The following is a 487,587-nucleotide window of genomic DNA, read 5'->3' on the forward strand; positions in this document are numbered from 1 at the left end:
GCATTTTGTAGGTGGTTGACTTGGAGAAGACTCGCATCAAGAAGTCTACCTTATCTTTAGGAGATATTGCCATTGTTTCCTCAGAATGGGTGATTAGTGGATTAGAGAGATAGAAGCAAGTTGAGTGCATATGGTCTTTACAGTCTGTTTTAGATTTGCTGATGATTTTTGCACTTATTACGGGTTGCAGCGTAAGCTGAGTAAGAAGCTGAAGTTTTTAACTTGAATCATTGAGGGTATGCTGCATTTTTAGCTTCGACACCACTTTGGCACATTCAAGGCTCGGAGAATAAATGCACTCATTCCAGCAATGATTTAAGTTATTAGATCGGAACAAATGCTCGCATCAGGAGAGCAGAAGAAATGATCCGACCATGGGAAAAAGACAGAAAATTTGAAGATCATCCTAATTGACACTATTTTAATGTCGTAGGATACGAGGCTGAGACTGGCCGGAAGACTATCTGCAAGAAAAGTGGACAAGGTTATAGTCAGAATTGCCAAGAGGATTCAATACCAATGGTATATTTAGAAACAGAGGTGGTTAAAAAAAGGCTAGGGTGTTGCAAGAATAATGAGAATCGCTGGTATTCTGGAAGGTAGGTGAGCGATTTGCGTTAGATCATCACTGGCCGTAAACAATTCAGCTATAACCATAATCTCCAAGAAAGATTATCTCATCTCACTCTTTGGGTGGTTGAACGGTACATAATCGGCTTTCAGAATCAAAAAGTTGAGTAAGATTATCAGAATTAGGAAGCGGTAAAGGAGCAAACAAAAGCTACAGAAAGAGACAAGGAAATCTGCGACTCAATATCATATAAAGGCGATTCAGGGTTTGATAAGCTTTGGCATGGAATATCAGGCCTAACAAAAGCACACGTTCCGCCCTTCTTACGGAATGCATCGTGCATGAAGTAAAACGGAAAGTTTGGTGAGCTGTAATCGAAGTCGATGCCACTGGAAGTTCAGTGACGGATAACAAATCGGATTTAGATGTCTGTACTTCGCTGATGTTGGTGAACCCCGGTCTCCACTCGATGTTCTTAATGTCTGTGTGGATTTTTTTTTTTTTTTAAATTTACTTGGGTTTTTTTTTGAGTTTTTTCGGTATACAGTTTTATTGTTTCTGCGATTTCTTGTAGTATTTTTGTTTTGTTTTATTTTATTTTTGAAATTCCTTGTTGGTTTTTTGTTGGAAATTTTTTAACCTTAACATGCGATTTACTCATAATTTTACCGCTACTTAATCTCTCTGCTACATTTAACAACAAATTCGACACAGTTAAAATACAATATATATATATATATATATATATATATATATATATATATATATATATATATAAACCAGTTTACTCGACCTTGCGTCGGCAAGTAGTTTTTAATCCAGCGATTGAAAAATCGACTGTGGAGCTATCACATGATTTTAAACAATACTTGCAAGATTAGGATCAGAAGAGGATAGCAGTTATACTCGTATGTCCTATTTTCGTGTGCTTTCATGTATTCATGTTGGCTAGAATCGCACTTATCTGGCAATTGATGAAGGCCGGTTGCCAACGAATTTCTCAAAAGTTAGGGTTAGAGAATGATACTTTTTCTGTGGAATAAAAATAGGCGTAATTATTCTGTAAAGACCCGAATTGCGAAAACCTCTGGATGTCTTCCTTGATAATATCCACACTGCCTACATCGCAATCATAAGATAAAATTAAACTGGATCCTGTTTATATTCAGCTGTTTTTAAGATATATGGTAAGATTCCTGTAAGTATAAAAATTAATTTACTAAGTGTTTCGACTTCCAGTCTCTGTCACGTGCCTCCCTATTTAATAACATTTAAGGACGACCCTTATTTAAAAAAAAAAAAAAAAAAAAAAAAAAACTTCTATAATCATTTAGGATTAATAAATATACTTTCAAATTCTTCCATATGGGCAATTTTTATATTAGGCTTTTTTATTTTATTTTATTTTTTTAAATTAGATGTGCTCCATGAGTAAATGAATCCTTGTCAACATTATTTGTTTTAAACCATATCATGAATTTTGAAAGTATCATGAAGTACTTTTAGTTAGAGGTTATATTTAATGGTTAATGAAATTGCAATAAATAAACGGTCAAATACTGTCTCTTCCGATCCCCCTCCCCCTCTCGCTACAGACTAGCGAAAGAACTGGATCATGTTACTGTTTTGGTGTTGGCAGGATTGACTTTGCAATTCGTGCTGAAATTCCTGGAATAAACATACAGAAAAATTAATAAACAGTGTTATTTTACTATTCTGTAAACATGTTGTTTTTCTCTTTTGGTAGACCATTTAAATACGCACTATTCCATTAGCAACCTAGTTCTTTTTTGAATTTATGCTAAAATAGTTGAGTTTATTAAAGGAATCTTGACCTATAGTTTAATCGGTGTCACGACCTTATTGAATAAAGTGAACTTTCTGGAGTAATGCCAGACCAAGGCCAGATTTGGCACAGTTGCACCAGTGGCCAGAAAAAGCGCGTATTTAAGTCTTCTCTCTCTCTCTCTCTTTTCTTGAATAAAATATAAAAATAAGATGTTTATAAACATTATTTTGATCAGCAAAAAAATAATAATAATAAATAAAATAAAATAAAACTTACCCGTGCTAATCGTATGGGCAATACTTTATAACTTATTTAGAAGATCACCATGTTTTGAAAACTAATAATGTGCAGCAGACGACAAGTGATTAACACTGTAACAAATAAAAAAAAGTAACGCTGGAAAATCATGAAAGTTATGGCTTTTAAATTTAAGTCAGAATATAATCAAAATAGCTAAAAGAGTTTTATTATTACTAACTTTATTAAAATGTGTCATGAAAATACGCAAATAGCCTAGTGTGAATATTAACTGGATTGGTATAATACTTGTAGTTCAATATTTTTATTTTTACATTCGCACACGATATAACTTTGGCGCCACTGATATATTTTAATATATAAGAACATTTAGAATTGACAACATATTACACGCTTGTATGGTGTGATAATTTTAAATAAAAAAAAAGCTTTTGTTTTGAAAAACTGTTTGTTTGTTTTCTAAACATTTATTTGCGAAAATACTATAAGGGATTTAAATAAGGAATTTTAATGTAAGGAATTACGTCTCTGAAAAACACAACGTTCATCTTCTGCTTGCTGCGCCAAATAGTTTGCGTCATTTTAAAATGTTTAGTACAATAATTTCAGTCGTTTAAGTAATTTAAATTACTGAAATAAATGCTACTAAAATAATACATTTTATTAAAGGATTGTGTTTAGATTTATCAAGCTGGCCTGGCTGGACGAACGAATGGCAATCCCCCCCCCCCCCCCGTCGCTCCTTCCTTCGAGGCCGTGGGGTTAGGTGCCATTTTGGTTTTAAAAATGTTGTCAGAAATCATTTTGGTTTCTGACATTTCGTGGGTAAGAATGATTAAAAAAAAAAGTCTTAGAACATATTCTCACTGTTATTTCCATGACTAAGAACACATACTAATGAAGAATTAAAAGGTGAACAAATGACACGATAGACATGCTAGTCTAGTCTTGTCTCGTGGTCTTAATTGTTTGAACGTAATACAGAGTAACTATAGACATAGCTAGCTTTAAAGTTGGAAGCCCAGTGCGGCCAGCGTTCATGGTCAATCATCCGTCAGTGTTTTGTCGCATGTTGTAATTAGTGATGTCTGACAAGCAGAAATAACCTATGCCCGACTTTCCAGACACTCGATATGTGCTCTCCAACTTCGAACCACGAATGATAAAATTTTCGGTGTCGACGCAGGTAAACAACTTGCTACGGGGGGGGGGGGGGGTAGTGATAGCAAAAACTGAATTTGAAACGAGTTTCCACAGCGGCAGAAGAATTAGAATATTCGTATACAAACAGACGTAGAAGTTAACCCTTGTACTTTGTAAGTACAATATTTTGATTTTCCCAGCTTCAATATAGCGATGCTTTTTCGACCAGATGTATGTTCGGTTTTAATGGTAATGTTTGGACGCGTGTTGTTATTCTATAACTTAATTTCATTTTCTAATTTAAGAGTCGGTGTGCTATATCTGTGACCATTCTTGCATCTACTCTTTTTATTTTCTCTATTTCGAGGCAAACAGGATGTTGACATGTCCTTTGTTTTCACCCCTGACGTCAAAAAGAACAAGTAAGCAAGATAGATTACAATGTCGTTCGCTGTACAAACTTTAAGTAGGAGGAATGTCAAAGGTAACATTCAGAGAAACACAAGTGAAATAAAATAAAAAAAAAGAAAATAATTTTCCAAGAGAGGAATGAAATATAAATTGTGAATACTGAATCTTCATTTATAGCATATCCCATTGACATAGTCCAGAGTTTTCTTCCGGAAATAATTACACTAAAAAACGAATGCCACGTTAACATAACTTACGTTTAAAAACTATCAGATTACCGCACGAGACATACCATGACGTAACTCTATCATGTGACTGTTGGCAACAATACTTTTGGCTTGTACTCTACTGTGGGTGGATACGAAGCGCGAATTTTAAAAGCATTGTACTGAAGCCAATGTGAAATTCAAAATAAAACCTCTTCTTGGGTCATCCTGAAATTCCTATCACAGTTGCAGTTTACTTATTTTAATTATATTTGCTCCTGACATACTGTAATGCAAAATTACGGTATTTTTTTTTAAATAAAATTGCTTGAATATTGCTAATTATAAAAATTAGGAGTATAATTGTCATAATCTCGAGGTTATGAGAGAAAATAAAACAAACTAACTTTTTTATTTTATTTTTTTAAAATCACAACTTAACGTAAGGATTTTGTTAGACCCATCGAGCCAAGCAGGGCAAGACCACATTCTCTTTGAACAGTAGTTTTAAATTTTTTTTAAAACATAAATTTAAATTATCTGTGTTTTAAATTCATGTACTTGAAAATTTTATATGTTGATTATATTTCCATATTTAAATGTCTGTAGATGGTTGTTATACGTCGGCATGTAAATATTTTATTTAGTTAATTTCATTTCATTCCTTCTTTCATTCATGTTAAAGTTTCTGGAAGAATTACAGTGTGAAATAAAGAATGGAAAGAAGTAATTTAATAACTAAATTAAATATTTACATCTCGAAGTTTCTCCCACTAAAGCTAGCTTTATCTAGGCACTCGAAGGACCCACACTTAACCAAGAATGAAATGACATAGAAAACAAGGGCAGCTAGTCACATGTACGAACCGGAGACCAGAGTTTCGTTCCTTGTAGTGGTGATTTTTTGTAGTTACTTTGCCAGGAAGATAAGGTGATGGGCCAAAATTTGCTTAGATCCACATCATCAGATCTGTTGCAATTATTACAGTTTTTTACAATTTGAACCGCTTCCAAGAACAGTCACTATGACCTGAATTCGGGTCTGTGCAATATCTTGGCTTTCTTCCACCTGATGAAGTGGTTTTCAACCAAGGCATATTGTGTAAATCTGCTTTTTTAGATGTCCCTAGTATTCTAAAGTAGGGCGTTCTGTATATCCAAAATATTGAGTACCACATCACTGACAAGGGATATTGTACACATTTGGAAAGGAGTATGGATCCTAGAAGTCTTTGATCTACCTAGTGGTTTGTAACATTTTCATTGTGTTGTTTTAGATGCCCATTCTATCTGTTGCGCTTAATGTGAAGTAGAGATATGGTGCATGTATGATCTGGTTTGAGGGTAACGCTCTGTTCTTTTTAAGGCCTTTTCCAAGTTTTTGTTTTGTTTGAAGATTTAGCAGAGCCCATTTTCAAGATCCAGTACTGGTTTTGAGGATGAGATTCGCTGTACCCTGGAGTCCAAAGTTTTGAAAATTCCTAGTTTGTGGGCAAGGGATTCATACATACTGGATGCACGTAGTGTGAAATAGCATGTAGATATCTGCCTATGTGCATAGGTTTGCGTTAGACCGAACACAAATAGAACTATCTTGCCGTGTAGCCAGATTATCCAAGATCATCCACACTTCGCTTTCCAATTCATTGGTAAATATTTTTAAGGAAATGTAGGAAGTTTGAAAAGTCTGGGAGCCATGTTGCCAAAGATCTATTTACCTCAGCCGCACTTTAACTTTTGAGAGGAGCAACAGTGCCAATAATTCCATGTATAAGTTAGCAGTTGGGAATAAAAGTGAGAAGCCCAATGCTACATGTTCTGTAGAGCTAAGATATAGCACATAAATTTAGAGCTGGATGTCTAGCTAAAGTACTTGGTTTACGACAGAAAATGCTTAAAGAGCTCACAAATGTCGAGGTTTGGAGAAATTTCTAGTGTTATGTATACTGATACATTTGTAAAAAAAAAAAAAAAAAAAAAGGACACGACACATTGAATTTCATTAAGCAATCTTTGTCCTCTAATTTAAGGTCTAGTTCTTTATGGTGGTTAGCGTGTAGAGGTGGTCTAAGTTGCTTAGGCCGTTATTCCAAACAACACTATGTACTAACATGTTTTGCTAAACTTTGTTGTTTCACTGATTATGCAGAAGATCTATTATTAATGGCAACTACCGCCATGGCGGCCACAATCCTGGCTTATCTCACGTAAGTGATAGTTCTGAAGGCTATTAAGGTAGATCGGTAATGGTAAACATACATCGACCTCTATGAGGTAGTCTATTTATCTATGACGGAGCACCTGCGTGTAGCTAGGTTTCCATTTAAAGAGGCTCTTCCGCTGCACATATGGATATTCTAGAATAATCGTGGAAAAAATATTAATGAATAAAAAGCCACACCTAAACAAAATGCCAATAGTCGAATTTGACTTTCTAAGATTGCCAGATTATGATCAGATATTTTGTACATGAAGTCATATACAGTAAGTAGTTCGAATATTTCTAAACTGGGAAGAAAATTTTAGTGCCGGTAATATTTTCTATCGTTGTAGGTCATATAGACATGGAAATAATTTGAATCTCATTATTCATGTCTTATGGAGAATGTCAAAATATTCTATTCAAATAATCCAATTAAATACATAAAAGATTACCTTGGAGAATCAAGGGAAGGTCGCTTTTCCTCATGACTTTCTCTTACAATAAATGTCATAGATTAGGTAGCCCAAACTGGTTAAGATTTTACTGACGCAAGGACTCTGAAGACATGCTTGAGCTATGATAAGGACTGAAACACTATTGTACAAGGTAAAAGTCTATACAAACGAGTGTAGTAGAGCTCTTCTGTATTAATTAATAAATAAGTTCTGTTCGCTACAAACTTGGTATTAACTAGGTCTAGCTACTCACTGATGTTTCAACCTCAATAAAGGTTGAAACCGGTCTGGGTAGTGACCTTCTCTCATAATGTAGAACAGTAATACAGCTCCTAGGAGCTAAGTTCACATTATGAGTAAATACCAAGAATAGTGATCGGAGTTTGCTCCACCCTTGCTATGAGTTTCCTCAGTTTGCACTACCAAATGGGTCAGGTGTTGCACTATCCAGGTATTTTTGCTTACGCTTGGAATCGCCGAACATTATATAGTTTCTATATTCGGCATGAAACTCTGAGTTTCTTATTCGGCTAAGAAACAATATGGGATGTAATAATTTAAATTTAAATTAACTTAATTTAAATTAATAAATAATTTTAGTCCCATTCTAATTTCGAATTTTTTGTTCGCAGAGACTGTTCAAATTACAGGAAGTGACGCTTAGATCATAAGCTAATTTGGAAAGAACAAAATGATAACAGATTACTTCAAAAAATAGCTATTTCCATTAATAAAGGAATCAGAAAGCAGTGCATATCCCCGAAATTGCTTCTAATTTAGTCAAGTACACTGGTGTCCAAAAACCTAAGGACGAAGTACATTTTTACCTGTATAAGAAAAATTTTTTCACGACTCCAGCTAAATATGGACGTAAATTTATTGCCAGCATACTAATAAATTACATGACACAAAATATGTGTTATAAATTTCGTACAAATTAAATTGCAATATATTTTGGGCAAAAGTTACAAATTTACTAAGGAAGTAGTTAAGAATTGATGTACAAGAAAACAATGCTGAGAGACATTGAGTATGGAATATATCCACCAGGAACTGCGATGCAGCTCTCACAGCGTCGTACCATGCTTAGCATCAATTGATTCAGGAATTATTTAGGCAAAAACTGGCCCACTCCTCCTTCAGAGCAAAGATAAGGCCTTGTTTGCTTTGAGGGAATTTCGAGCAGTGTCTCCCTTTTGCGTCCCAGACGTGTTGCGATATGGGAAGCGTGTTGATCTTTCGATTCGATTAATATCTTGTCACCAGAAGTTTCTCCACTGATTTTGCGATGTAGTGTAGGTATTGTTATCCATAAAAATGAATTCTTTGCCCATAGCATCACGGAACAATCTAACATGACATTGAAGAACTTCGTTGCAATATCGTTCACCAGTCATGGTTCCTTTTTTCAGAACTTATACCTCAGTGCGTCTATAATGTCTCTCCACTCCATGAACCCAGCACCGCTGTATCAAGTTTTCTTCCCTTTCAAGAACATTCTCGCGATGGTAAGCAGTACCATTTTCACGCCAGATCAAGTGTCGTCTAGAATCGGATGAAAGACTAAAACGACTCATCTGTGAAGAGTACATTAAACTTTGGTGTCTTGTTCAATTTTTATGGATACAACACCACTGAAAAAGTGCTCTACGATGAGCTGTGGATAAAGGGATCAAGACTACAAGCTTTCGGGCTTATAGGCCTACTTGTCGCAGGCGTCTTGCCACAGTTTGTCGAGTTATCCTCGTACCTATGCTTGAATGGATCCAACGTGTAAGCTGACCTACCTTAGTACGTTAATTACGTTTTACTATTATAACTAAAAATCTGTCTTCATGCTCTGTAGTAGAGCGAGGGGTGACCTTTTAGCAAACGTCTGGAACACATTGCATTGGTTTGAAATGGTGTTCAGAAACTGGGTACAACGCTATGTGAGATTTCAAACTCTCTGGCAATAATTCTGCGGGCTACTTCAAGTTTTCTTCTCAGCGTGTAATCATCTAGACGACTTTGATATCTTACAAGACATCCACTTTTGCAACTTTACTCTTTCACGAAAAGAGCTTCGATTTGTCTTGTATTCTGTTAAGTGCTGCCACGTGACCCCTTTGCGCGTGATTCGAAAATTTGAATGAGTACCTGCTTTCTTCTTGAAATCATCAATTATACAAATTGCCATAAGCTGATTCGTCTGAATTTGCTGTTGTTATCTTCAGAAGTAGTGTTCCCTAGGAAGTATAGCCTAAAATGGTCTCTAATAGTTTGCGTCTTTCACCTTCAACATTACTTTAATGGAGTAAGTTAGACAAATGTATGGCCACGCATTTTCTCAAATACGTCTTTTGCTCACAAAAGGTTTGAAATAGTTGCTGGGAAGTAAACCCGTGTTATCTGCTTAAAATCAGAAACATTTGTTTGAAGGAAAAAAAAAATATTACATTGCTCTTATCGCAGAGGAAATCTGCAGTGGCAGCAACCAATGCTTTACTACATCGATTAGAAACAAAACCAATTGGCTGTTCCCACCACAGCAAGGTGATTAGTTATGTGTTATTATCAGTTCAAATGATTGCATTTATTATTTTTCTTTTGTGAACATTATAAACAAAGTATTGAGAAATAAGTTTACTAGAGGCGTAGGAACGCTTCGGCATTGGGACAGTTGTCAAGGGCGTCAGTGGCAGGATATTTTTCCAATTTTCGAACTTGACACAACTATAAAAGGCGCTTAGCTACGATTTTTCCAAGGGGGTAATAAAAACCTAGCTCTGCTACTGAGATTACTTATTTTGCTAAGCAATACAGATGCGGTATTCACGAAGGAGTTATGCACGTTGTTCATGCGTGGCCAGGGAGATAGTTTTTCATTTTCATGTCAGATGTACGCCGAATTCTGAATAAAAGCGTTCTGTGTTCGTTTTCTGTTTCTGGTGTTCTTGCTCCGCACAAAAGTGGACTTCAAGATGGAAGAATCTGACTCATATCTGATATCGCTGAATCAAACTGAAATCTTACGTGGAAAAATTCACAAAGTTTTATGTGAAATTTGTGGAGATGGTGTAGTGGATGAAGCAAAAAAAAAAAAAAAAAAATATATATATATATATATATATATATATATATATATAAAGTCGTGAAACTATTAAAGACGATCCAAGAAGAGAAACGTTGCTGTGAACTGGGTTGACATTCAGTTGTAGAACACCTGCAAGAGGATTGCAGAACTTCCTATGTTACACTTATGTTATGCGTAGACCATGCTTTCGAAACCAGATCCGACGGAATGGGTTGGTTACTCCTTATTTCGTAGTATTTTATATATATATATATATATATATCTGTAAATTGCGTGTCTTCTTCTAGCCTGTTTGCCTGTTTTGTGGGATGAAAAACCCTGCTACCTTCGTATGAATCTGCTATTAAATGCGGATGCAAATAATCTGATGATTTAGGTTTTTCATATGAACTTCTCTGGGTAAGGTGTTCTTATCATATATCTGCAGGTATGTTATAATAATAACAATGATCATAATAAAAGCCTAAAAAAATCCCTTGGTTAAAATTTCTGAAATATAAAGCCAAATTATTTATCGGTGGTAACTTAATGTGCATATTGACAAAAACAAATTCTATGCTCATTCTGCGTACGTCGCGAGTATATGTGGTGTGTTTTTTTCACCCATAGATTTATGTTTTGCACTTCTCTGGTGCCGCTGTTGAATCTAGAGACAGTAATCGATGAACAAAGACATGGAAGTGAGTTGGCGTATCTATCTGTAACGTGATTTGTGGTCTAGGAATCGTATGTTTACTTCAGAAGGAGGGGGAATTGGAATAGAATGAAGCAGAGGGGGAAGTGATTGAAATTGCATTGCACGAGGATGTACTAATCACAAAGTATATGAATATAGCGAATAATAGTTTTGAAGATAATATGGTATCCATTTCATCATCGTTCCTGGGGGATATTTTTACTGAATACAGTAATTAGAGATGTGTGGTTAATAGAGGGAAATGAATGTAGAAAGGAAGTTGACACTTGAAAAGTAAGATATTGTGAGCTGCTAGATGAGTTGAAAAGAATTGTTAGCATTGACAGCAGAGAGTTAAAAAGAATGGCATTAGATGATGCAGTTTTTAGATTACGTAAAAAATAATGGATGTGTGTGTGTTTTGGGATAATCCTACGATGAGTTCTTGGCGGTGTCTCATAATAATATATAACCAGGACATCTTTATGCATTACAGATTAGCCCATACGTCTTCAATGATATTTGAATCACTGGTCACTTTTTGTTTGTTTATAAGAGGTAAGTACAGATTAACCAAATATACTTAGTTCTGTCACGCTAAGAGTATAATTTCTGTCACGCTGTTAGAGGGCGTTATAATTGACTTACGGCTGCATGCTATGCATTACGCATATAGAACACAAAAGTCTTATTAAATAAAAGTTATAAATTCCCTAAAGAATGTGCAGGTAAACTTTTCGCTTTATTAATATTATGACAAGAAAAAGTATATCCTTAACTGACATAAGGTGACTCCAAAATCGATTTTGGATTAAAAAAAGTCTTTTTTTTTTTTTTTTTTTGTAATTGCCAACTACAAAAGGTTGTAAGCCTATCGTATGCTAGCACAATTGGGTTTACTAAGGGTTTTATTTTATTTTTGATATCTTGTTTATTTTTACATAAACCGCAATCTAGAGTGGCGGTTATTGGTCTGTCTTCGGGATTTATATTTATAAATAAAAATATTTAAAAATAAATAAATAATAAAATAAAGATAAAAAGTTGATAAAAACTTTACATTTCGACCATTTATAATACAAAAATATCAAAACCAAAATTTATTTCAAGCTTTCGTTTTTCTCATGTATCAGAAGAAGATCACATGACCGTCAATATCCAACTACACACGCAAGGAATGTCAAATATGCCATTTAAAAGAGTTGAAGTATATGAACATACACATAAAAAGTGCCAAATTTAACCCGATCCATAAACTTGTCTTTCGACTGTCTCATGCACGGCCAGCAGTGACAGGAAGTGAGAGGAGGAATTTTTTGACCGGCAAATGTCTGGTACACGGCCAACTAAGTTTGAGCACTTCAAGTGCACTGAACGTCATCAGTCCAGTCTCTTTACATGGCAGACGAGAAATGAATGTGAAGATAAAATATAATGAATGTGAAATGAGAATTCCCATTCAATTATCTTGTAGTTCAACATTTAATTATTACGACGAAGCGGGATATAGGAAAATCTAGGGAAGAGGGTTAGTGGCCATCTTAAACATTTTTGAATTCTTACTCTTGCATAGATTAATAGAAAATGTTAATTAAATGGACAGATATTCGGTTAATTACACAATGGTGTCGCTATTGGCTGTTACTTATTGTTGCTATTGAAAATTTAAGACGGTAAAAATGCCGTGATAAAAAATCATTATTTTTATCCATTCTGAAGCATAAAGTGCAGAATTACCAACTCGAATTAATCTGAATGAAAATAGGTTTCAAGGAAAGAAATCAGCTGAATCAAGAGAAATAAAAAAAGAAGTAAAGATAATAATGAAATAAAATAAATAAAATTGGGGGTAGGGTCTTTAATATCAGGATTACTGAAAATCTGAGAATCCTTAGGGAATTTGTTTCATCCTGCGAATCCTTAACGTTAACTTTTCAGTCCACTGCTTAAGTGGGCATAATTTTGCCAGTGACTAGCAAGATGGTTAGAAAGCGAATGGTCAGAACTCAGTTGGTTCAATTAAGCACGCAATGAGCTTGTTGAAAAGTGGCTATGGGGATGGAGAAGACAAATGCAACCGAAACGTTCTCTTTGAAAGTCATATATATTAAGAAATATTTCACTTAGACAGTAATGAATTTAGTGCCATTGGTGTAACAGAATAGACTAGAAGTTTGGTGCCGTTATGTATTTTTTTTTAACGATGATAATTCCATACACGGTTGTAGAATGTGTAGTATATTATTACCAGGTGTGGATATGGATATACCATGCATTCTACATACTATATTTATTGCAAGTTGTGAAGCCGTTTTCATTAATCTGATTTGTAATCCTTAGGATAACGATATTGGAGAAGGAAGCCTGCTTTGTGGAGAGATACTGGTACTTTGGAAAAAACTTATTTTTGGCATTTCCTGATTTGTAAAAAGCTTTTAATTGAGTTCGATGAAAAAGAGTCTTGGAAAGTTTGGAAAATATACGCATAGGAAATGAAGAAACAGTTATCACAAAGAATATTCATCTTAAATATAAGAGCCGTGTGAAGACTAAACTGATAATTCAGAGTAGTTTACACCTAAGTGTGGTGTACTCTCAAGGCTGGTGGAAAGACTGACGTATCCAACTATAGAGTTATCAGTATCTTTGGAGTGGTGATGAAGATTTTGGAATAGTTTGTTATGGCTCGTATTCAGAAAAGAGTTGAGAGAGAATGTCTACTTTGCAACGAACAGAGTTTACTATAGGGAAGGTCATGTTTGAGCAACTTGCTCGCATTTTATAATGTTACCATTGAGCTAAACAAGGGGAGTGGCTATACCATGACACTTTTGGATTTTGCTAAGGTTTTTGATAGAATATAGCATGGAAGACTGTTGCATAAATTGGAGAATATGGAATTGGATTATAAAATATTGGCATGGATAAGAGATGCTGACTGATAGATATCAAAAAAAGGTATATGGGAGATGCGGATCTGCAAGATTTAAGGTAACCTGTGGTGTACCACAAGGATCAGTCCTTGGTCCATTGTTATTCAATCTGCACATTAATGGCATTGGGACGGATTTAACAGACGACATACAACAAATAGCTGTATGTCGCCTGTTATGGAATGCAGATGATATGCGATACTTGCAGAATGATTTGAATAGGCTGGCATTGTGGGCATTCGAAATGGCTATCAGTTCATTATTAGTGAGTGTAAAGTCATGCACTTCGACGTGATGATATATATTCAATGCATATTATATTGGTGCGGTTGTGCTAAAAGTAACTGATCAGGCTAGAGATCTTGGAGTTTTAGTAGACAGGAAGTTGAAGTTCGAGGACCATATAGCAAGAGACATAATTCAACTCAGAGGATAGCTGCAATGCTGAAACGAACCTTGTCAAGTAAAGATAAGGAAGTCATTTTGCCTCTTTACCAGGTTGATAAGACCTCACTTGGACTATTATCGCAGGTCTGGTTTCTTTGGTAATTCTGATACAGTGGAGAGAGTGGAAAGAAGATAGTAAAAAATGATATCAGGAGTGTGGAATACTGATTATGAACACAGATTAAGAATTTGTAGACTGCAGTCGCTAACAAACAGGAGAAAGAAGAGTGATATGATTGAGATTGACAAACTTCTGTAAGGGTCATATGGGATTTCAGTAGATGGAACTTTTCATTTTACGGAGGGTGGTAAAAGGCGAGAGAGCATCCTTGGAAGCTGAGAATGAATGCTGTCAAGAAGGGGGTTAGGGCTAGATTTTACTCTCATAGAGTAGTGTGCGATTGAAATAGATTGTCATTGGATGTTGTGTGTGCAAGTAGCATCAATGAATTCAAGAACAGGCATGGCAGTTGGCATGAGTAGTATGTGACCTCCCTCGATGAGTCCCTGACTTCATGGATTATAAGAAGGAAGTTTGGTATTTTAATTTTGAGCATAAAGTTCTAGATACAATTAATGACAATGTAAGGAGAAACAGCTGTGTTTATAGACGATGTGGCACATTTAAAAGAACTATTCGAAGAAACTAGACAAATGGAACAGCGTGACACAGAACTAATAATAGCAAAAAAAAAAAAAAAGTGAGAGCATAGTCTCAAATCGTAGTATGGGCTTAAAGCGTTGTCAAATCAAATATTTAGGAAATGTACCTTCTAGTGATGGAAGTTTACATCAGGAGATATCGAGCAATTCGTTCGGCCATAGCTTTTTAACTTTCTAAGTAGTCCATTTTGGGTCAGTGAGGTTAGTAGAAGTTGCTTTTTTTTCCCCATTTTGTTTTATGCAGCAGGGACATGGGTACTAACAAAAGGAGACAGCGAATCAAAAAAGAGACAAAACGGGAATGAAAGTTTTGCTGAGAATGTAGGCGAAAACAAGATTTGAGACCGAAAACTTTTGAAGAAATGTTTGTGAACCCCTTCTCGATGTAGCTGGGCATATAACTGAATGAATTCAGAAAGAATACCAAGAATATATGAAGTGAAAATTGAGGAGAAAACATCAAGAGAGAGATAACAAAAAAGTAGGGGGACTATAGATAAGAGAAGATGTATATTTAAATTGCACAATAATAAAATGGAAGAGAAAAAAACATCAAGGAATTAAAGTATCCTGTAATTTGAATCTAAAGAAAATAGACAAAAAATGAATTTGAGATGGAACAGTGTTCTTGAAAAAGAATATGGGAAAACAAAGAAATGGAGAGCTTTGATCTCCCCCCGATAGGACAGTTTCTGTTGGAGCAATTGATGATCTGATCACTGCAAGAAAGACAAATACCAAATAACACTCTAAGAACTATTATACGCATATATATGAGGATAATGGAATATATATATATATATATATATATACTGTATATGATATTGAACTCTGAACTATCATAGTGGAAAGGAATAAATTAGACAGAGTTTATTCTGTATATTCTGTTTTGTTTCCTGGTTTATTCTATATATTAAATAGAGTTAGAGATAAAAATAATAATGAAACAGTAATAAAAGGGAATAGAAAAAAACCCTGTCATCTGAATTTAAACGCAATCTTTTTTTTGCTAATGAGCAAGTTATAATTACAGATTCTGAAGACAATCTTCAGAAAGCTATTTAATACTAAATGAAACAGCAGATTTCGGAAGAATAATCTCAAAAAAAAAAAAAAAAAAGTGGCATTTAGAGATCAAGGTCCTATAGCATATAGAAATAAAATTTTACAACAAATGAATACTTTCACTCAGCATGCATGATTTCACATGAAGATGAAATGTACATAAATCTGAATAAGTACAAATATCTAAAAATAACAGGTATGTAATAAATTCTGCACTTAAACTTAACATGATAACGAAGGCAAGGCAGAACAGATTAAATGTTACCCAAGCCATGCGAACACTACTTTATGGAAGTCAACTTTGGATGATAAAACAAAAAGATGAGCAATGAGATTAATAGCAACTGAAATGAAATGAAATGAGCAAAACAGCAAAATACACCCTATTTGATCATAAATGAAATGGAGAAATAATAGAGTATATTTTACTGTTTCAGAATCTACAACTGGATGGAACATGTTAAAGAATGCAAACAGAGAGATTATTATTGAGAAACTCATTGCGAAAGGGCATTCCACTTCACACAATCCACTGTTGTACACTGCTTGGAAAGAAGTCAACGGACCCCCCCCCCCCGCCCATAGGCAAGATGCATCGTGCCATGTAACGAGTCATATGTTTATAGCCGGTATAAATTGGAGGAATATGATGCTCCCCGGTCAGTACAACTGTGTGCAGCCTGCGAGAAGAAAACTGACGGAGTTTGAAAGAGATTGTGATAGGATGCCATGTTGCAGGCCCATCTGTTTGGAAAATTGCTGACAAATTGGGCCATCCAGATCAACACTCAGTGATACCATACCGAGATGGAAGTGTAGGGAGTCAACTGCAAGCACTACCCACAGTGGACGGCTCACTGAACGTGACCATAGAGTTGAATGCAGAGTTCTGGGCATCAACTGGAACACGAATCTGAACATAAACATCCAGACTGCAATATGCAAGTCCCACATTACCCGGACCAACATGCAGCATTGTCTTCAGTGGCACAAAGAGCGTGTACAGTGGAGAGCTTTGTTATGGAACGACGCACGCTACACCCTCTACTGAGCAGATGGACGAGTGTGGCGGATGCCTGATGAACATCTCTTACTAGAGTGCGTAATCCCAACTTTGAAATTCGGGGTGGTGGTGTGAGGGTATGGTCCTGTATTTTACTGGTTTGGCTTCGGACCTCTGCTTGTAGTGCCACGAACATTCTGAGCAATGCAATGTTATCCACTTTGTAGCGATTCTACGGAACTGATCATAAGCCTGTTGTAACTGCGTGGTTTGTGGACGTGAACATCACGACACTTGACTGGCCTCCACAGAGCCCTGATCTCAACCCTATTGAACATCTGTGGGATGAAGTGGAGCACTAAGTGAGATCAAGGGATGTCCGCCCGACAATAGTCCAGGACCTCATCACAGGCCTACAGGAAAAATTGTCCCAAATTCCCATTGATTGTTATCGTACGCTTGTGGAAAGGTGCTTTTACTTTGAATAAGAAACTCTGGATGAGATAAAGATGTGAAAAGTTTTTTACCTTTGGGATAATATATATTAAATAAAATCACCTTTTACTTTATATTAATATATAAAGTAAAAGCAACTTGTATAGGTAAAGTTGATAAGTCTCTATATTACTAAAAACCTTGGTATTTCAAGATCTAGCTACTCACTGAGGAGACCTCAAAAAAAGGTTGAAACCGGTCTGGGTAGTGACCCCCCCACCCATAATGTATAACAGTATACATCTCTTAGTGAGATGTGTTTTACATTATGGGAAATACTAAGAATAGTGATCAGAGCTTTATCCACCTTTACAACGAGTTGCCCTGGTGTTGCACTACCTTTAGACTTGAACTACGTTCAGGCGCAAACTTAACTGTTTTGCTTACTTGGGAGAAGGAGTAAAAAAACCAAGTTTATAAAATTACTTGGTATCCTTAATATATATTATCCCCAAGGTAAAAAACTTTTCTCTCACACACACACACACATATATATATATATATTGCTTAATCTTCCATCTCTACATTACATCACAATGTCCTACAACATAAGGCCATCTGACGCCACTAATAGTATATTTTGCTTTAAATTGCGTGGTGTATTAAAGACGATTTGCTTGTATTATGTGGGATGAAAAACCCTAGTTTTCTGGAGAAAAACCACGCTACCTCCTTATGAGATATTAACTCATCTTCCATTGAAAAAGCCCATGGTAAAGATTCACATCGAGAGTTGAACTCGTGTCTTTCCCAATTAAAGGATGCAATGCCCAGTCGTTCTTTCAACTGTGCAAGTTCTTCAATCCAAACCATCGGGGAAAAAGAAGACCTGGTGGTCCACCGAAGAGACTTACCGATGTCTTCTAAGATGGAACAAGATGCAAGTAAGGGCTTCGAATTTGTGTATAGTTCGCAGAACGTGTAAGCATTTGTTCGCTATTCCCCCCCCCCCCCCGTAAGCTTACAGATTTCGATAAAATATGCCATTTTTTTCCCAAAGATTTACTCTAATAAATATATAAAGATATCGTCTTTCTGAGAGTGGTGTTAAACCTTCGTCGAATGAGTAGATAGTTGTAACAATATTTGGCGAAGTAATTCAATTCGAAAAAGAAAAAGAAAAAAGATTCTCAGTCGTTCACAGTATCATCTACATCCTTACTTTTTCAACTACCCTCTCTCAATTTCTTATTCGCTTAACTGAAATGCTAGCTATAAATACTCACCTATTTTCTAGAAAGGCAGTTTAGATTAAGTTTCTCAAATAGATAACAAGATAACGGAAACTTGTGATTCGCAATAAGAATATTCAAAGTAACGAGGCCCCGTTTTTTTTTTTTTTTCCTCCAAATGCATTTAAAAAAAATTTTTTTTAAAAAAGCTTCTCTCATTAATGTGTTAGTTCAGTTAATTTCGTATTAATGTTTTTATACTGCTGTTCTAGCAATAAAAGATAGTTCAGTTGTCAATATTTCGTCACAGTGGCAGACGAAGTGAACGTACGTTCCTGCTGTCTTTGATGTACACGGATGGATGTAATTCGCAGTCAGTAGCGGACGTTGGTCAACAAATTTGTAAATCTGGTAAATACAAACTGCTTTAATATTTCTTTACGTTGAACACACACACATATTATGATATATAATATCATAACAAAATATGTATTAAAATAAATGATTTAAACTAACTTTTAGCCAAACTGAAACTTTCAGCTAATTTGTTCTGGGCAGCTTTATTATTTACTTTTCGTGATTCCAGTAAACCACAAGTTTTTTAAATGGTCTTTCTTAAATTCAGACTAATTTTTTCGAACTGATTCTATTGTAGTTCTGTTAGTCAGAAATAATTACGTCGACTTCTCTCTATTTCAGATAGTAATAGCGCAATTGGAAGAACAGCGGAACATTTTGCCCTTCGGTTGGAAAAGAATCTGAGTTCGATGACGAGAGGAATTTTTGTATGGGCTTTTTCAATTTAAGGTGAGTCAGCCGATCTCAGATGGAGGTAGCGGGTTTTTTTTTCCCGGAAACTCGGGTTTTCATCCCACGTACAGGCAACTCGGTCATGAGAACACGCGCAACTTACAGACAAAAATAATGATGCAGGTGGGCGGTAGATGGCGTTGATGGTAGTAGTTGTTGTGTGTATTCGGAGAACTAAATAGTAGAGATGTGTGTAGCAGAGTAGGGTGCTCTCCCGCGAAGAATCATTGGTCTGTGTCACGTAATAATGTTTTATATGCTGGATTTTTAATATGGTGATTATAAAATCGGCATGTCAACAATTAAACCATATCAGTCTCCTTTAATCAGAAAAAATATTATATTCCCTGTCTATCTCGGATTACTGTATTTGCTAACAGACAGTAGACAAAAAAAAAAAAAAGAAAAGAAAAGAAAAAGTTATTTGATTTACTACTTCCTTGCCATGATGCTTATTTACACAAGGAGTGCATAGGCGGTTGCACTTTTAAACACTTAACTCGAAGCTAACGCCCGGTGTGGTAACAGATCTTAATGTGATTGATCTTCTGACGTTCCTACGAGCCCGATTTAGAAGCACGTTTTTTTTTTTTTTAACACTTTAATTGTAAGTCTACCATTCATCTGAAAGGGCGCAGACATGGGATGTTTCTATTTCATTAAAGTACACGATCTGTTAATCTCTTTAATAATGTCTCAGAGTAATTTATTGTTATGAAACGAACATTTTTGATACAGAAAATACTTAAAATGAAACCAAAACAGGTATTACAAAATTTTCGCAGAAGAAAAAACAAATCTAGCAGTATTACGTTGTTTTAAAAAAAAAAAAAAATATATATATATATATATATATATATATATATTCATAAATTCCTCGTACATTATTTTAATATGAGCTACTGAAACACATCTAAGTAATACGAATCTGTTAAGCCTGAGCGAAGTGGTTATATGCATATGGACGGACAGACGGAAGAAATTATTGCAATAACAAGGAGGGTGGGGAAGGGAGGAAAGGAATCTGCCAATATATATATATATATACAGGGTGTTCCGGATAAATTTGACATATTTATAATTAATTATATTTTTCCGTAAGTTACATGTATTAACACACACTTCTCTTCATTTAAAAGTTTGGACCCTTCTTCATTCACATACAAGATGTCAGAAAGGATGGATAGCTGGAACCCACCTGAATCATGGAAGAGAATAACTTGTATCATGATGATTCGTGCCCGCCATCAAAATAAGGATATTACGACTGCTGCCCAATGCTCCCTGAATACAGTAAAAACAATCAGGCATGAACTAGAGACTTGCAATGGTGACTACGAGGATGTAGCAAGAAGAAAGATCCCTAGCAGACGATCTGATTGCGTTCGTACAGCAGAATTCCTCGCAAATCTGCAGGAACAGGTGTTGAAGAACCCTGGCATTGGAATTCGGGCTTTGTTCGTGGAGTTGCTAACTGTAGTCAAGCTCTGGATAACAAGGGTAGGCAATGGTAGGCCGTATGTATGGCAGCAGGATTCGGCCCCTTGCCACACCTCTGGGAAAAGTCAAAAATGGTTGTCTGAAAATTTCTACGACTTCACCAGTCCAAATGTTTGGCCTCCAAACTCCCCAGACCTTAACCCCATGGATTATTTTGTATGGGGCGCAGTTGAAAAAGACACCAATCGCACTTCCAGTAATACAAAAGCCCAGTTAATGGATAAAATTAAAACAGTTTTTGCGGCCCTTCCCAGGGAGACTGTAGCATCAGCTTGTTCGAGGTTCCGAAGCAGAATTGAAGCTGTGATCGATGCTAATGGTGGTTATTTTGAGTAAATCTTGTTGATAGTATTGTAATTAACTCTGCCTGTAATGTTTTTTTGTCAATTCATTAAACTTAATAGATACAAAGAAGATTTTCTTTTTCCTTACGAAACTGTCAAATTTATCCCGAACACCCTGTATATATATATATAATATTAACTTTACAGGTTTAAATTATTATTTTTTTAAAATTAAAGTGTGCTAATATAAACTAGCAACTATAAATTTAAGTTCAAAAAAACTTAATATTCTAAATTTTAATTTTGTAACGTTTCTTTCCAGTCTCTGGTTGGAAAGACCTGCACTCGAAGTAACAGTTTCCTTCCTATAACCTTTTTTTTTTCTTTCCTCAAAACGGAAAACCAGCCTGAGTTACACGTAGTTATTGCTCTCCCAATAATTATCAGTCCTTGTCACAAAGCTTTTATTTCATGTCATTTTGGTAACAGTTCCCATTTAACGCAGTGTGATTTGCCAACGAGGTTTATCTTTTGAGGTCAGGCATTTTTGTGTCTCGATGGGGAGGATTCGTTGTTCCAATTTTGACAGTTAGAAATAACATTAGCTTTTAGTAAACCCCGGTAAGGGGAAAGTATCCAAAATAATATTTTTAAGAATAATTTTTTTTATTTTTTTTTTTATTTTTTTTTTTATAGAATTTTAGTAGCTTCTCAGATTTTTTCCCCCCACTTTCAAAATCGGATGGTTTCTTGTTCATATTACTAGGAGTTAAGCGTTTTGATCGGATTAATTTTAATATTATATAATATTAAATACATTTGTTATATAGAATAATAATATGTACAAGCGCGCAGTCATATTGCATTTTGTGAAAGGTGCTTAAGTGAAGATTCCAGAATGATAAAGGTGCAGAACACTTGCAAAAGCAACAACAACAACCACAAAAAACTCCTGCGAGTTATATTGAGATTATAACATTAATGTACGTGTGGGATTTACAAGATGCAGAGTGCAAGCATGTGAATCACGTGTCATGCACTGTTCCTTCACTAAAATGAATAATCCCTTCTTTTATTTAAAAATAAGAATTAGCATCTTTGATGCAGGTAAATGATTTTTCTCCTGAAAGGTGCTTTTACCTTGCCAGTTATAAGACTAATCACCTAGTTAGTCTTATACCTACTGTAAATAAATAAATATATATATATATATATATATGCTCGAAATATATATTTTCAGCATGGAAAAAAGTGACTGATACATACTGTGCGACCACAGATGTGAGACCTTTCGACACTTCTGCGCATGGCAGAAGGCGAATCCATTCCGATAATAGGGTAATCAATGCTTTCCGTGGGTGAGTGTTTATTGTTATACGTCGGAAAATTAAATTTTCTTTTATGAAAATTCTAGTTTTTAAAGTGGTAACTATTTTACTTGTACAACAATTGGAAAATTTACATAACGAATTCGTACATCACCTTATTCCTTTCTCCCTTTTAACATGAATGGATTCTTCTTGGCACATTGCCAGCTGAAGGTCGCGCATCTGTGGTCGGACAGTAGAGTAATGAACTTATTAGGATTATGAATACAAGAATGGCGGCAGTGTCTATCGTATTTATCCTCCTGTGAATTTGATTTATCCCATGCTGGCAGCACACCAGATGATTACGAAAGTAGAGCCAATGGATTATTCACCCCCCCCCCCCCAAATCTAAAAAATTTGGCCTATTCTCCTTGGATTATAAAGAAAGTGTTTACAGATTTAATTTTCGGGAAGAAGCATGAATCTAACTAATTATCCTGCTTTAATAACTAACACTGTCCCTTAACAGCAAATCAATGAACATTCACAAAACATATAAATAAAACCTTGAACTTAACGAACCGGAATTTTTTTCCCCTCACAGCGAAAAGAGCAACTCCCAACATTTCACATACTCTCACATACTGGAATCACCTCCATCTAAAAAAAAAAAAAAAGTGTTATTTATCTAGGATAGTTGTTCACTCACTCAAAAATTCTGCGCACGCGCCAATTTATTCTACATAAGAATCACGATGACGATAATTCAAATAAAAGCTGTGTGTTTGTAGTACTGATTTGGAAATTTCTGCACAACAAGGATTTAAGCCAATTTGTCCTATTCTAATAAATTTTGAAGAAACTGGCAATATTGAGAAAACGTTTAGTCCAGTGGCAATTATACAAAATATTCAGCGCCTTCTTCAGTCATTTGTAGGGAATCCAAAGAAACGAAGTATGTAAGATTTGAGTTGGGCGTTCTACAGTTCACAAAAACCTTGAGTTATATTATGTGTAAAAAAAAAAAAAAAAAGACGATTTCCTAAAACTGTAATCATATATTCAGACAAATCAATCAACAGCCCACATTTAAAAAAAAATCAGCTAACTACTCGATTTTCTTAAGTTTATTGGACGAAAAACCCGAGCTTCCCGGAGAAAAAACCCCGCTTGCCCGTGCCAGAGATCGACTAACTCGGGAACCGATCGAAAAAAGGCTTAGTAAAAGTTCTAGTCGGCGACGAGTTGAACTCGAAGTTATTCTTCCGGCGGTTTAGCGCTGAGCAGTGCCAACACCACTTCCACTGAGCTGCACAAGGCTCTTAGCCCACATTTCAACAAAGGCTAAATCTGTGCTTCTAGTTTTTTTTTACAATATCTCTATACCTATAGGCATAGAGCTAACCACTTTATCTTGGAATCATGGTTACGAAATCCAACGATACCTTGAACAGTTATGGGCGCTTAAGGGTCTGTTAGAACAGTAGAGGAATTTTTATTATTATTATTAATATCCAGACGAAAAGCACCAACTAATTTTAGGATGCAAGTCATTCCTGTCCAATTGTCACTTTGTAACTGAAAATTAATAAAATATTAGATCAATATGATATTTTTATTATTGTTTATTTAGTTATTATTTTTAATTATTAGTTACTAAATAATTAGACTATTTAAATTACATTCTAAATATAAGCACATACATTTATGAGAAACATGGCATTTTTTGTTTGCAAATATTTTCGAAAATATGAATTCCCATTTGTATAATGGAACTCTTTTTTTTTTTTTTTTTTTAAATCAGTGGAGTAGTCTCTGTCTCTCACCATCGCTGAAATCGAGTGCATTTCTACGTCGCCAGACATCCTAATCTTACCACTATTTATTTGTAATACATGCCTATGCTTATTTGTCTTTCAATCGTTTCTGCCGAGTTGCGGGATTAAAAACCCTAGTTTCTTCTGGAGAAAACAAAGAAAATCTCTACTTGGTCACTAGAATTGAGCCAGTGATGATCGCTCTTCTATATGCCTAACATCATGAAAGTTGTCATAAACTACGCACAAAAACTGAGTAATCTGAAAAAAACTTTTTCAGATTACTCAGTTTTGCACACTAAGATTAGTGTTCCAGGCGATCGTTACAAGGAAATGCATGTGCGATTACTGTGTGTCTGTAATTACTTAATTTACTTGCAATTGGCAAACTTCCACTTAGAAAACAATTAAATAAAAATAGAACATTTATTGACTATACACTTCGAACGACAGCGGAAATACTCTGATTACGCAAGCAGAAACTGTTGTTGTCACGGGCAAAATGACATCACATCTTCTTAAGCCGACATGAACGTGACATTTCTTAAATTAGGTTTCAGTGAATTCAAAGTTCAAAGAAAGTACAAGTCGAATTTCGAGGATATGAAAAAAGGAACGTTCACTGATTGGCTTTTGTAAACGTGCAACCGAACTTTTAAAATAAAACCTAAGCATGAAGAACCTTACAAAAGTGGAAAACATATAACTTGCTTATGCATATAGATTGCTGAGTTAGGATAAAATCGGCCATATTAATTCCAGAAACCTTGGAGCATACATAGTAAGAACTGCGTTACAACTATGATGAACAACATGTTACTCACACTGAACTTGTTCCTCCAAAATAAAAATAAAATAAAATACGCTAACTCGTTAATACTATCGTATTTTTTTTCTTGATTTAAGAATACATAAAAATAAAAGAGCTTTATATTAAATTTCATAATATCGTTTATGGATCAGTTGTTCACGTCATAGACTTGAAGTAATACTGTAAGAATAGACTTCCTGTAAAATCATGCTATTTTTAGAAAACGTGTGATGAGAAGAATAACTGCACCGTGCCAGATATATATCGGTTATCTATTAGGCTGATAACTCTTTGATGAATACAATCGAACATTATATTGCTTTATATAATTTCTTGTTAAATTATTATCCCTTAGTGTGTGTGTGTGTGTGTGTGTATGGGTTACTAATATTGCTATTTCGACTTATTTTCTAGTCCCATTTCAAAAGCATATTTTATGTGTGACTTCTAATTCCAACTGGTCTACACCCAAGAGTTGAAAGGATCATCGGTAATAAAGCATAACTTGTGGTTGTCATGGAAACATGACATCATGTCTGTATGTTGTTCCGAGATAAATTCTTATTATACAGAAAATTTTTTTGAATAATTTTGAAACATTTTAAACTTCATTCTGTCGATATCACGCTTCACCTGATTTTATTACCATCATCACCAATTTCCTGATACGTACTCTCCAGGGGTGTACAGGATACTACACAGCACTAAACGATTAAGATCACATCATTGCTGTCCTGTAAACAAATTTCCTCAAAATTCGTCTATCACTTGTCTACACTCCAATATTGTCAGATCTGATATTTCCATATTCTAATATACTACTGAAATGCAATTTAAAATTCAAAAAGCTGTCAGAATCAAGGAAAAAGATCCAAAATTAATATCGATAACCTGAAAGAGTACTTATAAGAACTCTATAAAGAAAAAGATCTATTAATTCTGAGGGAATGTGATCAACACCTGGTACCTCTAACAAGGTACCAGGTGTTGATCACATTCCCTCAGAATTAATAAAATATTCAGGAAATATAACTAAGTGAAGCCTGTTTAAGATCATAAGGGGTGTATATGAAACTGGAATCATTCCCAAAGACTTTACACAATGCTTTGTCATTTCCATTCGCAAAATAAATAACGCAGACAAGTGTAAAAATCATCGAACAATAAATTTAATATCTCGTGCTTTGAAAACATTACTAAAAGTTATAAAATAAAGATTAACAATTAAGGCTGAAAAATATATCGACGATGGACCAGTTTGGGTTCAGGAAACAAGAGACGCAATCGTGGCTTTTAGATCAATTATTGAAAGAAGATTTGAGAAGAATAAAATACCATGATAGTTTATTTATTTTGTTCTGGACAAAGCCTTCGATAATAATTACCGGAACCAAATGTTGCAAATATTAAAAACAACGAAACAATAACTATATTAACAGAACTAACAGAAACAGGAATGAAGATAAATGGAATTGATATTAACTGGCTACGATTTGTTAATGTTACAGCAGTCATCGCTGATAATTAGGACAAACTGAAATTCAACCTGAAAAAGATGGAAGAAATTTTCACACAGTACAGCCTAAAAATTACAAGAAATTAAACTACTAATCACTAGTAAAACAAATCCCATTAAAATAAACTTGGAAATAAATAATGACTTAATACAACAGGGAACTTCACTTGGTCCAAAACGTATTCTACAATAGAAGAAACATTTTTACTCAGCATTCAACTAAAAAAGAGACTGGTGAAACAAGATACCAAAAAGTTGAAATCATTTGAACTATCGTGCTGGTAAAGGTGATGAGATTAAGTTGGATAGAAGAAAGACTAATGAAGTTCTACACATGGTTCAGGAAAATCAGTCGCTAATGACTCACATTAATATGAGAAGTCTAATATGGCATGGAGGACTGCTTGCAGAAATAATGAAGGGGACTGTAGAAGTGATGACTCCAAGAGGCAGACTAAGAATTTCCTATATAAACAACTTCACAATAATAACTGGAGCTAAAAGCGATGAAGAAATAAAATGAAAGCACAAGATAGAACGTTATGGCGTACAACTACTGTAATTAATCGTCTGATTTAGAAGAAAAAGAAGTCACTTTTGATGAATCAATCCACCTAGATCTTATTCTTCTTCTGGAGGCCTTGTTCCCACTGTCTGATCATCATACATATGTATACTATTTTAATAAGTACTGCTAAGCTCTTTTGTAGCGCAATTGGAAGAACAGGTATATTGCACCGTTCGATTGGAAAAGGCCTAAGTTCGATTCTCGCCATGATGGGATTTTGTATGTTCCATTTTTCAATGGAAGGCGAGTTAGCCGATCTCATACGGTGGTAGCAGAGTTTTTTCACCCGGAAAGTCGTTTTTTTTTTTTTTTTTTTTAAATCCCGCATACAGACAAATCGGCCTTTAGGACACAAGCAATTTACAGACAAAAAATACTAGTGGTGGTGAGCAGTAGGTGGCGTTGGTGTAGATGATGGAGACGGAGAGTTGTAGAGTAGGTGCCCTCCCTTGAAGAGTCTTTGAACTCCTTGGAGGTGTCACGAAATAATAATAATAATAATAATAAATAACAATTCTGTAGAAGTGACCACACCACCTTAGATTAGCTCTGCTGACATATTCTTGAAGGCTAACAATGTCAAATTATTTATCTTTATTTTTAATATATCTTTATTATCTTTATTCTTAATATGATTCTGGCATTGATGCCATCTGTCCAACATGGAGTTCTGTTATTTCTATCCTTGCAAAAACACAAAAACTTTACCTCTTTTCCTAGCTGAATCGTTTAACGTTTTCTTCAAGTTTTGCCAATAAGACAATACTATTTGTATAGTTGAGCTGTATTGTACAATTTACCTGTAAAAGCTCCTCATCTTCAATTGTTTTTTGAAATTTCTTCTTAATGATCACTTTCTATTTCAATTTCCTTGTATGCTCATCTTCAATCAGAGCGAAGATATTACTATCAATGGTAATATAATCAATAAGATTTTTTTGCGTGTTTCTCTCTCCATGTGAATTTATGTACATCTTTATGTTGAATCATGGTGTAAGCCAGGGTTTCCCAAACTGTGTTCCACGGGAAGCTCTCCTGGAATTTGTCATTTTAGTTTACTAAGCATTTTTCATGAATAAATATTTTATAGTGGAAATATTCTGAGGAGAATAATATTCGTGAATATGTCGAAAAGCTCAGACCCAGAACGCCTAATAACATCTGTGTAACAAATGTCAGTGACCAAGCCGTGTATTTTTAAACGTAGAAGTATTCATGAATTATCGTTAATTTTCACACATCAAAACCTTTCAAAATTTGGGAAAGGGAATATTTTTATGACTGGTCATAAAAATTGCTTGCAAGCGGATTATAACAATGGGCGACGTATCCTCTGTTATCAAAACTGAAGGAAATTACATCTGTGTAGCAAATGTCAGTGACCAAGTGGCATATTTTCAAACATGGAAGTATACATGAATAATCGTTAATTTTCACACATCGAAATCTTCCAACAATCGGGAAAGAGAATACCGCTGTTTATGACTGACCGATCATAAAAATTGCCTGCAATCCGATTACAACAATGGGCGGCGTATCCTCTGTTCTCAAAACTGAAAGAAATAACACCTGTGTTGCAAATGTTAGTAACCAATCAGCGAGGAAGTATAAAGAAAATTTTTCCACTAAAATTGAAGATCAAGGTAGTGTGTATCCGGTTCTCAAATCTGGTAATACTGAATACTATCTTCGCAAGTTTGTATTGTAGGGTGAAAGTTTCGAAGCCGTAGTGCCCTGATTTTTTAAAAGTAATAGGCCTGTAGATTTAAATTTTAATATGAATAAGACACAAGGGACTTTGTTTAATTTGGTATTAAGAAATCTCTTATTGAAGGTGTTTGTGACGCAACAGATAGCGAGTCATCCACCACCAGCCTACAAAGCGATCTCCAGGATGTACAAAAGGAGGGGGAAACTCCAGCACACAGGAGAAAAAGTCTGCATTCACTCGTAAGTACTTATAAAATAGAAAATCAGCACAAATTAATTTAATGATGTTTATGTTTAATTAATTATTAAAAAATCGGCTAAATTAACAATTAATTATTAATTAATACATTACAAAATAACCAAGGTGTTCCATGAAAATTTCAGGATTTGTGAAGTGTTCAGTCATAGGAAAAGTTTGGGAAATGCTGGTGTAAGAGATATTAGTTAAATTGTGAATGAAGATATTTATAATAATAATACTTCATTCATAATTAACATCATCTACCATATCATAAGCAGAACTTATTTAAATTTATTTTGTTGGTCTCTTGCTTATAAAATGTTATTCATGTAATTCCTTTTGAGTTTTGTTAGTTAATTTTATTTATGTAATTTTAGGGTATTTCATAGACATGAAAAGGCTCTGTATTAAAGTGTCATTTATTTTATTTGCTTTATTCCTTAAATAATAATATAAGAAACTGGGATGTATGTAATTTTAATATATCCAGAAGATTCCTTATGATATCATTTGATTGGTTATTGTGAGGAATCATGCAAATTTCTCCTAGAGCGTGAACTACCATATACCAAGGGAAAACCAAGTTCGATGTGAGCTAAACCGGTGAGAACCAGTTACTGGCGGGAAAAAGGAACGAGTGGACACGAAAACGAAAATAAAAAGAGAGAATCGAGTAGGGGAGTATAGAGAACGGTAGCTGGAGACTGGAGGGGAATTTTGACATGCCGAAAACGGAATTGAAAGGACCGGGATTCGCTTGGTATTTTAACTTACCTTTTTCTGAGTTGGATTTATACCAAAACTTCCTAACGTCTAGCAGTGGAATAGTGCAGGAAATAGGAAATGCGTACAAGTAAAAGAAGAAATAGGTAGATAATTTAAACCAAGTGCATAAAGGTTATTTTCTCCCGAGTCTATAAATCAGTCGCGGAAGTGGAAAATTCTTTTAAGTTTGTGTTACTACAAAGTAAAAGTCAGCAAGGACTTTAAAATTATTGTTCGATCTCCTTATTATGTGATGAAGCTATATCCTGGTAAGATTACCTTTACTATACTTAGTGAGAAGTAATGAAAATTAATTCCGCCGAAAGTGAATTATTCCTAGTTGTTGTCTTCAGCGAGTGAAGATTTAATGCGTGATCTGCTAAGACTTTTCGCTCTACAAGTGATAAATGCTATATTATTGAATTAAGTGTTCATTGACTGAACGAGAATACTGTGAAGCCTATTTGATGTAATTTAGGGATCTCGAACTTACAAGAACTAAAATTGATTGACTGAGCTTAGAGAATTACAAATGAATGTCTGATGGTTCATGAGTTGTATTCTTTGTGAATATCTTGAACTGATTTGATGTGTAAAATGTTTTGAAATGTAACCTTGATCAGAGTAAAGTTATGATAGAAGTCCTTTGTAACAAGAAGGATAAGATCTGTTAAATATAATCTTTAATTATAAAATTTAAGCTCAGCTCAGTAGTATACTAGAATCTTAATGAGATGAGAGCTTTGTATTCGTTTAATTGTAATATCCCTGTTGGAATACTGTGTTATAATGTAATTTTTGCGACACTGCATTAAATAATTTTGTTTGAATTGAATCTTGTATTTGCCTGATTGTTTCATTGCACCGCTCATTAAAATAATTCGAATCTCAGCAGGAACCCTATGTAGTAAAAATAGAGAACCTCAGCCTAAAATCAGCTTTATAATAACCTGGTAGAGTTGAAGGTTGATTTATCAAAGTTGCTCATGCAATTCAGAACATAGAGTGGCGCAGTATAATACAAATTTTCTTTATGTTCGGATGATATATCAGCCTACAACTAGTTAAATGCTAACGAGAGAGAATTATAAGACGATAAAATTTGATTGAGCAGAAGCTACGATCCAACATTACAAAATAACCAAGGTGTTCCATGAAAATTTCAGGATTTGTGAAGTGTTTCATCGTAGGAAAAGTTTGGGAAATGCTGGTGTAACAGACATTAGTTCATCTCCTGAACAGAAATCCAACAAGCACTTTCCATTATTATTTGTTGTCATTTTACCAAACAATTCTTCTTTAAATTGTCTGTCAGTCAATCAATTAAGAATTGTCTATTAGTCTTCGTGTTTGATGTGGAATTCTTTCCTTGCAGGTAATAGTGATTACCACTACCACCACTATTATCCAAGTATAACATCTTATATTTATTATTTAGCATAATAACGATTGGAGGCAATAGCAGAATGTATTCCAACGGCGAGAGATTAAACAGAGCAGGTGTGAAATGGGTGAGTGAAGCGGTAAGGCATGTAGTCTTGAAGAAACACAAGTGGTAACAACACGTTGCATGTGAAGGTGAGGAAGGCCACTCACTTGATAAGGGTAGAAAAAGTGCAGAAAGTAAAGCAGTTTGCTAATGAGACTAAAAAATCCCAGGAAGATTTTTTGATACTCCGCAAGTAGAAGAAAGAACGATTATGGAAGGATGATTGATTATTGAAAAAGGTGGAATGATAACCACTGCAGAAGATAAAGATGTGGAATTTAATGAGCAATTCATAAAGGCATTTCATTCTTGTGAATGATATCATGCACTTGAATGTAGTGGGAAGGGAAGAGTAAGAGAAACTGTTTTAGTAAGTGAGCAGGTTTATTGTGGAATTGAATGAAGTGGATGTGGCGTTTGCACACCATAGCGCTTGATTGCACAAAGGAAGACTTGGTTTCAAATCTAGTCGGCGACTAGAGGGAATTTTGCTAAGCCTTTTATCGACCGGTTCCCGAGTTAGTCGATCTCTGGCATGGGCAAGCGGGTTTTCCCCCGGGAAACCAGGGTTTTCGTCCTGTAAACTCAAGAAAATCGACCGTAGAACTCGCACTATTTCAGACATTAAAAATATTGTGTTAGGATTAGGGATCACGAGATGGCGGCACTTGCTGAGCCATCTCCTCACTGCATGCCACTTAATTAGTGATAGCCTTGGGCCAGCTATCTCTGATTGGTACCAGTGGAGATTGAACTGCCCACTCAGTCTCCAAAAGTTAGATAGGGCCAAAACGGCCTCGCTTACTCCCTATACGGGAATAACAGGAGTTAGCTGATTTTATTTTTTGATTGAATAAACTCAATGTTAATTAGGCTGTAGGACTTGATGACATTTCAATGTGTATTGAAAAAAATCTTCTGACATATCTTTTTAACAAGTCTTGCACTGGACCAAGTTACAAAGGAGTGGAAAGAGGGCAAAATTGTTCCACTTCATAAAGGAGATAAGACCAAGACTCCGAATTATAGGCCAGTCTGTATCTGGACTTGAGATTAAAGTGCCTAGAGAGGTTAGTCAGAACCAAGATTCAGAATTGGGTTCATAACAGTAAAATATTCTTTGATGGTCAGCATTGGTTTGGTAAGAAAAGATCGTGTTTTAGCAATCTGCTTATTATAACAGGGGTAACAAATGCATTGTATAAGGGTGATGCATACACCATCCATCAGTGGCTTTAACAGGCACTTAAGCACTCAAAGCCTTCCAAGTATCCTTGGATTTCCCAACCATAATATGAGGATAAGGCAGATACCCCTTATTCCTCCAAGTAGTCTTGTCTATAAATTGTCTGTGTTCTATTGGCTAGGTTGTCTGTTCTGAGGGACGAAAAAATCCTCTACCTCTGTATGAGACTGGCTAACTCAACTTTAGTCGAAAAAGACCAGATAAAAGACCCTGACGTCATGGACGGGAATCGAACCCCAGGGCTTTCCAATCAAAGGGCTTCGTCTATACCGACTGAACTATGGAGGCTTGATGCATACAGTGGTATATTTAGATTTTACAAAGGTCTTTGATAAATTACCACATGACAAGCTGGTAACTAAATTGGAACAGATGGGGCTAGATAGCAGATTAGTGTCTGAATTGGAGATTGACTGGCTGATAAGAATCAGCGAGTTGTCTATGGGGAAGCGATATCTCAGAAGAGGAAAGTCACTAGTGGTGTGCCAGAAGGATTTATTTTTGGACCGTTGCTGTTCAACTTGTAGGTTAATGATATTGGGAGAGGTCAGAATAGTGATATGAAGTTTTTTGCAGATGATGCAAAATTGGGAAGAACTATGAAGGGAAGAGCAGATGCTGTGGCTTTTCAAGAGGACTTGAATGCACTGGCTGAAGGCAATAAGTGAGATTCTCAATTTCAAAGTGCAAGGTTTTGAAATTTGGGAAGCAAAGATGGGATGTAGTATACACAATTGGTAGAAATATCTTGGAGGAGGTAAAGGAGATCTGGCAGTATTGTAAACAAGGACCTAAAATTTTGGGAATATATTGCTAAAACTGTGAGGACATAATGATGTGGAGGGCACTGACGTGTAAACATGATGGGTGTCATGGTTCCAATGTATAATGCTTGATCAGGCTACATATGAATTAGTGCACACAATTGGTCTCATGGTTTTCAAAAATATGAAGATGTATTGGGAAGGGTCCACAGATGATTGCCTAAGGTAGTTTCTTGAATGTTGAGTATGAAGACAAATTGGGGAATGCAATTTGCAGAAATTAGTGGATATGATAGAAACATAAATTATTAAGGGATTATTACCATATTAATGTGGAGGAGCTTTTGCCTAGAATGGGAGAACAAGGGGGTCATCTCTGGAAACTGCATAAGGAGGGGTGAGCAAGAGGGCAAGGAGCAAGTTCTTTGCATGGAGAGAGTGGTGAATGATTGGAATGCATTGCCCGAGTGTGTGGCGAGTGCAGAGATGGTGAATCTATTTAAGGCGGAGTATGATAACTGTGTGACAATAATAATAATAAAACCAAAAAATTGTATCTCAACCATAAAAACACCGTGTTTTGTTTTTAATTTTACATTTTTTCTTGAATTTATAAGTAGCAAAATAGTGCTTGCCTAGGAGCTACACATATCTTAATGGTCTTGGATAACAATCATCTATCAACCGACAACATTCCTAAGCATCCACACTTACAGTGGAATTCCAAACTCCCAGTCTGACGAGAGCGGTACGCTATCACCCAGGCCTTTGAACTCGCTGTAGATTGTACAATTTTCAATTAGGGGCAATACTATTAAAAAAAAAAAAAAACTAACAGAGAATCCCCCCCCACACACACACAGGACATTGCCTCAAGTTAAGCGGTAATGCATTCCACAACAATGTGCAATTCAAAATTCATTCACTTAAATGGAGAGATTAATGTAAACAGAAACAAAATAATAATAAGTACAACTGGTTTCACGAGTCGTAACACATAATAAAAAAAAGTAAACGTATAAGGTAATTTAGCATGATTGAAAAATTTAATATCTGAAAGGATGAGGAAAAATGGAAGACAAGAAAGAAACAGTAAATTAAACGAACAACACACTTACTGATTCATCTGATCAACGAAGACTTCATATGCATTTTTAATTAGCCAAGGCGTCTAACTCTGTCAATTGTATGCAGCGCAGTTTTTCTCCAGTATAACATACATTTGCATTAGCATTATGAACTTTGAAACTTTTGTTTTTTAGGATAGAATCAGTTGCTTGATTGTGCACGTGTTTCCAAAATAGACCAGTTCATCTAATTTCACTTGCTTAGGTTCAACGTCATGATATGTTGGGTTCATTATGATTGCGATATTTCAGCAACATTTTCTGTCAGTTTTACATTATGGAAGCTATTGACGGGCTTTGAATTTCTGGACCCATTCGGTACCTGCTTGCAATGTTTTAACCTTAAAATCACCAGTTTTTAAATACTGATAAATATTTTTGGACTTTTTCTTGAATTACTTGAGTAAAAAGAGAAACCATGAGTCGAGAATGTTTTCCAATCCCCTCCCCCCCAATATTGCTTGTCAAATAAACAAACTGGTATTTTTTATGCGCGTGTCACTTTTTACACGATTCTTTCTTTATTATTTTTTTTTTCAGCATTGATGGGTTTAGTCACTATGGAGTAAATTTTATTTACATTTTTTTCCCTTTTTTATTATCAATTTTTCTTCATTTTAAAGATTTATTAGAATTCATATTGCTGGGTTCACTGAACTGAAAAACAAAAAAAAAAGGCAAACTACAAAACAGATAAATTAAAATCTGAAGATAAGCGACACAGAAAGAGCTCTGATTGTGGTCCAAAGTAAATAACTAACATTGTAGGTGTTTTCAGATAAACAAACATCAACGTGCAGACCAACATGCGCCAGCTCAAACGAAAATTTAAAAAAAAATAATAATAATAATAATATATAAATATATATCGTTTAAGTGGAATAAGCGTAACTTGAGGTATTATTGTATATACACCCGTTCAAAATGCAATATATCGTAGCAAAACAATATTAAAAATATGGGGGAAAAAAATCATTAACTTTTTACTTTTTTTTTTTCATTGCCCTGAAATGTGAGAAAATATAAAAATAAAACTGACAGAAGATACAACAGCGCATAAAATTATTGATACATAAAATAATACCGAACATATACAGTATTTTACTGCATTATTTACTGAATTAATATTAATTTCAGTATCTTATTGATATTCAACAAAATCTAATAATAAACGTTTTAGCTATTAACATGATATGAATAATTTTTAGTCTACCTGAAATTTCTACGTAATCTTTTCTTTATAAACGTTTATGAAAGGTACTTCTTCAATAAAAAGAATAAATTGTCCTCATATTACCTTGTCTTTATAGTGCAGATGATTATTTATGCAAAATAATAATCTAAATAACTATTATAGTAATTCAAAATTTATATTGAATATATGTAAGGAAAAAACTTTGAAATTATCGGCACCAAGTAGTCAATTTAACAACTGAACATTAGTTTACATGCAGAAAATATATCACATTAAAGTACATTCACTTACTTTTATTTAGTATCTGATGTTAAACGAAGAGACTGACGACATAATCAGATGAGGTGGAAGTTACTCAGTCTGTTTACTTTCTTCATGCGGTTTGGTAAGCTTGTGACTACTAATGACGCAAAAGGTTCATGTGTCTTAAACTGCGTTGGCTCGCTCCGCTGAATCAAACTGCGACATTCGCTTCAACAGCGAGCCGCGCTGGAAGCTGCGGTAAGTGGGCTCTTGTTGTTCTTATTTTTTAAATATTGTTTTGAAGAAATATGCATCGCTTTTTTCTATTCTAAGGTTTAATTTATGTTTAAAAGCACTGCCACTTACTGTGAAATTTCTATTTTATATTTAAAAAAGCAGACAGCCTTTAAATAGTTAATTACGTAGTATATAGAAGCGCAAGTTTTGCTTCACTCTGTGTAAACGTTTTCACGTAGAAATTGGGAGTGAAGTTTCTATTTTTGTTGTTGATTATTATGAAAGGTGAAATTGTGCTAATTAGTGAAGTTTATATTTTTTAGTATTATTATGAAAGGTGAACGCTATATTATTAAAAGGTTTGCTAATAAGCAACAGATTTCTTCTAGCTATTGTCTGAAAAAAAAATCCAAAGGTGCGGTTCGCTGAGGCTTGCTGTTTTTTTTCTTAATTAGTAAACGTATTATGCTAATATGATATATTATTATTATACAACACTTTATTGATATGGAAATATTTTAAAATAGTCTGTGCTTTACGATATTGTACTATATTATTTACTATATTATTGCATTTATTGTGTTATATAACATATTTTATTGTATACGATTTAATCCATCGTATTATTGCACACATATGTATAGTTCTGGCCGTCGTATGTAATGATTTTAAGAATGCATGAATCAATAAAATTCGATCCTCCGAACGAATTCAAAATATTTGTAATGTTTTCGAGTAAATAACAACCCGTGACATTATATTCATACGTTTCGAATAAACTTTTTCATTAAAAAGTGGTATTACTTCTTTTTGAAAATCTAACTTTCTAGAAAGCACTGTGTAAACTTGTGACGCCGTTTCTTCCAAATGATGCTGTTGATGTAGTGGTAGTTACTAAACAGCATCCGTCACAGGTTGATCCTTGCTACAGCATCAGGGTCGCCGACCGAAGTGGCGGCCAATGTCAAGGTGAAAGTTAGACATTTACTGAATTAACTGTAACAAAAGACAGCAAGGTGGCCCAACTTTTGTTTATTGCATTCTTTTATGTTGGCAACAGCAATCTATTGTGATTACTGACGAAACGCATTTTACTGGCAAAACGAAAAGGTCTTGTTAGCGATACTGATACTGTATTTGGTAAAAACATAAGTTTTTGTCTTGTTTAAAATTGATACTTAAACTTTATAAAAAAAAAAGTTAGCACTGCGAAAATAATTAGAATCGATGTTTGTTGTCAGTTTTCCTTCTCAGTCATTTAGGTTGTTTTAGTTGCGACTTTTATATTTACCACGTTCTCTCCCTCTTTTTGAATGCTATATTTTCCTTAAAGTAATACACTGGTAACATTTAACATCTAGTATTCCTGTTAGAAATTTTTTTTATTACCTAATAATCTCGGTACTATTTATGAAAATTTTAAAAGCTTGGTTTATTGAAAAAATAATAACAGTAATAATAATTTGTACTGGAAAGGTAAAAAAAAAATCATATATAACATTATTATTATACAAACACATCCTGGAGTCAAGACTCATCAAGAATGAGAGTAATGTTATTCAAGGTTCGAATGTCTTACACAGCGTGTGTTAGAGAGATTGCGATCAAAAGTTTTAGGCTTGGTTACAACGTTTGAGGATCTGATCGTGATCGAAATTGAGTTGGGGTTGAACAGTCATGAGAAAGGTACAGACGTGGAATTACGAGACAGGCATCTTCCCATTCTACCATGCATGGATGAATTGGAAGGCGAAGGATTTGTTAACAGCAATGTTAAAAATGTATACTATGAGTGAGAAAGGAGAAAAAAAAAAGGATAAAATGAATGATTAATAGGCTGACCATACGTACCATTTTGAACGGAACAGTACCGTTTTTTTTTTTCATATTTCCCATCGTTTTAATAAAAATATCAATTTTGTCCCTTTTTTAATAAAAACTATTGGTCAATCATAAATTATTATTATTCATAACCTACTTGTATAATCATATATCAATATCACGGATACCAGTAATTTGTATAACCATGGAGGAGTCGCATTTGTTCGATACTAAATATCGATATCTGCAGTGAATTATTCAGAGAAAAAAAAAAAAAATGCATGTTGGCAACGCTTGGCTTTGTTATTCAATGCCAGTGGTTTAAATTTCATATTTTTTAAAGCTTTAAGTCTTATTTTTTAAAACTTTAAGTCTATCCTTGCAATGTCAAACAGGCGAAACTACAGTTTTAATGACGATCTCCAGAAAGAATTCAAATTTATTTAACTGGACAAGTGATGAAACAAAAGTACAGATTTTTTTTTTTTTTTTTTTTCTGAAATGAGCGAAAAACACCTAGACTTTCAAGACTTTCGTAATATTGTAGAGTTTATTCTTTGTCTTCCAGGAAATACAGCACCTGTTGAGAGAATATTTTCTGTTATGAACAGTATGTGGTCAAAGGAGAAATCTAGATTAAGTGTTAAGACAATGAGGGCTATGTTAGTTGTAAGACAAAGTTGTGTCATGGAGCGTGAGAAGTTTTATGATACGATGTGAAAGACCGAAATTTGCTGCGTAAGATCACTTCATCGGAGAAATATTCATGGTAAGATCGTGGTGAAATATAGTCTCCCCCTCTACGTCTACCTAAATTTTTGTATGGGTCCTGTCACTGAAGAATAATGGTAAGCTCAATATGTTTATGTAATAAAACTTTTTTTTATTTAAAGACTTATGTAATAAGTCTTTTTCATGAATACAGATTACATAGCCCCCATCCCGTTTTTGCTATCCCAATGTCCTTTTTGTCTCAAGGAAATATGGTCAGCCTAATGATTAAGGATATCAAAAATAATTGCAGATGATTCTAGAGCAAGTTTTATTCTGAATGGGTTGAAGGATGAAATGATTGAAATGGGACGTACTTAAAATACGAAGCACTCTGGATTTTAGCCAGGTGGTGGGACTGGTTTCCGTGTCTTAAGGGAGAATGTGCTAAAGAACTAATAGTACCTTAATGAAGGCCTTGTAACTGGAAAAATTCCAGGGGGAAATGGAAGGGGTTAAGCTGCATAAGGTGGTGGTAGAATAGAGGCATCAAACCATACTTGTATTACTTCTGTTATCAAGATATTGGAGAAATTGGCAAGAGCAGGGCCGACTTAACATGGTAACCGACGATGCGTCTCATCGGGGCACCGAAGTGAGTAGAAAAAATAAAACAAAAACACATTTTAATACAGTATTACCGTTTATTAAATGTGGATATGCACTAAATATATTGTAATAAATACTGCGACCTTTAATAACATTTAGCAAAAACTGCAAGTTGGTGAACTGTGAGTGGTGGAGACAGAGTTGTAGTGTAGGTGCCCTCCCTCGATGAGTCTTTGGACTCCATGGCGGTGGCATGTAATAATAAGTTATTTTTCGCTATGTGTAGTATAGAGCTGGCGGAAGCACTAGACGATCCGAGCGTTCGCCTGGGGCGTCGCGTTACAGGGGGCGCCTTTACACTACCGACTTTCTTTTTTTACATGTAGTCCGCATTCGTGAGTTAGGACGTGAGGCACGCTTAAACTCTATTACAAGTGACATTTGGGATTGTAAAGCATCGAATTGTTGATTGCTAAACACAGTGAATGTGTAGATAATTCACACTGATGTAAGTAGATTCAAAGTTTAACCTAAGGCTTTACAAATCAAAGCAAAATTTATGCATTTCTTTAAATATTTATTTTTATTTTATGTCTTATCATATTTTTTGTCAATAGATTTTTATTTCATAATGGAACTGAATTATAAATAGCTACTCTAATTTTCTACTGGTTTCATATTACTTAATTTTATGTTAAATGAAGTAATACGAAATGAATTATTAATTTATATTACTTCATTTTATCGTTTGATAAAAGAAGTAAGCCCAGTAATTATATCCGCTTATTTAGCCCGTTATATCCGCCAAAGCAGATTCTTCTAATTCTGGACTATTTCTTTGCAATCTATAATCATTTGTTCAGCTGTCTGTTGACGTTATTCTAAGAAATTCTATTTTATATTTTCACCATATAAAACCCGTTTACATGTATGCAACAAAAAAGAAAGTTCAGTAGTGTTAAGGGGTTTTTTTTTTATTAAAAAATTCCAAACATGACAACTTGCACTGTTGTTGGAAATAATTTTTGTCTTAGAAATACTAGACAATAATCTTCTCAGCTGGAAGTAAAGACTAAAAGCTTAGATTCCTAAATAGAAATACCGATATTTTTTTTACAGTCTGAAATAATTATATATATGTCAAAATAATTTCTTAATTTATAACAATCACATTTTCACTTTAATTATCGAAAACTTTTAAATTATTTGATGGTTATTTAAAAAAGAAAGAAATATTTGAATTAAAAAAATAGGTGCCTATGTATTGCATAAGCGTTCAGTTTTTTTTATACACTTTTACTACAATTAAAATTGTAGTAAAATATTTATCTAAAAGATATTTATCTAAAAGTAAAATATTTATCTTTTAGATATAGATAAAAATATTTATCTATATCTAAAAGAAACTGCCAGATAACGATCATAAGAAGAAGAATAAGTATTTTCTTTTTCATTGAGTGGAGATTTCAGAATGAAGTATGATTTATAACGTACTTCTGTTTTTTTTTGAAAAGAAAGTGCACGATAATTTTCTTGCTATTTTTGTCAACTGAATTCCATTAGCCACCCTGTAATCCAAATCACTAGTCTCGGATCCATACTCATTTGCTCCAATTTATGCAACAGAGTTCCATGTGGAATCTTGTCAAATGTCTTTGCCAAGTCCAAGAAGATCACTGCAAAAGGATTTCCTTTATCCAACTCCATTGTTACTTCATTATAGAAAGCGAGCATATTGCTAAGGCAAGATCTTTGCAAGAATATATCATCCAGGTGGTGACATTGCAGAAACGAATAAACCAGTAGATTATACTGGAATTGTGGTGAATGAAGTGGAGGTGAGTAGTCTATTGCATAACCTCAATGTCAATACATCTGTGGGATTGGATGGTATACCAGCGCGTGTAGTACGAGAAGCAGCTAAAGAATTGTCAGTACCCTTGACCATTTTGTTTAATTTGAGTCTCGGGTCTGGGGTAGTCCCGAGCGGGTGGAAGGAGGGGAAAATAGTTCCACTGCATAAAGGTGGTTAGAAGACAGCTGTTGTAAATTACCGACCGATTAGCATATCAGGAATCATTGTCAAAGTCTTAGAGAAATTAGTCAAGAAAAGAATACAGGATTGGATAGATGAAAATGGGATATTGTATGGGGGACAACATGGTTTTGTGAAGGGTAGATCATGCCTCGGTAACTTGCTCACGTTTTATAACACAGTGACGTAGGAACTGGATAGGGGTAGTGGGTTTACAGTGATACTACTGGACCTTGCCAAGGCCTTTGATAGGATACCACATGGAACCCTAATCAGTAAACTGGAGCAGCTGGGGATGGATATAGGTTTGGTGAGATGGATAGGAGGGTGGTTGAAGGAGAGATACCAGAGAGTGGTTTATTCAGGAGTGGAGTCAAAAAGACGTCTTGTGACTAGTGGAGTGCCGCAGGGCTCCGTTTTTGGACCACTGCTTTTCAATTTGTTCATCAATGATATTGGAAAGGATTTGAGAGGAAGTGTTCACTTGTTTGCTGATGATGCAAAGTTGGGTAGAGCAATTGTGAGTGCACAGGATGATTTGGATAGTTTGGAGGACTGGGCTAGGAAAAATGGATGTCAGTTTAATGTGGCAAAGTGTAAGGTTATGCACTTTGGGGTAAAAAGAATAGCAGCAGTATATCGCATTGGTGGAACCGTACTCCAGGAGATTGATGAGGCCAGGGATTTGGGAGTGCTGGTGGATAGGGAGGTGAAGTTTAGGGGGCACATTGCAAAAGTGACTAAAACAGCTCACCAAATCACTTGGCTTCTGAAAAATACTTTAACATGCAGAGACAAACAAGTTGTTCCTCTGTATCGAGCCTTGATAAGACCCCATCTGGACTTCTGTGCCCAGTTATGGGCACCAGGGTTTCTTCGTGATGGGGAGGAAGTGGAGAGGGTCCAGAGACGAGTGACCAAGATGATAGGTCTGTGGAATGAACCTTATGAGAATAGGTTGAAGATTTGTGAGTTGCAGAAATTGGACGATAGGCGAAGGATGGGTGATATGATTGAGACATTCAAATTACTGAAGGGTTTTTATAAGATTGATCCAGAAGATATTTTTGAAAATATGACTGGTGGTGGGAGGACTAGGGGCCATGCATGGAAGCTGGGCAAGAGCGGGGTTGACAAGGGTGTTAGAGCTAGGTTTTTTACTTGGAGAGTGGTGAATGAGTGGAATAAGCTTCCAGTCTGTTGTGGGTGCTACGACCGTGAATGAGTTCAAGGCAAGATATGATAGATACTGTGTGAATGTTGAATAGTTGTTCCAGACATAATGTTAGGGTCTCCCTCGATGAGTCTGTCGACTCCTTGGAGTTTCCCGGAACAATAATAATAATAAAAGATCTATCCTTCACAAAACCATGTCGCCCCTTATAAAGTATCATATTGTTGTCCACCCAGTCCCGAATTTTAATTTTTATCCATTTCTCCAGAATCTTAGCCATTACTCCTAATATACTGATTGGTCTATAATTTGCTACCTCAGTCCTGGAGTTCCCCCCCCCCTTATGTAGTGGAATAATTTTCCCCTCTCTCCACTCAATTGGGACTTCACCAGAACTGGGGCTTAAATTAAACAGCCAAGTTAGAGGATGTGCTAATTCTCTTGCGCATTGCATTAAAACATGGGCCGATATGCCATCTAACCCAATGGCAGTGTTAGCATTAAGGTTCTATAATATACTAAGCACTTCAAATTCTTCTATCACTAGACTCATCAGTTAATGACACATCCAGCACTACAGTATCACAATCCAGATGGTACACTGTTGCAAAATGATCACTAAGCAACACAACTATTTGATTCGTTTCTGTAATTTCCTTACCCTCAACATTTTTTAAATTCATCCTTCCAAAGTTATTCCTCCTTTTACTTGCCACATAGCAAAAGAACTCCTTAGGATTTGTTTGGACTCATCAGCTAGCTTCCTCTCATAATTAGCTTTGGCCTTCCTTACTATGGAGGTTACCCTTCTTGCCTGTATCTTGTACTGCTCATCACCTTTTTCTTTATACTTATACAACTTTCTCTTTATCTGCAACTCTCGCTTAATATTATTCACCCATCTTACTCCTACCTGATTCCTCCTCCTGACTCTGGGAATACAGTCAGATACAGATTTCATTAAATACTCCTTGATAATCTCCCATGCACCATCAACATCTCTCCCCTTAAAATTCTCATGCCATAGCACTTTTGAAAGCTGACTTCTCAGCTTGTCATAATCACCAGCCTTGTAATTCCACATATAACCCTTCTTAACAGAATATTTAGCACATAATACAATCTCCCAAGTCAAGAACACATGATTACTTTCCCCAAGTGGAGACAGTGTATCTAAATTACTTACTGATATATTCTCCGATGCTATGACCAGATCTAATACTCAAATCTCTTGTACCTTCCATTATATGCTGTCTCAGGTAGTTATCTCATAATTGTATAAACTCCAATTCTTTTGTTCCTTGAGACCATTCCTTCTCCCAATCTATGTCCCCCATAGTTAAAATCGCCCATAATAATTACACATTCTCTACTCATCTTACTAATTTGCCAATGCATACCATCCACATTCTCCCTTATACCCCTTGGATTATAGCAGCAACCAATTACATATTTCATCCTGTTGATTTCTATCTCACACCAAACAGCCTCAAATGAACTACCCTCTACATGCCTGTCACCTTCAGGCACATCCATCATTTTTGACTTTAACACTTCGTCTATCATTAGTAAAACTCCTCCCCCATTCTGTTCTCTCTATCCTTTCTGAAGATACTATATCCCTTACATTCAATCCCTATGACTAAATCATTCTTAGTTAACCAAGTCTCACTAATTCCTATAATTTTTGGCCAAGTAGAACTGAGTAATGACAAAAATTCATCACACGTATGAACTGTGTTACCTGGAGTTTCCTCCATTAGGAAATTCCAAGTCAACAATTTGGTTGTTTCCAAGATATGTATGCGTATATATAAAAATTCATTTTGGAAAATGTGTTACAGAAAAGATTGTGGAAATTATTTTCGTGCTAATTTCTGCACTTGTGTTATACATATGTTTTAAAATATTCTCTAAAAACATGCTATCAAGCAAAATTTATTGCAATAAATAAGATTTGAGCATTACTTTTTATTTTATCTTGCACTACTACAATGTATGGAAATATGCATGTCACGTTTTATGCTCACAGATTTAGATATACAGAGGGTCCTCAAGTTATATCGGAGATCTGTTCCTATGGACCGACGTAAGGCGATTTTCGATGCAAGTCGGAATTACCATAGCCTAAGTTACTTACCTAACTTAAAACACCCTAAAGTCATACGTATATATCAAGAAACAGAACTAGGCCATAGGAAAATGAAAGAGAGAACATAATTACTGTATAATACAGAAAAATGAAATTGTAATAAAAAAACAAACATAAAAATGAGAACAATGCCCAAAATGACAAATGAAACTGTACATTCTATACAGGTGATTAAGTCATACCAAGTCCCGACTGTGGTATGACTTAAGTTCAACACGCGGCTGATACTCGTTGGCATTTCTCCCTTTTTTTTGCCCTTTTAATGTCTAATTTCACTTCTAATGTAATGGCTTTCCTTTTCTTTGACACGCTACCATCAGAAGAGTCTGCCTTACGTTTGGGAGCCATATTGAAGCCACAAAAAAAAAAAAAAAAAGTGAGAGAGCGATGTAAACAAAGCACGCGGTACCCAAAGAGTGTATGCTGGGATCCAAGCGACGTCACATCTCCCAAACAAATGGCACATTCTTCCGCCACGCTCGCAAACAAGTTCACTCATGACATTTGAATTTTACATCGCGCTGCTTCAAGTCGAAATTTATTTTTTAAATTATTTATGGGATTACCGCCGTAAAGTCGAAACGACGCATGTCAAGGACCCCCTGTATTATTATTATTATTATAAGGTGCCTCCATGGAGTCAAAAGACTCATCGCAGGAGAACCAACATTGATATACTAATCATTATTCACACAATACCTGTCATACTTCTCCTTAAACTCATTCACAGACAAAGCATTCACAACCACCTCTGGCAACGCATTTCATCCATTTACAACCCTCCAAGCAAAAAATCTAGTCCTAACACTCTTGTTAACCACACTCTTACACAATCTCCAGGGATGGCCCCTCGTTCTCTCCCTTCCTGCACTTGCCTTAAAAAAGTTATCAATCCTATAAAACCCTTTTAATAATTTATATGCCTCTATCATATCTCCTCTCCTACGTCTGTCAACTAGTTTTTGAAGCACACAGAGCTTCAATCTATCCTCGTAGGAAACATCCCACAATAACTGCAACACTTTTCGTAAACTACCTCTGAATCCTCTCCATCTTTCCTCATCACCAAGAAATCCATGTGAGCAGATCTGTGCACAATAGTCCAAATGAGGTCTTATTAATGCCTTATAAAGTGGGACAATCACTACCCTATCCCTGCTTGTCAGTGTGTTCTTCAATAACCATGTAATTTGATGTGAAGTTTTGGCAACCCTTGCAATATGCCCTCAAAACTTAAGTTCTCTGTCCACAATAACTCCCAGGTCCCTAGCTACATCAATTTCTTGCAGTTCAGTTCCATTAATATAGTAAACAGCATGTGATCTCATCCTTCCGAAGTGCATCACCATACACTTGGCCACGTTAAACTGGCAGCCATTTGGTTTAGCCCAAACTGTCAGCCTATTTAAGTCATCCTGCAAGATATCCACATCATCTGAATTGACTATCACTCTTCCCAGTTTTGCATCAACAAATAAGTGGATGTTTCCTTTCAAAGTATTCCCAATATTATTGATGTACAAATTAAGTAATAGAGGATAAATAAATAATAATAATAAATATATTGCTGCTGTTTGAGAACAACTCTTTCTGTTTTTATGAGCAAGACGTTAAATTGCATTACATTCTTATTTCAAGGCTAATTTTAAAATATCACAAAATTATATTCAGTAGTATTTCAAATGAACTCGCAGTTGAAAAACTAAACAAATTATTTGTAGAGTGCTCATTTCAATAATAATAGCGCTGTTTCTTTACCATCGTAAAATAAGCTTTCGTTGGTGGAAGCAACGGAAATAAATATATGAACTCATCTGAGACATGTCCTATACGGAATTGATTAAAATTAAGTTACTTAAAATTAGTAAACTGGTACATTATATATATAACTTTTATAGTTTAATTAATGCATAGAATTAATATGACAGTTTTTTTTTTTTGTTTACTTCTGTGTAGATTTGTTTTTTTACTCTTGGTCAGTATTCAAAATATGACATTTATATACAGGGTGTTCGGGATAAATTTGACATATTTATAATTAATTATATTTTTCCGTAAGTTACATGTATTAACACACACTTCTCTTCATTTAAAAGTTTGGACCCTTCTTCATTCATATAAAAGATGTCAGAAAGGATGGATAGCTGGAACCCACCTGAATCATGGAAGAGAATAACTTGTATCATGATGATTCGTGCCCGCCATCAAAATAAGGATATTACGACTGCTGCCCAATGCTCCCTGAATACAGTAAAAACAATCAGACATGAACTAGAGACTTGCAATGGTGACTATGAGGATGTAGCAAGAAGAAAGATCCCTAGCAGACGATCTGATTGCGTTCGTACAGCAGAATTCCTCGCAAATCTGCAGGAACAGGTGTTGAAGAACCCTGGCATTGGAATTCGGGCTTTGTTCGTGGAGTTGCTAACTGTAGTCAAGCCCTGGATAACAAGGGTAGCCAATGGTAGGCCGTATGTATGGCAGCAGGATTCGGCCCCTTGCCACACCTCTGGGAAAAGTCAAAAATGGTTGTCTGAAAATTTCTACGACTTCACCAGTCCAAATGTTTGGCCTCCAAACTCCCCAGACCTTAACCCCATGGATTATTTTGTATGGGGCGCAGTTGAAAAAGACACCAATCGCACTTCCAGTAATACAAAAGCCCAGTTAATGGATAAAATTAAAACAGTTTTTGCGGCCCTTCCCAGGGAGACTGTAGCATCAGCTTGTTCGAGGTTCCGAAGCAGAATTGAAGCTGTGATCGATGCTAATGGTGGTTATTTTGAGTAAATCTTGTTGATAGTATTGTAATTAACTCTGCCTGTAATGTTTTTTTGTCAATTCATTAAATTTAATAGATACAAAGAAGATTTTCTTTTTCCTTACGAAACTGTCAAATTTATCCCGAACACCCTGTATATTGAGGGTACAAAACTATAGTACACTGGTGGCATGAGCGAGCAAGTGGTTTGGTAGTATGAAAAGTTTCTTCAAGCCTGTAAACAGAAAAAGCTGTTTATAGGCTTGAAGAAAAGTAGAGGAATAATGGTATCCAGTTCACAGAACATGCACATGAAAATTACAGAAGAGGCATAAGGCAGAAACATTGTATGTGAAAAAGTTGGTTGGTTTATAGTTTATTGGTGCAAAAACAGCAAAGGTCATACTGTGTCATAGTAAAGGTTGAAGCACTTAAATAATCAAAGAAAAATTGTACACAATATGCATGTACAAAAAACCAAGTCAAGCAATTACAACAAAGGTTACAGAAGTACATATATAGTTAAATAGAAATTAGTAAACAATATGCATGAACAAAAATTAAGCTTCACAATGCAATATCTACATACATACAAACAAAATTACAGCAGTACAAACTAGTAAACAAAATTCATCTACCAAAACTAAACTAAGGAATGCAGTATCTACATGTAAATAAAATTACAGTAGTACATAAATAGTCGAAAAGAAATTATTATACAATATGCATTCATAAAAATTAAGTTTAGCAATGCAGTATCTACATATAAACAAAATTACAAGGTTACACAAGGTCAAAGGCTACAGCAATACATAAATAGTAAAAAAATAAACTAATAAATAATATCTATATACAAAAGTTAAACACTGCAGTATTCTATACGTGTTTGTACAAATTAATTCTTCGTAAAAAGTTAAGAACATCATGCATTCTGCCTGAGTGTATATATGGCTTGGCTATATAAAGTGCTAGCGCTCCACCAGAATATGACAAACAGTGAGACGTGTATTGAATTTCTCACACATAGGAGGATCATCAGCCTTCAGTAAATAAGAATGTGTAAGATGACTGTGACCTATGCAGAGCCTAGCAAGAACAACTTCCTCTCTTCTGTTGGTTTTCTACATTGACTAGAATGCCAGTGCTTAATGTCATATAATTTGTTTGCCAATGCTTCCTACCATGATGACTGCCATTGAACAATTAGCTTTGATTTTATAAACTGCCTATAGTCTATATGGTACTGTGAAACAGTATGTGGAGAAAGTGTGAACTGATCTAGCAGCTGCATCTGTAGTCTCATTTCCCTTAATTCCAATGTGGCTGGGAATCCGGCCACAAGTGCACAACTGAACATCAAAATTAGGGGTTTTCATTTTGCACAACAGGTGTAACACCTAATCCACTGGATGTGGATTATACATAGGAGAAGAGATAGCCTGTAAAGAGCTCAGTGAGTATATAAATTACATTTTTGGTAGCGGTTTTCTTTTATATATACACAAGTGCAAGCTGAATAGCATGCAACTCTGCTGTATAATTACTGCAATCAGGTGGATCTGGTTGGAGATAATAATGTCAGGAAACACAGCAGCACAGCCAACATAGCTATCAGTTCTTGAACCATAGATGGGCAAGAAATTAGAGCAGGCTGCTCTGTGTGCATTAAACAATTGCAGGTAGACAGATGATGAAACTTCTGTAGCTGACAAAGTGAGAGGTTGCATGATGGAGTGCAAACCTGCCATGGAGGGATGCTGTTAAGTTTAATATAGACAACGTTGTCAACAATCATACTAACAACTTGAATAGTCTCTATCAAGAACACTATCAACTTAAATGTTGATAGTGTTCTTGATAGAGACTTGATAGAACACCTATACCAAAAGGACATATGGCAGTCTGAAGTGTGTGTGATACTGAGCTTCCCAAGTGGATGATCTGGGAGTCTTTATCTTTAGGGCATAATTAAGAGACAACTGTTTCTGCCTAAGTGATAGAGTCAGTTCATTTGCTTCAACATAAGGACTTTGAGTGGATGATTGTGAAAGGCACCAGTAGTTATCCACTGATATGGATGGGATCCAGCCATTGCAGGTTATTTTCTGTCTTGGAGAACCATAGATGTGAGACCCATAATCCAACTTTGAATGTATAAGTGCATGATAAAGACAAACAATGAAGACTGATCAACACTGTACTCAGTAGAGAATAGTGTGTGAAGGAGGTTCAATGCTCTCTGCATTTTTCTTTCTGTTAACGAAGATGTGTTAGGAATGTAAGTTTTCTGTTAAAGATGCATCTGGAGAATTTGGTTTCTCTAGCTAATGGAATAACAGTTTGTCCCATTCTTAATTCAGGATCTGGGTGAAGAGTGCATTTTCAACAGAAGTGTACACAGACACTTTATTCTGTTGAAAACTTGAATCCATTACTAAGAGCCCACAGAGAAACATGATCAATTGCTTGCTGAAGTTGTCTTTCAATTATCCTCTTGTTACAAGAGTGACAGTAAATTGTGAAGTCACCAAAATGTAGAGCATTGTCTACAGTGGGAAGCTGTTCAGTGATTGAGAACTATGATAGCAAAAAATGTCACATTTAAGAGGGGACACACTCTGTCTTGATGATAGGGCTGAGATAGCATACTTCCCACTCTGACTTGGAAAGTTCACTTGGACAGAAAGTTTTTAATAAATAGAGGCAGGTGACCTCTGAGACCCAGGTTACAGAGGTCTTTTTAATATAACATCTCCAGGATGTGTCATAAGCTTTTGGATGAGACAGTAGAAGAGCTCTTTTTAGTTATCATATTAATATCATATCATATATTAACAAATGGCTGATTGTATGGCTCAAGCCCACTGGTAGAAAAATTTAGTCTTTGTTTCTCTTTCAATATTAACAATTCAGGAGGATATGAAGCTGTTGCTGATATTCTGACAAAATTTTCTCCCAAAGTGTGTGCAGTAGCTGTGGGATCATCAATAATACTTCCATTACCATTATGGTCTAATGTAGACAGATGATGTGTTCTATATCTACCTTTCATTTTCCAGATTTTATCCCCATACAATTTTTGCACTAGTCATTTGATTAACTGAGGGTAAATTGGATCCTTGATTATTTTTGACTCTGACGTCTCACATAATGTGCTTTGGCCTGAGCATGCTTAAAAGCTATTAAGTTTGATGTAGTGGCATACCTACGAAATATACCCCATGCTCTGTGTTGATCTTTTTTGGCTGTTCTGGCATTCTGGGTTCCACCAAGGCTTTGGTTAGAGTGGAAATTGAGATGATTTTTTTGGGATGGAGGCTGTTGCTGCCTGGACAATGCACTCTGTTATATACTTTACTGCTTCATTGATAGGTGTTTGACTGACAATATCAGAATTAAATTTTGCAAGATGAGAAAGTGTTCCAGTCAGCATGGTCCATTTTCCATATTGGCATCCATGTAGGTGAACAATGGTTCCTGTGAAGACATTGTGCAAAGAACAAGAAAGTAATCATTTCCATATATGTTCTCTTCAACATCCCTGAGCAGTGGAAGAATGGAAGGGAAGCAGATTGTAAGATCAACTGCAGAATATGAGTGGGTAGGCATATGGAAGAAAGTGTTGCATCTATTATTCAAAAGGGAAAAGCTATTATTGATTCTTTCAATGATCTGACCTCATCTATTTGGATAGATGAGGTCAAATCATTGAAAGAATTTTGGATAGTATCATATAATTAATTGTAGTTATTTCAGATGAAACTTGAATCTCAGAAATGCAATATGAATTGCTTTTGGGAATATACCATGCATACAAAAGTGCTCTATTTGAGAGTATTTACCTACTTTAAAAGATATCACTAAAAGTTGTGATTTGCATATTTGCTATTCTAAACATTTTTCTCACATGCTTTTAGCCATGTCAGAATTCATCACATTGTTCTTAACAGTCTCAGCATGAATAATACTTCAAATACAGATGAACATCTAGCATGCACTTCAGATGTAAAATTAATTTTGAAAGAATAATAAAGTATACATATATACAGAAAAGCTTTACTACAGACTTTTGCTAAACTTAAGTATTGATAGTGTTCTTTTATTGTGTAAACCTGCATAAGTAATGTGCTGCTTTCTCTCTTTTCTTCCAGAGAGGGGGGGGGGGAGGGTGGAGAGGAGAGTAAAATAGCACCATTCCACTCAACATTTTAAAATTTACAAAAATCGTTCCAGTATTTAGTAACTAACAGAAAAACAACAGTAATTTCTAAAGGAAAATAATATATATATTTTTTATCATGAAGGGAAAAAAAACATTTTTTCTAATTACAAACATTCAAATTTTTGCAAGAATGCACTATCATAGCTGTTAATTCCAAATATAAAAATGACATACTGTAGAAAATTATTCATGTAAAGGGAATGACGAAATGAATAACTCACATACTGCTTGAGTTAAAAAGAAGAGATAGTACTGAAATGAGTTCTGGCAAGTTATGTCACAATAGAATAATAACATGTTGCAAGATGTTTTGCTGAACTGTTTTATGCTTGCTATGGAGACTTGTTTAGATGCTGAACATAAAAATAGAAAGCTGTTTTTTCTCTTAAAAGTAATTTTTGAATTACTTTAACTGCTGATGTGAATATCTCTTAAGATATTTAGCTACAACTTGGGAAAAAATCTTTTGATGTTCATTCAATTTATATGAAAAGTTAATGAAAATCAGTTATTCTTTTTTTTTTTTTTTTATATTAGCTTGCAACAGGGAAGGTTATGCTTTATATTTGACTCTTGCACTATGACTGTACATTCAGAAATGTTATTCCTATATCAGGAAACTGAATTTAGTAACCATAAGCTACTTCAGTATTATCTACCTTGCAGAAAGTGAGCTTTCCTTCTGTAGGAGAGAGACCCTGGTGAGCACTGGAATTTATCCTAGGGAACAGGTAGGGATACACAGTTGTGTCCTTACATGAGGTGGGGAAGAGTGGAAAAAAGTTTGAACTCATCAACCACTCTAAGTGTACATGCTAACTATATAGAGATCATTTGATACCATCAGCAGAATTAACCAAGCTACCAGCCAAGACATCTATAGATGTCAAAGTTATCATGGATGCGAAGTGCATATTAAAATTATAATACCATTGAAATATATGATGGATACGAAGCATATGAGGATGCGTATTTGATCCATAATGGCCGGTGAGGTAGTTAAAATTGTATATGAGTAAATTAAGAAAATATTTTATAGTCATTTTACTTGCTAAGATTCAATTATAAGTCTAAGGTAAAGAATTTATGGATAGATTTTTAAAGAGCACGCACTTGCACATACACATGCATATATATATATATATATATATCAACAGTCATTATTGATCTACTGCTGGATGGAGACTTTTTAAGATGACTTCAAAACTTTGTCAGTGGATTTTCTTTCTCACGTTACTCCTCAAATCTGACCATTTCATCAATCCAACACAATTTTATTTGTCACTGTGGTTATTTTTTCTCTAATGAAATCTAATCCAATAAAGGTATCCCTTGATTAAAGCGATTAATTAATCCCTCGATGTTACCACGTATATCAAAATCGCGTTAATCAAATATAGTAATCAATGGTAAAAATTACAATTCATCCATGATTGATTACTGTATTAATAATTCGTTTTAAAATAATTTTTATTTTTTACACATATGTACATTTACTCTTATAACTTTTACATTGTAAATTTTGTCTTATTTTATCATCCTATATTGTAATTTTTACTTAATGTTAACAGGACATTTGTATTACTATATGTTAATATTAATAAATTCAGTTCAACTCAATATCATTTTTAAAAAATGGGGGGGGGGCACACCTTGGATGAGTAAAATTTTTGCATGGTGGGTAAGGTTTTGCATAATTTGTTGAGCTCTGATCATGTCAATATAGGGAGAATGCACTGGTTAAAAAGGTTTTAAGCCAAGGCATAATAGTAATTGGCATTTGAATATTTTCTAAATGCTTTCCACCCTAGCATTGTTATATATATATATTTGTAGATTTTTCATGTATATAACAAGAATATTCACAAGTCTCACAACTGTTTTTTTTGTGAAGTACTGCACCCTGCATCTAACATTGTTCTGGTACATTGCCCACTGTATTGCACAGCTACAGGTTCCTCTTTTTATCTCATGAGGATAGGATAAGTCTTTTAATTTAAACCATTTCTCTATACAGGAGCATTTAAGGGATAAAGAAATTTTATATAATAAAGTATCTCTCAAAGTAATTTATTTATATTTCTGTTCAAGGAATTGATCCAGAACAACTTCTATATTAGATTTGTATATTAAGAGTAACAAAACAGCTTTTCTGTTACTCTATTAAATGCTTTTATGGGTGCTTCAACTCTGGATCACTCACTCCAGCCACACCATTCGTCAATAATTATTTTGTATGCAATAAATTAGAACAGAAATCATTCAATACATTTTCTTTGATTATCCTAATTTTTTAATTAGGATGTGTATTAGCATTGTGTATCTATAGAACAAACATAATCTTATGAACCTGGGCAGCACACTTGCAGTAATTTGGGAAGAAGGTAGTACAGGATTGTGTTGTCACCTTGAGAACAGTAGATGTCACTACCTCTGAACAGTAGTGACATCTACTGTTCAGAGATAAATACAGGCATTCTTGAAATCGTAAAGAATAATAGATTTTCACAGGATACTGTTCATTTTATCAAGACCAATTTTTGCAAATTTTACAACTGCTTAAAAGACTATTTCTCATTATAGTACAACATAATATTTGCTTTATCTGTGCTATAAGTACTTTGAAAGAGAGAGTCTTAGATATTTAACAAAATATGTTGGTTCTGAAGGAAGGAAAAAAATCCATTTTTTCAAGCTATACAAAAAAAAGAAAAAAAAAAGATAGCTTGCATTGAAAGTTATAAGATTATAAATTAAATACCTACCTCAGTGTATATATTTCATATATAGTTGGCTCTCACTATAGCAAATACCCTTCTAAAAAAACTCAATTCACTAAAAAGTCTCGCATGCACATTGCTATTCTAAAGGAGCCATTATAAGAATATACTCCTGAGCTCACTATAAGTTGTTACAGTGAGAGTCATTATATTAAATATAATGCATGAAACTATACAGAAAAGACTGATTTTTCTAGTTGTCATATAATTTATGTAGCTATCAAGTACAGTAATCCCTCGATTAATGCACCCCCGATTAGTGTCATTTTTTTCTATACCCAAATTTGATTAATGTGCCTATATACATCTTAAAAATAAATGTTACAGATTTTAAAAATTTAATATCTATACATTATTATGGCTAATTATTTTAAAAAATCACTCACCAGAATGAACTTATTTAGTTACTGATTTAAAGCATTTTACAAAGTTATATTTAATGGCATACTACACTACTTCCATGTACACTATGTATATTATTATTATTAGTATACTATGTTCCAAATTTTTACCACCAAAATTTATGTCATCTGCTATAGTACGCCCACAGATTCGAGACACTTCTACGCATGTCACAAAAAGGAGAATCCATTCCGATAATAGGGTAATCTTCTGGGATGAGTTGTTTATTATTAAACATTGGAAAATTAACTTTTCTTTTATAATAATTGTAGTTTTTAAAGTGGTAACTATTTTGCTTGTATAACAGTTGGGAAATTTTATCTATAAAGCACGTGATTTTGCGTGTTGGCAACCAATTCATACATCCTTCATTTCTTTCTCTTCTTCAATGATAGCGTCCAAGAGTTAATTAAATCTCATTCTGAAGAACTGAGTGATTCCGACCTGCTAAATTTAGATGCACAGCAGGAAGATCCCAAAGAATATGAAGAAAATTTAACCACTGATAGTCAGCCAAAAGAGATTTCACAGAAACAATTTGAAAATATTTTTTGTACAATCGAAGTTTTTAAGCAGCAATGCTTAGAGGCTGATCCTGATGAAGACAGAAGCAGTAAAATTTGCAGAAGAGTAGAAGAGGCAATAGGGCCATGCCATTGGTTGTATGGAAAAAAAAAAAAAAAATGCCCGCCAAACTACGTTAGCTTAATTCTTTGTTAAGAAGTAGAATAATAAAATTTATATTCTGAATATGTTTTATTGTCTTTCAGCTTCATAGTTTTCCTTTAACTGGCCCTGAGACATACCTTAATTCTTTCATAAAAAAAATTAAGGTTAAAAAAAGAAATTTGAGGAATGAATTATACTTTTTCCCATAGGTTATTATATTCGATTAATGCGCCTGTTTTAAGGAACGCATTAGGCGCACTAATCGAGGGATTGTATATAATCAGTAAGTGCAAAGATTTTAATTCTGCTCAATTCAATGATAAGTAATAAAATATACATTATAAAATCATTCCAGTACCATACACACAGACTTGCAAGTTAATAGATGAATATAAAAGTAATTTTGAGCATTGGTAATAACAAGAAAATTCTAGCTATATTGCACAAGGCAAATAATATAGATAATATTTTGGAGGAATGTTTAATAAAAATTGGAAATGTTAAATACATTATTTATGCAAAGTGTAACTTAACTTTAAATTTCAAAAATGTTTTCACAGCTTGATATAATTTTCTTTTTCTTTTTTTTTCTTTCAGACTGGCCTGCATAATGAAAGAATATTTTTTACCGTGACAGTCTTTGGGCACACCACTTGCTTATTTGTTACCTGAATATACACACAAAAAAAGAAAATCCGATCTGTTATTGATTTAACTTTTCACGTTTGCTTTTCTATACTCAGGACATCATCAATTTTTGAACTTCTTGAGCTTGGGTTATAATCATGACCTCAATTATGGGTCCTAGGCTGGAGGGCCAGCGATCTGAGCCCATGACTAGTTTAGCAAACCAAGTAATGTTCTTCATGTTGTGCGATAGATGGTTTTGCCCACAGGAAAGATTAACAGGATTGTATGCCCTTTTATTTTACAATGTCTTTTGTTACCTGCTTATTTACACACAACAGTTGCTTTATCTTCATGAACATACAACCACTGTTGTAATATCAGAAAATTCGAATATTTGTCATTTAGCAATGACGGCCACAAAATTCATGCTAGAATTCACTAAAGCAGTAACATTTGTTGTGACTGGAGTATTCATGCTGCTAGTATTTGGATTAGAGCAAGGACTGGAACACTTCAATCCAACATGGTATTATATCCTTATAACATTAGTTTATTTCACTTTAACAGAACGGTACTGCCAGAATAAAGCACCTGAAATACTGACATGGCTACAGTGGGATATTTTTGAAAATATGGAACCACTTTGGACACCTGTACTTCTTCGTCTTCTAGCATCATTAGCTTCTGGTTTGATGATTACTTTGGTGTTTCTTACTTCTGATGGAGGCTGGATACTAATATTTGCTGCTAGTTTTGTTAATGTGTATTTGGGCATTAAAGATATGGACTATCATTGGCAGACCCTTATGAAAGAAAAATCATGCATTGATAAGTATCGCTATGCCACCTGGCAGGAGCTCTCTGAAAAAGATGATGTTTGTGCTGTTTGTCTGCAAGAAATGACCTGTGCTAGAATCACACCATGCAAACACATTTTTCATGGCAATTGTCTAAGGCAGTGCTTGAAAGAACGCCCTGTATGTCCTCTTTGCAAGAGGGATCTGCTGTAGAGTCCTTACATCAGAGTAGAAGAATGAGTACCACCAATCATCATCATATTTCAAGTATTTTTATATTTAATGTATAAATCGTGTAAGAATGAAGAATTATAGCTCACAATCATGAACACTGCTTTTGTGCAAGATTACAAAATGGCTTTTGTAATGTGAACTGCCATGAAAGCGCACAATTGTATTTGCACTATTTTTATACAGCTGGAAGCAAATGCTATGGCTATTAACTTCTATTCCTAATAGAGCAAATGCAACAACTTAAAAAAAATTAGACAGTAACTTAAGGCCTGTGTATGATGTAAATGTAACAACTCCTTGAGTGATAAAAAATTGCTATGATTGCTGATCATAAAGAAAAACGTATCAACATCTCTACACCTCATTTATTATCTGAATATATCATTGCAAAATAAGTGACACCTAGTCCCATATCTATCATTTAAAAAAAAAAAAAAAATGAATCTTTCATATTAATTACCTTTGAAGAGTTGTGCCATTCTCGAAGTTATTAACTCTATACTGAAAATACAGTTATTTCAGTGCCTCACATCTCTCCATGACTTTATAATGCCAAGCCATTGTTAAAAATACTATCCTCATTCTGAAATGCAATTAGGCATCCACTGTGATTGCAACTCAAGAAATCAAAGTGACTTTGACTAAACTATTACTCCAAGAAAACGTGAAATTTGCTTATGATGTACAATTTTTTTTCCTCCAAACATCTAACAGCCTATGTATAGATTTATCATTTTTTTTAAAATAAATTTTCTACATTTGAAAATGCATTTCTTTTGTATTTCTCAAAGCAAATCACACACAGATTATATATCCTACTATTATATAGATTCTGGTGGGAATGTCCATCATTGCAAGTGGTTTGTTTCAAATAATAAATTATATTGCATCCTTTTAGTGATCCATTATATCATTAAATGGATGCAACTGACTCACCTGTATAAGTCATTTTAATTAATTCTGCAAATTATATAGCTTCAAAATATACAGATATTATACAAGTGATTTCTTATTGGGTACATTACGGATGATAGCAGTATCTTAAAAGGTATCTTAGATGTATATAAATTGTACCAGGGATTTTGAAATAGAAAGTGATTTCCAACTCCCTTTCCACAATTTTAATACTGATTCTGATTGAAATATCTGATTGTCCATTTTATGTAGGCATATTGCTGAGTTTAAATCATAGTTTGTTAGCTTTGTATGTGACAGCATGTACTACCACTTGCAATGAGTGTTTGCCTCAATGCTGATCTGTTGTTATAATTATTGTATCATTATCATTTCTCCCTTAAGATTTCAAAGATTGTTACTCTTTATAGTAAATCTTGATATCAGTGATTAACATTTAAGTATTGAATTTGTTAAATCAAGCCTAAAAGTCCTGACTATTAGATATTAGATAACAGGGATTTAACATACAATTCAAATATCCACAACAGAATTTACCATACAATGAGCCATAAACCTTGAAATAACAGAAAACTGGTACTAGTACACACACACACACACACACACACACACACACACACACACACACACACACACACACACACACACACACACACACACACACACATTGAATCACATTCCATAAAAGACTGTTAGCCTAGAGAGTACATTAGGACAGAGTTTTGGATAATCCGAAAAAACACTGGTGTCCAAAATCTAAGGTTGAACATTATTTCTGAATAATACAACCACAAATTCAGATGAATTAGCTTGTGGCAATTTGTATAACTGGCGATTTCGAGTAGAAAGTAGGTACATACATTCAAATTTTTGAATTACGTGTAACGGGATCATGTGGTAGCACTCATCATCAAATTCCTGACATGTAGTCTCAATGGGTATACAGGATATCATAGTACTACATGAAAAACTTACATCACCATTAACATCTCTGATTTTGATATCAGGTTTAATACCACTTTCTTTCATTATGTGATCCCCATAGATAATAACAGAGGGGATAATGTCCTTGTCTGACACCAGATTTAACATTAAGCCATCTTACTGCACTTTCAATTCTAACTGCTGACTTACAATCAAATAAAGACTAAGAATTGCTTGATATAATGTCTCATTGATACCACACAACTGAAGTGTTTTGAATAGCTTTTCTCTTGGCACCTTATCATATGCCTTTTCCAGATCTTTGTTATATTCCCACGAGCTTTCAACTATTTGTTGTAAAGTGAAAATCTAATCCTGACAGCCTCTATCTGGCCTGAATCCAGCTTGTTATTCACAAGGCTGCCCTTCCACAATCCTTCTCAACCGTTTCTCAAGTATACTTGCATAAATCTTACCAGGAACATTCAGTAGGGAAATACTTCTGTAATTCTCACAATCAGATTTATTTCCCTTTTTATATATGGGTGCTATGAGAGCTCTACTCCAATCTGGAATTCATCCCCCTGTCCAAGCCTCCTGAACTATGCAGTGCAGCCAGGGCTGCCGAGAGAAATTTTCGGGCCTGTGACAAGTCTGTGGTCTGGGCCCCACTTAAAAAAAGTGCATCACTTTTGTTTAGTAAAGTCATATAAAACATTAAACATTATTTTAAAAAAGTGTACAATAAATTTAAAATTCAATATATTACCATACAAAATACAAACATTAAATAAAAAGAGAATTTTTAAATTTTTATTGCCACATCCACTTCCTCACTTTATGGTTAGCGAAATCTGTAATCACCTTGTCACACGTTACAAACAATCACAAAAGCTTCGTCTATCAAAATACTAACAAGAATGAGCGTTCTGGCAGGGAACATTACTGTGAATGCAATTACTAGCTTGCTCTAGTGCAGCCGACTGCAACAACCTTGCACGAACGCCTATTGACGTCATCACCCGCTATAACTACAGCGATCTGTGCCGAGAGAATCAGTATCTTCCAGACACTCACGGCGAGCTAAAGAGCATAGCCGACTGTCTAAAACAAAACACAGTATCATTCTGGATATGCCATTATCCTTTATCACTGTTGTATTACTATGAGAATTAAAACCATGCATTATAAACAGTTATGAGACATGTCAGGCCCTTTTCGATGTGGGGCCCATGACAAAAGTCTCAGATGTCACCCCCTCTCAGCGGCCCTGAGTGCAGCCACTGTAAGACTTATACCTCCATGCTTGAGCATTTCTGGTCAAATATCATCTACTCCAGCTGCATTTTCCACATCCCAGGCTTCTGATGGCTTTTTCTACTTCAAGAATGGATATGTATTCCTAATTGCAGCCTGTTGAGGGTTTTTTTACCACTGTACTGTCACTGATTGCATTTAGCAATTTTTCCAAGTAATTACTCCAAAGATCAAGGATATCTTTTTCTCCACTTTTCATTTCACCTTTATCATCTCTAATTCCTTTTACAGCACTCTTTCCTCCATTTCTGAACTTTTTCAACAACCTCAAGAATATCTTGCCACCTTCTCGATATTTATTTTCTAAGTTCTTACCAAAGTCTTCCCATGATGTTTGTTTAGCTGTTTTATAGTGTTTGGCTTTTTTACATTTGTCTCTGTATTCTCTTAAGAGCACAAGCTGACTTATTTGCCAGGAACTTTTGATATACTTTCTTCTTTTCCTTCACCGCCTCTTTAACTTCCTGTGTCCACCATGGAGTGCTGATTTTTCTATCCTTGCCCACAGCCTCGCCACATGCCTCTCTGGCTGAATCAATCATGGTTTTCTTCAGGGCTTGCCACTGAATCTCCAGGGTTTGGTTCCTGCTCTCAAACTCATTCATTTTTTTCTTCAATAATCTTTGTGTATTTTAGTCTACAGTTTACATCTGAGAGCTGCTTAACTTTTAATCACTTTAAAAATTTCTTACATGTTCTTCTTTTCAATATGAAATTCAATTTTATCCTGCCCAAGACTAAATGGTGATTAGTTCCAATTTTAAATCCTCTGTACACTCTAGTTTCCTGCACCAGTGAGAAAACATCACTATTAACAATAACATAGTCAATGAGACTTCTTATTCCTTGCCTCTTCTCTCTATGTGAATTTGTGCACATTTTTATGTTGGAACATTTTGTTAGTAATAACCAGTCCATGTCCCGAGTAGAAATCCAACAGGTATTTGCCATTATTATTAGCTTTGCTCTTTTCTCCAAATTTTCCCAAATATTTTTGTATGTCTCACAATCATTTCCTACTCTGCTATTTAGATCCCCAACAAGGACCAACTTTTCCTTTTTCATTGTGTCAGTTGCTTTCTCTAAAGCCTCAAAAAATTCCTCAACTTCAGAAGGTTTTACCTCAGTAGAACCTTCCGTGGGACAATAGGCACAAATAAATCTCATTGTCCAGTTCCTCATTCTGATATTTCCCACATCACTCTACTTGAAACTGCCGCCATTCAAGAAGATTAGCCTCGTATTTAGTGTTGAATACTATAGCTACTCCTTCCTTTCCTTGATTGTCATTGCCTGAAAATAACATTTTGTATTTATTGCTCAGAAAGATCTCACCAGTTTTTGTCTTTTTTGTTTCAGTCACCCCTATTATGTTGATCTGATACTTATCCAATTCTCAGGCTCCATTTCTTTGCCATTCAGGCTTCTTATATTGATGGTACCAATCTTGAACTCTGGTGATATTGAGTTGGGGTGTGTTTCAGAATTTGTTCCAGTAACTGACTTTTTACTGTTTACCATGGTTCCTCGTTGTTTAATAAGTTAAATAGATATCTAACAGGATGCACCACGAGAAGGTGAGGAATGGACATTAGGTCAGAAGCCCTGTTTGGTTCTCCACATTCCTTAAAAGGCCACATGGAGGTCTCCTACCAGTTATACAGCTTGACCCTTAAACATGCCGTGGAAGAACTCAACAGCATAAAAGACAAAATGCTGCACTAAGTAAGTGAATTGTTTTTGAAGGAAGCACTTTTCGTGAAAGAATAAAGTTGCAAACGTGGATATCTCATAATGTCACAAAGACATCATCTAGATGATTTCACATGGAGAAGAATTACTGGAAAGCTTGAAGGCTGCAGAATTACTGATATTGCCACAGAGTTTGGAATCTCACATGGTGTTGTATCCAGGCTCTGGTCAGCGTGTCAAACCAATGGAATGTGTTCCACACGTTTGCTAAGAGGTGGCCCATCGTTCCACTACAGTGCATGAAGACAGATTTTTAGTTATAATAGCAATACGTAATTGATACACCATGGTAGGTCAGCTCCATTCAAATGCAGGTACACAGATATCTCGACAAACTCTGGCCAGAAGTCTGCGGCAAGTAGGCCTATATACCCAAAATGCCTGTAGTCGGCATCCCTTTATCTGCAGCTCATCATGGTACGTTTTCAGTGATGCTATATCCATAAAAATTGGACAAGACACCAATGGGCTAATGTATTCTATAGATGACAACCATTTTAGTCTTTCTTCCAATTCTAGATGATACTTGATCTGGCATGAAATTGGTACTGCTTAACATCACAAGAATGTTCTTGAAAGGGATAGATATAGCAGTGGGTCATGGTGTGGGAAGGTATTATGTTTAATGGATGCATCGAGCTACAAGTGCTGTAAAAAGAGACTATGACCGGTGAATGATATTGCAACTAAGTTCTTCAATATCATGTTCGATTGTTTTGTGGTACTGTAGACAAAGAATTCATTTTTATGGATGACAATGCCACACCACATTGTACATGAGAAGTGAAACATTTGAAGATTGAGGATATAATTGAGTCGAGTGGCCAACACATTCCTCAGATCTCAACCCCATAGAACACGTTTGGGATGCAATAGGGTGATGCATTGCTGTTCAAAATTCATCTCTGACAAACAGGCCCTCTCCTTGCTCGAAGGAGTGGGTCTGTTTGTCTCAAGAACTCCCGAATCACTTCTTGCTGAGCATGGTACGACATTGTGTCGAGTAGACATATTCCATACTGAAATTATATATTTATATAATTTTTCGTTGCAGTGATGAGTTTGAAAGGAAAATCGTGGAATCTAGGGAAATCCTCCTTAATCCTGAACGTTTGAATAGCAATTTGAGTTACAGCATCCCTGATAGCCATGCTGCAGTTGTTCAATACTGGCATTCACGAGAACTTGCAAGCACGCATGCAATGAACAATAATGCGTTAGATAGAACAACTTGAAAAATACAACGTTTTTGTGTCAATTATGTGTTGCATTTTTTGCCTGTAATTTTCAGTTTTTTGTAACTTCAATTTTTATTATTAAGTTAGATCTTCTCAGCGAAAGAATCTCAGATACAAAACGCTGTCTTGCTATTTTGTTCAACGTAAAAAGATCTTTAACTCAAAAACTTGGAGAGTGGATACCTGAAGAAGGCTGTAAAAGGCTGAAACTAGTTGTATCATTCTCATTAAAACTTAATATTTTATCTCGGTTTAAAGTCATATAGAAACTGAGATAGGAGTGTTGGTAGCTTGCTCCACCTTTGCAAGGAGTGTCCTGGTGTTGTACTACCTTACCCCAGTCATGAAGATACTTTCAGGTGCAAACTTTGTTTGCTCACACTTGGATAAAGGATTAAACTAAATTTATTATACTCTAACCAAGTGAAAAATAAACTTTCAACAGAATACATTATGAAATTGTTGATACAACTATTGTTATAGAGTAAAACTTTAGTTTAATATAAATCAAAATATACACTCGATGTTTTGACCTTCATATTAAGGTCATCTTCTGGAGTATATGTATATATATATATAAAGAAACAAGCTGCACTACAATCTACATGGCATGCTAAAGTTACTGATCAACTGTTAAATCTATTTGCCTGACTTCTGGTGCTAAAAAAAACCCTCATTACATCAAAGCTAGAGTCATGTTATTATTATTATCTATTAGGTTACAAAGTTAATTTAAGCTGGAGGGTAACATGTTCATACAGAAAATAATAGATAAATAAATAAACAGAAAATGAAATTACTTATACAAGTATACATATAAATTGTAACTGGTATGGATAGTGGCCAATAAAAAAAATGAAAATTGCTTAAAGTCCTAAATTCAAGGTTTGCTGGAAACTAAGTGGACTGAATGTGTGCCATCCAAATTCTTGGGATTTTTAAGCCCCCATTACTATTAAGATTAGGGTGGTTAATCAAAATTTCACACGCTTATTTAAATTTCCGTTCATACCAAGTTTTTGTATGATGCAAAGAACAAGTACTTCTCCAATCAATTCGATGTAGGGTGTTAAGAGCGTGATCTGAGAGGCCTGCTTCACCAAAATTATTATATTTAATGTGTCGTTTGTGTTCTTTTTTGTTTCTTTTACGGATAGGGATTGTACGTCCAGTTTCTCCAACATAAGGTAAGTTACAGGTGCAATAGATGCAATAAACTTCAGGGTGTGCCAATGGGATAAGAGGATGCTTAGAAGTGTTGAATATGTTTTTTAATTTTAAAGGTGGTTTAAAAGTGGCATTAAGATTATAATGATGATGTAGGATTCTATTAATTTTTTCTGATAACCCTTTAATGTATGGGGGTGTTTTACTGTAATCTATATTACTTTTTGACGAAGTTTTATGAAGAATTTTATTAATAGCATTTTTTCTATATCCATTATTTATAAATGTATTACTAATAATTTTTAATTCTTGTTTAAAAGCTTTTGTTTGTTATAGCTCTGTTTTTGAGGGTGTTGATGACTCCAAATTTTTGCAAAGGGTGGTGATATGAGTTGACATGTATATATTGGACAGTGTGTGTAGGCTTACGGGAAACAGTGAAGGATAGACTGCACGAGGGGAGACGTGCGACTAGTGTATCCAGGAACAGAAGCGAGTTCTGATTTTCAATTTCAATAGTAAATTGTATACGCTCATGTTGTTTGTTCAGGTGGTTAAGGAATGTGTTTAAAGTTTGTCGACCATGTGGCTAGATAACAAAAACATTGTCAATGCATCTAAGTCAAACTGTAGGTTTTAGAGTAAAGGAATCAAGAGCATGTTGCTTCCATATAAAAATTGGCAATTGGGGGGGGGGGAGGGGATAGTGGTGAGCCTTTCATTTTGCAGGTAAAATTTATTTTGCCTACTTGAAGTAGAAAAAGCCATCAAAAACTTGAAATGTGAAAAAGCAGCTGGAGTGGATAATATTCAAGCAGAAATACTTAAATACGAAGGTATAAAAGTTTTGCGGTGGTTACATTGCATAATTCAGAATGTCTGGTCAGAAGATCAAGTTCTACATGACCGGAGTAGAGCTCTCATAGTTCCCATCTATAAAAAAAAGGAGAATAAAGCTGAATGTGAGAATTACAGTGGAATTTCTCTACTAAGTGCTCCATGTAAAGATTTATGCAAGCATACTGGAAAAGAGGTTGAGAAAAATTGTGGAACTTAGAGAAGAACAGGCTGGGTTCAGGTTGTCAAGACCACCAGATTTTCACAAGGATCTGTACTTAAGTGTTGTATGACACATGTCGAAAGAAAAGCTTTTCAAAACACTACAATTATATGGGGTGAATGGAACATTATACAGAGCAATACGTCTATATTTAAGTTGTCAGTCAGCAGTTAGAATTGAAGGAAATACAGGAAGATGGTTCGATGTAAAATCACAGGTAAGACAAGGATTATCTCCACTCTTATTTGTCATCTATATGGCTTGCATTATGAAAGAAAGTGGCATTAAACCCGTTATTAGATGATAATATGCTTCTAACCACATGTAGTGCAAGTCTCCAGGGTTCTTTAACTAAATTGCATAACAGCTGTAACAAAATTGGCAGGAAAATCAGCAATAAAAAGACCAAAACTATAAAAATAAGTAGTAACATTGAAAACCACAGCTGCATTCTTAATGGAGAATCTATAGAACAAGTATTATATTTCAGCTATTTAGGCACAGTTTTAGTGAGATTAAATTTGAAAACAGACAACAGAATAAGAAAAGCTGGTATGGCAGGAGCCAGTTGAATAAATTTATATATGGAATAAGAGAAATTAGCCAAAACACCAAACTAACAGTATATAAGACAGTGTTCAAACCAATTTTAAGTTATGAATCTTTTTTTTTTTTTTTTAATGTTAAGTCAATATATACGAGAGGTTGGCTAGTCAACCTATAGTACTTTAGTACTGTATATGGGTAGTGGGATGGGAAAGAAGAAACTTGTTGACATTCAATTTAAAAGCCTGTATATTGTATTCATTGGGAAATACATCAGGGGAAGACTGTTCCACAGTACAGCAGTAGCAGGGATGAAGGAGGAGGAAAAGAAATTTGTTCTGTGGGTTTCAAGGTGTACTGTGAAAGGATGTTGGGCAATTAAATTATTGATGCTGTTTCAAATGAACATTTTCCATGGAAATATTTATAGAATATACAAATTGTAGAGGCTAAGCGTCTATGTGAACGTGGGGGGGAGTGAGTTGGTAAGAGATGGATCATTTATCAGTCTAATTGCTCTCCTATGTAATGAGGCATTTTGAGAGCTCTTTTAGGAGCCCCACTCCAAATGTGAAAACAGTATTTGATAGCTGGGCAGATTTGTGATTTGTATAAGGTTGACAGCTGTTTTGAGATGAAGTAATGTCTTGAGCGAAAGAAAAAGCCTAGTTTTTTTGGAAGCTGAGGATGCAATGTGTTTATGTCAGGAGAGGCCTGATGTCAAGATAATTACAAGAGAAATTTCATCTTGTATGGGAATTTGAGTGTTATCAAAATAATACTGGGGGAAAATGGTTCTTTTTTGTGGGAAATAAGACAGAACTAGGTTTTGCTAGCATTGAAGTTGGCGAGGTTGCCTGAGCCCCATTGGAGGTCCGAATTAAGGGAAGTTGTGGTTGATGTTCTGTGGGTTGAAGTGAGTTGTGTAGGGTAAGGTTTATCAAATGAAAGGGAGGAGGGTTGGAGGTCAACTGAAGTAGGTCATTGATATACAGAAGGAAGAGGGTCGGTGAGAGAACTGAACCTTGTAGGACCCCAGCATTAGTTGGATAGTGGGAGGATAGGGGGCCATCTACAAGTCCTGAGACAGTCCAAATGATGGAAGTTTGCTTAGTAAGCCTTTCTGCCAAACCCGGTCAAAGGCTTTAGAGATATCAAGTGCAACTACTTGGGATTTGTCAAATTTTTGCATGGCATACATATGTCCAGAGATGGATGATATATGAGAGCAGGTCACCTGTTGATCAGCATCGACGGAATCTATACTGGTGGTTGCTTAATAGCTGGGTACCTTCAAGGTAGGAGTTGAGAATTGATGGTTTTCTCCATCACTTTAGATAGGATTGAGATGAGTGAGATAGGGCAGTAGTTAGATGGCAGCAATTTGTCAATTTTAGGGTTGCATTGAATATAGGCCAAGTTCCAGGCTTTGGGATATATACCAGTGGAGTAAGAGAGTATCTGCGAGTTGGGTTAGGAATAGAGTATTCAAAGACTAGAGACCACAGATATGAGAGTTCTAAGAGAAATTAGGGGAGTGAACAGATGGCATCAATGGCAGAATCATATTAAAAATGAAGACATTAGGAAGGAACTTGAAATTGTTAGCATTCAAGAATGTGTGAGCAGAGCTAATCTAAGGTGGTATGGTAACATAAATACAATGGGTGAGGAAAGGTTATCAAAACAGGTGTTTGATGGCAGGAAAACCAAGGTCTAGGTGGATCGATTCAGTCATAAATGCCTTAGAAGCAGAAAATGTTAGATAAGACAATATCATAGTGCTGACAAATAATAGACTCATTTGGAGGAAAATTGTTGATAGGAGTTTAATAATGATGATGTAGACTTAATCATGTAGTTACTTAAATAAAGAGCCAATAGGCTTCATTTCGGCGATGTAACATTATTTAAATTAAGGGGATATTAAATCCCACAGTTTCAAAACCGAATAAGAAACTCAAAGATCGGAATCAAAGAGTTTCATGCCGAATATAGTATAGTAACTATAAAAGTATTGGTGGATACTAGCGTAAGCCAAAGCACATAGTACAAACTCGTAGCAAAGGTGAGTAAAGCTCTGATCACTATTCTTAGTATTTCCCATAATGTACAAACACATCTCCTAGGAGATGTATGATGTTATACATTATGTGGAAGGTCACTACCCAGACCGGTTTCGACCTTTATTGAGGTCTCATCAGTGAGTAGGTAGACCAAATTAATACTGAGGGTATAGCGAAAAGAACTTATATACTCTGCTATACGAGTTGTCAAACAGGTGCACCCATTAAATTACTTAAATAAAGAGCCAATAGGCTTCATTTCGGCAATGTAACATTATTTAAATTAAGGGGATATTAAATCCCACAGTTTCAAAACCGAATAAGAAACTCAAAGATCGGAATCAAAGAGTTTCATGCCCCACAACACTACATGATTAAATTAATTAATCATGTAGTGCTGTCATAGTAGTCTGAACACCCCTTGAGGGTACATATCAGGAAATCAATGATAATGATTTGTTTGGAATAATGACCAAAATAATAAGACTATGAAAATTAGCATTAACCATTAACTAGCTAGTGGGGTGAATAACTTTGTGCAGTAAGATGCTGCTGCTGCTACAAGAGAGAGAGAGAAACCACATTTTATAAGACTAATGATGATAATTCATGATTTATAAGATTAAACCTAAGGTAACAATCACTATAAGCTTTTGATGTTAACTATTATTATGGGCAACTCCAAGGAGTCTTTAGACCCATCGAGGGAGGCCCTAACATCATGTCAAGAACAACTATTCAACATTCACACAGTATCTATCATACTTCGCCTTAAACTCATTTCACAGTCATGGCACCACCCACAACAGACTCTGGCAGCTTATTCCACTCATTCACCACTCTCCAAGTAAAAAGCCTAGTTCTAACACCCTTGCTAACCACACTTGTCCAGTTTCTATGGATGGCCCCTAGTCCTCCCACCACCAGTCCTGTTCTCAAAAATATCTTCTGAATTAATCTTATAGACACCCCTTCAGTAATTTGAATGTCTCTCAATCATATCACCCCTCTTCAACCTATCAACCAATTTCTGCAACCCACAAATCTTCAACCTGTTCTCATAAGGTTCATTCCATAGACCTGCTATCATCTTGGTCACTCTTCTCTGGATCGTCTCCATCAAGAAGAAAATGTGGGCACAATATTCTAGATGGGGTCTTATCAAGGCTCGATACAGAGGAACAATAACGTGCTTGTCTCTGCTTGTCAAAGTATTCTTCAGTAAGCAACTGATTTGATGAGCTGATTTAGCCACTTTTGCAATGTGCCCCCTAAACTTCAACTCCCTATCCACCAACACTCCCAAATCCCTGGCCTCGTCAATCTCCTGGGGTACAGTTCCACCAATGTGGTATACTGCTGCTAATCTTTTCACCCCAAAATGCATAACCTTACATTTTGCCACATTAAATTGATATCCATTCTCCTTAGCCCAGTCTCCAAATCATCCTGCAAAATTTTAACATCCTGTGCATTCACTATTGCTCTACTCAACTTTGTATCATCAGCAAACAAATGAACAGTTCCTCTCAGATCTTTTCCTATATAGTTAATAAACAAATTAAACAGTGGTGGTCTTAAGGTCAGGGGGTGCTTAAGGGTCAAAGCTGTATAACTGAGAGGAGACCTACACATAGCCTTTAAAGGAATGCAGAGAACTGACCAGGGCTTCTGACCTAATGTCCAATCCTCACCTTCTCGTGGTGCACCCTGTTGGGTATCTACTTTGATACTGAACGAAAGAGGATGGGCTGGCAATTTGGGATTTAGCCTACCAAATCGTATTCTTATTGGTTAAACCAAAATAAAAAATGATGGTACAACATGACAAAATTTCATGCCGGCTGGGGCGTCGCCCGGTTAAACAAGGCCCCCGTTGTTTTCGCCAGGGAACCAAGGCGAACAGCGAAAAGTCAGCTACTGGAACAAATCTGAAAACACACCCCAACTCAACATCACCAAAGTTAAAGATCGGTACTATCAACGTAAGAAGCCTGAATGGCAAAGAAATGGAGCTAGCTGAGGAATTAGATAAGTACCAGATCGACATAATAGGGGTGACTGAAACAAAAAAGACCAAAACTGGTGAGATCTTTCTGAGCAATAAATACAAAATGTTATATTCAGGCAATGACAATCAAGGAAAAGAAGGAGTAGCCATAGTATTCAACACAAAATACGAGGCTAATCTTCTTGAATGGCAGTCAGTCTCAAGTAGAGTAATGTGGGCAAATATGAGATTGGGGAACTAGACAATGAGACTTATTTGTGCCTATGGTCACACAGAAGGTTCTACCTTAGTAGAACCTTCTGTGGTTCTATGGTAGAAGTGGAGGAGTTTTTTGAGGCTTTAGAAAAAGCAACTGACACAATGAAAAAGGAAAAATCGGTCCTTGTTGGGGATCTAAATAGCAGAGTAGGAAATGATTGTGAGACATACAAAAATATTTTGGGAAAATTTGGAGAAAAGAGCAAAGCTATTAATAATGGCAAATATCTGTTGGATTTCTGCTCAGGACATGGACTGGTTATTACTAACACCATGTTCCAACATAAAAATGTGCACAAATTCACATGGAGAGAAGAGGCTAGGAATAAGAAAAGTCTCATTGACTATATTATTGTTGATAGTGATGTTTTCTCCCTGGTGCAGGACACCAGAGTGTACAGAGGATTTGAAATTGGAAGTGATCACTATTTAGTCTTGAGCTGGATAAAATTGAATTTCATATTGAAAAGAATAACATGTAAGAAAGTTTTAAAGCGAATAAAAGTTGAGCAGCTCTCAGATGTGAACTGTAGACTAAAATACAGAAAGATTATTGAAAAGAAAATGAAAGAGTTTGAGAACAGGAATCAAACCTTGGAGATTCAGTGGCAAACTCTGAAGAAAACATTGATTGATTCTGCCAGAGAGGCATGTGGTGAGGTTGTGTGCAAGGATAAAAAAATCAGAACTACCTGGTGGACACAGGAAGTTAAAGAGGCAGTGAAGGAAAAGAAGAAAGCACATCAAAAGTTCCTGGCAAATAAGTCAGTTTTTGCTCTTAGAGAATACAGAAACAAATGTAAGAAAGCTAAACAGTGTGTAAAACTAGCTAAACAAAAGTCATGGGAGGACTTTGGCAAGAATATAGAAAATAAATATCAGGAAGGTGGCAAAATATTCTGGAGGTTGTTGAAGAGGCTTAGGAATGGAGGAAAGAGTGCTGTAAAAGGAGTTAGAGATGATAAAGGTGAACTGAAAACAGGAGAAAAAGATATCCTTGAAGTATGGAGTAATTACTTTGAAAATTTGCCAAATGAAACAAGCAGTGATGTCAGCACAGTGATAAAAAAAACTCTAGGCATGCAGTCAGAAACACATATCCATACTTGAAGTAGAAAAAGCCATCAAAGGCTTGAAATGTGGAAAATCAGCAGGAGTAGATGATATTCGACCAGAAATGCTGAAGTATGGTGGTATAAAAGTCTTACAGTGGCTGCACTGCATAGTTCAGAAAGCCTGGACAGAGGGATGAATTCCTGATGATTGGAGTAGAGCTCTCATAGTACCCATATATAAAAAGGGAAATAAAACTGAATGTGAGAATTACAGAGGTATTTCCCTACTGAGTGTTCCTGGCAAGATCTATGCAAGTATACTTGAGAAACGGTTGAGAAGAATTGTGGAAGAAAAGCTTGGTGAAGAACAAGCTGGATTCAGGCCAAATAGAGGCTGTCAGGATCAGATCTTCACTTTACAACAAATAGTCGAGAAAGCATGGGAATACAACAAAGATCTGTATTTAAGTTTTGTCGATTTGGAAAAGGCATATGACAAGGTGCCAAGAGAGAAGCTATTCAATACGCTGCAGTTATATGGTGTCAATGGGGCATTATATCAAGCAATACTTAGTCTTTATTTGAGTTGTAAGTCAGCAGTTATAATTGAAGGAAGTACAGGAAGATGGTTTAATGTTAAATCTGGTGTGAGACAAGGATGTACATTATCCCCTCTGTTATTCATTATCTATATGGATCACATTATGAAGGAATGTGGTATTAAACCTGATATCAAAATTGGAGATGTTAATGTCAGCTCTTTGCTTTATGCGGATGATGTTATACTTCTAAATAAATCCGCTACAAGCCTGCAAGATTCTCTGACTAAATTGAATAGCTGTCGTAATAGATATGGTATGAAGGTCAGCAATAAAAAGACAAAGACAATGAAAATAGGCAGAATCATTGAATATGTCAACTGTGTTGTGAATGGAGAACCTGTGGAACAAGTAAAACATTTCAGCTACTTAGGCACGATTTTTACTGAAGATGGTAAATTAAATATAGAAATAGACAACAGAATCAGCAAAGCTGGTATGGTGGGAAGTCAATTGAATAAATTCATATGAAATAAGAAAGAAATTAGTCGGAACACTAAATTAGCTGTATACAAGACAGTGTTCAAACCAGTTTTAACTTATGGATCTGAGAGCTGGGTCAGAAGTAAAACGTTTGACCAAAGACTAGAGACTGCAGATATGAGAGTCCTGAGAAAGATTAGAGGTGTGAACAGATGGCATCAATGGCAATATCATATTAAAAATGAGGATATTAGGAAAGAACTTGACATTGTCAGCATCCATGAATGCGTTAGCAGAGCTAATCTCAGGTGGTATGGTCACTTAAATAGAATGGGAGAGGAAAGATTAGCAAAACAAGTGTTCTCTGCCAGGTTGGCAAGTAAACGACCCAGAGGAAGACCAAGATATAGGCGGATTGATACGGTACAAAGTGCCTTAGACGATAGAAATATAAGATCTGATAAGGTTGGAGTCTTGACAAGTAACAGACTGATTTGGAGGAAAATTGTAGATAGGAAGTTAGTAATGATATAATTTTTTCATGTAGTACTGTCATATCCTGTACACCCCTTGAGGGTATATGGCAGGAATTTGTTGATGATGATGATGAACAGCGGTGGTCCAAGAACAGAACCCTGTAGCACACCACTAGTCACAGGCGATCTTTTGGACTCTACTCCTGAATAAACTACTCTCTGATATATCCATCAACCGCCCTCATATCCATCCCCCTATGCTGCAGTTTACTGATTAGAATTCCATGTGGTATCCTGTCAAAGGCCTTAGCAAGATCCAGCAGAATCACTGTAAACCCATTACCTTTATCCAGTTCAGCCGTCACTGTGTTATAAAACGTGAGCAAGTTACTGGGGCATGATCTACCCTTCACAAAACCATGCTGTCCCCCATACAGTATCCCATTTTCATCTATCCAGTCCTGTATTTTCCTCTTGACTACTTTCTCCAAGACTTTGACAACGACTCCTGATATGCTGATTGGTCGGTAATTGGTCATTGCCCTCGACCATTTTGTCAGTGCCCTTGACAAAATGGTCAAGGGCACTGACAATTCTTTAGCCGCTTCATGTACAACATGAGCTGGTATACCATTCAATCCCACAGACGTATTCACATTGAGGTTTTGTAATAGACTATTCACCTCCACTTCATTCACCACAATTCCCGTATAAGATGTCAGTTCCTTCATTCCTGCAATATCACTACCTGGATGATATACTCTTGCAAAGTGATCACTCAGTAATTCCACTATATCAACTGACTGGGTTACCTCCCTACCATCGGCATTCTTTAAAATCATTCTGCCGTATACATTTTTTCTTTTACTTGCAACATATCGAAAAAACTGCTTGGGATTCTCTTTAGCCTGCATAGCTAATTTTCTTTCATAATTCGCTTTTGCTTTTCTTACAACACTCATTATCCTTCTGGCCTGTGCTTTATACCGTTCATGTGCCTGCAGGTCACCTTTCTCCTTAAATTCCCTCCACAGCTGTTTCTTTTTTTTGCAGCTTAATTAATGGTGTTATTCATCCATTTAACCCCTACTTGATATACTATTCGGACTCTAGGTATACAGTCAGCCATTGCTTCCTGCAAATACTCCTTAACCACCTTCCATGCACTATCAACAAACCCTTGCAGTTTTACATGCCATGGCACTGAACCAAGCAATCTTCTAAGCTTGTCATACTTACGAGCACAGTAATTCCACATGTACCCTATATTAATTGAAAATTTCACACATATAGCCACCTCCCAGGTCAAGACCCTATGATCACTCTCACCAATTGGTGGCAATGTGGTCATATTCATTACACCAAATTCTCAGATGCAATTACTAGGTCAAGCACTCCTTGACCCCTAGTATTTTCCATTACATGTTGTCGCAGATAGTTATCCCTTAATAACTGCATAAAATCCAATTCCTCCCATGAGTCCTCTCCTTCTTCCAATCAATGTTACCATAGTTGAACTCCCCCATAATAATTATCCTTCTTCCACTCATTGCATCTATTTGTCTATGCGTACTATCTCAACCATCTATTCCATCACCTGGTCTACAGCAGCCTCCAACTGTATATTTTGTTCCACTAGCCTCAATCTCACACCAAATAGCCCCCAGATGTGTTTTCTTCATTATCCTGCAGTTCATCAGCTATCATCAATAATACTCCTCCCCCCCATTCTTTTCTCTCTGTCCCTCCTGTACACACGATACCCTTCACATTCTATACCACTAGTTATATCATCTTCTGTCAGCCATGTCTCACCAATGCCAATAACCTGTGGCTGGAAGAGCTAACCAAGGCCAAAAATTCTTCCTTCTTGTTGGTAATACTCCTGGCATTAGTATACATGAAATGCAGAAGCCAGTTAGTCTCATCCCCTATCCTGATGCCTTATACTAACTATCCCATTCTGAATTGTTGTCCTTCGTACTTGCTCGGGCATATTATACACATTCATAAACTCAACTACCTCCCTAAAGTCTGCATATCCACTTCCCCCACCCCTTAATAATGCTAGTTTCCCTGATTTTGCACTTCCACTTCATTCAACAACACTTTTTCCAGTCTGCGCACACCAAATCCATTCAGATGCAAACCATCCATCTTATATAAATCCTTTTGCCCATCAAACTCACTCCACAAACTCCACACCACTCCTCCTGCATAACCTGCGAATAGAGTCATTTGCAATTATGGCCCTCCTTCTCAACTCTCTTCTGTCATTGTCATCTGTCTTTTGTGTCATCTTTTGCTACCCCTAGTAATTCCTTCAGGTCTTCTCTCATAGCAAATTTATCACCTTTTAAATCATTTGTTCCTACCACTACTATCATTTCTTTCACCCTCTGCTTTTGCGCTCTGATAGACTCACTTACATCCTTAATTTTTGCACCCAGTAAGGACAATTTTAACAAACTCTCATCTATTACACCTCTTACTAAAGAATCACTGTACAGCACTCGCTCCTTCATTTTTCTTACACTCCCGATCATACTCTTATTTTTCTTATCATACATTTGCCTTTTATTAGCTGATGCACTCATTAAACAATTTTGCAAACACTTGAGCTGCCGCTTCGCCTTATGTATCACTCCGCGCAACTGTGCGATCTCACTCACTGAAACTAACTCTTCATTTTTTTTTATCCGTTAAACCATTCTCTCGTTCTGTGTTTTTACCTTCACACTCACTTTCAACACCACTCTCAAAGCTATCTGGTACAAATTCCTATCATATCACTATTTTCTACATTCTGACTTTCAACATCGACATCAATCTCGCGACCTGAGACACACTTCAAATCCTCACTTTCGGCACACATTCACTCCATCATCATTATCGAACCAAACTCCAACCGCTCGCCCAAAGCGTACATCTCGCAGATGTTACAACGAACAAACTCCCTTATGTTAAAATTTTACAAAGATAACGATTTGGATGCCATTGTTTTTCTTCTCATCGGTGCCATGTGCACGCTATCTATTGTATCTTATCAAAATACTAATTAAATAATGCAGAAAACACACAAAAATCACACAGACACAATAAACCAAAAGTAAACAATATTACATAAGATTCAAGCAATATTGCCAATTTTTACTCAAAATAATACTTATCTTTTCAGGAGCTCTCTACAAATACTACACACCATGTAGTCCTCTAGTGGCAGAATCAAACTATGTCAACTAGTTCAATTTTTAAAATAATTTTGATTGAGTGTTATTATGAATGAATGACAAAATCAGTTACCTATAGTTAATCTTCTAATGCTTTATAAGCTTGTATCCAATATACAAAAAAAGAATGGAAGTAAGGTGAATTATCTGCTTCACTCTGAATACAAAATAATATATAATAAACTTTACAAAGGCACATAAATTGAATAGGAGTGACTTTATTATAAAATCAGTATAATATGAAGTGATACCAAGTTTTAATAATAATTATTATTTACATGATGACATTTAAAGAAATATCATAAACTATAATTTTCAGTCTTCATATCATTTAAACCAAGTTCTTCGTTCTGTTCAAATGTACGTTCGTATTCAATTACCTGTAAGTTGGTATCATCTGCACCTGATTCGGCAATACTCTATAAACACATAAAAAATTAGCATTAGAAACATCTGCATCCTTATATTATTTTGTTTATAAGTAAAAATAAAGGATTCAGAATCCTTTATCTTTATTTGTATCTTTATTTACAAACAACATATTGCTAGTAGAAAGAAATAATACATATGCACCAAATGCCACTATAACAGACTACTGAAATCCTGATTAAAGTACCTATAAGTACAAACTGTGCTGAAAGAAATTCATTATAGCAAACTATCCTGTATAACAAAGTATTCATGTGGTCACTATGAGTTTGCTATTGTAAGAGTTGACTGTAGCAGTATTTCCATTACAGCATGAAATTTGGAATAAAACAATTCTGTGTACTGAATCTTAATATCAGTTTAAATTATGGTAGCAAATGTTTGGTGCTTTTGGAAAGATCTTGTTTTAGTATGTAATTAAAATCAGAGAGTTTAGTTGTTTTATCAAAAATGAGAAGAGAAAGGTCAACAAATTTTGACCTTGCTCTTCTAATGGCAAACATCACTGAATCCTTGGGTTTAACATTCTGGGATTTGTATTATGGTAGTTGTAATTCTAAACAGTAAAAGCCAAGAATACAATTTGGGATAAGCTTTCTATTACCACATCTAAAAGTAAGATAAATGATTTGGCTAAGCCCTGTTTGGTCAGAGCCTTGTGCTGCATTCTATTTCAATTTAAGCATCTTCAATTATCAGGATGATATGCTTTTACAATAATGACAGAGCGCTGAGTCTATCCTTAGACAGGTGGAAATGAGAATGGATTACTTTACACACTGCTGCATACAGAGTGGAAAGTGGAAAAAAGTATTTGTTTTTGCAGATATTATCTGCTGATTAAGAGTTATTTTCTTTTCAATAATTTTAGTTATTTTATTAATATGACATCTCGTTCTTTAACTTTTGAAAATACAAGTGCTTAAGCAATTGTATTAAATAAAACGTGAATTTTATATGTAACTGAAATCAAAAGATAGTGCAAGGAGAGGTGAGGATCCAAACATCAGACAGTTTTGTTACTGATGTAATCCTCCCTCATTTATGAAGCAATATCTTATTCAAAAAAAAAAAAAAAAAAAAAGTTGTAAGCTTATAAGCATACTGGTATGCAATGAATAAAACAAAATGAAAGAAGGAGAAAATTTGATTTTTTATTATTTTTTACTAAATAATTAAAATAAATTTTAATATACTTCAATATTTCGGCAACGTCACGTTGCCATTTTCAAGAAACTTAAGAACAAGACACGTGCATGCAGGCACAACAAACAGTAAGTGAGGAAAAAGCAGGAAGCTATTATCTCTCCTAAAGTCCTGATGGTGCCCCCTAGCGGGCAATGTTGGTATTTATGGGCGATTGGGCTGAAGGTCTTCTGATGTAAGTGTCTCAATTTTGAGGCAGTCTCATGCAGTCAAATTTGTTGAAGCTTGGATTGTTTCTTAGGGCTGAAGCTGATTCCACGAAAAGCCTTTCATATTTATATTTACTACAGTGTATTATGGTGGCTTTCTTCCACCGTATTCCATGGCAGGTATCCAGTGCATGGTCAGCAAGGCCAGAGTGGCTGTATTGGTGTACTGAGAAAATTTGATTTGATTTTAAGAAATAATGATGGAAAAGCTTGGTCTATAACAGAGACAGACAGCAACAATTCATGTGCTAAACTACCGGCACAGTAAAATATGCAAGGGTTGCAACAACAAGGGTTGTATGAAAAGTTTGGTAAAAAAATAAGTTAAACACAATTTTTTTGGAAAAAATCACCTTTATTTCTCAACATAGTCTTCATCGAGGTCTACACATTTGGTCCAGCAAGTTTCCAATTTTTTCATCCCATCTAAAAAGTAGGATTTGTCAAATTGTGCAAAATAGTTATTGACAGCTTTGATGACAACATCGTTTGAAGAAATTTTTTCCCACCAAGCCAAATTTTTAAGTTTGGGAACAAGAAAAAGTCATACGAGACCAAGTCCGGAGAATAAGGTAAATGTGGAACCAATTTGAATCTCAATTCGTGCAATTTTGCCATTGCAATGGCCGATGTGTGGGATGGTGCATTATCTTGATGAAAAAGCACTTTTTTGTGTGCCAATCTTGGCCGTTTTTTCTTCAGTTCTTCTTTTAAACAGTCCAACAACTCCTGTTATGCATAACATAACAGGAGTTGTTGAACCATGCATAACAGACTACTGTTATTGTCTTACCCTTTTCAAAACAGTCTATCATGATAATTCCTTGGGAATCCCAAAAAACAGTGGCTATCACCTTCCCAGCTGACAAAACGGTCTTTTCTTTTTTCAGTACTCATCAGTGGGCATTGTCCACTGTTTTGACTGCTGCTTGGACTCAGGTGTGTAGTGGTGGATCCGAGTTTCAGTCACGAATCGACACAAAAAATCTTGCGAAGTGCAATTAAACATCACCAAACACTGCGTTGAAATGTCTTTTTGCATGCATTTTTGATCGAGAGTCAACAATCACGGCACCCATCATGCACACAGCTTTTCATGTGCAATTTTTCATGCAGGATATTATATACCCGTTCAGTTGAGATGCCTACAATCTCACACACTTTCACTCGGCGGTCTTCCATAATGATACCATGGATTTTGTCAATCATTTTCTTCGTAGTGACCTCAGTTGGGCGTCCAGAGTGCGCTTCATCTTTGATGGACCTATGACCATGTTTAAACTCATTTATCCAAAAAATAAATAGTCTTTAATGCTGGTTTAGAGTCCTCATGAACTGCATCTAACTGCGTGTTGATCTGCATGGCCATCCACTTCTTCAAATAAGTGTTTTATCACTGCACAAAACTTGTTTTTCTCCATTTTCATGAAAAATGTGAACATACTCATTTTAAATGTTTGCCAAATTAGAACTACACATCGCACGTGGCTAAAATTTTGCCATGGGTCATGAAAAGGTGATACGTGCCGACACTGGTATGAATGAACGAATTGTGTCACCATCTATTGAAAATTTATCAAACTTTTCAAACAATCCTCGTACATACTGAGGCATCTAAACCAATGATCAGTCCTTACTAGGGGTGGCTTATGCATAGGCACTGCGGAACTGCAGCACCCCAATTTTTCTCGATATATAAATATATTTATTCTTCTTCTTATTGTGCTATCTTCTATCGAAGGTCAGCGACCATCTTGGCGAACAAACTGCGCTCTTGTGCTAATCTGAGCAGTTGTGCACTGCTCTTTCCTGTCCACGTCTTGATGTTGTCAAACCATGATATTCTTTTTCTTCCTCTAGTTCCTTTGCCATCAATTCTTCCTACCAAAATAGTTTGTAGAAGTTGGTATTTGCTGTTTCTCATGATGTGTCCAAGATATGATGTTTTTCGTTTCTTGATTATTTGTACAAGATGTTTAGCTTTGCCAATGGATTTTAAGACATCTTCATTGGTAATTTTTTCTGTCCATGATATCTTTAGCATTCTTCTGTATAGCCACATCTCAAAGGCTTCGATTTTCTTGATGGTTGTCGCCTTCAATGTCCATGTTTCAACTCCATAGAGCAGAATAGACCATACGTAGCATTTCAGCATTCGGCATCTGACTTCCATGTTTAGGTCTTTATTGCAGAATAGTGTTCTCATTTTCATGAAGGACTGCCGTGCAACTTCAATCCTTGTCTTTATATCTATTTCTGGATCCCACCATTCATTAAGCCAGCAACCAAGATATTTATATCTTGACACTTGATCAATATTTTTCCCATTGAGTGTCAGTTTCATTGATGAGGCTGGATGTTTGCTGATGATCATGTATTTTGTCTTGTTGATGTTTATATTTATTCCCATTCTTTGGCTTTCTATGTATACTCTGTCAACGAGTTTTTGGAGATCCATAATGTTATCTGCAATTAGCACGGTGTCATCTGCATATCGTAGGTTGTTAACAATCTTTCCATTTATTGTGATTCCCTCTGCATATATGTTGAACAGGAGTGGTGAGAGCACACATCCTTGTCTCACTCCTCTTTTGATGTTAATATCACTGGTGGTAATGTTGTCTAATTGAACGGTAGCTGACTGATTCCAATACAGATTTGTTATTAGTCTTATGTCTTGTTCGTCTAGCCTTATTTGTTGAAGGATTTCTATTAAGTTGGTGTGTCTGACTTTGTCGAATGCTTTTTCAAAATCTATGAAACACATAAAGACAGATTTCTGTTTTTCTATGCATTTTGTATCAATATTTGGGTACAGAAAAGGGCCTCTCTAGTACCAAAACCATTCCGAAAGAGCCGAATTGTGTTTCACTTAGAGTTTCTTCACTTTTTCTATAAATGCGATTCTGAATTACTTTCAAAAATATTTTTAATGTTTGGCTCATTAGACTAATAAGTCTGAAGTCACCACAGGAATTCGCTTTGGGTTTCTTTGGGATAGTGATAAATGTAGATTTGAGCCAATCTGATGGAAATTCATCACTTTCATATATTTTATTAAATAGTTTTTCAAGAAGTTTGATGTTATCTGGTTCGATTAATTTTAAAAATTCTGTTTGCACACCATCTGGTCCACTGGCTTTTCCTGTTTTACTTGTTTGTATAGCATTCTCTATTTCACATTTCATGATTGCTGGTCCTTGAATGTTATCTTTTATATTTATAGGCTTCTGTCTAGTATCATTGAAAAGTTCTGTTACATATTTTATCCAAATCTGTGCTTTATTCTCTTCTTCTAGAACTATTTTTCCATTTTCGTCTCTTAGAGACACTATTTGCTTTTTCCTCAGTTTTCTGGAAATTTCGTTGATTTTCTTATGCAGATTGAAATTATCATGTGTTTCTGAAGCAGTTCAATTTCAGTACATAAATTTTTCATCCAATTTTCCTTGGCTTCTTTTATTTTTTTCTTGATGATGTTATGTGTTTCTGTATACCTGGCTAGGTCTTTGTTTTTATACATTCTTCTTGTATCAATAAGAGAAAGAATCTCATCTGTCATCCATTCCTGTTGTTTTATATTATTCACATAACCTACTTCTTCAATACTTGTTGTTACGATGGCATTCTTTAAGCTATTCCAAAGAGATTCCACACTTTTATTTTCTTCTATGTTAATCTGTTGTAATCGCAGGTTAAGCTGTGTCTTGGCACTTTTATTTATGTTCGGGTCTTTCAGTTTTTCTACATCAATTTTCTTTTTCTTCTTTTGTGATTTTTTAGCTGATTTTAATCTAAGATGTACTTCTGCAACTATGGGATTGTGGTCTGATGAGATATCTGCTCCAGGATAAGTCTTTGCACTCTTTATACTACTGTGGAATCTTTTATTTATCAGTATATAATCAATTTGATTTCTGACAATATTATGTTGGTTATCTTGAGGCGATTTCCACGTGTACAGTCTTCTGGGTGGAAGTTTAAACCAGGTATTTTCTATTGTTAGATCTTCTTCCTGACAGAATTGGACTAGGCGATCTCCTCTGTCATTTCTGGTGCCTAAGCCATGTTCGCCAACAATTTCTCCATCACCCCCTCTTCCCACTTTTGCATTGAAGTCACCCATCACTATGTTTATATCATGTTTCTTTGTTAGGTTTTTAATCTCTTTTAGGTGTTCATAAAACTCTTCAACATCTTCTTCACTTTTGTCAGCTGTGGATGCATAAGCTTGGATGATATTTATGTTAACGGGGTTTCCCTTAAGTTGTAACAGCATTATCCTTTCAGAAAATGGAATCCAATTTATTACTGATTTATTGATTTCTTCATCTGCTATTACAGCTACACCATGTCAATGTTTGTTCTCATCATTCCCAGAGTAATACATTGTCATATTATCTTGTTGACACTTTCCAGATACTGGCCATCTTGTCTCACAAATTCCCAAAATCCGGATGCCCAGCCTCTTCATTTCTCTTGTGGCATTTCTTAATTTGCCAGCTTCATACAGAGTTCTGACATTCCAAGTTGCAATTTTAAAAGTGGACACCATTTTGAGCCCGGAGATTCTTCGCACCCCTGTCCAATTTAAGGGACGCCGGGAACTTGGGGCCAATTGTAAGGGTTTGCTCGCCATGGTGGTTGTTCTGGAGATAAGATAGAGCAGTAGTTTCTCCATTTGCTTTCTGCTCCGCAGTATTACAGACGTACACAATATAATCATATTGCCATCTGCAAATCTCTGATCACAAGCTTTTCCGTCATCATTTGGCTTCAACCTTGTGTCAGTACTGACAATGCTGCTTCCCAATGTCAGGGGCGGTGATCCCAGCTGATACTTATTTAATGGCAGCACTACTCGCCATGTCACCGAGTTGTCATTGGGCTTTGTGAGGTTTTAAGTGAGACAGAGTTGCCACTTCTGCTCCCCCACGCCCTGATAGCTCAGTCGCTGTTGGTCCACGGCTGCTTATTCGCCAGATTGCTCTGCTTATATCGCAGCTAACCTCCATATCTGAAGGCTGTTTCCCGATCCGCCACCTGGGGACGCACCCGGTAGTAGTCAGCTCTGCCCCGGGAATATATTTATTAATTTATTTATATTTGTTTGTAATATTTAATTTTATTATCAACAATCCTATACAATTCTCTTATTTTGTATAAAAAATAATAAAAATCCATCTTGTAGCACTTAGGAGGGCAAAGGACGCTAGCAGCACTGTGTTTACCACAGTGTCATATTGCAACATGCGCAAGCATATGCACAACATAGTCATAGTTGAGTAGCCTTCAGAGATGAACTGAAGACTCAAATATACAAATATTACTTTTTTGGTGGGGAATGGGTTGCTTGAGGTCAAAGCTAGATGAATGATTGGAGACCTTCGCACACCTTTAAAGAACATGGAGAAATGATTGAGACTTCTGACCTACATCCATTCCTCACCTGAAGTTTTGTGCTTGCTGACAAAATTATATTCTATATTATCTTATAACAGAGATAAACAGGATGGCACAACAAGATGAAATTTCATGGCAGCTGGGGCATCAGCCAGTTAAACAAGGCCTCTGCATATTTCGTCAGGGAACCAAGGCAAACAGTGAAGAATCAACTACCAGAACAAAATGTCAGTAGAATTTAGGATAGGTGCAATCAACATAAGAAGTATCAATGGAAAAGAAGTTGAACTGGCAGAAGAACTAGAGAAGCACTATGCTGACATCATTAGTGTTATCGAAATGAGGAAGAGGAAAATAGATGAGATCCTGCTAAATAGTCTGTCGTGCAGTTCTACTGTTGTTTATATGCAGTTTGCACCAGTAGTAGTAGAGTGTTCGTAGTGCTTATCGTGTTTACTCCATCTCTTTAAATATTTGGACATTACAATTAAAGGATTTAAATGTAGGTCATTAGCAGGATCCATTGTAGCATATATTCATTACAAGACCAAGTCAATGGACACTTGCATTAAAATGAAAAAGAGCTCATAATGGTTTCTAGTATCTTAGATGAGATTTGAACCCATGTCTTTCCAACCAAGGAGAACAAATGTTATGTAATTATTGTGATGGTAATACAGAGACACTAACTTTCTCAAAGGTTCCATTTATATATACAGTATACAGATTTAAGTTTTTCTTTGCTACCACATTCAATGTCTTTCAAGATCAATGAAACTTAAATAGCAATCATTCGTGTTTAGCTTTAATCAAAAGAAACAAAAATCCAGAGAAAATAATTAACTAAATGTTATTTAATTATTCACTCAATACAGCTTACGATATTCTACCAGAAGTAGAGGATTTCAAGTCATCAGAAAGGCAACTGATATAATGGAACAACAATATAAGAAATGAATACTAGATATAAAGAATTTTTTTTTGAAAATTTGGAGGAAAACTAATAAAAATCATAGGGATCTATTAAAAAAAGAAAAAAACCATCTACAAGCATTTGAAACATAATCATAGTTGAGTAGCCTTCAGAGATGAACAGAAGACTCAAATATACAAATATTACTTTTTTGGTGGGGAATGGGTTGCTTGAGGTCAAAGCTAGATGAATGATTGGAGACCTTCGCACACCTTTAAAGAACATGGAGAAATGATTGAGACTTCTGACCTACATCCATTCCTCACCTGAAGTTTTGTGCTTGCTGACAAAATTATATTCTATATTAGCTTATAACAGAGACAAACAGGATGGCACAACAAAATGAAATTTCATGGAAGCTGGGGCATCAGCCAGTTAAACATGGCCTCTGCATATTTTGTCAGGGAACCATGGCAAACAGTGAAGAATCAACTACCAGATCAAAATGTCAGTAGAATTTAGGATAGGTGCAATCAACATAAGAAGTATCAATGGAAAAGAAGTTGAACTGGCAGAAGAACTAGAGAAGCACTATGCAGACATCATTAGTGTTATCGAAATGAGGAAGAGGAAAACAGGTGAGATCCTGCTAAATAGTTAATCTAGGATGTTATACTCTGGCAAGAGATCAGACATATGAAGATAAACTTCTTGATTGGCAGGCAATTTCAAGGAATTATGTGGAAAAATTTCAAAATGGTGAGTTGGACAATGAAACTTATTTGTGTCTATGCTTTTATGCAACAACACAAATTTAGGCACAAGTTCTGTAAAATCTCTCATGATAAGTGACTTTGTAACTTATGAGTTTAGGAGAATGAACTCAGAAAATTGTTAAATTTTGACTAAAATAATCTTTTCTGTAATAAGTTTAGTTTAATCCTTTATCCAAGTGTGAGTAAACAAAGTTTGTGCCTGAAAGTATCTTCAGGACTGGGGTAAGGTAGTGCAACACCAGGCAACTCGTTGCAAAGGTGGAGAAAGCTCTCATCACTCCTATCTCAGTATCTCCAATAATGCAAAGCACATCTCCTTGCGGATATGTGTAATGCTATGCATTAATGCAAGGGCCACTACCCATACCGGTTTCGACCTTTATTGGGGTCTCGTCAGTGGGAGCCAGGCCCAGTAGTGGAGATACAAAGGCAGAAGCAATGAGAGGTCATCCTAACCTATAGGAGTTGCCAAAGGGTGTGCAACCTTATTATTAAATTACTCCGGATTCAGAGAAAGATGTTGAGGGTTTATTTTTCACTTGGTTAGACTATAATAAGTTTAGTTTAATCCTTTATTCAAGTGTGAGCAAACAAAGTTTGTGCCTGGAAGTATCTTCAGGACTGGAGTAAGGTAGTGCAACATCAGGCAACTCGTCCTGAAGATACTTTCAGGCACAAACTTTGTTTGCTCACATTTGGATAAAAGATTAAACTAAACTTATTATAGTCTAACCAAGTGAAAAATAAACTCTCAAAATCTTTTCTGTAACATTACTTAATAGCCTTACTTGATAATGTCATGTGCCACATTATGCTTCATGCTTTTAAGTATAGGATTAAAACAAGGATATAATTTCTTGCTTTCAGTACACATTCTTTATGCGTATTAAGTGGCCCATGAGGGTGAATAAATGTGAATAAGTTTGATTATTAATTTTTTCATTATATTTTTTTCATATACTCTAAGAAACATTTGGGAAATTAATCATGGAAAAGTTCACAACCCAACAACAAACCAAAATCATTTGTTTGCTATTGGGTTGTAAACCAAAATTTTATTTTGAAAATCAGCATTCTCCACATCTGATGGCTCCTGACTTCTGCCTATGGGATTACATGGAGGGAAAAGATGTATGTGAACAAGTTTCAGACAATCCAACAGCTGAAGGAGAATATTCATGCAGAAATTAGGGTGCTGCAGCCAGAAACATTAACAGCTGTCATGGAGCATGCTGTAAAAAGGGGTCCCATCTTTGTCAAGCTGAAAATTGAAGATATTTGCATTGTGGTTTTTTTATAACTAATAAAAAAAAATATCCGGGTTCTGTATTTCATTATAACAACAACAACAAAAGAATAAAAATAATTAATAAATAAAAAAAGTTATTAAATGTTTAAACCTTTCATGAATTATGAGTCATCCTGTATAATACAAACACTTGAGAAGATGGTAAGAAAAATCATAGAAGATAAACTCGGAGAAGAATAAGCTGGATTCAGCCAAATATTAGTGTCAGGATCAGATTTTCACTTTACAAACAGTTGAGAAATCATGGGAATATAACAAGGATCTTTACTTTTGTAGATATGAAGGGGAAAAAAAAAAGCGCATGGCAAAGTGTTAGCATGTGCTCCAAGAGAATACAGAGAAAAGTGTAAGAGCTACACTGTGTGTAAATCTAGCTAAAACAAAAGTCATGGGAAGATTGGTAAGAATGTAGAAGACAAATATCATAAAGTGGCAAGAATGTTCTGGAGGCTATTGAAAAGACTCAGAAATTGAGAAAGAGTACAATAAAGGAATTGGAGATGATATGAAAACTAAAACTCAAGATATTCTGAATATATGGGATAATTATTTGAAAGGCTGTTAAATGAAACAAACAATGGCAGAAAATATTAAAGAGGAATTACAATTATGAGTACATATCAATATGTGGAAAAACCCTATCAAAAGGCTGAAATGTGAAAAAACAGTAGGATTAGATATTTGATCAGAAATTATCAAATATAGAGGTATAAAAGTTTTACAGTGGCTATACTGCATAGTTCAGAAGATTGAATTTGGGATGATTGGAGCAGAGTTGTCATAGTAATCATCTCTGAATGTGAAAATCAGAGTTGTGTTTTTACTAGGTGTTCCATGCAAGTTTATTTGAGAAGAGGCTAAGAAAAATTGTAGAAGAGAAACCTGCAGAAAATTAGGCTGGATTCAGGTGAAATATTGGTGTCAGGATCAGATTTTCTTTATGAAAAATAGCTGAGAAATCTTGGGGATATAACAAGGATCTGTACTTAAGTTTTGTAGATCTGGAAAAAGCATATGACAAGGTACCAAGAGAAAAGCTATTTCAAATGATACAGTTATATGGGATAAATGGAACATTATGCAGTACATAGTCTATATTTAATAGCTGTAAGTCAGCAGTAGTTTAGAATAGAAGGAAGCAGTATACAGGAAAGTTGTTTGATGTAAAATCAGATATACAAAAAGAGAGCAAATTACCTCCACTGTTATTCATCATCATCATCATCTGTATGGTTCACATTATGAAAGAAAGTGGCAATAAACCTGATAACAGAATTAGGGATATCAGATTAGCTCTGCTACACAGAAGATGATGTACTCCTAAACAAATTCAGTGCATCTCCAGGATTTCATTACTAAATTGAATAACAGCTTTAACAAATTTGGCATGAAAATTAGCAATGAAAAGACCAAAATTAAGAAAATAGTGAGGAACATTTAAAACTACAACTGCATTCTCAGTGGAGAACCTATAGAGAACAAGTAAATTATTATTCAGCATTAGTAAAAATGGCAAATTAAAATATGAAAATTGAATAATTAAAGCTGGTATGATCAAAAGTTGAGCAAATTTATATTGAATAAGAAAATAATGCCAAAACACCAAGTTACCAGTATTACAAGAGGTATTCAAACAATATAAACATATGGACCTGAAAGTTGGGTTAAAAATATGAAACAGTTGTCCAGAAAATGGAGAGACCATAGATATGAGAATCATAATGGAAATTAGAAGAATGAACATATGGTACTGACTACAGAACTATATTAGAAATGAAAACATAAAGGAACACTGTCAATATTCAAGAATGAATTAGAAGAGTTAATCCCAAGATCATCACTTAAACAGAATGAGAGAATCAGCAAAAAAAAAACAACAACAACAACAAGTGTTTGAAACAAAAATGACAAGGAAAAAAAAATTGCAGAAAGAGGTGGTTCAATGCAATTATTATTATTACATGACACTTTCACGGAGTCCAAAGACTCATCGAGGGGAGGGGACCTACTCTACAACTCCGTCTCCACTACAACGAACCGCAACTACTATCATCATCTACACCAATGCCATCTACCACTGCCACCACTAGTATTTTCACAGACAATCACAAATATCCATGTCCTTGGTGGGATTTGAACCTCAGCCTTTTGGCTGGAGAGCAAATACGCTTGGCCAACCAGACCGGCAAAAAATATACCAAGAATTTGGATTTAGATTATTGGAATTGCTAAAGCTATATGGAGTTGGCCAAACTCATGAGCAGTGCTTTGAAATGCAACAGCTAATCCCAACTTGTGTGTGTATAGGATTGCATTACAGATGAAAGATCCTGTATCCAAACCCTTCCTTCCAGTGGTATGTCCACAGATGCAGATCTGTAAAGTAATACCACCATAAAAGCACACCTTTCTCCATTATCAAATTTTTGTTTAGCGTCCACTAAGGGTACATAGTGATGTGCAGTTGCTCTCCCAATCCTGATAGTTACTGCAACTTCTTTGAGCATCTATTTTAGAAGCTTGATTTTCTGCAAACAGTGAGACTGTCTTCCTTCGGGGACTTCGACATTCAGTGTTAAACCAGCTTCTCCTTTTCTGATTTCAGCAATAAAGCTGGAAGAAATGTTGAGGTATTTGCTATTAGCAACGACAACACAAATGGTCAGTCTATCAACCAGATCAGTTTCCCTTTGAAATGTAATGTAGATGTCAGTTGTTATCCTCTTGATAACTCAGACCTTGACCATGTCCAAATTTTGCTTACTTTGCAGCTTCCTTTACTGAGCATGTTTTGATTTTGTGTCCTTTGATATTAAAATGGTGACAAATTACCTGATTTCAACTCTTTTTTCCTTCTCATGATTTGACTGCTATTTCTCAGTCAAATCAGATTTGAATGACTGAAATAATAATCCTTGGTTATACTATAAATTAAAGATACCAAGAAATTGGTATCACCTCACCTCTGGCTCTCACTGATGAGACCACCATAAAGGTCGAAACCGATCAGGATAGTGACATGCAGGGCTGGCGGAAGCGGGCGCTGCTATGAAGGGGGCGCTGCCGCCGGGACACGGTTCATAAGTTCGTTTTTAAGAAACAAAATTTTTATCAAAAAAACCAAAATATTCTTAGAATGATCAATATTAAAATAAATAAGGCCGGATGCACCGAATAAAAAAAAAAAAAAAAATTGTATATTGCCACCTCTTTGATCAGCCGGCTGTTTACAATTTTGCAGTGACAGCAGGCTAAACTTGTGACTGCAGGCTAAACTGCAGAATGTTGTGTCTACTGCAGTCTATCTAAAGTGCAACAGTGAATTGTTTTTATGTGCAGAAACGAATTTTCGTACAACACATTTGTTGCTAGTTAACCAGTCATATGGTACACATCTCAGTAGGCTACTGACAGTAGCGCAGTGCGGACTATTATTTCGTCTCTGTGTCGTGTTGGGTAATAATTTCTTGTGGGTATAAAATAGAAATGGAATCAAACATTAAAAAAAAAAAAGTTATCCGGTGCACAAAATCATAAGCGTCATGCTGCGAAAGAAGCAGCTACTAACAAACAAACTGGGGCTCTTAATAAATTTGTTAAAATATTAAAATATTCTGATGCAGATTGTAACCAACTTGATACATCAGAAATCAGAGTTGAAGAACCGTGCACATCATCCAGTTTGCATGAAACTACTATTGCAACTATTGAACAAGATAACAAGACTTAAGTGAAAAACAGTTAGGAGAAGATTTAGTTGTAGTTGACCACGAAACTAACACATTGTTAGTCTCTGTAAATTTAGAAGATCCAGGTGAATGGGGAAATATTGATAAAAAATTTCGAGTTGTTTTAATTGAAGTGAGGCCTGTTCAAAAGAAAAATATAATATATCCCTTTTGCTGTTTTTTGCTTTTGTTGCAAACTTTTCGCACCTACTGGATCAAGTAGTCTTGTAGAAGGTTATAATGATTGGAGAAATGTAAGCACAACTTTGCATAGACACGAAACTAGTTTAACTCACATGAAAAATTTCTTAAAATGGAACTTGATAAAAATTTAAAAAACAAAACTACTATTGATTGCCAGACTCAAAGTGTGTATGAAATGGAAAAGAAACATTGGATGAGTGTTTTAGAACACTTGACTGAAATTATAAAATTCCTTGTAGCCAAAATTTAGCTTTTTGCGGATTATCTGATAAATTATATGAAAGGAATAACGGCAATTTTTTAAAATTAGTCGAGTTGTTTGCGAAGTTTGATCCCGTTATGGAAAATCATGTTGAAAGAGCTCTACAAAAACAATAGAGCACTATTTGAGTAAAGACAGTCAAAATGAAATATTGGAAACTTTAAGTAATGCAATTAGGGATACAATTTTATTATCAATTCGAAAATCTAAATATTATTCCATAATTTTAGACTGCACACCGTATGCAAGTAAAACAGAACAATGACCATTATTATTCGTTTTGTTTCCTGTGACAATGGAATTGTCAAGATCAGAGAAAATTTTTTAGGTTTTGCAGATATATCAGATTCCGCAGGACGTGGTTTACGTGCAACAATAATAGAACAACTGGAAAAATGGAACATTCCGATTGAAGACATGCGAGGTCAAGGGTATGATAATGGGGCAAATATGAAAGGGAAAAAATATGGGCTCCAAAATTTGCTTTTGAACAAAAATCCTCAAGCTTTTCACGTGCCATGTGCTGCCCATACTCTAAATTTAATCATTAACGACACAGCCAAAGTGAATGCAGATACAATTAGTTTCTTTGCAATTATTCAAAAAATATACAATTTCTTTTCATTCTCTTACAAACGTTGGGCAATCCTTTTAAAGTTCGTAAAAAAATTAACATTGAAACAGCCATCAGAAACACGATGGGAAAGTAAAATTAATGCAATCTGCCCTCTACGATATTAGTTAGGAGAAATTTACGATGCACGTTTTGAAAATTTAAATAATGAAAATTTTAATAAAGAAACTCAGCATGAAGCACAAACATTATGTGCTAAAATAAAGGACTACAAATTTATTTGCTCTCTTATAACAGGGCATGAACTTAACAGAATAAACCCTGTGAGTAAAATGCTTCAAGACAAAAATATTACACTTGCTTTAGAATCTATCAAAATCTTAAAAATATTCTTACAAGAGTATCGATGAGATACAAATTTTAAAGAAGTTCTAAAATGGTAAAAGAACTGAGTGAAGAGATGAATGGAGAACAAGAATTTAAAACTGATATGAAAGTTCGACGACGAAAGAAGACACGATAATTTGACCACGAGCATCATGACAAAACGCCACAATCGCCAGAAGATAAATTTAGAGTGAATGTGTTTTATACACTTCTAGACGTTGCAATGTGTTCGTTAATAGAACATTTTGAACAACTAAAAACATATTATGATAATTTCAATTTCTCGTATAGATTACTACAAATTAATAATGAAGATTTACGAAAAAATTGTGACGATTTAAAGATTCTCTTGAAGGACGGTGACAATAAAGACGTAAATGCAATAGAACTATATGATGAGTTATGTGCTTTCCGGGATATTTTTCGGAAGGATAATTTAAATATTCAAATCCCTTTCAATATTCTTAATTTTATTGTGTCCAATAATTTATCTTTCCCTAACTTTTCAATTGCTTTAAGAATACTATTAACCTTACCTGTTAGTGTAGCGAGCGGTGAACGTTCCTTTTCCAAGTTGAAATTGATTAAAACCTACTTAAGAGCAAGTATGCCAAAAAAAGCTTGTTAGTTTGTAGCGAAAATGATATATGTGCGGAATTAGACATTAAGACCATTATTTCTAATTTTGAAAATATGAAATCAAAAACCCTAAAATTTAAATAAAAAACTTTCAAGTATATTTATGTAATTTAATTTTATTTTCTGTTATTCTGTAAAGATGTTATTTTTTGAATTTATATTAAATGTTCTAATTATTTCAGAATTCTTTTCTTATTTTCTCATCTATCTTGAGTTTCTTTTATTTTCCTGAAAGATAGTTCCACTTATAAAAATTATTAAAAATTTTTTACAACTTTAGTTCAAATAAATTTTAACTTTAATTAAAATTCATTTTAATTTTGTTAGCGATTCAGGTCGGTGAGAAGGCTATAATCCCTGTATCATTATATTCAACGATTAAAGTGAAGTGGCTTTATCAAAATTTGCTTTAACTTTTGAGAATTTTTTGAATATTTGGGTTTTTAACGATTATCCTGCCTAGTCAACACCCCCGGTTCGTTACATTTAACGAACCAACATGTGACTGTTATGTCAAAATTTATTTAAGAAATTTCAAATAATTTAAATTTTTATTATCATAAAAGAACCACACATGCCCGAATTGTTACAGGGGTGCTTAGATAGAAATTGCATGCGGGTGGCAAAGACCCTAGTGCAGGCTCTGGTGACATGTATAATGCATTGCATTATACATGTTTGCAAGGAGATGTGCTTTGCATTATGGGATGCTGAGGGAAGTGATGAGAAGTTATACCACCTTTGCCATGAGTTGCCCCAGTCAAGAAAGATACTTCAGGTGCAAACTTTGTTTGCTTACACTTGGATAATGGACTGAACGAAGTATATAATTTCTTGATATCTTTAATTTATAATATAACCAAGTGAAAAACTTTCAACAAAGACTTCATTTGTCTCAGAACTACTATTTTCTACTAGCAACAAACTCAAGCACATATCATTCACCAAAATCTTTTCAATCTTTGTCATCAGCACACCTTTGTAAAACATATTCCACTACCACCAGTTGGGGAAAAAAAAGTTTTTTTTTTTTTTTTTTTTTTTTAATGGCAATCCCATCCATGAAAAAAAATATATAACATACAAAAGTACTACTAGTGGACTTATATAATGAATAGGACTAACATTTGGATTTTGCCATTTCTGCACAGGAGTGGCCAACTTTCCTTCAGCTGCAAAGCATTTAGAAGTGGTTTACAGTATTACATTGCAAAATATTTATATTCTTTTCTTTATGTTATCTAAAAAATATTTTTTAGTAGAGTTTCATGCTCTGGGAAATTCTAATATCAAATAATGTACCTCATTATACAATATAAGTATATGGATGCATTAATTGCTCTATAGTAAGTTCATATAATTGCTTAGAAAGGATTACAGGGACCAGAGATATACTTTGTTATTCTGGACAGCGGAATGAATTTTTTTTCTTTTTTAAACATTCTGCTTATATGACTATAATGGAAACTTTTCTGCAGTTGGTCATACTGGGTAAGTTTGTAATACCAGTGTTTGCTAAAGTGACAAGTGACTATATCTTCAATTAAAGTATAACAGTAATAAAACACAGTATTGGAATTAATGTGAAACTATACCACATTTCTGAATATTTCCAATTTCCATAAACAAAAAATACCTGCAAATAACTATTACCACAAGGATCATCAAGGATCAAGGATACTTTTCTTTCCCCACAACCAATCTGAAATATGAGTATAATAATATTTTTGTTAGCATTATATACATTTATACAGCACAGAAATATATATGCATATCCAGTAATTATGCATTCCCAGATATGCTGATTTTTAGTCATTTCAAAGATTTTCTAATATGACTCCAAATTTTCTAATAAAAAATTCTGCTTTTTTTGAAAAAAAACTCTTTTCCTATTATCTGGGTTTTACTTTATACAGGTTTCTTATTTTAATTTTATTTACTTTTAATGTGTCCAGTGTCATTGAGTTAAAATGTTATCATTCTGTCATTACTGGAACATAAGACAAACTTATACTAAATAACTATAAATGGATATTAACTTATATGAGAAAAATATTTATTAAACAATTTTTGGTCAACATATCTGACTGACATCAGTGTAACAGTACTAATTCAAAAGATAGCCAATGATCCCATATGTCACTTGTGCAAAAGGAATGATGTAGTATTAGAATTTGTGGTCTCAGTTTGATGGAAAGAAGGATTTGTGCAGTTCTGATGGAAAGAAGGATTTGTCCAGTTCTGATGGACTGCATCTAAATGGTTTTGGTGTTAGATGTCTGGGGAGAGTTTGCTATGTTGAAGAGTGGATGAATTGGAGCTTCTTGGGATATTGCAGAATCTCAATGTAAATATAGCTGTGGGATTAGATGGGATATCAGTTAGGGTTCGGCAAGAATGGGCAAGGGAACTAATACTGGCAATGCCTTTGAGTAGGATTTAACATCTTTAAGTGTCAGCTCTGGTAGAGTTTCAAGGGAGTGGCAGGAGGGCAAAATAATTCCTTTGCATAAGGAAGGTTCTAAGACTGCAGTGTCAAATTATAGACCAATCAGTATCTCAGGTGTGGTGATAAAAGTACTAGAAAAATTGGTAAAAAGGATTCAAGAATGGGTAGATAAAAATATTACGAGGTGGTCTGAAATGTTCTCGGCCTAACAATAAAAAATCAAATTTATAATTTCAAAATTATTTTTATTTTTCAACATAATCTCCCTTAAGACTAATACATTTATTACAGCGATGCTCCAGCACCCATTATCCCATCCCTATAGCAGTTCTCAGTAAGATCGACAAAATACAGCTGCAATCATCTCTTGATTCAAAGAAAAACGCTGAGCAGCGAGGAAAAGTTTTAGTTTTGGGAAGGGATAGAAGTCAGAGGGAGCCAAATCTGGGGAATAGGATGGATGTTCCAACAATTCATAGTGCAGATCCCTTAATTTTCCCATTGCCAAAACACCTTTGTGGGCAGGTGCATTGTTCTGATGAAAGATGATTTTTTCCTTCTGCAAACTGGGTTTTTTCTCATGAATTTTTCTGTCTAGTCTGGTTAAAAGATCGGAATAATATTCCCCAGCTATTGTTTTACCTTTTTCAACAGAGATGCCATGACCTTTCCTGCTGATGTTCTTCTTTGGCATTAAACAACTGGCTTCTGTCCACTGTTTTGACTGCTGTTTGGATTCTGATGTGTAATGGTGAATCCAAATCTCATATGTAGTAATAAATCGATGCACAATCAGTTTTATTCTTGTTAAAACACTCCAAGCACTGTTCAGAGATTTTCAAGCGAGTGAGTTTTTGATCTGCTGTGAGCAAGTGCAGCACCATCTTGCACAAAGCTTTTCATTTGCAATTCTTCATGCAAAATATATCCTACACGTTCTTTTGAAATGCCTATAGTCTCAGCAACTTCATGCACTTTGACTCGCTAGTCATCAAATACCATATCGTGCACTTGATCAATGATTTCTGGTGTTGTTACACTTTTTGGACATCCTTCACATGGATCATCTTCAAGGCTGGTACGGCCATGTTTAAACTCAGCAGCTCATTTCTTAACTGTTGAAAATGAAGGAGAAGAGAGCCCATGAAATTTTATGAACTTCGAATGAATTTCTTTTGCCATTAAACCATCTTTCACAAAGAATTTTATAATTGCATGATACTCAATTTTATCCATTTCAATCGATACAGACAACACTTTTGCTTCAGACAGTTGTATAAAACAAACTACTTGATAGAATGACTTGCAATTTCACAAGGATGCTTATGACAGATGTACCAACTTAGAAAAAAAAAAATCTTGCAGATAGCATTGCAGTTGAGGTCGAGAACTTTTCAGACAACCCTTATATACTGTATAAGGGTTAACATGGCTTTGCAAAGGGTCAGTCTTGCCTTAGTAATTTACTAATTTTTTACAATAGAGCAATAGCTGATTTGAATAAAGGAAATGGTTTTGCTGGATTTTGTGAAGGCATTTGACAAAATACTATATGGAACTCTGTTATACAAATTAGAACAAACGAGGATGGATATGACACTGGTTAAGTGGATAAGAGGTGGCTGCTGGACAGATATCAAAAAGTGATATATGGAGGGCAGAATTGAGGCAAAATTGGTGATCAGTGGTTTCCCACAAGGTTCAGTGCTGGAACCATGTTACATAAATGATATAGGAAATAATCTGAAAGGAAATATTCAGTTGTTTTCAGATAATGTCAAATTCATCATCAACAAATTCCTGACATATACCCTCAAGGGGTGTACAGGATATGATAGATCTACATGAAAAATTTACATCATTAATAATTTCCTCTACAATTTTCCTCCAAATCAGTCTGTTACTTGTTAAGACACCAACATTATCAGATCTTATATTTCTATCGTCTAAGGCACTTTGTACCATATCAATCCACCTATATCTTGGTCTTCCTCTGGGTCGTTTTCCTGCCAACCTGGCAGAGAACACTTGTTTTATCAATCTTTCCTCGCCAATTCTGTTTAAGTGACCATACCACCTGAGATTAGCTCTGCTAAAGCATTCCTGGATGCTGACAATGTCAAGTTCTTTCCTAATATCCTCATTTTTAATATGATATTGCCATTGATGCAATCTCTTCACACCTCTAATCTTTCTCAGGACTCTCATATCTGCGGTCTCTAGTCTTTGGTCAAGTGTTTTATTTCTGACCCAGTTCTCAGATCCATAAGTTAAAACTGGTTGGAACGCTGTCTTGTATACAGCTAATTTAGTGTTCCGACTAATTTCCCTCTTATTCCACATGAATTTATTCAATTGACACCTTACCAAACCAGCTTTGTTAACTCTGTTGTCTATTTCGATAATTAATTTACCATCTTCACTAAAAATTGTGCCTAAGTATCTGAAATGTTTTACATTTTCCACAGGTTCTCCATTCACAACACAGTTGACATTTTCAATGATTTAACCTATTTTCAGTGTCTTTGTCTTTTTATTGCTGACCTTCATACCATATCTATTACAACAGTTATTCAATTTAGTCAGAGAATCTTCCAAACTTGAAGCGGATTTATTTAGAAGTATAACATCGTCTGCATAAAGCAAAGAGCTGATATTAACATCTCCAATTCGGATATCATGTTTAATACCACTTTCCTTCATAATGTGATCCATATAGATAATGAATAACAGAGGGGATAATGTACATCCTTGTCTCACACCAGATTTAACATTATACCATCTTCCTGTACATCCTTCAATTCTAAATGCCGACTTACAACTCAAATACAGACTAAGTATTGCTTGAAATAATATCCCATTGACACCATATAACTGAGTGTATTGAATAGCTTCTCTCTTGGCACCTTGTCATATGCCTTTTCCAGATCGACAAAACTTAAATACAGATCTTTGTTACATTCCCGTGCTTTCTCAACTATCTGTCGTAAAGTGAAAATCTGATCCTGACAGCCTCGTTTTTGGCCTGAATCCAGCTTGTTCTTCACCAAGCTTTTCTTCCACAATTCTTCTCAACCGTTTCTCAAGTATACTTGCATAGATCTTGCCAGGAATACTCAGTAGGGAAATACTTCTGTAATTCTCACATGCAGTTTTATTTCTCTTTTTATATATGGGTACTATGAGAGCTCTACTCCAATCATCGGGAATTCGTCCCTCTGTCCAGGCTTTCTGAACTATGCAGTGCAGCCAACGTAAGACTCTTATACCACCATACTTCAGCATTTCTGGTCGAATATCATCTACTCCTGCTGCCTTTCCACATTTCAAGTGTTTGAAGGCTTTTTCTACTTCAAGTATGGATATGTATTCCTGACTGCATGCCTGGTCAGTGTTTTTTACCACTGTGCTGTCATCACTGCTTGTTTCATTTAGCAGTTTTTCAAAGTAATTACTCCATACTTCAAGGATATCTTTTTCTCCCGTTTTCATGTCACCTTTATCATCTCTAACTCCTTTTACAGCACTCTTTCCTCCATTCTTAAGCTTCTTCAACAACCTTCAGAATATTTTACCACCTTCTTGATATTTATTTTCTATATTCTTGCCAAAGTACTCCCATGACTTTTGTTTAGCTAGTTTTACACAGTGTTTAGCATTCTTGCATTTGTCTCTATATTCTCTAAGAGCACAAGCTGACTTATTTGACAGGAACTTTTGATATGCTTTCTTCTTTTCCTTCACTGCCTCTTTAACTTCCTGTGTCCACCAGGGAGTTCTGATTTTTTTTATCCTTACAGACAACCTCACCACATGCCTCTCTGGCAGAATCAATCAATGGTTTCTTCAGAGTTTGCCACTGAATCTCCAAGGTTTGATTCCTGTTCTCAAACTCTTTCATTTTTTCTTCAATAATCTTTGTGTATTTTAGTCTACAGTTCACATCTGAGAGCTGCTCAACTTTTATTTGCTTTAAAACTTTCTTACATGTTATTCTTTTCAATATGAAATTCAATTTTATCCTGCTCAAGACTAAATAGTGATCACTTCCAATTTCAAATCCTCTGTACACTGTGGTGTCCTGCACCAGGGAGAAAACATCACTGTCAACAATAACATAGTCAATGAGACTTTTCTTATTCCTTGCCTCTTTCTCAACATGTGAATTTGTGCACATTTTTATGTTGGAACATGGTGTTAGTAATAACCAGTCCATGTCCTGAGCAGAAATCCAACAGGTATTTGCCATTATTATTAACTTTGCTCTTTTCTTCAAATTTTCCCAAAATATTTTTATATGTCTGACAATCATTTTCTACTCTGCTATTTAGATCCCCAACAAGGACCAGCTTTTCCTTTTTCATTATGTCAGTTGCCTTTTCTAAAGCATCAAAAAATTCCTCCACTTCTACCTTAGTAGAACCTTCTGTGGGACCATAGGCACAAATAAGTCATCATCATCATCATCATCATCATCAAATTCCTGCCATGTACCCTCAAGGGGTGTACAGGATATGACAGTACTACATGAAAAAATTACATCATTACTAACTTCCTATCTACAATTTTCCTCCAAATCAGTCTGTTACTTGTCAAGACTCCAACATTATCAGATCTTATATTTCTATCGTCTAAGGCACTTTGTACCGTATCAATCCACCTATATCTTGGTCTTCCTCTGGGTCGTTTTCCTGCCAACCTGGCAGAGAACACTTGTTTTGCTAATCTTTCCTCTCCCATTCTATTTAAGTGACCATACCATCTGAGATTAGCTCTGCTAACGCATTCCTGGATGCTGACAATGTCAAGTTCTTTCCTAATATCCTCATTTTTAATATGATATTGCCATTGATGCCATCTGTTCACGCCTCTAATCTTTCTCAGGACTCTCATATCTGCGGTCTCTAGTCTTTGGTCAAGTGTTTTACTTCTGACCCAGCTCTCAGATCCATAAGTTAAAATTGGTTTGAACACAGTCTTGTATACAGCTAATTTAGTGTTCCGACTAATTTCTTTCTTATTCCATATGAATTTATTCAATTGACTTCCCACGATACCAGCTTTGCTGATTCTGTTGTCTATTTCTATATTTAGTTTACCATCTTCAGTAAAAATTGTGCCTAAGTAGCTGAAATGTTTTACCAATTCCCCATTCTGATATTTGCCCACATCACTCTACTTGAGATTGCCCCTGCCATTCAAGAAGATTAGCCTCATATTTTGTGTTGAATACTATGGCTACTCCTTCTTTTCCTTGATTGTCATTTCCTGAATATAACATTTTGTATTTATTGCTCAAAAAGATCTCGCCAGTTTTTGTCTTTTTTGTTTCAGTTACCCATATTATGTCGATCTGGTACTTATCTAATTCCTCAGCTAGCTCCATTTCTTTGCCATTCAGGCTTCTTATGTTGATAGTACCAGTCTTTAACTCCGGTGATGTTGAGTTTGGGGTGTGCTTTCAGATTTGTTCCAGTAGCTTACTTTTCACTGTTTGCCCTGGTTCCCTGTTACACAAGGCCCCCGTTGCTTTTGCAACGGGGGCCTTGTGTAACTGGGCGACACCCCAGTTGGCATGAAATTTTGTCATGTTGTACGATCATTTTGTATATTGGCTTAAGCCAATAAGAATACGATTTCGTCGGCTAAATCCCAAATTTCCAGCCCATCTCGTTCGTTCAGGGTGCACCACGAGAAGGTGAGGATTGGACATTAGGTCAGAAGCCCTGGTCGGTTCTCCACATTCCTTTAAAGGCTATGTGGAAGTCTCCTCTCAGTTATACAGCTTTGACCCTTAAGCACAAGGTAGAGTAATAGTTAATTAAGGCGATGTGGAGAGCTTGCAGGATGATTTGAATAGTCTGTCAGTGTGGATAAAAGATAATGGGTATCAGTTCAATGTCGAGAAATGTAAAGTTATGCATTTTGCGATAAATAGATTACAAATCATGTATCACATTAATGGCATTGTACTTCCAGGAAAAGATGAAGCTAGAGATTTATGGGTGGTGGTAGACAGAGAGTTAAAGTTTAGTCGACTATTGCTAAGGTAGCCCATAAGATTACTTGGCTATTGAAGATCACATTAACAAGTAGAGATAAGGAAGTTATTCCTCTTTATAAGGCCTTGTTATGCCCATCTGGATTACTGTGCTCTAGTCTGATCCCCTGAGTTTCTTGGGGATTTTATTATTATTTTGTATTTATTATTATTATTTTTTTCACGGTCTGGGTATCCTGATCTAAATACTATCATGGAATGTTTCAAGCCACTTCAGGTCTCCAATAAGCAGTGGTTTCACACTGGAAAATGAAATTCATCTTTCACTTAAAATTAATCACACATCTATATGCACTGCTTATTGGATCTACAGCCTGATGTTGGAGAGCAGGTATGAAAACCACTCAGCTAACCAGATGACAATGTGTATTCAATCTGTTAACAATCTTCGTACTCCTGAAGTACACCACAATGCATAGAAATCTAGCAAAATAACAAATATTCAATTATATGTTGTCATACTAGATTATTTCAATAGTATGAATAACCACAGAAACTCTCTTTATCTTCTACATTCTGTATGATCCCTTCTGTCGCATGAGTTGCACAAAAGCATTTGTATGGTCTAATATTACTTGTCAGAGGAAGCTAAATCTCCTCTTTTTTGACCAACTCCGATTTAAGGTTACCTGATTATGAATCATTCATCTGCTGTCTTTATTGCTCCCCTATCCCTGAAAATTACTTATTTTCTTAAAGTTTGCACATACAGCAGTCATAACTTCTGGTCTATTGCAAAAAACTATTGGATAAACCTTTTATCCATCTGTGCTCCTCACATCTTGCTCACATACATGGTACTGACTTATTGAAGGACTCGAGTGACTTGGAAAAGTTCCACATTTGTCTCTAGAGTAATATTTCTTCCAGACCATGTAAAAAATACAAAATTAATAAAAAAACATGAAAAAATAATCCTTAGTTCACTCATGGTGCAAATATACTATAGGTTTTAAATAAACTTTTTGTGGACTAAAAAAAAAAAAAGACAATTATTATTATTATACAGGCACGTCCATGGCGTATGAAGACTCATCGCGGGAGACCCAATCTATCATACATCTCCTTGAATCTGTTAACAGACAAAGCCCTCACAACTGACTGTGGCAACCCATTCCACTCATTCACAACTCTCCAAATAAAAAATCTAGTCCTCACAACCCTACTGACCACACCTTTATTCAACTTCCAGGGATGATCCCTTGTTCTGGTCCCTCTAACCAAGTGCTAAAACATTTCCCCTGCATCTATCCTATAAAACCCTTTAAGCAACTTAAATGTTTCTATCATATCATCCCTTTTTCTCCTATCAAACAACTTCTGCAATCCACACACCTTCAATCCATTCTCATAGACACATTCCACAGCATACTCACCATCTTGGTCACTCGCCTCTCAATCGTCTTCACCGCTTCCACATCCCCAAGAAACCCAGGAGACCAGACTTGAGCACAGTAATCCAGATGTGGGCATATCAAGGCCTTATAAAGAGCAATTCAAACTTCCTTATCTCTACTAGTTCATGCGTTCTTCACTAGCCAAGTAATCTTATGTGCTACCTTAGCAATATGTCTTCTAAACTTTAACTATCTGTCTACCACCACCCCTAAATGTCTAGCTTCATTTATTTCCTGAAGTACAGTATCAATGTGATAAACGGCGCTTGTAATCTATTAATTCTAAAGTGCATATCATGTTGGAGGCTTAATGGATTTTTTACAACATTCAAAAAGAATTAAAATAGAATTTAATACTTCCTATATTTCATCCTAGTCACTAGGACATCTACGGGGATTACAAAAACAATTAATGTAACATATACACAAATAACAAACAATACTAAGCCCAACCACGTGAGTGACACTAAAGTCCTATCTAGGTAGAGTGCCCTCTAAGGGCAGTAGTAGGTGGCCTGGAATGTAAGGTGGGAACTCTGGTGATGAGTGTTTCCCAAATCTTCGGAAGCTTAATGCAACCGTATTTATTGAGATTTGGTTTGTTTTTGAGAGCTGCTGCTGCTTCTAAGAAAAGTCTCTCTTTCTTGAATTTGCTGTGGTGGAGCATGGTGGTTTTCTTACATGATACCCTGTGGGTGGTGTCCAAAACATGGTCAGCCAAGCCTGAATGGCCATAGTTGTGTTTGAAGATGTAAGATTTGTGTTCCTCTAAACGGATGGATGCTGATCTGCCTGTCTGTCCAAAGTACACCAGCTTACAGGAACAGGGTACTTTGTAAACTCCAGGCAGAGAGAGGAGGGAGCTGATCTTTCATAGAACGGATAAGGGTAGCAAGTTTGCGGTGGGGCTTATATGCTGTGTGTAGGTTGTACTGTTTTAGTATCTTGGCTATTTTTTCGAATGTGCCAGGGATGTAGGGTATGGTGATGGCATTTTTAAAATCTTGTTGACGAGAAGGACGGGGAATGGGGGAGGAGTTGATTATTTTTTTGATACTGTGATCGCTGTAGCCATTGGAGAGGAAAGTGCTGTGCATGTGGTTAAGCTCAGTAGTGAGGGCGGTTCCATTGGAACAAAGATTGTGGGCTCTCTTGGTAAGAGAGTTTGTGAATTTATCTGCCTGTGTGTGTGGGTTTTCTGTATATGGTGAAGGTAAGTGTATCATTAGGCAGGCGTGTGACTAAGGCGTCTAGGAAGGGTAAACAATTGTTCTTTTCCTTTTCCATAGTGAACTGGATTCTTGGATGTAGACTATTGAGATGACTGAGGAAGGAGTCTAACGTGTCTGGGCCATGAGGCCAAATAGAGAACATATCATCGACATATCTTAGCCAGATAGAAGGTTTGAGTGGGGCTGAGTCTATGGCTCGTTTTTCGAAATCTTCCATATAGAAATTGGCAAGGGGGATGAGAGGGGGGGAACCCATTGCAGTTCCCTCTATCTGCTTGTAGATTTTGTTGTTCCAAGAGAAATACCCAGAGTTAATGGCAAAGGAAAAGAGATCTAAGATGTCAGAGGGAAAAACGTTTTCTAAGAGAGATAAGGTGTCAATTAAGGGAATATTGGTAAACAAAGAGGAGATATCAAAGCTTACCAATATGTCTGTCTTATTCAAGGTTAAATTTTCTGTGAGGGCTTTAAAGTGGGTTGAGTTTTTTATATAGGAAGGGGACCTTCCGGTGAGGGGGATCAGAGAGTTGGCCAGCTGTTTAGATAGTCTATAGCAAGGTGCATTGGTGGCATCGACTACAGGCCTGAGTGGGGAATTGGGTTTATGGATTTTTGGTAAACCGTATATTCGGGGGGGGGACGGGAGCGGAAATGTTTAAGTTTTTTCGTGACGTCAGGGGACCAGGAAGATGCTTTTTTGAGTAGAATTTTTAGTTTCTTAACTTGTGTTTTTGTGGGGTCGTGTTCTAGCGGGATGTAGGTAGCGCGATCGTGGAGGATGTTCATTTTACGATTGTATTCACTGGTATTAAGAACAACTGTGGCATTACCCTTATCCGCTCTGGTGATGACAATACTTTTTTCTTTACATAGTTTCAGGAGAGCCGTGCATTGGGCATACGATAAATTACTTTTTGGCGGCGAAGAATGCGCGAGGATGTTGGCTACGTCAAGTCTGATGTTGTTAGCTATCTCCGACGGTAAGCGACCGATTCCACGTTCGATGTTCACCATTACGTCAAGCACCGGCACCTCCTTCGGAGCGACGGCAAAATTACGGCTGAGGCAAAGGGCGCTGACGGCATCATCGTTGAGCCTTTTGGAAGAGAGGTTTATTACTGTCTGGAGCGGTTGAATTTGTGGTTGTGGTTTGTTTTTCACAAGGTTGCTATATTTCTTGATGTGTTTATTTTTTATTTTTTGGAATTCTCTCTGTGCAGAAGTTTCCGAAATTCCAGAGAGAATCGACCAAAGTTCAGGGTTAAGAACGGTGGAGAGCTCTAAATGTAAGGAGCCAATGGCGGATCTCCAGCTTTTCCTTTGGAACAACAAAATCTACAAGCAGATAGAGGGAACTGCCATGGGTTCCCCCACTCTCATCCCCCCTTGCCAATTTCTATATGGAAGATTTCGAAAAATGAGCCATAGACTCAGCCCCACTCAAACCTTCTATCTGGCTAAGATATGTAGATGATGTGTTCTCTATTTGGCCTCATGGCCCAGACACGTTAGACTCCTTCCTCAGTCATCTCAATAGTCTACATCCAAGAATCCAGTTCACTATGAAAAAGGAAAAGAACAATTCTTTACCCTTCCTAGACACCTTAGTCACACGCCTGCCTAATGATACACTTACCTTCACCATATACAGAAAACCAACACACACACAGGCAGATACATTCACAAACTCTCCCACTACCACCCCTCTCAACAATATGGCATTATTAAAACTCTTACCAAGAGAGCCCACAATCTTTGTTCCAGTGGAATCGCCCTCACTACTGAGCTTAACCACATACACAGCACTTTCCTCTCCAATGGCTACAGCGATCACAGTATCAAAAAAAATAATCAACTTCTCCCCCATTCCCCGTCCTTCTCGTCAACAAGATTTTAAAAATGCCATCACCATACCCTACATCCGTGGCACATCCGAAAAAATAGCCAAGATACTAAAACAGTACAACCTACACACAGAGGAGGGAGCTGATCTTTCGTAGAAAGATCAGCTCCCTCCTCTCTCTCTGCCTGGAGTTTACAAAGTACCCTGTTCCTGTAAGCTGGCGTACTTTGGACAGACAGGCAGATCAGCATCCATCCGTCTAGAGGAACACAAATCTTACATCTTCAAACATAACTATGGCCATTCAGGCTTGGCTGACCATGTTTTGGACACCACCCACAGGGTATCATGTAAGAAAACCACCATGCTCCACCACAGCAAATTCAAGAAAGAGAGACTTTTCTTAGAAGCAGCAGCAGCTCTCAAAAACAAACCAAATCTCAATAAATACGGTTGCATTAAGCTTCCGAAGATTTGGGAAACACTCATCACCAGAGTTCCCACCTTACATTCCAGGCCACCTACTACTGCCCTTAGAGGGCACTCTACCTAGATAGGACTTTAGTGTCACCCACGTGGTTGGGCTTAGTATTGTTTGTTATTTGTGTATATGTTACATTAATTGTTTTTGTAATCCCTGTAGATGTCCTAGTGACTAGGATGAAATATAGGAAGTATTAAATTCTATTTTAATTCTTTTTGAGTGTTGTAAAAAATCCATTCAGCCTCCAACATGATGTCCTCACAGCACTTAAGCCTCTACACACGTATTCCAAAGTGCATAACTTTATATTTCTCGACATTAAACTGACATTCATTAACTTTTGCCCATACTAACAGCCTATTTAAATCTTCTTGAAAGCTCTCCACATCACCTTGATTAACTATTACTCTCCTACTTTCACATTATCAGCAAACAACTGAATATTTTCTTTTAGGTTATTTCCTATATCATTTATGTACAAATTAAACAGCAATAGTCTCAGCACTGATCCTTGTGGCACAGCACTAGTCAACTGTTTCCGCCTCGATTCTGCCTCTCCATGTACCACTTTTTGATATCTGTCCAATAGCCTATCCAACTGACCAATCTCATATCCATCCCAATTTGTTCTAATTTGTGTAACATAGAATACCATGTGGTATTCTGTGTGGGCAACAACAACAATGCTTACTGATAAACCTAACTTCCGGTCATCACCTCCAACCATATCAGGTACAATATATACCACATGCCTCTTGTAGTCTTCTTTTATCAATAAAAGATCAGATGAATCTCGAACCTAGATAGATACCAAAAGATTTCTATTCCTGGCAGTTCTCCTTAGATGTGCTAATACTTGTTCTATATTCATTTCTATATTAAAACTAGTACCTTTGCTATGTTATTTCTACACCATTGTACTTAGATAGCATTTATCCCCCCCCCCCCAAAAAAAAACATGAAAGAAAGCTAATATACAGTGCATTCCAAAGGGATAAAAGCCTGCCACCAAACTATCAACTTATTGCCTCTTACCTCAGTGTTGGAAGTTTCTCTAAATCCAGAGTAATTTAATAAAAAGGTGGCACACCATTTGGCAGCTCCTATAGGAAGAGATGACCTTGCTAATGCTTCTGCCTTGGTATCTCCACTTGGGCCTGGCTCCCACTGAAGAGACCTCAATAAAGGTCGAAACTAATCTGGGTAGTGGCCCTTCCCTAAATGCATAACATTATACATATTCGCAAGGGGATGTGTTTTGCATTATGGGAAATACTGAGATAGGAGTGTTGGTAGCTTGCTCCACCTTTGCAAGGAGTCGCCTGGTGTCGTACCACTTTACCCCAGTCCTGAAGATACTTTCAGGCGCAAACTTTGTTTGCACACACTTGGATAAAGGATTAAACTAAATTTATTATTCTTACCTCAGTGCTCTCTAAAATGATAAATAAGGTCATTGAATTTGTCACCTAGAGACCCACTGGATAATTAATAACCAACAGGACAGATCTGCTAGTTAAGATCCAGAGCAAATATCCTTGCCTAGATCAGCGCTTCCCAAACTGTGGGCCGTGGCCCCCCTTGGGGGCCTTAGGTTTTGTTGAGGGGGGCCGTGAAATAATGAAAACAAATTTAAAATGTTTTAAAACTAAGTAGATTTTTTTATTTTAAAAGAAACGTATTTAACTTTTATTATTTCTTTTTTGCTATTTTTTATATTTTAATGCACACATTGGTGTTGGTTCACAAACTTTGCTTCCTGCGTATTTCGGCGCTTAATGAATATTAGTAAATATTGCTTATTCATATGTTTCATTTCAAAGCAGTGGTTAATTGTATTTACTTCGAATGCTCTCCAGGGAAGCTCCAAATCTTCCTGTCCCTTTCATCAAGCGTTCTTAATCAGGGACTGTTGATATTGACTTTATATACATATCAAAACTCGTTTTATATTATCACTGTCACCCGAGCTAGTTTTCTGTTACCAATAAAAGTTTCGCATATACTTCACACATGAAAAAAAGCTTAAACAAGTTCATGTGGGGAGATAGTAACTCGCTTGCAGTAGTAAACAACACACCCTCCTTAACAGTCACTATACTGCAGAGGCAATAAAAACAAGTACTTTTATTATGCCAGTGAATAAGGTATGAGGAGTCTATGTAATATATTTCTCAACAAATAGTGCAATTAGAGACAACTGGGATAAAAACACACTAATTAATGAATTACATGTCCCCTCATACAGAAACTATGCTGTATAGACTGAAACAAAACCATATGTTGCATGGACAAACACAGAGTCTAACTAAAAACTATTGTTATTAATTAGAAGTGTGCGAGTTCGATTTCGCAAGGCAGCAATAAAATTCAAGGAACGTGTTAAAATTCGTAAAAGTGTTAAAACTAAGTAATATATATATATAATGAATGTTATGGCAGTTTCACATATGGAATTCGGTTGAAGAGAGTTAGCATTTCAACTCAATTGTCAGCTATGCTTTTATCTTTCGGTTGCGCGATCTTTTGTTAATACCGCACCAATCATATGCACGTTTTAATAACCTGCCTTTGCTGTCTGTTTCGCGTTAGGCTTAATTACCGTAAAGGGAGAAAAGTCACAAAAGAGAAAAATGTTCCTGGTCCAGGGATTCCCTTATTCAGGTAATATTCACTAATTTCATGTTATTAGTCTGTGGTGTGCCAGTATTGGTAAGTGGTGATATTATTTGATCGATTCTACGTTAAAAAATTTAACCCTGAGATGGATAAGTGGCTGATAAAAAATAAAAAAAAATTCCCGCAAACAATCAGAAGAAGCAGAAACAGACTCAAAAAAAAAAAAAAAAAAAAAAAAGGACAGTATTTCATATTTTACCAGAACAGCCCGCATCGTCTTCAGAACCAAACGGTAAGAGGCAAAAAATGTAATATTTGCATTTGATTTTGGCAATATTCGCTGTGCATATTTTGTATTGAATATAAATACAATAAATATTATAATAATATATCTCTCTATTACGATTTTTTTCGAGGGGGCCGTGAAATATTTTAATTTTTGCAAAGGGGGCCCTGACATCCAGAAGTTTGGGAAGCACTGGCCTAGATCACCAAACTTTGGACATGTGCTATGAAAATGTTTAGAGAAAACTATGCCACCACACTCCTAAAATATCAAGTAAGGTTTAGCATAAAGAGTTTTGCTTAGCAAATTGCTATTTAATGGTTTGTCCTCCACTCTTTATCACTGGATAGTACCTCCCCCCTCACTCTTTAGTCATTCACTGTGCATAATGGTGGATAGTATTCTTTTTTCTCTTCTGATTTCTCTACAAATGTGGGTGTGTTTCAAGGTTCTGTCAAATCATCCACTCTCTTCTTCATAAATGTAAATGACTTCCTCTCACCAACTTTTTACCCTCTCTTACCTGCAATTTCCTTTGTTTCCCATGATTTTCTTTTGTTATATTTCTACAATTTCACTTTTACTGTTTTATTTCATGCAATTTTCTTTCGTTATATTTCCCACCTATGTGTCCTGATTGTGACATCATTTGCTAGGAAATTCGATTTGTTATTTGGATTATAGCTTTTATCGTTTGTATTGGTTCTATGGAACTTAGGTCAGGACTTTTCCATAGTTTGCTACAATGTATCATTATAGTGGTGTTTGCTATAGCCCACATTTACTGCATTATGTCATTTTCCTGTTTAATTTCCTAAGCAAATCTGTCATTAGTATTTATTCTGTTAAATTCTATATAGCAAATCAAGCTACAAAATATTTAGGCAAGTTCATCTTGAGAAGATGTTACTGGGATAAATAAATAATGTTATATAACAATGTCATTAATGTACACTTAAACTGATTAGAAGAAAAAAATGTCATGCTGCTATTATTGCTGCTGATGGTTATTTTATTTGGTTTTCTTGTCATAGCCTTTTGATGCTATGGATGTTTGTGAAAGTCAATAGGTTGCAAACAGTTTTCACTGTACAGGATGACTTCTTTTTGGTGGTTTGAACAGATCCATGTTTGGTATTTATAAATTATATAAACATCTGGCTGCCAGCCTGGTTGGCTGAGTGGTTAGCATACCTGCTCTCCAACCAACAGGCTGTGGGTTGGAATCCTGTTGTGGGCATGGATGCCTGTGATTATCTTTAGGTGGAAGATGAATTTCATCACCTGGTGTGAGACCGCCATCCCACTTATTGAAGGCCTAAAAAAAGTTCCATGTTTGGTTTCTAGAGTGGGGTTTCTGGACAATGTGAAAAATAAATTTAAAAAAAATATATATACATACATATATATAAATATATATATATATTGATAAAAAATAGGAATAAAATATCCTCAGCTCACCCATGGTACAAAATCTACAAGAGCTTTGTAAAGAACTTTTTCATTGGTGGAGTTCATGAGTTGTATAATTATATAATATATATAATTATACAACTCGTAGCCCACATAGGGTATTATGTACTTTCGGGTTTCCAACCTTTCATGGGGTGGACTTGACATAAAAAATAACCTTAACACTATTATTAATTCTTGTGAAAAACACTTTACAAGTGATAAAGCTCATAATAGTGAAATCTGCTATTAAATCCTATAGCGATTAGATTTAGCATCAATCACCATCCTCCATGCATGCTCTTAAAAAAAAAAAAATGCAGATTCCAATAAAGGTAGATCTTTCCCTTGTCAGCTGGAGATTAAGATATCAAAATGCTTAACATATATATAAAAGCAGCACACTGACATCATGTCATATTTTATGTGAATATTTCTATTTTTTGCCAATTTTTTTAATTCCAAAAAGCTTTAAACATATATGAAACTTTTTTTTATTTGATAGCAAAGACCACTAAAGTTTTAAAGTCTGATCTAGACTACTAATGTGGAAAATTCACACTAAGTGATATATACCTCATCAAGTTTTTTTTTAAATTCTTCCAACCTTTTTTTCATCCCAGAACGAGAACTGTCTCCTGTTATTAGAGGATTATTTTCTAGTAGCTGTTAAAAAAATAAACAAAATCTGAAAATATATTAACTATGTGCAATCAAAGGCAGCATTGTATTAATAATGCTAACTTCAATTAACATTAAAAACGGCTCAAGAAAATTTAATAACAAATAATGAAATGAACAGAGATAACCATAATGTATCAATAAACAATAGCATTTTTGAATAGTGGCATCATTCATTACAGGACTACATGTAATACAAATCAAATGGAATTGTATTTGAATGACTTGCTATGTCTAAGATTGCTGTGCTGATTTTAAACAATCCCCCACCCAGCCACACACACACACACACACACACACACACACACACACAACTAGGTATCTACCATTCATCTATTGATCTGTTGATGTACTTAGCCTTCTTCACTAAAAGGTTGCCGTATCTATTGCATTATTTGGAAGTACTCTATCGATTTGTTTCAATATTATTTGATTGTCATTTTGTAGTTCTGTACTGAAGATACCTATGAAACTTAATTAAAATTCTACAGATAAATAAGTTTTAACTTGAGTTTTCATTTGTTTGTATAGTTTGTTATTATTATGAAATGGGATTGTATTAAAATTGACCCACTAGCCCTCATGTAGAGAGTCCACTTTTAAACAATACACTAGATAAGGCTAACATTTGATGAAGAAGGCTTTCTTGACTTTTAAAATAAAAGAAATTTATCAGTCTCCAAAGCCCATCGAATTTACACGAGGGCTAGTAGGGCTTCATTCATCAACTGAATGAAGCTAAAAAAATCATTAGCCCACTTTAATAGGGAAATCGATACTATCAAGAATGCCACAGAATCTGTTTTAGCAGCTGAATTTAATATTATTCTTTGTATTTCATCAACTTCTTACCAGTGTGTTTTTAATTCTACTTGTGATAATTTAAAGTGCAAGTTTGATTCACTTGTAACTTGCATTATGAATAGTACTCATAATGTTGTCTTTAATTTAGATAAACTTCTCATCAGTATAAATTATATATTTAGTTTAACCCTTTATCCAAGTGTAAGCAAGCAAAGTTTGCACCTGAAGAATCTTCAGGATTGGGGCAACTCGTGGCAAAGGTGGACTGACTCCACATCACTTGCCTTAGCATCCCATTGTAAAAATAAAAAGTTATATTTTATTTTCTTCTTTATCCTGTTAATTTCAGTTTGTTTATGTTGAACTGTGCCTTTGTAAAAATATCTATATTATTTATTTTCTTGTCAGTCGTAACTCCGAGTTGTACTATCGTTGCTTGAGCTAGTCTTTTCACCTTTAATCCTTCCGTCTTATTATTTAATCCCCCCCCCCTCTTCTTAAGGTCGTAACTATGCTACTTTCACATGTGTGTAGTTTAGATTTAGAAATTGCCTCTGGCTGCAGCCAATTCCTTTATCTAACTAAAGACTATCAACTGCACCATTAAAGATCATGCAAGGAATTGTTTGTCTTTCCTAAACATGTAAGAAAAATGCTCAACAGAACATGGAAATATCTCTAAAATTCATCTCTAAGTCAAGCAACATTTGAAACTTACTATTAGTCAGCCGTGGCAACTTTTAACTTTAAGGACACACAGGTTCTATCTTTTTATGAGAAGTGCATTGGTAAGTCGAAATCAGGCAAGTTATTTAACAAACAAAATTTATTCATACTACTACATGGTAATTACAATTTAAAAGAGAAAAGATTTCACACATATCAAATTTATCAGGCTCTTATCAATTCTGCCAAGTAACAATGTAATGCACGTGCGTGGTTCTCAACTTCTTAAATCAGTACTTCTAGCCTTTAGCTTAGTGACAATGACAATTATGTACGTTCACATATACGTCAGACACATGGTTAGTTTCACACACACTTCAACTCAATTTAACTTAGCTCAATATCAGAATTATGCTTAACTAAGCTTCAATTTAATCTCCCTTCAAACATTAACTCTTAACTCTAAAAAATGAACTTTTAACATTAACAATTGCTCAGAATTCTTTAGACAATTATTTCACATTATTTAAGAAGTATGGTTTTTCCGACTTCACAACTTTACATTATGCTAGCAACTAAATAATCAACAATTCCTGCTCCAAGGTTCACAATCCATAACAGTTCTACATTACTCTTACTTGATACATTTCTCAGCCAGTTCAGCATTCACAATCCTAGAGATCTTGAATATAACCTTCTTCTTTCCCATTAGAACTGCAACCAGACATTATTCCATGGCAATGACGATACAGCATTCCTGGAGATTGCTTAAGGAACTTCGCGACGGGACTTTCTGGAACAGGCCGACAGCACTGTTACATATCTCCAATCATCATCGAAACACTCTTAGCAGGATATCCATCCTTGGAATGGCTGGATACAGGAACCTTCTTTGAAGGACAGCAGAACAAAGCTGAGCCTAAAAGCAGAACAGAACCAAAAAGTGCCAGGAGCAGTGCGCTTGTCCTGTTTTTATTCTTCCTTGATGGCCTGGAACTTCTTTAGATCGAGTTCCCAGGATGTTCTACCAGGGTTATCTTACCCCCTACGAAATTTGCTGAGTCATGGCAGGAAAACCCCATAACTCGTTGACCTTTGCACCTGGCGATAGCCTCAGGTCTACATTTTAATCCTGTCTGGGCTATCTCTTTGTTTGTACAATTTTGGGGGTCAAATAACTTAGCAATTAATTCTAACATTTTTACAGATTACATATTGGTGGTTAAATTTAGCAAATTCATTCTAATAATTTTCTAGATTATTATTATTATTATTATCATCAACACCCGACCTTCATGGAATCAGACTCATCATGGGAGGTACTGACTATTGCATACAATGCTCATCCAAGTGCATCTTAAATTGATTCAATGTGTCCACATCCACAACACACTCAGGCAATGAATTCCACTCATCAATCACCCTCCATGCAAAGAACCTGCTTCTCACTCCTTTGCTCACACCCTCCTTATACAGTTTCCAGCAATGGCCTCTTGTTCTACTTGTCTCTCCAATTCTATGAAAAATCTCTTCCATGTCTACCTGATAACAACCCCTGACCATTTTATGTCTCAATCATATAAAATGCAACTTACATTTCCTCAATCTGTCCTCGTACTGCACATTCCAAAGACCACTGACTACCTTTGTGAATCTTCTCTGTACCCTTTCCAACATATCCTTGTCACCATGAAAACCTGGCGACCAAATCTGTGCACAATAGATTATATGAGGCCTAATCAAGGCCTTATACAATGGAATCATAACCTCTCTATTTCTGCATGTCAGGGTTCTCTGCATCATTGCCATTAGTCGATGTGATGTCTTCACAACTTGTGCAAAGTGGCTCCTGAATTTCAGGTCATTGTCCACCATTACACGTAGATCTCTCATCTCCTCTACTTCTGTTAAAGTTTCCCCACCAAGTGTATACTTAGCATCCTATCGTTGCTTACCAAATCTCAAAACCTTGCACTTGGCAACATTGAACTGACAGTTCCACTTACCTGTCCATTCATGCAATCTATTGAAGTCCTCTTGTAAGGCATTAACATCAGCCTGACTGTGCATTGCTTTCCCCAGTTTTGCATCATCTGCAAACAGCTGGATATCGCTAGTTAAACCCAACCCAATATCATCAACATACAAAGTGAACAACAATAGCACCAAAACTGACCCCTGTGGCACACCACTGGTGACCTTTCTCTTTCGAGATACCGCACTCCCATATACAACTTTCTGATACCTATCTGACAGCCAGTCACTGATCCAACAGAGAAGTCTGTTATCCAGATTACATAAAACACTCATGAAAAATTGTTAATTTAACTAGAAGTATTTCGCATTGACTTTCTTTCTCAAATAAAATCGGCATATAAGAATTTTATACAAAATTCTTTCTATACAAGATTTTACATAGGCTCTTGTATCTCAAAAAAATCTCTCAAAAAAATTTTTTTTTAAAGAAAATTTTTTCAAACCTCTTGCCTGCTAATTTTCTGGTGAAAATCTGACTTGTTTTTTCTTGGCCTCTAATTTTACTGTGTCTAATTCATGCCCTATTCTAAAACCTATTCCCCTTTCTATTTTCCACAGTCTTGAACCAAAAAACTTCATAACTGCACTTGCATAAATCTTTATCAAGTGTAGCAATATCTAAATTTGTAGCAATATCTAAATTCCAAGCTAGCAATCCTCTTACTGCTTCTCTTATCATGAAAAGAAAACAGAGGATGTAGGAATAATTAAACTTCCATCTGGCTTGAATTTCTATGCTTGTTCCACCTCAATTTGTTATAGGAACTTCTGGATCTTTTATGTTTCTCGATAATGTTTACTTCTATTGTTCTTTGATTACCCTCCCCTACAATTTCTCTCGTTTCACTTTGGTCATTCACTAGTTTGACACTTGATATGTGGTAGGCCTCTAAGTGACTATTCCTTTCGGATGCTGAACATACTGAAGAATTAGTACGGTTATGTTGACATTCTTCAGTATCCCTTTCAGTCAATTCAGTAGGCTCAACCTTACTTTCATTCTGCGGTATTCTTTCTTCACTTTGTTTTGTAACTCTATCCCTACAAACATAGTTCCCTTTGATTGACCATCTATTTTCCATTAGAAACATTTCATTTCGAGAAAAGTCGCAAGAGAATTTGTAACTCTCTAGAAAGTTAGTTCCTAGGATTATCTGTACGTTTGGGTGAGATGTCCTAGGGAGGACCAACAACTCTTGCCAAACACACAAATTAAATTCTGGTAAGTATACTTTTGCTCTCAGTTTCTTCGATGCATATACCTCTGATGTTGATATTCCCGATAATCTAATTGGTTTCTTCAGTTTAGAAATGACCCCTCCATACACTGGATTTTATTTCTTGAAAATAATCTCCAGTTATGACTGAGGCCTGGGAACCAGTATCTATTAATACGTCACAAGGTGATCCTTGTACCTTTCCCTTAATGATCATTTTTGACTTCCTCGGATAATTTAGATTCTTGCCCTCTCTCCTCCATGGTTTATTTGCACAACCATGAGGCTTAAGTACAAGATTCGACTCATACTGAACATTCCTGTTGGAGGGTCTCTTGTTTCTGAAATAGTTGCAAGCCATATTTATTGCAAACAAAGCATTTGGGAGGCTCCATTCTATTTCTTATTTCATTATTCCTCTCCGCTTGAGGTGGAGTTAATTCAGAGGTCTTGGCTGTCATTGCTGCCAACTGCTGCATAACAACATCAATTCAGTCCATCATAGGCTGTTGTAGCCTTTCTACCTCCTGTCTAATTATTGTGCATAATTCCTCCATGTTTGTAGGTCCTACTTCCTTTGGGATGTTTATTTTACTGTCAGTCATTTGATTAATGATGATCCCTCTTGTATTCGCAAGAGGGATTATCTGCCTTCTTGATGACATTAATGTGGCTGCTAGCAGAAGCGGGACGAATGTCTCTAAGCTTCTCTTCTCTCCTTCACCCTGAGGAAACATTCCTCAAAATTTGTGATTTTCTTTCTGTACAGTCTCCTTCAATTCTTCTTTGACTCCTAACCTAAATTGGTGAAATACTGCAGATACTGTAATTTCCAGAGATTTGGGCTGTCTTCTTACCCTGGAGAACTGGGAAATCAAGGTTTCCTTAAACTTCGAATATTCCAAAGTATCCTTCAGTATTGGGGATGAATACAAGAAGCTTTTGGCCTTTCCAACCAGTTTGATAGCAAGATAAGTAGTTGGAAGTCTGACCACCTTCCAACCTTTCTCAGCTCTTCGACGAAGCTAAAAAAAAAAGCTAAAATGTTGTCATTTTCTTCACCAGAAAATTGTGGGATGACAAGTTGAGGATTAATGGTTCTAAAAAATCCAACGTCGTCCATAGTTGTACTATTTGTATGGTCAATACCTGTAGTTTCACAATCCATAACAAAATTTATTTCTTAAAGTAAAAATTTTTGTAACTACCTGATTCGTTACCAAAACTATCTCATATAATCCACGATTGCACAAATTAATTAATTTGGAGTAAATCCTGTCGACTGCACCATTGTAAAAATAAAGGACTTTTATAAGTATTTTTACATGTGTTCTTTATATTTTATTTTTGTTACTTTATTTGCGATGTCTCTTCAATATTATTCCTTTCAATTATAATGCAAAGCACATCTCCTTTGCAGACATGTATAATGCTATGCATTATGGGAAGAGTCACTACCCAGACCAGTTTCAACCTTTATTGAGTCTCTTCAGTGGGATCCAGACCCAGAGGTGATACCAAGGTTGATCCCACGAGTTGCCCCAGCACTGATGATACTTCAGGTGCAAACTTTGTTTGCTTATACTTGGATAAAGGATTAAACTAAATATATGATTTAGTCTAACCAAGTGAAAAACTTCCAACATCTTTCTCATCAGTATATCCAGCCATCCACTAACACAGGATGAGTTTATTGTTTTATTAAAAGGACATGACTGCCATTTATCCCAAAAAGGTACCTCTTATGGATTTTTTTTTTATCACCCATTGTGACCCAATGTCCAATCTTCATGGTGTGCTCTTATTAGGCCATTTAGATAATGAATAAAGATGGGCTGGCAAGTTATCAGTTGGTCCTGATGGAATTCCAACTACTGTGCTCAAGAGATGTGTTCCAGAACTAACACTTGTTCTCCATCATCTTTTCACTAAACTGCATTCAACTGGTATCCACCCTTCAGCATGAAAGAAAGCTCATATACAACCAGTTCTCCAAAAAAAGGAGATAAATGTTTACCATCAGGCTATTGACCTACTGCTCTTACAACAGTTTTGTCTAAAGTAATGGAGAATATATAAATCAGGGTGGGTGCAATAGTGGATGGTGTTCTCTCCTCAGACATTTCTATCAATAAAGTTTCCATTGTTCCCTGAGGGACACTGACAGTGTCTGTCAAGGCTCTGTCATATCACCCACCCTGATTTATATAGATGACCTGTTCTCATTGACTGCAAATCATATTTATAGTTTTGCTGATAGCACACTCCATATTGCACTTTAATGGAATAATTTAATAGCACAAAGAGAAATAATTAAACAATAAGTTCAATCAATTTCAATATTTCATCTCAGTCAAAGAGACATCATTAGGAATATAATGTTAAAATTGTAACACACACTAAACCATACAAGAAACAATAAGTGGAAGAAATTCTTCTTCTTCTCTTCCATCTAAGACAGGTTGAGTCTTCTCTTGAGCAGGATCTTCCAGTCTTCTCTATTCCTTGCTGTTCGAAAAAGTTCCTTATGTTCTGCATCCCGAGATGTTCTTTATTAATTTCAGCCAGGTAATTCTTGGTCTTCCGGGTCTTCTTTTTTCAGTTGGAAAAGTATTGATTAGGACTCTTTTGTCTCCTTTCTCGTATATTGGGATGATCTTTCCAGTTCTCCAGTCATCTGGGATCTCTCTTGTTTGTAGTATTTTATTGAATAGGGTTGTTAAATATTCTATTGATATGCTGCCTTCATATGACCACAGTTCAGTAGGGATAGTATCAATGCCTGGTGCTTTATTGTTTTTCATCTATTTTATTGCGTATCTAACTTCTTCTTGTAAAATTTTTGAGTGATCATTATTTTCTTCTATTGTTGGCATTGTAGTTTTGTTTCCTTGGTGGAAGATAGTCTTAAAATGGTTTGACCAGATTTTTCTTATATATTCAATATTCTCGGTTTCAGTCACCTTTTTGTTTATCATTGTTACTGCTTTTGCTGAGAATTTCTTTGTAATTTCTCTTACAGTATAATGGAAGACTTTTAGGTTGTTTTGTTGGTATGCTTCTTGGCATTTCTTAGTTTTTTCTTCTAACCATTTTTCTTTGGCTTTTTTGCATAGGTTATCAACTTTATTTTTTAGTGCTCTGTATTTTTCTCTATTCTTTTCATTGTTTTGTTGGTTCACAAGTATCTTGGCCTCTCTTTTCACTTCTATGGTAGCTATGATTTCTTGGGTTATCCACTGTTTGTTTATTTTGGGTTTGGAACCTAGAGTGTCTTTTGCAATTGATAACACTGCTTCTTTTCCTTCTTCCCAGTATTTTCCGCTGTTCTGGAAGATGGAGGGTTTTAATTTCAAGCACATCTGTTCTAAAAATCGACTTCTGCTTGAGCTATCTTTTAGTTTTGATAGATTGATGTTTTCTTCTTTTCTGATATTATTTTTCCTGTTGAATTTTATCTTCGCTTTGGCAGTTAATATTTCATGGTCAGCATCAAAATCAAAACTTCTTAATGTTCATGCATTATTTACTGATCTTTTCCATTGTTTGTTTATGATGATATAGTCTATGCAGTTCTTTATATTACCATCTGGGGATGACCATGTATATTTATTATTAGGGCGTTGATAGAACAATGTATTTGTAATTATTAGATTGTTTGCTTTACAGAAGTGGAGTAATTGTTCTCCTCTGTCGTTAAGCTCTCCGTATCTAAATTTCCCCATCACATCTTTTTTGTCTGCTGTGAACTGTCCTATTTTAGCATTAAAATCTCCCATCACTATCATGAGTTCTCTATTTTTGGGATTATCTATTTCCTGTTGTACTTCTTCATAGAAATTTTCTATTTCTTCTTCTAAATGGTTACTATCTGGTGCATATATTTGGATTATTTAATTGTTTGACCTTTTTCTTTTGCTTGAGGTTTGGCTGTTATTATTCTAGGAGACACTGGGTTTATTTCAATTACTGAGTGTGTAAGTTTTTTTTCAATTAATAATGCAACTCCTTCTCTGTGCATGTTATCTTTTCTTCCTGAGAAGTACAGTCTTCCTTCTGGTAAACCCATGAATCCATCTCCGCACCAATGTGTCTCTGATAAACCTAAAATACTCCATTTCAGTCTTTTTAAATTTTCCTGGATTAATTGCAATTTTCCAGGTCGGTATAGTGATCTTATGTTCAGGGTGGCTACATGTTTCACATCCTTGGCTGACCACATTGCTGATTTCTCACCTACTCTATGTGGTCTTCGAGTAGGCACGTCGGTTCTCCTGTACGCAGTAGCACTATCTCGGTTTGTAGACTTTCTCCTGCTCATGAAAGTTACTGGCATAATAATGTAGCCAGCTTGCCATGCCTCTGCTACATCCTTTGGTCCACGGCTCTTTATTCTTTATTCAGAGCAACCCATTTGGGTTTCCCCTATCCGCCACCCAGGGGACGCGCCTGGTAGGAGTGTGGTCTCCCCCACGTGGAAGAAATGGGATAGAATAATGTTGAAAGTTTATTTTTCACTTGGATAGACTATGATAAATTTAGTTTAATCCTTTATCCAAGTGTGTGCAACAAAGTTTGCACCCGAAAGTATCTTTAGGACTGGGGTAAGGTGGTACAACACCAGGCAACTCGTTGCAAAGGTGGAGCAAGCTAACATCACTCCTATCTCAGTATCTCCCATAATGCAAAACACATCTCCTTGTAGATATGTATAATGTTATGCATTAAGGGAAGGGCCACTACCCAGACTAGTTTCGACCTTTATTGAGGTCTCTTCAGTGGGAGCCAGGCCCAAGTGGAGATACCAGGCAGAAGCATTAGCAAGGTCATTTCTACCTATAGGAGTTGCCAAATGTTGTGCCACCTTTTTATTAAATTACTCTGGATTTGATGAAAGTTTATTTTTCACTTGGTTAGACTATAATAAATTTAGTTTAATCCTTTATCCAAGTGTGAGCAAACAAAGTTTGCACCTGAAAGTATCTTCAGGACTGGGGTAAGGTGATACACCGGGCAACTCGTTGCAAAGGTGGAGCAAGCTAACATCCCTCCTATCTCCCATAATGCAAAACACATCTCCTTGCGGATATGTATAATGTTATGCATTAAGGGAAGGGCCACTACCCAGACTAGTTTCGACCTTTATTGACCAGGCTTCTGCCTGGCTCCCACTGAAGAGACCTCAATATAGGTCAAAACTAGTCTGGGTAGTGGCTCTTCCCTTAATGCATAACATTATATATATCCGCAAGGAGATGTGTTTTGCATTATGGGAGATACTGAGATAGGAGTGATGTTAGCTTGCTCCACTTTTGTAACGAGTTGCCCGGTGTTGTATCACCTTACCCCAGTCCTGAAGATACTTTCAGGCGCAAACTTTGTTTGCTCACACTTGGATAAAGGATTAAACTAAATTTATTATAGTCTAACCAAGTGAAAAATAAACTTTCATCATCTTTCTCTAAATCCAGAGTAATTTAATAAAAAGGTGGCACACTGTTTGGCAACTGCTATAGGTAGAGATGACCTTGCTAATGCTTTTGCCTGGTATCTCCATTTGGGCCTGGCTCCCACCGAAGAGACCTCAATAAAGGTCGAAACTAGTCTGGGTAGTGGCCCTTCCCTTAATGCATAACATTATACATATCTGCAAGGAGATGTGTTTTGCATTATGGGAGATACTGAGATAGGAGTGATGTTAGTTAGCTTGCTCCACCTTTGCAACGAGTTGCCCAGTGTTGTACCACCTTACCCCATTCCTGAAGATACTTTCAGGTGCAAACTTTGTTTGCTCACACTTGGGTAAAGGATTAAACTAAATTTATATGGGGTAGAATAAATAAAGACTAAAGTCCTATGAGGAGCACTTTTTATGAGTGCTGTTGGCTAGCCTTAGATGTTGGGCAGGAAGCCTAAGAATTAAAGTTTCCCAAACTTTGGGAAGTTTAATGCAACCATATTTGTTAACATTAGGCTGTTTTTTTTAAGTCTACTGCAAATTCTAAAAAGAGTCTTTCAAGTTTGTATTTGCTGTAATGGAACATGGTAGGATTTTTCATCTGATTCTTGACATGTAAGGTATCCACCAAGGCACGGTCTGCTGCTAGACCTGATTGACTATTTTTGTTGCCTTTCGCCTCATCAAAAAAACTTCACCTTTCTCTCTTCTCCCAAGGATAAGTTTCTGCCTCTTGGCTTTTCAGGTGTCTGGAAAGACACCTGGTAAAGGAAAGACTCCCTCATAAAAGTTGTTTCCTCACAGAATATCTTGATAAAGTAATATGTGAAAGATCACTTCACTGTCATAACTTAAACAGTACTATCTCCCATAATGGGAGATAGTACTGTTTAAGTTAGAGAGATAATACATTGTAAATCTGCTAATCTTTCCTAACTTTATATACACACACATATAAAATTAGGAAAGATTAGTTATAGTTAAGAAATCGTTGGCCATTTTAGTTGTCTCATATTAGCTACTAACGTGATGATTTTTAGAATTTCTGGAGTTGTAGTTAAGGTGGTGGGAAGAACTAGGATACAGAAGTTGGTTGATAATAGCAGTATTTCTGTGTTTGTGAACATGAATTTGTTAAAGAGAAGTCATGTTTTACCAACTTACTTATTGTTTGATTGCCATTCTGAAATTCTGTAGTAAAGATGCCTATGAAACTTAGGAAAAAATTCTAAAAATAAATAAGTTTTAACACAAGTTTTCTCCCATTTTTATAGATATTTAGTTTCATGTTGATATAGGCCAAGGAATGTGGAAGGTAATGATGAAGAAATGGGGGAAAACTCGTGTTTAATTCATTTTAGCACGAGTTAAAACATATATTTAAAACACAAGTTAAAACATATATTCCAAATATATTTCATATATTTGGGAATAAGGATAATGAATTTTGGTTCTTGAGAGAGAACTATCTTAGGCAGAACGTAAAGGAGAGAATGTAAAGATTGAGAGTTTTGATCTTATCATTTCATTGGAGGATGTGATTGTGAGTAGCGTGTTGTACCTCCCTTTAGTTGGTAAGAGAGAGATCACAAAACAATCGCCTAGATTATGGTTAGCCATATGAACACTTCTGTGAGGAAAGGATATATGTGAAATTACAGGGTTGGTGATTAGCCTTGACTTAACTGTTTAATAATTATGCAATAGCACAAGTCCAAAAGGAGTAGTAGAAAGATAAAACTGTTCTGCTTCACAAAAGTGGTGATAAGACTAAAGCTACAAATCATAGGCTGATCTGTATATCTGGAGTTGTAGTTAAGGTGGTGGGAAGAACTAAGATACAGAAGTTGGTTGATAATAGCAGTATTTTCTGTGTTTGTAAGCATGAATTTGTTAAAGAGAAGTCATGTTTTACCAACTTACGTATTATAAAGTGACAAATGTGTTGGACAAGGGAGATGCATATACAGTGGTATGCTCAGATTTTGTGATAGCCTCTGACAGATTGCCACACCACAAGCTGGTAACTAAATTGAAGCAGATGGGGGTTAAATGTTAGATTAGCAAGTTGGACAGGTGACTGGCTGTCAGATCGGTAACACCAAGTTGTGTATAGGAGGTGCAATATTCCAGAGGAGGAAAGTCACTTGTGGTGTGCTGAAGGGTCTGTTTTGAGGCCATTATTATTTAACTTTTGTATTAAGGATACAGAGATGGGTTTAACTGGAATAGATTGTATATGAGTGGAACTACCAGTTTAGTGTTGCAAAGTGTAAGGAAATTCTGATAGTAAGTAATAATGGGATTCAAAGTACATCCTGGGTGGGGAAACTTGGAAGGAGGTTGAAGAAATGAAAGATCTGGAAGTGGTGGTGGATAAGGATCTGAAGTTCAGAGGTCACATTCCACAAGTTGTGAAGTCATCACATCAGAATATGGAAATATTGAGGACCTTAATGTGCAGAAATAAAGAGGTTATAGTTCCATTGTACAAGGCCTTGATCAGGCAGGTTCTCATATGGATTACTGTGCACAGATTTGGTCCCCTGGTTTTCAGTGATGAGGATATAAATTAGAGAGGGTCCAGAGAAAACTGACTAAGGTGGAATGTAGAATGCAGGAGTTTAAAGCATGGTTTAATGGGCTTTGTGTGTAGGAGGTACGCACTGTATTCACAGTGCCGCCCCCCCCCACGCGATGAGCCTTTTGATTCCATAGAGGTCAGGTTAATAATAATAATAATAAAATAAATAATAATTAATTACATCAGCCACTCAGAAAATTCCAATTTCCTCTTCCTCTATTAAACATAACCAACACTTCAGTATGAAAATGAAAGAATATTTTAGATGATCAACATCTCTTAGTCAAATTCGGCATTATGGCCGTCTTCATGAACATCCTTATCAATTCTCACACAGTTCTCTTTCTACAAAACAAATTGCTGTCACTCTCTATCCACATGCTGCACTCCAGTTACCTGATGTGGCAAAACAACTTCTACCTTCAAAAGAAGGGACTGTCATGGGTTCACCACTGTCTCCTCTCATTGCAAACTTCTTTATGGAAACATTCAAGCAGAAAGCTCTTGAATCCATAAATTTAAAACCAAAGTTTGGCTTAGATGCGTCAATGATGTAGTCATAATTTGGCCACAAGGCCACCAAACGTTGAACACTGTCAAGTTTAAAAAGTAGAATTTTATTATCATCATCTGATAATAATATCATCTCATCAGGAGAGATCATACACCATCCACACCAAATGTACCACCACTCCAATAGGCAAACTGTTCTACTCACTAACTGCTCTGTGGAAGAAAAATCTAGTTCTTATCCATTGCTCAATCACACAAACTTAACTTAGACAGATACACCTGTGTTTTCTCCCTGCCTTTTCATATAACAAGTAATTTCATAATGATATACTATAACATTACTAGTTGTTTAATAGAGATATTACTGTTAGACATATAATATTTTTAAATGTTGTTACTAGTTTTTCTGTCTTCTCCCTGAAAGAAACTCATGATATGTTGAGCAAAATATATCATCATTATCAATTTCCTGATTTGTACACTCAAGAGGTGTTCAGGTTACTAGGACAGCACTACATGATTAAGTTGACATTATTATTAATCTTCTATCAACAATTTTCCTCCAACTCAATCTATTACTTGTAAGCACTGCAATATTGTCATAGCTAACATTTTGTGCTTCTAAGGCACTTCTAACTGAATCAATCCAATCCAGAACCTTGATCTTTCTCTGGGTATCTTTCCTGCCATCAAACATCTGTTTTGCAAATCTTTCTTCACCCATTCTATTTAAGTGGCCATACCACCTTAGATTAGCTCTGTTGATACATTCTTGAATGCTAATAATGTCAAGTTCCTTTCTAAATATCTTCACTTTTAATATGATTCTGCCACTGATGCCATCGGTTCACTCCATTAATTTTTCTAAGAATCTTTATATCTGTGGTTTCTACTCTTTAATCAAGTGCTTTATTTCTAACCTAACTCTCAGATCCATAACTTAAAATTGGTTTGAAGACAGTCTTGTATACTGCTAGTTTGGTGTTTTGGCTAATTTCTTTCTTATTCCATATATAAATTTATTCAGCTGGCTACCCAACATATAACAGCTTTGCTTATTCTGTTGTCTATTTCCAGATTTAACCTGCCATCTTTACTAAAAACTGTTCCTAAATAGCTGAAGTTTTCTATGCTCCTGCCTATTTCGATAGTTTTGGTGTTTTTATTGCTGATATTCATTTCAAATTTGTTACAGTTATTATTTAATTTAGTTAGAGAAACTTGAGACCTGCACTAGATATGTTTAGGAGTACATCATCTGCATAAAGCAAAGAGCTAAGTTTGACATTTCCAATTCTACTATCGGGCTTGATGCCACTTTCTTTTATAATGTGATCTATATAGATGATGAATAAGAGTGGAGATAATGTGTATCCTTGTCTTACCCCTGATTTTACATCAAACCGTCTTACTGTATATATAATTGTAGTGTTTTGAAAAACTTTTTTCTGGGCACCTTGTTATGCCTTTTCCCAATCTACAAAACTTAAGTATGGATCCTTGTCATACTCCCATGATTTCTCAAATATTTGTCTTAAAATGAAAATCTGATCTTGACAACCACTAGGTCTGAACCCAGCTTGTTCTTCTCCAAGTTTCTGGTCCACAATCTTTCTCAACTTCTTTTCAAGTACACTTGCATAAATCTTACATGGAATACTTAGTAGAGAAATTTCTCTGTAATTCTCAGATTCAGTTTTATTCCCTTTTTTATAGATGGATACTATGAGAGCTCTATTCCATCATTGGGAATTTGACCTTCTAATCAGGCCCTCTGAATTATGCAGTGTAGCCACTGCAAAACTTTTATACTTCCATACTTAAGTATTTTTGGTCGAATATCATTTACTCCAGATGCCTTTCCACATTTCAAGTTTTTGACAGCTTTTTCTACCTCAAGTATTGATATGTACTCCTCTTGGCATTCCTCTTGAAACTTTTCTAGTATGGTTCTGCCACTGCTTTGTTTTAGTCTTTCAAAGTAATTACTCCAGACATCTAGGATATCCTTATCTTCAGTTTTCATGTCCCTGTTATCATCTCTGATTCCATTTACAATACTCTTTCCTCCATTTCTAAGTTTCTTCAATAGCCTGCAGAAGATTTTGCAACCGTCCTGATATTTATTTTCTATATTCTTACCAGTCTTCCCATGACATCTGTTTAGCTCTCTTACATTTTTCTCTGTATTCTCTTAGGGCATCTACTGACTTATTTGCTAGGAACGTTTGGTATGCTTTCTTCTTTTCCGGGATTGCTTCTTTAACTTTTGTCCACCATAGTGTTCTTATTTTTCTATCCTTGCAGACAACTTCACCACATACCTCACTAGCTGAATCAATCAATGTCTTCTTCAGAGTTTGCCAGTGAGACTCCAAAGTTTGATTCTTGTTTCAAATCCTCTGTACACTCTTGTATCCTAAACGAGCATAAAGATATCACTATCAACAATGACAAAGTCAATGAGGCTTCTTTTATTTCTTGTGTCTTCTCTTCATGTGATCTTGTGCATATCATTATGTTGAAACATGGTATTAGTAATGACTCGACCAGGAGCACGGCAAGGGTATTTGCCACCGGGTGCAAACTTTTATCGGCTGCCCTTAAAAAAATAACTAAAAGAAATTGCATGTAGCATTTACTACAATAAATAAAATATCAATGTTGCCGCCCAAGTGCAGTGCACCCTCGGGTTGGCACGGCCATGGACTCAACCATGTCCTGAGAAGAAATCCAGTAAATACTTACCATTATTATTAGTTTTGCACTTTTCTCCAAATTTTCCTAAAATGTTCCTATATGCCTGGTGGATTCATTTCCTATTCTGCTGTTCAGATATCCAACAAGAACCACTTTTTCCATTTTCTTTATGTCTGATAAAGGCCATGGACTCAACCATGTCCTGAGAAGAAATCCAGTAAATACTTACCATTATTATTAGTTTTGCCCTTTTCTCCAAATTTTCCTAAAATGTTCCTATATGCCTGGTGGATTCATTTCCTATTCTGCTGTTCAGATATCCAACAAGAACCACTTTTTCCATTTTCTTTATGTCAGCTGCCTTTTCTAATGACTCAAAAAATTCCTCCACTTCTTTCTTGAAAGAACCTTTTGTGGGGCCAATGGCACAAATAAGTTTCATTGTCCATGTCCCCATTTAGAATTTTGCCCACATAACTCTATTTGGAACTGCCTTTCAAGCAAGTGGGAGGTCTTGGGTCCATTTTATCGAGTTTACAGGATGAAACATCTGAAAATTTCTTTAAAAAAAAAAAAAAAACCCTATTCGCTCATGTTAGAAATCTACTAACTCAGGAATTGGTTGAAGAAAATCATAGAAAAAAAAAAAAAACTTCCTCTAGTCAGCAATTAGAAATAAACTTGTTTCTTCAGGTCACCTAGCAATATGGATGCAAATGCCATTTCCAAAGGCTATACACCTCTATACCTGTCTTAAAGTGAAAATCTGACTCTGATAACCTGTATTTAGCCTGAATACAGTGTGTTCTTGCTCAAGTTTTTTCCTCCAGAATTTTTCTTAACCTCAAGTATGCTTTGCATATATCTTACCTGAAACATTTAGTGAAATTCCTCTGTATATTTTTAACATTCAGTATTATATCCCTTTTTTTATAGATGAGAACTACGAGAATATATGATCCACTTATCTGGAAATTTACATTCACACTATGCTTTCATAATTGTGCAGTGTGACACTGTTAAACTTACTTGAGCATTTCTGGTTGAATATCATCTACTCAGGCTAATTGTTCCAATTTAAGATGACTGATGGCTTTTTTCTATTATCGTCATCAAATTCTTGATATGTAGCCACAGGAGGGGAGAGATAAGATATCATGATAGTACTACATGAAAACAGTATATCATTACAAACTTCCAAAATACAATTTTCCTGTTATTTATTTCTAACCTAGCTCTCAGATCTATAAGTTAAAATTTGTCTGAACACTGTCTTGTAAAAATTAAATGCTTTGATCAATATAAAATTGTTAGTTTGACTTCCTATCATGCTAATTCTGTTATCTATTTCCATATTTAATTCTAAAAACACTAAAATTTATAACTAAATAGCTGAACGTTTTACTTCCTCTATAGGTTCTCCATTCAGGATATTTTCGATGTTCCTACCTATTTTCATCACCTTTGTGTTTTCATGACAGAATTTCATGCCGGCTGGGGCGTCGCCCGGTTAAACAAGGTCCCCGTTGTTTTCGCCAGGGAACCAGGGCGAACAGTGAAAAGTCAGCTACTGTAACAAATCTGAAAACAAACCCCAACTCAACATCGCCAGAGTTAAAGATCGGTACTATCAACGTAAGAAGCCTGAATGGCAAAGAAATGGAGCTAGCTGAGGAATTAGATAAGTACCAGATCGACATAATAGGGGTGACTGCAACAAAAAAGACCAAAACTGGTGAGATCTTTCTGCGCAATAAATACAAAATGTTATATTCAGGCAATGACATTCAAGGAAAAGAAGGAGTAGCCATAGTATTCAACACAAAATACGAGGCTAATCTATTTGAATGGCAGTCAGTCTCAAGTAGAGTAATGTGGGCAAATATGAGAATGGGAAACTGGACAATGAGACTTATTTGTGCCTATGGTCCCACAGAAGGTTCTACTAAGGTAGAAGTGGAGGAGTTTTTTTGAGGCTTTAGAAAAAGCAACAGACACAATGAAAAATGAAAAGTTGGTCCTTGTTGGGGATCTAAATAGCAGACTAGAAAATGATTGTGAGACATACAAAAATATTTTGGGAAAATTTGGAGAAAAGAGCAAAGCTAATAATAATGGCAAATATCTGTTGGATTTCTGCTCAGGACATGGACTGGTTATTACTAACACCATGTTCCAACATAAAAATGTGCACAAATTCACATGGAGAGAAGAGACTAGGAATAAGAAAAGTCTCATTGACTATATTATTGTTGATAGTGATGTTTTCTCCCTGGTGCAGAACACCAGAGTGTACAGAGGATTTGAAATTGGAAGTGATCACTATTTAGTCATGAGCAGGATAAAATTGAATTTAATATTGAAAAGAATAACATGTAAGAAAGTTTTAAAGCGAATAAAAGTTGAGCAGCTCTCAGATGTGAACTGTAGACTAAAATACACAAAGATTATTGAAGAAAAAATAAAAGAGTTTGAGAACAGGAATCAAACCTTGGAGATTCAGTGGCAAACTCTGAAGAAAACATTGATTGATTCTGCCAGAGAGGCATGTGGTGAGGTTGTCTGTAAGGATAAAAAAATCAGAACTCCATGGTGGACACAGGAAGTTAAAGAGGCAGTGAAGGAAAAGAAGAAAGCAAATCAAAAGTTCCTGTCATATAAGTCAGCTTGTGCTCTTAGAGAATATAGAGACAAATGCAAGAATGCTAAACACTGTGTAAAACTAGCTAAACAAAAGTCATGGGAGAACTTTGGCTGGAATATAGAAAATAAATATCAAGAAGGTGGCAAAATATTCTGGAGGTTGTTGAAGAAGCTTAAGAATGGAGGAAAAAGTGCTGTAAAAGGAATCAGAGATGATAAAGGTGAAATGAAAACAGGAGAAAAAGATATCCTTGAAGTATGGAGTAATTACTTTGAAAAACTGCTAAATGAAACAAGCAGTGATGACAGCACAGTGGTAAAAAACACTGACCAGGCATGTAGTCAGGAATATATATCCATACTTGAAGTAGAAAAAGCCATCAAAGGCTTGAAATGTGGAAAGGCAGCAGGAGTAGATGATATTCGACCAGAAATGCTGAAGTATGGTGGTATAAGAGTCTTACAGTGGCTGCACTGCATAGTCCAGAAAGCCTGGTCAGAGGGACGAATTCCCGATGATTGGAGTAGAGCTCTAATAGTACCCATATATAAAAATGGAAATAAAACTGCATGTGAGAATTACAGAGGTATTTCCCTACTGAGTGTTCCTGGCAAGATCTATGCCAGTATACTTGAGAAAAGGTTGAGAAGAATTGTGGAAGGAAAGCTTGGTGAAGAACAAACTGGATTCAGGCCAATGTCAGGATCAGATCTTCACTTTACGACAAATAGTCGAGAAAGCATGGGAATATAACAAAGATCTGTATTTAAGTTTTGTCGATTTGGAAAAGGCATATGACAAGGTGCCAAGAGAGAAGCTATTCAATACACTGCAGTTATATGGTGTCGATGGGGCATTATATCAAGCAATACTTAGTCGTTATTTGAGTTGTAAGTCAGCAGTTAGAATTGAAGGAAGTACAGGAAGATGGTTTAATGTTAAATCTGGTGTGAGACAAGGATGTACATTATCCCCTCTGTTATTCATTATCTATATGGATCACATTATGAAGGAAAGTGGTATTAAACATGATATCAAAATTGGAGATGTTAATGTCCGCTCTTTGCTTTATGCAGCCGATGTTATACTTCTAAATAAATCTGCTACAAGTCTGCAAGATTCTCTGACTAAATTGAATAGCTGTTGTAATAGATATGGTATGAAGGTCAGCAATAAAAAGACAAAGACAATGAAAATAGGCAGAATCATTGAAAATGTCAACTGTGTTGTGAATGGAGAACCTGTGGAACAAGTAAAACATTTCAGCTATTTAGGCACGATTTTTACTGAAGATGGTAAATTAAATATAGAAATAGACAACAGAATCAGCAAAGCTGGTATGATGGGAAGTCAATTGAATAAATTCATATGGAATAAGAGAGAAATTAGTTGGAACACTAAATTAGCTGTATACAAGACAGTTTTGAAACCAGTTTTAACTTATAGATCTGAGAGCTGGGTCAGAAGTAAAACACTTGACCAAAGACTAGAGACCACAGATATGAGAGTCCTGAGAAAGATTATAGGCATGAACAGATGGTATCAATGGCAATATCATATTAAAAATGAGGATATTAGGAAAGAACTTGACATTGTCAGCATCCAGGAATGTGTTAGCAGAGCTAATCTCAGGTGGTATGGTCACTTAAACAGAATGGGCGAGGAAAGATTAGCAAAACAAGTGTTCTCTGCCAGGTTGGCAGCAAAACGACCCAGAGGAAGACCAAGATATAGGTGGATTGATACGGTACAAAGTGCTTTAGACGATAGAAATATAAGATCTGATAATGTTGGAGTCTTGACAAGTAACAGACTGATATGGAGGAAAATTGTAGATAGGAAATTAATAATGATGTAATTTTTTTTTCATGTAGTACTATCATATCCTGTACAGCCCTTGAGGGTACATGGCAGGAATTTGATGATGATAATGATGTGTTTTCATTGCCGATTTTCTTAAAAAATTATTACAGGAGTTATTCAATTTGGATACAGAATTATCCAGACTTGTACAGGATTTACTTAGGGGTATAATCTCTCCAAATTTTGATATTAGGTTTAATGTCACTTTCCTTCATAAAGTGATACATGAAAAACAATGGAGATAATGTCCCCCTTCTCCTATCAAAATAATACAAAACAGAATAAGAATTAAAATAGAAAGGAAATAAAGTGAAGATCAGTTTGGATTTAATGAAAAAAAAAAAAATCCAGAATAAAGAAAGCACTCTTTGCCCTAAGAAATCACAGAAAAGAGAACGGAGGGAGAGAAGGATTCACATACTGCTTTTGTGATTTCAGAGAAGGTATTTGACACAGTAGAAAGAGGAAAACTGTTTATGAGTGTGGAAAGAGCTAACATGAACTGAAGAGACAGATATGGAAGAGACAAAAATTCTGAAACTGCTAAAAAAAAAGAGAATTCAGGCAGGGATGCTCTCTGTCCACGCTTCTTTTCAACTTACACATTAAAGAAGCTACAAATTAAATAAAATGGCAATAACATCTAATATACTCAAAATGGCCTTAGGATAGATATTCTGGATTAGAGCTGCAGGTGACAATGTGATTTGTTGACTTGGAAATTGAAATGCAAAATTTTTTGCATTTCAATTTGCAAAGTTGCAGAGAGAATTTTTAAGAAATACGACTCAGCCTGGTTAGCTGAGTGGTTAGGTTATCCGCGGTTATACCCTGATAAGTTGAAACATAAAATATTTCATCTTATCATTGTATATCAGAGCGAACACACAATAAGAAACATTATACCATGCTTGCCTCTGAGTATTAAAATAATGCATTGTAAATATATCAAATATTTTATACTATGAAAAAACAAATGAGTATGCATTTTGTATCACTCTCAAATTAATTAAATAATAATAGAAGCGTAGACTTTTAGCAAAGTTTAATAGAGCATTGTGTACTAAGAGATATAGAATGTTAGCACAAGTTCGAGATGGGGGGGGGGGGCAAAGTTCAAAGGTAATGGAGCAGCAACGCGAAGGAGCTGTTCGTCCCAAGCAATCGCGTGCCATCAGTGTACGTGGGATATAGCGGAGAAAGCTAGACGGCGTGACATAAGCCCACGCGAGTGCGTTGGGTGGACATCGCAGAATGCAAGACTTGCCGAGAAAGAAAGGTGAAAATATAAGGATCTAGCACCCCTGAAAAAAGGGTTTTTTGTTCCTGGATCTCCTGGTGGTCGGGGCGGTGTCGTGAGCAGGTGAAGGGGGGCAGTGCCTCCATTCCGGAAAGTTTCGATAGAGGCAGCGGCGGAACTAGACGTAGTATCTCTGCGGAAGAAATAAGCCTGGCCATCCATAGAAAGTCAGATTGGAGCACATGGACATTTCGTCTAAGGAGAAGCAGATTCCGGTACGCCTTTAATGCGATGCAGAACCGAGGATAGATAAGCAGACTTTATTTGTGTTTTGTTGATTGTGAATGAATGATTTGTGCCACATTATTAAACCAGAGGAAGGAACATTAGTGATAATAATTAGGACTGAATTGCAGTGATCTAGAGAGGGTTACCTTAAAATCTTACTGTCTCCTATTGTGATAGAGTTACATAATATGTTCTAGGAGGTTAAAAATATGTTTAGAGTAAGGAATTGCTATCAATGAAGGGATTGTAAAAGATATAAATGCTATCTTGTGTGGTTTGATTGAACTACTAAAAAAATAGAGAGTTATTATGATAATCATGCATGATTAAGGTATTTAAGGGAAAATTTAAGAAATCTTACTTCAGAGATTTACAGTTTAATCAGTTTGAGTATACTTATATTATTGTATTGTTCTAATTCTATCCTGACTGTCAGGAACTCCCTTAAGGTGGGAATTAAGCTTATTGTATTGTATGTACACATTTATGATATCTAATAAACCTTGCTTTTGTACTATCTGTGATTAAGGCTATCTGCGATTTCTGGAATCCGCTGCACCGCTTATAAAAAAAAAAAGTACTACGAAGACTAGAATAAGAATAGATTTTGGCCACGTCTGCATAATTACATGGTATCACTTAAGTACTGTCTAGAGGTCTAGAGATCATCTCTTGATCAATATTGTTTAATCTAAAAGCGCAGCAAAATATAAATTTCTTAGTGTTTTATGAGGGCTTGATCTCAGCCAATCTGATACTCTGGTGTTGGCTCGATCTTGAGGCAATTCCTTTGTCCTCCAGATGCACCACGTGATACCCGAATAAGAGTTTAACGGGGATTTGACCCAAAGACTAATAAAGGATAGATATATGAGTAGAAAGTACGATACAACATAAATGGCACAGTCAGCCAACAGGATGTGGTATATATAACTCAAATAAGTACTTTATATAAATCACAGTAAGCTGGTTTCGGATTCCAACCAGAAATTCTTAACAAAGGCAAAGGTTAATTTAATTTAAATTACTTAAATATAAAGAGCCAACAGGCTTCATTTCGGCGATATAAACATTATTTAAATTAAGGGGATTATTAGATCCCACATTGTTTTAAAACTGAATAAGAAACTCAAAGATTGGAATCAGAGAGTTTCAAGCATAATATAGTATACTCTGTTGAAGCCTGTTTATATTTAAGTAATTTAACTTAAATTAACCTTCTTTTATTTAAATAATTAATTTTATTAAATATAATTAATTAAATAAACACATTTCCTAGGAAATATGTTTTTACATTATGGAGAATACCACGAATAGTGACCTCCCACCATAATGTAATAACAGCATACATTTCCTAGGAAATGTGTTTTTACATTATGGAGAATACCAAGAATAGCGATCAGAACTTTCCCCACCTTTGCAACGAGTTGCCCATGTTTGTACTACGTTCTAGGACTACTTGCATTTGGCTCACGCTAGTATTCGCCAATACTTTTATAGTTTTTTATACTATATTCGGCATGAAACTCTCTGATTCCAATCTTTGAGTTTCTTATTCGGTTTTAAAACAATGTGGGATCTAATAATCCCTTAATTTAAATAATGTTTATATCGCCGAAATGAAGCCTGTTGGCTCTTTATATTTAAGTAACTTAATGGGTGCACCTTTTGGACAACTCATATAGCAGAGTATATAAGTTCTTTTCGCTATACCCTTTGGTATTAATTTGGTCTAGCTACTCACTGATGAAGCCTCAAAAAAGGCTGAAACCAGTCTGGGTAGTGACCTCCCACCATAATGTAATAATAGCATACATTTCCTAGGAAATGTGTTTTTACATTATGGAGAATACCAAGAATAATGATCAGAACTTTCCCCACCTTTGTAATGAGTTGCCCATGTTTGTACTACGTTCTAGGACTACTTGCATTTGGCTCACGCTAGTATTCGCCAATACTTTTATAGTTTTTTATACTATATTCGGCATGAAACTCTCTGATTCCAATCTTTGAGTTTCTTATTCGGTTTTAAAACAATGTGGGATCTAATAATCCCCTTAATTTAAATAAGGTTAATTTAATATTTGTGTTAACCTAGAGGTAAACATGTCAAACCCTTCTAGCAGTTCAATAATGGAAGACAATGAGTTTTTTCAATGCATTAATCCCCAACAAGTGTTCACCCAGTTCTCAGGCGAAGATTCTGATGATGTCATCTCATTTTTTTTCATACATAGCAGAACTAAGAAAAGCTGGAAGATGGACTGATTTTCAGTTACTGGTACTGCTCCGTAGCAAAGCTGGTAGGGGAGGCAAAAACCTTCCTATACTCCTCTCCCATTCTAAAAGAGATCCTGGAGTATTCAAAGTTTAAAACGGTCCTGATTTCTCAGTTCTCTAAACTAGGAAGTTTGGGGCCTAATTTATGGAAACTCCAGAGGTGCACTCAGAAGGACAGGGAGAGTGTGTCTGATTTTCAGAACAGATTACTAATGGTGGCCAGTACTCTAAGTGTTCCCAATGAAGAGAAACCTCATTTGGACTGGGCTGTTTTCCAGCAATTCAGGCAAGGAGTAAGACAGGAATTGAAAGAAACTGCCTTCAGCAAAAGAGTGACTAATTTGGATGAATGCTACAATGCAGTTAAGGAATGGGAGCAGATACTTGGAGACATACATCCCACTTCTGCTGCCGATCTTGTATACTTGGTTGAGCAAGAACGCTTCCCAACAATGAACCAAGATAAAAAAGGACAAATCCAAGATAAGAAAAGGAAACGAGGGCAATGATAGTGTGACAGTGAATAAGCTGACTGAAATTCTGCCTGAGACTTGTAAGATCAGGGCTATAGTCAAACAGGAAGTGGAACTTCTCCAGAAACCTGTCATGGAGCGATTGGACGAAGTAATGAAGAGATTAGAGACAATATCAGTGAAGGCCCCAGAATCTAAAGTTTCTATGATGGACGAAAGTTTAATTCGAGAAGAGGTCGAGAGGCTACAAAGGCCCCTTCTTGACCGAATGGACGCTGTCATAGAGAAAATCAAAGCTATTACCTCCCAAGAAAAGATAGTACTACCATCAGATCACAGGGCCAATGATCTAGGCGATGGAAGAGAGCCTCCCAGGTGTTATAGATGCAACAGAATTGGGCACACAGCTCACAATTGTTTTAGAGGCAGGGGACGCTTTAATAGAGGTCATGAAGAAGAACTTAGATCTCATACGTATGCTAACAGGACATGGAAGAAGGGACAAGGATTGAGAGGGCAGTCATATGAAATGATGGTGAAGACCAGTGTGCTTGGAGAGCATTGCAATGCCCTACTTGACACTGGAGCACAAACCTCCATCATTTCTGAGGACTATTTTAAAATGTTAGAACCATACATTAAGGACAAGATCACTTACCTCAAATGATCTGTGAGAATATTTGGGTGTACAGCCTCAGCATCTCACGCGTCTAAATCAGTAAATCTTAAAGTGCACCTGCCTGAGTTCAGAATGTATGTTTGGCATGAGTTTCTGGTCTTGTCGGGATCTTCTCTCCCACACATAAAACTGATTCCGGGCAATGGTTTTTTGATGAGATGCAACTTCAAGTGTGATTATGCGAGGAAAGAAGTATATCTCCTTGGAAGAAGGCAAAACATAAACAGGGGAGAATCAAAGTTGCATAAGAGCGGAAGGAACTCACCAAGGGTCCGATCTTTTAAGGGGAGCCTTAAAACCCAGGTTAGTAAATCTACAGGTGAGCTAGTAGGTGACTGCTTAAGTATGAAGAAGCACACTTTGTCAGCAGAAACAAGCCCTCATGTGAATCAAGTATCCTTTGTAGTACGAACGTCACAGGGAATTTCAATTGGCACTGGGAGCTTAGAAGTAGACAAGAGTAAGCCTGACATCCCAGGAATTAGTCACATTAGAGTTAGGAAAAGGAGGAAAATAAGAGAACCTAGTCCCCATCCTGACAAGGAACTTGGCAGGACTAGATGCCTCCAATTCACAAGGAAATTTTTTGATAAACTGAACACCTCTGAAAGATTGAAAGCGGGAGGAACAAGAATCGAAGTGAATGAAAGGAAGGAATCCAAAGAGACAGATCATAATATTAGTAAACCAAGCAAGAATGCAAACAACCACAGAGCTACACGGTACTTCCAGAGTCAAAGAAACCCACAATATGAATAAGGTATAAGGAGCAGGAAATAAGGTGCCATTACATGAGACCCCCCTCAGAACAGTAAGGAGGAACACTTGAAGAAAAAAAATTCTGGAAAATTTTTAATTTTGAAAGGGGGGACCTTTGTTATACCCTGATAAGTTGGAACATAAAATATTTCATCTTATCATTGTATAACAGAGCAAACACACAATAAGAAACATTATACCATGCTTGCCTCTGAGTATTAAAATAATGTATTGTAAATATATCAAATATTTTATACTATGAAAAAACAAATGAGTATGCATTTTGTACCACTCTCAAATTAGTTAAATAATAATGGAAGTGTAGACCTTTAGCAAAGTTTAATAGAGCATTGTGTACTAAGAGATATAGAATTTTAGCACAAGTTTGAAATGGGAGAGAGGTGAAGTTCAAAGGGCACGGAATAGCAACGCGAAGGAGCTGTTCGCCGCAAGCAATTGCATGCCGTCAGCGCACGTGGGATATAGCGGAGAAAGCTGGACGCTGTGACGTAAGCCTACGTGAGTGCGTTGGGTGGACATCGCAGAATGCGAGAATCGCCGAGAAAGAAAGGTGAAAATATAAGGATCTAGCACCCCTGAAAAAAGGGTTTTTTGTTCCTGGATCTCCTGATGTTCGGCTCGCGGTGTCGTGAGCAGGTGAAGGGTGGCAGTGCCTCAATTCAGGAAAGTTTCGATAGAGGCAGCGGCGGAACTAGACATAGTATCTCTGCGGAAGAAATAAGCCTGGCCGTCCATAGAAAGTCAGATTGGAGCACATGGACATTTCATGTAAGGAGAAGCAGATTCCGGTACGCCTTTAATGCAATGCAGAACCGAGGATAGATAAGTAGACTTTATTTGTGTTTTGTTGATTGTGAATGAATGATTTGTGCCACGTTATTAAACCAGAGGAAGGAACATTAGTGATAATAATTAGGACTGAACTGCAGTAATCTAGAGAGGGTTACCTTAAAATCTTACTGTCTCCTATTCAGTTTGAGTATACTTATATTATTGTATTGTTCTAATTCTATCCTGACTGTCAGGAACTCCCTTAAGGTGGGAATTAAGCTTATTGTATTGTATGTACACATTTATGATATCTAAAAAACCTTGCTTTTGTACTATCTGTGATTAAGACTATCTGTGATTTCTGAAATCCGATGCACCGCTTATAAAAAAAAAGTACTACGAAGACTAGAATAAGAATAGATTTTGGCCACGTCTGAATAATGACATGGTATCACTTAAGTACTGTCTAGAGATCACCTCTTGATTGACAATATTGTTTAATATAAAAGCGCAGCAAAATATAAATTTCTTAGTGTTTTACGAGGGGTTGATCTCAGACAATTTGATACTCTGGTGTTGGCTCGATCTCAAAGCAATTCCTTTGTCCCCCCAGATGTACCATGTGATACCCGAATGAGAGTTTAATGGGGATTTGACCCAAAGACTAAAGGATAGATATATGAGTAGAAAATACAACACAACACCGCCCTCCAGTCAAAAGGCTGTGGGTTCGAATCCTGCCAGTGGGCATGGATGTTTGCGATTGTCTGTGAAAATACTAGTGGTGGTGGTGGTGGGCGGTAGTTAGCATTGGTGTAGATGATGATGATTGTAGTTGTGGTTCATTGTAGCTGGTTGGTGAATTGAGTGGTGGAGGTAGAGAATTGTAGAGTAAGTGCCCTCCCTCGATGAGTCATTGGACTCTCTGAAGGTGTTATGTAATAATAATAATAATAATAATAATGACTATAAATACTAATAAAATCAAAGTTCTAGTTGCAAGCAGAGACACACTAGTTACTGATACTCATTCAAAAGCAAAATAATATCCAACTTTTAATTTTAAATATTTAGGAACTATGATGACAGAGGATTTCTAGAAGTGATCAAAATGCAATGACAAAGGAAGTTTTAGCAAAGATGATGCTTTTACTCTCCTCCAACACAAACTGGGAACTATGAATAAAAAAGATTCATAAACACAAGAAGAATAGAAGTATTTGAGTTATGATGTTAGTGAAGAGAACTGAAAATTAAATAGACAGAACAAATTACTAATGAGGAAGCACTTGGATAAATAAGAGGACAGAAAGATCATTAACAGTAGAAAATAGAAGAGGAAAATGGATAGGTTATCTCTGTAGACACAATTTCTTGTAAATTATTTCTACAGGTAAGGGAAGAGACAGTGTTGAAGGCCAAGATAGAAATTTCTGGAACAGGTGATTAGGAAATGAAAATGACACAGATGCACCGAAAATAGATGCAATGGGGTAAATAGCTGCAGAAGCATTCTATCCTATGATTTTGGTGACAGGGAAGGTTCCTTTAATTACATATCATTAGTATTTAGAAAGGTAGTTATCAGAAGATTGAATGTAATGTAACTGCATTATTTTGATAATTACTATTTAAATGCATAAACTGAAACAGTTAACTAGTGTAGAATTACTTTTTGCTGTTTATTTCATTCATGAAAACTTAAATATAAATAAAACCACCACCAGGTATGCTTCAATCAATAATATAAGCCTCATTAAATACCAGACTGCAAATATATATACCTGTTCTTTCATATTGACAAGAAGTCCTTCAACTGTAGTGAAACGGCCACCCAATGCTGCAGCACCAACTTCCAGTTCCAATTCAGGAATAATAACTATGCAGGTCTCAGACTGAAATATATAATATGCTATAATACATAAATATTGTAAATATGAAATGATTGTTAATGTCAAAATTAACAGTAGTTCTAATTATAATGCACTCCATTTCTTAATGAAGAATGTGTAATAAGGAATAAAGTGTATTACTTTATAACTTTTGGTTTTCATAAAAAGAAACCAAAACTTCCTTTCTGATGAAAACTGAAATTTTTTTGAAGGCATCAAATCTCAGACAGGGATACAATATTGTAGGGAAAGGGAAGATTTAAGGTTTACAGAATTAATGGTTGTTCAATAGAAAAAAAAAGAAGTTTTTGTTAATGCAAGATAAGGTATTCAAAGAAGAAAATTCTGATTGTGCAGAAATAAGAATTACTAAAGTTATTCTAAGAAGATGAGGAAAATAATTTCTTCAGAGCAGTAATTTAGGACTGAATTTTGTTATGATTACTGTAAACAGTTAACTCAAGTAATGTAGTCTAGGTCTCAAAAAATGTTGTCAACTAAGAAAGAAGATTGAAATAGGTCAATGTAGTAACTCTTAATTTAACTATGAAGTGAAAGACAATAATACTTCCTAAGTAACTTGAGTTCTACTGTAACAGATATTCAGAACATTTAATTTCAATACAGGCGAAAAAATAAAAAGGAGAATTGTTTTGAAAGTTTAAAGTTCAGAACATTGCAAAAATCATTGTGGCTAGTTACCGAACAGCCTTAATGAGTACAAATTGAATCCACAGACGACAGTACATGCCAGAAACCAAAGAATATTTATGGCTGGTGTTCTCTGCTCTCTCTCCTAAGTCAATTTTTAAGAATACTGTATAACAGCTCCTTTATATCCCAATGGTAATTAAATTCATCCCAACGAAAAAAAAAATATATTGTCCAGAGATTTAATAATCAGGATAAGAAAGTTATTAGATACCATAGAAGAATGGTCTGCATATCAATATTTGAAGTTAACTTCAACGTCGTCTCTTCAAAGTTTTTGTCATCTGTGTATTCCAAGGCTTATTAGAAAGAGGGATGCAACACACTGTCACCAACAAAACTATGGATTGCATTTACAGTCAAATCACAGACCAGCACTGATATTCAAAAAGAGGGAAGTAAGTGAGAGTATGGAGACTTGTAGTGTGTGTGCTAGCAGCATTAATTGCAGGACTGAAGATATACATTTACTCATCAACCAGAGATGTTTGTTTGTTTTCTGGAGCAAGAACATCTATGGTCATTCATCATTACATGTGTACTAGCTGCATAAGTACACATGTAATGATGAATAGGTGGTATATATAGATGTAAAAGAAAGTATAAAAAATATTAAAATTCACAAAACGTTCATAAAAAAAGGTTTTTAAAAGCATATATACAATAAATTAAACTAATATGTATATAATTTATATGATATGGTAAACATTAAGCCTCTTAAAAATTTAAAAACTGTGGTGACACTCAGTGATTGTGATAAAATCTCTATGAATGTATAGGGCTTAGACAGATTACGAAAGTGACTAAAATAATCACTGTACTCATTGGCAAAATGATGAGAGTTAATTAAAATATGAATGATGGGTAGTCCATTACACAACTCACACACATACAGGCATATCATCACCACTCAACAGGAAGGGATGTGTAAGATGACTATTACCTATGTGGAGCTGATCAAAAACAACATCCTCTTTATGGACGCTGCATAGACTACACTGCCACAATTTAATTTCAGACTGGCTTGATTTGATAGAGCTTATTATTGGTCTCTCTATTCCATGATGACTGTCACTAGGATAAAAGTTATGTTTGATGATTTGCCTATAATCAATGTAAAGTACGTGCAGATGGTGAAAGCTTGAGAAATGAGCTGACCTAGCTGCAGTATCTGCAGCCTTGTCACTCTTAATCACTATGTATCTTGGAATCCAACATCAGTGTGTAGATTCAAGTGTAGCTTCCATAACTGAAAGAGGACATGTTGGAGTCAAGAGAACACTGGCTGTTTTTGTAGCTCTAGCCATCTTATTCAAAGGCTAGAGACCACAGATTATGAGGTTCTGAGAAAAATTAGAGGAGTGAACTGATGGCATCAATGGCAGAATCATATTAAAAATGAAGATATTAGAAAGGAACTTGACATTATTAGCATTCAAGAATGTGTCAGCAGAGCTAATCTAAGGTTTATGACCACTTAAATAGAATGGATGAAAGATTAGTGAAACAGATGTTTGAGCCAAGATGGCAGGAAAGAGACCCAGAGGATGACCAAGATTCTAGGTGGATTGATTCAGTTAGAAGTGCCTTAGAAGCATGAAATGTTAGATGACAATATTGGAGTATTCACGAGTAACAGAAATTGGAGGAAAATTGTTGATAGGATAATGTAAACTTAATCATGGAACTCTGTTATGCAAATTACAACAAAAGAGGATAGATATGACACTGGTTAAGTGGATAAGAGGTAGCTGCTGGACAGATATCAAAAAGTGGTATATGGAGGGGCAGAATTGAGGCAAAAACAGGTGACCAGTGGTGTGCCACAAGGTTCAGTGCCGGAACCATTCCTATTTAATTTGTTACATAAATGATATAGGGAATAACCTGAAAGGAAATATTCAGTTGTATGCTGATGATGTGAAATTAGGTAGAATAATAGTTAATCAAGGCAATGTGGAGAGCTTGCAGGATGATTTAAATAGGCTGTTAGTGTGGATAAAAGATAATGGGAAATGTAAAGTTATGCATTTTGGGATAAATAGATTATGTATCATGTATCACATTGATGGCACTGTATTCCAGGAAATAGTTGAAAGAGATTTAGGGGTGGTGGTAGACCGAGAGTTAAAGTTTAGAGGACATATTGCTAAAATTGCTGAGATAGCCCATAAGATTACTTGGCTATTGAAGAATACATTAACAAGTAGTGATAAGGAAAGTGCCAAGTATATAATTTCTTGGTATCTTTAATTTATAGAGATAAGGAAGTTGTTATTCCTCTTTTTAAGGCCTTGATATGCTTACATCTGGATTATGAACTTGAGTCTGGTCCCCTGGGATTCTTGGGGATGAGGAAGTGGTGGAGAGGATTCAGAGGTGAGTAACGAAGATCGTGAGTGGCCTATGGAATGTTCCCTATTGAGGATAGAGAAAGAGTGTGTAGATTGCAGAAGTTGGCTGATAGGAGAAAAAGATGGGATATGATAGAAACATCTAACTTGCTTAGAGTTTTACAGGATAGATGCAGGGGATATGTTTCAGCACTTGGTTAGAGGAACCAGAACAATGCGTCATCCCTGGAAGTTGATTAAAGGTGTGGTTAGTAGCGGTGTGAGGACTAGATTTTTTGCTTGGAGAATTGTGAATGAGTGGAATGGATTGCCAGAGTCAGTTGTGAGTGCTTTATCTGTTAATGGGTTCAAGGAGACATACGATAGATTGTGTAGATAGATCAGGTCTCCCGCGATGAGTTTATAGACTTCATGGAGGTGTCCGAATAATAATAATATCTAAGAGAAGAGCAAAATATCAATACCGCACATCCAGAGATCTTTTGGAAAAATTTCGAGAAAAGAACACAACTAATAAAAATGCTAAGTACCTGATGGATTTTTGTTCAGGACATCAACTAGACATTACTAATATCATGTCCCAACATAAAAATATACACAAATTCAGAGGGGTGAAAGCAAAAAATATGCACAGGCTTACTGAATATGTCATGGTGACAGTGGTTAAGGAAACAAGAGTATAAAGAGGTTATAGCGCTTGGAGTCATAGCAATGATGTTAGAGAATAAGAGCCTCAGAGTGGCTGTTCTAAGTGAAAAACTGTATGAGGTTATGGTCTGAGTTACTGAGATGCAATGTACACTTCAAGGTATACCTAAAAGGAGAAACTAGTTAGGAAAAGATTTAGTGTCAAAAGACTGCTATCTGATATTCTAATCGCTAAATGGGTTGTTTGTGTTAGATCCAGTGGAGGCTCGTACGAGGGTGGTCTGAAAAGTTCTTCGCCTAACAATGAAATAAAGAATTCATAATTTCAAAATTATTTTTATTTTCCAACATAATCTCCCTTAAGACTAATACATTTATTCCAGCGATCCTCCAGCCCACTATCCCATCCCTGTAGTGGTTCTCAGTAAGATCTGCAAAATACCCCTTTACAGCTGCAATCACCTCTTGATTCGAAGAAACATGCTGACCAGCAAGGAAAAGTTTTAATTTTGGGAAGAGATAGAAGTCAGAGGGAGCTAAATCTGGGGAATAGGGTGGATGTTCAAACAATTCATAGTGCAGATCTCTTAATTTTCCCATTGTCAAAACACCTTTGTGGGCAGGTGCATTTTCCTGATGAAAGGTGATTTTTTTCCTTCTGCAAACTGGGTCTTTTCTCACGAAAGTCTGGTTAAAAGATCGGAATAATATTTCCGGACATCAACTAGACATTTTATCTGTTTTATTAGTGTTTTCAAGATAACTGTTTTATCCTTTTCAAGATAACTGATGAACAAAATGCCTTTAGCATCCCAAAACACCGATACCATGACATTTCCTGCTGATGGAATCGACTTTGTCTTCTTTGGCACTGAACAACCAGCTTCTGTCCACTGTTTTGACTGCTGTTTGGATTCTGGTGTGGAATGGTGAATCCAAGTCTCATCTATAGTAATCAATTGACACACAAAATCAGTTTTATTCTTGTTAAAACATTCCAAGCACTGTTCAGAGATTTTCAAGCAAGTGCGTTTTTGATCTGCTGTGAGCAAGCGCGGCACCCATCTTGCGCAAAGCTTTTTCATTTGCAATTCTTCATGCAAAATACATCCTACACGTTCTTTTGAAATGCCTATAGTCTCAGCAATTTCATGCAGTTTGACTCGCTGGTCATCCAATACCATATCGTGCACTTGATCGATGATTTCTGGTGTTGTTACACTTTTTGGATGTTCTTCAGGTAGATCATCTTCAAGGCTGGTAAGGTCATGTTTAAACTTGGTAGTCCATTTCTTAATTGTCGAAAATGAAGGAGAAGAGTGCCCATAAACTTTTATGAACTTCGAATGAATTTCTTTTGGCATTAAACCTTCTTTTACAAAGAATTTTATAACCACACGATACTCAATTTTTATTCATTTCAAGGGATACAGACAACACTTTTGCTTCAGACAGCTGTATAAAACAAACTACTTGATAGAATGATTTGCAATTTCATATAGATGTTTATGACAGATGTACCAAATTAGAAAAAAAAATATCTTGCCGATAGTGTTGCCATCTATGGTTGAGGTCGAGAACTTTTCAGACCACCCTCGTAAGAATTTGTAATGGTGGGGGGCTGTAGCAATAAAAGTAAAAAAAAATCCTACAGTTCCAGGCGTGAAAATTTTATATTTTGCGAATATTTAACAGAATTCTTCTCTTCATTTATTTCTACAAAGATATAAATTAAATGAAGACCGCACAATATTTAGTTACAATAACAACAACAACAACAACATGACGTTAATTTGTGTAGTTTGTGCTCATGTAGTAGCAACCTTGGGTTGCAATGCTACCAGCCCCAACTGCATGTAAATCATGCTTATCTCCCACTAGGTAGAGGATTGGTGCAGTCTGCATTGAATGCAGCTCCGCTGCTGAGTATACTAGCCAGTACTGATACTAGTCATAGCCCACAGAGCACGTTGACTATTGCAAAATACAACTATTGCTACAAAATGAATTATGTAAGATACTATTGAGCAGTATTGTATTAAAAACAAGAAAATAATGTTTTTAGATAAATATATAAAAATTTAAGAACGGCAATAATGAAACAGGAACGTTCATTTTATACTGGAGGGGCTGCAGCCCTTATGGATGAGTCGCTACTGGTTAGATCACTGAATTATAAAAATATTTTAGTATCTCTTCTATCTAAACAATTGAATTATAAAAATACTTCAGTATCTCTTCTATCTAGACCAGTGGTGTTCATCCTTTTTTACTATGCGAGCTACTTTTCTATAAAAAGTTATTCGGCGATCTACTCTTTTATATAGATCACATTCCCCTAACCTGATATCTGATTACACACAAATAAACAACTAAAAAAATACACAACTAAAAACTTTATTTGTGTATTTAAAAATTTATCACTTTTAATTATTTTAATACAACAAAAAACCAAACAAATATATTGGAATAAAATATTTATTTCTTTATTTTGGAAAACCAAAGTTAGAAAAAACAACAGATTGATTACAAACTCACAAGTTACAGGAAATGCTGGTTGATTAAAAAAAAGAAAAGAAAAAAAGTTAATGTGAAATTTGGCATTGTTTGGACCTTGCAATATTTTCATAGTTAAGTTGATAAGAAGAAGTGGTCAATCGCAGACAATCATCCAAATGATCATTTGTAATTTGGTTTCTTAACTGATTTTTTATGACGGTCATATTTGAAAAAGCGGATTCTGACAAGTACATCGATCCGAAACACGACAGAATTTTTCACGCAATATCAGTTACTATTGGGAATTATGTGCATACTTCCAAATGATTTCATTGTTTACTGATTTTAAATGTAAACTATTCAGAATATTTCTTATCTCAAGTTCTACTTCAGCTTGGTTTATATCCAAGAGCCCACTAATTTTATTTGAAATTTCTGTGATGTTCAAGTTTTCTTGAAATGAATTATTGATAAAAGATACAATCATTTCAGTTTTATTAAAATCTTTAAATCTTGAATTTATTTCTTCCTCAACTAATTCTATTTCATGAATAAATTCTTTTAAATCATAGCAAAGCATTTCTTGATTTTGTTCAAAAACTTTTAATGAATATGGGAGATGTCTAAATTTGCAGTCCTTTATATTATTCTTTAATAAAAGTAAGTATTGTTGGAAAGTTTTTATTCAACTTAACATGACAATTAAATTTTTATCTCTACTTTGTAACTTTAAATTTAAATTGCTTAATTTGGGAAAATTTGGAGAAAAGAGCAAAGCTAATAATAATGGCAAATATCTGTAGGATTTCTGCTCAGGACATGCACTGGTTATTACTAACACCATGTTCCAACATAAAAATGTGCACAAATTGACATGGAGAGAAGAGGCTAGGAATAAGAAAAGTCTCATTGACTATGTTATTGTTGATAGTGATGTTTTCTCCCTGGTGCAGGACAACAGAGTGTACAGAGGATTTGAAATTGGAAGTGATCACTATTTAGTCTTGAGCAGGATAAAATTGAATTTCATATTGAAAAGAATAACATGTAAGAAAGTTTTAAAGCAAATAAAAGTTGAGCAGCTCTCAGATGTGAACTGTAGACTAAAATACACAAAGATTATTGAAGAAAAAATGATAGAGTTTGAGAACAGGAATCAAACCTTGGAGATTCAGTGGCAAACTCTGAAGAAAACATTGATTGATTCTGCCAGAGAGGCATGTGGTGAGGTTGTCTGCAAGGATAAAAAAATCAGAACTCCCTGGTGGACACAGGAAGTTAAAGAGGCAGTGAAGGAAAAGAAGAAAGCATATCAAAAGTTCCTGGCAAATAAGTCAGCTTTTACTCTTACAGAATACAGAGACAAATGTAAGAAAGCTAAACAGTGTGTAAAATTAGCTAAACAAAAGTCATGGGAGGACTTTGGCAAGAATATAGAAAATAAATATCAAGAAGGTGGCAAAATATTCTGGAGGTTGTTGAAGAAGCTTAGGAATGGAGGAAAGAGTGCTGTAAAAGGAGTTAGAGATGATAACGGTGACATGAAAATGGGAGCAAAAGATGGAGTAATTACTTTGAAAAACTGCTAAATGAAACAAGCAGTGATGACAGCACAGTGGTAAAAAACACTGACCAGGCATGCAGTCAGGAATACATATCCATACTTGAAGTAGAAAAAGCCATCAAAGGCTTGAAATGTGGAAAGGCAGCAGGAGTAGAAGATATTCGACCAGAAATACTGAAGTATGGTGGTATAAGAGTCTCACAGTGGCTGCACTGCATAGTTCAGAAAGCCTGAACAGAGGGACGAATTCCCAATGATTGGAGTAGAGCTCTCATAGTACCCATATATAAAAAGGGAAATAAAACTGAATGTGAGAATTACAGAGGTATTTCCTTACTGAGTGTTCCTGGCAAGATCTATGCAAGTATGCTTGAGAAACGGTTGAGAAGAATTGTGGAAGAAAATCTTTGTGAAGAACAAGCTGGATTCAGGCCAAATAGAGGCTGTCAGGATCAGATCTTCACTTTACGACAAATAGTCGAGAAAGCATGGGAATATAACAAAGATCTGTATTTAAGTTTTGTCGATTTGGAAAAGGCATATGACAAGGTGCCAAGAGAGAAGCTATTCAATACGCTGCAGTTATATGGTGTCAATGGGGCATTATATCAAGCAATACTCAGTCTTTATTTGAGTTGTAAGTCAGCAGTTAGAATTGAAGGGAGTACAGGAAGATGGTTTAATGTTAAATCTGGTGTGAGACAAGGATGTACATTATCCCCTCATATTCATTATCTATATGGATCACATTATGAAGGAAAGTGGTATTAAACATATCAAAATTGGAGATGTTAATGTCAGCTCTTTGCTTTATGCGGATGATATCATACTTCTGAATAAATCCGCTACAAGTCTGCAAGATTCTCTGACTAAATTAAATAGCTGTTGTAATAGATATGGTATGAAGGTCAGCAATAAAAAGACAAAGACAACGAAAATAGGCAGAATCATTGAAAATGTCAACAGTGTTGTGAACGGAGAACCTGTGGAACAAGTAAAACATTTCAGCTACTTAGGCACGATTTTTACTGAAGATGGTATGGTGGTAAGTCAACTGAATAAATTCATATGGAATAAGAGAGAAATTAGTCGGAACACTAAATTAGCTGTATACAAGACAGTGTTCAAACCAGTTTTAACTTATGGATCTGAGAACTGGATCAGAAGTAAAACACTTGACCAAACACTAGAGACCACAGATATGAGAGTCCTGAGAAAGATTATAGGCGTGAACAGATGGCATCAATGGCAATATCATATTAAAAACGAGAATATTAGGAAAGAACTTGACATTGTCAGCATCCAGGAATGCGTCAGCAGAGCTAATCTCAGGTGGTATGGTCACTTAAACAGAATGGGCGAGGAAAGATTAGCAAAACAAGTGTTCTCTGCCAGGTTGGCAGCAAAACGACCCAGAGGAAGACCAAGATATAGATGGATTGATATGATAAATAGTGCCTTAGAAGATAGAAATATAAGATCTGATAATGTTGGAGTCTTGACAAGTAACAGACTGATTTGGAGGAAAATTGTGGATATTAAGTTAGTAATGATGTAATTTTTTTCATGTAGTACTATCATATCCTGTACACCCGTTGAGGGTACATGGCAGGAATTTGATGATATTGATGATGATGAATTTCGTACAGAAATCTACTAAAAATGATAAGTGTAACAACCATCTTTTATCAGTCAATTGTGGATAAATATCTCCATTTTCATCAAGAAAATTTTTATATCATTAATTAATACAATAAATCTTTCTAAAAATTGACTTCTGCTAAGCCAGTGAACATTATTGTACAACAGCAGTTCCCTATCATCATCCGTCTGTAATTTAATAACTGTCGTTGCAGGGCTTTTCCTCGAACAGAATTTACAATTTTAAATATAATATCCAAAACATCTTTTGTGTTTAATCTTTTACTACACAGTATTTGATAGTGAATAATACAGTGGTATGTTAAAAAATCTGGATATTTGTTATCGTTTTTACATAACAAAATGTAGCCTGATTTATTACCTATTGTCGTGACGTTCTATTTTCATGTTGTGTTCTAATCTGCCATCTTGTTTCAAATCACTGTTTTAATAAAACAACTAATTGGAAATTGATCACCGATCAAAAAGTAGGGAAATTTATAATTATACTGCGCCACCCTATTTTTAGATTAGTCTATATAAAACAGTAGGATCAATTCTTAATTAAGTTAGCAGTCTTCTCATTTAGGCCGAATTATTTACTATTCTACTTGGGGCACCCGCAAGATTCGAATTTTTTTATGAACGGTGCAATAAAAAGGAATTCAGGCAAACACAATATTTAGATCAAAAAAATAAAACATTTAATATATGATATATATAAAATAAGTACAAGAATTCTGCTTTAAAATGAAACAATACAATCAACTTAGTACATCTTGCTAAGTCACTAATGCCAATTCAATGTTCTAAACTTTCACATACAATTCACAGTTTCAAAATCACAAGCTTTCTTAACTCAAGTTAGTAAAACGGAACTTCTTATTTAAACAGTCTCCAAATATCTATCGGCTGTATTTAATGTTTAAATTCACAGGAAACACTAATCAAGGTAGACAATATTCCAAGCAATCTTATTTCGGACTTTGAACTTCGAAGATATGTTAATGTTAGAATAAACAAACAAGTATGACTACTCTTACCAGATACAATCTTCAATACATCAATTAATTGTGAGCACACTTATGAATTAACTTATTTACGTTAGCGGAACACATTAATAAAGATTCTCCAACGATTTAACTGAACTACTGTTAATCGCGCTTCACTACTCTAAAAAAAAAAAACACATCAATAAGGCACTGATAATTTTCCTTGTTTACTTTTCTCAAACTAGTTAATTTCAATATAATTCTTCTCAGGGCAACATAGAATTAAAACGTAATCCTAGACTAACTGGAACTAATCAGAATTTTCCATTGAATGTCCAGTTCTTTATTTATCCGGTTACGGCATTAATTTTCCTTTACAACACAGCTGACTTCACTTGCAACTAAGTATATGATTCACTATGTTCTGGCTCACTTCTAAACACTATTCTCATGAATTTCTGCCCTAGAGAACTTATAATTTTCTTCCACTTCCTTTGCTTGTATCCTACCTTCCTTTCCGCTCCGCAAAAACTTCCTCCCTTCTCTCTAATTGAAAATCTTCTATTATTTTTCTTCTCCTTTCAGTCCGAAGGTCATGCTCTCTTCGACTCGTGCTTGTTTATTTCATGCATCTCCATGACAACAAATGAACGCAAACATTACGCTAATGTAATACAACGCTCTACTCTTACATAAGTGATTACATAACGTTAAATTTTCACAAATAAGAATAAACAGAATATTTGAGCTATTTAATCAGCTCTTTCATTATGTATACAATTATTTATAATAACACTTTTCGTTACTTTACATATATATTTCAGTTATCATAAATTTCTACACATATTATTATTTAATAAATTAATAGTAGGTTAAGTTTAGAATAAATATTTAAATAGTAATCCTTAACTAAGGAACAATAAATAATTTTTATACAAATCATGATCAATATATAATAAGCAATGTTAAATGTGAATGAAAAAAAATAAATTACACAACATAGTTTCATTCACAATTTAACACTATCATTGCAGGAGAATGTCTGACATTAACCTGGACTGGAAACTTTTCTCCGGGAATTAGAACTCCTCCTTTCGGCAATTCGAAACCTTGTCTGCAGCCGAGAAGTAGTCTCTCTCTAGCGACATCTCGAACCGAGAAGCTCCTTTCTGAAAGCGGGAAATTCCTCTCTCAAGCAACGTGGATCCGGGCAGAGTCTCTGATGGCGACTCTGGACTGGGTGGCCTCCTCTCTGACAGCAATTCTGGAACTGAGACCCCTTCTGCTTGCTTCAGTCCCTTTTTATTAGGCCTCCTCTGAGACCTCATATGAAGTTTGGCAACCCCCAAAAAATTGGTATGAGTCTTTCATCTAAAGTTTCAAGTTCAGCACGCCTTTTGTTCTCCTCCGCTTTCTTTTGATTGTAAGTTGCCAGACATCAGAAAGTTGTTTGAACTCTTTCTGACTGACTTTAGAGATGTTTACAGTTAGAGCCTGCAAGACTTTCTCATATATACAAGTTTCAATAACAATCTTTCTAATGCCGCCATGTACAGCTTTGGCAACAAAAACATTGCCTTTGTTTTTAACACTCTAACATATTCTTATTAAAGCAGTATATACAGTTAGCTTCAAAAGAGTTATTTACAAAAGCATCTAAAACAAACGATACCAAGACACACACAGTTTATTTTTTTACAATATTCACATGGGACTACTTCATCCTCATCATCATCAAATTCCTGACATGTATCCTCAAGGGGTGTACAGGACATGATAGTACTACATGAAAAATTTGCATAATTACTAACTTCCTATCCACAATTTTCCTCCAAATCAGTCTGTTACTTGTCAAGACTCCAACATTATCAGATCTTATATTTCTATCGTCTAAGGCACTATTTATCATATCAATCCATCTATATCTTGGTTTTCCTCTGGGTCTTTTTCCTGCCACCTTGGCAGAGAAGACTTGTTTTGCTAATCTTAACTCGCCCATTCTGTTTAAGTGACCATACCACCTGAGATTAGCTATGCTAACACATTCCTGGATGCTGACAATGTCAAGTTCTTTCCTAATATCCTCATTTTTAATATGATATTCCAATTGTTCCCATCTGTTCACACCTCTAATCTTTCTCAGGACTCTCATATCTGCGGTTTTTAGTCTATGGTCAAGTGTTTTACCTATGACCCAGCTCTCAGATCCATAAGTTAAAACTGGTTTGAACACTGTCTTGTATACAGCTAATTTAGTGTTCTGACTAATTTCTCTCTTATTCCATATGAATTTATTCAATTGACTGCCTACCATACCAGCTTTGCTGATTCTGTTGTCTATTTCAATATTTAATTTATCATAAATAGTGATCACTTCCAATTTCAAATCCTCTGTACACTCTGGTGTTCTGCACCAGAGAGAAAACATCACTATCAACAATAACATAGTCAATGAGACATTTCTTATTCCTTGCCTCTTCTCTCCATGTAAATTTGTGCACATTTTTATGTTGGAACATGGTGTTAGTAATAACCATTTCATGTCCTGAGCAGAAATCCAACAAATATTTGTCATTATTATTAGCTTTGCTCTTTTCTCCAAATTTTCCCAAAATATTTTTGTATGTCTGACAATCATTTCCTACTCTGCTATTTAGATTCCCAACAAGAACCAACTTTTTCTTTTTCATTGTATCAGTTGCTTTTTCTAAAGCATCAAAAAATTCCTCCATTTCTACCTTAGTAGAACCTTTTGTGGGACTATAGGCAAAAATAAGTCCCATTGTTCAATTCCCCATTCTCATATTTGCCCACATCACTCTACTTGAGACTGCCTGCCATTCAAGAAGATTAGCCTCGTATTTTGTGTTGAATACTATGGCTACTCCTTCTTTTCCTTGTCATTTCCTGAATATAACATTTTGTATTTATTGCTGAGAAGGATCTCACCAGTTTTTGTCTTTTTTGTTTCAGTCACCCCCTATTATGTCGATCTGGTACTTATCTAATTCTTCAGCTAGCTCCATTTCTTTGCCATTCATGCTTCTTATATTGATAGTACCGATCTTTAATTATGGTGATGTTGAGTTGGGGTGTGCTTTCAGATTTGTTCCAGTAGCTGACTTTTTGATGTTCGCCCTGGTTCCCTGACAAAAACAATGTGGGCCTTGTTTAACTGGACGATGCCCCCAGCCGGCATGAAATTTTGTCATATTGTGCCATCATTTCCTATATTGGTTTAATCCAATAAGAATACAATTTGGTCGGCTAAATCCCAAATTGCCAGCCCATCCTCGTTCGTTCAGTACCAAGGTAGATACCCAACAGGGTGCACCACGAGAAGGTGAGGATTGGACATTAGGTCAGTTCTCTGCATTCCTTTAAAGGTTATGTGGAGGTCTCCTCTCAGTTATACAGCTTTGACTCTTATGGGACTTAACCTAAGTAAAAAATCGATGTAACGTGCTTTGGAATATTTAATATTTAAGCTACAATCAAGTTTTTACACTTTGGTTATAATCGTATTCACTCGGCTTGCTGTTTGACTTCCACTGATCCAAATTAATTCATTTACCTGGACTTATAAAAAATTACTGATTTGACAATTTTAACGAAAAATAAATAAACAATAGCAATACACTTAAAGGGAATAAAAAATAATACAAAATAATGATAAATAAAATATTATGTTTTCAGTTTTAATTAAATTTCTAAGTAAGAAGGAATACACAAGAGATCGACCAAAAATCGCTCTGCGATCGACCAGTCGATCGCAATCGATGGGTTGAACACCCCTGATCTAGACCATGGTACTGGAAAAGGGAAACCAGATGGATTTGTTAACATTAATCATCAATGAGGATCACTCATTTGGTAAATGACTGTACAAAATCAACCTTCAGGGATAAAGGTTGATTTCCTGACTTTGAATACTAGCAGACAGCAAAATGGTAAAGAAAAAAAGTAAGAAAACCTGAGTCAGAGAAAATGAAAAGAAGTGATGTTTTTAGAATCATATAGAATATGGTTCATATAGTCAAAATGTATGACAATTGTAAACGAATTTAAGTTTTAGCTAAAATCAGGACGTTTGTACTTATAATTAATGTTGTACATCAATTATATAGGATGTCCACATTGGACCTCCCTAGTTTCAACACGTTACTACTACTTAAGTGTATTGACCATGGTGTCAAAATTGTACAAATGAGAAGGAATGCTCACCAAGTTTTGTAAAAAAAAAAAAATCATCAGTACAATTGCATGCATGCTTAGTAGCAATGCATGCAATTGTTAAGTCAATAGTCTATCTCCGACCAGGTTCTCTGAAGCATGTCAGAGGTGATGGAGGACACAGCAGCAGAAATGTAATGTTTCAGGTTCTCTAGGTTGTCTACTTTAGTTGCATAGACTGTCCTTCACATACCCCCACAAGAAAAAAAAAAATCAAGTGGGGTAAGATCCGATGATTGTAGTAGCCAGGGAATTAGTCTGCCATGTTCAATCCACCGCTGACGGAAGACCTGTCAAGAGTTGCATGGACCTCAAAATGCCAGTGTGGCAGGGCACCATCTTAAAAAAAGATGTGCAGTTGCAAGTCTTCGAGTTGTGGAAAATTTTCCGGCATGTTGAGGTAAATCATTCTGTTGATATTGCTTTCCACGAAAAAAAATGGGCCAATGATAGTGTTTCGCATTACACCACACCAGACATTTACCTTGGGACCGTCATACATGTGTTCCATGACAGAGTGAAGATTTTCACTCCCCCATATCCTGACATTGTGCCTGTTCACTTTTTCTACTGACATGAAAAGTGGCTTCATCCAAAAAGCAAATCTGGAAATTTGGATTCTCATTGACAGAATTTCAGCTGAAAACATTAATTGTTGTGGTTGGTTGATTTCCTGCAACACCTGCACTTTGTACACGTGTAGATGCAACTTATGATGGACGACCTTGTGAATGGTGCAACAGGGTATTTATCCATTAGGAAAGTTCACACACGAACTTTCCTAATGGATTTTGTCAGGCTTCGTGCAAAGGTCTTGCAAATCCTTTCTACCTTCTCTTCCAATATTGGCTGCTTCCCTCCTCCATGTTGTTTCAAAACATTTTCTGTCATTAGGAAATTTTCTTTTCACAAACTGATACTCTTGGGGTTGGGCACTGCCTTTTTGTACACCTGATGGAACTTATGCAGCACTGCTTTGATTGATTTCAGCTCGGCTAACCACCACACAACTTGTACTTCCTCCGTCCCTAATGGCATGTTTAAAACTACAACAAAACTATGACAGCCCTATCCATCAGCACCACCGCATCGTGACGATGGAAAAAATTCTGGATGAAACTTGCAGAGTCTGGAATGTTTAAACAACAAACTATACATATTTCCACATTTCAATTTTTTACTGTTCTTTGAAACAAGTGAGGTCCAATATGGACATCCTGTATTTATGCTGCAAATGTTAGTCAAGTGAATAGCAGTACTCAGCATGTGAATGGAAATGGTTTATATTTTATATTTTCTTTTGGGGAGGGAGGGAGAGAGAGAGAGAGAGAGGGGGGTGGGGGCTGCATTTATTTATTAATTTTTTGTTTCTTCTGATTGCTGGTGTTGGTATAGAGATGAAGAATAAGGAGAATAGATACATTGAGAGGAGATAAATGTACATGTCATCTATACATTGTATGGTAAAAAAAGATCATTTAATAGAAACTTTCTGCTATAATGTTGTACAATCAGAAAATAATCATACCTTTGGGAAACCATTAAAAAATAAGGAACATGACCAACTAGATGCAGAAAGCAGAAAAATACTGCAGGAAACAACAGTTAAAGTTAGTAGTATCCACTGTACTAGTAATAGTCTTATTTATTATTTCATGTTATTTCTAAGAATAGTTGTCAGAAACTTTGAAATCAGCTAGAGGAGATCAAACCTTGAGCATTTGCTTGTTAATATAAGCTTTAATTTTTTAAAATTATCTTTTTCAAATACAATTTGTTTCTGTGAAAAACTTTTTATTCAAGTTAATTCTATGCTAAATGTTAATAACAAGTAAAAGCCAACTTGCTCATTTTTAGAAAAATAGTCATACTCAGTGCTCTTATAAACAAACTTCTGCTGATCTGTCCAAAGTACAAGATTTTAGAAAAGCACGTAACTTGGTAGATGCTAGGGAATGATAGTACCAAACAAGACAGGTTATCTGACTTTAGAAGATAACCTATCTACTGATAAAAAGGAAACAAATTTTTTAAATTGTCTAAAATAACATTTTCTGAGAGAGAGAGAGAGAGCTGTGTTTGGCTATTCTGAAAGTCCTCTGATGCATTTTGTTGTTATGGTCTACAGAAATGGCACTTTTTTTTTATATGTGACTCTTACACACAAAATGCTATAATCCTATGGTAGTATATCGGTATTAATACTATGAGTGGGTGTTAAGGATTAGGTAATTAATCTCTGCTGTAGAGACAAATGAACTCTCAATCCACATCACATCTCCAATAAGCAGGATGGAGGTCTCACACCAGGCACCAAAATTCATCTCCCACCTAAAGACATTTACAAAGCATCCATACCCCCAATTATTCAAACTCACAGCCTGTGAATGAGAATATTATATGTTAACCATTTGACTATTTTGGCTACTAGTAACTATTATGACTGTGTATTAGATTCAAAATTTACAATGGTTTGTACGTGAGTAAATCGAGTGAACAGCAAAAAAGTCCAATTGCAAGAATATATGAATTACAACAATTTCTATAAATTGCTATGTCAGGTTATTGTACCATATCACACTATTAGTACTTGTATAAGATTAATTTGAAAAAAGCCAAAATTTTGGAAAGAAGCAGTTTTCATTCTGAAGAACTGTTTTAAGGAAATTGCTGAAGTTCTAAGTCAATGCTTCATGAATGGCACATTTTTCTACACACATTTGGTAAATCAATGCATTTCTCTGTCAGCGTAATACATTTTAAAGATTGGTCATGTGTGAATATTTTATAAAATTAAATGAATAATATAACAAAGGTTAAGCTTACTTTTAACACATCTCTTTTCAAATCTGAGATACTTGTGATGTTCAATTTTATTTTTTTCCCCATGGGTTCCACACCACTTCCACTCTTCACTTCATTGGTTCTATGACCACAGGTATCACAGACAGTTGCCATAATGACTACTTCTTTAAAATGGGGTATTTCTAATTTCTAGTTAAGCAGTACACAATTTAACACTTCTGGCTTTTGAATTTAATCAAAAATTAATACTATTACTATCAGATTTTAGAAGCTCATCACACTATACAAAATTAACAATAATCTGTGCTTGCTTATTTTCACAGTATTAATATTAATAGATGACACCATGTTAAATTATTTAATATTTGCAGAATTTTGTAGCCATTGCAGCCATTGATACAGTTGCAAGGAGATAAACACAAAAAAGAACAACAATTAAATTGCAACCAAGTAACGATATATGAGTTATCAACTGCAGGAGGATAACTCCATCTAGAACTAACAGAATTCAAAGAAATAAAATTTAAATAATTACAATTTTATGAAACACATGAATGAGGTGTTATTCAGGATGACTTCCCAAAACTAAGAAAGTTTAAGGCAATTGTTATTGTTGAGGTTAGCATTGAGAATATGTGCAACTTTTTTTATATAATCTTTCCAGAAGAAAATAACTTTTGTGTAGGACTTCAGCTTTATTATAATGAATTCTATGACTATTGGCAATGTGTGGCTACATGACTTATTGGATTCTTGAAGTAAAATATACTCTTGAGGTACTTCTAGACAAATCTAAGCAGAACGACTGGTCTACCCATAATAACAAAGGCTGCAATAACAAGGGATATTATAAACTCCAGGATAAGAGGGAGGAGGATATTTGTCTTTCGGAGAGATAAGGGAGGAATTTAGTTTAGGAACCAAATGGGAAAAAACTTTTAGGATCAATCTAGAGAAGAAGTGTTGCAATTTTCTCTGAAGGTGACTCACTGAGGTTTATTCATCCTATCTTTAGTGACTTTGGATTTGAAGCTTCTTCTCCATAGGTAAGTACCAGCTAGTTATTAGATTAATTCTATTTCTCTCTTCTTTTCTTCCCTATCTCTTCTCTGAACTTAGAATTTAGGATTGCACTACAAACTTTAAATAGCCATTTCCCAGTGGAAAAGCCTAGAGTTTCAGCAGGCATTTGCACAACTCAGATCTTTTTATGACTTCTTGCAAACGAAATGGCTTAATCAACTCCAGGTTGAGCTTGAGAAGCAAACAACACTCTAATAACTGACAAGAGTCCCAGACTCTGTACTAACAATCTGGCTCTTATTAAACCCAGGAAAGAGGAACAAGAGAGGTTTTGCAAAGTTAGAAGGAAAAAAATGATGCAAGGAACTAACATCAAACGAAACTGCAACTCCCCATGGAAGCAGGAACAAACCAACATAAGGAAAGAGTTCTTCCTATTATCCTGCGAGTCAAGGAAAAATGGATGGAAGTGGCCATGGCCCTCAAAATCTGTAAAATAAATTTTACACAAATGAATCTGTCCGAATACAGCCAGAGATGGCAGGCAGCTGACTACTGTGCACCCACTAAACTTTTAGATTATAAAAATGTCCAGTACAATACGTTCACTTCACAAAGTGAAAAAAACTTCAAAGTGGTATTGCACAGTGTTACAAAATCTGTCACCACTAAGGAAGTCACAAGAGACTGCCAAAACTGTGGACTAAACCCCATTAAAGTTAGCCATATGCTCTGAGCATGGGCAATACCTCTTGTCTTAATGGAAATGAGTAAATGGTAGTAAGAAATCTATGACCTAAAAACAGTTTGTAACCTGGCTATAAAACCAGAACCATTACAACAGAAGATAAACTAGACAATGTCACCATTGTCAAAAATTCGGCCACTCACAATGCTGCTGCAAGGCTGATTTCTGATATTCTCAATGCATAAAAAACCTTGCAACAGCTTCCATTGTGCGGTGTTTTGTTTCTAAGAGCACCATCAACAACCAACTGCACGGGCATCCCACAGCAAATAGTGATAACAGCTGAATTGCACAACAAACCACATGCCTTGTGCACACAGAGGTGGGGGCTTCAAAACCTGCAGGAAAAACCAAACCTCAATGTCCAACCAAATCCAGCAAAGCTGCAGTTGTAGCAGCCACTCTGAGCAAAATGTTGAGCTCAGCAAAGCAAACACCAGCCAGAACTGCACAAACAATTCTTACTGCACTAGTCAATGGTTAACAAGAGTAGAATGCCAAACTCTCTACACATTCTGGAATGTCATTGGTCTAAGGAAACAAAATGTTCACACTATAAGAATTTATGACATCATTCTACAGTGCTGAGGTAATACTTGGAAAAGAAATGCAACTTTAACCAGCTGACAACCCAAAGCTCAGGAACTATATTTTATGCCACAATGACAGACACAATACTGGGGTGGTGGTGGTGGTGGGGGGAAAGCATATTTGTTAAGTTCAATCTCATTGTGTTTTATATTGAGCTTATATGAGTTTTATATTAAATCTTGCAACTACCAACATAGAAATCATGGGAGTGGAGGTCCAAATTGCAAATGCAGGTCCCATGAAAATATACTCCATATAAAATTTTTCAAACAAACAGTCACTGGAAGCAGACTTGACTGAAATTCTAGAAATAAATGAATTCTAGTAGCAGGAGACAATGCTAAGCACACCACCTGGAACAGCAGAACAACAAACTGAAATGACAACACCCTCAACGACTTTGCCGCCACCAAGAACACCATGCTCACAGAACCTCCAGAATACACATATTACAATGTGGCAGGACTATCTGATATCCTTAACATAGCGATACTACAAAATATTTTTAGTATTGCACACTATTACCAAATAAGTGCAACGGATGACCTAAGCTCTAACTACAACCCAGTTTTACTCAAATTAGCTAACAACATAAAAATAACCCAGATCAGACTCCAACTATCAAATGAAAAAAACTAATGACTGCTCTACAAGAATCTGTTGGCTGAGTCTCAGTCATCGACTAGAAGCAAAAAATGGATGGCTCAAATTTGAGAATAGAAAAGCAGATAACAATTGCATCGACAGATGAAATATTTGATGTGCCACGTACAAATCATTGCCAAATGATTTCTGGATGAGATTAAAAACCTGCAATTTGGCCTACTATGGACAGACAGGAAGTTCAGCTGCTATCCGAATGGAAGAACATCTAGGCTGCCAAGGTGTTCACAGATCGCACTCCACCATGTTTTAGCTAGTTTTGTGCTGCCTAGTGCGTGTGTATGTGTAACAAATTCCATTTTGTACTCCCTGATGATGTCTCTGTAACATCATCATCAAATTCCTGATATGTACCCTCAAGGGGTGTAGAGGATATGATAGTACTGCATGAAAAACTTACATCATTACTAATTTCCTATCTAAAATTTTCCTCCAAATCAGTCTGTTACCTGTCAAGACTCCAACATTATCAGATCTTATATTTCTATCTTCTAAGGCACTATTTATCATATCAATCCATCTATATCTTGGTTTTCCTCTGGGTCTTTTTCCTGCCAACCTGGCAGAGAACACTTGTTTTGCTAATCTTTCCTCTCCCATTCTGTTTAAGTGACCATACCACCCGAGAATAGCTCTGCTAACACATTCCTGGATGCTGACAATGTGAAGTTCTTTCCTAATATCCTAATTTTTAATATGATATTGCCATTAATGCCATCTGTTCATGCCCCTAACCTTTCTTAGGACTCTCATGTCTGCGATCTCTAGTCTTTGGTCAAGTGTATTACTTCTAACCCAGCTCTCAGATCCATAAGTTAAGTTAAAACTGGTTTGAAAAATGTCTTGTATACAGCTAATTTAGTGTTCCGACTAATTTCTCTCTTATTCCATATGAATTTATTCAGTTGACTTCCTACCATACCAGCTTTGTTAATTCTGTTGTCTGTTTCCATATTTAATTTACCATCTTCACTAAAAATCGTGCCTAAGTAGGTGAAATGTTTCACTTCTTCCACAGGTTCTCCGTTAACAATGCAATTGACATTTTCAATGATTCTGCCTATTTTCATTGTCTTTGTCTTTTTATTGCTGACCTTTTACCAAATCTATTACAAGAGTTATTCAATTTAGTCAGGGAATCTTGCAGACTTGTAGCAGATTTATTTAAAAATATAACATCATCAGCATAAAGCAAAGAGCTGTCATTAACATCCTCAATTTTGATATCAAGTTTAATATTACTTTCCTTCATAATGTGATCCATATGAATAACAGAGGAAATAATGTACATCCTTACTGACACCAGATTTAACATCAAACCATCTTCCTGCACTTCTTTCAATTCTAACTGCAGAATTACAACTCAAATAAATACTAAGTATTGCTTGATATGATGTCCCACTGACACCATTCAACTGTAGTGTTTTGAATAGCTTCTCTCTTGGCACCTTGTCATATGCCTTTTCCAGATTGACAAAACTTAAATGCAGATCTTTGTTATATTCCCATGCTTTCTCAACTATTTGTTGTAATGTGAAAATTTGATCTTGACAGCCTCTATTTGGCCTGAATTCAGCTTGTTCTTCACCAAGCTTCCCTTCTACAATCCTTCTCAACCATTTCTCAAGTATACGTGAATAAATCTTACCAGGAACACTCAGTAGGGAAATACCACTGTAATTCTCACATTCAATTTTATTTCCCTTTTTTATATATAGTTACTATGAGAGCTCTACTCCAATCATCTGGAATTTGTCCTTCTGTCCAGGCCTTCTTTCTTCCAGCTCTTTGATGCTATGTAGAAGGAATGGATGTGAGTTTTTGAATGTGTGGAGTGAGTTTCAGGGAAGATTGGATTTGTATAAGAGGGATGGCCTACGCCTGAATGCGTTTGGTATCACGAGCCTAGAAAAACTAATAACTGATATGAGACCTAACACAGAGAGTCAGGGAAACTAAATTATAAAGGGAGGAATCGTGTGAATGTGAGTGTAAGAGCGACAATGTTATATAACTGTGTTAATGATGGGAATTAGCTTTGCCATGGAAATGTTGACAAGGTGGGAACGATTTCGGGTTTGTGTTTGTCCAGTTCGGAACCATCATATGTGTGCAAAGATGTCTACATGTGTAAGGCATTAGAGAATAGAGATCTGCAAGTTGTCCAACTGTGTCAAGCAGACTGCAAACAAGATAATACAAAAGAACAAAGGTATATTATTATGTCTGTACACGAATGCTAGGAGTACCAGAAACAAAGGGATAGAGTTTGTTGCCTTAGTCAATAAGTTGCAACCTCAGATTGTAGGTATTAGTGAGACCCTGCTATCATAATCAGACCTACTAACTGGTATCGAGTGTCAAGGGCACAGTATTTTTAGGAAGGATAGAGAGGATGGGGTGTGTGCTGATAATGATATCAGATGACTTGAATCCAGTTAGAGTTGAGACCTATGATTGTAGTAATACTACTAACAATATTTCATGTGGCAGCGAGTTTGAAGCCATCTGGTATGAGGTGGAATTTAACAAGACTAATTACATAGTGGGATGTTGTTACAGACCTGGTGGATTGGTTGCTAGTGATGAAGAAATGCATCACCAAATAGAAAATATGAGCGCGAAAAGATTAATCATAATGGCAGACTTTTATCGAAATATTGATTGGATAGTAGTAGAATCTCATGAGAAGAATGAAAATGCATTTATTGAGTTGTTGCAGAATAACTTCCTTAAGCAGCATTTGAAAGAAGGAACTTGAGGTCAAAGAGTGTTAGATTTGATTATAGTGTCAGAGGGCGTTTCAGTTAAAGACATACTATACTGCCTCCAGTTGGTGACAGTGATCATGAGGTACTTACTTGGGAAGTGACTAAGTTTTATGAATGTTCCAATCAGAAAAGGTTACATGCTGAACTACAAAGCAGGAAATTATGACCAACAGAGGAGTATACTGAGTTCAGTGGAATGGGATTGGTTGCTGGATGGAAAGAATATCGAGTATACATGGGAAGCATTTAAACAACACTTGAATTATGCGATATCAGAATGTGTCCCGAGAGTTCGAAGGATATGCAATCTTATTAAACAAGAGATTCGTAAGAAAAAGGACGATGTGGAAGGAATGCTGTGTGCATAAGGATGATGTCCGTTATGAATGTTATAAGCAGCAGGCTAGAATATGAAAAGAAACTGGCTCTGCATGCTAAAGACAACCCACAAGAATTCTACTGACATACTGCAAGTAAAAGAAAGAATGAATATGAAAGAATAACTCTTCTAAATACTGATGGCATGAGGGTTACAGATGCAGAAGAGGTTGTTCAGTTAATAAGTGCCCATTTTATTAAAAGCTATCAACCTGGTGTATGCAACACTGAGCTCACTGTTACCTCCTCCCTAGATGAAGAAATGCAGGTGTATGAGGACGAGTTAGAGCTGTTCCACAAATTGAACAAGAATTCAGCAATAGCGACTCATGGGATATCAACATGTGTGCTAAAAGAGTCTTCAGCAGAACTGGCCATTCCTTTGACCAGGCTGTTTAATATGAGTCTCAGAACAGGGAAGATTCCGCAGGAATGGAAGGAATGTATGGTAATTCCATTGCACAAGGGTGGCGCAAAGACCGATGTATCCAACTATCGACCAATTAGTATCTCAGGAGTGGTGGTGAAGATTTTGGAAAAATTGGTTAGGGCTCACATTCAGAAATGGGTTAACAGTGAATCTCTACTTTGCAATGAACAACATGGGTTTACTAAAGGAAGGTCATGTTTTAGCAATGTACTCACATTCTATAACAATGTTACCATTGAACTAGACAAAGGGGAATGGATACACCATGATACTTTTGGATTTTGCTAAGGCTTTGACAGAGTACAGCATGGCAGACTGCTGCATAATTGGAGAAAATGGGTCTAGGTAATAGAATATTAACAGGGATAAGAGGATGGCTGACTGACAGATATCAAAAAGTGGTATACGGGGGATGTGAGTCCGCAAAATTTAAGGTAACTAATGGTGTACACCACAAGGATCAGTGCTTGGTCCACTGTTATTCAATCTGTACATTAATGATATTGGGAAGGATTTGACAAGCGACATACAACTATTTGCTGATGATGTAAAGATAGGTAGGGTAATCAGGAATGCTGCTGATATGCAGTACTTGCAGAATGATTTGAATAGGCTGGAATTGTGGGCATCGGAAAATGGGTGTCAGTAAATGCAAAGTCATTCACTTTGGCATGATTAGATATCCAATGTCATATTATATTGATGGGATTAGGCTAGAAGAAAATGATGAGGCTAGGGATCTCATCTCATCTTCCTTTTACCCTCTTTTACCTTGCGGCATCAGGGGTTTATTAATCAACGGACCTCAAATCGCTCAAAGGATAAGGTAGTCAGCCCTATGCCCCAGTGTATCCTATGTCCTGTAGTGTTGAGTTCTCAAGGCCAGTTTGCCTGCTTTGTGGGATGAAAAACCCTACTGTCCACACCCAAGACCGGCTAACTTGGCTATGTCTGAGGAAGATCCTTCAGCTCCTCACATCACCAACGGGAATCGAACCTAGGACACTCCTTCCCCAGGCATATGGTTGCAAAGTGCACAGCCACTAAGCTAACTGCATGAACGAGGCTAGGGATCTTGGGTGTTAATAGATAGGAAGTTGAAGTTCAGGGGTCATGTGGCAAAGATTGCAAATACAACTCGAAAGTTAATTGCAATGCTGAAACGAACATTCACATGCATAGATAAGGATGTTATTTTGTCTCTTTACAAGGCCTTGATAAGACCTCACTTGGACTATTGTGCGCAGGTCTGGTCTACTGGTTTCCATTGTGATTCTGATATATTGGAGAGTGTTAAAAATTATATCAGGATTGTGGAATACTGATACTTTTGTTTCCATCCAGCCATTTGTCTCTGATCGCTTTACTTTTAAATTTTATAATGACAGGCATTGCTTGGTTTTTCGGCCCACCAGGAACACAATGTATAGCCTCAATATCATCTTCATTATAGCTGATCTTGATTTTATGTGCAATTTTCTTTGTTATTTCATGCACATTTTCACTTGGCTCATGAGGAACACCAACGATTTCCAGGTTGGAGCTAATTGCCTGTTGATTCAGGTCATCCACTGTTCATGAAATTTTTTTAAGCTCCCTACTGTTAAATTGTGAATGAATACAATTCACTAAGGAATGTTTCATTCATAGTTTAACAAGTTTAAGCACATAAAAGAGAAATGCTTGTGTTTTGGTATAATTGTAAATAGCCTGTAAAACTTTAAGATAATGTGATTAGTACAATTTTTGTGAGTATTCATATGTGAAGTTCCTACTAAACTGTATATTAACAATGAAAATAATATACATCTTGTCTGCTAGCAATGATAGAAAGTTTGTGAATTGTATATAACCAACTAGTAACACAAGGTCAAAGTACACGGGCAAGACACTGGGATTAGTGAGATGCCTGAAGCGGTCACGTATGCGTAGGGCATGTGGCGCGCTGAAGTCTTCTTGGAAGACGCTATGGAAAGGCAAGACCCACGAGTACAAGAAAATAGCATATCGGGTGAAATTAAGTATTGCAGAAGGGTGCCGATAGGGTTGATATAAAAGGGCTGGAAACCCCCTGAAAAGCCTTATGTTTTTCTCTCTCTCTGCGGTCGGAGTTCTACTGGTGCTCTGGTCGAGGTGCGGTCACCACCGGTTTCAAGCATTACGATGAGCGAGCAGACTTTTTCCTACGCAGCGGGCTACACACAGGGAAGTAGTGGCTGGGTAGCGAGCCGGATGGATGCAGTTTCGTCTATGCGCCAAGAAATCTCTAGGCATAGCTGATCGATATGCAATTCCAAGTGGACCAACCTAAGCTGATGAAATTCCCACCCACAACATAGAAGGAAGATAACGTGCTGAGAAAAGGAACCAAGAAACAAAGAGATAAGCCTGATGAATCTTAAAGTTCGGTAAGGTACAAGCCTTTAATTAAGTTTGTATGAAAGGAAGAATTTTGTAATTTAAGAATCAAGGACATTCAAACAGGTTAGAACTCTAATTAAGATTAAGACAGGACTGTGATATATAACCAAAGTTGGTGAACATTTCAAGCCAAGGGCTTTGTCTAGTATATGTGATGACTGTTAATTATGTCTAAGGTGTTATAGCATTATCTAATCCTAACTGTTTTACTAATACTTTAAATGTATTGTTGGTTAGAGAACTGAGAAAGTCAGCCACCAGAATTTGAACAAGATTGTTCCGAAGCATTGATTATTGTCCAATATATGTTGATTTCTTTTACTTTGTAATTTAGTACTTTAGTAATGACTGAAAATTCTCTGTTGTGTAAAACTATCAATATGTTAAATAAACCTTTTGCTCTTATTCATTTGGTTGCCTGAATTTAAGAATCCGATGCACCACTCATAAAAGATTCGGACAGAAGCAGGATATATAGGGAGTACTTTTATAACAGAGGGTCACGACTAGCATTAGAATTGAATTAGAAGGTATTATCGTTTCAAAGTGAGGTATTTTAAGTATGACAAAGTAACTATGTGTCAGTCTGAGAGTTCACTCCTTGGATGAAAGGTATTTCCAATCTAAGGGTTCAGGGTGGCATAGCGAAACAAATAAATTTTCCCTGAACCTTAAAAGGGAGATAACTCCAGATATCTCTAGCAAAGGAACTGGCTCCTCACAGATGCAGTGCAAATATAGGAGAACACATTTTAATGTAATGTAAAAATAAGACAATAACACTAAGAAGTTCCATATTTGCATTTTCTAGTTCAAATTCTTTGTTTTAAGTTCCTTAACTTCTTGTGTCAGCCCAGCAATGATAGTTAGAAAATCATCTATTTTGTTCGAGGTATATTCAGTCGAGCTTCTTAAGTCATTGATGTCTTTTGTTAATTCTTTTATTGATCCCATTAAATCTGTTATACATATATTATCTGTGTTACTAATCTCTATCTAGAATGCATGAGTCATCACCCCTGGGAGAAGTTGATGGCGGGCGTTGGCTAGCACTGGAATGGCGTCCGTAGTGGAACAAAGAGTTGAAACACTGAGCAGGTCCTTGTTGTTCACAGAATTTGCATGAAGCAGTTTTCCAGTTTTTTTCCCTGTGTTTGGAGAGCTTTTTAAAATAGCTTTCTCTGAGACCAGCACAATAAAAATGATAACTACTTTTGCATTTATTTGCACACTTCATAACAGATGTAACGTCAATACATGTCTCTTCACAAACTTTGCAGCAGACTGCCATTATGTAAGATAGAGTTTCCTATTCTTTGTTCTAGGTACTCACCTTGTATATTAGCATGTTGAATAAGCAATTTTTTTAAAACTGCTTGCAGAGGTTAACTTTCATAGAGCTGAGCATTATAGTACCTGGTAGAGCAAGTTACAGGCTACACTTCAGGAATTACTATAACACATTTTTTAAACAGAATACTAATTAAAATGTTCATATGGAGCACTGTTTCACATGACTAAGTTATTTAAATATGTCTAGTAGATGTGTTCCATTAAAACTATTTATTAGTAAGTCAGCATTATGGGTACATATTGAGATACACTTTCAAATATAAAAAAAAATGTTTGTAAGTAATCTGTACAGTTTCATGTATACAGGGTGTGTCAAAATGATGCAAAGAAGTATAGCACTTATTGAGAAAAAAAGTTATTCAAAAAAAGAGTTATTCATTAAACATATGCTATTCAGAATAGCACCTCAGTTTTTTTTTTAATCATGCATATAAAAGTATATTGTTATTATGAAATTAATTATTATAATTATGAAAGTTCACAATTTTAGAAATCATGCATAATTTTTTGGTTCACCCCACACATACACACTGCTTGGAACAAAATCAACAGACACCATAGTGTGAGGAACAAACAGCCATAGTGCCCTCCTTAATAAGATGTAGGAGCTCCCTAGACTGTTGTGGGGTGGATGTCCCTTGATCTCGCCCAGTGATCCAGCTCATCCCACAAATGTTCAAATAGGGTTGAGATCAGGGCTCTGTGGAGGCCAGTCATGTGGTGATGTTCACATCCACAAACCATGTAGTTACAATAGCAGCCTTATGACACAGTGCACTAACTTGCTGAAAGAGACAATGGTTAGTTCTGTAGAAATGCCACAAAGTAAGAAGCATTGCATAGTCTAGAACGTTCTAGTTCAGATGCCTCTTGGAGTTCAATGTTTGTGGCACCACAAAGAGAGGTCAAAGGCCAAACCAGGAAAAACAGAACCATTGTTAAGATATTTAAATATTTTAATGTGATTTTTTGTGATTTTGTTTATGAACATTGTTAGCTTAGGTAATTAAAATGGAGTAAAAGATGATTAAAATATCGTTATGTTTGGTAAAATTATATTAAAATGATATGTTTACTGTAGAAAGAGTATAGCAACAGTGCTTGTAGTTTCACTATTAGTAGTTGACTAGTGAGGCTGTTAGGCCTAACCGTACCTCATGGCTCACGTCATCGGTGGAAACAGCCTATCATTCAGAAGCATGAAGAATCAGCAAGATATACATACCATTCAATGGTATTGCAATTAAAATACTTGTAGATGCTTTTCATACTGAATACGATGAAATAATGACCAAGTGAAAAAGAAACTTCATCTCACTGAAAACAAAATATATCCAGTCTGCCATTACTGAAAACACTTCTCTTTGCTGTTTGTGATACATGGCTGTGGTGATGTCATTTCATGAAATTGAATATAGCATATGCTTGACCATGATATAAAAATCGAACAGCTGATGCACATGAAAGAGAGAGAGATAATAAAATGGGAATGGATAGAAGAATATACGGGAGAGTTGAAAATAATTCCTTTTAAGAAATGAATCTATCCCTTGTGATTTCCTTATTTGTTCAAGTTCCTACTGAGAAGTTCATATATCTTCACTGTTGTGATTTTTGGTTCTTTGAGTGAAGATTGGATGAAACACTATTTGTTGTTTGTGGAACTGACAGTTGTCAAATAAAAATGCTGGAACATTCCATATATGTTATGTTCTGTTTCTGTATTAGATAGCTAACTTTTATTAAGAACGATCAATATTTTTGGCATACTTGTTTTAAGTAGTAACTGAATATGTTAGAAAAGTGAGGAATATGCTCAAGTTCACAGGCATGATTTGTCATTTTGCCTGTGTGATTGTGTGCAAGAAAATTTGTAGCTGTTGGTTTCCTTTAGTGAAATTAAGCATTGATGAAAATTTTGTGTTCCGATTGTCTAGAGAAATATTTGCTATGTTTTTTTGTGAGTGTCTGAGTATCGGACTAAGATATGTTAACTTCTGGATTTGCAGATATCTTGTAGTTAATGCCAGAAGACTCGTTATTTTAAGGTTATAAATGTGTGTATAAATGAGTAGAAATGTCATAATTTGACAAATTTATTTTATATGATGTGTTTACAGATCATATAAAATGTATATGATGTATGATGTATATAAAGTGTATATGATGTTTACACATCATATATACACACCCTTTGTTAATAAAACGGAAAAAAAACAAAACAAACAGTTTTCATATATGTGGCACAGTGAAACACCAAATATATAAGGCCATGGGAAAGAACCTATAAAAAGTCATCATCAAATTCCGGCCATGTACCCTCAAGGGGTGTACAGGATATGACAGTACTACATGAAAAATTTACATCATTACTAACTTCCTATCTACAATTTTCCTCCAAATCAGTCGGTTACTTGTCAAGACTCCAACATTACCAGATCTTATATTTCTATTGTCTAAGGCACTTTGTACCGTATCAATCCACCTATATCTTGGTCTTCCTCTGGGTCGTTTTCCTGCCAACTTGGCAGAGGACACTTGCTTTGCTGATCTTTCCTCGCCCATTCTGTTTAAGTGACGATACCACCTGAGATTAGCTCTGCTAACACATTCCTGGATGCAGACAATGTCAAGTTCTTTCCTAATATTCTCATTTTTAAGATGCTATTGCCATTGATTCCATCTGTTCACGCCTCTGATCTTTCTCAGGATTCTTATATCTGCGGTCTCTAGTCTTTGGTCAAGTGTTTTACTTCTGACCCAGCTCTCAGATCCATAAGTTAAAACTGGTTTGAAAAATGTCTTGTATACAGCTAATTTAGTGTTCCGACAAATTTCTCTCTTATTCCATATAAATTTATTCAATTGACTTCCTACCATACCAGCTTTGTTGATTCTGTTGTCTATTTCCATATTTAATTCACCATCACTAAAAATCGTGCCTAAGTAGGTGAAATGTTTTACTTGTTCCACAGGTTCTCCATTCACAACACAGTTGACATATTCAATGATTCTGCCTATTTTCATTGTCTTTGACTTTTTATTGCTGACCTTCATATCATAGCTATTACAACAGTTATTCAATTTAGTCAGAGAATCTTGCAGACTTGTAGCGGATTTATTCAGAAGTATAACATCATCTGCATAAAGCAAAGAGCTGACATTAACATCTCCAATTTTGATATCACGTTTAATACCACTTTCCTTCATAATGTGATCCATAGATAATGAATAACAGAGGGGATAATGTACATCCTTGTCTCACACCAGATTTAACATTAAACTATTTTTCTGTACTTCCTTCAATTCTAACTGCTGACTTACAACTCAAATAAAGACTAAGTATTGCTTGATATAATGCCTCATTGACACCATATAACTGTAGCGTATTGAATAGCTTCTCTCTTGGCACCTTGTCAGATGCCTTTTCCAAATCGACAAAACTTAAATGCACAAATAAGTCTCATTGTCGAGTTCCCCATTCTGATATTTGCCCAAATCACTCTACTTGACACTGCCTGCCATTTAAGAAGATGAGCCTGGTATTTTGTGTTGAATACTGTGGCTACTCCTTCTTTTCCTTGATTGTCACTGCCTGAATATAACATTTTGTATTTATTGCTCAAAAAGATCTCACCAGTTTTTGTCTTTTTTGTTTCAGTCACCCCTATAAAAAGTTTAAGGGGAATTTATCTAAAACTTAAGGGAAAAATCTAAATATATATTTAAATATACAGTAGATCTACCTAGTCAACTAACACCATACCATCAGACTGCCACCTCTAAATTTCTTGGTTGGGGTTACACATTCTGGTGCCACAAGCTTCCATCTGCTGAGTAGAGGATGTAGTGTGATTCACCACTCCATAATACAGCCTTCAGCTTTAACGTCCCACTGTACACATTCATTCATCACTAAAAATGATGCTACATATTGGTTATGGTAATGTGGGGCTTGCATGTTGCAGCCCTACCATGGAAACCCATGTTGTGAGACTCAGATCTGAATGTTTTTGTGCAGATTTGTGTTCCAGTTGATGCCTGGAATTCTACATTCAACGTGTCAGCCGATGAATGGTGGTTTTTGTTTACATATTATCTTCATAACACTCTACAGGCACATTCATTGAGTGTTTGGGGTCATCCACTTTGGGTATCATTTGCAATTGACTCCCTGAGTTTCCCTCTCAGTCTTCTATTACTGATTGTCAACCTAGGATGGCCCAATTTGTCAATAATTTGATGCACAGATAAGTCTGTAACGTGGCATCCTATTACAACGCCTCTTTCAAAACTCTATTATTTCCCTTCTTGTTGCCATTTCACCCAGATATGAACTGATTTGGGAGTATCATATTCTCCAATTTATACTGGTTACAAATATGCAACTCGTTACATAGTACAATGCATCTGGGGGTGTCCATTGACTTCTTTCCAAGCAGTATATATTTTATATATCCACTAATATTTCTAAGTAATTTGAAAAAGCAAAACCCAATACCTAATTTCCAATTTCCAGTGCATATTCTAGTCTTCTAGAAAAAATAAACTCACGGAAACTGTGTGGAGTGATATTTAACATCTCGATTCCCTCAATAAGAAAAATTACTTTAAGGTTTATTTAAGGTTAGTAATTAATACACATTTTTCTAATCATTATGGTTACTGTATCAATTTGATATTCAGTATTCCATTCTCAAAATATAATAAATTTTACTGAAATTTATTACATTTCGAAACAAGTTGTACATCAAAACTGAGTCTGATTTGAGAGTCCAAAATAGCTCACATATCTCAAATTACCATTATGCTACTCTTTAAAAATTTTTCTTACAAAATTAAGTTAGCAAGAATTACAAAAAGGATACTAGTCACTTTCATGTTTGTATGACATGGAGCATTGCAGATTGGACAATTAGTTCCGAAAGTGAGAACCTCATTGTGTAACTGATCATCATTATTATTAATCTCAGCATTTTCTTCTTCTGACCAAGGGTCTGATAAATGAGAATCAATATAATCGTGTGTAGTTTCTGGAGAGGATGTCTGGACAGAAAAAAAAAAAAAAAAGTTAAGGTTTTAATTGCTATTAAATAATGAAGCAATAACAATGCTCAAGTACATCTTGAATCATTGTATACTAATATTATAAATAATTATGCAAAAAGAACTGGCAGGCAACATAGTAGACAACTTTTATAAAATCTTAATACAATTTAATCATAAAACATGATAAATGTCAATAATTAAAAACAAACAAGGAGACCAGGTTTTTTTTTTTTTTTTTGGCAACATGTTATATACAACAGGTTCTCCGTTAACAATGCAGTCGACATTTTCAATGATTCTGCCTATTTTCATTGTCTTTGTCTTTTTATTGCCGACCTTCATACCATATCTATTACAACAGTTATTCAATTTAGTCAAGGAATCTTGCAGACTGTAGTGGATTTATTGATAAGTATAACATCATCCGCATTAAGCAAAGAGCTGACATTCACATCTCCAATTTTGATATCATGTTTAATACCACTTTCCTTCATAATGTGATCCATATAGATAATGAATAACAGAGGGGATAATGTACATCCTTGTCTCAACACCAGATTTAACATTAAACCATTTTCCTGTACTTCCTTCAATTCTAACTGCTGACTTACAACTCAAATAAAGACTAAGTATTGCTTGATATAATGCCCCATTGACACCATATAACTGCAGCGTATTGAATAGCTTCTCTCTTGGCACCTTGTCATATGCCTTTTCCAAATCGACAAAACTTAAATGCAGATCTTTGTTATATTCCCATGCTTTTTCAACTATTTGTCGTAAAGTGAAGATCTGATCCTGACAGCCTCTATTTGGCCTGAATCCAGCTTGTTCTTCACCAAGCTTTTCTTCCACAATTCTTCTCAACCGTTTCTCAAGTATACTTGCATAGATCTTACCAGGAACACTCAATAGGGATATACCTCTGTAAATCTCAAATTCAGTTTTATTTCCCTTTTTATATATAGGGACTATGAGAGCTCTACTCCAATCATTGGGAATTCGTCCCTCTGTCCAGACATTCTGAACTATGCAGTGTAGCCACTGTAAGACTTTTATATCACCATACTTCAGCATTTCTGGTCGAATATCATCTACTCTTGCTGCCTTTCCACATTTCAAGCCTTTGATGGCTTTTTCTACTTCAAGTATGGATATGTGTTTCTGACTGCATGCCTAGAGTTTTTTTTATCACTGTGCTGACATCACTGCTTGTTTCATTTGGCAAATTTTCAAAGTAATTACTCCATACTTCAAGGATATCTTTTTCTCCCGTTTTCAGTTCACCTTTATCATCTCTAACTCCTTTTACAGCACTCTTTCCTTCATTCCTAAGCTTCTTCAACAACCTCCAGAATATTTTGCCACCTTCTTGATATTTATTTTCTATGTTCTTGCCAAAGTACCCCCATGACTTTTGTTTAGCTAGTTTTACACAGTGTTTAGCTTTCTTACATTTGACTCTGTATTCTATAAGAGCTCAAGCTGGCTTATTTGCCAGGAACTTTTGATATGCTTTCTTCTTTTCCTTCACTGCCTCTTTAACTTCCTGTGTCCACCATGGAGTTCTGATTTTTCTATCCTTGCAGACAACCTCACCACATCCCTCTCTGGCTGAATCGATCAAGGTTTTCTTCAAGGCTTGCCACCGAATCTCTGAAGTTTGGTTCCTGTTCTCAAACTCTTAAATTTTTTCTTAAATACTCTTTGTGTATTTTAGTCTACAGTTCACATCTGAGAGCTGCTTAACTTTTATTCGCTTTAAAACTTTCTTACATGTTATTCTTTTCAATATGAAATTCAATTTTATCCTGCTCAAGACTAAATCGTGATCACTTCCAATTTCAAATCCTCTGTACACTCTGGTGTTCTGCACCAGGGAGAAAACATCACTATCAACAATAACATAGTCAATGAGACTTTTCTTATTTCTTGCCTTTTCTCTCCATGTGAATTTGTGAACATTTTTATGTTGGAACATGGTGTTAGTAATAACCAGTCCATGTCCTGAGCAGAAATGCAACAAATATTTGCCATTATTATTAGTTTTGCTCTTTTCTCCAAATCAAATTTTCCCAATATATTTTTGTATGTCTGATAATCATTTCCTACTCTGCTATTTAGATCCCCAACAAGGACCAACTTTTCCTTTTTCATTGTGTCAGATGCTTTCTGTAAAGCATTAAAAAATTCCTCCACTTCTACCTTAGTAGAACCTTCTGTGGGACCATAGGCACAGATAAGTCCCATTGTTCAATTCCCCATTCTGATATTCGCTCACATCACTCTACTTGAGACTGCCTGCCATTCAAGAAGATTAGCCTCGTATTTATTTATTTATTTAGCGTATGGCTCACATGAAAAGTTACATTACATTAATCCTTAATATATATGGACATAGTAATAGACATATGTACAATAAGAAGACATAATACACTCATAAAAGAGAGAATCAAGAATAGGCTACAACTGAATGTCTAGGTTTATTATCCAGTCGACTGCACTTGGTACAGCATGGATGAAGTCTGACAGGTTTCCACTGTATGCACATAGGATACATTCTGCTATAATATGATTAATTGTCTGGCAGGGTGATCCACCTGGGTGAGGCAATCATGCCCCATTTGTAAAGGCAGTCTGCACATCTGCCATGGTTGGTGCAGATTCAGTTAAGGGCAGACCAAGTTTTCCGAGGTAGGCCAAAACACGAAGGTATCTGTGTTGGGTCCACTAATTCATGGTAGATCCCTGTTGAAGTGTTACACCAGGACTCTTTCCACTTCTCCTTCATGTTGAAGCTTGTCTCTGCAAGAATTTTTACTGTTAAGATTGGAGGGTGCCTTGACTTTAGCCTGTTTATTTCTAGGTGTTGGATGTCTTCATGGATTTATTGGAAATTAGTCTCGTATTTAGCGCTGAATACAATGGCTACTCCTTCTTTTCCTTGAATGTCATTGCCTGAATATAACATTTCGTATTTATTGTTCAGAAAGTTCAATAAATTGCAGTCATTTTTATTGTGCAGCTATTTGTATTTTATCAGAAAACAATTAATTGTACATTGTGTTTCTCCCCGCTCAAGAATTTTTCTTATTGTCGCACTCTACATTTGGCAATTATACTCACAGTACACTTTTTATTCTTAGACAAAATGGCTGTGCAGCATTTCTAATATTTATCATAAATTTCCTGATATGTATCCCCAAGGAGGGTTCAGGTTACCATGACAGCATTGCATGATTAGGTTTACATCATTATTCATCTGCTATCAACAATTTTCCTCCAAATCAATCTATTACTTGTGAATACTCCAATATTGTCACATCTAACATTTCGTGCTTCTGAGGAACTTATGACCGAATCAATCCACATAGACCTTGGTCTTCCTCTGGGTCTCTTTCCTACTATCTTAGCATCAAACACCTGTTTTCTTATTATTATAGATTGCTAACTTTCCTCACCCATTCTATTTAAGTGGCCATATCACCTTAGATTAACTCTGCTTACACATTCTTAAATGCTAATAGTGCCAAGTTCCTTTCTAATATCTTCATTTTTAATATGATTCTGCCATTGATGCCATCAGTTCACTTCCCTAATTTTTCTCAGAGTGCTTTATTTCTAACCATACTCTCAGATCCATCACTCAAAAGTAGTTTGAACACAGTCATGCATAATGCTAGTTTGGTGTTTTTGCTAATTTTTCTCTTATTCCATATAAATTCATTCAGTTTGCTGCCCACCATACCAGCTTTCCTTATTCTGTTCTCTATTTCCAGATTTAACCTGCCATCTTCACTAAAAACTGTGCCTAAATAGCTGAAATATTTTACTTGTTCTATAGCAGGCCTGCACAACATATGGCCCACAATGCTATTTATTTTGGCCCGTTTTGGTGGGTGGAAAATACCAGAAGCACATATCACTTCTAAGTGAGGAGTTTCAGAAAAGAATGCCACTGAGTAATGAAGACGAAGCCTGCATAAAAGTGATTGAGGATGCATTTTCTGTCACAGCAAGAAATCTACCTGTCGAACTCCAGATGGAAGTTATTGATCTCCAGTGTTTTGAAAACTATCGAGTCAAGCATAGGAAGAGTACTTTACAAGAGTTTTATTCTATTCTGGATCAGGATAAATTTTTGAATACTGCCTACCAGGTATTTTGTATGTTTGGGGGCACATATACTTGTGAACAAACATTTTTGGTCATAAACTTGAACAACCAAACAGTGTTCATCTTTAAGTGATATCAATTTAGAGGCCATATTAAGAACGGCCACTTCAAACATGACACCAAACTTTGATAAAATAGTGTCAACAAAAAGAATATGCAATGTGTCACATTGTGACATTCAGAATGTCACAATGTGACATTCAGTCACTGATATTTCACTGAGAATAAGTGTGATATTCTCAGTGAAATTATTAGTACACTTTGTGTTTATGTTTAATTGGTTTTTATTGAGAAATTTTGCAGCCATATCTGTTTGTAAATAATTTTGATTATAATTTTAATTGTAACTCTCTAAAAAATTGAAATATGCATATTAATTAGTATTTACTGTAGACCTACTAACATTTACTTAAGTTTAGTTGCAGTGGACTATAAGATTATTCAGATTCTAGATCCGAAGTGATCTGGTCCTTGGTCAGGTGGTCCAAGTTGGGTTTGGCCCTCAAAGACAATCAAGTTGTGCAGGCCTGTTCTATAGGATCTCTATTCAGAGTGTTGTTGAAGTTATCTATGCTCTGCTTATTTTCATAGTTTTGATCTTTTTATTGCTGATTTTCATGCCAAATTTGTTATGGCTGTTATTCAATTTACTTAGAGAATCCTGGAGACTTGCACTAGATGTGTTTAGGAGTATATCATCTACATAAAGCAAAGAGCTAAGTTTGACATCTACAATTCTAATAACAAGTCTAATGTCATCTTCTTTCATAATGTGATACATATAGTTGATGAATAAATAAGGCTGGAGATAATGTGCATCATTGTCTTACCCCTAATTTTACATCAAACTATCTTCTTGTATTTTCTTCAATTCTACTGCTGATTGACAACTTAAATATAGACTATGTATTATTCTATATAGTGTTCCATATACTCCACATAATTGTAGTGTTTTGAAAAGCATTCTCCTGTAATGTGCCTTTTCCAGATCTACAAAATTCTCATGATTTCTCAACTATTTGTATTAAAGTGAAAAACTGATCTTGACAACCTCTATTTGGCCTGAACCCAGCTTGTTCTTCTGTAAAGTTTTCTTCCACAATCTGTAAGGGGAACTGAAGTTTTATCTCTAATTGTTGATTTTGATAATTTTTAAATATCGAATTTCCTTTATAGTCCTATTGGGTACCTGTTGGCATTCTGAGGCCATTGTTCTGTAGTATTGGCAGATGGCTCTTCTTTTCATGGATCAGGTTTTTGATTTCATCCAAAAGTTGGTTGGAGTTTGTTTATCTGCATCTCTAAGCTCGAAATTGAGTCACCGATTTTTTTTTTCTTCGAGTTGATGGCTGAACTGGATCAACAGATTTGTGTAGATCTGTGTCATTAGTTTTGTCCAGTTGACAGCTGGAACCTGATCTGGGATATTTTCATGTTGTAAGCCCAATTGGAATAAAACTGGGTTGTGGTCAGAGCTGAGGTCATCCATTGTACTTATTTGGTATTAATGCACAATATTTTGTAGTATCAATATGTCATGGACATCAAACATTCCTACCACATTGTAGTACGGTGTGTGTGGGGGGGGAGGTCCTATAATCACTGTGTTCTTGGTGGTAGCAAAGTTACTGAGGATTCTCCCATTTCGATTTGTAGTTCTGCTGTTTCAGGATGTGTGCTTAGTGTTTAGGTCTTCTGCTACTAGCACTGCTTCATTTGTGTTCCAGTAACTGTTTATTTAGAGAGTTATATATATGTAGTATATTTTCAGGGGACCCACATTTGCAGTTTGGACCTCCACTCCCATGATATCTATGTTGGTAGTAGCAGGATTCATGATATCATTGTGTTCTATATTGAGCTTGACAAATATGGCCGTGCTTTGTTTTGTTAATGTGCTGACCCAATTAATTAATTAGCACATGATGATGATGATAACGTTAAAATGACCGTGAAGCTCCTACAAGAAAGTATGCCACTATCTCAGGAAATCAGCACACCCACCTGTTGGTTATATTGTGTTTTGTTCTGTAGATTATGCATGTACTCCCAGCCTATTTGTCTGTTTTGAGGATCAAAAAACCTGAGTATCTGGTAGGGAAAACCTTCCATCTTGTCATGAGACCAGCTAATTCACCATTTGAATTGAAAACGGCTGATAAACGTTAAAGTCCCTCATGTCACAGACAGGATTCGAAACCTGGGTCTTTCAAATAAAAAAACTTGTCAACCAACTGAGCTATGGAGGTTCCATGCTAGCACAAATCTTCAAATGACAAAAAGGAGGACAATGTCCTTTCACCACTGAAATTGTATGATGGATTTGAAGTCAAGAGAAAGTCGATATAGAGCATTGTGGAACTGCAGCATTAATTGCAAAGTTTGAGGATAAAGATTTATCAACTATCAAATGTACTGCATATCTACAAAGTAAACATCTAGACTAATAGAGATGTTCATATAATAACAAATGGATGAATGAAGGGCAAGAAAAGTTAAACAAATTGAGATAATAGTTGGAAAATTAGTGGTAGCACACTTAAAAATGTCACAATATTGTAAAATGTTTTCTAATAAACAAAAGTGAAGGGATGAAAGAATCCCATAAAAATATTTAATTGAGTTTATAAACTGAATCATAGCTGCAACCAGGCAATGTTCTATGTGTAGAAGATTCTAGTAGAATCTAATGTATAATAATTTAAGTGTAAGATTTAATAATCAGAAATACTCACAATTCCAAGTAAGTTGTCCTGAAGTTTTGTTCGATGATAGCTCACAATTTCCATTGAAGTATCTTTTTGAGGAGCATTACTAATTCAGTTAAGTATTACAAAATCAGCATTACTAAGTCAATAGTTTAAATTATAAAACAAGTCCTACAGGCAATAATAATAATAAAGTGTGTGTGTGTTAAAAATTATTTAATGACTAAAAACCAAGGTTTTGAGTAAAAAACTTTATTAATACACATGACTACTTTCATCTGAGAACAGACTTCATCAGGTGTAAGCAAAAAGGACAAAAATATCCGAGAAAAACCATAGAATACTAGAATATATTTCTACATATAAAACAACAGAGGTTAACGTTTAAATGGAAGAAAGAACTCTGGCCGTAGCAACATGGCCATGAGTGCGTGTAAGGTCTCCGTTAAAACCAAAGATATGGCTCAGCTACATAGATGTTTTAATTAGATGTTTGAAAATATTTCAAAATCATTTAAACAATATTCATCCAAATATTAAATTCACATATGAGCTAGATTTGGCGGCTCTCTTCCTTCTTGGATATTCTACTAACCAAGTCGGCTGAACATATTAAATTCTCCATTTTTGGGAAGCCAACGCATACTGATAGGTATGTTCACACTGACTCACACCATTATCCACTACAGAAGTTTGGCATCATTTCGACTCTGTCACCAAGCAAGATCTTTATTGTCAAATGAACAGGAACTTCAATATGAACTCAAACACCTTCAAAATACTTTCAAAAACAATGGATACTCTAGTACTATAAATAGAATACTGCCTAACTGTCACCATCAATAACACAATGAAGATACAACTAATTCCAAAGGCTGCATTTCCTTACCTTATATTAGCTCTCTAACCCCAGTTTTAGTAAAAATTTTAAGGAAATACAATATCAAGACTTTTTTCACTACTTTACCAAAACTCTGCCCAATCTTAAGCTGTCCAAAGGATAGGCATAATAATCTCCAATATCCTGGTATCTACATAGTCCTCTGCAATTGCGGCAAACTGTACTACGGTCAAACAAAAAAATCCATCGAACTCCGTCTAGAAGAGCATAAAAGAGACATTTCCTACAACAGAACTCGGGCCAGCACCTTGTCCAGCCACGTATTATTTTGGCAAACTCTAATGAAGAAGGCTTACAACACCAAATATGCTGGGATTTAATTAACAACGTTCACAGATCTTATAATGAATTAGAGAGACGGATTCTAGAATCTAAGGAAATCGTTCTTAATCCCGTCTATATCAATAGCAACCTGAGCTATAGTTTGCCAGACTCTCACAGCTCTGCCATTCAATACTGGAGATCACGAGACCTTACACACACACACACACACACACACGCATGGCCATGTTGCTACAGCCAGAGTTCTTTCTTCCATTTAAACGTTAACTTCTGTTGTTTTATACATTCTGCTGTGTAGAAATCTAGTATTCGTATGGTTTTCTCTGATATTTTTTTGTCCTTTTTGCTTACACCTGATGAAACTAGTTGTGTGTATTAATAAAGTATTTTACTCAAAACCTTGGTTTTAGTCATTAAATAAATTTTAATATGTTATCAAAACAATAAACCTTCAATTTAATAATATATATATATATATATATATATAAAATAATAATAATAATAAAGTTCATCACCAAATTCCTGATATACAGAATCAGTCAGTCAGTGTACAGGATATTGTGACAGTACTACATGAAAAGTATAAATCATTACCCACTTCCTATTGACAATTTTCCTCCAAATTAATCTGTTAACTGTTAGGACTCCAATATCATCAGATCTTATTTCTAATGATGCGGAAGTTCTAACAGATACTGTAACACTCCAAGATCTTGGTCTTCTTCTTGGTCTTTTTCCAGACATCATTGCAAAATGGGCTCATTTTCCTAACCTCTCCTCACATATTCCTGGAAGCTAACAAAACCAAGTTTTTTAATATGGATTCTGCCATTGATACATTCTATGGTGGTGCATTGATCGTCCCTAGAAACTGAGGTGCCAGATCTTTGTTGCTACATAGCAACACCCATCATATATTTCATTCTGTTAACCTCTACTTCACATCAGATGAAACATTGTTACTATAATTGCTTTCATGAGTTTCTACCCTAACTGGAATTTAATGGAACAATGTTTGCATTATTACTACTTCTTATTGACAATTTTAAGAATTTATATATGTGTGTGTGTGTACATCCTTGGAGGTGGATCACTTTCATTCTAATAATATATACAAAAATTCACACAATCACAAAACAGCAAAACATTAGAATTTCAGGCACTCTAAAAAAAAAAAAAGATTGCTATAGTCTGAAACTATTCTGGACCTGTTGGTAATATAGCTGTGTGGGTGTGATCGCATGTACATGGTCTAGTTTTTGCCATAACTAAATTATAGTCGAATAAACAGGCTAAGTTACAGCTAATGATCACATTCAGATGTTATTTTTCCCGTTTGATCTCATTATAACAACAGTATAAGATCTCTAATGCATTCCACTTTACATATTTGTAAAATGTAAAGCAGAGTTGCCATTAGGATTTGCAGAATTTAGTACATGGTTAGATAGAGCTCCGGCACCAGATTTCCTATATACAGTGTTTCTAACATGCTCTTCTATATAGTGTTACTATTATTATTACTATTATTACGGGCAACTCCAGGGAGTCATTGGACTCATCGAGGGAGGCCCCAAATCATATTCATCACAACTATTTGACATTCATACAGTATCTATCATACCTTGCCTTAAACGCATTCACTGTCACAGCATCCACCACAGACTCAGGGAGCGCATTCCACTCATTCACTACTCTAAAAGTAAAGAACCCAGCTCTAACACCTTTACTAACCACACTTTTGCCCAGTTTCCATGGATGTCCTCTAGTCCTCCCACAACCAGCCCTGTTCTCAAAAATATCTTCCGAATTAATTTTATAGAAACCCTTCAGTAATTTGAATGTCTCAATCATATCTCCCCTCCTCCGCCTATCAACCAATTTTTGCAACCCACAAATCCTCAACCTGTTCTCATACGGTTCATTCCACAGACCTGCTATCATCTTGGTCACTCGCCTCTGGATCCTCTCCACCTCCTCCCCATCAAGAAGAAACCTAGGTGACCAAATCTGAGCACAGTAGTCTAGATGGGGTCTTATCAAGGCTCGATACAGAGGAACAATAACCTGCTTGTCTCTGCTTGTCATCGTATTCTTCAGCAACCAAGTGATTTGATGAGCTGTTTTGGTCACTTTTGCAATGTGTCCCCTAAATTTCAATTCCTTATCTACCAACACTCCTAAATCTCGTGCCTCATCAATTTCCTGGAGCACGGTTCCACCAATGCAGTAAACTGCCGCCAATCTTTTCACCCCAAAATGCATAACCTTACATTTTGCCACATTAAACTGACATCCATTCTCCTTAGCCCAGACCTCCAATCTATCCAAATCATCCTGCAAAATTTTGACGTCATCTGCATTCACTATTGCCCTACCCAACTTCGCATCATCTGCAAACAAATGAACTGTTCCTCTCAGATCATTTCCTATATCATTTATGAACAAATTAAACAGCAGTGGTCCAAGAACAGATCCTTGTGGCACACCACTAGTCACAGGCCGTCTTGTGGACTCTACTCCCGAGTAAACCACTCTCTGATATTTCTCCGTCAACCACCCTCCTATCCATCTCACCAACCCTATGTCCATTCCCATATGCTGCAATTTACTGATTAGAATTCCATGTGGAACCCTGTCAAAGGCCTTGGCAAGGTCCAGTAGAATCACCGTAAACCCATTACCCTTATTCAGTTCAGACGTCACTGTGTTATAATACGTGAGCAAGTTACTGAGGCATGACCTTCCCTTCACAAAACCATGCTGTCCCCGATACAGTATCCCATTTTCTTCTATCCAATCTTGTATTTTCCTCTTGACTATTTTCTCTAAGACCTTGACAATGATTCCTGATATGCTAATCGGTTGGTAATTTACTACAGCAGTCTTGGAACCACCTTTATGCAGTGGAACTATTTTCCCCTCTTTCCACCCGCTCGGGACTAACCCAGACCCGAGACTCAAATTAAACAAAATGGTCAAGGGTACTGACAATTCTTTAGCTGCTTCTCGTACAACACGAGCTGGTATACCATCCAATCCCACAGATGTATTGACATTGAGGTTATGCAATAGACTACTCACCTCCACTTCATTAACCACAATTCCCGTATAATCTACTGGTTTATTCGTTTCTGCAATGTCACCACCTGGATGATATACTTTTGCAAAGTGCTTACTCAGTAACTCAACTATCTCAACTGATTCAGTTACCTCCCTACCATCGGCATTCTTTAAAATCAATCTGCCATGTACATTTTTCCTTTTACTTGCTACATATCTAAAAAACTGTTTAGGATTCATTTTAGCCTGCATGGCCAATGTTCTTTCGTAATCCTTTTTTGCTTTTCTTACCACACTCGTCACCCTTCTGGCCTGTGCTTTATACCGTTCATGCTCCTGCCGGTCACCCTTCTCCTTAAATTCCCTCCATAGTTGTTTCTTTTTTTGCAACTCAAGCTTAATGGTGTTATTCATCCATTCCATTTAACCCCTACTTGATTTATTATTCGGACTCTAGGTATACAGTCAGCCATTGCTTCATGCAAGCACTTCTTAACTACCTCCCATGCACTATCAACTTCTAGTCCTTGCAGTTGTACATGCCATGGCACTGAACCAATCAAACTCCTAAGCTTGTCATACTTTAAAGCCCGATAATTCCACATGTACCCTGTCTTAATTGAAAATTCTACACCTTTAGCCACCTCCCAAGTTAAGACCCTATGATCACTCTCACCGATTGGTGGCAATGTGGTCATATTTGTTACAGCCAAATCCTCAGATGTAATTACTAGGTCAAGCACTCTCTGACCCCTAGTATTTTCCATTACATGCTGTCGCAGATAGTTATCCCTTAATAACCACATAAAATCCAGTTCCTTCCTCCCGTGTGTCCTCTCCTCACTCCAATCAATGTGACCATAGTTGAAATCTCCCATAATAATCACCCTCCTTCCACCCATTTCTTCTATTTGCTTGTGCATACTGTCACCACCATCTTTTCCATCACCTGGTCTATAGCAGCACCCAATTGTATATTTAGTTCTGCTAGCCACAATCTCACACCAAATGGCCTCAAATGTGCTCTTTTCTCTATCCTGCAATTCAACTTCTATTCTCCTTGGCTGGAGCTCATCAGCTATCATCAACAATACTCCTCCCCCCATTTTATTCTCTCTGTCATTCCTGAACACACTATACCCATCACATTCAATCCCACTAGTTATATCATCTACAGTCAGCCATGTTTCACTAATACCTATAACCTGTGGTCTGGAAGTGCCAACCATGGCCAAAAACTCTTCCTTCTTGTTCCTAATACTCCTAGTATTAGTGTACATGAATTTAAGACCCCCATTAGCCCCAACCCTACCTTGATGCCTTATATTAACTATCCCACTCAGATTTGTTGTCCTTATTTGCTCTGGCATATTATATTCATTCTTACATTCAACTGCCTCCATAAGGACTGTATCTCTACTCCCCCCCCTAACAAATCTAGTTTCCCTGAATTTGCACATCCACTACATTCAGCAACACTTTCTCAAGTCTTCTTACACCGTAACCATTCAAATGCAAGCCATCCATCTTATATAGATCCTTTCGCCCATCAAACTCACTCCACACATCCACAAATTCCACACCACTCGTCATACATAACCCACGCATAAAGTCATTTGCAATTATAGCCCTCCTTTTAAACATTTCACTGTCATACCGTGGCAAAAGACTAATCATTCTAACTCTCTCACTCTTTTCTTTTGCTACCTCAAACAATTCATTCAGGTCTTCTATCATTTCCATTTTATCTCCTTTCAAATCATTCGTACCTGCCACAACAATCATTTCTTTCACCCTTTCCTTTTGCTCTCTAATAGACGCAGTTACGTCCTTTATGGTCGCACCAGGTTGGTACGATTTTGTCAAATCCTCTACTAACACACCTCGTACTAACGAGTCTCCATACAACGAGTCTACAGATTTCTAGTGTTCTACAGATTTTTTTTTTTTTTGTTTATAACATGGGATACTGCAATCACACTAATGCCAGTAAATACCTAGACACTTAATGTATTGCATTTTGGACTTATTCGATGAAGCAAGAACAGTGGTTTGGTTAGTGGTGTAAATGTTCACATTTTCTACTTGAGAATTTTCACTAATTTGGTTGGAATAGAACTAATATAAGAGGTGGGGGTGGGGAGAGGCATTCCTTTATTTAACAGCATGTTTGTGGAACAAAATATCTGTTAACAGATCTTTTGTGTCAGGTGTATAATCTTCACATTATTATTCATGTTGCTTAAAATACTATATATATATATAAAGGATACAGATTTTCTAGAAAACTATTCCCACTTGGATCATCAACAACCTACAAGCACAATAATAAGTAAACCACTGAGTACTGATTTCAGATGATATGATAAACAAAAGTAAAAACCCTATAACTACACAAAAAAAATTTATCTCTCTCACACACACACACACACACACACACACACACACACACACACACACACACACACACACACACACACACACACACACAGAGTGCCTCTATAGTACCAAATAGTACCAAAATAATGAAGATAGCACTCTTCATATGGAGAAAAAAAAAACTGCTCCAAATCCCATTTAGGATATAAGGAACATTTATTATATTTTTAACCTGATGGTAAGCTCATCTTGTATAAAAAGTGGCAAGATTTTCCTTTAGAGAATTAAATCAACCCCCCCCCCCCTTCTTTCAAGGGTATTGGGCACAGTTTCTGTCCTTACAAAGTTTCATATCCAGATGATCATATCACCCAAAGATAAAACTGATCTGGAATTAATTTTCCCTTTCAATTTTTGCACAAATGACCATGACAAATCACTTCCCACTATACCAAGAAGAATTCACTGAATGCCTCCTTTAGTTTTTTTTTATTTATTTATTTTTTTTTTTTTTGTTTTTTTTTTGCAAAAAAAAAAAAGAAACATTGTTTTATATTGCTAATTACACCAAAGTGCATGACCTTACATTTATTAGCATTGAAATGACAGCCATTTACAGTCAAACCTTTCTATAGCAACAGCATATGGATGAAAGTGCTGCACAATACATATGAACTGACCACTCTCTATCTGAAGTGTGGATGTTGAGATACTTAGTTGTATTATGAGCATATCTAGGTAAAGGGTAGTGTTGGTTCTTGAATGAAAGGATTTCCTTGGAAAATTATTTTGTTTCAAGATTCGACAAATTCAGCTAAAACAATAATGAAAATGCTTGTAAATAAGTGAAGATACCAATTTTGTTTAAAGAATTATACTAATACAAATTTTGAAATATTAATTAAAGGTGAAAGATGTCATTTATTTGTAAAAAGATTATAATGTAAGAAGTTTCTCTATAAGATATATGTTAGAGCATAATAACGAAGGATCAAAGTCCATTAACGACAACTTCAGATAAATTGTACAGCCGACAGTAAATTGCTTACGTGCGAACGACATGCGCACAGTGTTTTCTGGAAAGACGCGGCACGCATACGAAGTATTCCAGGAAGATAGAAATGAAAATAGGAGCCAGGCACAAAAAAGAAAGTGTCGGGCAGAATGTTTCGGGTGAAAGAGGGTGCTAGAGATATGAGGTATAAAATGGGTTTGCCCGATTCTCCAGAGAGGAGAGGGAAAACTGAAAGTTGAAAAAATTTTCTTTTGAAAATTTTTTTAGAAAAGGAAGGGGCCTTTGTTAGATCTTGAATGATGGTTCTATCAGGAATAGAACTGCACCATTCAAGATTTAACAAGAACTACAATATCAAGCAAAAGCACACTTATACTCTTGGCAAAACAGACATAATATGTGAAAATGCAGGAAGAAATTGAATCCTAAATTAAAATGAAATTGAAGAAGGAAATAAGTATTAGATTGTACTATGTTTAAAGTATTGTCTAAAATAGATGGAAATCTTAAACTTTCAAAAACATTAATATTAAACTATGCCATGAATAAAATCGCGTATTTTCGTGCGAACGAAAGTTCAAAGGTTGCAGTTTGACCACCAAAGATGACGTAATAAACGATGAGTAAGCATTCATGGAAGGCGCTCGAAATTTGCGTTTCCCGAAGAGAGCGATCCTCGTTCAGCGAGGAGCTGACATTGTTAGGTGACAGCAAATAGGAAAGCGTCGTAGACAAGCTTGGAGTTTAAAAAAGAACTCACATGGCTTGACTCTCTCTCTTTTGGCTCCTTTTATGTGTCTGGTTTTGGTTCCTGTGGTGTTCCCCGGTCGTGTGAGCCCTCCACGTGAGTTTCTGGCTCGTAGTTCCGAAGCGGGTCAGCATGGCTGATTTACGAAAAGACGGCACAGCGACAACGTGTTTCCAGTTGCTGAGTGGCGCGAATCGAAGAAGTTTAGCACGAGATGACGGCAGTGCTTTGAGTTTTGGCCATCGGTCTGGTTCTAAACGATGAGAAAGCAGCAAAGGATTCCCTTTGAAGGTAAATTGTGTTAAAGGCAGCGACGCGAAAAGTTCGTAAGCCCAGAAGAAAAAGGGGCTAATTCGGGACGAGCATGTGACTCCACGTGGCGGCAGATCGCTGTACAGAGGGACAATCCATAACAAACAACAGACGGAAGGATCAAGAAATCGTCTAACAAGGTGGTAACGTACAAATCTTCATTTTATGTATTATCTATTAGTGATGAATGTGTAAAATGGACAGAGATTAGAAAAGAAGATAGTGAGACTTTAGAGACAGTTTCCTGTGTTGTTGATTGAATTGGACTGGTAGTCTACGTTCATAAATTGTCGAAACCCAAGTCAATGTGTATAGGTCATTAGTAGCAGTAATCTAGTTTGATACCGAGGTCCATGTTTGTGATTTAGATGAATATAAAATTCTCTTGAGTGTGTATAAATAACCTGTTTGATTACCATTGCCTTGCTTTACTTGTAATTTAGTATTGATCTTGATTAGTTTTGAATATATGTGTTGTTCAAATTGTAAAGTTCTTAGAAAATTAATAAATATGCTTTCCCATGTATACCTGAGTTTGTCTGAGTAAGAGATTGAATTTTACCACTCACGAAAATATGCTTAGAGGGAAAAGGGGAAATTTAAGATTGTCAAGGCCATGACTGTATACTGAGAACTCTGAAATTTACTTACCAACTTGAACTAGATAAAGTATTACTTGATTTCTGGGAAGGTTTCTCTGGATAAGAATTTCTATCCTAGAGCTCTAACTGGCGCAGCATAAACAAATAAATTTTGTCAGAGCTCAAAACGGGAAATGGCCCCAGAAGGTCAGTTTAGAAGTTATATCTCAGTAGGCACAAAGGAGAACAACAGAGGTGAATCATAGGCGAAAACGATGACGTAACAATGGTGTAGCCAGTAGGATTTTAATTGAATAAGGTTTTAAATAAGATAGGATTTAATCAAGTAACAAAACAAAATAAGTAATAAAAAGCAGAGTATATAAGTTCTTTTCGCTATACCCTTTGGTATTCATTTGGTCTAGCTACTCACTGATGAAGCCTCAAAAAAGGCTGAAAACCGGTCTGAGTAGTGACTTCCCACCATAATGTAATAACAGCATATATTTCCTAGGAAATGTGTTTTTGCATTATGGAAAATACCTAAGAATAGTGATCAGAACTTTACCACCTTTGCTGCAAGTTGCCCGGTATTGTACTACGTACTGGTATCACTTGCATTAGCTCACGCTAGTAATCGCCGATACTTTTATAGTTTACTATATTCGGCATGAAACTCTCTGATTCCAATCTTTGAGTTTCTTATTTGGTTTTAAAACAATGTGGGATTTAATATCCCCTTAATTTAAATAAGTAATAACAATATATAACGATGGAGCAGCAGCCGGTAGGATGTGATTTGATTGCTTAAAAGAAATTAATAGATCAGTCACAGTAAGTTGGTTTTGGATTCAAGTCAGACGATCAAGGTGCATTAGAATTTAATAGAAAATTTGACTAATTTAGGGAAGAATTTTGTGAACTTAGGTGCAAGCATGTCTTTAGCAACAAGCTCTGAGATGAATGACTCAGAATTCTTCAGAACCATTAACCCGCAACAAGTATTCCCACAATTCTCAGGTGAGGAGACGGATGACGTTATTGCATTCTTTTGTTACGTCGAGGAATTGAGAAAAGTTGGCAGATGGACAGATTTTCAACTTCTTATACTACTACGCAGTAAGTTTGTAGGGAAGGCGAAAATCTTCCTCTATTCATCGTCAATCCTGAAAGAAATTCTGTAGTATTCCAAATTTAAAGAAGTTCTAATTTCCCAGTTTTCAAAGATAAGGAGTTTAGGGCCAAACTTGTGGAAACTCCAGAGGATGATACAGAAAGAAAAAGAAAATATCAGATTTTTACAATAGGTTGCTGACTCTTGCGAGCACCCTGAACGTCTCAAGTGAAGACAAGCCCCATTTAGATTGGGCTGTCTTCCAACATTTTAGGCAAGAATTGAGAAAGACAGCTTTCAGAAAAGAGATAACCAACTTTAGAGCAGTGTTACCAAGCGGTAAAGGAAAGAGAGCAACTGCTAGGAGACATTCGTCATGCAGCTGCTACAGGATTTATTAACTTAATTAAAGAGGAGAAAGACACTATTAATCAACCAGATACTGATAGAGAGTCATGAAAAGAAGGACAAACATAAGAGTACGAAAGGAAGTGAGGGAAATAGAGTTGAGTCGATTAATCAATTGTCAACTAACATTCCTAATCAGAGAAAGATCCGATCGATAATCAAACAGGAAGTAGAGCGTTTACAGCAGCCTGTTATGGAACGCCTCGATGCTGTAATTAGTCAACTGAAAAACCCAGAGCCTTCATATCTTCAGGATGAAAAGACCAAAGAACTAATTCATAAGGAGATTGAAAAATTACAGCAACCATTGCTTGATAAATTAGACACTGTAATGCAGAAATTGACAAAGTTATCTATTCAGGATACCGCAGAGTCACCCTTGACCTCGGAAGAAATCACTGAAGGATATGAAAGGAGGGAACCTCCCCGATGCTTCAATTGCAATAGGATTGGGCATCTAGCCCGCAATTGTTATAGCAGAAAAAAAACGCTTCGGTAAGGATAATCATGAAGAGTACAGATCTCACTTATGTACCAACTAATCCTGGAGCAGAGGTAATCGTCATCATGAGCAGCCTTTTGGAATGACTGTAGAAGGGAGGATTGGTGGAAGATATTTCAGAGCATTAGTAGACAGTGTCCCAAACCTCCTTTATTGTAGAAAAATACTTTAGGGAATTAGAACCTATGTGAGGAGGAGGATTTCATACTTTAGGAAATCTGTTAGATTATCAGGAATAGCCTCCTCTACCATCTATGCTACTAAGTCAGTGAGCTTGAAGGTAAAATTATCAGGGTACGATATGTGTGTGTTTGGCATGAGTTCTTGATCCTGCCAAGGACCTCTCTCCCACACACATCACTAATACTTGGAAATGATTTCTTGATGAAATATAAATTCTCACGTGATTATGCTAGAGAAGAAATTTGTTTTCTGGGAAGGAAGAAAGTTACTGAAAGGAACCAGAGGGCACATTACTTGGGTGATAGAAAGAACTCACCCTGCATAGAGTCCCAGTGTAAGGAGAATTTAGAACAAACTGAGAAGGAAGAGAATCATGTAGCATGCAGTCAATTAGAATCAGATGAGAATATCCAACCAGAGGAGAAGAGACATCCAAGTATGAGTGACATTACAGAAGTTAAAGCAACTATTGAGAATGAAATGGCAAGCAAGACTCAGGATGAAATATGTCAGAGGGTATTAGGGGTTAATTATATCTGCATCAAGGAAAAGGTTGGAAGAAAACACGTGAGAGTTCAACATGATCAGTTTATAACATGGAAGGGGCAAGACAGACATAAGACTAAAGGATATTTTTACAAACAAGGGAATATGCAACATAAGACATGGGAAGAAGAAGAAGCACAAAAGACGACACACCAAGTGGACTTCTGCAAGGAGGTGATTTAAGTCTTGGAGTGAAGAAGCATCCCTCTTCTCAGAGAATTGAGGGAAAGAAAAAATTTTGGAGGCTAAAATTTTTTTTAAAGGAAGGGGGAAACCTTTGTTGGATCTTGAATGAAAGGATTTCCTTGGAAAATTATTTTGTTTCAAGATTCAACAAATTTAGCTAAAACAATAACGAAAATGCTTGTAAATAAGTGAAGACACCAATTTTGTTTAAAGAATTATACTAATACAAATTTTGTAATATTAATTAAAGGTGAAAGATGTCATTTATTTGTAAAAAGTTTATAATTTAAGAAGTTTCTCTATAAGATATATGTTAGAGCATAATAACAAAGGATCAAAGTCCATTAACGACAACTTCGGATAAATTGTATAGCTGATGGCAAATTGCTTACATGCGAACGGCATGTGCACAGTGTTTTCCTGGAAGACACGGCACGTGTATGAAGTATTCCAGGAAGATAGGAATGAAAATAGGAGCCAGGCGCAAAAAAGAAAGTGTCAGGCAGAAAGTTTTGGGTGAAAGAGGGTGCTAGAGATACAAGGTATAAAATGGGTTTGTTCCCCCCTTCAGGGCTTTTTAGGTTTTTTTCATCTGGAGTTGCTGGAGAATTTCTGGTGGAGTCGAGAAGAGTTCAAGATCTAGTCGATAGCAAGCAGCTATTCTCTGCTGTCGGTTCGCGATGTTGGGCGAAAGGAATAGACAAAGAAATATTAGGTACTCTTCTGAGTAAGTGTGAAGAAACTGGCTGCCACATACGTCCACGTGGATCGATTCAATCCATGCTGTTTCCAGTCGAGAATGCGATGAAAGGACAGAACAATGAAGGCCAAACCTAGCCCGTGAGTTAATCGCCAAGGACGAGATCGAACATTCGGAGGGAAATTATAACAAAAGGATAGACGGAATAAGTTACAGGAATGTAGTAATGTAAAACCCTTTTATAATTCCTTTGTTAAGAAAGAATGGAATATTGTGTTATGGAAGAATTGAGATGTTAGGTTATAAAACTCTAAACTTGTAGGAAGGACTACAGTGAGATTTAGATACCATTGTCTAGAATCTAAAGGCTGCTTCCTTAGTATTTGTGTGAATGAGTAGTAGTTAATTTGCTATAAGAAATGATCTATCGAGTTATCGATGTGAGCGTTTTAAGAATATGTGTAAGATGGTAAAGATATTTAAAGGATGCTAGCTAGAATTTTGTGTAGTGAAATGAGCCTATTCTTAGATGTGATATGTGAATTACAGTTACTATGTCTAACCTTATAACTTGGGATAACTCTATTCCTATTGAGTGTTTTTTATTGTAAATGTGTAATCTTTGGAATTTAATAAATGTATCTCGATTATCTTAACCTGTTTTGTGCCTTGATTTGAATCCAATGCACCGCTTGCTTATATTTCAATCTGGGCGGGAGTGAATTATATGACAGAGACCACGACTACAAACTAAAGTATTTTAAGAGAGATAGATAAGATTGAGATAAAGAATAACTAATAGATTGATTTACTTAGTATATTTTCTGAGGGTTACTCCTTGGTTAAGAGGAATTTCTGACCTAGGGATCTGGCTGGCGCAGCTTGATCAAATAAATATTGCCAGAACCTGAACAGAAGGTAACTCCAGATCATCATTGCTAAGGATCGGACTCTATTCAGAAGTCTACCCTTTGTCAAGTTATTTAATATCTTTCTAAGAATCAGCCAAATTGTGTGGATAGATTTAACTGTGAATAAGATAAGTGATATAAGTAGGAGAACGCAATAAATAATAAATTAAAGAAATGTGCAACGACATAACAGTAGAGCAATCACAGGACTCATTAATGCTTATCTACAACAAATTACTAATGTTGTGTTATTAACCACCATACTGGGCACAATGTTTTCACATCAATAAACATATGGACATGAAGTGTCCATTGGAATTGAAATAATGTTTGGATGCTTTTGAAATAACATGGATAGGAAGCATAAACTATTTGATGTATTATGCATGTCCATATGGGTGGTTAAAAGGAGATGGTGATTAAATAATTGGAGGGAATAAGACATAACTGGAATAATCCTGGTATTTCTTGATATTTATTTTGGCTGGATAACATTTTTGTAGAGTGATGCTTGGTTTTCCTGCCAAAGCATATTTTAAGTTAAAAAAATTTACTTAAATAATTGATCCAAGGATTTATACATATGCTGACTTATCTCTCACCTGCAAACTGAAATCTGCATTGTAAACACATCATTGTAACATAAATGAAGTGTTGCCATTATTCTCTAAGAAAATGCTGAATTCAACTTTGGATGTAATATTTAAGTTTAATAAACAATTAAACTTTGCTTACATATATTAATCATCACAAGTCATTACTAACATCTAAGTTTCAAATGAAATCCAGAATAAACCCATGACATACCATGATCCATGCAAGACTTTACTGAAAGGAGACACCAATCAAATGATTTATATAAATAGCATTAACTCCATTATACAGAAGAGAGAGAAAGAAAGAGAGAGAGAGAGAGAGACGGGGGGGGGGATGAAATGAAATGAGAACCTTTTTAGGCTGAACAACTCCAGCAGTGTGAACTGTTGGAGTTGTCCAGTTGTGCATTTTTCTGCATCAGTATTATGCTCTGCCAACAATTAGAACTAATACTGTTGTCTAAGTAAAGTCCAGGTCAAAGGGACAAGTGTGACATGCTCGTGTATTAGTAGGGTATGGATGCACGTTGGATGACAATTTATTAGGAACCTTGAACATTCTAGATAACAGGATGAAGCTGAATCAGGCCCAGCAAGTCAGCAGTGGATTTATTTAATCCATAAAGAAACAAAGGAATCAAAGCTGGATGAATATTAATGATAAACAATCTAGACTGGAAAAGTAACTGAGAATAGGAGCACTGAATATATTGGCACTTATTAAGATGAGAATTTGATAGATGTCATGATTTACAATGGAGAAAAATTAGATGTTTTACGTTTGTGCAAAACAAAATGGGGGGGGGGGATAATAAAAGAGGAATTTTAGAGGAGATTTTTTTTTTCTTTTTCAGAAAGAAGCAGATGACCAAGCAAAAAATTGGTATTGGCTTTTATCATTATTAAAGAAGTACATAAGACTTATCAAGTGCGATGGAATTAGTGATAGGATAATTAAGCTTGTATCTGAATGTAATGGAAAACAAATCTTTTCTTATTCAGTTCTATGCACCACAACAAGGTTTATATATGAAGAAAATGACGATTATTTGGGGAATGACTGGAGGAAATTATTCAAAATAAGAATAAAATCATCTTAGGGGGGTCTTAATGTACAGGGTCTGGGGAAGATAGAACAAGAGTAGAAAACATTTTGAAGTCATTTTGTTTTGGTCAAAGAAATGAAAAAGGACAAAGATTAAATTTTTGTATCAGAAATTATCTAAAAATTAGAAACAGCTGTCATGAGAAGAAACAAAACCACAGAATCACAAGGTACAGTTGGGATGGTGAGTAGAATTATATCAAAAACATATTTCATCCATGATAAAGCATGGAGCAGGAAAGTTTTGCCATCTGTTGCCTTAGATGAAGATCACAGGCATCTTACAGCAACGTTTAAGGTGTGTATATGGAAAATAAATGTGGTAAGGAAAAAAAAAGAAGAAAGTACACAAAACTGAATGTTCTGTGGAGAAAAGATGATAAGAAAACTAATCTTATATCTTTAATAAGAAATCTGGCTTGGAAAAGGATGGGACTGACACTGATAACAGAATCTTCTGGTCTAGAATGTACCTACTCCACCAATGCTACTTCAAGTTCAAATGTTTATTTAAGGAGAGTGCAGAAGTCCTGCTGCATTGTCCTAATTTGAATAAGAACAGCTGTCTCCTCTTGTCAAAGATCTGGGAAAGTCTCATTCTTATAGGACATCAACAGTTTTTGTAAATATTATTATATGTCAATTACTATATCTTGTCCACATCGCGTTGCCTCTTAATACCATCCCATGGCTCACAATTTTTCTCTTTTTTTATATAAAACAATTCATTGTTAACATTCTACTGTGTACATATTAGTCTACCAGCCAATGAAAATGACCTGATATTTTCAGGCAGTTTGAAATATCTGGAAAATAAAAGTTTTTTTTTTTTTTTTACTTTTTATTTAATTGTTGCATTTATCCTTGTGTCTATGTATAGACAGCATCATTATGGTACAAGCATCTCTTAAAATGGGGTTGGACTCAATGGACAAGTCTTGAAGAGTAGTGATAACTTCAAATATTTGGGAAGTGTACATTTCGTTGATGAAAGTTCAAATAAGGAGATATCAAGGTAGGATTTCAGTGGGCCAAAGTTTTTTTTCACAATGTAATTAGTTTACTTTGAGAGAGACAGGTCATAGTGAAGCATACGTTTTTTTATTAACAGAAGTTACCGTTTTGGCTATTTTATCTTATGCTGCAAAGGAATACAGACTAACAGAAAAACATAAGTAAATACAAGCAATATCAGGAAAAACAGAATAAGAAATGTGGACATTAGAAATGTTTTAAGATTAAGAATGTGTTGGAAAAATACTTGTGAATGCTCACTTGAAGTATTTTGAACAATGAGAATGAATTTAGAAAGAATACAAAGAAGAATGTACGAATGGAAAAGAACAAGAGAAAGACAACAGAAAATGTGGTGAGACCAGACAGAAGAATTAGAAAAAGAGGAATCTGAGCTAACAATGTTCATGGCTAAACGATATGGGAGGACAGAAAGCAATGGAAGGCTCTGATGTGCCTGACCTCACAGTTTCTGTTGGAGCAGTTATTAATAAAGAGTACCGTTTGATGAAAAATATCCTGCATAAGACACTTGAATCATACCAGTAAGTTTCATTGAAAGTTTTTATTTCCTTTCTCAAAAGCAAATATATATGGATTAATTAACAGAACATCATACTTTCATCTTAAGTTTAGTGGTATTAAAAAAAATGACCATAATAACAAAATAAATAAGACATTTAATTAGCTGCTAATATTTTACAGGATTTCAAATCATGTTCTTCATAGAATGACACTTTGTCAGAGCAGATAGGCACTAACAATAAAGCCATAGTAGAAACAATTCAACAGAGAATATAAACTGAATACATGACACCCTCTAATTTTGGATAAAAAGAAGTTTACAAAAACAGGTTTATGTGTTAGGAGTGATTCATCTTAAGTTTATGAGTATAAAATTAAAAAAAAAAAAGCAAACACCATTATGTTACTGAAATCAGACACTGCAAAAAAGCAGTGTCTGCACAAGTGAGTGTTTGGTAGAGACAATTTTTATGAAATCATATATTGTGAAAAAATGAAGGTAGCAGATTCGGCTGACCATTTGCATTCTGAAGAGGCTGTACAGAATATAATTACAGTACTGCATGACATATTAACATTATTAAGAACTTCTTATCCACAATTTTCCTCTAAAGTAGTCTGTTATTTGTCAGATTCTAATATTGAAAAATTTATATCTTGGTCTACTAAGACACTTTGCACTGAAACAATCCACATCAATCTTATTTTTTATCTGGATCTTGTTGCTTCAATCAAACACCTTGATTTCGCCAACCTTTCCTCACCCATTCTGTTTAAGGTGATCATATTACCTCACATTCTTGAAATGCTAAAAATGGCAAGTTCCTTTTTAATATTTTAACTTTTAATATGATTCTACCACTGATGATATCTGCAGCCTCTACTCTTCGATCACTCTAATATATCCATAAATTAAAACTATGTCTTGTATACAGCATTTAGTGTCTTGAAGCTTTTCTTTATAATTCCGCATATATTTTTTTAATTCACGTTACTCACCTCCATACCAGCTTTGCTTATTCTGTTGTCCATTTTCATATTTAATTTGGCATCTTCACTAAAAATTGTATCTAAACAGTTGAAATATTTCACTTATTATAGTTTTCCATTCAAAAAGAAGCCAAGGTTTTTCGATCTGCTTAGTTTCAGTGTTTCACATTCTTTTTTTTAATTGCTGATTTCCATACTAAATTTGTTACAGAAGTCATTCAATTTAGTATTCGATCAATTTAATGCTTCCTCTTCCACCTTAAAATTTAAATATAAAGTCAAATTAACAGCACATAATTGTAGCATGCTGAACAGCTTTTCTCATGGGACCTTGTCATATGCCTTTTCTAGATCCAAAAAACTTACAGATCATTATCTTTAGAAGATCTGTAAGTTTTTGACAAATGATTAACAAATAATCTCTATTTGGCCTAAACCCACCTTGTTCTCCCAGGTTCTCCTTTACAATTTTTCTCAGCCTCTTATTAAGTATGCTTGCATGAATCTTATTTGGAACATTCAGTAGGGAAAGTGTAATCATCATATTCAGTTATATTTCACTTTTTATTTTATCAGAATTCAATCTTCTGACTGAGCATTGGCACCAGCTGCCTTTCCTAACTTCAGGTTTCTGACAAATTTTTCTATCTCAAGTATCGATATATATATATATATATATATACCTGATTGCAATCCTCTTGAATATGTTCTACCACTACTAATACAGCTTCTTTCATTTAACAATCTTTCGAAGTAATTACTCCAGGCACCTAGAATATCTGCATCCACTGTTTTCATCTCTAAATGCTGTTTCATGTATTTCAACTTCATCAGCTAATTTGAAGAAAATGGGAATGAAGAGAGGAAGATTTTTGCAATTTTAAGTAATGCAGAAGATATACACATGGAATTACTGACTTCATGTTTATCATCAAAACCTTGATTCTTCTGTCATCAATTTTTTTGAATTGTATATGAAAACAGTACAAAATCTTATTCAGAGTTTGCTATATTACACATTTCAAATCTATTAATCTTGAATCATTTTGCAAAAAGAAACAAAAATTACACAAGTATTTTTAAGTTTTAAAAAATAAATACTTAGTATTTATACCCCCCAATACTTACAATATGAAATGAACTTTGGATCTTTGTTAAATTTCTAAGTTTTACTAGGAAATCTTCAACTTTCTGTGCAGTTTCATTATCATTAACCTTCAAAGAAAAAAAATTTAAAAAATAAAATCAGTGAATGAACTAAATGAATGAACTAAAGAAATATTTTGTTCTTTGAATAATCAAAAAAAAGTACATATATTTCTTGAGATTAATTTAATACACGCATATATAAGCATGCTTAGAGTTAGCAGAACCAATTCTAGCACCACCCTTATACTGCGATACTAGCTTTTCTCGTAGAAAGGCTTAGATGTTGTTTATACATGCTTACTAAATAACTTAGGGAAATTACAACGTACAAAAGAATATACATTAAATTAAACTTTAATATATTTCCAATATTTCGGCAATGTCACGTTGCCATCTTCAAAGGAACTTACAATAAAGACACGTGCACACGTAGGCACTAAACACAGTAAATGAGAAACGAAGTGAGGACGCTATGGTTTTCCTAAAAGTCCTGATGGTGCTCCCTAGCGAGCACCATCAGGACTTTTAGGAAAACCATAAGATAAAACCATTGATAAGCTAGTATCTCTAGCCTAACTAGAGATACTAGCTTATCCGCTTCTCTTCCCTCTTTCTGTGAACTCTTACCAGTTTCACAGATTTACTGTGGGATGTATGAAGTGGTCATAATGCCAAACAATACTTAATAATAATAGTTTGTATAATGTAGGGGTTTTACCTCCATATAAAGGTTGACCTTAAACAAACTCATGTTGCAAAAATTTAGTTTTACCATTACAAAAAAACTAACACATGATGGTGGCAAATAGATGTACTATATCTAGTGTAATACAACTTTTTATAAGCATGATTTTTTCGCCAGGGTCCTATGAATTCTGACATTATATAAACTTGCACATATGTTGGTGGATATCCTTCAGTTTGATACTTAGCATATTGAAATTTTAATTATGATACTGAATACTTAACTGAATAATTTCCAAGTATCTTAAATGTTATAATAGAAAGTTAATAAGAGAATTAATCCTGTCCTGGATTGATCTAAGAAGTATGCTGTTCTCATATATCTCAGATCTCCCAATATATGCATATATGGTAAGCAATCTTTTTACCAGCTGATCACAATACTCATTTCAGCTACTGCTTACATCAAGTCCAAAATTTCATTAAGCAATAAAAACAAGTTCATAATGTACAATAAATTACAAAACATTTGGATAATTGGATTTATTCTGATCTGCTTTGGTTCAAAATTTCCTTGTTATACTTTACTGCATTCATCTTATTCATTTATCACTCTCCAAATTATGATAATTTTTATTTTTCATATATCAGACCCACATGAGAGGACCCAAGACCTATGACAGTGCCATGCATGAGCAAGGAGTTAGAGAGAAGAAAGGAATTTTTGACTGATGTGTTTCTTGAAGAGCTGAGAATTATAATCACTGGAGAAAAAATAAACAGTATGGGGAGAGACTGTTCCAAATAGTAGAGGTATAGAGGATGAGAAGTTGGTTCAATAAGTTTGGAGTTGATATATGAGTGTTGACCAGTAGCTACTTATGTTTGTAAATGATTAGAGAAAAGTGGAGAACTGGTAGTGTGAGTTCAAAGGAGCAGCATCCATGGAAATACTTATAGAAAAGACAATGTAGTAGCAGAGTCTCTTTTCTGTGGGAAAATGACTGAAGGGAGTCACAATAAGAAAAGGGATCATCGATTAGGCAAATAGTTCTATGGTACATTCATACATTCTGAGAATATTTAGGGGCCAGATGTTTGTATACTTTGTGTTTAAAGAGCACCAGTATACAAGTAAATAAGGAGAATAAACAGGTATAAAAATCAACATATAAGACAAATGCAAAAATGAGTCTAAAATAAGTATAAAAAATTCATAAAAAAACAGGTGACACTTAATGAATCTGATAAATCTGCCAAAGTGTAGTAGTAAAGGGTTTAAATGGATTATGAATGTGACTAAAATAATGATTGCACTCATTGACAAAATAAGAGTAGTCAAAATATGAAAACACACAACTCACACATAGTCATGTTATCATTCCTTAATAGGAAGTGTGTGAGATGATTATGACCTATGTGGAGCTGAGCAAGAACAACTTCCTCTTTACAGTTGCTGCATAGACTAGACTGCCACAATTTGATTTCAGGTTTGATAAGATGGAGCTTATTATTCCATGATGACTGCAACTGGGATAAGAGTTTCTGTCTGATGATTTGCCTGTAATTAGTGGGACAGGCAGATGATGAAAGCTTGAGAAATAAGCTGACCTAGCTGCAGCCTCGTTTCCCTTAATCCAACAGAAGCATACATTGAAGTGTAGCTCCCATAACTGAGAGAACATGTTGGAAGAGAGCTTTAGATGTTTCTACAGCTCTAAACACCTTATAACGTCCATGATCTGTACATATAATAAACCTTTAGTAATACTGCAGACCTATGTGGTTTAAAGTAAGTGCTATCAAAAACATCTCAGCAGTGAAGTTGTGATATTCCACTGGGATCTGAGCAGAGATATTGTGCTGTTTGGGGAGACAGTAGAGGATCTAATTAGATCCTCTTATTTTGAATCAATTGTGTAGATAGGCACAAATTGGAGTATTATTCCTTTTTATCTGCTTGAAAGAGCTGGTAGACGGTTCATGGACAATTCATCGCAGGGAAAATTCATTGCAGGATTCACTATGGGAATTATTCATTATGGAAAAAAATTTGCTGAAAACATATTCGCTAGAAAATTGAAATGATATTGCATTGATACCAATACATAAAAAGTAAATGAAGTGCAAGATAAAATTTACAAAATATAGTTTTTTTAAGTATTCATGTATTATTTGTTTAGATTTTAATTAGATTTTCATAATATTTTTATTCTTATACAATAAAACTAATATATTTATTGATCAATGGGTTTCCTAATTTCAGTTTCGTTGTAAATTTTATTCATTTAAAATTTACAACTGAATAAAATTTACAACAATTGAATAAAATTTTTATTCAATTGGAAATCCTGCTCAAATTCCATGACCAAACATGGAAGCCACTTCAGGCTTGCAATAAGCAGTGGTCTCATCAGATTACAAAATTCATCTCTTACCTAAAAACATTTACAAACATCTGTGGCCACTGCAAGTTTGGAATCCATAGTTCATTGGTGGGAGAGGGAATGCTATCTAGTCAGTTGTTAACAGCAAGATATTTCTGATTACAGTTTATTTTTGAACATTTCACAACAGAAGTAATTAATTACTTATTTCACTTTGGGAGCATGCATATATAAATAAATACATACATAAAAAAAAAAAAAAAAAAAAAAATATATATATATATATATATTCCCCCCCCGGTAAAGAAGACTAAATATAAAATTTTAAATTTCTTAATGTCATAAAATACTAGTATTGGAGGAAAAGATAAAGACTAGTATTGCACCTGCAGATGTCAATTTAGCTTATGCTGATTTATATAATGTTATTATCATTTTCTTTAATACACTGCACAAAATAATTCAGGGATATTTTAGTTTCTGTCAGATAATTATAAATTTCTGCAAATAATTATAACTATTGGGTATTTATACATGAATAAATATTTCTTACTTATGGATAGGGTGTAATCGATGAGATATTGTTTAAATAATCGATATTTATTACAAATTTAATAAATTATACATTTTAGCGTGAAATAATTTTAACAAGAATAGCCAAAAACGCTTTTGTTAATTTTAATAGGGCTTATGATCTCTATTAACAGCAGTACATCTTGATTGCATGGACTGGATAAGATGATGAAACAGTTCTTGTGGGATATTTCCCCACTCTTATGTGAGAGCAATTCTGAACAGGCATTATCGATTGGATTACAATCTGGTGAACAGGCAGGCCAGTCAATTCGTTGAATACCTTCTTCCTCAAACCACTCTTGTACCAAATTTGCATGGTGTGGACGAGCATTGACATCCATAAAAATTAATTCTTGGCCAATTGCAGTAGCATATGGATGAACTATAGGTTCTTAATTCTCATCGCGATACCTTTGGGCTGTTAAGGAACCGTTTCTGATAAAATAGAGATCAGTATGGCCACCTATACTTATTCCAGCTCATACCATCAAACTCTCACCTCGATGTTGAGGTCTTTCACAAACTAAATGTGGATTATTTCTTGTTCCACTTTCACGCCATATCAAGATATGTTGGTTATCTGGTTACAGATTGAACCTGAACTTGTCACTAAAAAGTACACGAGCCCAATCCTTATTTGTCCAATTGCAGTGTTCCTGTGCTCAAATTCTTTGGGCTCTTTTGTGATTTGTAAGTGGAATGCAAACCATTGGTTTTCGAGCATATAAATGCTCGAATGGCATGAAGACGATTTCGAACATTTTTTCTCTCTAGAAAGTGATTCCAAAGTCGCGAAATTATGCTTTGAGATACATGAAATGCTTGAGCGACAACTTACTGCATTTGTCCAGCTTCTAATCGACCAATGGCTCTCTAAACCATGGATTTCAGTATATCATGTTGCTCTGCCATTTTTAACAAAATAATGGGTGGTAGGTGACACAAGTTTACAATTGAAGTGATAATTATGCACTGTGGAAGTGAGCGCAACAAGCCACGCAATTATACCCCCCCCCCCACACACGCTAATACAGCTAAGACACGTTTCGACCAGTCTTAGTATGCAGTTGCATGTTCTACATTGTTGTATATTAAGAATATTTTAAATTAAATGTGTTACATTTGTAAATTATTTTTATAACTTTATAATTTACAAGAAAACCAAAATATCCCCTAACTGTTTTCAGCAGTATATAATTACTCAAAAGCAAACCTATGATCTTAAACCAGTTCTGTAAACGATAGCAGTGTACAACCTGTCTTTTGTATGCAGGAAAAGTGGAGTCATTTTCAAAATACACGTGTATTCAATAACTGAAACATGTCACCTTCTGAATTAGTTCAGATAAAAGAATATATCACACCTGGATGGATGTCTAAATGCACAGAACAGAAAAATAGTGAATAGTTAGAAGAAGAAATATTCTTAAATATTGTGCTCTTTCTCCTTAACTATTCTTAAACATTTTATTCTCCCTAATAACTATTAATAGTTGGAATTCTCCCATTTCAGATGAAAAATAGTTTGCAATGTGAGATAGTCTGGCAGGGATTCCATTTTTGTTCCATTTTAACAGAGACGGCTGTTGATATTAAAACGAAAATGGTGGGTCATTTGATCCTCAGTATACAGACTAGGGATCGGTGAAGTTCAAAATGCTTCAGATACAATTCTTATGGCTTGATGGTGAACAGGGTCCCAAACATTGCAGGGCAACCACAAAACTCTCTGACAACCACACAAACTGAAATCCATTTTGAAAGATGGTCAGTGACTTGCAGCAGATGTCTTTTATGACCTTCATATTACATGAATGATAGATGGTAAAGTCATCTACACAGAGGGCATTACTCACAGTTGGAGGAAGCTGTTTGATTATCAAGTTAACCTTGATTGCAAAAAGTATGTCGTATGCTTTTTTCCATATCAAAGAAAACTGATACTAAGTGCTTACATTTTAGGAACTTGTCTCAAATAATGCTTCCATCTGCACTAGATGATCAGTTGTTGTATGATATTTTGTGGAAGCTAGATTGTGTTCTGGAAAAGACGTTATTTCTTTCCAAAAACCAACCATAAAGGATGAGAGTTAATTATTTTTTCCAGAATCTTAAACAAGCAGCTCATTAAAACAATTGGTCAATAGTTTATTGGAGGCTTCAGATCATTCCCTGGATTGAGAAAGGCAATAATAATTGCCATTTTTTCAGATATCTCAAAAAACATTCGCACAGAATATTCGTTGAACAGGTACAGTAGTTGATCTTTGGCAGTTGGTTGCAGACATTTCATCATCATTTAATTTGCTGGCCTGATAGGTCAAGTAGTTAGTCTACCTGCTCTCCAATCAACATGTTGCAGGTTCGAATTCTGCTGTAGGCATGACTTTTTGTGATTGTCTTTAAGTGGAAGATGAATTTCATTGCCTGGTGTAAGACTACAGCTCCACGTTTGGCAACTAGAGCAGAGTTTCTGGACTATGTAAAAAATAAATTAAAAATACAAAAAATATATAAAATGGATAAAAAACAAACAAACAAAAAATCTTTAACCTTCCTACGGTACAAAATATACTATAGGCTTACAAATAACTTTCATGGGTGGAAGCAACATAAAAACTCATAACAGGACTTTGTTCTCATGATCTTTACTACCATGTTGGGCACAGATGGCAGAGTCAGGACAAGCAATTTGAGAATGACAATACTTCAAACATACTTAGAAACACAAAGGGTTTGGGATTATCATTAAGACAGACCTCCAGTGAGTCAGAAACTGTTCTTGAATTCATTCACACTACTTGCACACACAACAATCAATGGCAATCCATTCCAATCATGCACTAATCAATGAGAGAAAAATCTAGCCTTCACACTCCCCTTCTTGACAGCATTCATTCTCAACTTCCAAGGATGCTCTTGCATCTTTCCCCACCCTCCATTTAAAAAAAAAAAAAAAAAAAACCTCTACTGAAATTCTGTATAACTTTTTCAAGAAGTTTGTTAGTCTCAATCATATCACCCCTCTTTCTCCTATTTGCTAGTGTCATGCGGTCTCCAAATTCTCAATCTGTCTTCATAATCAGTATTCCAAACTCCATCCTGATATCATTTTTGACCTTCTCTCCACTGTATCAGAATTACCACAGAAACCAGGAGACCAGACCCGTGTCCAAGTGAGGTCTTATCAAGACCTTGTAAAGAGGCAAAATGACTTCCTTATCTTTACATATCAAGGTTTGTTATTCTCTGAGATGTATTTACAATCTTTGCTATATGACCCTTGAACTTCAACTTCCTGTCTACTAAAACTCCAAGATCCCTAGCCTGATCAGTTTCTTTTAGCATAATCCCACCAATACAATATATCTAATCACACCAAAGTGCATGACTTTACATTTATTAACATTGAACTGACAGTCATTTTCACATGTCTACAACTCAGCCTATTCAAATCCCTCTGCAAGTACTACTGCATATCTGCACATTCCCATCTGAGAAATGACCATACTTCAAACATACTTAACAACACAAAGGGTTTGGGATGTAGAGACTTATTGCATAACAGAAGTAACATGTTTTAACAGACAACAGTTTTGGTGTGTGTGTTGAAGGTAAGGATGATGTTCCTGGTGGGAACCATGCAGGGCCGCATTTATACTTTTTGCGGCCCTAGGCAACCAACATCATAATGAGGCCCCAAAAGAACAAGTCTATTTCAGTTAATCAAATTCATACATTTTTTTTTTAAGTTTATTGAAAATAAAAGTCGACATTTTCATAATAAATCATTTTAAAAAGCTAAAAATAACACAACATTGGTATACATATATTTACATTAAAAAAAAAAAAATATATATATATATATATATATATATAAATCAGTTCAAATTTAAATTAAAAAAGAAAAATAATAACTAAAATTTTTTTTTTCTGCCTTTGGTTTTAGCAAATATATCTAAAACGATATCATAATTAATTGAGTCCATTACATCTGAATCAATGCATAATAACGACAGGTCATTTGTTTTATTTTGGTGCAAGTTGCTTCTTAAATTTTTTATTCGTTTCAACACTGAAAATGAGCATTCAGCACTTGCATTTGAAATAGGCATCCTCAAAAATATTTTTAGAATTGTTTCTACGTTCGGAAAAGTCTCAACCCATTGTTTATAAATTTGTACATATTTTAATTGAAAAATTTTCTTCCTTTATCATTATTAAAAATTGCTTAACTTCACCAATAAATTTTTCTGAATCAATATCAGCCACATAAGATTGTAAAATTTTGTTAATACTAGTCTTGTACCTGTCTTAAGCTATATCTTTCTTCAAAAAAATGCCAACATATCTGTCTAAATAGCTTTTTGCTCTTTCATTAATTTCCAAAATTAGCTTATCGCAAATGACATTAAAAGTATTAGCAATGAAATTTTCTTTCCCATGTAATATAATCTCATCATTAGATTGTGAAATTTTGTGAGACATATTTTTTGTTTTTTCACTCTTTCCTTCTCATCTTTAAATTTTGTCTCATCTGTTAATAAATTCGCTTCTTCATTTAAAGAAGCAAAAACTATTTCTTATATCTAAAATAAAACCAACTAAAGACTGTAACAAATTATTAGCTAAAAACAAGATTTACTAGTAGCATTTATTCGTTGTAAAATTTTGTCCCACACAACTATTAAAATTGCTGTTTCTGAATTGTCAAAATGATCAGCCAATGATAAGCTCTAATTTAGAAATAGGTTTTTCATGAGGAGAAATGGATATTTCAAGTAATGCCTCTTTAATTTGTTTATATCCACGGATTCAAAGCAATACAGTGTTAACTCTTGTGGACCACCTCATTCCACTTAGCTTTTAACTGTTAGAGTTTTTTTTTTTTTTTTTTTCTAAATGTTTCAGGAGTATACTCCATCTTCTTGTTGAAGATGAAAAGTAATTATATACATTTTAAATAAAACAAAAATACTGCACTGCTTCCAGACAAGATTCCGGGGCGTAGTTGCCAATTCAATTTTAATGGATCAAAACTTCATCGACGTTCTACTTTTTATCATGCAATTACCCCTTCGCCGTTAATCCCTGAACGGCGATTTTAACGGATTAACTGTGGCGGAACAACCTTTGACTACGTGTACTGTGTTACTTGGAATTTCCTTTACTGTCCTACGTTATTTGATTTTTTTTTGTTTTTTTTTTTCCCTGCACAATTATTGTCTTTTCCCAAAAATAAAAACGAATTTCACATGTGCAAAAATAATCAATCCTGAAATGACCAGAGATCAGCCTTTGCAATGAATCTATTTAATAATAGTCAATTTGCTGCCATTTATTCTTCAAATCAGTGTCACGGAACAAGACAACTTTATGTTCTTTCACTTTACTGACAATATAGAATTTTTTTTTTTCGTGAATTTTCAAATGTCCGTTTCATTTCAAATATTGTGACAAATATTTATATTTTTTAAATAACATTTATTGAAATAAATATGACATTTTGCTTTCTTTCCTTGCAAAACACTGATATATGGATCGTAACATTTCAATTTTAGGAACGATTTTTTTTTTTTTTTTTGTGAACAACAAAAACTGCAACAATAGTTCCGCATTACTATAATATCCAGCGTAACCACAAAAATCTACAAACAGATTGGTACTGGTATGGGTTCCCCCCTCTTAGCAAACGTTCACATGGAACACTTTGAAAACAAAGCACTTACCACAACTACATACAAGCCACTAGTTTAGTTATGCTATTTAGATGATGTGTTTGCCATTTAGCCCCATGGGCTAGATACCTTGGATGGTCACCTACCTAAACAGTCGACACTCCAAAATCCATTTTACAGTAGAAAAAGAATCTAATAACTGTTTACCATTTTTTGACACATTAGTCACCTGTCTTTCAGATGGATCACTATCTTTTTCCATTTACAGAAAGCCTACACACACACACACACACACACACACACAGGAAGATACCTACGTAAACAATCATATCATCATCCAGTCCAACAGTATGGCATTTTAAAAACACTCACACACAGAACCAGAGCCACTTGTTCTAACAATGCAGCTCTGACCACAGAACTCAAATATCTGCACCATACATTCTTAGCCAATGGCTACAATCCCTACAAAAGAGATAAAATACTACACAGCCCCATTACTCCTCTCTCCTCTAATACACAGGAACACAACATGACCATCTCTATTCCCTATGTCAGAGGTACATCAGAAAAGATAGCCAAAGTACTGATGAAACATGACCTTCACACCACTTTCAAACCGCATATAAAACTAGCAACTCTGATCTGCTTGCCTAAGGATAAACTTCACTCTTTAGCACATCCAGGAGTGTATGAAGTTCCCTGTGACTGTGACTTGGCCTACTATGGACAAACAGGAAGATCAGTTAACATCTGCCTGGAAGAACATAAAGAATACATTCGCTACTATTACTATGGCAAGTCAGGATTGACAGACCACTTTTTGGGTACTCCTTCACACAGGATTAAATGGAAGAAAACAAATGTGCTATTTAGGAGTTGTTACAGATCTCAAAGATTATTTTTGAGTCAGCAATGGCTTTGAAGAATTCTCCTAACCTGAACAAGTATGGTTGCATTAATTTGCCAAAAATTTGGGAGTCTGTCATCCTAAGAGCAACTCCCACATAGCTGTAATAATTTTTTTCCCCAACATTAGAGGGTGCCATAAATAGGACTTTAGATCTTTTGTACACTGCAATTTTATTGTTTTACTTACTCACTGTCGCATGTACAAGTGTGTTGTGCTCTGATGATGCTGATTTGAAATTCAGCGAAATATAAGCAGTTAATAAAACATTAAATTGTTTTGGTGTTGTTAAGCTTATCTGTTAAATTGCCTAGCTGTAGTGCAGAATACATCAAGAATGTCTTGTTTCGTTTTCCATTGTTGATTACAGACTTTCTAACACAGAAATACTGACATATCTTTTACATGCTGATACAACAGTTATACCAAAATGATTTCTTAATTTATAGTGATCAGTTTCATTTTTATTATTGAAAAATTATAAATAATTTGATACAATTATCTTGAAAAAAAAAGATTTGAATTATTTAAAAGAAAAGGCGCATATGTATTACATAATCGTTTATGTTTTTTTATGGGGGAGGGGAAGAGAGGGTTATAGACCTATTCCTCTTATTCCTTTCTGCTCAAGTAACAGTCTGTAAGTTAACGAAAATGATTGAGAAACGAACACATCCAGTAGATGCACTAAAAAGTCCCTAACAATAGCCGAATGCACACAGAAATTTATTTTATTTTATTATTATACAGGGTGTTCGGAATAAATTTGACATATTTATAATTAATTATATTTTTCCGTAAGTTACATGTATTAACACACACTTCTCTTCATTTAAAAGTTTGGACCCTTCTTCATTCATATACAAGATGTCAGAAAGGATGGATAGCTGGAACCCACCTGAATCATGGAAGAGAATAACTTGTATCATGATGATTCGTGCCCGCCATCAAAATAAGGATATTACGACTGCTGCCCAATGCTCCCTGAATACAGTAAAAACAATCAGGCATGAACTAGAGACTTGCAATGGTGACTACGAGGATGTAGCAAGAAGAAAGATCCCTAGCAGACGATCTGATTGCGTTCGTACAGCAGAATTCCTCGCAAATCTGCAGGAACAAGTGTTGAAGAACCCTGGCATTGGAATTCGGGCTTTGTTCGTGGAGTTGTTAACTGTAGTCAAGCCCTGGATAACAAGGGTAGCCAATGGTAGGCCGTATGTATGGCAGCAGGATTCGGCCCCTTGCCACACCTCTGGGAAAAGTCAAAAATGGTTGTCTGAAAATTTCTACGACTTCACCAGTCCAAATGTTTGGCCTCCAAACTCCCCAGACCTTAACCCCATGGATTATTTTGTATGGGGCGCAGTTGAAAAAGACACCAATCGCACTTCCAGTAATACAAAAGCCCAGTTAATGGATAAAATTAAAACAGTTTTTGCGGCCCTTCCCAGGGAGACTGTAGCATCAGCTTGTTCGAGGTTCCGAAGCAGAATTGAAGCTGTGATCGATGCTAATGGTGGTTATTTTGAGTAAATCTTGTTGATAGTATTGTAATTAACTCTGCCTGTAATGTTTTTTTGTCAATTCATTAAATTTAATAGATACAAAGAAGATTTTCTTTTTCCTTACGAAACTGTCAAATTTATCCCGAACACCCTGTATATATTTCACCTTTCTGATTGCTTTACAGATGTTCAAAACAGTTTATTCTGATATTGCTTTTGTAGGATGAAACTGTTTTTTAAACATTAATTTCCCCAATATTACATAATTCAATGATTTATACTTATTAGGAAATAATATAAATGAAATATACAAAATTTGCTAATTTATAATAATCACAATTTAATTTTGGTATCGGAATATTAAAAGTTCTCTGGTACAATTACTTTGGAAAAATAACGAATTCAAACAAACAGAAAGTGCACATATGTTATCTAGTAGTGTGTGTGTGTGATAATTTTGGGAGGAGGGGGGGGTGCCATTAAAGGCAAATTAATTCTGTTATGAAAATTTTGAAAATAAAATTTCATTTTGATGCATGCACCTACACATTTCGAAAGATAAACTGTAGGGAAAATATCGCTACTTCAAAACTGCCGCATAATATTGAAATTAGCCGAAAATATGAACATAATAGTTGACTTCATAACTGCCATTTATTTCAATTTGTAATGAGTGATTAGGGGAAACCAAGAAAGTTGAAATGCAAAAATCTACAGATTACGTTATAAAAATTATGCATTACATGATATGATTCTCTATAAAGCAAAATTTAAAAGTGCGAACCTTTGCGCAATCTGTGAACTAACGTTCGAACTAAGATTATGAAGAAAAAAGAAAACTTAATTTGGAACAGATGGAGGCTGTATTCATTTTTAGATTCGGATTTTCATGAATTTATATAATTGTTTGACAAAATAATTATCTTCAATCAAGTTCTGGGAGAATTTTAAAATGTATTGGCAATTAAAATAATTAGCAAAAAAATTGATTGTGACATTAACCTAGAGCAGCGATTTTCAACCGGTGTGCCGTGAGAGGTCTTAAGGTGTACCGCGATATTTATGAAAACAAATTAATTGAAAGAAATAATGTCGTACATGTTATTTATTTTTTAATGGTATACATATTAGAACACAGAAAAATAAGTAAATTAACAACTTCAGAGCACAAAAACACAGTTTGTCACAATACGCGAGACTATAACAATATGGTTATGTTAAAGATACCAAGTAATTTTAAACTTGGTTTTACTCCCTTTTTTCTACCATGAGTTGCCTTGATCTTGCACTACCTGTGGGATCAGCTAGTCTTGCATAAATTGCAGGCGCAAACTTGATATTTTGTCTGTTTGCTTACTTGGAAAAAATGGAGTAAAACCAGGTTTAAAATTACTTGGTATCTTTAACATAACTATACCCAAGTTAAAAATACTTTCTACTTCTATAACAACATGGTGTAATCAATGGACTAGTTAAACAAAATTGTAGCAGCAACACAAAGACTACAGTCCTGATTTTGGCACCCTCTATCTGAAAAAAAATAAATACAAATTGCAGCTATCACATAAGACTAGAGTCCTAAACAGAGAAAATAACCGGTACTAGTTTTTTCTTGAGATGACTGTCTCCCAGATTTTAGGCAAATTTATACAGCCATATTTGTTGAGATTTGGAGTGTGTTTCACAGCTTCTGTTGCCTCTAAGAACAATCTGTCCGACTTGTAAGAGCTTCTGTGTAGTACTTTGGTGTTCTTCCAGTTGATCCTGTGTGCAGGGGTATCCAGAGCATGGTCTGCTAAGCCCGACTTGCCATAGTGATAATGCCGGATGTATCTTTTGTGTTCGTTGATGCGGATGTTCACAGTTCTTCCTGTTTGACCGTAGTAGGCTTGCTTACATGAGTAGGATACTTCGTAGACACCTGGATGTGATAAAGAGGGAATGCTGTCCTTGGGTGAGCGGATAAGGGTTGCTAATTTGGCACACAGTCTGAATGTGGTGCGTAGTTCATTTTTATTAAGAATTCTTGAAATCTTTTCGGATGTGCCTTTAATGTATGGGATGGTGACTGTTTTGTTGTAGTTCTCTGTGATGGATAGTGGAGGAGGGGGGGGTTAGGAGTATTTTGTTTATCTTATGGGGATTATAGCCATTGGCCAAGAAGGTGTGGCGTAAGTGAGCCAGTTCAGCAGCCAGAGCACTGTCATTGAAACAGATTGCTCTCGTTCTGTGGGTTAGCGTTTTTAAAATGCCATATTGTTGAGAAGGGTGATGGTGTTGATTGTTTGTGTAAATATCACACTGTATGTGTGGGTTTTCTAAAAACTGAAAATGATAAGGAACCATCTGGAAGACGTGTGATAAGTGTATCCAGGAAGGGCAGACAGTTATTAGCTTCCAGTTCCATTGTAAAGTGGATTTCTGGATGTTGGCTATTTAAATGTGCTAAGAATGTTTCCAATGTCTCTGGGCCATGTGGCCCAATAGCAAACACATCATCAATATAGCGTAGCCAAAGTGTTGGTTTGAGAGTGGCTGTATTGATTGCTAGTTTTTCCAGGTGTTCTATGTAAAAGTTGGCTTGGGGGGGAGGGAGCCCATGGCTGTCCTATCTATTTGTTTGTATATTTTCCCTTTCCATGTGAAATATCCTGCATGTATTGTGAATTTGAATAGTTCAAATATATCGGCAGGGAAGTGTGACTTCAGTAGATTGAGGATTTCTATTAGTGGTATACATTTGTGAATAATGAGGTGATATCAAAGCTTACCATTAAGTCAGAGCTTTTTAGGGTATGGTGTTATAAGATGCCTTTTAGGTGGGCTGAATTTTTGTCAAAGGAGGGAGAATTGTTTGTGAGAGTGGCTAGTAGCTTAGCTAAATGTCTAGCCAGTTTGTATGTGTGATTATTTATACTATCCACAATTGGGCGTAAGGGTGTACCTTGTTTGTGAATTTTTGGTGCTCCATAAATCCTAGGTTTTTTTAACATGGAAGGGCGCTTGAGTTTGTTTACTGTGTCTTTGGGCCAGGAAGTGACTTTTTTCAATAATTTACATGCCTTATTCTTTTGTGGGATTGCGATCTATAATTTTGTATGTTGACTGATCTTGTAACAATGTGTGCATTTTGTTTTCATATTCTGTTGTGTCCATCACCACGGTTCCATTCCCTTTGTCTGCTTTTGTTATGATAATCTGGCTATTATTCTGTAGCTCTTTTACAGCAATGATTTCCTTATGTGGGATATTATTTTTGGGAGGCTTAGACTTGATTAGCATGTTGGCCACATCTAAACGTATGTTGTTGGCTATTGTTGGAGGCAGGTCGTATATTCCCCATTCGATGGACGCCATTATTTTGGCTTTTGGAACTTGTTTGGGAGTCACGGCAAAATTGTGCCCTCGACTTAAAGCACTAGTGGCTTCTTTGCTTCAGGTGAGCGAAGATAAATTCACAATGACGAGGTCTAGTTGTAATTGCGGTCGTTGTATAATGCTGCGTTGTTGGAGATTTTCAAACTTATTTTGATAATGTTGAATTCTTTTTTAGCCATTGCGTCGGTGATGTTATCTAGGATCTCCCATAGTTCTGTATTCAGAATATTATATAGTGATTCACATAGAGCGTTGATGGTTGAATTTGATTTTGCTAATTCCAGATGAATGGCGTTAATCTATTCGCGTAATAGCGCTACACTCGCTCATTTATAAATGCATTGGGCTTTGGCCAATTGGAACTTGTTTTTGATTTAACACAGTTCGGTATTGAATTGGTGTCTTGGCACCTCTTTAAGAAGGCTAACCTGTTCAGTTGCTGTGCCAATTTTAACTTCCATATTGTCTTGTCTTACGTATGATATCGTATCCATGAAGAATCCTTAAACATGTGGACAGACTTATGTGTTCGTCATACATGTTGTTTATTTTTTAACGGTATATATTAGAATACACAAAAATAAGTAAATAATTAATTTATTAACTTATTGCTGATATTTCGCTGGTATTATAACCAGCGTCTTCAGAGCACGAAAACACAGTTTGTCACAATACGTGAGACTATAACAACATGGTGTAATCAATGGACTAGTTAAACAAAATTGTAGCAGCAACACAAAGACTAGAGTCCTGATTTTGGAGCCTTCTATCTGAAAAAAAAAAAAATATTGCATCTATCACATAAGGCTGCTGAACTGGTTCACTTACGCCACACCTTCTTGGCCAATGGCTATAATCCCCATGAGATAAACAAAATACTAAACGCTCCTAAGAAAACCTCCCCCCCCCTCCACTATCCACCACAGAGAACTACAACAAAACAGTCATCCCATACATTAAATGCACATCCGAAAAGATTTCGAGATTTCTTAATAAACATGAACTACACACCACATTTAGACAATGTGGCAAATTAGCAAGCCTTATCTGCTCACACAAGTACAGCATTCCCCCTTTATCACAACCAGGTGTCTACGAAGTACCCTGCTCATGTAAGGAATAACTGTGAACATCTGCATTAACGAACACAAAAGATACATCTGGCATTATCACTATGGCAAGTCGGGCTTAGCAGGACATGCTCTGGATACCTTTGCACACAGGATCAACTGGAAGAACACAAAAGTACTATACAGAAGCTCTTACAAGTCGGAGAGATTGTTCTTAGAGGGAACAGAAGCCGTGAAACACACTCCAAATCTCAACAAATATGGCTGTATAAATTTGCCTAAAATCTGGGAGACAGTCATCTTAAGAAAAAACTAGTACCGGTTTTTTTCTCTGTTTAAGACTCTAGTCTTATGTGATAGCTGCACTTTTTTTTTTTTTTTTTTCAGATAGAGGGTGCCAAAATCAGGACTCTAGTCTTTGTGTCGCTGCTACAATTTTGTTTAACTAGTCCGTTGATTACACCATGTTGTAATCTTTGTGACAAACTGTGTTTTCGTGCTCTGAAGATGCTGATTATAATACCAGCGAAATATCAGCAATAAGTTAATAAATTAATTATTTACTTATTTTTCTGTGTTCTAATATATACCATTAAAAAATAAACAACATATACGACGAACACATAAATCTGTCCACACGTTAAATTATGTCGTAATTTGCACATTTATTTATTAGTGTCTGGTCTTCCCTCTTCTTGTGTATGTAACTCAATCAAAATTATGCCTATTTTTTACCAGATCCTCAAAATAATTAAAAGAATATATTTTAGTGTGCCGCAGAATTTTAGTAATTAGTCTAGGTGCGCCGTATTATGGAAATAGTTGAAAATCACTGTTCTAGAGTGATACAATATGAAGTGAAGAAAGTGTGAAAGGATTTCTTATTTTGCGCTGGCATTAAAAACTATAATTATACGATAAAAACAAGCAGCAAAAAATGAATTTAGTCTGATATAACTTAGATTCCGGTTACCGAGCAAATGGCATGGACTGCGTTTCTTGCTGAAGGCAAGTGAACGTAGCTACTACGTATGCCAGGTAATCTAGTTAAGTGCTCTTTTCAGCGTGAAGGATTATTGCCCCTTCTAATAGACATGACAGTCAAACTGCACTTCTTATCCATGTTCTTTCAACAGGTGGACAGAATATTATTCAGGTGTACTGGATGTGTGTATATACGTCCAGCAAAGAAATGGTATGCTTATATACACGAATTTTATGGAATACAGGAGTTCCTGTTAGTTTTATATTCTAAGGAAAGAACAATGTATTTCAAATGGAAGCAGGAGGCCTCACAAATTTTTCAGCAGCCTCTAGTTTTTATATGTGTCTTTAATATATGAATTTAATATTTATTTTGCAACTACAGGGTGTCCCAAAATTCACGCAAGAAGTAATTTTGATAGGAAACACAGGTTTTTAATTAAAAATTGTAATTTCTTATTGATTCATAAAGTATACAGTATAGGGTTATGCATGGAATAGCATATCAGGTAAATGGCCTCCACGGCTTTGCTGGCACTCTTTTGTCGAAATTTTCCATGACCGTTTTGCATAAATGTGGCTGAATTTCGTTGATACAGCACTCAATTTCCTCCTTCAAGGCGTGGGTGGTCGTGGGCTTGTTGGCATAAACCTTAGACTTCAAAAAACCCCAAAGAAAAAAGTCCAACGGCGTTAAGTCACATGATCTGGGTGGCCAATTCTGATCATCAAAACGGGAAATTACACGACCAGGAAATGACTCATGCAGTAATTGAATTGTTTCTCGGGCTGTATGGCATGCGGCACTGTCTCGTTGAAACCACATGTCGTCCACATCCATATCTTGCAATTTAGGCACAAAAAACTGGATTATCATGTCGTGATAGCGAGCACCATTAACTGTTATTGCCTTACCAGCCACATTTTCGAAGAAGAATGGACCAATGATGCCTCCAGCCCAAAATCCGCACCAAACAGTTACACGTTGTGGATGCATTTGTTTCTCAACAATCACTCGTGGACTATCTGAACCCCAAATGCGACAATTTTGTCGATTAACGAAGCCATCAAGATGAAAATGAGCCTCATCGCTGAAGATGATTTTGTTTGAAAAATAAGCATCCACTTGTTGTTGTTCCATAATCCATTCAACGAACTCTTTTCGCTGTGTGTGGTCAGTAGGCTTCAGTTCTTGAGCCAATTGAACTTTGTAAGCATAAAGATGCAAATCTTTCATGAGAATACGCTGTAGAGAGCTTCTCGAAATGCCCAATTCAAGACCACGGTACCGAATTGATGTTCCTGGACTCTCAGCAACACTCTCACGAACTGCTTCGATGTGTTCTGTTGAGCGACTTGTTAAAGGACGGCCAGAGTGTATAAGATCACTAATTGATCCAGTTTCCTTGAATTTTTTAATTAATCTTTTCACAGTTGATGAAGTTAAATCACTATTACGACCATATTTTGTACGAAAATTGGGAACTGTAGCTGCCAAACTTTCATTATTTTTAAAATATTGCTCAATAATGAAAATGCGTTGTTCTTTTGTGAAGCGCTCAATTTTTAATAACTCTGAACTGTCAGCTGTCACGCGTCTTTTTTTTCTCGTTGGCCCTTCAGTTTGGAGCAGATCTTGAAAAGTCTAAAGTTTTTTCAGAGATAACCATAATTCACATTCTCCAGAGAGATGTGGCATAAAGTAATTTTTCAATTGTATCATTGCATCAATAAGAATCTATCCTGAATGGAGTTTCTTCACAGATTCTGGAGCGCCTAAGAACCATCTAATCATCATTTAATTTTTTCTTCTGTTAATATACATGAACAGAATAAACTTTTCTGATATAACATTTTATTTTTTACCCTATCTTTAACTGCATTTTGTTAAAAAAAATTGCAAATGACTGAATATTAAAGTGGTCTCATTGTATCTAACTGTTTTAATAGTTGTGGCATTAAGCACATACATGACAATTGTTTGTCATGTATGTGTTACTTCAATTTTATATAAAATAAATCTTAATGATAAAAAAAGGTTATTTCTGACTACAAGAACTATAGGAGAGATTGACTTCTATTCGGGTTTATATAGGTCAAATTTATTTCAAAACTAAGTTAGAAAATACCGACAAGTTTCGCTAACTTTAGCTGTTTGGCTTCGTCAGGGTAAAAAATAGATGTAAGACAACTTAAATGCTAAAACTATAAATGAAGGAAGAATGGAGTACAATTATATTCTTACAAAAAACAGAAGAACGCTTACATCACACGCATGGTGTGTGTATGCTCTCACTTGTTGTTATGTAGAAACGTTCTCTAATTGGCAGCAAGATTTAATTCTGGCATGCTTAAAGATCTTACGAGGGTCTTCCAAATCTCAGGCAGAATTAATCCTTGGTTTCTATTCAGGTTTTGTTTTGAACAGATCACTGTAATGACTTTGATGATTCGAGAGCGGAAATCCTCCTTTAAGTAGGGCATGGAGCTTTTGTCCCATTCTATGATATGGTTTGTCTTGGAGAAATGAAAAGCTAACCCTGATTTGTCTTCTCTATTATTGTTTACGTCTCCTACTGTTCCTTTTTCTTGATTTCAAAACTTCTAGAGGTCTGACCAATATAGTTTAAGCCGCACGAACAGGGGATGTTGTAGACTCCGGCATATTTGAAAAAAGGATGATCATCTTTTGGAGATTTTAAGAATTGGCAGATGGTCTTTGAAGGTTTAAAAGCTACTTGTATTCCATGTGGCTTGAGGAGTGTAGCAATCTTATTGGAAACTGTCCCCGTATACAGAATCATGATAGTGAAATTATAATGTATATTGTTAAATCTTGAATGAAGAGATTTCGTTAAGAAATATTTCATTCAGGATTTAACAGGCTTTAACACACCAACAAGGATATACTTGTACATAAGTAGAATTGTAAATTAGTGGAAAGCCTTAAAGATATTGTATCTTGATTGATTTTGAATGATTCTATGTAAAGGAATATTACCTATCTTTGTATGGTTAACAAGGGAAAAATAATTTGTGAAATATATGTTACCGTATAAAATTATGATTCCAAGGTACGTGAGCAAGACACTCGGATTAGCAGCAGAGCCTATGGCAGTCATGTATGCACGAAGCATGGTGCACATGTGAGCTTCCCAGAAGACACGACGAGAGAAGAACGAAACTGAGTGCAGAAGAATGGTGATGGGAGAAAAGGTGTGATGCAGAAGGGGTGCCGCTAAAGGTACAATATAAAAAGGCTTGGCTCCCCCAGTTCAAGAACTTTTTTCTCTTGGATTCCAGTTCTTTCTCGTGCTCTCCTGTTCAGCATCGGCACCCGTCACTCGACGGCCCCAGTTCGAGTTGTTCCCGGAGATGTATAGGTGAACCCGGCCAACGGAACGATGTCTCGATCGAGATAAGCGGTCAAGTAGTGAGCCAAGTGTGGGCATTTCGTCAGTGTACAGAGGAAATCTACGCAAGCTGACTGTCATGCTAGATTACGTGGATCAACTTAAGCAGAGCTGTTTCTCGTCCACATTGGAGAGGATAAATCACAATAGTGAACTCCAAACCAGGCCCAGGTGAGACGATCATCAAGATAAAGAATAAGTAAGCTGTAAAGATAATTGAAGATTGAGGGACAGACCTGAAGAAGTCTTAAAGATCTGGTAATGTACAAACTTTAGTCTCTTTTGTTGTGGAAGAAAGAATTATTGCATAAAAGTGAACAGGAACATTCATTAGTAGAGCTCATATTATGTACGAGGCAGGATTTTAGTATTTAGTCTAATAGCAAAGTGTTACAGCTCCAGGAGCATAGTCTAATGCAGTGGTCGCCAAAGTGGTCGACAGAAAAATATAAGACATCATTGTACGGGTAATATTTAATTCGGTTAACTTGGATTACCTCCATCCTGAATGACAACGCAATTAAGAGTGAATCGTAGGAACAGTGACATAAGACTTGTAAGATGGAGCAAGGTCATGAAAATAGTTATGGAGGCCAATCAAGTAGGCCAAAATGATGTATTTAGCAATAAATGGATGTCAGTGGTTCCCGCCCGGCCGGAGCGAGATGGCAACACGTGCACGGTTGCTTATTTACTTATACTTACACATATTTGATCCCAGTCACATTTTTGCCATCAACATACAAGTGAGCGTTAATGTTCTAAAATTCATCAACATACATATTATAATTCAATCGTTATTCATTCACGAACTAAACTTCTCTAAGTTGAAGAATTAAGAAGGGCTGGTAGTAATACCAGTGATATTAATACCAGAAGTTTATTTATACCAGCATATTAATATCACTAGTAATACCAGTGATATTACTAGTGATAGTAATAGTAGTAGTAATAGTAATATAATAATATATACAATATTATGCATACAAATAAACACTGTAACTATAAAATAAACAATCTAAAAACTCACATAAGCATCTTTTTCACTTGTCCTATTATAATTACATAATAGTAAAATAGAAGGGGTCGATAAAACATCAAGAAACTCTTGAAGGGGTCGACGGTCAAAGAAGTTTGGCGACATCTGGTCTAATGTATTGTAAATGTCGATCATGTTTAGTATGTTATAGTAAAATTATACATGAAGTTAACTGAATTAATGCCTGGAAGGAATTGTAGATCAAAGAATACAAAAGGACAATTAATTGATTTGATAGCATTGTCTTATGACAAGATTCAGCTTTATAAATTATTGTTTGTTATATTAAGTTCTGTAATGTAAGAAAGTGAATATCTTAGCTGAGTGTATATTTGGTGAAAATGTATTGCATGAGTTTAATAAATGAACCGTTGTAATTTTACCCAACTAGTTGCCTGATAAATGAATCCATGCACCACTTTTCTGGATACACATGGATAGCTGGACAACAAGTCTGTTGGCCAGCTATCCATGTTACGTAACAAGTATTTGGTATCATTGTGATTCTTTAATGTGGGGTCTGAATCTAAAACACCATAGGAAGATGTATCAGAGAGTAAGCTAGTGATCTTTTCTTTGTAATCTCTGGTGTTTAAGATCACTGCAGAGTTTCCTTTATCGGCTTTTAAGAAGATGATTTCTTTATTTTTCTTCATCCTAAACATAGCTCTTTTCTCTAGAGGAGTGATATTTTTGTTGGGAGATCTTGAAGAAGAGAGAATGATAGTGCTTTTTAGTCTGAGATCATTAACTATGGGTTCCAGTAACGATGAAACTGCCTTTTCTATGTTGCATATGATGTCAACTTTAGGAATTTGGTCAGGGATAATAACAAAGTTGAAACCTTTTTTAAGTATACTGACTTCTGGTTTTGTTAAAACTTGATCGGAGAAATTGAAGATAACTGTGTTATCTGACAGATTAGGTTTTGACTGAAAACTTTTTTCATAAAGAACGTTAAATTTTTTAATTTGGCTTTGTTTGCTGATTGAAAAGGCTTTGTCAAAACTATTATTTATCATTCTGTCTAAAAGTGACCATAGGTTTTGGTCTAAATTGCTGGAGATATCTTCGTAAATCTGATAGCATTGCATATCTGCTTTGCTTAATTCAAATCTAATATGTTGTATCTGCTCACGTAAAAGTGCCAAGGATGTTTTAAAATAAATATGCTTAGCTCTTCATGAATGGAACCGTTCTTTCAAAATGAGAAACTTAGGAATGATATTATGGTTCCTGCATCGTTTCAAAAAGTAACATGATTTAAGTTTGGCTTTTTTTTGCATTTAAATAGCTCAAAACGATCCTGGTGTTTTATTTTTTCCCCATGGAGGCTATTCTTGTCGGTATTTCCTAACTTAGTTTTGAAATAAATTTGACCTATATAAACCCAATTTCTCCTATAGTTCTTGTGGAAAAATAACCTTTTTATCATTATGAATAGCCTAAATGGGGAAATAAAACACCAGGTATGTTGTTTTGAGCTTAAATGCAAAAAAGCCAAACTGTTAAATCACCTTAATTTTTTGAAAAGATGCAGGAACCATAATATCATTCCTACGTTTCTCATTTTGAAAGAAAGAATTCCATTCATGAAGAGCTAAGCATGTTTATTTTAAAACATCCTTGGCACTTTTACGTGAGCGGATACAACATATTAGTTTTGAATTAAGCAAAGCAGATATGCAATGCTATCAGATTTACGAAGTTATCTCCAGCAATTTAGACCAAAACCTATGGTCACTTTTAGACAGAATGATAAATAATAGTTTTGACAAAGCCTTTTCAATCAGCAAACAAAGCCAAATTAAAAAATTTAACGTTCTTTATGAAAAAAAGTTTTCAGTCAAAACCTAATCTGTCAGATAACACAGTTATCTTCAATTTCTCTGATCAAGTTTTAACAAAACCAGAAGTCAGTATACTTAAAAAAAGGTTTCGACTTTGTTATTATCCCTGACCAAATTCCTAAAGTTGACATCATATGCAACATAGAAAAGGCAGTTTCGTCGTTACTGGAACCTATAGCTAATGATCTCAGACTAAAAAGCACTATCATTCTCTCTTCTTCAAGATCTCCCAACAAAAATATCACTCCTCTAGAGAAAAGAGCTATGTTTAGGTTGAAGAAAAATAAAGAAATCATCATCGTAAAAGCCGATAAAGGAAACTCTATAGTGATCTTAAACACCAGAGATTACAAAGAAAAGATCACTAGCTTACTCTCTGATACATCTACCTACATCTGATCTCTGATACTGTGTTTTAGATTCAGACCCCACATTAAAGAATCACAATGATACCAATGACTTGTTACATAATATGGATAACTGGCCAACAGACCAAAAACTAAGATTAAAGTCAATGCATCCATTAACTGGCTCTCCCTAAGTTCACAAAAATGGAATACCACTACACCCAATTGTCGATGGAATTAATTTGCCCACTTATTTATTATCGAAACACCTCACAGGTCTCCTTAAGGCACACATCCACAATTCGGATACCTACATAAGAAATTCACAACATTTCGTTGAGAAATTAAGTAACATCTCAATCTCCAATACAGACCTTCTGGCAGGCTGGCCTGGATGTTACATCTTCATTCACCAACATTCCAGTAGACAAAGAAAGAATTCCATTCACGTATTAGTGTAGATGAAGTAATTGACATTTTAAGAAACCTCTTCCCTCAAGACATTACTTCTCTGTTCCATCATTGCTTAAAATCTAATTTCTTCCTATGGAATAAAACGATTTATCAACAATTAACAGGCCTTGCAATAGGCAGCCCTCTTTCACCCTCTTGTGCACATCTCTTCATGGAGAAACTTTAAAGTAAAATTTTATCTCAACTAGACCCTAAACCCACAGTGTGGTGGAGATATGTGGACAACATCTTTATTGTTTGGAAAAACACAGAAAAGGATCTGTTCGATTTTCTCAGCAAGATCAACTCATTGCATCACAAAATTAAATTCACCTTAGAACTCGAAAAAGAAAAACAATTAATATTTCTGGACACTTTAATTAAGAAACAAATAGATGGACGCATCAGCCTTACAGTCTATCGCAAACCTACCAACACAGGTCAATACTTGCACTTCACTTCTTCACACCACATTTCTCAGAAACTTAGCATCGTACACATGCTAAAAAATAGAGCAGCCTCTCTCATCACTACAGATGATAACGACCTCAAAGATAAACTATCCCTGATATCAAATAACCTTATAAACAATGGTTATCCTAGAAAATTGATCCACAAGATACTTTTATGTGACCCCTCCCCCACAAAGACAGCCTGAAGATATACATTATAATTCCACTATCGTGATTCCGTATACGGGGACAGTTTCCAATAAGATTGCTACGTTCCTGAAGCCACATGGAATACGAGTGGCTTTTAAACCTTCAAAGACCATCCGCCAATTCTTAAGATCTCCAAAAGACAGTCATCCTTTTTTTCAAATATGCCTGAGTCTACAACATCCCCTGTTCGTGCAGCTTAACTATATTGGTCAGACCTCTAGAAGTTTTGAAATCAGAAAAAAGGAACACGTAGGAGAAGTAAACAATAATAGAGAAGACAAATCGGGGTTAGCTTTTCATTTCTTCAGGACAAACCATATCATAGAATGTGGGACAAAAGTTCCATGCCCTACTTAGAGGAGAATTTCCGCTCCCGAATCATAAAAGAAGCCATTACAGTGATCCGTTCAAAACAAAACCTAAATAGAAACCAAGGATCAATTCGGCCTGAGATTTCAAAGATCCTCATAAGATCTTTAAGCATGCCAGAATTAAATCTTGCTGCCAATTACAGAACATTTCTACATAACAACAAGTGAGATCATACACGCTCCATGCGTGTGATGTAAGCGTTCTTCTGTTTTTTTGTAAAAATACAATTGTATTCGGTTCTTCCTTCATTTACAGTTTTAGTGTAACAGTTTTAGCATTTAAGTTGTCTTACATCTAATTTTTACCCTGAAGAAGTCAAACAGCTAAAGTTGGCAAAACCTGTCGTTATTTTCTAACTTAGTTTTGAAATAAATTTGACCTATATAAACCTAAATAGAAGTCAATCTCTCCTATAAAATAAATCTGCTAATGCCTATTATTTTCCAAAGGAAATAGGTGAAGATGTTGAGCCATGACTAAATTTTAATTTTTCTTTTAATTTTTTTGAATTCTAATCTCTATTATATTACTGTTAAAGCATTCGAGCAAACTTTTTTTTGTATGAAACTCAAGAAATCTAAATTAAGACATATCAGATGACCATCTTTATTGCTTATTGCAAACTACTGTATTATATTATTATTATTATCCCAAATCTAACACACAACCACACATACATATATATACATACACCAGATGGACATAATTGACATTATTATCATTATTATTATTTGACACCTCCAGGAAGTCCAAAGGCTCATCAAGGGAGAGTAATGCCAACAGCATCGAATGCTTGAACCCCTTCCAACTACTAACTATTCTCAAACTTGCTTAACGTTTTGCGAGCCATTAGAAGCAGAGGCTCTACCAATCGACCAACCTTTATTGACACTGAGATAAAGAAGACAAACACCGGTGAAATCTTACTAAATATTAAGTAGAGAATGTTCTATTCGGGCAATAACAATCAAGGAAAGGAAAGAGTAGCAATAGCATTCAACACACCAAACGTGATGATAAACTTCTTAATTGGAAGGCAGCTTCAAGTAGTTATGTGGGCAAACTTCAAAATGGGGAAATGGATAATGAAATTTACTTGTGTCTATGGTGCCCACAGAAAATTCTCTCAAAGAAGTGGAGGAATTTTTTGAGCCATTGGAGCAGTCAACTGACACAAAGAAAATGGAAAAATTGGTCCTTGTTGGAGATCTAAATAGTAGAGTAGAAAATGAATGATATAATCACGTAATCACAAGAAAGATATTTATTTAACCAAATATTTCGGTCTGGAAATAGCAGACCATCGTCGGTGGTATTACAAGAACAGTTTAAAAAAATATACAAGCTAGAATACTAACAATAGATCGTTGAAATTAGAACATGCCGCGTGATGTTATATCACTAAGTATGAAACGAAATATTTTGAAGTAGAAACATGATTGAATTTGCTATAAAAAAAAAAAAAAAAAAAAAAAAAATTAATGAGTAATCTTGATTAGGCTTTCCCAGATTTTTGATATAGATATGCAGTCATTACGATTCAGGTTGGGATGATGGAGCAAGGCCTCCACGCTTTCCTTGAACAAACGTTCGAACCTATAACGGGATCTATGTAAGAGGCGCGTTTTGGACCAAAGGATGCTGTGGTCAGTTTCAATCCCGTGTTGAGCCAAACCAGACTTTTCAGGTTTATTGTGAAGAATGGATGATTGATGTTCTTGGATTCTTTTTTCAAGAGAACGTCCAGTCTGTCCAAAGTAAGAGAGATCACAGTTGCAAGGAATTTGATAAACTCCAGGAAGAGATAAAGTTGAGCGTTTGTTTTTAGGAGAAGGAAAATGAGAAGACAATTTGTTAATAGGAGAATACGTAGCTGTTAAATCATATTTCTTCAAAATTCTTGCGATAGGTTCTGAAATACCGGAGATATAAGGAATAGGTACTCGACGTATTGAATCTTTGTTGTTTTGTGGAGGATTATAAGATGTAAGAAGACGTTGAATACTTTTTTCAGAAAAGCCATTGAGTTTCATGTGTTGCTGGATAGTAGAAAGTTCTACTATCCAGTATACAGGAAACCAACATTCACAGGTCGTTATATTCTGAAAGAATCAGCCCATCATCCATGTCAAAAAACAGGAATTATAAAATGTCTCATCAAAAGAGCCAAAACTAATTGTTCTACTTTTGATTATCTACAGAAAGAACTTTCTACTATCCAGCAACACATGAAACTCAATGGCTTTTCTGAAAAAAGTATTCAACGTCTTCTTACATCTTATAATCCTCCACAAAACAACAAAGATTCAATACGTCGAGTACCTATTCCTTATATCTCCGGTATTTCAGAACCTATCGCAAGAATTTTGAAGAAATATGATTTAACAGCTACGTATTCTCCTATTAACAAATTGTCTTCTCATTTTCCTTCTCCTAAAGACAAACGCTCAACTTTATCTCTTCCTGGAGTTTATCAAATTCCTTGCAACTGTGATCTCTCTTACTTTGGACAGACTGGACGTTCTCTTGAAAAAAGAATCCAAGAACATCAATCATCCATTCTTCACAATAAACCTGAAAAGTCTGGTTTGGCTCAACACGGGATTGAAACTGACCACAGCATCCTTTGGTCCAAAACGCGCCTCTTACATAGATCCCGTTATAGGTTCGAACGTTTGTTCAAGGAAAGCGTGGAGGCCTTGCTCCATCATCCCAACCTGAATCGTAATGACTGCATATCTATATCAAAAATCTGGGAAAGCCTAATCAAGATTACTCATTAATTTTTTTTTTTTTTTTTTTTATTTTTTTTATAGCAAATTCAATCATGTTTCTACTTCAAAATATTTCGTTTCATACTTAGTGATATAACATCACGCGGCATGTTCTAATTTCAACGATCTATTGTTAGTATTCTAGCTTGTATATTTTTTTAAACTGTTCTTGTAATACCACCGACGATGGTCTGCTATTTCCAGACCGAAATATTTGGTTAAATAAATATCTTTCTTGTGATTATGTGATTATATCATTCAGTCTTATGTCGCAAGTATCCTTAAAACAACAGAGTAGAAAATGAATTCCACCATGCATATAGAAACATTTTGGGAAAACTTGGAGAAAAGAGCAAAGCTAATAATTATGGTAATGGATTTCTGCTCAGTATACAGACTAGTCATTACCAATACACGTTCCAACATAAAGATATGCAAAAGATCAAGTGGGGAGAAGAGGAAAGAAATAAGAAAAACCTCATTGACTATGTTATATGCTATTGTTGATAGAGATATCTTCATGCTGATTCAAGACATAAATGTATACAGAGGATTTGAAATTGGAAGTGACATCACTTAGTGTTAAGTAATATAAAAATCAATATCACATTGAAAAGAACAGCATATAAGAAAGTTTTAAAAATTATTTAAGTTGAGCAGCTTTTAGAGGTCAACTGAATACTCAAACTTGCTGTTTTGAGGATACTTGTGACATAAGACTGAATGATATATGCACATAAACACAAGAAAGATATTTAATTAACCAAATATTTCAGTCTGGAAATAGCAGACCATCCTTAGTGGTATTACAAGAACGGTTTTAAAAAATGCAAGCTAGAATACTAACAATAGATCGTTAAAAATAGAACATGCTGTGTGATATTCCGTTTTATACTTAATACTTAGTGATATAACATCACGTGGTGTGTTCTATTTTTAACGATCTATTGTTAGCATTCTAGCTTGTATTTTTTAAAACTGTTCTTGTAATACCACTGAGGATGGTCTGCTATTTCCAGACTGAAATATTTGGTTAATTAAATATCTTTCTTGTGTTTACGTGCATATATCATTCTGAATGCTCAACTACTGAGATTACTGAAGAAAAGGGGGGGGGGATTGAGACAGCCTTCCCGTGGTCCCCCTGCCAGTAGTGTTACCCTATGGTATGTTGCTGGTGCTTCAGACAAAAGAAACCCCAGAGATGAAGTAACATGAAGCTAATGTCTCAAACAAGGCATCCAAAGGTACCAGACCTCCTGGACCACTTGCATCAACTATGATAATTACAAAATTTAAAAAGCTCCATGCCAGCCCGATTGAAGCCCAGAATAATAAGGATCGCATTGCTTATTTGGGTGGAGGGCAAGCTTCGAAAAATAAGTTACAGTCCCCTAAACAACACCCTCTCAAGATATGTTCCTTAAACATAGGACTATCTAAACCCAGTCAAAGTCATTGGCAAAATAGCCAAAGACAGAAATTGACATCCTAGCTCTCCAGAAACCCATGTGCCTGACAGAGCGCTCAATAGACTAAAGATCCCAGGCCTAATTCTTATATCTTACAGCTGCTATCCCAAGCATGGCCTGGCCTCAAGGACTTAACCCAATGGGTACCTGATGCAGTATACTCCATAGGTATTCAAGTTCATAATACCACCATCTTCAATGTCTACAAACCTCCATCACAATCCTGGCCTGATCAGATGGACCGGCCACCACCTCACCCTGCCATCTATGTTGGTGACTTCAACTCTCATCACACCATGTGGGGTTATTCCTCTAACAACAGGGACGGCAATAATCTTGTTAACTGGATGGATACATACAATATGTATTTGGTTTACGATGCCAAGCAGGAAGGCACTTTCCACTCAGCCAGATGGAACAGAACCTACACCCCAGATCTGTGCATAGTCTCTAAAGACTCTGAAGACCATCCTCTGCCAACAACCAGAACCATCCTCAACAGATTCTCTAATAGTCAGCACTGCCCTACTCTAATAGAGACAGGCACATCAATCCTAGTCATCAGAGGAACACCAATCGCTAGATGGAATCTTCGTAGGTCAGACTAGAATGCATTTGAGAAACAAATCAAGCAAACTATTACAGCAATTCCACCCACCCTAACTGCTATCCCACATTTGTTAAACTAATCAAAACTGCAGCCAAAGCCTCTATTTCTAGAAGCTACAGAAAGCAATACATCCAACCCATGCTGGAGTATGGAAACTGAGGAACTTTTAGCCAAATATGAAGAGACTGAAGACCCAACTGTTTCTAAAGAGCTCATAGCAATGCTGGATAAAAACAGAAAGGAAAGATGGATCTCAACCATCCATGAACTCGATTTCACCACATCTAGCTGGAAAAGCTGGTCGCTTCTGAGAAAATTAGGTGGAGTAGAACTAACATCACACAAAACAACAGAGATAACTCCAGATCAAATGGCTAATCATTTACTGAAAACCTCCAAGATATGTCCCAGCACTATCAGGAAAATTACTGTGCAATCTTCCATCAGACAAATCCTGAAGACTGGCCCCAAGTTTCCTGAACTTGTATACCCAGTACCTCAGGAAGAGGTACAGGAAGCCTCAAAACTCACCAAGAATGGCAAGGCTGCAGGAGTGGATGGTATCTTCCCTGAGTTTCTAAAACATTTCGGTCAACGAGCCCAAATATGGCTGGCCTCCCTTTTCTCAAAAATTATAATTACTGGAAAACTACCAAATCTGTCGCGAGAAGCCAAAATAATTGCCATGCCCAAACTAAGGAATGATCCAAATGATGTCAAAAATCTATGGCCTATTTCCTTGCTTTGCTCCACCTTTAAGCTCTTTGAAAGAATTCTTCTTAAAAGAATTTCACCACTCGTCAAAAGTGCACTCCCAACCGAACAAGCTGGCTTCAGGCTGGGAAGAAGTTGCTGTGACCAGGTCCTGACCCTGACAACACAGACTGAAGCAGGCTTCCAAAAGAAACTTAAATTCAGAGCCACTTTCATTGACCTAACATCAGCTTATGACACAGTCTGGATCAGGGGCCTCCTCCTAAAGTTAGGAAATATTTATAAGGTGCGAAAAAACTTTCCAGCTTTTTGAATCCATTCTCTCCAACAGAAAAATCTGGGTCCATATTGGTGGAAAAAAGAGTAGGCTCAGATTTCTTCACAACGGTCTCCCACAGGGCTCTGTGTTAGCCCCTTTACTCTTTAACATCTACATGTATGACTTACCACATACCAGCTCAAGCAAGTATATGTATGCCGATGACCTAGCAATCCTACATCAATCTACCTCCTTTGCCAACCTGGAATCAACCTTGAACACAGACCTGAACATCCTGGAAGAGTACTTCAAGCAGTGGTACTTGAAGCCAAATTCAAAAACTGTGCCCACAGTATTTCACCTAAACAATGCAGAGGCAAATCGACACCTCAACCTTTCTTACTGTGGAAAAATGGTAGAACACAAGCCTCACCCGAAATACATTAGCATGAGCCTGGACAGAAGCATAACCTATAAAAGGCACATCACCAACCTGTCCAACAAAATTAAAACGAGACACAATATCATTTCCACGCTTACTGGAACAACCTGAGGTTGTGGTGCACTAGCCTTCACATTCTCTGCAACAGAATATTGTGCCCCTGTCTGGGAAAGAAGTGCACACACTAACATTATAGACACCCAGCTAAATTCTACCATGCGCACAATTAGTGGGACAGTGAGAAGCACCCCTTTCTTCTGGCTGCCTGTCCTATCTAACATTGATCCACCAAACATATGGAGAAGACAAGCCTCGATTAAAGAATTTAATAAAGTGATAAGCAACCCACTCCTGCCCCTGCACCAGACTCTCATAAATCCACCTAGTATTCATCTAAAATCTAGAAAGCCTTTCTGGTCCATGGACAAACTCTCTTCAGCTGCCCTATCATCAACACCTGACATGTGGAGGGAATACTGGTCCAACAATCTTCCAACAAACGGCTTCCTGGTAGAAGATCCCTGTGCTCCGCAGCCTGGTTTTACTCTTCCTAGGAAGTTTTGGTCATCTATCAACAGGATCAGAACTAACCAGGGCAGATGTGGCTACGTACTACATAAATGGAGGCTGTTAGACCACCCTTATTGTGATCGTTCTCTCGTGGCCCAGACGATTACTCATTTTGTGAACGACTTCCCAAGACGCCAATTTCATGGTGGTGGCCTACTGGACATGCACAAGGTGATGGATGAGGCAATGGATTGGCTTTCCAGATTGGACATTGAATGTAGATGTTTTGTATTCCTTTTGCCATAGGAATAAATAAATAAATAACTGAAGAAAAAAATGAAACAATTTGAAAACAAGAACCAAACCTCAATGATTCATTGAATGATTCAACTGTTTAACTGTGGGAGAGGGGGTAAGTGGTGAAGTTATCTGCAAGGAACACAAGATGTTAAAGAAGCAGTTAAGGACAAAAAGGAAGTATACTGAAACTTACTAGCAAATAAGCAGTCAGCAAATGCCCTAAAAGAATACAGAGAAAAAATTATCATAAATTCCTGATATGTATCCTCAGGGGATGTACAGGATAATTATGATAGTACTACATGAAAAGGTTACACCATTGCTGACTGCTAATCAACAATCTATCTCCAAATTAATCTGTTATCTGTCAAGATTCAAATATTATCAAGATTTTATATTTCTATCTTTTAAGGTGCTTTTTACTGTATCAATCCATTAACATCTTGGTCTTCCTCTGGGTCCTTTTTTTTTTTACCAACCTGGCAACAATGAACACTTTTTTTTTACTAATCTTCCCTCTTCCATTCTGTTTAAGCGAACACAACACCTGAGATTGGCTCTACTAACACATTCCTGAATGCTAACAATGGCAAGTTCTTTCCTATGTCCTCTTTTTTAATGTGATATGACTACTACTGATGCCATTCACTCCACTAATCTTTCTCAGAACTCTCATATCAGAGGCCTCCAGTCTTTGATCAAGTGTTTTATTTCCAACCCAGCTCTCAAATTCATAAGTTAACATTGATTTCAACACTTTCTTGTATACAGCTAATTTAGTGGTTTGACTAATTTCTTTTTTTATTCCATATAAATTTATTCTTCATAAATGCTTAAGGGTCAAAGCTGTATAACTGAGAGGAGACCTCCACACAGCCTTTAAAGGAACGCAGAGCACCGACCAGGGTTTCTGACCTAATGTCCAATCCTCACATTCTCGTGGTGCACCCTGTTGGTTATCTACCTGGATACTGAACGAAGGAGGATGGGCTGACAATTTGGGATTTAGCCAACCAAATTGTATTCTTATTGGCTTAAACCAATATACAAAATGATGGTACAACATGACAAAATTTCATGTCGGCTGGGAGGGGGGGGGGGGTGACCCAGTTACACAAAGCCCCCGTTGTTTTCGCCAGGGAACCAGGGCGAACAGCGAAAAGTCAGCTACTGGAACAAAATCTGAAAGCACACCCCAACTCAACATCACCAGAGTTAAAGATCAGTACTATCTACATAAGAAGCCTGAATGGCAAACAAATGGAGCTAGCTGAAAAATTAGATAAGTACCAGATCGACATAACAGGGGTGACTGAAACAAAAAAGACCAAAACTGGTGAGATCCTTCTGAGCAATAAATACAAAATGTTATATTCAGGAAATGACAAGGAAAAGAAGGAGTAGCCATAGGTATTCAACACAAAATACGAGGCTAATCTTCTAGAATTGATTGATTGATTCTGCCAGAGAGGCATGTGGTGAGGTTGTGTGCAAAGATAAAAAATTCAGAACTCCCTGGTGGACACAGGAAGTTAAAGAGGCAGTGAAGGAAAAGAAGAAAGCATATCAAAAGTTCCTGGCAAATAAGTCAGCTTTTACTCTTACAGAATACAGAGACAAATGTAAGAAAGCTAAACAGTGTGTAAAACTAGCTAAACAAAAGTCATGGGAGGACTTTGGGAAGAATATAGAAAATAAATATCAAGAAGGTGGCAAAATATTCTGGAGGTTGTTGAAGAAGCTTAGGAATGGAGGAAAGAGTGCTGTAAAAGGAATTAGAGATGATAAAGGTGAAATGAAAACAGGAGAAAAAGATATCCTTGAAGTATGGAGTAATTACTTTGAAAAACTGCTAAATGAAACAAGCAGTGATGACAGCACAGTGATAAAAAACACTGACCAGGCATGCAGTCAGGAATACATATCCATACTTGAAGTAGAAAAAGCCATCAAAGGCTTGAAATGTGGAAAGGCAGCAGGAGTAGATGATATTCGACCAGAAATGCTGAAGTATGGTGGTATTAGAGTCTTACAGTGGCTGCACTGCATAGTTCAGAAAGCCTGGACAGAGGGACGAATTCCTGATGATTGGAGTAGAGCTCTCATAGTACCCATATATAAAAAGGGAAATAAAACTGAATGTGAGAATTACAGAGGTATTTCCCTACTGAGTGTTCCTGGCAAGATCTATGCAAGTATACTTGAGAAACGGTTGAGAAGAATTGTGGAAGAAAAGCTTGGTGAAGAACAAGCTGGATTCAGGCCAAATAGAGGCTGTCAGGATCAGATCTTCACTTTACAACAAATAGTCGAGAAAGCATGGGAATATAACAAAGATCTGTATTTAAGTTTTGTCGATTTGGAAAAGGCATATGACAAGGTGCCAAGAGAGAAGCTATTCAATACGCTGCAGTTATATGGTGTCAATGGGGCATTATATCAAGCAATACTTAGTCTTTATTTGAGTTGTGAGTCAGCAGTTAGAATTGAAGGAAGTACAGGAAGATGGTTTAATGTTAAATCTGGTGTGAGACAAGGATGTACATTATCCCCTCTGTTATTCATTATCTATATGGTTCACATTATGAAGGAATGTGGTATTAAACCTGATATCAAAATTGGAGATGTTAATGTCAGCTCTTTGCTTTATGTGGATGATGTTATACTTCTAAATAAATCCGCTACAAGTCTGCAAGATTCTCTGACTAAATTGAATAGCTGTTGTAATAGATATGGTATGAAGGTCAGCAATAAAAAGACAAAGACAATGAAAATAGGCAGAATCATTGAAAATGTCAACTGTGTTGTGAATGGAGAACCTGTGGAACAAGTAAAACATTTCAGCTACTTAGGCACAATTTTTACTGAAGATGGTAAACTAAATATAGAAATAGACAACAGAATCAGCAAAGCTGGTATGGTGGGAAGTCAATTGAATAAATTCATATGGAATAAGAAAGAAATTAGTCGGAACACTAAATTAGCTGTATACAAGACTGTGTTCAAACCAATTTTAACTTATGGATCTGAGAGCTGGGTCAGAAGTAAAACACTTGACCAAAGACTAGAGACCGCAGATATGAGAGTCCTGAGAAAGATTAGAGGCGTGAACAGATGGCATCAATGGCAATATCATATTAAAAATGAGGATATTAGGAAAGAACTTGACATTGTCAGCATCCAGGAATGCGTTAGCAGAGCTAATCTCAGATGGTATGGTCACTTAAATAGAATGGGAGAGGAAAGATTAGCAAAACAAGTGTTCTCTGCCAGATTGGCAGGAAAACGACCCACAGGAAGACCAAGATATAGGTGGATTGATACGGTACAAAGTGCCTTAGACGATAGAAATATAAGATCTGATAATGTTGGAGTCTTGACAAGTAACAGACTGATTTGGAGGAAAATTGTAGATAGGAAGTTAGTAATGATGTAATTTTTTCATGTAGTACTGTCATATCCTGTACACCCCTTGAGGGTACATGGCAGGAATTTGATGATGATGATGATGATGATGATCTTCTAGAATGGCAGGCAGTCTCAAGTAGAGTGATGTGGGCAAATATGAGAATGGGGAAATGGACAATGGAACTTATTTGTGCCTATGGTCCAACAAAAGGTTCTACTAAGGTAGAAATGGAGGAATTTTTTGATGCTTTACAAAAACCAACTGATACAATGAAAAAGAAAAAGTTGGTTCTTGTTGGGAATCTAAATAGCAGAGAAGGAAATGATTGTCAGACATACAAAAATATTTTGGGAAAATTTGGAGAAAAGAACAAAGCTAATAATAATGACAAATATTTATTGGATTTCTGCACAGGACATGGACTGGTTATTACTAATACCATGTCCCAACATAAAAATGTGCACAAATTCACATGGAGAGAAGAGGCAAGGAATAAGAAACATCTCATTGACTATGTTATTGTTGATAGTGATGTTTTCTCCCTGGTGCAGGACACCAGAGTGTACAGAGGATTTGAAATTGGAAGTGATCATGATTTAGTCTTGAGCATGATAAAACTGAATTATATTGAAAAGAATAACATGTAAGAAAGTTTTAAAGCGAATAAAAGTTGAGCAATTCTCAGATGTGAACTGTAGACTAAAATACACAAAGCTTATTGAAGAAAAAATGAAAGCGTTTGAGAACAGGAATCAAACCTTGGAGATTCAGTGGCAAGACTTGAAGAAAACCCTAACTGTTTCAGCCAGAGAGGCATGTGGGAGGTTGTCTGCAGGAAAACTCCATGGTGGACACAGGAAGTTAAAGAGGCAGTGAAGAAAAAGAAGAAAGCATATCAAAAGTTCCTGACAAATAAGTCAGCTTGTGCTCTTAGAGAATACAGACACAAATGTAAGAAAGCTAAATGCTTTGTAAAACTAGCTAAACAAAATTCATCGGAAGACTTTGGTAAGAACATAGAAAATAAATATCAAGAAGGAGAAAGATATTCTGGAGGTTGTTGAAGAAGCTTAGAAATGCAGGAAAGAGTGCTGTAAAAGGAGTTAGAGATGATAAAGGTGACATGAAAACTGGAGAAAAAGATATTCTTGAAGTATGAAGTAATTACTTCGAAAAATTGCTAAATGAAATAAGCAGTGATAGCACATTGGTAAAAAACACTCAACAGGCATACAGTCAGGAATACATATTCATACTTGAATTAGAAAAAGCCATCAAAGGCTTGAAATGTGGAAAGGCAGCAGGAGTAGATGATATTCGAACAGAGATGCTGAAGAATGGTGGTATAAAAGTCTTACAGTAGCTGCACTGCATAGTTCAGAAGGCCTGGACACAAGGATGAATTCCTGATGATTGGAGTAGAGCTCAAATAGTACCCATGTATAAGAAGGGAAATAAAACTGAATGTGAGAATTACAGAGGTATGTCGCTACTAAGTGTTCCATGAAAGATTTATGCCAGTATACTTGAGAAACGGTTGAGAAGAATTGTGGAAGAAAAGGTTGGTGAAGAACAAGCTGGATTCAGGCCACATAGAGGCTGTCAGGATCAGATCTTCACTTTACAACAAATAGTTGAGAAAGCATTGGAATATAACAAAGATCTGCATTTAAGTTTTGTCGATATGGAAAAGGCATATGACAATGTCTAATGAGAGAAGCTATTCAATACTCTACCGTTATATTGTGTCAATGGGGCATTATATCAAGCAATACTTAGTCTTTATTTGAGTTGTATGTCAGCAGTTAGAATTGAAGGAAGTACAGAAAAATGGTTTAATGTTAAATATGGTGTGTACATTATCCCCTCTGTTATTCATTATCTATATGGATCACATTATGAAGGAAAGTAGTATTAAAAATAATATCAGAATTGGAGATGTTAATGTCAGCTCTTTGCTTTATGTAGACAATGTCATACTTCTAAATAAATCCACTACAAGTTTGCAAGATTCTCTGACTAAATTGAATAACTGTTGTAATAGATATGGTATGATGGTCAGCAATAAAAAGACAAAGACAATGAAAATAGATAGAATCATTGAAAATGTCAACTGTTGTGAATGAAGAACCTGTGGAACAAGTAAAACATTTCAGCTACTTAGGCAAGATTTTTAGTGAAGATGGTAAATTAAATATGGAAATAGATAGCAGAATCATCAAAGCTATGGTAGGAAGTCAACTGAATAAATTCACATGGAATAAGAGAGAAATTAGTCAGAACACTAAATTAGCTGTATACAAGACAGTGTTCAAACCAGTTTTAACTTATGGCTCTGAGAGCTGGGTCAGAAGTAAAACACTTGACCAACGACTAGAGACTGCAGATATGAGAGTCTTGAGAAAGATTATAGGTGTGAACAGATGGCATCAATGGCAATATCATATTAAAAATGAGGATATTAGGAAAGAACTTCGCATTGTCAGCATCCAGTAATGCGTTAGCAGAGCTAATCTCAGGTGGTATGGTCACTTAAACAGAGTGGGCGAGGAAAGATTAGCAAAACAAGTGTTCTCTGCCAGGTTGGCAGGAAAATGACCCAGAGGAAGACCAAGATATAGGTGGATTGATATGATACAAAGTGCCTTAGACCAGTGCTTCCCAAACTGTGGGCCATGGCCCCCTTGGGGGCCATAGGTTTGGTTGAGGGGGGGGGGGCATGAAATAATGAAAACAAATTTAAAATGTTTTAAGACTAAGTAAATGTTTTTATTTTAAAAGAAACGTATTTAACCTTTATTATTTCTTTTTGTTATTTTTTATATTTTAATATCAAGAACTGTTGATATTGACTTTATATACATATCAAAACTCGTTTTATATTATCGCTGTCATCGGAGCTAGTTTTCTGTTACCAATAAAAGTTTCGCATATACTTCACACATGAAAAATAGCTTAAAGAAGTTCATGTGCGGAGATAGTAACTCGCTCGCAGTGAACACACCCTCTCTAACAGCCACTATACTGCAGAGGCAATAAAAACAAGTACTTTTATTATGCCAGTGAATAAGGTATGAGGTGTCTGTGTAATATATTTCTTAACAAATAGTGCAATTAGAGACAACTGGGATAAAAACACTAATTAATGAATCACATGTCCCCTCAGAAACTATGCTGTATAGACTGAAAAAAAAACCATATGTTGCATGGACAAACACAGTATCTAACTAAAAGCTATTGTTATTAATTAGATGTGTGTGAAAGGAAGCAATAAAATTCAACCGAACGTGTTAAAATTCGTAAAAGTGTTAAAACTAAGTAATATATATATATATATAATGAATGTTATGGCAGTTTCACATATGGAATTCAGTTGAAGAGAGTTAGCATTTCAACTCAATTGTCAGCTATGCTTTTATCTTTCGGTTGCACGATCTTTTGTTAATACTGCACCAATCATATGCACGTTTTAATAAACAGACTGCCTTTGCTGTCTGTTTTGCGTTAGGCTTAATTACCGTAAAAGGAGAAAAGTCACAAAAGTGAAAAATGTTCCTGGTCTGGGGATTCCCTTATTCAGGTAATATTCACTAATTTCATGTTATCAGTCAGTGGTGTGCCAGTATCGGTAAGTGGTGATATTATTTGATCTATTCTACATTAAAAAATTTAATGTAGAATTAGATAAGTGGTTGATAAAAAATAAAAAAAAAATCTCGCGAACAATCAGAAGAAGCAGAAACAGACTCAAAAAAAAAAAGGACAGTATTTCATATTTTACCAGAACAGCCCGCATCGTCTTCAGAGCCAAACGGTAAGAGGCAAAAAATGTAATATTTGTATTTGATTTTTGCAATATTCGCTGTGTATGTTTTGTACTGAATATAAATACAATCAATATTATAATACTCTATTATAATATTGATTACGATTTTATGTTTCGAGGGGAGGCCGTGAAATATTTTAATTTTTGCAAAGGGGGCCCTGACATCCAGAAGTTTGGGAAGCACTGCCTTAGACGATAGTAATATAAGATCTGATAATGTTGAAGTCTTGACAAGTAACAGACTGATTTGGAGGAAAATTGTACATAGGAAATTAGTAATGATGTAAATTTTTCCTGTAGTACTATCATATCCTGTACACCCCTTGCGGTTACCTGTCAGGAATTTGATGATGATGATAATAAATTTATTCAGCTAACTTCCTACCATACCAGTTGTACTAATTCTGCTGTCTCTTTCTATATTTAATTTAAGAACAACTAAAATTTGTGCCTAGAAACATGAAATGTTTACTTGTTCTATAGGTTTGCCATTCAGGATACAGCTGATGTTTTCAATGTTGCTGTTTATTTTCATTGTCTTGTTATTGCTGACCTGCATACCAAATCTATTACAACAGTTATTTAATTTAGTCAGGGAATCTTGCAGATTTGTACTGGATTTATTTAGAAATAAAACATCATCTGATTAAAGTTAGAGCTAAGATTAACATCAACAAGTTTGATATCTGATTTAATACCACTTTTGTTCATAATGTGATTCATATGGATAATGAATAACAGTGTAGATAATGTGCATCCTTGTCGTACACATGATTTTACTTCAAACCATCTTCCTGTACTTCCTTCAATTCTGACTTACAGCTTAAATAGAGACTATGAATTGCTTCACAGAATGTCCCATTTAACTGTATACAACTTCAAAAGACTACATATAACTGTAGTCTTTTGGAGGTAATAACCCTGACTTTTGGAGTGGTAATAACCCTGACTGTAGTCTTTTGGAGTGGTAATAACCCCGACTTCAAAACTGGAGATTTAAATCTCCAGTTTTGAAGTCAGGGTTATTACCACTTTCCTTCATAATGTGATCCATATATACGATGAATAACAATAGATTTAATGTACACCTGACATACCTGACAACATCAAACCATCTTCCTGTACATTCTGTCAACTTGCAACTCAAATATATAGGGTAAGTATTGCTTCATATAATGCTTCATTTACATCATATAACTGTAATGTTTTGAGCAGCTTTTCTCTACGTACCTGTCATATGCCTTCTCCATATCTACAAAACTTAAATACATATGATATTATCATGATTTCTCAATTATCTGTTTAAAGTGAATATTTGATCCTGAGTCCAGAATTTGAATCCAGCTTGTTCTTCTCCAATCTTTTTTCCACAATTTTTTTTTAGTTTCTTCTGAAGAATACTTGCATAAATCTTACCAGGAAAACTCAGTAAAGAAATTATTCTTGTTATTTGCACCTTCAGTTTTATTATTTTTTTTTTTTATAGATGAGTACAATGAGAGCTGTCTGAAATTCTACTTTCTGACAGGTCTTCTGAATTATCCAGTGTAGCTGTAGCCGCTGTACTTTATTCCTCCATATTTGAGCTTTTCTTGCGGAATATTATCTACTCCAGTTGCCTTTTCACATTTCATATATATTCCTGACTGAATTCCAATTGAGTGTTTTCTACCACCATGCTATCACTGATTGTTTTATTTAGCAATCTTTCAAAGTAATTACCTCCAGAGATCTAGAAAATCTTTATCTTCAGTTTTCATTATTACCTTTACCATCTCTGATTCCTTTTATAGTACTCTTTCTTTCATTTCTAAGCCTTTTCAATACCCTCCAGAATATTTTGCCACTTTCTTGATATTTATTTTCTAAGTGCTTGACAAAGTCTTTCTGTGACTTTTGTTTAGCTAGCTTTATATAGTGCACATCTTTCTTACATTTTTTTCTATATTCTCCAAAAGCACAAGCTTACTTGCAAGGAACTTTTAACATGCTTTCTTTTTTTCCCTTCACTGACTCTTTAATTTCCTGAGTTCACCATGTACTTCTGATTTTTCTATCCTTACTAATTACCTCACCACAATCCTCTCTGGCTGAATCATTGTTTTTCTCAGGATTTGATAAAACTCCCAGGTTTTATTCTTATTTTCAATCTCTTTCATTTTTTCTTCAATGATGATTGTGTACTTGTCAACCTCTAATAGCTGCTGAACTTTGATTTGTTTCAAAACTTTCTTACACACACTCATCTTTTCAAAAAGAAATTCAATTTTATTAATCAAAACTAAACTGTGATGACTTCCAACTTCAAATCCTCTGTATATTCTTGTTTCCTGAACCAGTGAGAATACCTCACAGTCAATGAGGCTTTTCTTATTTCTTAATCTTCTCTTCATCTGAATTTGTGCACAATTTTATGTTAGAAGATGGTGTAATAACTAATCCATGTTCTTTATTATTTGCTTACAACTATTACCAATTACTAGTATTATTTGCTATGCTTTTCTCCAAATTTTCCTAAAATATTTCTATGTCTGGTAATCATTTCCTACTATGCTGTTTAGATCCCAACAAACACCAACTTTTCCTTTCTAGTTGAGTTAGCTGACTTCTCTAATGCCTAAAAAAATTCTTCCACTTCTTTAGTATAACTTTCTGTAGGACAATAGGCACTAATAAATCTCATTTTCCAGTTTTCCCATTCTCATATTTGCTCACATCACTCAACTCGATATTGCCTGCCATTCAAGAAGATTATCTGCATATTTAGTGATGAGTACTATAGTTTTTCCTTATTTTCTTTGATTATTGTTGTTTGAATACATGTTGTTGTTGTGTAGAAAGATTTCAGCTCTTTTTCTCTTTTTTATTTCACTAGCACCTATTATGTCGATTGTACTTATCCAATTCTTCTGCTAGTTCCATTTCTTTTTCATTGATGCTTCTTATGCTGACAATTTTTTCAGCAAAATCCCAAAATGCCAGCCCATATTTGTTCCAGTTAGATACCTAACAGTGCACGACAAGAAGGAGAGGACTGGACATTAGGTTAGAAGTAGTGGTCAGTTCCCCATATTCCTTAAAAGACTATGCGCAGGTCTTCTCCCAGTAGTCCACAACCATGACAGATTATTTTGGGTGGATTAATTAAATATTTCAATTCTGTATGATCATGTGTGTTGTACCATCATTTTCATTTGAGCAATAAATACAAAATGTTATATTCAGGCAATGACAATCAAGGAAAGGAGTAGCCATAGTATTCAACATTAAATACGAAGCTAATCTTCTTCAATGGCAGGCAGTCTCAAGTAGAGTGATGTGGGCAAATATGAGAATGGGCAGCTCGACAATGACACTTATTGGTGCCTATGGTCCCACAGAAGGTTCTACTAAGGTAGAAGTGGAGGAATTTTTTGAGGCTTTAGAGAAAGCAACTGACACAATGAAAAAGAAAAAGTTGGTCCTTGTTGGGGATCTAAATAGTTGGGGATCAAAATGATTGTCAGACATACAAAAATATATTGCAAAAATTTAGAGAAAAGAGCAAAGCTAATAATAATGGCAAATACCTTTGGACTACTGCTCAGGACAAGGACTAATTATTACTAACACAATGATCCAACATAAAAATGAACACAAATTCACATGGAGAGAAGAGGCAAGGAATTAGATTGTTGATAGTGATGTTTTCTCCCTGGTGCAGGATACCAGAGTGTACAGAGCATTTGAAATTGGAAGTGATCACGATTTAGTCTTGAGCAGGATAAAATTAAATTTCATATTGAAAAGAAGAACAGGTAAGAAAGTTTTAAAGCGAATAAAAGTTGAGCAGCTCTCAGAAGTGAACTGTCAACTAAAATACACAAACATGATGGAAGAAAAAATGAAAGAGTTTGAGAACAGGAACCAAACCTTGGAGATTCAGTGGCAAGCCCTGAAGAAAACACTGATTGATTCAGCCAGAGTGGCATGTGGTGAGGTTGTCTGCAAGGATAGAAAAATCAGAACTCCATAGTGGACACAGGAAGCTAAAGAGGCAGTGAAAGAAAAGAAGAAAGCAAACCAAACATTCCTGGCAAATAAGTCAGCTTGTACTCTTAGAGAATACAGAGACAAATGTAAAAAAACTAAACACTGTAAAACTGGCTAAATAAAAGAGGACTTTGGTAAGAACATAGAAAATAAGTATCAAGAAGGTGGCAAGATATTCTGGAGGGTGTTGAAGAAGAAGCTCAGAAATGGAGGAAAAAGTCTATAAAATGAATTAGAGATGATAAAGGTGACATGAAGTAGAAAAAGCCTGAATATTTGACCAGAAATGCTCAAGCATGGAGGTATAAAAGTCTTACAGTGGCTGCACTGCATAGTTCAGAAGGACTGGACAAAGGGACGAATTCCAGATGATTGGAGTAGAGCTCTCATAGTACTCATATATAAAAAGGGAAATAAAACTGAATGTGAGAATTTCAGAGGTATTTCCCTACTGAATGTTCCTGGTAAGATATATGCAAGTATACTTGAGAAATGGTTGAGAAGGATTGTGGAAGAGAAGCTTCGTGAAGGACAAGCTGGATTCAGGCCAGACAGAGGCTGTCAGGATCAGATTTTCACCTTACAAGAGATAGTGGAGAAATCATGGGAATATAACAAAAATCTGTAATTAAGTATTGTCGATTTGGAAAAGGCATATGACAAGGTGCCAAGAGAGAAGCAATTCAAAACACTACAGTTTAATGGTATCAGTGGGGCATTATATCAAGCAATACCTAGTCTTTATTTGAGTTGTAAGTCAGCAGTTAGAATTGAAAGAAGTACAGGAAGGTGGTTTAATGTTAAATCTGGTGTCAGACAAGGATAAACATTATCTCCTCTGTTATTCATTATCTCTATGGATCACATTATGAAGGAAAGTGGTATTAAACCTGATATCAAAATTGGAGATGTTAATCTCAGCTCTTTGCTTTATGCAGATGATGTTATATTTCTAAATAATTCTGCTACAAGTCTGCAAGATTCACTGACTAAATTGAATAACTGTTGTAATAGAAATGGTATGAAGGTCAGCATTAAAAAGACAAAGACAATGAAATTAGGGAGATGCATTGAAAATATCAACTGCATTGTGAACGATGACCCTATAGAACAAGTAAATCATTTCAGCTACTTAGGCACGATTTTTAGAGAAGATGGTAAATAAATATGGAAATAGACAACAGAATCAACAAAGCTGGTGTGGTGGGAAGTCAACTGAATAAATTTATATGGAATAAGAGAGAAATTAGCCAAAACACTAAATTAGCTGTATACAAGACAGTGTTAAAGCCAATTTTAACTTATGGATCTGATAGCTGGGTTAGAAGTAATACACTTGACCAAAGGCTAGAGATCACAGACATGAGTCCTGAGAAAGATTAGGGGCATGAACAGATGGCATCAATTGCAATATCATATTAAAAACCAGGATATTAGGAAAGAACTTTGCATTGCCAGCATTCAGAATTGCGTTTGCAGAGCTAATCTCAGGGGGTATGGCCACTTAAACAGAATGGGAGAGGATAGATTAGCAAAAGAAGTGTTCTCTGCCAGGTTGGCAGGAAAAAGACCTAGAGGAAGACCGAGACATAGGTGGAGTGATATGGTAAAAAGTGCCTTAGAAGATAGAAATATAAAATCTGATAATGTTGGAGTGTTAACAGGTAACAGACTGATTTGGAAGAAAATTGTAGATAGTAAGTTAGAATGATGTAATTTTTCATGTAGTACTATCATATCCTGTACACCCCTTGAGAGTATATATTAGGAATTTGATGATGATCATGTGTGATTCAGCATAATTTTTTTTTTTGATTAATGTATTAATCTGCTTTATTAGACTATGCATTTAAGGCTTCATATAAAAATTCTTATAGTTAAAAATGTGAAAATATGATTCTAATTTGTGTATATCTATTCAATGAAGGAATAGTACTAACCTTTAAGTCTTGGTGACGAGAACTAATTCCAGTAATTGCCCTTTCTATTATGCCCTCAACTGTTGTCACTACTGAAGGGAGAGAAAAACAAAATTAAATAATGAAAGCCAGAGAGCTTGAAGTTTAACATAGAACATTATTTTTGCGTTACCTTACAAAATCAAGCAAATCATTTGTGTACATGTGTGTGTGCATACACATATTTATTGATTCTACTGCTCCCCCCCTTTTTTTTATGGCAGTCTCCAAGAAAACTGAAACCAAGAGTATACTTTTTGTACGTTGGGGCATTGGTTTTGAAGTACAGCAATGGTCCTCGGTTTCAAGTGTGTTACCAAGGCATCTTCCTTCAAGGTACCAAAACCAGAATTTTTACAGTTGTGATATCCATGTTCTTGATATTTAGTCACTAGACATGTTGTTTTTTTCTCAGCAGTTATCTAGCTTGTTACTTACACAATATTCTACATTTAGGCTGAATCCTTCAAGCTTTTGTTAACCAGCCTGTGCACTCAGGAAACAGTGCACTTGTCTGTGCACTGTATGTCCCAATGAGAATGTCTAATTTGTCCTTCAGTTGAAAATGCTCTTATTTCAGAAAAATGTTCCTCACATCAGCAATGATATTTGAATCTAGGTCTTTTTCCCATCACATGTTTATGTATCACCACCAATCTGGTTGCATTATGAAGGAATCTGGGTGAAGGTTTCAAAAATCCCCGGACTTAGTTTGTGACTTATCTAATTTTAGGCTGTAATCCTCTCCACTGCAGGGTATCTTTTTATCACTTGTCTATATGTAAGAGTGACTAAGATATGAAATTGTGTTAATGATACAAATCTGAACAATCATGGAGGTGATTATGATGAAAGGATAACTGCATGTTTGCACAGTTCGGACTTATTATGTGTATGCAAGGATGTTTGCATAAGTGAGGCATTAGATACAACAAGAAATCTGCAAGTTGTCCAAAGTGGATAACACAGATTATAGAGTTGAGTAAACAAACAAAAAAAAAATTGGAAGTAACTTTATTATGTCTATACACAAATTCCAAGATTATTAAGATCAAAGTGGTAGAGGTTCTTGATTTGGTGAATCGATGTGGCTTCAAACTGTAAGCATTAGTGAGACCTGGCTCTCGGAGACAGATATACTAATCTGGAACCAAGAGTAAAGGTTAAGATTGGAGAAGAGAGGAAGGGAGGGTGCTGTTAATGACACTGAATGATAACACAGATTATAGAGGTGAGTAAACAAAAAAAAATTACACAAATTCCAGGATTATTAAGATCAAAGGGGTAGAGGTTCTTGATTTGGTGAATCAATGTGGCTTCAGACTATAAGCATTAGTGAGACCTGACTCTCAGAGACAGATATACTAACCTGGAATCAAGTGTAAAGGATAGTAGGAGTAAAGGTTAAAATTGGAGAAGAGAGGAAGGGAGGGTGCTGTTAATGTCACTGAATGATTTGTATCCAGTTAGAGTAAAAAACTATAATTGCAATATTAATAACAATTTTCCATGTAGCAGTGGAGTTTGAGGCTATATGATGTCAGGTGAAGATTAATAAAATCAAACACAAGACAGGGTATTGTTAGAGACCTGATAGATCCATTGGTGAAACTGCATCATCAAATAAACCTAATATGTACGAAACAATTAACCATTATGAATAACTTTAATTATCTGAATGTAGAAGTGAAATCTCATGAGAAGAGCCTCCTCCTCAGAAGCATGTGACAGCTTGATTATAGTGGGGGATGTGGACTTAAAAACATGAGTGTGCTACTTCTGGTTGGTGTTGGTGATCATATGCTATGCTGATCTGGGAAGTGACTAAGTATATGGATGTTCAATTCATAAATGGACACATGCTAAACTACAAAGGAAACTATGACCAACTGAGGGTTACACTATGATCTATCCCATGCTATTAATTGCTTGATGCAAAGATGGTAAGATTGTACAGGAAGAAAAAAATAAATAAAAAATAATAATAATAATAATAAAAATAAGTAAATAAGTGTCTAGTGAAGATGGCATGTTCTGCAAGTCCAGACTTTTCAGGTTTAAAGTATTCAATATAAGATTGGTGTTCTTCTAGCCGAATGGAGGCAGATCTTCCCATTTGTCCGAAATAACATAATCCACAAGAGCACGGAATCTGGTAGACACCTGGATGATTAAGATGTGGAAGCTTGTCCTTTGGAGAAGCGAGAAAGGTGGAGATTTTTTTTTAAACGCTCGAAAATAAAAATAATACTCAATGTAATATTATACAAATAAATAACGGAAAAACTCACATAGAAATATTATTTAATAGTATAATTTTCGCCTGTGTGTCACAGGCATCTTCAGTACAATTAGGCACAAAAATTAAACACTAACTAACAATTCCAAAAAGCGCCACCTAAGTAGCTGGTGTAAGATAACTAAAAAGGTCAATAACTTTCCTTAAAAAAAAAAAAAAAAAAAAAAAAAAAAAAAAAAAAAAAAAAATTAATACAATAAAAAGTTAGGAAAGATTAGCTGATTTGTAAAGTACTATCTCCCATAAAGGGGATAGACGTAAGCCGTCGGATCTGTTTAAGTTAGGAAAATGAAGTAGAGTTTCACATGCTTCTTTATAAAGGCGTTCCATGAGAAACTGACTTTTGTGAAGAACTCTTGTCTTTCTCCAATGAACTCTGTGTCTAGTGAAGATGGCATGTTCTGCAAGTCCAGACTTTTCAGGTTTAAAGTATTCAATATAAGATTGGTGTTCTTCTAGCCGAATGGAGGCAGATCTTCCCGTTTGTCCGAAATAACATAATCCACAAGAGCACGGAATCTGGTAGACACCTGGATGATTAAGATGTGGAAGCTTGTCCTTTGGAGAAGCGAGAAAGGTGGAGATTTTTTTTTAAATGCTCGAAAGGCAACAAAAATATTCAGTGGTTTTTTGCTATACGTTCACTGATGCCTTGTATATAAGGGATGGTAATGCGCGTTATTTCCTCTGTGTTTGAAGAGGGAGACATATTAAATCTACTCAAAGTTCTTTTAATGAAGCAATTCTTATAGCCATTAGATAGAAAGGAAGAAGTTATATATCGTATTTCTTTCAGTAAAAGATCGTCTGTAGAACAAAAGGAGTGGGCCCGATGAACCAGTGTTTTAATAGTTCCTGCCTTTTGACTGGGATGGTGATGAGATTCCGCATGGATATAGTGGCCTGTATGAGTCTTTTTTCTATAAACTGAGAAATGTAGGTTACCATCTGGTTGGCGAAGAATTAGAAGATCTAAAAAGGCTAACTGCTTATTTGATTCTACTTCTAGGGTAAACTTGATCCTAGGATGAAATGCGTTTAACTTATTGAGAAATTGTTGAAGTTCATCAGAAGAGTCATTCCATATAGCAAAAATGTCATCGACATATCTGAACCAATGAGTAGGTCTGGGAGAAATATTGTCAAAGATACTTTGGATTTTAAAAATAAAATTTCAGATCTTCATTTCGACGTTTCTGATATCATGAACAGTTTAGATGTTGTTTCTTTATTTACAAATGTGCCTCTTTCGGAAAGTATTGAATTACTACAACAGGAATTTCCTTCAGACATTGTAAACTTATTTGATTTTGTAATAAATTCTGGTTATTTTTCTTTTAAAAATAAGTTGTATCAACAAATTGAAGGAACAGCAATGGGTAATCCTCTCTCTCCTGCTATCTCTAATTTCTTTATTATTACTATTACTATTATTACGGGCAACTCCAGGGAGTCATTAGACTCATCGAGGGAGGCCCCAAATCATATTCATCACAACTATTTGACATTCATACAGTATCTATCATACCTCGCCTTAAACTCATTCACTGTCACAGCATCCACCACAGACTCAGGGAGCGCATTCCACTCATTCACTACTCTAAAAGTAAAGAACCCAGCTCTAACACCTTTACTAACCACACTTTTGCCCAGTTTCCATGGATGTCCCCTAGTCCTCCCACAACCAGCCCTGTTCTCAAAAATATCTTCTGAATCAATTTTATAGAAACCCTTCAGTAATTTGAATGTCTCAATCATATCTCCCCTCCTCCGCCTATCAACCAATTTTTGCAACCCACAAATCCTCAACCTGTTCTCATACGGTTCATTCCACAGACCTGCTATCATCTTGGTCACTCGCCTCTGGATCCTCTCCACCTCCTCCCTATCAAGAAGAAACCTAGGTGACCAAATCTGAGCACAGTAGTCTAGATGGGGTCTTATCAAGGCTCGATAGAGAGGAACAATAACCTGCTTGTCAACGTATTCTTCAGCAACCAAGTGATTTGATGAGCTGTTTTGGTTACTTTTGCAATGTGTCCCCTAAATTTCAATTCCTTATCTACCAACACACCTAAATCTCGTGCCTCATCAATTTCCTGGAGCAGGGTTCCACCAATGCAGTAAATTGCCGCCAATCTTTTCACCCCAAAATGCATAACCTTACATTTTGCCACATTAAACTGACATCCATTCTCCTTAGCCCAGACCTCCAATCTATCCAAATCATCCTGCAAAATTTTGATGTCATCTGCATTCGCTATTGCCCTACCCAACTTCGCATCATCCGCAAACAAATGAACTGTTCCTCTCAGATCATTTCCTATATCATTTATGAACAAATTAAACAGCAGTGGTCCAAGACCAGATCCTTGTGGCACACCACTAGTCACAGGCCGTCTTGTGGACTCTACTCCCGAGTAAACCACTCTCTGATATCTCTCCGTCAACCACCCTCCTATCCATCTCACCAACCCTATGTCCATTCCCATATGCTGCAATTTACTGATTAGAATTCCATGTGGAATCCTGTCAAAGGCCTTGGCAAGGTCCAGTAGAATCACCGTATACCCATTACCCTTATCCAGTTCAGCCATCACTGTGTTATAATACGTGAGCAAGTTACTTAGGCATGACCTACCTTTCACAAAACCATGCTGTCCCCGATACAGTATCCCATTTTCTTCTATCCAATCTTGTATTTTCCTCTTGACTATTTTCTCTAAGACATTGACAATGATTCCTGATATGCTAATCGGTCGGTAATTTACAACAGCAGTCTTGGAACCACCTTTATGCAGTGGAACTATTTTCCCCTCTTTCCACCCGCTCGGGACTAACCCAGACCCGAGACTCAAATTAAACAAAATGGTCAAGGGTACTGACAATTCTTTAGCTGCTTCTCGTACAACACGAGCTGGTATACCATCCAATCCCACAGATGTATTGACAGTGAGGTTATGCAATAGACTACTCACCTCCACTTCATTAACCACAATTCCCGTATAATCTACTGGTTTATTCGTTTCTGCAATGTCACCACCTGGATGATATACTTTTGCAAGGTGCTCACTCAGTAACTCAACTGATTCAGTTACCTCCCTACCATCGGCATTCTTTAAAATCAATCTGCCATGTACATTTTTCCTTTTACTTGCTACATATCTAAAAAACTGTTTAGGATTCTCTTTAGCCTGCATGGCCAATGTTCTTTCGTAATCCTTTTTTGCTTTTCTTACCACACTCGTCACCCTTCTGGCCTGCACTTTATACCGTTCATGTGCCTGCCGGTCACCCTTCTCCTTAAATTCCCTCCATAGTTGTTTCTTTTTTTGCAACTCAAGCTTAATGGTGTTATTCATCCATTTTACCCGTACTTGATTTATTATTCGGACTCTAGGTATACAGTCAGCCATTGCTTCATGCAAGCACTTCTTAACTACCTCCCATGCACTATCAACTTCTAGTCCTTGCAGTTGTACATGCCATGGCACTGAACCAATCAAACTCCTAAGCTTGTCATACTTTCCAGCCCGATAATTCCACATATACCCTGTCTTAATTGAAAATTCTACACCTTTAGCCACCTCCCAAGTTAAGACCCTATGATCACTCTCACCGATTGGTGGCAATGTGGTCATATTTGTTACAGCCAAATCCTCAGATGTAATTACTAGGTCAAGCACTCTCTGACCCCTAGTATTTTCCATTACATGCTGTCGCAGATAGTTATCCCTTAATAACCGCAAAAAATCCAGTTCCTTCCTCCCGTGTGTCCTCTCCTCACTCCAATCAATGCGACCATAGTTGAAATCTCCCATAATAATCACCCTCCTTCCACCCATTTCTCCTATTTGCTTGTGCATACTGTCACCACCATCTTTTCCATCACCTGGTCTATAGCAGCACCCAATTGTATATTTAGTTCTGCTAGCCACAATCTCACACCAAATGGCCTCAAATGTGCTCTTTTCTCTATCCTGCAATTCAACTTCTATTCTCCTTGGCTGGAGCTCATCAGCTATCATCAACAATACTCCTCCCCCCATTTTATTCTCTCTGTCATTCCTGAACACACTATACCCATCACATTCAATCCCACTAGTTATATCATCTACAGTCAGCCATGTTTCACTAATACCTATAACCTGTGGTCTGGAAGTGCCAACCATGGCCAAAAACTCTTCCTTCTTGTTCCTAATACTCCTAGTATTAGTGTACATGAATTTAAGACCCCCATTAGCCCCAACCCTACCTTGATGCCTTATATTAACTATCCCACTCTGATTTGTTGTCCTTATTTGCTCTGGCATATTATATTCATTCTTACATTCAACTGCCTCCATAAGGACTGTATCTCTACCCCCCCCCTAACAAATCTAGTTTCCCTGAATTTGCACATCCACTACATTCAGCAACACTTTCTCAAGTCTTCTTACACCGTAACCATTCAAATGCAAGCCATCCATCTTATATAGATCCTTTCGCCCATCAAACTCACTCCACACATCCACAAATTCCACACCACTCGTCATACATAACCCACGCATAAAGTCATTTGCAATTATAGCCCTCCTTTTAAACATTTCACTGTCATACCGTGGCAAAAGACTAATCATTCTAACTCTCTCACTCCTTTCTTTTGCTACCTCAAACAATTCATTCAGGTCTGCTATCATTTCCATTTTATCTCCTTTCAAATCATTCGTACCTGCCACAACAATCATTTCTTTCACCTTTTCCTTTTGCTCTCTAATAGACGCAGTTACGTCCTTTATGGTCGCACCAGGTTGGTACGATTTTGTCAAATCCTCTACTAACACACCTCGTACTAACGAGTCTCCATACAGCACTCTGTATGGTTAAAAGTTAAACGCATTTCATCCTAGGATCAAGTTTACCCTAGAAGTAGAATCAAATAAGCAGTTAGCCTTTTTAGATCTTCTAATTCTTCGCCAACCAGATGGTAACCTACATTTCTCAGTTTATAGAAAGAAGACTCATACAGGCCACTATATCCATGCGGAATCTCATCACCATCCCAGTCAAAAGGCAGGAACTATTAAAACACTGGTTCATCGGGCCCACTCCTTTTGTTCTACAGACGATCTTTTACTGAAAGAAATACGATATATAACTTCTTCCTTTCTATCTAATGGCTATAAGAATTGCTTCATTAAAAGAACTTTGAGTAGATTTAATATGTCTCCCTCTTCAAACACAGAGGAAATAACGCGCATTACCATCCCTTATATACAAGGCATCAGTGAACGTATAGCAAAAAACCACTGAATATTTTTGTTGCCTTTCGAGCGTTTAGAAAAATCTCCACCTTTCTCGCTTCTCCAAAGGACAAGCTTCCACATCTTAATCATCCAGGTGTCTACCAGATTCCGTGCTCTTGTGGATTATGTTATTTCGGACAAACGGGAAGATCTGCCTCCATTCGGCTAGAAGAACACCAATCTTATATTGAATACTTTAAACCTGAAAAGTCTGGACTTGCAGAACATGCCATCTTCACTAGACACAGAGTTCATTGGAGAAAGACAAGAGTTCTTCACAAAAGTCAGTTTCTCATGGAACGCCTTTATAAAGAAGCATGTGAAACTCTACTTCATTTTCCTAACTTAAACAGATCCGATGGCTTACGTCTATCCCCTTTATGGGAGATAGTACTTTACAAATCAGCTAATCTTTCCTAACTTTTTATTGTATTAATTTTTTTTTTTTTTTTTTTTTTTTTTTTTTTTTTTTTTTTAAGGAAAGTTATTGACCTTTTTAGTTATCTTACACCAGCTACTTAGGTGGCGCTTTTTGGAATTGTCAGTTAGTGTTTAATTTTTGTGCCTAATTGTACTGAAGATGCCTGTGACACACAGGCGAAAATTATACTATTAAATAATATTTCTACGTGAGTTTTTCCGTTATTTATTTGTATAGTTATGTCTACTCACGGTTTACCTCTTTTAAAATCAATGTAATATTGCAATGTCTCCTTGAGTACAAAGAATAAACAGAGTAGAATTAAATGGATGTGCAATCTTATTAAGTAAGGAATTCTGAAGAAAAAACAATCTGGAAAGAATACATAGAAGGATCGGGTTCGAGGTTATACTGTGTGTGTGGTCAGTGTAATTTAGTGTTAATGCAAAATCAGCAATTTTTAACAGTTTTATTGTTTTTTTTTTTGGTTAGAAAATGTGTTTTATAGTATACTAGAGTAGATTTTCATGTTTTTAGAATACTTAAGTGCCTTTATAACATATTTTTATTGTTATATTTTAATATTAAATACAGCTGTACAATGCCGCCAAAAACGCAGAAAAAATGGAACGCTAACAAGAACAGTGAAGTAGTGAATAAGAAGGTTTTGTCCACTAAAGATAATATTGAAGAGGGCATTGAAAATAATTTAACCTCCAAGATCACTAGAGTAAAGCAGATTATTAGATAGATGATAAGAGAAATACAGAAAATCGAGCAGCATTTAGAGGAACATAGGAAGAATAAAAAAAAGTTCAGCAGCAAAATGGAAAACAAAGCATGGAAGCAGGTAAGTTAGTGCATAATAACAAAAATCTAGGTAGGTAACAATGATTATAACAAGAAGGATGTTATTTGGTATGGTGACCCTAACATAAAACGTGCCATTGATGAGCGAATTATAACGTCACATTTTCCTGGAGCGAAAATGAAAAATATAAAACAAGCTATTCAAAAACAGAAAAGAAAAAGTAAATGAGATTGTATCTGTTAATGACTTAACTAGCGATAAATTCAGGAGAGGACAGAAAGGGCTGTTGGAAGACGCAAAAATGATGGGTGAGAAAGTGAAAGTAGTAAGTATATTACCTCGATATGATAAAAATGAATTATGAAGAAGGGCTATGATAGCAAATGATTTCATGCATAGGCTGTAGAAGGAATGGATGCAAGTGTTTAGATGTATAAAGTGAGTTTGAGGGAAGATTAGATTTGTAAAAGAGGGATGGCAAACACTTTAATGCATTTGGTATCAGGAGTCTTGGAAAATTATTAATTGATATAAGACATAACACAGAGAATCAGGGAAACTGAATTCTGATGGAGGAATTGTGAGAATCTGTGCACAAGAGTGACAATGTTAGATAACACTGTGTTAATGATGGGAATGGTTATTATTATGGAAATGATTATGAAGAGAGAGAACCATTCTGTGTTCATCCAGTTCGGGTCTATCAAGCATGTGTAATGATGTCTGCATAAATAAGGAACTAGGTATAGGTGTAGAAAGTATTTTTAACTTGGGTATAGTTATGTTAAAGATAGATACCAAGCAATTTTAAACCTGGTTTTACTCCATTTTTTCCAAGTAAGCAAACAGACAAAATGTCAAGTTTGCGCCTGCAATTTATGCAAGACTAGCTGATCCCACAGGTAGTGCAAGACCAAGGCAACTCGTGGTAAAAGTAGAGCAAGCTCTGATCACTAATCTTAATATTTACCCTTAATGCCAAAACACATCTCCAAGAATGGGATGTATGATGTTTTGTATTAAAGGCAAGGGGCCACTACCCAGACTGGTTTCGACCTTTATTGAGGTCTCATCAGTGGGAGCTAGGCTAGAAATACCAAGATTTAGTAATGCAGAGCTTGTAAGTATTTTACCAAAACAAGTTACCATAAGGTGTTATAACCTTATTAAATAAAAATCTCGGAGGAGATATAGATGTACCTCAATAAAGGTCGAAACTGGTCTGGGTAGTGGCCCCTTGCCTTTAATACAAAACATCATACATCCCCTTCTTGGAGATGTGTTTTGGCATTAAGGGTAAATATTAAGATTAGTGATCAGAGCTTGCTCCACTTTTACGACAAGTTGCCTTGGTCTTGCACTACCTGTGGGATCAGCTAGTCTTGCATAAATTGCAGGCGCAAACTTGACATTTTGTCTGTTTGCCTACTTGAACAAAATGGAGTAAAACCAGGTTTAAAATTTCTTGGTATCTTTAACAAAGGAACTAGGTAAGAACAGAGATCTGCAAGTTGTCAAACTGTGTCATGCAGACCACAGACAAGTGTATACAAAAGAGCATACAGGTAATTTGTCTGTACACGAATGCTCGGAGTATTAGAAACAAAGGAGTAGAGTTTGTTGCCTTGGTAAATATGCTGGGACCGCATGTTGTAGGCATTAGTGAGACTTTGCTATTAGAAGAAGATGTACTAACTGATATTGAGTGCAAAGAGTAGAGTATTTTTTAGAGAGGACAGATAGGAAAGGAGAGGAGAAGGTGTGCTACTGATGATATCAAATGTTTTGAATCCAGTTAGTGTTGAGACCTATGACTGCAATACTAGTAAAAATTTTTCATGTGGCAGTGAGTATAAAGCCATCTGGTGTGAGGAAGAGTCTAACAAGATTAAATACACAGTAGGGTGTTGCTACAGACTTGGTGGATCGGTTGCTCATGACGAAGAAATGCATCATCAAATAAATACGACAGGTGCAAAGAATAAAGAGCAATCATAATGGGTCATATTCATAATCACCAAACATTGATTGGATAGCTATGAAATTGCATGAAAAGAATGAAACTGAATTTATTGAATTGTTGCGAGACAACGTTCTCAAACAGCATGTGATAGAAGCAACTCGTGGTCAAAGAGTGTTAGATTTAACTATAGTGTCAGAGGAGGTTTCAGTTAAGGACATAACTATTCTGCCTCTATTTGGTGACAGTGATCATGCGGTGCTCTAAGTGACTAAGTTTATGAATGTTAAATCAGGAAAAAGTTATATGCTGAACTACAAAGCAGGAAATTATGACTACCTAAGTGGTATGCTGGGTTCTGTACCATAGTATCTGTTATTAGATGCAAAGGATATCGACAATGGGTGGGAAGTGTTAAAAAAAATACTACTTAAATGATGCGATATCAGAATGCGTCCCTAGAGTTTGAAGAATAAATAGAGTAGGAGTGAAATGGATGTGTAATCTAATTAAGAAAGAGATTCATATGAAAAAGATGATATGGAGGATGTATTGTGTGCATAAGGATGATGTCAGTTATGATAATTAAACAGTAGGCCAGAAGAGTCACAAGCATTGTACAGAAAGCTAACCGAGTGAGAGAGTGAGTGATGCAGAAGTGATTGTTCAACTAATGAGCAGCCATTTTGCTAAAAGCTATCAACATGGTATATGCAACATTGAACTTACCACTACAGCTTCAACGTAATAGGAAAACCATGCGAAGCAGGAGAAATTACTAGAGCTGTTGCACAAACTGAATAAGAATTCTGCAATAGGAACTAATGGGATATCAGCACAAATGCTAAAGGAGTGTTCAGCTGAATTGGCCATTCCCTTGACCAGGGTATATAATTTGAGTCTTGGAATGCAGGAGATTCCACATGAGTGGAAAGAATGCATGGTAATCTCAGTGCACAAGGTGGTGCAAAGACTGATGTATTCAATTATCCACCAATCAGTATCTCAGGAGTTGTGGTGAAGATTATGGAAAAGTTGGTTAGGACAGTGAATCTCTACTTTGCAATGAACAGCATGACTAAAGGAAGGTCATGTTTCATGTTTTAGCTACTTGCTTACATTCTATAATGTTGTTACCACTGAGTTAGACAAGGGGAAATGGATACACTATGATACTTTTGGATTTTGCTAAGGCTTTTGACAGAATACAGCATGGAAGGCCATTGCATAAATTGGAGAATATGGGACTGGATTATAAACTATGGCAGTGTGTGGATCTGCAAAATTCAAGGTAACCAGTGGTGTGCCTTAAGGACCAGTCCTTGGTCTATTATTATTATTATTTGTGACACCTCCAAGGAGTCCGAAGACTCATCGCGGGAGGACACCTACAATCTCAACCACTACACCGAACCTCAACTACGAATCATCTCTACTATTGTAAAAAATCACACTTTGGTGTGATTAGATACCCAATGTCTTACTATATTAGTGAGATTATGCTTGAAGAAACCAATGAGGCTAGGGATCTTGGAGTTTTAGCAGACAGGAAGTTGAAGTTCAAGGGTCATACGGCAAAAGTTGTAAATACAACTCCGAGAATAATGGCAATGCTGAAAAAAACCTTGACACGTAAAGATAAGGAAGTCATTCTGCCTCTTTATGATAAGACCTCACTTGGACTATTGTGTACAGGTCTGGTCTCCTGGTTTCCATGGTGATTCTGATAGAGTAGAGAGAGAGTGCAAATTAGAGTGTCAAAAATGATATCTGGATTGTGGAATACTGATTACAAAGATAGAATTTATAGACTGCAAACACTAACAAACAGGAGAAAGAGGGCTGATATTATTGAGACTTACAAACTTCTGAAAGGGTCATACAGAATTTCAGTATATGGAATTTTTCATTTTATGGAGGGGTGGGGAAAGGATGCAAGGGCATCCATGGAAGTTGAGGATGAATGCTGTCGAGAGAGGAATTAGGGCTAGATTTTTTTCACACAGAGTAGTGCATGATTGGAATGGATTTCCACTGGATGTTGTGCATGAAAGTAATGTGAATTAATTCAAGAACAGGTATGACAGGTGGTGCAAACAGTGTGGCCTCCCTCGGTAAGTTCCTGACTTCCAGTAGGTCTTTCTTAATAATAATAATAATACAGTATGCATAAAGTGACAAGAATAGTTACAAGTATTGTATAGAAAGCTAAGCCTTAGTATGAAAAAACAAACAGCACTACAATCTAAAGACAACTCAAAAGAAAAAAGTATTCTGTTGTTATTTTACAAGTAAAAGAAAGAATGCATGTAAATAATCTATTGCATGTGGATGGAAAACAGTAATAGATGAAGAGATTTTTCAAGTAATCAGTGTCCATTTTTCTAAAAGCAATCAGCCTGGTGTATGCAACATGGAAATCAATGCTACCTGTACAGTGAATGAAGAAACTCAGGTGTATGAGGAGTAGTATAAGAGCTGTTGCAAATAACCAAATAAGCATCCAAGAACATAGAAGAAATATCAGTACATGTGCTAAACAAACTGTTCAGCTGAACTGGCTATTCCTTTTCCTGGCTGTATAATTTGAGTCTCAACATATCTACAAGAATGGAAAGAATGTATGATAATCCTGTTTCATACAAGAGTGGTGCAAATACTGATGTGTTTAACTATCAACCTATCAGTATCTCTGGAGTGATAGTGAAGATTTAGAAAAAGATGATAATAGAATACATACAGAAATGAGTTGACAGATAATCTATACTTTGCAATGAATAGTATGGTTTAACTACTCATGTTTGAGCAACTTACATTTTATAATAATAATGTTATGGTTGAGTTAGACAAGGGGAACAGATACATGCCATGACACTTTTGGATTTAGCTAAAGCTTTCGACAGAAACAGCATGGAGGACTTGCATAAATTGGAGAATATGGGACTGTATTATAAAATATTATATTAGATAAGAGAATGGTATCAAAAGTGTTATATGGTGATTGTTGAGTCTGCAAGATTTAAGGTGACCAGTGGTATACCATAGGAATCAGGGCCAATGTTACTCAATCATTACATGAATACCATTCTGAAAGATTTAACAGAAGATATCTGCTGTTATGATTTGCATAAGACATGAGCTACTTGCTAATGATGCAAGATAGGCAGGATAATCAGGAATGAGACTGACAAACAGCATATGCAGAATGTGAACAGATTGGAATTGTGGCCATGTGAAAATGGCTATGAGTTCAATGTTAGTAAATGTAAAATTACACACCTGGTGTGATGAGATATTCAACAGCATATTATATTGGTAGGATTATAATAGAAGGAACTAATTAGGCTAGGGATCTTGCAGTTTTAGTAGACAGGAAGTTGATGTTCAGGGACCATATAGCTAAGATTACAAATATGATATACTGACGCATAAATATAAAGATGTCAATTTGACTCTAAACAAGGCCTTCATATGACCTCATTAGTCTACTCTTCGTAAATCTGGTCTCTTGGTTTCTGAGGGGATGCATATAGGGCAAAAGTATTTAGAAATGCTAAAATGATATTATGACAAGTGAAATGTAGATTATGAGGAGAGACTGAGAATTTCTGGACTGCAGACATCAACAAACAGGAAAAATAAGGGTGATATGATAGAGATGGGTCATAAAGGATACCCAATAGATGGAATCTTATTTCTTGGTGGGAGTGGAGATGAGAATGAGTGCAGTCATGAAAGGAGTAGGGGCTAGATTTTTCTCACAGAGTTGTGAATGATTGGAACGATTAGCCTTTGGGGTGGTGAGTGCAGGTGAATTCAAGAAAAGGCAATACAGCTGGCATGGGTGACAGATGGTCTAGCTCAGTGGTCTCCAAACCTTTTGCCATGAGGGCTACATTGGGTACTTCAGCACTGTTCAACGGGCCATAGTAATAAAAAAACTCCAGAACTAGATATATGAATTTTATTGAAAGCAGATAAAAACTGATTACAGAGTGTGTGAGATTAAATTATTGTATATTAATGACAATGAACACTATCAGCAAATTCTCATATTTTTATCACAAATTATAATAAAACCATTAATGTGAATGATGTAACTGTGTTTGTGTTTTTAAAATCTTATTCAACTCAGATTCAAATTTTGAAGTGCTAATTACAAGTAGGGATTTCAAATGTTCATCAGATAAATTTGCCCTGTATTTTGACTTGATATATTTCATTCGGGAAAAAGTTTGTTCGCAAAGATACGTTGTCCCAAAAATAGAGATAAATTTACAAGCAAATTTCTTCAAATTTAGGAACTGATCAGAGTTCAAAAATTTATAAAAATCGATCAAGTTTCCTTCTTTGTATTTATCTTTAATATGTTCATTTGCCTGAAGTTCAATATTTCCATTTGTAGTTGACTTGGGACATCAATAACACAGTCAAACAGATTTTCAAACAACCTTATTTCCCTAGCATTGGCGTCCAAATCAGCAAATTGCTTCTAAAATTGTTGTTTAAGATCTGAAATAACTAAATTTGCGAACGAGAAAGGAAATTCTGCTTCACTCTTTTTATGCAATTCTGCACAGTATGGCATATGAGCAAAGTTACAATTTTTCACCTGGCCTTCCAGAAGTATCAACTTTGCTCTGAATGCCTTGATATGAGATAATAAATCACAAACTAGTTTATTTTCACCCTGCAACTTTAAATTCAAATTGTTCGTGTGGTTCACCAGATCTGCAAAAAATGCCAATTTCCAAACCCACTCAGTATCTGATAAAAGTGGTTGTAACGGTTTTTCTAAGTAAGAAATATATCAATTTCATTCCTGAGATAAAAGAAGCGTGAAAGAACCTTTCCACGGCTAAGCCAGCAAACTGCAGTATAATATATCAAGTCAACATACTCAGAATCACATTCCTCGAGAAAATACCTAAACTAGCGATGATTACGTGCATGAGAAGGAATGAAATTTACCATAAAAATAACAGGTTTCAAGACACAGCGCATATCAACATATTTTCCACAAAGTGATTGTTGGTGGATAACACAGTGAAGAAACATTGGTTTTGATATTTCTGCACCCTCACAAGCTTCTGTGATTTGCCCAGCCAACCCCATTTTTATACCAGACATGTTTTCTCCTCCATCAACTGTCACGCACTGTAGATGATTCCAGTCCAAATTATATTCTGTTAGTGTTTTTTGAATTTCTTTGAAGATATCTTCTCCTGTTGTAGTACCATGCATGCTGTGAAGTGACGCTAATTCCTGTGTGACATTAAGTTCGTCATCAATGCCACGTAAAAATACTACGAGTTGCGAGGTATTACAAACATCAGTTGATTCATCCAGCGCGAGAGAATACCAACTAAAACATTGTGCTTTGCTGAACTTGCTGAATAATGTTATTTCCCATATTTTCGACCTGACGAGCAATAGTATTTGCCGAAAGACCTTATTATTTTAAAAATATTAAGTTTTTCTGGGCATAACTCGGTCACTGCTTCTATCATACATTCTTTGATGATATTGCCATCGATGAATGGTTTTCCTTTTTTAGCCAACACATAAGCAACCTTGTAACTTACCAAGGTTAAGGCTTCATTTTCTGAGTTTTCTTTCATAAATAAGCCTTGCTGAGAACGCAAACAACGACATAATGATTCAAATTTATCTGAACGCTCCTTTTCTCTAAATTTTTCGACCCGACGAGTAATAGTATTTAGCGAAAGACTTATTATTTTAAAAATATTAAGTTTTTCTGGGCATAACTCGGCCACTGCTTCCATCATACATTCTTTGATGATATTGCCATCGATGAATGGTTTTCCTTTATTAGCCAACACATAAGCAACCTTGTAGCTTACCAAGGTTAAGGCTTCGTTTTTCTGAGTTTTCTTTTGTAAATAAGCCTTACTGAGAACGCAAACAACGACAATGATTCAAATTTATCTGAATGCTCCTTTTCTCTAAATTACGAAAATGTTGAAGCGTGTTTTGTTTCATAGTGGCGGCGTATATTGTATTCTTTCAACACAGCAACAGTGTCTTTACAAATGAGACATACAGCTTTATCCTTTGAGTTCGATTGTATGAAGAATTTTATGCCCCATTCTTCATTAAACACACGATATTCATGATCAACTTTTCTTTTCTTTTTCCCATCCATGTTAACCCTATAAAAGAAAATAAATTTATAAATAATTATAAAAAAAATTACCAAAAAAATCTTATCGCAACAATTTCTACGTGTGAACTGATACTTTTTTTTCTTTTGAAATAGCCGAATTCATTTTTTTTATGTAACTTTTTTTAAAATTTCGTATAACTTCGAGTTTTTTTGTCAATGAATATAGATTGGGAAAAGTTTGTTTTTATTTCATTTTAACCATGTTTTTACCAACTTTATTAAGTGTTCTTATTTCGTGCGACATAAATTTTTTTTGTTGATAAAAAAGTTTATTCGGATGTAACTTTTTTATTTCGTTTTGAATTCTTTAAATTTTTTTTTTCTTCGTTAGTCCATTTTAACCGACCTTTTACAAGCAGAAAGACCGTAACTTGGATTACGGTTACTTTTTGCTATTTGGGAATATATTTTGAACACAATTTTAATTAATGCATTTGAAATATAACAACACCCCATGTTTTTTTTGCAGATTCTTATTGAAAAATTAATCCAATTGGCAGGCCGGATAAAATCATATTGCTGGCTGCATCTGGCCTGAGGGCCGTAGTTTGGAGACCCCTGGTCTAACTACTTGAGTCCCTGACTTCCTGAGGTCTCTGGTAATCATGAGCTTAAAACAGCATTGCTTCTATAGGACTAAGGTTGGATCCCCCCCCACACACACACCCTGTAGTACATTATAGATTCTAACATTATATCATTATATACTGTGCATCTACTGCATTCAACAGAAATGGCTACCATCTTTCCACAACATTCTTCTATGAGTGTAAGAAAAAGCTTCCGGTTAACACCCATTTATTGTTTAGTTTCAAGCTTAGCTTACTGCAAAACTTTTCCTCCTCTTTCAATTCCATATATCTTTGTTCTTAGGAACAGACTTCTCTATCATATCATCTTCAAAGATTATAACCATCAGCTATTCAAGAAATACATCAGTAGGTTCCTTTTCCCTTAACTCCTTACTCATATGATAGCACTCATGTACTAAAGAATTTGCAATATTTCAATCTAAATTTAAATTATAATAGAGAAGAAATTATATTCTTCTTTTAATCCTTTACCCAAACCTAAGTAAAGAAGTTTGTGTATGAAGTATCTTCATGACTAGGCTTCTTTTAAGACTTCACATCAATTGCCTTAATGCTTCGCTTTATGAGAAGAATCACTCCTCAGAATGGTTTGTCCTTTATTGAGGTCTCATCAATGGGAGCTAGACCCAGAAGATATTGAAGTTAAATCAATGAAGAAATCATATTTTCTATATACCAGTAGTAAAAATAGTTATTGTGATGTCATTAAAATACTCTGGATCAGAGATGGTTGAAGAAAGTTTTTCCTTGATTACAAAGTAAATTATAATAGAAAAGAAATCACATTCTTGTTTTAACCACAGTACAAGCCATGATGTATATCGATATAAATAATTACATGGATGCAAAGTATCCATTTAAGTAAAATATAACATTCAGATACTATTGAAATAACATAGATATTAAGTTTATATTTTGATATATTTTATCCATGTGGCTGTTTGGGTGGTTAATTTTTTTTACCTAAGGATAAGAAAACAAAGCTTACATGTGAAGCATCTTTGTTACTTGGCTAACTGTATATGGAGGCTTTAGACTTCACATCAATCACCTTAATATCCTGTAACATACATCATACTTCCTTTCAGATATGTATTTTAAGACAACTAATGTGAGGTCAACAGCCTCTCTCTCTCTCTCTTTCTATATATATATATATATATATATATATATGAAGTAGCCTAGTCATGAAGATACCTCTTGTGCAAACTTACTCGGTAACCTATGCAAAAAAAAAAAAACTTTCTACACCTTCCAACCTGTAAATTATGTATCAACTTGGTTTTACTTTGTTCTATAATTTACCAATAAGAAATCAGTTGATATTTTTTATATATATCTGTCAATTTATTTCATTTTCATACCAAATTTAGTACAATGGTTGTTCTATTTGTTCTTGTTTAAGAGCAGATATGGTTTTATATCCTAAGTAACAACACATGAAATGCATAGTACCTGCGTAGTTAACATTGAATTAGCAAGATATATGATGCTTATGAGCTGACAATTCTTAAATTTTTTTTGGCAGGGCTTTTGGTAGGGTGCAATTTATGAGGATAAAATTTCAACTTAATCTAATTTTTCAGCAACTTTTTTTATCAGTCTTGAAAAACAAACTTTTACCACAATTCCTTTATCATTAATGATAAATTAATAACTTACATAAGATGTGAAAAGGCAAGATATGCTGCTTCTATAATATTTTGCTAGGCAGCATAGTTTTACTTAGACAGAAATTAAATATGCATCTGGCTTTATTTAACTAGGGATAGCAATCTTAATAACAGAATAGTCCATAAATGCTATGGCTTCATCATCATAATGTTCTCAAACCCTTTTTCCCAAATGAGTTTACAGGACATGATGGTTAATGTCATTAAGTTTTCATTATTACTAACTTCTTATCAACAACACTTTTCAATTTAACCAGCTTGTTATTTGCCAGGTTTTCAATACAATCAATCCCTACCTTCTATGGGAAGTTTAACAACCTATCCACTGAGTCATACCATTTGATGGGCAGCTATCTGCCTCTACATACAAGTAGCATAGTTGTAAAGTTACTTTACTTGAAAACTTTTTATTTGTGCTCATGCCTGGGTAAAGGATCAAAAGAAAAACATAATTTCTTCTCAACTATAATTTACTTTCCTTTGAGTTGTTTACTGCCATTTTTGCTTCATACACTTATTCTGCTAATGTTAATTACTATGGTTCTTTTATGGATGTCATCTGTATTCACTCCATAAAAACTAATTTCAATAGTCATCACTGTTTTATTTCTAACCTAACTCTGAGAGATAGGTTAGAAATAAACTTTTTTTATTTTTAATTAGTTGAAACACTTTTCTATATTGTAAATTTGATGTTTTGGCTAATTTCTCTCTTATTCTATATAAAGTTATTCACATGACCTCCAAATATACCAACCTTGAATTATACTATTATTTCCATATTTAAACTGTATCTTAATAGTTGAAATGCTTTACTTTGTTCTATAATTTACCAATAAGCAATCAGTTGATATTTTTTTGTATATATCTGTCAATTTATTGCTGATTTCCATACCAAATTTAGTACAGTGGTTGTTTACTTGTTCTTCTTTATGAGAAAATGCTTAAAAGTGCAACATTGTTCAGAAAGTGAAGAACAAAAATTTAATACCTGTGACTTTAATATCAAATTTAGTACTGTATCACATTTTTTTACATTATAACATGTTTGTAAATATTCTTGCATTCTGATGTCAATATACTCAAGTATGGCATATACTCAATTAGCAGAGCAAATAGAGGGGATATTTTTTTTTATAGTGAATACAATTTTTTTCTGTTTTCCTTTTTCTAGGATGTATACTCAAAAAATAATTATAACAAGACATGATGTCACTAAATTACTATGTTATATGGCATGGAGACTCATGCATGCATAAGGAAGAGAGTTACAAAAAGACACATCTACTTTCATGAACCAAATATTTGGTGTACACATTTGTACAGTGTGTAATTTTATTAATCAAATATTTCAGAAATTAAAGAAAGAACCATGCATCTCAGTTCTTTATACTCTTTAATAATCCAGTATAAATTTGCAGGACTCCTAACTATAAATGATTAACTGTTGTAACACACTTCATATGAAAATCATCAATAAAAAGACAATGCAAATAAGCAGCAACACGAAAAATATCCAGGATGGAAAATGTACAAAACAAGTACAACATTTCTACTACTTAGGCACAATTTCTGGTGAAGATGATGAATTAAAGATGAAAACAAGATAAGCTGGAGGAGTGGGAAGTAACCTGAATAAATTTGTTGAATAAGAGAAATTAGTCAAAAAACTAAGCTAACAGTATACAAGACTGTATTCAACACAATCTTAATTTATGGACTTCAAAGTTGAGTTTGAAATAAAAACAAAGTTGATCAAAGACTAGAGACTATAGGTATAAGAGTTCTGAAAAAAATGAGGCAAGTTAATTAATGGCATCAGTGGAATAATAATATTTAAAATTAAGATATTAAGAAGAAACTTGATACTATTAGCATTTGGGAAAGAATGAGGAGAGCTAATCTCAGACAGAATGGTCTCTGAAACAGAATGAGAGAGAAAAGGTTAGCAAAACAGGTGTTAGATGCCATAATGGCAGAAAAGGATTCAGAGGAAGACAGATCTAGGTGGACTAATGCAATTAGAAATGCCTTAAAAGACACAGACTAACAATACTGGAATAAATCTCAACTCAAATTAGTAGAGCTCAAGATTGGTACAATCAACACAAAAAAGCATCAATAGAAAAGAAAAAAAGAAATGGAACTAGCAGAAGAATTGGATAAGTGCCACATCAACATAAAAGGTGTGACTGAAACAAAGAAGACAAAAACAGGTGAGATCTTTCTAAGTAACAAATAAAAGACTGCATATTCAGGCAATAACAATCAGTGTAAAGAAGGTGTAAATATATTATTCAACACCAAATATGAGGATAATCTTGAATGGCAGGCAATATCAAGTAGAGCGATGTGGGTAAATACTAGAATGGGGAACTGGACAGAGTACCCATTGTCACACAGAGGTAACCATACTAAGGAGGAATTTTCCAAAGCATTAGAGAAGGCAGCTGACATAACAAAAAAGGAAGTGTTGGTACATGTTGGATATCTAAACAACAAAATAGGAAATCATTTTGAGACATACAGAAATGTTTTGGGAAAATTTGGAGAAAGGAACAAAGCAAATAACAGTGGTAAGTGCTTGCGGGATTTCAGGATATTACCAATTAGTATTACCAACACCATATTCCGAAACCCAAAAGTGTGCACAAATTCACATAGAGAGAAGATGCAAGCCTCATTGATAGAGTGATGTTTTCCCACTGGTTCAGGAAAAGAGTATACAGAGGATTTGGAATTGAAACTGATTGCCATTTAGTTCTGAGGAAAACAACTGAATTTCTTATTAAAAATAAAGATGTGTAAGAAAGATTTGAAACAAATCAAAGTTCAGCAGCTATTACTGGTCAACTAAAGAAAAGTACAAAATCATCATTGAAGAAAAAATGAAAGATTGAAAATATGAATCAAACCTTAGAGTTTCACTAGAAAACCCGAAGAAAAAACAGATTGATTCAGTCAGAGAGGCATGTGGAGGTTGTCTGTAAAGAGAGAAAAATCAAAACTTCTTGGTGAACTCAGGAAGTTAAAGAGGCAGTCGAGGAAAAGAAGTAAGTGTACTGAAAGTCCTTGTAAGTCAGCTTGTGCTCTTAGAGAATACAGAAAAAAAAATTATAAGAAAGCAAAGAACTGTGCAAAACTAGCTAAACAAAATCACTGGGAGACTTCGTTAAGCACATAGAAAATAAATATTAGGAAAGTGGCAAAATATTCAGGACACTTTGGAAAATGCTTAGAAATGAAGGGAAAAAAAATACTGTCAAAGGAATTCAATATGATAATGGTGACATGAAAACTGAAGATAAAGATATTCTAGTTATCTGGAGTAATTACTTGGAAAGATTGCTAAATAAAATAAGCAGTATTAGCACAGTAATAGAAAACTTTTAAAAGGAATGAAGTCGGGATACATATCCATACTTGAAGAAAAAAAAGCCATCAAAAATCTGAAATGTGGTAAAGCAGCTGTAATATTTGACCAAAAATGCTCAAATATGGAGGTTTAAAAGTTTTACAATGATTATACTGCATAATTTAACAAGATGGTTTAATGTTAAATCTGGTGTCAGACAAAGATATACATTATCCTCTCTGTTATTCAATATCTATAGAGATCACATTAAGAAGGAAAGTGGTATTAAGACTGATATCAAAATTGGAGATGTTAATGTCAGCTCTTTGCTTTATGCGGACAATGATATACTTCTAAATAAATCCACTACAAGTCTGCAAGATTCCCTGACTAAATTGAATAACTGTTGTAATAGAAATGGTATGAAGGTCAGCATTAAAAAGACAAAGACAATGAAAATAGAGAGAAGTATTGAAAATATCAACTGCACTGTGAATGATGACCCTATAGAACAAGTAAAAAATTTCAGCTACTTAGGCACGAATTTTAGAGAAGATGGTAAATAAATATGGAAATAGACAACAGAATCAACAAAGCTGGTGTGGTGGGAAGTTAACTGAATAAATTTATATGGAATAAGACAGAAATTAGCCAAAACACTACATTAGCTGTATACAAGACAGTGTAAAAGCCAATTTTAACTTATGGATCTGAGAGCTGGGTTAGAAGTAATACACTTGACCAAAGACTAGAGATCGCAGACATGAGTCCTGAGAAAGATTAGGGGCATGAACAGATGACATCAACTGCAATATCATATTAAAAACCAGGATATTAGGAAAGAACTTTGCATTGCCAGCATCCAGGATTGCATTTGCAGAGCTAATCTCAGGAGGTATGGCCACTTAAATAGAATGGGAGAGGATAGATTAGCAAAAGAAGTGTTCTCTGCACAGGTTGGCAGGAAAAAGACCTAGAGGAAGACCAAGACATAGGTGGAGTGATATGATAAAAAGTGCCTTAGAAGATAGAAATATAAGATCTGATATTGTTGGAGTCTTGACAGGTAACAGACTGATTTGGAGGAAAGTGTAGATAAGAAGTTAGTAATGATGTAAATTTTTCATGTAGTACTACTATGATATCCTGTACGCTCCTTGAGGATACATGGCAGGAATTTGATGATGATGATGATATTGCGTAATTCAGAAGCCGTGACAAGAAGATCAATTCCAGATAATTGCAGCAGAGCTCTCATAGGGAAATAAAACTGATTGTGAAATTACAGAAGAATTTCTCTACTGAGTGTTCCTGGTGAAGTTTATGTAAGTATACTTGAGAAACCGATAAGAAAAATTGTGGAAGGAGGTTGGGTGAAGAACAAATTGGATTCAGGCCAAATACAGGTTTTCAGGATCATATTTTCACTTTAAGACAAACAGTTGAGAATTTCTGGTAATATAACAACAATTTGTATTTAAGTTTCTTGATCTGGAAAAGGCAAGTGACAAGGTGTCAAGAAAAAAGCTCTTCAAAACGCTATAGTTATATGCAGTGGCATATTCAGGTATAGGCCGTATAGGCCAGGGCTTAGAGTGGCAAATTTTGAGGGGGCAGCAGAAATTTCCAGGTTCTCATTTTTGTAATTATAACATGTAACTTATATGCCGCATATACTCGGTAACTGGACACAAAGACAATAGGGATCACACTCTTGAGAGATTGACGCATTGGCAGCTCATGGCTTGAAATCGTAGGAGTGCTGCAACTTTCGAAATGTATATACACACTGTAAGTACAGTGTATACATATTTGGATAAAATATCAAAATTACTGTAAAAATTTAAAAAAAAAAATTAGAGATGAAAAAATATTGTTTATTATCGATAAAATTATACAGTTAGTTTAATTCAAAATTACTTAAAAATAAAATCACAATAATAAGAGAATTGTGTAGGATTGTTGATGATAAAATTAAATATTACAAGCAAATATAAATAAATTAATAAATATATTTATATAATGAGAAAAATGAGGAGCACTGCCGTTCCATAGTGCCTATGGACGAGCTGTCCCTGGATTGATACTAATTAATTTTGTGTCGGTATTATTCTTACTAACTCTAACAACTTTTGCTTCTTTATTATTTCGAATTCAAATTCATCATCGACATCATTATCAAATTCCTGACATGTACCCTCAAGGAGTGTACACGATATGATAGCACTACATGAAAAATTTACATCATTACTAACTTCCTATCTACAATTTTCCTCCAAATCAGTCTGTTACTTGTCAAGACTACAACATTATCAGATCTTATATTTCTATCGTCGAATGCACTTTGTACCGTATCAATCTACCTATATCTTGGTCTTCCTCTGAGTCGTTTTCCTGCCAACATGGCAGAGAACACTTGTTTTGCTATTCTTTCCTCGCCCATTCTGTTTAAGTGACCATACCACCTGAGATTAGCTCGCTAACGCATTCCTGGATGCTGACAATGTCAAATTCTTTCCTAATATCCTCGTTTTTAATATGATATTGCCATTGATGCCATCTGTTCACGCATCTAATCTTTCTCAGGACTTTCACATCTGCGGTCTCTAGTCTTTGGTCAAGTGTTTTATTTCTGACCCAGCACTCAGATTCATAAGTTAAAACTGGTTTGAACACTGTCTTGTATACAGCTAATTTAGTGTTCCGACTAATTTCTCTCTTATTCCATACGAATTTATTCAAATGCCTGCCTACCATACCAGCTTTGTTGATTCTGTTGTCTATTTCCATATTTAATTTACCATCTTCAGTAAAAATCGTGCCTAAGTAGCTGAAATGTTTCACTTGTTCCACAGGTTCCCTGTTCACAACACAGTTGACATTTTCAACAATTCTATCTATTTTCATTGTCTTTGTCTTTTTAATGCTGACCTTCATACCATATCTATTACAACAGTTATTCAATTTAGTCAACTTGTAGCAGATTTATTTAGAAGTATAACATCGTCCACAGAATGCAAAGAGCTGACATTAACATCTCCAATTCTGATATCATGTTTAATATCACTGTCCTTCATAATGTGATTCATATAGATAAATGAATAACAGAGGGGATAATGTACATCCTTGTCTCACACCAGCTTTAACATTAAACCATCTTCCTGTACTTCCTTCATTTCTAACTGCTGACTTACAACTCAAATAAAGACTAAGTATTGCTTGATATAATGCTCCATTGACAACATATAACTGTAGCATATTGAATAGCTTCTCTCTTGGAATCTTGTCATATGCCTTTTCCAGATCGCAAAACTTAAATATAGATCTTTGTTATATTCCCTTGCTTTCTCAACTATTTGTCATAAAGTGAAGATCCGATCCTGACAGCTTCTATTTTGCCTGAATCCAGCTTGTTCTTCACCAAGCTTTTCTTCCACAATTCTTCTCAACCGTTTCTCAAGTATACTTGCATAGATCTTGCCTGGAACACTCAATAGGGAAATACCTCTGTAATTCTCACATTCAATTTTATTCCCCTTTTTATATATGGGTACTATTAGAGCTCTACTCCAATCATCATGAATTCATCCCTCTGTCCAGGCTTTCTGAACTATGCAGTGCAGCATAGTTCAGAAATGTAAGACTTTTATACCACCATACTTCAGCATCTCTGGTCGAATATCATCTACTCCTGCTGCCTTTCCACATTTCAAGCCTTTGATGGCTTTTTCTACTTCAAGAATGGATATGTATTCCTGACTGCATGCATGGTCAGTGTTTTTTTACTACTGTGATATCATCACTGCTTGTTTCTTTTAGCAGTTTTTCAAAGTAATTACTCCATACTTCACGGATATCTTTTTCTCCCATTTTCATGTCACCTTTATCATCTCTAACTCCTTTTACAGCACTCTTTCCTCCATTCCTAAGCTTCTTCAACAACCTCCAGAATATTTTGCCACCTTCTTGATATTTATTTTCTATGTTCTTGCCAAAGTCCTCCCATGACTTTTGTTTAGCTAGTTTTACACAGTGTTTACTTTTCTTACATTTGTCTCTGTATTCTCTAAGAGCAAAATCTGACTTATTTGCCAGGAACGTTTGATATGCTTTCTTCTTTTCCTTCACTGCCTCTTTAACTTACTGTGTCCACCAGGGAGTTCTGATTTTTCTATCTTTGCAGACAATCTCACCACATGCCTCTCTGGCTGAATCAATCAGGATTTTCTTCAAGGCTTGCCACTGAATCTCCAAGCTTTGGTTACTGTTCTCAAACTCTTTCATTTTTTCTTCAATAATCTTTGTGTGTTTTAGTCTACAGTTCATATCTGAGAGCTGCTCAACTTTTATTCGCTTAAAAACTTTCTTACATGTTATTCTTTTCAATATGAAATTCAATTTTATCTTGCTCAAGACTAAATAGTGATCACTTTCAATTTCAAATCCTCTGTACAATCTGGTGTCCTGCACCAGGGAGAAAACATCACTATAAACAATAACATAGTCAATGAGACTTTTCTTATTCCTTGCCTCTTCTCTCCAACTGAATTTGTGCACATTTTTATGTTGGAACATGGTGTTAGTAATAACCAGTCCATGTCCTGAGCAGAAATCCAACAGGTATTTGCCATTATTATTAGCTTTGCTCTTTTCTCCAAATTTTCCCAAAATATTTTTGTATGTCTGACAATCATTTCCTACTCTGCTATTTAAATCCCCAACAAGGACCAACTTTTCCTTTTTCATTGTGTCAGTTGCATTTCTAAAGCATCAAAAAATTCCTCCACTTCTACCTTAGTAGAACCTTCTGTGGGACCATAGGCACAAATAAGTCTCATTGTCCAGTTCCCCATTCTGATATTTGCCCACATCACTTTACTTGAGACTGCCTGCCATTCAAGAAGATGAGCCTCATATTTTGTGTTGAATACTATGGCTACTCCTTCTTTTCCTTGATTGTCATTGCCTGAATATAACATTTTGTATTTATTGCTCAGAAAGATCTCGCCAGTTTTTGTGTTTTTTGTTTCAGTCACCTATTATGTCGATCTGGTACTTATCTAATTCTTCAGCTAGCTCCATTTGTTTGCCATTCAGGCTTCTTATGTTGATAGTACCGATCTTTAACTCTGGTGATGTTGAGTCGGGGTGTGCTTTCAGATTTGTTCCAGTAGCTGACTTTTCGCTGTTCGCCATGGTTCCTTGGCGAAAACAATGGGGCCTTGTTTAACCAGGGCGATGCTCCAACCGGAATGAAATTTTGTCATGTTGTACCATCATTTTGTATATTGGTTTAAGCAATAAGAATACAATTTGGTCGGCTAAATCCCAAATTGCCAACCCATCCTCGTTCGTTCAGTATCCAGGTAGATACCCAATAGGGTGCACCACGAGAAGGTGAGGATTGGACATTAAATCAGAAGCTATGTTTGGTTCTCCGCATTCCTTTAAAGACTATGTGGAGGTCTCCTCTCAGTTATACAGCTTTGACCTTTAAGCATCCCCGAATTCAAATTAAGATTGTTAATTGTGGCATTTCCTTCAACTCTTTAGTTCAGTATCCTGATATATTTGTGGCAGTTAAGATGTGCTAAATCTGAAATAATTTTTAGAGTTTTCAGTGCACTTGTCATTTGTTGCAATCAAAGTGGAGGTAATACTGTTTTATTGTTTTGCTTTTAAAAAGTTATAAATTGTGTAAATCATTCTGATACTTCCTGCGCATTTTAAATTACTATTTAAATTTTAAAACATGAGTGACAGTAGAAAGCGACTTAGTGGTAGTGAATAATATAAGAAGAGCAAGGAAGTGAAAATTAACAAAGTAGTATCAAAGACAAGAAAACTGGACAGTTTTTTTGCATCGGTATCTGCTAATAGTAATTGTGATTTGGAAAAAGAACAAGAAGTGGTTGAGGAGACAGAAACTGAATCTGTTTCAAATGATGTTCCTACAACAAATCCCAACAATTTGGTAGTACAGGTGATAGCGAGTAACGATCCAGCTGAGTGGATTCTAAATGACGTAACACGCGAGTATATCGCAGTTTTAACGGGTTTCCACAAAATTTAGACCGTGATCTTTCAAAATCACAAAGAGCTTATCCTGACAAAGTAAGACATGTTTCTAAGAAACTCATTGAGAGGAATCTGATTAATAGCAAAATAATAATAAGATATTCTTGTTTACTCTCCTAGTACCGGAAAGATCTTCTGTGTGCCTTGTTGCCTTTTTGGTTTATGGTGAGCTGATGATAGTCACTTTGTCAGTGGATTTAATGACTAGAAAATTGCAGAAGCACGAATGAGTCATCACGAGAAAGCAACTAGTCATATGAACTGTCTGATAGCTCTGAAACAAAGAGCAAATCTTGCAGGGAGAATTGACTTACAAATAACAGAGCAACCGGAAGAAGAAATTAAGTACTGGAAGACGATGTTAAAACGAATAGTTGCAGTTGTAAAAACATTGGCCAGTAGAGGATTTGCTTTGAGGGGAAAGGATGACATTTTCGGTTCTGTGCATAATGGAAATGTAATGATTTGTCAAGAGTTAATTAGTGAATTTGATCCCTTTCTTGCTGAGCACATTACTAAAAGCGGGAAAAAAGGAAAAGGTTTCGTTTCCTATCTTTCCTTTGCCACGTATGAGGAATTTATTAAAATAATGGGCGAGAAAGTAATCGAATTTATTGTGGAAGAACTTAAAATAGCTAAGCAGGTCATGATCACAACCTAAGAGGTTGTGATCATGACCTGCCTATGGGGTGATATTCTCGCAAGAATGAATGCCACAAGCAAGAAATTACAAAGTGTAAACATTGATATAGGAACGGAGTGTGGACTGTATGGATCCCTTGAAAAATATTTCAAAGAACTAGAGTTACTCTATGAATCCTATGAAGAACAGGGCAAGAAGCTTAGTGGAGTTGACTTGTATGAGGAAGAGAAAAAGAGGAGGAAAAAGCCCACTAGGTTTTCTGACGACAGTGTAGATGAAAGTAACAAAAATGAAGACGAGTACAATCCATCAGTCAGTTTCAAAACTGATACTTATGACACAATTTTGCATAGGCTCTCATTCGAAATAAATCGAAGAAAAGTGTCATATGAAAACCTCTCAAAGGAGTTCCAGTTTCTCACAACAATGCATGTGATATGTGAAAAGGACATCATAAAAGGGGCAAAAAAAACTTCAAGAACACTTTTCGACTGATATTGAACCTGAATTTGTAAACGAATGTCTGCACTTCAGAGCACACCTAAAATCAAAGCCTAGAAATAAATACATTCCTACAACTTTCACAGAAAATTCGACAAGAAACCCTACAGCATATATATCCCAATCTGGACTCTGCTGTTACGATTTTTCTGTGTAAGATGGCAACAAATTGCTCAGCTGAACGATCGTTTTCCACCCTCAAAAGGCTGAAGGACTACCATAAAACAACTATGACAGAAGAAAGGCTCAGCAACTTGGCAGTTCTACAAATTGAGAGCGATATTACAAGGCCACTGGACTACGAGGATGTGATAAATACCTTCACCAAGCGAGCGGCAAGACGTAGAATATTTTAACATATTTTGGTTGAGTATTAATATATATATATATATATATAGTTATTTATATTATGAATTTAGGATATGAAAATCAACATGTCCATTAAATATAAGGAGCAGCAAATACCTAAATATGCCACTGGTTATATGGTGTAATCATCATCATCAAATTCTTCACATTTACCCTCAAGAGGTGTACAGGATATGATAGCACTACAAGAAAAATTTACATTACTAACTTCCTATCTACAATTTTCCTCCAAATCAATCTATTACCTGTCAAGGCTTCAACATTGGCAGATCTTATATGTCTATCGTCTAAAGCACATTTTACCATATCAATCCAACTATATCTTGGTCTTCCTCTGGGTCTTTTTCCTGCCAACCTGACAGAGAACACTTGTTTTGCTAATCCTTCCTCTCCCATTCTGTTTAAGTGGCCATACCACCTGAGATTACTCTGCTAACACATTCCTGGATGATAACAACTTCAAGATCTTTCCTAATATCCTCATTTTTAACATGGTATTGCTATTGATGCCACCTGTTCACACCCCTAATCTTTCTCAGGACTATAGTCTTTGGTTAAGTGTTTTACTTCTAACCCAGCTCTCAGATCCATAAGTTAAAACTGGTTTGAACACTGTCATGTATACAGCTAATTTAGTGTTTTGGCTAATTTTTCTCTTATTCCATATAAATTTATTCCGTTGACTTCCCACTACACCAGCTTTATTGATTCTCTTGTCTATTTCCATATTTATTTACCATCTTCACTAAAAATCTTGCCTAAGTAGCTGAAATGTTTTCCTTGTTCTATAGTTTCTCCATTCACAATGCAGTTGATATTTCCAATGTTTCTGATTATTTTCATTGTCTCTGTCTTGTTATTGCTGACCTTCATACTGCATCTATTCCAACAGTTATTCAATTTAGTCAGGGAATCTTGCAGACTTGTAGCAGATATATTTAGAAGTATAACATCAACTGCATAAAGCTAAGAACCGATATTAACATCTCCAATTTTGATATCAGTTTAATACAACTTTCCCTCATAATGTGATCCATATAGATAATGAATAGCAGAGGGGATAATGTTCATTTTGTCTGACACCAGATTTAGCATGAAACCATCTTCCTGTATTTCCTTCAATTCTAACTGCTGACTTACAACTCAAATAAAGACTTAAGTATTGCTTGATATAATGCCCCACTGACACCATAAAACTGTAGTGTTTTGAATAGCTTCTCTCTTGACACACTTGTCATATGCTTTTTCCAGATCTACGAAACTTAATTACAGATTTTTGTTATATTCCCATCTTCCTGTGTTTCCTTCAATTCTAACTGCTGATTTACAACTCAAATAAAGACTAAGTATTGCTTGATATAATGCCCCACTGACACCATAAAACTGTAGTGTTTTGAATAGCTTCTCTCTTGACACCTTGTCATATGCTTTTTCCAGATCTACAAAACTTAATTACAGATTTTTGTTATCTTCCCATGATTTCTCCACTATCTGTCATAAAGTGAAAATTTGATCCTGACAGCCTCTATTTGGCCTGAATCCAGCTTGTTCTTCACCAAGTTTCTCTTCCACAATCCTTCTCAACCGTTTCTCAAGTATACCTCCATAAATCTTACCAAGAACACTCAGTAGAGAAATACCTCTGTAATTCTCACATTCAGTTTTATTTCCATTTATATATATATATATATATATATATATATATATATATATATGGGTACTATGAGAGCTCTACTCCCATCATCTGGAATTCGTCCATCTGTCCAGATCTTCTGAACTATGCAGTGCAGCCACTGTAAGACTTTTATACGTCCATACTTGAGCATTTCTGGTCGAATATCATCAACTCCAGTTGCCTTTCCACATTTCAGACTTTTGATGGCTTTTTCTATTTGAAGTATGGATATGTATTCCTGATTGCATGACTGGTCAGTGTTTTTTATCATTGTGCTGACATCACTGCTAGTTTCATTTAGCAAGATTTCAAAATAATTACTCCATAGTTCAAAAATATCTTTTTCTGCAGTTTTCATACCACCTTTATCATCTCTAATTCCTTTTACAGCACTCTTTCCTCCGCTTCTGAGCTTATTTAACAACCTCCAGAATATCTTGCCACCTTCTTGATATTTATTTTCTGTTCTTACCAAAGTCTTCTCATGACTTTTGTTTAGCTTTCTTACATTTACCTCTCTATTCTCTAAGAGCACAAGCTGACTTATTTGCCAGGAACTTTTGATGTGCTTTCTTTTCCTTCACTGCCTCTTTGATTTCTTGTGTCCACCAAGGAGTTCTGATTTTTCTATCCTTGAAGACAACCTCACCACATGGCTCACTGGCTGAATATCAAAGTATTTCTTCAGAGCTTGCCACTGAACTTCAAGGGGTGATTCCTGTTCTGAAACTCTTTCATTTTTTGTTGAATAATGTTTGTATATTTCAGTCTACAGTTCACATCTGAGAGATGCTCAACTTTTATTTGCTTTAAAACTTTCATACATGTTCTTCTTTTCAATATGAAATTCAATTTTATCCTGCTCAAGACTAAATGGTGGTAATGGGATTTATACTGAGCAGGATAAAATTGAATTTCATATTGAAAAGAAGAACATGTACGAAAGTTTTAAAGCGAATAAAAGTTGAGCATCTCTCAGATGTGAACTGTAGACTGAAATATACAAACATTATTCAACAAAAAATGAGAGTTTCAGTGGCAAGCACTAAAATAAAACATTGATTGATTTAGCCAGAGAGCCATGTGGTGAGGTTGTCCTCAAGGATAGAAAAATCAGAACTCTTGGTGGAGTTCTGATTTTTGTATCCTTGCTTTCTATCCAACACTGCTATGCTAGCTACTGACTTACAGTCTCGATTTGGACTGTAAGTCAGTTGCTAGCATAGCAATGTTAAACTGACAGGGGCACACATTATCTCCACTATTATTCATTATGTATATGATCGTATTATGAAGGAAAATATTATTAAAACTGACACCAAAATAGATTATGTTAATTTCATCTTTTTACATTATGCAGATGATGTTACACTTCTAAATAAATCCAGTAAAAGTCTGCAAGATTCCCTGATTATATTCAATAACTGAAAATCATAAATTTAGTTTAATCCTTTATCCAAGTGTGAGCAAACAAAGTTTGCGCCTGAAAGTATCTTCAGGACTGGGTTAAGGTGGTACACACCAGGGCAACTCGTTGCAAAGGTGGAGCAAGCTACCAACACTCCTATCCTAGTATCTCCTATAATGCAAAACACATCTCCTTGCGGATATGTCTATTGTTATGCATTAAGGGAAGGGCCACTACCCAGACCGGTTTCGACCTTTATTGAGGTCTCTTCAGTGGGAGCCAGGCCCAAGTCGAGATATCAGGCCGAAGCATTTGCAGGTCATCTCCACCTATAGGAATTGCCAATTGGTGTGCCACCCTTTTTTAATAAATTACTCTGGATTTAGAGAAAGATGTTGAAAGTTTATTTTCCACTTGGTTAGAGTATAATAAATTTAGTTTAATCCTTTATCCAAGTGTGAGCAAACAAAGTTTGCGCCTGAAAGTATCTTCAGGACTGGGTTAAGGTGGTACACACCAGGGCAACTCGTTGCAAAGGTGGAGCAAGCTACCAACACTCCTATCCTAGTATCTCCTATAATGCAAAACACATCTCCTTGCGGATATGTCTATTGTTATGCATTAAGGGAAGGGCCACTACCCAGACCGGTTTCGACCTTTATTGAGGTCTCTTCAGTGGGAGCCAGGCCCAAGTCGAGATATCAGGCCGAAGCATTTGCAGGTCATCTCCACCTATAGGAATTGCCAATTGGTGTGCCACCCTTTTTTAATAAATTACTCTGGATTTAGAGGGTAGTGGCCCTTCCCTTAATGCATAACAATAGACATATCCGCAAGGAGATGTGTTTTGCATTATAGGAGATACTAGGATAGGAGTGTTGGTAGCTTGCTCCACCTTTGCAACGAGTTGCCCTGGTGTGTACCACCTTAACCCAGTCCTGAAGATACTTTCAGGCGCAAACTTTGTTTGCTCACACTTGGATAAAGGATTAAACTAAATTTATTATACTCTAACCAAGTGGAAAATAAACTTTCAACATCTTTCTCTAAATCCAGAGTAATTTATTAAAAAAGGGTGGCACACCAATTGGCAATTCCTATAGGTGGAGATGACCTGCAAATGCTTCGGCCTGATATCTCGACTTGGGCCTGGCTCCCACTGAAGAGACCTCAATAAAGGTCGAAACCGGTCTGGGTAGTGGCCCTTCCCTTAATGCATAACAATAGACATATCCGCAAGGAGATGTGTTTTGCATTATAGGAGATACTAGGATAGGAGTGTTGGTAGCTTGCTCCACCTTTGCAACGAGTTGCCCTGGTGTGTACCACCTTAACCCAGTCCTGAAGATACTTTCAGGTGCAAACTTTGTTTGCTCACACTTGGATAAAGGATTAAACTAAATTTATTATACTCTAACCAAGTGGAAAATAAACTTTCAACTGAAAATCAGCAACTGACAAAGACAATAAAAGTAGGCAAAAATATTGAAAACAACAACTGCATCCTGAATGGAGAATCTATAGAACAAGTGAAACATTCGAACTATCTAGGCACACTTTTTTAGTGAAGATGACAAATTAAGTATGGAAACCAACAACAGAATTAGTATAGCTGGTATGGTAGGAAATCAGCTGAATAAATTTATATGGAATAAAAGAGAATTTATCCAAAACACAAAACTAGCTGTATACAAGACAGTGTTCAAACCAATATTATGGATCTGAAAGCAGGATTAGAAATGAAACACTTGATCAAAGACTGGAGATCACAGATATGAGAGTTCTGAAAGAGATTAGGGGAGTGAACAGATGGCATCGATGGCAGTATTGTTTAACCCAGATGGGGTGGTCACTTAAATAGAATGGGAGAGGAAAGATTAGCAAAACAAGTGTTCTTTGCTGGGTTAATAGGAAAAGACTGAGAGGAAGACCGAGATCTAGGTGGAGTGATAGTGTAAAAAAGTGCCTTAGAAGATAGATATATGAAATCTGATAATATTGATGTCTTAGCAGACTAGTTTGGAGGAAAACTGTCGATTAAAAGTTAATAATGATGTAACCTTTTCATGTAGTACTCCTGTAATGCACTCTGAGGGTGCATATCAGGAATCTGGTGACGATGATGACAATATGGTATCTTGGAAGATATTAGAATAATTATGAGGAAAACTACCTATAGAAAGTGAGCAATAAATGGAAGCTTTACATTTAGTACTATCATAATTGTTTGTGATATGAGAATGGGAATGGAGAAAATATTTGCCATGAATGTTTCATAAGCAAGTATAAGAAATGCAAGTTGTGTCGGAAGTGAAAAAATGAAGTGACTGATATTATGGATGTAAGGCAGGATTGTTAAAATGTTGTGGAGAATGTAGTAGTAGATGATAGTGCACAAAATATGAATGAGAGTTTGAAGGAAGTGGTTGAAAGTAACAATGTGGATAATGAGATGCAAGCATGGAAAGAAATTGCACACTCACACAGACTTCTTCACAGGACAAAACATGAGCTCGAGCGACTGGAGAAATGATTGGTGTGTGGTACAGAAGGATGGAAAATAAAAGAAAGATTGAATGGGAAAAGCATAAAAGTGTGAGAAACTGAGAGAAAAGAGATATTGTATTGGGAATCGAAGATAAGAGGTATACTTAACAAGAAAGAACGAAAGTATGTTTTCCAGGTGCGAAGATAAAGGATGTTAGTGAACCTGTAAGTATGAAGAAGAAAGAAGCGAATGAGTTAATTGTTTTGGCAGGCACAAATGAAATATGAAATATGGGATCGCTTAAGGATCAAAACCAAATATTTGACAGTAGACCTCAACATCACCTAATTTCTAATCCTCAACTTCGTGTGGTGTGCCCCGTTAGTAGGTATCTACTAGGTACTGAATGAATGAGGATGGGTTGGCAATTTGGGACTTAGCCGACCAAATTGTACTTTTTACTGGCTTAAACCACAAATGCATATGATGGTACGACATGATGAGGTTTCATGCTGGCTAGGGCATTGTCTGGTTAAACAAGGCCCCTGCCTGTTTTTCATCAGGAAACCAGGGCAAACAGTGAAAAGCAACTACTGGAACAAGTTCCAACTATGTGATGCAATATGTTGAAAACAGGAGAATGAAATACAGCGTTGCCATGCCAAATGATATTTATGTATGCAATGCAGACCAAGTCTCTCCTAAACAAGAGCCAATTGACAGATTTTATTTTCGTTTTTTTATTGCCGGCCTGTTGGCTGAGTGGTGAGCGTATCTGCTCTCCAGCCAAAAGGCTGTGGGTTTGAATCCCGCCATGGGCATGGATGTTTGTGCTTGCTTGTGAAAATATTACTGGTGGTGGTGGTCGGCAGTAGATGGTGTTGGTGGATTGAGTGGTGGAGACAGAGAGTTGTAGAGTAGGTGCCCTCCCTCGATGAGTCTTTGGACTCCCTGAAGGTGTCACGTGATGATAATAATAATAATAATTTTCGTGTTCAGCACATCGAAATTAGTAAAGAATTGCTATTTTCATTTCGGAGGTAAGCTGTGTTTGTCCAGTGCAGTCAGAGAACTAGGGGCCATCCATAGAAGTTGTGTAAAAGTGTGGTTAGTAGGGGATATGATGACCAGATTTTTTGCGTGGAGAGTGGTGAGTGAGTGGAATCAAATGCCAGGATTGGTTATGAGTTCCCTGATGGTGAATGAATTCAAGGAGAGGTATAATAGAATTTTTGTGTAAAATGGTTAATTTGGGTCTCGCACAGTGAGTCTCCAGACTCCATGGAGATGCTGGCTGTAAAATAATAATATCCAGTATACCTTTTGTGGTTGGGGGGGGGGGGAACTACCTATAGAAAGTTAATAAATGTAAGCTTTTCATTTAGTACCATTATAATATTCTGTATACTTCTTGATGGTACAGATCAGGAATATCATTCAATGATACTAAAAGCAAAAATGAGAGTAATATTTAATTAAGTTTCCATAGATTCAAATTCTTTACCTCCTTCCTGTGTTAGGGCAGGAATTTCAAATTCCAATTCAGGAATAGTCACAGTGGCCCACTTTGTCTTGACTACTTGTCTGGAAAAATCCTGAAAGATAGTTACAAATTTATAAAAATATATATGATAAAAATTAAAAGACAAACACATAATCAATAAATAATAATGCGTGGTTTCATGATAGACATGTTGCTGGTTGACTGGGCCTCCCATAATGAGTCTACTGACTCCATGGAGGTAATGTAATAATAATTCACAGTTCATTATCTTTCTCAAAAGTCAAGCATTATAATCAATGTTTCTTCTAATTTTTGCTGGCCAATATGTACATGAAAAACATTTCATTCACAATTTTCTGGTATCAGACTCAACGTCTTGAAGTAGAGTGCCGTAGACTGTGCTCACAGTAGCAAAAGTCACAAGCCACAAAGTCTTAATTTGATATGCCTAAAATTGGTGACATCTGTTAAAAGATCTTGTACACTTCTTCTGCTTGTGCCTTTTCCCAATTCTATTTTGGAGTCAGCCTTTTTACATGATGCAACCTTATACACATAAATTCCCACCGACTTGCCACACAGCCTGATGTTGGGGGTTAAAAGATCTTGTATACTGCATGCTAAATATTTCTATAAGAGTTAGCTACCTAAATGTAGCTAGCTCTTATATAAATATACTGCTTCAGTTACTTAAAGACTCATACACATGTAATTTATAAACAAATTATGTTAAGCTCTAGAATAGGTTGGTCTTTGATGCCTTTTAAACACATTTTGTCCAACCACTCAAATTTAAATGAATTTGCAGTTCTTTTCTGCTTTAATTTCAACAGTTACATTTTGAGGGTTTAATCCACTAAAACCACTATAATGTAATGTTTTTCATACTCATATTGCCCATTTTTGTTCAGTTGTAGCCTGTAAAATTGCAAGCACTAAATTAATTCACTAAATCTGCATAGCTGCAAAAATCCATCACCATTTGTATCCAAATCACCGTATGCTGTCTAGACCAGTCTTTCTCAATAAAGATTAGAGGAACCAAATTAACCCTGGAGGTACTGTTGAAATAATTTTCAGGTCTCAGGCCATTTATTGCTTTTAATTAATAATTCAATATCCGTTACTTTTGTTTGCTTCCTTATCCAAGTATAATTCTATCTATCTAATCAGGTTCTTCCCAAAATGGTTCTTTCCATGTCTGTTGTTTTTTCAGTCAGGTTCTAGGTTTGACTACTAGGTCATTGATGGGAGTACACTGGTTGTGGATCTTTCTTTTTAGGGAGCTTGGTAAATTGCTTTTAAATATATCTCTGTAATGGTTAAAAACTTTCCATCCTGTTGTTATTCTAGCCGAAATTTCATTATCAAGTTTATGGTTGTTTGCAATGATTTTATTTCAACCTGTCTTTGATTTATTTTGATTTGTTTTTGTTTTGGAGTATTTTCACTATACATTCTTTTTGATTTCTCATATTCAAGTTATTTCTTACGAAAAGGATAAACATACACATAGCTAGATGGGGCTGCAATGGGCTCCCTTCTAGCTAACCTCTATATAGAACATTTTGAAAGCCAAGCACTCAACACAGCTACACTTGAAGCAATAGTTTGGCTGCATTATGTTGATGATGTGCTTGATATATGGCCTCATAGTCCTCCAAGACATGTTGGATACATTTTTAGTGCATCCTAACAGCCAATATCTGAAAATAAACTTTCCCGTAGAAAAATAAAGTAATAACTGTCTCCCCTTTTTACATACATTAGAGATATGACACCCTAATGGCTCGTTATCATTTTCCATTTACAGAAAACCCACTCATACAGAAAGTTATTTGCATAAGCAATCACACCACCATCCTTCCCAAAAGTATGGCATCCTTAAACACTTACTGAATAGGCTATATGTTCAAATGATACGACCCTTGAAAGTTCGAGGAGCTCACAACACTTCAAGACAATGGCAATAGCCTGTATAAAATAAATAAAATACTGTATACCTCCTTCCATTCCTTCAGCAACTAACACACACAGGATCACAGCAAAAACATTCTCATCTCACATATTATGGGTACATCAGAAAAATACAGCTAAAATTCTCTGTATCTATCTATATATATATATATATATGATCTCCATGCCTTTTTTAAATCTTTCATTCAACTAGCTCCTTGACATAAGATTAGATGGAAAGAAACATCGATACTACATAGAATTCGTTATAAGAGGGGGGGGGGACTGAAAAGTTCTGAAAAACACCTAGAACAAAAATGATATTAAAGCAACTGATATAACCAAAAGGATATAAGAATATAAAAACATGAGACTATTTTTAGAATCAGCATCAGCTATGAAGCACTATCCCAACCTCAACAAGTATGGTTGCATTGATTGATTTGTCAAAGATTCAAAAGGCTATCATTTTGAAACCTGATAGCCTGACTTCTCCAAATTACCTGGTTATCTGACCCATAGAGGATGCCATGTATGGACGTTAGTTCAGTTTCAGTTGCAATTTGAACTGTTTTCTATATTTCAGTTCAATATTGTGTATTTGTCACAGTTATGATTGTGTTCTGAAGATGCTGGGAAGAAATCCAGCATAATATTAATCAGTTCAATAGATGTATTTTTTTTTTGCTATTTTGATGTTGTTTATATCATGGAATACTATAGTATAGTACATAAATGGAAAATTGAAGAAACTAGAAGCATATTTTGTTAAAATTAAATTTTGTTTTAAAAAATTCAAAATTAAATTAAAACTATACTTACTTTTTGATTAGTGACATGTAAGGTGTAACGAATTCCTTTTTCCTGAATTTTTGAAGCAGGCTGTAGCTCATTATTTTCTAAACCACAATGGCTACAAGAAAAAGACATAACAACTACCTCTTTGTAGAATGGAATTTTTGTCAGAAGAATCCTGGTTATTCCCTGAAAGTATGATAAAAAATAAAAGCAAGTTTTAATAGCAAAATAAAAGCAAGTTTTAATAGCAAAATAAAATTGATATAATATAATTCAGTATCTTCTTCTTTTCAGCCATTTTCTGTCCACTGCTGGACGAAGGCCTCCTCCAATTCTTTCCAACTTTCTCTGTTCTTAGCAATGGTTGACCAATTTTCCCCAATAAAATTTGACAATTCATCACTCCACCTTCTTTTAGGACGTCCTTGGCCTTGTTTCCCTTTTTTTGGAATCCAGTTCGTTAGTATGGAAGTCCATCGCTCATCTTCTCTTCTGGATAGATATCCAGCCCAGTTCCATTTTAGTTGCTTATGGTAAAGAATGATGTTAGTGATATGAGCCTGGCTTCTTATCCAGATGTTTCACTTCTTATCTTTTAATGTGATGCCTAGCATCAACCTCTCCATTTTTCTTTGAGTTGTTGTTAATTTATTTGCCAGTGCTTTTGTTAGCAACCAAGTTTCACAACCATATGAGATGACAGGAAGTATACACTGGTTAAATGTATTCCTTTTTAAACAGAGTGGGACAATACGGAGTTGGATTTCTAATTAAGAAAACAATTACACACATTATAGCAGAATTTAATTATATAGATGAAAGAATAATAACAATTACACTTAAAATCGGGATCATCCAAATATATGCTCCCACCTCATTCCACACTGATGAAAAGATAGAAGCATTTTATGACTCACTGCAGAACACTCTAGACAAAAAAAAAAAAGTGGTCCTATTGTGTCTATTTGGTGAATGGGTGATTTTAACGCCAAAGTAGGTCATCCCATTCACCCAAATAGACACAATAGGACCATACATATATGGCACAGGCAGCAACTCAGGAATGGCTCTTACAGAATTCTCTATCAGTAACAAGCTTTATATTATGAATACATTTTTTAAGAAAGCCCTCAAAAGAAAATGGATATGGAGAAGTCCAAATGGAGAAATAAAAAATTAAATAGATCATATACTGTGTAATAATAAAGAAATAGTTCAAGATACCTCAGTACTAAATCAAGTAAAAACAGGAGGTGACCACAGACTGGTCAGAGCCAAAATTAAAATAAACCCCAAATTGAAAAGAATAAAATGGCTAAGCAACAAAAAATCAAGAAGTTTTGACTTAAAACCTGTTGAAAACAAGAAGGATTGCGAAGAAAAACTTAATCTAAAACTAGACTTAATAAATATATTTGAAGAAGAAGATATAAATAAAATAAGCAAAAACCTAACGGAAGTAATAAGCAACAAACAACAAAACGACAATAAACTTTCAGAGGCAAATCTTACAACTACGAAAAAAGAGACGAAATATGAAACAAGACAAAAACTTAATTTCTAAAATAGAATATGCAGAATTATGCAAAACAATAAGGAAAAAGATGAGAAATGAAATAAGATCTTATAACATTAAAAAAATAAAAAAAAAACAATTGAAAACAATAAAAATATGAAAATACTAAGAAAATATTTATCAGTTGGCATAATGATCATAATCCAAATGTAGTTCATTATAATGAACTACATTTGAGAGAAACTTGTTTCTCTCAAATCTTTTGAGAGAAACAAGCCTTCTTTTGAGAGAAACTTGTGACATGAAATTATCTACAGTTAGCACAAGAAAAGTATATTTAATATACTGCCAGATATTTCAGTTTGAAAATAAACTATCATTAGTGGCTTGACAGAAAACAATTTTTTTACAAGGCAGAATACAACCAATTGATCATTCAAAATTAGAACGAGTCGTGCGATGTTACATCGTTAATTACGATATCATTTCACTAAAGAAATGTAAACATAAGAGTGCAGAATAAATACATGTATAAATTTACAATGTCATATAAAAAACTTAATTTATAAAACCATACTAAAGATATCCAGATGTAGTATCTAGGATGTCTTAATTAAAAAAACAAATTATTAATGTTATTCGGATCAAATTTTCCCATATTTTTGACAAGGCTAGGCAGTCATTCCGATTCAAATTCAAATAGTGGGGAAGTAAGGCCTCAGCAAATCTCTTTGAATAGGCAAATTTATACCAACATCTGTGTAGAAGCGAATTTTTGACCAGTGTGGTTTGTCTCTATTCCGTATCGTGCCAAACCAGACTTATCAGATTTGTTGTGAAGAATATAAGATTGATGTTCTTGTATTCTTTTTTTTTTTTTTCTTTTCTATAGAGCATCCAGTTTGTCCAAAGTAAGGAAGATGGTGGTCACATGGAATATACACCAGGAAGACACACAGTTGAGCTTTTATCTTTAGACGAGGGAAAATAGGTGGATATTTTATTAATAGGAATATAAGTAGCTGTTAGATCATATTTCTTCAAAATTCTTGAAATTGGTTCTGAAATTCCAGAGATATATGGGATTGGAACTTCACGTATGGATTCTTTGTTGTTTTGGTTTGGTTTGTAGGAGTAGAACAGATGTTGTGTAGTCCTTTCGGAGAAGTCATTTAATCTCATGTATTGTTTGATAGTATAAAGTTCTTTCTGTAAATGATGGGGAGTTGAACAATTTTTTTGTATAAGATTGTAAATTTATACATGTAATTTATTCTGCACTCTTATGTTTACCTTTCTTCAGTGAAATGATATCATGATTAACAATGTAACATCATGAGGCTCATTCTAATTTTGAATGATCAATTGTTTGTATTCTACCTTGTAAAAAACTGTTTCCTGTCAAGCCATTGATGATAGTTTGTTATTCAAACTTTTCAAACTGAAATATCTGGTAGTATATTAAATATACTTTTCTTGTGCTAACATGTAGATAATTCTTAATTATAATGCCTGATTAACAAAAACACCTATAAACTGAATGTGATTTTTGAAATTTTTTTTCCTGATAGCATTCTGTTAACTATAAAATTTAATTTGAAAAACAAGCCATATATGTTTTCAGCATAGTCCTAAAACTATTAAGAACAAAAAACAAAAATTCTACATGCTCCAACCAAGTAAATGAAATTAATATTTAATCTAACAAAAGCATCCTGGATGGAGGGAATATAATAATTTACAAAACACTTAAGGTTTAGTATAACTTACCTTAGCAGTGCACTTTTTAAAAGGCAATGTTCTATTTAGAGGTGCTTAAGGGCCAAAGCTGTATAACAGGGAAGAGATCTCCATATAGCCTTTTAAGGAATGCAGAGAACCGACTGGGGCTTCTGACCTAACATCCAATCCTCACCTGGATGCTAAACAAGGATGGGCTCACAATTTTGGGATTTAGCCGACCAAACTGAATTCTTATTTGCTTAAGCCACGATGCAAAATAACAGTATTTTCATGCTGGCTCAGGCATCACCTGATTAAACAAAGCTCCATTCATTTCTTCAGGGAACCAGGGTAAACAATGCAGTAAACTACTGGAACAAATCCTGCAACACACTCAAACTCAATATCAGGAGAGTTCAAAATTGGTATTATCAACATAAAAAGTATCAATGGAAAAGAAATGGAACTAACAGAAGAATTAGATAACTACCAACAGGCATGAGTGAAACAAACAAGACAAAAACAGGTGAGATCTTTCTAAGCAACAAACACAAAATGTTTGTTTATATTTAGGCAATAACAATCAGGGGAAAGGAGTAGCTATAGTATCCAACATAAAATACGAGGCTAATCTTCTTGAATGGCAGGCAGTCTCAAGTAGAGTGATGTGGGGAAATATGAGAATGGGGAATTGGACAATGAGACTTATTTGTGCCTATGGTCCCACAGAGGGTTCTACTAAGGTAGAAGTGGAGGAATTTTTTAATGCTTTAGAGAAAGCAATTGACACAATACAAGGATAATCTTGAATGGCAGGAAATATCAAGTAGAGTGATGTGGGCAAATATCAAAATAGGAACTGGACAATGAGACTTATTTGTGCCTATGATCCCACAGAAGGCTCTACTAAGAAAGAAATGCAGTAATTTTTGAGGCATAAGAGAAAGTTGGTCCTTGTTGGGGATCTAAACAACAGAGTGGGAAATGATTACCAAACATAGAAATGTGCAGGGAAATTTTGGAGAAAAAAGGTAAGATATAATAATAATAATGGTAAGTACTTGCTGACTTTCTGTTTAGGAGATGAACTAGCACCATGTTCCAACATACAAATGTGTACAAATTCACATGGAGAGGAGATGCAAGAAATAAGAAAGTCTCATTGACTATGTTATAGTTGATAGCGATGTTTTCCCACCAGTTCAGGACATAAGAGTATACAGAGGATTTGAAATAAGTGATAACTACTTAGTTTTGAGCAGGATAAAATTGAATTTCATATCGAAAAGAAGTGTGTAAGAAAGTTTTAGAATGAATCAAAGCTGAGCAGCCTTCAGAAGTCAACTACAGACTCAAATATACCAACATTATTCAAGAAAAAATATAAGGAGTTGAACACAAGAACGAAACTTTGGAGATTGGCAACCTCTTTGATTCAGCCAGGGGCATGTGGTGAGAAAAATCAGATCCATAGTGGACTCGGGAAGTTAAAGAGGTAGTCTAGGAAAAGAAGAAGGTACATAGCAAGTTCTGGGAAAAGTAAGTTTGTGCTCCTAGAGAATAGAAAACAAAGCACTGTATAAAACTAAACAAAAGTTCTGGGAAGATTTTGGTAAGAACAAGGAAAATAAATATCAGGAAGGAGACAAAATATTCAGGGTGCTATTGAAAAAGCTTAGAAATGGATAAAAAAGTACTGTAAAAGATATCAGAGATGATAAAGGTGACATGAAAACTGAAGATAAAGATATTCTATTCTAGATGTCTGAAGTAATTACTTTTAAATACATATCAATACTTGAAGTGGAGAAAGCCATCAAAAATTGAAATGTGGAAAGGCAGCTAAAGTAGATGAAATTTGACTATAAATGATAAAATATGGAGGTATAAAAGTATGCAGCTGCTTCTTCTTCTTCAGTTTAAGGACTAAGCATTTGACTATTCTGGCTTCACTGGTCTTTTCATCTTGCAGCTGGTGTTACTCTCCCTTTCCCTTTGGTCTATGAGGATGGTCTGAAAGGTTCTCGGCCTCGACCATAGATGGCAACACTATCAGCAAGATTTTTTTTCTTTAAGTTGGTACATCTGTCATAAGCATCCATGTGAAATTGCAAGTCATTCTATAGTAGTTTGTTTTATACCAGTGATTTTCAACCTTTTCTATAATACGGCACACCTAGACTAATTATTAAAATTCTGCGGCACACTAAAAATATATTCTTTTAATTTTTTTGATGATCTGGCAAAATATAGGCATAATTTTGATTGATTTACACACACAAGAAGAAGGAAGACCAGACACTAATAAATAAATAAATAAATGCGCAAATTATGACATTATTTCTTTCAATTAATTTGTTTTCATAAATCTTGCGGTACACCTGAAGACCTCTCGTGGCACACCGGTTGAAAATCACTGTTTTATACAGCTGTCCGAAGCAAAAGTGTTGTCCGTATCCCTTGAAATGGATAAAATTGAGTATTGTGCAGTTATAAACTTCTTTGTAAAAGAAGGTTTAACTCTAAAAGAAATTCAGCCAAAGTTCATAAAAGTTTATGGGCACTCTTCTCCTTCGTTTTCGATAATTAAAAAATGGGCTGCCGAGTGTAAACATGGCTGTACCAGCCTTGAAGATGATCCACGTGAAGAACGTGGATCATCAACACAAGAAAGTAACAACACAAGAAATCACTGATCAAGTGCATGATATGATATTGGATGACCAGCAAGTCAAAGTATGTGAAATTGCTGAGACTATAGGCATTTCAAAAGAATGTGTAGGATATATTTTGCACGAAGAATTGCAAATGAAAAAGCTTTGCACAAGATGGGTGCTGCGCTTGCTCACAGCAGATCAAAAATGGACTCGGACAAAAATCTCTGAACAGTGCTTGGAGCATGAGAACAAGAATAAAACTGATTTTGTGCATTGATTTATTACTATGGATGAGACTTGGATTCACCATTACACAGAATCCAAACACCAGTCAAAACAGTGGACAGAAGCCGATTGTTCAGCACCAAAGAAGACAAAAGTCGGTTCCATCAGCGGGTCATGGCATCAGTGTTTTGGGATGCTAAAGGCATTTTGTTTATTAATTATATACTGTATATATCTTGAAAAGGTAAAACAATAACTGGGGAATATTATTCCAATCTTTTAACCAGACTAAACAAAAAATTTCACAAGAAAAGACCTGGTTTGCAGAAGAAAAAAATCATCTTTCATCAGGACAATGCACCTGCCCACAAAGGTGTTTTGGCAATGGGGAAATTAAGGGATCTGCACTATGAATTGTTGGAACATTCACCCTATTCCCCAAATTTGGCTCCCACTGACTTCTATCTCTTCCGAAAACTAAAACTCTTCCTTGCTAGTCTGCCTGTTTTAGTAGCTGATATCTTTCCATCCTAAATAGATGCCCTTTCCATTTCTCTCTATATTTTTTGTTCCTTTCATTTATGCTGTAAATATCTAGCTCTCTACTGATGTCTTCATTTTTTATATGGTCCAATTTTGTGCATCCTTTAATTGCTCTTAAAAATCTCATTTCTGCAGCTTTACTTTCATCTTTCTTTTTAAGTCATTATTTCTGAACCATATAATAGAGTGGGAGTGGTCATTACTTTATAAAATTTTATCTGAGTTTCTCATAAGTTCTTAATTCAGTGTTATTTTAATTCACAGATTTTCTGAAATTTCTTTATTTTCTCATTATGCTGCCTAAATAATTAAAATGTGTCACCTGTTCTATTACTTTATTGTCTATGACTATTTTTGATCTTACATGATCTCAACCTTCAAATGCCATGACTTTTTTCTTTTGTGAAATTTTTAAACTGTATTCTTGGCTTATTTTGTTTAATTCATAAACTAATTTTTGATGGTCATCTTCAATGTTTTGTAATCCCATCTGATTGTCTCTATACAGTATTGTATCGATAACAATTCTTATGGTTAACCATATATTATTATTATTATTATTGTTGTTCCGGGAAACTCCAAGGAGTCGACAGACTCATCGAGGGAGACCCTAACATCATGTCAAGAACAACTATTCAACAATTCACACAGTATCTATCATACCTTGCCTTGAACTCATTCACGGTCGTAGCAACCACAACAGACTCTGTAAGCTTATTCCACTCATTTACCACTCTCCAAGTAAAGAACCTAGCTCTAACACCCTTGTCAACCACGCTCTTGCCCAGCTTCCATGCATGGCATCTAGTCCTCCCACCACCAGTCATATTTTCAAAAATATCTTCTGGATCAATCTTATAAAAACCCTTCAGTAATTTGAATGTCTCAATCATATCACCCCTCCTTCGCCTATCGTCCAATTTCTGCAACCCACAAATCTTCAACCTATTCTCATAAGGTTCATTCCACAGACTTGCTATCATCTTGGTCACTCGTCTCTGGACCCTCTCCACTTCCTCCCCATCACGAAGAAACCCTGGTGCCCATAGCTGGGCACAGAAGTCCAGATGGGGTCTTATCAAGGCTCGATACAGAGGAACAACAACTTGTTCGTCTCTGCATGTTAAAGTATTTTTCAGAAGCCAAGTGATTTGGTGAGCTGTTTTAGTCACTTTTGCAATGTGCCCCCTAAACTTCAATTCCCTATCCACCAAAACTCCCAAATCCCTGGCCTCATCAATCTCCTGGAGTATGGTTCCACCAATGCGATATACTGCTGCTATTCTTTTCACCCCAAAGTGCATAACCTTACACTTTGCCACATTAAATTGACATCCATTTTTCCTAGCCCAGTCCTCCAAACTATCCAAATCATCCTGTAAAATTTTGACATCCTGTGCACTCACAATTGCTCTACCCAACTTTGCATCATCAGCAAACAAGTGAACACTTCCTCTCAGATCCTTTCCAATATCATTGATGAACAAATTGAAAAGCAGTGGTCCAAGAACAGAGCCCTGAGGCACTCCACTAGTCACAAGACGTCTTTTAGACTCCACTCCTGAATAAACCACTCTTTGATATCTCTCCTTCAACCACCCTCTTATCCATCTCACCAACCCTATATCTATACCCATCTGCTCCAGTTTACTGATTAGGGTTCCATGTGGTATCCTATCAAAGGCCTTGGCAAGGTCCAGTAGTATCACTGTAAACCCATTACCCCTATCCAGTTCAGCCGTCACTGTGTTATAAAACGTGAGCAAGTTACTGATGCATGATCTACCCTTCACAAAACCATGTTGTCCCCCATGCAATATCCCATTTTCATCTATCCAATCCTGTATTCTTTTCTTGACTAATTTCTCTAAGACCTTGACAATGATTCCTGATATGCTAATCGGTCGGTAATTTACAACAGCAGTCTTGGAACCACCTTTATGCAGTGGAACTATTTTCCCCTCTTTCCACCCGCTCGGGACTAACCCAGACCCGAGACTCAAATTAAACAAAATGGTCAAGGGTACTGACAATTCTTTAGCTGCTTCTCGTACAACACGAGCTGGTATACCATCCAATCCCACAGATGTATTGACAATGAGGTTATGCAATAGACTACTCACCTCCACTTCATTAACAACAATTCCCGTATAATCTACTGGTTTATTCGTTTCTGCAATGTCACCACCTGGATGATACACTTTTGCAAAGTGCTCACTCAGTAACTCAACTATCTCAACTGATTCAGTTACCTCCCTACCATCGGCATTCTTTAAAATCAATCTGCCATGTACATTTTTCCTTTTACTTGCTACATATCTAAAAAACTGTTTAGGATTCTCTTTAGCCTGCATGGCCAATGTTCTTTCGTAATCCTTTTTTGCTTTTCTTACCACACTCGTCACCCTTCTGGCCTGCGCTTTATACCGTTCATGTGCCTGCCGGTCACCCTTCTCCTTAAATTCCCTCCATAGTTGTTTCTTTTTTTGCAACTCAAGCTTAATGGTGTTATTCATCCATTTAACCCCTACTTGATTTATTATTCGGACTCTAGGTATACAGTCAGCCATTGCTTCATGCAAGCACTTCTTAACTACCTCCCATGCACTATCAACTTCTAGTCCTTGCAGTTGTATATGCCATGGCACTGAACCAATCAATCAAACTCCTAAGCTTGTCATACTTTCCAGCCCGATAATTCCACATGTACCCTGTCTTAATTGAGAATTCTACACCTTTAGCCACCTCCCATGATCACTCTCACTGATTGGTGGCAACATGGTCATATTTGTTACAGCCAAATCCTCAGATGTAATTACTAGGTCAAGCAATCTCTGACCCCTAGTATTTTCCATTACATGCTGTCGCAGATAGTTATCCCTTAATAACCGCATAAAATCCAGTTCCTTCCTCCGGTGTGTCCTCTCCTCACTCCAATCAATGCGACCATAGTTGAAATCTCCCATAATACCCTCCTTCTACCCATTTCTTCTATTTGCTTGTGCATACTGTCACCACCATCTTTTCCATCACCTGGTCTATAGCAGCACCCAATTGTATATTTAGTTCTGCTAGCCACAATCTCACACCAAATGGCCTCAAATGTGCTCTTTTCTCTATCCTGCAATTCAACTTCTATTCTCCTTGGCTGGAGCTCATCAGCTATCATCAACAATACTCCTCCCCCCATTTTATTCTCTCTGTCATTCCTGAACATACTATACCCATCACATTCAATCCCACTAGTTATATCATCTACAGTCAGCCATGTTTCACTAATACCTATAACCTGTGGTCTGGAAGTGCCAACCATGGCCAAAAACTCTTCCTTCTTGTTCCTAATACTCCTTGTATTAGTGTACATGAATTTAAGACCCCATTAGTCCCAACCCTACCTTGATGCCTTATATTAACTATCCCATTCAGATTTGTTGTCCTTATTTGCTCTGGCATATTATATTCATTCTTACATTCAACTGCCTCCATAAGGACTGTGTCTCTACTCCCCCCCCTTAACAAATCTAGTTTCCCTGAATTTGCACATCCACTACATTCAGCAACACTTTCTCAAGTCTTCTTACACCGTAACCATTCAAATGCAAGCCATCCATCTTATATAGATCCTTTCGCCCATCAAACTCACTCCACACATCCACAAATTCCACACCACTCGTCATACATAACCCACGCATAAAGTCATTCGCAATTATAGCCCTCCTTTTAAACATTTCACTGTCATACCATGGCAAAAGACTAATCATTCGAACTCTCTCACTCTTTTCTTTTGCTACCTCAAACAATTCATTCAGGTCTTCTATCATTTCCATTTTATCTCCTTTCAAATCATTCGTACCTGCCACAACAATCATTTCTTTCACCCTTTCCTTTTGCTCCCTAATAGACTCAGTTACGTCCTTTATGGTCGCACCAGGTTGGTACGATTTTGTCAAATCCTCTACTAACACACCTCGTACTAACGAGTCTCCATACAGCACTCTATCCTTCATTTTGTTCATGTTCACATTCATACGTCTATTTTTCCTGTCATACCTTTTATTATTGGTTGGTTCATTCAGTCTACTTTTGTTCATGCACTCTAGCTGCTGTTTTGCTCTTTCTATCGCACTATTCAACAACACGATCTAACTCAATGCATCTATCTCACCTTTTTTGTTCTCTGAGAAACCATTTATACTATCACTCACAATTTCTACATTCACACTCTCACAATTTTCATGTACAACCTTGCCGTTTCTTGTCATATCCCTATTTCCTTCATTCTGAAGGTTGACAAAAATATCACACTCACGATCCGAAATACACTTCAATTCCTCATTCTCCCTACATTTTCTACACACATTCAATCCTTTATTATCATCTAACCACACTCCGACCGCACTCCGCAAAGCGTACATTTCACAGCTAGTACACTGACTCATTTCTTTTATGCTACCGTTCTTTGATAACGATGGCGAACCTTCATTACTGGTCGCCATTTTCCTTCGCACAGGTGCCATACTTATTTCAAAGTGTTTTGTCAAATTATATGTTATAACACACCAAAAATAGATGCACTAAAATACGCAAGGCAAACAAAACAAAACTACACAATATTAAGTAATTTGTATCGATAACTGAAAATGATACTTATCTTATCTGGAGCTTGCACGAACACTACACATTACGAATTCATCTAGCGGCGACTTCCCGACATAGATTATGTTATAAAACACTTTAGTACACTAACCACGCTAATAAAGCTCCAATAATATACCAAAATTACACACTTAAGTCCATTAAATTGAATCCAAAACATCAATAAATCAACAAAAAACACAAATCTCTCAGGAGCTCTCCGATAGCACGTCCGTTCACCAGCTAGCCTCGACACCAACCTTGTTTTATTGTTGTTTCCCATATTTTAATTATCTGATAATAGATACAGCATATTGAATAGAGCTGGAAATAAGCTACATCCCTGTCTATTGCAGTGGCTGCACTTCATAATTCATAAAGCATGGTCAGAAGGTCAAATTCCAGATGATTGGAGTAGAGCTCTCATAGTTCCCATCTATAAAAAAGCAATTAAAAAGGAATGTGAGAATTACAGAGGAATTTCCCTACTGAGTGTTCTGGTGAGATTTATGCAAGTATAGTTAAGGAACAGTTAAGATAAATTGTGGAAGAAAAGTTTGATGAAGAACAAGCTGGATTCAGGCCAAACAGAAGTTGTCAGGATCAGATCACTTTCAGGTAAATGGTTGAGAAATCTTGGGAATATAACAAGGATTTGTATTTAAGTTTCATATATCTGGAAAAGACACATGACCAAGTGCCAAGAGAAAGCTGATCAAAAGGCTATACTTATATGGCATAAAAGTTGTATGAATTATATGACTTATTTTATTTATTTATTTTTTATTTTTAAATAACGAAACCTGTGGTGAATTCATCACTAAAAAACACACGTACTAACCACAGTAATGACTATTTAATTCGTAAACATTTCATCCCAAGTATCTTGGGACATCATCAGTACAGCAGTTCAAACAATACTAGGAATAACATACAGTTAGGGCACATGATTACAATGGAATCTCAATATGTATGCAGTAACGTGTTATAGAAGTAAATTAAATATTTTTAATTTACTTCTTAAAAATTTAATTTATAAATTAAAAAAAAAAAAAAAATATATATATATATATATATATATAAAGATTATTTTAATTTTGTATGACAATTTCCCATACTTTAGGAATAGTAAGAACATCATTGCAGTTTAAATTTGGTCTGTGTAGTAGGGCTTCAGCACTTTCTTTATATAAACGTTCATATTTATATAAAGATCTGTGTAAAAGTTTCGACTTCTCCCAATGGATCCTATGGTTTGGATTTTCAACTCCGTGTTGGGAGAGACCAGATTTCTGCGGTTTCAAAAGACGAATGTGGTCTTGATGTTTCAAGATGCGTTTCAGAACAGACCTACCTGTCTGACCAAAGTAAGACAAATTGCAGGAGCATGGAATCTCATACGCCAGGTAACATCAGAGGTGAGAGTTTGTCCTTAGGAGAAGGTATCAAGTTATATATTTGGTTGACGTTTGTAAGTAGTGGCAAAATTGTATTTCTTCATAATTTTTGAAAGACGTTCGGAGATGCCTTTGACGTAAGGTATAGGAATCCTATGGACTTCTTGTCTGGGTTGATGTGTGAGAAGGTGACTGATGATTTTTTGAGTTGTTTTAAGATAATATCCATTTAGTATAACTGTATTTTTGATTATTTCTAGTTCTTGGTTTAGAGAATCTTTAGAGGAGCAGAATTTGTGTGCTCTGGCAACTAGTGATTTAATGATGCCAAATTTCTGAGAAGGATGATGAGCGGAAGAATTGTAAATGTAGCGACCTGAAAATGTAGGCTTGCGATAGACAGACGTTGCGATGGAACAGTCTTCTTTTCTTTGAATGTGTAAATCCAAAAAGGAGATACCCTGTGGAAATTCTTTTTCTAGTGTAAAGGTGATGCAAGGGTGAAGGAGGTTCATTTTATCTAGAAACAGTTGTAACTCCTGTTCGGGATGATCCCAGACTTCAAATACGTCGTCGACATATCGTAACCAAATTTTTGGTTTGGGTTCAAAAGTGAATATTTTTTCTTCAAGGTGTTCTAAGTTTGGTGATAAAGGAGATCCCATTGCTGTTCCTTCTTCTTGTTTGTAAGTTTGACCTTTCCAGGTGAAGTAACCGGATGTAATAACAAATTTGAATGATTCAACTATATCAGAAGGAATTTTTTGAGTTAATAATTCTACTGTTTCTTTGTGGGGAATGTTCGTGAAGAGGGAGACAATGTCGAAGATAATTAACAAATCAGTTTTTAACAGTTGAAAGTCTTTTATTTTTGCATGAAACTGTGGAATTTTTGATTGAAGAGGCTGAGTGGCCTATGTAAGGACGGAGAAGATTAGATAAGAATCTAATCTTCTCCGTTTATATATTTATAAATTAAATAGTCATTACTATGGTTAGTATGTGTGTTTTTTAGTGATATGATAAAATTGAATAACTGTTGTAATAAATTTGGTATGAAAATCAGCAATAAAAAGACAAAGACAATGAAAACATAGCTACCTAAGCACAATTTTTAGTGTAGATGGAAAAATTAAATATGGAAGTAGAGAACAAAATTAGTAAAGCTGGTATGGTAAGAAATCATCTGAATAAATTTAAATGGAATAAGAAAGAAATTAGTGAAAACAAATAATCTATATACAAGACAATGTTCAAACCAGTTTTAACTCATGGATCTGCAAGATGGGTTAGAAATCAACACTTGATCAAAGAGCAGAGACCAGAAAGTTCTGAGAAAGATTAGAGGAGTAAACAGCAATCATCGATGGTAGTACTGTACTAAAAATGAGGATATTGGGAAAAAACTTGCCATTGTTAGCATTCAGGAATGTGTTAGCAGAGATAATCTCAGATGAGAAACAGAATGGCAAAACAAGTGTTCATTGTCAGGTTAGCTGGAAAAAAAGACCCAGAGGAAGAATAAGATCTAGGTGGATTAATACAGTAAGAAGTGTCTTAGAAGACAGAAATATAAGATCTGATAATGTTGGAAAGTGTTCAAACTAGTTTAAGATGTGGATCTGTGAGAGTCAGGTTATAAATAAAGCACTTGACAAAAGATTAGCGGTCACAGATAGGAGGGTTATGAGAAAAATTAGGGAGTAAACAGATGGCATCTATTTCAGACTGATATTAAAAATTACGATATAAGAAAGGAATTGACATTGTTAACATTCAAGAATGTGTGAGCAGAGCAAATCTAAGGTGGTTATGACTATTTAAACAGAATGGGTGAGAAATGATTAGTAAGGCAAGTGTTTGATATCAAGATGGTAAGAAAAAGACCTAGAGAGAGAGAGAGAGACAAAAATCAAGGTGGATTGATTCAGTCAAAAGTGCCTTAGTAGACCAAATGTAAGATATGACAATATTGAAATCATCATCATCATCAAATTCCTGCCATGTACCCTCAAGGGGTGTACAGGATATGATAGTACTACATGAAAAAAACTACATCATTACTAACTTCCTATCTACAATTTTCCTCCAAATCAGTCTGTTACTTGTCAAGACTCCAACATTATCAGATCTTATATTTCTATCGTCTAAGGCACTTTGTACCGTATCAATCCACCTATATCTTGGTCTTCCTCTGGGTCGTTTTCCTGCCAACCTGGCAGAGAACACTTGTTTTGCTAATCTTTCCTCTCCCATTCTATTTAAGTGACCATACCATCTGAGATTAGCTCTGCTAACGCATTCCTGGATGCTGACAATGTCAAGTTCTTTCCTAATATCCTCATTTTTAATATGATATTGCCATTGATGCCATCTGTTCACGCCTCTAATCTTTCTCAGGACTCTCATATCTGCGGTCTCTAGTCTTTGGTCAAGTGTTTTACTTTTGACCCAGCTCTCAGATCCATAAGTTAAAACTAGTTTGAACACTGTCTTGTATATAGCTAATTTAGTGTTTTGGCTAATTTCTCTCTTATTCCATATGAATTTATTCAATTGACTTCCCACCATACCAGCTTTGCTGATTCTGTTGTCTATTTCTATATTTAATTTACCATCTTCAGTAAAAATCGTGCCTAAATAGCTGAAATGTTTTACTTGTTCCACAGGTTCTCCATTCACAACACAGTTGACATTTTCAATGATTCTACCTATTTTCATTGTCTTTGTCTTTTTATTGCTGACCTTCATACCATATCTATTACAACAGCTATTCAATTTAGTCAGAGAATCTTGCAGACTTTTAGCAGATTTATTTAGAAGTATAACATCATCTGCATAAAGCAAAGAGCTGACATTAACATCTCCAATTTTGATATCATGTTTAATATCACTGTCCTTCATAATGTGATCCATATAGATAAATGAATAACAGAGGGGATAATGTACATCCTTGTCTCACACAAGCTTTAACATTAAACCATCTTCCTGTACTTCCTTCAATTCTAACTGCTGACTTACAACTCAAATAAAGACTGAGTATTGCTTGATATAATGCCCCATTGACACCATATAACTGCAGCGTATTGAATAGCTTCTCTCTTGGCACCTTGTCATATGCCTTTTCCAAATCGACAAAACTTAAATACAGATCTTTGTTATATTCCCATGCTTTCTTGACTATTTGTCGTAAAGTGAAGATCTGATCCTGACAGCCTCTATTTGGCCTGAATCCAGCTTGTTCTTCACCAAGCTTTTCTTCCACAATTCTTCTCAACCGTTTCTCAAGTATACTTGCATAGATCTTGCCAGGAACACTCAGTAGGAAAATACCTCTGTAATTCTCACATTCAGTTTTATTTCTCTTTTTATATATGGGTACTATGAGAGCTCTACTCCAAACATCGGGAATTCGTCACTCTGTCCAGGCTTTCTGAACTATGCAGTGCAGCCATTATAAGACTCTTATACCACCATACTTCAGTATTTCTGGTCGAATATCTTCTACTCCTGCTGCCTTTCCACATTTCAAGCCTTTGATGGCTTTTTCTACTTCAAGTATGGATATGTATTCCTGACTGCATGCCTGGTCAGTGCTTTTTACCACTGTGCTGTCATCACTGCTTGTTTCATTTAGCAGTTTTTCAAAGTAATTACTCCATACTTCAAGGATATCTTTTTCTCCAGTTTTCATGTCACCTTTATCATCTCTAACTCCTTTTACAGCACTCTTTCCTCCATTCCTAAGCTTCTTCAACAACCTTCAGAATATTTTCCCACCTTCTTGATATTTATTTTCTATATTCTTGCCAAAGTCCTCCCATGACTTTTGTTTAGCTAGTTTTACACAATGTTTAGCATTCTTGCATTTGTCTCTATATTCTCTAAGAGCACAAGCTGACTTATTTGACAGGAACTTTTGATATGCTTTCTTCTTTTCCTTCTGCCTCTTTAACCTCCTGTGTCCACCAGGGAGTTCTGATTTTTCTATCCTTGCAGACAACCTCACCACATGCCTCTCTGGCAGAATCAATCAATGTTTTCTTCAGAGTTTGCCACTGAATCTCCAAGGTTTGATTCCTGTTCTCAAACTCTTTCATTTTTTCTTCAATAATCTTTGTGTATTTTAGTCTACAGTTCACATCTGAGAGCTGCTCAACTTTTATTCGCTTTAAAACTTTCTTACATGTTATTCTTTTCAATATGAAATTCAATTTTATCCTGCTCAAGACTAAATAGTGATCACTTCCAATTTCAAATCCTCTGTACACTCTGGTGTCCTGCACCAGGGAGAAAACATCACTATCAAGAATAACATAGTCAACGAGACTTTTCTTATTCCTAGCCTCTTCTCTCCATGTCAATTTGTGCACATTTTTATGTTGGAACATGGTGTTAGTAATAACCAGTCCATGTCCTGAGCAGAAATCCAACAGATATTTGCCATTATTATTAGCTTTGCTCTTTTCTCCAAATTTTCCCAAAATATTTTTGTATGTCTGACAATCATTTCCTACTCTACTATTTAGATCCCCAACAAGGATCAACTTTTCCTTTTTCATTGTGTCAGTTGCTTTTTCTAAAGCATCAAAAAATTCCTCCACTTCTACCTTAGTAGAACCATCTGTGGGACCATAGGCACAAATAAGTCTCATTGTCCAGTTTCCCATTCTCATATTTGCCCACATTACTCTACTTGAGACTGCCTGCCATTCAAGAAGATTAGCCTCGTATTTTGTGTTGAATACTATGGCTACTCCTTCTTTTCCTTGATTGTCATTGCCTGAATATAACATTTTATATTTATTGCTCAGAAAGATCTCACCAGTTTTGGTCTTTTTTGTTTCAGTCACCCCTATTATGTTGATCTGGTACTTATCTAATTCCTCAGCTAGCTACATTTCTTTGCCGTTCAGGCTTCTTACGTTGATAGTACCGATCTTTAACTCTGGTGATGTTGAGTTGGGGTTTGTTTTCAGATTTGTTCCAGTAGCTGACTTTTCGCTGTTCGCCCTGGTTCCCTGGCGAAAACAACGGGGTCCTTGTTTAACCGGGCAACGGTTAAATAATGAAACATGAGTGCACAGTGCTTCTGTCTGCTTACCAGTAAAATAATGAGCTAGAAACAAATAGAGCAAGAGTAATTTCCAGATGATGCTTTATTAATTGGATAATTCATCAAGAGGGGGAAGGGAAGTTTTAATTAGTGATCACTAATTTGGATTCTGCTATTCTCGTTCTACAGCTGACCTCCTAGCTAATCTCACCTACCTCTGGACTCATGACATGGAAATATTTGGAGAAACTCATTATCACTCTTGATATTTCTAAGGCATTTGATTATGTCTGGCACTGAGGATGTGTTAAACTGTGAATGAAATTATTTTGTATGTTTTTGTTCTTCATTCACGTTTAACATAATTTACCATATACTAAGCAAGACTTGTTTATATATCATTTGTTAGTCCCTTGCTTAAGATTTATTATTCATGTAATTTTCCTTGAAGTTCTAATAATAATTAGAAAATTAATCAAAGATATAATAATAGTATTAGACTCTGTATTTAAATATTATTAAATTTTAATTATAATTATTACTACATTAATATTATAAGAATTTGTATTTGATAATTTAACTGCGCATTAATTGAAATGTAAATATTCTCTATTTATTCCTACTTGTAGAAGTTTAACATTATGCAATCGCTCAATTTCATTATATTTTGTTTGGTTGTCATGGAGACGTATGTAAGTAAGTGAGCGCGAGTTTGGAACAGTGCCTGAGGGAGAAAGCTGAAAGACTGGAAAGAATTTTAGTTAAAGAGATCACGAGAACAATTTAGGCAGGAAGAATGGATATAAAAAGGAAGAATGCTGAAAATATAGAGATTAGAGAGTGAAAAGAGAGAGATTGGCATTCGGTTGGAATCGGAGTATTCAGCATTCAGGGAAATCAGAGTGCAATATTAGAGAGTCGGCAAGTCACTTAAGCAGCTAATTTAAGTCTACTAGTCGAGAAGCAGTTAGCTAATAAGTTGTAGAATAACAATTATAACTACGGGAAACAGCTGAGAGACTATTAAATAGACTAGCGATACTTGAGTTGAGATTTAATTTCAGCGCCGACCTTTAAAAGACATATGGAACCTTGAAACAAAGCACGAAGTTACTAGAGAATAGTAGAGGCTGTAAAGCTGAAGTTTAACGTTAGCTGTGTTTAGAATTATAGCGCCTAAAGCATTATTTGAATGCAGGAGGAATGAACAACTGAGCATATAAAACCTCAAGATAAGGAATTATTGTGTATTGCCTTAATTCATGAGTGATCAGTAGTACTTCATGCAAGAACGTTTGTTTATGTGTATTGTGACTGATGATTAATTCAGTTATTGCTTAGAAGTAAGATTTATACGTTGGTTAGACATAACTGGTAATTACTTTACGGAATTAACAACGCATATAAAGTATATTAATTAAAGGTAACTTTAATGAATAACTTCTATATTTCGGCAATGTCACATTGCCATCTTCGGGAACATAAAGATATGGTATGTGCACTCAGGAACTAACACAAAGCAAATGAGGAAGAAAGAAACTAATATTGTTCCTAAAATCCTAATGGTGCCCTCTTGTGGGCTAATTTGGTAGTCTTGGCAGTTGGGCTGAAGTTCTCATAATGAAAGTCTCCCAAATTTGGGGCAGTTTCATGCACCCAAATTTGTTGAGGTTAGGAATGTTTTTTAGAGCTGCTGAAGATTCTTTGAATAATCTTTCGTATTTAAACTTGCTGCGATGGATTATTTTTGTTTTCTTCCAACGAATTTTATGGTGGGTATCTAAGGCATGGTCTGCCAGCCCAGAGCGGCTGTACTGGTGAAACCGGATGTAGTCTTGGTGTTCTGAAATCCTGATATTTGTTGTTCTGCCCGTTTGGCCAAAGTAGGACAATTTGTAGCTGCAAGGGACCTGGTATACACCAGGTAGGTCTAGGGGAAGTGGTTGGTCTTTGGTAGAGCGGATAAGGGATGCCAACTTTTTATATGGTCTGTAACAGGAAGTAAGGTCATATTTTTTGAGGATATTGGTTATTTTTTCAGAGGTGCCCTGGATGTAGGGGATGGTAATAGACTTGGTGTAATCTTTATTGTGGAGGGGGGAGGGGGGTTGTGGTTTACAGGTTTTAGTATTTTTTGGATTTTTTTGGGGTTATAGCCATTGGCTAAGAAAGTGTTGAGGATGTGGTTTAGTTCAATAGTCAGGGCCTTGTCATCTGAGCAGATTAATTTTGCCCTGTTATATAGTGTTTTTATCACCCCATATTGTTGTGAGGGGGGGGATTGCTGGTGAATGTATCTGCCAGTGTGGGTGGGTTTTCTGTAAACAGAGAAAACCAAAGATCCATCAAGCTGGTGGGTGATTAAAGTGTCTACGAAGGGGAGGGTGTTGTTTTCCTCTTTTTCTAAGGTGAACTGGACTCTGGGATGTTGGTTGTTTAAGTGTGTTAGGAAGGAGTGGAGTGTGTCTGAGCCATGTGGCCAAATAGCAAACACATCATCCACATAACGAAGCCAAATAGTGGGTTTTTGTGGGGCGGAGTTTAAGGCTTTCTCTTCAAATGTCTCCATAAAGAAATTGGCCAAGGGTGGGGAAAGTGGTGAACCCATGGCTGTCCCCTCTATCTGTTTGTAGAACTTTCCTTGCCAAACGAAATAGCCTGAGTTCATTGTGAACTGAAATAGGGCTGAGATATCGGGAGGAAACTTGGCTTGGATGTCCCACTCAAGGGTTTCTTTGAGTGGGACATTAGTGAATAGGGAGGAGACGTCAAAACTGACCATTATGTCAGTGTGTTGGAGTGTGAGGTTTTCTATACTGGCTTTAAAGTGGGCCGAATTTTTTATGTGTGATGGTGTGTTGCCAGTGTAGTGTGTGAGCGTTTTGGCTAAATGTTTGGCTAATTTATATGTGGCGGAATCAATGCCATCCACTATGGGACGCAATGGCACATTTTCTTTATGTATTTTTGGGAGTCCATATAATCGGGGGGGGTCTAGAGTTATAAGGTTTAAGTTTGTTGGTGACTTCCACAGGACACTCTAATCATCCGCCAGCTTGATGGATCTTTGGTTTTCTCTGTTTACAGAAAACCCACCCACACTGGCAGATACATTTACCAGCAATCCCCCCCCCTCACAACAATATGGGGTGATAAAAACACTATATAATAGGGCAAAATTAATCTGCTCAGATGACAAGGCCCTGACTATTGAACTAAACCACATCCTCAACACTTTCTTAGCCAATGGCTATAACCACAAAAAAATCCAAAAAAAAATACTAAAACCTGTAAACCACAACCCCCCTCCCCCCCTCCACAATAAAGATTACACCAAGTCTATCACCATCCCCTACATCCAGGGCACCTCTGAAAAAATAACCAATATCCTCAAAAAATATGACCTTCCTTCCTGTTACAGACCATATAAAAAGTTGGCATCCCTTATCCGCTCTACCAAAGACCAACCACTTCCCCTAGACCTACCTGGTGTATACCAGGTCCCTTGCAGCTGCAAATTGTCCTACTTTGGCCAAACAGGCAGAACAACAAATATCAGGATTTCAGAACACCAAGACTACATCCGGTTTCACCAGTACAGCCGCTCTGGGCTTGCAGACCATGACTTAGATACCCACCATAAAATTCGTTGGAAGAAAACAAAAATAATCCATCGCAGCAAGTTTAAATACGAAAGATTATTCAAAGAATCTTCAGCAGCTCTAAAAAACGTTCCTAACCTCAACAAATTTGGGTGCATGAAACTGCCCCAAATTTGGGAGACTTTCATTATGAGAACTTCAGCCCAACTGCCAAGACTACCAAATTAGCCCACAAGAGGGCACCATTAGGACTTTAGGAACAATATTAGTTTCTTGCTTTCTTCCTCATTTGCTTTGTGTTAGTTCCTGAGTGCACATACCACATCTTTATGTTCCCGAAGATGGCAATGTGACATTGCCGAAATATAGAAGTTATTCATTAAAGTTACCTTTAATTAATATACTTTATATGCGTTGTTAATTCCGTAAACTAATTACCAGTTATGTCTAACCAACGTATAAGTCTTACTACTAGAATCATGATCATCCATGGAGATGCAATCGCACGAAAGGCCCGTCAATACAGCAAATTGAGGTTGAAGATATCGAGGCAAATAAATCGGCTGACGTTCCTAAAATGCTGCCGGGATAACAAAGTGATCCCTAATTGTGTCAAATTGAAGCACCGTTTCACTTCCGAGAAAGCTCTACGCATTTATAACCGCACTAGCTTCACCCTGTTAAGAGAACAAATTACCGCGACGCGCGTTCTCCTTGCCGATGAAAACAAAACCTTACGGGCGCTAGAGGAAGAGCTTTCTAATACACTCGGCCTTGATCTATGGTCTATACTTCATGACATCTCATGCACATCAGCAAGAAAGGAATTCGAAAAAATACGTAGTCGGCACGTGAAAAAATACGAAAACTTGACAAAGACTTCTACTTCTGTACCACAGCCACCACTCAACAATGTAGTCAACCTCTCGTCGGCAGTTTTAAAGCCTGAAGCACTCACCGCACTTTCACGTGGTCACAATTTCGGCTACTAAAAGGATACCTGCTGAAGAAATCATGATCCAAATAGAGCGTGGAATTCGCAACCTGCCTAACCATATCGCCAACAACGTGAGACTGGATGTAGTCGGTGTTCTCACTAAAGCCAAACCTCCAAAATCCAACTTATCCAAAAACGAATATACAGCCCTACAAGAATTAAAAAACAACAAAAAAATAGTAATCACCAAAGCTGATAAGGGAAGCACCACTGTGGTACTCAATCAAAAAGACTACAAAGGTAAGCTAAATTCTTTAGTACGAAGACCGTACTACTTACCTCCCCATTGAATATAATCTGACCAGCTCTCAGATTAGAACTATCCACAGACTCCTTAAGAAAGTCACTTCTGGGCCTGTGGAAGTCACCAACAAACTTAAACCTTATAACTCTAGACCCCCCCGATTATATGGACTCCCAACAATACATAAACAAAATGTGCCATTGCGTCCCATAGTGGATGGCATTGATTCCCCCACATATAAATTAGCCAAACATTTAGCCAAAACGCTCACACACTACACTGGCAACACACCATCACACATAAAAAACTCGGCCCACTTTAAAGCCAGTATAGAAAACCTCACACTCCAACACACTGACATAATGGTCAGTTTTGACGTCTCCTCCCTATTCACTAATGTCCCTCTCAAAGAAACCCTTGAGCTCATCCAAGCCAAGTTTCCTCCCGATATCTCAGCCCTATTTCAGTTCACAATGAACTCAGGCTATTTCGTTTGGCAAGGAAAGTTCTATAAACAGATAGAGGGGACAGCCATGGGTTCACCACTTTCCCCACCCTTGGCCAATTTCTTTATGGAGACATTTGAAGAGAAAGCCTTAAACTCCACCCCACCAAAAGCCACTGTTTGGCTTCGTTATGTGGATGATGTGTTTGCTATTTGGCCACATGGCTCAGACACACTCCACTCCTTCCTAACACACTTAAACAACCAACATCCCAGAGTCCAGTTCACCTTAGAAAAAGAGGAAAACAACACCCTCCCCTTCGTAGACACTTTAATCACCCACCAGCTTGATGGATCTTTGGTTTTCTCTGTTTACAGAAAACCCACCCACACTGACAGATACATTCACCAGCAATCCTCCCCTCCACAACAATATGGGGTGATAAAAACACTATATAACAGGGCAAAATTAATCTGCTCAGATGACAAGGCCCTGACTATTGAACTAAACCACATCCTCAATACTTTCTTAGCCAATGGCTATAATCCCAAAAAAATCCAAAAAATACTAAAACCTGTAAACCACAACCCCCCTCCCCCCTCCACAATAAAGATTACACCAAGTCTATCACCATCCCCTACATCCAGGGCACCTCTGAAAAAATAACCAATATCCTCAAAAAATATGACCTTACTTCCTGTTACAGAACATATAAAAAGTTGGCATCCCTTATCCGCTCTACCAAAGACCAACCACTTCCCCTAGACCTACCTGGTGTATACCAGGTCCCTTGCAGCTGCAAATTGTCCTACTTTGGCCAAACAGGCAGAACAACAAATATCAGGATTTCAGAACACCAAGACTACATCCGGTTTCACCAGTACAGCCGCTCTGGGCTGGCAGACCATGCCTTAGATACCCACCATAAAATTCGTTGGAAGAAAACAAAAATAATCCATCGCAGCAAGTTTAAATACGAAAGATTATTCAAAGAATCTTCAGCAGCTCTAAAAAACGTTCCTAACCTCAACAAATTTGGGTGCATGAAACTGCCCCAAATTTGGGAGACTTTCATTATGAGAACTTCAGCCCAAATGCCAAGACTACCAAATTAGCTTGCAAGAGGGCACCATTAGGACTTTAGGAACAATATTAGTTTCTTGCTTTCTTCCTCATTTGCTTTGTGTTAGTTCCTGAGTGCACATACCATATCTTTATGTTCCCGAAGATGGCAATGTGACATTGCCGAAATATAGAAGTTATTCATTAAAGTTACCTTTAATTAATATACTTTATATGCGTTGTTAATTCCGTAAACTAATTACCAGTTATTGCTTAGAAGATTTATTTTAATGAGTGCGGTATACTGTTTAAAATGTTTATGGTTATAAAAAGTGTTTGTGTGTAAGTTGATGAAGAAAGAAGATTATCGGCAAGATTATTCCTATACAGAGAAGTGTGTGAGTTTCATCCTAGAATTTCCCTATACTAACAGTAACTGTTTCAGAGAATTAGCTGAAGTGTAAAATTAAAGATGTTTGTGAAGAGGTGTTACTGCAAATTTTATTGTATTTTGGAACTTAAGGAACTGTGAGAAGACTGTATTATAGAGATAAGAAATTTAACTTTGTCTGAGTCTGTATGATTGAACTTATCAGAGAAGCTAAAATGTTTGTGATATCTTAATTACTGATTTGAACTTAAGTGTAAAATTTGTGATTCTAAAATTAAATGTTTGTTTTTGTTAATCAAGGTTGTATTTTGCCTGAATCTCTTTTACTGCACCATTCATAAAATATTCGAACCAAAGCGGGTAAATTAAGTAAGTTAAATATACTCGGCCAGTATATATAATAACAACATATAAAGGAAGGGTAGTTGAGAGATGGTTTATCTTCAATTCTTGAACTAATTCAGATATAAAGTGGCGCAGTCTTTAAATATAAATTTTCTTTATATTTGAATTAGAAATCAACTTATAACTTATCAATTAGTTAAGAACATCGTAATAGTAATCATGTCGGATCCAAAGTGTAGATTGAGAAGAAGAAGTAGGATCCAACAGATGCTTGAACAAACTACCATCTTATGGCCTCCCTTTTACATTCTGTGGTTGGATTGCCAGATTCCTCACTGGTCATTCATTGTGTGTCATGATGAATGGCTTCCTCTAATCAGATTTTCCCATCAACATTGAAGTACCTCAGGGTTCTGCACTCTAACCTCCTTTATATCAATGACTTCCTTTCTCCAACTACAAATCCTATTCACAGCTTTGCCAATGACAGTACTCTTGACTTCAACACACCTCCTCAACATCCTGAAATGGGGAGAAGACAATTTAGTAAATTTCGATTCCAAAAAAACTCAAGCCTGCCTTATTACCCACAAGAAAAATCCTTCCTCATTTTTGATAATGTTCTAGTTTCCTTTGAAAATCAGCTTTTTCTTCTTGGGTTGACTATCACATCCAGTTTATCCTGGCACAAATAGCCTCCTGAATGGAGCCTATTTGTGCCTCCAATTTGTGCCTCCTTCCAATTAGAATGGAAAAGAACATCAATATCCTGGCACAATCAGAATGGAAAAGAACACCAAAAAAAGTTTGGTGTTCTTTTCCATTCTAAGCATTACTTCTCTTCCACTTAATTCCTAATACTCTATATAAGTTCTCAGATCTGTCCAACTTTGAAGTACTGTTCCACATTTGGGGCCGGGCACCCAAGACCTCTAAGAATTGTTGGTGATATTCAGAAGAGGACAATCTGCTTAACAGATGACCCTTCCCTCACAAACTTCCTTCAGTCACTTATCATAGGTGCTTTGTTTTTCAGTTGTGTCTCTTCTATAGGTACTTTCATGGGCATTGTTCCTCTGAACCGGTTGTTACCAATCCTCCACTTTCTTCTAACTATAGAAGAACTGGAGCAGCCACTCACAAACACTCATACACTTCCAGCTTCGAACACACACTGAACTAACTTCTAATCAGCTTCCTTCATTCCATCCACCTCTATTGTTTGGGACAATCTTCCCCACACTGTTTTTCTGAGTATAACCTCTCACACTTTAAGAACCATATCAACAGGCTACATTTTTTCTTTAATCACTTGCCCACACATGGCACTGTAATGTTATAGGTCTTGCAACCTTTCATGTGTGGGGTCAACATAAAACAAAAAGTCTCCGAGAGTTTACTCACCATTAGTAGCAGCAACAGTCTGTACAAAACTATTTAAATAATATGCCACGAAGGCAGCAATATCATGCCCATGGTTTACAAGCATGAGGTGGTATTCAACAAACATGTTAATGGCATGATTTAAGCAAATACAAGTGGTTGTAATCATAGATATCATGGGTCAATAACTCACTGTCCATTGCTATCACTTTTTGAAATCACCTCATTTCTAGCAATAAAATTTGTTAGTATTTCTTGATGTGCTGAAAAACATATTTATTCCTTTTCATTAATAAAATTGAGTTCTGCTGATTACAAAAGTAAGACTTGACTATGAAGTGTATTTCCAGCATAACTGCTCAAGTTCTAAAATTTAAAAACTTAAAACTATGTTGCATTATGCTACAAGTGAGAAGATATGAGAGTATGAAAAAGATGAATGAAAGAGAGGGAGGGAGGGAGTAAGTGCAGGGTGGTGATATAATAGTGAGAGAGAAAGGGAACCAGTGGTATGATGTTACCAATCTCATGGCTTTGATGAGTGCTTCACAGTATAAAACAGGAGCTGGAGAGACCAGAACAAGAAAGATAAGAAAATAAAGAGTGAAAGAGCAGAAAAGGATGAAAAAAGGATTCCACATTCAGGAACATGCGAGACAAAAGAGTAATGAAAGCAAGTAGATAGACTGAGTGGAAGATACGATTGTACTGGTTAGAACAAATGACTCAAAAGGGACAGCTGGCCTGGTTGGCCAAGCGAATTGCATAGCATATCCCTCCCCCGATGTGGTATGTGTGTGATTATAATGGATCTGTATGCATTATAATCACACATTATAATTTTTTTAAAATTGTTATGTTTAACAATGGCTACATTTTAAAAAAATTGTGTATTTTAGTACTTTAACATGTTATTAATCACATAGTTCATAATACTGCTGTATATATATATATATATATATACAGGGTGTTCGGGATAAATTTGACAGTTTCGTAAGGAAAAAGAAAATCTTCTTTGTATCTATTAAATTTAATGAATTGACAAAAAAACATTACAGGCAGAGTTAATTACAATACTATCAACAAGATTTACTCAAAATAACCACCATTAGCATCGATCACAGCTTCAATTCTGCTTCGGAACCTCGAACAAGCTGATGCTACAGTCTCCCTGGGAAGGGCCGCAAAAACTGTTTTAATTTTATCCATTAACTGGGCTTTTGTATTACTGGAAGTGCGATTGGTGTCTTTTTCAACTGCGCCCCATACAAAATAATCCATGGGGTTAAGGTCTGGGGAGTTTGGAGGCCAAACATTTGGACTGGTGAAGTCGTAGAAATTTTCAGACAACCATTTTTGACTTTTCCCAGAGGTGTGGCAAGGGGCCGAATCCTGCTGCCATACATACGGCCTACCATTGGCTACCCTTGTTATCCAGGGCTTGACTACAGTTAGCAACTCCACGAACAAAGCCCGAATTCCAATGCCAGGGTTCTTCAACACCTGTTCCTGCAGATTTGCGAGGAATTCTGCTGTACGAACGCAATCAGATCGTCTGCTAGGGATCTTTCTTCTTGCTACATCCTCGTAGTCACCATTGCAAGTCTCTAGTTCATGCCTGATTGTTTTTACTGTATTCAGGGAGCATTGGGCAGCAGTCGTAATATCCTTATTTTGATGGCGGGCACGAATCATCATGATACAAGTTATTCTCTTCCATGATTCAGGTGGGTTCCAGCTATCCATCCTTTCTGACATCTTGTATATGAATGAAGAAGGGTCCAAACTTTTAAATGAAGAGAAGTGTGTGTTAATACATGTAACTTACGGAAAAATATAATTAATTATAAATATGTCAAATTTATCCCGAACACCCTGTATATATATATATATATATACATTTGTTTTTTAATGATAGGCTATACAGGGGTGTGCTGAAAAGTTGTGATAATCACTATGAAGGAATTGAGGTAGAACCATGTAACTTACACCTTCTTCTACATATTCCTCATAGTCTTGTACTTGTTACAATGGTGCAGCATCATTTGCAATCCTCTGAGAAAAGTCTTTCCCTTGTTGCACAAAACACTCCTCAGGTGCAGATATGACTTCATCTGTGGTAAATTTTTTTCCTTTCAAGTGTTTCTTTAAATTTGGGAATAGGAAACAGTCAGATGGGGCCAAGTCTGGCAAATAGTGTGGGTGAGGCAGACATTAAAAAACCAAGTTGTGTATTGTCTGTTGGGTTTCATGAGCAGTGTGAGCAGGTGCATTGTCCTGCAAACAACATGCCTCTGCTCAGTTTCCCCGAAGTATTTTTCCTTCAATTCCTTCAGACCTGTTGTATAAACTACTGCTGTAACCATTTCACCTTTTTTGAGGTACTTGGTAAGGAATGCACCTTTCATATCCCGAAAGACAATGGCAAGAACCTTCTCTGATGACGTTTGGGTTCGGAACTTCTTTGGCCATGGAGAACCGTTTTGTCCCCACTCTACTGACTGTTGTTTGTTCTCTGGGTCTTAGTGATGAAGCCATGTTTCATCAAAAGTCACAATATGAGCCCAAAAATTTGCACCTGATTTCTCAAAATGATTCAAAATCCCTTGAGACAATAGCACACATTCTCTCTTTGATCAGCATTCAAACATTTGGGGACCCACTTCCTAAGAGCTTCTGCATGTTCAGATGTTGGTAAATAATGACCCCAACTTGTTCCCTGGATATCCCCAGTCTTTGCAATGTTTTTGGTTGGTATTCGTCTATCATGAAAGATCATAGCATGTACCACATCGATATTTTCAGGTGTGATCACTGTGGAAGGTCTTCCTGACCTGGGGGCATCTTATCTCAGGATGCCCAGTTTTAAACATGGCCACCCATCTGGCAACTATTGGATATGCTGGGGCACGGTCCCCTAAAGTCTCGCACGAAGTTTGATGAACCTCAGCTGAGGACTTTTTCTTGCAGTACGAAAAACTTGATGGTCACACCTCTGTGTCTTAGACATTTCTTCAAAACCTCTGACATGTCTTCTTATATATATCCTAAAAGACAATGAACAAATTATTACAATTTGATGAAACACGGGAGTTAAAGAATTTTAAGATATGTTCTTTCTTGTGGTTATATCAGTAGCTTTAATATCGTTTTTGTTCTAAGTGTTTATCAGAACTTTTCATCCCTACCTCTCTCCATATACCTATTATATTCTAGTAACATGGATAGGAAAAAGGCTAGTATTTAGAGCTCAGTCACCAGTAACAGTCAGATAATCAGAAAACTCTTTTCTATGGATCAAATGTGGAATATTTTCATGCTACTTTGGGCCTCCACTAAGCAGGATAGTAATCTAACACTGAGCAATGAAAATCACCTAAGACATTTACAACATCCATCTCTGCAGTAATATTTGAAATAAGTCTACAGGAGAATGAAAGTATCCACTTAGCAAACTAGGCTGAATACTTGCAGAATCAACTGCACTTAAATGGTGTTAGATGCTTGGAGAAATTGTTCAGTAAAAGGGTGAATATAAAAAAAAAAAGTCAGTGAAGCTAGTGCATTAGAGTGATTGCATGAGAGTGTGGACATATGCATTTAGGTGGATTATCCAAATTCTTACAGGAAAAGTGAGAAAGAGAAGCTGGGTTGAGACTCCATGTTTAGCTCAGCTAACATACATTGAATGTACTTATTGTACAAGTAGAACATTTAATGAACAGTGCTATGAAAAGGTTTTGAAAAATGTGTTAGCTGTTTGTCTGAGACTGTGAAGCAAGAGATTTGAAAATATGTACATGATAGCTTAATGCGACTGGTACAATAGGGTGATGCAGTTCAAGCCAAATAGCTGAGTGTACTAGTCCCAGTAGGCTTACAACTTACCAAGTGTTCATTATTGTAAACTGCTATTGGTTACTGCAACAAAAAAGAATTATAATGCAAGATTATTAAATCAATTTAATGAATTCAAGGAAATTAAGTGTGCCTCACAGGAAATGACAAAACTCTGATTTTAACAATTCTAGTTCCTCTGTCAAAAGAACCTTCTCAGCAACAAAACAGATGCAACCGAAATTAACCAAATTATCATTAATTTCCATTGAGAAGAGCTTCTTGGAAAGCATCAAGAAGAGTCCAGTGTTCCATGATACCGTTGGTAAAGGCCATGCTCCACTGCTGGAGATAAGTTGGTGGAGAAACAGTTTGGGCTGCTTATTCAAACTGGTTAGGTTATGTTCACCAATGCCACTAGCATCAAGAATATGACTTTTTAACAATTCTAAATATGGTGGAGCCACAAAAAATTATTAGTATCAGTTATCCAGACCTGGCTAATAAGAGAGAACAGGATAAGAGGAAGAGTACTGAAAAAATTGTTAATGACTACAGAGGGAATGAATCTAACTACAGTGGAGATCTGGAAAGGCGGTGATAGAATGAATATAAAGGCAAAGAGTTCAAAAGCTATTTTGATGTGAGGTAGAGATACAGACAAAATACATCACTGACTGCTACTATGAACCATGGGCAGGAAGAGAACAAAATATTAACTGAAAATAGTCCGAGTATCTCAAAGCATTATCAGTGGAAGGGTTAAGAGACCAATGAGAAAATTAAAATACAACTGAGCATAAACTGTATTATTATTATTACGGGCGACTCCAGGGAGTCCTTAGACACATCGAGGGAGGCCCTAAACATCATGTCCACACAACTATACGACATTCTCACAGTACCTATCATACCTTGCCTTGAACTCACTCACCGTCACAGCATCCACAACAGACTCTGGCAGCTTATTCCACTCATTTACCACTCTAAAAGTAAAGAACCCAGCTCTAACACCTTTGCTAACCACACTCTGTCCCAGTTTCCATAGGTGTCCCCTAGTTCTCCCACCACCAGTCCTGATCTCAAAAATAACCTCTGAATTAATCCTATAGAAACCCTTTAGCAATTTGTATGTCTCAATCATATCTCACCTTTTCCACCTATCAACTAATTTCTGCAACCCACAAATCTTCAACCTCTTCTCATAAGGTTCATTCCATACACCTGCTATCATCTTGGTCACTCGCCTCTGGATCCTCTCCACCTCCTCCCCATCAAGAAGAAACCTAGGTGACCAAATCTGGGCACAGTAGTCAAGATGAGGTCTTATCAAGGATCGGTACAGAGGTACAATAACTTGCTTGTCAAAGTATTTTTCAACAATCAAGTGAGTTGATGAGCTGATTTAGCCACTTTTGCAATGTGCCCCCCTAAACTTCATCTCCCTATCCACCAACACTCCCAAGTCCCTGGCCTCATCAATCTCCTGAAGTACAGTTCCAGCAATGTGGTATACTGATGCTAATCTTTTCACCCCAAAATGCATAACCTTACATTTTGTTGCATTAAACAAGATTTTGACATCTTCTGCATTTACTATTGCCCTACCCAACTTTGCATCATCAGCGAACAAATGAACTGTTCCTATTAGATCCTTCCCTATATCGTTAATGAACAAATTAAACAGCAGTGGTCCAAGAACAGAACTCTGCGGCACACCACTAGTCACAGGCCGTGTTTTGGACTCTACTCCTGAATAAACTACTCTCTGAAATCTCTCCATCAACCCCCCACCTATCCATCTCACCAACCCAATGTCCATTCCTATATATTGTAGTTTACGGATTAGAATTCCATGTGGTATCCTGTCAAATGTCTTAGCCAGGTCCAGCAGTATCACTGTAAACCCATTACCTTTATCCAGTTCAGCTGTCACTGTGTTATAAAACTTGAGCAAGTTATGAAACCCTTCACAAGCCATGCTGTCCCCTGTACAGTATCTCATTTTCATCAATCTATTCCTGTATTTTTCCCTTGACTACTTTCTCCAAGACCTTGACAACGACTCCTGATATGCTGATCGGTCGGTAATTTGCAACAGTAGTCTTGGATCCTCCTTTATGCAGTGTAACTATTTTCCCCTCTTTCCACCCCCTCGGGACTAACCCAGACCCGAGATTCAAATTAAACTAAATGATCAAGGGTACTGACAATTCTTTAGCCGCTTCACATGCGACACGAGCTGGTATACCATCCAATCCCACAGATGTATTCACATTAAGGTTCTGTAATAGACTATTCACCTCCACTTCATTCATCACAATTCCTGTATAAACTAATGGTTCCTTCATTTTTTCAATGTCACCACCTGGATGATATACTCTTGCAAAGTGTTCGCTCAGTAATTCCACTATATCGACTGATTCAGTGACCTCCTTACCATCGTCATTCCTTAAAATTATTTTGCTGTGTACAGTTTTTTTTTTGCTTGCAGCATATTGAAAGAACTGTTTGGGATTCTCTTTAGCTTGCATAACTAGTTTCCTTTCATAATCCGCTTTTGCTTTTTTTTTACTACACTCTTTACCCTTCTGGCCTGCACTTTATACCTTTCATGTGTCTGCAGATCACCTCTTTCTTTAAATTCCCTCCACAGTTGGGTTTTTTTTTTTTTTTGCAGCTGAAGCTTAATGGTGTTATTCATCCATTTAAACCCTACTTGTTTTACTATTCAGACCCTAGGTATACAATCAACCATAACCTCCTGTAAATGCTCCTTGACCACTTCCCATGCTCTATCGACATCCAGCCCTTGCAGTTGAACATGCCATGGCACTGATCCAAACAATCTCCTAAGCTTGTCATACTTGCCAGCACTGTAATTCCATATATACCCTATCTTAATCGAAAATTCCACCCCTTTAGCCACCTCCCAGGTCAAGACCTTATGACTACGCTCACCAATAGGTGGTAACATGGTCATATTCATTACAGTCAAATTCTTAGATGATATTACCAGGTCAAGCACTCTCACACCCCTAGAATTTTCAATTACATGCTTTCTCAGATAGTTATCCCTTAATAATTGAATAAAATCCATTTCCTTCCTCACACGTGTCTTCTCCTCCTTCCAATCAATGTTACCATAGTTGAAATCCCCCATAATAATTACCCACCTTCCACTCATTTCATCAATTTGTTTATGCATACTATCTCCACCATCTATTCCATCACCTGGTCTATAGCAACACCCAACTGTATATTTTGTCCTGCCAGTCTCAATCTCACACCAAATACCCTCAAATGAGCTCTTTTCACTATCTTGCGATACAACTTCAATTCTCCTTGGCTGCAGTTCATCAGCTATCATCAATAACACTCCTTCCCCCATTTTATTCTCTCTCTCTGTCCCTCCTAAACACACTATAACCTACACATTCTATCTCACTAACTATATCTTCTGTCAGCCATGTTTCACTAATGCCAATAACTGTGGCCAAGAAGAGCCAATCAAGGCCAAAAATTCTTCCTTCTTGTTCCTAATACTCCTGGCATTAGTATACATGAAATGCAGACGTCCCTTTGTCCCACCCCTATCTTGATGTGTTATTCTAACTATCCCATTCCGATTTCTTGTCCTTAGTACTGGCTCGTGTACATTGTATACATTATTACACTCAACTGTCTCACTGATGTCCACATATCCACCCCCCCCCCCTCCTTGGTAGTTCTAGTTTCCCTGGTTCTGCACATCCATCTTCACTTCATTCAGCAACACTTTTTCCAGTCTCCACACACCAAATCTATTCCAATGCAGGCCATCCTTCTTGTACAAATCCTTTCGCCCATCAAACTCATTCCACACGTCCACAAATTCCACACCACATCGTCTGCATAACCTGCGCATAAAGTCATTTGTGATTATGGCCATCCTTCTAAACTCCTCTCTGTCATACCGCAGCAACAGACTCACCATCCTAACTCTGTCACTCTTTTCTTTTGCTACCTTTAACAATACTTTCAAGTCCTCTCTCATAAAAAATTTATCTCCTTTCAATTCATTCGTACCTGCTGCAACTATCAATTCTTTCACCCTCTGTTTTTGCGCTCTAATACTCTCACTTACATCCTTAAACTTCGCACCCAGTAAGTACAATTTAGTTAAACTCCCATCTATCACTTCTCTTAATAATGAGTCACCATACAACACTCTTTCCTTCATTTCAGAAACTCTCCCACTCTTACGCTTATTTTTCCTTTCAAACACTTGTTTATTTATGTTAGCTGAGGCACTCTGGAAAGAGTTTTGCAGGTGCTCTAATTGCCGCTGCGCATTTTATATCACTGCACGCAACCTAGCGATCTCACTTCCTACAAATAATTCCTCATCTTTTTCATCATTTAAACCATTTTCTCTCTCTGTATAGTTGTTTTCACTCTCTCTTTGATCACTGCTCTCATTGCCATCTTGTACAACATCGCAATTCCCTATCAAGTCACTATTTTCACTCATATTCTGGCTTTCTTCAACCATAACTATCTCACGACCTGACACATACTTCAATTCCTCACTTTGCTTACACTTTTTGCACATTCTCCCACCACTATCACTTTCCATACAAACTCCAGCCTCATTCGGGAATGCATACATCCCACACACATCACATTGGACAAACTCCTTCACATTACAGTTTTTGAACAAAGCCGTCGTATTTTTGGACACCATTATCTTACGTCGCATTGGCGCCATGTGCTATTCTATGAAACATATCGTTAAAATACTAAATTAAATAAAATGGGATTCACACCAAAATCACACAGACACAACAAGCTACCAAAATTAGACAATATTACGTTATGATTTAAACCAATATTCCAATTTTCACTCAAAATTATACTTAGCTTTCAGGAGCTCTCTGAAAACACTACACACCATGTAGCCCTCTAGCGGCAAAAACTGTATGTTTAACAATGGCTACATTTTAAAAAAAATTGTGTATTTTAGTACTTTAACATGTTATTAATCACATAGTTCATAATACTGCTGTATATATACGTATATATATATATATCTGCTTGTACTTAAAAAATAGCCACACAGTGAACACAGATTAAAGCATACAGTTATAATCAGTTGCATTTGAATTTTCTTATTGTTCTCATAGCTCTTTAATTAATTATTTTTAGTTAACTGAATGCTCAGTTCTCTCATGGTATGCATTTTTTGAGTTCTACAGTTATGGAGGTTCTAGTATATATATTAGGATATTAACCTTGAGGAGGGTGATATTATCATTATTATTATTATTTACGGCATCACCATGGAGTTTGGAGACTCATAGCAGGAAACCCAAATCAACCATCGTATGTACAAATCCTATCATACCTCTCCTTAGATCCATTCACTGTCAAGAAACTCGCAACTAATTCTGGCAATGCATTCAACTCACTCACCACACTCTATGCAAAAAATCTGGTCTGCACACCCCTACTAACCACACTCTTACACAACTTCAACAGATGTCCCCTAGTTCTCTGACTATTTGTCATATATGTTGAAAAATTTCACTTGCGTCAATTTTATAAAATCACTTTAATATCTTAAAAGTTTCCATCATGTCCCCCTCTTTTCCACCTATCAATTAAACTTTGTAACCCACAAACCTTCAATCCATACTTGTAGGGAGTATTCCACAGACCTATCATCATCTCGGTCACTCATCTCTGAATCCTCTCTACCACCTCCTGGTCTCCAAGAAACCGAGGTATCCAAATCTGTATGCAGTAGTCAAGATGTGGCGAATCATAAAGAGAGATAATAACTTCTTTATCTTTACTTGTTAGTGTGTTTTTCAACATCCAAGAAATTCAGTGAACTATCTTACCAACTTTTGCAGTATGCCCTCTGAACTTTAACACTTTGTCCACCAATATCCCCAAGTCCCTAGCCTCATCAATTTCCTGCAAACCAATCCATCAATATGATACACCACTTACAAGCTTTTCAACTCGAAGTGCATAACCTTACATTTTGCAAACATTAAATTGACAATCATTATCCTTTGCCTACAATGACAATTTATTTAAATGATCCTGCAGAATATCTACATCACCTTTGAAAAAACAAAAAAAAAATTTTTTTTCTCATTGCACAGAGTACACAATGCACATGCAAAGCAATTTGCACTCAATACAAATGTGTTCAGGAAATGAAATTACATGAAAATAATTTTTTTGATAAAGAAAACCACCAAGAAGAAAACTAAAATTTCTACAGCAGATACAAATATTAATAAAATGTAGAAGAGATAGGTGAAAGTTCGAACAAAATGAAAATAAAGAATGGACACCTGCAACACAGGTGTTTTAGTTTTCTTCTTGGTGGTTTTCTTTATTGAAAAAAATATTTTCATGTTGAATGCTTTCAAAAGGTTTGTTTAAATCTTCATCTTTTATACTTCCAAATACATTTTTAGGTAATGAAGTAAATAAAAATACCTTTAGTGCACAGCCAAACATTGTTTCATAGGGAGTTCACTTAGTATACAGGAGGTGGTATGATCTACCTAGTCTAGCCATAAATACTGTTATAACTTGAACAGTGCATAAACCTTTAATCTATCAATAAATCATTTACAGCTTTCAGCACAACAAACAACATGCATATAGCAGCACTCAAGGACTGCAAGAATGACCACTAAAAAGGTTTTGGAGAGTATAAAGACAGAATGCTCCTTTGAGGCAATAATCACTAAACAGAAGTTAATGTACTTCGGACATATTATGTGAGCTGATGAAAATATCGGAAAAGGCAGTTAATGTTGGAGAAGAATGAGGGAATGAAAACAAGAAGAAGACCACAAAAGAAAACAACATAAAAGAACTTACCAACTTGAACTTACAATTACTGAAAGAAAGGACAAGAGGCTAAGTGGGATGGAGAGCTTTTGTTCGCAAGATCATCAAGAGTCAAAAACGACTGGATGGCACATAACATACTCACCGTCACTCATAGCACTGTAACAAGTAATTGTGCTGTGAGGATGATGGTTTGAATTCCAGCAAAATAAGCCAGTTAATAAATATCTTTTTTTTAATGATATATTGTTTTGGTGTTGTAATACTGTGAAAAATAGGATGACACATGGAGATGTCTCCTTTAGTTTGGCAGCCTTAGGTAATGTCAATATTATTTATGCTTCACTTACATGAAATGACAGTCCTTGCTCTTCCTTCTCAATTGTATTTATGCTTTTTAAAATTTTTTTTTGCTCTTGGTCTAGTTTCTTACTTTAGTCTATTATTCATGTGAACTAAAGCTTGTGCCTGAATGGTCAGTTACCTCTTATATTAAAACCAAACTAGTGATCACTCTCACCAACTGATAGCATCATGATGACTTTTTCCATTATCAGTGTATGAGATATTAATTAATCCAGCACTTGTGTCTCTCATGCTGTCATTACCTCATATTATACAAACACAGATCTAATGACTGAAATGCATAATTCAGTGCAAAACAAATAACTCTGCACAATATATCTGAAGAGATAGGAAATGTTGATGGTATATATCAGGTCATTTTAAACAATGAGGGAATATTACTAGTATGTGTAATTTTGTTCTGGCTCCTGAAAAGAGAGCCAAAAATGCATGTATGGTATCTGATGTATTACATAGTGTCTAGCAGCAGTTGATAACCTCTTAAGATAATAGAGTACTGGTATATGTTACAATAGCAGAAAATTCTGCCACCAAGACAGATTTTTTTTTTTTTTTTTAAATAACAAATGCACACACACACACAGAAGAGGTCGTAAAACCTATAGCATAGTAGTTTTATGTGCAGACAAGTTGTTTAGGACAAAGAAGTAAAGTAATAACCAGCTGATGTTTATTGAAGCAGCTAGAAGTTATAATCCTTAGGAAGTAAAAAAAAAAAATCGTGAGAACGGCTGTTCCAAGGAACAAAGAGACATGAAACGAAAGAGGAGGAGAATGAGAAGTTGGTTCAGAAAGTTTTTAGCTAAACTCAGTATGGATGTTAACAGTAACTGCATGGATTTCTATTTTTTTTTTTTCCCACACGAAAATATATACAGAAAAGGCATAAGGCAGAAACGGAACATCTATGAGAAAGTGAATGACATGAATCTGGGAGAGGTGAGGTCGTCTGTTAAACAGGCTGCTCTCTTCTTCTATTGGATAACATTAGGCATTTTTATGATAGTTTCAGCACCATCCCAGGAGTGAAAACAGTATTTATATAATGTTAGGCATTGTACATGTGAGAAGTAATAGCTTGTGCAGAATAGGACACCTAATTTTTTTGGATGCTGAAAAAACTATGGTTAGAGGTGTAGGTCAGCTTAAGAAGAGAAATCTGACCTTCTTTAAGCATTGCCAAAGGCAAGGGGGAAGTGAGATGTGTTTCTCCTTAACTATAATAATATATAAGAAGCAAGATAGGATTGTTTCCTGGTAGCAGCAGTGAAGTTCGATAGGTTGTCCTTCATCCCTTCCACTGAAGAATAGCAAGGAGCTGACAATGCTTAAGGCACTGATTATGGAATATTTTGATTCTTGTTCATTTGAGTACCATAAGATTTATCATATGAAGAAAATAAAAAAATACTGTTATTAGAAAAACTATGAATAAAATATGAAATTAGTAAAAGGTTGGTTATGTATAACAGAAAGAGGGGGACAAAAGAACAGAGCCTACTTGCAAGGATATACAAGATCGTAGATTAGCAAGTAGGTTCCCACAACAGACCTAGTGAAAAGCCCTCGAAATGTTAGGGGTGATTAAACACGTTTCTTGAAATCTTTTCATAGCTGAATTTCCAGATGGGCAATGTTGGCTAGAAAATATGACATGGAGCAAGTGTGGTAGAATCCATATTGGTGAACAGTAGTTCATAGGTGAACTGCCTAGTGATGACAAAGTTTGCTGTTGATGACTCTCTTCACCATTCAACATTCACCAAACAGACATGAGGACAATGGGATGATAGTTTTGACTTTTATCCCTTCCCAGTAAGATGAACTTAAACACATGCTAGTTTTCACTGCAGGACAGAAGTCAGATAAGTAAGTATAAAAAATTGTAAAGATGATATATTATGGCTGGTAATTCTAGAGCATGATTGGGAGGGACACCATCAGAACCGGTAGATTGTTTGCATTCAAGCTTTGGAGATTTTTCTGATGCCTTTCTGGTGAAAGACAAGGCATGTAGTGAGCTGTTATGGGTATAACCGGAGATGATTTGGAATATCATCCTCCATTATATACAAATCCTTTCTTTTAGGCTTACACGGTGATCAGAATACATTTTGGAAAATTATGGAGACAACTACTGTGTTTGAGTAAAACTTTAGTTTAATATAAACCAAAATCCGCATTCGACATTTAGACCTTTATATCAAGGTCATCTTCTGAAGCATATATACTATATACAGAGACACAAGCTGCACTACAATCTACATGGTTTGCTAAAGTTACAGACCAACCGTTACAACAATTATTGGCCTTACCTCTGGTGAAAAGAAAAGGAAAAAAACCTTACTACATCAACACTAGAGTCCTATTATTAATATCATCTATTGGTTGTAAAATTACATTGGGAGCAGCAACAAGTCTATATATATATATATTAACACCATGATTATACATGTAAATTCCAACCAGTTGGTATGGAATGGTTTCCAATACTAGCTGAAGGTTGCCTAGAGTCCTGAAGTATGCTGGATACTAAATGATATGTAGGCTGAATATGTGCCATCCAGATTCTTGGAATTTTCATGCTACCATTATTGTTGATATTTGGGTGGTTTATCAGGCTTCCTTAAATATTCTTTCATACCAAGTTTTTGTATGGTGTAAGGAGCGGGTACTTTTCCAGTCGATTTGGTGTAAGGAATTGAGAGCGTGATCCGAGAGGCCTGCTTCCCCAAAATGGCTATATTTAATGTGTCTTATGTGTTCTTTCTTATGTATAGGGATCGTACGTCCTGTTTCACCAATGTACGGTAAGTTACAGGTGCAGTGGATGCAATATTCTCCAGGATGTGTCAATGGGAGGAGAGGATCCTTAGAGGATCCAAAAACATTGAATATGTTTTTAAGTTTTGTAGGTGGTTTAAAGGTGACATTGAGATTATAATGGTATAGGATTCTGTTGATTTTTTCTGATAACCCTTTAATGTATGGGATGGCTATGGTTTTACTGTAATCTTGATTCTTTTTTGATGATGTTTTATGAAGTACTTTATTAATAGTATTTTTGTTATAGCCATTATTTATAAATGTGTTGCTGATGATTTTTAGTTCCTGTTTCAGAGCTTGCTGGTTAGAGCAGATTGTTATAGCTCCATTTTTAAGGGTGTTAATGACTCCATATTTTTGTGATGGGTGGTGGTGGTATAAATTAGCATGTATGTATTGGCCAGTGTGTGTCGGTTTGCGGTAGACTGTGAAGGATAGACGGCCTAAAAGGAAGACGTGTGACCAGTGGATTAAGGAACAGGAGCAAGTTCTGATTTTCAATTTCGATAGTAAATTGTATGAGTTCATGTTGTTTGTTCAGGTGGCTAAGGAATGCATTTAGCATTTGTCGCCCATGTGGCCAGATAACGAACACATCGTCAATGTATCTAAGCCACACTGTAGGTTTTAGAGTGAAGGAATCACTCTAAAACTTTGCTCAAAAGTTTCTATATAGAAGTTAATAATTGGGAGGATAGTGGTGAGCCCATGGCCATAACTTCTTTTTGTAGGTAAAATTTATTTTGCCACAAGAAGTAACCGGAATGTAGTACATGGACAAAGCGGGCCGTAATGTCGGGTGGAAATTTGTTCCGTAGGAGAAGAATTGTGTCATTGATTGGGACATTTGTGAAGAGGGCAAAAACGTTGAAACTGATTAATAAGTCATCTTTGTCGAGTGTTATGTTTTTAATTTTGTTTATAAAGTGTTGTGTGTTCTTTATGTAGGAGGGCGGGAATGACCTACAAACTCCTTGAGTGTTGATGCTAATTTCTTGGCTAGGTGGTAATTAGGGCTATCTATTCCTTCCACAATTGGTCGAAGCGGCACATTTTGTTTGTGTACTTTCGTTTCAGTTATCAGAAAAAAATCAACAGAATCTTACACCATTATAATCTCAATGCCATCTGTAAACCACCTACAAAACTTAAAAACATATTCAACTCCTCTACGGATCCTCTCCTCCCATTGGATCCTGGAGTTTATTGCATCCACTGCACCTGTAACTTACCGTACTTTGGTGAAACAGGACGTACAATCCCTATACGTAAGAAAGAACACATAAGACACATCAAATATAACTATTTTGGTGACCTTGATATAAAGGTCGAAATGTCGAATGTGGATTTTGGTTTATATTAAACTAAAGTTTTACTCAAACACTGTGGTTGTCTCCATAATTTTTCAAATGTATTATATACAAAAGTTTGAGGAAAAAATGATATCAGGCAGTCAGGTTCATCTTTGGATAATTTTGTGACACTCAACTCAATTTGTACAAACATAGTACCTCAGAAGCTGAACAACTTCTATACTAAAAAGACATGATTGATTGTGTGACTTTTTCCCTTCTTCTATTCTTCCACTTATGACAACCTTCAAAAAGAAAAGATTTGATTTTGTTGTTAACTGAATCTGAATGCAAATTTGGTTGTGAAATTAGATGGGATATCAGCTCACGTTTTATGAGAATATGCAAGGGAACTGGTAACACCTCTGCCTAGGCTCTTTAGTCTCAGCTCTGGTAGAGTTTCAAGGGAGTGTGAAAAGAGAACAAAATTCCTTTGTATAAGGGATATTCTAAGACTGCAGTAGCAAATTATAGACCACTCCGTATTTCAGGAGTGGTGGTAAAAGTAGTGGAAAATTGGTCAAAAAGAGAATTCAAGAATGGGTGGATAAGAATATGATACTCTATGAGGGATAACATGGATTTATGAAGAGATGGCCATGCCTTAATAATTTACCAACTTTTTATAACAGCTGAGTTTGATAAAGAAAATGGCTGCATGATGATTCTGCTGGATTTTGAAAGGTGTTTAACAGGATACCATATGAAACCCTGTTATGAAAACTGCAATACCAAAAAAGTAGTATATGGAGGAGCAGAATCCAGAAAAAGGCAGATGACTAGCGATGTGCCACAGAGCTCTGTGTCAGTTTAATTTGTATATAAATGATATAGGAAATAATCTGAAAGAAATATTCAGTTGTTTGTTGATGATGCAAAATTGGGTAAAATAATAGTTAATTAAGGCAATGTTGAGAGCTTACAGGAGGATTTAAATAGATAATGTGTGCCTATTTAATGTGAAGAAATATAAAATATGCATTCTGTGATAAATCAATTACAAGATGAGCACCACATTAATGGAACCATACTCCAGGAAATAGATGAAGCCAGGAATTTGGGAGTGGTTGAGAGAGTTGAAGTTTAGAGAGCTTACTGCCATGGTTGCCAAAGTAGCTAATAAGATTAATTACTTATTGAAGAACACATTTTATTTATTTCATATCCAAACACAAGTGGAACAGTAGTCACTAATTGGTACAACATTATTTACAACAAATTAGAACACGTTAGAAATGAGAACAGCTTAAATTTAGTAGGTAAATTATATAGGGAAGAATAAGTAAAATATGAAGGAAAAAGAAACTATACATAAGTTATATACAATAAATATGGTCAGATGTCCCTCCAGAATCTTGTGCAATCAACTGTTCTTTCTGTGCAGGATATAAGGTCCTCTTTTGTGCAAGGTGATTGAAGAAGGGGGCAAGAAAGAAGGTATCCCACACTCACAATTATCTGGTCCAGTGAGGTAGCCATATTTGATTAGGTTTTGTTTGCAGCGAGATAAAGAAGGTGTTATCCCTCTTTGTAAGGCCTTGATACATCCATATAAATTACTGTAGTGAGGTCTGGTCAGCTGGTTTTCATGGGAATGAGGATGCGATGAAATGGATCCCGACGTGAGCGACGAAGATAGCGGAATGCACCTATAAGGATAGATTGAGGGTGTGTGGACTACAGAAGTTGGTTGACAATTGAAAAAGAAGGGATAAGATAGAAACATTTAAGTTACTTAAAGGATTTTATAGGATTGATGGGTAAATATTTCAACACTTGGCTGGAGAAGGGGGAGGCATGACAAGAAGTCATTCCTGGCAGTTGAGTAAATGTGTGGTTAGTTATGGTGTAAGGACTAGATGTTTTGTTTGGAGAATTGTGAATGAATAGAATAGATTGCCAGAGTCATTCATGAACACAATGTCTATTAATGGATTTATAGAGATGTATGATAGTTGCGTGGATAATTTAGATTTCCAGTAATGAGTCTATGAACTTCATGGAGGTGCACATACAATAATAATAATTTATTAAATTTGGGTTGCTTAAGGGTCAAAGCTGTATAACTGAGAGGAGACCTCCACATACCCTTTAATGGAATGCGGAGAACAGACCATGGCTTCTGAACTAAAGTCCAATCCCATTGTTTTTGCCAGGGAACCAGTGCAAACAGGAAAAAGTTAGTTACTGGAACAAATCCTAAAATGCATCCCAACTCAACATCACCAGAGTTCAAGATCGGTACTATCAATATAAGAAGTCTGAATGGCAAAGAAATGGAGCTAGATGAGGAATTTGATAAATACCAGTTCGACATAATAGAGGTGGCTAAAACAAAAAAGACAAAAACTGATGAGATCTTTCTGAGCAATAAATACAAAATGTTATACTCAGGCAATGACAATCAAGGAAAAGGAGTAGACATAGTATTCAACACTAAATACGAGGCTAATTCTCTCGAATGGCAGGCAGTCTCAAGCAGAATGATGTCGGCAAATATCATGAATGGGGAACTGGACAATTAGAGTTATTTGTGTCTATTATCCTATAGAAGGATCTACTAAGATAGAAATGGAGGAATTTTTTTTGAGGCTTTAAAGAAAAAACAACTGACACAATGAAAGAGAAAAAGTTGGTCCTTGTTGGGGACCTAAATAAATGAGTAGAAAATGATCGTCAGACATACAAAAATATTTTGGGCAAATTTGGAGAAAAGAGCAAAGCTAATAATAATGGCAAATACCTTTGGATTTCTGCTCAGGACAAGGACTAGTTATTACTAACACAAGATTTCCAACATAAAAATGTGCACAAATTCACATGGAGAGAAGAGGCAAGGAATAAGAAAAGTCTCATTGACTATGTTATTGTTGAAAGTGATGTTTTCTCCCTGGTGCAGGAAACTAGAGTATACAGAGGATTTAAAATTGGAACTGATCACCATTTAGTCTTGGGCAGGATAAAATTGAATTTCATATTGAAAAGAAGAACACGTAAGAAATTTTTAAAGTGAATAAAAGTTGAGCAGCTCTCAGATGTGAACTCTAGACTAAAATATACAAACATTATTAAAGAAAAAATGAAAGAGTTTGAGAACAGGAACCAAACCTTGGAGATTCAGTGGCAAGCCCTGAAGAAAACACTGATTTATTCAGCCAGAAAGGCATGTGATGAGATTGTCTGCAAGGATAGAAAAATCAGAACTCCATGGTGGACACAGGATGTTAAAGAGGCAGTGAAGGAAAAGAAGAAAGCATATCAAAAGTTCCTGGCAATTAAGTCATATTGTGCTCTTAGAAAATACAGAGACAAATATAAGGAAGCTAAACACTGTGTAAAACTAAACAGAAGTCAGGGGAAGACTTCGGTAAGAACATAGAAAATAAATATCAAGAAGGTTGCAAGATATTCTGGAGGTTGTTGAAGAAGCTCAGAAACAGAGGAAAGAGTGATGTAAAAGGAATTAGAGATGATAAAGGCGACATGAAAACTGGAGAAAAAAATATCCTTGAAGTATGGAGTAATTACTTCGAAAAATTGCTAAATGAAACAAGCAGCGGTAAAAAAAACACTCAACAGGCATGCAGTCACATATCCATACTTGAAGTAGAAAAAACCATCAAAGGCCTGAAATGCGAAAAGACAGCAGGAGTAGATGATATTTGACCAGAAATGCTCAAGTATGGAGTTATAAAAGTCTTACGGTGGCTGCACTACATAGTTCAGAGTGATGAATTCCGGATGATTGGAGTAGCGCTTTCTCATAGTACCCATATATATATAAAAAGGAAAATAAAACTGAATGTGAAAATTACTGAGGTATTTCTCTATTGAGTGTTCCTGCTAAGATTTATGCAAGTATACTTGAGAAACAGTTGAGAAGGATTGTGGAAGAGAAGCTTGGTGAAGAATAAGCTAGATTTGTGACAAATAGAGCTATCAGGATCAGATTTTCACTTTACGACAAACAGTGGAGAAATCATTTGAATATAACAAAGATCTGTATTTAATTTTTGTAATAGATTTCACGGTTTGATATGAACACAGATGGATAAGAAAATAACTATTTATTAACTTAAAAGCTAATATTTCGCTGGTATTATATCCTGCATCTTCAGAGCACACAACACAAAGTTTGTTACAAATGCAAAACAACCACAATCCGGTGTAACAGTGGGGCTAATAAAAGTAATTGCAGTATGCAACACAAGACTGAAGTCCTAATGTAGTGCGATCTAGGTTTAAAAAAAAAAAAAATAAAATAAAATAAAAAAAGTTTTGAAATAGCAGTCCAAATGATAGTCTTAGAAAGTTTGAAAAAATGAAATAAAATAAAAATAATAAATATTAATTTGGTCTTAAGATGACTGTCTCCCAAATCTTTGGTAGATTGGGTGTTTTAACGCGCAAAGGTTTGAGTTTTTTGACAATTTCTTTTGGCCAGGAAGCGACTTTGTGAGTTGGTGGGATCTCGATTTATGATTTGATACGTAGACCGGTCTTGGAGAAGTGTATGCATTTTGCTTTCATATTCTGTTGTATCCATTACTAAAGTGGCGTTACCTTTGTCTGATTTTGTTATTGTAATGTGGTTATTATGGTGTAGTTCTTTTAGAGCTATTATTTCTTTATGTGGGATATTATTTTTGGGAGGCTTAAATTGGATAAGAATATTGGCCACGTCTAACCTAATATTATTGGCTATAGCTGGAGGCAAGTGGTAAATCCCGTGTTCAACAGAAGCCATTATTTTGGTTTTAGGCACAATTTTAGGAGTAACGGCAAAATAGTGTGTAAGACTTAATGCACTCGTGGCCTCTTTGGATAAGGTTGTAGATGATACGTTCACAATATAGCCATCTTGATGAAATTGTGGCCGCTGCGTAGCATTGCGTTGTTGGAGGATTTCAAATTTTTTCCGGTGTCGGTTTTTAACTCTAGCGAATTCTTTATTGGCTATCGAGCCGGAGATCTGTATTTAAGTTTTTCAGATCTGGAAAAGGCATTTAAAAGGTGCCAAGAGAAAAGCTATTCAAAATGCTACAGTTATATGGCGTCAATGGGGTATTATATCAGGTGATACTTAGTCTTTATTTGAGTTGTAAGTCAGCAGTTAGAATTGAAAGAAGTACAAGAAGATGGTCTAATGAAAAATCTGGTATCAGACAAGGATGTACATTATCCTGTCTGTTATTCATTATCTATATGGATCACATTATGAAGGAAAGTGGTATTAAACCTGATATCAAAATTGGAGATGTTAATCTCAGCTCTTTGCTTTATGCAGATGTTATACTTCTAAATAAATCTGCTTGCATACAAGTCTGCAAGATTTCCTGACTAAATTGAATAACTGTTGTAATAGATATGGTTTGAAGGTCAGCAATAACAAGACAAAGACAATGAAAATAGGTAGAAGCATTGAAAATATCAACTGCATTGTGAATGAAGAAATTATAAAATAAGTGAAACATTTCAGCAACTTAGGCACGATTTTTAGTGAAGATGGTCAATTAAATATGGAAATAGACAACAGAATCAACAGTGCTTGTATGGTAGGAAGTCAATTGAATAAATTTATATGGAATAATTGATTAATTAGTCAAAACATTAAATTAGCAGCTGTATACAAGACAGTGTTCAAACCAATTTTAACTTATGGATCTGAGAGCTGGGTCAGAAGTAAAACACTTCACCAAAGACCAGGAGAGATTGCAGATATGAGAGTCCTGAGAAAAATTAAGGCCCTGAACAGATGGCGTCAATGGCAATATCATATTAAAAATAAGGATATTAGGAAAGAACCTGACACTGTTAACATCTAGGATATGTTAGCAGAGCTAATCTCAGGTGGTATGGTCACTTAAACAGAATGGGCGAGGAAAGATTAGCAAAACAAGTGTTCTCTGTCAGGTTGACAGGAAAAGGACCCACAGGAAGACCAAGATATAGGTGAATTGATATGGTAAAAAGTGCCTTAGAAGATAGAAATATAAGATCTGATAATGTTGGAGTCGTGACAGGTAATGGACTGATTTGGAGGAAAATTGTAGATAGGAAGTTTGTAATGATGTAAATTTTTCATGGTGTATTATATCCTGTACACCCCTTGAGAGTAATGGCAGGAATTTGATGATGATTTATTTAATTTTTAGAAAAACTACTGTTTTTCTAAAAATTAAATAAAATTTAATTTTTATTTTAGATCAGCAAAAAGAGGCAAATTAATTTTAAAAATTAATTGAGTGAATTTTTACTTACATTTTGACCACACTGAATGCACAAACTTTCTATTTCTGTAGTTTCTGGTTCTGCATTATCTTTTTGCATATCACAAAATAGTGATTTAGATTTATTCTCCTTTTCTGATATAGCTTCCATTTAATTTACACCTGGACATGAACAAATTGTAAATATACATACTATATAATACAAATTTTTATTTAATTTATTTTACAAACCTATAAACTTATAACCGATTTCAGTGTTATGAATGTAATACAAGATAAAATTATTATTTTGGAAGAACCAAAACAGATTGCTTCATAAATTTATACCTGAAGCAATTATTTCTATATTACACAAATGAAATAGCTGAAACATGAAAATGCATATCCAAAAATGGCAAAGCTGAAGTGAATTGTAATTATGAAACATATCCAAAAACTACATTCTGATTGTGCATACCAATGATGCAAGTGGCAGGAGTGGAAGTGCACCTGTGCAGTGATGTCACAGGAATCAACAAATATACACACAACATATTGTCAGTTCTCAGTCTGTGTTTTTAAGTTCTCCATTATGTTGTAAAATTATGGTGAATTTATAATATATAAACACAGAAAATCAAAAATCATGTTGGCTGTGAGATACAATATTGCGCTGATAAAATTTTTCAATGCTAAAAATGTTAGTCCAGCTGAAATATATTTACAGATTAGTGAAGTATATGGAGAAAATGCCATGAATGAGCAAATAGTGAAGGTTGTGTAGTATGTTTGAAGTGAGGATAAATGTGCATGATGAAGACCGAACTAGCCACCCGTTAATTACTGCCAATATGCTTGGCCAGGTGAATGAGAAGATTTGGGAAAATAGAAGATTCACCATTTCTGAGTAAACATTTTCTGCATATATCTAATTCTTTGTTATATGAAACCATCATGGAACACTTACAGGATCAAAAATTGTGTGTAACGAGGATGCCACAAAAAATACTCACTGATGATCACAAAACAAAATACATGGTGGCAGCAAAGAGCTGTTTGGAACAGTATCAAAATGAAAGTGATGAATTTTTGAACCACTGTGTGAAAGGTGTTAAAGGAGATGAAACCTGGATTTCTCGGATATCACAAAAGAACAAGTTGCACTCAATGCATTGTCAGCACACTGTTGTTTCTATCAAGGCTAGGAAATTTAAGCAGCTGGTTCCCTCCAGGAAGATCACATGTACCCTGTTTTTGAGACAGACAGTGCTTTGCTCATTGACAATAAATGCAGATGTTTACTCTGAAACTATTAAACTGTGGTGGTCTAATTGAAAAAAGAGGAGGCCTCCTCATCTCTGAATTTGTTTTGATTGATAATGCACAATCTACATTGCTCGTTAAACATGCTAAATGCTTGAACAATTCAAATGAGAAGTCCTTCAACATCAATCCTTTAGCCCTGATCATGAACCTTGAAGAGATTTTTAGCATTCAACAGCAATAACAGGTGAAGACAGCCTTGAAAGACTGGGTTGAAACATTAATGACAACTGCCTCAATATAGGGTGAAATATGTGGAGAGGTGGCTGACAGTACATATAAACTTGTGATAAAGTAATATTGAAAATTTGTCATTTCATTCATTTACAACCAAATTCAAACTGAGTTTCTGGACATACCACTTTTTTTTTCTTTTTTTTTCTTTTTTAATGGCACTCCCATACAATTGGGGGATGTTCAATCTATAGGAAATTAGTACTGTAGATGTGGAGAAAGATGACCAAAAAGAAGAAACTCATTAACATCAAATGTGAAGATCAACAGATCACACTCATTTGAAGAGGAAGAAAAATGTTTTTTGAGTTTGGAGTTGAACTATGAAGGAGTGTTGAATAGCTGCTGCACATGTTTTAACATATTTAGAAGACAGCAGATTAATTAATGATGTCAATTCTAATGAACAGTGATTGTAGAAATATTTCTAGAAAATGTAAGCATTAGAAACCAAGTCTTATGTGAAAAGAGTGGAGTTTACTATGAGAGATGGATTATCATTAATCAACTTAATTATTCTCTTCTGTACCGAGTCAAGTATTTTTAGAGGGCTATCAGGAGCAATGCCCAAAATGCAGAACAGTATTCTGTGGTTATAGAGATTTGTACAAATTCAATACCTGTTCAGAGGTAGCAAGAGAGCAAAGCCAAGAGACTGGAGGTTAGCGTAATCAAAAACAGATAATTCTTGTTTAGAGATTTAGATATTTATTTTTTCTTCCAAAATAGATGACAGAATTGAGGTGATCACTATCACATAAATGAAAGGTTTAGAGATCAGAATTCAAGGTTGAAGATGCTAATATTCTGGAAGTTATGTGGAGCAAGGATTGCTAAATAAGAAAGATGAGTGCAGATGGTATCGGAAAACTGTATTGAATTTGCAGACAACTGGAAGACTGTTGATATATATAGAAAAGGGGTAAAAAAATGAGTAAGTGAGAGACCTGCACACTGTGAAACGTCCAGCATCAGCTGCAAAGTCCGAGGATAGGGATGGAAATGACTATACTGTGATAGTGCTACATTTTGCAAAGGCATTTGACAAGATTTCACTTAGAACTCTGTTGTATAAACTGAAGCAAATGGGGAAGGATATGAATCTGTGATTTGGATTAGAGGGCAGCTGATGGGGAGATAAAAAAGAGTGGTTTATGGAGGAACTGAGTTCAGGAGAAAGCAGGTGACTAGTGGTGTATGACAGAGCTCAGTACCTGGTCCTCTGCTGTTTAATTTATACAGGGTGATTATAATTAATTCACATTTCAAAAGGCTGTAACTGGGTAACTACTCAGCAGACAATTTAATATTTAACGTGGTGATGTGTGCGGCAATGGAATTTTATTTTGTGCAAGAACCAACATTACTTTTTTGTGGTTGAACATGCAAAATTGCATGCTCTACCACAGAATGATGCAGACTTTCACTCAAAATGTTGTGGATATGGTATGTAACACTGGTCTTGAGGTCCACTAAGTTGGCTATGTGTCCTTGATAGACATCTTTGAGATGTCCACACAGCTAAAAGTTGCAGAACTAGTATGCACACTAGCCATGTTGTATGAAAATTGCAGCTGATGATTCTGTCCTTGATAAATGTATCTGAAACAACTGCTTGACAGTAGTGCCAATGTTAGGAGGGGCAACACCCTGCATAAAAACTGTGAAATCACCTGATTGGAGAGAGAGATATATACTGTTGGCCATTAACAGTGCAGGTAACAAACACCAGCAGCTTCTATCCTCTGCCAGGTTTAACATCCTTAGACAGGTTCCTTAGAACTTGTCTCTTTAAATTTCTGGATTATTTTGCATAAACCATTTGCAGTCACAAGGACCTTCATCATCATCATCAAATTACTGACATGTACCCTCAAGGGATGTACAGGATATGATAGTACTACACGAAAAATTTACATCATTACTAACTTCCTATCTACAATTTTCCTCCAAATCAATCTATTACCTGTCAAGGATTCAACATTGTCAGATCTTATATTTCTGTCTTCTACGGCACTTTTTACCATATCAATCCACTTTTATCTTGGTCTTCCTCTGGGTATTTTTTCTGCCCACCTGGCAGAGGACACTTGTTTTGCTGATCTTTCCTCGCCCATTCTGTTTAAGTGACCATACCACCGAGACTAGCTATGCTAACACATTTCTGAATGCTAACAATGTCAAGTTCTTTCCTAATTTCCTCGTTTTTAATATGATATTGCCATTGATACCATCTGTACAGGGCCCTAATCTTTCTCAGGACTCTCATATCTCCAGTCTCCAGTCATTGGTCAAGTGTTTTACTTCTAACCCAGCTCTCAGATCCATAAGTTAAAACTGGTTTGAACACTGTCATGTATACAGCTAATTTAGTGTTTTGGCTAATTTCTCTCTTATTCCATATAAATTTATTCAGTTGACTTCCTACCATATCAGCTTTTTTTATTCTGTTGTCTATTTCCATATTTAATTTACTATCTTCATTAAAAATCATGCCTAAGTAGCTGAAATGTTTTATTTGTTCTATAGGTTTTCCCATTCACAATGTAGTTGATATTTTCAATGCTTCTGCCTATTTTCATTGTCTTTGTCTTGTTATTGCTGACCTTCATACCATATCTATTACAACAGTTATTCAATTTAGTCAGGGAATTTTGCAGACTTGTAGCAGATTTATTTAGAAGTATAACATCATCCGCATAAAGCAAAGAGCTGATACTAACATCTCCAATTTTGATATCACGTTTAATACCACTTTCCATCATAATGCAACCCATATAGATAATGAATACCAGATGGGAAAACCTACATCCTTTGTCTGACACCAGATTTAACATTAAACCATTTTCCTGTACTTCCTTAAATTCTAACTGCTGACTTACAACTCAAATAAAGACTAAGTAGTGCTTGATATTATGCCCGACTGAATAGCTTCTCTCTTGGCACCTTGTCATATGCTTTTTCCAGATCTACAAAACTTAAATACAGATCATTGTTATATTTCCATGATTTTTCCACTTCTTCTTCTTTGAGTGTCATCTCCTAATGGAGGTCGGCGACCACCTTGGCAAATTCTGAGCGACTCTAAACAGTCCTTTCCAGTCAATTCTGTGGCATGTTTGGAGTGCATGGTCTGATAGGTTTGTTTCACTATAGTAGAGGCATTTAAATACCTCCCAATCAGAAAAGATGAACACAAACGCCACATTAATGTGGCATTTGTGTTCATCTTTTCTGATTGGGATGATGCATCCTGTTTCTGCTATGTAAGGTAGGTTACAGGTATATTGAATTTTGTAAACCCCTGAATGGGCAAGGTATCGAAGAGGATCTTTGGAGAGCTAAGTCATCATCATCAAATTCCTGCCATGTACCCTCAAGGGGTGTACAGGATATGATAGTACTACATGATAAAAATTACATCATTACTAACTTCCTATCTACAATTTTCCTCCAAATCAGTCTGTTACTTGTCAAGACTACAACATTATCAGATCTTATATTTTTATCGTCTCAGGCACTTTGTACCGTATCAATCCACCTATATCTTGGTCTTCCTCTGGGTCGTTTTCCTGCCAACCTAGCAGAGAACACTTGCTTTGCTAATCTTTCCACGCCCATTCTGTTTAAGTGACCACACGACCTGAGATTAGCTCTGCTTATGCATTCCTGGATGCTGACAATGTCAAGTACTTTCCTAATATCCTCGTTTTTAATATGATATTGCCATTGATGCCATCTGTTCACACCTATAATCTTTCTCAGGGCTCTCATATCTGTGGTCTCTAGTCTTTGTTCAAGTGTTTTACTTCTGACCCAGCTCTCAGATCCATAAGTTAAAACTGGTTTGAACACTGTCTTGTATACAGCTAATTTAGTGTTCTGACTAATTTCTCTCTTATTCCATATGAATTTATTCAATTGACTTCCCACCATACCAGCTTTGCTGATTCTGTTGTCTATTTCTATTTGTTTGGTTTAATTTACCATCTTCACTAAAAATCGTTCATAAGTAGCTGAAATGTTTTACTTGTTCCACAGGTTCTCCATTCACAACACAGTTGACATTTTCAATGATTCTACCTATTTTCATTGTCTTTGTCTTTTTACTGCTGACCTTCATACCATATCTATTACAACAACTATTCAATTTAGTCAGAGAATCTTGCAGACTTGTAGCGGATTTATTTAGAAGTATAACATCATCCGCATAAAGCAAAGAGCTGACATTAACATCTCCAATTTTGATATCATGTTTAATGCCACTTTCCTTCATAATGTGATCCATATTTACACGTTTTACACAGTGTTTAGCATTCTTGCATTTGTCTCTATATTCTCTAAGAGCACAAGCAGACTTATTTGACAGGAACTTTTGATATGCTTTCTTCTTTTCCTTCACTGCCTCTTTAGCTTCCTGTGTCCACCAGGGATTTCTGATTTTTTTTTTTTTCCTTGCAGACAACCTCACCACATGCCTCTCTGGCAGAATCAATCAATGTTTTCTTCAGAGTTTGCCACTGACTTTCCAAGATTTGATTCCTGTTCTCAAACTCTTTCATTTTTTCTTCATAATCTTTGTGTATTTTAGTCTACAGTTCACATCTGAGAGCTGCTCAACTTTTATTCGCTTTAAAACTTTCTTACATGTTATTCTTTTCAATATGAAATTCAATTTTATCCTGCTCAAGACTAAATAGTGATCACTTCCAATTTCAAATCCTCTGTACACTCTGGTGTCCTGCAATAGGAAGAAAACACCACTATCAACAATAACATAGTCAATGAGACTTTTCTTATTCCTAGCCTCTTCTCTCCATTTAAATTTGTGCACATTTTTATGTTGGAACATGGTGTTAGTAATAACCAGTCCATGTCCTGAGCAGAAATCCAACAGATATTTGCCATTATAATTAGCTTTGCTCTTTTCTCCAAATTTTCCCAAAATATTTTTGTATGTCTCACAATCATTTCCTACTCTGCTATTTAGATCCCCAACAAGGACCAACTTTTCCTTTTTCATTGTGTCAGTTGCTTTTTCTAAAGCATCAAAAAATTCCTACACTTATACCTTAGTAGAACCTTCTGTGTTACCATAGGCACAAATAAGTCTCATTGTCCAGTTCCCCATTCTGATATTTGCCCACATTACTCTACTTGAGACTGACTACCATTCAAGAAGATTAGCCTCATATTTTGTGTTGAATGCTATGGCTACTCCTTCTTTTCTTTGATTGTCATTGCCTGAGTATAACATTTTGTATTTATTGCTCAGAAAGATCTCACCAGTTTTTGTCTTTTTTGTTTCAGTCACCCCTATTATGTCGATCTGGTACTTATCTAATTCCTCAACTAGCTCCATTTCTTTGCCATTCAGGCTTCTTATGTTGATAGTACCGATCTTTAACTCTGGTGATGTTGAGTTGCGGTGTGCTTTCAGATTTGTTCCAGTAGCTGACTTTTCGCTGTTCGCCCTGGTTCCCTGGTGAAAACAACAGGGGCCCTGTGTAACCGGGCGATGCCCCAGCCGGCATCAAATTTTGTCATGTCGTACCATCATTTTGTATATTGGTTTAAGCCAATAAGAATACAATTTGGTTGGCTAAATCCCAAATTGCCAGCCCATCCTCGTTCATTCAGTATCCAAGTAGATACCCAACAGTGCACCACGAGAAGGTGAGGATTGGATATTAGGTCAGAAGCCCTGGTCGGGTCTCTGCTTTCCTTTAAAGGCTATGTGGAAGTCTCCTCTCAGTTATACAGCTTTGACCCTTAAGCACCCCCTGGAGAGCTAAGTAAATTTCTTAATTTTGCCTGGGGTTTGAAGGTTGTGTTGATGTTGTACTTAGCTCCTCCAAAGTTCCTCTTCCATACCTTACCCACCCAGGGGTTTATAAAATTCAATATACTTGTAATCTACTTTACATACGGGAAACAGGAAACACCATCCCAATCAGAAAAGATGAACACAAACGCCATATGAAATACCTCCAACTATGGTAAAACAGGCCTATCAGACCAAGCACTCCAAACATGCCACAGAATTGATTGGAAAGGCTAAGTCTCTACACTGCACCAAAACCTGGTTTGAAAGAAAATTCAAAGGAGTGTGTGAAATGCTGAAACATCATTCAAATCTGAAAAAATAAATGGTGGATTAATTATTCCAGGAATGTGAAGGACCCATCTTCAACCCATATAGCAACCAGAACAACTCCAGACAGAAGAAAATCTCAATACGAAAGGACTGTAGAAATTAATCCAATTATATATTTGGTTTAATCTTTTATCCAAGTGTAAGCAAACAAAGTATGCACCTGAAGTATTTTCAGTACTGAGGCAACTCGTGGCAAAGGTGGTATAACTTCTCATCACTTGCCTTAGTATCCCATAATGCAAAGCACATCTGCTTGCAGACATGTATAATGCTATGCATTAAGGGAAGGGTCACTACCCACTGAGGTCTCATCAGTGGGAGCCAGACTAAGAGGTGGTGATACTAAGGTGGAAGTAATGGAGAAGTCCTATTTCCATGTGACCCTTCTCTTAATGCATAGCATTACATGTGTCTGGAAGGAGATGTGCTTTGCATTATGGGATACTAAGGCAAGTGATGAGAAGTTATACCACCTTGGCCACGAGTTGCCCCAGTCCTGAAAATACTTCAGGTGCAAACTTTGTTTGCTTACTTGGATAAAGGATTAAACCAAATGTATAATTGGTAGCATAGCCAAGTGAAAAAACTTCCATCAACTTATCTCTAATCCAGAGAATTTCAATAAAAAGGTATGATACCTTTTGGCAACTCGTATATGGAAATATAACTTCTCCATTACTTCCACCTTAGTATCACCACCTCTGGGTCTGGCTCCCACTAATGAGACCTCAATAAAGGTCGAAACTGGTCTGGGTAGTCACCCTTCCCTTAATGCACAGCATTATACATGTCTGCAAGGAAATGTGCTTTGCATTATGGGATACTAAGGCAAATGATGAGAAATTATGCCACGAGTTGCCCCAGTCCTGAAAATACTTCAGGAGCAAACTTCATTTGCTTACACTTGGATAAAGGATTAAACCAAATATATAATTGGTAGCACCAAGTGAAAAAACTTCCATCGACTGTAGAAACTGTTTAATGCAGTTCTGGTTTTTTTTTCCCCTCACCAGAGGTCAGGCTAGGATAAATGATTAACAAACAATTAGATACATTGTACTTTTTGCATAGTGCAGCAGCATGTAGCTTATATCTTGTACATATGTATGGTTTCCTGATGGTGACCTCAATACAGAGGTCGAGATGTCAATTGTTACTTGCTTACTTAATGTTAATTAAAGTAATTATTTTACGTGTGTTGCATCTCCATAAATGTTTCACTATAAGAAATGGGATATCAGCTAACATCTGCCTAGGAGAACATAAAAAAATACATCTGTCACCATAAGTATGGTCAATCAGGGCTTGCTGACGGTGCCTTGGATATCTTGCACAGAATCAAATGGAAAAAAATTACTATGATTCATCACAAAAAAATGCAAATCTGAAAGACTTTTTTTAGAATCAGTAGCAGATTTAAAAAAAAATAATCTAATCGTAATAAATGTGGTTACATTAAACGTTCCAAGATTTTGAGAAACTTTGATTCTGGCTTCATATCCAACACAGTTAAGGTAATCCCTGTTTCTTTCATCATCAACCAAGTCAGTAATGAACCCAGGATTTAATCTTGGGGTGGGAGGAGTCAAGTTGAGTAGATGATTTGAGAGTACACACTACGCATTGCATACAACCTATGACTGAGCATCTGCAATGATCGCTAATTCATAAGTAGTATAGAAATAGAAGACATGACACAACATAAATTTTAAAAAAAAAAGAATTTTAATTAGGAAAAGATTTTTGGAAATTTTTCTAGTGTTTTTTTTTCCTTTTTCTTTGGGGAGGGGGGTCATCCCCCCACCCCTCTGTGTGTGCCACTGAACCAAGTCTCATAAATAATGAGATTTGGTTGATGATGAAGGATACGGGGATTAGTTACAAGCACCTCTGAGAAGTGCCAGTAATGTCTATGCCTTTTAGGTTGAGATGACACTTCCAACAAAGTGGTTTAATCTAAGTCTCAGCTCTGGCAAGGTTCCAAGGGAGTGAAAAGAAGGTAAGATAGTTCCATTACATAAAGGTGGCTCCAAGACAGAAGAAGCAAATTACACAAGTTGGTTAAAGGTAAAAAAGTTGGTAAAATTCAGAAATGGGTGAATAGGAATATGATACTCTATTGGAGGGGGGGGGGGCATGGCTTTGTGAAAGGTAGGTCCTGCCTTAGTAATTTATTCACATTTTATAATAAGTTGACAGCAGAATTGGATTAAAGAAATGGCTATACAACAATACAGCTGGACTTTGCAAAGGCTTTTTGAATACTGCGTGGAACTATTGCATAAATTGGAGCAAATCGGAATGGATATGAAGCTGGTACGACCATGGATAGTGAAGTAGCTGATAGACATCAGAGGGTGGTGTATGGGTGGAGTGGAATCAAGGCAAAATGAGGATGACTAGTAGAGTTTCCCCAAAGCTGTGTATTAGGGCCATGACTCTTAATTTGTACATTAATGATATAATGGAAGATTTGGGTGGGGAGTATTCAGTTATTTGCTGAAGATGAAAAAACTGGGGAGGGCAATAATTAATAAAAGTGTTGTAGATATCATGCAGGATGATTTAAATAAATTGGCTGTGTAAGCAAAGGACAATTTAAAGTTGCAAAACATGAGGTAATTTATTTTGGGATGAAAAGATTACACAATTTGTTTCATAATGATGGTACTGGATTACAGGAAATTGATGACGCTAGGGTTCTTGGTGTTGATGATGGATGGAGATTTGAAATTCAGAGACCATATTGCAAGGGTTGTCAAAATAGCTCAGAGGATTACTGGGATGTTTGAAGAACACATTGACAAATAAATATAGGGAGGTTATTATCCCTCTTTACAAGGTTATGATTCAGCCATATGTTGACTACTGTGTATATTTGGTCTCCTGGGTTTCATGGGCTCAGGAAGTGGTGGAAAAGTTTTAGATGTGAGTGACCAAGTTGATGACAGGTCTGTGGAATGTTCCCTATGAGAACTGAAAGTGTGTGAGTTGCAGTTTAGCTTATTGGCACAGGAGAATGCATATAAGAGAAACTTATAAATTACTAAAGGGATTCTATAAGATTGACACAAAGGAAATTTTACTGTACACAAGGAGTAGGGGAGAACCAGGGGTTATACTTAGAAGTTGTCTAAGAGTGAGGTAATAAGGGTGTGCAGACTAGGTTCTATGCTTAGAGTATGGAATGGATTCTCAGACATGGTTGTGAATATCCCAATGATGAATAAGTTTAAGGAGAGGTATGTTAAGTATTGTGAGAATAACGGGTAGTGTGGGTCTCCTGCAATGAGTCTCGACACCATGGAGATACCCATATAAATAATAATAATAAATGATATTTGGTCTGAATCCTGATCTACATTGTGAACTTCTTACAGCTTATCAAATGAGATTGTCTCCCCCCCCCCCATATGCAAGAATACCTGGGTCACTGGGTTCCAGAATGCTGTGGTAGAGCAAATCACCGATTTTTTTTTTTTTTTTTTTTTTTATTCCCCCTTGTAGTTGCATGTAATGGTTTAATGTTTTTATGCAGTCATTGTATCTTCTTCTTCTTCTTGGGTTTGTAAATTAGGCAATTGTTTGCCTGTAATGTTTTCAAGGATTTAAAAAGACCATCTCTTCTTCCTGGGTCTTCCTCTTGATTGGTGTCCTTTTGGTTTATATTTCCAGGCAATATTTGGCCAGCTGTCCTCATTCATTCTTTCTACATGGTTTTTCCAGTTCTTTCTATAGTTTATGATGTCTTCTGTTATGTTAATTATGGATAATTGTTTTCTTATTTCTTATCTTGTCTATTCTTTTATAGCCTGCGAGCAGTCTTACGAACTTCATTTCTGCAGCTTCCACTTATCCTTTATCTCATTCTCCCCAACTCCATGTTTCACTGCCATATTTCAGAATTAGTTAAGCTATTATTTTATATAGTTTTATTTGGGTTGTGCTAGACATCTGTTTATTGACGTGTCTGTTCAATGTTCCAATGACTGCTAGGAACTTTTGCTTTTTATAAGCAATGTCGATTCCTCCACTGGGCTTATGTCATTTTCTAGATATTTAAATTAATTTAAAAATTTAAATCCCCTTCCCTCCCTCAGCCCTATGTATTCATCACAAATGATGAACACTGCAGATTGCATTTATGCTTACTCTCCCATATCATAGCATTAAAAAGTTTCCATTAACTACTAAAATAAAGAGCCAAAAGGATTCAGTTCAGCGATGAAAAATTACATCAGCAAAGTGGATATTATATCCAGCATTATTTCAAAGCCGAATGTAAAAACTATGAAAGTTTTGTAAGTTGACCAGAGAGCCTGCGGGTATAGATTCCTCTGCATCCCCAAGTTGCCTTAGTGCGGACTACTTAAAAAAACACAGGCACTTCCCAAGCTTCTATATATTCGCCTTTTATTAGTCCATTTTGATGAGGTTTCACGGCCTGACAGCTGTTTTAAACTAGTTGGTTCTCTTCAGAGACCAGACAGGAACCTGAGATGTATTTTTCGTAAGCGAACTCTCGGTCGGTGCGTAAAAGTAATTATTAAAATAAAGAGCTAAAAGGCTTCAGTTTGGCAATGCAAAATTAGATAAGCAAATTTGAAATAATGCTGGATCTAATATCTACTTTGCTTATGTAATTTTGCATCCCCGAACTGAAGCCTTTTGGCTCTTTATTTTAGTAATTATTTTTACGCACCAGCCGAGAGTTCGCTTATGAAAATACGTTTCTCTAACATTTCAGGTTTCTTAGTACTGAATGAGAGTTTTTGCTCTCTTAACTGTTTTGAAGTGAAAAAAAAAAAAAAACCTCTGCTACTTTTTTTTGCTGAATAGTTCTAAGTTTCTTATTACTATACCTGGGAATTTCAGTTTCAAAAAGACGTTAGCCTCAAAATATTTTTAATTTTTATGATCTATAGTTACTAAAATCAAACAGTGCATATGTATTATCAGGACGTATATAGAAATGCACATAAAATAATAATTTATTACCTCTCAGAAACGATTAACTACTACGCAAAACATACAGTGCTAACCACATGGATGTCACGGATATCGTTTCATGGCGACATCTATGTTAAGTACTCTATGAAATTCCTGATTCTAGATTAATGCTAGGACCAATCATTTAGCATTGTGAAACACCTTGGCCGCCTTTTCTCAAAATGGCAGACTCTATAACGTGTGGTGAAACCAACGTGGTTATTTAGGGTTGCTTATTCGTTAAGTTGTTTAGTGTGTTTCTGTAAAATTTTAATCTTAAAAGTGTTCAGTCCCTTTCGTTAAAAGACGAAAGTATTCTTTACTATATCATTGTTTATAGTGTACAGTTTTCATAAATATATTTTTAAATGGGTAACGTGTTTGCATCTGGCTTAACTTCTTCACCTATCATCGGAACACCGCCACCTCCACCACCAACGTTGTCAGTTGGAGCAGGGAAAGATATATCAAGTCCGACTTCCTCCTTGGAAAATAAAGAGGCCCAAGCGATTCCATTAGACCTAAATCCTGGAACTTTAGAAGATTTGCATAAAAAATGCAAAGGTTTGTTTTTTCCAGTAAAATAATTGTATTTATTATGAAAGCATCAATTCCACTAGAACATACGTGGAATTGATGTATAAAACATGTGATTGCAGAATATGAAACCTTGGATATCATGCGATATTATTCAGTTATCTTCATTGATGTCCTATCACTCAATCTTGAGAGGTTCACTCTATCCCACATAATGCTTATACCTGTCCTAAAACCACTTCTTTATTCATTGATATCAAATAAAGAGTATTCATTCCTCTTTGTCTGTCTCTCTCTCTTTCTTTAGAAGTCCATTCTAGTCATTCGTAGGCCACCGCGAGAAAATTACTCAGGCTTTCATTCATTAACTACTTTTACTCATTGAGTTGGTCCAGGTATTTAATGGCCCAACATCCTGTCTTTCATGCTAGACAAAGGACTGCAAATGTAAATACAGTGTTTCATCTGATAACCTAGAGTTTTAAAAATATATCCAGATTACTTTTTTTTTATAATAGGTTAAATACTCCAGAAACTCTGTTTTAGTGACCAAACACAGTTCGATATTGCAGGGTAATATCACACCAATGAAATTCATCAAACATCTGAATTTTCAAAATTATACTAATATCACACTAATGAAATTCATCAAACATCTGAATTTTCAACAAGCAAAAAAGTAAAAACATTGCAGTAATTCTGCTACCTTACTGTCATTTGATTGACTTTTGATGTGTTACTATCATATTACAGTAATCTGCCATTTATCTGACCTTCAAAGTAACAATAGCTGACCCATGTATATCAACTGACTTATGGTAGAGCACTGTGTAATTATATTTTACTTATCCAACCTTTCAATTATCAGAATGGCAAATTGCCTTCCCACTGTAGTTGGTTGAACAGTAGATTACTGTACTTTTAGCAGACAGTTTGTACCTTCCATGAATCATCATGGAAGGTGAACACTTCATGGGAACACTTAAAATGATTGCTTTTTGGCTGCTTGTATCTTCAGATATAAATCCTCTGTGGTCTGACAGGTAAATAAGGTAACTGGGCTTAAGGAGTGTTATGCCATTCAGAAGCTTAATTATAGTTAGTTCAGCCTAGTTATTATTTGACACTTCCAGGGAGGGAGTCCAAGGACTCATCGAGGGTTGTAGGGCACCTGCTCTACAACTCCATCTCCACCATTCAATCACCAAATGACTGCAACTACACCAACACCATCTACTGCCAACCACCGTTGATATTTCCACAGACAATCATGAACAACCATGACCATGGAGGGATACGAACCCGCAGCCTTTTGGCTGGAGAGCGGATACGCTATCCACTCGGCCAACAAGGCCAGCTATAGACATGTAGATTTCATTTCTTTAGCACATTGTCCACTGTGAACTTGGGTGGCTCAATTGCTGTGCAATGCACATAGTTTTTTTTTTTCCCTCAAATGCCAGCAAAGGTTGGTCGATTGGTAGAGCCTCTGCTATAGTTCGACCACAGAAGCGAGAGCTGTCTTTGGCAGACTACCAAGAAGAGTCAATTCATGTTGAAGGGGAGAAAGAAATAAGTCAATGTACGAATTGGTCGCCGACACGTGAAATCACGTGCTTTATACGTAAAATTTTCCAACTGTTATACAAGCAAAATAGTTACCACTTTAAAAACTACAATGATCATGAAGGAGAAGTTAATTTTCCGACGTATAATAATAAATACTCATCCCACAATACGGATTGATTACCCTATTATCGGAATGGATTCTCCTTCTTTTGACATGTGCAGAAGGGTCTCGTATATGTGGGCATACTATACTAATGGCTCACACAAAAAGTTAAACAAGTTTGAGCGCTGTTAGTAGTTGAAAGGGGAAAATTGTTTGATGCTGTTTGCACACTCTCCCTCGATGAGTCTTTGGACTCCCTGGAGGTGTCACATAATAATAATATTTTCTTTTGAAATACTGTATACACTTTTCTGTGTTTTGTTCCCTTGCTCTTAAGTGTCAAAAGTGCTTCAGGAATGATTTTGGAGTGAACTACAAATGTCCTTTATAGGTCCTAAAATGTATATTGCATAATCTCATTGTTTTTTCATTCCTCAGAAGTAGTAGGTATTCTTTCCTGTTATGTTGATTTATATCATTTGAGATAAAAACTGAAATAATAGAAAAGAAAAAAAAAAAAGAAAGGGACACTCCTAAACGAAAGTAGGCTATATTAGCTATTAAATTAATAGTTTATTTTAGAGGAGTAACATGGGAATTTTTCCTGAAATAATATTCTACCAAAAATGAAGGATCCTCTAAGGGTTGAATTTACATGAAGTCTGGTCTTCATTAATCCATCACAACACATTTGCATCTACCAGTGGTGTACAGCAGCCAGTATAACAATGAATGCATGCTTTCCATTATTGAAATGTTTTTAAATATTTTTCATTAGAAATATTAACTGTTGAATAATATAAGCACCTAAACACAAGAAAGATATTTAATTAGCCAAATATTTCGGTCTGAAAATTGCAGACCATCTTCAGTGGCACTACAAAAACAGTTTTAAAAAATACAAGGTAGAATACTAACAATAAATCATTTAAAAATAGAACAAGCCGCATGATGTTAATTCACTAAGTATTGAAGGGAATATTATTAAGCAGAGACATGATTGAAATAAAGATATTAATTAATAATATTAAATAATATAAAATTAATGAATTATCCTGATTAGACTTTCCCAGATTTTTGATACAGATATACAGTCATTCCAATTCAGGTTAGGACGATGGAGTAATGCCTCTACGCTTTCTTTAAATAAACGTTCAAATTTATAGCGGGATCTATGTAAGAAGTTTTTGACCAAAGGATGTTGTGGTTAGTTTCAATCCCGTGCTGAGCCAGATTTTTCAGGTTTGTTGCAATGAATGGAGGATTTGATGTTCTTGGATTCTTTTTTCAAGAGAGCATCCAGTTTATCCAAAATAGGAGAGATCACAGTTGCAGGGAATTTGATAAATTCCAGGAAGAGACATAGTTGAGTGTTTGAATCCAAAAAAAGAATCCGAGAACATCAAATCCTCCATTCATCGCAACAAACCTGAAAAATCTGGATTGGCTCAGCACGGGATTGAAACCAACCACAACATCCTTTGGTCAAAAACTCGCCTCTTACATAGATCCTGCTATAAATTTGAATGTTTATTCAAAGAAAGCGTAGAGGCATTACTCCATTGTCCTAACCTGAATCGGAATGACTGTATATCTGTCATTCCGTATCAAAAATCTGGGAAAGCCTAATCAGGATAACTCATTAATTCATATTAATTTTATGTTATTTAATATTATTAATTAATCTTTATTTCAATCATGTCTCTGCTTAATAATATTCCCTTTAATACTTAGTGATATAACATCATGCGGCTTGTTCTATTTTTAAACGATCTATTGTTAGTATTCCACCTTGTATTTTTTAAAACTGTTCTTGTAGTGCCACTGAAGATGGTCTGCAATTTTCAGACCGAAATATTTGGCTAATTAAATATCTTTCTTGTGTTTACATGCTTATATTATTCAATCTTATGAAACAAGTATCCTTAAAATATCAAATATTAACTGTCATTACTTTCCTTCTAGATTTTTTTTTTATTATTATTATTTATTTATTTTTGCTATTTCCTGATCAAGTGAAATAAAATTTTTCACGAAACTAGTCAAATTAAAACGCAGCTTTATTTGACATCTTTGCATGTGGTTTAATAACAAAAATAATTAGTTCTAATATGTCCTTTCTCCACAGAAGCCTGCACAATGAGATTATAAATTAAAGATGTCAAGAATTTATATTCTTGGTTTCATCCTTTATCCAGGTGTAAGCAAACAAAGCTTGCACGTGAAGTAACTTCATGACAGGGCAACTCGTATATAGAAGCTAATGACCACATCAGTTGACTTGGTATCCCATAATGCAACTCACATCCATACAGACATGTATAATGCTATGCATTATAGGAAGGGTCACTACCCAGATCGGTTTCTCATCAGTGGAAGCTAGACACATAAGTGATACTAAGGTTGAAATAATGCAGAAGTCATATTTCCATCTACAACTAGCCAGAAGGTGTCACACATTATTAAAATACTCTGGATTAGAGATAGATGTTGAAAGTATAAATGAAAGATGTCAAGAATTTGTATTCTTGGTTTCATCCTTTATCCAAGTGTAAGTTGGATAAAGTAAGCAAACTTTCTTTGCCTACACTTAAAGGATGAAACCAAGAATATAATATCTTGGCATCTTTCATTTATAATATAACCAAGTGGAAAAACTTTCAACAATGAGATTAATATTCTATATTTTGACCATTACGTTAGGGTCATCTTTAGGAACATATACATGTAATACACACACATACTACATTACTAGACTAGACTATGCAGTTTTAGACTTATTATAGCTTACTATGGTATGCTATAATAAATCTAAAACTGCATAGTCTGTCAAGCCTGACCTCTTGTGGTAAAAAAACTTAAATAACAAATAACATATCCCAGTTGAGCATGGAGAGATCACATCGAATGAGTGGTATCAGTGGAACTAGCTGTAGATCCAGGAATGAGCTGTTGTGTTTGTATACAAATGCTAGAAGTGTAAGAAACAAGGCAGATGAAATGGTTGCACTAATTGAGTCTGTTCACCCAATTTTTGGGTGAACAGACTCAATTGTAATAAGTGAGTTGTAGATTAATCATGTAATATCTCACTTATTACAGAATTGTAATAAGTGAGATATAATTAGATGAGGATGACATCCTGACAGGAATAGAGATGGAAGGGTATGATGTGTTTCGTGAAGATAGAAGGGGTAAAAAAGGAGGGGGTGTGCTATTGATGATAGAGAAAGAGTTATGTCCATACAAAGTAGAGATGCAAGAGGGAAATAGTGCCACTGGCTTTTATGGTGTGAGATAAAGGTGAATGGAATGAAATACTTGGTTGGATGTTGTTATAGACCAAGAAATGTGGATGGTAGTGACTATGAAATGTATAATCAAAACCAAGCAAATAAGAAAAGAGTGATAATTATGGGCGATTTTAATTATGGCAATATAGACTGGAATGATGAGATAGCAACTGGATGTAAAGAAAATGAGTTGAGTTTTTGAGGGATAACTACCTCAGACAGTATGTAACAGAGGGCACGCAAGGATTGAGGGTCTTGCATTTGGTCACCTCATCAGAGGATGCAATTATAAATATAGTGTCAAATCACCCACCAATTGGTGAGAATGACCATGAGGTGATTACCTGGGTGGTTGCCAGCAGTGGGAGGACCTCTGTGAGAAAAGGGTATATTATTACTATTATTACGGGCAACTCCAGGGAGTCATTAGACTCATCGAGGGAGGCCCCAAATTATATTCATCACAACTATTCCATTCCCATATGCTGCAATTTACTGATTAGAATTCCATGTGGAATCCTGTCAAAGGCCTTGGCAAGGTCGAGTAGAATCACCGTAAACCCATTACCATTATCCAGTTCAGCCGTCACTGTGTTATAATACGTGAGCAAGTTACTGAGGCATGACCTACCCTTCACAAAACCATGCTGTCCCCGATACAGTATCCCATTTTCTTCTATCCAATCTTGTATTTTCCTCTTGACTATTTTCTCTAAGACCTTGACAATGATTCCTGATATGCTAATCGGTCGGTAATTTACAACAGCAGTCTTGGAACCACCTTTATGCAGTGGAACTATTTTCCCCTCTTTCCACCCGCTCGGGACTAACCCAGACCCGAGACTCAAATTAAACAAAATGGTCAAGGGTACTGACAATTCTTTATCTGCTTCTCGTACAACACGAGCTGGTATACCATCCAATCCCACAGATGTATTGACATTGAGGTTATGCAATAGACTACTCACCTCCACTTCATTAACCACAATTCCCGTATAATCTACTGGTTTATTCGTTTCTGCAATGTCACCACCTGGATGATATACTTTTGAAAAGTGCTCACTCAGTAACTCAACTATCTCAACTGATTCAGTTACCTCCCTACCATCGGCATTCTTTAAAATCAATCTGCCATGTACATTTTTCCTTTTACTTGCTACATATCTAAAAAACTGTTTAGGATTCTCTTTAGCCTGCATGGCCAATGTTCTTTCGTAATCCTTTTTTGCTTTTCTTACCACACTTGTCACCCTTCTGGCCTGCGCTTTATACCGTTCATGTGCCTGCCGGTCACCCTTCTCCTTAAATTCTCTCCATAGTTGTTTCTTTTTTTGCAACTCAAGCTTAATGGTGTTATTCATCCATTTAACCCCTACTTGATTTATTATTCGGACTCTAGGTATACAGTCAGCCATTGCTTCATGCAAGCACTTCTTAACTACCTCCCATGCACTATCAGCTTCTAGTCCTTGCAGTTGTACATGCCATGGCACTGAACCAATCAAACTCCTAAGCTTGTCATACTTTCCAGCCCTATAATTCCACATGTACCCTGTCTTAATTGAAAATTCTACACCTTTAGCCACCTCCCAAGTTAAGACCCTATGATCACTCTCACCGATTGGTGGCAATGTGGTCATATTTGTTACAGCCAAATCCTCAGATGTAATTACTAGGTCAAGCACTCTCTGACCCCTAGTATTTTCCATTACATGCTTTCGCAGATAGTTATCCCTTAATAACCGCATAAAATCCAGTTCCTTCCTCCCGTGTGTCCTCTCCTCACTCCAATCAATGCGACCATAGTTGAAATCTCCCATAATAATCACCCTCCTTCCACCCATTTCTTCTATTTGCTTGTGCATACTGTCACCACCATCTTTTCCATCACCTGGTCTATAGCAGCACCCAATTGTATATTTAGTTCTGCTAGCCACAATCTCACACCAAATGGCCTCAAATGTGCTCTTTTCTCTATCCTGCAATTCAACTTCTATTCTCCTTGGCTGGAGCTCATCAGCTATCATCAACAATACTCCTCCCCCCATTTTATTCTCTCTGTCATTCCTGAACACACTATATCCATCACATTCAATCCCACTAGTTATATCATCTACAGTCAGCCATGTTTCACTAATACCTATAACCTGTGGTCTGGAAGTGCCAACCATGGCCAAAAACTCTTCCTTCTTGTTCCTAATACTCCTAGTATTAGTGTACATGAATTTAAGACCCCCATTAGCCCCAACCCTACCTTGATGCCTTATATTAACTATCCCACTCAGATTTGTTGTCCTTATTTGCTCTGGCATATTATATTCATTCTTACATTCAACTGCCTCCATAAGGACTGTATCTCTACTCCCCCCCCCTAACAAATCTAGTTTCCCTGAATTTGCACATCCACTACATTCAGCAACACTTTCTCAAGTCTTCTTACACCGTAACCATTCAAATGCAAGCCATCCATCTTATATAGATCCTTTCGCCCATCAAACTCACTCCACACATCCACAAATTCCACACCACTCGTCATACATAACCCATGCATAAAGTCATTTGCAATTATAGCCCTCCTTTTAAACATTTCACTGTCATACCGTGGCAAAAGACTAATCATTCTCTCTCACTCTTTTCTTTTGCTACCTCAAACAATTCATTCAGGTCTTCTATCATTTCCATTTTATCTCCTTTCAAATCATTCGTACCTGCCACAACAATCATTTCTTTCACCCTTTCCTTTTGCTCCCTAATAGACTCAGTTACGTCCTTTATGGTCGCACCAGGTTGGTACGATTTTGTCAAATCCTCTACTAACACACCTCGTACTAACGAGTCTCCATACAGCACTCTATCCTTCATTTTGTTCATGTTCACATTCATACGTCTATTTTTCCTGTCATACCTTTTATTATTGGTTGGTTCATTCAGTCTACTTTTGTTCATGCACTCTAGCTGCTGTTTTGCTCTTTCTATCGCACTATTCAACAACGCGATCTCACTCAATGCATCTATCTCATCTTTTTTGTTCTCTGAGAAACCATTTATACTATTATTCACACTTTCTACATTCACACTCTCACAATTTTCATGTACAACCTTGCCGTTTCTTGTCATATCCCTATTTCCTTCATTCTGAAGGTTGACAAAAATATCACACTCACGATCCGAAATACACTTCAATTCCACATTCTCCCTACATTTTCTACACACATTCAATCCTTTATTATCATCTAACCACACTCCGACCGCACTCCGCAAAGCGTACATTTCACAGCTAGTACACTGACTCATTTCTTTTATGCTACCGTTCTTTGATAACGATGGCGAACCTTCATTACTGGCCGCCATTTTCCTTCGCACAGGTGCCATACTTATCTGTAACGTGTTTTGTCAAATTATACGTTATAACACACCAAAAATAGACGCACTAAAATACGCAAGGCAAACAAAACAAAACTACACAATATTAAGTAATTTGTATCGATAACTGAAAATGATACTTATCTTATCTGGAGCTTGCACTAACACTACACATTACGAATTCATCTAGCGGCGACTTCCCGACATAGATTATGTTATAAAACACTTTAGTACACTAACCACGCTAATAAAGCTCCAATAATATACCAAAATTAAACACTTAAGTCCATTAAATTGGATCCAAAACACCAATAAATCCAATATGTGGAACTACAAGGGTGGGGGTATGAAGAGCTCAGGAGACAGCTTGTGGTTTTACATGGAATGAGGAGTTAGCTGGAAAAGAGATCAATGCAGCTTGCGGGATTTTCATAAACTATCTAGTAGATGCAAAGTCTAAATGTATTCCAAGGGTGAGAAGGTTAAATACGGTAGGTGTGAAATGGATGAATAAAGAGATTAAGCATGTGATACAGAGAAAATGGACATTATGGAGGCAGCATAAGAGAAGTGGAAATAACAAATTCCATGAAGACTACAAAGACCAGGCAAGGCAGGTGACTTGGTTGGTGAGGGTAGCCAAAGAGAGGTATGAACAGCAGTTAGCTAATGAAGCCTAAAAAGAATCCTAAGTAGTTCTTTCGATATGTAGCCAGCAAAAGAAAGAATGATTATGGAAGGATGACATTGATTGGAGAAAATGGTATAAAGACAGCTGTTGCAGAAGGTGTTGTGGAGATATTTAATGAGCTGTTCATAAAGGTCTTTCAATCTTGTGAATGTGACTTCATGGAGAGATTGAGAGCAGTTAATGGGGAAGAGAGACTTACTGTAAGTGAGCAAGCAGTATATGGGGAGTTGAGCAAACTAGATGTAAATAAGGCTGTGGGACTTGATAATATATCACCACGTATTCTGAAGGAATGTGCCAGGGATTTGATGCCAGCCTTGACATATTTTTTTAATACAAGTCTTGCACAGGGTCAAGTTCCTAAGGAGGGCAAGATTGTGCCACTTCCTAAAGGAGATGATAGAACTCGAGCATCAAACTGTAGGCCTATCTGTGTGTCAGGTGTTATAGTTAAGTTGTTGGAGAAGCTTCTGAGAACTAGGATCCAGAATTGGGCTGACAACAATGGTATTATCATTGATGGACAGCATTGATTTGCTAAAGAGAGGTCGTGTTTTAGTAATCTGCTTACTTATTACAATAAAGTGACTGCTTCCTTGGACAGAGGAGAAGGATACACAGTAATATACTTAGATTTTGCAAAGGCTTTTGATAGTCAAACTAGAGTGATGGGGTTGGATATTGAATTGGAGGCTATCTGATAGGTATCAATGAGTTGTGTATAGGGGAGTCTCCCCCATACGTAACTCCTTTCCCTCGATATCCAGGAAAAGGAAAGTTACTAGTGGTGTGCCTCAGGGGTCTGTTTTATGGCCATTGCTATTTAACTTGTATATTAATGATATTGGAGATTTGGATGGAGATATTCAGTTGTTTGCAGATGAAGCAAAGTTGGTACGAACCATGAAGAGTAGAAAAGATGTTGTGGCCTTACAAGAAGACTTGAATAAATTGAGTGATTGGGCACAGGAATTGGGATATGAGTTAAATGTTGCAAAATGTAAGGTTTTCAAATTTCTAAAACAAAAATGGGATGCAGAATTTATGCTTGGTAAGGATATATTGTCGGAAATGGAGGAAATAAGAGATCTGGGGGCGATAGTGGATAAGGATCTGAAATTTAGGGGACACATAGCCAAAATTGTGAGGTCAACACAAAGGCGTCTGGGAATGATGCGGAGGACACTGACTTGTAGAAGTAGGGAGATTTGTGTTCCATTATATAAGGCTTTGATTAGGCCACACATGGACTATTGTGCCCAGATTTGGTCACCTGGTTTTCAGAAGGATGAAGAGATGTTGGAAAGGGTCCAGAAGTGACTGACTAAGGCAGTTTTTAACCTCTGGAATGTCGAGTATGAGGAAAGATTGAGAAGATGCAACTTGCAGAGTCTGGTGGACAGGAGGAAGAGGGGAGATATGATAGAGACCTACAAGTTAGTAAGGGGTTGTTATAGGATCAATGCTGGAGAGATTCTACAGAAAATAGTGGGAGATCAGGGGAGAACCAGAGATCATCCCTGTATAAAAATAATCTTATTAAAAATTCTGAATATTTTTACGTATTAATTATGCTTGTTAGTTTTGTTTTCATACACGCAGTGTCTGCACTTGTGATGTGCTCGTTATGAAAATGTTATATTAGAAGTAACATGTAAAGAAGTAAAAAAAATTGATGTACTTTCTAAACTGAATATTTGTGTTACTTATAAGAAAGTTTGTTGTGGTTTAAAATTGTTGAATTTTGTGTTTTGTGAAAGACTTTCTCTTAGCGCTAATGGATACAGCGAGTCAGCCATTTTATTGCAGTGCGTAGTTTCTGACTTTTGTGGAGTGCGCATGCTCCTGGAGAGGATTTGATGTGTGATTGACAGCTGACAAGGAAGGCGTTGCGTATCCAAGTAACGGTTGTAAACAAGAGAGCGTTTGGAAGTTTTTAGAACACTGGCCGGAAAATATTCAAGTTGGAAGGAACTTAATTTTTTTTGTGTGTGGCAGTCGGAAGAAATTTTATAGTGTATTCCGAAAAAGGAATAGTGGAAATAATAGGTTTCAAGGAGGAATAAGTAATGAATAAAAGGAAATCTTGAAACTGTAAGTTTTTTTTAAGTGGAAAAAGTTAAGACTGTCATTTAGTATTGTGAATGAAAGAAGAACTTGTTGCTTACATTCTAAAGTGAATGTTTTTCTTAGAGAAAATATTGATAAGGAAGTTCTATAAGTATTAAGGATGCCTGATCTGATGAGTATTGCTACTAAAAGGAAATAAGATTTAGTCAAGAAGACTTTTATGTGTGTTACATTGATTGATGAAAAAGATCCTGAAAATGAAATACAGAGCTGTATAACTTCTGGAAAAGAGCCTTAACAGAAAGAGAAAAAGACTATGAACATTTTTTGTGATTGTGAAAGAAAAAGTGTTTAGTCTTAAGAGTAAGTTTATATTTTTAAATGAGTCCTTGGATCCATATAATCTGTAGTTATAGTTATGTATTTTTGCTAGAAGTGTATATATATTGTTTTAGTTTTATTAAATGTGTTTATTTTTTACTTGGTTTTGAGTCAATGATTAGTTGGATTCTGAAAGAGAGAGTTAGTCATTGCACCAATTGGAGTGAACTTTTGTGCAATACAATAACATATAGGGACACTCGGAGTCAAAATAAAACAATTGTTAGTAAAAGAGATTTATATAATAAATCACCTCATAAGTATATAGTATAATTATTAACAAAGGCACAGCCGGTAGAATAAATAGTTAATATACTATATATATATAAAAAAAGAGGGAATATATAAAATTTATAAAAAATAACACCTGGAAACTGTATAAAGAGGGTGTGAGTAGGGGAGTGAGAAGCAGAGTTTTTTTCATGCAGATCAGGGGAGAACCAGAGGTCATCCCTGGAAACTGTATAAATAGGGTGCGAGTAGGGGAGTGAGAAGCAGGTTTTTTTTTCATGCAGAGTTGTGAATGATTGGAATGCCTTGCCTGAGGGTATGATGTCTGCAGAGAATTTGAGTGTGTTTAAAGCACAGTATGATGAGCTGTGTGTGTATAATAAAAGGACCTCCTAGATGAGTCTTTGACTCCATGGGGTCTTGGGTAATAATGTAATTTACAAAAGAAAAAAAATCAAGAATTGGTCCCCAAGATTTGAAGGGGATAAATTAACTGTGGAAAGGGTACAGAGGTGGATAACAAAGCTGATTTGAGGCCTGTACAATATCAGTTATGAGGATCGGCTGAGGGAATGTGGACTGCAGAGTTTGGTGGATAGAAAAAGGAGAGTTGATATGATCAAAACTTATAAACTGTTGAGAGGCAGTTACAGGGTGGACGCTGGGGAGTTCTTTCACTTGGTGGAACAGTAGGAAGGAGTGATGACAAGGGACCATCCCTGGAAGTTACGAAAGGAAGCTGTGAGCAAGAGGGAGAGGAGTGGTTGCTTATGGAGGGGTGGTGGAACAGTGGACTGCATTGTCTGATAGTGGTGAGAGCAAGAACGGTCAACGAGTTCGAGTGGTATTATAGACTTTGTGTTTCCTAAGAAGGACCTCCCATGATGAGGCTCTTGACTCCATGGAGACCCGAATAATAATAATAAAAGATTAATAATTGATTACATCAGCCACTTAAAATATTCTCATTAATGACATCTGGTTTTTGGTTCTATATTATATGAATGTGTATATGTATGGATGTACACATTCCTGAAGATTTCCTTAATGTAAATCTTGAAACATGGAATTTTAATATTATTAAAGCTTTTATCTTGAATGGTAGTTGATTCTATAAATCAATAGGAAGAATTATTTTTGCTCTGACTTTTATGAAAATTGTTCGATAGCTGGTCTTCAGCTTATGTCAAAGAACTGTTGTGATCTTGCCATCTCATATTCTTCAGTCTGATGGGTATTGTCTACATTGGTTTTATGATCAAGTTTCCCAAATATTATTAATGTCTAACCTTCGTGGAGTCAAAGGACTCATTGTAGGAGTTCCATATTCCCTCATGCAAAAAGATCATCAAACTGTGCCTTAAACTTATTCACAGTTTCTGCATTCACCACACTTTCAGGCAATGAATTCCACTCGTTAATGTAGTTAAACACTAATGGTCCTAAAATAGATCCCTGGCACTCCAATCAATGTAACTAACTGACTAGTCTGTTATCTAATCCTGTTTCAATATAGCTACCAGCTTGTCATGTGGCGGTATCAAAGGTCTTTGAAAAATCCAAGTACGGCACTGTATATGCATCTCCTTTATCCACTGAATTTGTCACCTTGTTGGAATACTTAAGTAGATCACATCTATCTCATGTTTTAGCACTGTGTTCTATGGGTACTTTCATGGTCACTGTTCCACTGAACTGGCAACCATCATTAGTCCACTTTTTAATTGGCCTGGTAAAACGATCGACAGAAGCAGCTGTTAAGGTTAAGCATCCCTTTTCAGTGCAATTGAAAACACACGAACTTAATTCTCCTCTTCCTATGGAACAGCTGCCCTTTTGAAATATTTCCAAACTACAACTCTTCAAGAAAAATGTCAAACTTCTCTCTCAATCCTCATTTGCATCCCACACATGGCACTGACATGCTTATAGGTTCTTTGACTTTTTGTGTATTGGATCAATAAAAACATCTAAAAGCAACTTAAAAGATTCTTTTTAAAACTTTCTTACATATTTATCTTGCACTGGAATAAGTGAAACATGGTTGGTTGCGAGTAATTACTCTGAAAGATTGCTAAATGAAACAAGTAGTGACAGCATAATATTAGAAAACTTCCAACAGAAATGTAGTCGGGTATACATATCCATACTTGAAGTAGAAAAATTCATGAAAAACCTGAAATGTGGAAAGACAGCTGAAGTAGAAAATTTTGCCAGAAATGCTCAAACATGGAGGTATAAAAGTTTTAGGATTGGCTGCATTGCATAATTCAGAAGGCCTTGTCAGAGGCTCAAATTCCAGAAGATTGGTATTAAATCTGATATTAAAATTGAGGATGTTAATCTTAGCTCTTTACTTTATGCAGATGATATTATACTTCTGAATAAATCCAGGACAGATCCACAAGATTCCCTGACTAAATTGAATAATTCTTGTAATAAATTTAGTATGAAAATCAGTAGTAAAAAGACTAAGACAATGAAAGTGGTCAGAAACATTGAAAACACGTGCTGTGTCCTGAATGGTGAACCTATAGAACAAGTAAAAACATTTCAGCTATTTAGACACAAATTGTAGTGAAGATGGTAAATTAAATATGGAAATATGCAACAGAATTAGTAAATAATAAATTTAGTTTAATCCTTTATCCAAGTGTGAGCAAACAAAGTTTGCACCTGAAAGTATCTTCAGGACTGGGGTAAGGTGGTACAACACCGGGCAACTCGTTGCAAAGGTGGAGCAAGCTCACAACACTCCTATCTCAGTATCTTCCATAATGCAAAACACATCTCCTTGCAGATATGTATAATGTTGTTGTGTATTAAGGGGAGGGCCACTACCCAGACTAGTTGCGATCTTTATTGAGGTCTCTTCAGTGGGAGCCAGGCCCGAGTGGAGATACTAGGCAGAAGCATTAGCAAGGTCATCTCTACCTATATGAGTTTCCAAATGGTGTGCCACCTTTTTATTAAATTACTCTGAATTTAGAGAAAGATGTTGAAAGTTTATTTTTCACTTGGTTAGACTATAATAAATTTAGTTTAATCCTTTATCCAAGTGTGAGCAAACAAAGTTTGCACCTGAAAGTATCTTCAGGACTGGGGTAAGGTGGTACAACACCGGGAAACTTGTTGCAAAGGTGGAGCAAACTCGCAACACTCCTATCTCAGTATCTCCCATAACTTTTGAAGTTACTAATGGTCTAACCTTTTCATATAATACTGTCATAATTATCCCGTACTCTTCCAGTAGATGGGGACAGTAGATATCAGGAATTTGATGATAATAAGTAAATTCTGTATCCCATCTTTGTTTTCCAAATTTTAAAACCTTACATTTTGCAACATCGAACTGACATCCAAAGCTGTATAACTGAGAGAATACCTCCACTTACTCTTTAAAGGAATGCAGAGAACTGACCAGAGCTTCTAACCTAATGTCCAGTCCTCACTTTCTCGTGGTTCACCCTGATAGATATCTACCTGGATACTGAACGAACAAGGATGGGCTGGCAATTTGAGATTTAGCCAACCAAATTGTATTCTTATTGGCTTAAACCACAACGTAAAATGCTCTTACAACATGACAGAATTTCATTTTTCTCAGGAAACTAGGGAAAGCAGTGAAAGGTCAGCTATTAGAACAAATCCTGAAACACATCCCAACCCAACATCACCAGAATTCAAGATTAGTACTATCGACATAAGAAACCTGTGGCAAAGAAATGGAACTGGCAGATCGACATAATAGAGATGACTGAAACAAAACAAGACAAAGCCTGGTGAAATCTTTCTGAGTAATAAATACAAAATGTTATATTCAGGCAATGACAGTCATGGAAAGGAAAGGGTAGCGATAGTTTTCAACACTAAATATGAGACTAATCTTTTTGAATGGCAGGCAATATCAAGTAGAGTGATGTGGTCAAATATCAGAATGGGGACTATATGTGCCTATGGTCCCACAGAAGCTTCTACTAAGGTAGAAGTGGTGGACTTTTTTGAAGGTAGGTTTTAGAGAAAGCAGCTGACACAATGAAAAATGAAAAGTAGGCCCTTGTTGTAGATCTAAATAGCAGAGTAGGAAATGTGATTGTCATACATACAGAAATATTTATTTTGGGAAAATTTGGAGAAAAGAGCAAAGCTAATAATAATGGCAAATATCTGTTGGATTCTGCTCAGGACATGGACTGGTTATTACTAACACAATGTTTCATGATAAAAATGTGCACAAATTCACATGGAGAGAAGAGGCAAGGAATAAGAAAAATCTCATTGACCATGTTATTATTAATAGTAATGTTTTCTCACTGGTGCAGGACACTTGAGTGCACAGAGGATTTGAAATTGGAAGTGATCACCATTTATTCTTGAGCAGGATAAAATTGAATTTCATACTATAAAGAAGAACATGTAAGAAGGTTTTAAAGTGATTAAAGTTGAGCAGCTCTCAGATGTGAACTGTAGACTAAAATACACAAACATTATTTAAAGAAAAAATTAGAGTTTGAGAACAAGAATAAAACCTTGGAGATGATTCAGTGGCAAATCCTGAAGAAAACATTGATTGATTTATTCAGCCAGAGAGGCATATGGTGGGGTTGTCTGCAAGGATAGAAAAATCAGAATTCTATGGTGGGCATAGGAAGTTAAAAAAGGAGCAAGGGAAAAGAAGAAAGCATATCAAAGTTTCCTGTCAAATAAGTCGGTTTTGTGCTCTTAGAGAAATACAGAGACAAATGTAAGAAAGCTAAACACTGTGTAAAACTAGCTAAACAAAAGTCATGGGAAGATTTTTGTGAAACATAGAAAATTAATGTGATGACTTTGAACTTCTTGTAAGTTGGAGGTACCTTGTTCAGGGCAGTCTTTAGGTCCTTTATGTAGCTGTTGACGTGTAGCATCCTCTGCAGTTGTTTGACGTCAGGAAAGTTGCTGCAACTCAAAACCCACTTCCCTTTTGTCCTTGCACACGAGATAGGTTTCGGGAATTGGGCTTCATGTTGAGGTGCTGGCAGGAGACTTCCTACCAAGTGATACGTGCCTCTTAATTTTGAAGGTTGGAATGAAGCTGTTGTAAAACTCGTTGTAGCTTAAAAATTTCCAAGCGCTTTACATAGATTTTTACAGCGTCAATTCTCATGAGAACTGTTACAAAAATAACCTTGTTTCTCTATGTATTTTATGTTAAAGATTAATGTAAATAACTCTATGGGAATTGATTGTATTTACTGTTATAACTAAATCTTCTAGAATATCAAGCTTTGCCATTGGAAGCTTTGTATAATAGTTATGTATAAGAGCACAAGAAAGTTGTTTACGATTAAGTGTGTGAAAAAAGTTGTTTGCGAGCTCTGCGCATGAACACCTTCAAAGTTAGCATTAAAGAGTTCCACTGGTTTCAGAGAAGTTTCTGCTGCCCAACAAGACGAGAAAAAAAAAGAGTACACGGAGGAGAAGAAAGAACAGGTCGGCCTTAACAAAAGGATCATGGAGAACTGCCGATTTCTTCGGGGTTTACAACCCTTGATGCAAAGTCCCGAGAAGGTGAAAATAAAAGAGGACAGAGCCGAACATTGAGAAGAGAGTCCAGGACCAGTTGCTGAGAGAGAAGAGCCGAGGCGCAATTATCAAGAAGGGAGGCAAGCCGCAGTTACTAAGAGGAGAGATGAAGCGCTGTTACTGAAGAGAGGCAGTTGGACCCAGAAGACCAGACTTCACGGCGAACCCACGACAGAGGAAAAATTGGGAGAGAACAGTCGAAGCCAAGTGCCAGTAGGATGTCCTAGTGCTGCAGGAAGTCAACCAAAGCCAAAAGCCTCAGAGTGATCTTCAAGCCTGTATGCTATAACTTCTTGCCTGAGCTTTTGAATACTGGGAAGATTGCAGTCCAAGATCTGCTGAATATTCTGACGAAACGTCCCTTGAAACAAGACTCTGGATGGAAACCTAAGGCTTGAGATGAAAGAAAAACGATAGTGACTTTGATGCAAGACTTTTGAAGGTGTCGTGACAAAGAGCCCTATAAGTGTATTACATCCTTTAATGTACATTCTTTTTGTAATCTAAGAGATATGTCATAGATGGACTGATAAGAAATAGTAATAAGAAATATCTATAAGAGAGTACTCTGATTTGTTGCTAACTGGAATATAAATTGTAAGATAACTTGCCATAGCTAGCTAATCTCTTTATGAGTAAATTAGTCTCGGCAATTTGATTTTCTTAAGCAAAGAAGTAACAGAGTAATTATATTGAATAGTCATTTAATATTGAAAAGGGAAAGTTTGTTTCTTTATACCAAAGGTATATAAGAATAGGTAGAGAGAGGGAGATGTCATGTTGAAGCAGCCATTGTACTTCTGAACATGGTTGATAAAGTGTACATGCTCGGGGTGGTTGTCCATTACTAGGCTGTAGAGAGGCTCGAAGGGCAGGAGCTGCCCAGCGCTGCAGCACATGCTATGGCCCTCCTCATTCCACATGAGGGCATTGCTGTACTGATAATTGTGGCTCATGGTACCCTGAGCTACAGTGCTGTGTGCCTCGTAAGCCCTACAAGATCATATGACATGCCTGAGTGAGCCTTGACCTTCCACAGAAATGCTCGCCTTACTACTCGTCTTTCAGGATTGCTTTGCTCATATCAAGATTCTGCCTCTCTGTGCACCTCAAGGGTTATTTTGTTGGTACTTGGCCACCTCAGCACAGTGTCCCACAGGATTACTCTGCGCATATTTCCTTGCCACACCCTTAAGTTGCTTCCTCCTTTTAGCGTCGGTGTATCTGCCACATTTGCCAAGAGCCTTCTTGGAGGCAGGAAGAAGTGATGACTGTGAGAGGTGTGAGGTGGAGTCAGGCTGAGAGAGGGGTGGTGTGGTGGACACTTCTTCGGGTTCACGTGGCAGGTATGCATCGAAATAGCCCCTAGAAAGGTCCTGCATAAAGCATAGCATCCTCACAGGGTGACCTTCAACACCAAGATTCTCATAGGGCAAAGAGCTGACACTAACATCTCCAATTTTGATATCAGGTTTAATTCCACTTTCCTTCATAATGTGATCCATATAGATAATGAATAGCAGAGGGGATAATGTACATCCTTATCTGACACCAGATTTAACATTAAACCATCTTCCTGTACTTCAATTCTAACTGCTGACTTACAACTCAAATAAAGACTAAGTATTGCTTGATATAATGCCCCATTGACACCATACAACTGTAGCAATTTGAATAGCTTTTCTCTTGTCACCTTGTCATATTCCCATGATTTCTCAACTATTTGTCATAAAGTGAAAAAGTGATCCTGACAGCTTCTATTTGGCCTGAATCCAGTTTGTTCTTCACTAAGCTTCTTTTCCACTATCCTTCTCATCTGTTTCTCAAGTATACTTGCATTAATCTTAGGAACACTCAGTAGAGATATATCTCTGCAATTCTCACATTGTTTTATTTCCCTTTTTATATATGGGTACTGAAAGGTCTACTCCAATCATCTGGAATTCATCCCTCTGTCCTGGCCTTCTGAACTATGCGGTGCAGCCACTGTAAGACTTTTTCACCTCCATACTCGAATATTTCTGGTGGAATACGTACATAAAATACAATTTGCAAATCCATACTTAAAAAAATTTATCATGCAAATTAAATAGAATGTATCATTGCAAAAAAGATGAACAAGAAGAACCTAATTATTGAAGTTAGAATACCATAATGAATTTGCCATTTTGCCAATTATGTAAGTGTTCTGATGTGTTTTAAATGCAATACGTTCCACCATCATATGCAGGACACTAAGAGGAAAAGCAGTTTTCCATTGTGCTCAGAAGAACACAAGCTTTGTATGCCCATGAAATGAGTTGAAGATGAACTATATAAACTTATGCAGTCATACTAAGCATGCAAAAACCGAAAACGGGGTCAACTGCAGCACATCACACTAACCGAAGATTCTCTGCTCTGTCATTTAACATCTCAAAATACTGATTATGGAAAGCAATAAGATAGTTAGTAAAAACATTACGTTAAATATTAAGTTAGCTAGGGCTAAAACGTCCTCGCCTACTCCCTATACAGGAATAAAAAGGCGTTAGGTGGTGTAAAAACATTACTTCCCTCTCATGCTTTAAATAAATCTTCAGCAATCAAGACAGTAAATAACCAAACATACCGTAATTTGCCGACGTATAAGACGCACCCCATTTTTTGTACACATTTTGTAGGAAAAAAAACTTTATCACTGAATATTATAATGAGCTTACAGTATTTGAAATATAAAGTAATAAGTAGATCTACTTTCAACAAATACCTAATACGCAATTACACGTTGCTTGTATGCAATATTGTAGTAATTCCGACGTATTTCAGCCATAATTTGCCAAGAAATTTAGAGAAAATTTAATGGCAGAAATTTATCACCGTTCAAAACAACCGTGACAACAATTGGAAAGTTTAAACGAACAGGAACACAGTTGTGATCGTCAATGACAATGCATGTGCATCCACTGAACGCTAGACGTAATTGGAATGCTCTCACACACCACAAGGAAGCAAGAAAGAAATCGCACAACTCGGAACAGAGAAAGTTTCCAGAAATGAAAATTAAAAAAAATAAAAAAAGAGTATCGGCGTATAAGACGCACTCTGTTTTTCAGACCTATTTTCAAAGAAAAAAGGTGCGCCTTATACACCGGCAAATACGGTAATTCATAAACAGGAGAAACATTGACTAATATTAACTCAAGAACTTTATAATATCGATAACAAAATCTGTGGCGTTTTGACTAAGTATAAAATATTCTCTAAAGCAGGGATCGGCAACCTTTATCAGGCCTGCGGGCCACATTCAACTTTTATTTTTATTAATTGCGCCACAAGCGTTTAACTAAGAGAAAATAATGAGTGAAAAAAATACTTAAGTCATCAATTTTTATTACACCCTCTGTCCAAAAAGAAACCGAAATTTTGATTGAAAATAAAACAGAGACCAATTATAATTATTTAAATCATTTATTATTATTATTGTTCCGGGCAACTCCAAGGAGTCGACAGACTCATCGAGGGAGGCTCTAACATCATGTCAAGAACAACTATTCGACATTCACACAGTATCTATCATACCTTGCCTTGAACTCATTCATGGTCGTAGCACCCACAACAGACTCTGGAAGCTTATTCCACTCATTCACTACACTCCAAGTAAAAAACTTAGCTCTAACACCCTTGTCAACCACGCCCTTGCCCAGCTTCCATTCATGGCTCCTAGTCCTCCCACCACCAGTCATATTTTCAAAAATATCTTCTCGATCAATCTTATAGAAATTATATTATATTATAGAAACCCTTCAGTAATTTGAATGTCTCAATCATATCACCCCTCCTTAGCCTATCGACCAATTTCTGCAACCCACAAATCTTCAACCTATTCTCATAAGATTCATTCCACAGACCTGCTATCATCTTGGTCTCTGGATCCTCCAACTTCCTCCCCATCACAAAGAAACCCTGGTGCCCATAACTGGGCACAGTAGTCCAGATGGGGTCTTATCAAAGCTCGATACAGAGGAACAACAACTTGTTCGTCTCTGCATGTTAAAGTATTTTTCAGAAGCCAAGTGATTTGGTGAGCTGTTTTAGTCACTTTTGCAATGTGCCCCATAAACTTCAATTCCCTATCCACCAACACTCCCAAATCCCTGACCTCATCAATCTCCTGGAGTACGGTTCCACCAATGCGATATACTGCTGCTATTCTTTTCACCCCAAACCTTACACTTTGGCACACTAAATTGACATTCATTTTTCCTAGCCCAGTCCTCCAAACTATCCAAATCATCCTGTAAAATTTTGACATCCTGTGCACTCATTGCTCTACCCAACTTTGCATCATCAGCAAACAAGTGAACACTTCCTCTCAAATCCTTTCCTATATCATTGATGAACAAACTGAAAAGCAGTGGTCCAAGAACAGAGCCCTGTGGCACTCCACTAGTCACAAGCCGTCTTTTTGACTCCTCTCCCGAATAAACCACTCTCTGGTATCTCTCCTTCAACTACCCTCCTATCCATCTCACCAACCCTATATCTATCCCCATCTGCTCCAGTTTACTGATTAGGGTTCTATGTGGTATCCTATCAAAAGCCTTGGCAAGGTCCAGTAGTATTACTGTAAACCCATTACCCCTATCCAATTCAGCCGTCACTGTGTTATAAAACGTGAGCAAGTTACTGAGGCATGATCTACCCTTCACAAAACCATGTTGTCCCCCATACAATATCCCATTTTCATCTTATCCAATCCTGTATTCTTTTCTTGACTAATTTCTCTAAGACCTTGACAATGATTCCTGATATGCTAATCGGTTGGTAATTTACAACAGCAGTCTTGGAACCACCTTTATGCAGTGGAACTATTTTCCCCTCTTTCCACCCCCTCGGGACTAACCCAGACTAGGTATACAGTCAGCCATTGCTTCATGTAAACACTTCTTAACTACCTCCCATACACTATCGACTTCTAGTCCTTGCAGTTATACATGCCATGGCACTGAACCAATCAAACTCCTAAGCTTGTCATACTTTCCAGCCCTATAATTCCACAATGTACCCTGTCTTAATTGAAAATTCTACACCTTTAGCCACCTCCCAAGTCAAGACCCTATGATCACTCTCACCGATGGGTGGCAATGTGGTCATATTTGTTACAGCCAAATCCTCAGATGTAATTACTAGGTCAAGCACTCTCTGACCCCTAGTATTTTCCATTACATGCTGTCGCAGATAGTTATCCCTTAATAACCGCATAAAATCCAATTCCTTCCTCCCGTGTGTCCTCTCCTCACTCCAATCAATGCGACCATGGTTGAAATCTCCCATAATAATCACCCTCCTTCCACTCATTTCTTCTATTTGCTTGTGCATACTGTCACCACCATCTTTTCCATCACGTGGTCTATAGCAGCACCCAATTGTATATTTAGTTCTGCTTGCCACAATCTCACACCAAATGGCCTCAAATGTGCTCTTTTCTCTATCCTGCAATTCAACTCTTCTGTTCTCCTTGGCTGCAGCTCATCAGCTATTATCAATAATACTCCTTCCCCCATTTTATTCTCCCTGTCATTCCTGAACACACTATACCCATCACATTCAATCCCACTAGCTATATCATCTACAGTCAGCCATGTTTCACTAATACCAATAACCTGTGGTCTGGAAGTGCCAACCATGGCCAAAAACTCTTCCTTCTTGTTCCTAATACTCCTAGCATTAGTGTACATGAATTTAAGACCCCCATTAACCCCAACCCTACCTTGATGCTTTATATTAACTATCCCACTCTGAATTGTTGTCCTTATTTGCTCGGGCATATTATATTCATTCTTACATTCAACTGCCTCCCTAAGGATTGTATATCTACTCCCCTCCCCCCCTTAACAAATCTAGTTTCCCTGAATTTGCACATCCACCACATTTAGCAACACTTTTTCAAGTCTTCTTACACCATAACCATTCAAATGCAAGCCATCGATCTTATATAGATCCTTTCGCCCATTGAACTCACTCCATACATCCACAAATTCCACACCACTCGTCATACATAACCCACGCATAAAGTCATTCGCAATTATGGCCCTCCTTTTAAACATTTCACTGTCATACTGTGGCAAAAGACTAATCATTCTAACTCTCTCACTCTTTTCTTTTGCTACCTCAAACAATTCATTCAGGTCTTCTATCATTTCTATTTTGTCTCCTTTCAAATCATTTGTACCTGCCACAACAATCATTTCTTTCACCCTTTCCCTTTGCTCTCTAATAGACTCAGTTACATCCTTTATGGTCGCACCAGGTTGGTACGATTTTGTCAAATCCTCTACTATCACACCTCGTACTAACGAGTCTCCATACAGCACTCTATCCTTCATTTTGTTCATGTTCACACTCATACGTATATTTTTCCTGTCATATTTTTTATTATTGGCTGGTTCATTCAGTCTACTTTTTTTTGCTCATACGCTCTAGCTGCTGTTTTGCCCTTTGTATCGCACCATTCAACAACGCGATCTCATTGCGTCTATCTCATCTTTTTTATTCTCAGTAAAACCATTAATACTATCATTCACACTCTCACAATTCTCTGGTACAACCTTGCCGTTTCTTGTCATATCCCTATTTTCTTCATTCTGAAGTTTGACAAAAATGTCACACTCACGATCCGAAATACTCTTCAATTTCTCATTCTCCCTACATTTTCTACACACACACATTCACTCCTTTATTATGATCTAACCGCACTCCGCAAAGCATACATTTCGCAGCTAGTACACTGAATCATCTCTTTTATACTACCGTTCTTTGATAAAGATGGCGAACCATCATTACTGGCCGCCATTTTCCTTCGTACTGGAGCCATACTTACTTGCAACGTATTTTATCAAATTATAAATTATAACACACCAGAAACACACAAAAAGATGCACTGAGAGACGCAAGGCAAACAAAACTACGCAATATTAAATAAATTTATCAACGATAACTGAAAATAATACTTATCTTATCCAGAGCTTTCATGAACACTACACACTCGAATCCCTCTAGCGGCGACAGCCCCAATAAAATATGTTATAAAGGCACACAAAATACTCTAAAAACACAAATCTTTCTAATATACTATAAAACCAATTTTCTAAGGAAAAACACCAAAAATCACCAATTTTACACAGCGCTAAATTACACCGACCACTCGCCATATAACCTCGAACCCAATATCAATCAATATTTCAATTTTTATTCTTTCAATTATTATTTCAATCAATATACTCTCCCTCAGCTTCGATACAGCATTTGGCAAGGTCAATTAATTAGTTAAATGGGTTTTTATATTGGTTTTTGGGATACTGTTGAGGGTCGTGGTTACTGCTGCTTGAACGTTTTCAATGGTGTCATATCGCTTTGCTTTAATCTGCAAATGAAATTGGGGGAAAGAGAAATAAGTCACAGGGTGCTAAATCAGGTGAATACAGCAAGTGAACCAACACACAAACTCGGTTTTTGTTCAAAAACTCTCACAATGTCCGAACGATGAGTGGTACATTATCATGCAAAAGTGACCAGCTGCCTACATCACGATATTCATGTTTTACTTGACGAATTCTCGTTATCAATCGCTTCAAAACTTTGAGATAAAACTTGCCATTGACCATTTGGCCAGTCAGAACGAATTCGTGGATAATGCCCTTGGAATCGTAGAAACAAATCAGTATTGTCTTTACTTTTGACTTTTTTTCAGATGCCCCTCTTCTCATGGTCTCCATTCAGCACTCTGGCACTTTGTTTCACTCACACTCAAAACATCCCATTTCGTCACCAGTAACGATCGGTTCAAAGAATTTGAGACCTTACGAGCGGTTTTAATGAGGTCTTTGCAGTGTTCAATTCAGTACATGTTTTGGTTGTCGGTCAACTTGTGGATAAGAAATCGCAAATTCAATTTACAAAGGCCCAAAATCTTGTGCACAGTTGATTTTAGAATCCCAATTCATCTTCAATCAATCCGGATGATTTCAGGTTTTCTTTGATGAAATCATGCACTTTTTGGATGATAGCTTTGCTCAGTTCAGTTTTTGGACGGCCTGGCTTTTCGTCGTACTCAAGCGTCTCACAGCCACTTTGATATCTCTTAAACCACTTGTAAACTTGAGTACAGGATAAGCATTCATCACTGTATGCTTTTCGAAGCCTTTGATGCATTTTGGTAAAACTTTTACCAAGTTTAACACAAACGTCAGTCGTAGCTCTTTGTTTGAAACACATTTTCCAACCGTTCGTCAAAACACACTGTCACTCTTGGTACTATAACTCGGCTTCTAATGAAACAAATGTCATAAACAGTTGACACAACACTAATGAAGGTTGCCGCTTTCGACAACAAAAAGATCCGACAGGTGGCGCCACTAGTTTCTTCTATTTTCGGATCGTTCGGTTTCTTTTTGGACAGAGGGTGTATATCAATCTTAAAAAAATATTTAAAGTACGAGATATGAAACTCAAAGAAAAATTATCATGTAAAATCACAGTAATATAGTTTATGCATCACAATATATGTATTCCTGCTTAATGTGACTTTTATGATTGTTTTTCCTTAGCCAAATTATCCATATCAACTTTATAACCTGAGAAGCAAATTCAAATTGAAGCATGCAAATGTTCATCAGTCAGTTGAAGAGAAATTTTATTTTCTTCTCGACTGAACATATGGGCCACATTCCTTGTATGTTTATTTATTTATTTATTAGGGCGGAATTCTTACTGCACTTACTGGCGGCTCGCCTTACGGCTCATCACCGCCTGTGCTTGCTTGCCGGGTGCGGGCTCCTGTCGTGGGTCGCTCCGTCGACGAGACTTTCTTTAGTCTTTAATCTCCTCCGTCCTGCAAGAGGACCTCTCCTCGAGAGGTCCTCTTGTATATATTGTTAACATTTTATGGGCCGCAAAAATACACGTTTGGGCTGTATGCGGTCCACAGCCCGTCGGTTGCCGAATCCTGCTCTAAAGGATCAGGAAGAAAGCTGCAATACTCCTCATGAACCCTGAAGTTGAAGCAGTCTTAATTTTTCAGTACAGCAGCATGGACTCAGTACTACCATAGTACTGAGACTAGTCATTTTAGACCACAATAGTGACATAAAATACGACCTAGAAAATTGGGCAACATTGTTGATGTTACTAGGAATTATGGCTTAATCCTTGCAGTGAATAGCAGTATAGATTTTGTTCTGGATTTAATAAGAGCACAAATGATATATAAAAATATAGAAGAGTTTTTAGCCTCCAGTTCCCTACACATACTAAATGATGACACTATTACTGTGGGGAAGATCTTCGTTGACCTAACAATAGCAAGCAATGCTATTTTATCCCAATTTCTGAATGGAGATATGAGAAGAAGAAAGTTGTTCTGGTTATCACATATTAAGTTTCATCATCTGCAACAAAAATTTAAATGGAATACATAAGTAAAACTACTGCAGTAATTTTAAGTACATTACTAAGAAAATTTGTTGTTTTACAGCAAATACTTGAGAAATAATGGGAATATGACAAGGTATCCAGGGAAAAGTTTGCTAGAGCTATATGGAGTAAATGGAACATTATTCAGGGCAGTACATAGTCTATATTTAAGTTGTAAGTCAGCAGTTAGAATTGAAGGGAATACAGGCAATTAGTTAAATGTAAATCAGGGGTAAGCCAAGGAGCGACATTAAACCTGATATTAGAATTGAGGATATCAAACTTAGTTCACATTATGAAAAATTATGCAGACAACTACTGTGTTAGAGCAAAACTTTAGTTTAATATAAACCAAAATGAACACTTGAAGTTTCAACCTTCATATCAATGTCATCATCTGGAACATGCACTTATATACAAAGAAACAAGCTGCACTACAATCTACATGATTTGCTAAAGTTACGGACCAACCGTTAAAACAATTATTATTATTCTGGGTAACTCCAAGGAGTCGACAGACTCATCAAGGGAGGCCCTAACATGTCAAGAACAACTATTCGGCATTCACACAGTATCTGTCATACCTCGCCTTGAACACGTTCATGGTCATAGCACCCACAACAGACTCTGGCAGCTTATTCCACTCATTCACCACTCTCCAAGTAAAAAACCTAGCTCTAACACCCCTGCTAACCACATTCTTGCCCAGCTTCCATGTATGGCACCTAGTCCTCCCACCACCAGTCCTATACTCAAAAATATCTTCTGAATTAATCTTATAGAAACCCTTCAGTAATTTGAATGTCTCAATCATATCACCCCTTTTCCACCTATCGACCAGTTTTTGCAACCCACAAATCTTCAACCTGTTTTCATAAGGTTCATTCCACAGACCTGCTATCATCTTGGTCACTCGTCTCTGGATCCTCACCATCTCCACCCCCATCAAGAAGAAACCCTGGTGCCCATATTTCAGCACAGTAGTCTAGATGGGGTCTTATTAAGGCTCAATACAGAGAAATAATAACCTGTTTGTCTCTGCTTGTTAAAGTATTTTTCAGAAGCCAAGTGAGTTGATGAGCTGATTTAGCCACTTTTGCAATGTGCCCCCTAAACTTCAATTCCCTATCCACCAACACTCCCAAATCCCTGACCTCATCAGTCTCCTGGAGTATGGTTCCACCAATTTGATATACTGCTGCTAATCTTTTTGCCCCAAAATGCATAACCTTACACTTTGCCACATTAAATTGACATCCATTTTCCCTAGCCTAGTCCTCCAAACTATCCAAATCATCCTGTAAAATTTTGACATCCTGTGCACTCACAATTGCTGTACCCAACTTTGCATCATCAGCAAACAAGTGAACACTTTCTCTCAGATCCTTTCCTATTCGTAATGAACAAATTGAAAAGTAGTGGTCCAAGAACAGAACCCTGCGGCACACCACTAGTCACAAACCATCTTTTGGACTCAACTCATGAATAAACTATTCTCTGGTTACGCTCCATCAACCACCCTCTTATCCATCTCACTAACCCTATATCAATCCCCATCTGCTCCAGTTTACTGATTTAGAGTTCCATGTGGTATCCTGTCAAAGGCCTTGGCAGGGTCCAGTAGAATCACTGTAAACCCATTACGCTTATCCAGTTCAGCCGTCACTGTGTTATAAAACGTGAGCAAGTTACTGAGGCATGATCTACCCTTCACAAAACCATGTTGTCCCCCATACAGTATCCCAGTTTCATCTATCCAATCCTGTATTCTTTTCTTGACTAATTTCTCCAAGACCTTGACAACGATTCCCGATATGCTAATCGGTCGTTAATTTACAACAGCAGTCTTGGAACCTCCTTTATGCAGTGGAACTATTTTCCCCTCTTTCCACCCCCTCGGGACTAACCCAGACCCGAGATTCAAATTAAACTAAATGATCAAGGGTACTGACAATTCTTTAGCCGCTTCACATGCGACACGAGCTGGTATACCATCCAACCCCACAGATGTATTGACATTGAGGTTTTGCAATAGACTACTCGCCTCCACTTCATTCACCACAATTCCCGTATAATCTATTGGTTCATTCATTTCTGCAATGTCACCACCTGTATAATATATTCTTGCAAAGTGCTCGTTCAGTAACTAAACTATATCAACTGATTCGGTTATCTCCCTACCATCGACATTCTTTAAAATCATTCTGCCATATACATTTTTTCTTTTACTTGCAACATATCGAAAAAACTGTTTAGGATTCTCTTTAGCCTGCATGGCCAATGTTCTTTCGTAATCCTTTTTTGCTTTTCTTACCACACTTGTTACCCTTCTGGCCTGCGCTTTATACCGTTCATGTGCCTGCAGGTCACCTTTCTCCTTAAATTCCCTTCATAGTTGTTTCTTTTTTTGCAGCTCAAGCTTAATGGTGTTATTCATCCATTTAACCCCTACTTGATTTATTATTCAGACTCTAGGTATACAGTCAGCCATTGCTTCATGTAAACACTTCTTAACCGCCTTCCATGCACTATCAACTTCTAGCCCTTGCAGTTGTACATGCCGTGGCACTGAACCAGTCAAACTCCTAAGCTTGTCATACTTACCAGTCCGATAATTCCACATGTACCCTATCTTAATTGTAAATTCCATACCTTTATCCACCTCCCAAGTCAAGACCCTATGATCACTCTCACCAATTGGTGGCACTGTGGTCATATTCGTTATAGTCAGATCCTCAGATGCAATTACTAGGTCAAGCACTCTGACCCCTAGTATTTTCCAGATAGTTATCCCTTAATAACCGCATAAAATCCAATTCTTTCCTCCCGTGTATTCTCTCCTCACTCCAATCAATTCTACCGTAGTTGAAATCTCCCATAATAGTTACCCTATTTCCACTCATTTCTTCTATTTGCTTGTGCATACTATCCCCACCATCTTTTCCATCACCTGGTCTATAGCAGCATCGAATTGTATATTTTGTTCTGCTAGCCACAACCTCTCACACCAAATGGCCTCAAATATGCTCTTCTCTATCCTGCCATTCAACTTCTATTCTCCTTGGCTACAGCTCATCAGCTATCATCAACAATACCCCCCCCCCCCCATTTTATTCTCCCTGTCATTCCTGAACACACTATACCCATCACATGCAATCCCACTGGCTATATTATCTATAGTCAGCCATGTTTCACTAATGCCAATAACCTGTGGTCTGTAAGTGCCAACCAAGGCCAAAAATTCTTCCTTCTTATTCCTAATACTCCTAGCATTAGTGTACATGAATTGCAGACCCCCGTTAGCCCCCATCCCTATCTTGATGCCTTATACTAACTATCCCATTCTGATTTGTTGTCCTTATTCGCTCGGGCATGTTATACTCATTCATACACTCAATTGCCTCCCTAAGGTCTGCATATCTACTTCTCCCCCCCCTTAATAAATCTAATTTCCCTGATTCTGCACATTAACTTCATTCAACAACACTTTTTCAAGTCTCCTTACACCAAATCCATTCAAATGCAAACCATCCATCTTATATAGATCCTTTCGGCCATCGAACTCGCTCCACGCATCCACAAATTCCACACCACTCGTCATGCATAACCCACGCATAAAGTTTATCTCCTTTCAAATCTTTCGTACCCGCCACAACTATAATTTCTTTCAACCTTTCCTTTTGGTCTCTAATAGAATCACTATATATAGTGAGTCTATTAGATATATAATAACTAATAGACTCACTATATATATATATATATATATATATACATATATATATACTGTAAAATAAGTATGCATATAAATTCCAAACAACTGGTATCAAATAGTTTCCAATAAAAGTTGAAAATTGCTTCAAGGCCTAAAGTCAGGGTATGCTGGAAACTAGTAGGCTGAATATGTACCATCCAAATTCTTGTAATTTTTATGCCACCACTATTGTTGAGATTAGGGTGGTTAATCAGAATTTCACAGGCTTCTTTAAATTTTCGTTCATACCAGGTGTTTGTATGATGTAAAGAGCAGGTACTTTTCCAATCAATTTGGTGTAGGGTGTTGAGAGCGTGATCTGAGTGGCCTGCTTCACCAAAATTGTTATATTTAATGTGTCTTTTGTGTTCTCTTTTATGTAGGGATTGTAAGTCCAGTTTCACCAATATAAGGTAAGTTGCAGGTGCAGTAGATGCAATAAACTCCAGGATATGCCAGTGGGAGGAGAGTGTTAAACCCTGATAAGTTTAGAATATTAAGATTCCACTTATCATTGTTTAACAGAGCTAACACCCTATAAGAAATATAAAAATATGCTTGTTTTCTAGGATGTGTAGTTATGTACTTTTTGTATTGAATACGTTATTTTAAAAAAAGGAAAGAATTGTAAAATAACTCGGGGAGACATTATTTACTTAGTAAAAGAAAATAATATGTAAGAAAAATGTGCCAATGTTAAGTGTATAATATTAATACTGATTTAAAGTTGAAATTACCTTTATTGATACAAATGATGGTAGAAAAAGGGAAAATATTCTGACAGTCATCAGAAGAAGACAGATGAAATGGTTTGGACATGTGGAGAGGGCTAATGGCATTCCAAAGCAAACACTAGAAGGAATCATTCCGGGATCAAGGGTTAGGGGCCGACCTCGATTAAAATGGACCGACAACATCAAAAAATGGACATATTCCTCCCTTTCTCAGCTGACATCAAGAACAAGAGACCGAGACGACTGGAGGATGCTAGCAAAGAGTATCACCTACCAGCCATGAATGACCCAACGGTTCATTTAGGACTATGGGAGAAGAAGACCTTTAATGTGAAATAATGTGCAAGACAATGACAAAGATTATCAGTGTAAACTAAAGCTCAAAGTTCGGGGGACAAGCAGACAGTTGCCTCAAGCAGTCTCATACTCGCGGGACGTGAAAAGAAATGGTGGGAAGAATCGGATGTTGTGAGGTCAGACACGTGACGGAGAATTCTATGTGCCGGGTGAACGACCTAAGTTACGGTGATGGCCGGTAGGGAGGAGATATAAAAGGGTTGAAACCCCTCGCCCTCTTGTTTTTTCATTTCACCTCGTGGTCGACCGGAACTGTGGGTGCCAGGTCCATTGCTAGCCGGACGGTTGCAGGAGCAACTCCATTCCTATGCGCTCGGACGATGTTTTTGCGGGAAATCTAGGCACGAACTCCCGAGAAGCAGCAGCAGGCCATGCCGCTTGAAATTTGGAAAAAATTATGCTTCCAGAACGCTGTAACCAAGGAGGTCAAGGAAAGGATCGCGTAAGCATATCGATGATCGGAAAGCCTAGGCCGTGGAACAGATTGCGGGTGTTGAGGAAGTGATTAGTGCAACGAGAGTGAGGAACTATCATGGGTGGATAAGTAGAAATTTTGTCCTTTGATTTGTGTGTAACCCGAGCATTTAATGTTATGTAAGACTTTAATAGCGAAGGACTCAGAGATGGTCATTAAAAAGGACTGTAGTAAAAGGATTTGTTGTATAGAGCAGTGGTCTCCAAAGTGTGGTACGCGTACCCCAGGAGGTACGCGAGTCGATACGTGGGGGTACGTCAAAAAAAATTTATATTGATAGGAAAAAAATTAAGTAATTAATTAAAGATAAAGAATATTACTTTCTTTCATTAATTAAATATATATCTAATATAGACAAAGACGTTATAAAGATCCTGTGAACTTAAATTTGTGAGTAACGCACATTGGGCGACTTTGCACACATAATCGTCTGTGGCAAAGCTGTCATGTTTTTTAAACCTAGGGAGTAAATCTCTTACTTCTTATCATTGCCATTGTTTGTAGAGCATCCTAGTGTTAACAAGCCCAACTAGAGAAGGAAAATTACTTAGTTATCTTACTATCTACAGATGACACCACAGTTGTATTAATTATTTGACTATTAGTAGTAAGTTTAACGATTTTTTAGTATATATTGTTTCTGTGCAACGCCTTTTTGTGCTTACTTTTAAACTAGAAATAGTGAATTAATATTATCAGAATTGCTTACATTTTTTAAAAGTGTTTGATATTTGATATTCGATATCAATAATAAATGAATTATATTTAAATTTTACAAATTAACCCTCACAAAATGGATAAATGGTTAAAAAATTTCCTCCAAAGAAACCGCAAATTGAAGATAATTATGATAGTACTTCTACATCAGACGAACAACAAGGAAAAGATAGGATTGATTCTTCTATTCAAACAAGTTCGTTATCAGTCAAATTAAGTGATAAAAACATTAATCTGAAACTTAAAAACCTTGCCCAAGAAAGTTCGAAACTATCAAGAAGACTACTTGAAATGGGGATTTACTTCAACGATAGTCAACAATGAACCTCGTCCTACATGTGTATTGTGTCATGAGATGCTATGTAATGGAAGTATGGAACCATCATTATTAGTAAGACACTTAAAAACTAAACATCCTGAATATGAACACAAATCTTTTTCAATTCTTTGAACAGTGTTTGAAGACATGTAATTCTCAATCCAACAACTTAAAAAAATTCACTAAAATTAATGATAAATATTTGGCGGCATCTCTTGAGGTGGCATTCTTAATTGCAAAAGACCAAAAGCCACACACCATTGGGGAAACACATGTACTCCCAACTGCCATAAAAATGGTAGAAATAATCCATGGAAAAGAATATGCAGATAAATTAAAATGTATTCTCTTATCAGCAAATACTATTGGTAGACATATAGAAATCATTGCAGATAATTTAAAGAAGCAACGTATCGCAGTATCAGAGGCCATCAAACCAGAATTTCAAGAAATTATGAAAGAAATGCAAGGCCATTGTTCACATTAAATATTGTAATAAATATGTTTGTAAGCTGTTAATAATAAAAATAATGTGTAAAAATATCTAGCGTTTTTAATTATTATATGATGATACAAGGCATATTTCCTCTTTATAATACTTATTACAATAGATTTTTGCTCAATCAGTTGGGGGTATGCGCTATTTATTTTTTCTGTCTTGAGGGTACGCGATCAAAAAAGTTTGGAGACCACTGGTATAGATGATCATGAATGAATAGGCATTTAACGAGTCTGAAATATTGTATATGTTTAAGAATGTTAAGAAGAATTAACCTAAAGAATGAAAGTTGATAGGGATTGTTAGATCTAAGATTTTAGTATGAGACTTATGTTTTATGTGAGTTATTTAAGGTTGATTGGAATTTGTTGGACTTATCTATGGAAGGTCTCTTCTTCTTCCTATCATGGAATATAGGCCATGTGGCTTGTTCTGGTCTCATGCCATCTCTTTCTTGGTCTTCTGATTCTTCTTTTTCCACTTATTTTGTATCTGTATAATATTTTTGGTAGTCTGCTGTTGTCCATTCGATTTAAATGTTCTAGCCATTTTTGTTTATACTGTCTTATGTAGTAATTAATTGGTTTGATTTTTAGGGATTGTAAGATTTCTTCATTTGTTTTGTGGTCCCACTTGGTATATTCAGCTGTTTTTCTGAGGAACTTCATTTCTGCTGTTTGAATTCGTTTTTCATCTTTCCTTTTCATGGTCCATGTTTCGCTTCCGTATAGTAGAGTTGGTTTTGACAAGACATTATATAGTCTGATTCTAGTGTGTTTTTGTACCAGGGATGGCTTAAATATATTATTTATTATGCCATTTACTTTGACAAAGTTTGATATTTTAGTGCCTATGTCTTTTTCTTCTTCGTATGATAGATCACATCCCAAGTATCTGAAAGTGTTTACTTGTTCTAGTATTGTATTATCTATCACTATTTTACTTCTTATTGGGTTTTCTCCCTTGAATGATATTATTTTTGTTTTTTCTTTGGATATTGTCATATTATATTGCTTTGAGATATCATTTAATGATTTTAATGATCTTTGTAAGTCATCTTCTGATGTAGCTAATACTATTTGAAATATGGAAGGTATGAGTGTTAACTGATTTGAACTAATCTTTAGCTAGCTTTGAATGGAAGCTTTTCTTTGTATTATTAGCTGTATGTACTCTGTTTAATAAACCTTGCTATTCTTTAATCAAGATTGTCTGTGTATGGAATTTGATGCACCGCTTGTAAATTTGCTACGAATCTGGGTGGGAAAAATCATAGAATATTGATTTAAGGTCACGATTGCAAATCTAGTGTTATCTCAGTACATCTTCTTGCCAACTTCTTGATTAACATTTTATTTAATCTAAGTGTTCTAAGTGGCGCAGCATAAAAAAATAAATTTCTTAGGACCTAAAGAGAAGTTGGTTACGAAGGCTCTGCCACATTGATTTTGGCTCGACCCTGGGGCTATCCCTTTGTGATCCAGAGGTACCACGTGACATACATAGGAAAGGCTTTAAGGTAACACTGAGAAATATTAAATTAAAGGAAATAGGACACAAGAGGATCCTTAGAGGAGTTGAATATTAGAGGTAGCAGGGTTTTTCATCCCGTATACAGACAAATCGGCTCTTCAGAACACATGCAATTTACAGACAAAAAATACTAGTTGTGGTGGTGGACAGTAGATGGCATTGATGGAGATGATTGGTAGTAGAGGTTGGTGCAGTGGTAGAGACAGTTGTGTAGTAGGTGTCCTCCCGCGATGATTATTCAGACTCCTTGGAGGTGTCACGAATAATAATATGTTTTTTAATTTTATAGGTGGTTTAAAAGTGGCATTAAGATTATAATGGTGTAGAATTCTATTGATTTTTTCTGAAGGAAAGGATTAAACTTAATTCTTTGCTTTATACAGATGACATTGTACTCCTAAACACATCCATTGCAAATCTTTTGGATTCTCTAACTAATTTAGTTAAAGAATCCTAAAGACTTGCACTGGATGTGCAAACTTGAACCATACAGCTATGTTATAGCTGCAGCTGTTTGATTGGAATTTCAGTCCAGTCAGCTGAAATTGGACTTATACAGCAAATTTGCCATGATAATTGGCAATAAAAAACCAAAATATGAAACTAGGTAGGAATACAGAAAACATGAGCTGCATTCTGAATGAGAGCCTATAGAATAAGTAAAATATTTCAGCTGTTTTGGCACAGTTTTTAGTGAAGATGGCAAGTTACATTTCGAAATAGATAACAGAATAAGCAAAGCTGATATGGTAGAAAGTCAACTGAATAAATTTATATGGAATACAAGAGAAAATAGTCAAAACACCAAACTAGCAGTATACAAGACAGGGTTCAAACCAGTTTTATGTTGTGAATCGGAGAGTTAGGTCAGGAATAAAGCACTTGATAAAGACCACAGATATGAGAGTGTTTAGAAAAATTAGAGGCCTGAACAGATGGCATCAATGGCAGAATCATATTAAAAATGAAGACATAAGTTAGGAACATGACATTGTATGCATTCAAGAATGTGAGCAACTATATGTATAGAAGAATTCAAATTTGCCACATGCACTCTATTTTTCAAATTCCTGTTCTTCACTCTTTGATGCCTTATGATATGTAAAACAAAAATATTTGTAAAATATAATTGTCTACTGTGGTAGCCATGTGTGGTTGTTTAAATACAGTTATTCATCCAAAATTACAATTGCAAAAATAGAATCATGGAAAAAATTTTATACTGTTTTGGCTATATGGAACTTTGGAACTTGAGTTGAAACAGTAAAGAATTTTTTATTCATGATTCTATTTTTTGCATTCAAAAATTTGCATACCCATATTAAGTATTAGAAAAAAAAAAACAGATGGCTGTTATACCACGAACTCAGCAAAAACTGCAGTTATTATATGAAATAAGTTTATTCCTGATGACAACAGATGAAGAAATTCACAAAATATACAAAGAATGGCCATCAGACTTAGATGCTCCTAATGATGATGGAATTACATCTGATGAAATCAAATCAACATTGAAATCAATATGGGAATGATGCTCAAAAATTATACCAATTATCAAATCTGAAAAAGAAGTTATTAGTCTCATAAATGTTGCTGGAAAACTACTAGAAAAACTTATAATAGAGCGAATAATGCACATTATTTATTCAAGAGACACATTAAGACCCCAGTCAACCACAATAGACACTCATGGAATTCAGAAATTTCACACGACAACCTTCAGCAAAAAAATGAAACGTTAATGATCTTCCTCAGAGCCATTCATGCCGCATATTTCCCAACCATAATTACTCAATTAGAGGATCTTGAATGTTCAAATAGTTTTATTCAACCTTATAAAACATTATTTTAGCCCCTTAATATACAAAGATGTCCGTGACACGTCTTTTGTTTATTGCACCAAAATTGATTTTGAATTTTGGTTTCACATATAAATACAACCGAATATAGACGGTAGACAATCTTGTGCCTATTTCCTTTCAGCCGAGAAAAGTTGCCAATGGCTTTTATCAGCTATTTCGTTTGCGTTTGCACAAATTCATCATTATTTTTCAAATAATGATGCATTTGATCCAGCAAATCACCCTCACCCAAAACTTGCCCAAAAAATTGGCAGAAAAATGACCGCTTTCTGATTTTTAATTGGTACGTTAAGGGATTAAAGACAGAGGAGATATTGAAAACCACAATTGGTTTTCGATAACGGAAGAGGTCGTACGAGGTGTCTAGAAGGTTCTTGCTGTGAACCAGGCTTCTGGAACATCCAGTATGACTCGTTAGACTTCCTTACATGTTAGAAACAGAAGTAATAGCTTTTGCTGATGATGTGATAATGATTCTGGCTTATAGCTAGAAGTAACAGCCAAATGCATAACTTTTTAAAAATGCAGAATAGGTGCAGGAGAGGAAGTTGCATGCAATAGCACCAAGTCAAAAGTACTTTACATTTCATGTAAGCAATCAGACTTCTCAAGTGGGGATATTCTAGAGGTAACCAGAAAGATAAAATACCTCCGAGTAATAAAAGACAAATTTAACTTCAAAAACAAATCTCATGTTGATGGAAGTTTTTTCACTTGGCTATGCTACGAATTATATATTTGGTTTAATCCTTTATCCAAGTGTAAGCAAACAAAGTTTGCGACTGAAGTATTTTCAGAACTGGGGAAACTCATGGTAAAGGTGGAATGAGTTCTGATCGCTTGCCTTAGTATCTCCCATAATGCAAAGTGCATCTCCTTGTGGACATGTATAATGCTATGCATTAAGGGAAGAGCCACTACCCAGACCAGTTTTGACCTTTATTGAGGTTTCATCAGGGGAGCTAGACCCAGAGGTGATGATACTATATATATATTATATATGACTTTATATATAATATATATTATATACTATATGTGGTGATGCTATGTTTTTTCATGTTTTGTTTGCTTACACTTGGATAAAGGATTAAACCAAATATATAATTGGTAAATCTCATGTTGCTGAAAAAGCTTACATGTAGTAAACCTTCTGACAAAATTGGCAAGGATAAACTGGGGATTAGTCCAATGAACAGTGAATACATTGTATACAGGAGTGAAAAGGGCAGCAAAAATCAAAGAAAAATAAACAGAGTTCGATGCCTTATAGCCATATGAATAATTAGAGGATATAGGACAGTATCTTTCGAGGCAGCATACGTTATTTCTGGTCTAACACCGATCTACTTAAAAATGCAGAATTCTGGTATATATGTGAAGTTACTTCTGGAAGATATAATGGAAATGCTAACGTCATTCTAAACCTCTGTGAACGTCTGCTTTGCTACAGTAGGTGGCCTAACTCAGCTAAGAAAATAATGGAAATGCTAACATCATACTAAACCTTTATGAACGTCTGCTTTGCTACAGTAGGTGGCCTTACTCAGCTAAGAAAACATATATTAAGGAGAAGGGAAGGTCTGATGGAAAAAGTGACGAATGCTACTTATACACTGATGAAAGTAACACAAGGAACCAGTTGTTCTTTCATAGCATGTCATAAACATGCCATCATACAAAAATGATGATTCAGAGTACATTCTCCCTTTTCAAACAGTCAATCAGAACAACTTGCCATAGTTAAATCGCTGTGATGTCTCTAGGAATTAGAACTGAACACCTCTAATCAAAAGACTGCGGCAGTAAAATTATTATAGATGCCATTAAAAACCAAAACAACCATCTAGCTCTAATAGAGTAAACAAGGAGTCTTATAAGTGATCTTATTCTAGAGGGATGGGAAAGTAGTTTAGGGTAAAGGCACACCAGAGTAGCAGAAATTGAGAGAGAGAGAGGTTCAGTTAGCTAAGGAAACAGGCTATTAAAAACATCTAGAAATAACTTACAAAGAGTATTCAATATCAGCTATGAAAACACTCCCTGAAGAAATAAGCCTAAATTTGTGGGGAGAAGAAGAAGAATGGAAAATTTCTAATTTCTAAAAGCAGAAATTAGTTTAGGGTAAAGGCACACCAGAGTAGCAGAAAATGAGAGAGAGAGGGGGGGGGGTTCAGTTAACTAAGGAAACAGCTATTAAAAACATCTAGAAATAACTTGCAAAGCGTATTCATAATCAGCTATAAAAATACTAGCTGAAGAAATAAGTCTAAATTTGTGTGGAGAAGAAGAAGAATGGAAAACATCTAAAAGCAGACTCCAGCTGAAAGTAAATGATGTCTCTTCAGACATAGAATGTCTATATAGATTCCATATTCTGGAATCACCATATGCATACATGCCTTTTACATAGACTGTATACTGAAGTGCCATTGAATTAGAGATAGGAGACACTATGCAAATTCTGTATAGCAACTCCCGCATTTGCATGCATGCATGGCCGAAACTGTGGTTATACTTAGCTGTTAGCTTTGGCTTCTCCAAGCATTCGTCGTGAGAAGCATAATGGGAAAGGTGTGGAATTTAGATGCATTTGACAGAAGGTAGATCATAGGTGCTCATGGGTCACTTGATCTCCAAAATTGTCAATGAACTTCGAATTTCTAGTACGACAGTTTCAAGAGTGTTCTGGGAACATGAAAATTCTGGCAAAAACAAGCACATGGACAAGCTTCAAAAAGTAACCAGCATTGAATGGTTGTGGGCTTTGCCATCTGACTCGCATCATACAGACTGATAGGGGCCAGAGATTATCTCATATCACTTCCCATCTGAATGAGGGTTCTGTCTGGAAAGTCAGTGCAAAGACCATGTGTGCAACATTCAATTCACTGTCTTGGCTTCAGGAGACACAGATCTATGAGAGTCCCACCTCTAACAGCATGGAGTCATGGATCCGGTATGTCAGCTCAGAACTGTACAAGGTGGTGATGGCTTGGAGTGTCTTTAGTTGGATGTCTTTGAAATCTACATGGAAGTCACGTTATGCCATTTATGTCCATCATGCATCACAATGGGGATGGCATCTACCAGCAAGAGAACTGTTCATCTCACAGGAGCATTCTGTTGACTTTGAAATAATAAAGTGGCCACCTAGAAGCCCTCATTTAAATCTCATCAAAAATCTATGGGATACTACCGAGCAGAGTGTTCATCACTGCTTGGGCGAATTGTGGACAAATCTGCATGGTGCATGGATCACTATACCTGTGAAACATTTTTGCAAGCTTGTGGAGTCTTTACCTCGTCATCTGGCAATCGTTATGAAGGCCAGAGGGGTCCAAAACATTACTAGGTAGTTATTCCTAATTCCCTAATTCAATGGCACTTCAGTGTAGTAGCACACAATTTTGCAAGTTGTTATGCAGTTTCTATAGCATTACATGCACACCTAAAACTGATTAATAATATTGTTCCTTACAACACAAATGTAAGCATTTTTTTTAATGATTAAGTTACTAAGCAGTTATTGAAATATGTAATTCATCATAATAGTGTCAGAGAAACATAGATGTACAAAACTATCTGTTTAATAGGATATTATTCATTGAGTGGAATATTTGTTCAATAGTTTAATTAATTTATTAGCGCCTCCGTAGTGCAATTGGAAGAACGACGGTACATTGCGCCCTTCGATTGGAATAGGCCTAAGTTCGATTCTCGTCGCGACGGGAGGAATCTTTATCTGGTCAATTTCAATCGATGGTGAGTTAGCTGATCTCATACAGAGGTAGCAGGGTTTTTTCTCCCGGAAACTCGGGTTTTTCATCCCGCATACATACAAATCGGCCCTTCAGAACACACGCAATTTACAGACAAAAAATTACTAGTTGTGGTGGTGTTGGAGGTGGGCGGTAGATGGCGTTGATTCGTAGTAGAGGTAAGGTGTAGAGACAGTTGAAGATGTCCTCCCGCAGTGAGTCTTCGGACTCCTTGGAGGTATCAGGAATAATAATAATAATAATTTGGTTACATGATTGTGGTTGTAACTTGATTTTAAAATGATCTAAGTTCCTCCTCGGGACTTTGAGGTTTCGAACTGATGCTGAGTTACCCAGTCGTGGATATAAATAATGTGATTTTTTTTTTTTTTTTTTTTTGCCTTTCCTTAGCAACTTGGATTTTTCCTCTTTAAAACAGACAAACCAGTCTTAGAACAAATGCAAATGACTAACTGTCCTTCAATGTCTTAGTTCCAATTTAATCAGAACTTGAATTGCTTGTTAGCTTAAAGTTTATCATCATCATCAAATTCCTGTCATGTACCCTGAAGGGTGTTACAGGATATGATAGTACTACATGAAAAATTTACATCATTACTAACTTTCTATCTACAATTTTCCTCCAAATCAGTCTGTTACTTGTCAAGACTCCGACATTATCAGATCTTATATTTCTATCGTCTAAGGCACTTTGTACTGTATCACTCCACCTATATCTTGGTCTTCCTCTGGGTCGTTTTACGGTCAACCTGGCAGAGAACACTTGTTTTGCTAATCTTTCTTCGCCCATTCTGTTTAAGTGACCATGCCACCTGAGATTAGCTCTGCTAACGCATTCCTGGATGCTGACAATGTCAAGTTCTTTCCTAATATCCTCATTTTTAATATGATATTGCAGCTTAAAGTTTCACTACTGAAATTTGCTGCATAACTAGCTAAATATAATATGTGGTTGTGTAAAATTGGTGATTTATAGTATATTAGTGTAGATTTTAGTCTTTTATAACATATTTTTGTTAAGATATTTCAATAATAAGTATAGTTTAAAATGGTGCCCAAAATACACAAGAAATGTAATGCTAAGAAGAGCAGCGAAGTTGAGAACAAGAGGACTTAATGCACTAAGGAGATTATTGAAGATATTGAGGAGGATGTTGAAAATTGAAATTGCAAAGTTAAAGAAATTATCAGAGACATGATGTGGAAATTACAGAAAGTCGAGGTGTTTAAGCCGGCATTAGTAACGTGGGGTGTCACAGTTATAGTTAATTTAAAATCTTTGAGGTCTGTGACACCCCACCTTACTAACGCCAGGTTAAATGAACATAGGGAGAAAAGAAAATTAAGGACCAAAATAAGAAGTAACAAAGCACTGAATCAGGTAAGTCAGTTAGTAATGAAAATCAGGTAAGTAACATTTTAAAAGATGTTATTTAGTATAGTAACTATTATAAAACATGCTGTTGATGAGCATGTAATAACTTCAAGTTTTCCCAGAACAAAATTAAAAATATAATGCAAACAATTCAAAAAACAGAAAAGAAAAGTAAATGAGATTGTAATTGTAGCAGGTATTAACAATTTAACCAGCAATAAGTCCACTATGATAGAGGACATTAAAGGGTTATTGGAAGAGGTAAGAGTGAGAAAGTGAAAATAGGAAGTATATTACCTTGACATGATAACAATAAATTAAGAAGAATGTCAAATGATTCGATGCATAGACTGTGTAGAAGGAATGGATAAGAGTTTTTTGGATGTGTGGAGTGAGTTTGAGGAAAGATTGGATTTGTGTAAGAGAGATAGCCTAAACATGAATGCATTTGGTATCAGGACTCTTGAAAAATTAATAACTGGTATGAGACCTAACAGAGAGTCAGGGGAAACTAAATTATAATGGTGGAATAGTGAGAATATGAGTATAAGAGCGACAATGTTATATAAGTGTGTTAATGATGGGATTGGCCATCATCATGGAAATGATCACGATGAGAGAATGGTTTCGGCTTTGTGTTCACCCAGTTCAGATCCATCAAGCACATGCAAAAATGTCTGCATATAGGCACTAATCAGACATATTAACTGGTATTGAGTGTAAAGGATACGGTATTTTTTAGACTAATCAGACATATTAACTGGTATTGAGTGTAAAGGATACAGTATTTTAGGAAGGATAGGAGAGGGATGTGATGATAATGATACAGATGACTTGAATCTGATTAGTGTTGAGACCTGTACTTGTAGTACTAGTAACATTATTTCATATGGCAGTGAGTTTGAAGCCATCTTGTGTGAGGTGGAATCTAACAAGATCATTTATGGACCTGGTGGATCCGTTGCTAGGAGTGAAGAATTACATCGCCAAATAGAAAAGATGGGTGCGAAAAAAAAAGGGTAATCATAATGGGAGACTTTAATTATCGAAATATAGATTGGGTAGCAGTAAAATCTCATGAAAAGAATGAAAATTAGTTTATTGAGCTGTTGTGAGACAACTTCCTCAGGCAGTATCTGATAGAAGGAACTCGAGGTCAAAGAGATTTAGATTTGATTGTAGTGTTAGAGGGTGTTTCAATTAAAGGTGTAACTATTCAAATGAAAATGGAGATGATTCGTAGTAGAGTGTAGTGGTTGAGACAGTTGTAAGTGTCCTCCCGCGATGAGTCTTCTGACTCCTTGGATGTGTCAGGAATAATAATAATATTCTGCCTCTGGTTGATGACAATGATCATGTGGTACTCACTTGGGAAGTAACTAAGTTTATGAATGTTCCATTCAGAAAAGGTTACATGCTGAACTATAGAACAGGAAATTATGACCAGCCTAAGAGTATACTGAGTTCAGTGGAATGAGGTTGGTTGCTGGAAGAGAAGAATATCTACAGTGGGAAGCATTTAAAAAATGGTTAAATGATGCAGTATCAGAATGTGTCCTGAGAGTTAGAAGAATAGATATCGTGGGAGTCATATGCATGTGTAATCTTATTAAACAAGAAAAGGATGCTGTGGAAGGAATACTGTGCATAAGGATAATGTCTTGTGAAAATTTTAAGCAGCAGGTTAGAAGAGTCGCATCTGTTGTACAGAAAGCAAAGTCCGACTATGAAAAGAAACTGGCTCAGCAGTTTACAGACAGCCCACAAGAATTCTATTGATATTCTGAAAGAATAACTCTACTGAATGCAGATAGTGTGAGGGTGACAGATGTAGAAGAGGTTATTCAACTAATGAGTGACCATTTTGCTAACAGCTATCAACCTGGTGTATGCAACATTGAGCTCACTTCTACCTCTTCACTGGATGAAGAAACTACCGTGTGAGGACAAGGTATTAGAGCTGTTGCATATAAGGTAACTGAACAAGAATTCAACAATGGGGACTGATAGGATATCTAAAAGAGTTTTCAGTTGAAGTGACTATTCCTTTAGCTTGAGTCTCGGAACAGGAAAGATTCCACGGGAATGGAAAGAATGTATAGTAATTCCATTGCATAAGAGTATTGCAAAAACCAATGTATCCAGCTATCGACCAATTTAGTATCTCAGGAGTGGTGGTGAAGATTGTAGGAAAAATGGGTTGACAGCTAATCTCTACTTTGCAGTGAACAGCATGGGTCATGTTTTAGCTACTTGTTTGCATTCTGTAATAATGTTACCATTGAACTAGACAATGGAAATGAATACAGCATGGAACACTCTTGCATAAATTTGCGAATATGGGTTTGGATTATAAAATATTAGCATGGATAAGAGGATGGTTGACTGACATGTCAAAAAAGTGGTATACGGGAATGTGAGTCTGCAAGATCTGGGTGATCTGATCCTCTATCTCCCCTTTTCTTTAACTGTGTCATAGATGAGTTTCTTTACTCATCTATGACATTTCTTTTCACTATCTTCCTAGCCATATAGGCTACTCTCTAGGTGCTTCTTCCTTTAATGCTATGGTCTTTGTGGATGATCTTGTTTGCGTAGCCTCTACTAAAGTAGGCTTGCAGGAACTTCTTGACTGGGCAGTTGACTTTTTCTCTGTTCAAGGCCTTTCTGTTAATGTAGAGAAGTCCTGCTCTACATTAATAGTGCACAAGAGATGGGCATCTCTGCTGCACTGTTCTGTAGATGGTGCTCCTTTAAAAGAGTCATGTCTGGTGCCTCCCCAGCATGATTGGGTAAGGGATGGCACCAGACTCCTCCCTGAGTTCGAGTATACTGACCTTATCAAGACAAGGATCAATGCCCTGCCCACTCGAGCCTGTACAGCTCATTGGGATAGCGATGACTCAAACTGTATGGCTGGCTGCCACTACAGTGAGACATTGTTTCATATAGCCCAGTGTTGCTTCTGCACCCATGGGGGTCCATGTGCAGAGGCATTACGATGTGGTCTCCTTTCTGAACAATCGCTTTAAGAACAAAGGTTGGGAGACTGCAGTGGAACCACATTATAGGACCTCTGTGGGTTTGTGTAAGCCAGACTTGGTGATTAAAAGAGATGGTGACATTTGGGTAGTTGATGCCCAGGTGGTGGGAACAGGGCGCCCTATAGTCATAATAATAAGGTAAACTATTATAAGAATAACCAAGATCTAGTTAGTAAGATACAGGAGAAGCATGGGGCAACTCCGAGGTTTACCAGCACCACCATCTCTTTACATGGCATATGGAGCGCAGATAGCTATAAGGACTTAAAACAGCTTGGGCTTACGCAGAAGGATATAGAAGTTCTTTCCTTGAGGGCCCTACAGGGTACACTGGTAGCATGGCGTTGTCGCCAGAGAATGATTACAATGATAACTAGAACAGGCATAGGGTAAAACACTTGTAAAGGCTTAGGCCTATACAAGGGGAGTACTACCCTTACATCTTGTCCAGACATCTGAACAAGATGCCTGGAGGAAAAGAAGAAAAAAAACCAGTGGTGTACCACAAGGATCAGTGCTTGTTCAATCTGTACATTAATGATATTGGGAAGGATTTGACGAGTGACATACAACTATTTGCTGATGATGCAAACATAAGTAGGGCAATCAGGAATGCTGTGGATATGCGGTACTTGCAGAATGATATGAATAGGCTTGTATTGTGGCCATGGGAAAATGGATGTCAGTAAATGTAAAGTAATGCACTATGGTATGATTAGATATCCAATATCATATTATATTAGTTTGGATTATGCTAGAAAAAACTGATCAAGCTAAGGATCTTGGCATGTTAGTAGATAGGAAGTTGAAGTTCAGGGGTCATGTAGCAAAGATTGCAAATACAACTCAAAAGATAATTGCAATGCCGAAAGAAACTTTCACATGTAAAGATAAGGAAGTCATTTTGCCTCTTTACAAGACCTTAAGACCTCGTTTGGACTATTCTGGTTTCCATTGTGAGTCTTATACATTGGAAGAGCGCAAACAATAGCTAAAAATGATATCAGAATTGGGGAATGATGTAAACATAAGTAGGGCAATCAGGAATGCTGTGGATACGCAACACTGATTATGAAGACAGATTGAGAATTTGTATACTGCAGACACCAGCAAACAGGAGCTCAAAAAGGGTGATATGATTGAGACTTACAAATTTTATGGAGAGTGGGGAAAGGACAAGAGGACATCCTTGGAAGCTAAGAAAAGGGAGTGAGGGCTAGATTTTTCTCTCATAGAGTAGTGCATGATTGGAGTTGATTGCCATTGGATGTTGTGTGTGTGTGCGCGCGTGCGCGCAAGCAATGTGAATGAATTCAGAAATAAGTATATATGAGTTCCTGACTTCCTGAAGGTCTCTCTTTATAATAATAATTAATAATAATATTGTAAAATTATGCTATACTTGAATACTATATGAAAGTTTTTCCTTTATAGATGTTTTTCCTATGAATTTTGAGGGAGCTAAGTTGATAGTGAACAAAGGCCTTAGTAATCATTTCCAAATTAGTCACACATTGAATATGAGTTCTGTTACACCATCAGGTTATAGATTTGGTGCTACGTATGTTGGTACTAATCAGATTAGTCCAACTGAGGTAAGAAGAAAAGTTATAAATTAAAAGTATTAAAACAATGATATAATTTCTTGTCAAATATAATATAGTTTAACTAATTTTGAATTGAATGCAGAATTGTCATCTGCTCTGGCAGTGCATATGCCTTAACCAAAGATCTGTCTATAAGTTTTGTTATTTACAAAAGGTTAAACAAAAATTAATCACACACAAAATTTAAACCCTAGTCTTTGGAATGCATTTTATAAATCTAAAAAACAAAAATCCTCAAAAATATAAGAAATCTTAATTATGTTATAAAAGAGTAAAATAAATTTCTTATTCTGTTGACTTTAAACCTCATATTAAATCAAAACTGTGTATATGCTGTTATTAAAATTATACAGATGTACTGATTGTTTGAATACTATATATCATTGAAAGACCATGTGGTACATCTAGGTAAGAAATAATAAATGTAGGGGAATGCATGTTGAATGACTGCAGTTTGTACACTACTGAAATAGATGTGATGGATTAAAGTTCATGTTCATGCTGGGCCACATATCAGATGGGTCATGTTAGGCAGGAGCTTGCTTGACTGCATATCACTTTGCTTTGAAATTGGTTGGGTGTATTTTTAGAAATTTCTCAGTAGAATTTATGTATAAGACTTATCTGTGTCATAGAAAATGATGAAAGTGATATCTTATTTGAAGTTAGAGAAAATCTGGGAGTAAAAACTGAAACATTTGCTTTTTAATATAATTAATTTAGTTTAATCTTTTATCCAAGTGTAAGCCAACAAAGTTTGCGTCTGAAGTATCTTCAGGACTGAGGCAACTCATGGTAAAGATGGACCAAGCTCTCATCCCTCCTTGTTTTAGTATATCCCATAATGCAAAGCACATCTCCTTGCGGACATGTATAATGCTGAACATTAAGGGAAGGGCCACTACCCGGAGCAGTTTTGACCTTTATTGAAGTCTTATCAGTGGGAGCCAGACCCAGAGGTGGTGATACCAAGGTGGAAACAATGGAGAAGTCATCTTTACCTCTATGAGTTGCCAAAGGTGTCTCATTTTATTATTAAATTACTCTGGATTTAGAGAAAGATGTTGGAAGTTTTTTCCCACTTGGTTTTAATCTTTTATCCAAGTGTGAGCAAACAAAGTTTGCGCCTGAAAAATCTTCAGGACTGAGGCAACTCGTAAAGGTGGAGCAAGCTCTCATCACTCCTTGTCTTAGTATCTCCCATAATGCAAAGCACATCTCCTTGCAGACATGTATAATGTCTGCAAGGAGATGTGCTTTGCTATTCATTAAGGGAAGGGCCACCACCCAGACCGATTTTGACCTTTATTGAATGTTCAAGTACATGTCAAACTCCAGAAACTCAGCATTGTTCCCCTCAGTAACAGGCTCACCCTACCACTGAGAAGCTCTCAGCATTGGCTCTACCCCACCATCGAGCAGAGCCGCTCATATGTCATCTGAGGGGTAACAGCAACAACCAGGCCTCAGTTAACTTCATGGGCTACAGCATTGCCATTCATTACCCCCCCCCAGGACCTGGGTGACAGCAACAGCCAAGCTTTAGTTAGAACTTCATGGGCTACAGCATTGCCATTCATCACCCAAACTTCCAACCGGTTTCGACCTTTATTGAATGTTCAAGTACAGGTCAAACTCCAAAAACTCAGCATTATTCCCCTCAGTAACAGGCTCACCCTGCCACTGAGAACTCTCTGAACTGGTTGGCTCTACACTGTGACAGACTCACCCCATCACTGAGCAGAGCCGCTCATATCTCATCTGAGGCGTAACAGCAACAGCCATGCCTCAGTTAACTTCATGGGCTACAGCATTGCCATTCATCACCCAAGCTTCCAACCGGTTTCGACCTTTATTAAGGTCTCGCCAGTGGGAGCCAGACCCAGAGGTGGTGATACCAAGGTGGAAGCAATGGAGAAGTTGTATTTACCTATACGAGTTGCCAAAAGGTGTCTCACCTTATTATTAAATTACTCTGGATTTAGAGAAAGATGTTGGAAGTTTTTTCCCACTTGGTTAGACTATAATAAATTTAGTTTAATCCTTTATCCAAGTGTAAGTAAACAAAGTTCGTGCCAAAGTATCTTCAGGACTGAGGCAACTCGTGGTAAAGGTGGCCCAAGCTCTCATCACTCCTTAACTTCTAACATCTTTCTCTAAATCCAGAGTAATTTAATAATAAGATGAGACACCTTTTGGCAACTCGTATAGGTAAATATGACTTCTCCATTGCTTCCACCTTGGTGACCGCGCGGTTAGCCTAGTGGCTTTGCGCTTCGCAACCATATGACTGGGGAAGAAGTGTCCCAAGTTCGATTCCCGTGGTAGACGTGAGGAATTTGAGGATCTTCCTCAGGCATAGCCAAGTTAGCCGGTCTTGGCTAACTTGGCTACGCGGTCAGTAGGGTTTTTCCGCCAGTTTATCTGGCGTTTTTCATCCCGCAAACAGGCAAACCGGCCCCCGTGAACATACACTTCTACAGTCCAAAATATATCCCCCCCCCCCCCAGCGGCAGACCAGGCGACGGGTCGGTTGGGAGTAGTACTAACAAGTAGTCGCATCTAAGTAACAGGCAGACCCTGCATAGGAAGCGGGAATAACGCGAAGAAGAAGAAGAAGATTGCTTCCACCTTGGTATCACCACCTTTGGGTCTGGCTCTCACTGATGAGACCTCAATAAAGGTCGAAACCGGTCTGGGTAGTGGCCCTTCCCTTAATGCATAGCATTATACATGTCTGCAAGGAGATGTGCTTTGCATTATGGGAGATACTAAAACAAGGAGTGATGAGAGCTTTGTCCACCTTTACCACGAGTTGCCTCAGTCCTGAAGATGCTTCAGACGCAAACTTTGTTTGCTTACACTTGGATAAAGGATTAAACTAAATTTATTATAGTCTAACCTAGTGGGGGAAAAACTTCCAACTGCTTTTTAATATGTTATGCATTGTAGAATTGGTTGGTTTCTGCACTGGTTTATTTGTGTGAGCTTATCTAAATTTCATTTTTATGATTATAGAGGAGTACGTGATCTGCAAACAAGAAAAAGCCAATTGTTACAATCAATTAATTCTTTCTTTTAAGGTTACACAGTGGTCAGCATTCATAGTGAAGAATTTGTGGAGACACAACACATGTTTTAGAATAATTACTTTATTTAACATTAAGTAAAGTGATAATCGACGTTTCTACTTGAGGTCATCATCAGGAAACATGTACAATATACAAGCTACATGCTGTTGCACTATACAAAAGTAAAACGAATCTAAATGTTTGTTAATTAATTTTCTTATCCTGACCTCTGGTGTGTTGTGTGTGTGGTGGGGGGGGGGGGAACCGAACTACATTAAACAATTTTTACAGTTCTTTTGTATTGAGATTTTCTTCTGTCTGGAGTTGTTTTGGTTGCTGTATTGGTTGAAGATGGATCCTCCACATTCTTGGAATAATTAATCCATCATTTTTGTTCAGATTTGGATGATGTTTCAGCATTTCACAAGCTTGTTTGAATTTTCTTTCATACCAGGTTTTGGTGCTGTGTAGGGACTTGGTGCCTTTCCAGTCAATTCTGTGTGGCATGTTTGGAGTGCATTGTTCTGATAGGCCTGTTTTACCATAGTGGGGGAATGAACACAAATGCCACATTAACGTGGCATTTGTGTTCATCTTTTCTCATTGGGATGGTGCATCCTGTTTCCCCTATGTAAGGTAGGTTGCAGGCATATCGAATCGAATTTTGTAAACCCCTGAGTGGGCAAAGTATGGAAAAGGATCATTGGAGGAACTAAGTAAATTTCTTAGTTTTGCTGGGGGTTTGAAGGTTGTCTTGATGTTGTATTTAAGTAGTGTTCTATGTTTTCTGGAATACCTCTAATGTAGGATATGGCTATGGTATTCTTGTAATCTGTTTTTCTTTTAATGCATTTTTATGATGATCTTGTGAACTGTTTTTTTATTGTAGTCATTTTTTACAAAGCTTTGGTTAATGATTTCAAATTCTTGATTCAGGGTTTATTGATTGGAGCAAATTATTATGGCTCTGTGTTTGAGGGTGCTGGTGATAACTACTTTTTGTGTTGGATGGTGGTATGAATTTTTATGTATCTTCTGGCCTGTGTGTGTAGGTTTGCAATAGACTAAAGGAGAGGCAACGTGAGGGAAGACGTGTGACAAATGTGTCTAAAAAAGGAAGAGAGTTGTTGTTTTCGATTTCGATGATGAATTGGATATGTTTGCGTTGCTTATTCAGGTGACTTAGGAATGTATTTAATGTTTCGTGGCAGTGGGGCTAAATGGCAAAAATATCAACATATCTGAGCCAGACTTTGGCTTTTAGGCTGGCTAAATCTAGAGGTCTTTGAAGTCTTCCATGTAAAAGTTAGCTGGGGGGGGGGTGAGCCCATGGTCGTTGTAGGTAAAAATTATTTTGTCACATGAAATACCCGGAGCGGAGTATGTGGGCAAAGAGGGCATGATATCAGGTGGAAATATGTTTTGTAGGAGAAGAATAGTATCATTGATGGAGACATTAATGAAAAGGGCAGTTAATTCAAAGCTGACTTATAAATCTTTGTCATTGAGTGTGATGTTTTTCTAATCTTGTTTATGAAGTGTTGTGTATTTTTTATGTTGGAGGGGAAATGACCTACCAACTCCTTGAGTGTGGCCGCTAATTTCTTGGCTAAATGATAATTCCACCCAACACAAAAACTAGGAGTCGTCAGCACTCTCAAACACAGAATCTGTTATTTCTGACCCAGGGATAGAAGGGTTGTTGAAGTTGCAACCTTGAACTGCTATGAGAACAAAAAATATGCACACTTTGCATGTAAAACATAACAGATGACCTGTTGCTTTTTTACACGTTTATTATTGTATACAAATGTAATTACCTTATTAGCTTGGGGTATTTCATTGTCAAATTGAAGTGTGTAACATTTTTTGCCCCTCTTCTAACAGTTTTTATTATTTTTTAGACAAAAACGTAGACTTGAGATAAAAATTTGAAACTGTGTTTGTAAGTAACAGTTTCAAATTTTTAATACATGCGCTTGTATTAAATGTATATGGTCTCTCTTCATAATAAAATAATTTGTTTTGATACTTTAACGTTAAGTTGGATTACATTACTATGACAACGGTAGAGTGTGCTTGTGTCTGTCAAGTAGTGTGGATGAAAGAACACTTGATGTAGTTAGGAATATGCTTGCTGCTACTTTAAAACTTCCTGTGTTCAAGGTGATTTAGTTTGAAAACTATATAGAATGTGCTGTTAAGTATGAAATTAACACAGTTTCATTTGAAAAAAAAAGTAAACAGAATATTCCACACCTCCTTTGTAGAATTCGAATCTGGGTTTTTCTAACTCAAAGAGCATGTATCATTCCTTTGGAACTGCAGTCCTAAGTGAGTAGAATTCATAGCACTTTCAAGATTAGCACTCTTTAGAATCTGAGGAATATCACATTCCTAAAAATACTACTAGAGTATCACTCATGGGATTATTTTTTTCCCTGCAGTTTTTTAATTAAATTTCTTAACTTTGATTCTTACATAGCATCTGAGATACATATCCGATTAATAGATATTAATATCAGAATTGTTACAACTTTAATACTAATGCAGATAATATTCAAACATTCCTCTCTTTATTAAACAGTTCACACACACACACTGCTAACACTTGCAGAAGAAAGAAGCCTAAACTTGTGGGAAGAAGAATGGAAAACAAAAAACAGATTAACAACAACAGAATTCTTGCCAAGTATCAGAAAACATACGGATGACCTGTCGCTTTTTTACACGTTTATTATTGTATACAAATGTAATTACCTTATTAGCCTGGGGTAGTTTCATTGTCAAATTGAAGTGTGTAACATTTTTTGCCCCTCTTCTAACAGTTTTTATTATTTTTTAGACAAAAACGTAGACTTGAGATAAAAATTTGAAACTGTGTTTTTAACAATAGAATTCTTGCCAAGTATCAAAAACAAGTCGACTTTCCAGGTAAGACACTACCCCTACACAGATTCCACATCCTGGAATCCCCATCATGCATTTGTTGTCTGCATCTTCGACAGACTATCGATCACATACTTTATGAAGCTCGGCTACTGGACTCCATTCAGATGCCCCAACATGTCATAACTTCTGGAGACAAGTGGTTGGTGTCAAAACAGACTTGTTCAAAAGTATTACTCGGAATTAATTAATTTTGCCAATAAAATCGACTTCAAGTCATTGTAATGTAACATAAATTACTGATATTGTATGAATTATATGGTGTAAATATATGTATACTAGGGGGAGCTACTTTCCCCCGGTGCCTACGACTCCCAACCCCGTGTTCTGGACTGGTAGGCCGGTTTTCATTGAATTCTGATGACTCGAAAGGGGGGGGGGTCTGGCACCTACGGTGCCCAATCCCCCGAGTTCCAGACTGGTAGGTCGGTTCTCCTTGAATTCTGATGACTCGAGGGGGGGGGGGGGGAGTCTCTAATTTTTCTATCCTTGCAGGCAACTTTGTCACATATCTCCTTTGGTGAATCAGTCAGTATCTTCTTTAGAGTTTGCCACTCAGACTCCAATGTTTGGTTCTTGTTTTTGAACTGCTTCATTCTTTCTTCAATAATGTTTGTATAGTTAAGTACAGGTTACCTGTAAAAGCTGTTCGACTTTAATTTGTTTTAAAAGTTTCTTACGTGCTGTTGTTTTAAATGTGATATTCATTTTTGAAGAGTTCTCAGCTTAACAATGAAAAAACAAATTTATAATTTCGAAATTATTTTTATTTTTCAACATAATTTCCCTTAAGACCAATACATTTATTCCAGATGCTCCAGTGCCATTATCCCATCCCTGTAGTGGTTCTCAGTAAAATCTGCAAAATACCACTCTACAGCTGCAATCACCTCTTGATTCGAAGAAAAGGAGGTGATTGCAGAAGCGAGGAAGAGTTTTGGTTTTGGGAAGAGATAGAAGTCAGAGGCAGCCAAATCTGGGGGAATAGGGTGGATGTTCTAACAATTCATAGTGTAGATCCCTTAATTTTCCCATTTCCCAAAACTTTTTTGGGCAGGTGCATTGTCCTGATGAAAGATGCTTTTTTTCTTCTGCAAACCGGGTCTTTTCTCACTAATTTTTTCATCTAGTCTGGTTAAAAGATCAGAATAATATTCCCCAGTTATTGTTTTACCCTTTTCAAAATAATTAATAAACAAAATGCCTTTAGCATCCCAAAACACCGATGCCATGACCTTTCCTGCTGATGGAACCGACTTTGTCTTCTTTGGCACTGACAGCCAGCTTCTGTCCATTGTTTTGACTGCTGTTTGGATTCTGGTGTGTAATGGTGAATCCAAATCTCATCCATAGTAATAAATCGATGTACAAAATCAGTTTTATTCTTGTTAAAACGCTCTAAGCACTGTTAAGAGATTTTCAGGTGAGCGTTTTTGATCTGTGAGCAAGCACAGCATCCATCTTGCACAAAGCTTTTTCATTTGCAATTCTTCATGCAAAATATATCCTACACATTCTTTTGAAATGCATATAGTCTCAGCAATTAATTATATGTTGGGTTTTATCCTTTATCCAAGTGTTAGCAAACAAGGTTTGCGCCTGAAGTACTTTCAGGACCGGGGCAACTCGTGGTAAAGGTGGTATAAGTTCTCATTGCTTGCCTTAGTATCTCCCATAATGCAAAGCACATCTCCTTGCGGACATGTATAATGCTGTTCATTAAGGGAAGTTAAGTTAGATACTTACAACACAAGATCTAAATAACAGAAAAAGGAAGTAGATAGAGAGATAAAAGGAAAAGTAAATATTTTACAAAGGAGCAACGGACAAGGATTTAATAAAAATAATATAAGAGAAAGATAAATAAAGATAAAGTTTTAAATAAAATAAAGACATATATTTTAAACAAGGATATGTGTGAGAGAAGATTGTTCTATGTATGTAGGAAAGAGAGTTGTTGTTGAAAGAACAGGATCTAACTATCTATGATATCCAGTGAACATCCATAGAGAAAGCTGGCAATCCATTTAGTAGAAGGAAGATCATAGGATGGCAGTGTGTTGTGCAGTCTTGTATGTCAGATCCTATCAAATGTTCTGGAAATGTCAGGAACAACTTGGCACGATTTCTCTGAATTCTTCTGCGGATTGATTCCAGGGTGGTGAAATCTGTGCTGATGTTAACTGATTGATTGGTGGTCTTCCAGATGATGAAATCAATTGCTCACTCATAACTATCTTCTTGCTTCCGTGGATGGGGAATATGTGGAATGTTTAAGTCCAGTGTATATTCTGCACAGAGATGTTCAAGAATTATTTTATTGAGTTTAAAACTCTACAGACTGGGGGAAAAAAAGGGGAAAAAAAGACAATTACAATGACTGAGTTAAGCAACAAGCCAAGTAACAGTAACACAGAATATTTGAAAAAGACCAACATTGGTGAGTACACTCAAGGTTAGTTATCTAGTCTCATGGGGAGATAGCATAAATCATATTGAAAAATAGGAAAACTGGCTTTGGAGAAAACACACACATATTGGTCTCCTATCTTATTGCTTCAGATATAATTTTAGCCAACTCAGCCTGCTTCAGATTCTTATCTTCCATGGCTGTAAAAAAACATAGTACAACTGGCTTTCATCAAATAACTATCTTTTTTGCTCATACTAAAGCTCAAAAATAATTGCAAGTTGTTCTGAAAATTCTGATTTGACTCGTTTTGTTGTCTTTTTACGTTCTCCTATTCCATTATAATTTATCTTTCAGATTGGAAATTAGCCTATTTCTAAGAAGAGTAACAAATCTTTACCATCTAATTTTCATTAAATTGCAACTTTTTTGAAAAAAAAAAAAGCATGGAACATCACAAACGAATTGCCTAGAGAACAAACGACATCCACAATATATATTTAAGAGGAATGCTAATGAAGAGAAGTTTTCTCAAAAAACTAGTTTTGGTAGCATGTGAACTTCGTGCAGGATTATTAGTGATAGCAAATGCCTCTGCAGCTATATTAACTTTGTATGTACAGTTGGGAAAGGAAAGCAAGCTTGGGTTGCTAACATTAAACCATCGACGTTTAAAAAAAGTCTAAGTTCAGAATGATTGGCGATATTAATAGTGATAGACAACAAATGAATTTGATATGGGTTTTTAGCCAAAAAAAAAAAAAAAGTAAGTTGGATATCTGCAGATATATCAGAGTGATATAGCACAAGAAAAATCAATACATGGAATGGTTAAAAGGACTGAAAAATTTGAATTTCTGTTAGAAAGTTTAAAATTTCTCTTTGCTTGACTTTTCATGATTGTTTAAGTTAAGTTGAAGTTGTGAAGGATGTGATTATACAGTAAAGGACTCTTTGCAGTCACAGACCTGGAAAATTTTGTCTACTTCTTGCAAATGGTAGCCTCAGCAGAGCCTGGTCATACCATTACTGCTGGATTCCCTCAAGCACCTGGCATGAGATGAAGATTATTTGATTATTGACTTGGAAGCCTCATAAAATGCACCATTAAGTTCAGTTCAGTAAACTATCTAGCCAGTAAGAATTTGGAAAGCACTAATCTTATTACATGCTGGAAGAAATGAGGAAAAAGTAAACTAAATCCCTGGAATGCAAACATAGATTTTGGCTATTGCAAGCTTCCTGTAAGCAAAGTAGTGTTGTATCATGTATATTCAGAGGAGAGGCTAAAACACAAAGGTTTAGCTTCTCCTCTGAATGTGAGTACTGAACCACTGTGCCTGTACCACTTTCATTTCTAGATTCCTCCATTCTGATGGTTTAATGCCTGTTGGCTGGAGATTATATATATATACAGGGTGTTCGGGATAAATTTGACAGTTTCGTAAGGAAAAAGAAAATCTTCTTTGTATCTATTAAATTTAATGAATTGACAAAAAAACATTACAGGCAGAGTTAATTACAATACTATCAACAAGATTTACTCAAAATAACCACCATTAGCATCGATCACAGCTTCAATTCTGCTTCGGAACCTCGAACAAGCTGATGCTACAGTCTCCCTGGGAAGGGCCGCAAAAACTGTTTTAATTTTATCCATTAACTGGGCTTTTGTATTACTGGAAGTGCGATTGGTGTCTTTTTCAACTGCGCCCCATACAAAATAATCCATGGGGTTAAGGTCTGGGGAGTTTGGAGGCCAAACGTTTGGACTGGTGAAGTCGTAGAAATTTTCAGACAACCATTTTTGACTTTTCCCAGAGGTGTGGCAAGGGGCCGAATCCTGCTGCCATACATACGGCCTACCATTGGCTACCCTTGTTATCCAGGGCTTGACTACAGTTAGCAACTCCACGAACAAAGCCCGAATTCCAATGCCAGGGTTCTTCAACACCTGTTCCTGCAGATTTGCGAGGAATTCTGCTGTACGAACGCAATCAGATCGTCTGCTAGGGATCTTTCTTCTTGCTACATCCTCGTAGTCACCATTGCAAGTCTCTAGTTCATGCCTGATTGTTTTTACTGTATTCAGGGAGCATTGGGCAGCAGTCGTAATATCCTTATTTTGATGGCGGGCACGAATCATCATGATACAAGTTATTCTCTTCCATGATTCAGGTGGGTTCCAGCTATCCATCCTTTCTGACATCTTGTATATGAATGAAGAAGGGTCCAAACTTTTAAATGAAGAGAAGTGTGTGTTAATACATGTAACTTACGGAAAAATATAATTAATTATAAATATGTCAAATTTATCCCGAACACCCTGTATATGTATATATGTATGCTGAGGAGAGGGGGGCTCTGCTTCCTGACCCCCCAGAGTTCCAGGCAGTTAGGCCAGTTCTTCTTGAATTCTGATGACTCGAATTTTGAAGACGCCAAAGGCTCCCCCCCCCCCCCCCCCCCGATGCCTGCAGCGCTCAAGCCCCCAAGTTCCGGACTGATAGGCCAGTTCTCCTTGAATTTTGAAGACTCAAAAGGGTCCCCCCCCCCCACCCTTCACTTACGGTGCCCAACCCCTTCGAGTTCCCGACTGTTAGGCCAGTTCTCCTTGAATTGTGATGACTCTAATTTTGAAGACTCGACACTCAGGGTAGCCCTTGAGTTTTAGAATGTTTCAAAAAACATGACATAAAAAAGCTTATCATTTTATATATATAGGGTAGATATTAAAATATAAACATGGATGCAAAGGTCAGAATATGTACATATATGTACATTCTAGTGATCTTCAAGTCCAAAAAAAAAGGGAGCATGCCGTTTATCTCTAGTTCAGACGTGAATTTGATATTCTGGTGTTGATTATTTAAATGATCTAGGAAGGTTTGTAGCTCCTCTAGACCATATTCCCAGATAAGGAAGATGTCGTCCATGTATCGCAGCTTCAGTTTAGGTTTCAGTGTTGCGTCTGAAATAGCTCTTTCTTCAAAGCCTTCTAGGAAAATATTGGCTAAGACCGGAGATAATGGGCTGCCCATAGTTAAGCCGCTGGTTTGTTTATATATTTTCCCTTCAAAAGAGAAGTAGCCAGAGTTTATGCACTGTGTTAATAGAGCAAACATTTTCTTGGAAACTTTGTTTATAAGTAGATTGTGTACTTCTTCTGTTGGCACATTTGTAAAAAGAGAGACAATGTCAAAACTAACCATTCTGTCAGAATCCTCGAGTTTTAAATTTTTTGTCTTTGAAATGAAATCGTCAGAGTGTTCGATATACATACATATATCTTCAAGGCCCACTCTTCCTAATTGGGTTGTGGGGGCAACAGCTGCAAAAGGAACTTCCAATTGTCACGATCCTCTGCCACCAAGCTCAGGTGTTCTGGTGGGATTCCCAAACGTGTCCACCCAAGGTTTTGGATGTAAGCTATCCAGCGAGTCCTTGGCCTTCCACGTGGCTCCCACCCTCTGGCTTGGCAAAGAGGGCCTGCTGAGGGAGCCTCTCTTGTGGCATTCTGACCAGGTCCCCGTACCAATGTAACTGTGATCTCTCAACACGGAGAAGCAGAGAGTATTGAGAGTTTCCCCGAATTGCAGAGCTTCTGACTCTGTCGAGTCTTGTCAGCCCCGCAACCCCTCGAAGGAACCTCATTTGAGCTGCTTGGATTCGTGTCCACATTTTTTCGGTTATTACCCAACTCTCATGACCATAGGTGAGGATGGGGACATAGACTGTATTGAAGACAGCCAACTTTGCCTTCTGACTTAACTCCTGCTTCAATACTACCGAACGGCCAAGCTCCCGCAATATTGAGCTTGCTAAGCCAATTTGAGTATCTAGCTCTACATCCCATTTTCCATCATTCGTGAATATGGACCCAAGGTATTTAAACTTCTCCACCTGCCTCATTGGGACTCCACTTACATGTAGAGTGCACTGGGATGGTTGTCTTGAGACCACAAATGTTTCAGTTTTGGCCACACTGATCTTCATTCTGGCGTCTGCACAAACAGTTACAAACCTATCCAGGGTCTGCTGGACGTCATCTGTGGAAGAGCTAAGCAGAACTAGGTCATCTGCAAAAAGCAGACGTCCAATGCTTCATTTTCCAATTCTGACACACTCACTGCCTCGGCTGTGCCTATCAATCCAGTCCATAAATATTATGAAAAGGAGGGGTGACAGAACACACCCTTGGTGGAGGCCAACGGAGACTGTGAAAGGTTCATACTTTGTGCTGTTTACCCTGACACAAAACTCCGGGCATTCATACAGGGACTTGATGGCAGCTAATAGTTGACCATCCACTCCATACTCCTGTACTACTTGCCAAAGCTTATCCCGAGGAACCCAGTCATATGCCTTCTCCAAGTCCACAAAACATGTGTAGACATGTGTTTGATATAAGAGGAAGAATTACCAATGAGATGTTTTAAGGAAACGGCAAGGTATTTAGACAGGCTGTAAGTGAGTGAGTCAATACCTTCCACTATTGGTCTTAAAGGTATGTCTGCCTTGTGGATCTACGGAAGGCTGTACAAACGAGGAATAAGGGGATGGAGAGAGTGAGAGATAGTCTGGTGTGTCTAGGAATTTCTGAAGTAGATCTGAGAAGGTTGTTGGTATGGTTATGAAGCTCCCTTGTAGGGTCACTTTGTAAGAGAGAGTAGGTATCAGATATTAATAAACCGTTGATCTTGGTATGGTTATCAGATCTCTCTAAGACTACAGTTGCATTCCCTTTGTCTGCAGGTAGGATAATGATATCGTTGTTATTACGAAGATGGTCAGAGAAGATTACTAGAAATGCTAGATTGTCTTAAATTTTCGATTTTTCAAAAAACTACTCTCACATATAGATACTTGCATGCCTCTTCTCATCACTTCCCTCCACAAAAGTTTGGTTTTATTTCCACTCTAGCCCATCGAGCAAGATCTCTTATTTCAGTGGAAGAAGACCTTCAAACAGAACTCAACCATCTGAAAAGCACATTCTTAAATAATGGCTATTCTTCTCGAAGCATCACTAAACATCTACACCCACGTACCCAACCTCAACAAGAAGATAACTCCAATCCTATTACTCACATCCAATTGCTGTTCATAAGCGCTCTATCTCCAAAACTGGCCAAAACAATGAAGAAATTTAACATTAAAACCTACTTCACCACCCTACCAAAGCTTCGTTCTTTTCTGAGTCGCCCCAAACCAAAGCACAACCAGCTTCAGTTTCCAGGAGTTTATAAAATCGTCTGTGACTGTGGTAAACCTTATTATGGACAAACTGATAAGTCTATTTCACTACGTCTTGAGGAACACCAGCATGACTTCTCTTACAAAAGAACCCATGCAAGCGCACTCTCCAGTCATGTTCTTTTCTCTGCCAACTCTAACCTAGAAGAGCTTCAACACCAGATAGACTGGAATCTTACTTGCAATATCTATAAATGCAGTGACGAACTTGAGAGACGTATCATAGAATCAAAAGAGATAGTTCTGGACCTATCACACATTAACAACAATTTAAGCTACAGTTTGCCTGATGCCCACATGCAGTGATTGAGTTCTGGCACTCTCGAATCAGTTGCCACTCACTTACAACTCACGCTAGTCCTGCCATGCGGACACCAGTTCAAATATGACTGTTGCCATTCCTATTTTGTTAATTTGAGAAGTCCATGTTTTTTACCTTGTTATTTTTCCAGTTTTTTTTTGTTATTATTTACACACCTGAAGAAGTCGGCGTTCGACAAAACTAGTCATGTTATATTAAAGTTTTTCTTACCTTTCTGGTGTTCTTAGTCAGTATAATTATTAATTTTTATATATATATATTTAAAAATTAAAAAGCAAGATTAAGATCTCGATTTTAATTTTTAAATTAAAAATTTAAAGCTTTTTCAAAATATATATTTATCTGTGTGTGTGCATGCATAATTGCTGCAGACTGACTAGACTTCACTATGTTCAGTGTGCTCCATGTTGCAGCAACCACAATATCATCATTTTAGACTTCTGAGGTTAAGTCCTAGACATTGCAATTATACATTCTATCTTGGCTGCCATGAGAACAATGTCTTTGGTCTCCTTTTAGGTCCATTCACTAGAAGGGAAAAGTGTGCGGATTTTATTTGTGGTAATTATTTGGGATTAATAATTCAGAATTATTTGCATCTGTGGTCCAACTTCTGTGGGACCATTCTCACAAAGAATGATTCTTTTCAAATTTACCATTTTGAAATCGCATCACTACTTTAAATTTACTTCAATTTATGTATCTTTCCCTAATCACTATTGTCTAAATCACTGGTTCTTAACCGGTGTTCTGCGAGAAGTTCTGGAATTTGTCAGCACAAATTAATTTAATGATGTTTTAATTGATGTTTAATTATCAATTATTGATTAATAATAAAAATCAGCAAAATTTCCAATTAATTATTAATTAATACATTAGAAAATAACCAAGGTGTTCCGTAGTCGAAAAAAGTTTGAGAAACACTGGTCTAAATAAATAAGTATTCTTCAGAATAATTTGTTTTGGTCTTCTTTATCTCAGCAATAATATTATGGTCAATGTTAGATTTTTATACTTGCTCTTCAAGCTCCGTATGCTTTGTACATTGATTTCTAGCTACAATTTTGTTGAGTTTGATATTGTTCTAGTAGCTTGCTTTTTTTCCCCCTCAAGGGCCAACTTTCATGATAACGAGAGTGGCAAACGGGAGTGGCAAACCTGAGATACCTGATGCTGGACCATGCCTTACTTCATGTAATATACATCTGTTATGCTATCTGTAGACTGGTCTCTATCCTTCTTTCTTTTCTTCTTGTTCTTTCCCACCAGTGTTATTAGAGTATTTGAGGGGTAGGAGTGAATCTTTCCTATTTTACTATTTCTTTCTGTTTTATGCAGTTGGTATCTTCTGCCTTTTCTCCCAGGTATTTCCTCACCTAGTAGACTTCAAGTTAAACCACACCTGGTCAACATTTGGATGAATTGGGATCAAAATCCCCCAGATATGTGGAAAGGGCCTTGGCAACCCTACCACTTTTTCTTGCAGTGATTTCACTCCAGAATTCTATGTTTGTGCCTTGTAATACATTTCATACTGCATCAGTTGTTGCACACAATAATCAGAGCTGCTTTCATGGCCTAGGCAGAGGATCCTGTGTGAGAAGTATATTACAATCACACAAGGCACCGTTACTGTGAATAAAGAATACAGAAGGTATGGGATTAATCTCTGAGGTGAACTTTATATATTGACACTTGGAATGGATGAGGTTTACAAACTGGTACTCTTGATATTGTCTGTAAAGAGATAGAAAGGTATAAAATTGATATCCTGGGAATTACAGAGACCAAATGGAATGGAGAAGGCCATTTCAAAATACAAAATGGTAAACTAGTTATTTATTCAGGAGGTGACTCAAAACATCATGGAGTAACTGTATTACTGAGGAAAGTTCAAGCAACAGCTCCTCTTGGTTATAATCCCATTAATGACAGGATACTTTGTACTTAAGACTCATCCTACTGACATGTCAATCATGGTAGTTTATGCACCCTGTACAGAGTTCTACGAAAACCTACAGACTGTATTGGTCTGCCTGGCAAGAAGGGGATGTACTTTTTATTGTGGTGAAAGACTGTTGGAATTTTCCCATGCTAACAGATTAGTTATTACCAATCATCATCATATGTCATCTCCATCTAGGTGGTTAACTACCACATCTCTCCACCAACTTTTATCCTGTGCCCCCTTGCACATTCCTCATGTGTCAGATATGTGCAGTTGTTGAGATTGCTGCTCCAAGTAATTCTTTGCACTCTCATTCCCTTCTACCATTCCTTCCAAGACCACGTTTTGTAGGCCTTATTAGTAAATGTCCAAAATATTTGACCTTTCTTCTTTTGATAGTTTTAAGAAGACTTCTTTTTTTCTCCTGTCATTTGTAGAACTTCTGTATTTGTTTTCTTCTGAGCCCACGATCCCTTCATAATGCTTCTTAAAACCCACATCTCAAAAGCTTTAATTTTATCTTCTGCTCTCTTTAATATTGTCTGTGTCTCAGCCAGTCGTGGCCATTGAAAATTTTAAGTGGGGGGAGGGGGTGCATATACAAAAAAAAAAAAAAAAAAAAATTATTTTTTCCTAATCAGTAATGAATTTTGTTTCATACAACAACGATAATTTAAAAAATATAATTCTTTTCATATTTTCAACAGTGACACTAGTCATATTTCAGTCTTGTATCTATAATAAATAAATAATTATGTATTATTTTAACAAAATAAAATAAGATTCACAAAAAATAGTTCACCATGCACCAATAATAAACGTTTCATATCTCACAGAAATAATGTACACAAGCATACTAAAAGATATGTGTTGGAATGACGTAACATGCAATGACGAGCAACCGAATATCGGCATTAGATCACGGTGCATTTGTTTCGTTTAACGATAATTGAAAAAATATAATTCTTCTCATATTTTCAACAGTGACACTCATCATAATTCAATCTTGTATCTATAATAAATAAATAATTATGTTATTTTAACAAAATAAAATAAGATTAACAAAAAATAGTTCACCACACACACGCACCAATAATAAACGTTTCATATCTCACAGAAATAACACACTATACTATAGCATACTAAAGATACGCTGCTGTTTGGGCAGTGTGGGAATGACGTAGCGTGTAATGACAAGCGCAAACGAATATTGCCATTAGATCGCAGTGCATTTGTTTCATAATCTAAAGTGTTAATCGAACAATTCCAATTATTAACTATTCAATCATTGTCAAAACATAAGCTGTAACTTTTAACATGTTGTATTGCATTTATATAATGTTGTAAGCATTGTTATTATTTATAAACACAAACAAATTTTTAATTTTTTCCTTGGGGATGCTACAGTGTTGCAGTGCTTATGTATGGGCCGCCACTGGTCTCAGCCCAATATAATAGTATTCAACACGTGTAGCATTTTGCCAACCTTATCCTCATTTTTATGCTCAGATCTCTAGATGTTCAGATGTTTTTCATTGGGATGAATTTCTCTCTAGCTATTTCAATTCTTTTTATTTCTCTTGTGCTTCTTCCATCTTCTGATAAAGTACTGAGATATGTAAATTTGTCTACTTGCTGAACAGGTATGTCATCTATTTTGATAACAGTTTTAGTTGTTGTCTTTTTCCTGGTTATTGCCATTGTCTTGGTTTGTTTGGGATTAAAAAGCAAACCATATTCCTCTGTCACAACTCTTACGTTGTTGATTAGATTTGCTAGATTATTTTTTATTTTCTTCCAACGGAACTGTGTCATTAGCATAGCTTTAAATTGTTTATGTTCCTTCCTCCTATTGATACTCCTTTTATGTTATCAACTTCCTTGTATATTTCTTCAGTATAAAAAGTAAGTAGTATTGTATTACCAATATCATCATCAAATTCCTGCCATGTACTCTCAAGGGTGTACAAAATATGATAGTACTACATGAAAAATTCTTGTGTAGAGGCTTAAGTGCTGTGAGGACATTATGTTGGAGGTTTAATGGATTTTTTACAACACTCAGAAAGAATTAAATTAGAATTTAATACTCCTATATTTCGTCCTAGTCACTAGGACATCTACGGGGATTACAAAAACAATTAATGTAACATGCACACAAAAACTTACAATACTAAGCCCAACCACGTGGGTGACACTAAAGTCCTATCTAGGTGGAGCGCCCTCTAAGGGCGGTAATAAGTGGCCGGAATGTAATTTGGGACCTCTGGTGATGAGTGTTTCCCAAATCTTCGGAAGCTTAATGCAACCGTATTTGTTAAGATTTGGTTGGTTTCTGAGAGCTGCTGCTGCTTCTAAGAAAAGTCTCTCTTTCTTGAATTTGCTGTGGTGGAGCATGGTGGTTTTCTTCCATGATACTCTGTGGGTGGTGTCCAAAACATGGTCAGCCAAGCCTGAATGGCCATAGTTGTGTTTAATGATGTACGACTTGTGTTCCTCCAGGCGGATGGATGCTGATCTGCCTGTCTGTCCAAAGTACGCAAGCTTACAGGAACAGGGTACTTTGTAAACTCCAGGCAGAGAGAGAGGGGGGAGCTGATCTTTCGTAGAACGGATAAGGGTAGCAAGTTTGCGGTAGGGCTTATATGCTGTGTGTAGGTTATACTTTTTTAGTATCTTGGCTATTTTTTCCAAAGTGCCTCGGATGTAGGGTACGGTGATGGCATTTTTAAATTCTTGTTGACGAGAGGGACGGGGAATGGGGGAGGAATTGATTATTTTTTTGATACTGTGTTCACTGTAGCCATTGGAGAGGAAAGTTCTGTGTATGTGGTTAAGCTCAGTAGTGAGGGCGGTTCCACTGGAACAAAGATTGTGGGATTGTGTGAGGTATATACTTGCAGCCACTGCAAGTATATACCTCCATACTTGAGCAGCATGTCTGTCAAATATCATTTACTCCAGCTGCCTTTCCACATTTTAGGCTTTTAATGACTTTTTTTACTTCAAGTATGGATATGCATTCCTGATTGCATGTCTGTTGAGTATTTTATTACCATTATGCTATCACTGATTGTTTCATTTAGAAATTTTTCTAAGTAATTACTCTGTACATCAAGAATATCTTTTTCTTCAGCTTTCATGTCACCATTTTCATCTCTGATCTCTTTTGCAGCACTCTTTCCTCCATTTCTGAACTTTTTTAACAGCTTGATATTTATTTTCTATGTTCTTACGAAAGTCTTCCTATGGCTTTTGTTTCACTAGTTTTACATAGTGCTTAGCTTTCTTAAATTTGTCTCTGTATTCTCTATGAGCACAAGCTGGCTTATTTGCCTGGAACTTTTGATATGCTTTCTTCTTTTCCTTCACTGCTTCATTAACTTCTTGTATCCAGCATGGAGTTCTGATTTTTCTATCCTTGGAGTCAACCTCACCACATGCCTCTCTGGCTGAATCAATCATTATTTTTACTTTAGGATTTGCCACTGAATCTCCAAGGTTTGGTTCCTGTTCTCAAACTCCCTCATTTTTTCTTGAATAATGTTTGTGTATTTTAGTCTACAGTTTACACCTGAGAGCTGCTCAACTTTTATTCACTTTAAAACTTTCTCCATGTTTTTCTTTTCAATGTGAAATTCAGTTTTATCCTGCTCGAGACTAAATGGTGATCACTTCCAATTTCAAATCCTCTGTACGCTCTAGTGTCCTGACCTTGTGAGAAAACATCATTATCAACAATAACATGGTCTGTGAGACTTCTTATTCCTTGCCTCTTCTCTCCATGTAAATTTGTACACATACCAGTACCTCCTTCCAGAAACACACACACAACAAACATGTATTTCGACATCTAACACTGATAGGTGGGGTGCTTAAGGGTCAAAGCTGTATAACTGAGAGGAGACCTCCACATAGCCTTTAAAGAAATGCGGAGAACCGACCAGGGCTTCTGACCTAATGTCCAATCCTCACCTTCTCGTGATGCACCCTGTTGGGTATCTACTTTGATACTGAACGAACGAGGATGGGCTGGCAATTTGGGATTTAGCTGACCAAATTGTATTCTCATTGTTTAAACCAAAATAAAAAATGATGGTACAACATGACAAAATTTCATGCTGGCTGAGGCGTTGCCCGCTTAAACAAGGCCCCCGTTGTTTTCACCAGGGAACCAGGGCGAACAGCGAAAAGTCAGCTACTGGAACAAATCTGAAAAAAACCCCAACTCAACATCACCAGAGTTAAAGATCGGTACTATCAACGTAAGAAGCCTGAATGGCAAAGAAATGGAGCTAGCTGAGGAATTAGATAAGTACCAGATTGACATAATAGGGGTGACTGAAACAAAAAATACCAAAACTGGTGAGATCTTTCTGAGCAATAAATACAAAATGTTATATTCAGGCAATGACAATCAAGGAAAAGAAGGTGTAGCCATAGTATTCAACACAAAATACGAGGCTAATCTTCTTGAATGGCAGTCAGTCTCAAGTAGAGTAATGTGGGCAAATATGAGAATTGGAAACTGGACAATGAGACTTATTTGTGCCTATGGTCCCACAGAAGGTTCTAATAAGGTAGAAGTGGAGGAATTTTTTGACGCTTTAGAAAAAGCAACTGACACAATGAAAAAGGAAAAGTTGGTCCTTGTTGGGGGTCTAAATAGCAGAGTAGGAAATGATTGTGAGACATACAAAAATATTTTGGGAAAATTTGGAGAGAAGAGCAAAGCTAATAATAATGGCAAATATCTGTTGGATTTCTGCTCAGGACATGGACTGGTTATTACTAACACCATGTTCCAACATTAAAATGTGCACAAATTGACATGGAGAGAAGAGGCAAAGAATAAGAAAAATCTCATTGACTATGTTATTGTTGATAGTGATGTTTTCTCCCTGGTGCAGCACACCACAGTGTACAGAGGATTTGAAATTGGAAGTGATCACTATTTAGTCTTGAGCAGGATAAAATTGAATTTCATATTGAAAAGAATAACATGTAAGAAAGTTTTAAAGCGAATAAAAGTTGAGCAGCTCTCAGATGTGAACTGTAGACTAAAATACAGAAAGATTATTGAAAAAAAAAATGAAAGAGTTTGAGAACAAGAACCAAACCTTGGAGATTCAGTGGCAAACTCTGAAGAGAACATTGACTGATTCTGCCAGAGAGGCATGTGGTGAGGTTGTCTGCAAGGATAAAAAAAATCAGAACTCCCTGGTGGACACGGGAAGTTAAAGAGGCAATGAAGGAAAAAGAAGATAGCATATCAAAAGTTCCTGGCAAATAAGTCAGCTTTTGCTCTTAGAGAATACAGAGACAAATGTAAGAAAGCGAAACACTGTGTAAAACTAGCTAAACAAAAGTCATGGGAGGACTTTTGCAAGAGTATAGAAAATAAATATCAAGAAGGTGACAAAATATTCTGGAGGTTGTTAAAGAAGCTTAGGAATGGGGGAAAGAGTGCTGTAAAAGGAGTTAGAGATGATAAAGGTGACATGAAAACAGGGGAAAAAGATATCCTTGAAGTATGGAGTAATTACTTTGAAAAACTGCTGAATGAAACAAGCAGTGATGACAGCACAGTGGTAAAAAACACTGACCAAGCATGCAGTCAGGAATACATATCCATACTTGAGGTAGAAAAAGCCATCAAAGGCTTGAAATGTGGAAAGGCAGCTGGAGTAGATGATATTCGACCAGAAATACTGAAGTATGGTGGTATAAAAGTCTTACAATGGCTGCACTGCATAGTTCAGAAAGCCTGGACAGATGGACGAATTCCTGATGATTGGAGTAGAGCTCTCATAGTGCCCATATATAAAAAGGGAAATAAAGCTGAATGTGTGAATTACAGAGGTATTTCCCTACTGAATGTTCCTGGCAAGATCTATGCAAGTATACTTGAGAAACGGTTGAGAATAATTGTGGAAGAACAAGCTGGATTCAGGCCAAATAGAGGCTGTCAGGATCAGATCTTCACTTTACGACAAATAGTGGAGAAATCATGGGAATATAACAAAGATCTGTATTTGAGTTTTGTCGATTTGGAAAATGCATATGACAAGGTGCCAAGAGAGAAGCTATTCAATACGCTGCAGTTATATGGTGTCAATGGGGCATTAAGTCAAGCAATACTTAGTCTTTATTTGAGTTGTAAGTCAGCAGTTAGAATTGAAGGAAGTACAGGAAGATGGTTTAGTGTTAAATCTGGTGTGAGGCAAGGATGTACATTATCCCCTCTGTTATTCATTATCTATATGGATCACATTATGAAGGAAAGTGGTATTAAACATGATATCAAAATTGGAGATGCTAATGTCAGCTCTTTGCTTTACGCAGATGATGTTATACTTCTAAATAAATCCGCTACAAGTCTGCAAGATTCTCTGATTAAATTGAATAACTGTTGTAATAGATATGGTATGAAGGTCAGCAATAAAAAGACAAAGACAATGAAAATAGGCAGAATCATTAAAAATGTCAGCTGTGTTGTGAATGGAGAACCTGTGGAACAAGTAAAACATTTCAGCTACTTAGGCACGATTTTTTATTGAAGATGGTAAATTAAATATAGAAATAGACAACAGAATCAGCAAAGCTGGTATGGTGGAAGTCAATTGAATAAATTCATATGGAATAAGAGAGAAATTAGTCGGAACACTAAATTAGCTGTATACAAGACGGTGTTCAAACCAGTTTTAACTTATGGATCTGAGAGCTGGGTTAGAAGTAAAACACTTGACCAAAGACTAGAGACTGCAGATATGAGAGTCCTGAGAAAGATTAGAGGCGTGAACAGATGGCATGAATGACAATATCATATTTAAAATGAGGATATTAGGAATGAACTTGACATTGTCAGCATCCAGGAATGCGTTAGCAGAGCTAATCTCAGGTGGTATGGTCACTTAAATAGAATGGGAGATGAAAGATTAGCAAAACAAGTGCTCTTTGTCAGGTTGGCAGGAAAACGACCCAGGGGAAGACCAAGATATAGGTGGGTTGATACGGTACAAAGTGCCTTAGACGATAGAAATATAAGATCTGATAAAGTTGGAGTCTTGACAAGTAACAGACTGATTTGGAAGAAAATTGTAGATAGGCAGTTAGTAATGATGTAATTTTTTCATGTAGTACTATCATATCCTGTGCACCCCTTGAGGGTACATGGCAGGAATTTGATGATGTTGATGACACTGATAGGTCAAGGCACTAGATTGATTACATATGGCTCTCTAACAGTGGAAGACAAGCATCTTCTATATGCATACTTGTCCAGGAACAGACTGTGATACTGACCATCAGTTAGTATTGGTCAGAGTAAGACTGAGATTCCATAACCTTTCAAGTCATGCCCATCCTGCAAGACAGTATGTCATAGTAATTCTTAATGGGTCACAGAAGAATCTTCAACATGGTTTGACAATGTTTTTGTGACTAGTGAGGTGAACTCACCAGAAATGCTTTGGGAAGGAGTCGAGGTTATAAAACAGGATATAGCCTAGAAGTATCTCATCCAATAAGACCAAGAGACCCATGGATATCAGATTTAATATTGGGATCTTATCGAAAGGAGGTAGTTGGAGAAACAAAATGACACAAGGACTGAAGAATATAAAAGATTACATATTGAAGTGAGAAAAGCCATCAGACAGGACAAGGGAAATTTTTATGTTAATAAGTGTGAAAAGATAGAATTCCAGATGAAGAGGCACAAATGTCATTAAAGACAGGAATGGAGCAATATCTACAGAAGAAATGGAAATCAAAAATAGAGTACTGTGAGGAACTGTACAGCAGAGAGGATAAGGAAAATTTGGAGATGCCCTCTTACCAGGAAAATTTCAATTTACAACATCCTTCACTTAGGCATGAGTTTAACGGAGCAATTAAACAGCTTGATAACAATAAGGCCCCGGATGCAGATGGATTCACAACAGAGTTAAAGCCACAAGAAGGGAGATAAGTAGGATGGCAAAAACTATGGAACTATTAGTTTAATCTTTCATGCAAGCAAGATTTTATTAAACATCATCCTAAATAGGATTGAGTCCAAATTTGCCTAATCATTTGCCTTAGACAGATTATTGAAAAGTATAAAGAATTGAGACTCCCTCTGATATTGCTTCATAGACTACTCCAGCGCTTTTGACTGCATTCGGAATATGAAACTGAGGAAAAATAATGAAATTAATGGGATTTCTTTAACACATCAGGTTGATCGCTAACTTGTACAGTGACCTGAAAGCCACAGTTAGAACAGGTGTTGGATTGATGAATTGGCTTCAGTTTGGTAAGGATGCATGCTTTCTTATATGAATGAAAAAATATGAAACTGAGGAAAAATAATGAAATTAATGGGATTTCTCTAACACATCAGGTTGATTGCTAACTTGTACAGTGACCTGAAAGCTACAGTAAGAACAGGTGTTGGATTGATGAATTGGCTTCAGTTTGGTAAGGAATGCATGCTTTCTTCTCACTTGTTTAGTATCTTTGCTGAGGATATCATGCATGAAGTATTGGATGAGTTTAACACAGGAATTAGGATAGGTGGCAGATTGATCAGTAATCTGGGGTATGCTGATGATACAGTACTCTTGTAATGACAACCAAGAACAAGGACGAATCCTTGAAAAAGCTAATGAGATCACCAAGAACAGAGGAATTCATCAAAATCCAAGCAAGGCAAAGATTATGGTTCTCAAATGGAATATAGATAGGGAAGCACCTGAGAAACAAGATATACACTTGTTTCTCAGGAGCTTTTTGTTCAAAAGACAATAGAAGAAGATAAGGAATGACAAAAGCAATAGTCAGAGACTTGTCTAAAATCGAAAGGATGGATCTATCTCCACAGGAACAAAGTTGAGAATTCTGGATTCATCTGTTTTTCCATCAGTGACTAATGGATGGATGTGACACTTGAAACTTAAAGTAGTGTGATAGGAAAAGGATAGTTGCTTTTGAGATGTGGTGTTACAAATGCTGCTGAGGATGTCATATACTTGAAAGGCAGTCAAATGGATGAGTACTAGAAAAGATTGGCAGAACTCTTTAAGGCTCCTTAAAGATATTGATGAGATGGTGTGTCTGGAGTGACTGATCTTCAGAGAGTTGATGTCTCCAGAAAGGCATATGACAGCACCAACTGGTGTGGAATGTTATGAACCAAGGAAAGAATTGACTAAATGGCATCTGATGATATCCACTGAGCTGATGGATGAAGCTTACTTTTTATTTGAATAGTTTATTGGCAAAAATGGTGTGGGGAACCTAGCAAGCATGTTATCAGATTATTGGTTTCATTAAATATAGAAAATTTTTTTTCATCATTCACATTAGATCAAAAGTTCAGTTTGTTTTCCTCGTTTTTCGTAGGCTATACTGAAGTCAAGATATTTTTTTGTGGTTTTAATTTCTAAGTGAACTCCAAGGAATTTGCAGATTAAAATATTTCAGGGAAATGAATAATTGCTTTAGGAGGTTAGTTTCTATTTCTAAGGACTCCCTCACAAATTATTCAAACCAAATCTTCTTGTAGTTCAGGTTTAGCAGTTAGTTGCCCTTCTGCTATCATCTGGCACATAAGTCACGAATAGATTTAAACATTTAATAGCTTTTATTTATTAATTATTATTTTAGTTTAGTTTTTATGAAATACAGAGCCTGGAGATTTTTTTTTATTAGTTATGAAAAACTGCAGAATGGAATGTAAATGCCTTCCAGTTTTAGCTTCACAAAGACAGGCCCTTTCTACAGCATATTTCATGACATTTGTTAATGTTTCTGACTGCTGGATTGTGTAGGGCTTGTTCACATTCTTTTCTTCAGGTACCCCATAGGAAGAAGATGGAAGCCATCAGATCTTGAAAACATGGTCAAATGTTCGCTCACAAAAAATGTGTCTTTGGAGTTCCATTATGGCTCTAGTGTTGTTGGCAGTGACTCAATCTTGCTGAAATTACATCTTAAGTCTGTCTTCTACTGCAGGGCATACAAAAATTACAATCATGGTCCGATATCACTCCCCAGTGACTGTCATGACACATTACTGTCATCTTGAAGTAAGGCCCAATGATTCCCTGTGACGTTAAACTGTACCAGACTGTGCACTTGAAAGGTTCAATTCATGCTGGTAAACAACCCTTGGATTCTCCAAACTCCAAATTCTGCAGTTCTGTTTATGAAACCATTAAGGAGAAAGTGAGCTTCATTGGACAAAATCAGATGGTGGATAAAGCCATTTTCTTCTCTAGCCAATTGTTGAAAGAGGACTGCAAAATTCACACATTGCTGATAATCTATCAGTTTTAATTCCTGTACCACTTGGATATCTTGCATGGAAAGAGACATAGATGGTTTGAAAATGTGCAGCAGTGACAGCTAAGTCGCACCCAGCTGTCCAGAACACCTTTGGGTCAATGTTCCTGGTTCTTTTTCTTCAGTACTATCCTGTGCACATGTTGAATGTTTTCCTTTGTCCTGCTGGATCATGGCAAGTCACTTACACAACCCTCTTGCTGGAAACATTCAATCAAATGATGAATCATTGTTTCTGAGTCAGCATTTCTGATATTAAAATTGCGGCAATATGCTCTTTGCATTAGAATAATCAAATGCTGATTTTCAAAATAAAATTGCACAATTTTGTTTCATTGTTAGGTTGTGAACTTTTCCATGATTAATTTCTAAAATCTTTCTTAGAATACCTGAAAAAAATATAATGAAAAAATTAATAATAAAAATTATTCCCATTTTAAACCCCTTTGTGACTTATGGGTCGCTCTGTATAATTGAGAGGGCTGATAAGTATCTAGATAGTATCTAGATTCCAATATTCGGTAATTGAAACATAATATATGCTTATAAATGCATGCATCTGTTTTATAATCACTGAATGTTTGTGACTTGGAAACATGTTACTAACATTTGGTGATTTATGCATGGTTTAGTTTATTCCCATGTCATCTTGCATATATTTATTCAAATACTGTGTTGGTAACAAAAGGGGCAACTAACTGTTATTAACTGATCTACAAATTTTCAAATAAATGTAGCTTTTTTGAAATTGTAGTATCAAACTTTGTATTCCTATTATTAGTAGTTTTTGCAAATGTGCTTTGTGCATGTTTTCATCATCACTATCAAATTCTTGATACATTACTTCAAAGGGTGTACAGAATTCTATGAAGTACCATGGTTAAGTTTACATTATTACTGGCTTTCTAGTAACAATTTTCTTCTGTCCTGTTTTTGGATTCATTAATTACATTTGAATGATTTTTTTAAAAAAATCTCTTGGTACAGTATACAGTGATTGATAACTCTTGTAAGTTTTGATTTTGGATTTCAGCAAAATATACTGTGTAAAGTCTGATATTATTCTTTATTCTTACTTTAGCAATACTATTGCATTACTTTTAACTTATTCTGTTAACTTTTATTTCTTACTTTCATGCTAATAGATAAATGCATTTTCTATAGAATGTATGTGACTTGTTTTTCATAGGCATATCCAGTATTTTTAGGTGATATTGATCCAAGTGGAAATCTAAATGCAAATATCATCCATCAGATTAAAAACTTTCGGGCAAAATTTGCAGCACAGGTAAGTGGATGATAAATTTCCCTTTGTTTCAGAAATGAATTAAAACCACAAATTATATTATTTTATTACGTGACACCTCCATGGAGTCCAAAGACTCATCGAGGGAGGGCATCTACTCTACAGCTCTCTGCCTCCACCACTCAATCCAACTACACCAATGCTATCTACTGCCCACTACTAATACTAGTATTTCCACAGACAACTACAAACATCCATGTCCACGGTGGGATTTGAACCCGCAGCCTTTTGGCTGGAGAGCGGACATGCTAACCACTAGGCCAGCATATAGTGGATATGCATCCATTATACTTCTGTTATTGATTTTACATATTTTAATGTAATGTATCAGTCTTTTTTCAGTCAGGAGTACTTTTTGTTTTTCTCTAAGATTCAAATGCTATATTAACAATTACTATAATACTTTCATGGAAAAAGAGCAGAAACTCATTGATATGTCTCCGTGCACCATAGCCAATTGCAAATGTTGGCATTAAAAAAAGAAAAAGAACTGTTTGTTGTGATAATATTGGGATAGGTCAAACAGAACAATTTGTTTACGGCATATGATATGCCAGTTGTATTGAAGATGCCTGGTTTAAAGTTTTGTGGTTATAGGAAACTGTCTCTTAAGTTTAGTACTTTGGCTCTAGTACTATTAGTATTATATCTGAGGTACATCTGAAAAGATGCATCTCAAATGTATGGAATAGCGATGTTTTCTTGTGTATGGGTAGTATTTTATCTATTTTGTGGGAGCTATAGCCTTTGGCCGAGAAAATATGGCACAGATAGTTCAGTTCTGGGGAAAGAGCTACATCATTAGAACAAATAGTCATTTTTAGAATTCCATGCTGTCGGGCTTGATGATGATATGATTGTTTATATCATGGGTCACTATCTTTTTCTTAAAAGATAGTGACCCATCTGGAAGGCAAGTAACTAATGTGTCAAGGAAAGGCAAACAGTTACTTGATTCTTTCTAATGCGAAGTGAATTCCGGGGTTTTGGCTGTTAAGGTAAGTTACAAAAGAATTCAAAGTGTCTTGTCCAAGGGGCCAAATGGCAAACACATTATCAATGACACATTACCACATTAAGGATTTGAAAGTGCCTGTGGTGAGTACTTTGATCTCAGTGTTCCGTGTAAAAGTTAGTTGGTGAGGGGAGAGGGGACCTATTTCGGTACTGTTAATTTGTTTGTAGATTTTCCTTGCCAATTAAGTAACCTACATAGTAAATTTAAAGAATTCAAATTGACTATGTATGCAGGTTACTTTAGTTGGCAAGGAAAAATCTACAAATAGATTAATGGTACTGCAATGGATCCCCCCCCCCCCAAGCTATCTTTTATACGGGACACACAGGAACAACACATCACTATTCCTTTTCCATATATCTGGTACATCAGAAAAGATAGCCAGAGTACTTATATTTTATCAGTAGTCTGGCTATTTTTTCTGATGTACCTCAGATATATGGAAAAGGAATAGTGATGTGTTGTTCCTGTGTGTCCCGTGTAAAAGATAGCTGGGGGGGGGGGGGGGATCCATTGCAGTACCATTAATCTATTTGTAGATTTTTCCTTGCCAACTAAAGTAACCTGCATACATAGTCGATTTGAATTCTTTAAATTTACTATGTAGGTTACTTAATTGACAAGGAAAATTTACAAACAAATTAACAGTACCGAAATAGGTCCCCTCCCCTTCACCAACTAACTTTTACACGGAACACTGAGATCAAAGTACTCACCACGGGCACTTTCAAACCATTAGTAAATTCAAACCTTCATACCATATTTAAACCACGTGTCAAATCAGCAATTTTTATTTGCTTTCCTAAGAACACACTCCATCCTATAGTGATGAAGTTCCCTGTGAATGTGACTTAGCTTGGAGAACATAGATATCCAAGAAATTTCCAATAGACAATTATTAGAAAAAAATAATAATAGAAAACAATTTCCAAGAAATTTTTTTCTATTATTATGTTTTGGTGTTACAAAATGATTAAACATGACTAAACATATTGACTAAAAATAGTCTTTCTGACCTTCAAGTCAACGTTACAAGACTATTTTTAGTCAACAATGGCTATGAAGCATTCTTCTAATCTTAACAGATATGGTTGCATTCTTCTTCCTTTCAGCCATCTTCTGTCCACTGCTGGACGAAGGCCTCCTCCAGTTCTTTTCACCTTTGTCTGTTCTTGGCAATGGTTGACCAATTTTCCCAAACAAAATTTGACAGTTCATCACTCCACCTTCTTTTAGGACGTCCTTGGCCTCATTTCCCTTCTTTTGGAATCTAGCTCGTTAGTATGGAGGTCCATCGCTCATCTTCTCTTCTGGATAGATGTCCAGCTCATTTCCATTTTAGTTGCTTATGGCGAAGAATGATGTTAGTGATATGAGTCTGGCTTCTTAACCAGGTGTTTTACTACTTATCATTTAATGTGATGCCTAGCATCAACCTCTCCATTTTTCTTTGAGTTGTTGGTAGTTTATTTGCCAGTGCTTTTGTTAGAGACCAAGTTTCACAATGATATGTGATGGTTTTGAAAATATACACTGGTTAAATGTCTTCCTTTTTAAACTGAAAGTAAACGCTGGTTAACTGAATGCACTCCAGGCAAGTTTAACTATTCTATTTATTTCCTTTGGGAGTCCTCAATTTTTAGATCAATGAGATGACCTAAGTATATACAGGGTGTTCGGGATAAATTTGACAGTTTCGTAAGGAAAAAGAAAATCTTCTTTGTATCTATTAAATTTAATGAATTGACAAAAAATCATTACAGGCAGAGTTAATTACAATACTATCAACAAGATTTACTCAAAATAACCACCATTAGCATCGATCACAGCTTCAATTCTGCTTCGGAACCTCGAACAAGCTGATGCTACAGTCTCCCTGGGAAGGGCCGCAAAAACTGTTTTAATTTTATCCATTAACTGGGCTTTTGTATTACTGGAAGTGCGATTGGTGTCTTTTTCAACTGCGCCCCATACAAAATAATCCATGGGGTTAAGGTCTGGGGAGTTTGGAGGCCAAACATTTGGACTGGTGAAGTCGTAGAAATTTTCAGACAACCATTTTTGACTTTTCCCAGAGGTGTGGCAAGGGGCCGAATCCTGCTGCCATACATACGGCCTACCATTGGCTACCCTTGTTATCCAGGGCTTGACTACAGTTAGCAACTCCACGAACAAAGCCCGAATTCCAATGCCAGGGTTCTTCAACACCTGTTCCTGCAGATTTGCGAGGAATTCTGCTGTACGAACGCAATCAGATCGTCTGCTAGGGATCTTTCTTCTTGCTACATCCTCGTAGTCACCATTGCAAGTCTCTAGTTTATGCCTGATTGTTTTTACTGTATTCAGGGAGCATTGGGCAGCAGTCGTAATATCCTTATTTTGATGGCGGGCACGAATCATCATGATACAAGTTATTCTCTTCCATGATTCAGGTGGGTTCCAGCTATCCATCCTTTCTGACATCTTGTATATGAATGAAGAAGGGTCCAAACTTTTAAATGAAGAGAAGTGTGTGTTAATACATGTAACTTACGGAAAAATATAATTAATTATAAATATGTCAAATTTATCCCGAACACCCTGTATATATATGAAGAGACTTTTTCCAAGCAATTGTTTCCTATTATTATGTTTTTTGGTTGTTAATCTACAAAATGATTAAACATGATTTTATAGTTTTTTCTCTGTTTATTTTTAGACCGACTTTTCTGCTTTCATGATATTGGTCTTCTATCATTATATTAAGGTCTTTGGGAGCGTTTGCAAAAATTACATCATCTGCATATCTTAGTTGTGTTATTAATTTTTATACCAAGGTTTGTCCAGTTTATATTAAATATTTCTTGAAGAAATGCTGTAAAGATTTTGGGCGATAGAATTTCCTTGTCAGACAAAGTTTTCAATTGATATTTTATTGCTACTCGTGTGAAGTTGGATTATTGCTGTTGCAGTGTGGTATATTTCCTGGAGGAGGTCCATATATTCTCCAGGAAGAAAACTAATGCAATAATCAAAGCACTCCAGAATCAGGGAGGGCTTTGGTTATTGCATTAGTTTGGATGGAATCATGCTTTTTCATGATCAATAAAGGCTAAATAGAGAGGCAATTGGTTTTTTTCTCCTTTTTCTATTATTTGTTTTACTGCATGAATATAATCAATTGTGTTAAAGCCTTAGGGAGTCCTTGTTGTTCTACTGGTTGATTTGAGTCTGGAAGAAGGGTTAACTTATTTGTTATTACTTTTGTGAGAATTTGTACAGATTAGAGAGAATACTAATTGGTCTATAGTTCTTTACTTCTCTGTCTCCTTTTTTAAATAACAGTATCAGAGTAGCATTTTTCCAGTTTTCTGGTATCTTCCCCTCTTCTAGGCATAGATTTAGTAAGTTTGTGACATGGTGAATTATGTTGTTTCCTCCCCATTTAATTAATTCTATGTGAATTAGGTCTTCACCAGGACATTTTCCATTTTTCATTTGTTTTAATGTTTGTTTTATTTCATCTGAAGTGAATGGGGGGATGAATTCCATATGCGATAGGGAAGAGTTATTTATATGTGATTTATCTATTAAAGGATCACTATAGAGTTCCTTATAAAATTCTTCTAGCTGCTTGGGATTTGTTCTTAGTTCTTTATTATAGTTCCATTCTTATCTGTTATTGCAATTATTTGACTTTTGCCAACTGATAAATGTTTTCTTAGTATTTTCATATTTTATTGTTTTCAATTGTTTCTTTTATTTTTGTAGTGTTATAAGATCTTATTTCATTTCTCATCTTTTTCATATTCTATTTTAGAAGTTAAGTTTATTAAGTCTAGTTTTTGATTGAGTTTTTCTTTGTAATCCTCTTCTTGTTTTCAATGGAAGTCAAAACTTCTTGATTTTTTGTTGTTTAGCCATTTTATTCTTTCCAATTTCGGGTTTATTTTAATTGTGGCTCTCACCAGTCGGTGGTCACTTCCTATTTTTACTTGATTTAGTACTGAGGTATATTGAACTATTTCTTTATTATTACACAGTATATAATTTATTTAATTTTTTATTTCTCCGTTTGGACTTCTCCATGTCCATTTTCTTTTAAGGACTTTCTTAAAAAATGTATTCATAATATAAAGCTTGTTACTGATAGAGAATTCTGTAACAGCCATTCCTGAGTTGCTGCTTGTACCATATATGTATGGTCTAATTGTGTCTATTTGGAATGGGGTGTTAAAATCGCCCACTACTATAGTATAGTTTAATTTCTGTTTTTGTCTAGAGTGTGCTGCAGTGAGTCATAAAATGCTTCCATCTCTTCATCAGTTTGGGATGAGGTGGGAGCATATACAGGTAACCCTCGTATAACGCAGATGTTAGGTTCCATAGAAATGCTGCGTTATATAAATCGCGTTATGCGAGACTCAGATTATATAGCAAAAATAGGGTTAGTTCCGAAATCGTTTTTTTTTTAATTATATAAACAACAATGACAAAACCAACAAAAATATATTTTCAATTAATTCTTGTAATTCATGTAAGTTAAGAAAACATATAAACTATGAAACAAATATATAGTATAAACTTATAAAATTACAAATTGTACATAAACTTCATTGCACATAATAAAGTGCATATTACAATCATCATCACTGTCTTCAAAACAAACATTTCGTAGATGTTCTTTATTTACGAGTGGCCGGAAGTCGTCATCACTTGAAATCTCTTCGATTTCAAGTGATGATTTCATTTGTATAATTCTCATTGCATACTTCGGCTGGTTTAATTATCAAGAAGTCAGTAATAAGACCTTGCTTACCGCTATGCTGCAATTTTTTATTAAGTTCATAATATGGAGATAAACAAATATCCAATTGTCTTGTGAATTTTCCGGAGCCCTCCATTCTGGGGTCATTATCCGTAAAATAGCTTGCTAACTTTCTTGCCAAGTCCAATCCTTCTGCTAATTTCTTTAAACTGAGTTTTTTTTAACGGATTCATCACGATCAGAATCTTCGACAGAACTTTCCCCGCCATTTGGTTCGACGTCATCTATCAATTGTACCAGTTCCTCCTCATTTAAATCTATTTCTCCATCAATTAATTCACTAATTTCGTTTTCAACCATATCGCAAAAGCCCTCTATCCCATTACTATAGAAATTTTTTTTTACATAAAAAAAAAAGCATTACATATTGTATGTTACTCAGAAGAAAATGAAGTGCTCAGCTTGAGAAGATCAGCACATTTATGATTTTTAATGCGCTTTCCTGGCAGAAAACGAAGACAACTTTCAACAATAATTAACACTTTATACGGTAAACAATTGACATACATGCGTGCTAAAGGATATTTCCCCTAAAATTCACTACTTATAACTACATTCGCGATACGGGCAGACACAAATTTAATGAAGATAAAATTTGATTTTTAAGTTGCGCAGTGAAAAAATATGAAAAGATATTTTTTTTCTTTTCATATTTTTCATATTTTCTACTGCAATTTGTAGACCGCGTTATATCGAAACTGCATTGTATAAGTACCGCATTATATGAGGATTACTTGTACTAAAAAAGAGGTCATTGCACCAATTGGAGTGAACCCTTGTGAAATAAATAAATATATAGGTACACTCGGAAATTAAAAAAAAATTGTTGAACAGAGATTATCTCTATAGACAGGGTAATATTAAATAATTAAAAATCCTATTTAAATAATGGCACAGCTGGTAGGATTAATATTATGATAATATCCTCTATATAAACATCTATATAAAAATCACCAATTATTAACAATGGCGCAGTCGACAACAGGATTGGTTGTGACTTAACTTATTTTTAAAATCCAGAAAGTAAAGCATGGCTCAAGTAAAATGGCTACAGGAGATAGCAATTTTAGTAGTTAAGTTTCTTTAGTTAAAGATGAGGAATTTTTTAGGTTAATTAATCTAACTTTAGTAATACCTTCTTTCTCAGGAGATAGTAGTGATAGCATTGAAACATTTTTTAAATATGGAGAAAAAAATTAGAGATTTAGGGAAATGGTCAGATTTTCATTTGTTGATTATACTTTGTAATAAATTATTGGGCAAAGCCAAAACATTCTTAAATGCATCTCCTTTACTGAGAGACACTGACAGTTATGCAACCTTTAAAAGTTTGTTGAGATCAGAATTTTCAAGTGTGGGAGAATTAGGGCCTAACATTTGAAAAATTCATCAGTGCATTCAAGGTAGTAAGGAGTCTGTTTCAGAATATTATCACAGACTTAAGAGCATTGCTCATAAATTTAATGTTTCATCTGAAGAGAAGTCTTCTTTGAAATGGTTGCTGTTTAATTAATTTAGGCATGGCCTTAATGATAATTTGAAAGAAACAGCATACAAGGAAAAGGTTAAAAGTCTTGAACAGTGTTTTGAATTTGTTAAGGACAAGGAAGAGAGACTTACAGATATATTTCATTCCTCAAACTATAAACAGGTGAACTCTTTTCAATATAATGAAACTCATTCTCCTAACATTGTGGCTACAAATAAAGTGAGAGAAGGGAAGTTTCAAAAATTAAAAGATGCTAAGAAAAATAAACAATATATGGAATTTTTCTGTAAATCTAACAGAAAATGTTCACGAATCTGAGTCCAAAGTACAGTTACATGATTTGGGAAAATTAGAGGAACTGAAAACATTTCTTAGTGAAGAAATACAAAGACCAATAGTAAAGGGACAGGAACTTTTAAAGATGATATCTGAATTAACAGTATCTAATAATACTTCAGATAATCAATCTTTCTCTTGTGAATCTAATGGTATTGACAGGAATAAAACATCTCAAAGGAGATATGTTCCAAAATGCTTCAGATGCAATAAACCTGGTCATTTTGCTAAAGACTGTTAGGGATAAATCTTGTTTTCAACGTAAGAAATCAGAGAATAAAGAAAAATCTGGAAATAGTTATTATTCTAATATTATACTGGCAAGGACAGAAATGTCAAACTACTCATTAGACATGGGTAAAGCTAAAGATAGCTCCAACCCTAAAAGAGAGTTTGATGTAGCATTAGCTCCTTATGCTGATGGCGGTAATCCTTTGACACTTCTACAAGAATTTATTGAAAATGAGCCTTGTGAAATCTTACTTGACACTGGTGCATATATTTCACTCATTTCTTATAGTTTGTTTAACAAAATTAAATCTCTAATTCCAATGACATTTCAGTTTTAAACTATCCAATTAAATTAAAGGGTATATTAGAATCAGAAATTTCAGCTGATAAGCAAATCAATGTTTTTATTTCAATTCCTTGTTTTCCATTGAAAGTTTGTCATCCATTAATAGTTCTTCCAAAATCATCAAATCCAAATGTACAAGTAATATTTGGAATTGATTTTCTGAAACGTCATGCTTTTGCAGGTAATTTTGTTGATAATACAGTGTCCTTGTGTGGACTAGAATGCTGTTTAGACAGGAAATCAGGTGACAGTGGAAAATTAGAGCAGTCTCCTGAAGTTTTTCAAGACACTGATGATAATGATCAAGTGTTTAATATTGAGACCCTAAAGAATAAAAATCCTAGTTCACAAATTTGGGAAAAGGATCAGATTGTCCGAGCTCAGAAAGATGATCCTATACTCAAAACTATGTATGAAGCAGTGTTAAAGGGTGAGACTCAATTGGTTACATTTATAAACCTGGAAAACTTATATTTAGATAAAGATGGGTTACCCTTATCTAGACAAATGGAGCTCAGAAAGATGATCCTATACTCAAAACTATGTATGAAGCAGTGTTAAAGGGTGAGACTCAATTAGTTACATTTATAAACCTGGAAAACTTATATTTAGATAAAGATGGGTTACCCTTATCTAGACAAATGGAAGATGGAAGGCTGAAAGTGAAAATATTAGCACCAACTCAAATGATTCCTTGGATTATGTACACTTTCCATGATTCTGACTTGGCAGGACACCAAGGATTTTCTAGAACTTGGGAAAGAATAAATATCGTTATATCTGGAAAGGTATGAAGAGTGATATACTGACGTGTCAATTCATGCCATAAGTGCCAAATAAGATCCCCTTTTAGAGGAAAAGGGGATCTCCATTACAACCATTTCAAATCCCAACTAGACCTTTTCAGGCTGTTGCTATTGATGTGGTAGGTCCACTGCCAATTACTAAAAAAGGCAATAGGTACATTCTAGTAGCTATAGATATGCTAACTAGATTTCCTGAAGCTGTGTAAATGAAGGATCAAACTGCAAAGACTATTGCAAGAAAGTTTTTGAATATGATTATTTGTAGATATGGAACTCCTCAGACCTTACTTTCAGATCAAGGAGCAAATTTCACATCTGAACTGTTATTACAATTATGTAAATTACTCAACGTTAGGAAGATTTTTACTACACCTTACCACCCACAATGTAATGGTATGTGTGAAAGACTAAATAAAAATATAAAGCAAATACTTTCCAATCTGGCAAATACTAAAATGAGTGATTGGGATATATATATTTCTCAAGCATTATTTGCATGCAGATTTGCTTTTCATTCTGCTATCAAAGAAAAACCATCTTTTGCTTTATATGGCTTTGATCCAATAAAATGAACTTGTTTCAGTCATTCCTAATACCGGATATAATGATATAAATGAGTATCTTGAAACAGTCGTAGATAAATTTTCCAATACTCACAGATTAGTAGGTGAAATAAGTAAATTAAGTTCTCAGAAAACTAGACAGTATATTAATTGTTTTAGAAAGTATAAGCCATTTGTACCAGGAGGTTTAGTATTATTAGATGATAAATCTAGTATAAAAAGAGTTGGGAAATTAGGAAGGAAAGCTTTAGGTCCATATAGAATTTTAGAGAAATTTTCTCCTGTGAATTTTAGGATTCAAGATGTCAAAAATCCTAGTAAAATTATAAGTGTACACTCTGATAGGTTAAAAAGGTACTTTTTAGGGAGTAGAAATGTAGTTATATCATCATCATTATCAAATTCCTGCCATGTACCCTCAAGTGGTGTACAGGATATGATAGTACTACATGAAAAAAATTACATCATTATTAATTTCCTATCTACAATTTTCCTCCAAATCAGTCTGTTACTTGTCAAGACTCCAACATTATCAGATCTTATATTTCTGTCTTCTAAGACACTTTGTACCATATCAATCCACCTATATCTTGGTCTTCCTCTGGGTCGTTTTCCTGCCAACCTGGCAGAGAACACTTGTTTTGCGAATCTTTCATCGCCAATTCTGTTTAAATGACCATACCACCTGAGATTAGCTCTGCTAACGCATTCCTGGATGCCGACAATGTCAAGTTCTTTCCTAATATCCTCGTTTTTAATATGATATTGCCATTGATGCCATCTGTTCATGCCTATAATCTTTCTCAGGACTCTCATATCTGTGGTCTCTAGTCTTTGGTCAAGTGTTTTACTTCTGACCCAGCTCTCAGATCCATAAGTTAAAACTGGTTTGAACTGTCTTGTATACAGCTAATTTAGTGTTCCGACTAATTTCTCTCTTATTCCATATGAATTTATTCAATTGACTTCCCACCATACCAGCTTTGCTGATTCTGTTGTCTATTTCTATATTTAATTTACCATCTTCACTAAAAATCGTTCTTAAGTAGCTGAAATGTTTTACTTGTTCCACAGGTTCTCCGTTCACAACACAGTTGACATTTTCAATGATTCTGCCTATTTTCATTGTCTTTGTCTTTTTATTGCTGACCTTCATACCATATCTATTACAACAGTTATTCAATTTAGTCAAAGAATCTTTCAGACTTGTAGCGGATTTATTTAGAAGTATAACATCATCTACATAAAGCAAAGAGCATACATTAACATCTCCAATTCTGATATCATGTTTAATACCACTTTCCTTCATAATGTGATCCATATAGATGATGAATAACAGAGGGGATAATGTACATCCTTGTCTCACACCAGATTTAACATTAAACCATCTTCCTGTACTTACTTCAATTCTAACTGCCGACTTACAACTCAAATAAAGACTAAGTATTGCTTGATATAATGCCCCATTGCCACCATATAACTGCAGCGTATTGAATAGCTTCTCTCTTGGCACCTTATCGTATGCCTTTTCCAAATCGATAAAACTTAAATACAGATCTTTGTTATATTCCCATGCTTTCTCAACTAATTGTCGTAAAGTGCAGATCTTATCCTGACAGCCTCTATTTAGCCTGAATCCAACTTGTTCTTCACCCAGCTTTTCTTTCACAATTCTTCTCAACCGTTTCTCAAGTATACTTGCATTGTTCTTGCCAGGAACACTCAGTAGAGAAATACCTCTGTAATTCCCACATTTAGTTTTATTTCCCTTTTTTATATATGAGTACTATTAGAGCTCTACTCCAATCATCAGGAATTCGTCCATCTGTCCAGGCTTTCTGAACTATGCAGTGCAGCCACTGTAAGACTTTTATACCACCATACTTCAGCATTTCTGGTCGAATATCATCTACTCCTGCTGCCTTTCCACATTTCAAGCCTCTGATGGCTTTTTCTATTTCAAGTGGATATATATTCCTGACCGCATGTCTGGTCAGTGTTTTTTACCACTGTGCTGTCATCACTGCTTGTTTCATTTAGCAGTTTTTCAAAGTGATTACTCCATACTTCAATATACTTCAAGGATATCTTTTTCTCCTGTTTTCATATCACCTTTATCATCTCTAACTCCTTTTACAGCACTCTTTCCTCCATTCCTAAGATTCTTCAACAACCTCCAGAATATTTTGCCACCTTCTTGATATTTATTTTCTATATTCTTGCCAAAGTCCTCCCATGACTTGTTTAGCTAGCTCTGTATTATTTAAGAGCACAAGCTGACTTATTTGCCAGGAACTTTTGATATGATTTCTTCTTTTCCTTCACTGCCTCTTTAACTTCCTGTGTCCACCATGGAGTTCTAATTTTTCTATCCTTGCAGACAACTTCACTACATGCCTCTTTAGCTGTATCAATCAGGGCTTTCTTCAAGGCTTGCCACTGAATCTCCAAGGTTTAATTCCTGTTCTCAAACTCTTTCATTTTTTCTTCAATAATCTTTGTGTATTTTAGTCTACAGTTCACATCTGAGAGCTGCTCAACTTTTATTTGCTTTAAAACTTTCTTGCATGTTATTCTTTTCAATATGAAATTCAGTTTTATCCTGCTCAAGACTAAATAGTGATCACTTCCAGTTTCAAATCCTCTGTACACTCTGGTGTCCTGCACCAGGGAGAAAACATCACTATCAACAATAACATAGTCAATGAGACTTTTCTTATTCCTTGTCTCTTCTCTCCATGTGAATTTGTGCACATTTTTATGTTGGAACATGGTGTTAGTAATAACCAGTCCATGTCCTGAGCAGAAATCCAACAGATATTTGCCATTATTATTAGCTTTGCTCTTTGCTCTAAATTTTCCAAAAATATTTTTGTATGTATCACAATCATTTCCTACTCTGCTATTAGATCCCCAACAGGGACCAACTTTTCCTTTTTCATTGTGTCAGTTGCTTTTTCTAAAGCGTCAAAAAATTCCTCCACTTCTATCTTAGTAGAACCTTCTGTGGAAACATAGGCACAAATAAGTCTCATTGTCCAGTTCCCCATTCTCATATTTGCCCACATTACTCTACTTGAGACTGACTGCCATTCAAGAAGATTAGCCTGGTATTTTGTGTTGAATACTATGGCTACTCCTTCTTTTCTTTGATTGTCATTGCCTAAGTATAACATTTTGTATTTATTGCTCAGAAAGATCTCACCAGTTTTTGTCTTTTTTGTTTCAGTCACCCCTATTATGTCGATCTGGTACTTATCTAATTCCTTAGCTAGCTCCATTTCTTTGCCATTCAAGCTTCTTATGTTGATAGTACCGATCTTTAACTCTACTGATGTTGAGATAGGGTGTGTTTTCAGATTTGTTCCAGTAGCAGACTTTTCACTGTTCGCCCTGGTTCCCTGGCGAAAACAACGGGGGCCTTGTTTATGCCTTGTTGTTCCATCATTTTTTATTTTGGTTTAACCAATAAGAATACAATTTGGTCGGCTAAATCCCAAATTGCCAGCCCATCCTCTTTCGTTCAGTATCCAAGTAGTTACCAAACAGGGTGCACCACGAGAAGGTGAGGATTGGACATTAGGTCAGAAGCCCTGGTTGATTCTCCACATTCCTTTAAAGGCTATGTGGGGGTATCCTCTCAGTTATACAGTTTTGACACTTAAGCATCCCGAAATATAGAAACGAGATTTGTAAATATAGCAATTTGGAAGAAGAAAATTCCGAATTATCTCTAGCATCAGATGATTCTGAAACTAGTGATTCCGAGAGTTTAAATAATGATAAGCAGGAATCACGTTATTTTTTGAGATCTAGGAATAAGCATTAAACGTTTTGTTAGATATAGGTTAAATATTTAAAATTTTATTTTTCAAAAATTTTCAGAGAAAGATGAAACTAATGTAAAAATAATCGTAATTTAAAATTCTGAATATTTTTACTTATTGTTTACGTTAGTATGTTTATTAGTTTTATAACATTCATTGTCGGCACTTGCGATGTGGCCGTTATTGAAATTGTTTTGTCAAAAATGATATGTAAAGCAGTTAAATATTTATGTGCTTACCAGATTTGAATAGTTGTGTTACTTTAAAGGAATTTTATTGTAGTTTAGAATTATTAAGTGTGTGTGTTTTATGAAGACATTCTCTTTTCACTAACAGAGTTAGCGACTAGAGAATGGCTCGCTTGCCACTTTCATGGAGTGTGCATGCACGCGGGGAAGTTTGATGTGTGATTGACAGCTGACATGTTCGGTATCGAAGTAACTGAAGAGTAAACAAGATAGCGTTCGGAAAGAAATTAGAGCACAGGCCGGCAGATATTTAGATTCGAAGGACCTTAAGTCTTTATGTGACAGTCGGAGGAAAATTAATAGTATATTCTGAAAAAGGAATTGTGGAACTATTAAGTTTAAGGTGGAATAAGTATTGATAAATAAAAGGTAATATTGGAGGAAACCCTAATTGAAAGATTTATAGTAGGTTCCGAAAAGGGAATCGTAGAACTGTAAATTTTTTAAAGTGGATGAGTTAAGACTGTCAATAAACATAAGTGAATAAAAGAAGTTGCTATTTACCTTCTAAAGGAATGTTCGAAAAAACTCTGATTAGAAAGTTTCATCTGTATTAAAGACGGCAAATCTGACTATTATTTCTACTAAAAAGAGACAGAAGTGAGTTAGGAAGAATTAATGTGTGTAATTAACATGAGTGATGAAAAAGGATCCTGTGAAAATGAAGAATAAAGTCACGTATCTTCGGAAAAGGGCCGTGACATAGAAAGAAACTGGCTATGAACATTTTGTCATTGTGCAAACAAAGTGTTTAGTCTAGTCTTAAGTTTATTTTTAAAAGGCTTTGGATCCATTTATATTTGTAGTTAGTTATGCAATATTTGTTTGAAGTGTATATATATATAAATTGTTTTGTTATATTAAATGTGTTTATTTTGTATTTTGGCCTTGAGTCAGTGATTTATTTGGATTCTGAAAGAAATACAGGTAACCCTCGTATAACGTGTGTGTTAGGTTCCATAGAAATGCCGTGTTATGCAAGACTCAGATTACATAGAAAAAATAGGGTTAGTTCCGAAATCGTTTTTTTTTTAATTATATAAACAACAATGACATACCCAACAAAAATATATTTTCATTTAATTCTTGTAATTCATGTAAGTTAAGAAAACATATAAACTATGAAACAAATATATAGTATAAACTTATAAAATTACAAATTGTACATAAACTTCATTGCACATAATAAAGTGCATATTACAATCGTCATCACTGTCTTCAAAACAAACATTTCGTAGATGTTCTTTATTTACGAGTGGCCGGAAGTCATCATCACTTGAAATCTCTTGGATTTCAAGTGATGATTTCATTTGTATAATTCTCATTGCATACTTCAGCTGGTTTAATTATCAAGAAGTCAGTAATAAGACCTTGCTTACCACTACGCTGCAATTTTTTTTATTAAATTCATAATATGTAGCTAAACAAATATCCAGTTGTCTTGTGAATTTTTCGAAGCCCTCTGTTCTGGGGTCATAATCCATAAAATAGCTTGTTAACTTTCTTGCCAAGTCCAATCCTTCTGCTGATTTCTATAAACTGAATTTTTTTTAACGGATTCATCGCAATCAGAATCTTCAACAGAACTTTCCCTGCCATTTGGTTCGACGTCATCTATCAATTGTACCAGTTCCTCCTCATTTAAATCTATTTCTGCATCAATTAATTCACTAATCTCGATTTCAACCATATCGCAAAAGCCCTCTATCCCATTACTATAGAAATTTTTTTTTACATAAAAAAAGCATTACGTATTGTATATAACTCAGAAGAAAATGAAGTGCTCATCTTGAGAAGATCAACACACTTATGATTTTTAATGCGCTTTCCTGGCAGAAAACGAAGACAACTTTCAACAATAATTAACACTTTATACGGTAAACGATTGACGTACATGCGTGCTAAAGGATATTTCCCCTAAAATTCGCTACTTATAACTACATGCGCGATACGGGCAGACACAAATTTAACGAAGATAAAATTTGATTTTTAAGTCACGCAGTGAAAAAATATTAAAAGATAAAGGGTTACTTCAATTTGTAGACCGCGTTATATCGAAACTGCATTGTATAAGTACCGCATTATACGAGGATTACTTGTACTAAAAAAAAGAGGTAATTGCACCAATTGGAGTGAACCCTTGTGAAATAAATAAATATATAGGTACACTCGGAAATTAAAAAAAATTGTTGAACACAGATTATCTCTATAGACAGGATAATATTAAATAATTAAAAATCCTATATTTAAATGATGGCACAGCCGGTAGGATTAATATTATGATAATATCCTCTATATAAAAATCACCAATTATTAACAATGGAGCAGTCGACGACAGGATTGGTTGTGACTTAACTTATTTTTACAAGTTAATATATACAAGGGTTACTTGTATTTGAATAATCCTGATTTTAAGTTTAGAGTTTATTTTTTTTTAAGTATAATTTCTATTATTCTTTCATCTGTATAATTAAATTCTTCTATGAGGTCTGTAATTGTTTTCTTAATTAGAAATCCAACTCTGTATTGTCCTTTAGTTTCCCATAGTAGTATAAGTAGTCTCCATTTTTTAGTTTTATTAAATATTCCTCCTGCCTGTGAACTTCACCTAAAACCTATAATGTCCCATTTAATGTTTTTTTATTTCTTGCTGTAAGGTGGTGAGGTCTCCCCCCCCCCTTCTTTAAGTATTCGACAATTAAATGTTCCTATATAGAGGAAGTCCGCACGGTTAGCCTAGTGGCTGTGTGCTTCACAACCATATGCCTGGGGGAAGGAGTGTCCTAGGTTCGATTCCCGTCAGTGATGTGAGGAGCTGAAGGATCTTCCTCAGTCATAGCCAAGTTAGCCGGTCTTGGGCATGGACAGCAGGGTTTTTTCCCCAGTTTACTCTCTTATGGGTTTTTCATCCTGCAAACAGGCAAACCGGACCCATGAACATACAGGATTCAGCCATAGGACGTATAGACGAAGACAGAAGAGGAGATGGGCGACATCTGTCTTAATTCACCACCCATTAGACATTCGTGGCTCAGCCATGAGTGACCCAATGGTCCGTTAAGGACTACGGGAGACATAGATATAGAGAAAAGAGGATTGCATTGATTGCTGTAATATTTATGAATTCTTTGGGCTATTCTAGTATTGCTTATTATTTGGGAAAGCTTCCCTACTGTATCATGCTCTGGTCTCCATATTCTTATATACTTTTTTATCAACATTAGAGGCCGCCAAATTAAGACTTTCGATCTTTTAATTCAAATTGTCCATTACAATTTGAATTATTTCACTTACTCATTGTTTAGTGTGAACTTTACCATGTTGTTTTGCTCTGAAGATGCTAGTTCGAAATCCAGTGTAATATATGCCAGTTAATAAACATTCTTTTAGAATTTAGTTTTGCTTGGTGCTGTGATACCATTAAAATAAGTAATAGATTGTGGTTTGCATCTTGAATAGTATTCTTCTTTCCATTATCTGTAATTGTTTATCTTGACAAAATAAAATGTTTCTTTCCCTTATTAATCAAACCTGATTCATTACATTCACTTATCTTAGTCTCAGCAGTAAGATAAGAGAATGCAAAATATAAACAAAAGAATCATATACATTTATTTTCATAAATTTAAAATTAAAAAAAAAAAAATCAAGTTTAAAACTTAAAACTCCTTGGTTAAACTTTTCATAATTTTACATGCCTAGTTTTCCTTAATATCCATTCATCCTACTCATTTGACAAACTATGCAATGCCTTAACACTTTCATTGCCAAGCTGAAAATTGGAATTTCGTGTGGTGGCCAAATTTTTTAAATTTTTTTATTTAGTTAGCGACGTCCACGCGATAACGCGTGATTGGCCATTTGGTGAGAGCTCTCATCACGCGATATCGCTTGATTGGCAATGAACATGTTAAGCGCTGATCTCTGCACCATCCTTCAGTTTGGCTAGGATATCTTGGTCAATACCACCAAAATGCAGTCTTGCCTTTTCTCTAACAAAAGAGATCTCAACTCACCTTTTTTTAATGTAATGCACAAAGCACCAGAGAACATCAGATTTCTCTCCATGGATTGACATTTGCCTCACCTAGTATAAACACATCAAATGAATATCTTCTTCAGTCTCTAAAAACACTAGACTTTCTTTTATTCTGAATATGGTATTTTTCATCCATCCTTAGAGTACTGTTCACATTTGGGGTGGTACCTAAAACCTGCTCAAATAATTTTTGATGCTGTCCAGAAGAGAGTGATCTCTATCCATCCTTCACTGACCCACTTCACCCTCTATCTCGCAAACGAACTGTTTCATCTCTGTAACTTTTCTGCAGGTACTTTTTTATGGAGACTGCTCTGAATTGGCAATCATAATTTCTCTACTTTCTGTTTGGCCTTTTAAAACAAGAACGGCAGCTGCCTACCATCTCTCTCCAATACAACTGCAAATATAACTGGTTTCTTCTTTTATTCCATCTGTCTCTGTCCTCTGGGGCAAACACCCTCATGAAGTGTCCCTCATCCTACAACATCCAAATCTTCAAGAAAAATGTCAGACTTCTCAGCCCACACCTGTACACTACACATGGCACTGATGTATGCTGTAGATTCTTCTTCTACCTCTTATGTTTGGAAAGAATATGCATAATTAATTTTAGGTTAATATTTAGTTAAAGCAGTTGTCTTTAAGACTGGAAGTTTAAATATTTCAGTTTTTAGGTAAGTGTCAAACATCATTTTTCAGTAGTAGTCTTCTTTACTTAAATTTATTTAAGGGGGAGGGATGAAAAAATCCAAATAAATAGAGAAGTTTGGTCTTGCTTTTTTCTTTCTTTCTCTTAAACTGAAGCAAAACATAAACTTGTTCTACCTTAGCAAACTTCAGACTGAATGTCTTACCAAAGTTCCATTTCCTTATCCTACATAAACATTTTTACAGATGAAATAGCAGAAATACTCAAGCAATGCTGCTTAAAAGTAGCTCTTTCGCACTGTGATATGAAAAGCATCCATGTTATTAATATTGCCAAGGCAGCCTCACCATCCTCTTAAATGACCACAATTGTTCAAAATTTTCTATATTATGTAAGACAGATGGGAGAAATCCTCAAAGAGCACATCAAAGATGTGGAGAAGAAATGGGCACATCAGGATTGGTATTTCACATGACTAAAGAAAAACATGACTTTGGCAACTCACAAAAATGCCATGCATAGAATTCAATAATTATGTTCACAGATTTAAAGAGGGCAGAAAAAGAGTGCAGTATCCAGTCTATTGTAATAAAACCATGCTCTCATCTTAATTCAGCTTTGGTCAGCATATATCAAAGACCATCATATTAATGAATTAAGCTATGAGAGAAGTTACACAGCACATCGCAACAATGAGCCACGTATCTGACACTTCAATGCTATATTCAACCACTGGCTAATGTTCATTCAAAAAATTAATAACTGTTATACTAATATTCAAAGTATAATAGTTATTAATTCAGAAATCTCTCTCTGTTTTACCTTTTTTCCTGTTTGTATTCATTCTGAAGATGTACATGACATGATGTACGAAAGTAATAATTAAATATCATTCTTTCTAAAAAGTTTTACATGGCTCTTGCCTGACAGTTACTATGAACATACAGGTATTTTCAGTTTGTCCCATATAGTATTTTGCACTTAGTTCTATAATTATCATGGTCATGGATCTGGATTTCATTCAGATTTACTGACAGATATAAACTATAACGTGTATTATTTAATAACACTATAAGTTTATATATTACGAAATAGTGAAAATTATTCTAATAATGCTTCATATGTATGCAAAGATAAGTCATAATTTTGCTCCTGATTAGATGGAATGATATAATTTTTATTCTCAGTGAGGTGAGATTTGATCAAGATCTGTGTCATTATTATTTTGTTTTGTAACTCATTAAATTTATAATAATGATAACTCTTAGTTTATTAATGTATCATTTTTTTTTTTTTATTCCTTTGAGTTGCCGGGGGAGGGGGGGAGTGAGAGCATATAAGCGCTCAGTATAATAGCAAAAAAATTCTCATTTGTAAAATGTGTATATTTAAACTCTGCTTCTATGTGAAGGTTTATTTCAGACTACTATTTTTTCTTCTTTGCCACTGAATTGTTATTAGATTTATTAGAAGTTAAACTAATCTCATGATACAATCATTATTTTGTGGTATATGCCTTCCAGCAGGATATCAGATATTAAGATAGTTTTAAAGAATAAATATTACTAACATAATTTTATCAGATGAAAGTTTAGCTGAATTTCTTCTGTCTATAAATAGGTCCAAGATTCCAGATATCCTATTACACAGCTTACCACAGATTATCGAGGACATGATTTTACAGGTTCGGTGACTTTTGGCAATATAGACATTCTCAATAATTCTGGTGTAGTAGTCTTTCATTATCTTCAGTCTATTACACCATCCTTAGCTATGGGATCAGAACTTGCATACCAATATGGGCAACAAATTCCAGGTGGTGAAGTGGCTATTATGTCTCTGGCTGGAAGGTATACAGGTAACAGAAAAACTGTATTACACATTATTAAATTTTTATTAAATTATTACTCTTTACTCATAATTAAAAATGTATATATAAACTAATGTATTAAGCATTTATGAAAACTCTGGTTTTATTAATGATGTTTTTAAAAAAATGAGTAAGTAAATTAATTTGCAGAGTTCTCTTTAGATGTTAGTTCACAGAGGATATGAAATGAGTAGTGACCAGTTTCTCGTTAAAATAAAATTAAGATTACCACCTAAATGGCTACAAATAACAAGAATGGAAAGAAAATTAAAAACCTTTGTTTATAAAACTAGATTATTAAATGACACAAATATACAATGGCTATATGAACAAAGAATTAACCAATATTTAGATAAAGTAAAACAAAATGAAGAAATAGAAATTGAATGGCTTAATATAAAAACTATACTAAATACTGCAGCAAATTAAAGCTTAGGAAAGACCAAAAAATTCAATAAAAGAAAAAAAAACTGAAGATATGGGATGATACAATCAAAGAAGTAATCAAAATGAAAAAAGAAGCCTATCATAAATGGTTAAGCAGCAAAAGATTAGAAGATGAAATAGAATATAAAAGAATAAAAACCATAGCTAAAAGAGAAGTCAGAAAAAGAGAGATTCATGGAACAAATTTGTTTCTAAACAGATACTAAAGAAAATATAAAATTAAACACTGAATTGAAATTAGAAGAATTTCTAAATTTCTATACAAAATTGTGGAGATAAATATTTTAAAAAAGATAACTGGCAAACATCTAATGAAAAGGAAATAACTAAAGAAGAATGAGAAATCAGTCTGAAAGAAACAAGAAACAGAAAATCACCTGGAGAAGGTAAATTAGGTTCAGAATTATATATATAAATATGCAGTAACAATGTTCAATGAAAGACTCCTATTATTTTTAAATAAAATCTATTCGACTAGTAACCTGCCAATAGAATGGGAAAAAAAAGCAATTACAATCCCTATTCTTTAAAAAAGGTAGTAGAGATGATCCTAAAAACTATAGAGGTATAAGTATACTAAAAATTCCTGTTACAAAACATAGCAGAATCTTAAATAACAAACTAATAAAATATTTTGAAAACTAGAAGTACAGAATGGATTTAGAAAAGGACGATCATGTATAGACCCAGCCTTTTGCCTAAAATGAATAATAGAGAAAAGAAGAGAATACAATTTAGAAACACATATTACATTTATTGACTTTGAAAAAGTATTTGACAAAGTTAAAAGAAGCATTTCATTTAACATATTAAAAGAAAGATAAATACCAAATAATATCCTAAAAGCTATCATAAGTATATATGAAAAATAATCAAATACAAATAGATTAAATCATGAGCTATCATATATGAGAGAGATAAACTAAGAAGTCTAACAGGGATGTCCACTTTCAGCAACTCTTTTTAATATTTATTAAAATGGAATAAAATTTTCATCAAGGTATTAAATGTTCTCCTACTGTGAACTTAAACACTCTCCTTTTTGCCGATGACTAAATAATAATTACAAATTCTGAAGATAACTTACAGAGAGGTATTTTAAATTTAAATGAGATAGCCAAAGATTATGGAATGATACGACAGAAAAATAAAAAACGATGGCCTGTAAAGGACAAGATCCAGTAAGATAATAGATAACTACCTAGGATGTATGATAACATATGAAAAAGATATAAACCTAAAAATTGCAAAATATTTAAAAATAACAGGTGTAATTAACTATATTTAAACGAAGCCTAGTACAAAAACAAACCAGACTAAAAGTATATAATAATTAGCCTTGCCAGTCCTATTGTATGGAAGTGGAATCTGGACAATAAAACAAAAACACAAACAAAGATTAATAACAGCTGAAATGAAGTTTATGAGAAAAACTGCAAAGTACTCTATTTGATTACAAAAGAAACGAAGAAATTATGAAAGAATTAAACCAGGAATCAGTAATAGAAAAAATTAAAAAATATAAACACAAATGAATGGAACACGTTGAAAGAATGAAAACAGAAAGATTACCAAAACAAAGCCTTAAATTACAAACTTTTAAGAAAAAGAAAACCTCTTAAGTGATTCAATGATGACTTCTAAGGCTGGAACAGGCCACTGTTGGCCTAAATCCTTGATAAGCATGATGATGAGTAAATTAATCAGGATAAAACTATTTACATAGAATATAGCAAATGCATATTATCTTTTAGATCAGAGTTCTTCAACCTTTTTACACCTGCGGACCGGGGAAAATAGGAGAAATATTTCGCAGACCGGCTGACAGCTAAGACAAAAACATAAACCAATGTAGATAGTATTTTATTTATTAAATCCAATGTTATGAAATTACAATTTTTATCTAGTGCGACATCTGCTGCTGCTGCTTAGAGGATAGAAAATTTGATATACGTGACTGGAGCATTGTTTCTGAGAGATGAAGAAATTTTTGGCAGACCGCCAGGAAATTTCAGGTTGGAGAACAAGGTTTTAGATGATGAATATCTGCTGTCTGTGAAATGAAAATTTAGTTAGTTGCAGATATTTATTTTATTTATTCGTATGGAGTTTCCTCCTTTTCTCTCCCGTCCCTATTGGGCTAGTTGAGTTAATCCCTCACAGGAGGGATTAAGTATTTTTGACTGTATATATGTGTGTGTGTTCATGCAGCCAGTTTGCCTGCTTGTGGGATGAAAAACCCCAGATAAACTGGTGGAAAAAACCCTGCTGTCCGCACCCAAGACCAGCTATGGCTGAGGAAGATCCTTAAGCTCCTCACATTGCCAATGGGAATCAAACCTAGTACATGCCTGGGAAAGGAGTGTACTAGGTTTGATTCCCATCGGCAATGTGAGGAGCTTAAGGATCTTCCTCAGCCATAGCTAGTCTTGGGTGTGGACAGCAGGGTTTTTTCCACCAGTTTATCTGGGGTTTTTCATCCCGCAAGCAAGCAAACTGGCTAACTGTGTGGACAGTGCAGATATGATCCAATATTATACCAGTTATCAATTGGTGCATTTTGTGCTGATTTGTTTTGACCTTCTTGCTTGAATACTTATTATTTCAACATCCATATTCTTTTCTCTCTCTCTCTCTCTCTCTCTCTATATATATATATATATATATATATATATATATATATATATTCATTTTTATATAAACTGACTAAAAATCCGAGAATTATAAGAAATTGAGATTTATTTGAAACGCAACATGTTTCGTCGGGATCGACTTCATCAGGCGTTAAGAACATAGAAAGCTATTAAAAGACACTGAAAAAAATATTGAGACACTATAAAGCTATAATATTCGACTGTAAATTACAGTTATTATGAACTTGAGCTATAGTCCGTGTTAAAGTTCTGTTGTTGTACGCTTGTGCGTGTGTGGAACCACGAGATCTCCAGTATCTGATAGTAGAGCTGAAAGAGTCAGGCAAATTATAGCTGAGATTATTGTTCATATGAAGTGGGTCCAAGGTGATTTCATTTGATTCGACAATGCGGCATTCTACCTCATCGTGGCAAATGTATAGGTTTGAAGTTGTTGTCCAATTTACTTCATGTTGGCAGCTTTCATTGTTCGTGTTTATTGAAAACAGGACATGGCCTGATAGGGCAGTAGCTCTGGTTCTCTTGTAAGCAATGTCCCTCTGGTGTTCCTTGAGACGTAGGAGAATAGATTTCTTCGTTTGGCCATAGTAAGGTTTTCTGCACTCACATGTGACTTTGTTTACACCTGGGAATTGTAGAAGGTTGTGAGATTGTTTGTAGTTGCTGAAACTTGATCATATTTTTGGAAGAGTTGAGAAGCACGTTTGTATGTTAAATTTCTTTAAGATTCTACTCAGTTTTTTTGGTATCCCATAATGCAAAGCACAACTTACAGACATGTAAGGCATGACTGAGCAACTCGCATATAGGGGCTAATGACTTCACATCACTTGCCTTAGTATCCCATAATGCAAAGCACATACCTTACAGACGTATGATGCTATGCATTATGGGAAGTGCCACTACCCAGACAGTTTTGACCTGCATTTAGGTCTCATCAATGGGAGCCAAATACTTAAGTGATACCAAAATTTGAAGCAAAGCAGAAGTCATATTTCCATGTATAAGTAGCCAGTGTCGCAGCTTATTACTAAAATACTCTGGATTAGAGATAGTTGTTGAAAGTTTTTCCATTCGGTTATATTATAAATGAAAGATGCCAAGAAATTATATTCTTGCTTTCATCCTTTATCCAAGTCTAAGGCATTTGATGGGAAGTCGTTAGTCTCAATATACAAATTGCCTGGTCATGAAGTTACTTCATGCACAAACAATTATTATTAGCTTGACAGTTTCTCCAAATTTTCTCAGACTATTTCTATATAGCTGGTAATCATTTCCTGCTGTACTGTTAAAATCTGCAACAAGGACCAACTTTTTCTTTGTGTCAGCTGCCTTCTATAATGCCTTGAACTATTCCACTTCTTTCTTATCAGAAACCTTTTAGGACCATAGGCACAATAAAACTTATTGTCTGATTTTCCATTCTGATAATTGCCCACATCAATCTACTTGATTTCGTCAAGATCATCCTTGTATTTAGTGTTAAATATTATAGCTTCTCCTTGATCAATATTTCTTGATACATCTTGTATTTGGTGCTTTGAATAATCTCACCTGTTTTTTTCTTTGTCAATCTGGTACTTATCCAGCATTATTTCAAAGCCAAATATAGAAACTATAAAAGTTTTGTAGTTTCGGCTTTGAAATAATGCTGGATTTAATATCCACTTAATTTTCATAAATTTGCATTGCCGAAGTGAAGCCTTTTGACTCTTTATTTTAGTAAATACTTTTACTCACCGACTTACAGTGTGCTTACAAAAAATACACCTCTCCGATGTTTCAAGTTCTTTAGTACTGAGAGTTTTTGCTCTCTTAAGGTTTCTGCCTGGTCTCTGATGAAAACCAACTAGTTTGAAACAGCTGTTGGGCCACTGAAACCTTTTCAAAATGGACCAATAGGAGGGAAATATATGGATGCTTGAGCATAGCGATCATCTCTCCTATAAGGCCCAGCCCTGATTCTGTGCTTTGTTCTTTGCTGCTTAATTTTCTTTTCCTCCCTATGTGCATTCATTTTATCTACCTAATTTTATTTGGTAGTTTTTTCTTTATGCTAACTCATGCAGTCCAAAGAAATAGTTTTTCAGTGTAAAGTTTGCTTGGGGAATTTAATTGAGTGCATTCTACTCAAAACCTATGAGAATTTGAACAGAAAATTTTGATGCGTTGTTATAATAAATTTGCTATAGTAAGAATTCTCTGTATATTATGATAGATGTGTGGTAGAAGTTACCAAAAGCCAGTAATGGTTTGCGTATTGTTTTTCATTCTTATCTGTTAATATAAGGATTGAAAACAAGTAAAATAATAGTTTTCCTATAATTAAATTTATGGCTAAAATGAAGGCATAATAACTCCTGTAAAATGTTGCATTTTACAGGAGTTATTATCCTGTTAACTTAGCATTTCAAGTTCCTGATATAAAACTGTTTCAATGTCCCTCCCTCCCCCTCACCCTTTTTCTCCTTATGCAGTGCATTGTATTATATAAAATAAAGGATATAACTAATGGACATAAGATTTCTCATTTCAGGTTCCAATTATACTGGCAGCTTAACTTTGAGTGGTGCTGCAGTTCATGCTTGCTACTACCATAAAGCAACTGAAAATATACAGGTAATTCCATAATTGTATGCCACTATTTAATATTCAATAAATGAATAATGGTGTTGATTTGTTTTCGAAATTTGTTAGTCTGAATACTGATATTTCTAAATTTATTATAATTTTTCAATATAAGTTCAGAAAATTAAGTATGATCACCATAATTTTCAGGTGTATGCCCTCAAGAGATGTAGGTAGTAGCTGATAGCTGACCACAGTATCTAATATGCTACATTCTTACAATTTGATCTTCTAAAGGCATCGATTCTCCTATATTTTTGCTCAAAAATACTTGTCTGCAAATTTTCATCTTCCATTCTTGATTAATGGGACTTTATTTTCAGATTTTTGCATTTACAATATGTTTATATTATAAATATTATGCAAACATATACACCTCCAAATCAAAATATTAGAATAATGAAAGAAAATGTGTGGAATGTGCAATTCTAATTTATTGATCTAATTTATTGAATTTGATCCAGCGTTTTTATTCTAATCCAGCTCTCAGATCCATAGCCCTTCCTTGTCAGTAACGAGTCTGTAGACTCTTGCTCCAGTGTTGAAATAATGCCCAATTTTTAAGATCTTAGATGATGGAAAGAGGCATGTAGCTATCTCTCTATGTGTGTAGGTTTTTGAAACAGACTTTTAATTTATTAGAATTCTTAGCTGAAGATCAAGAAATGGGAGTGAACCATTAGATTCTAACTCGTAGGTAAATTTTATCTTTTAAGATGTTAGCTATTGAGGTATTCATGGAAATTCAAATCTGAAGGTAGTCCATGGTTCCAGACTAAGAATGTGTCATTAACATACATTTTCTGTAATTTAGGTTTATGGTGGTATACTTCTAGGACCTTTCTTTCAAATGTTCCCATATAAAGATTTGCTAAAAACTGGAGAATAGAGTCGTTTTTTCATTGTTATGCTGAGAACTTTTCGGACCAGATTGAAGTACCTTCTCCCCATGGTATCTCTACCTTGTTGTGGTGGGGGTTGGTGCATTCCAATGATCTTGTGAGCTATACTGGCAGTAGCATCAGATATCAGGTGCTATCAGTTGGGCTTGACCAGAGTCCTGTTCATGTGTTGAGTTATTGTACATGACACATGAACAGTGTGTCATGTACGATACACACTGTACATGACATCTCTTTGAGAATTTATCTTGTAGCATGCACCCTAAACTGAAATTATGGAAAATGTATGTCTAAAATATATTCTTAGTCTGGAATCGTGGACCACCTTCATTTTTTAATGTCCACAAGTACCTCATAGCAGACATCTTAAGATAAAATTTATGTATGAGTTAGACTCTAATGGTTCACTACCATTTCTGGATCTTCAACTGGGGAATCTGGTAAATGAAGTCTATATATTTCAAAAACCTACATATTCTGACAGATATCTACATGCTTCTTCCATTCATTACAGACCTCAAAAATTGGGTATTATTTCAACATTAGAAGAGCATACTACCTTATTACTGATGAGGTGCTAAGGAACTCCAATTTCTAAAAAAACACATTTCTACAAAATAGCTATGATGAATGCATTGTCTCAAGACTGCTTAGCCAACATATAATGTGAGATACTTCAGTGGTTAGGAAATGGAAGGTTTTATTACTTTTCCAGCTCCATTTCCATAAAACTTCCAAAAATACTTACAGAACATAAAATGAAAACATTATTCATGCTCTTTATCAGGATGAGATCACATGGTCCCTTGAAATATCCAGTTGTTTACCAAACATAGTACAAGTGCAAGGCATCATACTTTGGACAGACTGAAAAATCTATACATATCCAGTATCAACAATTAAGCGAAGGTTTCAGTGGGTAAGCAGTTTTTAAAATCATCAGATTCTTTTATGGCTATATAATGGGTGTCACCATGTTAATCTTTTGCTGTTTCATTTTACACCTGAAGAATTCCTCCTCCTAAATGCAATGAAACATTGTGTTTTGTGATTAAAGTAATTATATCTTATTCTGGTTTACTGCCTTATAAACTCTTATTTATTTAACCATGAACTGACAAAATCTAAGTGCTGATATATTATTGAAGGTGCAAACGAAATATGGAACTGAATATCAGACATGCTAGTTCTGAGGAAATACATTAATTTGCATTTATAATGCACTGCCGAATCAAAAAGTTAGAATAATCAAAGAAGATGTGTTTGCATTTCTAATTTATTTCATAGAAAATAATTATTACCAAATATGAATTAGAGTAATCTAAATCTACGTACTTTGTAGATTATATGACCATGTAAACAAATAAAAGTGTAATATAATTTTTAAGAAAAACTGTTATTTGAAAACATTCAATTGTAAGAGTCCAAGATGCGTTTAAACTTCCTTGACATGAAACCATTCTGTAACAAGACGCTTTGGATGGTATTTGATGCCTCTTTTTTTAAATGGATGATGTGATGAATCGTGCTGTATGTGGCTGCCTGTGAAGGTAAGTTTATGGTGTAGTAGAAGTAGAAGTAGCAAGTTGGAATTACTATGCTGAGGATTGTTTTCTCATAAGTTTGAGCTCTCTAGTCTTCATTCAGAGGTGTACAGTTAGTAATGATGTAAATTTATAAAAATTTACATCATTACTAACTTCCTATTTTACACTTTTCCCCCAAATCAGTCTGTTACCTGTCAAGAACTCCAACATTGTCAGATCTTATATTTCTATCTTCTAAGGCACTTTTTACTGTTTCAATCCATCTACATCTTGGTCTTTCTCTGGGTCTTTTTCCTACCAACCTGGCAGAGAACACTTGTTTTGCTAATCTTTCCTCTTTCATTCTGTTTAAGTGATCATCTACCTGAGATTAACTCTACTAACACATTGCTGGATGTTAACCATGTCAAGTTCTTTCCTAATATCCTTGTTTTTAATGATATTGCCATGTGTTCTGACCACAATATAAAATTGTATATATATATAATTGGTTATGAAATAAGCATGGATATTTAATGCTTCCTATTTCTTCTGTTTATTTTGCATAATTGAAATGAAGAATTTTAGGGTCTTCTTGGATAAAAAAAAAAAGAAAGAAAGAAAGAAATTATTAAATAAAAAAAAAAATTAAAATATAGAGCTGAGAGGCTTTGAGTTGGCATCGTAATGAAATAATAGTTGAAATAGTGAATTTATACAAATATCTACAACAAATCATTACAAACAACCATAAACTTGATGATGAAATTTCAGCTAGAATAACAGTGGGATGGAAAGTTTTAACCATTACATAGAGATATTTAAAAGCATTTAACCATCATCATCATTAAAGTTCCCGATATAACTCTTAAGTGAGTGTACAGAAGAATTATGGTAGTACTACATGGAAAATTACGTCTGTTCACTTCATTACTAACTGCTGATCAACAATTATCATCCAAATTAATCTGTTATCTGTCAAGACTCCAATATTATCAGATCTTATATTTCTGTTTTTTGAGGCACTTTTTACTGTTTCAATCCATCTACATCTTGGTCTTCCTCTGGGTCTTTCACCTGCCAACCTAGAAAGGAACACTTGTTTTTGCATATTTCCTCTCCAATTCTGTTTAAGAGACCATGCCACCTGAGATTAGCTCTCCTAACACATTCCTAAATGCTAACAATGGTGAGTTCTTTCCTAATATCTTAATTTTTAATGCGATACTGCCATTGGTGCCATCTGTTCACTTCATTAATCTTTCTCATAACTCTCATATCATAGGTCTCTAGTCTTTGATTAAGTGTTTTATTTATAACCCAGCTCTCAGATCCATGAGTTAAAATAGCTTTGAACACCATCTTGTATACATTCAGCTGACTTTTTACCATGCTATGTTTACTAATTCTGTTGTCTATTTCCATATTTAATTTACCATCTTCACTTAAATTTGTGTCTAAATAGCTGAAATGTTTTTACTTGTTCTATAGGTTCACCATTCAGGATGTTTTCAATGTTTCTGCCTATTTTCATACCAAATTCATTATAAGAATTATTCAGTTTAGTCGGGGAATCTTGCTCACCTCTGCTGGATTTATTCAGAAGAAGTATAATATCATCTGCATAAAGTAAAGAGCTAAAATTAACAAGCAATTTTAATATCAGATGTAATACCACTTTCCTTCATAATATGATCCATATAGATAATGAATAACAGAAGGGGATAATGTGCATCTCTCTTACCTGATTTTACTTCAAACTGTCTAACGTACCTCCTTCAATTCTAACTGCTGACTTGCAGCTTAAAAGAGTATCTATTGCTTGATATAATGTCACATTTACGCTGTATAACTGTAGTGTTATGTTAACCATATGTAACGAGGCTAATCTTGAATGGTAGGCAATATCAAATACAGTGATGTGGGAAATATAGAATGGAGAACTGGACAAAGACATATTTTTGCCTATGGTCCCATAGAAGGTTCTACTAAGGTGGAAGTGGAGGAATTTTTTGAGGCTTTAGAGAAAGCAGCTTACACAATGAAAAATGAAAAGTTAGTCCTTGTTTGGAATCAAAATAGCAGAGTAGGAAATGATTGTCAGACACATACAAAAATATTTTGGGAAAAATTTGGAGAAAAGAGCAAAACTAAAAATTCTGACAAATACCTGTTGGATTTCTGCTCAGGACATGGACTGGTTATTGTTAACACAATGTTCCAACATAATGTGTGTAAATTCACATGGAGAGAAGAGGCAAAGAATAAGAAAAGTCTCATTGATTATGTTATTGTTGATAGTGATGTTTTCTCACTAGTGCTGCACACTAGAGGGCACAGGGATTTGAAATTGGAAGTAACCACCATATCCAAGAAAAAATGAAAGAGTTTGAGAACAGAAATCAAACCTTGGAAATTCACTGATAAGGCCTGAAGAAAACATCGATTGATTCAGCCAGAGAGGCATGTGGTGCAGATGTCTGCAAGGATAGAAAAATCAGAATTCCATGGTGGACACTGGAGGTTAAAGAGGCAGTGAAGGAAAATAAGAAAGCATATTGAAAGTTCCTGGCAAATAAGTCAGCTTGTGCTCTTAGAGAATACAGAGACAAATGTAAGAAAGCTAAATACTGTGTAAATTTTGCTAAACAAGTCATGGGAAGACTTTGGCAAGAACATAGAAAATAAATATCAGGAAGGTGGCAAAATATTTTGGAGACTTTTGAAAAAGCTCAAAAATGTATTAGATATGATAATGGTGACATGAAAATTGGAGAAAAAGATATCCTTGGTGTATGGAGCACTTCGAAAAATTGTTAAATGACACAAGCAGTGACAACACAGTAGTAAAAAAAACACTCAAGTATGCAATCAAGGAATGCATATCCATACTTGAAGTAGAAAGAGCCATCAAAAGCCTGAAATGTGGAAATGCAGCAGAAGTAGATGATATTCAACTAGAAATACTCAAGTATGAAGGTATAAAAGTCTTGCAGTGGTGGCACTGCATAGTTCAGAAGGTGTGAGAATTACAGAGTTTTTCCCTATTGAGTATTCCTAGTAAAATTTATGCAAGTATACTGGAGAAACAGTTGAGAAGGATTGTAGAAGGGAAGATTGGTGAAGAACAAGCTGGATTCCAGCCAAATAGAGGCTGTCAGGATCAGATTTTCACTTTACGACAAATAATTGAGAAATCGTTGGAATGTAACAAAGATCTGTATTTAAGTTTTGTAGACCTGCAAAAGGCATATGACAAGGTGCCAAGAGAAAAGCTGTTCAGAACACTATAGTTATATAGTATCAATGGGACATCAAGCGGTACTTAGCCTTTGAGTTGTAAGTCAGCAGTTAGAATTGAATGAAGTACCTGAATATGGTTTGATATTAAATCTGGGTGTCAGACAAGGATGTACATTATCCCATCTGTTTTTTATTATCTATTATGAAGGAAAGTGGTTTTAAACCTGATATCAAAGTTGGAGATGTTATTCTCTGCTCTTTACTTTATGCAGATGATGTTATACTTTTAAATAAATCCAGTACAAATCTGCAAGATTCCCTGACTAAATTGAATTACTATTGTAATAGATATGGTATGAAGATCAGCAATAACAAGACAATGAAAACAGGCAGAAGCATTGAAAATATGAACTACGTTGTGATTGGAGAACCTATAGAACTAGTAAAACATTTCAGCTGTGTAGGCATGATTTTTAGTGGAGATGGTAAATTAAATATGGAAATAGACATCAGAATCAACCAAGCTGGTATGGTAGGAAGTCAACTGAATAAATTTATATGGAATAAGAGAGAAATTAGTGAAAACACTAAATTAGCTGCATTCAAGACAATGGATCTGAGAGATGGGTTAGAAATAAAACACTTGACCAAAGACTAGTCCACAGATATGAAAGCCCTGAGAAAGATTAGGGGTGTGAACAGATGGCATCAATGGCAATATCATATTAAAAACAAGGATATTAGGAAAGAACTTGACATTGTTACTATCTAGTCACTTAAACAGAATGGGAGAGGAAAGATTAGCAAAACAAGTATTCTCTGTCAGGTTGTCAGGAAAAAGACCCAGAGGAAGACCAAGATATAGGTGAATTGATACAGTAAAAATTGCCTTAGTAAGTGGAAATATAAGATCTGATAATGTTGGAGTCTTGACAGATAACAGATTGATTTGGAGGAAAATTGTAGATAGGATAGGAAGTTAGTGGTGATGTAAGTTTTTCCTTGTAGTACTATCATATCCTGCACCCATTTGAGGGTACATGTCAGGAATTTGATGCTGATGATGAACTGTAGCATTTGGAATAGCTTTTCTCATTTTCCCAAGATTTCTCAACTGTTTGTCTTAAAGTGAAAATCTGATCCTGACAACCTCTATTTGGCCTGAATCCTGCTTGTTCTTCACCAAGCTTCCCTTCCACAATTGTTCTTAGCCGTTTTTCAAGAATACTAGGCACACACTCATTGCAGAAATACCTCTGTAATTCTCACATTCAGTTTTATTTCCCTTTTTATATATAGGTTCTATGAGAGCTTTGCTCCAGTCTTCTGGAATTCAAGCCTCTGATCATGCCTTCTTAATTATTATTATTATTCAGGCCTCCATGGAGTCAAAAGACTCATTGCGGGAGGTGCTTCCTATGAAACACAAAGTCTATCAGCACTCATCGTGGGAGGTCCCTCCTAGGAAACACGTCAACGGGTTTAAGGAGTGGTATGATAGACCGTTCTCGCTCTCACCACTCTATCAGGCAATGCATTCCATGGTTCAACCACCTTCCATCCAAAGAAACCACTCCTCACCCTCTTTCTCAGTTTCCTTTCGTAACTTCCACAGATGGCGGCCCCTTGTCATGACTCCTTCCCGCTGTTCAACCAAGCGAAAGAACTCCCCAGTGTCAACCCTATAACCATCTCTCAACAGTTTAAAAGTCTCGATCATATCACCTCTCCTTCTATCCACCAAACTCTGCAGTTCCACATTCCCTCAGCCGATCCTTATAACTAACATTGTACAGTCCTGAAACCATCTTTGTTATCCGCCTTTGTACCCTTTCCACAATTAATTTATCCCCTTCAAATCCTGGGGACCAAATCTGAGAACAATAGTCTAAGTGTGGTCTAATCAGAGTCTTATACAACGGAATGATAACTCTTTTATCTCTGCAGGTCAGTGTCCTTCTCATTATAGCAACAATGCTCTGTATTACCTTCACCACCTTTGCAATATGTCCCCTAAATTTCAGGTTTCTATCAATCATCAACCCCAGATCTCTTGTCTCCCCTACTTCCTCCAGTATAGCTCCTCCAATAGAGTATGCAGCATTCCATCGATGTGTCCCAAACCTCAAGACCTGACATTTTGCTGCATTAACCGATACCCCCATTCATTTTCCCATCTGTCTAGCTATTCAAATCCTCTTGCAGGGTTTCACCTTGGCACTATTACTAATAACAATGGCTGCATTGCATAATGCAGCCACTGTAAAACTTTTATACCTCCATATTTGAGCATTTCTGGATGCTCATCTACTCTAGCTGTCTTTCCAGAATTCAGGTTTTTGATGACTTTCTATTTCATGTATAGATATGTATTCCTGGCTGCATTCCTGTTGGGGGTTTTCATCGTGCTGACACTGCTTGTTCTTTCATTTAGCAATCCTTCAATGTAATTACTCTCGACATCTAGAATATCTTTGTCTTCAGTTTTTGCATCATCTTTATCATCTCTGATTCCTTTTACAATACTTTTTCCTCTATTTCTAAGATTTTTTTTTTTTTTTTTTTCAATATCCTCCAGAATACTTTTTACGTTTTTGATCATTTCTATGTTCTTACCCAAGTCTTCCGTGCCTTTTGTTTAGCTAGTTTTACATAGTGCGTTCTTACATTTTCTTTTTATTCCCTAAAATCACAAGCTGATTTGGTAGTAACTTTCTATATTCTTTTTTTTTTTTTTTTTTTTTTTTTCTTGAGTGCCTCTTTAACTTCTTGAGTCCACCATGGGATTCTAATTTTCTATCCTTACAGACAGCCTCACCACATGTTTCTCTGGGTGAATCAATCAATGTTTTCTACGAGATTTGCCATTGAATCTCCAAGGTTTAGTTCTTGTTTTCAAATTTTTTTTTTTCAGTGATGTTTGTGTATTTGAGTTTGCAGTTCACCTCTAAAAGCTTCTTAACCTAGATTCATTTTAAAACTTTCTTACACTTCTTTTAATATGAAATTCAATTTGATTCTGCCCAAAACCAAATAGTGATCACTTCATCTTTCAAATCCTCTATACTCTTATGTCCTGAACAAGTGGGAAAACATCACTATCACCTGTAACATAGTCAATGAAACCTTTTTTGTTTCTTGCATCTTCTCTCCATGTGAATTTGTGCACATTTTTATGTTGGAACATGGTGTTAGAAATAATTAATCCATCTCCTGAACAGAAATCCAGCAGCCAGTTACCATTATTATTAACTTTGTGCTTTTCCAAATTTTCCCAAAACATTTCTGTAGATCTGGTAATAATGTCGTACTCAGTTTAGATCTCCAACAAGGACCAACTTTTCCTTTTTTGTTGTGTCAGCTACCTTCTCTAATGCCTCAAAAAATTCCTCCACCTCTTCCTTAGTAGAACCTTCTATGGGACCATAAGCACAAATAAATCTCATTGTCCAGTCCCTCCTTCTGATATTTGCCCATATCACTCTACTTAATATTGCCCGTCATTCAAGATTATTCTAATATTTAGTATTGAATACTATAGCAACTTCCTCTTTTCCCTGATTGTCATTGTCTGAATATAATATTTTGTATTTGTTGCTTAAAAAGATCTTGCCTATTTTTGTCATGCCCATTATTTCACTCTGGTACTTATCCAGTTCTTTTACTAGTTTAATTTCCTTTCCATTAATGCTTCTTATGTTAATACTACCAATCTTGAACTCTGTTGAATTGGACATGTTCTGGGATTTGTTCCAGTAACTGACTTTTTCGCTGGTCTCTCTGGTTCCCTGATGAAAACAATGGGTCTTGTTTAACTGGGCAATGCCCCCATCCATCATGATATTTTGTCATGTTGTACCATCATTTTACATTGTGATTTAAGCCAGCAAGAATACAATTTGGTAGGCTAAATTCCAAATTACTAGCCCATCCTCGTTTGTTTAGTACCCAGGTAGATACCTAACAGGGTGCACCACGAAAAGGTGAGGATTGGACATTATGTCAAAAGCCTCAGTTGGTTCTCAGCATTCCTTAAAAAAAAGGTTATGTGGAGGTCTCCTCCTGGTTATACAGCTTTAACCCTTATGCACCCCAGTAATTGACCAAACTGCCTTAAAAGAAAGATCTACAACCAGTGTGTACTCCCAACAATGACATGTTGTAGTGAAACCTGGAGTCTAACTAGTAACACCTAGAGGAACTGTGAAAACAACTCAAAGAACAGAGAGAGGGGGCCATTTTGGGAATAACCTGATTAGATAAAAAGAATAATACTTTGATAAGGATGCAAACAAAAGTAATGGACATTGCATTAGTAATAAATGGCAACAAATAGCTCTGGACACATCATGTGATGAGAATGTCTGACAATAGATGGACGAAGAGAACAACAGAATGGACACCAAGAATTGGTTATTGGAAACCAGATGGACCAGTGGTAAGATCTTATGGACATTTATGGTTGAGGGATGCACAAGACTGGCCAAAATGGGAGATGCATTCATCCAGCAGTGGACTGAAGAAAGCTGAATACTCAATCTTTCTACTGAATTGGCTGAATGCTGAAGCAAAACTGAATATTCAGTGCATCCCTAATTTTTACTGTCTGTCTATTCTTTCCAGAATGAAAATGTCTACGTATAGTAAAAAAAAAAAATTCCTTGTTCACATACCATGCTCATCATGTTGGAGGTTTAATGGAGTACAAACAGCACTGGAAAACTATTTTAATTCTTCCGGTATTTTTTCTTAGTGACTAATACAAAATACTGGAATAGTTTTTAATATTTTCTCACTGCTGTTAATACTCAAGCTCCAACCTGATATCCTCCTAGCACTTAAAAGCCTTAATTCACGGATTCTACAGACATAACTGAAACAAAGTAAAGATTTTATTAATGAAAATTAACTATTATTTAGATATTGATCAAGTGTAGGTGAATAACTAATTTAATTACCAACTAGTTTCGCCGGCTTGTGCTATCGGCTTCTTCAGGGTAAAATCGGGAAAGCAAAGAAACGAAAATTACAAGCTATATGTTAATTGACAGTTCTATTTCAATAACAAAATAGTGGTGCATGTGAAACAATACATGTGTCGCGGATACATGATTTACTTGTTGAGATGCATTTTGTAGTTTGCACTGAAGTTCATTTCTTGTGTGTTTATTGATCTAATCAAAGTCTTCCATATATCTGGTAGGATTAAACACTGGTTCCTGTTGGGTTATTTGTGGAACGAGCGATTGTAGTAGCTTCTTTGAAGATTCTGGAACGGTAGTTTTCCTCTATATATGGCATAAGACTTTTATTCCATTCAATAATGTAGTTGGTTGTAGAGAAGTGGGAAGAAAGGCCAGAAATATCTTGTCTGTTGTTTTTAACATAGCTGATTTGTTCCTTTTGTCTCACTTCAAAGCTTCTAGACATCTGACCAATATAACTTAGACCACAGGAACAAGGGATGTTATAAACTCCTGCATGTTTGTAGAAAGGATTGAAATCTTTTGGTGATCTTAGAAATTTCTGGATAGTTTCAACTGGCTTGAAGGTCACTCTAATATTATGTGGTTTTAGGAGACTAGCTAGTTTTTTGGAGATGGTACCAACGTATGGAATAGTTATAGTAGTTATATATTGGGTGTCATCACGTTGTCTTTGTGGTATATCAGAGAAGAGAATCTTGTTAACAAATCCTGTAGGGTAGCCATTTAGGAGTAGATCGTTTGATATTTTATTTAATTCTTCTTGTAGATCATTATGGTCCGTGGTGAATTGTGAATTGTTTCACGTGCACTACTATTTTGTTATTGAAATAGAATTGTCAGTTAACGTACAGCTTGTAATTTTCATTTCTTTGCTTTCCTGATTGTACCCTGATGAAGCCGACAGCACAAGCCGGCGAAACTAGTTGGTAATTAAATTAGTTATTCACCTACACTTGACCAATATCTAAATAATAGTTTATTTTCATTTGCAGAAAGTTCATAGTGACAACATTTCAAAGACAAATAATAAGTCTCTTTCTTGCCATCTTGGCATCAAACACCTGTTTTCTATCCTTTCCTTACCCATTCTATTTAAGTGGCCATATCATCTTAGATTAGCTCTGCTTACACATTTTTGAATGCTAATACTGTCAGGTTCTGTTCTAGTATCTTCATTTCTAATATGGTTCTGCCATTGATGCCATCTGTTCACCCCTAATTCTCTAACAACCCTCATATCTGTGGTCTCAATTCTTTAATCAAGTGCTTTATTTCTAACCCAACTTTAAGATCTATAATTTAAAACTGGTTTGAACATTCTTGTATATTGCTAGTTTGGTGTTTTGGCTAATTTCTTTCTTATTCCATGTAAATTTATTCAGCTGGCTACCCACCATACTAGCTTTGCTCATTCTGTTGTCTATTTCCAGATTTAACTTGCCATCTTCACTAAAAACTGTGTCTAAATAGCTGAAATATTTTATTTGTTATGTAGGCTCTCCATTCAGAATACAATTGATGTGTTCAGTGTTTCTGCCTATTTTATTATTATTATTATTAGCAGATCCCATGGAGTCAAGAGACTCGTCGCAGGAGGTCTCCCCTCTTACAGCTCCTGATACCTTGACTTAAATGCTTTCGCTGTCTCTGTAGTCACCACCCTCTCAGGCAATCCATTCCAATCATCCAACATTCTCCTTGCAAAAAAATCTACTCTTCACTGCTTTTCCCCCCCACCCTCTCCATATGAATAACCAGGGATGGCTGTTCATTCTTCTCCTGTATCCAGACATTCTATGAAAAATCTCATTCACATAAATCTAGCAATTACTAAGTTATGCGTTTTGATCATGTCTCCCCTTTTCCTTCTATTCACTAAGCTCTGTAATTTGCATTCTCTCAATCTGTCTACATTCCAGAAACTGCCTGTCAATCATCTCTGAATCCTCTCCAACAGCTCATTGTTCTTTTTAAAACCAGGTGACCAAATCTATGCACAGTAATCCATATAGGGCCTGATCAAAGTCTTGTACAATGGACTCATAATATTTTTACTTTACATGTTAGTGTATTCCGTATCATTCCCATAATCTGCTGGTCATCCTCACAATTTTAGCAAAATGTCCATGAAATTTCAAGTCCCTCCACCATTGTCTCTAGATCTTTCATCTCTTCCACCTCCTCAAAAATTCCCCACCAATCCTATACTCTCTCTCATTCCACCTTTGCTTCCCAAAATTTAAAACCTTGCATTTTATGTTAAACTGACACCCCCCCCCCCCCCCCCACACACACACGCGCCCATTCAGACAGTCTATTTAGGTTTGCTTGCAAAACTACAACATCTGCTCTACTTCTCTTAACACTCCCCAATTTTGCATCATCTGCAGAAGACAACTGTATATCACCATTTAGTCCATTCCACTGTCATTTACATACAAAATGAACAACAATGGCTACAAAATAGACCTCTGCGGCACACCACTAGTGATTTTGCTCTTCTGGGATATCACTACCCATACACTCTCCTTAGAGACAACTTAGCCACATACCTCCCTGGCTGAATTTATCAATGTTTTCTTTAGAGTTTGCAACTGGACTCCAAGGTTTGGCTCTTGTTTTTAAACTGCTTCAGATTTTCTTCAAGAATGTTTGTATAATCAAGTGGACAGTTTACCTCTTAAAACTGCTAGACTTTAATTGTTTTTCAAACTCTCTTGCATACTGTTATTTTTAATGTAATATCTATTTCTCTCCTGCTTAGTGCTATATAATGGTCACTTCCAGTTTGAAATCCTCTGTATGTGTCTTCTCTCCACGTGTGCATATCTTTGTGTTGGAACATGATGTGCATGGTAGACTAATTTGGAGGAAAATTGTTGAAAGGAGATTAATAATATAAACTTAATCGTGTAGTGCTGTCATAGTAGCCTGAACACCCCTTGCGAGTACATATCAGGAAACTAACCAGTTTACATAAAGCGCATTTTCTAAAACAAATGAACAACATTTTTTATATCAATTTATTTTTCCAAACAAGATTTTCTATATCAATTCAGTTCACAAATACCAATTTTATAAATAAAATTTCTACCAAAAAATTGAAACTAGCATGTCATATATATTGAAAACTTTGTAGAGAAGACACAGCCCACTGTGAACTTGTTAAAGGCTTACTTACCAAGTCAGCCTTTGCTGTTTCATCATTTGGGGGAGAGCATCAGAAACATCCCTCTGAAATCTGATTTTGTTCAGAAGAGCAGTTTATTCAATCAATAATCATCTCTTATTAACTCAATTCACTCTCTTCATATCCCAGAGATGTCCTGTTCTATTTTCTTATATTTACCTCCCATTAACTTTGAATTTTATCATTCCACATAACATGCCAACTGACCATAAATTTTATTTTACATGCATGTGCTCTTCTGATAGCTTTAGTTTCTTTGTTGTTCACAAAAAAGGATAAGCACATTTTCTGTTCTTAAACAGAGAATTAAACTTCTCTGTGTGTATAATACTAATAGTCTTTCTTATTTGACAGATTAATAAGGACACATGGGAACGTCATAATCCTTGGCTTAACTTTGAATATAATAAAACACATATTTGCTTAAATGATGATTAAACATCTGCTTCTTTCTGCGTGTGCACGTGTGTATGTAATATATATATATATATCTTTGTTTATTTTTAGGTAGGAGTGGAAGCTGAAACTAATTTTAGGGTGGGCGAGAGTGTCTGTTCAATTGGTTACCAAATAGATTTGCCGAAAGCTAATTTAGTATTTAGAGGTAAGAATAGTATATGTGATATTTGACTGCTGTATTTGTTCAAAATAGATTTTTTACATTTTTAAAATTCATTGTTTTTGACATTTTCATGTACAAAAAATATCAGTATTTCACATTCTTGTCCTCTCCATGTGAATCACCTGTTCATGGTGGAGTGGACCTCCTTGTGATGGTATTGGTCATTTTCATTCTTATTCTTTTTCTATGCTTTTCTTCCCATATTCTTTGCTCTATTTTCCTGAGTTTTTTACTATCCTGTCTTCCAGATCACCATCACTGCCAGAAAGAGGGATCATGGTAGTCTTGCACTACTCTCTGCTTTTGGAAGATGGGCAGTCCTGTATAGTCCAGTCAGGATCAGTCAATTAGTGGGCTTCCCTACAAAGATCAAAGGTGTTGCAGCAAGTTTTCTTCCTTGTGGTCTGAGGACAGGGCTCAAGGCTTGCTTTTAGATTTGTATAGTGTCCAGGGTAGCCCTGACATCCTACTCCCAAATTCAATCATTGCAGCTGGAGAGTGGGCATCCATTTGTCTCTCTTTGTTGGGTTGGGAGCTGTGGCACCAAAATAAACTCTTCCTGAGAAAGAACACTTACTCATCCTATTGTTCAGAAACTATATTATCAACAACAAAAAACATCAGAAGTAGCAATAAATACATTACTGTTCTTAATCTTGCACTCAACATGTGAATGACCAGTTGGGAAAATGTCACCCTTCATCCACAAGGGTTGGCAGGATCTCCAAAATCTGTAAAGAAGCTGTGTTTAGGAGATATTCTTATTGAAACAGCTAGAGTAGTACAATCAGAAAAATTACTCCATGCAACATTTGTCTTTAGAATATTCATTGCAGTTACTCCCTACAAAATTTTTAAATTTTCTAGAGGCATAATATCCTAGTTGGGACCTCCTTGGTGTTTTGGATGAAGAGACGTGCTCTGAACTCAAGGAGTCACAACCATGAGAAGAATCCCAGTATGTAGTGATTGGGCATCTTGGTCTCAGCAACAAACCAATTAGGAATTATACACATGTTAACACAAGAATATTTTAATATGTGCCAAATATTTCAGTCCGAAACTAACAGATTATATTCAGTGGCTACATGGGAACAGTTTTTAACAAGGTGGAATACCAACAATTGATCATTCAAAAGTAGAATGAGCCACGTGATGTTACATTGCTAAGCATTAAAGAGAGGAAAAATTTCATCAGAGTGATGACTAAATTATAGGTATTAATTCACAATTTCATATAATAATCTTAATTTATAAATAACATTAGACTAATGTAGGAATTAAAAGTCTCAATTAAAAAAATTTTTTTTTAAATTAATGTGTTATCCGGATTAAACTTTCCCATATTTTTGATAAGGATATACAGTCATTTCGATTCAAGTTAGAGTGTTGAAGTAAGGCCTCAGCACTTTTTGAATAGGCGTTCGAATTTATAGTGACATCTGCGTAGGTGAGTCTTGGACTAGAGGATGTTGTGGCTAGTCTCTATCCCATACTGAGCCAATCCAGACTTATCGGAGATGTTGTGCAGAATGTATGATTGATGTTCTTGAATTTCTTTTTTTTTTCTATAGAGTGTCTTGTTTGTCCAAAGTAGGACAGATTGCAGCTACAAAGAACTTGGTACACACTAGGCAGGGACATAGTTGGGCATTTATCTTTAGAGGAAGGGAAATAGGTGGATATTTTGTTAATAGGTATATAAGGTAGCTGTTAAATCATATTTCTTCAGAATTCTTGAAACTGGTTCTGAAATCCCAGAAATATATGGAATTGGAACTCGACGTATTGATTCCTTGTTGTTCTGGATTGGATTGTAGGAATCGAACAGATGTTGTGTACTTTTTTTTTGGAGAAGCCATTTAATTTCATTTGATAGTTGAAAGTTTTTTCTGCAATTCATGAGGAGTTGAACAATTAGTTCTAGCTCATCGGATTAAACATTTTATGATTCTTGTTTTTTGATAATGATGATGAGCAGATTGTTTGAGAATATAATGTCCAGTGAAAGCGGGTTTTCTGTAAACTGTTGTTCTTAGAATACCTGAGGGTGAACGGAAGAGGAGGATGTCTAAAAAGGATAACTAGTTGTCTTTTTCAATCTACATGGTAAACATAATACGAGGATGAAAGGAATGTAAGGAATCTCTGTTATGAGGCCACACTGAAAAGATGTCGTCTATATATCTCACCCAGAAGGATGGTTGAGGGAATATAAATGAAAACCGGACATGTAGATGATCCAAATAAAAGTTCACTAGAGCAGGTGAAAGTGGACTTCCCATGGCCGTTCCTTCTACTTGGTTGTAGAATTTGTTTTGACACAAGATGCACTCTGGATATTTCTTGTGTCAAAACAAATTCTACAACCAAGTAGAAGGAACGGCCATGGGAAGTCCACTTTGACCTGCTCTAGTGAACTTTTATTTGGATCATCTAGAACGGCGCTTCCCAAACTGTGGGCCGCATCCCCCTTGGGGACCATATGTTTTGTTGAGGGGGGGGCAGCGAAATAATGAAAACAAATTTAAAATGTTTTAAGACTAAGTAGATTTTTTTTATTTTAAAAGAAACATATTTAGCTTTTATTATTTATTATTTCTTTTTTGTTATTTTTTATATTTTAATGGAAAAATTCACACATTGGTGTTGGTTTACAAACTTTGCTTCCACCGTATTTCGGCGCTTAATGAATATTAATAAATATTGCCTATTCATATGTTTCATTTCAAAGCAGTGGTTAATTGTATTTACTTCGAATGCTCTCCAGGGAAGCTCCAAATCTTCCTGTCCCTTTCATCATGCGTTCGTAATCAGGGACTGTTGATATTGAGTTTATATACATATCAAAACTCGTTTTATATTATCACTGTCATCCAAGCTAGTTTTCTGTTACCAATAAAAGTTTTGCATATACTTCACACATGAAAAAAACTTAAACAAGTTCATGTGGGGAGATAGTAACTTGCTTGCAGTGGTAAACAACACGCCCTCCCTAACAGCCACTATACTGCAGAGGCAATAAAAACAAGTACTTTTATTATGCCAGTGAATAAGGTATGAGGAGTCTGTGTAATATATTTCTCAACAAATAGTGCAATTAGAGACAACTTGGATAAAAACACACTAATTAATGAATCACATGTCCCCTTATACAGAAACTATGCTGTGTAGACTGAAACAAAACCATATGTTGCATGGTCAAACACAGTATCTAACTAAAAACTATTGTTATTAATTAGATGTGTGTGAGTTCAATTTCCCCCAGGCAGCAATAAAATTCAACCGAACATGTTAAAATTCGTAAAAGTGTTAAAACTAAGTAATATATATATATATATATATATATATAATGAATGTTATGGCAGTTTCACATATGGAATTTGCTTGAAGAGAGTTATCATTTCAACTCAATTGTCAGCTATGCTTTTATCTTTGGGTTGCACGATCTTTTGTTAATACCGCACCAATCTTATGCACGTTTTAATAACCTGCCTTTGCTGTCTGTTTCGTGCTAGGCTTAATTACCGTAAAGGGAGAAAAGTCACAAAAGAGAAAAAAATGCTCCTGGTCCTGGGGAATTTATTCAGGTAATATTCACTAATTTCATGTTATCAGTCTGTGGTGTGCCAGTATCGGTAAGTGGCGATATTATTTGATATATTCTATGTTAAAAAATTTAACCCTGAGATGGATAAGTGGCTGATAAAAAAAAAAAAAAATATAAAATATTCCCACAAACAATCAGAAGAAGCAGAACCAGACTCAAAAAAAAGGACAGTATTTCATGTTTTACCAGAACAGCCCGCATCGTCTTCAGAACCAAACGGTAAGAGGCAAAAAATGCAATATATGCATTTGATTTTTGCAATATTCGCTGTGTATGTTTTGTATTGAATATAAATACAATAAATATTATAATAATATATCTCTATTACGATTTTTTTTTCGATGGGGATTTGTGAAATATTTTAATTTTTGCATAGGGGGTCCTGACATCCAGAAGTTTGGGAAGCACTGATCTAGAAGACTTCATGTTTTCATCTATATTCCCTCAATCATCCTTTTGGGTGAGATATATAGATGACATCTTTTCAGTGTGGCCTCATAACAGAGATTCCTTATCTTACTTTTCCAGAATCAATTCCTTTCATCCTCATATTATTTTGAAAGTTTATTTTTCACTTGGTTAGACTATAATAAATTTAGTTTAATCCTTTATCCAAGTGTGAGCAAACAAAATTTGCACCTGAAAATATCTTCAGGACTGAATGTGGTGTTGTACTACCTTACCGGGGTAGGTAGTGCAACTCGTAACAAAGGTGGAGCAAGCTACCCACACTCCTATCCCAGTATCTCCCACCTTCTCATGATGCAAAACACATATCCTTGCAGATATATATAATGTTATGCATTAAGCGATTGGCCACTACCCAGACTAGTTTCGACCTTTATTGAGGTCTCTTCAGTGGGAGCCAGGCCCAGAGTTGGAGATACCAGGCAGAAGCAATAGCGATGTCATCTTTACCTATAGGAGTTGCCAAAAAGTGTGCCACCTTTTTTATTAAATTACTCCGGATTTAGAGAAAGATGTTGAAAGTTTATTTTTCACTTGGTTAGACTAATAAATTTAGTTTAATCCATTATCCAAGTGTGAGCAAACAAAGTTTGTGCCTGAAAATATCTTCAGGACTGAATATGGTGTTGTACTACCTTACGGGGTAGGTAGTGCAACTCGTAGCAAAGGTAGAGCAAGCTACCCACACTACTATCCCAGTATCTCCCATTTTGCATCATGGGAGATACTGGGATAGGAGTGTGGGTAGCTTGCTCCACCTTTGCTACGAGTTGCCTGGTGTTGTACTACCCACCCCGGTAAGGTAGTACAACACCATATTCAGTCCTGAAGATATTTTCAGGCACAAACTTTGTTTGCTCACACTTGAATAAAGGATTAAACTAAATTTATTATTATCCTCATATTATGTTTGCCATGTAGATTGAAAAAGACAACGTGTCTAAATCAATCCTTTTTAGACATCCTCCTCATCTGTTCACCCTCAGGTATTCTAACAACAGTTTACAGAAAACCTATTTTCACTGGACGTTATATTCTGAAACAATCTGTTCATCATCCTTATCAAAAAACAGGAATCATTAAAATGTTTAATCTGACGAGCTAGAACTTATTGTTCAACTCCTCATGAATTACAGAAAGCACTTTCAACAACTATCAAACATCACATGAAATTAAATGGCTTATCCGAAAAAAGCACACAACATCTGTTCGATTCCTACAATCCAATCCAGAACAACAAAGAATCAATATGTCGCGTTCCAATTCCATATATTTCAGAACTAGTTTCAAGAATTCTGAAGAAATAAGATTTAATAGCCACTTATATACATAACAACGTTGTTTTCGCCAGGGAACCAGGGCGAACAGCGAAAAGTCAGCTACTGGAACAAATCTGAAAACAAACCCCAACTCAACATCACCAGAGTTAAAGATCGGTACTATCAACATAAGAAGCCTGAATGGCAAAGAAATGGAGCTACCTAAGGAATTAGATAAGTACCAGATCCACATAATCGGGGTGACTGAAACAAAAAAGACCAAAACTGGTGAGATCTTTCTGAGCAATAAATACAAAATGTTATATTCAGGCAATGACAATCAAGGAAAAAAAGGAGTGGCCATAGTATTCAACACAAAATATGAGGCTAATCTTCTTGAATGGCAGTCAGTCTCAAGTAGAGTGTAGAGTAATGTGGGCAAATATGAGAATGGGGAACTGGACAATGAGACTTATTTGTGCCTATGGTCCCACAGAAGGTTCTACTAAGGTAGAAGTGGAGGAATTTTTTGACGCTTTAGAAAAAGCAACTGACACAATGAAAAAGGAAAAGTTGGTCCTTGTTGGGGATCTAAATAGCAGAGTAGGAAATGATTGCGAAACATATAAAAATATTTTGGGAAAATTTGGAGAAAAGAGCAAAGCTAATAATAATGGCAAATATCTGTTGGATTTCTGCTCAGGACATGCACTGGTTATTACTAACACCATGTTCCAACATAAAAATGTGCACAAATTCACATGGAGAGAAGAGGCTAGGAATAAAAGTCTCATTGACTATGTTATTGTTGATAGTGATGTTTTCTCCCTGGTGCAGGACACCAGAGTGTACAGAGGATTTGAAACTGGAAGTGATCACTATTTAGTCTTGAGCAGGATAAAATTGAATTTCATATTGAAAAGAATAACATGTAAGAAAGTTTTAAAGCGAATAAAAGTTGAGCAGCTCTCAGATGTGAACTGTAGACTAAAATACAGAAAGAACTCCCTGGTGGACACAGGAAGTTAAAGAGGCAGTGAAGGAAAAGAAGAAAGTATATCAAAAGTTCCTGGCAAATAAGTCAGCTTTTACTCTTACAGAATACAGAGACAAATGTAAGAAAGCTAAACAGTGTGTAAAACTAGCTAAACAAAAGTCATGGGAGGACTTTGGCAAGAATATAGAAAATAAATATCAAGAAGGTGGCAAAATATTCTGGAGGTTGTTGAAGAAGCTTAGGAATGGAGGAAAGAGTGCTGTAAAAGGAGTTAGAGATGATAAAGGTGACATGAAAACAGAAGAAAGAGATATCCTTGAAGTATGGAGTAATTACTTTGAAAAACTGCTAAATGAAACATGCAGTCAGGAATACATATCCATACTTGAAGTAGAAAAAGCCATCAAAGGCTTGAAATGTGGAAAGGCAGCAGGAGTAGATGATATTTGACCAGAAATGCTGAAGTATGGTGGTATAAAAGTCTTACAGTGGCTGTACTGCATAGTTCAGAAAGCCTGGACTGAGGGACGAATTCCCGATGATTGGAGTAGAGCTCTCATAGTACCCATATATAAAAAGGGAAATAAAACTGAATGTGAGAATTACAGAGGTATTTCCCTACTGAGTGTTCCTGGCAAGATCTATGCAAGTATATTTGAGAAACGGTTGAGAAGAATTGTGGAAGAAAAGCTTGGTGAAGAACAAGCTGGATTCAGGCCAAATAGAGGCTGTCAGGTCAGATCTTCACTTTACGACAAATAGTCGAGAAAGCATGGGAATATAACAAAGATCTGTATTTAAGTTTTGTCGATTTGGAAAAGGCATATGACAAGGTGCCAAGAGAGAAGCTATTCAATACGCTGCAGTATATGGTGTCAATGGTGCATTATATCAAGCAATACTTAGTCTTTATTTGAGTTGTAAGTCAGCAGTTAGAATTGAAGGAAGTACATGAAGATGGCTTAATGTTAAATCTGGTGTGAGATAAGGATGTCCATTATCCCCTCTGTTATTCATGATCTATATGGATCACATTATGAAAGAAAGTGGTATTAAACCTGATATCAAAATTGGAGATGTTAATGTCAGCTCTTTGCTTTATGCGGATGATGTTGTACTTCTAAATAAATTCGCTACAAGTCTGCAAGATTCTCTGACTAAATTGAATAGCTGTTGTAATAGATATGGTATGAAGGTCAGCAATAAAAATACAAAGGCAATGAAAATAGGCAGAATCATTGAAAATGTCAACTGTGTTGTGAATGGAGAACCTGTGGAACAAGTAAAACATTTCAGTTACTTAGGCACGATTTTTATTGAAGAAGGTAAATTAAATATAGAAATAGACAACAGAATCAGCAAAGCTGGTATGGTGGGAAGTCAATTGAATAAATTCATATGGAATAAGAGAGAAATTAGTCGGAACGCTAAATTAGCTGTATACAAGACAGTGTTCAAACCAGTTTTAACTTATGGATCTGAGAGCTGGGTCAGAAGTAAAACACTTGACCAAAGACTGCAGATATGAGAGTCCTGAGAAAGATTAGAGGCATGAACAGATGGCATCAATGGCAATATCAAACTAAAAACGAGTATATTAGGAAAGAACTAGACATTGTCAGCATCCAGGAATGCATTAGCAGAGCTAATCTCAAGTAGTATGGTCACTTAAACAGAATGGGCGAGGAAAGATTTGCAAAGCAAGTGTTCTCTGCCAGGTTGGCAGGAAAACGACCCAGAGGAAGACCAAGATATAGGTGGATTGATACCGTACAAAGTGCCTTAGACGATAAAAATATAAGATCTGATAATGTTGGAGTCTTGACAAGTAACAGACTGATTTGGAGGAAAATTCTAAATAGGAAGTTAGTAATGATGTAAATTTTTCATGTAGTTCTATCCTATCCTGTACACCCCTTTAGGGTACATATCAGTAATTTGATGGTGACTTTTTATTGCGTGAAGAGAACTCTGTGAGTCTAAATATATTAGCAACTTGTTAGCAATGAAAGCTTTATTGAATAGAGCTCAGATCTAAAATTGGTACACTGTAGTGAGATTTGTGCAGATATAATATTGACTGGAAAGATGGCAGAAAATCTGACTAGGTTTTCTGATTTTGAATTGATCATGTGGACACACACACACAAAATCAGAGTATTCATTTCTGTGAGCTTCAAAGAGCTGCTGGTAGACCAAAAAGGAGTGGAAAAATTTTAGCAGCTTGTTGAAAGAGAAGCTACATGGTGGGACTGTGCTTAGTAGTGTATGGAATATATTGTCTGCCACAATCTCAAGAGATTTTATCCACAAACCAAGGGGTTTTATGGCAGACTGATGAGTATTGTATGGATTCGCCGATAGTAGATAATAAACAGTTAGCAAAGGAGTAGTCTGACAGGGATTTTATTTTTGTTGTATACAACAGAGACAGCTATTGACATTGTAGCAACAAAGCCCTTGATGTATAGATTCAGAATAGGCATTGTGCAAGATGCTCTACTTGCAATTCTGATGGCTTGATGGTGAACAGAGTCTGGCCATCACAGTGCATTCTCTTTGGCAGAAGCGTAGACTTGGGACTCATTAGTCAAGTTTTGACCCTATCAATGCCCTTTACAAACAAAACAAAGCAAAGAACATCTGTCAGCATGTCCTAAAAGGTGGAACACAGAATGCATAAAATCTTTACAGCACTTGTATCATAACTGATACATGTGAGGGAGGAAATTGAGTTTGCTATCAAATGTCAGTCCCAAAAACTTGGCTAATGGAGCAACTGGGATTAATGATCGTCCTAGTCAGAGTTCTGGGTCAGGATGAAGACCATATATGGATCAGAAGTGCACACAGATTGTCTTCTGCTGTGAAAATCTGAATCTATTAGCGAGTACTATTTTGAGAGGTGGCTTAGTACAGCTGTCTTTCTATGACCCTTATAATACATGAATAATCAAATTGACCTTGACTGCAAAAAGTGTGACACTTAAAACTGAACCATGTGGGACTCCCACCTCCTGGTTACGTGATTGGGAGAGATCAGTTCTCACTCGGATCTGGAAGATTCGGTTAGAATATTTTCGAAAGCCAGATTATGTTCTGGAAAACAGGTTGTTTCTCCCCAGAAACTATAAAATGCAAGGGTTAACCATTTTTTCCAGAATCTTACACAAGCAGCTGGTCAGAGCAGTTGGATGATAGTTATTTGGGAATTCTAGATCCTTCTCTGGCTTAGGAAAGATAATTTTAATTGGCTTTTATCAGGTATCCAGAAATATGTTCTCACAGAAAGTTCAGTTGTAAAGATCCAACAGTTCATCCATGAACGATGATGACAGATGCTGGACAACAACAGTTGGACTTGGACAGCATTTAAGCAAAGCAGCTTTCATGTTTTTTTTTAGTGAATGGCCTGTTGTATTCTTCTGTTCCATTCAAAGAAATGTTTTGTTGTTCGTTGTTTATCTGGGTTTTTTTTTTTTTTTTTTTTTTTTTTTTTTTTTTTTTTTTTTTTTTTTTTGAGCAAGGAACTTGAGATTGGGACTGTGGGAAGATAAGAAGATGCTATTAATGTTTTAGCAAAAATCTCCTCTAGTGTGTTGGATCAGAAATGGTGCAATCGTTGTGCTCAAGGATAGAGTCAGTGGGTGATATATCTGCCCTTCATTATTCAGATTTTGTTCCAGACTTCTTTAATGTTGACTGTTCTGGTTATGGTGGATGCATATTGGATCCAGGATTCCTTTAGACTCTGACAACAGATATGTTTCTTGAGCTCAGGCATGTAATAATGGGGGTTGTTATTATGGGGTATGTTCAAAAAATACCCAAAACTTTCTTCTGAACTTCTATGATTGCTATGCAATCATCACTGCACCAACTGATAAAGGAAGAGTGGAAACTGACTAGATATTTTAGGATTGCAGTTGTGGCAATTTAATTTTATGCACTGTCATATGATTCACTGCATCACTGATGGAAGAAGAGCTGACCATTGCAGAATCAAATCTTGCAAATGATGGGAAGGTGAGTCAGTCAGTTTGCTCGTCCATGCAGGAAGGTGGATATCACAGGAAAGTGATCACTTACAATAAATTCTTGTCAGTTTCCTACTGGAAGAGTGGGAAAAGGAAGAGTGAGCAGATAGTTAAGTCTATAGCAGTGAATGTTCAGGTAAAACATATGAAAGAAAGTGTTACATCCTGTCTTTAGGTAGGGAGAGAGTACTGTTGTTGAGCATAGGCTCAACAGCTATTTTTCAACAGATGTTTTTCAAGCACTACTCCACAGAGTGTTGTGTCCATTTAAATTATCCATTAAAACTAAGTAGTAGTAGCAGCAAAACGACATCATCAAGGTCATTTTGAGAGATACTCATATCTGTGGCAGGAGGAACATAGATGCAGCATACTGCTAATAAAATTCTGAACTGAGCCAGACAGCAGCTGCTTCTATGTTTGTACTGAATGAGACTTGCTGGAAGGGGGGGGGGATATGATTGACTACAAGGATGGCAACTGCTCATGGGCAGATCCATCCCCAGTTCTATCCTTACAAATGATGGTAGTATTTTGTAATGTTTGAATGTCTCTTCGCTTTAGATATTTCTTGCATGCAGGGGCATACGAGTGCATACTAGTTTATACTTCTGCAAGAGGGCCTTAATGTCATCACTACTTTAATGGAATCCATGACATTATAGGAATTTTTAGGAAAAATTATAGGTGTTGTAGGAATTTTTGATTTTTTTTTTTTTAAATAGAGAACTGAGGTATCCGTTATTTCCTTTTCATCATGAAAAATATCCAAGACATCGTCATACTGTACTTCTTTTACGGCACTAGATACATGAATACCGTCAGCCCAGTTGGCCAAGTGGTTAGCATATCCACCATCCAACCAACAGGTCAACATGTTGCAGATTTGAATCTCACTGTGAGTATGGATGTTTGTCTTTTGGTGGAAGATGAATTTCATTATCTAAGTGTGAGACCACTGTTCCACTTACCGTATTTGCCGGCATACAAGACACACTTTTTTTTGTTTGAAAATAGGTCTGAAAAACAGGGTGAGTCATATGTCAATACTAAGTTTTTTATTACTTTCATATCTGGAAATTTTCTCTGTTCGGAGTTATACAATTTCTTTCTTGCTTCCTTGCGGTGTGTGAGAGCATTCCAGTTATGGATAGATAACATTTGGTCTTGGTGCTCTGTTGAAGAAGCCTGCCCTGCTACTATGGGATCAGTTTCGTTCTCACAGAACAGAAGTTAAAAATAAACTCAAGGAATCAAAAACTCAGTTAGCTGTAATTCCAGGAGGTCTAACTAGTCAGCTTCAACCTTTAGATATCTGTATTAATAAACCATTTAAGGGATTTACGAAGGAGAAGTGGAACACTGCATCCAGAAGACTGCTGGATGCAGTCTTCAGATTTTGAGGTTACACGATCAGGAAGAAGCCTAGAATTTCGCAAGTTTGTGAGTGGGTCAAAGCTACATGGGATGATGTGAAAACTGAGACAGTGGTTAAATTATTTAAGAAGTGTGGCATTAGTAATGCACTGGATGATACAGAGGACAATTTGTTGTATGGAGACTCAGATTCTGATTTAGAAGAGGTTTCAAGTGTCTCTTCATTTAGTTCTGGAGATGAATTTCTGGGTTTTGATGAAGAAGATTAAAAGGTGGACACTCTTGCCTAGTTAGATTAGGTAATTGTTGAAAGTAGACCTACTTATTACTTTATATTTGAAATACTGTAGATTCATTATAATATTCAGTGATAAAGTTTTTTTCCTAAAAAAAGTGTACAAAAAAGGGGGTGCGTCTTATATGCTGGCAAATATGGTACTGGAGGCTTTAAAAAATTCCATATTTAATCTCTAAAGCTGGATTTCCAAATTTTGTAAAAAAAAAATCATTAAACCACCTACAGTATGAATATACTACAGGTTAATGTATAAATCTTGCATGGGTGTGGCCAACACAAAAAAAAATAAAATAAAAAAAATATCTTCAGGGGGAACAATGATATTCATATCTGAAGACCCCTATCTATTAGAAGGTCTCAAAGCATCTATTTGACTCTCTGTGATGCACACACTCTTTTTTATTACTGGATTTTCATGTAGTGGGACTATCGCAGCAGAGTGTCCATACCAACTGGTTTCCTTCACTCACTCAAAGGAGATGGAAAGCAAGTTACAACATCATTCAGGGATGTTATAATTATTTGAAAGAAGCATCAACGTATGGATTTGGATCACTATTGACAGTTTTTTTTTTTTTTTTTTTACAGCTGTCTTCTCAGCACAAGAGAATTGGCACTTGTCTTAATCCAGATTTATTGCCACTTTTGTGGTATATTGCCTCTTTGCAAAGTGATAAACGACGCATTGCTCTAAGTTTTAATTCTCATAATCTTTACTGTCACATTGGATACAGATAGCAGAGTCATGACAGGCAGTTTTTGTATGAAAATTTCTGACATTTGAAGCACTGTCAGAGCTTTACTAGACAGCTGATATATACTGCATTTGACAGATGTTGGTTTGTTGAATTCTAATCTTCAGAGACACCTGTGACATTATAATTAGGAATTATAGACACGTTAACACAAGAATATTTTAATATTTGCCAAATATTTCAGTCTGAAACTAACAGACTATCTTCAGTGGCTACATAGGAACAGTTTTTAACAAGGTGGAATACCAACAATCGATCATTCAAAAGTAGAATGAGCTGCATGATGTTACATTGCTAAGCATTAAAGAGAGGAAAAATTTCATCAGGAGTGATGACTAAATTATAGGTATTAATTCACAATTTCATATAATAATCTTAATTTATAAATAACATTAGACTAATGTAGGAATTAAAAGTCTCAATTAAAAAAAATTTTTTTTTTAAATTAATGTGTTATCCGGATTAAACTTTCCCATATTTTTGATAAGAATATACAGTCATTTCGATTCAAGTTAGAGTGTTGAAGTAAGGCCTCAGCACTTTTTGAATAGGCGTTCGAATTTATAGTGACATCTGCGTAGGTGAGTCTTGGACTAGAGGATGTTGTGGCTAGTCTCTATCCCATACTGAGCCAATCCAGACTTATCGGAGATGTTGTGCAGAATGTATGATTGATGTTCTTGAATTCTTTTTTCTATAGAGCGTCTTGTTTGTCCAAAGTAGGACAGACTGCAGTTACAAGGAACTTGGTACACACCAGACAGGGACATAGTTGAGCATTTATCTTTAGAAGAGGGGAAATAGGTGGATATTTTGTTGTTAGGTATCATCATCATCAAATTCCTGCCATGTACCCTCAAGGGGTGTACAGGATATGACAGTACTACATGAAAAATTTACATCATTACTAACTTCTTATCTACAATTTTCCTCCATAACAGTCTGTTACTTGTCAAGACTCCAACATTATCAGATCTTATATTTCTATTGCCTAAGGCACTTTGTACCGTATCAATCCAATTATATCTTGGTCTTCCTCTGGGTCGTTTTCCTGCCAACCTGGCAGAGAACACTTGTTTTGCTAATCTTTCCTCTCCCATTCTATTTAAGTGACCATACCACATGAGATTAGCTCTGCTAACGCATTCCTGGATGCTGACAATATCAAGTTCTTTCCTAATATCCTCATTTTTAATATGATATTGCCATTGATACCATCTGTTCATGCCTATAATCTTTCTCAGGACTCTCATATCTGTGGTCTCTAGTCTTTGGTCAAGTGTTTTACTTCTGACCCAGCTCTCAGATCCATAAGTTAAAACTGTTTTGAACACTGTCTTGTATTAAAACTGTCACAGCATCCACCACAGACTCAGGGAGCGCATTCCACTCATTCACTACTCTAAAAGTAAAGAACCCAGCTCTAACACCTTTACTAACCACACTTTTGCCCAGTTTCCATGGATGTCCCCTAGTCCTCCCACAACCAGCCCTGTTCTCAAAAATATCTTCTGAATTAATTTTATAGAAACCCTTCAGTAATTTGAATGTCTCAATCATATCTCCCCTCCTCCGCCTATCAACCAATTTTTGCAACCCACAAATCCTCAACCTGTTCTCATACGGTTCATTCCACAGACCTGCTATCATCTTGGTCACTCGCCTCTGGATCCTCTCCACCTCCTCCCCATCAAGAAGAAACCTAGGTGACCAAATCTGAGCACAGTAGTCGAGATGAGGTCTTATCAAGGCTCGATACAGAGGAACAATAACCTGCTTGTCTCTGCTTGTCAACGTATTCTTCAGCAACCAAGTGATTTGATGAGCTGATTTGGCCACTTTTGCAATGTGTCCCCTAAATTTCAATTCCTTATCCACCAACACTCCTAAATCTCGTGCCTCATCAATTTCCTGGAGCACGGTTCCACCAATGCAGTAAACTGCCTCCCATCTTTTCACCCCAAAATGCATAACCTTACATTTTGCCACATTAAATTGACATCCATTCTCCCTAGCCCAGACCTCCAATCTATCCAAATCATCCTGCAAAATTTTGACGTCATCTGCATTCACTATTGCCCTACCCAACTTTGCATCATCCGCAAACAAATGAACTGTTCCTTTCAGATCCTTTCCTATATCATTTATGAACAAATTAAACAGCAGTGGTCCAAGAACAGATCCTTGTGGTACACCACTAGTCACAGGCCGTCTTGTGGACTCTACTCCTGAGTAAACCACTCTCTGATATCTCTCCGTCAACCACCCTCCTATCCATCTCACCAACCCTATGTCCATTCCCATATGCTGCAATTTACTGATTAGAATTCCATGTGGTATCCTGTCAAAGGCCTTAGCAAGGTCCAGCAGAATCACTGTAAACCCATTACCCTTATCCAGTTCAGCCGTCACTGTGTTATAATACGTGAGCAAGTTACTGAGGCATGACCTACCCTTCACAAAACCATGCTGTCCCCGATACAGTATCCCATTTTCTTCTATCCAATCTTGTATTTTCCTCTTGACTATTTTCTCTAAGACCTTGATAATGATTCCTGTTATGCTGATTGGCCGGTAATTTTCAACAGCAGCCTTGGAACCACCTTTGTGCAGTGGAACTATTTTCCCCTCTTTCCACCCCCTTGGGACTGACCCAGTCCTGAGGCTCAAATTAAACATAATGGTCAAGGGCACTGACAATTCTTTTGCCGCTTCACGTACGACACGAGCTGGTATACCATCCAATCCCACAGATGTATTGACATTGAGGTTCTGTAACAGACTAGTTACAGAACTTCCACAATTCTTCTCGACCGTTTCTCAAGTATATTTGCATAAATCCTGACAGGAGCACTCGGTAGAGAAATACATCTGTGATTCTCACATTCAGTTTTATTTCCCTTTTTTATATATGGGTACTATTAGAGCTCTACTCCAATCATCAGGAATTTGTCCCTCTGTCCAGGCTTTCTGAAGTATGCAGTGCAGCCACTGTAAGACTTTTATACCGCCATACTTCAGCATTTCTTGTCGAATATCATCTACTCCTGCTGCCTTTCCACATTTCAAGCCTCTGATGGCTTTTTCTACTTCAAGTATGGATATGTATTCCTGACTGTATGCCTGTTGAGTATTTTTTACCACTGTGCTATCACTGCTTGTTTCATTTAGCAATTTTTCAAAGTAATTACTCCATACTTCAAGGATATCTTTTTCTCCCGTTTTCATGTCACCTTTATCATCTCTAATTCCTTTTACCGCACTCTTTCCTCCATTTCTAAGCTTCTTCAACAACCTACAGAATATCTTACGAACTTTTTGATATTTATTTTCTATGTTCTTGCCAAAGTCCTTCCATGACTTGTTTAGCTAATTTTACACAGTGTTTAGCTTTCTTACATTTATCTCTGTATTCTCTAAGAGCACAAACTGACTTATTTGCCAGGAATTTTTGATATGCTTTCTTCTTTTCCTTCACTGACTCTTTAACTTCCTGTGTCCACCATGGAGTTCTGATTTTTCTATCCTTGCAGACAACCTTACCACATGCCTCTCTGGTTGTATCGATTAGGGTTTTCTTCAAGGCTTATCTTCAAGATAGTTACCACTTTAAAAACTACAATGATCATAAAAGAGAAGTTAATTTTCTGACGTGTAATAATAAACAACTCATCCCAGAAGACGGATTGATTACCCTATTATCGGAATGGATTCTCCTTTTTGTGACATGCGCAGAAGTGTCGAAGGGTCTCAGATCGAAGGGGGGGGGGGCAATAAAGCATTAGTGCTTCATGAAGAGGGCACTTTTCTACGCGTAAACATTGCGTCACATCCATGTTAATAGCCGGGTGTGCTTTCAAAATGCATACACCTTTGAGCCCTTTGAAAAGAATGAAAAGAGGGTGCAGCAGGTCAAATTCTTAGCTTTCTAGTATTTTTAAACTGCTGAGAAGGCGAGGCTGGGTGAACTAACATTTTGAGGTCACCTAGCGTCTGTGATTGGTTATTGTATCAACCAATCCAATTTAATGTTGTCACTTGTCATGAGTTGAGTGCTTTCTGTATCCAATGACTGTATTACAAACAGCTGTTACACATTTTCTAGAACTGAAAATTTGAAACTGGATGTTAGGAGAAAAAAGCAAATTGTTTTTTCTTTTGCTTGTGCAGTATAGCATCTGTTGAGAGTGCAAAGTTTTTTAACAATATATACATTTTTATTCTAGTCTTCGAAAACAACAGAAAAATCGACAGTTTACAGTAAAAAATATCTATTCCTGAATAAAAATGAATATTCTGTGTATTATAAGATGTTGATCTACAACAAAATACCAGTATATGTGAGATTGATAAGACAGAGGAACCGCTGATACTTTAAAAAAAAAAAAAAAAAAAACTAATGAATATAGGATTCCCGAAAGTGTGGATAATTCTGATAACGATTGGATGTTATACAGGGTGTTCGGGATAAATTTGACAGTTTCGTAAGGAAAAAGAAAATCTTCTTTGTATCTATTAAATTTAATGAATTGACAAAAAAACATTACAGGCAGAGTTAATTACAATACTATCAACAAGATTTACTCAAAATAACCACCATTAGCATCGATCACAGCTTCAATTCTGCTTCGGAACCTCGAAGGGCCGCAAAAACTGTTTTAATTTTATCCATTAACTGGGCTTTTGTATTACTGGAAGTGCGATTGGTGTCTTTTTCAACTGCGCCCCATACAAAATAATCCATGGGGTTAAGGTCTGGGGAGTTTGGAGGCCAAACATTTGGACTGGTGAAGTCGTAGAAATTTTCAGACAACCATTTTTGACTTTTCCCAGAGGTGTGGCAAGGGGCCGAATCCTGCTGCCATACATACGGCCTACCATTGGCTACCCTTGTTATCCAGGGCTTGACTACAGTTAGCAACTCCACGAACAAAGCCCGAATTCCAATGCCAGGGTTCTTCAACACCTGTTCCTGCAGATTTGCGAGGAATTCTGCTGTACGAACGCAATCAGATCGTCTGCTAGGGATCTTTCTTCTTGCTACATCCTCGTAGTCACCATTGCAAGTCTCTAGTTCATGCCTGATTGTTTTTACTGTATTCAGGGAGCATTGGGCAGCAGTCGTAATATCCTTATTTTGATGGCGGGCACGAATCATGATACAAGTTATTCTCTTCCATGATTCAGGTGGGTTCCAGCTATCCATCCTTTCTGACATCTTGTATATGAATGAAGAAGGGTCCAAACTTTTAAATGAAGAGAAGTGTGTGTTAATACATGTAACTTACGGAAAAATATAATTAATTATAAATATGTCAAATTTATCCCGAACACCCTGTATATACTGAGTCTCAGTAAACAAAATAAAATTCATGGAAGACGAAGCAAAATATACACAAACCAGAGAAATACACATAGCATGTACAACAAATTTTACGAGATGATTTGCTGCTCCATCAATTTAGTCCTTTCTCTCTCTCTCTCTCTCTCTTATAAGTTTTTTTTTAAATTATGCCATCATAAATTCACTTATTCATATTTAGACTTTATAGGATCGTGCTATTCGCTCTACCCAGCAACTTATAGGACACATATCACAAATGATAATTATTAATAATTCGTTTACCATTAATGAAAGTATTTCTACTCACACTTATTCTTTCCTGTTCTTCATGTCTTATAAATTATGATTCACATATTTTCATCATTGAGTATTTCAAATATACCAACCAAAGATAGCATTTCCTTCATTGCTGTTATTGTTCCCCCACTCTACGCAGAAGTATTCAAAGTTATTCTGCAATTAATTGCATTGGACCAATTAAGATGAGGGCTGATGCACTATGTCCTCTCAAAACTTTCATACATTGATAATCATGCGGCCATGGGCGTCCAGAAGGGGGGGGGGAACGGGGCACTTCCCCCGGGATCGATTAAAAAATTTCGCAAATTATAATCGTAAAATTGATTGAGATATGCAATCTTACACCCTCGACCCTGGGACACTGTGTGTGTCTTAAAATTTTATTATGGGTTGGCCTGTTTTGACCCATGGCAGGATAGCCATAGACGTGTTTTATTGCAGCATAAAACACGTGTTCCTGTTTTTGGTTCATCTTTCTCTGATTGGTGAACAGTGACCGGTTAGTTTGCTCTCTGTGTTTAGTGAGTCACTGAGTGAAGTGTGAATTGTAAATTTAGAATGAAACAACTTTAAACAGAAAAATACATTTTTAAAAGGTAAGTGTATGTAATTTAATATTATTTTACTTGTTAGTTTTATGATTTTTTTGGTTTTAAACTGAAATAATTCAATTTTGGATTAATTAATTAGTTGATTTTTAATAAAATATGGGAGTCAATTCTTTTTATATATGAAATTGTGCTAAAAACTATTAATTCTGAATAATTTTTTTTCCAAGAATTAAAGATCATTAAAATTGATGCAAAATGAAAATAATGTATTTATAGTTTACATCGACAAATAATTACATCAAAAAAGGGCTAAAAGACATTTATTGATGTAATTATTTAATTAAATGAATAATTATAAAAAAATTATTGATGTAATTATTTGTCTCCAAGCTTTTCCCCCTCCCCCCTTTGGAAAATTTTCTGCAGACGCATGCCCATGCATACGGTCAAATTTACATGAAATTTGTAGCGGGGTTGCATAACCCACACGACAGCATCCAACCAAAATGGGCACGCAACACCACTGGTACCAACGGAAAAGCTTTTCTAAACACTACAGTTATATGAAGTAGAGATAACATTATATACAGTAATACATAGTCTATGTTTAACTTTTGACGCAGCAGTTAGAATTGAAGGAGATAGAGGAAGATGGTTTGATGTAAAATCAGGGGTTAGAGAAGGATACATATCATCCTTTCATTTATTCATCATCTATATGGATCACGTTATGAAAGATTATGAGACATTAAACCTGGTATTAGAATCAAAGATATCTAACGTTGCTCTCTATACTTTATGTAGATGATGTACTCCTAAACTCATACAGTGCAAATCTCCAGGATTCTCTTAATTGAATTACAACTAGAACAAATTTGGTATGAACATAAGCAATAAATAGACCAAAACTATAAAAATAGGCATGATCATAGAAAACTTCAGCTGTACTGTCAATGGAGAAGAAGCAAAATATTTCAGGTATTTATTCAGTTTTTAGTGAAGATGGCAAATTAAATAATGAAATAGATAGCAGAATAAAGAAAGTTTTGTATGTGGAAGTCAACTGAATAAATTTATATGAAATAAGAGAGAAATTAATCAAAACATCAAACTGGCAGTATACAAGTGTTCAAACCAGCTTTAAGTTATGGATCTGAGAGTTGGGTTAGATATTAAAACACATGATCAAAAATTAGAGATCACAGATATGAGAGTTCTGAGAAAAATTAGAGGCGTGAACAGATGGCATCAATGGCAAAATCATATTAAAAATGAAGGTTAGAAAGGAAGTTGACATTGTTAGTATTTAAGAATGTGTGAGCAGAGTTAATCTAATGGTATGACTACTCAAATAGAATGGGTGAGGAAAGATTAGCAAAGCAGGTGTTTATGCCAAGACATAAAAGAAAACCAAGGTCTAGGTGTTTTAAATCAATCCGAAGTGTCTTACAAGCAATAATGTTAGATATGACAGTATTGGAGTACTGACAAGTAATAGGCTAATTTGGAGGAAAATTGTTGCTTGGAGATAAATAATAATGTAAATTTAATTATAGTGCTGTCATAGTTGCCTGAACACCCTGAATATTACAAAATTGATTACGATAAGTTTCTGCAATTGTACATTCATTTCTTGTCATTTAAGATTTAAATAACAGAATTTAAACTCTGCAGTTGCTGTATTATTCACATTCATAAACCTTCACTAACATGTTTGCCTTATTCCAGTGAGATATTGTACTGGTTTTGATGTCACATTAGAATGTGTAGATATTTAATTTTTGTATATTATGTATATCTGAGATAGAGATAAGCCCTGAACTATACAGGCTTGTGGTTGGATTTAAATCCTGTTTATTTGAGAGTGGATCAACTACTTTCTTGTTCAACAAAGCTGGTATAAACAGTTATCTTTTCCACCATGCTTGAAATTTTCTTAACCTGGTTGGTCTCCTTTTGAGTATACCATAGAGCACTGCTTCTTAAACTGTTCTGTAGAAGCCTGGGATTCTGCAAAAACTTCCAGGAGATTTCAAGAACATACAGACTTGTATTATATGTTGTTTCTTGGGGGAGGGGGAAATCTTCAGTGAAGGAGATAACATTCTATTATGGAACAGTGAATACATTAATATTATTGTAATTACTTGTTGTTTATTTACTGATATTAGTATGCAACAGAAGTTATACTTCTTTTTAAAAATGACAAAGCCCCAACAAAAGGACCCAAGAGAAGGTGGGTTTTTGGCAGTAAAACAAGTGTTTGTTCTTTGAATGCAGATATGTTGAGAGAACTTAAGTGAATTCTCAGTATTTCACTGCAACCCTAATGAAATATCAAAATAATCTCAGTTTGACTACTACTTTAAGACTTTCTCTAATAAACATTACACCAAGCATTGATCATGTCTTTCGATGCAAGCTCATATTTTGCATTTAGCAAGTAAACATTTTTCACAGCTCTTTTGGTAAGCTCCAAGGGAAGATTAGACGGGACTTGTATCTAATGCTACTTTGTTATTTGTAATATTATATATCACATGTTTTCTTGATTAAAATATTTTGCATTGTGTAACTGCCATAATTTTGTGATATTTTTTTAATGAAAATTTTCATAGAATTCTGCAGAACAGAAATATTTTACTTAGGGTTCCATGAAGAAGAAATACATTATGCAGGGCTCCATTGTCTCAAAATGTTTGAGACACTGCTATAGGGGTCACTTTCTTCTTGATAAATTTGAAGATAATGTGCAAGTTTTTTCTCCTACAGAATATGCCTCTTAGGCACCCTCACTCTTGTCTATTAGCCAAGGGATATGATCTATGAACATTAAAAAGGATTTTTATTTTTTATTAGTCATTAAAACTTGTACCAACTAGTTTCACTAACACACTAAAGCATATAAAAATAAATAATTAGGGAGTTGTTCATGCTGTAAACTCATTACAAAGGAAATAAATTCCTTTTCTACAAGAATGCAAAGTTGTGTGACGTGCCTTAGTTATCAGATAAAGACTAAAAATAATTGCTGAAAAATTTGAAATCATCATCATCATCATCAAATTCCTGCCATGTACCCTCAAGGGGTGTACAGGATATGACAGTACTACATGAAAAAATTACATCATTACTAACTTCCTATCTACAATTTTCCTCCAAATCAGTCTGTTACTTGTCAAGACTCCAACATCATCAGATCTTATATTTCTATCGTCTAAGGCACTTTGTACCGTATCAATCCACCTATATCTTCGTCTTCCTCTGGGTCGTTTTCCTGCCAACCTGGCAGAGAACACTTGTTTTGTTAATCTTTCCTCTCCCATTCTATTTAAGTGACCATACCATCTGAGATTAGCTCTGCTAACGCATTCCTGGATGCTGACAATGTCAAGTTCTTTCCTAATATCCTCATTTTTAATATGATATTGCCATTGATGCCATCTGTTCACGCCTCTAATCTTTCTCAGGACTCTCATATCTGCGGTCTCTAGTCTTTGGTCAAGTGTTTTACTTCTGACCCAGCTCTCAGATCCATGAGTTAAAATTGGTTTGAACACAGTCTTGTATACAGCTAATTTAGTGTTCCGACTAATTTCTTTCTTATTCCATATGAATTTATTCAATTGACTTCCCACGATACCAGCTTTGCTGATTCTGTTGTCTATTTCTATATTTAGTTTACCATCTTCAGTAAAAATTGTGCCTAAGTAGCTGAAATGTTTTACTTGTTCCACAGGTTCTCCATTCACAACACAGTTGACATTTTCAATGATTCTGCCTATTTTCATTGTCTTTGTCTTTTTATTGCTGACCTTCATACCATATCTATTACAACAGCTATTCAATTTAGTCAGAGAATCTTGCAGACTTGTAGCGGATTTATTTAGAAGTATAACATCATCCGCATAAAGCAAAGAGCTGACATTAATATCTCCAATTTTGATATCAGGTTTAATACCACATTCCTTCATAATGTGATCCATATAGATAATGAATAACAGAGGGGATAATGTACATCCTTGTCTCACACCAGATTTGACATTAAACCATCTTCCTGTACTTCCTTCAATTCTAACTGCTGACTCACAACTCAAATAAAGACTAAGTATTGCTTGATATAATGCCCCATTGACACCATATAACTGAAGCGTATTGAATAGCTTCTCTCTTGGCACCTTGTCATATGCCTTTTCCAGATCGACAAAACTTAAATACAGATCTTTGTTATATTCCCATGCTTTCTCGACTATTTGTCGTAAAGTGAAGATCTGATCCTGACAGCCTCTATTTGGCCTGAATCCAGCTTGTTCTTCACCAAGCTTTTCTTCCACAATTCTTCTCAACCGTTTCTCAAGTATACTTGCATAGATCTTGCCAGGAACACTCAGTAGGGAAATACCTCTGTAATTCTCACATTCAGTTTTATTTCCCTTTTTATATATGGGTACTATGAGAGCTCTACTCCAATCATCGGGAATTCGTCCCTCTGTCCAGGCTTTCTGAACTATGCAGTGCAGCCACTGTAAGACTCTTATACCACCATACTTCAGCATTTCTGGTCGAATATCATCTACTCCTGCTGCCTTTCCACATTTCAAGCCTTTGATGGCTTTTTCTACTTCAAGTATGGATATGTATTCCTGACTGCATGCCTGGTCAGTGTTTTTTATCACTGTGCTGTCATCACTGCTTGTTTCATTTAGCAGTTTTTCAAAGTAATTACTCCATACTTCAAGGATATCTTTTTCTCCTGTTTTCATTTCACCTTTATCATCTCTAATTCCTTTTACAGCACTCTTTCCTCCATTCCTAAGCTTCTTCAACAACCTCCAGAATATTTTGCCACCTTCTTGATATTTATTTTCTATATTCTTGCCAAAGTCCTCCCATGACTTTTGTTTAGCTAGTTTTACACACTGTTTAGCTTTCTTACATTTGTCTCTGTATTCTGTAAGAGTAAAAGCTGACTTATTTGCCAGGAACTTTTGATATGCTTTCTTCTTTTCCTTCACTGCCTCTTTAACTTCCTGTGTCCACCAGGGAGTTCTGATTTTTTTATCTTTGCACACAACCTCACCACATGCCTTTCTGGCAGAATCAATTAATGTTTCCTTCAGAGTTTGCCACTGAATCTCCAAGGTTTGATTCCTGTTCTCAAACTCTTTCATTTTCTTTTCAATAATATTTCTGTATTTTAGTCTACAGTTTACATCTGAGAGCTGCTCAACTTTTATTCGCTTTAAAACTTTCTTACATGTTATTCTTTTCAATATGAAATTCAATTTTATCCTGCTCAAGACTAAATAGTGATCACTTCCAATTTCAAATCCTCTGTACACTCTGGTGTCCTGCACCAGGGAGAAAACATCACTATCAACAATAACATAGTCAATGAGACTTTTCTTATTCCTAGCCTCTTCTCTCCATGTGAATTTGTGCACATTTTTATGTTGGAACATGGTGTTAGTAATAACCAGTCCATGTCCTGAGCAGAAATCCAACAGATATTTGCCATTATTATTAGCTTTGCTCTTTTCTCCAAATTTTCCCAAAATATTTTTGTATGTCTCACAATCATTTCCTACTTTACTATTTAGATCCCCAACAAGGACCAACTTTTCCTTTTTCATTGTGTCAGTTGCTTTTTCTAAAGCCTCAAAAAATTCCTCCACTTCTACCTTAGTAGAACCTTCTGTGGGACCATAGGCACAAATAAGTCTCATTGTCCAGTTCCCCATTCTCATATTTGCCCACATTACTCTACTTGAGACTGACTGCCATTCAAGAAGATTAGCCTCGTATTTTGTGTTGAATACTATGGCTACCCCTTCTTTTCCTTGATTGTTATTGCCTGAATATAACATTTTGTATTTATTGCTCAGAAAGATCTCACCAGTTTTGGTCTTTTTTGTTTCAGTCACCCCTATTATGTCGATCTGGTACTTATCTAATTCCTCAGCTAGCTCCATTTCTTTGCCATTCAGGCTTCTTACGTTGATAGTACCGATCTTTAACTCTGGTGATGTTGAGTTGCGGTTTGTTTTCAGATTTGTTCCAGTAGCTGACTTTTCGCTGTTCGCCCTGGTTCCCTGGCGAAAACAACGGGGGCCTTGTTTAACCGGGCGACGCCCCAGCCGGCATGAAATTTTGTCATGTTGTACCATCATTTTTTATTTTGGTTTAACCAATAAGAATACAATTTGGTCGGCTAAATCCCAAATTGCCAGCCCATCCTCGTTCGTTCAGTATCAAAGTAGATACCCAACAGGGTGCACCACGAGAAGGTGAGGATTGGACATTAGGTCAGAAGCCCTGGTCGGTTCTCCGCATTCCTTTAAAGGCTATGTGGAGGTCTCCTCTCAGTTATACAGCTTTGACCCTTAAGCACCCCAAAATTTGAAATCAGAGATGCTAAAAGATTTAATGAGAGATTTCTAGATGTCATTTACTTTTAAGTTCTTGGTTTCTGTTGAAAGACCTATGTGAATAGATAAATGTTAGATTCTTTTTGAAGTTTAGAATAAAAGTTTTCTTTTAAATATAGCATGGTGGAAATATCTCAGCCTAAATTTTTTTTTTCAGCTATGAGTAGTAGAAGTATTGTGGGCAAGACCATGTTCCTTCTTTCTCACCTCAAATCCATGGCTTGTCTACCGTATGTAGGCCAGATTGCATGAGCATGGTATTCTGTAGACTCACAGGTACTTGCAAAAGTGAATGCTGTAATGTGAAGTCTATTGCAACTTCAGAATTCTCTTTATAAATACTGTTTTCATATAGAAAGTATTCAGAATATCTGCAATGTTGAAATAGTTATAACATCTCTTGGGAAAATATATATTTTGTGAAATCTAATTAATCTCTGAGCACATTAGTAAAGAGGAGTATAGTTATATAAAGAAACTAGCTAGCTTTCTGACTTCAGTGTGCATTTTCATTGTGATTGGATATGAGACAAGCAGATTTTTTTATGTATGTTGAGGGGTTTTCGGTATGATTTGATACAAGTTCAGATGTGAGGTTTGAGTGTTATGGGATAATTAACAGATGAAGATAACATAAAATGAATTCTCTTTCTCTTGGAAATTCCCAAGTGTGCATTTTGTTGTTGGTTTGATTCATAAGTTTTTGTAGGATTTTCTGAAATGGAGTATCTGTGGTGATTAATTCTTGCATCTTTTGTGCTTAGAATGCCTAGTTTCATTTCCTCTTTCTGCAAGTATAGGGTTATGGCCATTGTCTTCTGCTGATTTTGTAGATTTAAAAAAAATATTTTCTTTCACATCATTGCTAAATCATGATGCCTAACTTAAGGCATATCTTTTCCAGGAAAAAACTATTGTCAATTGCCACTGTTGCCATCTGGACCAACAATGTCTGTATTATTACAATAATGCAGGCAGTATGGGGGAAAAAATTTTTTCTCTGCGCAGCAAGTATGTTGCTTTTTTTTTTTCCCCTTTAATTGTGCTATCCTTATTACTCTTATAGACGAAGAACATTTCTTCGTATGCTATATAGCTTATACAGTTAGTGCTATACTAGAAACTTTCACTGGATATGATATGACTTACTGAGCTTAGGCATTTAGTTCCTTATCTTTTTTTTTTTTTTTTTTTGAAATATCATGACATATGCCTGGTAGGTATGAAATTACTTTTGGGTGTAAGATTACTTTTGCTGAGAAAGTGTCATTACTGAATAATCAGAATATTATATATATGTGTGTGTGTTTTTTTTTCTAGGTATGCTAGATAGCAATTGGACAGTTGGTGCTGTACTAGAAAAGAAGTTGCAACCTTTACCCTTCACATTTACTTTAAGTGGTATGCTGAACCATACTAAAAGCCAGTTCAGATTTGGCTGTGGGCTCATTATAGGATAGACTGCTTATGCAGTGAAGTGCAATTTTAGTTAGTGTATGGCAGAAGAACAAAAATAGTGCAGCATTGAAAGAGAACCAGAAATAAGATCCTGTACATCTGTTGAGAACTGAGACAAAGAGAATCATTAAAGTTAATTTCGATTTTGGTCTTTTGTATAATTTTCTCATCTTATTTGTTTGTCAAATATAAATTCATAGCAATTTTAAAACACATATAATTGGTAGGTAGGTACTTGACGCTTTATTCATTTTACATATATTTTTACAATTGCATCCAGAACTGTGTGTTGAACAAATAGGAAATATATATGAAAAAATGTACACAGTTTTTCAGGCAATTTCACTGGGTGTTTTTACACTTTTAATTTATTTGTAATTAAAACTTTGAGATCATGTAGATAGCATCAAGTTGATGTATAATTCTTAGAAAAAAAAATAAGTTATTTTCTTATTTTCTGAATTGTTTCTTTCTAGATCACAATTGAATGTAGTGTATAATAGCAGATAAAATTTCCAGGTTATTTATGGGAACTAGGTTTTATTTTTAAGCAACCACAAGTACTCATTTTCCTGTTTACTACAACATTTTTAATAACGTGTAGCATTATCTTTATGTACTTCTTACTTCAAACACCTTTCTATTTGATTGTCATTTATTTTTCTATTCACAAAAATGATATAACCTTTCAATCCTTAATATTGAATGCTCCCTTTAATTAACTTTCATTATTTTGTGGAAT

The 487,587-nt window shown here is 35.9% G+C and overlaps 3 protein-coding genes and 2 long non-coding RNA genes across 8 annotated transcripts; 2 read left to right on the top strand and 3 right to left on the bottom strand.

The window, feature by feature from the left end:
- Positions 1–1,966: 1,966 nt before the first annotated feature.
- LOC150093973 (uncharacterized) lies at positions 1,967–36,133 on the bottom strand. The gene is made up of 3 exons (XR_016550293.1): positions 36,011–36,133; positions 2,637–2,731; positions 1,967–2,239 (listed from the first exon to the last, which is right to left on the bottom strand). It is a non-coding gene; the product is annotated as an uncharacterized LOC150093973 (long non-coding RNA).
- Positions 23,580–34,573, bottom strand: LOC150093974 (uncharacterized). Its single transcript, XR_016550294.1, has 2 exons — positions 34,516–34,573; positions 23,580–24,048 (listed from the first exon to the last, which is right to left on the bottom strand). It is a non-coding gene; the product is annotated as an uncharacterized LOC150093974 (long non-coding RNA).
- Position 36,134: 1 nt separating the features above from the next.
- On the top strand, positions 36,135–57,969 carry LOC150093975 (uncharacterized). 3 transcript variants are annotated; one of them, XM_090412624.1, is made up of 2 exons: positions 36,135–36,220; positions 56,136–57,969. In XM_090412624.1, the coding sequence occupies exon 2, from the start codon at positions 56,324–56,326 to the stop codon at positions 57,176–57,178; it is 855 nt and encodes a 284-aa protein (XP_090268750.1). In that variant the 5' UTR covers positions 36,135–36,220; positions 56,136–56,323; the 3' UTR covers positions 57,179–57,969. The 3 variants fall into 3 exon arrangements, with proteins under 3 accessions (XP_090268750.1, XP_090268752.1, XP_090268751.1); XM_090412626.1 differs by lacking the exon at positions 36,135–36,220 and adding an exon at positions 36,338–36,614; XM_090412625.1 differs by lacking the exon at positions 36,135–36,220 and adding an exon at positions 37,129–37,339.
- An 18,469-nt stretch (positions 57,970–76,438) lies between these two features.
- Zpr1 (zinc finger protein Zpr1) lies at positions 76,439–344,687 on the bottom strand. Of its 2 annotated transcripts, none has more exons than XM_090412640.1 (14): positions 344,639–344,687; positions 331,979–332,109; positions 284,282–284,443; positions 281,504–281,594; positions 244,236–244,306; positions 198,616–198,702; positions 185,946–185,986; positions 179,454–179,532; positions 172,362–172,539; positions 157,137–157,297; positions 139,561–139,671; positions 110,675–110,764; positions 93,912–93,977; positions 76,439–76,655 (listed from the first exon to the last, which is right to left on the bottom strand). In XM_090412640.1, the coding sequence occupies exons 2-14, from the start codon at positions 332,096–332,098 to the stop codon at positions 76,536–76,538; spliced, it is 1,377 nt and encodes a 458-aa protein (XP_090268766.1). In that variant the 5' UTR covers positions 332,099–332,109; positions 344,639–344,687; the 3' UTR covers positions 76,439–76,535. The 2 variants fall into 2 exon arrangements, with proteins under 2 accessions (XP_090268766.1, XP_090268767.1); XM_090412641.1 differs by lacking the exon at positions 344,639–344,687 and adding an exon at positions 344,503–344,583.
- A 132-nt stretch (positions 344,688–344,819) lies between these two features.
- On the top strand, positions 344,820–486,995 carry LOC150093977 (mitochondrial import receptor subunit TOM40 homolog 1-like). Its single transcript, XM_090412762.1, has 7 exons — positions 344,820–345,193; positions 391,765–391,925; positions 419,412–419,510; positions 439,511–439,748; positions 445,401–445,483; positions 459,849–459,945; positions 486,708–486,995. Exons 1-7 carry the CDS (start codon positions 344,998–345,000, stop codon positions 486,845–486,847), a joined length of 1,014 nt encoding a protein of 337 aa, XP_090268888.1. The 5' UTR covers positions 344,820–344,997; the 3' UTR covers positions 486,848–486,995.
- Positions 486,996–487,587: the final 592 nt, after the last annotated feature.

This window comes from Typopeltis vanoorti, chromosome 23 (genome assembly GCF_054136105.1).
Source record: "Typopeltis vanoorti isolate ZY-2024b chromosome 23, IOZ_Tvanoo_1.0, whole genome shotgun sequence".
NCBI lineage: Eukaryota > Metazoa > Arthropoda > Arachnida > Uropygi > Thelyphonidae > Typopeltis > Typopeltis vanoorti.

Coding starts and splice junctions, on each gene's coding strand:
- LOC150093977 (XM_090412762.1), top strand. CDS start 344,998: ATGGGTAACGTGTTTGCATCTGGCTTAACTTCTTCACCTATCATCGGA. Junction 445,484..459,848: donor AAGCAACTGAAAATATACAG/GTAATTCCATAA, acceptor GTTTATTTTTAG/GTAGGAGTGGAAGCTGAAAC. Junction 459,946..486,707: donor AGCTAATTTAGTATTTAGAG/GTAAGAATAGTA, acceptor TTTTTTTTCTAG/GTATGCTAGATAGCAATTGG.
- LOC150093975 (XM_090412624.1), top strand. CDS start 56,324: ATGACCTCAATTATGGGTCCTAGGCTGGAGGGCCAGCGATCTGAGCCC.
- Zpr1 (XM_090412640.1), bottom strand. CDS start 332,098: ATGGAAGCTATATCAGAAAAGGAGAATAAATCTAAATCACTATTTTGT. Junction 157,298..172,361: donor TACAAACATGAAAGTGACTA/GTATCCTTTTTG, acceptor ACTAGAAATTAG/AAATACCCCATTTTAAAGAA. Junction 139,672..157,136: donor TGAAAAGAGATGTGTTAAAA/GTAAGCTTAACC, acceptor TATATATTTCAG/TCTGAGACCTGCATAGTTAT.